The sequence below is a fragment of the Macrotis lagotis genome, chromosome 1 (assembly GCF_037893015.1).
Source record: "Macrotis lagotis isolate mMagLag1 chromosome 1, bilby.v1.9.chrom.fasta, whole genome shotgun sequence".
NCBI lineage: Eukaryota > Metazoa > Chordata > Mammalia > Peramelemorphia > Peramelidae > Macrotis > Macrotis lagotis.
In genome coordinates this window covers 574,428,958-574,865,735 of record NC_133658.1, presented here as the reverse complement: position 1 = coordinate 574,865,735, position 436,778 = coordinate 574,428,958, and the positions used below count along the sequence as shown (strand labels likewise).

Sequence of the window (436,778 nt, the reverse complement as noted above, 5' to 3'; positions counted from 1 at the left end):
TTCCTTCTCTTCCTTCCCTTCCCTTCCTTCCCTTCCCTTCCTTTCTTTCCCTCCTTCCCTCCTTTTTTCTGCCTTACTTTTCTTCCTTTCCTTCTCTTCCTTCCCTCCTTTCTCTTCTTTCTTCCTTCCCCCTTTTCCTTCTCTCCCTCCTTCCTTCACTTCTTTGTTTCCAGTAGAAAGGAAGTATTCTTTAGTGGAGATTCCCTTCACCTGTGGTAGACCAAATGACTGTTGAAGTCCCTTCCAACTCAAATCCCTCCACTCTAGATTACAATCATAGTATATGCAATTATTTATCACGTTGTTTGATTCTATTCAACAAATATTATAGACTTCATAGTGCCTGCCACTGGAAAAGATACATTTTAGCTAGGCGAGGATCCTCATAGTACACTAGGAAGATAGGACGCACACACACCTAATTATCCAACAAATAACATAACAGCTGGAGACAAAATCCCAGACAAGAGCCCAAAAGCTTCAGGAAGAGTTCAGAAGTTGGCATTTTGGTTTCGCTTAAAAAGATACCCAAGACGAACAGATTAATAGGACCTATAAAGTTGTGACAAAGGATAAATGGAAGGGAAGCAACAAAAATAAAGATATATATATATATATATATACATATATATATATATATATATGTATATATATATAATATAGGTGGAATTGAGATGACTTGGTAACTGATGATTGTATGTTAGTCACAGGGTCATTGAACGCTGAGATTTTTTCATTTTGCATTTGTTTGACAACCAACCTATTTTGGGTATTTGTATTATCAAATTTAGATTGTGGCAACAGTGTGTTAATTAGTCTCCCTGCCTCCAATCCCTCCCTCCTCCAATTGATCTTGTATACTGCTGACAGATTAATCTTTCTGAAATGCTAATTGTGTGATTTAATTCCCTCTCAAAAATTTCCAAATCTTTGTCTACCATACTAAATTACAATCTTGAATATAAGGACCTAGTTTATTAGAAAGAGTACTGTATTTGGCAGCAGAAGTCCAGGCTACATCACCTTTGTCACATGAGTAGCTTATTTAATTCTTCCTGAACCTGCATTTGTTTATGGTGTTTTATGCTTTGATTTATGCTTCCCTAAAACCTTGCTAATACATGTCCAGTATATCTTGGAGTTGTTGGAGGATTAAAGGAAATAGTATATCAAGTGCTTTGTAACTAAAGTATTATGTAAATAAGTATTATGTATTCTGGCCCTCTATTCCTACTATTCAGTCCAATACATCTGGACTCCATTTTGGCAAGTCTATTTCATTTAGATTTTGTCTGAATATAGTTAGACAATGTTTTCTTTGATAGATTCCTTCATTTCATTTTTGTAATTGATATTTCAATTTTCATGTTCTAATGTCAAAAAATTCTAGTTCTTAGTTTTATTATTCATTTTGATGCTTTTTTATATTTTGTTTTTAGTTAATATCCTTTGATTTTTCAAATATTTTACTTTATGATATTTAGTTGGGGGTTTCCAGTTTGTTGCTTTTCTTGTGTTTTCTTTTTTAATTTAGTTTCATGCCTATTTTATCTTTTGTTTATGGAAGTGTGGAAAAATAGAGGAGACAGACATTCCCTTAAAGACTGCTTTAGGTACATACTATATGTATGGTATAAAGTCTAATTGTGGCCATTTTCTTGGGTGAAATTTTTTATTATTTCTGTGATTTATATTTTGATTCACTAATTCTTTAGTATTGTTATTTAGTCTAATTGATTTTTTTTTTTGTTAGTTTTTGTGGGGCAGTAGGGGTAAGTGACTCACCCAAGGTTACACAGCTGGGAAGTATCTGAGGCTATATTTAAACTTGGGTCCTCCTGACTCCAGGGCCAGAGCTATCCACTGTGCCACCTAGCTGTCCCAGACCAATTGATTTCTAATTCATTCCTTGGAGGCCCTTTATTTTCACTCCATCATAGTCAGTGGTTAGTATTTCTTTTTGCTTTTTTTTTTTTGTGGTGTTTATGCTAAATATGCAGTCAGCCTTTGTTTTGGCACCATGAGATATAGTTGAATGTTTTTCTGTTGTCTTTTGGTAATCAGCAGAGATCTAACATTTCCAAGTTATCCAAATTCTATTTAGTTCCTTAACTTATTTCATGCTTACTTTGCCAAAAAGGGGATACATAGAATTCCTTCATTTTCACGGTTTTACTATTTCAGTGAATTTTCCTTTAGATATTTAGATGATATACTTTTCAGTACATACAGGGAGTCCCAAAAGGTGTAGATTTCAAAACTTTATATAGCTTAATTAGCCTAAATCTCTACTAAGACTTGTGGGGCACCTTTATGTATTAAATGTTGATTATCTCTTTTCATTTTTTTTTTGTTTGAAATCATGATTGCTACTTAATTTTTTTTGTTTTTGTTTTTAGTTCACCTGAAAAGATAATAGGTTCTGTGTTCCTCATTTTAAGTCTAAATGTACTTTAAGTTTCATAAGTGTTTCTGGTAAACTACATTGTTGAATTGTTTTCTAATTCCTTCCACTATATTTTTTACTATTTTATAGATCATTTGGCCTCATTCATCTTCATTGTTATATTTGTTACTTGTTATGTGCTTGTGTCTAGCCCTTGGTACTTTCCCCTCTCTTTGCCCTTGGCCCACTCTTTACAAAGAAGGAAAGGTGAAAGGGATTGAATTACCTATTACCTTAGAAATGATGTGATTTCTTTTCATTCCACTGTTCTTTTTCATCTGAACGTACTTATGAGTTTTTAGTCTTTTCCTTTTAGTCTTCCTTGCAGACTCTCCCCTCTGAGTACTCTGTCTCCTGTCCCACCTTCTCTCTTAAACCTCCTCCCTGCCCTCTTCCATGATGCACTTAATGTATTTATATACTATCCTCTATATGTATTTTCATTTTTCTTCTGTCCTATTTAGGAAAAAATGAGGTTCATGGGATGCCCATTACCCCTAGTCTTCCTTCATGTTGATATACTTTTACTATCATGAACTCCCATTTTTTGGAATGGTGAGTTTCTTTCCTCTGTCATAGCCTCCTGTCCTTCCCATTCCTTTCTCTCAACACTATCAAAATAGAATAAAATCACCCCACATCCTTCTGCCTGTCTTATTTAGTTATGATAACCCTTGAAGTTATGGGACAGCTATTTGATGTTTGTCCTTTGTTCTCAAAGAAGATCAGGACATCAGGGAGGTGATATCATGACAAGCACATGAATTAGATTTGTGTGAGGGGGAGTTGTACCAGCCTCACTTTCTCCTCTGGAGTCATCTGGATCCAGTGGCTAGATATGAATCAGGATGATTGGAGATGGCCCTGGGATGTGAGGCAATTGGGGTGAAGTGACTTGCCCAGGGTCACATAGTAAGAGTTAAGTGTCTGGGGCAGCTAAGTGGTATAGAGGACAGAGGGCTTGGCCTAGAGCCAGTAGTCTTCCTGAGTTCAAGTCCAATCTTGGACACTTAGTAGCTGTGTGGCTCTGGACAAATCACTTAACTCTGTTTGCCTCATTTTCCTCCTATGCATAATGGGCAGGAGAAGGAATGGCAAACCACTCCAGTTATCTTTGACCAAAAAACTCAGTGGCATCATTGAACATGACTGAAAAATGAAAAAAAAATCCTTGAATATATTAAAGTTCTAAGGGGATACTTTTCAGAATATAAATAATTCATTTTCATATACTCTTTTCTAAACTGCTCAAATAAGTATCTCAAAAATACAGTGTTTAAATGTTTGACTCCATCTCAAAATGTATACTGTTCTGACTTTTTCATCAGGAATGCTTGTAAATCTACTGTTTTGTTAATAACCTATTTTCCTCCCTATAATATTGTTCTCAGTTATGCTGGATATGTTATCCTTGGTTTAATGTATTTATTTTTTGACTTTTGGAATATCATCATTCCAAATTCTCCTCTTTTTTAAAGAAGCAGCTTCCATATCTTGTGTTATGTTGTCCCTGGTATCTTGATACTTGAATTCTTTTTTTTTTTTTTACTATTGGCAGTAATTTTTCTTTGACCTGAAAACTCTGAATTTTGATTATGTCATTTCTGGGACTCAACCTCAAATTTTCTTTCAAAAGACAAAAATTCATTCTTTTAATTTTTCACTTTGCATTCTGGTTCTAAGAGATTTGAGTAGTCTTCAATTTTGAATTCTTTAAAGATGGAAACCAGGCTTTTTTTTTGGTCTTATTTTATAGGCTGTCTGATAATTCTTAGATTTTTTCTCCTGGGATTAATAGAATGTAATTTATGCTTTTTTTGTTTGTTTGTTTTCCCAGTCTTGACTTCACATCACCATTTCTGATTGTCTTATTGCTTTTTCTTTGGCCTATTCTAAGTCTCATGGAGTTAAATTCTTGGGTAAGACCATTATCTCTTCTTGAAGCAGGGGAACTGTAGGCACGGAAAAATCGTAACTTTCTTTTTGTATTGTTAACAAAAAATGTAATTTTGTGCCGTTAAGGTGTGGTTGATTCTTTCTTGATTTTAGAATCCCCGTTTGGCCGCGGGGTCTGGCAGCAGGCAGCCTCGGGGTGGCCCTGGGGGGCTTCGGCTGGGCGGGTGTCTGGCTCAGGCACTGTGGGGGCTGCCAGTGTTAGCCCCCCGGCCCACTTTGTCCGGGCGGGTCCACGCGGGCCCAGCTCCAGGCGCCCGGCCTGTGCCCCGGCCTGTGCCCCGGCCCGGGCCCGGCCCAGCTCGTCCAGCTCGCCCTCCCTCCGCAGGGACAGGCCTTCTTACATGGGTTCCAGAGCCCCAGCGGCCCGGGACCGCTCATGTTGACAGGCCCCCGCCCTCCCGGGTACCGGCCGGCTCCAGCCTTGGCCGAGCCTCCGGCCGGGCTGGGTGAGGCCGCGCTCCTGCGTCCGGATGGCCCGCGGAGGCCTGGGTGTGGAGCCGGGCAGGGCCGGGCCAGCCTCCGCGGCCGCCCCAGCCCCTAAACAAGTTGTCCCTGGCTTCGGGGCGCTTCTGCTGCGGGCACCCGGGCACGGGCCCCGGGCCCGGCCCCGGGCGGCGCCCAGCTCTCTGCCCCTTGCTTTGTATCCGCCCTGTGTTCTGTTATTAAAACGGAGGCTCCCCAGCCAGGGGCTCCCCGGGCCGGGGGCTCCCCGGGCCAGGGTCTCTCCCGGCAGGGGCTGCCCGGTGCCTTGTGCTGTTATTCCCAAGGCCGACTTAGCATCTGTACTCAGTGTTTTGAGTGTAAGAAAATGAGACTTGTGTATATTGGTGAGGAGGCACCATCGTCGCTTCACTTTTTTGGATAGTGATGTATTACATGGGTGAGAATTTTTATTTTTTTCTATTCAAACACATCTAATATTTGCTTTGTTCACGACATGCTTCTGACAGTCTCTGAAATGGGCCCAAAGGAAACTACATTTTTCTCATTTCATAGGAAGCCTGGACTTCACGCCTTAGGGTAGAGGTCTTTCCCATATATATGGCGATTCCTGTACACCGACCAGTCCACAAGATGGGTGTTACATATTTTTATACAGAGAGCACATCTATGTACAAACATATACAAGTTTATTGATCTCTCTACAGACTACAAGAATTCTGATAAATATAGTCACAACTGCTAAATGCAACAGAAAAATAGTAATTTTTCATATTCTGAAAAGATGCAAAAATTCTGAAGATGAAAGGAAGTACATCAATTGTGTCATTGGTTTCTTAATTTTCTAGAATAAAACATCACATAAATACTAAAAAGTATAGGAATTTTCAGTCCTCTGCACCACTATCCTTCAAACTCCACCAGGTCTCCTTTTCTGGCTTATTCAGTGGGAAAGGGTGGCAATTAAGGGAAGATTAATAGGGGCACTGACGAACAAAAGGTTACTTTCTCATCTTGCTTTGTGGCACACTACACCTTTCCATGGGTCTGAATTTCCCAATGAGAAGATGATCAGCTGCAACTTTTGGAAGGGATAGTTATTCTCCTGGGGGACATTCAGATGTCAATCTATACATCAACATTCTTTCATCTAGTGCTTAAAGTCCTGCATGGTAATTAATCACTTATTTGGACACTTCCATACTCATCATGAACAAGTTGGGCAGCCCATTGCTAATCCATCAACCCATTTAGGCTGTTTTTTCCCCCCTCTGCACTTCCTAGTCTCGTCTAGGACCAGTTAAGGTAGACAGTGATGAAGAGGTTCTCCTAGGGGAAGGTTGGCCCAAATTAAAATGATAAAGCCAAGAGCACCAGGTGATTTTTCTCTCTGGACTTTTCTAATCCATTTGGGGTCCTGTGTTTGGGCACCTAAGGTGGCAATTGAACCAATGTCCTTCCTGGTTTCACCCTATGCTTTCACTTTCTATGATAATTTTGTCACTTCTCCCTCATCAGAACTTATCTACTTGGTACCCATATCCTATTCTCTCACTGACCTGTTCTATTCATTAATATCTAGAGGATTGGATAATCTCAAGCTTGCTACAAAATCATTCCTCAGGTACAATTTGGGAGCCAATGCTTCATTCCAAACAAATGTCTACAGGCATGAATTCTAGAAGTTGACAAGTGAGACCTCATGCTACTCCTTGAAGTACACAATATAGGCTTCCTACTGTCTACAGGGTAACCTTCAGCTAGATCTGGGGAAGGAAGAGGAAGCTGGCAACGTGACAAGTTTTAGATGACACGATGGCAAGAATGTCCTGGCCTCTATCTTTTCTGAACTATCTTTTGCCATCTCTGCTCCTTGATGGCCCCGATGGGGCCAGAGACCCCCAATATATAAATATATACACCTGATTTCCCTCAACATAACAGGTTTTCTCAATGTTCACAAGCCAAGTAGAGATTTTCCAGTATTCTCTCCCCAGCCCACCTTTTTTCCTGATCACCATTATGCATCTTTATACTATATATATGTTATGTATATGTATATTTAGATATTCACACTGAGTGTGAATTTCCATAATGTTATTCCTTCTATAGCTAATAAAGAACTGCATCAAATATGTACAGTTGTTAGCTTTATGGTTAAATTACTAAAAAAAATTCTGTATGCTGAAGGGAGGGGAGTCCAAGGAACAGAAAGCCCTGAGCCACCATCTTGATAGCTGGATCTTTATCAAATCCTGTAAATTATGATGATGTTAGTGTTGCTGTCCAAGGACTGAGAAAAAAGGAATGAACAAATAGGCCCAAAACAATGAAAAATGGATGACTAATGATAAAGTTTATTGCTCATATCAAATTGTAGCCAAGAAAATAAATCCTTTATTCCTCTCCCACTATTTGAGTTGTTGGGATTCCTATTTTCTTCAGGAACAGTAAGTAGGAACTATTTCCTTTGTCACCCAGCCTTGAGATCAGGGCAATAGACAGACTGGAGCTCCAGCTGCCTCTTGTGACAGAATGTCTCTTCTGATCCTGGATAAGGGCCCATTTTCTAAAGGAAAGATATGTTCACGTAGGTCAACATAGGAAAACTAGTGTTCAAAGAAAAATCCCAGTGAAATATCTCCTTTAGATTTCTCTGGGTGATAAAAGCAATTTTAATGTAGTAAAACTATTAATTTTGACTCCATTTTTTAGGAGTTTATGGACTGAATTTTACTCCCTGCTTTAAGAAAGGGTTTATTAACAAGATTTCATGGGGAATCATTCAAATATTTAAGAAAAGTCAAGCACTTCAGAAAAATTGATCTACTTTCAAAAGATCTCCCAAATTACAAATTATCTTTAACTACTCATTAAAACAAAGGCATTAAAGAGTTGAACAAAACAACAGTCTCTAATTAATGAATGTATATTATATATTCCTTAGACATACTATGTAATTCTGATATTTGAGGAATCCAGACAGATTTTCTTTTGAATTAATATGTATAGCTTTCCATATCTGAATAATTTACTTGAGGAATAATTTATCTTGGATCTACAATAAGTGTGTGTGTGAGGTGGGTCTTGGTAACAAGGGATGATTGTCAACCTGTACTTTATGCACCATTTTAATAAAAATAAAAATTTCTCCCAATGATATTGCACAACTGAGCTAAAAATTTTAGGGTTATTACTCAAAATGACCCCATCATTCACTGAATTAGGTGTAATCCCCTTTGATTAAAAATAGAACTTTATGTAATGTAAGATTTTTTTTGAAGAAAATCAAATACTGAAAAATTATGGATTAAGTATTTAGATAAGCCATTAGTGTGGGAAGAAAATGATTTTTTTTCTTTTAAGGCATGGAGAAAGAGACTGTTTTTAGGCTAGTTCTAGGAGAAATAAACCCCAGGTGAAACACTAGTTAATCAATAGACTGGAGGCTGGAATTTGGTCTTCTGTTTGGATCTTATTAATCACAAGACATGTTTGCATTGGAAAATGGGTTGTTAACCTTGGGAAAGTAAGTTGACCTCTAGATCTCAGTCTGTGAGTTATTAAAAACCAAGCTGAGATTGAAAAATATATAATTATCTGTTAATTTGGGAGCAGAATAGGAAGAAAGAATGCATCACTTGCTCTCTCCCACCAGGGCCTAGCAAGGGAGGTCAAATGAGGAGAAGGAGCTGTTTCTTTCCTTCACTATGACTCTATGCACATTTGGAAGCTGTGATATCAGGGGAAGAATTTCAGCCCCATAAAGAACTGCAACCGTATGGAATGGGGAGAAATTTTTCTCAGTGGAGAGCCTTAGGCATCAGTCAGAATGCTCAGTATTATAATGTTGCTCTGGGAAAGAACTTACCAATTTTATCACATAACCTGGAAAACTGAAAATCATCCCTAGCTCTTGAGGTTACCTCTAGCAGCGATGTGAACTAGTCACTTCCCAGGACACCACCCCTTCGGTTGTTAAAATTAGGACTGTCAGATTAAGATGGCTGCTTCCCTGGACTCTGTCTGACCAGGGCTTCTACATTGCGACATCACGGTTTTGTCTGGAACCCTGGCGATGTTTAGATGGAAGGTTAAGCGACTGGTTGACATTTGCTATTCACAGGCATGCCAGCCCCTGTGGGGATGGGTGGAGAGGGATGCTTCAAATTCAGCCATAGAATGGCATAACAAGGAGGATGAGGGAAATGGTCCCCTGACACACCCCTTCAAGGATGCCATCCTGGCCTCAGAAATAGCCACTGCATGTTGATGCCGCCTTGAGAAAGAGTAGCATGAAGGCTTTATCGGTTCCCCCATCAAAATAGGCAATTTTATTTCATCATAAAATGAAAAGTTCAAACTTTAAAATCATAGTTTTTGCTGAAGCATTTTCATGGCTAAATTTGTACAGTAATGTTGGTTGACATTTGAATGATTTCTTTTGGGGGAAAGCTGGTGGCTGACATTTTCTGTTGAACATTTACAAAGTACTTCTTGTTTCCTCTTAGTCAAAATGAAAAGTGTATATGAATTTCCACATCCTCAACTTAGATAATTTAGAAGGAAGCCAGGAAACCAGGTCCTTGATCTTGATATAGACGCTGCATTATAGCTGCCAATACATTGTGCAGACTTGGAGTCTAAGTTTTTCAAATATTTCTACTATTTACAATTCACTCATCTCAAATGCATGTGGGTCCTCTCCTCTCCTCCTCCTCCCCTCCCCCCAGGTCCTATCACATCAAGGCAGTTCATTGGTCTGGGGAGGTTCTAAGAAGTGCCCACCCACATTTCAGGATGGGGGCAAATACTATGACCTGAAATTACTGCCTCCTTCAAACATCTCAATCCATGACAAATTTTATAGTGTTTGTAGGAGAAGCTCTGTTGCATAGGAATCCATGGGGCATCCCCACTAAGAAACTAATTTGAAATCTCACTTTCTGGCTGTGAAAATGACTAAGCCTTAGAGAAAAGAATTAATTCTTAAGAAGAAATGGTAATTCTGTTTTTGCAAACACAATAAAACCTTGATTAACCAGACTCCCAACTAAGGAGATCCGTTAATTAACTGTCATTTTAGAAATTGCATTCCACTTTCAGGAGAGGAAAAAAATCACAGCAAACTGATGGAGATCAAGGATTTAGTTTAAAAAAATAAGCCATTTTTTCTAGAGGTTAAAACAGACTCAGTCCATTATGGAGGAAGAGTCTGGAGTCCTCAGCTCTGTCTCTGCCATTAACTATTAAGATTAGTCTGAATATAGACTTCATTTTCTCCCACCTAACTTGTATAAAATAAGTGAGGCCTATCATTGATCATATTTTTTCTGTGTTCATACCTAAGTATTTCTTTTCTTTTAAAGAGATCTCATTTTGTGGTGGGGGTGGGGGGTGGGGGTAGGGTCTGACTTTTATAGGTTCAAGGCTGGTCTAAACTGAGGTGTTAACATTATAACTGTGACTTTGGGTCACTTACTTCCTTTGAACCCAAGCTTCCTGACCTGTAAAAACTGGTTACTTGACCTCTAGAATCCCTTCTTGTTTCAATATTCATTCCATACTTAAAATGATGACCCTGAGGTATTTAACAACAGGAATATAGGATTCATATCTGGATAAGATCTTTTAGATCATCTAGTCCTAGAGAGAAAATGACTTGGCCAAGGTCACACAGGTCATAAGGAGCAAAGCTGGTCTTTAAATATAGATTTTCTGAGTTTCTCTCTCTCTCTCCACTTGGAGCATGGCTTCCAAGATCCTCAATTCTACTTTTGTTCATTATCACATATTAGCAAGTGATTTTCAATCACAAGTGTTGAAACAAAGGACTTTTTTGGTCAAAGCTACAGCTAAGAGATTGAATAAACCAGGATATCCATCCCAAATCTGGATGCTCTGGTTAATCAGTGTGTTTTACTGAATCCCACAAAACAGATTAGTTAGATCTTTGAAAAGTGGCATGTGGGCTGATCAAGAGCTAATAAGGACAGGGGTTGCTGTTACTTGTCATTTACAAGGAAATGGGTAAACAAGGACACAGAACATTTCACACATGTTCCAGACCCCTTTGAAACAACTGCTGTGCAGGTTTTCAAGTGCTGAACTCTCAAAGCTAACAAGGTGGTTATGCTAGCAGGCTTGCTTTTCAAACCTATCATTTAGCTCCCAGCAGATTTTCCAATCCAGGCTTTTAAAACAATATAACCCCCTCTCTTAGTTTCCTCCTGGAAACTCACACCTCATCCTGAGAAAACAGATGAGATTTAGTAGGGGATTGTGTCCTGTACTGGATAATGGCCAGATGTTACAACTCAAGAAATCTGAATAATGCAAAGGCTTTATGGAGAGAATAGAATGTTAATCAAACTCCTGCCCATAAAAAGTCAATAATGTCATTAGTTCCATGAAAAATATAAGTTACAGATGAGAAGGGAACTCCGGTGTTTTTTTTCCCCCTTAGTTGTTTATAGCAAATATGTTTGAAATGCATGGGCATCTTCTAATGCAGATTTTTTTAAGTTGTAGAATTGGGCTGATCTTTAAAATGGTTTGCTTTGCTTACCATAAATCTTTTTTTTTCTTCTGTCACAACATGCTTTTTTTCTTTTCCTCTTAAGATGTTAATTTATCATGCAAAGGTTTTTGTTTTTTTATTAAGTGCATTAATGTTTTAGTTTGTACAGAATATTTTTAGCCAGAAAGACTCCCCATGGTTCTTACACAGAATGCCTCAGAAAAAACTATAGGCTGAGATGACAGCTCCATTCCACTTGGGAGAAGGCGAGTTACAATAGACTCTTGGAATGAACACTAGAAGACCAATCTAAGTCGGGGGTCCAGTCTTTGGGTTGACAAACCTTCCCTGTTTAAGTCTCCCTTGTGGTAACCTCAGATGAATCACTGTGAAACATTTCACAGAAGAAACTGTGGCTTCTAGCAGTTGAATGGTGATGCTGGGAATTAAACTGTTTCCCTGAATGATGATTTCTTAAGTGCTGTTGCAGTCTTTGAAGCAGCCTTAAAACTGGTACCATTTCTTATCTTTATACTTCAGCATCAACTACAAAAGAAACAAAATGTCAGTGAGTCAAAGAATTTTAGAACTCAAAGGGACATTTGAGATCCAAAATAGAATCTTTAAAAGGACTTTTCATAATTTGCATACATTCTACTGAGATGAATCACACAGATCTAAACCAATCAGAACATCACCACTTCTTTTATTTTGGGAAATAATGATGCTAAGGAGTGAAATTATGCAACTGAACTTCTAAAATCTCAATCTAAACAGGACGATTCAGGGACTACGACCAAACGTTTCTTTGTTCCCTCTCCAGCACCACCACCACCCTCAGCCCGGAGTGAGTCTAGCTTTCCAAATTTGCTGTTATTCTGTTTAGGATGATCCCCCCTTGCCTTCATCTGCCTTCTCCCCACCCTGGTCTTTCCCTATTCTTGCTCTTCTCTCCCACTGGCTTCTTTGTCATCCTCTCTGACAAGGTCCATGCTATGGGAGAGCACTGAGCCAAAGGGAGGGGATTTCAGGAGATCGAAGTGCACATAGCTAAGAAGGAAGGGATTAAGTGTATGGCACAGGAAGCAAAAGCTAATTGTATAATAATTTTTTATAAAGAAATTTTTAATCACAGAAAATGGCCATCTCCATGGAGTAAAAGGCTGACATTTCTTCTGTGACTAGTCAAATCACAGATATGGTAATGAAGTTTAATCAGAGAGGGGTCCCAAAGGCCACATCTCAGCTCTCAAGCTGAGGTATTTTATATGGACTATTTTGCCTTCCTCTATCTATTGTTGTTTTGGGTTTGGTCTCTGTCATTGCCACTAGTCTCTGATCCTTGGAGTTAATTCCTTCTCCTGGCTAATCTTTCCAACTTCCATCTTAGCCACTTTGAACCATGATTTAAAACTGCTTTTCCCAGATGGAGGAGAGAGGGAATTTTGTCACAGAATTCATTATTTAAAGGAGGATTCATGAACCTTCAAAGATGGGTAGATTTCAGGAGACCCAATGAATTTGAATGAGAAAGATTTATGTCTTTATTTTTACTAACCTCTAACTAAAACAACATTTCCCTAAATTATGAATTTGAAGAAAAAAACACCAATTACTTTGAAAAGAGGGCTATAGGCTTCATCACACTGCCAAAGGGGCTCACAAAAAATCTCTGGCTTAAAAAAGTTGGAAAATAAATTGCACCATATATGTGCATAGAAAATAGAAGACTGTCCCCTACTCCTGTTTCCAATTTCATCCCACTTGCTCACTGGGAAGGGGGCATTCATAAATGCCCTTGAGTTTTTTTCAGTAAGAAGGGGATGTAACCTCAGACTACTCCACACAGGAGAAATCCTTCCCTTCACTTCCTATAGAAATGGGGTCTTATTCTATGACAAAGTTGCATTAACTCTGATAGATTTTTTGTTCTCTTTTCATAAAATTCACATAAGAGGAGAGAAGCAAGATCCTGGCCCAATCACCTGCACAAGGCATGCTTTTGTGGGCCTGTTTTCAGTTATGTCCCAGAACCTTCAGACACTTCAATAATCATATTCTAAGTTTAAAAAACAAACTAAATTTAACCAATTTTAACATTTTTTCTAATTTTAATATTTTTTTAAAAGTCTTGTTCCCCAAATAACTGGGGAATTATGATACTATTTATGTAGACTATTTCCTGAGGTAGACTGGAGGACTGTTCTCCCTGTTTAGCTGATGACGAAACTATTCACACAGATGATTCACTCATTCTGTTTTTGGCTTCACCCTGGCCGGAGCCCTCTTGCCTCTTGCATATTTTACTTTGTATGTAAGGCCTCCTACATGCCAGCAGAGCATAGGGTCTGGCAGGTCTGTCCCAGCTTTTACTGGCTAAGCTAAAGACTAGGGGTGGGGTGGGGGGGGGGAGTGTGCCCCTGAGGACTGACCTCCCAGTCTTGTACTGGGGAGCTCATCATTGGAAGGGTGGCCTTCCAGAGGTGAATTTTTTTGGGGGCTTGGCAACTCATAAATATTGTTTCCTAAGGAAAGGATGGATGGTAATCTGTCCTGATGGATGGGGAGGTTATTGTGATGACATGATGGTTCTTCTGAAGAAAAAGTAACAAAATCATTGTTACAGAAGAGACAGAGAGGGTGAAGTCCCTCTATTGGCTTAGGTCCCATACCTCATGTGCATGTTTGGAAAAGGCTTCAGCACTGGTCATCATCCCTGCTGTCTTCTCCTCTAGTTCACCCAGTCTCTGACCTCTTTCATCAAGAGCGATTCTGGCCCGAGTCAACTCTCCCATGACCCCTCCGGCAGCTCCCTTGACTCCTTCGATCCCACCTGACCCTGGGATGTGCTGGGCAAGGCTTTTGGAGGCTTTTCCTGCTGAAGCCTCCCCAACTAGAAGTAAAACCACAGCTATTTAGGAAATACTGCCATCACCTGAAATAACCAGCCTACTCCTGCAGCAGTTCTATTCTCTTAAAAGAATAAATAATAAACAAACAAATAAATAAATAAATTCTCTTAAAACTTAAAGGGGGGGGGCAGATATAGATAGAGCCAGGAGGACCTCAGTTCAAATATCGTCTCAGGCACATATTTGCTGTGTGACCTTGGTCAAGTCACCTAACCCAAGTGCCTTGCAAATAAATACACACATATGTGATAAATGTGTGTATGTAGGTGTATATGCATAATAAAACAAACAAGGAATTGGGGGGATAAAAACAATCATCAGTATCATAGCTGGTATTTCCGCTGAACTTTGAGATTTGCAAAAGCTATATTATCTCATGTGATCCTCACAATATGTGAAATAGGTACAGTTATCCCCATTTTACGGATTAGGAAATGTGAGGCTTACACTGGAGTCTGTTATTGATTTTTTTTAAAGTGGGGCAACATGGTGATGACTCTTTCATGAAGCAGTTTCTATGGAACTAGAGAGTCCTTTAGTGGGAATTCTGGTGCCTTGTACTCTTTCTGGTACTTCTCTTTCCGTGACAAATTTTTAAAATTGGCTATTCTGTATTGTGTCACTGAGAGTTCTGAGTAAAGCAATAGTGGTCAAAGCCATATAAATACAAACAACTCATTTTTAGACTTGAAGAATGTGTTTATTATAAAATGCTCAGACACTTATTGGCTGTGTGACCCTGGGCATGTCATTTAACCTCTATTTGCCTCAGGTTCCTCATCTGTAAAATGGAAATAATAACAATAATAATAATAATAATAATGATGTCCATCTCTCAGCAAGTGTGGGGATCAAGCAAAACAATAATTGCAAAGCATTTAGCACAGGGCCTGTAACAAAACAAATGCTATATAAATACATGTTATTTGCTATCATTCACATAATTTTAAGTTTATTAGTTTGCCTATTATTTGTGTGAATTATAAGGAATGGTTGTGAGTACTTCTCTATTGCACATTTCAATTTTCTGAAGTGTTCATTTACTCAAGATTCAAAAGGTGTTTGTACCAGTGGATATGATGACAAACATCCAAGATTAGGTGAGAAGTCAAACATCTACTCTAGAACTTTGCAATTTTTTTAAAAAGAGTTCCTCATATTGCATGTTGCAGGAAGAATACTTACATAATTCTTCCCTGTCAAAAGTCTGTCCACTTCCACCAAAAAGGCCTTTGAGGAAACCTCTGTTTTGAGCTTCAGGTGTTTCTACAGGAGTAAATAATTCACCTAGCATGTCCTACATCAGATTCAAAGAAAAGAACATGTGAGTGGTTACAAACACAAAATTTAGCAGTACTCCCTAAAATTGATCCCATGGTAGATGACTGTTAGTTTCCCCTTGCCCACACTGCACAGTCAGACAACCTTCTGGGATGGGGGCTGCTGCTTTGCTGCCTCTGTGGCCTCACATGCCCCTCACTTCTATTTTCCTTGTCAGCCATCTCTTCCCTTCTCCCTGTGAATCACACAAGTCCCACAAAACCTGCTCTTTTCCTTCTTGGAGGAGCCAATCTAGTTATCTCATTTTTATTGTTAAGTGGATGATTCATTTATCTGCGTGCCTATTCCTAATCTCTCACCATATTTCCATGATCATCTCTCTAATTAAATCACCTCTCCTCCCACCCCACTGCTGGCCCTTATTATCTACTGCAGGAACTCCCTGCCTGGCACCCTAGAGACACACCTGCTCTCCTGGTGCTCGGCTGCCTCCTTCACACTGCTAAGATCTCAGTTCCCAGGCCTCAGCACCCTGTCCTTACTGTCAGCTTTATACTTTTCTTCATTCTTTAAGTCCATTATCAACAGCTCTTGCTGATTCTCTTGAGAAAAAAGGAAACTAGGATTTCTATTTCCACTGCCTCAACCTGACACAGTCCCTTTAACTTTGCTCGTTCTGAGGATGCTCATCTGAGGATGGTCCCAAATAGCCCTTTAATTTTTAAGTTCTTCATTTCCTTCACTTGATACACTCTACAAACAGTTGTTGGAATAATGTTATTCAAACCCAATTTATAAGCAACAAATCAAAATTCACAGACTTCTAAGGCAGGAAAGATGAACTAGGATGGGTAGTGAAGCTAACAAATTTCACCCCCTTCAGAAGGCAACTGTAGCGGGAGCACCTGGCTCTGCTCCTCCTTTTTGGACAGAAGCACAGTCCCGGGCACTGGGGAAGAGAGGCCACTTACACTGGCTTCTTATGATCTTGTCTATGTTGGAAACCCTAATCTGAGATGTCTACAAGGGAGCATTCCCATAAATCACAAGTGACCCCTGAGTGGGACTAGGGCTATAATATAGACCAGGTTTGAGAAGAATGGAAGAACTATGGCCTGGGGTTGTGTCTGAGCTGTGACAAGGAGACTAGATAGAGGGCTGGTGTTGGAGTCAGAAAGAACTGGATTCAAGTTCCTTTCTGACATATGCTGGTTGGGTAACTGGGCAAGTCAATTCACCTCTTGGGGCTCTAGGTCATTCTCTAAGGTGGAAAATTGCAGAGCACCTGTAAAGTTTCATTAAGAGAGAGTTTGCTCATCAGGGAGTTCTCTATACAAAAGAGATCACAGGTCTAGTCTATCATCTACTTATTATTATTATTATTATTATTATTATTATTATTATTATTATTATAAGGAGAGATCAAAGTTTGGCTCAGTAGGTAGAGAACTGGCCTGAGAGCCAGGGAAACAGGTTTTCCTCAGCCCCCCACCCCAATACATGGTGCTTCAGGGGCCCGGAGGCAAGTCTTTCCAGCTTAGAAACTCTAAAGCCACAACTTGTAGACCTAGTGTTGAGCTCCACTGTGACTTACCTCTAGCAGTGCCATCACAGGTTCATCCAATCCTTCCTACCCACCCCACCTAACATGATGGCATCTACTGCTTCAATTTGTCTTATATCTATCGATTACCTCCAATTTATTCTATAGAACTGTTTGCACACTGACTCCTTGTGGTCTAACGGGTGAGATCTTTGCCTTTTTTTTAGGATCTCTAGTACTTAACACAGAGGTTGGCACATAGTAAGTGCTTAATTTTTTTATTTGACTGAAATACATAATCTATGGGAAGGGAGTGGAATAGTCTGCAGGTTTAACTTTATTTCTTACACCTTCATAGATGTAGCAGATGAAGCAGCCATCACTAGCCTTGGCCACTGGTGGCATAAGAGCATTTGCCTGGGCTCCTTGCTGGAGCCAACAATAGGCACTTAGAAAGAAAGTGGCTTTTTAAGGCTAACTCTACAAGGCAAAATAAAAAGTATTTGACCACCAAATACTTCTAAGAACAAGGGAGCCCATTGCCCCCATCCCTAAGTTGATCTGTCCTATGTGACTGTTTTTCTTTCATTCTTCCCCCCTGTTACTAAAGGGTCTTCTCTGCCACACTCCCTGTTTCAGACCTTTCTTAAGCTCCTTTTCCCATTCTTAATTGTACTTTGTCCCTTTGTCTCTTGACCTATTAACCTCATAAATTCAACAAACATCAAACCACAGTCTACTAAGCTGTTCTCCATTATAAAAGTTCATCTTATGAATACAAAAATTCTCTTCAATACTTTATGGCTATGAAATTTGGGACAGGGAAACCTCCAAAAGATCAAAGATAGAGGGGATGGAAAAGGAAATGGAGAGGGATGATGGGTACAGATAGCCTGAAACATATTGCCAGTGATCATCTTTGGCCAAAAAATTACTCAAGGAATAGAATCAAGAGCATGTATAATCAGGAAAAGAATGAATTAAAGAGTGAACAGATGAACTGAGAGAAAGACAAGACAAGATTATTGCACTGCTATGGGGTTGAATTAACTGACCTGTATCAGGTAGGTAAAATGGTTTTGTGATTATTATTGTATCTGTTATATTGAAATAATCAGTTTGGCCTGTGGGGAAATTCAATAACTCTATCTCTCCCAGTCCTCCTGTGGAGATACCCAGCTGCCCGAGTTTAGATTAATCAGGCTCTGAATGGCACGGACTGTGTCAACAAATGGATTGCATACATTTTAAAAGGCCCCTGGAGAATGGGTTCCTTTAAAAAACCCTAAACAAACAGACCTCAAATATATCCCCATACTTCAGAAGGCCTTTGGGTAAACAAAGAAAAGGGATCCAAAGACACCAAAAGAACTGGTGACCAGTGCTAAGAGGTTGAAGAGCCAAAGAAAATGAAGAAGAAAGGGAATAAAGACTAGTAGTGAAGTAACAGATAGGTGGCACTGTGCAAAGGGAAAGAGCATTGGCTTTTGGGTCAGAGGACCTGGGTTCAAATCCCCATTTGATACTTACTACTTTTATGATTTTATCACTAATTGAACCTTGTTAAGCCAAGGTATCTATAAAATAAAGTGTGGTGTCCTAAGTGGCCTGTAGGTCTCTTCTAACTTTAAATCTATGAACTTACCATCTCTCCCCATAGAGAAGGTTGGAGCCTCTAAGGAGGAAACAATTGCTAATGTTCCAAAGAATGATGATAGGGATTCACCAGTGCCAACAGGGAACAGCAGTTATTTTTCTACCTTATAATAACAGTAAAAAGGTCTACCTTCTGTCTCCCAGGATATGACTCCCAAGACTCCCTTCTTAAACCAGAAGACTACTTCCCCATTCATGTGGGCACAATGAATACAACTCTGGAAGTACAAAATAAGAGGAGGTATAACTAGGTGACAACTAATCTGAAAAGGGACTGGTGGATCTGATGGATTGCAAGCTTACTATAAGTCACCAGTGTAACATAGCAGCCAAAAAAACCTGAAGTGATTAAACTGCATTAATATAGATAATGTTCAGGACTAAGGAGGCAGTCCTGTGGTATGCTGCCCTTGTGGTTAACAGCATACCATAAGAAAACCAACCAAAAGTGCTCTACCACTCAAATAATTGTCCCACAAAAGGGAGATTAGACTTGCTCTGCTTAGTCCCAGGGAAGAGATGGGGAAGAATTAGGAGCAGGGGATAGAAAGTTGCAAAGATGGAAACCTATACTTGAAATAAGGAAAATATTTTCTAATACTAATGGCTAACAAAAGAAGAATGGTTCACCTCTGGAGGTAGCAGGTTTCTTCTCTTTGGGAGTCTTCAAGCTATGATGCCTTTCTTGAGTAGACTAGGAACATTTTGGTTCAGGTTTTGGTTGGCTGAGATGGACTCTGAGATCTCTACCAGATTCGATGACTTTCTGGGAACCCTGTCAGAATTTGGCTGCCCAGTTGGGGTTGTTCCTTTGTGCAGTGCCAGCCTTCAAACCAGACTTGTCTAAAAGTGACTCTACCTCCAAAGAGGTTGAAGTCCAAGTGTCTGCAGAGAGCTCAGTTGGGCACTCTGCAAGATCACTGCCTGTGTGTGACAGTACCCACCCCACAATATCAGGGGAGCAGTGTCCTTGGATTGTTAATGACTTTACAATATCATGTGAGAAATCAATGACTTCTTAGAGCCAGATGTGCGATTCATGGTTCCTTTGAACTTCCATTAAATGCTTGCTTGTGATTCCATGAAGCTTCATAACTGTCTTTATCACAGAGGGGAACCAAAAGTCATAACACTAGTTCATTTTGACCTGGTCAGCTTTACCTATTTCCTAATTAATCAATAAACACTTATTAAGCTCCTACTATGGGTCAGATACTATGCCTAACAGTAGATAACTAAGCTCTCGGTTAGCAGAGCACAGCCACCACTATGACTGAAACAAAGATCCCTATCTTCTTCTAACTTATTTAATACATTTAGTTGAGACTCTGAAGTAGCATTTTGCTCCCTATTTCTAGAACCATGGCAGAAGTATTCAAAGTTATTTTGCTAAGCATTTAAAAAAAGACAATTCAAGACAAAGTATACCATTGATGCAGATGGGGTAATAATTTTTGACCTTTCCCATTTTGTACTGTCTGCTTCATGGTTCCAAAAAAATTTTAATTATAACCAATAACCAATTTAATATGGTCTGATAATTTTGTAAATCAATTCAATTCAAGGATGTTACATATTGCCATGCTTATGAATTCCATCTATGTTCTAGAATGGAATTTGTAATTTGCTTTGGCTAAAATTTTTAGTGTTCAAAAGAAAAAGTACATGTCTACTATAATTAAACACACTTTCAAGGATTCCCCTGGAGAGCCTTTGTAAAATTGGAAGGGTTAAAAATTCTAACAACTATGATGAGAAAACCAACACCCTTCGAATCACATGGAGAACCAGTTGGTCTTCTTACCACTAAAATGATTTGAAAAGATGTCAGACGTATGCTTAAGAGTTCACTTGCCCTACCTGTAGATTGTCGCACATTTCTTGACTGTAAGTTAACCGCTGTATTTCAGTGGGAGAGACGAGATATAATGCTTGCCCTTCATTGGTAAAACAAAATGTCCGTGCTATCCTCATATCTGTTAGAGGCAGATAATTAACATCCAACATTGGGCGGAGACTAGGGAGGCTGAATGAAGAAAGAAAATTCACATGTCAGCAAAGTAGTTAGAAGTTTTTATTTACTCTCTAAAAATAATGGCAACTGTCCACGTAAACAGAAGTTATCATAGACAGGATGTTCCCATATTTCTATTTTATGACAGTCTCTGTAAAAATAATAGCAACTGTCCAGGTAAACAGAAGTTATCATAGAAGAAGAGTTCCCCATATTTCTATTTTATGATAGTCTCCATTTTCTCTAAGTAAATGTCAATTAGTGCTAAACTCAATTTCCATATCAAAACACATAAAGGAAGATATTTTCCAATGGTTGGAGAGAGGCAAACTATATTTAAACTATCTCCCTGATTTGTCTCTTCTCATTGGTGATGAGATCTTCATTTCTCTGTAAAGACATCTGGCACTGTCAACACTAGATGGCAGAAACCCATCAGTTATGATGTGCATGGGGTACTACAGGACATCCTGATTTTCTAGGCAAAACTGCTCTGGCTTATATTAAGTTTAGTCGAGGTACAATGGCACTAGATGGAGATTCTTGCTTTCTTCTCAGTAAATTAAAATATCTACTCATTACCTCTCCATATATTTCTTTCTATGCATTATCGGCTTTAAAGGATAGGATTTTTCCAACAAAAATAGGATTTCTTTTTTTTTTTTAAAGTAGAGACCTGTGATTTCATTGGTATAAATTAATCCCTGGTATGGAAACTTCCTGTTATGTAGAGTGGCAATTTAGAAAGATCTGTCCATGGTCCTGCACCTAATATATATCAGAGGCAAAACCTGAATCCAAGATTCCTTGACTGTATGATTCTCTATTATGTTGTGTCATTGTATATTTTCATTTGAGGTGTGATTTTAAAATAAAAAGTCTTTTTAAACTATATATATAAAATTATATATACAAATGAAGGCATTCAAAGGAGTCACATGGGAGGCTCCAAAGATGCTCAAAACATTCCTGAGTTCTCTCTTTTGGAACTGTTCTCAGGGTCATCTAATGTATCCCATAAGGAAACCAGTTTTTTTTAATTTATTCACATATATCAAAGACTATAATGATGATTAATTTCCAATATTTAAAATCATCTTTCTGATTTTAAGTGTTCATGATAATTTGAATTTTTATTACATTATATAAAACATAAATCCTAGGAGTCTGGTTGGAAGAGAAAACCACAACAGGAAGAAGGAATAAAAGATTGAGAATAAGGCCCACTAAATTAAGCTAGAACTTAATGTATATACATATACATTTACACAGAAACTCTTAATCACATTTATTCTCATACAATCTCTCTCTCTCTCTCTCTCTCTCTCTCTCTCTCTCTCTCTCTCTCTCTCTCATATATATCTATGAAGTACTTAGACCCAGGTACATATTTCCATGGAAATATGTACCTGAGTCTAACTAAGTACTCTATACACAAACATACAGACAGGAGTACACAGAAATGTAGGTAGACTGAGAATATAATCTCATTTACTATTGAGCAGTAGTGACAGAAATAACAAAAATCATTATTTGGTATTGCTTACCCTAAAAAACAAAACAGTTGTTTGAATTTTTCAGATTTTGCTGACCTTATGGATAGTCAAAATAAATTTTTTGATAAAGGCACACAGATAAAGACCTACTGTTAGTCATAGATGGATAGATAAAACACAGACATTCTCTCAAGGCCTTAATTTCTTCACCTATAAAATGAGGCAGCTGGATTAGATGATCTCTAATACGTTTTTTGACTTCAACTATAAGCCAATGAGATTCATTATCAACACATTCACATGGACACATATACATGAACCCACACCCACAGGCATATACAAAAGTAGACATTAACCACTAATTATCCTTCTGAACTTCAATGCTTATTGGGTTCTACCTATAGGACTTTTAATGCCCTCAAGTATTATTTCACTTTGAGGTCTGCTGGCAATGTATTCAAGCTCTAGGATGAATACAGGAGCATTGGGGAGGGCTATAGCTGGAGGCTGTTGTCCCCTTCCTTTCCAAATTGGGACTTAGATCTATGTTCGGGGGACTCTGTAGTATGTGGCAGTATTCATTCACTGTTTTTGGAACTTCAGTTTTCTTGGCATTTAGTCATTAGTATGGATAATGGGTCGGGGAAGAGTACGTACTCAGGTGTTATTTGATTTGATGCATTTAAAAAGCATGATTTTTAGGAGTCACAGCTTTATCAGACTGCTGAAGGGGGCCATGATGCGACAAAGGTGAGGGAAGATACCTTGAGCCAGAGGAAACAAGAAAGGTCTCGTATAGGGATTAGTATCTATACTGATTCTCATAAGCAACTGAAGGTTATTAGAAGTAAAGAGTTGGAGGGAGGGCATAACAGACAAGAGAAAAGGTAGGCAGTTAAGATTCTGGGAATAGAAAGAATGTCAGTCTGGTTAAAATGTAGAGTGTGGAAAAGGGGACTAGATGGTAGAAAGGCTGAGGAGACCAGAAATAATTGTGAGTCTTTATGGATTGTTAAACAAAGAAATGACAATCACAGCTATGGTTCAGGAAGATTATTTTGGCAGCTGTGTCCTCCACATCTATATTATTTTGCCTAGTCCTGGGCACCACAGTTTAAGGAATATTAATAAAGTAGACAGTATTTAGAGAGAGATTACTGGGATGGAGAAGGATCTTGAGTCCAATGCCAGATGAGGACCAGATGAAGGAACTGGAGATATTTAGCCTGGATAAGATGAGACTTCAGAGGGGGAGGGCATGAAAGTTGCCTTCAAAGATGTGAAGAGATAGAGTTATTCTGTTTGGCTCTGGCACAGAACCAATAGTAATAGGTAGAAGAAGTAAAAAAGGCAATTGTAATCTGATGGCAGATTGTTGTTCAGTCATTATAGTCATGTCTGACACTTTGAGATTCCATTTGGGATTTTCTTGGGAAAGATTCTGGAATGGTTTGTAATTTCCTTCTCCAGTTCATTTTATAGATGAGGAAACTGAGGCAAATAGTAGCAGCTTGCCCATAGTCACACAGCCAATAAGTGCCTGAGGTTGGATTGAGCTCACAAAGATGAGACTTCTGGGCTCCAGTCCTGATGACCTATCCATTGTGTCACCTTGCTTCCCTCTGATGTCAGGGAACACTTCCTAACATTTAGATCTTTCTAAGGTAGAATGATCTGACTCCAGAGGCTGTGGGTTCTCTTTCATTGGAGTTCTTCAAGCAAAGATGAACAAATATTGGTCATCATTGTTGCATGTATGGATTGACTTCTAGATGAATGCTGGGATCCCTTCCAATACTGAAAATGCTGATTCCATGAAGAATTTAAATGGAGAGGAGAGAGGAAATGGGAAGATTATTACAATAATCCCACTGAGAAGTTATATAGGATGGAATGAGGATAGTGGCTATGTGAGTATAGAGAAGGGGACAGAGATAAAAGATAAGAGAAAGAATCAATGTGGATTAATGATTATTTAGATAGCAAGGTGTTTGAGAGGGGAAAAAGTTAAGGATGGATTAAGTCTGGAAGAGGGTCAGGTTAGGGGTATAATAATGAGCTCCATTTTACATATAACAAATTTGAGAATATGATATATCTAGGTGGAAATATCCAGCAGGCAGTCAGTGATAAAAGACTACTATTCAGGAGAGAGATTAGGGATGACTATATAGGTATGACAGTCTTGTACAGAGATGATGAGAAACAACCTCAAGGAATCTGATCAGATCACAATGAGCTACAGAGAGACAGAAAAGAAGGTGATCAAAGAATGGATCTTTGGGGACATTCCTACTTTGGAGGTAGGAGGTGGATGCTGATCTAATGAAGGAGAATGAGAAGGAATCGTCTTTTATCAGATAGAAGGAGAATCAGGAATATCCAGATACAGAAGCCAAGGGAGGCAAAATATTCCAAACTAAAATGCCAAAAGTTGAAAAATCAATTAGGATAAAAAATAAAGGCCATTGGACTTGGGAGTAATGAGACTGATAAGGTAGAAGATAAAGGAAGTATATGACAGAATTTGACTGTGGAAAAATAGAGTTATAGGAAGATGGACTAAGGAGATGGCAGGGTGAAATGAAGGAATTTTAAGGATGGGGAAATCTGGGAATTGTTGTAGAAAGTGGGGAAGGAGTCTGAGGGTAAGAAGACACTGAAGATGAGAGAGATGGAGAGAATGATCAAAGCACCAAGAGCACACAAAGAAGGATTGGTCTCAGCAAGGAGAAGGGTCACCTTTCCCTCAGGAACTGGAGATAAGGCAAAGAATGGGTACAATATAGCTAAATAAAGCTGAGAAAGATTCTGAAGTATATAAAGAGATCTCAAAGAAAGCTACAGTTTTCTCAGAAAGGAAGGAGATGAGGTTCTGCCATGAGGAGAAGGAAGAGGTTGCAAAGAGGGTCTGAAGAAAGAAAATTTGGAATAACTATCACAGGGAATGAACTATTGGGCAACTAGGGAAGAAGAAAAGAATGCTGTAAAGTTGAGTCCGGTTGAGACTAGAGAGCATGAATTTTCAGTGAACTCAGGAGGTATAGTGAGGTTATTTCCATCTGCCATTAAGTAGTACTCTAGCAGAAGCTGAGAAGGAAGGACTGGGCTCGGGGATAGGGCGGCATATGCTTCATCTCCTATTGTTAATTCCTGGATCCTATCTACTATTGTTTTGGGTAGAGATGGAGGCTGAAGCACCCAGTCTTTTTTCTGGGTTTTTGATGACAGTTGTTTGTTGGATGTTTGGATAGAGAGCAGAATATTATACTGCTTCAGACACATAAGGTTTTATATATATATGTATATATATATATATATATATATACATATATATATACACACACACATATCTATCTATCTATCTATCTATCTATCTATCTATCTATCTATCTATCTATCTATATATCTTTATACATACTATCAGAGAGGTGCCCATACAAGACTTTGTAATAGGGGAATTGGTTATAGAAGCTTGGAATTGGGTTAGAAAGAATGAACTAGGATGGAGTAAGTAGAGTCAGTGAGTAAGCAACAAAGGCAACTCATACCAATAGGGAATGAAAAAGTGCTATTTCAAGCAACACTGCCCATAAGATGCTGCCTGAATAAGATAGTGTTTAAATGAATGAAAACTATCTGCTCTCCAATTCTGTTTCATCATCAGGAAATCAGAGGTTACAATAGTTCTATCTGACAAACTCAGTGGGGTGAAAAATGTTTATCAAATGCTTATGTGACATGACTTCAGAGTTAATAAGTCCATTGTTGAGGTGACTTTAAAGGCCTCGAGGAATATAAAGAGAAAGAAAATATACTTTTTCAAAAATAGGGAAAATGATTTTTAGATAGAAAGACTGATTTCTTAGAGAAAGAAAAGAAGTTGTGCTTAGAACGAAAGATTCTGTGAAAGAGTTTTTCTTTCTAGAATGACAGGTCTTCTCTTTGACTTGAAGAATTCTCTTTAACTCTATTTTCTTTCTTTTTCTTGGTTGAAAGTGCTCCCCCCCCCCCAAGAAATGAACTGTCATGATCCCCAAATACTAAGAAAGAAAACAAGTACCTCATTATCATGATGTGGCCATTGGCACAAAAGCAGGCCAGACAGGCACTGTTACACATGACCACCACAGCTGCTTGCAATATGAAGGATGTCTCTGTGATGTTATGAATATAAAGGCAAGTCTGGGAAGGCAATGAGAAGACTTTGGCTTGTTTTTCTGAGCAGACAACTGCATACTGATGATCCCCCATTTCCTGGGAAGTTGACGGGGAATTCATGACCAGTTTCCTCTTTCTTCCTTTTTCATTATCATCCATACTGTTTGGATCACGCCAAACTTCATATGGTGGATGCATTAATCCCCCCAGACGGTCCATACAGGAAAATGTTAAAACAGCTCCTTTTAGCGTCAGTAATGTACCTAATAAAAACAATTTTAGATTATGAGTAACTATAAATCTTTCTAAAACAGCTGGCAAGAAGGTGAATGATCTTCATCATGAAAGTAATTATTTAAAGTCTAGCAACACCATAGAATTACATAGAAAAATCACCAGATTTGTAAAGTTGCCATTACTGGAAGGAAATTTAGACACCATTTAGTACAATACCCTCATTTTATAGATTGAAAAAACCAAGGCCTGGGGCAGTGAAATGTGTGCCCAAGACAATGCAGCCAGTCTATGCAGATCCAGGTCTAGAACCCAGGTCTACAGACTTTTAGTTGTTTTTCCTTCATATCAAGGTATTTCCTTTAAAATGCAACAATGTTAAGGAATTGTTGACTAAAATAATTTAAATAAAAAAGTTACCAGGTCATCTGAATCCATTACATTGGTACACAAGTTGCTAGAAGATGCCTTTCCTCCCTTTGAAATCAAAGGCAAATTCTTTTACCAAATTGGCAATGGGTTATTTTAAAACATGATCAACTCCTAGGTCCTGAGATTTATCATGGCAGTTTTTAACTAATTCTGGAGAAAAGAGATCATCTCTATTCTTCAGTCCTTAAAATTGACTTACACTTCTTTACACAGAAAAGGGGGTTACTCACCTGGGCTCTCTGAGGTTGTACATCCATGCCACACCATCACCTATGGGAGCTTTCTGCCAGCCCTGGAGGACCCGAAACTACAAAGCTTAGGAGGCTGCTTGTGCTAGAGTGGCCTTTAGAACTTTCCAGACTCGCCCCTAAGGGGTGCCCTAGCAGCCCCTTCTCTCCTCTGTCCCTCAGTTCCTTGAGGTCTGTTGGAGAGACAGTAAGAGTGTTAACCCAGGCTCATGGTCCTCCAAAGAGTGTGAGTGAACAGAGTCTTGAAGAGAGAAGGGTGACTGATGATGCGAAACCAACTACAGCAAATTTCTTTAAACTGAAATTTGGGGGATCAAGTTGTAATTAACAAGTTTGTATATGATGTAATTATATCAGCTGAATCTTAGGCCTGAACCAAGGAATTTTACTGTAAATGGCATTATGTATGTCTTGGAAATGAAGGGTGAAGAGTTTATGTATGCCCACAGTATGAAGATGGGGATGGGGAAGAGGAATTCTAAATTGCATATAGGGTGATCTAAATAGTAAATAGAGTGAGCATGAAAAGGAAAAAGGGGGTCAAGAGTTCCACCCATGTCTTCTGCTGTTGATACTTGTGCTAAGATAACTAGTGGTTTAGATAGGATAGACTGAACTAAGGATGCCACAGCTTGAGGTAGCTTGGGTTCCCATGATCAAAAAAAAGAATGTCTTTGAAAGCTCTGATAAATACTGGAATTACGATGCAACTAACCTTCATCCTCACCCAACTAAGTGAGATCAATACAGATTGTTTTACATTGTATAATGTAACCACATGCTAGCACCTAAAGTAACAGAAAGCAAGAAACAAATGCCAGAAAGAAAAAAAAGGAAAAACCCTTATGTCTTGGTGGTAACCTATTCACCAAATTCTCACAAGCTGCAATAATTTCCCAAGAAACTATTCTTGACAAATCACCTTCTGACAATGTTATGTCTATTAGGTTAGTTCCCACTGACTGAGGGTTTCAACATTAAAAGTAATCATTACCATTCTATGTCTCCACTCACTTCAGATTTTATTTTTTTCTTTTAATCTCAGGTAATAGCTGGCCTTTCACTTCAGAATTTCACTGTGGCATAAAGACTGTAATGTAATCTTAGCAATAACTTGTATGTTGACTATTTTAACAATTCCAATCAATCAACCAATCAAAAAGAAGGGCCTAGTAAATGTGAAGCACTGTACTAGGCCCTGGTGATACAAATAAAAAGTATGAAACAGCTACTAGGAGGTTACATTCAATTTGGAAATATAACATGTACATACATAAATATAAATAAAATAAATTTGAAGGGAATAAATGCTAAGGAAAATACTAAGCAGTTAAATATGAGGTAGTTAGACTAGGAGAGGGACCATCAGTTGGGAGATCAGGAAAAAGTTTATGTAGAAGAAGGCATGAGTTGCCTCTTCAAAAGAGTGGCATTCTGTGAGGTAGAATGGAGGATGGAAAGCATTCTGAGAAACAGAAATAACTAATAGAAGGCACAGAGATGGGCTGTGTTCTGACTTGTGGAAGGAGAATAATCTGGCTGGAAGACAGGCTGGTAGCAGACTGTGAAGGGCTATATAAGAGTTAAAGAGAGAAGTTTGAGTTGTAATCTAGTTTCAGTAGGGGAAGCCCTGGAATTTATTGAGGAGAAAGATAGATTTGGATTTGTGTTTAAGAAAAATCACTTGTGAAGAATGGACTGGAGCTACTGCTATAATCTAGGCAAGAGGGACTGAACTAAGGTGATACTGTATGGAGAGAGAAGGAACCAGAAGCCAGAGACCATAGGATCCTAGATTTAAAACTAGAAGTGACTTTTCTGGCTTTTGAATCCAATTTTTCATTTTAAAGCTGAAGAAATTAAGGAAATCAAGAGAACTGTACAGGTTCATATAACTAATACAGTCCTATCTCAAAACCAGCACCCTACCCACTATTCTACAGCTATTATAATGGATAGAAATTAGGATATTTGACATATAACTAAATATGTGCTAGGAAAGAAATTAATCAAGTCCTTTGTCATAATGCTACACTATGAAGAATGGAAAGGTATGACATTAGACTGTGGAGTCCTTTGAAATCTAGCCAAGGAATTTCATTCAGGAGGCAATATGGAATTCTTGAAGATGTGTGAGTAACCTCATTAGATCTATGTGCATAAAGAATGAAGTGGGAAGGCAGTAAGGTGGTTCATTGGATTAAGTGATGGGTCTGGAGTTCAAATCTAACCTCAAGTTCTTTCTAGTTATTGGACTTTGGACAAGTCATTTCACTTCTGCCTGCTTCAGTTTCTTCTACTGTGGGGCAATAATAGCACTGAACTCCCAGATTATTATGATGATAAAATGAGATATTTGTAAAGTGTCTGGCAATGGGAGTTACTTAATAAAAGTTTTATTTCCTTTCTTCTTTTTTCCTTCCTTCCTCTATTTCTCATAGGAACTAATGCATTTTGGTGTAGAAATTATAATAATACATGTGAAAAGATTTTGGATGAGAGAAGAGATGGATCAAGATATTAGAAAATACTATTTTAATTCACCTCCGATTTTGAGGAAGAATACAATTTTTTTCCTCAGATATTTTTCCCTTGGTAAATTATGGTTTCAAGAATTTGAATTCTGTAACTTCAAGCACTTGATAAGAATTATTGAAGAAGTGTGCAATGTGTATAATATTTATCACTAGTGTTTTAAATACACCTCTAATATTATAACTCAGCATTAGAAGGAAGCTCAGAAGACATCTAGTCTAACTTGCTGGTGAATGGAGCTGGAGGATGGCACATTACTATGCTGATTTTTGTTTATTTGTTTCAATCATGTCTGATTTTCCATGACCCCATTTAGGGTTTTAAGGAACCTGGAATGGTTTGCCATTTTCTTCTCCAGCTCATTTTACAAATGAGGAAACTGAACCAAACTTGAGTGACACAGCTAGTGTCTGAGGCCCGATTTGAATTCAGGAAATTGGATCTTCCTGACTCCAGCCCACTGCACCACCTAGCTGTTCCACTATGCTGATTAGATATATCCTAAATTCATGCTGTTTGACTTCATTGGGCCATTATGCCTCAGGACAATCTTTTTCTTCCTCTGAATTTAATTCTTTATCTGACTTCTTTATAAATCATTTTGTAAAAGGAAAAATATCTGTCTAGTTTTAAGGAAATGTTATTTGTTTTTTCTGAGGTCTCACTGGGCTGCAGGGGCCCTAATCAGATGTAAATTCCCTCCTATTATTCAATTTAACTCCACAGTTAAATTTAAATTCACCAAGACAAGAGCAATCTCAGCTCATCCCTCTATCACTCCTCCAGCTTCCAGACTTTCAGGATGGGTATTTGACCTTAATCAGGAGGAAAGGGTAGGATTTTCCTTTGCCCGATTTTTCCTGACAGTTACCTGCACAGGAAGTGGGCAAGACTTTAAGTCTCTGTTGGTTTTTCTTTCTTTCTTTCCCCCAGGCACTCTCACCTAGACCTTTGTTATTCAGCCTGTCCTCAAACAGTTTACTGTCTCTCCAGAAGAAAAAGTTTTCCAGGCTCTTTGGCTCATAATCTCAGTATATTCTCATTTGTGCTCACCCCACATATCTTGCCAATTCTTATATCTTGCTGTTTCTTTCTCCACATCTACCACAAAATCTTTCTCTTCCTTCAATATACACATCAAGCATGTAGCCTAAAAGAAAAGTGAGATGCTCAAATTTAGAGACATTTCCATTCCAAATGTATGTATGCACTGTTTGTACTTGACCCTTGGTAGAGCCTTCTGAACTCCTCTTGGTCTGATCAGTCATAGTCAAACATGTAGACATAGTGATGTCATTTTGGATCTCCTTGAGAATGAAGGACAACAATCAACTAATCTCAAGCATCTTCTTCTATGTGACAACCTGTTTTCCACATGTTTCTAAGTGCCTTGTATTTATTTGTATCTTTTCTCTTTCTGTTTAGGTCCCTCTTAGAAAGTATTGCTTTATTTTATTTGTATCTATGGCAACTTTCACAGTGTCTGACACATAGGTGCTTAATAAAAACCTCAATTCTCCCCATAATATCCCCTGCAATGATTATTTGATAACTATCAGAATGATGGGAAACTCATTTCCTCCAGAGCAAACTGGCCTCCTTGCTATTTCAATATTCACTTCTATTCCTTTTGACTATCCCTCCAGTGCTTACCATATAATAGCTATTTAATAAAAAACTTGCTTTATATTTTTGTGTTCGATTGGAGAAAAATGTCTGCCTTATTTTGTATTTTATGTTTGTTTTTAAATCACTTGGAAGAAATGGGCAAGGCAAAATATTTATTTTGAATGTTTAATATGACTGGGTTGACTTTTCCATCAGAATCTCAGGAGCTAGATTAGATTGGAATTCACTCCTTATCCCTCTCTTCCCCCAGCAGTATCCCATCAAATGGCCCTCCATTAACTGCTAAAGGACTTCCCATGAGGGGACACTCACTATCCCCAAGATAGTTCATTCTACTTTTGAAAAGCCCCAGTTGTTAGGGAGATTTTCCTAACTAGCCTAGATTTGTCACTTTGCAACATTAATTCACTGTTTCTAAAAATATAAGCTATCTGATATTTCTGTGTTAGTTACTAGATTCTGAGAGACACCCCATATCTCACACCAGCACTTTTGAGGTGCCATTGCTTGTGTGCTAAGGAAAATATGATTCACCCCCCCCCCCCCGACACACACATACACTTTGGTCTTGACCTGTGATTTCATCAGAGTAAGAATACACTGGTGTGAAAATTACCTTTAAAGATAAGAGATAAGAGTTCTCTAATTCAAAGTGTTAAAGAGTTGCCTGAATGTACTGAGAAATTTAAGGAGCTTGCCTGTGGTCACATGGCAACTAATGGGTCAGAGGAAGAATCTAAGGACTTTCTATCACTAAGTAAGACTGGTTCTTTATTTACTATATGATTTTACTTTTCTATGGACTTAAAAGACAAGTATGACACATTAAGTGTTGAGCAATTATTTTTCATCAAAATTCAAGCATTTCTACTATAAATAACAAATGATTTATATTAAAAACTCACAGTTAAGTTTTGGAATAGAATTTTATTTTCCATCTAATGTTTTTTTTTGCTATGTTAGAGGATATTTTTAGGATTTAGAAACTGATGTTGGAACCCTAAATGACTTCTAGATGGGCTGTGCCCTCATCTCATTTACAGAAGAAAATGATCTTTGAATAATCTTGGAATATGGAAGGGTGCCACAGGAGCAGAGATAATGATATGTGCTGATTTTCAAAATCCAGAGACTATTGTGTGGTGAAGAGGGTAAAGCACATGGCCTAGAGTCAGGAAGTCCTGAGTGCAAATTCAGCTGTGTGACCCTGGACAAGTCATATAACTTCTGTCTGTCTCAGTTTTGTATAATGTAAATATAAAAATTTGTAAAATGGGGATAATATTAGCACCTCCCTTCTAGGATTATGGTGATAATCAAATGAGATATATGTAAAGTGCTTAGCACAGTGTCTGACCCATAGTAAATAAATAAGAAAGGCTCATTCTCTCCCCTTCGCCTTCTTTCACCCCCTTAGTGAAGGGAAGAAATCATCTACCTACAGGCTAGTGACCCTGCTTCTGATTTCTACCAAAATTCTTGAAAAGAAATGGTTTATAAACATTTAGAAAAAAAGGAGTCAGTATGGCCTACATGTCAGGGAAGAGTCAGAGAGCTGCTCAGAGACATTTTTACACTTGGGGTGACAGTGGTAACAATACAGAAGATGATCTAGCCAAGAGGACAGTAGTTCTGGGAGAAGGTGGGTGCCCCATCTTCATCCTTATGTGGATTAAGAAGAGGAGATAGGCACTAAGAATCCAGTGCTATGGAGGCTTTAGTGTTGGGGGCCTGGGGGTGACTATCAACTTTGGGTTTTGGAAGACTGAAGGTCAAAGGTCAAGGAGGCTGATCACTCTAGGGAGCAGTGTACCCTTCTGGGCAGGCAGTATGCACTTCTTCTAGAGAAGGGACCACACCTATCACTCCTTCAATATTTAGCACCTTGGAGAAAAGCCCTATTCATTCTACATTATTTGCAGATCTTTTCACAGGTATTAGAAGTAACGAAAACTTTCCTCAAAATTAGGTTTAAAAGCTGGACATTCTTATTAAGTGATGAATTAACTTCTCTTCAAAGGAGGTTGTCCATCAGAGGTTGGATAACTACTTGTTAAGGATATTGTCAGAGAGATTATTGTTTGAGTATAAACAGAACTGGGTGACCTCTGAAAACTGAGGACTGTGAGCCTCAAGCTGTCCTCTCTTTTCATTCCTACCATATTATGCATTATTATAATAGCCTCCTAATAGATCTTCCCACTCTCCTCTCTTGTTCTTTCAAATATATTCTTGGCATCCCTGCCAGAATACTCTTACTTTGCATAGATATGAATTGTCATTCTCAATAATGCCAATATTTGAAGACAATTGACCTGTAGCTCTTTAAAGTTTACAGAACATTTTATATGAATTTTCTTTTTTAAGTCTCGTATCAACCCTGTGAACCAGACACTATGATTCCCATTTTACAGGAAACTGTGGCTTAGAGGGATGAAGTAACTTACCCACCCAGAAAACAAGCATCAGAAATGTGAACAACACAGATTTTCCCACTTCCAAGTTTAGTGCTCCCATATGCCTCTCTGCTACTGTATGGTTCTTTTAAAAAGTCTTCCATATTGCTAGGTAAACTTCATATTTTTCCCTAGTGTTCAAGTCACTGCACAATCTGGCATCAATCTCCCTCTTCGTTTACCTTTACATTATTCCCAACTACACAGTTTATCCTCTGAATAACACCTCTCTCCATATCTTGTGCTCAGGTCATTCCTTAAGCCAGCAATATCTATCTTCCCTATTCCTCTGATGAAGTTCTACTTGTCTTTTAAAACTCAACTCAGTCTTATTGCATGAAAATTTTCTCTTATCCCTTGTTGATCACAACCTTTTCCCCTACACACTGAGCTTCCCACTTTGTTTAGCACCTTTCTAATGTACTTAACTGTATGTGACACTTTTCTGTGCCTGTGTAATATTTCCTGACTACACTGTAAACTCCATGAGTCAGGGACCACATCTCAACTGATCATTATATCTACCTGAGCAACCACAGCAAGGAACTGGGCCAAAAGCAGATACTTAATAAATATTTGTTGGACAGAATTTGTTCAAAGTATCTTCCGAGGTTCAAAATGTTAGGACTATCTTTTATAGCCATTCATTTTTTTTTTGCAAGGCAAATGGGGTTAAGTGGCTTGCCCAAGGCCACACAGCTAGGTGTCTGAGGTCACATTTGAACTCAGGTACTCCTGACTCCAGGGCAGGTGCTTTAGCCACTGCACCACCTAGCCACCCCAATAGCCATTCATTCTTAACAGTTATTGCAGCTTGTTGCTGGGTACAGTTATTGGCTGACTGGCATAAACTGATTTAGAAATGAAAGTAATACTAGAGAAATGGTGATTTTCTCTTAAAACAAAGCAAAACAAAAATAAAAACTCAACCACCACACCAAACCAAACCCTGAACAAGAAACTGATTTGAAAAAAATACCCTTGAGCAGTCATAAGCTAAATATCCTACACTATTTCTCTTAAGGGATTTAGCTATAAAGCAGACCTAGTTCTTTTGTATTTTCATAGTTCTCAGTTCCCTTTGAAATCCGAATGAACCTTCATCCAGTAATCCTAGATAGCTGAATGGCTTTAAACACTATGATAAAGAACCATCGATAATTAATACTCCCATAGATAGAACATTTCATTTTCAGCAACTTCATTTCCCCCCTACTGATCTGTTATATTCTTTCAAGTTAAAAAATCTTGTTAAACAGTCTCTTTGAGGTCTGTTGGGAATATACAAATGGAGGGGGGGTAGAGTGGAGAAAAAATGACAGGAAAAATTTCAATCATAAATGTTAAAGCCAGCTTGTTAAAAATGAGTGGGTACTTCCACTCACTCCTTTATACAGTATGGAATATTTTATAAATTTTCAGATTTTTTTCAATGTATTAATCAATTTTATTTTTTTCCACTGTATTTTTTCTTAAAAACAAACTGTGATATTGGCTGACTCTCTGGAAATGTGAAGAGGGAAGGGATACAAAAGAAAACCTGGGTGATATAAAAACAAAAGACCAATAAAATTTAGTTTTTTAAAGATAAGTAAATGGAAGACTTCTTAACTGCTACTCAGCTATTCACAAATCTTCAACTGCTCTGATCTGGTTTTGGAGGCTTGTCTCTGAAGGGGACTGCAACCATTGCTAGCATTTTGGGGCTATAATAGCTACTCATAACACTATAAAACAATTTTCCTTCTTCATTCCCCCTTAATGTTATTTTATTAGTAAAATTTCTTTCAAAAAGGAAAGACATGCTAAAGATTTAATATATTTAAATGAGAAAGCATTATTCATTATCAGACTTTTTATTTAGACCATATTTCTATAGTTAAATATAAACATTTTGTTTGTTTGCATTGCAATTTGATTTCCTAACTTTTCATTCAACCAAACTACTTCTTCAAAGTTACCAATTATCTTTTTTTTTTAGTTTTTTTTTTCTTTGCAAGGCAAATGGGGTTAAGTGGCTTGCCCAAGGACACACAGCTAGGTAATTAATAAGTGTCTGAGTACCTAGCTGCCCCATCAATGATATCTTAATTGCCAAAGCTAATGATCTTTTCTCAGTCCTCATCCTTAAAGTCCTCTCTGCAGTCCTTGACATTGTTTATCCCCTTTCTTGGAGGTTCTCTCCACTGAGTTTTTTTAATGACATTGCTCCTTCCTGGTTTGCCAGGTTTTCTGACTAACCTTCCCTTCATCACCTTTATTCATTCTTTATCTAAGTCATGCTCACTCACTTTAAGGTGTTCCCTAAGGCTGTTTTCTCTTTTCCCTCTATACTTTCTCACTAGTCAACATTATCAGATTCCTTGGGTTCAATCACTACCTACATGCAGATGATTCTCAGATCTCCATCTACTTTATAGCCTCTCTCCTGTGTTTGAGTATTTCCCACCCTTACACTGTGATTTCCTTGAGAACAAGAACTAATTTTTGCCTGGCACACAGCATATGCTTGTTGACTTGCTTTATCTTGCCCTCTCCCAAATCCTACCCTCTTCCCAACTCTCCCAGTGCCATCACCATGCTCTCAGATACTGAGCCTCAAAACCTGGTTTTAATCCCTGACTCTCCTGACTCCCAAATTTTATCATATCATATATGTATATATATATATATATATATAATATATATATATAATATATATATGTGTGTGTGTGTGTGTGTGTGTGTATGTGTGTGTATTTAATTCATATCTATCTATCTATCTATCTATCTATCTATCTATCTATCTATCTATCTATCTATCTATCTATGTATTTCCCCATTTCTCCACAAACACAGCCATAATCACATTGAGTTCAAATCCTCATCATCTCTTGCCTTGACTACACAATAACTTTATAGCTACTCTCTCAGACTCATCTCTTTGCCCATTCACATCTATTCTCTGCTCAGGTCCCAAGGTGATTTTCCTAAAATGTAAGTCTAAACATGTCACCTTCACTGTTGTTCAGTGAACTTTATTGGCACTCAGTGACTTCCAGAATTAAAAATAAAGTCCTCAGGCATTTAAAATGTCTCTTCCTTTTTTAGTTTTTTCTTTTACATTTTCCTTCCTTTTGTGAATTCTACAATCCAATAACATTTGCTGACTTGCAGTTCCTTGAACATGACACTCCATCTACTATTGCTCTTCCCTGTTCCTGGAATGGTCTTCCTCCCAACCTTTACTTCTTAGTTTCCTCTGGTTTTCTGCAAGATTAAGGTCAAATTTTATCTTTTACAGGCTTCCTTTCCTGTGTCTTCCAGCTCCTAATGCCTTCCCCTCTTAAGATTGCCATTTTCTCTGTGTATATCTTGAATGTACTTAGTTCTTTATATATGGTTTCTCTAATCAGAATGTAAGCTCCCCCTTCCCTACTTATTTGTATCCCCAGCACTCAGCACAGTGCCTGGCACAATTAATAAATAATTGTTGCTAAATAAGATTTCCTTAATATCTTATAATCTTTTTTTTTGCATCCTTTTAGTTTTATGTATTTCTTTTTAAAATTTTATCTGGGGGTGGCTAGGTGGTGTAGTGGATAAAGCACAGGCCCTGGAGTCAGAAGTATCTGGGTTCAAGCCAGGAGTACCTGGGTTTCAAATCCGGTCTTAGATATTTAATAATTACCTAGCTGTGTGGCCTTGGGCAAGCCACTTAACCCCATTTGCCTTGCAAAAAACTGAAAAAAAAATTTTTTATCTGCTCCTTCCCCACAATGAAACCTCCCTTGTCTTTTTTTATCAGTAACTGATAATATATGTGGTGTATTTTGTCCAAGTCTCACAATTAAATACTCTACATATTGTAGAGACTTAATATACATACATACATACACATACATATATGTGTATATATACACATAATGTGTATATGCTTGCTGAATTGAATAATGGCACTTTTCTTCAGGGCACAGGAGAAGTACTTAAAGTTAAAGAAAAAAAATCTTTCTCAGTTTCATTATGAGCAGTATTATAACTGTGTCTACAAAAGTTCCTGTTAAAATACAGACAGCCTCAAAAGGGTACTGGATTAGCCCATGTCATTAGCAAAGATCAGTTTATCTTTCTCTTGGCAGTCTACAAGATAGTGAGTAAATGGAATACAGGAAAGTCAAATAATGTAGAAATAGAAAAGTTTAGGAACCCAAAATCAAGAGATGGCAATAATAGCAGTAATATTATAGGTTATGTTTATATAATTTACCAAGCACTTTCCTCAAAAAAATGCCTGCTACATATCCTGCCGGCATAAGTATTTTTATTAGCTCTATAACTTTCCCCATATTACATGGCCAGGACTTAAATCTAGGCCTTCTGTTGTTTAGGTCCAGTGTTCTTTTTACTATACTGAATGAAGGACCCTGGGAAGTTAGGAGACAGCATGAAAATATTGCATACATGAAAGGAATCTTCATGAAGAGGTAGGAAATTTTACAAAAGACTTTACATAAAGCATCTCCTTTGATCTTCATAGAGTCCTGTGAAGTATATGCTATTATTATTATTATTCTAATGTTGTAATTGAGGAAAGCAAGGCTCAAAGAGTTTGTGATTTTCCAAGAGTCATGCAGTTAAATATTGAGAATTTAACTTGCATTGATTGCTATATGTTTTCAACATCTTTCTTCAGCTTGCCTCTTTGATATTAACATGTGTAAGCTGATTTTTCTGTAAAGAGATTTAAAGGAACCAGAAGGAATTCCCCATATGTCACCCTCCAAAAGGATATAAATGGTTTCTTTCCAAGGACTGGGACCCAGGAATACCAAGGATCTCCCCACAAAGTAACATTTCATTAGTGAGAAATAATTAAAGCTATCCTGAATAAGATTCCATGGCCTCAGAAGTATCATAAAATTTCTTCCACCTAAAATAGATTTCATGTAGTAAAACATAGTTGGAAAAAAGAGCTCACAATGCAATATGGTAGAATTTCACTTTTTATTGTGAATCTAAAAAAATCCCAACTCATATATGTGGATAACCTCCAAGTCAATATAGTTGGCTTTGACATCTCCCTGAGTCTTGCTTTTCCACCTGCCTGTGAGACATCTGCACTTGTATATCCTATTGGCATCTATAACTCAGAATGTCTAAAACTAAACTACTCATTTTGTCACAAAACTTATCTGCCATTTCTATAAATGGTACTGTCTTTACTATTTCTATAAATGGCACCATCATTCACACAGAGGAAAAACAAACAAAGTGATCTTTGACTTTCTCTCTCTCTCTCTCTCTCTCTCTCTCTCTCTCTCTCTCTCTCTCTCTCTCTCCTCTTCCTGCCCCTACCTTGCAATTAATACTTTGACCTGACCAGGGCACTTTCCAAAATCTTTCAATGTCTAACTATTGACTATAAGGTAAAATCTAAACTCTGTAGCCTCACACTTAAGACATTTCACAGTCTGAGTCTAATCTTACTTTTCAGCCTTATTTCACATTATTTCTATTCATGCACACTCCCTTTTAGAAATTAAACTAAACTACTAATTCTTTCTGACTTCTTCATACTCCTCTCCCCCACACTAACTTCATGTATTCACACAAGCTAGCCTCCATACCTGAAATTCATTTATTTCACATCTTTGACTGTTGCATTTCTTCAGGGACTAGTTTAGGTGACTGGATCTCCTCACTCCTATTAGTAACATTTTGTCCAGACTGCTCTTTTGTCATTATCACAATCTTCCTTGTAGCATATTTACTTGTGAACATGTCTTCCCTAATAGAGAATCATGGAATTTAAAGCTGTAAGAAGGGACCTTAATAATTATCTAAATCTCCTCATTCAAGAGATAAGGAAACTAAGTCCCAAAAGAAAGAAAATTTGTCGAAAGACACACAGATGGGCTGAGATTTATACCCAGATCTCAAAAAAAAAGAAATCCCAGGTGTACTTTCACTGCATCATACTCCCCATTTACTCTGACATTTAATATTTATGAGTATTTTAGGGTAAGAAAAGCTTGTTACAGACTAGCAGCCTTGGAGTTTGTGAGGAATTGATAATCATCTTTAAAGAGAAGGTGGCATTTGAATTGGGTTATTAGAGGAAGGAAAGGATTCATGAAAAAAGAACAACTCAGTTGAGTTTTAAAGACTAGGTAGGAAGCAAACTATGGGAAATGAAAAAAGTGTGGGAAAGGCATATAGGTAGCAAAACATAGTATATATTTTAGGAACAGAGTAGTCTAGTTTGGCTCCAGTGTAGAGTACAAGGAGGGAAGTAACATTAGATAAGGTTGGAAAGATAGGGTGACTCCAGATTGAGTCAGAGCTTGAATTAGTTTTTAAATTGCTTGCTATTTCAGAATGAATTATTTTTTATCTTTATATCCACATTGCCTACTTATGGTGTCTTGCATATTGTATATACTTAATAAGTTTGTATTCAGTTGAATGTTCTTGACTCTGCCCTGTGGGACTACTAGTGGGCTTTGCTTTCCAACAACTCAAGAGTTTTTTCCAAAAAGGAAGAAGGAAATAATCATATTCTATTTATGCCTTTATTCTTTGGGGTGTCCAAGATAAATAAAAAAATCCTATCATTGATTTCTTCAGGTTTTTTCTCTTAACTTTTCCTAGATTGAAAAAATCAAGGAAGTTTTTCAAACTCAAAGTAAAACTACATTAAGAAATCAACCCTTTTCCAGCTTGTTGAATTTCACTATATTCTGTCCATCATTATCTGTAAAGGCCTATCTATATAAGTTTTCTTTTTAGTTTACTTTATTAAGAGATCACTTATTCACTTTTGGGATTAAACTACATGATAATTTTATCCAATTTATTGGCTCTTGGAAAGCAACAACATTTAGAAATTTCACTCTTAAGTTGCTTATGCTCTTACTTTATTTTTTTCTTCCCTCTCTCCCTCCTTCTCTCTCTTCCTTCTTCCCTTCCTTTCTTTTTCTTTTCTTTTTTTTCCCTTTCTTCCTTCCTGTCTTCCTCCTTTCCTCTTCCTTCCTTCTTGGATATTGCTAATGTAGGACATTTTTGCACAACTATACATATTGGTAATGAGCTTTGTTTTTCTTGCCTTTTCAATGAATGGGAGAAGGGAGAAGAAGATAATTTGGAATGAAAATAAACAATAATTAATATGAGAAAAAATAATTAATTCTTAAAAACTGGGTCTGTGATTTATTAGGTTAATGATTGTGGCAAATCTCTTCCCCTCTCTAGGCTTGTTTCCGAGACTAGATATTGAGTTTTCTTCCAGTTCTAAATTCTAGAAAAGTACCTACCTATGAATTTTCTCTTATTATTTCATATCTGTTTTAGCCTCTCAATGCTGCTTTATATTTTATTCCAATTTCCTATATTCCAGCCAACACACACATGCCAGTTTAAAATTAAAATACTTTAATGTTGTTGGACAGTGCTCATTCTGAGATCTTGCTAAGGAAGATGCTGTCTTGGTATCTTAAATGGCAGGAACCACATTGAAATCTGGTAACACCAGAGGTTTCCTTTAACAAGAGGGATTAATTCCTGTGAGGTCTCTTATGAATTTGGATGCCAGAAATACACTGAAACTGCTCACAAAACACTAAAACTATGACCAAATATAACCTGATAAATGATGAATATGAACCAGTCTAAAACAGGAGCCAACATAAAATTGGAAATGGACCAGAAGAATAGATTTACTTGGAATTGATTTTATCCAATCATATGAGTTTTAATGATTGATTTTTTGAGAAAGTGAGTTTATTTAAACAGATTCTCTAAGCCACTAGTTTGAGAACAAATGGGCCAGAGAACCTCCTCCTCTTCTACAACTATAAACAAACATTTGGAATTTGGAATAGAAATTCCAAATTCCAATCTAGGTGGGTCTCTGGCTCCAAGGGACAATTTAGGTATAAATAGATTCCAGCTTTGATATTCTTATATACCAGGAAAGTCTCTATAAACAATTAAGGATACAATTACAGGATATAGGACTGTTGGAATTTGGCAGCCATTGTCTATTCCTTTTAGTACAGAGCTCAATCCCATTTCTGAAACTTGTTCCTATGCTTAACCTATATAAAAGTCTTAGGGTTTAATTCTGGTTTCTAAAATGATTTGGTTTTCTAATGATCTGGTTTTCTAAAATGATAACTAATTTATATATGATATCTTCCAAGATGATATATATATTTGAAAAAACTTTTAACAAATGTTTTCATTCAAAGGAGAAACTCTGGAGGTTAGCATTTTTTTTAACAAAAAGGATGAGAAGATATCATGGCTTTCTGATTAGGGAAATATTTGGGTGGTGGGGTCTTGTGACTCTTGTCAAGGACAATCCCTCTATATAAGAATTGATTCCTTCATATATAAACCAATTTATTTTTTCTGCATCTTTAAAAGGTATGCCTGACCCAATTTACTAATGCTATTCTCTTAATGCTATAAACTATCTGAGGGGAAAAAAAGTGTTTGTATGTAGTGTATGTTTATGTATTTAAGAGGAGACTTAGTAAATGAAAAACAACTAAAAAAATTCCTACAGGGGAACAATAGGAAGCACACTCCTTTCTAAGAAGAGAAACTACACTTTTTTTAAGCAGAGAAAAATTAATAGGAAATATGACTTCATAGTGATATTCAGAGACCTGGTGTAGATTCTCTCAGAAGCAAGAAAGGGAATTCAATTTTCTTTCACTATAATGAAAAGAAGGATGAGGAAGATTGCAAAGCATCCCTGAGGGACGAGCCTGGAAGATTCTAAAATATCTGGGAAGCCACCCTAGCTCAGGAAGCTCCAAGCTTCAGAGTTTCAACTTCTTCTGGGATAGCATAAAGCACCCATAGGTGGTGATCTGGCATGGAGCTTTGGAGAAATGTTTTATTTTTTTTAATTCATTTTTCCATTCCTCCAGATAACAAATATCATTGCTTTAAGACCCATTTCAAAGGTTTTCAGCAACTTATTTGCTAGAGTATGTTGATGTCAGAAGTTCCATGGTACAATATCATTTAATCAACATGATAATGTCAGTAAAGGGAGGAATGTTAGAATACAATATATTTTATTATGCTAGAGGATATCTAGAATGCTCTTATGCCATTTCTTATTATATAGAAACTTTATATTCATCATCATTTCAATAATAGATATATTTTACAGGCTAGCTTCACTAAATCAGAAAAATAAGTAAAGATGGAAGGAATAATGGTTCTTACCACTTGGAGATACCAGGACTGGCTCTGTATACCTTTGTTCATCCGTTGAAGGCAGGTTAAAGGAGATCATTAACACCATACCCAGACTAGTTCCAACCCACAGACATGGGGAGATTGTCATGTCATTTTTCCGTGCAAAAGATTCCATGAAATATAAAGCTGTAATTGCTTCCTTCGTCTCTTTGTCAATGCTGGAGATACTAGAACTTCTAGAACGATTATAGGAGTTTTCTCGAATTTCTATGTAGATTTGGAAAATAAACACATTGTGTTAATATGCATTTCTGGGGTAAGGCATAAAAATATATTATAACTAATTATGACTGAAGAGTAGATATTTTATAATGTTACATTAGGAATTTTCTACTTCAACCCATTTATTTCATAAATTTAAAAAAAATGTGAGGCCCATGGAGATGAGATGACTTGCCCATAGTTATGATGTCTATGGTTTACAGTTAATTGGTGGCAGATCCAGTATTAGAAATCCTAATGTCTAACCCCTTTCTTCTTATATAAATGAACTGAAATAATGTATATATCTTTGAATATTTAATTTTGTATTCCTTCTTTCACCTAACATAATGTATTTGTACATGACTGGTGTTTAAATGTTGAATGAATCTATTAGATGAAAGCAGACTTGTATGAGTTCACATAAAATGAACAGAATGAGAAAAATTACTTATATCATGACAAAATTGAAAAGGAAAACAATTATGAAAGATTAAAAAACCCCACATTTTCTGCAAAGATAATGAAATAAGTTATGACTCCAGAAGACAAATGATGAAACATGTCTCCTCCTTCTTTAAGGAGAGGTGATGGATTGTAGATATGGAATGAGACATCCAATCTCTTACATATGACAATTACAACATAACTGTTTTGCTCAACTATGCTTTCATTACAAAAGATGGATTTTATTTGAGGGTGGGGGTGGTGGGGGTGATGGTAATGACAATGTAAAAAAATTTAAAAGATTAAAGAAGAATACTAATGATTCATAGAGGAGACTAGATTGCTTTAACATTTGGGGGACAAAATCAGGGCAGTGATGCTACCACTATATTAAATTTAAAAGATATATAAAAGGAATAAATAATATATAATAAATTCATGAGTTCATGCATGATTTCATTTCATATCTTTCTTTGTGATTTTCTATTTCATTATAAAAAAGTAAACTTCTGATTTCAAGTCCTTTGACACATTTCCAGAAGACTAAAACTTGTAGTCCTCAAAATTCCTGAATGTGGTTAGAACCAGATTAAAATGCAATTGAGGAATGCTTACCAAAATAAATAAAAACACAGATAGTGTTAATTTTTGTTTTTCTAAGTTAATCTGTGACTCACAAGGGTCTGCTTCTATTTAAGCTTGACATCAGACAAACGAGTAAAAAGAGATATCCTATGGTTAGGATACCAGTCAATAACAGTGGAATAAAGCAATGGTGGAATTGAGATCAGCATTTTCTCTTCAGCCTAGAGAACATGTTTCCTGTGGCATCAAGTGCTTATGACCTTCCCAGGGTATAGAGCTCCTATGCATTGGAGGCAAAACATCAACCCAGGGTTTCCTAATTCTGAGGCCAGTTTTCTCCTCTTTGCTGTCTTTCACTTATGACACATCACAGGATAGTTGTAAGGAAAGCTTTTTGTAACATATAAAGTTCTATGAAAATGTGAGCTTCTTATTGCCATAGCAGAAGTAAGACTGTACAACTTAGTAAGTGATATGATGTTTGTCCTTTGATATCAAAGATGACCATGACATCAGGGAGGTGTTGCCATGCAAGCACTTCAATTGGATTGGGGTGTGTGGGGGGGTGTCTGTCCTAAGGCACCAGCCTCACTTACTCCTCCAGAGACATCTGGGTTCAGGGGCCAGATATGAATCAGGATGACTGGAGAAGGCCTTGGATTTGAGGCAGTCAGGATTAAATGACCTGCTCAAGGTCATACAGTAAGTGTCAAGTGTCTGAGGTGGGATTTGAACTTCAATTCTCCTGACTCCAAGGTCAGTGCTCTATCCACTGCAGCACTGTTATTATCATTACTGTTATTGCTATTATTATTATTATTATTATTATATCCTAATTTTTAAGAGATCAAGGCAGAGCTATAATTATTTTTATACCTGGGGCAAAGAGTAAGATTTAAGAGAGTTCACTTGGAGTATGGTTATATGGAGGAAGCAACTCTGCCCTGGAATGATACTATTGGTTTCCTCTAAATTTCAGTAACTTTGTTCTAATTGTGTCTCTGGATTAAACCTAGGTATGTGCCAGAAAAACAAAAGAAAAACATTCCTATTTCCATTAAACTCATATCTATAACCTACCTTCTGTTGTGACTGGTAGAGAAACCTCCATGCAAGCAGCTGACTGTGCCTTTCGGAATGGTGGCCGTCCAGGACCCCAACGATTGACTTTGGAAACATCAGCACTAGAAAGACGTTTTCCAGAACTACAACTTTGAGAAGTAGGACTGGTGCAGTGTCCATTTACATGATCTGTAAGAAGAATGGATGTTCACATGAAGCAGCAAGGAAGAATGTTATAATTACCCTATGACACATTAATATGAGCAGAAAGTTTTGAGAACAACACATTTTTAAATAAAGTGAAATACCGTGTCAATAAGCTTTCTGCATAAAATATTACTTCATTTAACCATCCAAAATTACTAAATCCTTGTCTTTTCAAGATTTGTTCAAAATTGTTAGAAGCAAATGTGCAAGTCATTAATAGTATGATAGAGCGTGTAAAACTTTAATTTTTAACCCAGTCTCCTTTTATATTCTGTCACTACACTGTGATGCAATATTTATAATAAAACACATGAATACTCTTTAGAAATACAAAATTGAAATATAATGGCTGCTGTAGTAAGAGTTTTCAATATCAATGATTAAATACTTAGAACTAAGTATTAATACTCAATTTTGTTTTCCTTTAAATAGAGAAAGTTGCATGAAAACCATGTTCTCTTGTTTTCTCAGGTATAAAAACTCCTTATTCGGCTTTTAAAATCAATTAATTAATTATGGTTTCTGACTTCACATAATGTGTACTGTCCATTATAGACTTTGGAAAACATTTTCAATTGAAATCCACTGTTATTAAAATGAGTCTGAAGTTCAGTAACTCTGCTTTATACAAGTATACTTCATTCATTTAAAAGGACACCAATATGAAATGCCCAGTTTAATAGAAAGAAGGATTATAGAAAAAGAAATTGATTTTGAGTTTTTTTTTAATCTGGATTTGACACTTGAATTTGGCCAAGTTGTTTAACTACATTAGGCTACTGCTTCCTCATTCCATGGGCTCTTTTCCAGTTCTATATCTATGTTTCTAAGGAAAAACTCATGAGAATGTATAAAAAAAAGAAAAATTGGGAAGAAAAGAAACTGATATTATATGGATTCTTTATTTTAAAAAATTTCCTCATTAAAAAATGCCAGTTTTCTATAAATTAGGTAGTTTTTGGCAGCACACATGGAATAAGATGACTTTGATTTGTTCTGGGAGCACAGCTTATTAAATGTAGATAACTGTAGATAGTTACCAAAAAAAGTTGAAATTAATTTTTAACAAGACCACTCTTGCCCAGGTTTTTCCTAAATACATATAAGAATAATATTCTTACTTATTACCTAGAAAATTTTATAGTCCTACCATGAGATCAAACCATCTAATAAAAAATAAAGAATAACACATAGAAAAGTGAACTATTTTATATATATCTATGCCACAGGGGATAATTCTTATCATTAAATAAGTGATGAAATTTTGAAAATAACAATACATTTATCAAAAACATCAAAACAAAATAAATTTCACTTTACTGTGAGATGACAATAACCAGACTGATGCCAACATTTGCTTTTAATGTCTGTTTAAGACGGCACCAGTTGATTAAAAAAAATATAACACCAAACTGAAACATTCTGAACATTGAGGCTTTTGGAGGCTTTTGGAGAGTCTCTGTTCTACCCTGTATGCTATCTAATTGTCCCTGGTTGATGGGCAGGGTTTTTTTTTCCCTTGATGTTGGCATCATTTTTAGCTTTTTTGATTTTTGGTATCTTTGATCATCCGATAATATGCAGGTCATTCTTTCTTTTCTCTGTATTTATTTGCTTCTGATTTTAAAAATATGAGCTTTTATTTCTTGTCTTTTTTTTTGAGCTAAACTTCAGAGCTGCTTTATAGACTTTTATTTGAAGTCAGCTTTGTTTTATTTTGTTGTTTTTGTTTGGTTTCCTAATAGAAAAAAAGTTTTACTTGTTTTTGAAAGTATTTATTTTTGACTTTGAGGGAATCAAGGCTTCCATCCTCTAAATTTATTGGTTGCTCTTTGAAACTTCAAATTTCAAAGGGAAATTTCCTACTGGTTTTATTCAGTCAGTGCTCAACTATGCATTTTATAAGCTTATATTCTCAAGCTGATCTCTCTCTGTTTCTATTTGTCTATCTCTCTCAGTCTTAATATGAGATGAATGTTTACAGATCCTTTGGAATCAACTTTATTACTTATTTTAAAAAGTTTGTGACTCAGAAATAAAACCTTAGGTTTATTCTTAAAGCTTAGGATTTTAAACTTCCAGCATTATATCTTAAGATCATATAATAGTTTAACTTGAGGAAGATGCTACCTTGATTTATGAAACAGATTTTAATCTCAATAAAATTAAGTATAAGACAAAATTTAGTACATCATATCAAATTCCCATTGAGTTATATCATAACATTTACAAAGAAATCTGAAGAAAAATGCTAATACAGTAAGATGAGCAAGGAAGGTTGATAGGATTTGAGTCTATACTATAATGGACCTTTCAGGACTCCCATGGTACTATTGCTATAGTCCCTATGAACAAATAACATTTGAAGTAAAAATTTAAAAGTTTTTCTGTAATACACTAGGGAGGTTATTAATTATCACTCCAGATGCATTTTTACCTAGTCCTGTGTAAAATGACCTATAGGACAGGACTGATTTTAGCATGGGGAGTTGGAATAAGAGAGTATGGTACAGCAGTTACTTGAACATTTTTTTTAACATATTAGTTCATGAATTGAATGATACATTTCACATTCTTTTTCATAAAAATTACATGCAATATTTGTCATCTAGGACTTAATAGTCATCTAGGACTTAATAGTTAAGGCCTTAGAATAAAAATACATTTATTAAATACCTACTGTAAGAAGAGCTCAGGGCTAAGATGCAAAAGTTCGATAAAGCATGGAAGCTGCCCTCAAAGACCTTACAGTCCAGTAGGCTTCTAAGATTCAAGAAACTGTAAAGCAAAGCTCCATGGTGGAATCAGGGAAAGCTTTATAGTGCAAATGACATTTGAATTCTATATTAAAAGAGGGGAAGGAAACCGGTAAAAGAGGAGGAAGGGTATTTCATGCACAGAATGTAAGCAAAATAACTAAGATGTGAGATCACAGTACATGTAAATGGGATAGAGAATTGTTCATTGTTCTTGGAGATTAAAGTGCACAGAGGAAAGTAATATGAGATAAAGCTGGAAAGGTAAGATGGGCAAAGTTGTGAAAGGTCTTAGCTGTAATGGAGAAAGGTTTGAACTTTACTAGGTAGGCAATAGGAAAATGATTTTTGAGCAGGGAAGGATCTATGTACACAAAACACCCAAATATTCTGGCACTGGAATAAAGGACTGAATAAAGATAGGAAGTGTTGGTCCACATGAGTCAATCTTTTTCTGTCTGTGTACTACAAGCAAGTCAGTTCACTTGCTTAGGCCTCAATTCCCTCATATTTGATATGAATGGGTTGGAGGAGATGGCTTCTGAGGTCCTATCCAACTCTAGATCTGTGATCTCATGATAGCTGATATTAAGCTGCTGGCAAGAAAAATGGAAGGCAAGAGAAATGGAAGGGAGGGGAGAGGAAGGAAAATTCAAGTGATGTTGCAAAGAGGGAGTTTTTTTTTAAAGGCCCAAATCAAAGTTTTTTAAAAGTGACAGACTGAGAGAAAACGTGAACAGAAATCTTTTGGTCTCACAAAGTGATCTGAAAAAATGCAGCTGTTCTAGAAAGACGAGGGAAAAAACAATGTCTCCGTCAGTCTCTCCACTAGAGATCAGGACCTCTCTGATTACGAGAAGAAAAATGAGATTATCTCCTTCTACTGGTGAAAAGTAGAATGTCCTACAGGGTTTGAAAACTTAAATCTTCAAATGATGAAAATCAAGCAGAGGGTCCAAGCATTCCAGGTAGAATACTCCCAAAAGAAAGAATACAGAATCAACTGGAACTTTACAAAACAATCCTAGACACCAACAACAGGCTGGACATTTGCTGCTTTGAAAAAGAAAAGAATGAGTTTGTGTACAATTCTCTGAATGATGAATAAATGACATTTAAAAATCAATACAAAATGCCAAGGAAAGAGAAAGAAGGTTGGTTGGCCATCTCTAAACTCCAAAGCTCTTACCAGTGTCAGAAATATAAGCGTGGAGCTGCACTGAGTCATCAGAAGAGACACTTGAAAGGTCGTCTAAAGACAAATTTATGCTCCCTGTAGGGGACCTATTAAAAGATTCTCCATCGCCATCGTCAGAGCCTCTGAAGCTAGAATCTTTGAGCATGTCCAGCTCAGCAGCATGCGCACATACAGAACGTTCTGCTTAAAGGATGGGTAGAATCTCTCATCTCTCAGCATCAGGTCATACACCTTCCTTTGGATGTCAACAAAAATCTCAGGCGTTGGATCCTGATGGTTCAGTGTATCTGCTAATTTGGCTACCAAGTAGTCATCGATGTGAACTCTTGGCGATGCCTTTTCTGACAAATACTGTTCATAGATCCCGACCGCGCAGCAGCTCTTAAGAGACCTTTGGTTTGGTGGGTCTGATGCCTCCCATCTTTCTGGAGGCTCAGGAGGACCTCCAGTTGCTGCTGGGCCGTCACCCGGTACCCTTCCACCATCATCCAGAAGAAGAGATGAGCTTGACCTCCCGTCTGCTGCATGTAATCCATGAAAAATTGTAGTGCAACATTGTCTACCAGAATGCTGTCCAAGGGGACTGTGCAGTTTTCCAAAGTGTGCGGCCAGTTTCACAGTATCTATTTCTTTGCCTGACTGCAACCTCTGTATTCTGGAGTCACATACTTTCTTTACAAATAACAAACTATTAATTTGATTTTTGATAGTGTTGGTATCATCACCTGCAGTATCCAGGGATCGAAGATACTGCAATTCTTCCATAGCCTTATCCCTAACCACTTCGAGCTCACCCACGTTGTCACTTAATTTAATAATGTTCATAAAGGCCTCATAGTTGCAATTGGAATCACGGATCATCCATATGATATACTGATTAATATAATCAGGATCACCGAGTTGGTTTATTAAGGGAAGAAGAATTCCACGTGCAAGGATTTCCCTGACAAAGTATCTCATGATCTTGTTCTGGAAGTCTCCAGGAGGTAGCAACAAATACAGTAAAACCTCACACAGATCCCTAAGGAACCCTTCTTCTTCTTTGGAAGAGGTGCAGACCAGATCACGACAAGTATCCTTCTCCATCTCGACTTCAACTTCAAAGAAGGTCTCTACAAGGTCTTCAGCCGAACCTTTTGTCTGCTCATCCTTTTCTGTGATCTTTTGTTGGGCTTTTCTGAATACTCGCAGATGGGTACCAAAGTCGTCCGCAATGTGTGTAGTGAAATAAAGCTGCCAATCTATCTCTTTCGACCTGGTGGAAAACTGAATGAGCACATTCTGTAGCATCTGTCTGATTTCAAGGAGAAAAGATTCATCATCGCTTAATGTGTAATACCAATACTGGACACAATCCCTCAAGGAAAACTGGATAACTTGCTGGAGAGGTTCATCAATGATATTGGCACCCGTCAATCTTCGATCAATCTTAATAATTCGAGCTTCCCGTCTCATTTCTTCTAAGCACTTAGGAATCCCCGTGGAGTTTGGAGGAAGGAAGGAATGCTCACACAGTTCCAGATACTTCTCAAAATTGGTTTTTCCAAACGAGAGTGACCACAAAACCCCCGCCCACAAAGGAGAGGACGTAAAAGGCAAAGTAAAAGATAGCAAAGGGTCCAAACGTTACAAAGAAAAGCACAACGACAAGGCTTCCCCATCCCCATATGGAAAAGTTGGCCACTTGAAAAAGGGAGTCAGCTCTAAATCGCCCTTTGATCTGGTGAAACTTCATTCTACTCAGGGATGTGCTGAAGCAGTCACTGGATCCATAGCAAGGAGCACTGGGTGGGGTTGACTGGAACAAGCTCTTTTAACATTACTAAACCCCGGGGAAGCGGCTGCCCCTAGCCCCGCCGCATGGCCACGGCCGGCGCCGCAGCCGCTCCCGCTGCGCCCCGGCCCGGGCGGCGGACCCCTCGGCTCCGCGGGCGGCCCCGCTCCGGCGCCTCAGCACGGCCCCGCCACCATCTTGGGGAGCGACGTCCACGGCCCCCAAAGAGGGAGTTTTAGAATGTGCTATTTGACTGAATATGAGAAGTAAGGGAGAACAATCAAATATAATTCAAAAATTCTGAACATGGAACATTATGGCAGTTGTCTTTTGTTCTCAAGAAGGACCAAAATGTGATTATGTTGGAATCAGGGTACAGTGTGTCTGACTAGCCCAGAGGACTCTACCATAGGTTGAGCACAAATAATCCATATGAACTTCTGGAGTTGCACAGCTCATGTTTTCTTTGTGCTAACATGATTTTGCTGTGATCATAGAGCACAGTGCCTTCTTTGATGCAGGTGTACCATTCTGAGCAGTCCTGTGCCAGGGTCCGCTGTCTCTTACGGAAGATTCCAAAGTTCTTCAGAGAAACCTTGAAAGTTTCCTTGAATTACTTCTTCTGACCTCCATATGAGCACTTGCCTTGTATAAGTTCTTCATAGAATATTCTTTTTTTTGTTTGTTTTTTTGCAAGGCAAATGGGGTTAAGTGGCTTGCCCAAGGCCACACAGCTAGGTAATTATTAAGTGTCTGAGGCCAGATTTGAACTCAGGCACTCCTGACTCCAGGGCCAGTGCTCTATCCACTGCTCCACCTAGCTGCCCCTAGAATATTCTTTTAAGCAAAAATATGTTTGACATTTGAACAATATAGCCAGCCCATCAGAGTTGCTCTCTGCAAAGAGAGTTTGAAATCTGAACGGTTTAATTCTAGAAAGGATCTCCCTATCTTGTTCTTTATCTTGCTAGGTGATCTTCAGAATCTTTCTAAGGTAATTCAAATGGAATTGATTCAGTTTCCTGGCATGGCAATGGTATACTTGTTCAGGTTTCAAAGGCATACAACAATGAGGTCAGTTCAATGGTTCTATAGATCTTCATTTTGGTAATCTAATATCTATTCTTTCCTACATTTTCCTTTGGAGTCTACCAAACAGTGAGCTAGCTCTGGCAATGAGTGTATCAACCCCATCATCTATATGTACATTTCTGGAAAATATAGTATCAAGGTAAGTGAACTTATCCATAGCATAGGTGGTATCATAGATAGAAATAGTGAAATCAGAAGGAGGATCAAATTTAGGGGGAAAAGAGGCAGCTTAGCACTTGCTGAATTTTAGAATCAGGTAGAATATCCATGCAATAATTTTTTAAAAAATAATAGTATTTTATTTTTTAAATTACATAGCTTTCAACATTCATTTTTATAAGATTTTGAATTCCACTTTTTTCTTCCTTCCTCCCTTTATTCTCCTATACATATTTCCTTATTAGTCATCCTGTAAAGAAAAATCAGAACAAAAGAGAAAAAACACAATAGAAAAAGAAATAAAACAGTGAAAATGATATGTTTCTATCTGTATTCACACTTCGTAGTCCTTTCTCTGGATGTGGATGGCATTTTCCATCACAAGTCTTTTGGAATTGTTTTGGATTACTGTATTGTTTGGAAGAGTTAAGACTATCATAGTTGATGATCACACAATGTTGTTATTAATGTTCTCCTTGTTCCATGAAATGATTCTTGAAGATAGTTGGAAATGCAGTTTTGAAGCTCACACAGAAGTCAGTACTGGAAATAGAGATTTGTGAGTCATTTGTTTAATATAGTAGATGAAGTAATGGGATTGCCAGTATAGAGAGTGTAGAGAATAGCAAGAGAGTCAAGTATAAACCTCAGAAGGTGAATGAGTAGTTAAAAAGTATTTGAAAAATACTTTTTTTATATAGTGTGCTTGATGTTTCAAAAAAAAAAACCCAAAGCTTCAAATATATGAAAAGAATCATATGTTAAATTAAATTTTAAGTTAGGAGAATTATTTAACTTTGACAAGAAAATTACAGTACAGTAAAATTAATTCACCAGAATCTTCAAATAATTAGCATTTGTGGGGAATAGGGTGCACAGAGGATTTATGCCCATATGTATGTGTGTGTGTGTGTGTGTGTGTGTGTGTGTGTGTATACACACACACATATGGTGTCCCTTTATATATGTCTCTATATAGGTCTATAAATACACATGCATATAATAGTTCATCATGTGTATGATTCATGTAATGATTAATCTATAATGATTATTTTGAGTACAAATTGCTATTTTCTAATCATTCCTAGGACAAACACAATTAAATTGCTTGTGTTATAGAGATGTGGTTTCAGATACATTTTGGCCCCTTGAAAATTCCCATGGATTTTATAGTTCAGCAGAAGGGGTATATCCATTATGCAGAAATTTTTTCCATTTAAAAATCTATATTCAAATTAATTTCACTATGTATTTCCCTTTGGGGGCACAAAAGTAAAGCATTTTTCAGGTTTTTCTATAAATATTTTAAAAATTCCTGTAACATTTTTACTTTGAAAGGTGGATCCTTGTCCTGAAGAGAATATAGCTTGGTATCCATATAGAAGAAGGCTATTTATTTATAGGATATGTAATGTAATATATACCTTTCTCAATATAGATATTATGTATATAATTATATATTTCTATTTAACTAATTATATTACAAATGCTTATAGAGAAGGCATTATGTATATAATTATAGATATTATATATATATGCACATGCATTTCCTTAAGAAACTCAAACCCATGGCAATATCTTTCCAATGTTCACTGTAAATACTTAAGTTCACTTAGACTCATAATGATGGGTCAGTATAAATCAATCTATCTGTTCTATCTACCAGTCTACCAGTTTTTTACCCCTCCTAAAATAATCCTGGAAATGCCACCATCTTTGTAATATTCTTGATAACTAAAGAATAAAAGTTTCTTAGTACTGTCCATTATACCAGTGCTGAACCATCCAGTTTCATTACAACTAAAGGTCGCAGTGCTAACGATGAAGGCAATACATTCCATCACCTTCCTTGGTGTTTTAAAGAGATTTACTATTTTTTAAAAAGTACTATTGGTGAAACATACAAAGCAAAACAGGAAAATGAGAATGTTTTAAAAAAGTATACTTCATTGGATAGATTTTGCATTTTTTAATTATAGTTCACCATGAACTGTATTTTCTTTTTGTTTTGGGTTTTTTTTTTTTAGGTTTTTGCAAGGTAAATGGGGTTAAGTGGCTTGCTCAAGGCCACACAGCTAGGTGCTTATTAAGTGTCTGAGACCAGATTTGAAATCAGGTACTCCTGACTCCAGGGCCAGTGCTTTATCCACTGTGCCACCTAGTCACCCCCATGAACTGTATTAAAGAGTGACAGTCAGTTAGATGGATTAGGCTGCTTAGCCAAAAAGACTTTAAAACTAGTGTTAATAGGAAGCAGCTGACAAGGAATATGGTCTATTTTTAAGCAATATTTTATTTTTTTCCAATTGCATGTTAATTTTTAAAAAAAATTTTGAGTTCTAAATTTTCTCTGTTCCTCCTACTCATCTCTCCTTTTTGAGATGGTAGCAACTTGATAGAGGTTAAATATATACAATAATTCAAAACATTTCCATACTAGTAATGATTTAAAAGAAAACACAAACACAAAATCCCCACCCCCCACAAAAAGTGAAAAATAGTATGCTTCAGTATGCATTCAGACTCCATCAATTCTTTCTCTGAAGATGGCTAATATGTTTCATCATGAGGTTTTTGAATTGCTTTGGATCATTACATTGCTGAGAACATTCACAGTTGATCATCATACAATAATACAGTTACTGTATACAATGTTCTCCCAGTATTGCTCACTTCACTCAGCATCAGTTCATCTATGTCTTTCCAGATTTTATGTATCCTGCTCATCATTTTGAAATTCTAGCACAATATTATTCCATTATAACAATACACTACAGCTTTTTCAGCCATTCCCCAATTGATGGGCATCTCCTTAGTTTCTGATTCTTTGCCACCACTAAAAGAACTGCTATGAATATATTAATTAATTTATTTTTTGCCTTTTAAAAAAATCTTTTTGGGATATAAGCTTTAGTAGTGGTATTTCTGAGTCAATGGATATGCATGATTTCTAGCCATTAAGTATAGTTTCAAGTTGTTTTCCAAAATGTCTAGATCTGTTTACAACTCTGTTAACAATGTATCAAAGTCCTGATTTTTCTCACATCCTTTCCAGAATTTCTCATTTTTCTTTTGTGTCATATTAGCCAACCTGATACATGTGGAGTGATACCTCAAAGTTGCTTTAATTTACATTTCTCAAATCAATAGTGATTTAGAGTATTTTTATATGACTATAGATAGTTTTGATTTCTTTACCTGAAAACTTCCTGTTCATATCCTTTGAACATTTATCAATTGGGGAATGACTTTTCTTATAAATTTGATTTGGTTCTCTATATATTTGAGAAATGAGATCTTAATCAGAGACAGTCTCCCTTCCCCTAGCTTTCTGCTTTCCATCTAATCTTGGTTATATTGATTTTGTTTGTGCAAACCTTTTTTTAATTTAATGTAATCAAAATTATTCATTTTACTTCCTATAAGCCTCTCTATCTCTTGTTCTGTCTTTTCTTTTGTCCATAGTTTTGACATAAAATATTCTATGCTCTCCTAATTTGCCCATGATATATCACCTGTTATGTCCAAACTATGTAACCATTTTGACTTTATCTAGATATATAGTATGAGATATTGGTCTCTACCTAGTTTCTGCCAAATTGTCCCAAAAGCTTGGATCTTATTTTTTTCAAACACTTGATTACTATGGTTACATACTACTATATATTGTGTGCCTAATCTACTTCACTGATTCACCATTCTATTCCTTATCCAATAGCAGATTATTTTTGATGTTTACAGCTAGATAATACAGTTTGAGATCTGATATAGATAGGTTACATTCCATCACTTTTTAAAAATTAATTCCCTTCATATTCTTGACCTTTGTTCTTTCAAATAATTCTAGCTCTATAAAATGTTTTTTGGTAATTTGATTGATATGGTACTAGATAAGTAAATCAATTTGGGTAGAATTGTCATTTTCATTATATTGGCTCAGCTTACCCATGAGTAGCTGATTTTTTTTTTCAGTTGGTAAGAACTGACTTTATTTGTGTGAAAAGTGTTTTGTAATCACGCTAATATAGTTCCTGGGTTTGTCTTCACAGATAGATTCCCAACTATTTTATATTGCCTAACATTATTTTAAATGGACTTTATCCCCTGCTGTTGGACTTTGTGAATGATTTACAGAAATACTAATGTTTTATGTGGATTTAACTTTGCCTCTAATTTACAGAAGTGGCAATGTTTTATGTGGGTTTATTTTACATCCTGCAACCTTGCTAAAGTTGTTAATTATTTCAACTATTTTAGTTGATTCTCTAGGATTCTCTATGTATATCATCATATCAATTGCAAACACTGATAGTTTTGGTTTTCCATTGCCTCTTCTAATTCCTTCAATTTCTATTTTTTTCTTTTCTTGCTTTGGCTAGCACTTCTAATACAATATTGAATAATATGGTTATAATGCTCATCCTTGCTTCACTCCAAACTAATTAAGAAAGCTTCTAACATATCCCTATTATAGATAATGCTTCTTGGTGGTTTTAGATAAATGCTACTAATAATTTTAAGGAAAGTTCCATTTATTTCTATGTTCTTTTTAAATTTTAAAAATTTATTATATTTTTAATATATGGAATAAAACAAGCATTTCCATATCAAAACATAATAAAAAGATGATTGCACATTAAATTGCAGATCTATTATGTACACCTTGCTATTCCTTTTAAATATATATTAAAGTTATTATGCAAATCTTTTTTCCTTCCTCCCATCCCAGATATTATGATCATACAAATATGCATATATATATATATATATAATATGTAAAATCTCTCTATACTTATTTCTATTTATCAATTCTTTCGCTGGATGCAGATATTGTCTTCCTTTTATATATGTCCTTTGAGGCTAATTTGGGTATTTATAATAGTCAAAATGATTTATTCTCTCAAAGTTGTTCTTAAACAATATTGCCATAACTATTTACAGGTTCTATTGGTTCTGCTCTTTTCACTATTCATTATTTTATGCAAGTCTATCCATGTTTTTGTAAGATCATCAAACTGATCAGTTCTTATAACAGAGTAATATTTCATTACAACCATATAACAGAACTTATACAGCCATTCCCCAAATGATAGGTATCCCTGTACTTTCCAGTTCTTTGCCACCACAAGAAGTACTGCTATAAATATCTTAGAACATGTAACTTCCTTTCTCCCTAATCATCTTTGCAAACAGATGTACTAGTGGTATTGCTAGGTCAAAGGGCATAGGCAGTTAAATAATTCTTTGGGCATAATTTCACTTTGTTTTCCAAAATGGTTGGAGCAGGTCATAATTCCACCGTCAAAATGAATTAGTGGCTTAATTTTTCCACATCCCATCCAACATATGCTGCTTTCCTCTTCTATCATTTTTACCAATTTGACAGGTGTAAAATGATATCTTAAGGTTGTTTTTTTTTTTTTGCAAGGCAAACGGGGTTAAGTGGCTTGCCGAAGGCCACATGGCTAGGTAATTATTAAGTGTCTGAGACCGGATTTGAACCCAGGTACTACTGACTCCAGGGCCGGTGCTTTATCCACTACGCCACCTAGCCGCCCCAGGTTGTTTTAAATTAATAGTGATTCAGAGCATTTTTATGACTATAAATGTGATTTCTTCATTTCCATATGTCCATTTATTCATTGGGGAATGACTTGTATTCTTATAGATTTGATAAAGTTCTTTATATATTTGAGATGAGATCTTTATCTGAGAAATAGCCTATAAATTTTTTCCTCCAATTTTCTACTTTCTTTCTGTTCTTGGCTACATTTATTTGTACAAAACCCTAGGTGTGATAATTCTATCAACATTCCTCAGGGAAATTGGTCTACAATTTTTCTGCTTTTTGCTCTTCCTGCTTTAGGTATAAGCACCATATTTATGTTATAAAAACAACTGAGTAGGACTCCTTCTTTGCCTATTTTTCCAAATAGTTCATATAATATTGTAATTAATTATTCAGTAACTGGTAGAATTGGTAGAATTTGTTAAAATTCACTTGGTATTTTTTCTCAGAGAGTTCCTTGACAGCTAGTTAAATTTTTTTTTTGGAAGATGGGGTTAGTTAAATATTCTATTTCTTCTTCTGTTAATCTGGGCAATTTATATTTTTTTGTAAATATGCATCCATTTTTACTTAGTTTGGCAAACTTATTAGCACAAAATTTGGCAAAATAACTCCTAAAATTATTTCTTCATTGTTGGTGAATTCACATTTTTATTTTTGATATTGGTAATTAGGCTTTTTTTTATTTTTATTTTTTTGCAAGACAGTGGGGTTAAGTGGCTTGCCCAAAGCCACACATCTAGGTAATTATTAAGTGTTTGAGGCTGGATTTGAACTCAGGTATTCCTGACTCCAGGACTGGTGCTCTATCCACTGTGCCAATGAGCTACCCCGCCTTTTAAAATCTAATTAACCTTCCCTTTGATTTTCAGGATTTTCAATTTGGTATTTAATTGGGGATTTTTAATTTGTTCTTTTTTCTAGTTTTTTAGTTGTATTCTCATTTCATTGATCTATTCTTTCTCTGTTTTAATTGATGTAAATATTTGGAGATACATTTCCCCCTAAGTTCAGATATAGTTACATACCAAAAATTTTGGTATGTTGTCTCATTGTTGCCATTCACTTTAATGAAATTATTGATTCTTTCTATGATTTGTTTTTTGATACATTTATTATTTAGGATTAGATCATCTGATTTTCAAATAATTTTCAATCCATCTTCCCATGGCCTTTTCTGAATGCAGTTTTTATTGTATTATCATCTGAAAAGGATGCATCTGCTTTTCTACATTTGATTATGAGGTTTTTATATCCTGATATATAGTCAATTTTTGTGTGAGTGAATGGCATGTAGCATTGAGAAAAAGGTATATTTCTTTCTATTCCTATTTAATTTTCTACAGAGGTCTATCATATCTAACTTTTCAGAAGTTCTATTCATCTCCTTCATTTCTTATTTATTTATTTTTGTTAGATTTATCTGGTCCTGGGGGTAGAGCCAAGATGGTCCTGTGAAGGCAGCATTTCCCGGAAACTCCTTCCCCCAAAACTCCAAAAGCTGTCAAATTATGACTTTAGTCAAAATTTGGAGGGACAGAACTCATAGAAAGACTGAATGATACAATTTCCCAGTCCAAGATAACTTAGAAGTTCCCTGGGAAAGGTCTGTTTCACCAGGACCGGGGGTTGGAAAAAAGCCACAGCCACAGTCACAGCACAGTGTAGCCCAGGAATCACCAGGAAAAGCTTGAAGGGGCAGTGAGAGAATTCTGATGCACCAGAATGAGTGCTGGGTGAGGAGCACCAGCCTCAGAATTGCCCTCTGTTGAGAACTTGCAGTGGAATCAAGGAAGCCAGCCTGCACCTCCAGAGCACAGCCCACAGATAGTAAGGGGGTTGGGGGGAGACTGCAGAAATCTCTCTGCTCTCCCTGTAGCAGGGCTCTGCTGTTTGTCCACACTCAGATTGGGCTTGCAGTTTGGGCTTCTATACTAAGATAGCCAAGCAGGGACTCTCCACACAGCTCCAGGGCAGAGGGCCCTTTGGTCATCTACATATCAAAGCACAGGCAAGAGAGCATAAGACTTGGAGGAATAAAGGTACCAGTGGGGTATCCCCCAAAAATCCCTCAAAGTCTTGGAAGTGTAGTAAATTAGTCTTGGGATGAGGAAATGAACAAGCAACAGAAAAAGAAGAATCTGACCATAGAAAATTACTTTAGTCCCATGGAAGATTCAGAAGATGACAAAATTGAAGCTTCTGTACCCAAAGCCTCTAAGAGAAATAGAAAATGGGCTCAGGCTATGGATGAAGACTTTGAAAAGCAATTAAGGGAGGTAGAGGAAAAATTGGAAGTAGAAATGAGAGCAATGTGTAAAAATCATGAAAACCAAACCTGCAACTTGGTGAAAGAAATACAAAAAAATACTGAAGAAAATATGTTAAAAATCAGTTTAGGCCAAATGGAAAAAGCAATACAAAAAAGGGAAATGAGGAGAAGAATTTCTTAAAAAGCAGAATTGGCCAGTTGGAAAAGAAGAAAAAAGCTCTCTGAAGAAAATAGCTACTTCAAATGCAGAATGGAACTAAAGGAAGCTGATGACTTTGAGAGAAATCAGGAAGAAATAAAACTCTTTAAAAAAAGCCAAAAATTAGAAGAAAATGTGAAATATCTCATTGGAAAAACAACCAACCTCAAAAACAGATCCAGAAGAAATAACTGAAAAATTATTGGGCTACCTGAAAGTCATGATGAGAAAAAGAGCCTAGACTTCATTTTTCAAGAAATAATGCAGCAAAATTGCCCTAAGAATCCTAGAAGCAGAGGGTGAAATAGAAATTGAGGGAATTCACCAATCACCTCCTGAAAGAGATTCCAAAATAAAAACTACCAGGAATATTATAGCCAAATTTCCAAACTCCCAAGTCAAAGAGAAAATACTAAAAGCTGCCAGAAACAAACAATTCAACTACCATGGCTCTATAGTCAGGATTACACAAGATCTGGCAGCATCTACATTGAAATGAATACAGACTGAAGTACATTTTTTTACCCTCTCTCACTATTCCTGAGGTTTCTCATCTTCTTGGTGGGGGGGGTATATTTACTATTATAACACTATCATAATAACATAAAATAAACAAACAAGGAGTGGCTAGGTGGCACAGAGGATAGAGCACTGGCCCTGGAGTCAGGAGTACCTGGGTTCAAATCTGACCTCAGACACTTCATAATTACCTAGCTGTGTGGCCTTGGGCAAACCACTAAATGCCATTTGCCTTTCAAAAAAACCCTAAAAAAATAAGCAAACAAATAAAAAAAGAATCCAGGGTCACCACTGAGACATGAGAGGAGGAGCTGGCAAAAAAAGTTTAAGTGTTAGCATGCTATCAGAATGTATCCAATAAAAGAAAAATATACTTAAAAAAACAAAAACAAAACAAAACAAATTTTTTTAAAAAAGAAAATAGGTAATGTCTAAAAGAAAAGATACTCTACACCATTCTCCTTTATTGGTTCTATGAATCTGGAACTTTGCATATAATTTCATACAGTTTTGAGATAGAGATCCATTTTGTTAATTATTCTATTTTCCTCTCTTCCTTTTTTATATAAAAATATTCTTTATTATACTGAATGGCTCTTATAGAGAGGGAAGAATACTGGGAGAAATTCAGATGATGTAAAAATAATGTCAATAAAAATTATTTTAACAAATTGAAAAAAAAGATTTATCTGGTCCTGAGCGTGGAAAGTGAGGTCCCCTACTATCATAGGTTTTACTGTCTATTTCTTCCTGTAACTCATTTAATTTTTCCTTTAAAAAATATGGATGCTGTACCATTTGGAATATATTTTTATATATTATTTATAATATTGTATATATATATATATTTAAACATTTGAGTATACATGTTTAGAATTGATATTATTTCATTTTCTATGATACCTTTTAGTACAGTGTACTTTCCTTCCATATCTTTTTTAGATCTATTTTTTGCTTAGGCTTTGAGATCATGATTGCTACACCTGATTTTTTTTTAAACTTTAAGCATAATAGATTCTTTGTTTATGTCCCTCTGTTTCAAATGTGTTTCCTGTAAACAACTTATTGAGAGATTCTGGTTTTTTAATCTACTCTCTGCTAACTGCTTCCATTTTATGACTGAATTCCTCCTGTTCCCATTCACAGATATGATTACTAACTGTGAATTTCCTTTAATCCTATTTTTTCCCATTTATTCTTCTTCCTTTTTTCTTTTCACCCCATTGCACCTCACAAGTGTTTTGTTCTGAGCACTCTTTTTTTCTATCAGTTCCTGTTCCCTCTCTTATCCCGCTCTCCTCTTACTTTTCTTTAGGGTAAGATAGATTTCTACATTCAACTGAGTGCATGTCTATTATTGCCTATTTGATCCAATTCTGATGACAGTAAGTTGCAAACATTGATTGCCACCATCCCCATCTTCCCTTCTATCATAGTAGTTCTTTGGTACCTCTTTTAAGTGAGATAACTTACCGCATAACCACCCCTCTCTTTCCTTTCTCTCAGTGCATCTCTCTCACTCTCAACTTTTCTTGATATCATCTCATCATAATCAACTTACACCCACAACTTCTGTCTATGTGTATTCTGTCCATGTATACTTTCTATTACCTAATAATGATAAAATTCTTAATGGTTACAATATCATTTTCCATGTAGTAATATAAAGTTTAACCTTTTAGAATCCCTTATGTTTTCTCTCTCCTGTTTACCTTTTTAATGCTTCTTCTGAGTCATGTAGTTGAAAACTCAAATTTTCTATCAGTTCTGGTCTTTTCATCAGGAATATTTGAAAATCCTCTATTTTATTAAATGTCCTTTTTCTCTCCTCCCCAAATGATTGTTCTCTATTTCACTAGGTAGGTGATTCTTGGTTGCAATCCTAGGTCCTTTGATTTCTGGAATATTATATTCTAAGTCCTCCAATCCTTTAATATAAAAGCTGCCACATCCTGTGTCTTGACTATTGTTTTAGGATATTTGGATTGTTTCTTTCTGGCTGCTTGCAGTATTTTTTCCCTTTAATATAGGGGCTCTGAGATTTGGAGAAATTATTCCTGGAAGTTTTCATTTTGTGATTTCTTTCAGGAGTTGATCATTGGATTATTTTAATTTCTATTTTTTTCCTCTGATTCTAGGATATCAGGATAGCTTTCCTTCATAAATTTCTTAAAAGATGATGCTTAGGCCCTTTTTTTGATCATGGTTTTGAGGCAGTTCAATAATTCTTAAATTAACTCTTCTCAATCTATTTTTCCAGATCAATCCCCCCCCCCCCCCCCCCAGGAAATCATTAGCTTTCACTTGCCCAATTTGAATTTTTAAGGAATTATTTTCTTCAGTGAGGTTTTTTAAAAAAAATTTTAGGTTTTTTACAAGGCAATGGGGTTAAATAGCTTGCCCAAGGCCACACAGCTAGGTAATTATTGTGTCTGAGGCCAGATTTGAACTCATGTACTCCTGATTCCAGGGCCGGTGCTCTATCCAATGCTCCACCTAGCCGCCCCATTCAGTGAGCTTTTGTAGCTCCTTTTTCATTTGGCTAATTTACTTTTTTCTGAATTTGTTTTCTTCAGTGAATATTTATGTATCTTTTTCCATTTTTATGCTTTCTTTAACAAGCTATTTTTTTTGTGATTCCCTTGCATCATTCATGTTCTGCCCCAATTTTTATTGTATCTTTCTTTTTTGATTTATAAAATCCTTTTGGAGCTCTTTCAGGCATTCCTTTTTGGGGTCTGTCACCAACTAACATTTTTCTTTAAGGCTTCACATGTAACTGTTTGAATTTATGTTTTGATATTCCCTGTCCATTCTTTGATTTTATTTTTGCCAATTTCCCAGCCTATTCCTTGATTTTTAAGTTTATGTTAAAGTTGTTCTCTGCTATGGGGGGTGGGGGTGGAGGGGAAGGGGAACTGTCTCAAATTTTTAAGTTTTTCCATGCTCCTGTTTTCATTCAATTCTTGCAAAGTGGTGTAACTTAAGGAAAGTTGTGGTCACTGTTCTCCTGGCCTGTGCTATGGTCTGTGAGCAATCCAAAAGTACTCTTTTCCATCTAGTACCTTTTACCAGATCCACACTATCCCTAGCTGCATGCTCTAGAGTGACAGTGCTCCTCTTTACAATGGGGCTGTGACTCAGGTTTGTGACACTGATTCTTCTTTGGGTGATGCAACAGAATCCTAAGTGCCAGCAAAGTTTTCCCCTGTCATCTTCTGACTAATTGTCTGGCTCCCTTACCCTCTGTGCCTTGAGGGCTCTAGGACTCACTGCTACTGATTCAGTTGTTCCAAAGCCTTCACTGGCTGGCTGAGGGGGGCCTGGCCTCACTATTGGTTTATGCAAGGGCAGTGGGTCTTGCTGCTGACTTGTAGGCGTGTAGCCTCCTGCTGGTTTGCCCAGATCACCTGCACAGAATGCATTCTACTTTTTCACCTCAATGAGATAGACTTTTCCCATTGACTTTTTTTTTTAGGTTTTTGCAAGGCAAATGGGGTTAAGTGGCTTGCCCAAGGCCACTGCGCCACCTAGCGCCCCTCCCATTGACTTTCTAAGTTGTCTTGGGATGGAAAATTGATTCACTCCATTCTTTTGTTGGTTCTGCACCATCAGAATTAATTTTCACATATTATTTTAGAGTTGTTTGGAGGAGAATTTGGAAGAGCTCAGGAGGGTTCCTGTGTCACTCTACCATCTTGGTTCTAGTTCTTTATTTTTTCCAAGAATATAGTACAGAGAGAAATTATCCTTGCATGATGGGTGACACACTACAGAGGGCATGTAGTGTTAGTAATTGGACTGGCTGATTCTGGTAACATTGTATAGTATCAAAATGGACAACAGAATCTTCTACTTCCTTCACTCCATGTCTGACTGGTGCTGCTTGCAGGAACAATATCTCAATGACAATGATCTGGCAGTCATTTTGCCAAAGTAGTCTTTCAAAAGTGCCTTGAGAATACAATATTCTTTTTAGAAAACTTTAAATTGCAGATATCAAAAGCACTCTGTTACAGGGATCCCATGCTTGGCTAAATAATCTTCCAAGAATAAGGACAACTTGTAAGGTGGATCTTTGTTTTGAATGAGGAAAAAGTGATAGGAATTTTGGGAACATTTACAGGAAAGCTTGAAAAAGACTTCACTTTCTTCTCCTGATTATCCACAGAAACTTTTCTGTGTCCCCAATAGGATACACTCATCAAGGTAGTTTGAACTTAGATGTTTAAATGAAAAAATTCTACAAAATGGAAATACCCTTGTTGCTGAGGCCATGACATCCAGGGGAAGGCCTAAGGGATTGAAATGTATCTAAGACTAGGTCTTCATGACACATCTAACTCAATTTGTGTCTGTTCTGGAATAATCAGACAACAGCATTTAGTGCTCATTACAATCATTATGGATATTGGCTGATGTCATTTGGTTAGAACAACTTCTGCTACCATTCAATGTCTTTCTATTTATTGTGATGTTAGTGGACCTGCTGAACCACTGTGCTATCACCTATAATTATAACATTTTAATTTACTCATATCAACCAAAAGAGCACACTAACTGTAAGAGGCAGACCTACAGTTATGCTAAATTATTTTTACTGAAAGACTGGAAAAAAGGATACAGCTTATAGTGAGGTCAAGCAGTTCTTTAAATGGATCCAGCCTATTATATCAAGGTTATCTATTAATGGTTTTTATTTTGGGGAATTTTTTTTATCACAAATTTATGCCTAGTTATATAAAAACTGAAAGAATCCATGATGTTATTCCTGCATAAAACCAAATTGCATATAGTTAGAAGCCAGAAGAAGAAAAAAAGCTTTCTGGGAATTGAAATTGGTCTTTTTCTCTGCCTTGCTTCTTTGGCAACTACCAAAATTTCCTATTTGATGTGGTGAAAAATGTCTGCAGGGTGGTCCCAAGGGTATCTTTAAATGAGCACTCCAAATTACACATGCTTTATTTACCCATGGCCTCTTAACACTGTGCTATTTGATGGGGGGGGAAGGGGGCCAGATGAAAACCCAGGAAACTTGCATGGTCACTACCCTAAGCATGCAGAGGTGTCCTGGGGCTCAAGGAAGGAAGTAAAGAACCCATAGACATTTATTAGGGTCATGCTTTTTTTTTTACAGTTATAGGCTGTTTAGAGACACATGTATGGGTGGGTGGGGAAGCATACATAATGACAATAAGGAAAAACTGGGTTTTTACTTGCTCTGCCTAAAAGTTGCTTAGTCTTGGCCTATATTTATCCCTGTCAGAGATTTCTTTGTCACTGATTGATTTCCTTACTGAAAGAGGTTATTGTAGGACAAGATTTAAAGCAATATCATATCCCAGAATACAAATGCCAGTATAGAACCATGTATTCTAGAGAATTTCCCTCCCACAGGGTCTAAAATCCCTCCCCCTTTGCTCTCTTGTCTGACTATGCCACCTCAGGCTCAGTCCATGTATCATTGACACAGGGAAGAAATATGTCTTCGTGTTCCTTGGAGATGAGGGAATCCCTGGGCAAAATAATCCTGAGTTTGCCTGTGTTGGATTATAGATGGCAAGACAGAACCTGAACACAGGCTTGAGCTGATCAAACTATTAGAGGGTGATGGCAGTTGGGAGAATTTACCACTAGACTAACAAATTAGGATTGTATCTGAGACTCCCTGAGGCTCTCAGTCTCTTAAAGGATAATACCTAAAGAAGACACTTCCCTCTCCCTTGGAATGACTTTGAATGTATCAATTACTACCATCAAGATCTTTAAAGCTTGCAATTTACCATAAAATTGGCAATTTACTTTTGAGTCTTGAGGTAAAGGACATTCTTAGATTTAATTTCCTTTCCAACAGAAAAGTGACCTATCCAATTTTCAACAAATCAGCAGGAATCCTGAGTTTACATCTTATCACAATTTAGTTTCAAGGCAACTCAGAAAAACACTTAGATACTACAAAATTCAATGCAAACTGTACCATACTAGGAAGGAAAAAAACATTCCAAAGTCTGACTAACTTAAATTCTTGTTATTTGCAGAAACCTTGAAAGGAATCAATTTATTTATTTATTGGTTAGTTTTCAAAGACAGCATAAATTTCATTTAATATGTTCAGGGAAAAGGGCACAAATCTAAGATTTAGAGGCAAGTTTAGAAGTTAGATTTGGGAGACTTCAGAGTTCAGAACTGCTTGCTTAGAAGCTAGAAGGGAATGAAGTTCAGAAATGTGATATGCAATAAACCCTTCTCCTCCCCCCTGCCCACACTATAAAAAGGAATGGATGGACTGGGAATTGCTGTAGGTCCTAGATCTCACAGGATAATCTGAAGCAGGCTCCATGATGTAGCTGCTGTAGAATAAATTATGCAAGTTGAAAGGGGAGGACAAAAAAGAATGAATATAAATAAAGGACCATGATCCTAGAGTTGGGAGAGGTTCTGGGGTCAGGAAGACTTATGTTCCAGAGTTCAAATCCAGTCTCAGACTATTAGCTGTGTGACCCTGGGCAAGTCACTTCACCTTGATTGCCTCAGTTTCATCATCTGTCAAATGGACTGGAGAAGGAAACCACTGCAATGTCTCTACCAAGAAAACCCCAAATGAGCTCCCAAAGAGTCAGACATGCCTAAAAAATGACTGAACAAAACTTTTAAATAAAAATGAATATAAAAATTATACAAATACCAATTATTATGGTTCCAACATTCTCATCTCCCCCCCCCCCCCCATGTCAGTTTCAGACTAGTAGCTCTAAACTGCTAAAATAGTGAGGGAGTATTATTCCTTGGTGAATTCAGCTGCAAAATTCCAGTTGTAACTTTAATGTAACAGCTGCTAAAATATTGTTAATTGCACAGAGCAGCTCCATGTTTATTTGTTAGCACAACAACTGCATTTCCTTCCCTCTTGTGTTGTCTTGTTGGCATCTACAGTTTCCCAGTGATACAAAATCTGTGTCTTTTTCTCCCTAATTTTATCAAGTTAAGATATTCTTTAGTATCAGGTCAGTAACTTGGATACCTGTTTTTTTTTAACTTGAACATCTCAATGTTCTGAGTGTTTTCAACAAGTCCAAAACAATACTTAGAAATTATCTTCTCTCACCTCCCATCCCAAATCCTTCTCTCTTTCTGTCTTTCCAATTTTGGACAAATGCAGAATTATCTTTCCAGTTAACACAGGTTCACCTGGGTGCTATTCTCAATTTCCCACTCTCACTCTGCATATCCAAAGCCATTGTCAATCTTGTTATTTCTACCTTCACATCTTTATCTATCATCTATCTATCATCTATCTATCTATCTATCTATCTATCTATCTATCTATCTATCTATCTATCTATCTATCTATCTATCCATTTCTTATCTTTTCCTCTCCACTCACACAGCCATCACCCTACAATAAAATCTTTCTCTCTCACCTGGATTATTGTAAGAATTTTCTAATTAGTCTCCCTGACCAATTCCTATTCTAAACTAAAATCCACTTAGTGCTAGGTTTAACCACATCACCCCCCCCCCCAAACACCAGGGGTTGTCCATTATTTACACTACAAAATATAAATTTCTCTATTTGGCATTTACAGTTCTTCATAATTTTCCTTTTCCTTCTTCCTATCTTTCTAGTCTTCTTTCAGTTTCTTCCCCTCCATGAATTCTATGAGCTGGTTGCACTGTCTTACTTGCATGAACACAACACTTCAATCTCTCATGTCTGAGTTTTTGCACTGGCTTTGAGAGCCATTCTTGAAATGCTCTGCCCATTCACCTCTACCTCTCAGCTTCTCTGGCTTCCTTCAAAGTTGAACTTTAGTTCAAGTTCTACCTTCTGGAGGAGGCTTTTCTGAATTTCTCCAGCTGTGAGTGTTTTCCCTTCTCAGATTTCCTCTTCCCTCTTCTGTATCTAGTTCTTTACTTGTTTTCCTCTCCATTAGAATGAGAATTCCTTTTGGGAAAAGATTGTTGTTTTGTTTTTTTACTCTCTTTGTATTCCTGAAACATAGCACATTATCTGGTACTTAATAAATGATTAATAAAATGCTGATTGACTGACTGATAGTTCAATAATGATTCTAGTCCAATACCATATAATATTATGTATTATCCAAGCACCTAGCATCATGCTTGGAACATATTAGACACTTTAAATGCTTGCTTGATCAATTGATTATAATCATCTGTGTTTGTTAAATGATTCCCTTACCTAAAGTAAATTCTTGAAGCCATAGCTAATGTCTTAGATAAATTTTGTAATTCCCTCAGGGATTTTCATGGTGCTCTGCAAGTAAGCACTTTATAAATGTTTATTTCTTTTGATAAATCAAATTAGACTATAGGCTTCTTAGTGATCCTTTTTTGTATGTCACCAGTGTCCTCAAAACCATTAAAAGAATTCCCAAATGAGGAATGGATATCTGTTTTTAATGACAATTGCTTTACCATGTGGTAATGTACCTACAGGTATGATCCACCTATATTTTCTTATAAGATAGGGTTCTACAGGTCACCCCCCATAAATAGATTAAGAGCTTTCTACCAGTTATGGAAGCAATCTTTAACATTTTTGATTCCAGAATTTCACTCACATTTATTCAAAACAAATAAATGTCATTTAAGCTTGGTGATATCTATACATTGATTTACTAGGACTTTAACAATCAAGGAATTCATGAATATTTGATCTAGACTTTCAATCCATCTATTTTAGGTGACAAAGTAGAAGTGAGAATCTCTCAATACCTTCTTCAGTAGAAAGTGAAGCAAATGATTCTTCAGTTTCTGCTATTTTTTTTCTATTCATTTGGAATAGTAGTTCTACTCCTGCTTGAAAAGCTTTATATTTTCTTTAAGGGTGTTTCTGAATTAATTCAGACTCATTGAGCCTCTCCTTGAACTTCCCATGAAGGGCTGTATAGAGGTACCATTTTGGGTCCCTGAAGAAAAGATTAACTCTACACAAGGCAGTAAGCACATATGTCAGGCTAGGTGAGACTGAGACTGGATTTCAAAAATCTAGATCCCACTGTATATTTCTTTTCTGAGCATGAATGAACGACCATTAAATCTGAGTTGGACGTTTAGAGCCCCTCAGTCAGAGCTGGTGACACTACAGGAGATATTTTTTGTTGCCTACTACAGTACTTTGAGAAAGAAAAAATGAACACAACAGGAGGAAGCGTCCGATCCCTGGCCTAGCTTGCTGGAATGTATGGAACTAAAGGTAATTGTAAAATGTTGATTCAGCAGTCCTGAAAAATGCTTCATTTTTAACTATTTTAAGTATCAACCTCCTGTGAGATTATGTTGTTTTCATTTATTTTGAAGAGGAGCAAGAGCATCACAAGGTCAGCCTCTCTCTTCTGCAGTCACTGAAGACAAAAGTCAGTAAGTACTTCAGGATGACTAGTGATAACCCAGAATGCAGTTTGGTGTCTTCAATGTCTGACCAAGCTCTAAGCACCTACAGGGTCTGCTTCTTCTGCCTTCATGGCCATTAGAACAAATTGTTTTCATTCACCCAATCTTGGGTAGACATCCCCCTAACTCATTATGAGTTTGAGGCCTGTTGATTACTCTTTTTTCTTTTTTTCTTTTTAGAAGGCAATGGGGCTAAGTGACTTGCCTAAGGTCACACAGTTAAGTAATTATTTGTCTGAGGTCAGATTTAAACTCAAGTCCTCCTGACTCCAGAGTCGGTGTTCTATCCACTGTGCCACCTAGCTGCCCGCTCTGTTGATCATTCTTACTCTGGTTTAGTCCATCTGTTTAGACAGTTTTAAGGCTATGCATGCAACAGCTTCCTAGAGTCACAACTGAGAACTAGGAGGAAGGCAGACAGCAAAGGTAAATGAGCAGCCCTGAGAAGCACTTGTCAGGTCCCCACACCAGAGGTGCTAGCTCTCCCTGAATACGCCATACATCCCTGGGAGATTATAAGATCAATTATAAGTGCTACTTATTTAAGTCTTTGTCAATTCACACTTGAGTCTTTTGGGTTAAGAATTTCTTAATGTGGAGGAAATAAATAGCTATCATATTGGAATTATGTACTACATTGTATGCTTTTTGACACCCTTTTGTAGAGACTCAGAGCATGGAAGAGTCTACTCTTTAAGTGATTCCTCTTGAGCTGGAGAAGGAGTGTAAAGAACCACAGAGTATAAGAAAGAGGTCAATCCATGTGATAACAACACTAATAATATTTATAAAAAACTTTAAGGCTTGAAAAACACTACATATGCATAATTACAGATACCAAATGAAATGTGATATATCTACAACATGCACACACTTCTATATTTGTACAATATGTGTATGTACACAAATATGTATGTGTTTATATGTATATATATATATATATATATATATATATATACATATATATACATTCACATATGAGACTTTTTGCATATATAAAATCTTACCGAATCCTTCATGCATATGATATTGATACTATTAGTAGCCCTCCTAGAGGTGAGTTAATGGATGACTGATGAAGGTTAAGTGACTAGCTCAGAATCATATTTAGGTCTTCCTAACTACAAATGTAGCACTCTATTCAAAATGCTGCTTTCGACTTATTCTCGGGACTTCAGGCCAAGATGGCAGAGAGAAGACAGGCACAGTTCTAAAGTCTCCTGATTTCTTCCCGATCTATCACATGAAACAAACCTCTTAAAAGAAATTCGAACCACAAATCCCAGAAAGAAAAGCCAGGAGGAAGAACATCTACCTCAGGATTTGTCTCCTGTAGCAGCCTTGGCTGAGTACCAGCGGGTGAGTCTGGGCTCAGAGGAAGGATCAGCCCCGGATCAGCCAGATTAACAGCTGAATTGGAACTGGTAGTCTAAGGGCCCAAGAGCCAGACCTGCTGGATCAGCAGTGGGGCTGGATGAAAGGGGCTTGGGTCCGCAGGGAAGCAGAGGCACTGGTGTTGGTGCTGTCCCCCTGGAGCTTGGGGAAGGGGCTGCGGGGAGAGGTCTGGTGCAGGAGAGCTGCGGACACCATCGCTGGGCTTCTTGGGTCTGAGAAACACTGAGCCCATGCCTCCATTGCACTGAGGCCTCCTCCAAAACAAACAATTGCAAACTACTTCTGTCTCAGGCCCAGGTGTGTGAGCAAAAGAACCAGCCCAGCTGAGGAATGACCTCAGGCCAGGGTAAAGCCCACCATTGATTGAAGGCAAAAGAATTCAATAGCTCCAATTCCCTCCCTCAAGCAAAGGGAGAAGGCCTCTCAACCTGGAGGTCACAGACACTCCAGAGAAAGCAACCAGCACCTCCTACTGGCCAGCCAGAGAAACTGCACTCAGTAAAGCCTTTAGAGATCCCCAGCCCAGGTGAAGCACCCCCCCCCCCCCCAACTCAAGGTCTTAGCATAATGAAGAACGGTCAGTGGAAAGGTGGATGCATAGAAAAATTCCTGGAAGGGAAAGACCCCCAACTCAGAGAGACCTGGAACCTCTGAGGAGAATACAATCTGGTCTCCAGCACAGAAAGACTTCCTTGAAGAAATAAGGAAGGAGCTTAAAAATTTGGGAGAGACAATTAATACCATGCAACAAGAAAACAAAACCTTAGAAGGTACAATTAGACAAATACAAAAGGAGAATTAATCTCTCAGATCCTCAAATGAGCAAATGCAAAAAGAAATTAATTCTCTCAAAACCTCAATTGGTCAAATGGAAAGCTCTTTCAAAAGTAGAATTGACCAATTGGAAAAGGAGTTGCAAAAGGTTAATGAAGAAAACTCCTCCCCCCAAAAAAGAATGGAGTCTACAGAAACTAGTGACTCCGCGAGACAGCAAGAGTCAGTTAAACAAAATCAAAAAATAGAAAAAATAGAAGCAAATGTAAAATAACTCATCAACAAAACCACTGACCTCGAGAATAGATCGAGGAGGGGCAACCTGAAAATTACAGGACTTCCTGAAAACATTGAAGAGAAAAAAAGCCTGGACTTAATATTACAGGATCTAGTGATGGAAAACTGCCCTGATATCATGGAATTGGAGGGCAAAGTAGTTATTGAAAGAGTACATTGATCCCCACCAGAAAAAGATCCTAAAATGAAAACACCAAGGAATGTTGTGGTCAAACTGCACAACTATCAGATAAAAGAGAAAATCCTGCAAGCAGCCAGAAAGAAACAATTTAAATATCAAGGAGCCACAGTAAGGATCACACAGGACCTGGATGCATCAACTTTAAGGGATGGAAGGGCCTGGAACGAGATATTTCGAAGAGCACGGGAGCTTGGAATGCAGCCAAGAATCTACTTTCCTGAAAAGCTGAGCCTTCTCTTCCAGGGAAAAAGATGGACATTTAATGAAATGGAAGAATTCCAAAAATTTCTGATGAAAAGACCAGAGCTAAACAGAAAATTTGGACATCAAACAGGAGGTTCAAGAGACACATGAAAAGGTAAAAAAAAAAAAGGGGGGGTGGTAAAAGGAAAAAAAATGCAATCCAGTGAGTTGAAACTGGCTATATCCCAGCATGGGGCGGGGGGAAGACTCTCATAAATCCTGAGAAATGTAACTCTAACCGAGAGAAAATACCTAGCCAGAAATGATGGACATCCATGACCTATCCATGAGACTGCTATCTAATGGGATGTAACTGGCTTTAACCCCACTTGGGAGAAAGACTCTAATAACTCTCAGGAATTTTGACTCTATTCAATAGAATATACTGAACTAGGGGACAGGAAAGAGATGGGAGGAGGGAGGGAATTGAATGGGACAAATCTCATTACACTAAGAGGTACAAAAAACCTATGGTAATAGAGGGGAAGAAGGGAGCAGAGGAGAAACACCTGAATCTTCTTCTCATCAGACTTGGCTTATAGACAACCTACACATACTCAGTTAACTTATAAAACATCTAACCTTTCAAGTTTTAAAAGGGGAAAAGGGGAGGGGGGGATGGAGAAAGGGAAGGGGAGTGGGGGAAATAAGGGGAAATAACAAAAGGAAGGGAAGGGAAAAGGGAAAAAGGGAAAGGGGAAAGAAAGGGAAGGGTGTGATATAGGAGGGCAAACACACTGAAGGGGTTGGTATTCAAAACTACTGGGGAATATGGATAAAGGGGGGGAAGGGGGAAAATACAAACAGAGGGAAGATAGCACAGAGGGCAATAAAGAATTAGTAATCATAACCTTGAATGTGAATGGGATGAACTCTCCCTTAAAACATAAGCAAATAGCAGGGTGGATTAAAAACCAAAATCCTACAATATGCTGCTTACAAGAAACTCATTTGAAGCAGAGAGATACATATAGAGTAAAGGTAAAAGGTTGGAGCAAAATATATTTTGCTTCAGCTGAAGTAAAAAAAAAAAGCAGGGGTAGCAGTCCTTATCTCAGACAAAGCAGCAGCAAAAATAGATAGCCTTGAAAGAGATAAGGAAGGAAACTTTATCCTCCTAAAAGGTACCTTAGCCAATAAAGTCATTTCAATATTGAATATATATGCATCCAGTGGGACAGCACCCAAATTCTTAGAGGAGAAGCTGAAAGAACTACAGGAAGACATAGACAGCAAAACTCAACTAGTGGGAGACCTCAACCTCCCACTTTCAGATCTAGATAAATCGAATCATAAAACAAACAAGAAAGAAATTAAGGAGGTAAATAGATTGTTAGAAAAATTAGATATGGTAGATATATGGAGGAAACTGAATGTGGATAGAAAGGAATATACCTTTTTCTGTGCAGTACATGGAACTTATACAAAAATTGACCATGTACTAGGCCATAAAAACCTAATGATCAACTGCAAAAAGGCAGAAATGGTGAATACATCTTTCTCAGATCACAATGCAATAAAAGTCATATGCAATACTGGGCCAAGGAGATATAGACCCAGAACAAATTGGAAACTGAATAACCTCATTTTAAAAAATGAGTGGACCAAAAAACAAATTATAGAATGAATTAACCATTTTATCCTAGATAATGATAATAATGAAACAACATACCAAAACCTTTGGGATTCATTCAAAGCAACTCTCAGGGGATATATTATAGCTCTAAATGCTTATATGAAAAAATTGGAGAAAGAGGAAATCAATGAATTAAACATGCAACTAAAAAAATTAGAGAAAGAACAAAAATCCTCAATCAAATACCAAATTAGAAATTCTAAAAATTAAAGGAGAAATTAATAAAATCAAAAGCAAAAAACTATTGAATTAATAAATAAAACCAAAAGTTAGTATTATGAAAAAACTAATAAAATTGATAAACCTCTGGTCAATTTGATTAAAAAAAAGAAGAAAACCAAATTGCTAGTATTATAAATGAAAAAGGTGCACTCTTCACCAATGAGGAGGAAATTAAAGTAATAATTCAAAATTATTTTGCCCAACTCTATGCCAATAAATTTGATAATCTAAGGGAAATGGATGAATATTTACAAAAATATAAGTTGCCCAGGTTAAATGAAGAAGAGATTAAATACCTAAACAACCCCATGTCAGAAAAAGAAATTCAACAAGCCATTATTGAACTGCCTAAAAAAAAATCTCCAGGACCTGATGGATTCACAAGTGAATTCTACCAAACATTTAAGGAACAATTGGTTCCAATCCTTTATAAACTCTTTGGAAAAATAGGGAAAGGTGGAACTCTGCCTAACTCTTTCTATGAAACCAATATGATACTGTTACCTAAACCAGGAAGAGTTAAAACAGAGAAAGAAAATTATGGACCCATTTCCCTGATGAATATAGATGCAAAAATCCTAAATAAAATCTTAGGAAAATGACTACAACAAGTCATCACTAGGATAATACATTATGATCAAGTAGGATTTATTCCAGGAATGCAAGGTTGGTTCAATATTAGGAAAACTGTTAATATACTCAATTATATCAACAACAAACCTATCAGAAATCATATGATCATATCAATAGATGCTGAAAAAGCTTTTGACAAAATACAGCATCCATTCCTATTAAAAACACTAGAGAGTGTAGGAATAAATGGACTGTTCCTTAAAATAGTTACAAGTATCTATCTGAAACCATCAACTAGCATTATACTCAATGGGGAGAGGCTAGAGGCATTCCCAGTAAGATCAGGGGTGAAACAAGCGTGCCCATTATCACCACTACTATTCAATATTGTATTAGAAATGTTAGCATCAGCAATTAGAGAAGAAAAAGAAATTAAAGGAATTAGAATTGGGAAGGAAGAGACAAAACTCTCACTCTTTGCAGATGACATGATGATCTACCTAGAGAATCCTAAGAAATCATCTAAAAAAACTACTGGAAACAATTAGCAATTTTAGCAAAGTTGCAGGTTATAAAATAAACCCTCATAAATCCTCAACTTTGCTATATATGTCTAGCAAGAAACAGCAGGAAGAGCTAGAAAGAGAAATCCCATTCAAAGTAACCTCAGACAATATAAAATATTTGGGAGTCTATTTGCCAAGACAGTCTCAGAATCTTTTTGAAAACAATTATAAAACACTTCTCACACAAATTAAATTAGATTTAAATAATTGGGCAAATATCAACTGCTCATGGATCGGTAGAGATAGCTAATATAATAAAAATGACAATTCCACCAAAACTAAACTATCTGTTTAGTGCCCTACCAATCAAAATTCTAAAAAACTACTTTGAGTTAGAAAAAATTGTAAGTAAATTCATATAGAGAAATAAAAAGTCAAGAATTGCCAGGACCTTAATCAAAAAAAGTGCAAAAGAAGGTGGTTTAGCCCTACCTGATCTAAAATTATATTATAAAGCATCAGTCATGAAAACTGTTTGGTATTGGCTAAGAAATAGAGTGGTGGACCAGTGGAATAAACTAGGTGTAAAAGCAGGAGATGATTATAGTAAGCTCCTGTTTGATAAACCCAAAGAGTCTGGTCATTGGGATAAAAACTCCCTCTTTGATAAAAATTGCTGGGAAAATTGGAAGTTAGTATGGAAGAAACTTAGATTAGACCAACACCCTCACACCCTTTACCAAGATAAGATCCAAATGGTTACAGGACATAGAGATAAAAAAAAAAATACTATAAGCAAATTAGAAGATCAAGGACTAATCTATCTGTCAGATCTATGGAAAGGGGAACAGTTTATGACTAAGGAAGAGTTGGAGAATATCACCAAAAAACAATTAGATGATTTTGATTACATTAAATTAAAAAGCTTTTGCACAGATAAAACCAATGTAACCAAGATCAAAAGAAATGTGGTAAATTGGGAAACAATCTTTACAACTAATGATTCTGACAAAGGACTCATTTCTAAAATATACAGAGAACTGAGTCATATTTTTAAAACAGAAAGCCATTCCCCAATTGACAAATGGTCAAAGGATATGCAAAGGCAATTTACAGATGAGGAGATCAAAGTAATTCATAGCCATATAAAAAAAATGCTCTAAATCATTAATTATTAGAGAAATGCAAATTAGAGCTTCTCTGAGGTACCACCTCACACCTCTCAGATTAGCCAGTATGACCAGGAAGGATAATGATCATTGTTGGAAGGGATGTGGGAAATCTGGGACACTATTACACTGTTGGTGGAGCTGTGAACTCATCCAACCCTTCTGGAGAGCTATTTGGAACTATGCTCAAAGGGCAACAAAAATGTGTATACCCTTTGACCCAGCAATACCACTATTGGGTCTATACCCTGAAGAGTTGAGAAAAAGGGTAAAAACATTACTTGTACAAAAATATTTATAGCAGCCCTATTTTTGGTGGCAAAGAATTGGAAATCCAGTAGATGTCCTTCAGTTGGGGAATGGCTTGGCAAGCTGTGGTATATGTATGTCATGGAACACTATTGTTGTATTAGAAACCAGGAGGGACGGGATTTCAGGGAAACCTGGAGGGATTTGCATGAACTGATGCTGAGTGAGATGAGCAGAACCAGAAAAACACTGTACACCCTAACAGCAACATGGGAGTGATATTCAACCTTGAAGGACTTGCTCATTCCATCAGTGCAACAATTGGGAACCATTTTGGGCTGTCTGAAAACGAGGGTACCATCTGTATCCAGATAAGGAGCTGTGGAGTTTGAACAAAGTACAAGGACTATTCCCTTCAATTTAGAAAAAAAAAACCAGATATCTTATTGTCTGATCTTGTTACCTCTGAGAATTCTGTTCTCTTTAAGGATATGATTTCTTTCTCATCACACCCAATTTGGATCAAGGTACAACATGGAACCAAAGTATAGACTGACATAGTACTATCTTGTGGGGTGGAGGTGGGGGGAGGGAAGCTTGGGGGGAAATTGTAAAACTCAAATAATATCTTTAATAAAAATAAATTTAAAAAAAAGAAGGTAAAAAATGCTGCTTTGCTATCTCTTTAGGGGCAAAGTTCCCCAACGACTGAACCCTGTCCTTGTATTAAATTAAATACCAGAATTAAAGTTCAGAATTAAAGATCTTTTATAGGGAGAAGGTGAGCATTCTGGCTCATGGGCCCATTCTGGATATGTGCTGGTACATTATGTAAGGGGTTAATCTAGGTGTAAGTGCTATATAATACTATGTCCTATTTAGCACATCAATGTGAATATACAGGGAACAGCAATAAACTTTAACTTTTGAAATAAATTTACTGAAGATGGAAGCATGGAAATAACAGATAACTATAAAAGTACTGCATGGTCTATTATTATAAAAAGTGTCAGGAGTATTCAGAATTAGTTAAAAATACTGAGTGAAGCTAAGGAGAACAAATGGGTTTTTTAAAAAGTTACACTGAGAGAAAAAGAATAATAAAAGAAGAAAGAGAGCACCTCTCTGGGTAGATGGGATGATAATGACTCACAAGACCAAGAAGACAGATTTGTTCATCTCTTATTTTGTTTTTTTTCCCCTGTCAAAGAGAATGCATTATCATTGCCTTGGAAACTACCTGGACAAAAATGTCTAATGTTGGAATTGCCACCTCAAATTAAATATGGAGCTAATAAGATAGTACTTAGTTGGTTTTGATGACAAGATACCTGACCCAAACTATATGCTATGGTTCCAAAAGATGTAGGGGAAATTCTAGAGTCACTTTCAGTGAAATCTGAGACTATGGAGAACAGGAAAGTCACAAGATGATTGGAGAATGACAAATTTCCAATGTTCAACAAGGAAAGAGAAGAGAATTCACATACTTTAAGTTAGTAAGATTGACTTCAATTTCTGGGAAAATTCTACAATGGGTCATTAAAGTGATAGGTTTCACATGAATTAGATGGATTCAAAGATAGCTGGCCAGCCAGACTTAGAGTAGCCATTAATAGTTCAACACCAATGGGGCTGGGAGTTTCCAGCAGAGTTCCCCAAGAATCTGAACTTGTCCCTGTACTATTAACTTGTTTTATTAATGATTTAGATAATGGTATGCATGGGATGATATCATCTACAGATGGCACAAACCTGGGAGAGATCATTAACAAATTACATGGCATTAAACTAAGCTTATCTACAAAGGAAAGCTAATCAATAATTTTGACAAACTTGACTAGTCAGTTAAGTAAAACATCTATCTAATGAACTCAGTCTAAAAAATTTTGTTTTTTTCACTGAAATGATTAGAAAATTGAGTTAGGAAAAACAGTATTAAAACTCAGACTAGGGGCAGTTAGGTGGTACAATGGATAGAGCACTGACCCTGGAGTCAGGAGGTCCTGAATTGAAATCCAGACTCAGATACTAAATAATTGCCTAGCTGTGTGAATTTGTGCAAGTCACTTAATCCCATTGCCTTGCAAAAAAACACCAAAAAAACCAATTCAAACTGATAAAAAATTTGATGACTAAATTTTTCATAATTTATATTGCCATGAAGTAAATAAATAAGGGGTTTGATCACTAGGAAATTGCTAGGGATAGTCTATTGGGGTTTAATCACTAGGAAATTACTAGGGATAGTCTATTGTATCAAAGTCCTTGATTTCATCATTGTGAAAACTCCTTCCCTCCTCCTTCAAGCCATCTATGGTTATGGCTATCACTTGCCCATGATCTCAGAGATACCAGATTTGAACCTATATTTTTCGAACTTAAATCTATCACTCTATCCACTATGGTCCCTCATATAATCAACTCACATTATAAAGGGGGGAAATTATGTGGATTACTTTTCACTGAAGTGTGGTTATAAAGTAGTTCTCCTAGGTGTATAGGTATGTATGCTTCAACAAATTTAATAGGGCAGAAATGTAGAGTGCATCTAGTATAGTCAGTCTATGTGAGGGTGTGTAACTCTAAAAGCTTCACATTACTGGTTTAATGCTTAAGAAAGGAAGTAGTATTTGAAGTCATGGATAAGAAATTCCATTGATACAAACCAAGGAATAAGAGAAATTCTTATCTGGGAGTCCTTGGTGATTTTAAGGTCCTCTGAAAAAGAGTGAAATTCTAAAGAGAAGTGGTATTTATATGCTTAGGACATCTAGGCATTTTTTAAAACAGCAGATAAATTACTAAAATTTCATGAGTAAATTTAAGTTTTCTTTACTGTTAATTGTAATTTTACATCCACTCAAAAGCTATTGGTTTAAGGGAATCATGCTGCAAGTGCTTGTTTAAGGCAAGGAAAAAAAAATCCCAAACCCAGCAACCCTTTAATTGAGTGTTTTTCTTTAATTTGCCATTTGTATTAATTGCCTATTGTAAAAAGGCAATTTCATGTGCCAGTCTATTTTTTCAGTGGGGTAGTACCTGGAAATAGTGAAAAGGAAGCATCTGGTTGCTCCATCTTTGGGAAAATTAGCTTCATAAAGAAAAGCTATATTGACAATACTCATGCCTTTTTCATTTTCATTCCTGTATGGTCCCTGCTTCCTTTACTTCTTCCAATAAAGATGTCAGAATTACATGGGGAAAATAATTTCATTCTCACACTTGGAGAAAGGGGAAATGTTCAGTAGGGAAATGGTGATAACAAATATGATCAACACCTATTTTATAAAGAATTGAGCACTTAAGTCATTTAAAAAGTATGATTTATTTCACTTCTTTCATTATGGAGAGCATATGGTATGCAGCTGGCAGCATTATTTCTTTCTATGGCATCCATTATATTAATAAAATTGCAATATAACACAGTGACACAGTTTTACTAATATCATTTTAACATTTATATTTAGGGAATCAAGTATACAAACTAATATATAATTGCATCTAGAAATGCAAGTAACTGCCACTAATACCCCATCAATATTGGTATAAAGCAATATATACTTTTAAGCTATGATAAAGAAAATGAAAAGAAATTCAATTTTAATAAGAATTAATAAGAATTCAGTTTTCAAATAATCATGCTAACATGAGCAATTGAGATATCTGAAAAGAAAATTTCTAATGTCAACTTAGGATATATTTACTTCATTGACATAATTAGAGACAAATCAATAATATAACTGAAAATAGAATTTTCTTAATCCTTTGAAAAAGTGCAGTTAGAAAAAAAATTTAAAAAAAAGAAAAAGTACGGTTAGAATCTTATACCCTTTGATGACCCAGATTTGCTTTTTTAATTTGATGACTGTTAAATAGTCTTTATTGCTAAATGAAACTTACATATGAAAATGATACACAAAGAAAATGATACCAGACTATACTATGTTTAAAAACATGATCAATCAGTAATGACTGTTCAAAGCTCAAAAACACTTTCAAAATAAAAATCTTGGTGTGCAATGATTTATAAAATGTATTTACAAAAAATGATTGTTAACAAGCAAAATGTTGAATGCTGCCAACAGAACTGTATGGTGGTTTTTAAGAAAGCTTTTGAAAAAGGCTTTAGAGAAGGTATTTAGGACACTTGTGCTATTTTATGGATTGATTGGTAAAAATGTTTAGCCAAATGGATGTAAGGAAACTTAAAATTGTTGGCTTTCGCCTACCGTACCAAGATCAGTCTTAAGATCTGTTGGCAGACTTAACTTTCTTGATCCTTTAACTGAAAGAACAGAAAAAGGAGAAAGGTAGTTGTTAATTATATAAAAAGTAAAGAGGAGTGAGGGAGAACATATGTCCTAAGGTAAAAGTTATAATCTTGTTGAATATATGTATACTTACATTTGTTAATATGTAAAATTGTAGAAATGTTTTTCAGAGTTGGCTCAAAACTATATAATTTTAAGTGCTCACTTGCAAACAAATACTTGAAGAGCAATTTTGTTTTTAGATTTGTGGCAAATAAACAAATGTTTCTTTATTTTTCTTGTATAGAATAAAAGTAGGCTCTCATTTTCTTAGGTGATAAGTAAAGAGAATTTCAGACAAATTTAACACCAAAAGATCTTACACAAAAGCATAAATTAATGCATTCCAAATTATTTTTAGAAAAAGGTCAAAAATGTCATCATTTTTGACATCTTAAACTATGCAATCCTGAATTGAAAAAAAAGTTTAATAGGTACAATGTAGGCAGAAAAAAACTCCTCACACCTATAACTGATGAAATATTAGATTACAATAATATTAAATAGTTGTAAAATATTTAATTAACAATTATTAACTATATATGTATAATGTAAAAATTTGAAGGTATATAATTCAGATTGAAAAGAATTAATAAACCTTTCTAGATGTATTGTAATTGATGTGTGCAAATGTATGACAGCTGATTAATATGAAGCTATACAAATCCTACCTTTTATTTAAAATTTTTCTTCTTATTAGTGATTGGCATAAAGAGTTTATGGGAAATTTAAACAATTCATATAGAATGTTCATTTGTGGTATATAGAAAGACATTGAAGGAGAACATTTTAGAACTTTCATATTTAATGTTTTATTAATATATTTTATGCTTTAGTAAGTCTTTGGATTGATTTCCTCATTGAAACTTTAATTTTTCTAAGGAGTATTTTAAAAAACAATTTGAGATTCATTCTACTCTTTAGAGACAATACAGTATTGGCTAAAGAGTACTGAACAGGCAGTCAGGAGAACTGGATTCTAGTTTTCTACTACTACTACTATTCAGCTATAAGGCCTTGGGCAAGTCATAAACTCTTCAGCCTGCTTCCCTTTCTATATAAGAGGTTTGAACAGTGATCCTTAAAGCCATTCCAATATAACATTTTATAATTTTCTGAAATCATCTTGGTATCATGTTTGCTCATTAAAAAAAAGGAAAAATGGGAATTATGATAATTGGCAGCCAACTGTATCCCACAAGATTCTTACAACTGATGCTTTATTATAACTTAGGGATGTAATACTTTCTGAAAGATCTAAGGAGCATTACTATTAGAAGGCTATACTATAATGAGATAATTGAAGCTTACATGACAATGTCTTATAGAGAATAGAGAAATTTTATGAAGAACTTAATATCATGAATCATAGAAATAGTCTTTGAAGTAACCTCTGAAGATGCCTGGTCCAACAATGCTTGCATTTTATAGAAGATAAAGTTGAGGCAAAGAGATGTTAACTGATTTGCCCAAGTGGCAAAGTTGGAATATGAACCAAGGAACTTGGTTCATCTTAAAATGAAAACAGAGAATTCTTGCTGCTACCATACTGTCCTTCTTGACAGTCAACATATAAGACTTTAATGTGAAGGTGAAAAAGGAAAACAAAAATTATACTGAAAAAATGATTTTGGATTAATAAATGAAGAATTCAAATTTTTTATTACTCAAAAGACTTATGCCTAAATAGAATAAATATGTTTATTAAGAAGAGAACTAGAAGAGGCTATTATAGTTTAACAGACAAGATTATACCTCATAAATGCTACCATAGATTATAGATGTTATTATAGCTTAGTAGGCTGGTTAACATAGCTGACATTTCAAAATCAGCTCTCCTCACATATTGGGATCATTGACTTGGAATAAAGATGAAAAATAAGTGACAAAATAGAATAAAAAGAAAAAGAAGGTACTGTATATAATTATAGTAGTTCTAAGCTTTCTCTCTCTCTGTATATATATATAAATATATATATTTATATATAATATATATATACGCAAACTGTTGATTTTTACAAAATTGGAAATAGTTAGAAGACAGTAGAGAAAAAAAGATAAAATCTCCCTTAACATTTATTACACAAATTTAGCCAACAAAAACAATGAGGAGTTTGAAATAACCCCAAAATTACTTATCAGCAAACATTTTATCACTTTGTTAAGCAGAGAGAATGGCAGTTTAGGGGAACAGAAGTCTAGAACACAAATTCATTTACAAAACATTACAGAGAATAATTCAAGATCACAATTACAGAATAGTTGAAAAGTAGTTTCAGAGGAAATGAATGACCAGGGAGCTTGGTCAAGTGAAACCAAACCATCAAGAATGGGGTAAGATTCAGCTACAGTAGGAAGAAGAGGAGAACCTGATTAAATATGTAAAGAAGAACTAGATGCTTTAGTTACAAAATTTTAAAGGTATTCATTGAATGGTTTTCAAGCTAACACAAAGAGGTTAAGTTCCCATGAGAATGGGAAAAATCATAGATGGAATCAAAACAAGGTGAAGGCATTAGCAATTACCAACTAGTTTGCCTACTTTCTCATCTCTATAAATTATGTTATCAGTATACCCAGAGAATATAATTAATGAAAATGTGAAAAATGAACATGTGGGCTTTTGAACCTAATTTTTCTAGAGAAGATCACATTTCAACATCACATAATTAAATGAGAAATATGGAGTAATAGATCCCATTGTGTTTATTTATTGATTTTAAAAAATAATTTATTTGGTAAGAAAGAATGCAGCATTAAAGTTTCTATTCAGCCTTAATGTTTTCCGTGTTCATTTCTAAAATCATACAAGATATTATGGCAGAGGTAATCACATAGTCAACTTTTTTCAATGATTCCACTCAGTAGAGATACCAGACAATGTAGAAAATGGGAGTCATATGTTTGTAAGACATTTACCAGTGTAATACAAAAGTCTTATAGAAAATATGAACAGACATATTTCTTTCTTATAGTTAGATTTTCCAAAATCTTCTATTTACAAATATTATTTTTCTAATTCCATCTAAAGTCCAGAATACCACATTCTCCTCAATGAAATTCAGTCTCTTGAAAAAAATTAACCTAACCACTTACAATGGCAAAATAAAATGAATGAAAAACCTATTCTCCAGACTGTGATATGCAGTTGGACAGGCAGTTCTATTAATTAATGTATTTTTATGTGAAAGAAATTCATAGGAAATCTGGATAAGTACTGCTTGTGGATAATAAAATAGGCCTACAATCAAATGAGTAAATCAAATTGGATAGAGTCGAGAAAATTATGTTGCCCTTTCAATGATCTCAAGTCAGATGCTCAAACAAGGACCCATCTTTTAAACTCCAATATTCTCCCGGTGATATTATTTGATTACAAAGTGAAGAAATATTACAATCTCAGAAGATTTGAAAATGCAAAATAAAAGTTTGCATGGTGGATGCAGTATATAACCAAAAAATGAATGATGTGCTTGAGACACAAAAGACATAGACAGATAAATACAACTGGAAAAGGAGATGAACTGTGGCCATATCATACGAATGAGAAGCCTAGAGGCAGACATTTGACTGCTACACACACTCTCTGCCTCAAATATCAAAAGTACCAAAGAAAGTTCTTCAGCATCCTTCTATGAAGGATTCATGGAAAGAGAAGGATAAGAGTAAGACTAAATGAGAAAATATACAATGGCTGTCCAGATGAGGCTCAGAGAAGTTAATGAATTTGCTTGAGTTAATACAGGGAGTAGAGAAAATGACTAAGATAAAAGTTAAATAAGCTTCTGAAGTCCTTATTAGGTATGACAGGAGAGAATTCTATTGTTTTCAAGTCATTCTTTGACCTCAGTACAAAATTGTTAACTATCACTAATAAAATGAAAACAAAATAAAAATATTCTAGCTCATTCTAAAATGTTGAAAATTTGAATTTATAGTTTCCTTGTATCCTTAATAGTTTGATAATATTGTTTTGAGTTTGGAATTTTTTTTAGTGTATTATTTGGAAATACATTGTTAAATCCAGAAGCTAATGGCAAATAATTTCATCTTGGTCATTACTGAAACAATCACTGTATGACACCACTAACATTTTACTAAAATGAGAAAAACATCTTATATTGATTGATTTCCCCAACATCTAAGTAGTAGTCTTTCTGTCTTTCTTTTGGTTTGCAAGGCAAATGGGGTTAAGTGGCTTGCCCAAGGCCACACAGCTAGGTAATTATTAAGTGTCTGAGACCGGATTTGAACCCAGGTACTCCTGACTCCAGGGCCGGTGCTTTATCCACTACGACACCTAGCCACCCTAAGTAGTAGTCTTTAATTTATAGCCTTTGATATTAGAACCTGAATGCTGTTTAAATTACTATAGCTTAAGGCATGATGATATATATATACTGGATAGGTCACTGAACAAAATATTTCAAACTCTTGCTAGAAATATAAGGTTGTGCAAATATTATCTAAACTAGTTAAACTGTTAATTATAAAATTCCTGAAGAAAAAGACAACTGCAAGGATATAACTTAACTCAGCACCTCTATTATCATGTGATATCCCATCTGGAGTACAATTGTACACTGGAACTACTATAGTGGATTGATGAGCAAGCCTACAAGTTTGGGCATATTTGCAGTGATAAAATGGATTTATTATGAACACCTAAAAGCTGGGTAAAAAGAACATTTTGGGGGACTAGATAAAAGTTTGAATGTTAACTTTCAAATATAAAATATTACTCAACTAAAGTGAACCAAAATGATGTACATATATAGTCGATTTCAGATTGTTTGCTGTGAAAAGGGGTTGGAAGAGAAAGTGAAAGAAAAATGTGAAACTCAATGCAAAAGGATAAATGCTGACAACTATCTTTAATGTAATTGAGAAAAAATTTTGGAATCATTAAAAAAATACATTTGAAGTGAATCAAATGGGTTTTGACTTTTATTTCCAGACCTAACTCAATCATCCCAGAACTGCTTTGGATTAAAAATAATTTTTACCACCTTCTAATCATGGATACCTTTAATATTAGCTCAATTAAAGAGTAAAGTTGGGGTTAGAAACTACAAGTTTGAATTCTAATCAATTTTCTTCTATCTGCTAAGTTTTCAGAGGAAAGAATAATTAAGTTGTGTCAAGAGGGAGTAGAAAAGAAAGCATTTAAGAAGGAATGATAAGGGTAATCTTTGAAAGTAATAGGGCTAAACTAGGAAAAAAAATAATGTATTCAAGAGAATCAGGTGTCAGTGAAAATTGTTGAGGATGAAGGTTGTGAGTATTTCAGATTCCTTAAAATGTTACACCAAGAAGGGACTTGCATGATCTACTTGTAGGATTAAAGGATAAAAGATTTACATGAAGAATGAACTTTAGAGGTCACTGAGTAAAGGAGGTATCTCCTAAATGACCTAGACTATCCTTATGTTCTTAACAAGGGTATATTCTACCACTAGATGGCACTTGTGCATTCTGATACTAGAACCCTGTGATAGAGCTTCTCTAGGAAGTTTACTCACTTTGTGAAAATCCAGTGATGCCTGGCCTTGGGAGACTTCCCAGTTAACAGAAGTAAATTGTAGGCTCCTTCTTGACACTTAGGTTCTAATACTTTGGGGACTCAACTGACTTGTTACCATCACTCAAACAGAACCTTGAGGATTTTAAAATTTGGTACTCTCTTCAAGGGTGGTTATACCTTCCTATTAAAAATACTCAAACTCAGAGGGCTTCAAAATAGTCATTTTATTTGCAAAGAAATGACTAATATCTATCATCATAGTGAATCAAAGAAACTGCACTTTCTCTTTTAGTGTGCTACTTTCTAACAGGATATTGTATGGTCACTATAACTTTCAATACTACCACGGGTGGGCACCCAGCAAAGTTGAGGGGAGAGACTGGCACTAAATCTTTTTTGGTAGCCTTATTGCTTTTTTTGGGCTAGGCCCTTTTATGCTCCCTTCTGATACTCTACTCTTTCATTAGACTTTCTCCTGTCTGTGTCACAGCATTTCCCTATCCCTTCCTTCTATTCTTGGCAGCATCCTGTGCTGTCATCACTACTCTCTGTTCTAAGCAATAATGTGGGCAACATACACACTGATGTGAATAGGTCATTCCACATTGATGTTCAGTTCTGCTTCCTGCTCCTCAGATGATGAGAGACAGATTTTGCTGGAATTCTAGCTGACAATGTTAGACCTCTTTTACAACCCTGGGGCAGATTGTTGGCATCTTGTTTCAACAACCCACATCTTCAGAAGGCTTTTCCTATACTGCTCACCAGATTTCTGCTTCCCATCTTGAATGGGCTTGTAAGCCCATTGAATCCATTATTATTTTTCTTCTTCATTCTTCATTCTTCATGAGTGCTTTGGACAATCAGAAAGGTATTCTTCCTCTTTAAATTCTGACCTCTTCCTACAGATCACCAGGGAAGGGTTATACAAATTTCCCTAGAATACTTTTTCAAAGTTCTCCCAAACTTAGAGAGAAAGGGAGATAGGGAGAAAGAATGATAAAGCTAATGAGTCTGAGTGGACTACTACCAGTTCATATATCTATAACTTAGGGGCAAGAGTCTCTTACTTTTATTTATCTATCTATCTATTTACATAGGTATCTAACTCTTTTGGTGATACTACTATACATTTATAAGATAAAATTATAAATAAGAATTCTGGATAATGATAATTTGTGTGTCTCAGCAGAAACAAAAGTCCTTTGTTGATTTGGTTACAAGTCTTAGACAATAATTAATATTGTATAACTATTAATATACTATGCATTTTTAGACCAACAATAAACTATTTGATACCTTTGAATTCACAGAAGTCAGAGCTCAGCTTGACAGCATAATTTAAAAAAATTTTTTTTAAAGGCCATAAGCATCGATTAAAGTTCTTGGTGATCTAGTAGTTTACTTGTACCTGATGTGCAAGAAAGTTCAGATTGTTCTGATTCTAGACTATAGTTGTATTTGAACTTTTGGATCTCATTTTTGACCAAGTTGCTACCAAAAAAAACCTTATAAAATTTTACTAGCTAAGGAAAGCTATGATATAAAATGATCACTATTACTTCTATTTCTCACCCTTATCTTTTGAATTTAATTCAGTTCAACAAGCATCTATTAATATAATAACTATTATATTTCTAACTCTATTTTTGAATTTAATTCAATTCAACAAGCATCTATTAAGTGCCTATTATTTGTCAGACATTTCTATGAACTAGGAAGATAAGGACAAAAAACAGTTTCTGCCTTCAAATAGCTTACAGGTTGTTCTAAGAATCTGATGACTTACAGTGCTTTGGGAAACTCTGTGTAAACGTTTTTCTTATTCTTATGTTGCTAGAGAGAGACCTGGGAAATTAGGAAGACTTAGACTTTCCTAATAGTGTGATCCTAGGAAAGTCACTTAACTTCTTTGCCTTGGTTTCTTCTTCTGTAAAATGGGGATAATAATTGCCTCTACTTCCCAGGGTAGCTATGAGAATAATCCTATTTTGTAAAGTTTATAAATACATGGTAGTTTTTAATTATTGTTATTATTATTATTTTTACAACACAGGTATAAGGGCAGATTTCTGGGCTATTCCACCAGAAATCTCTATCCAATATGATATAAAGTCAAAGAAAACTTATTTGGGTCTAGCCATTCAATAAATTCTGAATGTATCTAACTATAGTATAATCTAGTACAATTCTCTCTCTTACCACAAGGATAGCATGAGTATCTTTGAAAAATGCTTTGACGAAATTAATAAAAATTTGTCTACTACTTGATCTAACTGGATGAATATAGAAAATTAGTTAAGTCTGGCAAGACCTATATTCTGTGTAATGTCATGCTGGTTCTCAGTGAGGATTACTTTTCCCTTTCTAGATATCAATAAATCATTTCCTTAATGATATATATATATATATATATATATATATATATATATACATACACACACATATATATATATACATACACACACACACACACACACATATATATACATACACACACACACACACATATATATATATATATATATATATATATATATATGATATACTAAGAATACAAATAAAGTTCGTTGACCCAAAGTTTGTAGATTTCTCCTATATTTGAAAATTAGACATTTGCTCTTCCCCAATCCTGTGGCCTCTTTCCTATTTGCTATGATCTTTCAGTGATCACAGATAATGGTACAACAATCACACTTGCCAGTTCCTTTAGGAATCTGGGATGTAGGTTGCTGAGGCTTAAGAGATATGAACTCACTCCAGGGGCAGAGATATTCTTTTACCTTCCTTATATAGTTTAAAAAAAATTTCCTATTAGACATTTTGCATATCTTTCTTAGTCCAATGATCATTCTCCTTTGAAGAGAAATCAGAACAGAAGAGTTGAGTCATTCTCAACTTTGTCAGTTATCATCATTTTACCCAACCTGAGAAGAGATCTCATATTTCCTTTGTTACTGCTATACTTCTTTCACAGTTAAAAACCACTACCCATTTGGAGAGTTAGAAAAGTTGATACTATTCTTGTGTATTCGTTCTCTATTAATTATTCTTCTTTTCAGGTTATATACACACATACATATTTATTTATATATACATACATATATTCATACATGCATTTTTGTCTTAAGCAGATTTAATTTAGTTGACAGATCCAATATGAATGTTTTAGGTAATTTGTTAAGAAAAACACTATATCAGAATCTAATAAATCTATTTCCACACCTCTTTCTGTGTGGGAAAATACATGGAATGTGGTATATAAAATCTAGCACTTGATCATTGAGACACGACTTTCTTAAAATTGGTGATAAAGGGCTTTAAAAGAATTTTTTTCAAACTATCAATGCCTAATAGAGCCTCATCTCTTAGTTGAAAGGTATGTGTCAAATTCTACACTACCTATTTTCTCTTGGTGATGAAGATGGAAAAGAAACTGTACAATTCACCAACAATGAGTTTAAGGAGTTTTAATTTTTTAACAACATCACTACCAGAGTATATACTCTCTACTCCTTCCCCCTTAGTGCCCCCTCCCTGAAAAACTAATAGATCAGAGATTTACAGTTAGAAGGGAACTGAGAGTCCATCTAGTCCAACCTCTTCCTTTTATAAATGAAGAAACTGAGACCAGAGAGTTTAGTGATTTGCCCAAAATCACAGGGATATGGTAGAGTCTAGATTTAAATTCAGTTCTTTTGATTCCAAATATTTCCATTTTTCACTAAAACATAACTACTTCACAGTTACTTCCTTTGTTAAAAGTAATTACTCAATCTTTAAATCATTTCTGTCTTATCCAACTTTACTTTAGAGTATGATATAGTCTTTATGACTTAGTATGTGGGAAAGAAATCATGAGACTAAATACATAGAGGGAAAAGCCCTAACTAATTGGTAAACAATAGGTAATAATGTGGGAAATAGAAGGGGGAGATCTTTAAATGAAAAATGAAGGTGTTCAATGAAATGAATCATATTTAAACTGGGAAAATGAAGTATAATCCATCACCTCATCACAGGATCAAATCCAAGTTATATAAAGAAGTTTATAATAGTTTTCCATAACCAGAGAAGATAGAACAAGAATAAAAAAGAAACTTGATTAAACATAAGAAAGGATTCCTGACAATGAAAATTGCTAAAGAAGAGTGTAGGTTACCAAAGGTGGTTGTGGAATTATATTTTTCAGAGGGTCTTCTTATAAAGTAGATTAAATTGAGCCTTTTCATTTTAGTAAGGTAATAGACTGGATAATTTCTAAAATCCTTTCCAATTCTCTGATGTAATGATTTTTATGCTAAACTACTTATATAAAATCAAATAAAATACTTTCCTTACCGATATTTACCGAGCTATTATCAGGTAGGCCATCGTCCCTAAGGGGGATGAACAAATATAGAAGAATTCTACTAATATAATGAGGAAGCCAATAAGTCAGAATTGCATAGCTTTGGTTAATGTTAAGTGCTAAATACAAAAAAGAAAATTTTTTCTCCATCAAAATATAACAAAGCCAAATAGACATTTAGCATGCTTAGCTATATTCAATACATATGAGCCAGAAAAAGTTATATATGATGAACTTTTATAAACTGAATTATAATTTAGATGTACTATAGAGTTTGCTTAACAGACTCCTTCAATATATAAAGCAAATAATTATTTTATCTTGAAAAGGATTGTCCTGTAATATATCTATTTCATAACTTTGGGTTTTCATACACACACATATAAATGTATCAGTGGGGAACAATATATACCATTAATTCCCAGAATAATATCCTTTTGTAGCTTATCTTAATTTTGGCCATCTCAAAGATAAGACTTCAGATTCTAATTAGAGAAGTATATGACCATACAAGGACAAATCTCAGACTCTCAACCTGTCAACAAATAAACACTTACATTGAAGTGATGAATCTTATTTTATCTTCCTTTCAACTCATACTTTACTTCTACTAATAAATTTACCTCTGTTTCTCTCCTAACTCTGAATTCCTCTCTTCTCAACTATTCTTTTCCATTCTACATCTGTTAATCTACAAGATTTACTGCCTAAACTCCTAAAAACAAGCCACATTCCTACCCTTGCTCCCCATAGGCCCAATTCCCCAGCTTTATGATCAGAAGTGTTCTCTGGGGAAGAACAGCAAAGTTATAGGAGCTAATGACAGTTCTAATGGTGAAGCTAGTTGAGAGTGGTGGTGTACTCACAAATCAGCTACTGGGAATCAATAAAATGATTAGGGAAGAGGTTAAATAAGAGTGATTAAATAGGAATAGAAGGGGAATAAGAAAAAAATGTGGTAAGTGACAGAAAGAAATATTAAATTAGAGAAGGAAAGAGATGCTTAGAAAGAAAACTTTACTTCTCTATTTTCTATATGGATATAACAAAGCACTCTTGGTTGTGCCAAAGACTACTTTTCTACACTTGTTTTATATTCCTGGGTCAGAATTTTTACATTATTCTTACTTTCTCCCCTACTGAGTTAGAAGACATTGGAAGATGACATCTATTTTCCCCTGCACCTCTAAATTTTAGAGGGTTTAAAAATTTATAACAGGCAAACTCTGCTTATCTCTAGGTGTGGCCTATTCCACTCCCCAGGAACTTTGCAATAGAATCTTGCATAGTGACTAGTATAGGGAGCTCCTCCATCAAGGCTAATTTGCTAGGTATGGTTCTGGTCATGGAAACTGGAAGAACAATTCCTCACAACTCACTGGGGAGGTGTACTTTCTCAAAACTCTGCTCAAAGCAAGCAGAATTATGCTGGGAAGCATCACTCATCACATCTTCTCTAACCCCTTGTAAGAAAGAAATACTATAAACCACTACTGGGCCTATATCCTGAAGAGATTATGAAAAAGGGTAAAAACATCACCTGTATAAAAATGTTCATAGCAGTCTGTTTGTGGTGGCAAAGAATTGGAAATTGAGTGCATGTTCATCAATCGGGGAATGGCTTAACAAACTGTGGTATATGTACATCATGGAACACTATTGTTCTATTAGAAACCAGGAGGGATGGGAATTCAGGGAAGCCTGGAAGGATTTGCATGAACTGATGCTGAGTGAGATGATCAGAACCAGAAAAACCACTGTACACCCTAACAGCAACATGAGGGGTGATGATCAACCTTAATAGATTTGCTCATACCAACAGGGCAACAAACAGGAATAATTTTGGGATATCTGTGATGGAGAATGCCATCTGTATCCTGAGAAAGAATTGTGGAGTTTCAACAAAGACTGAAGACTGTTACCTTTAATTAAAAAAATTTTTCTTATTATGTAATTTTGCTGTATCTCATACTATATGTTTCTTCCTTAAGGATATGATTTCTCTCTCTCAATCACATTCAACTTAGATCAATGCATACTGTGGGAATGATGTAAAGATGGGAATGATGTAAAACTGCCTTCTGTGGGGGTGGGAAGCAAGATTGGGGGGAAAAGACTGTAAAACTCAAAAAAATTAAAAAAAAGAAAGATATGCCATAGACATATCTTACTTGAAAGTACAAAATTCTTTCTGGGATTGCTGTTCTTAGCAGCAAGGTTTCCAGAGAGGGTTTCTAGGGAACTCTTTGCATTATACAAGTGACCTACAGAATGCTGGTTGAACAGTACTGATCTAAAATGAGGAGGGGCAATCATTTTGTCACAAAGAGGTAAATAGAGCCTTCTTCATGTACTTGGATTAGATTAACTGTGGTAACAACCCTATGACCATTTGGAAATTGACTGTCTAGACAGCTGAGGAATCAAAATGGACATATATTAATTCAAGAGAAAGAAAAGGGCCTATCCTGTTTGAGCCTTGCCTGGAAATTGAGGTCTGAATCAGGAAATGGTGAGGTTCCAAATCAGAGTGAGATCATGAACCTGCTAAGTAATTATGTATCCACCTTCTACTTCTAGATCATCCTTTCTTCAAACAAGTTTGCAAAGGAGGTGGGCTAGTTAGCTAAAAGTGGCTCATACCATAATGAAAGAAGTTGCATTCCAAAATATAGTTCACAAGTTCCTCAAAGACCAAGACCATGTCTTTTCCATTTTGTATTTCCTGCAATGGTTTGCATGTTGTAGCTACTTAATAAATTTTTGAATGAATGCACTAGAAAGGACTGCAATTTGGTTCTTGAGTAGAACTAAGATGTCATCTTAAACTATGTGGGAAATACCTTCTTCAATCTTGGTCAAATAAATATTTCTGGTTCAATATGAAAGCTAATCAATCACCTTACAAGTTAATAAGTAGAATTACTTGGCACAACCAAAGGATGTTTAAGTTCCAACTTAGTACTCTCATGTTCTTGATTCTAAACTAGAATTAGCCTTTCAGGAGTTAAAGCAGAGAAAGTTTCAGACCTTATTTGAAACATAAATCTAGCTACTGTTGCCAAGATCTGAGAGTTACAGATAGATTGAGAGGATTTTCAATGAATGATCAAGAAGATTTCATTTGGGCTATACAGGTAATTGCTCCCTGATATAGAATTGTACAGGAAAAGAGAATTAGAAATGGAAGGTGCCTTAGAGGTAATCTAGCCCAAACCGCACGTTTTATAGATGAGGAAACAAAGGCACAAGGAGTTTGAATGACTTGCCCAAAATTACAAATTTATAAAATGCCTGAGGTAGGATTTGAACCTAGGTATCCCTTGTATATTTAAGTTTATATTTAAGTATATAACGAAAATATAGCACTAAATTTAAAAAATGGGAATTATATGGATTAATAAGATATATATGCAAAGTTTTGAACTCTTGACTATTTTGGAAAGAGGTAGTAAATCCCTCCTGCTTCTGCTCTATCTTTATCTAAAACTCATAATAATAGAACTGGGACAGGACAAGCAAAACAACTGCATTAAAAAAGGGGGTGCTGAGTGAATAAATGGACACTTAGATTGTAGTGCCACATAAGTCCCCACCAAAGGGTGCTGGGCTCTCCGGACCATCTCACCATCCTCAAGGAAACCTCATCCCATTGGTCAAAGAGAGGCTGAGAGGATGCTGAGGAAAGGCTCAGGGGATGGAATCTGCTCTAGCTCAATGTTGTTTGTCATTTTTGAATGCAAGATGAATCCCTCTATGCAATTCTCATGACTTATGTGTTTTTATGCATGTATATACCCATATGTATATATGAGTAAATATACATATATACATATATACATGCATGTATATAAATATATATATACTCACATACTTAGACACATACTTATCTGGATGGGTACAATGTTAATAAATCACTAATACTAATTTCCTCAGCTTGTTTAATGTTTGGGAAGTTATTTATATGACTTTTATTTCTATGTATAGTAATGTTAGCATTAGGTTTTAAGCTATTAAGATGCAAAGATAATGTTTAACAAATCATTTCATATAGCATTTAACATAGTATCAAACAATAATAAGGACTTATGAAATTCAGTGTAGTGATGAGGATTATATGAACAGGTATATTGCCTTTTAATTATCCAGATTTTCCAAGTACAGGTATATTTAAATATGGAAAATTCCTACTCTAACTTCATTTTCAAGATTATTTCTGAAATTCATTGAATCTGATTCTAATGAAATTACTGAATTCTATATAGTAGTCTCTGAACCTGTTTCTCATAGCTTTGGTCCAGCTTACCCTTGATTTCAGTTCTCTTCTGTTTGCATATTCCTAAATTTTTCTATCATAATCTGATATCAATATATTAATAATCATTAGGAAAAAGGTAATATTGATAAATATTAACTGTTGGTTAATAATTTTAATTTGAGGGTCCAAAACATTATATTCAAATTAACTTAAAATTTATATAGTTATAACTTTGGGCTATAGAGTTCTTAGCCTTAAGATATTTTTTCTAAATCCTTTTTGATTCTTTTGATTTCTATGGTCATTACAAATACTCAGAATGTACTTGAACCAGATTTAGACCCAGACAGAACTGGCACACCTTTTATTGCTACTCTTTTGAATGGTATTTATGAAGATATTAAATCACCTCGTTTCCATAAAGGCCAAAAAAACTTGTATTGCATTGTTTTCATTCACAGAGACTATTTCATTGCATTGTGAAGACAGGGCAGAATTTTACAAGGGATATCCATCTAGAATAAATTAGAAAAGCTTTCTCAGATTTTTAGGCCTTTTACTTTATTAAATTCTCTTTGTTTTCTTACTGACTTGTGCAGATAGAGGAGAGGGCAGAAAAACAATCCAATTAAAATTCATGGAAATCTCTGAACATCCCATACAATTCTTTGTGTTCATATTTCATATTCAAATAAATTAAGGTAAATTTTCCTGAGGCAATTAATTATTAGAACAATAGATTTTGACTTTAATTAGATTTCATAGGTTGTCAGCAGTCTACTTAAAGTCATGATCTACTGTTCTGGCAGTTACATCAGGAAAATTTACCTTAACTAATATTAGAATCATTAGAATCCTAAATTTCCTAAAGAATAAATACCAACAAAACATTTGAGGGAAACAGATAATTTGGAAAAAAGTTATGGTGGAGATATGATTTAGATATTACTTTTTTGTCAACAGTGATTTTCATTTTCACCTGGTAAATGATGGGCTTGGTTTCTTTGTCTCACAGCTGGTAATTCATTTCTATAAAAGCCTGGTGCTGCCTCTGAGGTTCTGGTAGCAAATCCTGGAGAAAAGAAATTTGAAACTATTGAAATGAAACTTCTTGGATTGGTGTAACCAAGAATTTTCAATTTAAAAACCATAATAGAAACACGATGGGGTCTTTTTGTTTTCATGACTGAAGCAACAACAGATCCATTTCTAAGGTACAGAATTATTCAAATAATCACAGAAATTCATCTGGAGATGCATTCTGTTTGTTATATGTTGTCAGTCATTTTTTCAATTGTGTCCATCTCTTCATGACCCTATTTGGGGCTTTGTATTACTGAAGTGGTTTGCCATTTCCTTCTCCAGATCATTTTACAGATGAGGAAATTAAGGCAGAGTTAAGTGACAAGAACAGGGTCAAACAACTAGAAAATGTCTGAGGTCAGATTTGAACTTAGGAAGATGAATCTTCCTCACAACAGGCCAGGTATTCTTAAGAAAAATCTCAACATAAAATGTTCAAATAATCTCAGTAGTACATATTAGATTTTAAGGGTTTGACCAATATAATCTGGTTTAAGTTGACCACTGGATTCATATTTTCTCTCATTCAAGATGAAGTATATGATTTTCTTTATTTTTATTTTTCAATAGAACCAACATATTTAAAACTCCAGGTAGTATGGCCAGAAAGTACACTTAGGCTGTTCAATTATTTGTTTTTTGTTTAGATAGAGTTTTCATTTTCTTAAAAATTTTTAAAATGATGTACCTTTGGGGGGGTAACCAGATACTTTTAGCTCATAAAAAGGAATTAATCTTATGACTTGTGTTATCTAGTGAGCATGAACCAAATGAACAAAAGGTATTTATGCAGGACTTTTCTATCTTTTGTTTCCAGAATAGAAACAGGGCTTTCTAAAATCAATACTGATATTAAGTCAATTAATTAAAGATAAAGTTTAAACTTTTTAGCAGGCTAATCACCTATGCAATGAAATTCTAACAGGCCTAGAAAACTGGTAGGAAAGGGTCAATAAAATAATTTTTCTCAGATTTCTCATATTTTTTCAGAAAATCTTGATTTATCAGATTATCATTTTTAGCATAAATAAAAACATTCAAATTCCATCACAAATTGACTTTAAATAATGTAAACATTTAAGCACTTTTTGAATTGTTTTAAAACCAGTTTAAACAACTGTCTTATTTTATCATGGTGGCTAAATATTATTCAAAAGCATAGAGGTACAAGAGCAAGACCATGGAATTTCAGTAAGCCCAATCTTCTTTTTGGCTAGTATGGATATGAAAAGAAATTTGATATCAATAATTAGTGATTATAACAGCCTTTATAGAAGCTTACACTTAATAAAAGTCTTTGGATCTGTAATCCTCAAGTGCCTGACTAGAAATGTTCTCAGAGTTCATCTAGATCAGCAAACAATTCCCTTCTCCCTCAAGCAACAAAGCTCAATGCTTAATTTTATTTGTATTAAATTTACTCTTTTCAATTTTAAGGGGCTTATTTCCTGCTTCCTGAATTTTTTACTTGATGGGCATGTCTGTGTGCTCCCCAATAGTTTCAAGATTTTATAGCTTAGCTACAGAGGATTAGTTGTACTGCACACAGGATCCTAGCATAATCTTAGTGCCAAAGAAGAGTCAGAGAGATATATGTATTACTACAGGAAAGTAGAAAGAAAAGAGTGGGAAGGACAGAACCTAGAAAATCAATGGTGAAAGTAGATTACTTGTTGTCATTCATCAGCAAAATCTTTGTGATGCACTAATGTGTCCCATATGTTTTGGGAAACAACAAGTCACTCCTTGAGCAATCTCATGTTTGGTTTGTTTCATTTTTATTTAGTTTTACATTTTAGTTATTCTCAGGTGTCATTTCCCCACATATTTCAGATTTTAAAATGTTTCTCATGATATCTAGATAAAATCTAATAATGTAAACCTCAGAATAAGGTAACAGACTATGTAAAGAGTTGATCTCAAAGCCAGGATGAGCTGACTTCAGGCCCAAGTTCAGACCTTGCATTTGACATATATAAAGGTTCTGTGACTCTCAACAACCCTGGGTGCACTAAGCAATTTTTTAAGCTTGTAAGTGACAGAGAAGTTGAACTTTCATTGATAAAGGATGCAGGAGGAGGTGCCAATGGTGCATTGAAAATGGCAGCTTCCTCACCAAAATTTCCTTATATCAATGAAATTAAAGGTCAGTTAGTCAAAAGGTCTTTATTAAGTTGGGGATACAAAGAATGACAAAAATTAATTAGAAAAATAAGTCTCTTCTTACTCTTACGGAGTTGTCATTCTAAGGGAAATAAAATATAAATAGCTAAGTATATATTAGATGTATACAGAGTAGGTAGAACACAATCTGAAAGTAGAGTCATTCACAACTGGTAGGGCCAGGAAAGTACTCTTACAGAAGGTGGGTCTTGAGCTGAGTAAATTTAAGAGGTAGAGAGGACAGGACAAGACTTTCTAGTTGTGGAGAATAGATAGCCACTGCAAAGGCAAGAAATGAGACATGGTGTTGTGTCTAAATAACTGCTAGTATACCAATGTAACTGGATCCTAAGAGTTCATGGGGGGGGGAGTAAAAAGGTAAAATGGTGACATAGTAGAGAATAGATTGGATTGGGGAAAGATTACAATAGGGAGACCAGGTAGAAGGCTATCAAAGTAGTCCAGGAGAAAGGTGAGTTGTGGTTATCTCACTATATGAAAAATATAGTGAGATAGAAATGATAAGGTATTACAACCTTAAATATGTTGGGTGTCTGTGAAGAACTGAGAATGACACCAAGGTTGAAAACCTGGACAACTAATTGGAAGACTGGTGATACCCTGCACAATAATAGGGAAATTTAGAAGGAGGGGAGGCTTTTGGGGAGAAAGATAATAAATTGTCTTTGGACATGTTGAACATGAGATGCCTGTAGTTTGAAATGCTCAAGAGGCAATTGAAGATGCAGGACTGAAGCTCAGGAGAGAGGCTAAGTCTAGATATATGATAATTAAGATGATAACTGAACCCATTTGAACTTATGATATTATAAAGTGAAGGTGTACAGAATGAAAAGAGAACAGGGTTAATGAGTGTGACATCAAGGAAGAACTCAAAAATGAGACAGAACAGAGATCTGACATATAGGAGAAGGAGAGACTATATAGGAAAAGAAGATAAACAGTGTCAAAAACTTATCATAATACCAGTAACACCTAACAAAGTCTCAGTCCTGAGCCATTTCCTCTATTTGCTGCCATCACTTCTGTATATGTGCTCCTGAACAAAGATGGAAGAAAACCATGCAACCATTCTGACTAGATCCACTATAAATTTATGTTATACAATCTCAACTAGGCCCTCAGTGCTGTGAGGCAATTCTTCTCTATCTCCCTTTTCAACTTACTGTCCCACTATCCATAGCAGTTCTTCCTAACCTTTTCAACATTCTCAAACATCTCTTGGTTACTCCTTCCCAAACCCTCTCACCTGAAATCCTTGCCTCATATTTTACTGAAAAATTTTGTAGTTATTCTCTGTGAGCTTCCTCTTCTCTCTTCCTTATCTCCCAATATTCAGATGCCTTCTGCCTATATCCTTCACTCCTGACTCACATTATGAGCTGAGTTTACTCTTTATCTATTATAACCCCTCAACCTGCTTAAGGGATCCTATTCCATTTCATCTCCTCCAACAGATTACCCTCTTTATTATCCTCACTCTTTCACTTACATTCAATATATTCCTGTCTGCTGGTCCACTCCCTATTGCCTACATATATCCATGTCTCCCCCAACCTGAAAAAAAATCCTTAACTTGATTCTTCCATTCTTGTCAATTATCCTACCATGCTATCTTCTGTCCTTTGTGACTTTTAACTTCTTTTGTATGTCACAAATCCTTTGGTAGTCTGATTAAGCCAATGGTTTTCTTCTCAGAATATGTTTTGAAATCATTGAAGGAAGAATAAGATAGTAAGAGGTTAATGAACAAAGAGATTTAATCCCATTCCCACCCCACCACCCCCATTCAGGCTCATGGCATTGAGTGGGGATGGGGGGGAAATTGCCTTGATTACATATCTGTGAGAACATGGCCATGTTTGTCTCTTTCAGTTTACTTTTTTCTAATCCTAGGTAAACAAATATTCCATAATGAATATGTCTAGGACTGGTGGTGACCTTGTGAGTTCTGAAAGGTTCATTTAAGGAAGGCAGTAACTTCAGGAAATAAGACATTTTGTAGAGAAGATGACCAGAACTGCCATTCACAGAAGATAGTAATATGATACTATCCCTCACAGGATTTTGTTTTTTTTTTCTATTAGAAGAAGTCTCCAGAATAGAAGTATTTAAAAGGATTCTGGAATTTCAGGTATTAATAGAGAAAATCTGATTGGGAAAGGTTTTTTTTCTCCCTTTTCTTCTCAACTAACACCACTGGGTTCTGCTAGGAAGCTAATAATAGAATTATAAAGATATGAATATTTTTGGAAACATTTTTTCCCTTTTTACCTGATCTCTTTAGGGAACATGTCTAGTAGTGGTATCATTTGGTTAAAAGGCATGCACAATTTAGTGATTGTGATTTAATTTTGAATTTTTTTCCAGAATGATTAGAGGAATTCAAAATTACTACCACAATTTACTATTATGCCTATCTATCCACAGCCCCTCCAAAAATTGTCAAATTTCCTTTTTTTGATCAACTTTGCCATATGATAAATATGAGGTAGGATCTTAGAGATAAGTTAATTTTTTATTTTCCTTATAAGTGATTTGTAATATTTTTATATGGTTGCAAATAACTTAAAAATTTTCCTTTGAGAACTGTCTATTTATATCCTTTGACTGTTAAAGCTCTTGTTCCTACACATTTGTATCAATTCCTGACCTATATTATATATATCAGATCTATATCACAGCAATTTTCTATAATTTCATAGTGTCTTTTCTTGTAATTCTAACTCCATTGATTTTGTTTGTGCAATTTTGTGTAATTAAAATTATCCATCCTATCTCTTGTGATCAATCAATCCTTTCTGTCCTTTGTTTGGTCAAGAAGTCTTTTATCTATAGATGTGAAAGCTATTTTCTTACCATATCTAATTTATTTATGATTTATCAAGCTACTATGTTTGATTGTTTCTAGCTAATTTTCAATCTAATCTGTACTAGTGATCAAGCTTTGTATTTTTTCTTATTTAATTCCCTCTGTATCCTTGAAAACATTAGGATTCTGCTTCTCCTCCTATTAGAATATAAATATTTCATTCTTGTTTGAGTCATTCCTATTGCTCAAATGCATTTACCTTTCTAAGTTAGTCTTGATTCAAATGTTTGGCTATGAAAGGTTTTCCTTGGTTTTGGTCTTTCCATCATGGCATTTTTTTTTTCTCTAGCACCTCTGGGATTATCATCCTAGGCTAGAACACTGAGATTTTCAGAATTCAGTGTATCAGCTTCAAAATGCTAATGAATTTCTATCTTCTCTTTTCCCAGGGCAAACCAGTCAAACAACTCCCGTATTTTGCCCTGCCCTTGAAGCATCAGAGGTAGCAAACTGTGGGGGAGCTGGGAGTTGGGCCTGGGACTTTCAGAAAGAGGGGGAGAAGGAAGTAGGTATACAGCAGTCCCCACATGGATATCACCCCCTCACTCACTGAGCCAGTGGTGGTTGTGCTGATGTGTGGAATTAAAGAAAACAGGGCAGGGGGATTCTTAAAGGGAAAAAGCTGTGATATGGAGAGAGTTTAAAAGAGTTTGAGAGAAAGAACATTTAAGGGAAAGATTGAGAAGTTATAGGAGGGAAGATTTCTTATTCTTATGACTGGGAAAGATCCCATGTTTTCTCCTTGGGATATTGGGAAGGGGGTTGGGGGTTGGACATGTGTCATCTTGTCAAAACTTGAACTCTTAACTGAATTCAGCTGAGGAGTGCCCCACCCACCTGTGTGTGTGTGTGTGTGTGTGGGAGGGGCAAGAGACTGAAAGTACTTAAGCCTTAAAGGGAACAAGACTGTTATGATATGATTGGGAAAGGAAGAAAATATAAAATCAGTGATTGGAGACATACCTATTGAAAGGAAATCACATTTAATGAATTTTCCTTCTCTGGCCATGTGCCCTAAGAGTAATGACTCTGTTTTTAAAGTTTCTGAACTGGAGTTTTGGGAATCACATTAAGGGTTTTAAAAAGAGGGATATTAGTCTTGTTATATTCTGATGAAATTTGTACAGAATGGGATTGTTAAATTAGTTTGGGATTATAAACTATTAACAATATTGTAAGTATTGCAAGGAGTTAATTGGTTTGGGATTTTAAACTTTATTGTTAACACCTTTGGGTTAAAGAAAAGTGGTTTTGGATTAATTAATTGGATTAATAACATGGGTAATTAGAGAAATACCCATGTTATCAGGGGTATTTACTGATTTATTTTGGGAAAAAGTTCTAATTCATTTTAATGTTAAGCCTAATGCTAACAATTGTAAATTTTATTTTGGATGGAGATTTGGAATGTGAATGCTGTATTCTCTGTATAAGGTACTCTAAAGCTTTTATCAAACTAAACTGATGGGAAGTTTAGTTGTAATTTCATTGGGAGTGCTAAATGCATTATATGTATGAGGTTGGATTCTCAGAGGTTCTGGGTAAAGACATCCGAAGACAAAGGTTTAAAGATAGTGGGATATTCATTTTTCTCTTGTTCTAAGGGGAATGAGATATTTAAATAAGAATCTTATGATTAATGTAAATTAACAATGTATGATCAATTTTAAAGAAGTCAAGAATGTGGACTTCTCTCCGTAACTGCAGACAGCTGATGTGGGGGCTCTGAACAAATAGCAATTGCTGGTCTTACTGTAAGGCAACTTATTGATGAGTAAGATATAATTATCAATTATATGATATTCTTTTGTAATTGTAAAGGGGTTCTATTTGGATATCTCTTGTGAATATGTGTTATTTAAATATTGTACTGTTAAAGACTGGGATTAACATGTGGTTGCTTTGAAGGGCAATATCAAAAATTATGACCCCTTCTGGGATAGATCTGTGAGTTCATGAATAAGATAATAATGGAAGGATTGCTTTGTACAATCTAGTAATTTGTGTTACTCTTATTGCTGTTCTGTTATATTGAAATTAATGACACATGTTGGAAATTTAAAGTCACCTAAGATGTTCTGACTGTTTTAAAGAAGTCTGAAAGTTAATTTGTATATTAGAAGAGGGCAGCCAGGTGGGGTGGAGGATAGCCCTGGAGTCAGGAGGACCTGAGTTCAAATTGGGCCTCAAGTGCTTAATGATTACCTAGCTGTGTGACCTTGAGTAAGTCATTTAATCCCAACTGCCTTGCAAAAACAAAAACAACAATTTGTATGTTAAGGATGGCTAGTAGCTAAACAAGTTTATGTATTGAAGTTTCTAGTTATATATATGTGAATTAGGAATAATTTGGATATATCTCTATCTATATCTAATCTACATATATAAATCTATATCATCTATATATGTTACAAAGCTGTGATTGCTTTGAAGTAAGAGTATCTATGTAATATGAGAAAAATATCACAAGATAAAGATAATTTAAAATTTTTCTGTTCAATCTCCTGGACAAAGGAGATGTTTAGGTGTTGTAAAACACAACAGGCTAGAAAGAGGGTTCTCTACCAAAGGGAATCTGATATACCGTCTTTATTTAGAGATAGAGTAGATATGATTTCAGACAAAGGGATGTCTCTAGTAAGAGGTAGGAGATGAGGCCTTCAGGGCCAGTCATAGTTAGAATACCTGATTTTAGCAAGGACCCAGAAGGATACTCAGAGTTGTTGGTAGGGGTTTCATTAATTGGGACCCCATTAAGACTATAATTGGAATTTAGTGAATTATATTCACTGAACTTCTAATTAGGTAAAACAGCTATTTTAGATCATGGACTTTTAATCAGTTTTCTCTTTTTTATGCCACATACCAGGATGGTCAGCAAAAAGGAAGTACAACTAGATCAATATCATGTCCTTGGAGCCAAGGAAGCCAATGTGCAGCCAAAGGGGTGACTTCTCAGTATGGCCTGAGGTTGGACCCTTTTGACTTGATTTCCCCAAAATGACATTTAGATGTGTCACCTGGAAGAATAAATCTGTCCTAAGACATTTGACTACTCACATGATCTCCGCCTGGACACTGACATTCAATACTTATATCTTTAAAGGAATTTTCCTTTAATGTCCTGGATCTTTATAGTTACTAAGCAAACCAGAAAAAGAAGTTTTAGGTGAATTGGATTTAATAGCCAGAGATAGGTTAGGTGTGTTGTGGCTCTGATATCTGCTATCAGCTACATATTAAGATAGGAATCAAGTTTTCTTAATTTTTATTTAGAGGTGATATTCAGGTAAGAAGAATGGGAAATTCTTATGATAATAACAGTTTCAAGGCCTAGTTTAAGGAAAGGAATGTGAGTCAGATAAGTATATCAGGAAAAGGAAAATCTATGGTATATTTGAGAATATTTTGAGAAAAATCATTTTGGTTAAGAGTGTTTAAGTCATTATTGTAATGAGCAAAGGTCAATATTGTTTTATTTTTAAGCTATATGCTGGGTACACTTTGAAATAAGATGATTGTTGAATGTATATGTTAAAAGCTTAAGTCACTGTGATAATTCTCACTGGGAGTTTGCTCATGTAGTAAAACATTTATAGAAGTTGTGTTAAAGTGAAGCATGTATGTCAATATGGCAGTAAGGCAAAATGTAAATTGTAATAAGCTATAGAATCTCATTGTCTTGTGATGAAAACATGTATTTTGGCCTGAGTAAAATGTTAAGCAGTTTCTTTACCAGGAGACTAGGTCTTAGCAAGTCACCAGAGCTGGAGAGGACCTTTTGAAACTGATTCAGGAGACACAGAAAGACATCGGATGTCTCCAGGGGAGAAGAAAAGAGAGAAGGGGAGACACTGGACCACTTCATCTCCATCATCTCTTGCCTATGTGTAAATTGTTTAGTCAGGGTATCTGTATCTGTAACTTCTCCTTGGTTCTGTAAGTATGACACCACTACTAATGCCCCTCTCCTTATGGAAAGGAGGAGAGGTAGGGTGAGGATGTTCTCCATTGAGAGGAAAGGAGGGAGATTATTGGATGGCATGATTATATCCTATATGTCTGTATATCCCATCTAGGGAGAGTTCTATCTCTGATTTAGAGAACAGGGTATTAGTAATGGTGGGAGAAGAATTTAGCTGACAGAAGTCAATACTCAGTCTTTTGGTGTGGCTAACTGTTGGACTTGCAGTAGTCCACAGCAGTTTGAGAATTGGCCTTGGGTGCAGGCCCCCTGGGTCTGGCCTAGATTCTCAGTTACTGGTCAGAGGTGTACTGTGGCACAGGATCCTGATCCAGAGGAGAGAAACACCAGTGGCATATGACTGAGTCAGTCTAGGGTGACTATTATTTATACCAGTCTGACCAGGATGTTTGCTTGGGGAGTAGCAAATGTCTGGACATGTCCAGAATCAGGGTATATATATTCTGGACTATACAAATTAAGGAGATAGGTGGACTGAGACTCATGTGAGATGTAATGATGGTACCTAGATCCCTTGTAAAGATTCACAAACTGGGGGACTTGTTAAGGGAAACTGTGATTATGAGTTAGTATGAACTTACAAGGAAAGTACAGAAATGGCCATTTGCAAGAAAAATAATTCAAGGAACATCACTAAATATATCAACTATTCTTGGGGTTGGTCCAATGTCACAAAAAATCAAAGATTTATTTTGATCAATTTTGTTGCCAGGAAGACCTATCTAAAGACATTGGTGTGAAACTTGCCAGTGGAAAGAGGTACAGCAACTTTGGAAATGTACCTATTATCATGATGATTATATGGCTTATTTAGGAGGACCCCTTGGAAGTAAGGATGAACAGTATTAACTATTAGTTGGAAACTGGGAAACTATATTCCTGGATGACCAACCAGCACTAAAGGGAAATTACTGGATTTGTGGGACTACTGCCTATACCCATTTGTCCAAAGGGTTGGTTCAGAGAGTTGTTATCTCGACTTTAGGGCCTACTACCTAGGCACAGGATGGAAGCTGGAATCTGGGGGCTATGGAACCCCAATTTATATCCTGATTATATTCTAAGCTGTAGTGGAAAAATTACGAATTAGACAGCTAGGGCCTCAACTTGCTGGCTGGCTAAATGCAACTCATTATCTTTCTGCACTGTCTGGCTGAGATAAAAATAATTATGGAGAAGTTGTATAGGTAGTCCATCCAAATAAATATATTTTTTAAGGTTTTTCTTTTTTTTTGCAGGGCAATGGGGTTAAGTGGCTTGCCCAAGGTCACACAGCTAAGTAATTATTAAGTGTCTGAGGCCGAATTTGAACTCAGGTACTCCTGACTCCAGGGCTGGTGCTCTATCCACTGTACCACCTAGCCACCATCAAATAAATATTGAAAAAAATTTTCTCAAGCTTCCTATAAAAGCAAAGACCCTTTTTAAATATCAACAGTATATCAGTATTGTTATATGAGAGTGTGACTTGGGATACAATTTTCCTCCCAAAATTAAAAATGAGCAACACACAGAGGGCAATGGAGAGGTGCATGGTGAGTATGATCAGGTTGTGCCTTGTAATAAATGAAGAATTCCAGAGAATAACAGCAATTAAAAAATGTCAGCAAAGAAGTACATAACAAGAGAAAGGAATGGTAATGTGGCAAGAGTGAAGGATAACAGACTAACAGCTACAGTGCTTCACTGCATCTTTTCAAAGTCAAAAGAAAATGAAGAAGCTTTCCAGTATGTGTAATATTCCCCAAGACAAGAATGGCAGCCAATGGACAGGTGTGGACAGACTGCAATCTGCATTATAGGAAAGAACTTCCACATACATGAGATAAAAGATCCATTTGAATATTTAACTTAGAACAGAGCTAGAAACTCAATTCAAGTTACATTACTCATTTCCCTTTAATATGGCACTATGAAAAATGGTTATTTATCTCATATTTAATTACTGATTATTGCATTAGAACCAAATTTTTTTCCTTTTTTTCGCAGTTCCTCACCTAAAAATCAACCAGTATGGGAAGTTTCTCTTAAAGATTTACCTGGGTCAAAATCTAATCAGACAGTAAATCTAAACTTAGGCTAATGACTATATTCCTGCCCATTGTGTTTGCAGGTCTGGGGGATGTGTAGACTCTCCTTATTATCAAGACAGCTGATATTGAAATTGATCCCTTTGACCAGGATTTGAGTGACCTTAAGTCATAAGCCCTAAATTAGCTTACTTCCCATTTGCTTAAGAAATCAAGGATGATTCCTCCAGGAATACCTCTTCTTTGAAGGACACATAAACTGAGCCCCTACCACCATTAATGGTCTTTGGTCTAAGAGAGATGGTCAAATCACCATCCTTTGATGAATAACATGCTGCCTTATTAATAAAATGATTAAATTATCCAGAAACTGTCTTTCTAAACTTTTTAAATTTCACAGGTCCATCCCCTAAGAAATATACATCTATGGATATTTAGGATAGTCTGGAAAACATCTCTGGTTTTGGATAGTCTAACCTGTGACAGGCTTTTGGACTTTAGACACGCTTCCTCCTTGGCATCTGTGACTTTTTTTCCCTGGAATTTTCCATGTTGGATACTTTAAAAGCAAATGTATGCTGGAGGTGGCTCTTACAATCTTACAATAACAAACTGTTAATTTTTTCAGCGTGAGCATTTGCACCTCAGAAAGGAGCAAATGCTATAAAGCAAGGATTGATTTTTTTCATTTTGTTGTTATTTAAGCTTTAAGGGATGGGGAATATGTCAATAATGCAGACTGAACTTTTTGAGAGGCAGTTTTTAAACAGTTACTAGTTCACCTCTCTTTAAATGTTTCTAGTTGTAGAGTGGAGGGTCTTTATGGCCCATCTCTAGTGTCCAGTAACTCTTCACTTATGTCATCAGAAATGAGCAATCAAATATGCCTGCGTGAGATCATATCCTTTCCTACAAAGTCTACAGGACTTTCCTGCTTCAACATCATCCTAGTGCATGGACTGTTCTCAGATGTAGAGTTTCCATGACAAAAAGATCATGAAGGACTCTGCCTTCCTCTATATCAACTACAAATGGAGGCAAGAATTTGGTGGAAGCTAAATGCAAGAAGGCCAAAGGATAGGATCTAGCAGTACCATCATTGACTCATTTTTCTTTGAGACCCAGAAGGTTTTCTATTAACTGAGATAGTGGTATGCTATATCCTGAGCCCCTCCTTCTTTTTCCCTGTCCTATTCTCCTAGCTCTGGCATCCTATGTCCTGCTGCTGCCCCTACTGAGGTTTCCTAGTGGGATCTAAAATTTCTCTTGCTTGAGTGAAAAACACATAAGAATTTAGGCATCATTGGACTGTCTGATTTATTTGTGAAAAGATTCCTAAATCCTAAAATGAATGGGTACAACATTTAGTGATTCTTCTCCCAGATTTATGTATACATAGCAACTGAAAATCACAAATATAGAATTCAAGCATTTATATTTTGATACTATATGGAGTACCATACCTCATAAAACCTCATAAAGCCCCATAAAATACCTCATAAAACCATCAATTTTCTTTTACAGTATGATTTTAGAAGGATTATTAATTTTAATTCCATAAGGGGTATCTAAAATATGTTCTATAGTATTGAATTCTTATCAGACCTAATAGTTAAATTAGATTACATTTAAATTCTAAAAACACATTTTTGAAGTAATCAATTTCATTACACATTAGGTGGTTTATATCATAAAAACAGTTAAAACAAAGCAATGAATCCTTGAGGCACATTTAATAGAAAGTTACCAAATTTGTCCAGTTTACCTGAAGTAGGAGACTTGCAGCGCTCAAGTTCTGGGGGAACAGGACTATCAGTGAGTTCTGTCATACCTAAAAATAAAAAATTAAAAAAAATACAGATAAAATCCTAATGCTTCAAATTCCTGTGAAGACTTCAAATTATAGATTAATTACATGAATAATAAAAAATAGTTATTTGTGGTATTAAATTTCTCATCCTGATCAGCTAATACATATATCAATCTAATAATTTTTAAGACAATAACTGATGTAGAAGGAAGATATATACAAACTAATTAATTAACAAACAAAGGGAAATTGAACACAGTTGATGGAAAGAAATAAAATGTCATGCTTTTAATTTTCATAAAAATGGGGAAATTTAATGATTTTATTTGTGATGTTAATTTTATTTGTGCAGAGACCTCAAATAAGAGCTTGATTCCTTATATTTTCTGGCCTAATCTTTTTTTTTCAGGCAGGTAAATAGCTGCGGTGTAGTTATCTGCTGTTCAAGATCAAAACTTCCACAGGATTTATTCATTATAAAAACTTTTTTTAATTAAACTGATTTACAAAGAGGTACATTTTCTGTAATTAATAATTTTGTTTTTTGAATGGAATATAATATGTTTACATAAACCATATTTCATTATTTATGTACATTCTCCTTTATAAAAATAAATTTTCTTTTCCCCTTTTTTTCTTAACTATTTATTACTTATTTTACTTTCCTGAATAGCAAAATCTCAGACACATAGTAACTGATTAATAAATATTTAGTTGATTACTAGCCTTTAATTGATTATTTCCTTGTATTCTGAAAAAAAATCATTACTATGTTTAACATTTCTTCTCTCTTCCTTTTGGGGAGGATGTCAATTTTTTTTTTGTTGAGGAATACAATTTCCTAATTCTTCAATTAACTACATAAGAACAGAATAATTTTTGTATCAGTTGACTAAGTCTCACCCTTATCATAAATTTCCCTTAAGTAAGGTAAATAAAAATTTTTATCACATCTATTTTATATCTTTGGTTGTTATTTTATTTTATACTTTTAAAAATTTAACTACAATTATCAACAATTTTTATATGCTATTTTCTATTTGTAATTTTATATAATATCGCTTTATATAGTAATACTCCACTGATCCTCTATAAGACTTGTGATAACTTTAAGCATCTTGAATGCCTAGAAACCTGGAAGTTGAAAACATCTTGCAATGGTGAGGAAATTAGCTGTCCCAAAAGGTCATGTGCTTGTGCTATGAAGGTGAGACATAGAGTTCTCTTCAGCCCATTATCCATTACTTATTGCATTAGACTCATGAGTAAAATACGATTAAAAAGCAAATCAGAGAAAGTATGTAAATAAGGATTTTAAATGATTTAATAAAATTCGTACTCTATTCCCATATATGTTCTTTTTTTTCTTCATTTACTAGAAGATTAAAAGCAGCAGTCAGTCAACGAGGGGTGCCAGAGACAGACACACAGACAGCAGCCAGAAATGACATGGGACAGCAAAAGAGAAGACAGAAGCATAAAAAGCAAGCAGAAGAACTTTCGGGCCATCATTACCCACAGTGGGTAGAAAAGCAAAAAACATTGTACACCCATTATGAAGAGCCAAAGAGCGTCACTTTCTTACAGCACAATACAGTTATCATTATTCATAGTGACCCTGAGTCATTAAGAAAAGGTTAAAGTATGTCACCATGCTCTATTTAACAAGTCAAAAATAAAGTTTAGGAAATGTAATATGTTCTACAAAAATAATTTAAAATCAAAAAGGCTTTGGAAAATGTACTTCTCTTGAAGGGAACAAGGATTCATGAAGTGCTTCCTATAAGCCAAGCATTTTGCAGTTAGAATTATTATTTCATTTGGTCCTCATAACAGGTCTGGGAGAGGAGTGCTATTATCATTCCATTTTACAACTGAAGAAACTGTGGCAGACAGAAATTAAGTAACCCAGCTCCAGTACCTTGAGTTATATTTGAACTTAGGACTTCCTGACTCCAGCCCCAGTGCTCTGTCTACTGGACCACCCAGGCTCATAAGCATCTACATCAGATCATGTTACTCCTCATCTCAAATATTTTCAGGGGTTACTTATTTCTGATTAGGTAAAATCCCCAAAACTAATGTCACCATTATCTTTCCATTCTAATTTCATGTTAGTTTCAAATTACTCTGTGCAACCTATATTCCAGACAAATTGGATTGTGTTCTCTTTACCTGAGACTTGACCTGAACTTTCCTGTTATTTGTACATCTACCAGTAGTTTTTTTCCCTTGCTTGGAATATTCTCTCCCCTTTTCTCTTCTCCTGAATTTTTATCCAGCTCGTCTATTGATTAACCCAATTGTGCCACCTGATGCCCTGTCTATCTTTTGCAACTTACTGGTTTTGAATCCTATGGAGAATGGCTGCTGTGATTTTTTTCCCCTTCTCAAGTTATGCAATACCCTGCCTAGGCACCAGACAGTAATGGAGCCTTGGATCTTTCTGGTCTCTTAGATACAGACTATGTAGGAAAGTATGGGAAAAAAGAGAAATGTCTTTAGATTGGGAAACCCTGATTTCTTGAAAGTGGCATTTTTTTCTGCCTTGACTTTTATCTTTTTCATTAATATCTTCTCTTTTTAAAATTGTGTTCCCTCCCCAGCAAACTTTCAACCAAAGCAAATGATATTTTAAATTTGTTTTCTAATTATTATCCTCTTTATTTTTATTAACATTTAAATTACAGAAATATTGAATTAGAATCATTTATCTATTGTTCTTGATCTGTCTTTAGCAGTTGTGTTTATACAAGGGATAGCAGAGGGGAAAGTCATAAAGGCAATTGTAGGAAAAGTAGATCTCAAAAATTTAGCAAAGGAGAGGCAAACTCATACAACCTAAATTTAAAAAAGAAATCTGGTATTTTATAGTGCAAAAAAATGGTATGTTTTCAAGAATGAAATCTGGATGACATGACTCTCAAGTCAAAAAGAGAGGATACTGACAGAAAAGGATTTATAGGATTTATATTGATAAACCAAAGATGGGAATTTGTGTATAATCTTAATGGTAATATGGGAACAACAAAGTTTATACATAATGGAATGACATGGACAGAACTTTTTTTTTAAATGGATGTTCTGGCAGTTAGGTGCAATCCTATTTTGATGCTTCATCATGATGCTGAAGAGAATTGGATTATTAAAGACAATGCCAGTGGAGCACAAGCTTTGCCAGAGTCTTCCAAGTTATAATGACTTTGAATATGGCTCCAGTGATAGAATTTTGTCTCTACAAATGGTCTCTAACCATTTATACAAAGATTAGAGAGCTGGGCTTAGAGTCAGGAAGACCTGAGTTCATATTCAGTCTAAGAAGTTTCCTAGCTATGTGACCTTGGACAAGTCACTTAAACTCTGTTTGCCACTGGAAAAAAGAATGGCAAACCATTCTATTATTTTTGCCAAGAAAGCTGCATGGACAAAGTCCACAGACATAAAGAGTCAGGATGAAATGCTTGAACAATGATAGATTATATCTGTTTTCTGAGAATCAGACTAGCTAAGTAGGGAGAAATTCATAGAATTAAAAACTGAGCATGAGGTGATGAAAAATTTTTTGACAAATGGCGAAATAGATAGACTAATAAATGACCCTCAGACTTGTGGAGTTCCTTCTGCTCCTTCAGTGATAGTAGAAGAATGGTAAAAAAATGGGAGCTAGAATGTTAAGAATAACACAGGTTGTAGTCTGAAAAAATAAATGTGTGTATATATGTGTATAAACAAATATATAAAATATGTGATATGTATTATATAAATATGAATATAAATACAATATATACATTATATAGTATATCCCAAAAGTCTTAGTGAAATTTTAAGCTTTAAAATGATCAATAATCAAATTATTATTTTAGAACTACATTGACTTTTAGAACACCCTGTAGACTACAAATATCTATCTGTAGATATTTAGAGATGTAAATATACATATATATTTAAATCTAGACATATACTACATATCCACACTAATTTATCTGTTACTACTCTCAGTGTGAAATTGTTGTCTAATGACTAACAAGTAGATATGTTAGTAAAGGAACTGAATATTGATCTTAATATAATTATCATTCATTATAAATGAAACCAGAAAAGAAAAATAAGTTGCAGCTAAATGGAAAGATGGCTCAAAGTTTTTTTTTTGTAAAGGCAAATAAAGAAGTTAGCTTTATCATACATAAAAAGCAACAAGAGACATCATGATCCTCTTATGTTAAACTGTTTATGGCAAGTAACTACAAAAAGATACATATACTATAAAAGTAATTGTGATTTGTATGCAAACATGAGTTGCAGAAAGTGAAGAGGTAAAAATAATTCTATGAGGAACTTAATATGAACTTCTAAATTAAATTAAAAAAATCTATTTTGCTACTTAATGACCAACTAAAAGGTAGCAATAGGGACAATGGTTCATATTTTGGAAATATGGTTCAGAAGTAAGCAATGAGGGAGGTTAAAGGCTTGCAAACTCCATAGAAGTCTCATGTCTCAAACTTTAGCATTACCTTCTTTTGGAAGAACTGGGACACAAGCATCAAATAACATCATTCAAAAAGAGAAGAAATTTATTATATTTAAATAGAAAATAAGTTGTTATGGAGCCGGTAATCTGTGAACAATTAGAACACTGACCTAGGTAAGAAAACTAAGGGGAAAAAACCAAAATAAAAAAAGAGATGCTACATATAATTAAAACAACTGCAACTTGAGCTTTCTAAACATTTAATAATTTTTAAAAATGAAAAATGGCATTGACGTTGATTAGAACAACTTCGTAGAAGTTAAATCCATGTAAATTCACTGTAATAAGGGGAAAAGCAAAGGACCTTAGAACCACCTCAGCAACATGACATCATTGCCAAATGGAGAAAGATGACAGTCAAAATCAACACTAGTTTATAATATAAACTCATTTTTTTGTAAAATCTAGACTAATGAAAGATTATAAGCAATACTAACCCATAAATCAATAAGAAAAAGTGGAGAGAAAAACTTGTTTAAAGAAAGCTTAGCAAGAAACTCAGCCAAGCAACACCATCCCAAAGACATTTAAGGATGAAACCAGGAGAAGGATATCAGACAAATGAAAGATGGAAAAAGAGATTGGTAACAATTGTTATAACAAAATCTTCACTATCAAAGACAACAGAATCACTGTGTTAGAGCTTTAACATCACAATTCTTAGTTTGCTGACTTAGAAATTAGAAATAACACCGAAGAAAACAGAGATTGAAAAAGCTAGCTGAATTAGACCAAGAACTAAAAAGTTTCATGGGTGAGGAAGGTCTGGTTCTAAAATTATCTGAGAGGTCTTTTAGGCTTATTATATGTTACTTTTCTTCATGTATTTTCTGTGGAAGACAAACTGGTCTTCAAAGTCATCCATGACTGTGATTAGAGGGACTACTTTTTCACTTTTGCCTCTGAGGATCCCAAACCTCTTCAAAATTCAGCTTAAATGATACCTCCCTCATAAGGCTTTTCCTCATTTCCAAGTTACTAATGATTCCCCATCAATTTTTTTCTGAGTTTATACACACAGAGTGACACACACATATATCCACATGTTGTCTCCCAATAGAAAAAAGGTGGTAAGGAAAGGTGAAAGCAAGGGTAAATGAAATTATGAAAATTGGGTGGCTAGAAGGATGATGGTATAATTAAGATCAAAAGAGAAGTTTGGAGTTGTTTTTTAGGGGGAGTGGTGTAGGGAAATAATGAATTTCAATTTGGACAGGAGAATTTTGACAAAAATATCTAGGAATGAATTTCTAGCAGGCAGCTAGCACTGTAGGTCTGGAATTCAGAAATTAAAGATTTGGGTTGGCTATGTGGATCTGGGAGTCATCTATGCATAGATTATACTTGAAGCTCTTAGATTTGAAAAATTCACTGCGAGTGATTATATTAGGGTATGGGACATAGTATAAAAGACATATACTCTAGGTAGACAATGAACAACAACAAAAAAAACTACACTGGAACAGTCAGAGAGAAAAACCAGGAGAGACTCTTGCAACGGAAAAGAAAGGAGAGAGAGTATCAAGGGAATAGTCAAATTCAAAAGACACAGAGAAGTCAAGGAAGATGAGAACTAAGAAAAAGGCTATTTAATAGGTGAGATCATTGCTAAGTTTGGAGAGGGCAGTTTCAGAACTGTGGAGATGTCAGAAGTCTCTTTATATGGGATTGAGAAGAGAGTAGATAATGAGGTAATGGAGGCAGTAAGACATTTCTTTCTAATATCTTTATGCTGAGAAGAAAAAAAAATAAAGGACATTTGGTTAAAGGAATGTCATGATGAAGCAAAGATTTTATTGGAAGATGGAGAAGACCTGAGCATGTTTTCAGGCATCAAGAAAAGGGACACTAGAAAAAGGGACTGAAGATGAAAGAGAAAGGAAGGAAGGAATAATAAAATAAGCTACTGGAAGGAAAAATAATAGAATAAGATCAAGGACACAAGCAGAAGAGTTAACTATTAGACTGGCAAAGAAGACAAAAGGGCAAATGTTAGATTGTGGGAAAACAGCTCACTAAAACATTGTGGGTATTTATTTTGCTAGTCTATGCCTATTTGTCAAGGGTTTTTTATTCTTTTAAAAATGTTCAATGGGGGAGTAGGAAGGAGATGAAAAAGTCTTATAAATAATTAAGTTTTAAAAACCTAATTAATAGAGAAAGGTAAGCTGGCAAAGAGAAGAGTTATCGCTTCTCTAGAGAGTAGCAATGAAGGAGAGGATGAGTAAAATATATGTAGGAATTTTGAGGCATATGGTAGGGAACATGAAAGAGCTCATAGTAGATGGCCTTGATTTTTTTTTTAGAAGAGCTGAAGAGGTCATCTGCTGAGGAGCTACAGGTAGGAAACTATAGGAAGCTGCAAGAGATAAATTGTCAAAACAGAGACTCTGGGTTTGGGAGCCAAATTCTAATAATGTTTCTAGCTTAGTGGCACAAATAAAAGAAATTTATTGGACAGCCATGAACCCAGTTCATGAGCAGCCAGAATTGCAGTTCTGCTGGAAGTGGAAGGATGAATGGAATGATGATAATAATAGACAAGAAGGGAAGACACAATGCCTCAACTCTTCTTTTGCATTTCTTCTATATGCTTTTGATGTTTCAACAGGGATAAATACTAAGTATTATACTCAAGTTCAAAAACACAAATGTGTCAAAATGACAGGATAATAGATATGTGTATGGTAGTTTTCTGGTGAAAAATACAGAGGAGGTTAAGTGGAATGCAAATTCTATATGAATCAATGGTAAGGCATGAAAATTAAAATAGCTAATTTGACTTTAGACTATCTTAAGTAAGGATCAGTGTTCAAAATCAGAAGAGTGAATTTTGTGACTAGTTTATAAAATATCACCTTGGTAATTTAATTTATAGAGTGCTAAATCTATAGATTAATTGGTGTGGATATTAAACTTATATTGTTATTTCTATAATTATTATTTTTGCTAATTTATTTAAGTCCTAGGTATGTTTCTTGATAGGTGTGTTATTCTCAGATATTTTATGAACTTCAAATTATCTTAAATTGATTTTTCCTTTTTGTTTCTGTTAATAATGCATAGAAATATTTATCAGTTTTGTGGATTTATCTTGTATTTTCTGATTTACTAAACCTATTAATTATCTTAACTGATTTTTCTTTTCATTAATTGTCAGGAATTTTCCAATGAAACCATTTATACCTACAGATAAGTGTTGATTTGCTCCTTCATTGTAAGTGCTTATTCCTTTGATTTTTCTTTCTTGTATTATCACTATATAATTAGATTATAGTGGAGTCAGTGGGTATGCTTATTTTGTCCCTGAACTTATTAAGAAAACTTTTAACATTATTCCATTATAAAAAAGTTATTCTTGTTATTCAAATATCTTTGAGCACATAAAGAAAAGCTCCTTCTAATTCAACACTTTTATAGTGCTTTTTGTTGATACATAATGAATTTTGCTGTAGGTTTTTCAGTATTCATTTATATGATCATTTTGTTGTTTGATGTTCAAAAGAAGAAACACAATTAATAATATTGTACTTGGTCTTGGCCAGATCACAGTGGAAATATTGGTGTCATATCATAGGAAGGATATTGAAAAGCTGAAACATAGTCAACTTCAGACAATTCATCATATCTAAACATGAAAACATTAGGGCCTGCCCAGTGTTGAGCTCTTGAAATCAGCTATAAGCTGTCCCCCTTTTCCCAAGGAATAATAACTTGTTTACCAGGACTTTCAAATAAAGACCCCCATGCCCATTTTCACTCTGGGGTGAGCTATCCTGACTGGTGAGTGAATGAAAACTGACCTCAATCCATTCTACCTAGTCAGTCCCAGACTCCACTTTGTATCTAGCTAACAAGGGATCTGGGTCATCCATTATGAACATTTTATGATATGCCTTGCCTCTATTGGAACATTCCACTACTTACTATGTTCTGATAACAATAATCAATCAATACTATTATTACGAAAAATGACCAAATCTAAAAAATGATGCTATCTACATTCATTGTTTCCAAAAACACTGCTCTTCTCAACTATTTACATTCTGACTTCCTATCATATCAGTGAACTGAAACTGCATTCTACAAACTTACCAGGCAACACCCCTTTAAAAAATAGATTCTTGTTGATATTATTCCTCCCTCTTTATTTCCAAAGAGCTACCCTTTATGAAAAAAGAATTTTTTTAAGAGGAAGAAACAAAGTTCAGCAAAATTAATCAATGTATCAAAAGTCTGATATTATGCAAATATAAAAAGAATGTTCCACATCCACTGACCTTTCTGAAAAGGAACTGGAGATGGTGTCTTCTCATATAGCTTCTTTGTGGCCAAACATGGTCATTAATTTTGTTTATATTTTTCTTTCTAATATTATTCATTTCCATTGTTATTGTCATGTTTAGTTTTTTGATCCTGCTTTTTCCACTTTGTTTCAGTTATAAAATTTTTCATGTTTCCCTGTATTTTTCATATCAATCATTTCTTATAGCTTTACAATATTCTATTGCTTTCATGTATCACATTTTGTTTCAATAGTTTCCAATTGTTTGGAGATGGTGTAGTGAAAATTCAAGTTCTATCTCCAATATTTCCTAACTGGATTACCCTGCATTTAACCTCTCTCAACCTCAGTTTTCTTATTTGCAAAACAAGAATAATAATGCCATCTTCACAAGGTTGTTGAGGATCAAATAAAATAATCTATGTAAATATTTTGCAGACACAAAAAGTACTATTTCTGGTCAAATAAGGCTTCTATAGATATTTTGGGTATATCAAGCATTTCTTTTTGTCACTAACCTTCTTAAAGAATATGCAAGTGCTAGTATCTCTAGGGCAAAGAGTAGGGACATTTAGTCACTGATTTGCATAATTCCAAACTGCTATCTGAAATGGTTGTGCCAATTCACAGTTCTATCAACAACACATTACTGTGTCTGTCTTTTCACAATCCCTCCATCTTTGCTAACATGCTGTATGGTGAGTTAAAATTTCAGGATTATTTTGATTGGTATTCTTCTTATTAGTTATTTTGGTATTTTCTTTCATATGATGATTAATAGTATGTAGTTCTTATTTTGAGACATGTTTGTTTATATCTTATGAACACCTATCAGAACACCTAGAGAATAACTTTTGTCTACATATCTTGGCTATCAGGTCCTTATTTAATAAATTTAAGATAAAGACTTTCCCCCAGTTGAACAGTTCTCTTTTAATGCTAGATATATTAATTTTGTTTGTGGAAAGTTTTTTATTTTCATATAATTAAAAATATCTCTTTTTGTATTTGCCTCTATTATTTGTTTGGTTAAGAACTTCCTAAACATATTTTGCTTCCCTAATATTTTCAATAGATGATCTTAAATATTCAGATCACATATCTATTTTGAATTTATTATGGTAGATGGAATAAGGTGCTGTTTTAAACCTATCTTCTACTTTCCAGTTTTCCCAGCAGCACTTAGAAAATGAGGAGTTTTTTAACTCTATGTTATTTGTTTCAGAGATTATCAAACACTCGGTATATGAGCTGAAATATTTCTGTTCTTCATTGTCTAATTGGTTTCATTGAACCACTTTTCTATTTTTAAAACTAGTATCAAATATTTTTGATAACTGTCATTTTATAATGAAGTCTGAGGTTACAAAGAACTATTTTTCCTTCAGCCCTTCATTTTTTCCAATAACTGTCCCTGATATTCTAGATCTTTTGTTCTTTCAAATAGATTTTAAAATTATTTCATATTATTTATTAGTTTAATTGATATAGCATTAAATCTGTAAATAAACAATATTATATTATTGTATTTTGTTTTTATTTACTAATATTGTCCAGATACAATAATTAATATTTTTCCAATTATTTATATTGATTTTTATTTCTTTAAGGAGAGTTTCATAATTAATTATATATAAGTATTAATTGTGCTTTAAAAGACCAACTGCCAAATATTAATTTTATAGTTATTTTGAATGAGATACTGAATTTTGTTATTATTCTATGGAAATTCTGAGGTTTATCCTTGGGAGAAAATATTTTGTAGCCTGAAAGCTATTGAAGTTATTTTGTCAATTATTTTGTTTTTCCCCCAAGGATTTTTCTAAGTAAATCTTTATGACATCCATAAATTCAAATTTGTCTTCCCTTTGACATACGTCTTTAATTTCTATCTCTTGTCTTATTATCAATGCAAGTATTTGTAGAACTAGATCAAATAGTTCATTCAAATAATTAATTTTTCATCTGACTGCATTCCCTTGGACTTCATCCTGCTATTAGGAACATTATCATCCTTCAAGATCCTTGTGGTCACATTCCTTACTACCCTCTGCCTCTGGACCTCTGTCTAGAAAACAGAAAAGGGAACTACTCCCCCAAAACTCCATTTAAGATGTGTCCACAAGTCCTCTCTCTCCATTTTCCTTCCAGTTGTTTTCCTGGTTAGGTGCCATCCTTTCTCCTCCCCTATTTTTCAGTTCCTTTTCTGTTCTTGAGGGCAGTAATTGTCTTTTTTTGCATTTGCATCCTCATCACTTACATACAGACAAACTGTAGGTGCTTAGTAAGTGTTGCCTAAATGAAAGAAATGATAATATAGAAAAGAAGCAATATTCTTGCTTTACTCTTATATTTACTTGGGAAAGTTTCCATGTTTTACCTAATTGAACATAATGCTAGCTTTTGATTTTGGATAGATACTTTAACACATTAAAAGTTATCCCCCCTGAAACTATATTTTCTAGGAGTTTTTAAGATTATAAATGGGTCATATTTTTTCCAAAAACTTTTTCCTCACCTATTGAAATAATAGTGTAACTTTGTTGTTGTTTTAATAGGATGCTTTTAATTATTTTCCTAATATTGAACCACCATTGTATCCTAGTATAAATCCAACATGATGATAACCAATGATTTTTTTGGATAGTTTGATTATATTTTTTGCCAGGATTTTATTTTAAAATATCAAAATTCTATTTATTAATTTTTTATAGTTTTTTCTTTGCTTTATCCATCTTGTTAAAGTTATTATTCAGTCACTATATTTGTCTAGAAAAAGGAGATTGGTAGATTTTTTTCTCAATTTTTGAAAATAAGTTGTATAGCATAAAGTATTAATTGCTTTCTAAATGTAGGATGGAATTTTCTATAAATATACCCACATCAAGAAAGTTTTATTGGACAAAGGAAGTAAATATCCAGTTACTTCAATTTCTTTCTATGAGATTGAATTAAGAACTCTATTTGTTGCTATGTTAGCTTGGATATTATATATTTTTTTATTTACTCCTCCATTTCCTAAGTTCCTAATTTTGTTAGAATATAAGTGCATATAGCCTAATAATTATTTTTTATTTCTTTTAGGTCTATATGATTTTACCTAGCTCATTTCTTTAATTTGATATCCTGCCTTTTCAACTGAGCTATCTAGGCATCAATTTTGTTAGTTTTTAAAGACAAAGCTTCCTTTATTAGTTCTAGAGCATTTTTGGCTTCTAATTTATTTCTTTAATTTTCAAGATTTCCTCTTAAATGTTGTTTGTTGGTTTCATTTATTAAATCCATATTAAATATTAAATTCATGAATTGTCTTTTTTCCATTTTTATTTCATATATGCATATAGGGTTGGGTTCTCCCCCCACCCCCCAAAAATTATTTACTTGCATTTCACCTCATGATTCTGATTCCTTTAAATCATTTTTAATCATTTATGTGTTTTATTTTTTTGATGCATGTAGGATTTAATGTTTTATTTAATTTAGGATTTAATTATTAAGCTTCCATTTAAGTCTATGTCATTTTTTGGGCTCTCTGAATTGATTACTATTTTAAAATGTTCATTGGGATCCACAAATTATATTTAATATTCTTATTTTTGCATTTATTTGTAAATTTGTAATTTCTGTACTTTAATAATAGTATATTTCTATAAAATTGCCATGTGTGCTAAAAAAGACATTATTTAGTAGTTTCATTCAGAAACCATCACAGATCTTTCAGCTGCCATAATTGTTCAATTTTTTATTACTGTCTTTAAAAAAATCTTTCTGTATGATTTGTAGTTATATTAAAGTATCCTATTATTATTCTTTGATTTTTGAAATTCAGTTTGCTTTTTCTTTATGAATTTAGATGTGTTGATATACACATTTAATAGTGATATTAGTTTGTTGTCTAAGCATAAATAATTTCTTTGGTTATCTGTTTATGTAGCAAATTTTAATTTTTTCCTTATCTGATAGCATGATTTCTTATTTTTACTGATTTAGCTACAAAATAAATTTTGTTCTAGCCTCTCATTTTGATTCTATCTAAAGCTTTGTTTTTGAGATATGTTTTTTAAAGTAATAGGTTATGGAGTTTTGTTTTTTTTAACCATAGTTTCACTCTTTCTTTTTACTGGATTGTTTAATCTAGTGACACGTAAAGCTATGACACAGGCTTATATTTTTCTCCATTCATTCTAGAGGTGCCTTCTTTTAAATAATAGTTTCGTTTCTTTTTTTTAATGTTAGTACTTTATCCCTACTTTCAGTTTTGTTTAAAATATTTTAAACTACAAGTTTTTTTCATTATTGTTACGATTACCACAACCATCACATTCCTTCATTCAACACTTTTTCTGATTTAGAGGGTGTTACCTAAATTATTTAATTTTTAAAATTATTTTTTTCTCTGTTATTTCACCCTTTCCCTATTTTCTCTTTCATATCCCCCTCAAGATTAAGTCATTGGTTCAAAATCCTTCCTATTCTCTACTCCACTAATTTATCTGTTAGTTTGTTCTATACCATTATCAAAGAAGGACTGTTTTATCTTGTTCTTTTCATTAATTCTCCTTCCTTCTTACTTATTCCAAACTTTTATTCTTTGAATTCATGGCCTATATCTTTATTCCTTCTTTAAATTGCCTTGTCACCAATTTTGACACAAATTCTATCTACTACCTTTTCATTCTCCTTCAAAATAGCCACATGATGTCATCTCAGAGAGACCAATTATCCTTAAGCTATCTCTGTGGATCTTGTCTTCAAGGGCAATGGCTTTCCTTTGTAGAATGTAAAAGATATTTTAAACTGAGTAAAACAGTGATTTACAGAAAATTATAAAATGTAATGCCCATATACTTTTATCAGGTAAGATCACAGCCTTATTGATCATTAGGTGTGAACAAGGCCTATATAGCTGCAAAGGTTCAACAGGCACTTTGCTCAGATTGACTGAGGGCCTAGGGTCCCTGGGATGAGATAAACAATTATATAGGGCTGTGCCTGAGATGTTTGCCTGGTAGCAGAGGAAAAAGTATTCCAGCTAACCCCCTGAAAAGTAATCCCTTGGGGGGGAAAGGAAAATACCTGCTCTTCTTCTAACTATTTACTCCTTGATCTTCAGGGAAGGGCCTGAGAACTTTGGAAGGGCAAAGGATTGGCACTTTTCAATGATATCCTACCTAGCATGTGCTAGAAGTAGTTTTACGTACAGGAAACAAGGCCACAAATTGAAGGTCACACAAACAGTCCAATTGAAAAACTACATTATATTACCCAAGAGGAACATCTTGAGAACTCCAGCATAAAGACTTCTAGAAGCTGTGAGTTGAATCTTTGGCAATGGGATCTCTAAACCTGAGCCCACTTCCCCTGACTAGATGGACTTCAGCAGAGGGAGGTTACAGACTTTTGGTGGGGAGGGTTGTTTGTACTAATTGTACTGCTATAGTAAATACTTCTAATAATTGTTTGACTTGTGATAACTGAGAATCCTAAGGAGAGGCACTCTAGTGGAGTTCAGGAAATATAGTAGTAGAACAATATCCCCCAAGTCCCCAGGGCTATATCCCAAAGTGCTAAAAGGATATAGTAGCTAAACTTTTGGGATTTGACATTAGTGTGAGTCTAAGTTCATCATCCCATAGTATGTTACATAGAGATCATGAGTTCTAATGCTATTGACTTTTGTTTTTTTTCCTTGCCATCTTCCTTCACTTCAGTAACTTTTCCAAAGCTATGGTTCATTATTTAATGTTATTGGAGAAAGTGGCCACTATGGATTCATGTTTTTCTAATCTGCTAAATTATTTCTGTTGTGAAAGCTCATGAATTCTCATATTTCTTTTGGTATTTGGTATTTCTCTGTTGAACCATTCTGTAGTATATTCAAGTTTTATGATGTTTTAAGATTCAATAGGGTTCTGTGTTTCAATTTCCTTTTTCTTGCAATATTTATTATAAGAGCTTTGCAATCACTTGGGGATTTATTACTCATTTTTCCTCCTTATAAAGTTGATTTATCTGCTTATATTCAAGGTAATTCAGTGAATTTTTTCCTCTCTGAAATCTTTGTTCAGACCTTTCTTAAAACATTCCCCCATAACTTACTTTCTTATTTCCTCCACTTGTCAGTGGTATACTTTTGAGGCTGGACTATGAACCTGCTTTAGCCTCCTCCTACTTTAGGAAATTAAATTTTCCCCAGCCTTTGAACCTGTTATAAATAGCTTCTTAGGGACCAGGACTGGCCTTGGGGGTTTTACAATCCCTTTTCCTTTTTTTTTACAATCCCTTTTCCTTTACACTTGGTATAACCATTCCCATTGGTCTCCTGCCTCCTTTCCTCCCTTGGGTCTTATTTTTCTTCCATGGATGAGAATCAACTTTTGTTCCTTCTGTCAGGTTTGAAGAAGGTAGATGTGTAGATGTTCTGGACACAATTTCTTCATCCTTGGAGTCTCTAACTGAGAGAATTTTCTAGGTAGAGGTAGCTTGATTCCTTCTCAGTTCCTTTCTGGATTGAATATATGGGTAGAATCATTGACTACTGTTTATTGCCACAAGAAATGGATGAGCAGCTGGTGGGGTATGCCAGTAAAGTCTTTGGGGCAGGAAAGGAACCCTTGTAAGCATCCCAGACATAAATAAGCCAGTGGATCAGATTGTTCATTGTAGGTTTCTGCTAGAACACAGAGACTTCCATGGAAGAACGGCTTAATAAGTATATTAATAGTTCACGTTTATCTAACTCTCAAATTTTCAAAGCACTTTCTAAATAACAGCCTTGATAGGGTAGGTTTGTTTGTAGGATGAAATTAAGGGCTAAGATTTTTGTATAGGCCAAATTATAGCATATTAGGAAGAATTTTTGTTTTGTTTGTTTTTGCTGCTAATACAAGGGAAATATCTTATACCCTTATACTCTTAGTTCATCTTCTGTGCTTGCTCAGATTTACTTGTAAAACAACCTGAGAGTATTTTGGGTGTGAAAAGGAGCCAGTATCTCAGTTTCCATACAGGTCTTGCATAATTTCTTTGGCAGAGAAAAAAGAAGTCGTTATTTGAGGTTCACACAGTATCTCCAAGTTACAAATGGAAGTTGCATGGAATTTCAAACCCCAAGTTGGTTATGTAACTTAGCAGTGGACTTCAATTTACCACCATACAAAGAAGGCTGAAAACAAAAAGACAATCTTAACTTGGAGACACTCTTGATATGCTGCCCTTTGGCTGGGCATGGTGGCTCATTGCTTCAGCATGATGATTAGGAAATAGTGAACCTTCTATTATGTGAGAGAGACTTTGTGTTCAATTTTCCTTAGTAGAGAGGAATCTCAATAACCAGCAGGTAGGTAGTCTTGAACACACAAATATCAGAGGCTGATAGCAGAGAGAAGCTCATTGAGCATAAGAGCAAAGAAGATGCTATGCTCAGTGCAGAAACAAGATATCTGATAGAGTAGTCAACATGGAGTTGCCCATCAAGGTATCTTGATGACATCAACAGAAGATGAGATTAGCTAAACTGCTTAAATTGTTTTTCTCTTCCAAGTATGTTCTCTAGTCACATATATTCCCTATGTCTGTGTCTCAGGTTTCTAGAATGTTCTACTTTCCTTCATTCTATTTTGAGTGAATGCTCCACTACTTAAAACTCAAAAATCTCCAACTATTTTCCATCCCATTTCCCAATAACATCAACCCATATGAGGGTCTTCGAGGGACATCTCCTAACTTCCTAATGGAGACTTCAATCCCACTTGAATTTCAAAGGTAAAACTAGCCCCTAATGCTTAAATCAACATCTTCAATAGTTTTGGTTTCCAGATCAGGACGAAAGTAGCCACAATATTGTCTTTTAGGTAATGGTTATTTGGTAACTTTTCCTGTACAACATCTCTCTGAAAAGCAGCAACTCCTCCTCTTTATCACATTGCTGCTGCCATCTTAGCTTAAGCCTCCATTACCTCCCACTTGGACTACTTCAGTGGCCTTCTGGTCACTTTCTTGTCATCCCTTCCATCCTCTAGAGAAAAGGGAGGGGCTCTCCATCAATTAAGTGCCTTCTTAATTACCTTTTTTTCAGGACACTTCTTTCAGTTTCTCTTTATAAAATAGGCTAGATTAGACTTAACTAATGGCAATAAAGTATAGGTTGTACTGCTACTCAAGTACATTAATGTAGGTCTGGGCCCAAAGATTTGACATTAGGGCTTGTAAAAATCATAGCATTCATTACATTTCTTTAATAATCTAATGTTTAAATTGATATTTCTTACTGACGGCCAAAAGTCTCCAAATGTTTAAGATCCTCCAAGTTCTAGAACAGCTTAATCCAATTTAGGCCTTTTGTAGTCATATTTTTTTTGGGCGGGGGTTAGATAGACAATCCGGTTAAGGACTTGTCCAAGGTCACACAGTTAGTATCAAGTATCTGAGGTTAAATTTGAACTTAGTTCCTCTCAACTCCAGGACCAGTGTTCTATCCACTGCACCACCTAGCTACCCCTGCATAGGTTTTTCTATGTCAAAATGATTCCATATCTTTTTTTTTAAACTCTAATTCACACAGTGAAAGATGTTGAATGGTAAAAGTGGCTTAAGAGGGATATAGAAATAAATATTTAAATTAACCAACCAACAATTTATGAAACACCTACTATGTATCAGGCAATGGGTTTGACACTAGGGACGCAAAGACAAAAAAATCAATAATTGCACATCTCAAGGAGTTTATACATGTATAAGCTACATGAGAAAACATGTATAAATGTATGTATATATACATATACACACACACACACACATATATATATATACACACATATATATATATATATATATATATATATATATATATATATATATATAAATGCATGGTCTTTATGGAGGGAGGATAATGGTAGTGGGAGGGGAAAGACTAGAAAAGATCTTGTAAGGAGACCATGCTTGAGCTAAGTCTTGAAGGGGTAAAGAGATTCTATGGGGTAAGGTTTGAAAAGGAAATAAAAATTAGGCATGGGGACAATCTAAGTAATGACATGGAATTGGGAGATGAGATTTTTGTATAAGGAATGGAAAAAAGACCAGTTTGATTGGATTTAAGGCAGGAAGGGGAGGAATATATGAAGAGACTGGAATGATAGGTTAGAACAAATTTGTGAAGGGATTAAAAAAACAGAGGAGTTAAAATTTTATCACAGAGGAAATAGGGAGCCACTGAAGTTTAATGAATAGTAGAGCAATAAGATCAGCACTTCAAGTAAAATCACATTACAAAGTATAAGGAGGATGAATTTGGGTCAGATGAATTAACTGAGGGATAATGCAATCAAGAGAACTGAATTAGGTTGATAAATTATAAAGTCATTGCAATAGTCTGAATGAGAAGAGATGAGATCCTGAACTAAGGTGGAAGCTGTGTAAGTAGAGAGAAGAGATTAGATTTGAGAGATGCTGTAGGGGAAGAAATTATATGATTTGGCAAATGTAAGGTGAGGAATTGAGGATAAAGATTAGGTTATGAACGATAGAAGAATGGTCATGTCCTCAACAGAAACAGTAATGTTCATTAAAGAGGTGGATTGTGGATTTTGGGGGAAGATAATGGTTCTGTTTTGGACCTGCTGAGTTTGAGATATCTCCTGAAATATCCAAAACTGACTTTGTAGGTTGTATCTCAAGAGAAAGGCTAGCACTTGATATATACATCTTTGTGGCATCTGCATATGATAATTAAAAATTCATGGGATCTAAATGACCACCAATTAGAAGAATCAAATTCATTTAAAAAATTTGATTCCTTTAGAATCAGAGAATTTTGAAACTGCAAAGTATCTTAGAGATCATCTAGTCTAACCCATTCACTTAAAAGGTGAGAGGTTTAGAAAGAATAAATGACTTTCCCAAAATTATATATCTAATTAGTGCCAGAGCAAATACCCTCAGTTTTCCCATTCTCAAAAAATGATTTTTCAACTATTCCTTGCTGTTATCATTTTTATAAAATAAATCCTAGCTCAAATTATTAAAGGCTGGTCAACTACAGTTATTGCTGACATAATCACTCTATTATTTGTAAAACGTAAGAACTCTCCCTCTTAATATCTCCTTTTAAAATACAAGACACTGTCATGACACTGTTAAAATAAGAGTATGAACTGTATATTTCATACAAACATTGAAATAATGAATAAGAATCACCAGGCACATAACATTAATGTTTTAAAAGTACTTGTGGAATAACTTTATTATCAAAATGAGTATTTTACAGTTTCGTAAGAAAACAAAAATATGCAAGCATGCCGAATGTGTTTAAAGAAACACATTATGTTAAGCACAGATGTACAGTTTTAACTCGAGCACAATATGAGGGTTATGAAAGCGGTTTGCCTAACCTTTATAGAACTTACTCTGATAGGAAGTACGGATCCGTTTCGTTAAATCTGGATAAAAGTTAGACAGGCCACGCATGCAAAAGTTGTCTTTGGAACATGCCAGAACACCAGCATCAGCAGCAGGCAGAGAAAAGAGAGAGAAACAATCTAAAGTGGAAATTAAGTGATGTCATAACCAGCATCTACAACAGCCAAGGTGAAGATACTGCAGCAAGTTTGGTAATCATGTCAGAGAAGGATATTTAAGAAAGTAAATTAATTTTAAAAATTAAGAAGTGATGATGGTAAGAAAGCAGTCAAAATATTGCTTAGCTGGATAATTTTGATGCAAGAAAAAAAATCAAAGCCCTTCAGTAAATATTTCTGCATGGTACAATGTTTAGATTGTAACATATATGTTAAAAAAAACCCCTAAAAACCTTTTCCTGATGTAAAAATGTCTCTGAGCTAAGCTTTTTTTTTTTTGGTTTCTTTTTGCAAGGGTTAAGTGACTTGCCCAAGGTCACACAGCTAGGTAATTATTAAGTGTCTGAGGTCAAATTTCAACTCAGGTCCTCCTGACTCCAGGACCAGTGCTCTATCCACTATGCCACCTAGCTGCCCCTTTGAGTTAATCTTTACATAAGTCAAAGTAAAAACCTGTGGGAATTTCATGATTTTTATAAAATATCTTCTATAAATGACCAGTTCAATCAGATTTTTTATAATTTCATTCAAATTTCTCTCAAAGTAATAGCCCTAGAATCAGTATTTTATAATTGCAACAAAAGAATTATTATTATTATGAAAAAGTTTTATCCTAATCACAAATTCTCATTAATTATAGAATATATAGAATAGTTATGCTTTATTTAATATGATCTTAGGACTAAGCTCTATGGATAAAGGTGGTAATTTTTCAGACTACTGCTTAGTATAATATTATTAGTTAATCTGATACTTCAGAAAAACTCTATATTCATGTATTCCTTAGTCCCCAGTTCTTGACTTTTTTAAAATGACTTTCTAAATGCCCATTAAATTTTCACAAAATCAGTTCTCTGCTTTTTTCTTTTTAATATGATAGTGACTTTTGTAAGTTCATGATACTGAAGGCAAGGAATCTCTTCCTTTTTCTGAAAGATAATAATAGAGCCTGAACCTGTCTCCATAGTTTGGAATCTTTTGTATTCCCTTGAAATTAGAAAACTTATTCTGCCATATCTGGTGGTCCCTATTGTCCCAGGATAAATTAAAACCACAAGGTACATGGAAGACCAAAAGGGATTATTTTAGGCATTAAAATGGCCCTAAATCTATTCTCTGAAAAATGTTGAGATAGGTTTACAAGGAGAAGGAATTTAGAAGTATTTGGATTCTTTTCTCTCTCTAGAGAATTATCTTCTCTCATAGAATTTCTAGGTATTACTATGGCACACATACCATGGTAAAAAAAAAAACCCACCATCTAACATTAATGTTATTCTTAAGATAGCAACCTGAATAGGTAGATAGTAGAACAAAAGTTTCAATAGGCAATTGAAATTTTATAGAAAGCAAGTCAGAGATTTTTTTTTAAATATAAAAATGAAATACTAGTTGAATAATTGCTTCATCAACAGGATTCACTGAGATGTATTCCATTTGCCAGTTCTTCAGAACTTTTCCCTTTAAAAACTGTCAGTTTGCAGAAAATTCCTGTCATTTGACAGATTATATTTAACACTTCAACTGTATTCATGCAATGTGAGATTCTTGGATGAAAGTTGAAAAATTCAGTCAAACAGAAGGATATTTTAAAATAATTTAGGAGTTTAACATTGTGAGGTTTCAGTTTTAACAGCTTAAAACCTAATTAAACATTAAGGGTTTTGACAATAAAATTAATCAATTTATTTGACCTATAACACACTTTATAACATAGCCATGGTCTCAATTATTTGTAAAAGATAAAAGTTATTTACTGACCTTAATATAATATTAAAATATAAAACCCTAGCTATGACAGTGTATTTCCCTAATTAATTTTACTTACTGAAATTAATGCAAATTATATTGGCTGATAAGTTGTCATGCATTTCCAAAACCTCAAAGAGAAGAAAGAAAAAAATAGTGAACCAAACCCCAAACTATTTTATCTTATCTCCTACCTGCAATGAACTGCTTGTTCTTTCGAGGAGACCTTGGCTGTCTTTGGTATGGATCACTTGATCTGTATAGGTCAATGGTTCCCATGCTTAGCAGTACTGTCTTCTGTATAAAATCCACAACAGCTAACCCATTGCAGTTTCCAAATGCAACTCTATAAGAAAAAAGAAAAGTTTTGTTCGAATATCTTGTGGTTGACAATAAAGAAAATGATAAAATCGTTACATAGGACTATTTAATAATATAAGTAAAAAAGGTGTACTTAAATGAGTGATATTTAAATATTACTATGAGATGATTTCTCTTTTTCTATCATTAAAATAAAAATGGGTTGTTGAATTCAGGAAAGATGCCTGGATTTTATTTGGGGAAGGAGTTAAGAGTAAGGCGATCTTTCCAATTGTCTATAAATACTGTTGAAGTTAATTGCACTTAGGCACTGCAAAATAGCCTGCTGAACTCTGATCATACACTTCCAACTTGGAGTGTGGTCTATAATTATTTGTATCACTTACACAAATACCCAGATGTTTTGCCCATATCATTCAAGAAGGTGGTATCTCAATAAACTTCAATAAATTTCTCAATAAATTTGTTTGAGTCAATAGTGATTGGATGCCTTTTATTCAATATAAAACCCAAATGATTTCTTGCTAGCTGAGTATCATTCAAATTATCCCTCAGAGACAACATTATATATATTTGATATAGGATTTTGGGATGAAAAGTAAAATATTACAATTTGAAATATTTTTGGTTTTGGCATGGAAAAGGAAGTCAGAGATATAGAAAGCAAAACTATTACTCATTTACACTAAATGTTTATCTGCTCCTCAGCTCGGTTCAGTTATATTAAATGGTGGAAACTTCATGTCCCCTGAAAGGTTGTACCATAAAGCTAAGCTGGTAAACATCTTGGTTCCACATTAAATATGTTACAATCACTCTATTTTCTAGGCTTCCCTTTCTCTCCATGTGTAATATACTTTGTTTAAGATTACTAATAGGTCTGTGATTTTGAAAAAAAAAAAACATCTTTTTTTTAGTCAGGTATCCTCTATAGGTGGCTGAATTTGGGCTTTCTCATTTCCTAGTCTACATATTTTTCCTCATTACCCAAATCTGATTCTCTATAGATTTATTTTACAAAATTAACCAATGCTTATAAAATTTAGTGGTTAGAGCCAGGAAATTCCTAGAATGCCCCTAAAAAATCTGTCTTCATGCATTATCTCTAGTAAAAAAATATTCTCAAAAGTCTATTCCCATTATGCTTTTACAAGGGTTATGCACTTTTATGTATAAACAAATAAATAAATAAATGCATTTTCATATGCACACACAGACCAATATGAAAACAAATAATATTTATTGTAATAGCATGGCATAATAGACAGCCTTAGAGTCAGCAAGGATTGAATTTAAATTCCATATTTGACATATCCTTGCTATGTGACCTTGGGCAAATCATATTTTTCAGGGTCTTATATAACATTTTTAAGTGGAAATGGTAGAGCAGGTGATTGAAAAAGGAATTTCCTCACTAAAATTCCCCATACCAATGAAATCTCAATTCCTATCCCTTTTTTGTGCTGTTGTTTTCACGTCCAACTTTTCATGACCCTATTTGATTGTTTCTTAGAAAAATCCTGGAGTGGTTTCACATGTCCTTCTCCAGTTCATTTTGGATGAACTGATACAGTGTTACAAGTGACTTGTCTAGGGTAACACAGCTAGTCAGTTTCTGAGGCTGGATTTGAACTCAGGAAAAAGAATCTTCCTGACCCCAAGCCCAGTTCTCTATCCACTGTACCATTAGCTATTCCTACATTGTAGCGAATTCACACATTTCCATTTTTTCTAATATATTTTATGAAACATTTAATAAAAGGGAAGTCTGAGAGAAACTAGCTAGAGAATCGGAGGAAAAAGGAAATGTAAATGGAGAAAGATGTTAGGAGACTGGAAATCATTTTCAAACTACCCATTATAGATGATATGGAATTGTGTGTGTGTGTGTGTGTGTGTGTGTGTGTATACAGATATATAGTTATATATATGTGTGTGTGTTTATATATGCATTCATGCACACCCCTACATATATGCAGAAGCTATTCACCCATATACATGAATATATGTACAGATAACTATAGATACATAACTCTATATTTATTCTTTTATATATTAGTATGTGTCCTAGTCCTATAAAACAAAATTCCTCTAAGAATTAGAGGAGACATCTGTGATGGTAGTTTATAGGTCATATAGCTGTGCCCAGGACAAAGGGTGTGTGAGAGTTATACTTGGAAGTGTGAGACTTATACTCAGGAAAAAGTGAACCACAAGTCAAGGCTTGATATGCTGTTTTGTTAATTGTTTAGACTTGAGGAAGTGATGAGGAAAATGTTTAAAAGTGTGTTGTAAGTATATTTGGAGGGGGAGGAAAGTCAGTTGTCCAACATTTATCATAATACTACTGTGATAAGCCTTTAATTTTCTCATTTTAGGTTTGCTTCATAATTATTGAAGGATATATTTGGGAACATGTATTGTTTTTGGAAGTATCCTATTTTCTTCTCTAGAGAAAGAATTGATAGAATCTGAATATAGAGCAAAGCATTTTCTATTTTCTTCTTCAGGTATTATTCACACAAAAACTGTGGCCTTAACTCATCTCCATGTTGCAACATTCTGGTCTGCTATGTGTGATTATATGACTTTCACTTTCATAGATCTGTTTCCTTTCCATGTTTCATCTTAAATTTCAGGAACCTTAGACATTTTTCTAGTCTTAAAATGTTTTCAAGGAAATCTGGCTTAATTGAATCCCTTTCAAGCTTTCCATAAACTTGTTTTCCCTTTCACAATTTCTTGTTATTTTACCTTTCAAGACAAACTAGCACATTAAAAAGTTTAAAAGTTACTTATTGTAAAAAATCATGCTAGTTTTATCACATTCTATTCTTTTTATACATTTCTCATTTGTTTATCCAAATAGGTCAGTCTGAAAAGGCCTCATTTGTATAACCTAAATGGGATCATGAAGAGTTAGACATGACTGAAAAAAACATATAACAACAAAATTCTTCTTGAAAAAAATGTAGTGAGGAGTGAACAGAAACAGGAAAACATTGTATATAAAAGTTACACTCTGTGATCAACTATGATTGACTTAGCTCTCTCTTCTTAAATATACAACAAGCCAAGACAATTCCCAAAGAGTCACGACAGAAAATATTATTCATATCCAGAGAAAAACTAATGGAATCTGAATGCAGGTCAAAGCAAACTATTTTCACTTTTTAAATAGTGTTTCCTTTTATTCTGCTTCTTTTTTCACAATATGACTAATGTGGAAATATGATATGCATTCTGGAACATGAATAACCTATATCAGATTGCTTGCTCTCTTGGGAAAAGAGGAGGAGAGGCAGTATGGGAGAAAAATTTGGAACTCAAAATCTTCCAAAAAATGAATGTTGAAAATCATCCTTACATATAATTTGGAAAGATTAAAAAAGAAGAAAAATGTAATCATGATATATGGGTATGGAACTTCAGTACTGCTTATAAGTATTTGTTTCACTCATCTCATATTATACCACATTTCCCTAAATATTTTTTACCACCTCACCTGTAAGTCCACCTTTGCATTGATGTTGTTGAGTATATCTATGTTGATTTCAACTGGAGGGGTTTTTTGGTTTTCTTCACAGAATTTTCTCAATACTCCTTAATAGTTGTTAGTAACAAAATCTTGCAAAATTGGGTCTCTCCAATTTTCATAGATTGGAAGTGTAGAAGCTATTCATGAGCCTGGTCCCACTCTAAGCAATAGAGAAGTTTTGATCTGCTAATCTCCAACTTTAACCAGTGGGCCCTCTGTTCCTGGAGGCTTACCAATTTTTATTTTAGTGTTTTTTTATTTTTGTTAAAGATATTATTTGAGTTTTATAATTTGCCCTCAATCTTACTTCCTTCTCCCCACCCACCCACTGAAAGCAATCTGTCAGTCTTTACTTTGTTTGTTGCCATGTTGTATATTGATCCAAATTGAGTGTGATGAGAGAGAAATCATATCCTTAAGGAAGAGACAAAAAGTCTAAGAGACAACAAGATCCGACAATAAGATATCTGTTTTTTTTCCTAAATTAAAGGGAATAGTCCTTGAACTTTGTTCAAACTCCATGGCTCTTTATCTGGATACAGATGGCACTCTCCTTTGCAGACAGACCAAAACTGTTCCTGATTGTTGCACTGATGGAATGAGAGAGTCCTTGAACAACACCCCCATGTTGCTGTTAGGATGAGGTTTACCAATTTAATGTCAAACTTATTTAAATCACCAAATCTATTTAGTTCACAGAAGCTCAAAATTCCAAGATCAGGAAATTCACTAGTCTAAGCTTTTCTGGTAGCTGGGATTCTTAGGAGATGTGGGTACCATCATGCCCATAAATAAGAAACTTTTTAAAAATTCAAATCAACAGTATTTATTAAATATCTAATATATGGAGAATACAATTACAAGTAGAAAGGTAGTCCTTTCACTAAAGAGACTTACATGTTAGTAAGGAAGGAGGTCTATCAAAGAAATGGTAGCATTTTTGATATGTGTATATATTGACTCCAAAAAATCCTATGAAAGGTGCCACAATAACTTGGAAATAAAATTTTTGACATATACTAAGGATGCCTGAAGTAAAGGAAAAATATTGAGTAGTAATTTTGACTTTTCATAGCTGTTTGTTCTCCTGTGATGCTGCCATTTGATTTCTCTAAGTCTCACTTTCTTTATCTATAAAAGTTATAATAATACTTGCCCTATCCCCCTACCTTTAAGCGTTGGGATAAAAAACCATTTAAAATACAAAATGCCATATAAATAGGAATTATCATTGTCACATTTTAATTACATTATAAATGATTTATAGAAGATAAAAGAACAAAATAAAAATAGCTCATACTTACCTATTAGATTTTCAAAGAAACATTTTTACTGAAAAAAGCAGAAGGCACTGTTCATGTTCAAACAGTTGTTCAATTATGGTGGCTTAGAGATCTGTAGTGTCTCTCCAATTTTCTGTCGGCATTCTTTAGATGTTTATATATTTATTTATCTTTTTAATTATATTCTAACCTCCCTGATATTAGGAAAATAGTTTCATTTATTTTCTACAATTATCAGCAGCTAATAGGGGAGATTAAAATATATACATGGAATGAGTAAAATGTTCCAAAGGATGACTAGTTGTATTTTTAGGCCATCCAGAATCCCCTGACAACGTGTCCATATATCCAAATGGCTATATATTTAAGGGTATAGATGAGAAAAAGCCATAAGAGCAGATGAATGTACTAGAAAAAGAGAGACATTACAAGTGAACAAAGATTCTTAATCAAATATACAAGGGAGTCATTAATTTTTTTCCTCTTTCTTTTACTTTATTTCTCATGAGGTTTTTTATTTTTGTGGGGGAGGGGTTATTATGTTTACTCTTAAATAGGAATATTTTAGTAATGTGTAAATAAATTAAAGAAAATTATTTTTTCTTATTTTCCCTTTAGATTAAGGAGATTCTTCAATAAGGTGTCTCCTCCTTTCTTTTTTTCTTCTTTTTAATGTCTTTTCCTCCTTTTTTTTCCCTTCCCTCTCTCCTCCCCTTCTCCCTTCCCTCCTTCCCTCCTCTCCTCCCTCTTCTCCTCCTTCCTTCCTTCCTTCCTTCCTTCCTTCCTTCCTTCCTTCCTTCCTGGGTTTAGCAACAATCTATAAATGTCTGCTTAGAGGTCATCTCTGGACACTGGGCATTTGTTTGGAGCAAGAAGATGAAATGTCTTCTCGATCCAGTCCAACCAAGCATGTTAGGATAGAGCAACTCTCCCCTTTTCAGATTTCATGGGTCCAGCAGAAAGAACATGCTACTTACATGCCATAGGCAGAGCTTACAGTGAGGCTGGTGATCTGCTGTGGAGGTTCTCCATCCACCCACACCAACTGAACAACAAGTTCAGCTTGATAACCTGGAGGCATCCGAACAGGTCGTGTCTTAACGCTTCAGGAAAGAGTGAAATAAAGAAAAATATAAGTATTTGAGTGCAATAAAAAGAAATGATCTCAAACATATGTATTAGGTTTATACTGAATCATTTTAAGTAGCTACGTGGTACAGTGGACAGAGCACCAGGCCTGGAGTCAGGAAAACTCATTATCCTGAGTTCAAATCTGACCTCAGACACTTATTATCTTTGTGAACTTGGGTAAATCACTTCATCTTGCTTATCTCAGTTTTCTCAGTTGTAAAGTGAACTGGAGAAGGAAATGGCAAACCACTCCATTATCTTTGCCAAGCAAATACTAAATGGAGTCATGAAGAGCAGGGCACCACTGAAAACCACTGAACAAGAAGAATCATTTAACTGAAAGGCACAAGACTCTGCATATAACCAAATAAGAGTATATCTTGGGCAGTTTACAGAGATCTAAGATTTTCTCAGTCTTCTACTTAAGTTCTAAAAGGTTTTCCAAGTATATTTATACATTATTAAATAAATTGTAACTGCCTTGAGATCAGGACAATGATTCCTATTTCCTAATAGGGCTTAAGTCCACCTAATACCTCTAAAAACAGGAAGAAGGGTTAATAAATGTTCATTGAATGAATAAACAATTCCATTATAGGTGATGACTTGCAATATATCTGGGACATACAGAATCTCTCAAGATAAGCAAGAATATGATAATCCCTAAGATCTGGCTCACAAAGCATTTGTGGTGACTGGAAGTCCTTGGGGATACAAGGACAAAACTGCCAGACCCAAATGCATTCTATCTGAAGAGAAGTTGTTCTCAGATAAACAAAACATACAATCACATCATATTGGGGATGGAAGTTTACTAACAACCAGAGAAATCAGGAAAACCCACTTAATCAAAAAGCAATGATAGCCTCTTTTATGACACAGGAACTGCTAACAGTTGAGGCCATAAGTGTTGGGAAGAATGAAGGGGCAGGAGTGTCTGACTTACTTGTGGCTGATTGATTTTTCATCCATTAAGTCATGGACTGTCAATCAGCTAGGAAAATGGAAATTTTTGAATCCAAGTAGAAATTCCACATACTGGCAGATCCAGAAAAGACAAAAGACAGAAGAGAGGGGGAAGGAAGTGGTATGGTTGGGGCATAGATAAATTACTGAACAGAAAAAGACTAGACCAAAAGACCAAAAAAAGTTCTCCATACTATTATTTATAGCAACTCATTTTAGATTCCCACTGACTACTCATCTACCCTCAGAAGACTAGCTATACTCATCAAATCCAACTAATGGACAATTATATACAACTGAAACTATAATGAGATGAGGGTTAAGGAAAGAAAGATGAGAGTTAAAAATTAGTATTTCTAACTCAGGAAAAATGATCAAAACTTCTCAACTAACATATTGTGACACTTTGGCATGTCTGGAAGACAATAGAGATTTGAAAAAGTATTGGAGTGATAATTTGAGTAACTACTCAATGTTTGCAGATATAAATTTTGGAGGATGCAAATAACCATCTGTCTTCCCTACATTGATGCAGAAGGAAAAATTATGTGCCAATTACATTTATGGAGAGGGAAAAAGGTATTACTGGTCAGAGCCTGTTCTTAATGGTAAAAATAGTTCACTTACAATGACCTTGACAATTTTGGTTTTTCCATTTTTATCCTTAAATATCCATGGTATCACTTTACCTGGATATCATGCCAAACTTTCTTTAAACTGGTGTTATCTTCCATTACTTTATGAGATGATACTTCTCTCATTATCATGTTCTGTACTCTGTAAGATTCTACAATTGAGTTCATATTCTAACCCATTATTGCCTTTTGCATCCATCTCTCTCCATTTTTTGATTAAAGTGTTTTCTCTATCTTGGTGTTTTTGGTATTCCTTGTTGTGATAATTAAGATATAAGCCTGATTATGTCATTTTATTACTCAAGAATCATTATGATATCACTGATATCACTAGAATAAGATCCAAACTTCTTGACTTAGCATTTAAGATTCTATACAGTTTGAAATCAATCTACCCTTCCCACTTTATTTTCATATTGCTTATCTTCATGTATTGTAAATCACTGTTCATTGTTTTACATTTTAGCCAGTTTTTCCTTCAACAGACAATTCCCCATTCCTGAAATGTATTCCTTCTTCAATCCTACTTCTCTAAATTCTCCATGTTTGCTTATGTACCAATTTCTCTATGAAAACTATCCCTTAAAGAATCAGTGGAGGTAAGAGAGCTTATTGAGGGAATTTGTTCCCGGAATAGTTAAAAAGCGAGTCAGTTCTAGAGGAAGAACTGAGGTTTAGAGAGTGAATATTTGGCTTTTCACTTCTACCTCCTCTAGTGTCCATTGGGGCAGTTAGGAAATTTTTTCTCTCTTCTATCCTCCATTATTAGTAAATAGGGCAACTCAACCTAGTACATATGGTATCTAAGAGAAGGAGACCCACAGATTTCAGTTCCAAAAGATGTCAAAAAACAGGAAAGAAACTGACCAGGGAGAGCAGCATGAGGATATCACAAGAGAAAGACTGGACCTCTGTCATGCTGGAGGAGCGTGTTTATTTTGACATGAGTATTGGATTTTGGGAATATTGTATTATTACTATCATCCATGCTCTGCCTTTCAGAAAATGTCTTAGGTTTAAACTGATTGTATTTTTTGACTGACTATTGAAGGTAAATGCATTGGTGGGGACAAGTGAGCTAAGATTTTAGGAGTGTGGACCCATAAAATATATTAAGCTTGGGAAAGAAATCCTCTAAGGTACTCAATCTATCAATGCTGAGATGGGGGAGGGAGGCTAAGAAGAGGAGCTACTTTTACTTTCTTTTATGTCTATGTTACTATTAAGATCATGGAAATACTGCAGGCACAGCTTGTCTAGATTTGAACAAAAGGCTTGATAAAATAGTTATGCTACACTTATAAAAAGCAAAAGGCGAGATGTGGGATAGACTAAAGTACAATCAGTCAAATTTAAATTTGATTAAATGATTGGACTCAAACAATAACTATTGATAAGTTCAATGTCAACTTGGCAAGCAGTTTCCAGTGAACACTCCATGAATTTATGATTGGCTTTTTAGTAAACTTTAGTAAACTTTAGTAAACTTCCATCCCCAATATGATGTGATTGTATGTTTTGTTTATCTGTGAACAACTTCTCTTCAAATAGAATGCATTTGGGTCTGGCAGTTTTGTCTTTGTATCCCCAAGGACTTCCAGTCACCACAAATGCTTTGTGAGCTAGATCTTTAACATCTTTATCAACACATTTTATAAAAGCATAGAATGAATGCCTCTTAAATCTGCAGATGATAAGGACTGGAGGGATATATTAAAAAACACTGGAATACAGAGTCATAATCCAAAAAGATCTTGATATATTAGGACAGTGGTTAGCAAACTTGGTTTTGTATGACTGGTGGGCTGCACATAAACAGGTTACAGGATGAATTTGGCCCAACTGGCTGTAGTTTACTGATGCCTAGTAAATTGTGCCATATTTAATAAGTTGAAATTCAATGGAGATAGTTAAATATTTAGGTTAAAAAAACTTGGCAAAAATTGATTTGGGATATCTGAGATCAAAGAGAAAAAAAGAGCAAAGTAATACAAATATCTAAAACGAGTTGGGGGATTTAATGAACTTCAAGCTCAATCTGAGTTGACAGTATGATTTAGACATTCATTAAAAAAGTCAATTTGATTTGCACTTTCATCAAAATAACCATAGTGTTCAGAAATGTGGAAGAGATGGTCCCTTTGTTCTTTGCTCTGGTCATGCATTGATTTTCAAAGGCCACATTTTACAAAAGACTTTGAAAACCTGGAGAGTACTTGAAAGGATGTTAGCAGGATGGTAAAGGACATTAATCTATGCATCATGTGGATGAGGTGTTGACAATGGAGATTTTTATCCTGGAGAAGACTTAAGAAAGGAAATATGATAGATATTTATAGATATTATTTATTTATTTATATTTCCATAAAGTACTCCATTTCCATATTTCTCTCTCTCTCCCTATGGAAGAGTGAAAGGAAAGGAAAGAAAGGAAAATGGGAGCTGTATTTCTGGTACCTTCTCATTTCCTTATAGGGGATGAGGAATACTCCTTTAGTGCCTATAGTAAGTAGGCCACAATTGTGTTGACTAGGATCTTATTGATAATAACACCTTTCTTGGAGAGGTGGTAAAAAGAGTGGAGGATTAGTAAGAGAACATTTAGTCTATCTCTCATATCCCCAATCACCAAAAAAGTACCCAGTTTCCCCAGATTTTACTCATTCGTAGTCTAGTCCTTCTCCCTTTTCAGTTATCACTTTAAGCCCTTCAGCCTCTTTAATCTCAATCTTTTCATTCCTTTTCTTCACCTCCTCATAGCAACTGTTCAGAGGACTCATGTGACTATGTGTTCCTTTCTCATTGAGCATACCAGAATACATTTCTGCATGAAAACCCAAACAAAACAAAATTAATGGTAGGTGCCCAGGCTAGTCCACAAAACCCTTTTAGCTGAATTCTTCTACTAATGTCCTGTTCAAATGCTATATCATGGCTTAGAAGCTAAGCTATATTTCTGAAGGTTATGCCAGTGGAGTATACACTATGACATATCCTATGCTCTGAACCAGTGAAAAAACCACTGTCCGTGGTCTATTTAAGCAAGGTTAGAGACCTTCTTTGCCAGAAGTTTGGCCCCTGCATAATTTATTTATTTTTGGTCATTATTCATGAAAATTTCTACTGAGGAATTGGGGGTGGGGAAGAGAGTTTGTGCCTTTACATACTATCTTATGGTACTCAAACTATACTTGATATATTTTATTGCTTTCTGAATATATGAATGCATATATTTATGATGTATATTTGTATTACTGATGCCTTTTGTTTTTGTATCATATTCACTTTCAAATATTCCCTCTTCTATTTTCCCTCTTCTGCCTAGCAAACTTTCCTTTATAAGAACAAAAAATTTAAAAAGAAAAAAAAGCTCAGAGAAATCAACCAAAATGTTGATATATCTGAAAATATATATAGTATTTCATATCCATAGTTCTTTTAACTGACTTCACTGTTACTAGCTAGCTTAGTTTTCAATTTATTGTCCTTGTTTTTTACGTAGTTGTAAGCATTGTATATCCAGTTTTCCTGATTCTGCTTACTTTATTCTGAATCAGTTCATAAATATAAATGTTTTTTTCTGAAATTTTCATATTCGTTGTTTCTTGTGGAACAATATTATTCCATTACATTTATGAATCACAGTGCACTGAGATCTCAAACACAGGGCACTGGGTCTCAAAATTCTGTGGTCCAGTGGAGAGCCAGACAAAATGAATGCCTGGAAGTTACAATAGAGATATTTCAGCTTAATAAACACTTTTCTAACCTAAATGTTTCCCAAATTGAAATAAGCTGTCTTATAAGACAATGATTTCATTTTCACTTGAACAGTTTAATTTGCCATGGTTGTTGAAAAGATGGTCCCTTGATTTGGTGAAAAGTTAGACTTGATGTCCTCAAAAATCCTTTCAAACATTTAAATCCATTAATTCCCATAATATTGACAGTGGGCCTAGTACACAGTGAATGCTTAATCCATGTGGGGAGACTGAAGACAAATGGTGTTTCCAAGAAATCTCCATTATGGTTGTCACTTCTTCTTTTTGCTTATGTTGTTATTCAAATGAAAATCAATTAAATAAAGCAAAACAATTCAAAATAGAAATATATACCAATTCATAGGTAATAAAAATAAAGGATTACGAGATTTAGACAAGTTATGTATTTGGTATATATTATCACAATGAGAATTTTAATCTTCTTCATTAACTGAAATTCTGTGAATGCTAATGTTTTTCTATTATCATTTTGCAATATGATAGGAGAATGAACAAGTCTCCTAGAAAATATTCTTGTAGATTCTCTACCTGTAAATGCCTTATTGGCTAAAACTATTTTTCTATTTAAAGAAAAGGAGATGCTGGTACTGGGATAATAATTAAAGAGAATGAAATTAAATTTTTTTTTTGAGAAGCATCTCTGTAAGTACATTCTAACTGAAAAGTAAGAAGTCTAAGTTGCTTTTTTCAGAAGGGCTTCAGAACAATCTCCTACTCTGCTCTATTTCCCCCTTTGCTCTCCTTTATGAGAATTCAGAAATGAGTTGTTCAACTGTTAAAGTAATAGTACTTTTTGTAGTTTGATATTGCCTTTTCCAGCTCATTTTACAGATGAGGAACTGAGGCAAACAGTTCTTGCCCAGGATCACTTAGCTAATAAAAATCTGAGGCTAAATCTGTATTCAGGAAGATGAGTCTTCCTGATTTTAAGCTCAGCACTCTATCCACTGCACCACCTAACTGTACCTGCTGAATTACCATTTATGCCTTATTACCATGAAGCATAATAAGTATAATGTAGGCATTAAAAAGCTTGATTATTGCCCAATCTCAAATAATTTTAGTAGGAAATATTAAATAATATTTTGAAAGTTCAAAAGAGAATTTTACCTGAGGCAAGGGATACTGTCCTTTATCACTCCTTCACTTGCTACAGTGTTGGTACTCCCTGAAAGACTCTTTGAAGAAGGAAGCTGGGAAGAGGGATCTGGAAACGGAGGAATTGTTTCTGGTTCAGGAGTAATGATATCTTCAACATCATACTGAAGTCGTACCTCTAATGACTTAAGTAAATAAACATATGTTATAATTTAATAAAAAAATCTTATTTTAAAACATTTTTAATTCAGTTATATTTGATATATTTGAAACAAATCTTATAATTAATAGAGTACATTCAAGATTCTTTCAGTATTTGGGAAGTCAATAAGTAATTCAACTGAGGAATAACCCAAATCAAGTATATAGTTATCAATAGGATTATTTCAATCTATCAATAATTTAAAATTTAGTGCTTTTTGTTTCTATAGAATTTTGTTTGTTTCTTTGTTCCACAAACTTAACAGTTTATCATATTTTTTATTTTTAGCTTTTGCAAGGCAATGGGGTTAAGTGGCTTGCCCAAGGCCACACAGCTAGGTAATTATGAAGTGTCTGAGACCAGATTTGAACTCAGGTACTCATGACTCCAGGGCCAGTGCTCTATCCACTGTGCCGCCTAGCCGCCCCTCAGTTTATCATATTTTCAAAAGTAGCATGTAAGTTACCATTTTAGTACAAGATTTATGGAAAATGGAAACTTGCTATTAGAGTCATTCCCATCAAAACAAGTTAAATTACAACTATGTTTATTCAGTCATTCTTTTCATGATCTTAGGTCAGACTAATCTGATGTGATAAGCAGAGTATATGTTAATTTTACACATAAAGAAACTGAGGCCCAAAGAGGTTATGATTTGTCCTCAGTTACTAGCAGTTACATAGCTAGTATTTGAATCCAGGAAACCCTGACTTCAAATTTAGCCTCAGACTCTTGTCAGGTTTGTAACACTAGACTAATCACTTAATGGCTACCTGTCTCAGCTTTCTTAACTATGAAATGGGATAATAGCACTTCCCTTTTGGGGTTTTTGTGAGTATAAAATGAAATAATATTTGTATAGATATTTTCAAAACTTAAATTGCTGCATAAATGTTAGCTATTATTATTATTGTACTCAAGATTTAATGGTTTTTTTATTCTACCTTTTTTAAACCAAATTCATCATTTACCGAACAAAACAAATAATAAAATGCTACTGACTTGATATCTTAAAATAACACCAAACACCAGTTTAAAATATGATATATTTGGTTTCTTCAATCATTATGACTGTAAAAGTTCCATTTTAATGACCTACCACTATTTCAGTAGTAATTTCATGCCTGCTGAATTTATAAACAATGACATATGCAGAGACTCCTGCTACACAGAATATTCTGCTCTCCGGACACCAATAAATCATCTGGATAGCATAAGGGTCCTCCTCTACAATTTCAGATGTTTGTTTTCCATCTCCTATCTTCTGTTTTTCAAATACTTTTGATGTTTTCAACTTGTACAGCATCTGTAGAGTTACTGTAAAATATTGATACATTAGCTTAAAATCTGTATTTAAGATAGACATTTTCAACATGTTAAAAAAAAACCAAAACTATGTTAATATCCTTATCATCATTCTATAAAGCTCCCAAATCAGGTAATACAAATAAATTACCTTTCATGATTTAATATTAGTACAATTCTTTTTTTTTTTTTTTTTTTTTTTTTTTAGATTTTCTAAGGCAATGGGGTTAAGTGGCTTGCCCAAGGCCACACGGCTAGGTAGTTATTAAGTGTCTGAGGCCGGATTTGAACTCAGGTACTCCTGACTCCAAGGCCAGTACTCTTTATCTTCTGCACCACCTAGCCGCCCCTATTAGTACAATTCTGTTGAAAATACTTTGATTCTGCCCTTTGGAAGAAACAGAATCAATCCAGCACCTGAGTACACTGGAAAATCAATGACAAGCAATATTTTCTCTTCCCCTACTCTTTAGTTTCTGGTTTAAGAAGAATATTAAAGGACATATGCTATCAAATTATCTCTTAGAAGACACCAGATTTCTCATCAATTTTTAACATTGAAGTCTACTCAATATAGTGTAGTTTTATAGCAATATTACTTAGCTGGAGCATTTCTGTGACTGTAAGGACGGTCTAGAGAGCTTGGCAGCCACCAGAGGAGAGTAAGCTGCATTTGATAGAAAGCATAGTTTTAAGAATCAGAAGACCCTACTTCAAATACTGACTTTACCATTTCCCAGATATGTGACCTTAGAAGGTCGCGAATTCCTCTGCTCCAAATCTGCCCTGTCTTCCTGTTCTGACCCTCTTAGGAAACCTCCTATATAGTATTTGGCTAGAAATACCTTTGCTTTATGAAAGCTCCCTAACAAGCATCCCAAATCTTTCACATCACAGGTGGGAAATCAATTAAATACAACAAGCAAGCCCTGATCTTTCCCTTATAAAATACAGGGCCTACTTCAAGAAAATTCAGAAGACCTCACTAGCTATAATGAATCTCTTTTTCACTTGGATTCTTATATTAGAATTCTCTCATAACAATGGGAAGCACCTCTGTTCAGCATATATTTCATTGTCTTTTCATCCTTTGATAATAATAATGATGACGAGAAGGTATCTGATATCCCTTTTAAAGATATCTGGTATATTAATATATTCATGGGATATCTTGTCATAGAAAAGTACCTTTAGGAAGACATTTTGCTTTAACAAATTAAGTACTTTAAAAATATTTAATAAGTACAGTGGAATATTATATTCTTTACAAATTTCAGACAATTATGTGATTGTAAAGAGTCAGTCTACTATGAAATAGCTATTTTAAGAGTCTACCTGGTCTAGTCTAATACCCTGAATCAAGGATATCCTCAATAAATAATATAAATAATTTTCAAAATATTTGTATAGATAAGAAAGTAGGTAATTCATTCAGTCATCATTGAATTTTTTTAAAATTTTCTTTTTTAAAGTAATGATAATTTTCTATTTTTTAAAATAATGACGAGATTGGATATTTTTTCATACTTTTGAAGATGTTATTATTTTTTTGATATGCTCAGAGAAATAATCCCTCACTGGCCTCTACATTTCACTTTTTTGTGTGATATTATTAGGCACTTGCCATGTCTAGTACTTCTAAATTCTCTTCTCCAAAAAAAAGTATTCATGATAGACATGTATGAAATTTCTCTGAGTTCTACAAATCTTCAGCCCTTCTCATTCCTTATACTTGAACCATACCTTCAAAATATGTGTGTGTGTGTATGCATATATATATATTTATATTTTCTATTCTAACCTAGTAGCAATTTTTATCAGAAATAGTCAATTAACATCATAATTTGATTTTTTATATAAAACCCAATTTCTACCTCCACATGCTGTATAATAAATATTCATATATATAAAAGATTCAGTTCTCATGATCATCTAACAATACTTGTCAGGAGTACTGCAATATGTGATAAACAAGAATCCCATGATACTGGATTTTTTTTTGGACCCCTATTAAAAGTAATTCCACTCCTTTATTTGCTTCTTCAGAGAGAAACTCTAAGGTCATTCTTCCATAGTTGTAACTTCTTTTAGTCTTCTGGTTTCAGAACAATCATCAAGTTTGATACAATGTATCTTTTTTCTGATTGAGGGAATTGGATAAAGAAGAGGCAAACTTATAGTAGTGTGGCAAAAAAGAAAATAAGAAAAGAAAAGATGATGACCCAGTCAGCCCGAAGAGATTTCCTCCAATTCTGATCAAGATTTCATGAATAGAAACAGAAGCAGCAGATGGTGGGAATAATCCAGGGCTGAAGTTTGACAGGAGATGAATGGCAAATAGAACAAGGGAGTAAGGGATTCAAAAGCAAGGATGGTATAGGCTTGAAATGACTAATTCTTGGTTTAAGATTGGAAAGGAGTTAGAGTGAAGTTAGAAGAGAGGCAATGGCATGAGGAAGTACTAAGAAATAGAGGGACTGGGGATTTTGATGAGGGAAAGAATAAGTTTATAAGAGGTGAGGCACATGTGGGGCATTATGTCAGGTTGGGGTCAGGTAGAAGAGTATCAGACTTTCTAAAGAAGGAGAAGGATTCCTTGTGGATAAGTGTGACTATTCTTATGTGAGACTGAGATAAAGTGAAAGAGATTCAAGGATTCTGAGGAATTGGGAGATGAGAGAGTCCGAGGGAGCATCAGTGTAATACAATGAAGTGAAGTATCTAGAATGAAGGTAGGAGATAAGGGGCGGAAGAATACAGCAAGTGAATTCCCTTAGTCATTAGTATTTGTTCTGAGTGGAAAATCTCAATGGGATGGATTTAAAAGTAAAAGAGGATTGCTGTGTGATGGGGATAAATGAGAGCACATTGAAGAAACAGTAGGAAGTAAGGAGTACTTGGACTGCCTCTCCAGGACCTGTGGGCATTAGAGAAGATATGGCCAGTGCTGGAGAGGCTGTCCTGGGATCAGATGTGTTGGAGTTAGCTCCTCACTGCTCAAGAGAAGACTTAAATTTTCAACAGGAAAATTCACTCCTCAAAAATCAGCAAATACTACAAATTATGACTAGAGTTATTGTTTTGTTGATTGTCTAGACAAGAGAAAATGTTAAGAAAAATGTTAATAATAGAGATTAAATTAAAAAATGTGTCATTGCCAATTGCTAAATATTTCTATGGGATGTCTACTCTTCACCTGTTATGTAAAAACGGAACTCTATACTCTTTCTTAATTTCCATATCCCTGCCAATGATAATACAGTTTTTCTGGTTAAACAAGTTTGAAACCCTGGAGTTAATATGAACTAACTCCTTTGCTTTCTACATTCAATCTATCTGCAATTCTATCAATTCTTTATCTGTAGAATCTCTTAAATTCATCTTTTCTACTCCATTTGGAAAGCTGTCCTACTACTCAGGCCTTGACAACTGCAGCAGTCATTTAATATCTTTAGACTGCTCTAATTCATCTTAAAAATAACAGTTAAAGTAGAATTCCTCAAAATCAATTTTCTTCTTACTCTCTCATTCATGAATGTACAAGGGAGCCACATTACTTATCATATCAAATTCAAACACCTTTACTTGACTGTCAAAAGTTTCTATGGCTGCTCCAATCCCCTTTATCCTCTCACAATGCCAATTGAATTTCTTCTTGAAAGAAACTATGACCACCCATAACTTGTTCCTTTATTTTCATTCCTTTAAAAGTGCCACTTGTAGGTATTGGCCAATTGCACAAATATCTGGAGGGTGGTCAATTCATAATGATTTGAAGTATACCACCACCACCTCCTGATTATTACATAACTCACAAAACTTAGGTCTTTCTAGCAGTTCTAGAGGATGAAAATATTATTTAGACAGGTTGCTATTATAATCACATGGATTGCCATGGAAAAAAGTCATAAAAAGGTTTTAAATGATAAGTATAAGACCCCAAGGAAAATTTCCAAGGGTCAGATGAAGAGTAACTACAGAAATGAATTTCAAAAGAAGTAATAAAATTGGGAGTCAGTAAACAAAAACGTGCTCTATGTAATAATCAGATAGCAAAGGGTAAAAAAAAAAGGTGAAAGGAGAGATAGATAGGAATTAATCAGTAGCTAGCTGCTGCTCTGCATCAACAGAGAGTTTCCTTCTTGAGAGTTCTCTGTACCAATGAACTCATAGATCTGATTTTTAAAAAATCCCTATTCCTGTGCAGGATGCACAATGTTTTATGGGTACAACATGTAAATTAGTAAATTAGTAAGTGCTTGTTGAAGTTGAATGCAATAAATATCTGATGATGTTTATTTGTTTAACTGATTTGTTTACTGATATTTGTTAAAGTTACTTTATTAGGGAGAGAGAATAATGTAAAAATTGTTTTTTAAAACTTAGATAAAAATGAAGAAAGAAGGTAGATAAGATGATAACCTTGGTATGCCCTTTGTATATAAAAATGAAAATATATGGCACTTTCAAAAACATTAAATTGAATTATTTCCCATAGTGTATTAAATCCTAAAAACTGTAGCAAAAATGCATGCCAATAGGAGATTAAATTGCACATAAAATAATAAGGCTATAATCTAATAAATATTAATATAAAATAAATATTAATAAATAAATTAATGCTATATTTTAATAAATCTAGTAAAAAGAACAACTTACTTGCAGAAGCATCCCAAAACTTTATTGATCCATCTGCATGACTAGAGAGAGAAATTAAATATCAGTTAAAACATGATTAAATTTAAATGTCTAATCATTATTGAAAATTCAAAAATCTGAATTATTATTTCTCAGATCATGTCACAGAAGATGAAAATCTTTTTAAAGCAGAAAAAAATCTAAGCTCCAAATTACAACCCACTTATTTTCTTTATTTTAAATTAAATTATATTTTCTCAATAACTCAGTTTACTTTCTCTAGCTCTCATCTTACCTTCTCTACTTCTCACCTTTTCTTTCTACTCACCTACCTTCCATGTTGAGAAATAAAGAAGAGCAAAATTTCTGTTATAAGCATACATAGTTAAGCAGAACAAATCCTTGTCCAAAAAAAATGTCTATACCAGTTGTTTCAATCCATTGTCTCTGTCAAAAGGTAGGGAGTATGTTTCCTAATGAGTCTTCCAGAATCATGGTTGGTCACTATATTGTTCAGTTACTATATCTTTTTTTTTTTGTTTGAGGCAATCAGGGTTAAGTGACTTGCCCAGGATCACACAGCTAATACTTGTCTGAGGTCACATTTGAATTCAGGTCCTTCTGATTCCAGTACCAGTGCTCTTTCCACTGTGCCACTTAGGTATCTCCAGAGTTCCTATATCAATTAACATATATATATATATATGATATAATATTATATATAATATATCTATTGTTAATTTCTAAATTGTGCTTTTCCCTTCACATGCCATCACTTCATATATCTCCTGAAGACTATACTTATTTTCTAAATTTTTTTATTATAAATTTAAAATAAACATGACCATTATCAAAATCAAATAGTCAAATGAAGAAAGGAAAATGATTTCCTTTGACTTTGACAAGGCAAAACCAAGCAAATTAATAAATCTAAAAAAAATTCCTTTTTAGCATTCCCTTTCAACTTGCTTGAAGTTTACCCATCCTTACTATCCTACTTATTTCAAACTATATAATTTACTTCAATAGATTAAAAATAATTAGAAAGATTCCTTAAGTCTTGGAAAATTATCATAAACTGCAATGGGCTTTGATCCATAGTAAAGACCAATACTTAGATACATTTCTTTTTCTGAGAGCAAAAGGAATGTCTTATCACATGAATACCATTCAATTGTTATCATTTATTAAAATAAATAGCTAAATGATAGTGAAAATATGACAATAATAGTATTCTAACACTTTTTTCAAAATTGTCTTGATATTTAGTATAAAGAACATAAAGTGGAATGATGCAAACTTTTGATTATTGGAGTACCTAAATAACATATCTGAAATAAACTTAAGTTAATTTATAATAGATTTTTATGCCATTTTAATGTTAATTGACTACTTATATGATGAAACTATATACATTCTATGACAAAAAGTAGTTCATTGAATCAACCATTTGACTTTAGCCAGTTTAAATGAAACTAGTTCAATTATCAAAAAAACAGGACTTACTACAAAGCATAAGGCATTATGAAATGTTCTGGTTATCTTTGGGGTCACATGGTTCCTTTTTACTCTGAGATTATGTGGTTTTCCTTTTCCTAGAGCCATGTAGTTTATTATAAAACTTTCCAGGGAACTGAGTCTAAATATTTATTTGTAGTTTTTCACCAAATACAAATTTGATGAAAAGGAATTGCAAGGCTATACCTAAACAGCGCCAAACTTCTGCATTCTTCCTTTATAATGCAGCTTTCATTTTTGTCTAGGTTTTGAATTATTGTAATAACCTCTTACCTAATTAATTTCTCTCTCTAATTTCTTCCTTTCCAATTAATTCTGTACTTAATTGCTAAATTAGTTTCCCTAAAATCTCTTTAATCATATAACTCCCATATTTAAAATCTTTTCATGACTCTTCACCACCCCTAGCATCACATCTAAATTGGAATGCAAGGTCTTCTACAGTCTGATTATGAAATTCCTTTCCATATTCTTCTCCCATGACTTTTCACTTGTAAAGTTCTCTTCAGCCAGACTTGTCTCTTTAGCATCTGTAGTGTCTTTTGAAATCATTAAGAAAATTACCACTTGTTCTCCCCCAAAACAACTTCTTTCTCCCTTTTCACTCATGCAAATTCTAAATTATCCTTCCAGGATTAGTTCAACTGTGAGGTTTTCAATGAACTCTAATATAAGTACTTATCTATCTAGAAGATACCCTTCTCTGCACTCCTTTATTTATTATTTATTTATTAGTGCCTATACCTCACTATTTAGTATTCAGCTATTATGTTTTTGGTTGAATTATGCATATAAGTACTATGTACCCAACTATAACATAAGTTCCTTAAACATGAAGAAAGTATTTTTTCCTTCATTAATATCTCCCACAACACCTATGAGTTCTCAATTTGTTTTTGATTAGTTAATCGTATACTGAAGAGAAGTTTAAATAGAGTTGATCAAAGGAAATTGAATCAAAACTCCAATGTTTATTGAAAAGCATACTAACATATCAAGTCAAAGATCTATACATCAGCAATATAGTCAATGTTTAATTATTAGAACATTAACTTGGAAACAAAAATTAATAGCTAGCTAAATTTCTTGCTAGATAGTTTGCTCAAATAAAATGTACTCTACTTAACATTGTTTACTAGTTATTTAAAAACAACTTCAGTTAAAAGAAAAAAACAAACAATGTTGTTATTTATGGAAAATAAATTGCTAAACAGTAAAAATTCAAGTAAAAAAGACTTCAAATACATTTTTACCCAGACCTGAATGTATAATAGGACTCAACTGGGCAAAACAGTGTTCTTAATATACCCTATCAGACTAGTGGTATAGGAACTTGAAAGATCAAGCTACATCAAAGGGACTTGAAAGATTCATAAATGATAATTGACAAAAATGGGGAAGAAGATGGCATTAAGAGGATAAACAAAATCTCATAAAAATCTGGGAAACAGATCTAAGAGATGGACTTAGGAATTTATTTTCCCCTAGTTTAAAATTTAGCTAAAAATGATTTGGGACATTTTATTTAAAGACAATACAACAAGAAATTCTTACCTTTTTCTGAGGAATATCCAATCCACCCCCCTAAAGAAATAGTTTAGCCCAAGAGTACTGTATTGTACTCTAGTGGAATATACAGAAGGGTAGTGAAGTGACAAATAATAGGACTGTGACTTTGAGTTTGCTGAAATTGGAGGATAAAAAAGTTTGCTAAATCTCAAGTTGTTTTTCTCCTCTGTTTTTCTATCTCCCCATCTCTGTCTCTCCCTGAATTCTAGAAGCACCTACCTAGAGAAATTAACTTGGAGGCTCATTTTCATGAGCAGGTTGACAAAGACGTCTTCCATACTGTAGTGAGTTATTAACCAAATGCTTGATGATTTGGATGATGGCAGATATTTATATTATGCTTTGGGATTTGTAAATTTTTTTTGCATTTATCGTTTAAACTCACAACCATTCTGTGTGATTTATGTGCAGGGATCTTTTTTTAGATGAAGCAACAAAAAAAGTAAAAGTATTTAATTATGGTAAGAAGAATGGTATATAGTAGAGCCAAAACCAAGTGTGGATCCTCAAACAGCCCCATGCTTTTCTGAATTATTGCAAGGCCTTACTTGTATTAAGCACTCAGCTCTACTTGATAACAGACACAAATGAGGAATGGAGTCAAAGGAAGTTGAACAGAATTCGAGGGAGTGGCTGATCAGCATTCTAGAGGAGCGCTAGCCCCTAGGTCCTCCTGACTCCATTACCAATTCTCTGTCTACAGTATTATATTGTCTCTCAATAAGGCAATTAACATTGTTTTAAAAAATAAAAGGATCCTGAAGGGCAAATTTATATGAATATGCCTCCAAATGTCAGGATTGGATAGCAAAGAGTAATTTACATTTATATCCTAGGAAAAATAAAACTTTATAAGCTGATAGTTTTCATAGCTGTCAATTCCTGTAAATTAGCTTTTAAAGAAACCTTCCAAGGGACTAGAGAAGTCTTTTGCTTTTGTTGTCAGATTGTAAGAAGGGTGGCTAAGTTTCAGTGAGGAATCCAGTGCTTGTAATATAATAAGAAATGTCAAATAACCCAAAGATGCTTAGAGTTTTGATATGCCCAACCTCTCTCTCCCCAAGGATGCAGGCCATCTGGTAGCTTCTTATTTTAACTAATAATTCTCAATAACAAGTACATTGGTTTTTTTACATTTGGCATAGGAAAAGGCTAATTACCATTTTGAGTTCCTAGGACAAGGGGATGGTGATATGATAATCTTTAAGCAAAGAGATACTTTGGAGAGGGGGTTGAAAGACTTGAGGTCATTGCTGTCTAAAAGAAACAAAGATCCATCAGAGTATAGAATGATTTTAATGGTCATCCAATATAATTACAATTTACAAAGGAAGAAAATTTGTACTGAAATTGAGACTGAGATGAGGTTAAAGTTAAATTGAGCCTAAGGGACCTTTGAGACCATCTTTCCAACTACATTTTTAACGAAGTGGGAAACATAAGCTAAAAGTCAGTATCAGAGCAGAGACTAGAACTCATTTCTCCTAACTTTCAGTCCAGCATTTTCTTTCAGCCTGGTTGTTGGAATTTGAAGAAAGATAGGGCTAGACAGAAGTTCATCATCTCATAGAGACTTTGGGGCTTTAATGGATTGCAGGCTCAATAACATTTACTAAACTTCTAACAATTACAAGGTTCTGTTCCATGTACAAAGATAAAAAGAATGTAGTTCTTGCCTTCAGAGAGTTTACTATACCCAGGTAAGATAATTTGATCAGATAATAAGAATTAACAATCGAGGTGACCCAGAAGAGCTTTAAACAGTAGATGATATTTTTTTTTCTGGGGCAAGAAAGAATGAAGGCAGGAGTAAAATAATTCAGGAGTGGGGAACAGCCTCTGCCAAGGAATATGAGGTTGGGAGATTAAAAAAAAGTTTATGGACTAGCCAGTAGGGAAAAGAGTCAATACAGGGGAAGAAAATTAAATCCAGCTACAGAATAATCTGGGGTCTTTTACAGGCATGATGGACATAATGCTTACCAGTATAGACCAATTCTGAATGACTTTCTCCGATAACCAATTGTCTTTATGTAAAGGTGGATGCAGGGTAGCTAAGTGGCACAGTGGCTAGGTGACGCAGTGGATAGAGCACTGGCCCTGGAGTCAAGAGTACCTGAGTTCAAATCAGGTCTCAGACACTTAATAATTACCTAGCTGTGTGGCCTTGGAGAAGTCACTTAACCCCACTTGCCTTGCAAAAAAACTAAAAAAAAAAGGTGGATGCAAAGATGGATAATGTCTTTATTTTTATTTTTGGTACTTGGATGAGAAACAGGAATTTAAATCATTGTGTATGTCAACTAAGAAATGAAATTCTGAAACAAGCCTAAAAAACAAAAAAAGTTAGGGAAAGATTAGTGAATATTTTAAATGCCAGACTGAGCAGTTTGTTTAAGCACCAGGTTGAGAATTACTTCTAGAGGCAATAGATATTTATACAGGAGAGTGACAATCAGACTTGTGTCTTAGGAGTAATGAATGAAATATGGTAGAGAAAAATGCTGAAATGATTTTAGGCTGCATTAAGAAAGGCACTGTACACAGAAGAAGGATGGTGACAGTCCTCCTTTGCTATACTCATGAAAGACTAGATTTGGAATACTGGACACTGATAATCTGGAAATTGTGCTAAAGAGGGTAACTGGAATGGTAAAAGTTCTCAGGATTATGCCAGATGAGAACCACAGCTCTTCCAAGGATCCTTTCCTTCTTTTCTGACCATTTGTTTCAATTTCCTTTGCTGAATCATCACATATGATGTTAAAGATTCTTTTAATTTGAATGTTTCCCCTCAGGATGTGGCCTAGGATTTCTTCTTTTTTATTTTTAAGCTTTCCCTTTTGGTAATATCTGATCTTATGACAACTCATACATACATACATTATATGTATAATGTATGTATGTATTATGTATATATATGTGTGTGTTTTATATGTGTGAGTTTTATACACACAAATATGTCATATACATCTATATCTATATCATCTATATCTATATCTATATCTATCTATATATCTATCTATATATACCACTTCTGGTGTTGTTAGGTGCCTTGAAATTTGTTCTGTCCTAAATATCAAGATGAGATAGAGATAGAGATAGAGATAGAGATAGAGATAGATAGATAAAGAGAGAGAGAGAGAGAGAGAGAGAGAGAGAGAGAGAGAGAGAGAGAGAGACAATAATTTACTTGTTCTATCCTAAATATCAAGAAGGCTCAGGTAATTCCCAATAAAGGGGAGCAAGATTATTGGGAGAAAAGATTGTGAACAAAAGGGTAGTTTTTTTATGCCAGGTGGGGATGGTTTTGGACCTAAGAAAAAAGCTGAAATGTGCCAACTGGCCTCAGCATGGGGAGTTTAATAAAAGAGCATTCATTCTCCCTTTGAGGAAGAAGAAACTCCAAGAGCAGAAACTAAGTTCTGTAAATGGTAGCAGCTGACAGGATTTTGGCAAGGAAGCATCAGGAGAGGGAGAGTGGATCAGAATCTTGGGGGGGGGACAGCTGGTGGTGGGAAACCAATTTGTGAAAGCAAGCATTAAGCCTAAAGGCAAACCTGCTTTTTGTGTTTTGGGGGGGGTTGGGTGATAGTGGTGGTGGGGAATCTTCTCCTGCTATTCACTTTGCTAGTCTGTCCATTACCTTTATAGTTTTTTGGTCTATTGGTAGAAAATATTTTGGATATATATATTTGAGCCATATACCAATAATAATAATTATTATTTTGAACTGGGGAGCAGGGATATTAGGAAGTAATATATTTCATACTTCTCTTCCTTTCTGTAGTATAAACTGACATATGCATTTAATAGTTAGACACAGATATAGATATTCTATATATATTTGTGTGTGTACATGTGAGCTCACATGTGTGTGCATTCATGGGCATTTGATGCCAAGTTCAGGATTTGACTATTCTAATATCTCCATCTAGTGGAATATAGAAGCAAACAGAAAAGCTATGGGACTACCTCTGGTTGAGTATTATTTATTTATTTGTATTGTGTCACCTAGCTTGGTTCAGGCACCTCTCTTAAAAAAGAATAACTAGAATAACTAGAAGGGAGAAGACCTCAGCCTGCCTTAAAAATTGTTTGATATGTCTTTGTCCTTGATTGCCAATGAGATTGCAAGCTCTTTAATGGAAAATGTCTTTTGCTTCCGTTGTCTCCTCCAACACCTACCACAAATCTAGACAGATAGTAGTAGATAGTTGATAATTTCTTGATGACTAATTAATTCACCAATAATCTTCTATTTACTTACCCTGTAATAATAATTTCTGGATATGTTTGTGCCCCAATGTTCCAGGTCCCTCCACTGACTGGCCATTCCTAAATATAATAATCAGAAATCATACATGAGACATTAATTTTGAAGTTTGAATGCATTAAAACATTTTTTAAATCACCTGTTTTAAAATTTAGGTAAATATACACATATAAGAATAAATAGCTATACAACATTTTGTAAAGGTTTCAATTATTTTATAGAAAAACACCACTGAACCCACAATTGCATTTCCAGGAAAATTTAGAGTTTTTCTTATCAATATCATTTCTTTAAAAAAATAAGCAAAACAAAACCAGAAATAGGAGAAGGAGAAGGAAAAAAACAACTGTACTTGTTTGAAGAGATTCATGTGGATGCACAGGGAGCTCCCCAACCCAATTTAGATTTTTTGAAATATGTATACTAAATTATGGTAAGATACATGATACTGTAAAAATATTATCACAAAAGCTAAGGCTAAAATTGAGCTGTGGCTGTGAAGATCAATAAAAAAGTTTGTTTCTTTTTCTATTTTAAACTATATTGGGGAAAGAAAGAGGATCAAAGAATGTATAAAAACATTGCTTAGGGTAGATGAAATTAAGATAATTGTCAAAAGAGTTGAAGGGGAGCTACTCAATTATAATTTTACTTCTGTGTTGTCTGCCAGGAAGAATGTCTTTTGAACAAATAAAGAGGAACCTAATACAAATGGCTAGCAGGTTTATTTTCAGGATAAGTACAGGAGCTAGTAAGTACCCTAGGTATCCTCAATTTAGGCTTATGTGATTGCCAAGCCACTGTTAGTGGTATTTAAGGGTCATGGAGTATAGAAGTACCATATAACTAGAGATGGGCAAATGTTGCTCTGATTTTCAAAAAAAAAAACAAAGGAAAAGGCTAGATTCTGCAACTGTAGACTCATGAGCTTTGTCTTCTGGGAAAAGTATAAAATACATTATTGAGAAGATGGCTAGTGAACATCTAGCAAGGAAAGAGATGATTACAAAGAGCTCGGTAATCTTACTCCTTTGTTGAGAGGATGACTATACTGGTAGCTTAGGAGAATGCTGGCACTGTAGTATATCTACATATCTCTTAGTGTTCTTAAAGGAAACATAGAGAGCTAAGGACTAGATGAAAATACAATTAGATGGATTTAGAACTGATTAGATGCCAAAACTTAAGAGCAAGTATCAATAGTTCAGTGTCAACTTGCTCAAGAAACCTTTAGTAAAGTGTCCCAGGGATTTATGTGCTTGACTTTATACTAATTAACATTTTATAATTGTATTGGATAAAGGATTAGATAATATTGTTATAAATATTTTTCATATGACACAAAGCTAAGAGGTTGTCATACTGGATAAAAGAGTCAGGATCCAGAAAGATCTTGGTAGACTAGAGTACAAGAGTGAATCTAAGATGAAGAAATTCAATGGGAATAGTAAAATCTTACACTTAAGTGTAAATGATCAATTTTGCAAACACAAGATGAGGGAAGCCAGGTTAGATATTGAAAAAGTTCAGTTTCAGTAGACTCTAGCTTCAGAGGCAGCCAGAATAGTGCATGTAAACTCAAGCTGTAAGATAGAACTTTCAGGACTATGAAAATGATAGTTCCTCTGTTCTCTAACTTACTCATGCCACATCTGATATATTGTGTTCAGTTCTGGGAGCAAAAGTTTAGGGTAGGCGGATTAGAGAATTGTTAACATAGAGATGGTAATTAAATCAATGGAAGCTGTGTAATGATCAAATGAAATAGTGTAGAGGGTGAAGAGAAGGCATCCCAGGAGGGACATATATGGTTAGAGGGCATGACCTGAATGAGAATCCAGCAAAAGAAACTCAGAAGCAGCAGTCAGATAGATAGACAGGAAGGAGGAGAACCAACCAGATTACAAGGGGTTGAAAAACAGAGTGATAAGGCACTGGGATCAACTATGTTTTTTTCTAGTTTGCTTGTAACAGAGAGATATGATAGTAATTTGAGGGGGTTAAATAAAGTTTTTTGGTTTGTTTTGTTTTTAAGAATGAGGGAGACAAAATGAGACTGTATTTTAGAAAAAGAGAGTGAAAAGGACAAATTGCAAAGGAATATGAGAAGGGATGGGTTCAAGTGCACAAGAAAAGGGATTGACCTTGGCAAAGATAAGGGCTACCTCATTGTCAGAAGCTAGCATAAATGGCAAGAGAATAGATGTATGATATAGAGATTACATTTCTCTCCTGACAAAGAGTATGAAAAGGATAATCGAGAAGGCTGGATAATAGTAGAGAGCAGAAGGTGTGGTCAACTCCACAGACAGCACCATCTCATCATCCAATTTTTTTTTCATTTTACTTATTCCAAAGATTAAGGACTTTTATACCTAATTTAATACTTTTGTTCCCACCTGATAAAGGGCAGCTAGGTGGTACAGTGCACACTTCAACTCCTTTCAAAAAGGTCAGGATATGGCATGAATTAATTAAGAAATAGTAATATAGAAGTAAATGAGAAATCCAAAATTCTCTAAGAATAATTTGAAGAGTAAGGGAACACTTTCAGCCCAGAGAGATCAAGTATAGCCTCCATAGAAAGATAATACCTCATCCCTGAATGAAGAGAAGAATTTGGATAGCTAGTGATGAGGAAGAAATACACTTAAGCCTGGGGTCTGGCCTGTACATGAATGAACAAAAGTGGAGTACCAGGTTCATGAAGTGATTCAGCTTGCCTGGAATGGAACATGTGTAGAGGAAGGCTAATGTGAAATATGTTTACAGTTTTGATAATCCTTTAAAGGAAACACAATTTCTCATTAATGACATCACAAATGGTCATGATTCAAATTACTTGATTCAAATTACAACACCATAGTGCCCTGGATTGCCCCTCCTATCCTGCTTCAAAGCATAGATTTGACCCTGGAAAAGATACTTGTTAGCATTATGAGCTCTGATATGATTTATAGGTAGGAAATTAGGATCTGGGCAATATTTAAACTAAGGAATGTTTGAGGGTCTTCTCAGTACTGCTTCTGTTAGTGGCATTACATTTCTGGAGTTGAGTAGACACTTTTCATTTTCTTCTGCTTGGCCTATCTGTTCTACGAAGAGATTACAAGAAAACATGAATTTTCTACTTATAACTAAACAATATGTGTTTATTTTGTGCAGGAAAAGCACAAAATAAAATATATTCTTAGATATATGTATATATTTTGTATATATATATATATATATATATATATAAGAAGTTTTTTTATTTAAAGACTTTATATAAAAGTTTACTTAAAAGAAATCTTTAAAAATTATTTTTTTTACCTTTATTTCTAGCAAGAGTTAAAACTATACCAGAAGACTAGGAGAAGAAAAATGTCTTAGTAAGTAGCAGTTAGCCAGTTAGTCATCAAGCATGTATGCTTGTCACTGTGCTAAGCACTGGGGTGCAAGGAAAACAATATGTATAATAATAGGCATGTATAGGAGAGATACATGCAAGATGAAAGACAGTCTTAGAGAAGTGACTGGCAGTTGATGGTTGGAGGTCCTGGGAAAGGCTTCCTATAGAAGACAGAATATGAGCTGAGTCTTGAAAGAAGCCTGGGAAACTAAGAGGTGGAAAAGGGAGAGGCTGAGCATTCAATCAACCAGCCAGTCAATAAATGTTTATTAAGTGCCTTCTAGGTTTCAGGTACTAAGGGCTGGGAAGATAAAGAAATGCCAAGAACTCAGAAATTAATAGTGGAGACAATATGCAAACCACTGGTATAAACAGAAACAATCATAGGGGAGGCCCTGAAATTAAGGGGATCACAAAAGATTTCCCACAGAAGGTGAATGTTCACCAGATCTGAAGAAAATCAGGAAAGCATGGAGGGGAAGAGGAGGAAGAAGGGTTATACCAGGCCTGAGGGGTGGCCAGTAACAATGCCTTGTGTCTGGAGGGGAATACCTTGTTGGAGGAACAGTAAGAAGGCCACCATCATTAGATCACACAATGATAATGAAAATAATAAATAGCTAATATTTATAAATATTTACTATGCACCACCTGCTTTATAATTATTATTTCATTTGATTCTCACAACAACCCTGGAAGGTAGGTGCTCATTTTACAGGGGAGGAAACTGAGGTATAAAAGATTAAGTGACTTGCCCAGGGACCCACAGCTAGTTAGTGAGACCAAATTTGAATTCAAATCTTACTAATTCCAGGCCTAACATTCTATCTACTGTGCCACTAGCTGGGGCAGGGAAGGGGGGGGGACAAGGAAAGAATAAAGTAAAAGGGAGGGAGGCCAGCAAAAGGATTTTATATTTGGTCCTGGGGCTTAGAGAGAGACATAGGAATTTAAAGCAGTGGAGTTAAGTGACTTGCCCAAAGTCACATAGCCAAGTAATCATTAAGTGTCTGAGGACAGATTTGAATTCAGGTTCTCCTGACTCCAGGGCTGGTGCTCTATACACTGCACCAGCTAGTTGCCCCTGGCCATAGGAATTTATTGAGAATGAGGTTAGGTGGGGTGATATGGTTAGCAAGATCACTTTACAGCTGAATGGAGGCTGGCCTGATGAGAAGAGATGTATATAAAGGAGACCAACCAAGAGTCCAGGAATGAAGTAATAGCAGGCTCATGGCAGGGTCTGCCAAGAGATTGGATTTGGGGAAGGGATGAGAAAGAGTGAAGAATTAAGGATGACATCTCTGTTGTAAGCCTGGGTAACTGGAAGGGTGGTGGTGCCCTTAGCAGGATATTTAGGAAGAGGGGAAGGTTTAGAGGGAAAAGAAAGTTCAGTTTTTGACCTGCTGAATTAAAGCTATCTAAAAAATATGCCAGTTCAAGATATGATGTGAGACCTGAGGTCAGTTGAGAAGTTAGGAATGGATAAGTACAGCTGAGAATCATTAGGAAAGAGATGCTATTTGAATCCATGGAGGCTGAAGAAATCTCTAAATGAAATAGTACACAGGCAGACAAGATGAGGATCCAAGACAGAATTCTGAGGCCCCATGATTGGGCATGCACAATCTGAATGAAGATCTAGTAATGGAAATTGAGAAGGAGTGATCAGATATGGAGGGGGGGAGAATTAGGAGAGAGGATTGATTAAAAAAAAACTAGAGAAGAGAGCATAAATGAAAGCAGTGTGACTGCTGGTGTTGAAAGCCACAGAATGGGTTACGAAGGATGAGACATGAACAAAGAGGGAATACAATGCAAAAAGCAGCTATAGACCAGTATAACTGGATCTCAGAAGTGATAGAGGGGAGGAAAGTGTAAGAAGACTGGTAAAAAGGGGATAGGTCAGAAAGAGATTTAAATGTGAAAGAAAAGACTTTATATATTTTATCTTGGAAATAATAGGGTGCAGCACTAGAGCTTATTGAGAAAGGAGGAGGATGAAATTGTCAGGCCCATACTTCCAGAAATTCACTTCGGTACAAGATTGGAATGGAGGAGAACGATTAGGAAACATTAGATAATCTAGGTGAGAAATGAATACCTGAACTAAGGAGTTAACTACAGATAGAGAGAAAAGGACACATATATATTTGAATGGGAGATGTTGCAACAGTAGAAACAACAAGACTTGACAGTAAATTGGCTATTTTGGATGCATATGGGTGAGGAATTGAGGATAACTCCAAATTTCAATCTCAAGATTATTCAGGACAGGTCCTAGGTCTGGGACTCTAGAATCCAGCTGATTTCAGAATTGCTCCTTTATTTAGATCATGTTGATCTGGAGGAGAGTGGTCAGAAAGGTATACTCTGGCAGGAGATGTATCAGGAGACTTCCTCTAGCCAGAGGCTGATCCTGTTCACCCTGTGGGATGATCCGTGGATCACCATAAATCCCAGGCTCATCTACCACTCCCTTCCATGTTCTCTGCACTTCAATTAGCTCTACTGCTTGCTGTCCAAAACAATAATGTTCCATGTCCATGACTTTTTTTGCTTGTGATGCTTGGGATATCTTCTCCTCAACTTTTATTGCAATCTCATCTTTTGAACTGCTATATTCCTTAAAACTCACTTCAAATGTCAGCTATTTCATGAAGTTGGCCCTGATCTTCCCAGTCAATAATGACCTTTTCCTCCTTAAACTTGCAGAATAACTTTGCTTTCATACTCTGAAGCCATCATGTATTATTTTGCATGTGAAGTCTTTATGAATACCAACTCCATGAGGGACTCTATATTTTCTGAATTCTATATCTCTCCCACTGCTAAGCATAAGACTACACACAACAAGCATTAAAGAATCCCTTAACACTTTGAAATTCTATAGGCCAACTATTATCATTAGAAATAAAGTGATACTTCATGTTGCAACACTTATATGCTATTCAACTTCACAGACCTTAAGAAATATATAAGACAAGAAAATAAGAATTTAAATAAAATAAAAAGTCTTTTGGTTTGTCTCTTTTACCTTATTGCTGTATCCTTGCTTTTTATGCTTAGCTCCTATCGAATAGAGTACTAGAATCAAATCCGGAGGACAGTCAGCAAAATACGCTGTGCAGGTAACTGGTGATTCATGAATGTCCATGGGATAAGGATTTTCAAAGATTGGAAAACTAGTAGATGAAGACAATATATTAGTTCCATGATGCATAATGAAAAAAAAAACACCTAAAAAGTTCTTTTTTTGGTTACTCTTATTATTTTTATATTTTACCTTTTCTTATTTTTAATATTCTTTTACATCACTCTCATTTCTATATACACCCCTCCTTCTCCCCTATTCATTGAACCACACCTTGTAAAAGATTAAAAAAGAGAAAAAACACAATTAAGCAAAAGCAAGCAGCACAAGAACAGTGATAAAAAAATTTTCCTAAATTATAAATTATACTGCCCAATAATTCTTAAATATTAATTTATAAATTCTATAAGGCAGCTATTTTATTATTAATAGTTGTTTCTATAGAAAATAATCTTTACAATTTAATATAACATATAGGTAGAATTCTGTTTTAATAAATATGATTATATTCTGCTTATGAGGATATTTCTACACTTCAACCAAAATCCTATGCTAATTTGTTTTTTAAAGTTAACTCAATTTTATTTAACAAACAGTTCTATATAATAAATATTATTACAAGTTCATCTTTTCTTAGCAGTAAATTTGTTAAATATGAACTGACTTCAGTACCAATGAAATTTTAAATATTATTTAAAAACTTTATTTTTCAAATTCCATGCTTAACTTCAAAAACATACTCAAAAAGCAAGTGCTACTTGAAAACATAATGTATATGAAAAATTTTCCTTATAAAAGTTAAATGATAAACTATTTTTCCCCTTTTTTGATGACGTAATTAGTTATTTTGTCAAGTTGATTAAAATGGGAATCTACCTGCACTAGTGAATATTTCTCATACTTAGTATAGTGAGCTAGCTTATTAAATATTGATTTCACAAGTTGGTCTTATTATAGCATCTTTAAAAGAAAGTTATTTTCCTTTTAATTGCCTGATAATGAATAAAATAATCCTACATGTTTTCAGTAATAAATTTACTTTATAGCCCTTCAAAGATGAAAAAACATCTCATGATTCTTCTCTCATTCAAATTTTAAAAGTCTGAAAGGTAATTTTGGAACTATTTTAGCTAGATTTAACTGTTGTCAAGATGTTCTTTATACAAAAAGATTAAAAAGAAATTTGAGAAATCTTGGCATTGTTTAGGTTATGTATTCAGCATTCACAAATGTTTTCAAAAGCAGTAGGATACCAAGGGATACCTTTATATGCTACCTTGCTTGGCCTGGAAAAGAGAAACTTTGGGAGAGGAGGGAGGTAGGAAATGATAGGTGTCTTCTAATTTGAAAAGGGTTGTCATCTGGAAGAAAAAGTACATTTATTCAGCCCCACTCCAGTAGGTGAAAGTTATAGGGAAATAGTTTTTGCTTCAATAAAAAGAGGAATTTTTGAAAAATTGGAGCAATTTTATAATGGAATGGGTTTCTTTGTAAGTTACAGGAGTCCCTTGTCCCTAGAATATCTTGTTTAAAGAAAGTGTGTATGACTCCTTGTCAGGGATGTTACAGAGGAAATTCATATGTTGGACTGTGTGAATGATTATTGGACTCCCTTTTAGATGTAGTATCATGATTCTATGGTTTAAAAGTAAATGTAATTTAGGACAGAGAAATTTCAGTTGGTTGTAAAGTGCTATTTTTTAACTATGATGGTGAAAAAAATTGGAAGTCATCTGGAGAGTCTATTGAATAGCTTGATATTTTTTAAAAAAAGAAAATTAAACAAAAAGAGAGAGAAAAGGAAAAACATTGATTCTGGTTCAAAGAAGTGGGTTCAAATCCCAGCTTGTTCACTCACTACCTTCATGATCCTGGATATAGATCATGGATACTTAAACTTTTTGAGTTTTAGATTTAACTATACAAAAAGTGGACTGATCTATGACTTGACTTCTAAGGTTTCTTCCAGTTCTGATCCTATGATTTTTCCAGACTGGTTTAATCATTCATCTGCATAATGGCAAGATTTGAACTGCTTGAGGTCTCTCATTACTTTTTCATTTAAAAAATGCTATCTAGGCTTGTCTATATTAATTCTTTGAAATAGTAGCAACATAAAAAAGATTTATTTACACTCAAGACATGCATATAACAAGCAGGAAGAGAACATTTACAAATAATATGAATGAAGACACTCTTTGAGTGTATGCATTAAAAAATGTTAAGTTTTGAATGATCATTTTTGCCATTATCATTTAGGCAAGAAAGTAGAAATATGGAGCTAACATCAACAAATGGAATACTATGAATAAAGTTGATCTACTTATTTAGTAGTTATTATTATTATCATTATTATTATTGTTATTTTTATTTTTGCAAGGCTAATTATTAGGTAATTATTAAGTGTCTGAGGCTGGATTTGAACTTAGGTCCTCCTGATTCCAGGACTGGTGCTCTATCCACTGTGCCACCTAGCTGCCCTCCCGTAGTTACTTATTATTATAAAAATTCCTTACTTGCCTATTATTTGATTTTCCTAGGTCTTTGATTTCCCAGAGATAATATAGTATAGTGGAAAGACCAGCACTGAAGTTAGGAAGACCTGGGTTCATGTCCTTCCTCTGACACATATGAGTTGTATGATCATAGGTCATTTACTTTTTTCCAGTGACCTCTTCTAAGACAATATTTTATAAGCAGGATGCTGAGAGGTATCAGTGGAAGAAGTTTCTACATTGGGAGTTCCCTGAATGATGAAATCAAAGGCTCAGTTCTTTGCTCCTCCATTAACCCTACTATAATTTTTTTCAGATTACAGGTCTATAAACGATAACAATTTGTATGGCTCAGTTCCTTAACCAACATCTTCTAAGGTCTCAGAAGACCAGAAGGTATGAGGAAGCTCCTCTCAAGGAACTTACACTCTAGCAAAGGTACTAAATATATATGGGAAAATGATTGAAGAATTTTAAATGATCTCCAAATATTTTAAGTATAAATAAAAAAAAGCATAAATGAGTTTGTGTAGTGTTGGGGAGGGGACTAAGGAAGGCTTTTTGCAGGAATTAAATTTTTAACAGGATTTAAAGCAAGAGAGAAAAATAAAATGGAAACAGCAGGAGAATATCCCAAATGAGAATAATATCATGTACAGAGACAGAGGAGGAAATGGCAGATTGTGATTAGTGACTAGAAACCAGATTAGCTACATTGGCTAAACTCCATGTTCAGGGAGATTAAGTGTTAATGTGAGATTAAAAAAATAAAATATGGCAAGTGGATTGCCTTAAAGATGAAACATAGGAGATTTGATTTAATGTTAAACAATCAGAAGGACAATGACATAATGATAGTATTTGAGGTTTACTCTAGCATTTGAGAGGGAGGAGAATGAGGAATCATTGAATAGAAAAACCACTAGAAGGCAATATTGTAGGTACACAGATAAAAAGTAATGAATGCCTAGACTAGGCTGATGGCTTAAAAATGGAAATGAGAGGTACATTCAAGAAACTCCAGAAAAAAAATTCATAGTACCTAGTAAGTAATTTAGTATTGGGGATGCTTAATTATTTATTGAAAATTATTGAAAATGATCCCAGGTGAATTGGGGTAGGAAAAGAATGTCATTGAACCTGGGAAAAGGCGATTATTTGGAGGGGGAATATGATAAGCCAGTTCTTGAAAGTTATACTTCAGCTGTTAAACCAGCAAAGGATAGTAATCCTAAAGATCGAAAATCATGAGAAAAAGCTGAAGATTATGATTCTTGCTTGAGAACCAAACTTGTAATTTACTTGTCTATACATGGTAACTGAAAGCATGTAGATGGATGAGCTTTCTGAATAAGTGAATATAGAGGGTTAATATAGTGGGGTTTTGATTATGTTAATTGGTAGTTAAATTACAGAAGGCAAAGTTACAAAAATACAGAAAAATCAGTTTGAGAAAATGAAAATCAGAAAATCATAATGAAAGTCAATGGGGGAAAGCAATTAAGAAAAAAGGCTTAAATCATTGGATATGAAGAAAATACTTATGAAGATCATTGTTTGGAAAAAAGGGCTAGAACTGCAGGGAACCGGGTTATGATAGTTATATTTGTCATTATGTTTTACTCAAAATATTAGAAATATATCCAAATTGTTTGGAAATGAAAAATTCCAGTATGTTTTGGGGAACCTTTAACTAACTAGAGAGGCAGCTAAAAGATGACTTCAAATATGTCAAAAGATTTCATTTGAAAAGTGAGAATACAGGACATAGTACTGCTCTGATCTAAACCTATGAATACTAAACTTCATTGAAGACATACACAACAATTAGGACACAGGAGAACTCAGAATGTATTCTTCACCACTGGTGAGGATTTAGATTCACATGTGGACTTCAGTAAAATGTAGCAGGTAAGATAACAGATCTATAGTACTCTATGGTGCAGAGTTCAGAGATTCATAAGTTTTGAATCCACTGAACTTACAATGAAAATATGTTGTAGGGAGAATGTTTATCACTTTGAAGTTAACCATGATTGATATAAAGAAGAAAGGAAATCTTTTGTTCTAATTCTTCTTTCACAACATGTCTAATATGGAAATATATTTAAGGGGCAGCTAGGTGGCGCAGTGGATAGAACACTGGCCCTGGAGTCAGGAGTACTTGAGTTCAAATCCGACCTCCAACACTTAGTAATTACATAGCTATGGCCTTGGGCAAGCCACTTAACCCCATTGCCTTGCAAAAACTAAAAAATGTAGATACATATTTAACATAGTAGTACATGTATAACCTAAATCAGATTACTCGCTGTCAAGGGGAGAGGGGAGGAAAAGAAAAGAGGGATAAAAATGTGGAACTCAAGATCTTACAAAAAATGGATGTAAAGAACCATCTTTATATGGAATTGGAAAAAAAATTTTTGAAATTAAAAAGAATAGGGGAAGTGCTAGATATCAACACATCAACACATTCATCTTTTCTGAGTCTATTACTGCATACAGTGGAACTATCTGGAGAAAAAAAGTTTTCCTCCTCTCCAGTTCCCCCCAAGTTCAACTCTTTTCCACTGGTGATTTAATGCATAGTATATTACTTTTATCAGAATACATATTAATTTTTCTGTCATCAGACTAATAAAAGATATGTATCTCTAATAAAATATGTGCAGTGACAGAGACATAGTCTATCTCCTGTGTTTTCAATTTTCAAATGAAATTCTTTCTCTACATGTCTGAGGTCATCTTTTAGCTGCCTTTCTAGCTAGTTAAACATCCTGGGAATTTTCATTTCCAAAAAATTTGTATCTATTTCTAATATTTTGAGTAAATCATATTCATATAAAGTTTCTTTAATATCAAAAGAAAAGTTTGTGACTACTTTAAATTTTAAATTCTAATGAAAATCAAATTAGAAAGAATCTGCACATTGGAACTTACTTGCTTTGTGTCAGGTCAACTACAATTAGATCTTTCTCCAGAAGCACTACTACAGCATAAGGTTCTTGAAATTCTAAAAATAAACACACAAGCAAAGAAAAAACGCAAGCTTTCATATTAGGAATTTTTTATTTTTACCACTAAGGTTTCAGTCCCTGAATATATTTTTGAACAAATGCCATTCACATTAAAGTCAGAATGATGACTCAAAATTAAAAGAAAATTGGGGAGCATAATTTATTCTTCTATATTAGTTTGTCATACTAAGGATTAAAGTTGTCATTGTGGATATGAAAGAATTTTGAGGAGTGTTTCACATCTCATGGTTGGAGACTTCTCAATAAACACTGGGTGATGTTAGAGGTGAACCCTTGGTAATGTGAAAAGGTGAGACAGTCACCACCTATATTCCCTTTTTACCTTCCTCCTAGCATTTGGACTTTGGCTATGTCAAGAAAGGGGTGAACTGAGTAATGTCCTGTTAAGATGGTCAAAGCTCACGTTCATGATCTTATATCCAAGTTAATTCACTAGAATTTAACAAGTATTTTCTGAGAACTTACTATTACTTAGAATGTACAACCAAGATGAGCAGAGTTCAGTGAAGGTTTAGGATACTAAAGTTGCTTTTTAAATCTGTAAAAGTAGCCTGAAGCACATAAAAGCATCTGTTTTATAATGGACATTAATATCATAGTTCATTAATTAAGTCATCACTTATTTATTAGGTATTTTAATATGCTAAGGCTTTGTGATTTCATTAAGATTTAAACATTTATATCTTTCAGAACTAATAAATAATATGGATTAATTACATAATTACAAACATTACTGATATCTATATCTGATATTTTTGCTGAGTTTTGCTTGATTGCTATTCTACAGTATCTTGACTAGCATGGACTCATCTTCCCTTATCTATCATATTTCTCCCAAAAAATTTTATTTGAAAAAATATTCAAAATAATTATTAGATTTTTATAATTGTGCACATACTTTTGTAACAGTCTCTGAAACTTACCAAGTAATCTATAATCAGGAGCCAACTTTTAAAGCAAATCATTTATTTAGCTGTGCCTTTTTAAAAAAAAGTCATTCACAGATTTTATATATCAAAGCAATCATTATTCCTTAAAGAGAATATTGAGAATATTAGGAATATTATACAATTTCAACATTAGACTTAGAAGTCTAAGGAAATAAACTAACATCCCATGTACTTTGATTGTCTATTCTTGTGTTCTACAGTTTCCTTTGTTACTCAGATACTAATAGAGAGTATACTGTCTTTTCCCCAGTTTCTACCTTTATGCATTCAATGAATGAATTAATTCATTCACTTAATCTTTTTACCATACATCTTATAGAACATCTCTCCTATATATCATTCAGATGTCTGTATATTTGTGGATATCATAGATCAATTCTAGAGAAGAGTCATTGTGTGGAGAGATGCTCTAAAACTAAAATACTTATAGAATCCCAAATCCCAACTATAGGAAGAAAGTAAGGTACCTGTAGCTCCCAGAATAAAAAAAAAAACTTTCAAAATACAAATACTACAAGGTTTCCTTGGTTTTTGTCCAAAGAAATCTCGGGATCTTTGATGTTATCTTAGAATTCAAAGTCAAGTCCTACATTGAAGCAGTACTTGGGCATGCATTTTAAGGATGACACAGTGAATTGCTACAAAGAAAATATATGTAGTGCTAAATACTCTTAGTACTCTAGGGTTATAAAAGTAGCTTTTGATTCCTTCTCTCTGCCCTGTTAGAGTTTATTTCATTAGATTCTAAGGGTATCTGTGAGTACACATATTATTGTGCATGAATGTGTGAGCATACTATGCCTGGATCTACATGATAAAAAGTTATTCTGATGAAAACTCAAAAATTCTGTCATTCATAAAAAAAAACACAGTCTAGTGGAATGGCCACTAATCTTGGAGAGGAGAGATATGATGTTTCAGTTATGCCATTGGATTGTTATAGGCCCCTGGGCAAACCACTTTAGTCCAAGTTTTCTCACTTGTAAAATAAAAAAGTGCTTTAAATTATTTTAATGCACCTCCTAATTCTAAAATATTACTGAAATTTGGAAAAATGTGATTGAGCTGTCACTCAGTCAATAAGCTTTAACTCAGTGTTTACTCCATGCCCTAACAGAACTAACATTATAATGGGAGAGATGACAAATACATAATTAGGCCCAACTCCTTTTGGTCTATGGAATCCTCAAAATAACGTCATTAAATTTATATAGATAAAATACATAGGATTATAGGGGGGGTATTCAATGATATTGAAATATAGTCACAAAAAACCAAGATCACTGAACCCAGGTTGAGCACTCCTAATAGGTACCTATCTATAAGATACACAAAGTAGATGGAAAACACTCACAATAGGCGAAAATACCACTTTCATTATGTTTCCTTCCCCTTTCTCACTACAAATTTTTGGAGCACTAACTAATCATGTTTCCCCCTCTACTGTTCTATATGATCATTGCTTTGGGACAGTACATTAGTCTGGCAATAGAAACTCATGTCTACTATTTTTTTGGTTATTTTAATACTGATCTAAAAGTTGTCCTGGAAATGCAATGTTGCCTTAAACTGTTTCTTTTATATTGTTTAATTCTTTAAAATAATTCAAGCTATAAAACACAATTATCAGTCTTTTACTTAAAAGGCATTTGATTTTCACTCTGCCTGTTAGAAATCTTACATTCTTTAAAAATAGATCTCCCATAAAAATGCAGTTACAATCCCACCCAACCTCTCTTAATTCCATGAGACTTTATATTTCCATTGTATATATTTCATATTTACTTATATATGTAAGTGTTTTCTCCTAATAGAATGTAAACTCTATGACAGAAATTATTTTTTTGACTTCATCTCCAGCACTTAGTACCATGCCACCACAGAGTAGGCACTTAATAAATGCTTTCTGAATGAATGAATGAATGAATGAGTGAGTGAGTGAATGTCTCCCAAACCTTAGAAGGAGGTGTTGTTATATGACCTACAGGGAATCTATCTGGAGTTAAATCCTTATGTCATCTTGGCATCTTCTGAAGTCTTATGCATGTAATACAGCGAAAACCAAATTCATCTCTCCCCTTTCAAACAACATCTCTTTTCCAATTTTGTAGTTTTGTTAATTGGAACACAATTTTCCTAGTCAGCCACATTTGAAAACCTGAAGTCATCTCTTGATTCTCTCCTCTAATTTACTATAGATGTCCAGGTATTCTTCAAATTTTGTTGATTTTTTCCCCCTCATCTCTTGCATTCCAACTCTTTCTTTTCACTTTTATCATTATTATTATTATCTCAATTGAGGCATTAATCACATCATGCCTGAGGATTTGAATAGTTGCCTGGAAATCCTCCCTTACTCTATTCCCTTTTAATCTCATATTTGTGTTTCAAGTCTTTGCCATGCTAATCTTCTAAAGTTCCACTTTAATCACAGTGCTCCTCAGATCAAACACCTTCAGCAGGTCTTCATTTCCTATTAAATAAAGTCATTGGTTCACAGGATCATAGCATTAAATTTGGAAGCAACAGAGAGGCTACTGAGTTCAACGTTCTCATTTTACAACTGAGGAAATGGAGAGTGAGAGGCAAGTGACTTGCCCAGGATCACAAAGCTTTTAAGTTTTGATTTGAATGAAGTTATTTCTCAAAATGTATTGCTCTATCAACTGTGCCACATAACTTCACTGCCTAAATCCTCTGTAACCTGACTTCAATTTACTGAATTAAATTGTATATTTCCAATTAATCCATACTCTCTACTCTCATCAGGATGGTACAAGAAACAAATGATTGTGTCTTTGCTCACATTAAACATCTCCTTTCTGCTATTCAAATACTACCCATTTTTTTTTTTGTTTTTTAAGGTTTTTTTGTAAGGCAAACGGGGTTAAGTGGCTTGCCCAAGGCCACACAGCTAGGTAATTATTAAGTATCTGAGACCGGATTCGAACCCAGGTACTCCTGACTCCAGGGCCAGTGCTTTATCCACTACGCCACCTAGCCACCCCCCAAATACTACCCATTCATCAAGGTCCAGGGGTATGTTACACTTTCTCCTTAAAATTCCCATTTATCTCCCTGTTCTGTGAACTCCTATGACAGTTACACTTTGTATAACACAACTTGAAATTTAATTAGATAACATATATAGTATCAGGCTAGCAATTCTCATGTTTGTATTGCCTCCCTAATTGGACTGAATGCTCTTTGAGGGCAAAGACCACGTCTTATACTTTGGTATTTATGAAATGTATATGTGGCATATTTCTGAGCCCACAGTAAGCACTCAATAAATAACCTTTGACTGATTAGAAATTAGCATCAAAATTGTTTTGTGGTTATGTATCTTTCTTATTTCATGGGAACTCTGAACAATAAAAGATCTACATAACCAGTTTTCCTGCATTAATTTACTTCCTTTTAAATGTAAATCTAAAGTACTGCAGGATAAATCTATACATCAAGCTCACAACTGTGTATCAGTAACCAAAAAAAATTGCTAGAGGTGCTTCAGTCACATCTGTTGGAAATGCAGAAGTGAGAGAGATGTGACTGTAGCACCATGACAGTCCTGGAGTCCTGACACCTGGTAAGTGCTTTCAACTTTGACTGGCCCTGAGACTGGGCAGGTGGAGGTGGACTGGGAAGGGCTGCTATGAGGCCTCAACCTCCCAAGTGATGCTGCTTCAGGACCCCTACCAGACTCTCCCAGCTCAGCCTTCCACCATCCCTATCAAAGTTTCAAGCACTTACCTGACGTGAGCACTTGGGAGCTCCAGGAGTGCTGCAGCCAAAGCTATCTCCCTTCTAGCTGGCAGTTAGACACAGGTGCAGCCCTGCTCCAGCATCAGCGGCTCACCACATTGTGCTCATAGTGATGTCAGCTGCCAAAACTGAAAATATTTCAGCTTTATTGCAATGGAAATATGTCAAGTGATACTCACAATTAAATGATTGTTTCAATATTAATAGTACTGTTTCAACAACTTACCATTTGGATAGGGTGTTTCACAGAGAGTTAGAAACTCAACAATAGGGTGATCCATTTCAAGAACTGTGATTGATTTTCCATGCATAATGGTCAAACTTGGTCTTCTACAAGCTTTGTCATAGGCCAATCCACCAGAAAAGATTATGAATGGTTCACTACATAGGAAAAAAAGGAGCCAGTGAGACTACACAATCATGATGCCAGCTTGCCAGGAAAATAAAAGGGGTTCTATACAGAGTTATTGGGGGGGGCAACAAAAGGTCCTCTGGCCTAGAAATATTTCCCCACAAGCCTGCTCTGGTGCTTCCTTCTCTTCCTATCTTGGTTGAAACTGAAATTTTTACCTTTACCATCACAAAGAGGTGGATCAACAAAGCTAATGGCAGCACTGATTCTAGAAGGGTGAGCAGTAAAAAGGAAAAAAAATCACAAAAAGTAAATCCATCTTAATTTAGTTTTCTTTGGACTTATCTGTACTTTATTAATTCAACTGATTCAAATAATCTTCACATTTACATTAAGTTACTAAATATTATATTGAAATAGACAATGAAATGTTAATAGGATGTTATAGATTATTTAAAATTTACACAATAGATGTTAAACATGATTATATATGTACAACCTATATAAGATTGTTCACTGCTATGGGGAGGGGGGCAGAAAAATGTGGAACTCAAAAGCTTGCAAAAGGATGAATGTAGAAAACTACTTCTGCACACAATTGGAAAAAATAATACTAGTGATGCAATAATTTAAAACAGCATTTTAGTAAAGTATCTCCATGGTGATCTTGAGTCATTAATGACTGTTCTTTGCATTTGGGTCATTCAATTAGTTCTGAATTCACTTAACTATATTATCATCCAATCTAGACCTTTGGGTGCTATCTGAAAAGATAGCATGAAAGACTTAATCAAATCCTTTGCTGGAATCTAAATATCTTTATAAAATTAGTCAAGCAATGCTAGGAAAAAAATGGAAATAAAGTTAGTTTGGTATAATCTATTTTTAATGAGGCTATGATGTTCCTTTAACATCTTTCTTTTCCAGATGTTCACTAATCAAGCTGTTAGTACTTTCAAGAATTTTTCCAGGAACCAATATTAAAGTTACTAATATACAGCTATCTGCTTCCTTGCCTTTGTGAAAACTGGGACATTTGGCTTCCTGTCATATGGAACTATTCCCTTTCCCTGCAATTTTTCAAAAGATCATTGACAATAGCTTAGCAATTACTTCCATACGCTTGCCTTTCTCTGCCTTCGATTTTGGTGGTTATGTTACTTAGAACTGCCCCAAATGTCTTATTTCTCCTTGTGCAATTCAAATCTAATTCATCCTTCACGACCCAGGTCAGGTCCCAGATCTTAGTGAAGTTTTTCTTTGATCTCTATCTTAATTTATTTGTATTTATTATCTGGGCCACACATTTTCAGCATTTTAGGATAAAGTACTGATTTACATAGCATTAACTTAATCAGGTTCTTGTCTTCTTATCATAGATCATGGATCTCCAAATATATTGCAAATTCTTTGTGGATAGCACTTTATTTTCTTTCACAAATTAATATCTAGAATAATGTTAGGCACAAAGTAAGTGAGGCACTATTCAATATGTATTTATCGATTAATTTCTATAATCTACCCATTACTAACACATTGTCACTTAGCACTATGTCTGACACATAATAGGTACTTAATGTGTGTTGACTTGATTGCCACAATGAATTTATCACATATTTATCTAAACTTAAAATGACATGAAATAATTCACTAATATTGATAAAACAATCTAAATATAATCAATAATCAATGACTATTAGTAACTATTCAATGAGAATCAGATTAATATCATCAGTTATACAGTAACCATATCTCTAAAATATTAGGCAATTATACTTAAATGTACAAAATTTATAATTTATGTATTTTTATACATTTACAATTTATTAACATATATTTTTAAAAAAGACAACAATGAAAACTTCTTTCCTGTTGTCTTCTACATATTTTTATACTGTATACAATTCTCAATACATCTTCCCTTTCTCCCCTCAACACAAACATAGATGCAAAAACCTCATACCTGTTCCTACAGGTCTTGTATTCAACTTTAAGAATTGGTTTACAAGATTCAGATTTTCTTCCATCTTTCTGACTTTTTCCTAAAGAAAGAAAAGGATTTTATTAAATATTAAAAATTTTGTTCACTAATGGATAGAAAATTAGCAACTAAGATATATAAAGAAAAGATAATAATGTTATTAAATTTTTGACATAGAATCAGAGGATTTATGCTCTGAAAGGGAATTTAGTCCCATTTGTAACCACAAATATAACTCAGGCTAAATTTGTATATAGCTTCTGAACCAACTAATTAATGGTTGACTTTAAAAAATTGTCTTAAAATTCAACCAAATTAACTATATAGAATATTTAATCATGTTTTTAATCTTAAGAAAATTCTATTTATCTTACTCTCAGGATAGCTAGGTGCTATAGTGGATTGAACATCAGGAATAGAGTGAGGAAAACCTGAGTTCAAAGTGACCCCAAACATTTACTGGCTGTGTGACCTTGGAAGAATTTCTTCATCTGTAAAATGGGGAAAGCATCTACCTCTCAAGACTGTAGTGAGGATCAAATGAGATAATAATTGTAAAGTACATAGGACTCACACTATTACTGTTATTACAAACACTATTAGTGTTAATACAAACCTTTCAAGCTATATCATTTTATGTATCAAAGCAAAGATAGCAACCATAGAATTGGGAATTTTGATTTTTTTATAGGCATATCTAGAATCAAATAAAGTTTTCAAAGTAATTATATTTGTAAAATTTTAATAACTTACATCAGTCCTTTGAAATCTTTGGCCTACAAAAGGAATCTAATTTTAAAGAATTTCATGGGACAACTAAGTCACTTTATATTCAAATTTAACTAAAATGTAAAACTATTGTTAAAATGAGTAGATATTATACTGTTAGTATAACAGTAAGCAAACAAAAGTTTGTTGCAACCTGCATTTATAGAAAATGATAGCTTCTTAAGGGTAAAAAGAAAATATGGTATGGGTTCTTTTGCATGTAAGGAAAAGTAATAAAAAGCCTCTGTTGCTTTATTTGACTTATTCTTTTTTATAACTATATTTGAATGAAATATATGGTAGTCAGTCAAATTTGGCACAAGTTTTCAAACTCATGGTTTATTTTTTAGTAAGTCCTTTAAATAAGCTCTGCCAACATCTTTTTTTCCCAACATCTTAATCTTTCTTTCATCACATCTTTCTTTCTTTCTACCCTTGCTTGTAGGTGCTCTTCCCGAAGGAAAATAAATTTTGGTCACTGAAACCTGGCAAAGATATATTCAGGTTTATAGGTACCAAATCACTCAGACTTTCACTGCCTGGCTATCAATAAGTTCCATGCCAATCCCCACTTGGTTATAGTCTGAGCCCATATTGGCTCAGTGAATGTAAATAATAATTATTCCTGTTTTGGCCAGAAACCCTGAGTATCTTCCCCTCACAGACTGATTTTTTCTTTTGACTAGGTAAAAGAGGTCATTTTTTTCTTTGTTTCTTTTTGTACTTAGTCTCATCACTGAAGAAGCATTGGCTCAGAGACCTGTTAAAAGACCTTATCTTAAAAAGGCCAAGGTCTCCCACTTAGTTCAGGGCCATCTCTGGTTGGCTGGATCCATATCTGGACATTGGGCCCAGATGGAACCTGGAGGAGAAAGTGAGGATGGTAATTTTGCAAATCCCTCCCTCACTTAAATCCAATTCACTTTCATGTCAAGGCATCACATCTCTGATGTCACGGTCCTTTTTGAGAATGAAGGACAAACATATAACTCATCTAGATCAGCATGCCTCCATTTTCTTGCAGATAATTTCATAATCAGGATGACTCAGTTTAGTTGAGTTTCATACCAAGATTTCTATGGATTCATTTTATCCTTTTCTTCTAATGTTTTTCTGAGGTGATGCTGCTGCTAATTTTCCCACCACCCTACTCCATAATGCTTTACAAATTCTTGATTTTTCTCTTGGCTGATGTGTTTCTCCATTTAGCAAGGAGATCAAGAATCTGCTAGCCAAAGTAGTTTCTGAATGTTTTGGATTTCTTCATTGAGAACTCCATTTAAACTCTGCAAAAAATGATGCTGTCTTATCTTTTATCCATTTTCCATTTTGCATTGTCAACAACTTGCTAAATAGATTGGGTAGGAAATATTATATTTGCTTGCAATGTCTTCCAATCTTTATCTTGCTGGTCATTGGGTCAAAACTTCACTTTTAGTGTAAAATTAAATGAATGTTTATATACTTCTCTCTCCCTCCACTACCATATTATTCTTAATAGCCTCTGAAATCTTTGAAACCAGTGACATATTCAGTGTAGAAGATCCTGAGGATCATTTCCCTTTTATTTCATGCATTCTCAAGGTCAAGTCATCACCAAATAGCCAATATGCTGGTGATGAGTTTCGTTGTGCTTATTTAGGCTGGCCTTTGGATAGTAGTCTATTGCCAGGCTGAACTCAGAATAAAAGAACGCATTAGAGTTTACCCTCTGCTGGCATTTACTTTGAGAACCTAGGGATATTTCCTTAAAAGAATGGCCACATCAATACAGACATGTTTATTACAAATGAAACTAGAGGACAAAGAAATGGAAATGAAAGATGGCTAAATGGAAATTAAGCTCAAGGCTCCACTTGGAGGAATGAATAAAGAAGTTGGAAAAATAGGTTTCATGGTACAAAGACAAAAGACATCATAGGATGATTGGTTTTTTCACTTTCCAGCATTCTTTATGAGCAAAGACATAAAAAAGTGTAATAAAGGTCGCCCAGCTTTTAAGCACCAACAATTGTTATAGAAGATGGAGAATAAAGGAATACAAATTATCTAGAGCATACCTACTATTCCATTTTGAAAGATTCATGAATCTGTGATCTTAATGATATGGATATTCTTTCCAAAAGTACAGATTACAAACCATCTATGCTTCACTTATTCGTATCCTTTCACAAATATTTTGGTAACACGGAACATGGTATGAACATGGTGGATGACTATCTCTAGTTATCTTGATGGTGCATGGATACATGCAGTAAACAGTAAAACTGGACAGCATGCAGACTATCCAATGATCATCCTTCACTTTCACTCCATGATTGATCAGTTTCCCTTTTTCGTCCACTTTTATGTCTAATATCTTTTATGCTGTGTTTCCTGTCTTAATTCTGTTGGTAATATGGTACAGCCTACTCTACTCCCATTTATTGTATGAGTAAGGCCTACAACTTTAATAATTAAGAAACTATAGTTTTCTTTGATTCATGGTCAAATAATATCAGTGGAAAATTAATGATATGAAAATGTCTTTCCAACTGCAATAACCCAGCCTAGACAACAGATATTCTTTATCTAATTTAACCAGTATACTCTATATCATATTAAAGCTAAAATTGCAATATGATTCAGGAAGGGTATGAATATTGACAACATTGTTTGCTATAAGATGCAGAAAAATTTTTACCAGGATTTTCATCACAGAAGTTCCTTCACAGCATTACTGTCCTGGTCACTACTGCCACTGATTTTTGCAACCCAGGCCTAAGTTAACAAAATGTTGTTATATGTTGCCCGTGATTAAAGGCCTCCAACATACACTATTCTTGAATACAAATTCCATCAATCCTTACATTGTTCTAATCGACAATGGGATTCTACCTGGAAATGGAAAATGTGGAACTAGAATTTCCTTGAACATTGCCAACAAGGAGGGAGGAAAATCTATCGTCACCACCACCCTGGTCCAGGATTCAGCCTTTCTCTGGGACTGTGGAAGAGAGGGATGAAGGAATGAATGGTCATGTTCTGATATGTCCTATTCAGGACAAGAGGTCTTTTTAACTCTATCACCTTCCCATCTGCTATTTTATTGATGTTCCTGCCCTTAGCTTTTCTCAGCTTTGAGGCTGCACTTAAGAAACATCTTCCCACCACATATCTAATGAACTTTGAGTTCATTTTGGTCTGTAAACTGCTGTCACATGGCTGCCAAATTCTTATTTCCTCCTCCCCTGATTTGTATAACTGTGTTGTCATTCATCTGACAATCCAAATTCTCCTTTCCCTACTATGTTTCTTATTCCAATTCACTGACAATCTCATCTATATTCAAGTCATACCTCTCTCTTATGTTAATGGCTTCCTTTGCCTTCACTTCCCAATTGTTACCCTTGAAACATTCACTCTATATGAATCTCCTTCATCCTGGAATCCTCTATCTTTCCCAGAATCATTCCATTTTTGTTCTCATGGAAAACTGGCCTTGTCTGGATTATACTTCATTCCTTTTATTTTACTTTTTAAATAACATTTCTCCCAATTACAGTAAAAACAATTTTAACATTCATTTTTAAAAATTTTGCATTTCAAATTCTCTTCTATCTTTCCTCCTTCAGATGGTAAGCAATTTGATATAGATTATATGTGTACAATTATGCAAAACATTTCTATATTAGTCATGATGTGAAAGAAAATGCAGGCCCCAAACCCCCCCAAACTCTAAAATAAAGTGAAAAAGGGTATGCTTTCATTCAGATTCTAGCAGTTCTTTCTCTGAAGTTAAGATAGTATTTTTCATCACAGCTCTTTGGAATTATCTTAGATCATGTTATTGTTGAGAATAGCTAAGTCATTCATAGTTAATCATCATACAATGTAAAATATTCTTCAATACTAGCTACCCTTCTGTTAGTACTAGCATTTCCTTCTTTCAAGCCCTTTGACAAGATGGGTTAAGAAGAAGAATTGGGATATTTAAGTCAATTCCTCCCTGACCAACTCCTCCAAAGCTGGCCTTTTTCTCATGTCTGCATCAAACTGGGCAAAAAAGAGCTAGTGTATTCCTTAGCCTTAATGCAATCTCCAATATGCAATCCTTTACTTTGCTACTCTCCTTCCTTTGAGATTCACTACATCGAGCAATATTATTCTATTAGTACATGTTAATTCCTGTCATTTGTCATAATTTCCTAGCCTCCTAAATTTCCTTTATTCCTTCATTTTCTTTAAATTATGAAGAAAAATCATCAATAAACATGAGTGGTACCAATAAAAAGAAAAGAAGAAAAAATAATTTTAAAGGAACCATGAGTTATTTACTGTATATACAACTGTGAAAATATATATTAAAGTTAATGTGGCTGTACCAATATAGTCCTCCTTGACCATTTCATTTCTGAACATTGTTCATTTTCTTCTGTGTATTTTTAAATGTTTCATTTAAATGTTTCATTTAAAAATCATTATCACTCTTTCTCCTTACTCTCTCCTCCCTCAAAAAAAGTCCTGCCTTATAACAAAAAAATTTAGTCAAGTCTAACAAATTTATGTTATGTTGGTTATATTTGAAAATGCATGTCTCATTCTGTACATAACCTATCATCTTTAAATGAAGAAGTGGTAGAAATGTTTCCTCAAAGATGACTGATCATTGGATTGGTCAGAGTTCTTAAGTCTTTAATTGTATTTATAATACTGTGGTTACAGTAGTCCTGACTCTGCTCACTTCACTCTACATCAATTTTTACATGTCTGTATCAGTTTTCTCTGATTCCATCCTTCTGTGATTAGTAATGGAATTGCAATACTCTATTAAATTCATATATCAAAATTCTTCAACCACTTTCCAGATGACAGGTATCCACTTAGTTTTGGGTTCCTTGACCTATATGTAGAAAAATATTGATGGTAGCCTTTTGCAGTAGTAAATAATTAGAAACTGAGGAAATATTCATTATTTGGGGAATGACTGAATAAATTATGGCATAAGAAAGTGAAGGAAGACTATTGTAATATAAGAAATGTTGAAGGAGATATTTCAGGTATAAACTAATGCAGGGTGATGTGAGCAGGATAAGAACAATTTTTAACATAACCACAGTATAAGAACAAATAACTGAAAGAATTATGGTCTCATCAACATGATAATCAGCACAACTGTAGAAGACTTGTAATGAAACATACTACCAACTTTCTTAAAGAGAGGCAATGGACTCAGTGTGGCCAGTACAGGAATTTGTTTTATTTGACCATCTATGTTTGGGATCAAAGTATTTTTTTTGTTTTTATTTTTTCCTTTTAGTGAGATAGAAAAGAAGGTGAAAAGAAAAGAAGACAGATTTTCATTGAACAAGATTTTTAAAAAATTTATACAAGGTAATTTTCATTAAAAAAACACAAAAGAGAAACATTATTGTTTCCTAATTCGCCTGCCCTCTGTCATCCTCTTTCGATGATATCACTACCCATCATTCACTCCAACTTCAGAACTCACATTGAGGGTTAAAGTCTTCATGTAGCTATTTTTGATGTTCTTCTTGTATCTCCCCCTCGGGACCTTCTGTTAAAGGTTCTGTAAAACTTTAAATTCCCTGATTGGTACCTGGGCTGAGTCCTGGTGCTAAAGGCTTTACATATCATTTGATCCAGTAACTTCAGGGTCAAGAGAAATTTAGATGTACCAACAGGAAGGATGGACAGAAACCAGGTTCTATCATCATTTCCTAAGCAAACTTTACTGCTTATCCTTATTTCCACTCCATACGCTAGGCTATATATTATGTTATAATAACTCCAGGACTAGTCAAGTGAGATTTAGAAGTAACAGTAGAAGAGAGTTGCTTTGTGTCAATAATTCAGAGCCTTCCAACCCTTAAAATGGGTGAGCTTCTAAGTTAAGACTCAATACAGGAAAATACACTAGCAAAAAGACTGAAGAAATGAGCAAGCAAAGGAAAAATCATAGTCTAACAAGGAAGTACATAGGTTAAAAGAATCCCAGGATAAAACTCCAAAGAGAATAATACTATAATAATGATAAGCAGAATATCATAAAAGAGAAAGAATTGACCATAAGAACACCAAGACTGAATGGAATGCCTATTAAAAAAAATCAGACAAGTATTTTTTAAGCACTTAGACCATACTCAGCACTAGAGTTACAAAGAATAAGCAAACATAGGCTCTCCTCTGAATAAACCTGGGTTCAAATGGGAATTCTCTCATTCTTCCCCACTCAGTCTCTGTCTCTCTCTGTCTCTCTCTCTCCTCCCTCTCTCTTCTCTCTTTCTTCCCTCCCTCTCTCATCTCTATTTCTGTTTCTTTCTCACCTCTCTTTCTCTAACTCCCTTTTTCTTCCTAACTTCCTTTTCTTTATCTCTTTTCTCCTCTCTCCATATATATATATATATATATTTATATGTGCATACATGTTCTCATATGTACATATGGGTTACCTATAAAGTCATATCCATGCATACACACATTATACATATAAATTCATATAAGATAAATACAGTGAAGATGGAAAGCAGCTTTGGAAGAGAAGGCACTAGCAGCTGAGGGAGACTGTATAAGCTTTCAGCAAAATGTTATACAAGCTAAATTTACAAGCTGCAGTTTTCTGTGAGGTGGAGATCAGAAAGACGAGCATTCCAAGTGTATGTCGGGTGTCATTAAACATAAAGGCAAGGAAATGGGAGATAGAATGTCACAAATGATGGACAGCAAATAGATCATTATAGCATTTTTTTGTCTGGAGGGGCCTAATATGCTAAAAAATGGGAGGGACTGAAAGGGATCAGTAAACTTCAAGTAAAAGAGTTTATATTTGCTTCTAGAAATAATAGGAAACCACTAAGGGTATACTGAGTAGACTGGGGGATGACATGAATAGACTTACAGTTTAGTTAATAATTTTTAACAGCTATGTGGAGGATGGGTTGAAGTGGGGAAGAGACAAGAGCCAGGGTATATAGTTAGAAGGTATTGTGATAAGATACACAAGAGGTGATGAAGATAGAGATGTGGGAATGGAGAGAATGGGGCATTTGCAAGATATGCTATAGAAAAAGAAATACTAATATTTTGAAGTTGATTGGATGTGAGATAATTGAGAGAGAGAGAGGAAAGATGACACCAAGGTTATTGAGAGAGAGAGGGAGAGGAAAGATGACACCAAGGTTGCTTATGATTAGCATCTACTATTCCAAAACTGGGAATGTCAAGTTTCCTAAAATCATGTCTGTGATGATATACATACACACAATAGATATGCACTAGATAATTTGCATATGGGTTGTAATAGAAACAACATCTATTATAGTCCTTGCTATGCAGAGTAGGTTTGTTTTTCTCTATAAAAGCTACCTTTAAGATTTTACTGACAAGAAGACTAAATCTTGAGAGGTTGATACAGCTTGGGCAAAAAAAAAAACCCTACCCATGAGGGGATGGAGACCTTCAGACTTGACTGATGTCTGACTATCATTTGAGTCAACATACTCTTCGTATCATCCATATTTTTGCTTGGAGGGGAAGGGAGCTGTTTACCTGAAGCAGTGTTGTATCTTTGATAAATAATTTTCCCAGGATATATTTAGTTTATTTTTTTTTGCTGAATGTTATATGATCTATATGGATCTACTCATTCCAATCATGAGTCTGAACCTGAGTTACCAAACTGAATTGAGTCAGGTCTTAGAAAATACAGGATGAAGCAGTTGTCATACCATAGAGAAAAGACATTGCTGAATGCTTTAAGAAAGATACACAAAAAACAATTTAGCAAAGTTGTTTACTTATTGAAATGAATGAATGAATGGCTCATATATTGAATAATTGCTAATTGACAAAGAGATTATTTTAAGACACAGTACTCTATATCATAAATAGATATACAGTATGTGAGTGTGTGTGTGTGTGTGTGTATGTGTGTGTGTATCTACATGTATTGGAGGACAAAAATGAATTGTCCAACACATACTTCTAATATCACAATTCTGTGTCAAACCTTTGGAGAAAAAAAAGGCAAGATCAAAGAAAGGATACATCAATACTTAGAGTAGATGGAATAATAGTCAATGACAGAGAAGCCAAAGTTGCTCAATTTTTGTCAATGAATTAATTTAAAAACCCCATACTTATTAAGTTTTTATTATGTGGGGATCCAAAGAAAAGTAAAAGCAGTTTTTGCCCTCATTTGAATAATTAAGTACATGTAAGAAATATACAAAATAGATGGAGATAATCTGTAAGGGGAAGGCATTAGCAGCTGAAGGACTAGAAATCCTTATTTTAAAAGATAAGGTTTAAGCTAAGACTTAAAGCAAGGAACTACCCTCTCTCCTCCCAAATCACATTATATTTATTTTGCATATATCTATATATTCAAGTACTCCCTTTGTGTGTGTGGGGGGGAGAGTGGTTTTTCTCTATCTCTAAACTGGTCTACTTATTTACCCCTACCTTCCTCTCATTTGAAGGTCTGTGTTCCCCCAAAATGACACTTCTTCATGTGGCTATAATCCAAACTTTCAGAATTGTGTAGAGGGAATATACTCGTGCTATTCACTAATGTAGTTCTTAAGGTCCACTATTGTAATTTCCGTTAATATAAAATCAGTTTTCATTAATTCTTATATTTACTTACTTAACAAAATGTCGAAAGCAAGAAAAATTATAGCATCACAGTCACTCAATCTCAATCTAACATATTAATAATAAAAAGTCATAGCATCTACATAAGCCTAGATCATACATTTGCCCATAGTTTCCATAGGGAAGAATAGGCATGCACTTGGAGAAATCGATCAGGGAATCATGCTATGATGTACTTGATTATTTCAGGAAAAATCTGTACCACACAAAGTTTTTTCACTACTTCCTATTTTCCTTCTGATCATCCCTGCTCTTCTTCTACTCTCAAACTGATGAAACAGGGAAGAGCTCTTTTAACTCAGAATCACTTTTTTTTAAGATGTTATTTTTTATTTTTATTTTTCTTTAATTTATTTACACATTACTAAAATATTCTTTTTTTTCACATTAAACTGTTTTAATGGTCTCAAAATTCTGTGACAGATTTTTGGTCAAGTTGTTTCCATTTAAAATTTATTGATTTTAAAAACTAATAACTTAAAGCTGCCATGAAACAAATGGTCCACAAAAACATTCCTTTCCTCCTGAAGCTTTTACAATGCATTGTAATCATTAACCAGTCTTTTACTATTAAACTTAAATGGCCAATTGAGACAAACAGTTCTGAGATGTTCTTCCACCACTGATTAAGACTGGGGTGGCAGGTGTTGTACAGAATATTCATTTGGCCTTCTGGGCAGATTTTTGTGACCTTGCCAGCTCCAGCAGCCTTCTTGTCAACTGCCTTGATGACACCAACTGCAACAGTCTGCCTCATATCACGGACAGCAAAATGACCCAGATGAGGATAATCAGAGAAGCTCTCCACACACATGGGCTTGCCTGGAACCATGTCAACGATAGCAGCATCACCAGATTTCAGGAATTTAGGGCCATCTTCCAGCTTCTTACCAGAACAATGATCAATCTTCTCCTTCAGCTCAGCAAACTTGCAAGCAATGTGAGCAGTGTGACAATCCAGAACAGGTGCATAGCCAGCAGTGATTTGGCCTGGATGGTTCAGGATAATGACCTGTGCAGTGAAGCCAGCTGCTTCCATTGGTGGATCATTCTTGCTATCACCAGCCATATTACCATGGCGTACATCTTTGACAGACATGTTCTTGACATTGGAACCAACGTTATCCCCAGGCAGAGCTTCGCTCAAAGCTTCATGGTGCATTTCAACAGACTTTACTTCAGTTGTAACATTGACTGGGGCAAAAGTGACCACCATTCCTGGTTTTAGAACACCAGTTTCCACTCTGCCAACAGGTACAGTACCAATACCACCAATCTTGTAGACATCTTGGAGGGGTAGACGGAGGGGCTTGTCAGTTGGGCGAGTTGGAGGCAGGATGCAATCCAAGGCTTCAAGCAGTGTAGTTCCATTAGCATTACCATCCTTATGAGTGACTTTCCATCCCTTGAACCAAGGCATATTAGAGCTTGGCTCCAGCATGTTGTCACCGTTCCAACCTGAAATTGGCACAAAGGCTACTGTGTCAGGGTTGTAGCCAATTTTCTTAATGTAGGTGCTGACTTCCTTGACAATTTCCTCATATCTCTTCTGGCTGTAAGGGGGCTCAGTGGAATCCATTTTGTTTACAACAACAATCAGTTGTTTTACACCTAGTGTGTAGGCCAGAAGGGCATGCTCACGGGTCTGCCCATTCTTTGAGATACCAGCTTCAAATTCACCAACACCAGCAGCAACAATCAGGACGGCAGAGTCGGCCTGAGATGTGCCTGTAATCATGTTCTTGATAAAGTCTCTGTGTCCTGGAGCATCAATAATGGTCACGTAATACTTGCTGGTCTCAAATTTCCACCGGGAGATATCAATAGTGATACCACGTTCACGTTCAGCCTTCAGCTTATCCAAGACCCAGGCATATTTGAAGGAGCCCTTTCCCATCTCAGCAGCCTCCTTCTTGAACTTCTCAATGGTTCTTTTATCTATTCCACCACATTTATAGATGAGGTGGCCAGTCATAGTGGACTTGCCAGAGTCTACGTGTCCAATGACGACAATGTTAATGTGAGTCTTTTCCTTGCCCATTTTTGTGGAGGTTTAGCGATGGTTTTCACAACACCTGCTGTGTTCTGGTGGCAAACCCGTTGTGAAAAAGCTAAAATATTCTTAAGAGTAAACATAACCTCCCCTCACTATAAAACCTCATGAGAAATAGAGTAAAAGTAAAAGTAAAAAAATGTGTTTCAGTCTGTGTTCTGATACCACCAGTTCTGTCTTGAGGGGATCACTTTCTTTATCATAAGTCCATCATAGAAGCTACTTCCATATTTTTCCACAGTTGCTGTTGCTGATTGTAATTCCTTCCATCCATTCCTCCCCACTACCATCTATTATATTTTCTCTCTCCTTTCACTCTGTCCCTCTTCAAAAAATGTGCTGTGGGGCAGCCAAGTGGCAGAGAACACCAGCCCTGAGGCCAGGAGGCCCCCAGCTCACATCCCACCTCAGAGACCCAGCAACCACCCTGCTCTGTGGTCCTAGACAGATCAATCCCACCACTTTGCAAAAAGTAATAAGGAAAATGTGTTATATCTGACTATCCTCTCCTATGATCTACCTTCTCCTCTATCATTCACATCCCCCCCCTCCCCCTGACCCCATTCTCTCCTTTATTTCTCTATATGTCTATATTCTATTGAGTGTGTATGGTGTTTCCTCTCTGAACCATTTCTGATGAGAATGAAAACTTCCTCATTCCTCCTTGCCTTCCCCCCCCCTTCCATATCATTGCAAAAACTACATGAAATATCTTTTACATTAAATATCTTAGCCTATTCTACCTCTCCTTTCTCTTACTCCCAGTACATTTCCCTTTCACCCACTGACTCCATTTTTACAATATATTATACTCGGAATCACTTTTTTTTTATTAGGATTTTTGCAAGGCAAATGGGATTAATTGGCTTGCCCAAGGTCACATATCTAGGCAATTATTAAGTGTCTCAGGCTGCATTTGAACTCAGGTACTCCTGACTCCAGGGCGGGTGCTCTATCCACTGTACCACCTAGCCACCCCTCAGAATCACTAAGAGCACTTTGTTATGCCATTGCAATGACAAGCAATTCCTTTAGGCCAGAGAACCACCCCAGTCCTCTGCTATCTGTCATGTAAAGAAGCCAAGTCAACTTCTCTTTCAAAAGGATAATTTGTCCAATCAGAGAGAGGTTTCTTTCACCCCCTTCCTCCTCCTCAAATCAGTGGAGGCAACAACAGTGAAATTAATAACAGTCAGAGTTTGGGCAGCTAGGTGACACAGTAGGTAGAGGACTGGCCCAGGAGTCAGGAGACCTGACACTTAATAATTACTGAGTTGTGTGACCTTGGGCAAGTCACTTTAACCCTGATTGCCTCACATCCAGGGCCACCTCTGATCTGGCCACTGGACCGAGATGGATCTGGAGAATAAAGTGAGGCTGGTGACTGGGTACAGCATCCCATCACTCAAATTCAGTTCATGTGCTTGTCATGGCATCGCCTCCCCGATGTGATCTTCTTCAAGAATGAAGGACAAACATCAGCAGTCAGAATTTATATATTATTTTAACTTTTATAAAACATATATATATATATATATATATATATGTTATCTCAGTTTGACCTCACAACAGTACTGTGAAATGGGTGCTATTATGATCTTCATTTTACAGAGGAATAAAATAAGAATATGTGATTTCCTCAAGGTCATACAGTTAATAAGCATTTCAGAAGAATTTGAACTTGGCCTTCCTTCCTGTCTCTAAATTTAGCGCCTTTTCTTCTTGGTCACCTAGCAATCTTAGAGAATTCAGCCTCATTTTTCTAACTGGTAAGCTCTAGTTAGATGATGCAGCTTTTGACATCTTCACACTATGCTCCTCCTGGCTTTTTAACTCTACTATCAGTTTCCTTAACTCTTCTCCTCCAGGCATATTGACTGCCTCTAAAGGATCAAATTAATGCCTCCAGGCAGTCAGTGACTAGTTTCTTTTATAAGGCAAAATTCATGAAATCCAATTTTCTGCAAGTTCTGGTAAGAAATCAATTGTCCTTTTAAAATCTTCTCCCAGTCCTCAAACTGTTATTAGCTTTACTGCCATATATTGTACTTTAAAATCACAAATGCTAAAAACAGTCATATCCAGTCATGTCCATTCATTTAACAGGTCTCTATTTGCTCTTCCTAATAAATCTCTCTCAATAAATTTTAATAATAAATTATATCATCACTTAGGTATTTTGTCATCTTTTTGTGTACACAAAAGGACATATGTTCACATACAAAATAAATAGTACTTTATGTTATTCATATTCATTCATTATTCTTTATATGAAAGTTCATTTTCTGCCCTTTCCAAGAATCAAACTGCTCCCATATGAGAAGGTCACCAGCTTTGGATAACTTGTCTAGCTCAATTAATTAAAGTTCCTTGAAGGCAGAGACTGTTCTACTTTTGTCTCCATATTTTCAATTCTAGACAAGTGACTGGGCACAGAGAGTGGGTGCTAAATAAATACTTGTTAATTGATTGACAAGGCAGAAGTAAGGCTAATTAATGGTTATTATTAAAAATATCTAAGAATGTCATTGAAAAGTAAGGTTGATATGAGGTAACAGTGTGACAGAGCGGCTAAGGAAGTAATAGTCCTGTACTTTGCCTTGGCTAGACCACAGCTAGGGGAATATTATCTTAACACTAATATTTTAGGGAAAACAGTAATAAGCTATCGATCATCCAGAGGAAGACAAGTGAGGATAGTAAAAATACTGGACTCAATGTCATATGAATTTCTGAATGATCTGGGTTTAGCCTAGGGAACACTAGGTAGAAGCAGATTACCTGTCTTGCAATAGCTGAAGGACTGCCAAATGGAAATGAGATTAAATTTATTTTGCTTTGCTCCAGAAGGCATACTTAGGAATAAGGAATGAAAGCTTCAGGCAGGTTTAGACTTGAAATGAGGAAAGAGTTTCCTAATATTAGAACTATTGAAAGAAGAATGAACCACATTAGGAAGTACTATCTTTTTTTCATGTATGAATTTGAATTTGAAATGGTACAATTATCTGTGCAGAAATCTTCAAGGCATGACAACAATTGCTCTTATAAGTGACAATTCCCACAATGTTTTAAGTAGGAGGAAAAAGAACAAAATCATTATGCAACTAAAGCAATTAGTTATAGAAAACATAAATATAGAAACTGATTCCTATATGAATTTCCTTTATTTTATCTTCAATTATGAATTATCCTTTTTTTTCCACATTTTATACTGGCAGTTTGATTTTCTTCTCTTTTTTCATCCGTCTAGCTAATAATTTACCTATTTTTTTAGTTTTTTTCAAAAACAAAATCCCACTTTTATTGATCAATTCAATAGGATTTGAGTTGTAGGATTCTTTTTTTTAATTATTTTTGGAATTTTCAATATGGTGTCTAGTTGTAGGTTTTTTGGTCTGTTGCTTTTTTTTAAAAGATATATGCCCAATTCATTCCATTCTTTCTCTCTTTTGTTGATATATTTAAGAAATATAAGTTTCCTCCTAAGGTCTACTTTAGCCAAAACTTTTGGGATGTTGTCATATTAAATGTATTTTGGGGGGGGGATGAAATTGTCTACTATTTATAGGATTTGTTAGTTTATCCAATAATTGTTTAGGATTAAATTAGCTGGTCTTTCATCAGTTTTTAATTCTTTATTTTTTCTTTATTCTTTAATTCTTTATTCAGAGGTCCCTAATTAACTGTAACTTTATGCAATTGTATTTAGCAAAGGATTATTTAATATTTTTGCTTTTTTTCATTTTTTGTTCATTTTTGGCAATGGAATTAATATTTTGCCATATTCAGGTCCTTAACTTGTTTATTTTTTATAGATGTATCTAGGTTGAAAAGAAGTAAATTATAGTTCCTCACTATTACAGTTTCTTATAATTTGATTAACTTTTCCTTTATGTAATTGGATGTTATACCATTTATTGCATATATGTTAAGTATTGCTATTGATTCATTTTCTAGGGTGCTAATAAGCATAATTTAGTTTTCCTATTTATTTCCTTTAATCAAGTTTATGTTTACTGCTGCCTTATTTGAGATTATGATCAGTACTACTTGTTTTTTTACTTCAACTGATACAAGATTAAATTTTTCTCCAGTCATGCATTTTGATTCTTTGAAATTATTTTCTTATTAATTCATCGACTCTGTGATCTTTGTCTCATTTTTTCTTTTTTTAAATTTCCTTTTTCTTTAATATTTATTCTCATTTTGTACAATTAATGTTATTTTTACATTAGTAAAATATTCTTGTTTAAGAGTAAATGAGATACCCTCTCCCCCCCATAAATATAGACTTGCTTCAGCGATAAAGGGGAGAGAAAAAAATTGAAATTAAAAAAAATAGTAATAATTGTAGGTATGGCCAGGTGGCACAATGGACAGAGCACCAGCCCTGGAGCCACAAGCACCTGAGCCCACATCTGGCCCCGTACACCCAACAATCATCCAGCCATGCAAGCCACCCGAACCCCACTGCCCTGCAAAAAACAAACAAAAAAAGAAAAATAAAGACCCAAAATAAAATAAAATAGTAATAATAGTAGGGGTGGCTGGGTGGTGGACAGAGCATTGGCCCTTGAGCCAGGAGCACCTGGGTCCAAATCCAGCCTCAGACACCCAAGGATCACCCTGCTATGCAGCCCCAGGCAGGCCACCCAGCCCCATTTTCCCTGCACCCCCAAAAAATAATAATAATAAAAATGTGCTTAAGTCTTTGTTCTAACACTGACAACTCTGTCACGGGTGGATCACATTCTTTATAAGTCCATCGCAAAAGTTATTTTCATATTTTCCACCGCTGCCATTGCTGATTGCAACTCCCTCCTTTGGTATTTCTCCACTACCATGTACTACATTTTCTCTCTCCTTTCACTCTGACTCTGCTGTAGGGTACCTGAGTGGCACAGCAGGCTGATCCCTGGCCCTGGGGCCAAGAGGCCCTGAGCCCACATACCACCCCTTAGGCCCAGCATCCACCTGGCCCTGTGGTCCCGGACAGGCCATCCAATCCCAGCCCCTTGCAATAAGTAAAAAAGAAAATGTGTTATATCTGACCACTCTCCCCCCATGGTCCATCCTCTCCTCCATCACTCACATCCCCCCCCTTCCCCCTGTCACCCCCTCTCCTTCTTAGTCCAGATGTCTATACCCCATTGTATATATATGCTGTTTCCTCTCCTAGCCACCTCTGATGAGAGTGAAGTTTCCCTCATTCCCCCTTTCCTTCCCCCCTTCCATTTCATTGCAATAGCTCATTATAATAAAGAAAAATCTTATTATATGAAATATCTTGGCCTATTCTTCCTCTCCTTTTTCTTTCTCCTATTACATTTCCCTTTTTTTTCTATTGACTCCATTTTTACACCATATTTTATCTTTGAATTTAGCTTTCTCCTGTGCTTCAACTATAAAAGCTCCCTCTACCTGCTCTATTAACTGAGAAGGTTCATATGAGTATTATCAGTGTCATTTTTCTATACAGGAATACAGGCAGTTCATCATCATTAAGTCCCTCATATTTTCCCCCCTCTCCTCCAATCTCCATGCTTCACCTGAGTCCTGTATCTGAAGATCAAACCTTCTGTTCAGCTCTGGCCATTCCAACAGGAGCATTTGAAATTCCTCTGGTTCATTGAAAGTCCATCTTTTTCCCTGGAAGAGGACATTCAGCCTTGCTGGGTAGTTGATTCTTGGCTGCATTCTAAGCTCTTTTGCCTTCTGGTATATTATATTCCAAGCCCTACAAGCTTTTAATGTAGTTGCTGCTACGTCCTGTGTGATCCTGACTGTAGCTCCACGATATTTGAACTGTGTCCTTCTGGCTGCTTGTAATATTTTCTCTTTGACTTGGGAGTTCTGGAACTTGGCTATGATATTCCTAGGGGTTGTTTTTTTGGGATCTCTTTCTCGGGGATTTGGTGGATTCTCTCCATTTCTATTTTGCCCTCTGCTTCTAGAATATCAGGGCAATTTTCCTGTAGTAATTCTTTGAAAATGATGTCAAGGCTCTTTTCCTGATCATGACTTTCAGGTATTCCAATAATTTTTAAATTATCTTTCCTAAGTCTGTTTTCCATATCAGTTGTTTTTTCAATGAGATATTTCACATTTTCTTCTAATTTTTCATTTTCTTGGTTTTGAAGTATTGATTCCTGATTTCTGGCAAATTCATTAATCTCCCTGAATTCTATTCTTTGTCTGAAGGATTTGTTCTCCTCAGAGAGTTTTCTTATCTCTTTTTCCATCTGGCCCATTATGCTTTTTAAAGCATTCTTCTCCTCCATAATTTTTTGAACTGTTTTATCCATTTGACCTAAGCTGGTTTTTAGCAAGCTATTTTCTTCAGCATTTTTTTGGATTTCCTTGACTAAGCTGCTGACTTCATTTTCATGTTTTTTTCCTGCATCTCTCTCATTTCTTTCCCCAGTTTTTCTTCTAATTCCCTCATTTGATTTTCAAAGTCTTTTTTGATCTCTGTCATATCCTGAGCCCAATTTCTGTTTTTCTTGGAGTCTTTAGATGTAGGAGCTTGTGCTTCCTCATCTTCAGACTGAGTATTTTGATCCTTCTTGGGCTCATTTGCAAAATATTTCTCAATTGTGTTCCTCTTTTTTCTCTGCTTGCTCATTTTTCCCAGCCTGCACCTGTTTTGGGGTGCTTCCTGAGCTTTTGGGACACTCCCACAAGGGTCTCAGTGTGTGAGGCTCTGTCCTCCCTCCTGGTCTGTGAATGACCATAAGTGCCCCCCCCTCTGCCACGGGGCTGAGGTGGGGGGGGCCTAGACTGGGATCAGGATCTGAATGTGGTCAGAGCCCCAGAGTCCTGTTCCAGGGGCAGAGGACAGAGCTCTGCAGTCTCTCTTCACTCCCCTCCCTAGGTTCAATGGGCTCATGCCCTGGGGGCTACTGCTTACTGGCTCTGCCTGCTTCTTTTCCTGGATCTGGGCTGCAGAAAGACCATTGCTCCCTGTGTGCCCTGAGGGCTGGGGTCCACGTGCTCGCTCTGGCAGAGGTCCCCCTCTGTTCCCCCACTTTTTGCCCAGTGCTCCTCGGGGTGTAGGTCAGGAAACTGCCCCTGCTGCTGTGAGCGGCTCCCAGTGCCCTGGGGCTACCTCCGGGAGACTGAAGTTCTTTCCCTCTGGTGGGCCACCCCTCTGACCCCGGGGAGCAGAGCCTTTCTTCCCTTTTCCAGGTTACCTTGAGTAGGAGAACTGCCTCATTGGGTCCCTCTGTGGGTTCTGCCTCTCGAAAGTTTAGTTATTGTCCTTAGCTTATGAGTTTTATCAGAGAGTGCCTAAGACTCGATCCTTTCTTCTGTCTCATTTTTTTAATGACTAATCTCATTCCATTTAAAATTCATTGGTATGATTGTCAATTATGTTATTTTCCTCCTCCCCACCTTGTTATACTCTTTCCTCTCCTTGTTCCCACTCTTAAGTGTGCTCAACACTAGTGATCAATAATTAAAATTATCTATTTCCTTTCCTCTAGCTCTCTTTTCTTCCTCTTGTCTACTCCCAATCCCACATTTCTACTTTTTCCCTACAAATCCTCTTTCACAAGCCATTGTCTGATGCTAGCTTATTTTGCTTACGATGAATTCTTCCTTTATCATATCTTTTCTGCCTGTGCCTCCCTATTTCCCCATTGAGAAAGATGTATTTCTGAAACAATCTCACTGTATATGTATTTGTGTGAGAATATGTATGTATATGTGTGAGTATATTCAACCCTTCTTTGCATGGTTCAGAAGAAAATATGATTTGTGTCATCAATCAGTCATTCAGGAAATGTTTATTAAGCCTTTACTATGTGCTTGGTATCATGATAAGCCCTGGGAATACAAATAAAAATAAAAACAAAAGTATTGCCCTCAAGGAACTTACAATAAAATGGGAAATGATACACAAATGGAAGCTGAGAACTGCAGAGGATGAGGGGGATATTATGGAAAAAGTTCAAAAGTAGTATAGCTAGTGGGAAATAGAAGATTGTACTGAGTCTTCTCCTTAAATAGAAACCCTGGGAACTGTGGCTCTTTACCTTCTAGTCAGAGGGTCCCATCAGAGAAGCAGATGATACTGATGAGATGTGAGTACCAAACAGACTCAATCTTGCAGGATAAGATTCACCAATAGTAAGTTTCCTCAGGAAGAAAGGCATGATGAAGAGGTCCAAAGAAGTCTAAAAGCATATACTTGGGGAACAGTGGGCTGTGATGCTCCTCCCACTGCTCATCCTCCATGTCTAGTTACGTTTCATTTTGGATATCTTGATTAAGTAATAAATTAAGCTCCCTCCTCTTTTTCCAATGTATACTTGCTATTCTTACCCTTTTATTTATTCTCTTAAGATCACCAAAACAAAACATAGCCAACCTCTCAAGTTCTCTATTTGTCTTATTTTAACCCCTTCTTTGAGATTTGAAAATCAAAGTTCTGAGGGGACACTTGCTTCTTCTTCCCCTTATTAAAACACAAAAATGTTGTCATTGTATAATGTTTTCATTTCAAAGCTTTCACTGATCTCTGATATCTTCATTAGGATGCTTCAAAGTCCTCTGTTTCATTAAAGATTCACTTTTCATCTTTCTAGAACTGTTCTTACTTTTTCAGGGTAAATTATTCTAGATCATAAATCTTTCTCTATTATTTCCTGAAATATTATATTCCAAGATCTCTTTTATTGTAGTAATTGTCAGGACTTGTGTCATTGTATCTTTGGCTCCTTTGCATTTGAGCTCTTTTTTTTTCATTTGATCTGGAATCTCTGAACTTTTAGATATGACTCACAGAATCTGTGAGTTTTCATTTGACAGTTTCTATCAGAAGGTAATTACTAGATTTTTCCTGTTTTCACAATTTCCTGTGATTTAATTGATCTGTGTGGTTTATATGAATAATTTCTTAAAACACAGTATCCAGGATGCTTGGGGGAATCATGGTTTGCAGGGAGAGGCCAAAGATTCTTGGATTGACTTCTTTTTGAGGTCACTCAATAATTATTATTTTTTTTCATAATACCAACTGTTGGTTTTATTTATTAATTCAATAGTTTTTTTTGCTTTCAATTTTATTAATTTCTCCTTTAATTTTTAAAATTTCTAATTTGGTATTTGATTGGGGATTTTTGATTTGTTCTTTCTCTAATTTTTTTAGTTGCATGTTTAGTTCATTGATTTCCTCTTTCTCCAATTTCTTCATATAAGCATTTAGAGCTATAATATATCCCCTGACAGTTGCTTTGAATGAATCCCATAGGTTTTGGTATGTTCTTTCATTCTTATCATTATCTAGGATAAAATGGTTAATTCTTTCTATAATTTGTTTTTTGGTCCACTCATTTTTTAAGATGAGGTTATTCAGTTTCCAATTTGCTCTGGGTCTATATCTCCTTGGCCCAGTATTGCATATGACTTTTATTGCACTGTGATCTGAGAAAGATGTATTCACTATTCCTGCCTTTCTGCAGTTGATCATTAGGTTTTTATGTCCTAGTACATGGTCAATTTTTGTATAACTTCCATGTACTGCAGGGAAAAAGGTATATTCCTTCCTATCCTCATTCAGTTTCCTCCATAAAGTCTACCATATCTAATTTTTCTAACAATCTATTTACCTCCCTAATTTCTTTCTTGTTTGTTTTATGATTTGATTTATCTTGATCTGATAGCAGGAGATTGAGGTCTCCTACTAGTAGAGTTTTGATGTCTATGTCTTCCTGTAATTCTTTCAGCTTCTACTCTAAGAATTTGGGTGCTGTCCCACTGGGTGCATATATATTCAATATTGAAATGACTTTATTGTCTATGGTACCTTTTAGGAGGATAAAGTTTCCTTCCTTATCTCTTTTAACACTATCTATTTTTGCTGCTGCTTTGTCTGAGATAAGGATTGCTACCCCTGCTTTTTTTTTTACTTCAGCTGAAGCAAAATATATTTTGCTCCAACCTTTTACCTTTACTCTATATGTATCTCTCTGCTTCAAATAAGTTTCTTGTAAGCAGCATATTGTAGGATTCTGGTTTTTAATCCACTCTGCTATTTGCTTATGTTTTAAGGGAGAGTTCATCCCATTCACATTCAAGGTTATGATTACTAATTCTGTATTGCCCTCTGTGCTATCTTCCCTCTGTTTGTATTTTCCCCCCTTTCCCCCCCTTTTATCCATATTCCCCAGTATTTTGTTTTTGAATACCACCCCCTTCAGTGTGTTTGCCCTCCTATATCACACCCTCCCCTTTCTTTCCCCTTTCCCTGTTCCCTTCCCTTCCTTTTGTTATTTCCCCTTATTTCCTCCACTCCCCTTCCCTTTCTCTGTCCCCCCTCCCCTTTTCCCCTTTTACTTCTTGAAAGGTTAGATGTTTTATAAGTTAACTGATTATGTGTAAGTTGACTTTAAGCCAAGTCTGATGAGAAGATTCAGGTGTTTCTCCTCTACTCCCTTCTTCCCCTCTATTACCATAGGTTTTTTTGTACCTCTTAGTGTAATGAGATTTGTCCCATTCAATCCCCTCCCTCCTCCCATCTCTTTGCTGTCCCCCTTTTTAGGGAGGTAGTGTATTTTTTTTAGATCATTCTAAGTCATAGAAAATTCTGAGTGTCTGTCCCTTCTAGTTCAGTATATTCTGTTGAATAGAGTCAAAATTCCTGAGAGTTATTAGAGTCTTTCTCCCCAGTGGAGTTAAAGCCAGTTACATCCCATTAGATAGCAGTCTCATGGATAGGGCATGGATGTCCATCATTTCTGGCTAGGTATATTCTCTCTGTTAGAGTTACATTTCTCAGGATTTATGAGAGTCTGTACCCCCCCCCCCATGCTGGGATATAGCCAGTTTCAACTTGTTGGATTGCATTTTTTCCTTTTACTGCCCCCCCTTTTTTTTACCTTTTCATGTGTCTCTTGAACCTCCTGTTTGATATCCAAATTTTCTGTTTAGCTCTGGTCTTTTCATCAGAAATTTTTGGAATTCTTCCATTTCATTAAATGTCCATCTTTTTCCCTGGAAGAGAAGGCTCAGCTTTGCAGGAAAGTAGATGCTTGGCTGCATTCCAAGCTCCCGTGCTCTTCAAAATATCTTGTTCCAGGTCCTTCGATCCCTTAAAGTTGATGCAGCTAGGTCCTGTGTGATCCTTACTGTGGCTCCTTGATGTTTAAATTATTTCTTTCTGGTTGCTTGCAGGATTTTCTCTTTTATCTGATAGTTCTGGAGTTTGGCCACAACATTCCTTGGTGTTTTCATTTTAGGATCTTTTTCTGGTGGGGATCAATGTACTCTTTCAATAACTACTTTGCCCTCCAATTCGATGATGTCAGGACAGTTTTCCATCACTAGATCCTGTAATATTAAGTACAGGCTTTTTTTTTCTCTTCAATGTTTTCAGGAAGTCCTATAATTTTCAGGTTGCCCCTCCTCAATCTATTCTTGAGGTCAGTGGTTTTGTTGATGAGGTATTTCACATTTGCTTCTATTTTTTCTATTTTTTGATTTTGTTTAACTGACTCTTGCTGTCTTGTGGAGTCATTAGTTTCTGTAGACTCCATTATTTTTTCGGGGGAGGAGTTTTCTTCATTAACCTTTTCCAATTGATCAATTCTACTTTTGAAAGAGCTTTCCATTTGACCAATTGAGGTTTTGAGAGAATTAATTTCTTTTTGCATTTGCTCATTTGAGGATCTGAGAGAATTGTTCTGATTTTGTAATTGTCCAATGCTACTTTCTAAGGTTTTGTTTTCTTGTTGCAAGGTATTAATTGTCTCCCCCAAATTTGCCAGTTGATTTTTAAACTCCTTCCTTATTTCTTCAAGGAAGTCTTTCTGTGCTGGAGACCAGATTGTATTCTCCTCAGAGGTTCCAGGTCTCTCTGAGTTGGGGGTCTTTCCCTTCCAGGAATTTTTCTATGCATCCACCTTTCCGCTGACCCTTCTTCATTATGCTAAGACCTTGAGTTGGGGGCGGGGTGCTTCACCTGGGCTGGGGATCTCTAAAGGCTTTACTGAGTGCAGTTTCTCTGGCTGGCCAGTAGGAGGTGCTGGTTGCTTTCTCTGGAGTATCTGTGACCTTGGTTGAGAGGCCTTCTCCCTTTGCTTGAGGGAGGGAATTGGAGCTATTGAATTCTTTTGCCTTCAATCAATGGTGGGCTTTACCCTGGCCTGAGGTGATTCCTGGGCTGGTTCTGGGCCTGAGGCAGAAGTAATTTGCATTTGTTTGGGAGGAGGCCTCAGTGCAATGGAGGCGTGGGCTCAGAGTTTCTCAGACAGGAGGAGCCCAGGGATGGTGTCAGCAGCTCTCCTGCACCAGACCTCTCCCAGTAGCCCCTTTCCCAAGCTCCAGGGGGACAGCACCAACACCAGTGCCTCTGCTTCCCTGTGGACCCAAGCCCCCTTTGTCCAGCCCCACCGCTGATCCAGCAGGTCCGGCTCTCTGGCCCTCAGACTCCTGATTCCGATTCAGCTGTTGATCTGGCTGATCTTCTCTGAGAGCTCAGACTCACCTGCTGGTACTCAGCCAAGGTTGCTGTGGGAGACAAATCCTGAGGTAGATTTTCCTGTCCTGGCTTTTCTTTCTGGGTTTCCTGGTTCAGATTTCTTTTAAGAGGTTTGTTTCATGTGATAGATGGGGAAGAGATCAGGAGACTTTAGAACTGTGCCTGTCTTCTCTCTGCCATCTTGGCCGGAAGTCTCAATAATTATTTTTTGAAAATGTAGTTTACAGTTTGTTCTTTCTTCCCCTCAAGCTTTTTTATTTTCAATATATATTATTGTATGGAGTTGTTTTTTTTTTCTGTTTGATCACTCTAATTTTTAAGGAGTTCATTTCTGAGTAATTTTTACTGCTTTTACTTATAACCTATTAATTTTCCTTCCCATTCTTTCCTTCATAGTTATCATGTAATCTAAGATTACATTTTATCCCTTCTTGGTTCATTTCAAATGAGAGCTCTTGGGGACCTTGTGGACAAGCCATTTTTTTTCCTTTGAGGATATATTTGGGCTTTCTCTGGAGTTACTCTTTTCTTCTGAATTTACCTCATGAGCTTTTCTTAATCCATACTATTTCTTCTTGTTATTTTCTGTTCCCTTTATCCTGAGCCTCAATTTCTGGATTGGGACTTTGTCCTCCCTTCCATATTCTTGGACAGGGTGAATGGATCTTGCTTGTTCCTGGAAGAGATGGCTAAAACTAGGTCTTAACTTTTTGGTAGGAATTCCCAGATTTTGATTCAGTCTTCTGGTGACTTATGATTTATCATTATTCTTTCTGGTACATTTTTAGAGCTTTTCCCCCATATCATTCCCTAATATGATGAATGTAGCACTTAATGTCACAACCCAGTACTATAATAGTATTGTTATCTATTCCATAAATTTCTATAAATTTTTTTGCATCATTTAAGCAATATTTCTATTCTCATAGAATTTCAAAAAGGAATCAACAGGATGCTCTATAATCATTAAAAGGATTGTACATGCTTGATAACCATAGCATATTAGTCTTCACTACTGGGGGAATAAAATATGCTAGCATCCTATTGAAAAATTAGCTATGCGTATCTCTGACAAGATGCTTTTTCTGAAGGAGGGTTAGTATGACTTTATTATCAGTTATAGAATGGCATAAATGACATTCTACCCTAGACAGTTTCAAGAGACATGCCAAAATGGCATTGTGATTTATATATTCTGTTCACAGTAACAATCAATGAATTTTGTTCTGTTATCAAATTGGCACATTATTGTGAAAACTTGTCTGGAGACATCTATAAACATTTTTTTCATTCCATAAAGCAATGACAGCAAAAGCCACATATATTGAAATAATATCAATTCCTTTTTGGTCAATAAAAACATCACAAAAAACATTCTTGCACAATTGCTATCATTACATTCTCAACTGTGATTTGGATATTAATATCAAATTCTGAGTCAGATAAGTCTGGGCTCATGCTGTAACACACAGAACAAAATCAAAATGCTCATAGCAACTGCTGTAGCTCCTCTATAATACTTGTGGATTGTAATTAGAATGATGTACAACAGCTGTCAAAACAGTTTGCAAAGGCTGCATTTGCTTTGGTCCAACTGTCAGAACTATAAAGAGAGAGGTCTGCCTACAGTGCTGCTCAGATAACACACATAGCACCTGTCACCCTGAAATGCTCACACTTCAGAAAATCATGGATTTTATTATCATGGCAGCTCATTTCTCATGATGAAGAAGAAACATTGCTCAGCAGGTGAAAGTCAACATGACAAAGCACTTAGAATCAAAAAAACTAGAATTGGAATGTCAGAGGTTATCCTGTCCAATCTATACTGAAATAAATATCCCTTTTATAATTGACAAATGGTCATCTGGCTTCCAAACTTCTACTTTGGATGGCTTTAATGGTACTGAAGGTTCTTTTTATATTTTATTAAAATATGTACTTCCTATGAGGAAATAGGGGCTTTCCCCTCTTCTATTCTCCAGTCTTTAAATATTTGTAGAGATATAATTTACCATGTTTCACTGTTCCACTTACAAGTATTCTTTTTAGCATCCTTCTTTGATTGGCATTCTTGATACTTTATTGTGTCAGATACTTAGGCTCATATTCTTTTACCAGTCCTCATTTCTAAATTCCTGATGCAACTCAGGATTACCATGGAGGTGCCATCCATCATCAACTCAACCACGCTGTGAAGAGCTGTCTTTCAGAATCTTTGCAAGGAAACTGAGAGGAGCACAAATCAATGCCTAGCTAAGTGCTCAACTAAATTGACTAGTTAACAAGATTAAATGCCTTATGATCCAACTGATCTCTTTATACAACTCTATCTATTCCTTCCCATCACAGAATCATGGACCTGGAACTAGAAGGGCTCTTAGAGGCAAACTAGTTAAATTACCTTCTTTTACAACTGAGGAAACTGAAGCCTAGGAAGGTTCTTTGACTTGTCCATGTCATGCAGGCAGTGACACAGGTAGGTTTGGAACTTAGATCCCATGATTCCCAAACTAGTGTCTTTCTTGAACTTTGATGACTTTCTGAAAAAGGATCTGTTTTCAAAATTTCATTCTTGAGAACTTCTAATCCTTCCTAGGCTGACTGACCTCACAGAAATTCAGCTTATGGTATTATGGTTTGTCTCATCTATAGTTTCTTTTATAATTCCTATAAATCTGTTCTACCCGAAGTAGGTTTCAGGATGGATTATTCCTATCTGTACTCTCCTTTTCTATCAACTTCTTTTTTTTAGGTTTTTGCAAGGCAAATGGGGGTTAAGTGGCTTGCCCAAGGCCACACAGCTAGGTAATTATTAAGTGTCTGAGACTGGATTTTGAACCCAGGTACTCCTGACTCCAAGGCTGGTGCTTTATCCACTACACCACCTAGCCACCCTCTATCACAACTTCTAAAGAAGAGTGGTCACTTCCTCTCATCATTTATATTACAACAACCTATCCTCCTTACTGGTAGAAATTTGGTACAGAATAGCAATGTCCCTTATTGGTTCCTTTGTCTTTTGAAGGAAGAAATTATTAAAGCATGCTAAGAAATGATTTGCTGCTCTTCTGTAGTAAATAAATTACTCGAATTGATATCCAGATAATTGAACTCCACTTCCCATTACTACTATAGCATACTTCTGTGTCCAACTCTTTCTTTGTCTCTCTCTTTCTTTCTTCCTTCCTTTCACTTTCTCTTTCTTTCTTCCTTTTTTCTTCCCTTCCCTTCTTTCTGTCAAGAGGTTCTTGTAGTATATGGACATACTTGTTCCTTTGTTAATCTTTACCCCAAACCTTCCCACCTCTGGCTTCTGATTTCCTCATGTAAGCATATTTTCTAAATACATGAATCTATTTACTATTCACTATCCTTTTCCTTTTTAACATGACAATCTGACAGAGTAGACAAAGGAATAGTCTTGAAATGAGAAATACTTAGATTTGAATATTGCTTAACTGTGTGATGGCCCAAGTACTATTCTAAGCTACAAGTAATAAATATTACAAAGTGGAGGGAGTTTCCACACCAGGACAATAAAATCATAGATTTGGACCAAGAAATCTAAAATATATTATAGATACCATGTTCAACCCATCACATTTGAGATCAAATTTTCCCTCTTCTATTAGGAGCTCCTTATTCACCTTTTTTTTGTTATCCACACGGTGTGTGGATACACACACACACACACACACACACACACACACACACACACACAACTGAGGCCATGAATTTTATTGCTTGCTCCTTTCTTGGATTTTGGTTCACTTTAATTTCAAGAAATCTCTATGGCTACTCTTCTTCCCATGCTGTAGCTTTTCTCTATGATATCTAGGTTGTTAGTTATACATAGATAATTTTATTCTTCTCCTTTCTTTTATGGCTTAAGTCCCTTTTCATTGATTATAAGATTAGTCAAAATCTTACCATCCCTTGTTAGGATCATTTCATCATCAGCCAGAAGGAACTTTTTATTCATCTATTTTAAACTGTAAACAGAAATCCAAATCCTATTCTCAGATACCATCTTATTCCATTCCAGCTATTCCATTCTTCAATCTGCTTCTCTCCTTTGAACCCTTTGCTTTTGACTGGCAGTATTAGTGAAAATACCACTCTTATTCTAAGGTCTTCCATTTCCTGGCCAAGACTTCAATATGAAGCAATACTTTCCAGATATTTTCCAGAAGTAATGTGTGCCCTTCATAAGCTCAATAAATCAGTCGTATCCATCAATACTGATGAATCTTGGGAGGCATTCTGTCACATCCTTGATACATGAATGACCCAGAATGATGGCAGACCTCACTGTCATTACTATCATCAGCTATACAAATAGCTACCTTAGACTTCCTCAGCAGGAAGTCACCAAACATTATTGCTCCTCTTTTCTTCCAAGGAGGAGAACCAACTTCCACACATTTTATACAAGTATTTTTTTGCATCACTTGACTGAAGCAGAAATATGATTATATATTATAGTGGTTCTCAAAGTATAGTCCAAGAATCCTGTGATTCCCTATGATCCTTTCAGGGGATCCAATGAATATGGATATAGCAAAGTTTCTGAAATGTAACATTAGTGCATAGGATTCCTATTGGTATTAATGCAGTTTCATTGGGCTAGTCTAGTAAATAGGTATCTACAATCTGCACAATAATTTTCTGCAATCTGCTCTATAGTATGTGCTATATATTATTAGATGTATCATTAGAAGATAGAGTTAACCTGTTTGTAATCATGAGAGATAAAATTAAAATGCACTTAATAAACTTCATAAGATATATCAGAGCTTACCAAGAGAGTAGAGAATGAGAGAAAACAGGACAAAGGAGGTGATAAAATGGCAGCAGTGCCATGAGACATTTTCAAATGGCTTTAAGTCTCCATAGATAGAGTTAGCCACTAACTAAGGTCCAGTCTCTGTGCACTGTTTTATTCTGTACTAACAATGACTTGTAGATAGGTCAGTTGATATTAACCTGGCCAGCTGAGGAAATGGTTACTATATGTGGAGCCACCTAAGTTCATCTGTTGTGGGAAAAGGGGGAGGGGGAGGACAGGATGAAGAAAGGCTGAAAAAATACTTTTGACACTTGGGAGTAATGCTGGAGTCTTAAAAAGTGAGGGAGGGAAAAGAAAGTTACTTGGAAAATTCCCTTAACCTTAAGTACTGACACCACCTCTTTCTACTCCACCATAAGCAGTGAATATTAACATTTATTCCCTTTGAAAGCATCATCTTACCATGTGGAATTGTGGTCTGGAAAGGACGGCTTGGACTTTTCAGGTTCCACAGAGTCAAGCTGCCATCTGAATGGCTGCACATGAACTGTTTGCCCTCATGATGCCAATCAATTGAATGAATAGCCTAATGAAATAACAGTTAAGAGTAAACAAACAGGTTACAAAGGCAAATTATCCTAAGGTGGGAAAACTGTACAAAATATGTAAAAATGTTTTACGGTTTTCTAACCCTTAGGTTTAAGGTCAGATTATCAGAAATCTTTGGGGGAAAAGTCCTTCACATTTTTTATGAAGAAGGACAATCACTTTCCCTCTTCTATCAGAATAGCAGCGGAAGGGTTTCTTTGTACTTCTTGGAAGTAACCTACTATAGTGAAAGGAATCCTGGACTTGGAAACAAGAAATCTTGCTTTTAATCTCAACCATGACATTTGAGTTTTTGGACCATGAGCAAATTGACTTCAATTAAGATGAGGGGGGTGCCATCTAGCTCTAAGATTATGAATTTCATTGTAAAATGGGAATAAAACCTATATTGCCTATTTCACAGGTTTGTTGTGTGGGTCAAAAGTGATAATAACCAGAAAATTATTTTACAAATTAAAAACACTGTAAATCTCAGCTTGTACTGTGATCAGAAAAGGCCAATTGAATTTTGTGGAGCTCCTGGAGGGCTGTATCAGCTTATAATCTCATTTGTAAAACAAATTTATGACTGTAAAGCTAGAATTTAAAGTATAATTTTGATATTATGAGAAGCTTATTCATCAATAAATATTTATGGCATGTTAATTAGTACTCTGTCAAATTGGGTTAAAAACTAATCTTGCTTTTTCAGGAACTTAAAACCTAGTTACTGATTGACAGAGCAGACAAGAAAAACCAGAGTGACCAAACAATGATAAGACAACATATAGAATTCATTCATGAAATATTATTCAGTTTCCTAAAAGACTTAAGAGCTTTAATTGATTATAACTGTACTGTATTTTGGCCTGCTGTACATAATAATATATCCTCTGTATGCAATTCAGCTATTCAGCAACTTCATCTATATGAAACATTGATGAAAACTAGGAATTAAGTAAAAATGGATTCTGAGGTGCCAAGACAGATGTCATAAAATACATATGAAACATTTCCTAGATTCACTGGAGTCTGCTTTAGACTTTCACTGTGAAACTTAGTTACTTTTCTGGACTCCTTTTCCCCCTCCATCTAGTCTATTTCACTTGGTGATCTTATCAATTTCTATGGATTCAATTATCATTTTTACCTAGATTGGTGAGGAAACTTTTTTTCCTGCCAAGGGTCATTTGGATATTTATAACATCATTCACTGGCTCTATTTGGTCAAACATTTAATAATTCACCCCTAAAATACTCCTAGATTTATTGAATTTTGAGTTCCATTTATGGTTGCCTTAGCAACCCAGAATAGGTTCCCTGCCCTTGAGATGATTCCCAGACCTATTTATCCAACCCTAACTTTTTTCTTGACAATCAAACTCATATCATCAACAGCCCATTTGGTACTTGGAACTGGATTTCTCAATAGACATTCTAAACCAAGTAAGTCCAAAATAAAATCCATTATCCCCGCCCCCCCAAACCTTCCCCTCTTTCCAACTTCTCTGTCACTATGGAGGGTATGATCAGCTTCTCAGTTGCCCAAGTGTGCAACCCCAGTTTCACCACTGACTCCTCACCTGCAATGTTCCCACTTATATAATCTGTTTTATCTCCTCACAACTCATAACCATCTTGTGCATGGCTTCATCATTTCATGCCTACACAATTAAAACAGTCTTCTGATTGATTGATCTTCTTGACACAAGTCTACCTACTCTAGTTCATCTTCTACTCCACTGCCAAAGAGATCTTCCTAAAGAGTAGTTCTGACTAACTTATCCTGCCCCCCCCATCCACATCAAAACTCCATTGACTCCTTATTGTCTCCAGGATCAAATATTAAATCTTCTGTTTGATTTTGCAAACCCTTTACAACCTAGTCTCTTCAAACCTTTCTAGTCTTCTTCTATTTTACTCCTGTCCATATATTCTACAATCCAGTGACACTGGACTTATTTCTTGTGTACAAAATTCTGTCCCTTACTCCAAGGCTTTTTGTTGGTTGTTCCTCGTGCTCAGTACGCTCTTCTTTCTTGGCTCTCTCTGCTTCTTGGCTTCCTCCAAGACTGAGCTCAAATCCAACCTTCTTTAAGAGGCTTTTCCCACCTTCACCCCTGCCCTCTCCTCCACTCCCCATGGCTGGCTTCTTCCTTGTAAAGGTACCTTCCATGAATACTACACATATCTTAGAAGTAACTAGTTTGCTTGCATGTTATCTCCTCCATTAGAATATGGTTTTTTTTAGGTTTTTGCAAGGTAAATGGATTTAAGTGGCTTGCCCAAGGCCACACAGCTAGATAATTATTAAGCGTCTGAGACCGGATTTGAACCCAGGTACTCCTAACTCCAAGGCCGGTGCTTTATCCACTATGCCACCTAGCCGCCCCTAGAATATGATTCTTAAGGACAAGAAAGATACAGTGCTTTTACCTTTCTTGGTATCCCCTGTGCTTGCTACAAGGCCTACCTTGCAATAGACACTTAGTTACCAACTGAATGACTAATTTTCCTAAATCAGGTTTTCTGGTGTCTTAATCTATTGCTGTTTAGAAGCAATAAACTGCAGTTTAAAAGGGAATAGATGGGCAGTTATGTGCAGGTGTTCTAACAAGAATAAGGGGTGGATAGTTTGCAGTTTGAAACAAGGAGGTAGACAAAAAAGTGAGTACACAAAATAAACAAAAACATTTAAAAAGTATGGCAGTTGGAACCATTTAGAGTAGATCCAAAGACCTGGATAACTCAATGGGTATCAAGGTATAAAAGCACAATATTATAACTGAAAATCACAAAGATGATACTGAATTATCAAGAAAAGGTGAAACTATGTTTAGTATACCTCATTTAAAATAACAGGAAAATGTGCAATATTCCTTATAAAAATTTCCATTTAAAATTTTTCTATTAAATAAAGGAATAACATTCTGCTAGTCATACTGTTTTACTATATAAAATGGAATAATCCTTGAGGATTTGGGGTGGTCATTGTACTATTTTGAGGTAAATAAAGACTATACCCTTCAGATGAGTTCTCTTTAAAAAGAAAAAAAGACCCAGATACTTATGTGCTGAAACATAACAATACAAAGTTACTGAATTAAAAAGTAATGAGAATTCTTCCACCTTTTCCTTTCAGTAAAAATAATATATGTAGCAGGACCAGGAACATAGGTCTTTTGTGTCACAGAATCCTTTGTAACAAAATCCCTAGGGGAAAGTCTCAAACCGATACTCTGAAATAGATGCCAGTAATTATAGCTCAGAGAGGTTTTACATCAAAGGGTTATCATTTTGTGACTTGAAGACCTCCTGTTCCATAATCCATAAATAATTTGAACAATACAAGTCCCTCCATCCATGAGGTTCCCATCATTTTCAACAAGAATAGTTGGGACTATCCCTCTAGACTCCAAACCATATGGAAGAACATTTATCCAAAAGTTATTACTGCCTGCACAGGAGGGAATAAGAAATATGAAACTCTTAAGACCATGCCTTGGCAGGGATGTACTGTGCTGACATTATCTCCTAAGCAAAAAAAATTACAGGATCAGAGATTTAGAGCTAAAAATGATTTTAGTGACTATTTAGATCTTTAAATCTAAATTTAGAGGCCTAAAATGCTTATGTCTTGCCCAGGGTCACCCAGGTGAAAAAAAAAGCAGCAAAGCCAGGGTTTGAATCCAGACCCTCTATCTCCAAATCTTGTAGTTTTTTTTTTTTTCATTGCACCTCTGTCTCCTAAGAGGCCCTGCTATTATATATAGCACACTAGAATGTTACTGAATTCTTCTGAAATAAGACTAATATAAATGTCACCAATATCAGGATAAATTATATCCTCCCTCAAATAGCTTTGCTCCTAATAACTAATACTGGAGAGCAGTTATAAATAGGAAGTGTAACCCAAACTGGCTGCATGATCATGGAGAGGCAAGTCTGAAATTTTAAGTCAGAGAGGAGCTGCCAAAATGCATTAGCAGAAGATGTTTCCATACTGAGAGCCCCACATTGATGTAATCACAAATCTGGAAACACACACACACACACACACACACACACAGACACACACAAATTAGGATTTGATGATCCTAGTTACTTGTTAGTCACTATAGGGTCTGGCTACTTCCTTTCTAAAAGCCCCTATGCATAGGAGATGAATATGCAAATTGGCCTCCTATGTTAAAATACCAATAGGACCAAGACATATGACACCATATATGACACCATAGTTTTCTGAGGCCTTCAAGGCATCCTTAAATAGCAGCCACACAACATCAAAGGGACTGTTCTTTATCAGTTTATTTCCTCAGAAGACAATGGCTGTCTCTTTTGTTGCAGATTTCCTCTTACCATGCTGCTGCTGCTAAGGACCTGACTTATTTTTTTTATATTTGTTGAGGATTCTTTCCTTTTCTTTGTGCCTAGTTTCTCTTCTCTTTATTGTGTTCACAAAACATTTTGTTCACAGCCATGTTGAACAAGGAGGTGACATTTTCGATCCTTCTCTAATGTCCTTTCTAACTGTACAACATTTATAGTATTAAAAATAATGGCAATACTCTTCAGGTGAGAGTCTTGACAATAAGATTTAGAGGCTCATTAAGAGTGATAATCACTACCAAGTACTTGTTATTTCTATTCCAACAGGCCAAATTTGAGTACATTTTCAAGCAGACTACTCTTCTTTAACATACTACAGTATTTGTTAAGAGGTTCACTCTGTGTCTATGAATTTGATGAAATCTACCACCACCACCACAACAACATAGCCAATATACATATTCAGCTGTTTTGAGCTAAACACTATCTTAGATTCTGTGGAGAGAATACAGAAGAAATATAAAACAATAACCCTTTCTTCAAGAAACACAAAATTTAGCTGTGAGACAAATAGTTGAGAAAGGTGGTATATAATGGAGTTAAATTGTGTGATATAAAATGTTAAATACTTGGGGTGGCTAGGTGGTGTAGTGGATAAAGCACCTGCCTTGGAGTCAGGAGTACCTGGGCTCAAATCTGGTCTCAGACACTTAATAATTACCTAGCTGTGTGGCCTGCCCAAGGCCACTTAACCCCATTTGCCTTACAAAAAATAATGTTAAATACTGAAGGCATTCAAAAAAGATAAAGATGAATAAGGAAGTAGGAGAGGATTTATGAAAGGAATGGGACATGAATTGGTCCTTAAAGGATGAGTCAGATTTGTCTAAGTGGAGAGTAAACCACTCTAGACAAAAAGGAATAAAAATGAGCAATAGGAGAGAGAGGAAAATCTTAGTAATAAAGACAAAAAAAGTCACTTTTTCAAAGAATTTACTTAGCTTAGACCAATAACATTATCAGGGACCCATTACAACTGAGCAGTTTTCTGGGCAATTTCCCCAACTCTTTCTAACCCTAAATTACTCATACAGACTAAGAAATCCACCTAATCCCTGTCTTCCTCCAGGAAGACAAGGCTAGAACAAATTTCAGGGTTTATATAGTGACTGAGCCTCTAACCCAGTGAAAGACGAAGCCAGAGGACTAAATTAGTTGTAATATCACTCTGTCACTTTTTCCAGTAAGTAGGATGATAAGGATTGAGAAACTCAGACCCTTTCCTGATGTTTATTACAAAGACAAAACCAATCTATCTTGACTAGTTAGTGGCATTAATGTTCTTCCAGAATAGAATCCAGAAATTCTCACAGATGACAGTTTAGAAATAGAGATAATTTGTGACTCATAAGTGCAGGAGTGGGCAGAATGTTAGCAGTTTGAATCTCTGATCACCAATTAGCAGCTTTCAGAGGCTTCAGATATTCAGCATAGATACTTTAGCAAAAGCTGATCACAGGCCTTTGTACTCCTCTGCAAGGAAGGTTGCAACTGGGTTGTCAGGGGCCTATGATCTGTTTTAGCTTAAGCAACTCAACTAGAGGTCTGAAACTTATGATGACTTTGAATCTGTGATCATAAGGTCAAACTATTAACATTTTGCAAATCCTTGAACTCCTAAGCCTTTGAGTATCTAATGTTAGTGCCACTAACACTGAAGTTGAGGAGAACTTTATTTACAAGAATAAAATGTGATCCATATTGAGTAAGACATTTACATGGTGGCAGGTAGATGAGAATTCAAAATTTGATTTATAGTTTTAGGAGCTACCATTGACAGGTAGTGAGGCCACTCAGTGGATAGACTACTATGCTTAAAATCAGAGTCTCACCTTCCTCAGAATCTCATCTGGCCTCAGAAAATTACTAGCTGTATGACCCTGGGCAAATCACTTAACCCTGTTTGCCTTAGTTTCTTCACCTGTAAAATGATCTGGAGAAGGAAATGTCTAACTATTCAAGTACTTTTGCCATGAAAACCCCAAATGGGGTACTGAAGAGTAGGACACACTTAAGAAATGACTGAACAACAATAAAATAACTTCAATAGTTTAAACCATGAGAATATTTGGTTACAAATACCAATTGTCCTATTGCTAGTATAGGTACAGAATCTGCCTATACAGTCGTATCACAAAAAGGAATAGAAGACAAAATTCCTAGCAAATCTACACTTTAAGGTCAACATTCTTCACCCTGACTTTCATTATATTCCCTTTATAGCTAATCTTGAATTTGTTTGTTTGCCTAGAAATGGTATATCAGCTTCTCATAGCCTCATTGACCTTTATTCTGTTTTATATTCTTTGGATGTGAGTATTTATCTGTTGGCAGCTAAAGGCTTTAAGAGGAAAAAAATAAAAAAAGAGGGAGTAGAAGACTAAGTACTGAACTTTGAGGTAAGAAGAGGAAGAAAAACAAAAGACCAGGGAAAGAATGAGTAGAATGAGATTCAACATGGTATAGAATCATTAAATTGAAGGAAGAGAATTTCAAAAGCAAAGTGTCCAAAATGTAATAAAAGAGTCATTGAATTAGGCAGTCAAGTAGCTTTTAATTTGGAGTTTTTAAGGGAATTGTGTGGAAATAATACTAACTGAAAGAGAAATGAAACAAAGGTAGCATGTATAAACACTAATTTGAGAACTTTGATCATGAAAGGGAGGAAAAAATGCAGTGGAATATAAAATGCACTGTTGGATAGGTAAAAAAGATTTTTGTGTATTTTCCCCCATAGGGTTGAGATCTACCTTAGTTTGAAGGCAAAAGATAAGAGAACTAAGAGGAAAGCAGGAGAAATTGATGGATGCTAGGGAGGAAGGAGATAAATGTGGAAGACTGGTCAGTATACAGGAGAGAGTGAAAATCCTAGAAGGAAGGAATACTCTTTAAAAGGGAGATTTTTTTAAATTACTTAAAGAAAAGATATGATGGAAGCAAAAATACAAACATACCTAGGAAAGGCACCTACAAACGAAAAGACAAATGTAGAAAACACAATGGACCAAAAATTGGGAAACTTAGCTGATCTTCTCTGCCAATGTACTAATAAGTCATTTATTGCTCTTAGTCATCTGATCTCTCTGGGTTTCATGTGCAAAATTAAGTTGTTAGATTAGAATCTCAAAGTTCTCATTAGACTCTAAAATCCTATGATTCATGAAAGTAAAGGATATACTTCTAGGATTGGACAGTTGAGAGATTTATAGGTTAGGAAAATCCAATGTGGAAATTGTACTAGAAAAATTACCAAAAGAAGGAATGAAAATTTGCTTACTGCTGTGTCCTATTGTATATCTCTTATTTTTCTTTTTTTCATTTTCTCATTTTTTCATAATCCAATACTTGTATATATATATATATATATATATATTTGTATATATATATATATTTATAAAATTTCCCCTGAAAATTTAGTTATCCATATTTAAATGAAGGGCAAGGTTTATGCAGAAATTTGTCTTTCCCTCCCTGTAAGCCATCTAAGAATCAGGGTTCACCTACACCCTTATAAATCTGCTCATCTCTCAGATCGTTATGTCTTGCCTACTTACCTATAGGTTTATTGTATCTATGCTTTCTCAGCTGATCTCCCTTAGCTGTGACTCCTAAATAACTTCCTAGATCTACAGTTTCTTCATGGTCTTGATTTTATTTGAATCAGTTCTTTCTTGTTGATACCAATATTCAGCAATATATTTAGGAATCATTTTCTAATATCAAATGATTCCTGTCTCAAAATTCTATTACAGAAAGTCAAGTTAGAGTTACTATGCAACTTTCTTCTATAACAGAGTTTAAAGAACCTGATTCAGGCTAGGGAAAGAAGATGGTGATGTTGGATGGCAGCAACTAATTAAAATATGCAATAAAACTTCAAATTAAGAAAATGAAATGAAAGTTATACTACATTAGTAACTTAATCATTCATGTAAACCCTATCTAAAGAAGTTTCAGTGGGGGGGGAAGCCTCTATGAACTCCATTGGTTTTGAGCTAGGTGACAAAGAAGATAGAATGCTGGACCTGGACTCAAGAAGACTTGAATTCAAATCCAGTCTCTGATACTTATTAGTTAATGACCCTGGGCAAGTCACTTAACCACTATCTGCTTCTATTTCCTTTAATGGAAAATAGGAATCATAATAACACCCACAGGGTTGTTGTGAAGATCACGACATGATATTTGACTGGCACAGAATAAGTGCTTGTCATTCTTTCCCCCTCCCCAGTCTTGTTTTTTTTTTCTATTTAGATAAGGAAAAACTTTTATAAACTACTCAAGTACTATTTTCTGCATAAAGATCTTCTTGATGTCCCTAACAATTTTTTATTTATTCTCTTTAGATATATTCTGCACATACTGATGTGTATTTCTTAACTTTTAGAATGTAAGCTCTTTGAGCATAGGGATTGTTTTGTTCTTTGCATTTCCATCTTCAGTGTCTAGCACAATGACTGGTACATAGTAGATATTTAATACATACTCATTGAAGGCAGATATTTAGAAAACTGATCAGGTCTCCACTGTGCCTTTTCTAGGATAAAAATAGAAATACAAACTGTAGCAAGGTTTAGAAAGAAATACAATACTTAATACTGTACCTCTTTTCAGTAACCTTTACTTACAATCATTGACAGTTTTTCAGATAGCTAAAAGGTTTTCTTGTGAAACAGAAATTAGCCTTGGTTCATGTAACTTCAGAGAAACAAACTAAGACTGGTGAATTGAATTTACAGAGGTGGATCTGAGTTTCACACAAGAAAAAAAAAACACTTTCTAATAATGAGCACTATGCAATAAAGAAATGTGCTTCCTCTTACTAAAAGTATTCAATTTGAGTTTAGTCACTGAGTTCCAACAAAGACTGAAAAAACATGCCCTTTATGAAATACTATTTTTGTGCTGACTGGCTTTGCTGCTTGTTGGAGGATGTTCTCCATCACCCTTCATCCCCTCTCAATTCCCTCTACCTCCACTCCTCCACACTTAGGCTGCAAGGGTCCCTTTAGAGCTAGGAAGAGAGAAAGGGTTATTCATCCTCTCCCAGTTCATTTGGGTTGACAAGTAGGGGTATATAGTTATTGACACTGCTCCCACCACCAAAGGCATACCCTTCCCTTCTCCTTTTTCTTCCTCCCCTCTCCACTCTGTCATAATCCACAGCAGTCCCAGTAACCTTGGCAGACTATTTACTCCTTGCTAACTATGCCTACAGATAGTACAGAGCCCTGTGAAAAGCTTCCTCAATAATCATAAGAGAAGAATTGAGAGAATTGCTCTGATATGCACCCGTTCTCTTCTACTACTATTCCCTTATCCAGTTTTGTACCAGAATCCTTACCGTCATCAAACTTGTGTTTCAAAAGGGCCACCACATTTCAAATAGCATCATAATTAAATAATGCAATACTATTTAAATTTCTTTTTGGTGGTATTCACATTTATTTACATTTCATACTTGGCTTTAGTAAAAGTCAAATTATATATATATGTATATGTGAGAATAGGTGTGTTTGTTTAGTGGGTATACATTAGAGCTTATATTGAAGTGATTCTTTAGTCTAATGGCAATTGCGAAGAGACAAAACCCTTATTGTGCTTTTGTTATCCTAATTTCCCTAACCCCAAAGCAAGCTTTTATATTGAAAGCATTGCACCAAGATAAACTAAGCAGACTCTAAAAGGGGTTCTTCACCAGGGTCCATAACATTTTAAAACATATGTTGAGAATTGTGCTTTGATATAATTGATTTCCTTTGCAATCTTATATGTTTTATTTTATGCATTTAAAAATATTCTGAGATGGGATTCAAAGACTTCATCAGTGCGAGGGACCCACAAAAAGTTAATATCTCCTGCTCTAAGATCTAGGAAGTAGGCTTACAAATTCAGCTTTTTAAAATGATAATCAATGTCAAAGCTTAGATAGATCAACTTAAAGAAATTCTTGCTTTGGCCCATGGGCTTGTTAGAATTAAGATTAAGCATCCTAAGCCCCAGCATAACTTCTAATAATACTTTCTAATTCATATAAAATTTTAAGGATTTTATCTAGGCTATTAGAAAATTGGCTACCTAGGTAAAGCCACTGAATCAGATGTTATTTTATCTTTCTCATGTCAAATATAAATAACTGATATCTAAGAGATAAAATAGTTCCATGATTGAATATTCATTTAAAAATAAAAACACATATACATTGTTATAACAATAAGACTTATTCAATGCTATATAAACAAGATTTCAGGGAATGTAAAACATCCAGTAGTCAGGGTAAGCCTTATGACTAATATAAACTGTTATTAATCATTAATTAAGCCTTGAGTTTTAACTTACTTTTTCTTATTTCCTAGGGTCAGAGGTCCTCCCAGGCTGTGCTCTTCAGGGAGATGAGATAGGAGCATCATGACATTATCCTGTGTTAGCTTCCTCCTCCAGCTCTCTTCTCCAGCTGCTACAGCTGTTTCTTGGCTAAAATACTTCCATAAGTGGGATTGTTACCTAGCCACCTGTCTTATCAAAGGAAGGCATCAACCAACTGAGGCCCCAAGACTCTCTTTGTGGCAGATGGAACAGACCAGCCTTGGCTTTAGATTACTTTTATTCTTTATGGCTAATACTGTACTTAAAATCCTGATCAGGGGCAGCTAGGTGGCGTAGTGGATAAAGCACCAGCCCTGGAGTCAGGAGTACCTGGATTCAAATCCGGTCTCAGACACTTAATAATTACCTAGCTATGTGGCCTTGGGCAAGCCACTTAACCCCATTTGCCTTGCAAAAACCTAAAAAAAAATCCTGATGGAATAAACATGACAACCTGTCAGTGCCAGGGACTGGACACTATTTTACCAATTAGGATAACGTTACCTTCACTACCATAATGACTGATGCCAGTAGTCATAGCTCATCATTTTTGAATCTCTCCACTAAGGTCAGAGTCACCATTAAGTAGATTACCATTTTCATCTTGCCACATTTTTTTCTTTCCACTCCCCATCATTAATCTTCTAAACATATCTGAAAATAATTTAGCCATACATATTACACAGTTTGATATAAGGGTTTCCTCACTAGAATGCACTGAAGAAATCCTAGAATGCATTGAAAAAAATCCCAGAATAAAAGCATAGACAACCAGAAAACACTGGAGAAGATTCTTACAGTGCTAATACCCACCCTAGGAATAGTCTTATGTGAAGGCTTGAAAGGGTTTTTAGAACTTACAAACAATTAAAAATATAGATATTCCTAAACTTTTTTCAGGTTTTCAACTCAAATATAATTTTCACGTCATTTTGAATAGTTTCAGTGTATTCTCTTCCCTGTTCAAAGTCTACAAGAAAGGTATTTAGGATTAGAAAGACATTCTGGAAAGTCAGCTAGGTTATTTATAGATTTAAACTATTTGGAGATTCCCTCTATCTTGAGTTGAAATGGGGAACAACTGCTAAAACCGCCTCAATCCCAAAAATACTTTTCCTGGCAATATTTCCCTTAAAAAGTAGTCATCTCTAGGTTAAAAATAGCAATTCACATTTACATAGTATTTTACAAGTTTATGAAGAGATTTCATTACAACAAGCATACAAAATACATAGTATAGATATTATTTCTATTATATAAATGATAAACCTGAAGGTTTCTAAGGCTACAAGGAAGAAAGATGAAGATAGAAAGGTTCTATGGGCCCAAATTATTTGTAGCAGAATTTTTTTCTATTAGCAAATGGTTGGAATTCCCTAAGGACTGGGGAATAGTTAAATAAATTGTGGTATGTGAAATTAATAGAATATTCATATTCTATAATAAATGATGAATATCAAAATTATAGAGAAGCACAAGAAGATTGCTTATAAACTGATTGTAATATAAAAATGATTACAGCCAGGGAAATGGAAAGAACAAGAATATCAACAACAAAAAGCGAATGAACACTGAAATTGTAAAGGTCAAGCTTCCCACCCCACAAAAAATATAAAAGAGGTAAGAAAACATGCCTCCTTCTTTGACATAAAGGAAGCCTCAAGAATGGGATATTTTGTACACTGAGACTTGGCTAATGTCTTTGTAGTTGGGCTAAAAATTCCCTTTTCCTTATTACTTTTCGGCTACTATACCTGTAGCTCCTTCCTTCCTTCCTATCTATCTATCTATCTATCTATCTATCTATCTATCTATCTATCTATCTATCTATCATCTATCTATCTATCTCTATATCTATATCTATATGAAGGATAGCTCTATGAGTAGAGGAGGGGTCAGGATATATTTAGAAATGAAGTTGATATTTTAAAAATGATATCAGTAATATTTTTAACTTAAAAAACTTTGAGGACAGCTAGGTGGCACTAGCCCTGGAGTCAGGCGGATCTGAGTTCAAATCCAACCTCACACACTTAATAATTACCTAGTTGGGTGGGTGACCTTGGGCAAGTCACTTAACCCCATTGCCTTGCAAAAACTAAAAATCTCTGAAGGTCAAAGAGCTAAAGCATATTGCCTAAGGTGGCATAACTAGAACTCATCTTCCATAGTCTTTCCACTAAATATGATGCCTTTCAATGTGCAAGCATATTATTCCTATGCTTTTTTTGGAAGCAATGCCTTTTCCTCCTTTTATTTTCCTACCTATAATTGGTTATTTCTCTTTATCCCCAACAATGGTATTTTTTCTTTGGTAAAATCTAAAGTAAACAGTAATCTGGAAATTAGATCAGAATCAATGAAATTCTATCTCAGAGATTTTTTGTTTTAGATTTTTCAAGGCAATGGGGTTAAGTGCCTTGCCCAAGGCCATACAGTTAGGTAATTATTAAGTGTCTGAGGTTGGATTTGAATCCAGGTACTCCTGACTCCAAGGCCTGTGCTCTATCCACTGCACCACCTAGCTGCCCCCTCAGAGATTTTTTTTTACAGGGGACCAACAAGAAATCAGCACTTATATATCCATGATAGTCTTCTCTGTATTCCTAACAACACTAAACCTCTTCCCTGCTTAACTATTCTGTCATTAATGTTACAGGATTGTGATTTACTTCTCACTTTGTTTCAGGTCAAGTTCAAGTAGGTTCTGTGATGAGAACTGGTATAATAAAGGGTAATGTGATTACATGGATACCAATGGATTACATGGACTATTGTATAATAAAGGGGATGTGAACCCCATGACTATTCATCTCTGATATTCACACCAACTGGCTCTCCAAATTGAATGAAAGTATCATCAGTAGCATTCCTACCCTCTGTCCCATAATATTCCTTCTGTTCTCATATAACTTGTCCTTTTCTTCAGCCTTGAATTGCTACTCTTATCCATAAGAGTTGAGAACAGAGTCTTTTCTATAATCTTTCATCATGGCATAGAAGGAACCCAGGTTTCTTAAAGGTAATGTCAAAAGAAGATACACTTTAGCACATTCTACTATTATATAGAAACACTTTAATCATTGTCCTAGTAAGAGACTATGTGTGTTTTCCAAGGACCAGTCTAGCAGGTTACCTATTCATTTTACCTACTTTCCCCTCTACACAAAGTTTTATGAGAACAGTCTATATATATGCAAGAATGATATCACTGAAAAGCATATGAGGAATGAACAGAAAGATTTTTGTAAGTGATAGTTTGCCTTTGACTATATTTTTACAGTCACAAAATTTGTTGAAAAGTTGGGAGAATACAAAATCTCACCACACACAGATTACCAACAAAACTAAACCAAAGCCCAAATCTTTGATTCAGTTGTGTAAATCATGCAAAGTTTCTTGAAAGATGTAACAGCAATGATAATTTTGTTAAATAATCCTCTGATTATTAATAGCAAGGAAGACACAAAAGAGGGAAATAGATGGGTAGCAAATGTGTTTTCTATGGGAATAGAAGATATAAATAACAGTTCAAATAGAAGGAGAATTCCATTTTGATTGTGGGATCCTCTAATTGCTATTTATGTATGATATACTGATTAATTCAAGTCCTGAAACATTAGATTCTCCCAAATGAGCTCCACAGTACTCAAAAGAGTTTTTCCTAACTCTCTATACAGGAAAAAATAAATGAAGAATATTGTCCAAACCATGACATGCAGTTGGATAGAAAATTCATTTGTCTAGTTCATCTTGGATAGTACACAGAGATGTTGAACTTAGTCAAGAACTCATTAGAAGTTGGAGATTTGGTCATAAATAGTTTTTGAGAAATTGCATAGTTCTTTTTACCTTGAACTGCACTGTGAAACAAAAGATCTGTTTAGCACCAATATATTCTTCCTTTAAGTCATGGAACAGCATTGTCTCTGAGGAACTAGACTTGTATCATCAAATGGTAATGAAGCAAATTATGGTGTGCATGAATAGGTTGCAATATATTATCAACAAAGAACTGGTATAAAGGATATCACTGGAAGAATATGTGATCTACAAAAGGACTGGGTTAGTCATAGAGCAAGAGCTAGGGATAAGTGATGAATAGTCCATGTAATCCATTGGTATCCATGTAATCAAGACAAATGGAGAAAGATCTCCTACATAAAACCTCTATGGAAGATTTATGGGAACATTTGGATGAATTGCACTTGACAAGAAACAGAAGAGTTTTGACCTATACAGAGTCATCAAATCATCCTCTTAATTGTTAACAGTTTAAAAATATTAAAATGCTTTTTTAAAGGTTACTTATAAGACTACATTCTATTGTTCAGTGACTTAGGAAAGAAAGAAATCCTAGACGGAGAAAAGAGGAGGTAGCATGAAATAGAAGTTTGAGTGGACCAGTCTTTGGGACTTAGCTCTAGTAGCAACCATGATTGGTTTGGAACAAAGAAAATTTAATTCTAACCATTATGCAATAAGAAAAAGACTGGTACTCATTTTGCTGCAGTGGGAATGAATGTATTGCTAAGATTCTAAAAAAAAAACACAAATGCAGGAGAGTCACAGAATTATTATTTTAAATGAGGTAGTTAAGTTTCAATGTACAAATTCTGAAATAGATTTGGAGTTAAGAAGATCTGGATTCAAACCCTATCTCAAATATTTATTAGTTGTGTGTCTGTAGGCAAATAACTTACCTTTTCCCATGCCTCAGTTTCCCCATCTGTAGAAGAGTGGATGTTTGAGTGGGTAAACTGTACTCAAAGGTCTCAAAGTTTCCTTCTAGCTCTAAATTATGATCCTTTTATAATACTTTAGGTGAATTATGGACTAAATCATTTTTGTTGACTTTCCTAACAATTATTTAAAATACTGCGTCAATGAGAAAATATTTGACCAAATGACCAATTTGTCATGTGATTTTCTAGATCAGTTATGATTATTCTCAAACTTAAATATAAGGACACTTTCTAACCTTTAATACTATTTTGGGGAGATTAGTTACCAGTTATAGATAAGCAACACACCTTTGAATAACTGTGAATAATTAGAAGACTATAAGTTATTAAAAAGGTATCCATTTATCAGTTTCATTTAAACTAGGATGTTAATTCTTTGAGTGCCACAGATCCATTATCTCTAATTTTTGTATTCCCACACTAGAGGACTTAGATATACATAATTAAATTCTTAATGAATATTGATAATTAGTGCTTCTATGAAAGTAGTGATTCTATGAAGAAATATTTCTAAATTTCAATACTACTTTAGGTAATACTTTCTAAATAGTCATCTTAAAATAAGTGTGGTTTTTCAATGTAACATACATTTCTTCAAACTTGTCAACATAACACAATGATCATTTTTCTGAATAACAGGAAACTGCTTACCTCATCATAATAAACTCTTAGTTCTGCTCTTTTTGATTTCAAGTCCCAGAGCACCACGGTTCCATTTTCATAGCCTATTAACAGCTGAAAAATATAAGCAGAAACTAATTTTTGAACTCAGTTTATTTTAAAAGTCTATTTGTTTAATGTTTTAAAATGTTAAAGAAGACACATTCAAAATTTTAAATTATCTTTAGGTTGGAATTTTGTAGAGAATATGAACACAACTACATTCAAATAAAATTCTTACTAAAATTTCCAATATTTCAATTAGTATTTGATAAAGTAAAATTTTTGTTTAAATGTTTTTTAATGGAAAGTTTCTTGAAGTTCATCTAACAAGATTTCAACCTTAATTTAGTAGCTATAAAATCTTTACATGCTAATATTTTTTGGTTTTTTTGATTTTTTTAAATCTTTTTTTAACTCCCCCCAGTTACATGTAAAAAGTTTTAACATTTGTTTGAAAGCTTTGAGTTTCAAATTCTCTCTCTTCTTCTCGCTTCAATCCAACTCACTGAGTAAGAAATCTGATAAAGTTAAAATTGTGTAGTAATACAAAACATTTCCTTAATAGTCATGTTGTTAAAGAAAAATATAGACTCCCCTCAAAACATACTAAAATATTTCATATAATGAACCAAATCAGTTATTTTAGAGATGATTAATTATTTTGTAGTATAATCTAATATTCATTGAGTAATATGTAAAGAAGACCATTACTTGATAAGGAAGAGACAAAGCAGGCTATGTACAAAGTATTTCCTCTAAAGAAATTTATAGCTGGGAAGAAAAAAAATTGACTTATTAAAAGCTAAGAAACAATGAAATTGAGATGCTTTTGACCAATGCCAAATGAGTTGAACATGCATTGCAAGAAAATATGTTCAGTAAAAGAGTTCAATACATTTATCATGGAAGAAATGAAGAAATTCTCAGAAAGACAGAGGTTTCAGGTATATATTGAAGCTAGCATTCAGAAAACCATCTAGAACAAGGAATGATTATTTCATGGTGTGGGAGAAGGTGGGAATGATGTAAACTAAAGCAAAGATGCTAGGATAAGTAAGGCACAATGAAAAAAAATTATACAAATCAGCTTAGTCAAAGTAAAATTTCCCTGTTAAATGCCAAGAAGCTGGAAAAGAATTTAGAAGGGTAGAATGGAACTTAATCAACAGATAAAAGGGTTCAGAATTATAGCAGATGAAAAACTTACTAGTTGTGAGACATTGGGCAGTTCATTTAACCTTTTTCTAGATCTGACTATAAGGATGAATATTTGCTTCCCTTTTGTAAAACTTAAAGTGCTAGATAAAATGTTATTACTGGATTTTTTTAAATTTTATTTAAGGCAATGGGGTTAAGTGACTTGCCCAAAGTCACACAGCTAGGCAATTATTAAGTATCTGAGGCCGGAATTGAACTCAAGTCCTCCTGACTCCAGGGCTGGTGCTCTATCCATTGCACCACCAAGCTGCCCCTATTACTGAATATTTTGATCAAAGATAATGACAAGGTCAAAATAGTGTTTTATTAATATTAGTCTTAGAAGTGTGAGAAATGCCTTGGAGTAAAAAGTTATCATTGGTTTAGTGTTTAGGCAGTAATTATGAGAAGCTGATGGAGGGCAGTGAGACTAGGTAGAAATGAACATAACAGCACATATTAATCAATAAGGTAGTGATGACTGAATATGGAATGAAGAAATGGGGAAAAGTCAAAGCTGACTGCAAAGTTTTGATCTTATATAATTAGGATAACAAATATACCACTAACAAAAATAAAAATAGAAGATATATAGAGAGAGTTTGTAAAAAAAGAATGGGAGATTGGGAAATCAATTTGAAATATAGTTTGGTGATAAAGTCAAATGAAAATGTCCATAGACTGGATGGGACTGTGGTTTAATAAAAGGACAACGGATAAAGAATTGTGGACTTGAGGCAGCTAGGTGGTACAGTGGATAATAGAGCACCAGCCCTGGAGTCAGGAGGACCTGAGTTCAAATCCAACCTCAGATACTTAATAATTATCTAGCTGCATGGCCTTGGACAAGTCACTTAACCCACTGCTTTGCAAAAACCACAAAAGAAAAAAAACTGTGGACTTGAGAGTCATCTACAAAGAATTGATAGTTGAAGTCACATGAAGGGATGAGGTGTTTGAGAAAGAAAATATACAGAAAACTAGAGAACCAAGAAAGAATCTTCTTTATGCTATGACTAAATTATAAGATAAAATGAATAAAATGTGACAGTTCTGGAGACAAAGAAGTTCTCTGATTTTAATGTTTTTTCCTATCTTCTGTCTATTTCATCCATCAATGATATATGACCTTCAAAACTGACAAAGAAGGAGCCAGGTAAGTAGAGAGAATTAATTCAGTTTCCGGCTAAGCCTCTTGTCTGCTCTGTGGGCAAATCCAGATGAAGGAGACAGGAAATTGATTAATTTCATGATGCAGATATAAACTAATTTAGAAATAATTTAAAATAACTACATAATATAATTTGATAAGTAAAATTATAATATTGAAAGATAGTGATATTTTAATGTTTTGTGAGCAGTTGAATTAATTCATTCCTTAATGTTTCAAATAAAATTCCAGCTTCTATGGCAAGTCTTCCTTAACCTTCCTCAATTACAATACCTCTTTCATTATTTTAATAATTATTGATATTTAATTTCTAAATATTCAATTATTTATTAATTTAAATGATTTGTATTTAATAATTATTTTAATTATTTCCAAAGAATCCTATGTATGTAACTTGCCTTGTATACATTTATTTACAAGGTGTCTTCTCCATTGGCACGGACTATCTTTTGTCTCTTGTATTCTATGTGTAAAGCATGGTGCCTGGCAAATAGTAGGTAATTAATATATATTGATTGATTGAGTGATTGTTAACATGAATGACACTTAACTCCTAAAGTTATCTTTCCTCTGTTTTCCCCTATTTCTACTGAGAGCATCACTATCCTTTCAGTCACCCAGGTTCATAATCCTTAGAGGCATCCTTGATCCTTCCCTCTTCCTTTTTTTCCTATTAAATCTCATTTTACTGTAACCCATCTCTTAAATTCACCCCCCTTTCTTTCCATTCTCACTGCCACATTCTTAATTCAGACTCACATTCTCTCTCACCTGAATTATTTCTTAATAGTCTCTTTGTTTTCGTTCTCTAATCTAACCTGTTCATTTGCTAAAATAATTATTTTAAGCCATGATTCCATCAAAAACTGTAAGAGGCTTTCCATTATCTTTTTCTTTTCTTTTTCTTTTTTAGTTTTTGCAATGGGGCTAAGTGACTTGCCCAAGTTCACACAGCTAGGCAATTATTAAATGTCTCCACTGCACCACCTAGCTCCATTATCTTTAAAACAAAATATAAACTCTTGGTTTAGCAATTAAGGTTCTTGGCAATTTAAAACTTATTTTATTTGCATTACTCCTTTTCACACACACTATCTGTTCCAAACCAAACTTGTTTTTCCCAAATCTTGACTGTAAATTCTTCTGCCTCCATTATTGTGAAGAACATCCTTACTTTAATGCAAGTCAATATATATGTCTACTTCATGCAAGGAATTATACCAAAATTTGGAAATAAAAAGACCAAACAATAACAACAATAACCCAATCTAATCTCTGTCTTCAGAGTGTGAACATATCTTATTATAATGAAAACATAAGTAAATAAAAATGATTTTAAGAAAAAAGTACACACTAAGAGGGAGATCCAGAAAGGCTGGCATGTGAATTGAGTTTTGGATGAAGCAAGAGGTGGGAAAGAAGAAATAATGTCATTGGGTGAATCATCAAAGTCTTGGTACAAAGACATTGACATGGAAGATGGAATGCCAAGTTCTGGGAGCAGCAAACAGACAACTTGGGCTGTCATAGAGCGTGTAAAAGTATTAAATGAAATAAGTGTTATAAATTAGGCTGAACCCACATTGTTCAGTATTTTTAATGTCAAGATGAGTTTATATATCCAAATGGGTATATAATCACATAGGTGATAAGAGCACTGGATTTGGAGTCAAGAGAATCTGGGTTTAAATCTTGTTTTAAATCCTTATAAATGTGTTATCTTGTGGAAACCAAGTAAATGCTTTCAACCTTTGTTTCCCTAATTGAAAAAACACAAATCATAAAAATGTCAGGTCATTGTGAGATCCCATTAGAATAATATACACAAAGTGTTTTATAAAACTTAAAGCCCTATGTAAATGTCGGCAGATGTTATCTTATCTTAGAGGCAATAGGGAACTATTGAAGATGTTAAGGGTAAAAAAATGACATAAGAGATAGCAACATTATTTTTGGAAACTGCAAGGAAGAAAGATGTAAGAAACAAAAGGCCCGAAGAAAGGAGTCCTATATAGAAAACCATACTTTTAGGTGTATCTTCATTTTACTTTTACTTTTTTTTTTAATTTAAGGCAACAGGATTAAGTGACTTGCCCAAGGTCACACAATGGAGCAGTTAAGTGTCTGAGGTGAGATTTGAATTCAGGTCCTGACTCCAGGGCCAGTGCTTTAGCCACTGTGCCACTTAGCTGCTCCGTATCTTCATTTTAGCCTGAAAACCTTTTCACATTCCAGTTCAAGTGATTTCTCTTTCCTCTAATTTTTCCATGAACACTTGTTTGAATGTTTCTATGCCTCTTAATCTACCTTAATTTACCTATATGTAGAGCACCAAATATCTGCTTGCTTTTTAATTTTCAAATACCTATAAATATTAAGGATTTATTTATTAATAACTACTGGGTGACCACCATCGTGTGAGGCACCGGTTATAGAAATACTTAGTGTAGGGCTAGTAGACATTTAATAGATACTTGCAGAACTGTCCTGAATTGAAGTATTTTCCCCAAACCTGTGGATGACCTCTTCCTGTTGACATGATCAAATCCCCTCATCAACTCTGTATAGAACTAGACTGCCTATTAATCTGGACTTCTGCCAAGGGTCTGCCACTAGACTACCATAACAGCACTCTACTTACTCTGTAGATACTTCAGTGACTTAAAAATTATTTGATGATGATGATGATGATGATGATGATGATGATGAATTTAGAACTGTCACTAATCAAGAACATTTCAGAACAAAAAGAAAGGATAGCATGTGAAACCATAAGTTTCTGTTATGGGGTGTTTTCTTTGTGTATTATTTTAATGTTTTACTGATCTTTTTTCCAATCTTCATTACTACCCTTAATTCATCCAACCCAATCCTACTCAACCCTCCATGGAATACCTCCTTTGCACAGTTAAAAAAAAATGAGCATACTAATTATGTTTGAAAATACATCTAGGGGCAGCTAGGTGGTGCAGTGGACAGAGCACTGGCCTTGGAGTCAGGAGTACCTAAGTTCAAATCCGGCCTCAGACACTTAATAATTACCTAGTTGGGTGGCCTTGGGCAAGCCACTTAACCCCATTGCCTTGCAAAAACCTAAAAAAAATGCATCTGTCCCTCTGTACCTCCAGTCCATCAAGTTGTGGTTGATATGCTTGATCATCAGTCTTTTGAAGACACGATTTATCACTGCATTTATCAGTTTTATATAATTTTTCAAAACTGACTCTCAATACACTTTGCTAATTTTCACTTGTTAGTTTATTCAATTCTTCCAAGTTTTCTCTGAACTAATTTTGTCTTTCATTCTTACAGCACAATAATATTTCATTACATATAACTACCATTTTTCAGTCATTCCACAAATGATGTGTGCCCACTTTATTTCTAATTCTTTTAGTACTATTATAAACATTTTTGCATATTATCAGTTAAAATTCTTGGGGTATGTGATCAGAAGTGGTATCCCTAGGTCCTAGTTTAATTTCTTTGGAGGGATAGCTTTAAATTTTTTTTCCAGAACAGTTAGACCAATTCACAACTAAAACAACAAAGCATTAGTATATCGGTCTTCTAATACTTCGCACCATTAATAGTGATTTTTGTTTTCTGTTTGCCAATTTGATAGATAAGGTAGAAAAACAAAGCTATTTTAATGCTGATCTTTCTTATTTTAAAGAGATTTGGGGAATTTTTTCACATAGTTGTTGATAAGCCAGATTTTTTTTAATTGAAAACTGTTTATATCTTTGATCAGTTATTTTATGAACTGGTTCATTTTATATTTGCATCAATTCTCTACATATAATAGCTATCTCTATTAAAAAATTTTCTCCTTAGAATATGAGCTCCTTGAAGGAAAGAGCATTTTTGCAATTCTTTGTTTTTCCTACCATTGGCATAGCACCTGGCACATAGTGAGAACTTTATAAATTATTTTTAATTCTAACTGCACTTCTTTATTTTTATTTTCTATGATACCTCCACCTCTTTTAGGTATGAATTCTTCTAATCATCATTGTAAAGATACATCCCTCCATCTCTCGCATTTATCTGAAAGTGTAGAATGTTTATTTAAACTTAATTTGTTCCAGAATGCTTTTTAATTTTCCCAATAGTTTCTGTTGAATAAGGAGACCTTATACCAACAGTTGTTATACTTGATTTCATAAACATTACATTCAATTTCTTCTGAATTTTCTTAACCTAATTTATTCTACTGATCAAATTTTCTATCTTTTAACACACTACCAAATAATTTTGATCATCACTGATTTACTTTTTTGATAAGTATTATTAGTAGCTTACTTTATTTTACACGCTGTTATAATTTATTAATTTAATTTGAATTTCTAGCATTTCTTAAGTAAATATATAAGAAATTTTGTTTTTTCTTTACCCATGAGGATTCTCTTAATTTTTCAGGGAGCAAGTCTGGTCATTGTAAAGATTTGTATTCTAAAGTTTTTCAATGTTTGGTATCTTTATAATATTGTTATTCTCATTTCAGTTAACAAAAGTATTTTATTATGATTTTGTTTACTTCATTCTTGTTACACAGTATTGCATTAATTCACACACACATCATTGATAAGCACCTCCTTAATTTCTAGTTCCTTATACTACAAAAAGAGCTACTATAAATGTTTCTGTATATTCATTATCTTTCTTTTGTTTTGTTGGGATATGGAGACAGTAAATATATTTCTAGGTCAAAATGCATAAATAGTTAAGTGACTTGTGGAGCACAATTCCAAATTGATTTCCAGAATAGATGGACTAATTCACAGCACCACACAGTCCATTAATATGACTATTTAAATAATAATAATAATTAAAATGAATGTAATGCTTACTATGTGCTAAGTACTTTTATGATTACTATATCATTTGATCCTAACAACAACGGTAGGAGGGAGATGCCATTATGATTACTATATCATTTGATTCTAACAACAACCGTAGGAGGGAGATGCCATTATCTCCATTTGAAAGATGAAGAAACTGGAGCAAATAGATACAAAAGCTCACTGAAGAAAATAATTCCTTAAAAATTAGAATTGTGTAAGTGGAAGCTAATGACTCTATTAGACATCAGGAAACAATAAAACAAAAACAAAAAAATGAAAAAAATAAAAGCTGTATATCACATCAGAACAACTTTGAAAATGACAATATGAAAATGAATGAATATTTTAAAATGCTCTAAATATTGTTTAGAGAAATGCAAATTCAAACAACTTAAGTACCACCTTACATTTATCAGATTGGCTAATATGATAGAAAATGAAAATTATAAATGTTAGGGGAGTATGGAAAAATTGGACCACTAAGGCTCTTTTCATAGAACTGTGAATTGATTCAATGAATCTGAAGAACAATCTTGTTGATCAGATTTCTGATAAGAGGCTTGTTTCATATCATGTATGGGGAAAGATCAAGAGATTTTAGAACTGTTCCTGTCTTCTCTCCGCCATCTTGGCCCTGTAGCATGCAGATTCTGAAGAACAAACTGTTCATATCCTTTGACCCACTTTGACCAGTGTCAGCACCACTACATCTATATCCCAAAGAGATAAAAGAAAAAGGAAAATTACTTTTTTGTACAAAGGGCTGCCCATTAATAGAGGAACAGCTAAATAGATTACAGTATGTATTGTGATGGAATACTATTGTTCTCTAAGAAATGATGTATAGGATGATTTCAGAAAAATCAGGGAAGACTTAGATGAACTGATACAAAGTGAAATAAGGAGAGTATTGTATACAGTATCAGCAATATTGTGATGATGATTAACTATGAATAACTGATCTATTTCTAGTAATACAGTGAACCAAGACAATTCTAAAGGATGACAAATGCTTTTAATCTCCAGAGAAAGAACTGATGAAATCTGAATGAAGATTGAAGCATAATTTTTTACTTTCTTTTTCTTACTTTTTTTGAGGGGGAAACATACCCAATATGGAAATATGTTTTTCATGATTTTACATGTATAAATGATTTCACATTTCTTTCCTTCTCAAAGGGGGAGGGATCATCAGGAAGAAGAATATAAGATCTAATTTTTTAAAAAATGATAACTTTACAACAATAATTATTTTAAAGTTGCCCATATTGAATTGATTGCAGTAATAAAGACTGAATTTATCTAGATTTACCTATCAATCTCAGAACTAAAAATAAAAAAATCTGTATTTCTACTTCTAATAGGATTTTATTTTTACATTAAAATTTTCAATTGATCTCATCATTACACTTATCTGACAAAAGTATGAGGTAATTATTTTCCTGCCCTTATTACTAAGATATGGATAGATACTGGAATGTGAATTTATTAATAAAGGAAATTTCAAGATAAGAAAACTACCTCTATCAATGTAGACAAGTATCTTCTCTGCACCTTAAAATTTGAGAGTTGCCTTAAACAAAGGCTTCCATATGTGCTATTTGGAGATATGAGGTTATTTTAGGGTAAACTGAATTAGACAAAAATAACAACAATAAACAACTTAGGAGTCAATTTAAAAAGTACTACAATATGACTGGAACATTGCACATTCCAAGGTACATTCCTAGACATTTAAAATGTCAATAGTAGTTATATCTAGTTGATTGTCAACTCTAATCAGTTATAATCCCACTATAACTTCTCTCCACTAACATATCTCCTTTTGCCTGACTATTGCAATATCCTCATAAATGCACAACCTGCCTTCAGTTTCTCTCTCTTCAGTTATTTCCAGACTGATGTGAGGTTAATGTTTCAGAAGCACAAGTCTGAATATGTCATACCATGGTCAAGAGGTTTCAGGAGCTTCCAATTTGGGATTCATATAAAATTATATTTACATAAAATATACATTTCCCTGGTGGATTAAACCCTTCAATATTGAGTTCTAATTTTCCTTCCCAGGAATTCACAATCTTCCTCTTCATATACTCTATTTTTATAGCTAAGCTACCTACAAGGTGTTCTTATGACCCAGAATTTTTGACTCTGTTTCTTGTTGTTCCTTTGCCTGTCTTCTCTTATACTTGCAATGCACTCTTTTTTTTTTTTACCTCCATTCAATCTCTAGTTCCCTTCAAGACCAGGCTCATTTTCTGCCTCCCATCAGAGCAATCTTCCTAACTCCTGTCCTGACCCTCTATCCACTGCAGCACTAGTGACCCCGAATGTTTATTAAACAACTTCTTTGTGCTGCCACTGTGCTAATAGGTCTCGGTAATGCCAAAAAAAAAAAAAAAAAAAAAAAGGGAACCACACAGTCCTATCTTCAAGGAGTTCACATTTTAAAGTAGAAGGAAAATATGCAAAAAGCTATCTAGCTAGCTATATACAGTGTGAAGGGAAGGTAATCTCAGAACAAAGATTCTCACTGGCAGTTAAGACCTTTTAAAGAGCTGAAAAGTGAGAACAAAGAAAGATCTCTTGCAGAAAGTGGAACTGTCAGTGAATTTTGAAGGAAGCTAGGAATACAAAGAAGTAGAAGTGAAAAGAGGGCACAAGGATAGTCAGTATACTAGTAAAGAGTTGGAAGACTGAGAATCATATGTAAGGAATAGCAAGAAGTCTAATATTCCTAGAATATACATGGAAGAGAATAAAATACAAGAAGACGGGAATCAGAAAAAGACCACATTGTAAAGAACTTTAAAAGTCATATAGAGGATTTTTTTAATCAAAAGAGTAGTATAATTCAGTACCTGATTTATACAGTGAGGAATGCCAAATTCTTTGGTTATTTTTGGGTAATTCCAGGGATAATTTTCTCAGGGTTAATTTGAATAAAAATGTGGCAAATAAGCTCTCAAAGGAATCCATATTCAGGAAAGCTTGACTTATTCTGCCTGATGACCAAATTTTACTTATCCTTACATGTGACTGTATTTGTTCTGAACACTTTGAAAAATTAGACACCCTCGGTGAACTTCTTTGTCTCTATGAAAATTTGGGGTTGGGGTGTGGGAGGGTTGGAATTTTGATAATAGAAGTAACTTTGAAAAAAGTTGTTGTAACAGAGGGCAGGGCCAATGGAGCTAATTTGCCATATGCTAGCCAATTTCCAAGTTCATTTTTGACTTTTCAGTTCTGAAGTCTTAGTCCTATTTATCATTTAAGTGAATAATATAGGAGAGGAAAAAGAATGTATCTCAGAGGGAATCTAATGATTCCTCAACTATATCAACTTTTATTAATTTTTAATTAGAGAATTTTTTCAGATCATTATACTTCTAAAGGGCCCATTGTCAAATTAAAACACCAATAACAAAATCCACTCTCTGTGCATTGACCTTAACTATACAAACAATGCTTGAACCAAGTCCAATGATTACTTGCATTTTCTTGGGAGCTTGGGTTTTCCTCCAAGTACAATGGGGCTATTTAATAAAGGTCAACTTTATATATGTGATAAGCTTCTTCAACTCCAATTAATGCTTTCATATCAATATATTTGGGAGGTCAAACCAATGTAGATCAATTGGCATAAAATTCAAAAGAATATTGAGATTGCTGTAAGCAACAAACACTTGATTTCATTGACAAGTAGAGTTATAGCATCTATGGACAAAAACAGTTGGAAATGTTAAACTATAAAATCTTGCGTGGGATCATGACAGAAGATTATAAGTCATATCATCTCATAAAACAATAACCTGGATTAAATAAAGAATTGGTTTATAGAATGCTTGGCTATATATCTTATTACACTAGATCATTCTAAAGATATTTAAGGGTGAAATTGGTTCACAAGAAGACATGGCTAAAAATTGTTCAGAAGATGTGGATAGTTTGTAAGAAATACTTATATTGATGAGATTGTTATAAGGCGGATCAGTAGGAAAAGAAGCAGAAAGTGAAAGCAATAGAAAAGTAGAAAAAAGATAATTTAAAAAATTCTTATACCCTACACTCATAATTTTTTTGACAAGGCAATAGGGTTAAGTGCCTTGCCCAAGGTCACACAGCTAGGTAATTATTAAGTGTCTGAGGCCAGATTTGAACTCAGGTTCTCCTGACTCCAGGACTGGTGCTGCCATCCACTGTGCCACCTAGCCACCCCACATTCAAAATTTTAAATAGGTCTTAAGTTCCTATTCTAACAGGAGGATGACCTATAAATATGTATATATATATATATATATTTGTTTATGCATAAATATATGTAGGTATAAATAAAATTAATAGAAAGTAGTTAAAGTCACTGAAATAACACAGAAATATATTAAAAAGAGAGTATCAAGGAGAAGAAGGTGATTAACATTATGTCAGACTGCAAAGAAGTCAAGAAGGATGAAGGAAGAGGAAAAGGTCATTAGAATTGACAATTAAGAGATCATTAGTAAATCTGGGGGAATTATTTTAGTTGAATGATGAGGTCAGAAGCCAAACTTCTTAGAATTAAGGAGAAAGTGAGAGAAAATGTAATGGAGGTACCTATTATAAATAGCCTTCTCAAGGAGGTTAGTCATAAATGGATCAAATAGGGAGAGGGGAGACAAAAACATGATTAGAGCCAGTAAAAGAAGAGATTCTGAATATTATTGACAAAAAATGAATGATGGGGAGAGGGCAAATCTACTGGGGAAGGGGGGATGAAATGGGATCACTGGTACTGGCAAATAATAGGGCAACCTCTTCATGTAAAACAGGGCAGAGATAGTAGCAAAATATATCTTAGAGATATGAGATGAGGAGGAGAGGAGAAGAAGGAGATCATAGTTAATAGTTTCAATTTTTTAATGAAACATGAATCAAAGTTCTTAATTGAGAGAGAAGAGAAAGAAGGAACTATGTGAAGTTTGAGAAAGGATGAAAAGATTCAGAAATGCTACTATGATGAGTGGAAGAGTGAGTTAATTATGAAGTTGTGCAAGGATTGCCTTGTCAAAGTGAGGGCCCAGTTGAAATTATATAACTTAATTACATAGTACCCTTAGAACAACTTCAGTAGCAAAAGAGTAGAAGCAAATGGTGGAGGCTTGACACAGCAAGATTGGGGAAAGGATAAGGGGACAACAGATTTAAGAGAGATGAACAAGTTCACCAAGAGATCAAGATGGGAAAAGGATGAGAGTATAGCCAGGGCAGGGCTGATGGCTTGGGAAAGAACTGAGGAGTCAAGGGATTTGAAGTCACAGTAAGGATAAAGAACACGGTTTGAGGGTTATAACATGGGGGTGAGAAAGGGAGGTAGAATCACAGGTCAGCAGTCTGAAATTCCCCTATCTTACTACAGCATCATTTCTTCCTATACTTCATGACTAAACCTTCTGCCACTTTAGTCCTACCAAATTCCACCCTGGAATGAACCTTTTACAAAATTCTTTGTCTACTGATAAACACACAACTGAGCTGACTAGGTCCACAATCAAAAATTTGTGTTATCTAATCCCAGTTGCTTGCTTCTCCTTTCCCCTAGTTACCAGGTATTTCTTTTATTCTTCATTGACTCATTCTCATACTGCCCATAGTGACTGACTAAATCTTTTCTTCTTTTCTCAAGTCTTCCAATACCTCCCCTTCCCCATTCTTTCTCAGCAATGGACTTTGTCCCAAATTTTGGGTAAAAAAAAGGATACGTTATTGCTAGGAACTCTAATCTCCAAACTCTTCAGCATCACTCTCATCCCCCACTCCTACCATTATCTCCTCTTTTATTTTAGCTCTAATGAAGTGGCCTATCTATCTACATGTAACCTTAATCACAATCACCTCTAGTCTCTTCCTCATCTCAACTGGCTCCCTCTCTACTGCTTAAAAATATACAGAGGTGAACCTATTTCTTGAAAACAAAACAGCTTTCAATTGATACTAATGTGCCCTTAAGCTATCATGCATCATTTCTTCTGGCTTTCACATTGCCATCCTAGAAAAAAGTTACCTCCACTTTACTACCACTCCTTCTAGATTCATTTCTAAGTAGCTTGAAATCTGTCATAGAACACCACCAACTCAGTTGAAATTGCTCTTTTGAAGGCAATCAATTAAGTCCTACTGGTCAAATCCAATCATCTCCAACCTCCAAACTTCTCTCTAACATTTAACATTGTTGACCACATTCTCCCTCTGGACACTAACTCTTTTCTGGTTCTTTCTTTGAATTAATCTTTATTAGGAACTCCTCTCACATGACTATTTCGCTTTTAAATGCTATCTTTTGCTTTTTTTGTTAAAGAATTAAAATGCAAATACCTGGTTGAATTAATATGTCACAAAGACATTTTTCTTAAGACTCTGAAGGGGCCTTAAAGATATCTATTTTTGATCCCTTCATTTTTACCAATTGGGAAATAAAGCCTAAAAGGTCAAGTTTTTAACACGAAGTCACAGGGAATCATTGGCACATACAAGATTTTAATCAGCAACTTTAACCATTTCTCTCTTAATGTTAGTTGATAGGACCATAAATGGAGACTCAAAGGAATATTAGGGTCATGGAATCTAAATACCTTTTTTTAAAACAGTGATTTACCCAAGATCTCATGAGTAGTGAATGTTTCTTACCCTCTCTTTGGATTGTTTATCCCAATGAAGCCTTTCCTTGGCAGAATGTGCAGACTAGGACAATTTGTTTCTGCAACCATGATGGTGGTGGAAGCAGGTGCTATGGAGAGCTTAGAAGTTTGATCAGACATCAAAGACACCAAGGTCATCCACTGTATCCCAGACCAGTACCAATTGTCTTGAATTTTGTCTTGTGCCTGGGCTTTGATGACTTTGGAAGAGAGAGTGAGGATGACAATTCTGTGTAACTCTGCCTCACTTAAATCCAATTCATGCATAAGTCATCATCCACTATTTTATCCCCAATGTCATAAAGGTATTGGTCCTCTTTAAAAATGAAGAACAAACAATAACAATTAAGCACCTACAGTACATCAAGCATATGCTAAGAACCGAGGACAGAGAGAAAAAAAGTCATAATATTGCCTGCCCTTAGTTGGGGAAGATAGTATGTACACAGATAATTGATGTGTACAAGTCAATGTAGACTTATAATGGGCAAAGTAGGAAGAACTAGTACCTAGGAGCTTAGGAAAGGACATATGAGACGGGACTTGAGATGAGTTTGGAGAAAGTTCAGGATTCTAAGAGATAAATTTGGAAAAAAGAATATATTTCAGGCATGGGAGTGCATATATATGGGGTGTGTGTGTGTGTGTGTGTGTGTGTGTGTATACACATGTGCATGAAATCAATACCTGAATAAACTTCAAGGAGGTTGGTTCGGATTAAACCAGCAATTCATGAAGAAGATGGGAAGTAGTGTGCATTAATTCCAGAAAAAGGCTGAAGTCATATTGTGAGGGGGTTTTAAATTCTATAGGGAGGGAAAATAGGAAGCTACTGGAACTTCTTGAGTAGAGGAGCTGACATGGTAGATGAGTAGGGGTGGAGGTGGAGACCCATCAAGAAATTGAAATTAATTAGGCTAATTAGAAAGCTATCACTCTTGTTCACAGATGATAAGCTAAGGTTGAGTGCTAGCATTCTGAGCTATATTGGTCTAAAATGATTATGGGTCTACACAGTCCCATGAATGGCTGCTTCACTCCAATCTAAATGAGTTAGAGAGATCAAGTCTCAAAAAATATAGAAATGATAATGATAAAAACTAGGTTAGTAACTTTGAGTAGAAAGAGAAGGATAAATTCAAGAGACATTGATGGAGATAGATTTTAAAAGACTTGGCAACTATTAGATTTGAGGGAGAATAAGAGTGAAGAATTGAGACTGACTTCTAGGTTGTGAATAAGAGTTGTTTGTAGGGTGGTAACTTCAACATAAATATGTAAGTTAGGAAGAGTTAGGTGAGTTTTGGGAGAAAGATGAAAATTTCCATAGTATGTTATGTTTGAAATGCCTAAGGACTATTCAGTTGAAAATATCTTATAGGCAGTTGGTAATACAGGTTGCATCTCAGGAGACACACTAGAACTGGATAGTTCTGAAAATATTCTGCCAAAAGATGATAATTGAACTCTTGGGAACAAAAAAAGAATATACTAGAAAAAGAAAAGAAAATCCAGCACAGAGAATCAGGACATTCTTACACATTAGATTGGGACATGAATAATGATCTAGCAAAGGAGACTGAAAAGAGTAAACCAAACAGGGAGTGTGAAGTATGTTGACAGAGGGGAGAGATTTAGATGCTCAGATAAGGAGGAATGAAGAGAGGGAGGGTTTGTGGTTCAAAAGGAAGGAAGAGCTGAAGATGGGACTGGCAGAGCAAGGCAGATAGCCCATTCTGGAAAAGTCCAGTAAGATGTCTACTGTTTCTAAATTGCAATTAGATTGGATCTTGGCCTTAGATGTCTTCCTCAAAGGATCAGGAACCTAGTTGGGAGGAAAAAGAATTGTAGTTTCTTCTGTCTGACACTCTTACCCCTCTGTATCATATTCATAAGTCAACTAAAACAATTTTCTCAAGGACAGTCTTTTGAGTATCATGATTTCAGGGGTGTCCTCTCTCTCTTATCAATTCTCTTTTAAGTAATTATTAATTCTTTTTGAATGAATTACTGAATAAAAGTCTCTCCTGTTACCTTGCACTGAACCACAATGCCTCCATTTCTCAACTGCTGTCACAGTGGTCTAGGTCTTTATTGCCACTTCTCTGATCATATCCAGACTCTAACCTCTAATATTTTTATGTTTTACAGGGTGACTAGATTAATCTTCCTTATGTATAGGTATGATTGCATCCTTCATTTTCTGATTGGCTTCCTAATTACTATTAAAATAAATCTAAACTCCTCAGACTAAACAATCTAGTTTCATCTTATCCTATATTTCTTACCTCTAGGTTTCAGCCAAAGCAACCTATTCAGCTTCTGCATTAACCATCCTACACTTCCTTGCTTCTTTGTTTTTGTTCATATTATTCCCTTGGCATGGAATGCTTTACTCTTCTCTAACTCCTCAAACTCCCACCAATTTCTCCTAGAAAAATCCCAACCATCATTCAAGGTCTATTTAAATGCTATCTCCTTTATGAAGTTCTATCAACCCAACCTTAGTGTAAATAAATAAAATAATGAATAAATAAGTAATACATAATAAATAAATAAAATATTAAAATATTCTCTTAATCTCCTTAGATCTTGGCTACACTGTTCCTATGAATTTTACAAAACCACAGAAAGTTAGTGCTTGGAGGTACCTTGAAAATCACCTTATAAAAGCCCTTCACTCAAAAGATAAGGAACTCAATGCCCAGAAAAGATTCAAAGATTTGACTCCCAGTTCTGCCCTCTTTTGTTACATCATACTGTCTTCTACCTCTCATTTATCATTCTCTATTTCTTATTAGAAGTTTTTGTATAGGCATAGTTTACTGTTACTTGTCTGAAAACTCCACAAGAGTAGGGACCACATCTAATTTGTCTTTGCAGTTCTCTCCAAATCTATCACATACTGAAGCAGCAAGTTCACTGAGGGATTGACATAAAGCAGTATGAATTAGGCAAGTCTAAAAGGACCATGCCCTTGATCATGATCTTTCCTCAGACCCTGACAGAATTAGCTCAAGAATCTGAACTGGGGGTGGCTAGGTGCACAGTGGACAGAGCACTAGCCCTGGAGTCAGGAGTACCTGAGTTCAAATCTGGCCTCAGACACTTAATAATTACCTAGCTGCATGGCCTTGGGCAAGCCACTTAACTCCATTTGCCTTGCAAAAAACCTAAAAAAAAAGAATCTGAACTGAAGAGCCTTGGAAACAGCAATATCCCTCAATTGCTTCCAACCTAGAACCTGTGGAAAAAGGGCACACCATCATCACCAGTAATTGCTGATCAATTGTTACCACACACAAATAAGTACAAGAGCCCCGTGAGGCAGCTCTCCCAAACCCTCCAGACCCTTGGTCCTGCTTCTAGCCCAACCATCACATAGGGAGGCAGTTCTTGTAAAGAAGGGCCTAGAAATCTCTACTGACTGCTACCCATGGGGCAGATAAACTTACTAGCAAGGAAGATAATAGACAGCATGTGCCAGACAAGACAAACCAACCTTGTCCATCTCCCCTTAGATCATGATGGAGACCATAGAGATCATGATGAACCCAAAAAAAAGGATTGAGAATTGCAACACTTTCATCATGGTAACCTCCAGCTGTTGTCCTAGGATATAAACCCAGTTGATATACATCCTGGCAACTGCCTTTGAAGGTGCTACAGCCACAGTACTGAAGACCCAGAAATTAAAATTCTTATCACCAAAGTCCTTGGCACTGTCAGGTGGGTCAGGATCAGAGACTTTTACGATTTTATTATGAGAAATGATGTTAAAGAAGAGAAATTACCTTCTGATTGGCAACTGAATTCTAAGGAACATGGGAGCTTTCCATCTACCTTGCTGCTGAAACCTTCCATCTCCATTGCCTCCCCCATTGGACTGTGAGCGCCTTCTTAGCAGAGACTGTTCTTTTCTATTTTTATACCTAGTGCTAAGCACAGTGCTTTGCACATACCAGGTGCTTGGCAAATGCTTTTATTCATTCATTCATTCATTCATTCATTCATCCACCCCCCTCACAACCATCTATTCATCCAACCATCCATCCATCCATCCATCCATTCATTCAACTGTTAGGTTTTGAAACATGGGTATAGCATCTGGACAATATTTATTTATACTTCAACATTTCCAAGAGGATACTCTGAAGGGATGGATTTATGGCCTAGCCAGGTCTTAGATCCTAGAAGGTAAAACCACCCTAAGCCAGAAGTTTCCTCCTCCATTTGCTATGAAGTATTCAAAAGATTGAACCTTCAACATAAATACCAGGTGTTAGTAATTTCTGTATTCAATAGTGTCATCCAGTTCAATAGTAATAGTGTCAATAGTTATCACCCGGTTCAGTAGTAAAAATTCCTTTTACTCAATTCCTATCTGAGTTTCTAGGTTTTTCTTTTTCCTTGCTGCTATTTAGGGAGTTAAATCAGGGCTGAATGGTAAATTCTAATTTGGAAAGGCCTTCACTAAGCACACTGATATCATCAGCTTGTTGAATTTACTGCTAACATTTTAATTAACACCTTTTTCACATGTATGTTTTTGTAAATGAATTTGAATTAGGTACATGTACAAGGATATACTGAATAGGGGAGTCATAGGAGAAAAGGAGAAAAATAAATGAACTGTGATATTTGATTGGATGATGTAGATATAACCTCTAGTACAAGGTGAGAAGTGATACTACTCATTAAGGAGTGAGATCAAGTGGTATTAGTCAGCTAATCTGAGAGCCCAGGAGGGAGGCAAAGGAAAAAATTCTAGATGTGAACATTTGTTTTGGCCTTGTTAGAAACCAAAGACTTCATTTGAGGCTAATATTATTTTGAATGCCCCAAAAAGAAGTTTAGGAACTGAGGAAAACAAAAAAACAAGTTTTTTGTGGCATTTTATGCTATTATTGTACTCACTTTCCCTTCGTCCCTTGGACTATCACTTAAATGTACAACTGGACCTGGGTGAGTCTTTGTGGATCTGAAAAACAAATCAAAATATTGCATTTTTTTAAATAAAAAGAAATACTATGTACAGAGGGAAATTAAAAATGTTTGTTAAAATAAATATGTAATATTCTAGATCATACCCAAAAATGTACTTGAGACTAGAAATCTTCCCAGTTAATCTTCATTAATATTTTATTAATTAAGCAGATATGGGTGCAAAAGTCTAAATGAGTCTTAATTTTAAAAAAACAGAGAGCTCTACACCTGCAATGATGATTATGAACTTGATTTAACCCCATTTTGAGCTAAGTTCATTTTTAATTTTCATTTTATTTCTTCCAATTACATGCAAAGGTAGTTTTCATCATTCATCTATTTGCAAGTTTATGAGTTCCAAATTTTTCTATCATCGTCCATTCCTTCCTCCTTCTTTATGGCAGCAAACGATATGGTGAAAGTTATACATGTAAAATCAGGTTTAATATAATTCTATATTAGACCTGGGTAAAAGAGGAATTAGAACTAAGAGGGGAAAACATGAGAAAGAAAGATAAAACATAAAAGAAGTTTTAAAAAGTAAACATAATATGCTTTGCTCTGCATTCAGATTCCATAGTTTTTTTTCCTCTGAATGTGGATGACATTTTCCATAACAAGTCTCTTAGGGATTCTTTGATCAAATGAGCTGCATCTATCATAGTTGATTACTCACAATGTTGTTGTTGTCATTGTGTATTATGTTCTCTTGATTCTGCTCACTTCACTCAGCATAAGCTTCTCTAAAATTTAGTCACTCATGATTTCTTTTTTTTTTTTAATTTAGGGTTTGTTTTTTTTTGGCAAGGCAAATGGGGTTAAGTGGCTTGCCCAAGGCCACACAGCTAGGTAATTATTAAGTGTCTGAGATCGGATTTGAACCCAGGTACTCCTGACTCCAAGGCTGGTGCTTTATCCACTACGCCACCTAGCCGCCCCCACTCATGATTTCTTATAGAACAATAGTACTCCATCACATTCATATAATATACAACAACTTGTTCTGTCATTCCCCAATTTCCAATTCTTTGCCACTACAAAAAGAGCTACTATAACTGCTTTGGAAGATATATGACTTCCCATTTTTTTATGATCTCTTTAGAATATAGACTTAGTAGTGCTATTGCTATCAAAGAGTATGCACAGTTTTATTGTCCTTTGGGCATAGTTCCAAATTGTTCTCTAGAATGGATGGATCAGTTCACAACTCCATCATCAGTTTTCTAATTTTCCCACATTCTCTCTAACATTAATCATTTTCCTTTTTTTGTCATCTTAATTAATCTGATGGGGGTACTTCATACCTCTAATTTCTCTAATTAGATAATTATAAAATGATTTATCTAAAAACTCCCTGATCATGTCCTTTGAGCATTTATCAACTGGAGAATGACTTGTATTCTTATAAATTTGACTTAGTTCTCCATATATTTTAGAAATGAGTCCTTTATCAGAAACACTAGTTGTGAAAATTATTTACCAGCTTTCTTCATTCCTTCTAATCTTGGATACACTGGTTTTATTTTGGCAAACCCTTTTTAATTTAATATAGTCGAAATCATCAATTTTGCAATTTATATCATTCTCTTATCTCTTGTTTGGTCATCAATTCCTCCCCTTATATAGATCCAACAGATAGGAGTATTTCTTGTTTTCTTAATTGTTCTATAGTATCACCCTTTAGTGTAAATCCTGTATAGGTTATGAGGTGCAGATATGTGCCTAATTTTTGCCATACTATTTTGTAGTTTTCCAGCAGTTTATTGTGTCAAATAGTGAGTTCTTATACCAGAAGCTAGTGTCTTTGGGTTTATCAAACAATTACAATAGTCATTTAGTAATATTACTTTTGCACTTAATCCAATCCACAGATCTATTTCTCTATTTCTTAGCCAGTATCATACAATTTAGTTGATTGCTGCTTTATAATATAGTTTTAGTATTTATATAGATTTATATAGATTTAGTAAAGTTAGGCCACCTTCCTTTGCATTTTTCATCAATAGATATTCTTGATCTTTTGTTGTTCCAGATGAATTTTGTAACTGCTTTTTCTAGCTCCATAAAATAGTTTTTTGGTAGCTTAATTAGTGTGTCACTGAATAAGAATTTAAATTGGGATGAATTGTCATTTTTATCATATTAGTTATAGTAACCATGAGCTATTGACACTTCTTCATTTGTTTAGACCTGACTATTTCTGTGAAAAATATTTTGTAATTATGTTCATATAGTTTCTGGGTTTGTCCTAAGAGGCAGATTTATTTATTTATTTATTATTTATGTGATTTATTTTATTATTTATTTTATATTTATTATTTATTTTATATCCAGCTAAAGTTGTTAATTGTTCAAGTAGTTTTTAGTTGATTTTTCTAGGCTTCCCTAAGTATATCATCATACATCTTACAAAGAGTAAAGTTTAACTTCCTCTTGTCAATTCTAATTCCTTCAATTTCTTTTTCTTCTTATTGCTAAAGTTAACATTTCTAATACTACATTGAACAGTAGTGGTGATAATGGGCATTCATATTCCAGGCCTGATTTTATTGTAATATGCTCCTAGTTTATCTGCATTACATATAATTTTTTTTTTTTTGCTTTTTGCAAGGTAATGGGGTTAAGTGACTTGCCCAAGGTTCACATAGCTAGGTAAATATTAATTGTCTGAATCCAGATTTGAACTCTGGTCCTCCTGACTTCAGGGCCAGTGCTCTATCCACTGTGCCACCTAGTCACCTGAGATATATTATTTTTGTTAGTTTTGTTATTGATATATTCATTTTGCTGATAACTTTACTAATATTAAACTATCCCTGCTAAACTGGTTTAAAACCTACATGATTATGGTGTATTATTCCAGAAATATCTTGTAACTTCTTTTTATTTCAGGTTTATCAAAATTTTATTTAAAATTTTTGCATTAATGTTCAATAGGGAAATAGATATCCTAAAAGGAATTTGGCAGAACTCCTCCTATTTTTAAAAATAGTTTGTATAAAAGTAAAATTAATTGTTCCTTAAATGTTTGATAGAATTCACTTGTAAATTCATCTGGGTCTGGAGACTTTTTTCTTAGGAAATTTATTTATGGTTTCTTCAATTTCTTTTTCTGAAACAGGATTATTTATTTTATTTCATCTTCTGTTAATCTGAGTAGTTTATAGTTTTATAAATATTCATCCATTTCACTTAGATTGTCAAATTTGTTGACATACAGAGTAAAATAGCTCTGAATTATTACCTTAATTTCTTTCTTATTGCCAGTGAGTTTACCCTTTTCATTTTTTGGAATAATCATTTGATTTTCTTCTCCCTTTTATAAAGCAAATTAACCAAAGGCTTATCTATTTTATTTATTTTTTCATAAAACTAATTATTAATTTTATTTTTCCATTAGTTTTCTTACTTTCAATTTTATTAATTTCTCCTTTAATTTTCTGAGATTCTAATTTGGTATTTAATTAAGGATTTTTAATTTGTTCTTCTAATTTTTTAGTTGCATGTCCAATTAGTTGATCTCCTTCTATATTTTATTCATATAAGCATTTAGAGACATAAAATTTCCCCTAAAACTGCCTTAATTTCTCATAGCCATTAATTTCCATTTGTCTAATTCTAATTTAAAGGTTTTATTTTCTTCAGTTAGCTTTTTGCTTCCTTTTCCAGTTGATTAATTTTATTTTTTGAAGGGTTACATTCTTTTTCAAGTTGGTCAGTTTTAATTTTTGATAAGTTACATTCTTTTTCTAATTAGTCATTTTTACTTTTAAAGGAATTGATTTGTTGAGCCAATTTTTCATAATTCTCCTGCATGACTCTCATTTCTCTCTTCTTTTTGATGCAATTATGTTTTATTATATAAATTAAACTGCTTTATTCTGAGAAAGGTTTATAGGTTTCACTCTTTGTAGAAAAGGCTTATGACATACAAAGACAAGAATTCTAGAATTGGGTAATGATGTATATAACATATTGTTCCTTATATACATGGTCTCTTTATTCTCTTCCTTATATTCTTTCCATATATTTGCTTTCATAATTTTTATTGATGATATTATTTTTTACATAAGTTAGATAAGGAAAGTTAATAAGCATTTATTATTATGTGCTAGGTCCTGTACTAAATCTTGGGGATTAAAAAAAAAGGGCAAACAGTTCTGGCCTTCAGAGAGCTCACAGTCTAATGTATAAATAGATATAGGTGATTCAGATATTAATTGACAAAATTTGCTACAAACTCTATATAGTTTTATTGTATCATAGGCAATTCTATCACACTCATAAGAACATAAGACTAGCACAAACATTTCCTTTGACTTACCAGTCAATATTTGGTTCCTCATAATGTTTTCACTTCTGGACTTACCCCTATAAGGATATATTTATATCTTATCCTTTTCTAAGAGTTATGAAAGGGGAGGAGAGGGCATGGGCTCTGATCTTGAAAAATACTAGTCATACTAATTTAAAGAAAAAGCATTTTTCAAAAATCTATTCTTTTCATGACTTTACCAATACTTCTATACCTGGGAGACCTCAGCCAATCTAGAATAGTTGTACTTACTGCTGTGTTCAAATGACACTGTGTTCAAATGACATGCTTCCAGAATTTCTATGTTTTTTGTTCAATTCCTAAATATATTTTTGTTTTTAAGATAGCATTTGTTGAAATAGATTGTCTTAGTCATCTCTGAAATATGTTGGGGACTACCTTTCCTCTTCAAGCTATTAGAGCTGCCAACATTTTTACATTCTAGGAAGACAACCTAGATCTATAGTCCAGCTGGCTTAGCAGCTTTTTTTTTTTTTTTTTTTTTTTTTTTTTAGGTTTTTGCAAGCCAAATGGGGTTAAGTGGCTTGCCCAAGGCCACACAGCTAGGTAATTATTGTCTGAGGCCGGATTTGAACCCAGGTACTCCTGACTCCAAGGCCAGTGCTTTATCCACTACGCCACCTAGCCACCCCTTAGCAGCTTGTTTTGACCTTGCAATCCTAGTTTTAGGATCTGGGTTCTTACTTTCTGTTTACTGTGACTATGGTTCTCAACTTTTCACTCTACTTCTAGCAAATAAGTTCCTGAGTTCTTTGCCCCCTTCCCTGTGTTCTTTGGCCCCTTCCCTGTGCTCTGCCCAACATATTTGTTTCTCTAGGATGAGGGATATGATTTGTCTATGTCAGGTCTCTTAGACACTGGAGTCCTCCCACCCCTGTGCTGAAACCCCAACAAATGAAACTGTCTTATCACAACCACCTACCTGCCTGAATCTTCCTCTATTGGCTACTACCATACCCTAATGGTTCACTACCACGACCTTTCCCCATCTACCTTTGTACTGGGTCTCATATATCTATGTCCTGGTCTATCAACTAACCTCCTTTATTGACATCAACAATGTCATTAATGGAGATTAGTTTCCATGTTTGCTATAACCAGTTAGAATCCAGATACAAAGTCGATTGCTTTCTAGTCTCCTAGATTAATTGGTTACCAAGCCACCTGACTTCCTGACAAGGTCAGAAGCAGAGACCCAGAGACTATGCCTTCTCCCTCCTCCTGCCCAGGGGAGAAAATAAATATCCTAACTATAGCCTAGAGCAAAGCTCCCCTTGTTACAAGGAATGATATGTCAATATACTGTCCAATAACTAGCAGATGCTCTCCTCTTATTTACTTGTTTACTTACTTGCTCAAATCCCTGTGATTTATAATCCAAGGCTGCCTATACAACAAATCCCTTCCCTGATACCACTTCCTATTCCCTCCTCTCCATTACATCATCCCTACTCCTCCCAAGTCCTTATTCAACTTTATCTTACTCAACTCCATCTGCTTCTTTCATTATCCCCTGCATCCCCACTATTCTATTATCAAAATTTGCTCTTCCTAATGGACCTCTTCCTATCAGAATTCTTTCATTTTCTTGAAGGCATTGAAACCTTACTCCTCAAGACTCTTGCTATCTGGTTCATTACTAGATACAGTCTCTCACATGCCCCATCTATCCTAAAACCTTGCTCCATTCTTCTACTTCCAGTCCCTTTCCATTGTCTCTATCACTTAATATGTAAGTAACCTTCTATGAGTTTGCTACAGCTAGATATATCACCCTATCAAGATCCTAATGGCAATTATCAAACAGCATCCATATTGGTCTATCACTCCCTCCCGCCCCTAAATTCTTTGGTTTCCTAGTTTATTAGGTATCCTCAAATCTCAGGCAGATGCAGGAACATAAAGAAAATTAAGAAACTTACAAAGTTAAGAAATATCTGAGGCAGGATTTTAAACCAGCTTTTCCTGAGGTCAAAGTTGGTTGGCATTCCATTATGCCATATTTCTTCCTCATTTTTTAACAGTCTAAAAAGTAAAAACTCACAGAAATCAGGGGGATAGTTCATTTTACTTTTTAAACTAGAAAAGAAAGGAGAAGAAATTGCAATTGCAAAAGAGACTACAGGATCAGTGTCCTAGGAATTGAAGGAACCATTGAGAAGTAGTCTAATCCAATCTCTTATTTTATAGATAAGGAAACTGGCTGGGAGAGAATGAAGTAGCATGATATACATACATAGTGCAATACCTATAGCTTAGATTTGGGACATAACTGATGATCCAGCAAAAAAAAAAGAGCAACAAGTAATAGGTAGTAGAGAAAGAAAAGAGCAGTGTCAGAAAAGCTGAGGGAGGAGAGAATCCAGAAGGATGAGGTAATAATGATTAGTATCAAATACTGAAGAAAGCACAAGGAGGATGAGGTCTGAGGAAAGGTTATTGAATTAGACAATTAAAAGACCATGGCTAACCTCTTTGAAGAGAGCAGTTTCAGTTGGGGAATGAAATCAGAAGCCATATTGAAAGTGGTTAAGAAATTGAAAGAATCATAGAATCATAAATATCAATCTCGATGCCTTTTTCTCAGTCCTCATCCTTAACTGACTGACAGCATTTGACACATAACCATACCTTCCTTCTGGATTCTCTCCTTCCTCAACTTTTCTGACACTCCTCTCTTCAGGTTTTGACTCTGCCATCTTATTGTTCTTTCTCAGTCACTTTTGATAAATGTAATAGAATGAGAAATAGAAGGAATGAGTAAAGGTGGTTGGCTATAAGAGGAAGGAAAGCTACAAGATCACAGCTTGAAGGAATATCCAGTTAAAGGCGTTTTTGTTGTTGTTGCTGTGCTTGTTGTTGTTTTAAGGATGAGAGATACTTAGACACGTTGGTAGGCATCCCAGAAGGAGTTGGATGATAAATGTATAATGAAATGTATAATGAAAACTTAAAAATTAGAGGGGAGAACTATAGAAGAAGCATTTTCCTGGATGAAATAGAAGGGGATGTAATCAAAAACACAAGTGGAAGTGCTGGCCTTAGCAAAGAGAAGGGTCATTTCTTTCAAAGCAAATAGAGCAAAGATGAGAGATTTAAAATTGAGAAAACAGTTTGTAAAAGATTGTCTCCACTTTACCAATAAAATTGAGGATACATTTTTTGTTGAGAGGAAAAGGGAAGTAAGGAGAGGACAGGACAGCCTGGAAGAAAAACCAAAGTTTGGAACTGATATTTTGGGGAATATGATAAACAGTTTGCCACATAACTGAGATGAGGTAACAAATTTTTGTGGAGCTACTCAACATCATTATTCACCTTCCAGCATTGTTCAACAGCTTAGTATGGTGGAACAGAATACTGGAATAAACCTTTACTAAGTACCTTCCATGTGACAGACACTGTATAGGACTTGAAAATATTGTCTTATTTGATCTTCATAGTAGCCTTGTGAGATTAGTATGATATTATTGTCTTCATTTTTATAGCTGAGGAAATTAAGGCTGAGAGATGTTAGGTGACTTTCCTAGTGTCACCACTCTATTTGAGATTGGAGCTGAACTCAGGTCTTCCTGACTCTGGGCCTAATGCTCTACCCACTTTGCCATCTGGCTACCTGGTATGAGTAATCTAGGAGTGGGTTTTCCAGTAATGGAGATTTTTCATAGATGTCAAAGAATTTTGGAAGCTAAAATTGACATAAAATTAAATTTTGTTATTATTATAATATTGCCAATGGAGCAACTCTAATATGAGACAAGACATCAGTATTGATCTATCTGAAGGACCATGACATGGAAGAAGGATTGAATTTGGTATGAAATAACACTTGTCTTTAGACTTTAGATGAGACTTTTTTCCCTGCTAAGGATTCTAGGTCATAGCAAGTGTATTTGAGTTATATTCATGGACTTAGACTTTAAAAGGAGCTAATATATGACTTGAGAAGAGCTGGAGAAAGAGATTAGATAGAAAAATCAGGAGATTACAAAAAATATGTGGATTATTACCTGGGGAGAGACTTGTGCAGACTACTCAGATGAGCTACATGAACTTCCAAGTGACATTGTCCATTGAAGACACAGAGACAATGAAAGGGGGAAAGGAGTCATGACCAAATAGGAAAACAGAAAGAGAGATGGACACATGGTACCATCCCTTCATTTGTACCATGAGCCATATGGATTGTTTATGTTCTAATCAGGTGAGACTTACCAGAACACAGCATTATAGCAATCAATGCACCTCCCATTCTTTCTACTTACAAAAGGATAACAACTGGGATACTACTATAAGCAAGTAGGGATATATATATATATATGATCTTGGAGGGTTCTTGGGGACATAAGGGGAGAGAAAGATTGCTTGAACCCCTAAAAACCCTGAATTATTTTCCTTTTCAAGACTGAGAGGGACCCATGGATAAACTCTTAGGTTAGAGGAACTATCCCTGAGAAAGGCAATAGTCAGTCAGAGAGATGAGGATCTGGGCTCATGTTATGAGATTGTTTTGTTCCCTTTAGACTGTAAATAAAATCCGTTCTATGCTGATTCTTTTGTAACTTAATTACTTGCATGGGTGCTGAGAGTTGTCCTAGAAAGTGCCAAATTCTGGCATTTCAAGGAAAACTCAGGGGTGGGGGCATAAGCAGAGTACTGTTATTGAGAAATCTTCATAATTAAACCCCAGCCATCATCTGATCTCAGAGATCTGGTAATAAATAGGTCATATTTACAAAGTACTTTTCATACATTAGCTCATACAAAACAACCATAATAGGTAGATGTTATCCTCATTTACAGATAAGAAAACCAAGACTCTTGTTTTGTCCATGGTTGTGAAAATAGTGTCAGAAGTAGAATTGGAAACAAAACCTCTCCTGACTTTACCCCTAATATTATTTCCACTTCAAAATGTTTTCCATCTGCAAGGGCAAATGATTTAGACTCACTTTAAAAGTAAAACTCCCTTGAAGTTTCCTTGAGAGACAGAGGTCTCTTCCTCACTGGAGGTCTTTAAATAGAGGATGGTGACTATTTTTTCCATGAATTGTGATTCTTAATCAGTATGGTTGGAATTTGGTGGCCCTTTAGGTCACTTCCAACTCTTAGAACCTGTGAGTGACATTTAGAAAATAGCCTAAGGTCAGAATTAGGAGTACAGTGTGATTATGAAACAAAAGAAAATGATATTGTGATCATAGTGATCAAACAATGACATTGGTTTTATGAACATATATAGTATAATGGTCAATCACCCCCACTCCAGGAAAAATAAGAGCAAGAACTTTTTTTTCTTTATAAATGAGTCAGAGTATGAAGATGACAGAATAGCAACATCTGAAAGAATTCTGGAAATATTTGAGGAATTTTAAAGCAACATGACAAATATCTTTTAAAAGATTTAGTACTCATTTGGTGCAACTAAATGAGTGAGAATCAGAGAATTTTAGAGGAATGTATCAGTCAGTTTGAAAAATCAGATTTCATGTAGGAAGGAAGATTTAAGTGGCAAAAATGATTTTCAAAATTGAAAATGAAACAATAGAATAATTCAAGGATGAATAACTATGCAAGAGACCTTTCTAAATATGGCTGTGTTTCCATTCTATAATTTTCGTACTCACTTCTGATTAAAATTATGTATTATTCTTTCAAAATGTTTAATTGTAATTATTTGTAAACATGTAAACACATAAAATACCTATCCCATGGGGTTTCTGATTTGATTTGGTCTTCAAAGAAACTCTATGGGCCAGGAACTCTGGGTATAATAATCTCTGTTTTAAAGATAAGGAAACAAAGGTGGGGAAATATAATTGTTTGATGGACAGAAAAAGGGTTTTTTTATTGAAAATATAAAATATTGGCAAAAATAAGGCCTCTATAAAGAAAATATCTAAAAATGAAAACTAAAAACAAATCAGTTGACAGCAATTACCAGAGAAAGAGAAAGAAACCCTGTCAGCTTGCCCAGATAGTTTGCATATAATTTCAGAAATATGATCACTGTGTAATGGCTAATTACAATATTGGTACATCAAAAATTTGTTAGTCCATGACATTTATTGTGTACTCACTGTGCATTGAACATTGAAATGGATAACATGGGAAGATTAAAAGGAAATGAAAGAAGTTTATACCCTGAGGAAACTTTAATTTTGGTGAAGGAATTGGATATTTATGAATACATAAGAGCAAACACAAAAATAGAACCTAAAGAACAGGCAAATAACTAGTAACAGATTTCTCACATTCATGAAACATATGGGCAGGTCAGGAGTTGCTACCATTATTTCAATAATGAGTTAATCTTTATGAAGAAGGTAATATTTGAACAGAATTAGTTAAGCAGATACATACACTAACCTTGTCAAAAAGTCAAACTCAACAGGGGAATATTTTTTGCACTAAGGTAAAAACTTGGGGTCCTTTCCGAATTAAACAATTTTACAGGTGCTTCCCAAAATTCTGAGAAACTTTGTTGTTTGCTCTTAAACAATACCTTCAAGATTTTCATCAGTCACAAGTTATATTTTTGTTGGGTCTTCCCAGTTGACACACATACATATACACAGAGATATGTTTGTATGCATGTATTTGCATGTATTATGCACACATAGACACACAGACACACACACAAACACACAGACACACACACACACACACACACACACAATGGAATTACTTTGTGGATCAAGTAAGGTAGACATTCTAACTCCAGTTCTTGAAAATGCAAGAATAAATGTTGACCCAAAATTGTTGAATTAGGGGAAACCTGATCAAGTACACAAACTGTTAAGATTTAAAATCCTCAGAGGGGAGTATTCCCTGACTGAAATAAAGACTTGATCTATATGAAGGCTGCTTTGAATCTGTTGCCTTGCTTGTTTTTCAAGCAGTGAGGTGGCACAGTGAATAGACTAGATTGCTAGATCAGGTCTCAGGAGTTTAAATCCTGCTTCAGACCCTAGCTGTCTTTGAACATGAGTAAGTCACTTAGAACCTCTTTAAGCCTCTGTTTCCTCATCTATAAAATGGCAATAATAGTAATTATGGCACATGGTATTGTAAGAAAAATATAAATATGAAAAGAGTTTTGGAAACCTTAAAGAGTTTTATAAATAAATGCTAACTATTAGTAATATTATTTTCCTTGTATTTTCAACTTTTATACCTCTCAAATTTTTACTAGATTTGGAACATCCAGTTTTACTATGTCCTTCAGTATTCATCCTATTCTTATCTATTAACTACTTTTGATTTTCTACTTGTTCTTTTAGGATGCCTTCATTCTACCCTTTATACCTCATTTGTAACATAGTCTTATTCTGACTTTATACACCTACCAGATACAAAAGTCCTTGCCCTAGTTTTGCCTTTCTTTGCAACTCACAGTTCATAGTTGTGTAGTGAAGATGGAGTTTTGGTAGAGAGGAGACCTGAGAGTAATAGTGATAATCAGTAATGAGCAAGAGAAATGAATCAGCTCATGGAGATATAGCTGAGGATCTGGAATTAAGAGCAGAGGATCTAGGGCTACTTCTTGAGTACCTGTCCTGGATGACCCCTGATCAGTTGTTGAAAATGAAGAATGATCAAATTTTTAAAAACTCAGACTACTCTGACCACATGAATCAGAGTATCAGAGCAGGCTTTGATATATGCTAATTGAACATTAAAATTCTAAGTAAAAAAATAGTAAAGAGACTAAGAGACATGATTCTGTAACATTTTAATCTATATTGGTGGAGAGACAGAAGTCTACTGGAGGCAGCATTAGGAATAAGTACTGGAAATAAACTACATCAAGTAGGATTCATTCTATATCAGAGACATACTTTCATCTGAAAATTTCTCTACCAACTCTCATTTGCAGGCTAAACATCAGACCTATGATAGCTATGAACTACACTTCTTTTCATCACCCATAGGAGAAAAGTCAAGGTGGGACTGGATATATAATCTACAGTTATGAGAGTCAAGAATAATAAGGATAAAGGGAAAGAATAAAGGAAGATTTTATAAAGGTATATGTAAGGAATAAATTGAAGTGAGGTATATATTGAGCTAGATAATTTCCTAGTTTTTTTTATTCATATCATGTCTAAGGATCCATAAGAATTATTACTCTTTAAAATGTATTATCCCACCCATATTGTATGGTAAGATTTTAAAATCAGCTTTTTTTAAAGTATGTAAATTTATCATTAAAATTCTAAAAAAAATAATAAATATTTATGCAGAAGACACTTACCCTTGGAGTTATATTATTGAACTTGAGATTCATCCATTCATGGAATTAACAAAAGTATAGTAGCCATTACAAATACCATATATTACGAGAAAGTCAATTCAAATTCAGAGGACTTTTCCCTAATTTGAAGATTCATCAGGATAATTTTTACACCAATTATTCAGAGTAAGTGACCTTATAATTCCTTAAAACCTAACATTTTAGGATCTTGATATGTTCACATGTTTAAGTAATAGAGCAAAGACATCACCAGCAAAAATGAAAATATTAATGGTTACAATGACTCTTTTCCAAAACAAGTATATGCTTTCTAATGGATCAAAAGGCAAATGAACAATTAGGGTCTAATGAATGATGTATTTGTGGTTACTCTACATATCTAAAGAAGGGTTCATATCATAACTCATTCCCTACTCATCTTAGAAAGTAGCTATACTATATATATAACATGAAGTAATGAGATTGATTTTCACATGCAATTTGTGTAATCATTCCTATTACTTTACAATTGTAACATATAATAAAGACTTAATTTTTTTTGTCATAACTAGAGAAACTTACACAAAAGCCTTACCCCACTGTTTCACACTAATGTACAGAAGCGACCCTAGGTTCTCAGAATCTATTCTAGGTTCTATAAATTTGAAAATCCAATCCAACAATCATTTATTAAACACTTCCAAGGCACTGTGTCAGGTATAAGGAATGTTTGATATGGGCAGATGTAATATGAACATAGACCAAATATGAATATATATATATATATATATATATATATATATATATATACCATATATCCAATAATCTAAGGAAGGAAAGAACACTAAGTACTAAGTGGGTAGTAAGTGACATGAGTAGAGGGGAGAGAAAAGTACATGGACACTACAGAGGGAAATGGAGGACCATGACTGGAGACCAGCAAGTCAATCAATCTGGCTAAAAATGCTTGAAGAGGTAGGAGTAATATGAAAGAAACTTAGAAAGGGAGCCAGATTATGAAGGTCAGAGAAATTGAGATTTTATACTGAGCATCATAAAAGTCAGTAAAAGTTCTTAATCAGTCAATTACCTGGCCAAACATGTGGTGTAAGGGAGGCAGAGCCAAGACAGCAGAGAAAAGTCAAGCAGTGGCCTGAGCTTTCCCTAGATTCTTTCAAAATAATGTTAAATCAAGCCTCTAAACAAATTCTGGAATGACAGAACTCATAAAAAGACAGTTAACAACTTTCCAGTCTGAGATAATTTAGAAGGAATTCAGGAAAGGTCTGTGTCACTTGGGCAAAAGGGGGAGCTTAGTTCAGGGCAGGCAGTGTCTGGGCAAGTCAACAAGCAGTTCTGAGCCACAGCACAGATCAGCATCCCAGGACTCTGGGTCCTGGCTCAGCAGGCCAGTGGCACAGCAGGCAAACTGCAGCCCTGGAACCTTGGGCACAACAGGTACAATTAGGCTAGGCTACTTCAGCATTGTGGGCAAGCTTTCAGCTCAGGAGGCCCCAGTGCAGAAAGACAGACCCCTGGCCCCTAGTACAAGAAGCTTGAGAAAGTGCTCTGTGTAATGCAGGAGTTTTTAATTTATTAGTTAGATCAATGACTACCTTAGAGAGAGTTGTTTTAGTTGAGTGATGAGTTTAGAAACCAGAATGCAAGAGACTGAGAAGTATGTAGGAGGAGAAGAAATAGAGACAATAAGTGGTGATAACTGTTTTTCCTAGGAGTGTGGTTGAGGGATGAGAGATACATCAAATATTCTTCTAAACTTTGTGCCATTCACAAATTTGATAAGCATGCTATCTATTGTCTTTATCCAAGTAACTATTAAACATTTTAAATAGAACAAAGTCAATAATTGGATTTTAAGTAACTTCACTAGAAATATTCTTCCAGGCTGACACTGATCCATTATCGATACTTTTGAGGGAGGAGGGTTGGCCAATGAACAAGTCCCAAATCCATCAATTATACTACAGATCTACATCATGGACTATAATATAGTCTGATAAAATTCGGATAAACTAGGTTTATAGCATTCTTCTGTATGTAGCTAGAGCAATGCAAGTCATTTAGAGTTAATAATTATTATCTGTAAGGCAAAATTTTACAGTCTTGAGATGCAAAGACAAAATTGTAATAGTTCCTGCTTTCAAGAGATTCTTTTAAGATAAAATTTAAAAAAAACATATGTGCATATATTTTTACTTTGTTTGGATTTTCTCCTATATCCCTCTCTATCCCATCTCTTAGATAGCCATCCCTTATTACAAAATTTTTTTAAAAAAGAAAAAAAGTTAGAGGAAAAATCAGCAAAATTGACCAATACATAGGAAAAAAAAAACTTTTAATATTCTATCCAAATGTTCTACACCTATGAGTCTGCTACCTCCACAAAGAAATGAAAGGAGGCCTCTTATTATATTTCTTCTTTGGGGTAAAGCTTATTATTCTTTATAACCCTCATCTTGGATTGTTTTGTGATTGCTATTCTTTCCATTTCTGTTGCTATTTTAGTAGTCATTAGGTATATTGTTTTCCTACCTCTGTTTATTCGTTTTTCATCAGTTAAGATTTTTTTCCCCTTCTCTGTATTCATCAGGGTCATTGCTTCAAAGGGCACAAACTTTGTTTCAAGTTTTTTGTTTCCACAAAATGTGCTGCTATATCTATTTCTTAAATATAACATCTGTGTAAATAATATCTTTGGGGCATGTGCCTAACAAGTAGAATCTCTAGGTGAAAGCAAATGGATATTTTAGCTTTTTTATTTTCCTAATTCAAAATTCCTTTCAAGATTGGTTGTGCAACACCAAAGGAGTTTACAGGAGATGTGCCAAACATAAATAATTTGGGGAAGGCAAGAACACTAACAAAAACTGGAGAAAGTTTCATAGAGTTTATGGCACCAGAGCTTGAGGAAGAGAAAGATTTGAAAGGCAGAGACAAGAAGACAATGCATTTGAAGCACAGGTAATAGCCATTGTCAATAAACAGAAAGTCAAACTGGAAATCAGAGTTGTGTTGAAGAAAATATGAAATAGGGTGGAGAGGTAAATGATCCCAATAGTAGAGGGTCTCAAATTACAGCCTGAAGAGCTAGTAATTTTTTTTCTAGAAATGATAGGGGACCACTGAAAGTATTTGAACAGAGGAGTGGCATCATTAGATCACCTATGTATAAAAGGAAAACTAGAAGTGAGGAAGTTATTACAATCTTGCAGGCAAGAAGCACTGAGGATCTAAATGACAGTGGCAGGCATATATATGAAGGGAAAGAATGACTCCAAGATTATAATTTGGGATGACCTGTAGTAAAGAACTAGGAAAATAGGAGGAAAGGGACATTGGATAGTGATAAGGGATGAGAAGAGATGAGTTTTTTTTAAATCAGTAACTGAGGCAAAAATGAAAACTGAGATTGGTTTGATATACTTTCCCTTTCTAAATGTTTAAGTGTATTACTTTAATAATTAATTTTAGAATATTAATTTTTCTGAACCTGTTTACTCTATCTTACTTAAAAAGATCTGTAATTCCTCATTTCATTATTCACCAGGTTTCCTTTAGTTTGTGTTTCTTTAATGGCTGCAAATGACTAAAAGAAAAAGAATTAGCTGGAAGTCAAGCATATGGTAAAAAGCCTCTCTGAATTTTGTGAGGCCAGTCCTTGGATATCAAATACAAAAGACTATCATAAGGTCCATCTTCAAGGTTTTTCCTGCTTGATGAGAACTTCATTTGCTTTTCTTTGAATGACCTGTGAGAACCCAATATCTTTTCAATATCACAATGAGGCATCAGAGTTTTACTTTTTTGGAGAGTTTCCTCTTTTACCTTGATTAAAAGTTTCAAAGAGCCAAGCAATGTTATGTAAGTAAATTAAATATCAAAGCCCAGAAATAAATACCCAAATTAATATAACAATATTAAAATTCAACTTACAGTTCAATTGCTTTGTTCCACATGATAACATATCCAGAAAGAATGAAAGATTCAATATTTACAATGTGTGTATTTCCTCTTTCTGTTCCAACATAGAGCCATTTACTCTGGAAAGGTAGATGACAGTAAGTAATTCTGAAAGAAAGAAAATTTCAATTGAAATATCTGAATTCTAACTTTTTTTAATATCACAGTTTTACAAAATTACAGATAATTATTCTTTAATTTTTAAAAATCAAAATATCTATGGAGAAAGGTATTCAATTTTAGTGCAATAGAATAAGATAAAAACATTTACTAATATTAAATTATGAGAGCAATAGACAATAGAAATGTTACAACAATATTACTGAAAATTTTATATAGTATTAACTTCAAATCAAAATTAAATAAACATAAATATATAAATTTCAAAATTCACAAAGAAGTTATTGCCATGCCTAATTATACCAAATTTCCAAATATTTGAAATTATTTCTCTTAATATCTCGTATAATAGATGAAATGTTTAGGAATTAATGAATGATTCCTGATATTTACTTGCATCCAAACCTATAACAACCAAAAAATAGCTGTATCTACTTAAAATCTAAGTCAAATTCAGTTGAAATAGAGAGGAAATTACAAGATGTGATGAAGGACAATGGTAGAAATGACCCAGTGGTGGTGGTGTGGTGAGGAAGAGAGCAAGAGGAAATGTTGCTCCACAACAAAGAAAACAGTCTAAGCATGGGTGTAATAGGAAGGAAGACAGTAGCCCAGGAGATAGTATCATTCTCAGGCTCAATCAAACCAGGGTAAGTTACCCCAGGGTCCTGGCTGTTACTTTCAAGGAAGAAACAAATCCTGAAAACAGAATCCTGGTGATCAGGCAGCTAGGTGGCATAGTGGATAGGGCACCAGCCCTGGAGTCAGGAGGACCTGAGTTCAAATGTGACCTCAGACACTTAATAATTACCTGGCTGTGTGAACTTGGGTAAGTCACTTCACTCCCATCGCCTTAATAAAAAAAATAAAATTAAAAAAAGAGCCCTAGTGATTGGATGAGGGGATTATATCTCCAAAGAACCTGAAGGCAAGGCATGGGGATGTCAGTTGAACCCTGAGGAAAAAAACATATCTGCTTGAATAGTTATTACTCTGCCTACTTTATAGATCCTAATGCTGTAAATTGCTGATTTAAGATGAAATCTTTTTTTTTTACTTTTTATCCATGGATAAATCATGATCCAAGTCTCAGTTTCTTCATCTATAAAATGGATAGCAATAGCTACTTCACAGAATTGTGAGAATAAAATAAAATGAGTGCAAAATATTCTTTAAATCTTAAAGCACAAAGAAAAGGTAAGCTATTATTATTGTTCTGATTTTTGGTATTGACTTGAACTAGTTTCTGAAACCCATTATCCCCTATTGTATGCCTAGAACTCATAAATTAACAGAAAAGCCAAAAGTATCAATGGTAGATGATATCATGACATTTAGAATAACTGAATACAAAATTTATTCATAATTAAATTCTTTGCACCCCATTATATGATTTCAAATAAACAAGTTGAAGCAATGAATGACTGCATGACTGGCCTCGACTACAGACTCATTCTAGATGATTCACTATACAGTCCCATTTTTCTAAGAGAAGATATCAAGTATATTAATGTAACTACTTTGGATCCTACATCCATGAGTTGTAGAACACTTCTAATGGATAAGTGCTTCCAGGATTAATTAACAGCCCAATCATTTATCACCAAGTAGATCTTTTATGTTTCCAGGTCTCATAACCCTGGTTAGAATATTTTAAAATAGACAGCTCCACAAGTTGGCCAATTATTTGTGTTCCTACCACTTTAACAATTAAGACATTCTTTTCTTTTAAATGGTATACATTTGGAAAAATAACTTTGACCAGACTTTTGAGATATAATCCTTCCTCCATGATAATTTATTCAAATAATTCATTTCATTTTTAACCATTTAATGTATAAAGTATAACCATGTGAGAAATGTTAGAAATTCCAACTACATACAGGTGAGAACTATATAAGCACTTGGATTAGTCACAATAAGCAACATGACATGGTTTAATGGTATGGCATGGAAGACACTGGCATAGGACCTTCCAACATGTCATGCCTACATCAGAGATAGTACAGTGCTCTCCATAAGCAAGGCAGAATTGAAGCAGTTCAAAGGAAAGGTGTTCACAAGGATTAGTTGTGTCCAACCTGTGGCAGAGCATTCAAAGCTCACATTGGTCTGATCAGCCACAGTTGCACTTAAAGTAACTTGTCTCTATCATAGTAAAGTCATTTTAGTCTTCTTCAATAATGAAGGACGAGATCCAGCCAATGTAATTGACTTTTAGAGTTTCAACCTGTTTTAACCCCAGATCCACCAACCTATTTCCTTTAGCTCTGGTTCTGGGGATGCCATATTCTGTCTGACTAGGATCCAAGTGCAATTCTGTCATCTCAAATTGAAAATGCAATGTGATATAAAGCAAAGAATGATGGAATCAGGATGACTTAGATCCTTTTGGAGCAGATATGGATCTACATTGGTATGGGAAGTTTTCTCACTGAGAGATCCCTATATCAAAGTAATCACAGTCTATTTTGAGACAAATGAAAGCTCTCTCTTCAATGTTTTTGGAAAGACCAAGTAAGATAATGCCTGAGAACTGTTTTAAGACTCTAATATGGGGATTTTGACAATAAAAGCTGAAATATAATTCCAAACAAAACCATGATAAATAAAGAAGGAAGAAACAGAACATTAATAGGGGGAAAATCCATTGGTTTTGCTTGTTACTTAGTGAGAGCCAAAGTATATTAAAAAAAATCAACCAAAAACAGAGGTGAAAGAAATTTGCTTTAATTTAATTCCCTGTCTTAATGGAACAGTGATTAGAGGGTAATGGAAGAATATTAACTAAATTTGAATGGTTTGGGAAAAGGTAAACGTAGTACAAATCAGTATGGTCCCTCAGATGTCTGACCATTTATAAAAAGTATTCAAATATTTAGTTTTCTTTGGAATATTTAGTTTCATGATCCAGGATTAAGAATCACCCTGTCCTCTAAAATGCTATGCAATCCTGAATCTGATTCACTAATCAACTAATTAACAAGCCTTTATAGTCTGTTCTGTTCAAGATACTATGCCAAAACCTGAAAAGACAAAGACAAGAGTGAAAGTCTTTGCCCTCAAAGGAATTATATGTCAACAGGGAGGACAACATATGTTTATTCACACATATACAGATGTTCACTTACAGAATATATACAAAATGAATGCCGAGTAGCTTAAAGACAGAGGGCCTTAACAACCAGGGGACACTCCTTAAAGTTTCAAATATAATGTGGTGCCTTGTTGAGTCCCTTTCTGGACTCCCTTATCTTTCCCCAGGCAAGCATTGAAGGGGAGGGAGACAAGGAAAACAAGTTCTTCCTTTGTACACCAAGGTCTTGGTTTATTTATTTAAGCACTTGTATTTTGGTAAATATCCTCCCCAGTCTCTAATCCACTCCAATTCCCATGGCACTTTGTCAAATAACATTCTGGTGCTCAAGGGCATCAGGTGATAAAGATTTACAGTATTCCCACATACAAAACAGTCCCTAATAGTGCCTGAAATGAGTTTTGAAGGAAACCAAGGATTACAAGAGGCTGAGGGAAGTAAAAAGAATTTTCCAGGCATAAAATACAGCTGCTATAAAGACAGGGAGATTAAACATGTCTGAAGAATAGCAAGTAGGCTGCTATGGCTGAACCATAGAGTAGACAGTAGGGAATGATATATAAAAACATTGGAAAAGAAAAAAAAGGGCCAAGTTGCCAAGGACCTTAAATGTCAGATAAGGGAATTTATATTTAACATTGGCTATAAGAGGAACTACTGTGCTTAATTTAGTAGTAGGGGAGACCTATTTTTTAGGAAAATGAATTTAGTGACTGTAAGGAAGATGAATTGGAATGGGAAAAAAATTGAGGCATGGATGCCAATAAGAAGGGTAGACTAACTCAGCTGAGAGATAATGAAGATCTAAACTAGGGTAGTGATTCCATGAATAGAGTGAAGATATAAGTGAGAGACACTTTGGAAATATAGAAATCATTTATCCATATGTAAATATATCATAAGATAATGCATATGGATTAGTTTGCAAATTTCTCATCCTCATTATTCTGTTCTCATAGAATTATATCATATCAATTATTATAATTGCCATCTTACTATTCTCATCTTTTTAAGGGGTTCCTATAGAAAGTCCTCGGGGACAAGTTGCTATCCTACTGTTATTATTTTATATTTAATGTTCTATGGACTATAGCCTAAAAGAATAAAATGACTATTTTTGTAAGTGCTAGGATTTAAGCTCATCCTTTTTAGGCTTACTGAAAACAGCCTCAGTACCAATTTAGTAGCAGAGGGAACAACATAGAAGATCCTATTCCCATATGCTTTTATTTCCTCTGCTAAATTTCTTTTTCTCCTCTTCCTCCTCATTATTTTGTTCTCATAAACTTCAGTGAGGTTCAAAAAGAAACAGTACTGAGATAAGGCACAATTCTGCTCTTCTTTTTTTATATTGTGTCTCCAAAACCCAAAATTAGGATTCACCCTAATTCTACACCATTAAACCTTAAAACAAGTATTCAAACTTTTGGAATATCTTGCATTTAATGTTCTACAGGTTACCTGTACAGGTAGATAAAATAAATGCTTTTTGTATCTTAAGTCTTAGATGTTGTAAGTTCCATTGCCATGGGTTCACAAGGGATCATTGGTACAATTCTGTTCCCACAACAGCTCTCACATCTTTCCACTCATATAGCAACCAACCCTAGTTTAGGCCTTCATTAACTCTTAGCTGGGCTAGTTGGGCTTTTTCATTGGTATCCATATCTTAACTCTATTCTAATCCATATTCCTTATGTTCACCAAATTGATTTTCCTAAAAAATAGACCTCATCGTGTTGTTGCCCCCACTACTAAATAAACCTCAGTAGCTGCTATTACATCTAGTGTTAAATAGAAATATATTATCAAGACTCTGTGTCTGCTAATCGTCAATAGTCACAGAGATATATTAGCAGACAGGACAACACCTCTTAATATGTACCTCATTCCTCATCCTCTTTCTAGAAAGATTCCAATCTCTCCTGAAAGGTGATGACTTTTATTCCAAGTTGTTTGGAAGTCAGGAGTTTCTGGTCTAATAACTATTTTAAAACATTTTTCTTAAGTTTTTATAGATCAATGTTATGGTTTGATGACTGTGGGCTGGGGCCAAGAATGGTTTGGTTCTAGTTTATGAGTTGAATTCTTTCAGATATTTTCAAAATATCTGGTCATCTGTCAGTCCATAAGGAAACTACTTTCTATCATTTTCTTGCATAATCCATATTAAGTCTTGGTTCACTAAGGATAAACTTATAAAATGATAATGGAATAGATTAGGTAGATCAGAAATAGTAGATAAAATGAATCATAATCTACTCTTTGATAAACCCAAAGACTCAAACTTCTGGGGTAAGAATTCACCACTTGACAAAAAACTGCTGGGAAAACTGGAACAAAAACTGCTGGGAAAACTGGAAAAGAGTATGACAAAAACTAGGCACAGACCAACATCTTAAACCCTATCCAAAGGGCAAAATGGGTACAGAATTTAGACATAAACCATAAACCTATTAGGAGTTCATCTTTCTGATCTCAGGGGAGGGGAAGAATTTATTTATTTATTTTTTACATTTTTTTTTTAATTTTTTTATTTTTGGGGGGGAAGAATTTATGACCCAAATAAGATGTAGAACAATATAAAATACAAAATATATAATTTTGATTAAATTAAAAATGTTTTGCACAAATAAAACCAATGGAGCCAAAATTAGCAGGAAAGTAGAAAGATAGGAAACAATTTTTAAGCCAGTGTTTCTGATAAAGCCCTTATTTCTAAAATATAGAGAATGAGTCAAATTTATAAGGATACAAGTCATTCCCCAATTGATAAATAGTCAAAGGATATGAACAAGCAGTTTCAGAGCAAGAAATTAAAGCTATCTATATTTATATGGAAAAAATGCTCCCAAACCATTATTGATTAAAGAAATTAAAATAACTCTGAGGTAACATAGCTAATGCAACTAATATGACAGAAATTACAATTAATTGCAACTAATATGACAGAAAAAAATGATAAATGTTAGAGGTGATATGGGAAAACTGGGATACAATTGTACTACTGATGGAGTTATAAATTGATGCAAACATTCTGGAATTATGCCCAAAGGGCAATAAAACTGCATATACCCTTTGATCTAGCAACACATCTACTGGATCTATATCCCAAAAAGATCTTTAAAAAAGGGGAAAAGTTCCACATGTACAAAAATATTTATAATAACTCTTTTTGTAGTATCAAAGAATTAGAAACAGAAGGGATGAGCATCAATTGGGGAATTACTGAACAAATTGTGGTATATAAATGTAATGGAATACTATTATGAAATCATGAGAGGCAGATTTCAGAAAAACCTGGACTTTCATGAGCTGATGCTGAGTGAATTGAGCATAACCAAGAGAACATTGCACACAGTAACAGCAACATTTTGTGATAACCAACAATCATAATTTTAGCTCTTCTCAACAATACAGTGACCAAAGACAATTTCAAAATAAATTCTGATGGAAAAATGACATCTACATCTAGAGAAATTACTATAGAGAAATCTGAATGCATACCAAAGCATGCAATTTTTCACTTTTTAATTTTTTTTAGGTTTTTGCAAGGCAAATGGGGTTAAGTGGCTTGCCCAAGGCCACATAACTCGGTAATTATTAAGTGTCAGAAGCCAGATTTGAATTCATGTACTCCTGACTACAGGGTTGGTGCTCTATCCACTGTGCCACCTAGTTGCCCCCACTTTTTAATTTTTTTTGCTTTTTCTTTCCCATGGCTTTTCCCCTTTTGTTTTGATTCTTCTTTCATAACATAACTAATATGGAAATACTTTTACCATGATTGTAAATGTATAACATAGCAGATAACTTGCTGTCTCAGGAAGGAAGGAGAGAAGGAAGGGAGGAAGAAAAATGTGGAACTCAAAATCTTACAAAAAAATAATATTGAAAATCATCTTTACATATGATTAGAAAAAATAAATAAAATTTTAAAAGGATAAACCTGAAATTTCTATTGTCTTGTTTTTGTTTTATACCAATCATTTCTGTGTTTTAACTAAATTTGTATATATCTAATTATATACACACATATGTAATAATATACATATATAATACATATATGGAATGTACATGTGTAAAATATACAATTTTATGTAAGACATTCAAAATAGGTAAAGGAAATTTATGGTTTTTAAATAACTATAGGATACAGTAAAGGGAAAAAGGATACTCACACACACATGCATGCACACACACACTTATGGACATGCAAATATATATCACCACTACTTTGTCTTTATAATACTCTCTAGTAACAAAAAGAAAGATTTAAACAAAACCCACCTACACAGCTATCATGTTGTTTGTTGTTTCAGTGATTCAGTGATGCATAGTTATTTGTAACCCTATTTGGGGTTTTCTTGGTAAAGATACTAGAGTTCTTTGCCATAAAACAGGCAAACAGGGTTAGGGGACTTGCCCAAGTTTCCACAGCTTGGTGTCTAGGATAAGATCTGAAGTCACAAAGATGAGTCTTCTGACTTCAGAACTCTATCCCCTCACCATCAAGGGCCATACCTGATCTGTAATATTCGACAGCTCTATTTTCCCACCTCTCTAATAAAAGATATTACACATTACTTTTCTTCTGATTTCAGTTGAATTTTGATTTTGTTTTCATTTACATTATTGTAGAAATTTTGTTATAAATGTCTTTCTGATTCTGCTTTCTTTGTTCTATATCAGTTCACACAAATATTTCCAGGTTTCTCTGAATTCACACATCAATTTTTTCTGATGACCCAATACTATTCCATTATATTCACATATCACAATTTCTTCACTCATTCTCCATTCAATGAAAAGTCACTTTATTTTGGGGTTTTTTGTTACCACAAAAAAATGAATGAATCAAAAAAATATTTATTAAGCACTTACAGTGTGCAAAGCACTGAGTGTTAAGTAACAAGGATAAAAAGAATAAACTAATAATTCTTGTTCTCAGGGATGCAAGAATATTCACTGTCTAATGGGAGAGATAACACATAAAGAAGATTTCTTGTGGAAGTCAAATAGAAAGGGATCCAATGGACTTTGAATGCATTAACAAAGCAGATGGTAATGAATTTTTTAAAAATGTATCTATCTTTATTAAAATCACACCCATTCTAGAACTGTAATGTCTGAATTGGGAAAAACCTCAGAACCTGAGGGTGAAAGCTTTGAGGGGCCTCAGAAAACAGAACATCAAAGTTAGAGAGAAATTAAACTAGAATGTCTTAAGTTGGGAGGAATCCTACAAGAGAGGTATGAAATATGATGACCATTTCTAAGTGTTTCTTTCCTGAACCAGAATAAAATGTAATTGGAAGATGTTTAACAAAATAAATAAAAATATAGTACAATAAAATTACATCCATTGAACCTTTTCATGGTCAAAGACTTTGATAGTAAGAACTTTATTTTCTGGTTCTTAAGTAGCTAGGATTGAGGAAGCTGCAAAGGCTACATTAGCACTTGTAGAAGCAGCTGCAAAATCTCAGTCCCTCAAAGGGATACTCTTCTGATGGTTGTCTACAGAGGCAAACTGGAAGCAAGGTCAATGGTCTGAGTGTCTTTCCTCTTCTTAGAGATCTTGGCTCAGAGTTCTGCACAGTCTCCATTGAAGGAAGTAGAGATTAAAGAGGTAGTGGTAAAACCTGGTACACGATGCTTCCTTCTCTCTCTCTCTCTCTCTCTCTCTCTCTCTCTCTGTATATCTTGCTGCTTCATCAAGGATGGCTTGTCTATCCTACATATGCTACTATAAGTATTTATATAGGGTTTTTTGATGTCTGTAATCAATTTAAGGTAACTATCTAGTACTGTCATTGCTGGATCATAGGTATAAACAATGAAGTGATTTTTTTTTCTTTAAAAATTACAAATTGTTCTCAAAAACAGTTGCACAAATTCACAGCTCCATCAGCAAAGTCATAGCAGGTCTTTCTTCATATAGACTTTTCATCACAAATTTTTTTCATCGCCTCTGACAATTTGATGGGCAAGAGATGAAATCTTTAAGCAATCTTTACATCTCTCTTACTAATAGTGATTTGAAGCATTTTGAAAGGTTGTTTATAACCATTTGAAAGTTCTACATTTTTATCTTTTGACCACTATCTATTAGTTCTCTATATATTTTGGATAGTGGACCTTTATATGATATATTTGAAGCAAAGATTTTTTCCCACTCAAGTTACTCTTATAGTGGCATTGATTTTGTTTATGCCATATTTTTAAAAAATTGTGTAATTAAAGTGGACTTTTGTTATTTGTAATCATTTCTGCCCATTGTTTGAAAATAAAATTATCCTCTAGTCTTAGTTTTAAAGCATAGCTCATATCTATTTTTTAAAATGATATGACCTTTTATATTTAACTACTCTGGAAATATATTAAAAATGTCTTTTTTACTTCAACTGAAAATATTAAGAAATAAATAGTTCTTCAGTCTAAAGTCCTTTCTAGACTATCCCCCTTTTCTCTTAGGAGAAGGTACAAAAGTTAAGAACAAAAGCTAATGCACTAGGAAACATTAGGATGATAACCAAAATTAGAAGAAAAAAATCTCTCCTGTTGTTTCTGCTGCTCAAGAAGGTTTAATGGCAACAAAAACAAGTTGTGACGTAGAGTCCTTTTGATTATTTGAGTCAACTGAAGTATATAGTTCACGGGTAATAATTCTTTGATCACTACACTCTATAAAATTCAACCTCTAAACAAAACTGGCTACCTCTCTCGCTCTTCTTGGAAATGAATTTAGAATTGGGCATAAATATCCTCTGTGCTCTCAGATTTACCAATCTGTAGATGTGGCATCCATAAGCTTTCAAGTACTTTAAATCTTGGGTCACTGAATATCAAGGTGGATAGAATATCTAGGGCTGTTTTTCTAAGGCTCTCCAGTTAACAACCCAAGTTTTTCTACAACTTTCAGTGACTACTCCTAAAATATTTCAATGATATATGTTAGGCAGATCTCAAAGGCTTCCTCCAAAGATAGATATGACCAAGTGAAAATAACTGTAATTGTTTATAGAGGCTCTCCTTAGGCTAAATTGTTTGAATGACAACTTGGCTCAGACTCATTCATCTATTGACACTGAGTCAATGACTAAAGAGGAGAGTTCTCCCTTCCCAGTTGTCTCCTCATAACTTATACAGTTCAACCTTTCTCAGCAAGAGACCTTTTCTTGTTTAGGAAGTCCTGGTGTTAAGTAGAGGCTATAATAACTGATTTCCAACTTATTCCTTTTGTAGGTGGTTACATAATCCAAACACATTATAAAATATATATTTTACAGAGCATGTCTGCTTTGATCATTGCACTTACAACACAAATTATAAAATGCTTGTCTAGGTTTATGAGTACAATGGTGTCTCATCTAAGCCACAACTGATGTAGAAACCTTAGCACTGGATCAAAATGTGTAGATTGAAAGAAGGGCTAGAAGGCTGAGTGAGTGAGCCAACTTTAGATGTTTTTTAAAAAAAGAGCTGATTCTGGAAAATATATACTAGTAAGCTTGACATTTTCCCCTGGCAAGTTCTAGGACAGATTGTAAAACAGATGGTTTGTAAACACTTAGCAAAATAAGTAGTGAGTCACTAGGACTGAGAATTGTATCATCAACAATGGGCATATCCTATTTCCTTATAAATGGAGTTACTATATTGATAAGTCAAGAGAATGCTGTAGACATAATATATCTGGATTTCAGCAAAGCATTTGACAACATAGTTTATGTTACTCTTATATACAAGATAGAATCATGTAAGCTAGATGACAAACTGATTAAGAAGATTAATGGTTGTTTGAATAAGCTCACATAGTAAATGTTATCCTGAAGAGTGCCTATCTAGTGGTACAGCAGAGCTCTGTCCCTGGGTTTTGACTTACTCAACATTTTTAAAAAAATGACTAGTTTGTTTAATTTTTGGAGCAAATTAAGATGAAGATGAGTTCATTAATTTTGGTGATAAAAATAGGATGTAAAGCTAATAAATGAAAAATGACAGAAGTAGTCTTCGTTTGTGTGTGTGTGCGTGTGTGTGTGAGTAAACTGAAATGATGTGTAAATTGAGAAGACAAAATTTAATGGGGATAAATGCAAGTTCCTTCATTAAGTTAAAAATGTCAATTATATGATAACAAAATAATGGACACCTGTCTTAAAAATGTATAAAAATAAAAAGGTTTATTTAACTATATGTCTAACGGGGGGGTCAGTACTGTGAATAAGTCAGTTTCATGAATATAACAAGGGAAGAGGTCTTTATTGTACTTTGTATAATTAGACCACACAAGGACACATTGTACAGGCATTTAGAGAGAGGTGACCAGGATAGAAAAGGAGCAAACAATCATATCACATGAAGATCATCAGTTGAAGAAATCAAGTATACTTATTTTCATAAACATTAAGGAAGTATATGATTGTCATTGAGAATTATATAAAGGGAAATCAAGTGAACAAGGGATTTATAGACTGGATCCACAGGGATAGATTATAATCAATATAGGGAAGCATATTTCTGGGTAACATGAGTACATACTTTCAAACAATATAAATTTTCAAAGACAGGACTGAGTTTATGAACTTTACATTACATTACATTTACATTACAGCAAATGGTCAAGCAGAGATATGAAGACTTGTCAAGGACAGTAAAGAGGATAGAAGACATTTCAAATTGGATGGGAACTGGACTAGAACATTTATTTTTTTTGAGGGGGGGGGTTGAGGTCATTGATGTTAAGTGACTTGCCCAAGATCACATAGCTAGTAAGTATTAGGTATCTGAGAGCAGATTTGAACTTAGTTCCTCCTGACTTCAGAACCAATGCTCTATCCTGCACTACTTAAACTGCCTTCCTGGACTAGAACATTTCTAAAACTCCTTTTAAGTCAAAGATTAAACAATCCTCTGTTTAGTGAAAATTCATATTATTTGAAATATCAGGTACACCACCAGATTTTCATCCTAACAAAAAGATTACTGCAATGTGTTAGACCCATGGGGTTTTATTATTATTATAAATGAATAAAGACCATATTCATGGGTGTCCTAAAAATAAAATCATAAACATTCAAATTTATACAGCATCTTTTCCCAAAGGAATCAAAAGCATTTACATATAATCATCCCAATTTTCTTCCTTCAGCTCCACAGGACACTACAACATTCTCACCAGCCCAAGAAAGGCAGAAAACTCTTCTACTAATAATTCTGCAGGGAAAGAGATGAATACTCTATCCTCATCTCAATTCACAGAGGGCATCCCTCTGTGGTTTTAAGAATTGGGCTGAACATCTCATTATTTCTCATACTGTGAAGTGAATAGGAAAGGGGATTATTACATCCATTTTGCAGATCGAGAACTTCAGGCATAAACATGTCCATGACTACATGGTAAATCAAGGTGGAGTTGGAAGAAATTAAAAATTTGATTCATAGTTCAATTCTCAATATTTAGTCACATAGTTTTTGGAAATTATACTTTTCACATCCCATTTGGTTGTGGGACATTGTGTAGAGGAAACTAGAGGATTCCTTTAGAGGCACTCATGCTTGTAATAATTATTATAATGAAAAGAAAAAACCAGCATAATAGTAATAATGCAATCATTTTTATCTATATAGCACACTAGTAATGAGAAAGAAAGAGAAAACAGAAATCTGTGAAATATATATATTGAAAAACTATGTAACAGCCAAAAGTCTTGCTGATGGATTTATGGTGATCTTGAGCACAGCCTATCTGCCAAGAGTACCAGGCCTTCTACCAAATGGAGAAGGAAGACACAAGAGGAATTTTCCTGTCTTAAAGAGTTTATCAACTTGTTATCAACCAAAAGAGAAAAATGTAATATATCAATTAATCTCTAAACCAGGATTTATACACTTGGGTTTTTTTAGGTTATTTTGATAACTATGTATATTATATATATATCTTGTGGTTTTCTTTGTAATTCTATGTATTTTATTTTAAAAATTTAAAAACATAATTCTGTGAAAAGTATCTTAGATTTCATCAACCTGCCAAAGAATCCATGACACAAAAATGATTAAGAACCCTTGTCCTAACTATGTGGTAGAAATTTTAAAAATTGATTAGTTTAGGTAAGTTCACAGAAAAAGAAATGGGTATGGGGAGGAGGGGTTCAAAAGGATTCAGAAAATGTGTTTGCAAATAGTTTTAAAAGATTTATTTAACTGAAGAGGTTGAGAGGAGGAGAGAAGGGATTTCAAATTTGAAGAAAAAAAAGTACAATAATATATGCGTCAATATAATGAACATACCAGCCCAATAAGAGAGGAAGATATATGTTGAAAAATAATCAAAAAATTATTAGATATATATCACTTTGGGTCTAGCATAGATGCATGATTAGTTTTAAAAACCCACCAATAGTACTTAGCAAAAATGTCTTTCTACCCATGATAAATTGTGGACCAAAATGGAAAAATTCTGCCAGCATTTCTATTATTTTCTATTTTTTCATCATCAGCAGTAGTGGAACCAATGCATTTGGACACTAAAAATCTTAAATTCTGATGGCACTTAAGAAAATGAAGTCAGAGAAAATTACAGGACCACATCAAACAAAAACAAAAGAATTCTGTGCTGGAGGCAATACAATCTTTAAATAATTGAAGGATGGCTTTTGAAAAGAAAGAGAAAAAGACACCAAAAGATAGGAAAAATAACCAAAAGTCTATTATAGTTTTTAAGGTGATCAAGAGAATAATTGTAATTATCAGACTACTCTGGCATAATCTTTATGAAAATGATCTACAAATGTATAAAGGATAACATTAATGAAAATATGAAAAGGAAACAGGTAGGCTTTTGTGAACAGTTTTCTCCACATTCACAGAACTGACTGAAAATCATATAGAACCAAAGATTATACACCGTGTTTACTGTATATTGATTTTTTAAGTATATAACTCTGAAGAGCAAGTTATAGCCTCAAAACGAGCCTCAAAAATGTCATCTCTTTGAATGTTAAAATCATGTAATATTCTTTGCTAGATGTGATCACAGAGATATTTTCAACAATGATTGACAAAAATCTAAGCAATAAAACATTCAAGCCAGTCATAAATATTCTCTACTCTCATAAAGGATGCCCTGCACAGAATCTAAATGGAAGAGAGATTCCCTAGATATAGTGAAGCCCTACATGTGCTCCTGTTTTTGTGTGACTAGTACTAATTGCATGAACCCAACGATATGAAAGGGTCCAACAATGACTCAATAGAGACTGGCCCACTGTATCCAGAGAAATAATTGTGGAGTTTGAACAAAGACCAAAGACTGCTACCTCTAATCTAAAAAAATCCCGTTAACTAATTATGTAATTTTGCTATAACTTATACTTTATGTTTCTTCCTTAAGGATATGATTTCTCTCTCATCACATTCAACTTAGATCAATGCATACCATTGAAACAATGTAAAGACTAGCAGACTGCCTGCCTTCTGTGGGGGGTAGGTGTGGGAAGCAAGATTAGGGGAAAAATTGTAAAATTAAAATAAATAAAATCTTTCTTAAAAAATCAGATTAGCCAGAGAGAAAGAGAGACTGGCCTAACAACCTACAAGAGACAATTTTCCTGGTTTTAATACACAGTAGGATGAACAGCCTGTTAAATTAGTGTATGTGTGAGAGATGAGAGAGAGGTATATTTTTTTTTTTGCAAAGGCAGAGACTATTGAGTTTGTTCCAAATATTAAAGAGGAGGAAGACAGTACAATAGATCACATCTGGTAAACCATATAGCAATTCAGTGAACATGACACAAAAACTATCTTCTTAATATCTGTATTTTTTAGTAGTGCTATAGATCTGTGAATCATGGAATAACACAATCTCTGAAGAATTAAAATTTCAAGTGACTCAGAAGACAAAGACAAATCTCTTGGGTGCTTCCCTGAACATCTCTCTTCCACTGGGACATCAACCTATTAATGCCCATCCTGAGGATGCAATCATTCAGCTAGATTTATAGCCACCTAACTATAACATCATGGCAGCTAGGTGGCTCATTGGATAGAATTCAAGTTCTGAAGACACTTATTAGCTGTGTGATCCCGTTTGTCTAATTTTCCTCATCTATAAAATGATCTGGAGAAGGAAACGACAAAACACTTCAGTATCTTCTCAAGAAAACCTCAAATGTTATTATCAAGAATCAGACAAAACTAATTAACAAAACAACAGTAACAAATTATACTGTTACCTAGCTTACAATAAGCAGGTTGTTTGTCTCTTGACAAATGAAATAGAATTGGAAATACTGCCTAGATGTCATCTATGATAACATAAAGTATAGCACTTTAATGATGATGATGATGATGATGATGATGATGATAATAGTTTACATTTATGTTATTTTCTGATTTAAAATTGCTTTCCTCAAAATTCTACAAAGTAAAATGTATGAAAATAATAACATTAGTCTACTTGGAATAAGAGGATTTTAGAGGGCAACAGACTTGCCCAAAGTCACAAAGTATATTAAAATGAGGCAAGACTCAAACTCAATTCTGTTCATTTCAAGAACAGAGTTTTTTCCCAGTGCATCATTCTAACTCTCCATTTCCCAGGTGATTTCCATGTTCAAAGGGGCCTAAAACAGGGTGCTTTTTACAAAGTGGTAGCACAGAATATGGAAAGAGCTATAGAATAGGCTTGAGGGTTTTGAGTTTCCCCTTTTACTATTTATTGAATGTCATTTTACAAAGTAGTAATCTCAAATATTCTATAATGTTGAGTTCTAATGGAAAGCCCCTCTATATTGTTACTATTGGAATACAGTTATTACTTACTAACTAATCCTTGTGAAAAATGGTTTCTGTAAAATCCATGCTCCCCCTCACCACCTTGGTAACATACTGAACACATATTTAAAGTTGGGTCAACAATGATACTATTAGTAAGGATTTCAGGGCACATGCCCAAAAAGTGAATTCAGCTAATAACTACTTTGGATCAACACTAGAAAAATTCCACTTACATGAGGTGAAACACTCCATATTCACACCTAATAAATAGCTCTGTTCACTAATAGGGGAATTCCAATTAACAGGAGTAATATTTAAAATAGTGACCTGTCAAGTAGATTCACATGCACTAAGATGCACACCTTTGTGAAGAATTTTCAGGAAGAGTGTGGACAAGAAAGTTACACAGGACAAAAGGGAATAGATGAACTACTGAAAAGAATATCCATATTTCCTTTTTCAGAAGACTTACAAAAAAGACTGACCTAAATTTACTCATAACATAAAAAATATCTAGAAATGCTCATGTATCCTTACCGTTCTCGGTTAAATTTAAGAGAATGTAGAATAGCTGGCCGTTTTTGCCTAAGATTCCATAAATGAAGTGTTTCATCTGAGCTTGCACTGACCAAAGCACCCTGCATCAAAAAAAAAGAAGATATAAAATAATGGTGAATAATCAATGAACAGTTAGAGCTCATCAAACAACACAAACTACAGGTGATTTACTGAATTTTTCACTTTTCAGTCAGTAATGTCATTCTGTCAAAATATCCTCTAAGACATAAAGAGAAAAATAAAAATAAAAATCAGTTATGATAATTATCAACAATAATAATGGCTGAAATATACATGATGTTATGGTGTTTTCAAAGTACACGATATAAACCATTTCATTTGATCCTAAAATTACTACATATATTATACCAATTTAATAGCTGAAATGCCTGAGACTCAGAAAGATTAAGTGATTTGTCCCAGGTCATACTGTTTCAAAAGTAGAATTTGAACACAAGTCTCTAGAGATTTTTCTCCTGTGGCATGTTAATAACAGAGGCAGCTGATCTGTCATACTCTGCACTGTTTGAACTGTATTCCATATTATATTCACTTCTGGAAAGTGACATTTGAAAAGGGCCCCTGAAAGCTGGCACGGTCCTGCTGGGCCCCGGAAAGCTGGCATGGTCCTGCTTTACTACAGTAAGCATGGAGAGTAAAGCTGAGATTCTAATAAATAAACCAAGCCAGTGACTGTGCAGAAGACAGGATAGAGTGTATCTCCCAGTAAACTGACAGTAAGTCAGTTTAAATACATTTAAGACTAGACATTAATAAATAGGAGGAAAAAAGGTTGCAACCTTGTTTCTGTTAAGATTCTTATAGGATATAGTGACTTAAGTCTACAATACCTACTTTGGGATTGCTGGGGCTGTTGGTTCATTTGAGTTTAGGAGTTCCATGCTGCAGTGGGACTACAGATGATGTGGTGTTCATGCTAAGTCTGACACCAATCGTAAGTCCCTAGGAATGGGAGAGGAGAGGAGGGAGCCTAAGAATGCCTAAGAACTGGATCACATCAGAAATGAGCAGGTCAAAGTTTTCATACTAACTCATACTAGGATCAAGCTCATGAGAGGCCACTTTATAGCCTAAATGAAATGGGAAGAGTCAGTCTCAAAGAAAAAAAAAAGATTAATTGTGCTACTTCTCAAAAAAGGAAAAAAAATCACCTATTTCTAAAATGTTTTGTTTTATTTTTCCTATATATTTTGGATAAACATTTAAATTATTAAATTAAACTATTTAAACCATATTAAACTATTAAAACTGAAACAATTTGGCAAATAAAACTCAATTTTTTATTAGAAACTATTACTTCCGAAGTTAGGAGATAAGCATTTTTACTCTCTCATAAAAAACTCTAGCACAATTTCCACTATTTTTTACAATCCAAGGAATCCTTGTCCATTATGGAACATGCAGTAAAAGGACATGTCTCAAAACATAAAATACTTTTTTTTCCTCTTTTCTTTGTGGGTTCTTTTGCTATGACTAGAGCCAGAGAATTCAGGTGCAAATAATGCCTCTGAAATTGACTGCCTCTTAACCTTGGCCAAGGCACTTAAATTCTTTGAAACCTAATTTATCTACAAAATTGAAAAGATTGGAGTAGCTTTCAGCTCTAGATTTATGACTTTCTGTTCCTAAGTATATTTGGTTAAAAAATTCTTAGGGGAGCAGCTAGGTGGCACAGTGGATAGAGCACTGGCCCTGGAGTCAGGAGTACCTGAGTTTAAATCTGACTTCAGACACTTAATAATTACCTAGCTGTGTGGCCTTGGGCAAGCCACTTAACCTCATTTGCCTTCCAAAAAACTAAAAAAAAATTAAAAAATTCTTAGGAAAACAATTTCTACACATCAAACACTGAGGTAATTTTGTTTATGGAATATCATTAAAGAAGATGACTTCTAGGTTTTGCTCACAGATAGGATGAGTCACATCTTCATAACAAGACCAGTTCAAATCCTAACTCTATCACTCACAATCTGCATCAATGGGAAATAATCAATAACATTTGGCTAAAGAGTATGCTAGGGTGATGATGGAGGGAGGTAGCATCAACATGACCAACAAAGAGTGTCCCCATGTTTCATAGGCAGGACTACCTTCCAGAAACTTGCTAATTCCTTACCAGACAAATATGGCTTGTTCAGAATAAAAAAATAGCTTCCTATAACTAGCAGGAAGAATGAGACACAGATTACAAAGCATATAGGCTTAGTAAGAATGACCTCCCAATCAAATCAAGAAAGCTATTGTTTATTCTTTATAAGTATGCCACTTTGTGAGACAAATATGGGACCCTGTGGTTTGTTGCTTTCTGACAAAAATGTGGTAGTCATCTCCATGGTATCACGTATCATGAATGTGCCTCAAGTGAAGAACTCTCTTGCTTTATTAAGTTAGTGTTCAAGAATAGCTCTTGCTGATGAAGCTAAAACTATTGATTATATGAGAATTTGCAGTTTCTCTCTCTTTTTTAAATCTAAAATGAAATGACTATATGGTCATTGGGTAACATGGAGAAGGTATTGAAAAAGCAGATAAAATTAGAATTATCACCCCAGAGGAGGGTAATGAGGAAAGCATTTCAAAGTAATTTATATGAATGGAAGACAGTGCAGCAAGCAGGAGAATCAAACGTAAGTATCATGAATCAAAGAATATAGGTAACTAGAAGAAACTTTATAATTCATTAAGTTTATTTTCCTGTCTCAGAAAAGAATTCATATTCCAGTATCAAGTTTGACTGAATAACTTCAATGGCAGGAAACTCACTGTTTCATAAGGTATGAAAAGTTCCATTTTTATTAGCTCTACCTAGTCAAAATTTATTCCTTACATTACATTGCAGTTTCCTTCTTTTTATGTCCCACCTGTGCCCTCCAGAGTTCAAAAATAGGTTTTATCCATTTTCTACGTAACATTTCACATGTCCAAAGATAATTATGATGGCACTTTTAGTCTTCTCTGGGCAAAGTATCCCAATTTCATTCAAGAGTTGATGTTTCTAAAACCCTTTATAATCCTTGGTCATGTTCCTAAATATTCTTTCTATTTTTTTCTTCATCTATACTTAGCTTTAATTACATCTTAGCTAAGCTTGTTCAACATTTCTCAACTTGAAGAAAATTATCTTTCATATAACATAATTAAAATAGAAAACATCCAGTCCTGATTTTTTTCTGTCATATGATAATTTGCCTTTTATACAAATCGACTACAAAACATGGGCCTATTAGTCTTCTTTTTAAAAAGTGGTGGGCATACATGTGTACATACACGCATTCATGTACAAATGGATTTAAATACAAAAAGGCATCCACATATCATGAAATGAACATGAAGATGCCCAAGAAGACACTAAATAGTTCATCACTTTTCCCTCACAGCATAGGATTCCAACCATTAGATTAGCATGGCAGCATGACAAATTTTTAAGGTATTAACTACCAAGAACAACAGAGACTCATCAGGTGAGTCAGGATACGATTGTTCTAGTTCTACTTCTATAACTAACTAGATATGTGACCTTAGATAAGCTCTATTTGAGTGTCAGTTTCCTTAGACAGCTTAAATGATGATTTCTAAAAATCACTTCCAGATCTAAAATTATATGACTGGATGCCTTAACCCTTTCAAAGGACTCTAAAGTATTCTAGGGAGCTACATCTGAATAAAGAAGTTCTTAGGAAAATCAGGGATTTCTATTTCTTGTCGGACATTAGTTTAGCATTGCTAACCTGTGCCCATTAATGACAGGACATTCAATTTTCATAGTATCTATGAAAATTTAAACATTCATGTATGCACAGATTCAGAAATACAGTGATATAAACACTCAAAAAAAGAAAGCTATGGAAATTAAAAAGGTATTTGATTTCTTAGATAGATAGGGATCAAACAGTCTAAAAGAATATGAGGGCTGAATGACAAATTACCAAAAGGTGAGGGACAATGTAGTGAATCAATTCCAACTTAATTACTTTCTATGGGCATTGCTTAAATTTATGCATGTAAATATTAGGCTCAACAATGAAAACTTTAGTTACTTTGATTCTCTTTGTCTTGAAATATAAAGGGTTAATTAATTAATACAAAGGCACCTTGCTTTAGACATAGTACACATTCCTTAAACTGTTTAGGATTTTTAATCCACTTAGAATTAAGTAGATGATGGAAATTTAGATAAAATTATGAACTTACTGTCCACAAATCCTTACCTCATTGATTAAGAACTGAAGCTGCAGTACTGCTGCACCACTTTCATGTTGGCAATAACAATCAACACCAGGCCTGCCCAATCTGTTATATTCAAAGTTAAGGATTCTAAAAATTTTTATCAGTGAAATCAGCAAAAAATTTTAAAAATATATTCAGTAATTAATTTTTGTTGTAAAACAGAGCAAAATATTGACTTTTATTTATGCTAAAAATTATACACATAACTTGACCAAGCAATAATAGAGATTTGAATAGTACAATTTCAGTCAACTTCAGTTTTCTTTTAATGAATTTATCTTTAAAATATTTCAGTTTATCCTGGCACACTATAATAAAATTCAATTTAAGATCCATATGGGGGGAGGTAGAGATGATGCAATTAGAATGTAAGTGAATACCAATTTCAGGAAATTAAATTGAATTTCACCTATATGAACTCCCATAGAAAAATTTAAAAACAAATAAATCCAGATGGATCTGCAAGTGAATCAAATATTCAAAGAACATTAAGTTCTAATTATAAATAAATTACAAAAACAGGAAAAGGAATCCTACCCAAGTCTTTCCACAGGACTATCTTAATACTTACACCAGGAAGTAACAAATCAGAGAAAGCAAACTACAGGAATAAAATGCAAAAAGAAATATTTTGATTATATTAAAGCAAAAAGGTTTTGTACAAATAAAGCCAATGCAACAAAGATTATAAAGGAATATATTAAGCTGGGAATCAATTTTTACAGCTAGTGTTTTTCATAAAGAACTCATTTCTAAAATATATAGAACATTGAGTCAAATTTATAAGAATATAAGTCATTCCCCAATTGAGAAATGGTCAAAGGTTATGAACAGGGAGTTCTCAGATGGAGAAAATTAAAGCTTTCTGTAGTCATATGAAAAAATGCTTGAAATCATTATTGATTATATAAATGTAAATTAAACAACTCTGAGGTACCACCTTCACATCTGTCAGATTAGCCAATATAACAAAAAAAGAAAATGATCACTGTTGAAGGGGATGTGGGAAAACTGGGACACTAATGCATTGCTGGTGAAATTATGAACTGAGTCAAACTTTCTGGAGAGCACTATGGAACTACACCCAAAGGGCAATAAAACTATGTATACCCTTTGATCCAGCAGTACCACTACTATCCCAGAGAGATCATAAGAAAGGGTAAAAAAACCCACATGTACAAAAATATTTTAGAGCTCTTTTTGTAATAGCAAGGAATTGGAAATTGAGGGGATGTTCATCAATTGGTGATAATGAACACATTCATATGCAAAGAATTGGAAACTGGGGAATGACTGAACAAGTTATTTTATATGAATGTGATGAAGCACTATTGTTCTGTAAGAAATCATGAGTAGCTGGATTTAAGAAAAGCCTGGAAAGACTTGCATGAACTGCTGCAGAGTGAAGTGAGCAGAACTCAGAGAACACTGTACACATTATCAGCAACACTGTATGATGATCAATTACAATGGACGTAGTTCTCCTGAGTAGTACAGTGATCAAAGACAATTCTAAATGACTTGTGGTGGAAAATGCCAAACATCCAGAGAGGAAATAATGGAGTCAAAATGCAAATTAAAGCTTATTATATTAATTTTTAAAATGTTTTATGTTTTATTATTTTTCCTCTCCTGGTTTTTTCTCTTTTTTCTTCTGATCCTTCAGACATGATAAATATGGAAATGTGTTTAACATGATTGTATATATATATATATGTATATATATATACATATATATATATATATATATACCTATATTTTATTCACTCTCTGGAAAGGGGGAGAGATAGGGAAGAAGGGAGAAAAAATGTGGAAGTCAAAACCTTGCAAAAAAATGATTGTTGAAAACTATCTTTGCATATAGCTGGAAAATTAAATGAATAAATAAATTTAATAGGAAAAAGAAAACTAAAGGTCAATATCCCTAAATAATGTTGATAAAAATATTTAAAACAAAGTTTTAACAGAGGTTATAGAGATATCAAAAGATTATACACTATGCCCAGTAGTATTTATGACAATAATACATAATTAATTTATTATGAGGAAAATTATAAACACAATAGATTGTAGTAATAAAAATTAATATCACATGATTATATCAATAGGCAAAGAAAAAACTTACATTAAAATACAACATTTATTTCTGTTAAAAGTACAAAGAAACATAGGAATAAATGGTTATTTCCTTAATATAGTAAATCATTATCTATATAAAACCAAGAGATTACATGTAACAGAGACAAATAAGAGATCTTTTCAGTCAAGTTAGGAAGGATTATTTTAGAGATTGAGGAAAAAAAGTAAAAAAATTCATCTAAAAAACAAAGATTTAAAATTCTCAAAGAATCTCAAGAAAAATTCTTTGAATGGGTAGGAAGAAGTAACAGAATCATCTTAAATTATACTACAAAGCAGTAATCATCAAAATTATTTGGTACTAGCTAAAAAAATAGAAAGCTTGATCAGTGGAATAGAATATAATATGCAGAAATATGAATGAAGTAATGTTCAATTAACACACATTCTGCAACTACCAAAGTAAGGACTTGCTATTAGGCAAAAATTGATGGAAAAATTGGAAAGCAATCTGGCAAAAATTAGGTTTACACCATGATCTCCCATAATATATTACAATAAGTTTTAAATCTTTACAAAACAATTTTAAAGGCTATACCATAAACAAATTAGAGAAACAAGGAGACAAGGAAGAAAATACTTTATGAATCCATGAAAAAGAGAAATTAATGACAAGAAAAGGGGAGAGAATCACAAAAGATAAAGTAGATAATGTTACTGACATAAATTTCAAAATATTTTACACAAACAAAATCAATACAATTAAAATTAGAATGGAAACAATTAACTTGGAAATATGCTATATAAGGAAGTGATTTAAATATAAAAGGATTTCAAATGTTCCCTAGTAGATAAATGATCAAAGGATGTGATTAAGAAGTTTTCAAAGAAAGAATCTGGGTGATCAATAGTCATAAAAATATTTTAAATTACTAATAATTAGAGAACTGTAAATAAAACAGTTTTGAAATTTCATCTCAAAATAATCAGATTGGCAAAGTTTGCTTTAAAAAAAGACAACTGCTGGAGGGAAAGATAAGGAGGCTGTATAGTGGTGTTTCAAACTGGTCTAGCCATTCTGGAAGGCAATTTTGAACTACGCCCAAAATGTCATTAAACTTTAGTGCATATATTTTGGCCTGCATAACAAAGAGATCCATGAAAGAGAAAAAGAATCATTTTGTACAAAAATATTTATATAAAAAATATTTATAGACATTCTTTTGGTGTTGCCAAAAAACTGAAATGAAGTTGCTGTCAACTGAGGAACCGAACAAATTCTGGGATGTGAATGTAATAGAATACTATTATGTTATAAAAAATATCAATAGAGTAACACAGAACACTTCTTTTAACTGTTGGAAAGCTAGAAAAAAGATCCAGAAGAATTTACATAGTAGCAACATATTTATAAAGACAAACAGCTCCAAAAGGCTTAAGAATTCTGGCCAATGCAATGACCAATCCCAACTTTAAAGGATAAAGGATGCTGTCTCCTAATAGAAGTATTATGAACTAAAGATGTAAACTGAGACCTATGTGTAAAACAAAGTATTTCGTTGTTAAGGTGGTAGGGTACAAAAATGTGTAGTGTTCTCTTAAAGGGTTCAGAAAATCTTAATATCAGCAACCCTAACGAATCCTCAAGAGCACTGGATTTGGAGCCAAAGTCTAGGTTCAAATTCTTGTTCTGTCACTTCTTCATTATGTGACTTTACTTTTGGTCTATTCTCAATGACAAGTTCAAGGTTAGCTGCAATAACCTCTAATAAGCCTTCCAAATCTAAATCTATGATGTTATGATGATTAAATAAGGCAATAATAAATCTCCCTATTTGTTAAGAAATAATCCTATAAGGGGTTAGCCTAACTCTTCAGACAACTTCAAAATAGAAAGAAATTTATATGTGGAAAACATATAAATGGTGGTGTCACTTAGTGTAATCTAGTAACAGTCAATTTTTCTGTAGCCTTCATAGAAAGTTTTTTGACATTGATATCAAAATTTAATTGTTACACCTATACCAGTCACCTAGATAGATCATGGAATTTTACTAATACATTTTAAATTAAAAGTAAATTTACAATTGAATACAAGACCCATGGTCCTTTTACTACTCAAGTCACCACAATCCCAAAAGATTAAAGAAAAATCAACTAAACAGAGAAAAATTAGGATATAGTTTTTGTAAATGTTTTTAAAGAATAATTTCAAGATCTTTAAAACAATTTTGTAAAGCAACAATTTACTAATCAATTTAATATATATTTTCAAGTGTTAAAATTTGTGCTTTATACTTTTAAATGGCAAATGCAGTCTCTATAATTATTTTAAAGAAATAATGTGAATTATTCATGGGTATGAAAGTTCTACTCCATGTAAAAGCCTATAATTTATCTTTCAGCTTTTTAGATAAGTTCTTCTAGGTATATAAAAGTTTAATAATTTAATGCTTAAGAAGTGATAATTAAAGAGCTGTTAGTACACTAGATGGATGCATTTTTCTGTGATAAGAATTAAACATAATGAACACAGACAAAATTTATTTGCTGTCAGCCTGATTTTCTAATTTCTGTGTCAAAAGTTGTTCTGGTTAAGAAAGAGCTCTCTGGGGGTAGCTAGGTGGCATAGTGGATAAAGCACCGGCCCTGGAGTCAGGAGTACCTGGGTTCAAATCCAGTCTCAGACACTTAATAATTACCTAGCTGTGTGGCCTTGGGCAAGCCACTTAACCCCATTTGCCTTGCAAAAACCTTAAAAAAAATCTCTCTGTAAATATGTGTACCTCTTCTGTGCATTTATCACATTTCATCTTATAATCTATTTATACCACCTGCAGCCCCCCCCTCAAGACTATAAGTTCTTTGAAGACAGGGGACTCTTATCTTTCTATCTCTGAGTTCAAAGAACAGAATCATACATGTGGAAAATGCTTAAAATTAATATTAATGAAAAAATCATAATATCATGTGTTCCTGAAACTTTTTAGTTGAAAGGGATCTTAGCATTGATGCAAGATAGTAATCCTGTCCATGATTAAAAGCCCAAATGAAAGGTACAGATAAAAATTCTATAGAGACTTAATGCTTGGTTAGAATAATTTACTGGGTCTCAGAGGATGGATAAAATTAATAGCTGAATGCAAGATTAAGACATGAATGAAGGACTGTAGTCAACACTGAAGATAGAGTTTGGATATTGAGGAAATAAGTCTGGCCTAGAGTAGAGGACTTTAGATGGAGACAAGTGGGAGATAAGGCTAGACCAGATTATGGTCTAGTTTAAATGTCAAGCTAAAGAATTGGATTATAGGCAATAAGAGCCAAAAGAGATTTTTGTGTGATGACGGACATAATGAAAAAGTCATTTCAGGAAAAATAAATATAAACTAAAATAATATTTATATATGTCATGTGAAAGGCCTGCTCCAATAGTATGGAAGTGAACTTGAGTTGTCAATGGTTATATCTAAGAAAATGCAAGCTCTGGCAAATTTTTCCAAATTGGAAAGGTGTTAAGCATGGGTTTCAACTATGATTGCGTATAAAGATCAGCTTAGATGAATTTGGAAAGATTCTTCACCAGTAAGTTTAGTACCAAATGATATTTTTGGTTCCAAGAGGAGCATCTACAAAGGTAGAAGAAAGAGGAAAAAAGAACTAGGAGGAAGAAGGGAAGGGAAGAGAAGAAAGAAGAAGGAAAAGTAGAAATTCTCCATAAGATCTCAGTTTTTAAGTCTTTTACTAGTCAAATTGGGTTTCTTCTTGGCTGAATCTTGGTCTGCTCTTCAGTTTCCAAAGTTTGGGGAAAAGCTTTTTTTGCATTCCAAAGTCTATGTGAGAGCTGAAGCCTAGAGATGTTACCCTCTTTTTTAAGGAAAAAGTTAGTTTTGAATCAAGGAGGGTCAAGGCAAATTATTTTCCCACCAGAATCTCTATTCCAAAGTGTTGGTCAATAAAATGGCTAATCAGACAAGTCTCCTAACAAATTCAATTCACTTGCTTCATAATTCAGCTCTAATGTCATCTGTCATTTCCTAATAACAAATTATCTAGTAATTTGCAACAGCAAAACAAAAACCTACACCGATAAAATCAAGACCTTTTTGATGAAAATAAGGTAAAAAAAGTATACATAAATAAAGCATCTTTTTGTTTTTACAAAAGTATTTCTGATTTTTAACATTATTTGAATGTTTCAATTCAAACTTTAATTTTAAGCACATTAATTAAAAACTGAAAGGACTCATTGAAAAATCCATTAAAAATAAATCAGAGAAAAGGGGCTATCTATGTCACTTTAAAATAAGAACAATTCAGTAATTCTAGGTATAGAAATGAAAATTACTTTTGGAGTAATAAAAATGTGAAGGAAGTAGAACTAAATACAACTGACTAAGGAAGCACATAAAAACTTCTTTTTTAGTTCAACTGAAAATATAAGGAAATAATATTTTCTCTGTTTCTAGAGTTTTGTCTTTAGGAAAGTGAAAAGAACAGAAACTGCTTCCTCCTTAAATGAATTAAAAGTGATAACCAAACACTTCTTTTCTTTTTTGGATCCTTGCTTATTCTATCCTCTGAAGTGAATGATCTATGAAGAAAGAACCATAGAAATGATGCGACATTGATCTCAGGGAAGAGGCCCTTGAAAGGAATGGACAAGGATGGAATTGAATAATAATAACTACTATGTTAATTAAAATTTTTATTTTAGGACTTCCAGCCTAGATGGTGGAGAGAAGTCATACCCTGTGCTGAGGTCTCCTGGCTTTTCCTTGGAATTAATATGAATCGAGCCTCTTGGCAGAATTCAAATCCACAAAATTCAGAAAGAGCAAGGGAGAAGAATGTCTACCAACAAGGTCTGTCTCAGGGGAACACAGGTGTGCCATAAGAAGAGAGCACAGAGGGCGGCTAGGTGGCATAGTAGATAAAGCACCAGCTCTGGAGTCAGGAGTACCTGGGTTCAAATGTGGTCTCAGACACTTAATAATTACCTAGCTGTGTGGCCTTGGGCAAGCCACTTAACCCCGTTTGCCTTGCAAAAACCTAAAAACAAACAAACAAACAAAAAAACAGAAGAGAGCAGAGAGCCAGGGCAGGGGCAATGGGTGAAACTTGGGGCTAACCTCAGAGCAGCCTCAGGAGTCTTGGCTTTGTGAGTAGGCAAGAGAGCAGCACAGTGCATGGGGGAGCTCCAGGGTGGTGGCTAGTCAATCTAGTGACCATCAATCTGGTCAGTGCTGCTGGTTGGGAAAACCAGGGCCACAGGTCTGTATTTTCAGTGGAGTCCCCATATTTCCAGTGGCACCCCTCTCACCCTTGGTAAGAGAAAGGGTCTCTTCCCAAAACAAATACAGTAACAACCTCCCCACTCCTGCCCCCCAAGCTCAGGGGTGAGTAGCACATTTCTTTCGGTACTGAGAAAAAATGAGATTATCTAAATAGCTCAAGAGCCCAGCTCACACTGTTCAAGGATAATATCCAGTTACTCCCCCCTACCCCCTCCAGGCATAGAAAGTATACCACAAATCAAGGTCACAGATACTCCAGAGAAAGCCTCTAGCACCCCCTACTGGTCAGCCCACATGGAGTTAGTGAACTCAGTGAACAAAGCCTCTAGAGATTTTGACACCAAAGGTCTGTGAGCCAGCCCCTCCCCTAAAACACAAGATCCTAGGAAAATAAAGAAAGACAGTAAAAAGGGGAGTTCATTGAAAAATACTTTGAGGACAAAGATCCCAACCCAGAGAGATCTACAACTTCTAAGGAGAATATGAATTGGACTCCAGCCCAGAAAGACTTCTTAAAAGAGATCAGGAATGAATTTAAAAATCAATTGGAGGGGCAGATAGGTGGTGCAGTGGATAGAGAACTGGCCCTGAAGTCAGGAGTACCTGAGTTCAAATCTAGCCTCAGACACCTAATAATTACCTAGCTGTGTGACCTTGGGCAAGCCACTTAACACCATTGTCTTGCAAAAAAAATCAATTGGAAAAATTGGGAAAAGAAACTCAAGAGAAAATTAACACTTTGCAACAAGAAAACAAATCCTTAGAAAATACAATTGGACAAATGCAAAAAGAAAATAATTCTCTCAAAACCTCAATTGGACAAATGGAACTCTTTCAAAAATAGAATTGACCAATTGGAAAAGGAGTTGAAAAAGGTAAATGAAGAAAATTATTTTTTAAAATAAAGAATGGAATCTGTGGAAACTAATAACTACATGAGACAATAATAATCTGTTAAACAAAACCAAAAAAGCAGAAGAAACTATAAAATACCTCATCAGCAAAACCACTGACCTCAAGAATAGATCCAGGAGAGACATCTTAAGAATCACTGGGCTTCCTGAAAACATTGAAGAGGGAAAAAAAACCTGGACTCAACAGCACAAGATTTAGTGATGGAAAACTGACTTGATATCATGGAATTGGAGGGCAAAATAGTTAATGAAAGAATACATCGATCCCCTCCTGAAAGGGATCCCAAAATGAAAACACCAAGGAATACTGTGGCCAAATTCCAAAACTATCAGATAAAAGAAAAAATCCTGCAAACAGTCAGAAAGAAACACTTTAGGTACAAAGGAGCCACAATAAGCATTACACAGGATCTGTCTGCATCAATATTAAGGGATTGAAGGGCCTGGAATGTGATATTCCGAAGAGCAAGGGAGCTTGAAATACAGCCTAGAATTCACTATCTAGCAAAACTGAGCCTTCTCTTTCAGGGAAAAAGATGGTCATTTAATGAAATAGGAGACTTCCAACTTGTCCTGATGATAAGATCAGAGCTAAATAGAAAATTTCGACTTTAAACAGGAGATTCAAGAGACATATGAAAAGGTAAAAAAAAAAAAAGGTAAAGAAAAAAAACTTATCCAATAAGATGAAACTGGTTATATCCCCATCTGGGAGAAAGGTTCTCATAACTCTTGAGAATTGTAACTCTATTAAAGAGAGTATATACTTAGCCAGAAGTGATAGACACTCATGACTTAACCATGACGCTGATAGAATGATTAAAAAAAATCTGTTTAAAAACGGGGAATAGTAAAGAGACAGTAGGACAGAGGAGATTGAGTGGGGGTAAATCACATTACATAAAGAGTTACAAAGGACTTATTGCAATAAAGGGGAAGAAAGGAGGAGGTGAGAAATGCCTGAATCTTACTCTTATCACATTTGGCTTAAAGTTAACATGCACATACTCAGTTAAGAAGCTTATCTTACTTTTCAAGTATTAAAAGGGGAAAGGGGGAGGAGGGAGGGAGGAAAAGAGAAACTAACAGAAGTAAGGGAAGGAAGAAGGAGCAAAGGGAAAGGGAGAAAAGGGGGAGGGGTTGGATATAAGGGGGAAAACATACTGAAGGTGGTGGTTTTCAGAACAAAATACTGGAGAAAATGGATAAAGTGAAAAAGGGGGGGAAAATTCAAACACAGGGAAGATAGCATGGAGGACAATAAAGAGTTAGTAATTATAACTTTGAATGTGAATGGGATGAACTCTCTCATAAAACATAAGCAAATAGCAGACTGGAATAAAAACCAGAATCCTAAAATATGCTGCTTATAAGAAACTCATTTGAAGCAGATATATATATATATATATATATATATATATATATATATATATATATATATATATATATATATAGGGTAAAGGTAAAAAAAAGGTTTGAACAAAATATAATTTGCTTTGGTGGAAGTAAAAAAAAGTGGGGGTAGCAATCCTTATCTCAGACAAAGCAGCTATAAAAAATAGATCTCATTTAAAGATCTCTCTTTTGATGAGATAAGGAAGGAAACTATATCGTCCTCAAAGTTATCATAGACAATGAAGCAATTTTAATACTAAATATGTTTGCACCAAGTGGTATAGTATCCAAATTCTTAGAGGAGAAGTTGAATGAGTTACAGGAAGACATGGACAGCAAAACCCTACTGGTGGGAGAACTCAACCTCCCATTCTCAGATTTATATAATTCTAAAGATAAAACAAAGAAGAAAGAAGTTAAGGAGGTAAATAGAATGTTAGAAAACCAAAATATGATAGACCTTTGGAGGCTGAATAGGGATAGAAAGGCATATACTTTTTTCCCTGCAGTACATGGCACACAAAAATTGACCATGTACAAGGGGCATTAAAACCTTGTAATCAAATGCAGAAAGACAGAAATAGTGAATACATCCTTCTCAGATCATAATGCAATAAAATTCACATGCAATAATGGGCCAGGGAGAGACAGAATTAAAACTAATAGGAAACTATGTAAAGAATGAATGTATCAAACACCAAATTATAGAAAGAATTAAAGATTTAAATTAAAGAATTAAAGATAATGACAAAAATATGAGACAACATACCAAAACTTATGGAATACAGCCAAGGCAGTTGCCAGGGGATATATCATATCTTCAGATGCTTACATGAATAAATTAGAGAAAGAGGAAATCAACCAACTGTTGTTTGCAACTAAAAAAATCAGAGAACAAATTTAAAACCCCCAATTAAATATCAGATTAGAAGTTATAAAAATTAAAGGAGAAATTAATGAAATTGAAAGCAAGAAAACTATTGAACTAATAAAAAACTAAGAGTTGGTTTTATTAAAATTCAATAAAATTGATAAGCCTGGTTAATTGACTAAAAATAAGAAAGAAGAAAACCAAATTGCTAGTATCATAAATTAAAAAGATGAACTCACCACCAATGAGGAGGAAATTAAAGTAATAATTCAGAATTATTTTGCCCAACTGTATGACAATAAATTTGATAATCTAAATGTAGTGGATGAATATTTAACAAAACATAAGTTTTTCAGATTAAATGAAGAGGAAATTAAATATTTAAATAACCCTATCTCAGAAAAAGAAATTAAACAAGCCATTATTGAATAAAAAAAAAATCTCCAGGGATAGATAGATTCACAAGTGAATTCTATCAAATATTTAAGGAACAATTGGTTCCAATTCTATACAAACTCTTTGGGAAAATAGGTGAAAACAAAACTCTTTCTATGACACCAATATGGTGCTTATACCTAAACCTGGAAGAGAAGAAAGGGAGAAAGAGAATTATAGACCTATCTTCCTAATGAATATAGATAGAAAAATCTCAAATAAAGTCTTAGCAAAGTGATTACAGCAAGTCATCACTAGGATAATACACTATGACCAAGCAGGATTTATCCCACGAATGCAAGATTGGTTCAATATTAGAAAAACTGTCAGTATAATTAATTATGTCAATCACAAACCTATCAGAAATCATATGATCATCTCAATAGATGCTGAAAAAGCCTTTGACAAAATACAGCACCCATTCCTACTAAAAACACTACAAGAATGTAGGAATAAATGGATTTTTCCTTAGAATGTTTAGCAGTATCTATCTGAAACCATCAACAAGCATTATATTCAATGGGGAGAGGCTAGAGGCATTACCAATAATATCAGATGTGAAATAAGTATGTCCATTATCACCACTACTATTCAATATTGTGTTAGAAATGTTAGCTTCAGCAATAAGAGAAGAAAAAGAAATTGAAGGAATTAGAATTGGGAAGGAAGAAACAAAACTCTCACTCTTTGCAGGTGACATGATGGTATACCTAGAGAATCCCAAGAAATCATCTAAAAAACTGCTTGAAACAATTATCAACTTTAGTAAAGCCACAGGATATAAAATAAACCCTCATAAATCCTCAGTATTTCTATATATTACTAGCAAAATACAGCAGCAAGAGCAATAAAGAGAAATCCCATTCAAAGACTCCTCAGACAATATAAAATACATGGGAGTCTATCTGCCAAAGCACTCAGAAACTCTATGAAAACAACTACAAACCACTTCTCACACAAATAAAATCAGATTTAATAACTGGGCAAACATCAACTACTCATGGATAGAGTGAGATAATATAATAAAAATGACAATTCTACCTAAATTAAACTACTTATTTAGTGCCCTACCAATCAAAATTCCAAAAAATTACTTTAATGAACTAGAAAAAATTATAAGTAAATTCATATGGAGAAACAAAAAGTCAAAAATTTCTAGGAATTTAATGAAAAAATGCAAAAGATGATGACTTAGCTCTAGCAAAACTAAAATTATATTATAAAGCATAGTCATCAAAACTGTCTGGTATTGGCTAAGAAATAGAGTGGTGGATCAGTGGAATAGACTAGATGAAAAAGAGATGGCAGGAAATGATTATAGTAATCTGTTGTTTGATAAATCCAATGAGTCCAGGTTTTTAAATTAAAACTCTCTCTTCAATAAAAACTTTTGGGAAAATTGTAAGTTGGTATGGCAGAAACTTGGATTAGACCAACATCTCACAATCTACACCAAGATAAGATCAAAATGAGTACAGGATTTAGACATATAAGAAATTATTATAAGCAAACCAGGAGACCAAGGAGTAGTGTACCTGTCAGAGTTAAGGAAAGGGAAGTAGTTAATCACCAAGGAATCGATGGAGAACATCATTAAAAACAAACTAGATAATTCTGATTACATTAAATTAAAAAGGTTTTACACAGATAAAACCACTGTAACCATGCCCAAAATAAATATAGTAAATTAGGAAACAATTTTTACAACTAGTATTTCTGAAAAAAGGACTCATATCTAAAATATATAGAGAACTGAGTCTAATTCATTAAAAAAAAAAACACCACAGCCATTCCCCAATTGACAAATGGTCAAAGGATATGCAAAGGCAATTTACAGATAAGGAAATCAAAGTGATTCATAGTCATATGAAAAACTGCTCTAAATCATTACTGATTAGAGAAATTAAAGCATCTCTGGGGTACCACCTCACATCTCTCAGACTGGCCAATAAAACCAGAAAGGATATTAATCAGTGTTGGAAGGGACGCAGGAAATCTGGGACACTAATACATTGTTAGTGGAGCTGTCAACTCACCCAACCTTTCTGGAGAGCAATTTGGAATTATGTCCAAAGGGCAATAAAAATGTGCATACCCTTTGATCCAGCAATACTACTACTGGATTGGGTCTATACCCTGAAGAGAACATGAAAAAGGATAAAAGCATCACTTCTACAAGAATATTCATAGCAGTTCTGTTTGTGGTGGCAAAGAATTGGAAATTGAGTGAATGTCCTTCAATTGGGGAATGGCTGAACAAATTGTGGTATATGTACATTATGGAATACTATTGTTCTTAGAAACAAGGAAGGAATTCAGAGAAGCCTGGAAGGATTTGCATGAACTGATGCTGAGTGAGATGAGCAGAACCAGAAGAACATTTTACATCATAATAGCAACATGGGGCTGATGTTCAACCTTAATGGACTTGTTTATTTCATCAGTGGACAATTTTAGGGTATTTGTGATGAAGAATACCATCTGTATCCAAAGAAAGAATTGTGGAGTTTAAAGAAAGACCAAAGACTATTACCTTTAATTAAAAAAAAGTTAGCTTATGTAATTTTGCTATATGACATTTTGGTTATTTCTCTTTATAAAATATAAAAAGCTTAGATTTAACATTATGATAAACTGATTAAATTATCTCTGGCATATTTGTGCCAAAGTACAGAGTATTAATATTTTTCTTTCTGACATCCAACAACAACCTTTCAGGCAAAGAATGACCCAGATTTCCCTAAAAATTATCCATGTTTAATTGGCCTTTTATCAAAGTACTTTTTTATTTCAAATTTCATTTTTTTAACTTTTTTTTTTGCAAGGCAAATGGGGTTAAGTGGCTTGCCCAGGGCCACACAGCTAGGTAATTATTAAGTGTCTGAGACTGGATTTGAACCCAGGTACTCCTGACTCCAGGGCTGGTGCTTTATCCACTGCACCACCTAGCCACCCCCAAATTTCATTTGATTATTATTCTTATGCAATTTTCAATTTTTGGAATGAGTTAGAGTAAGCAGCATTTAAAAGCAAATTTATTAAATTTTAGGTTAATTCTATCACATAGTTATATAATGATACATATTACTTATCTATCTGTTAATCAATATAAAAGTTATATTCTAATTTCAGATCATGCTTAAAGAAATTTTTAAATCAACCATAAATGTCAACAAAGTTTGGTGACTAGTTAAAGTCTATTCAATTTGCTTTTAGATACCATTTACAAATTCCCATCATACCTACAACTTGAATTATAAATTTTTAAAATGTGTATAAACACTTTTAGGAAGTTACCTATCTGAACTAAATTCAGTGGAAAAAGAGGAATTGCCTCATAATTAATTGCTTCGGGCTAATTACAACTTTGTAAGTCTATTCTTTTCATCTACCCCCATCAATATTGGACTGCAGATACAATCCTTATCTCAATCTCAGTTTACATTGTCTTTAGGGATTTGAGTAACTGTGAAAGTGAGAAGCATAAAGGGAGATAGAGAATAGTTTTATCTTTTTTTTAAGAGTCCTCTAAATCTAGCAATTGAATACTTTAAATTAAACAAAAAGTATTCCCTGAATGCCTACTGCATGATCTATAATTTACTAAGTACTATGAGAATAAAAAGTAATATTGGCATGACCACATCCCTCAATAATAGTCTCATAATCTGGATAAGAAGACAAAACTAAGGCACATGAAACAGTAGGACACACAAAAAAAGCAGATCATAATTTAAGTTATAATATAACCAAAGTGGTTGAATTTTGTAGAATATGGGAGTTTAAGAACGGAACAATATCCTAACCTCTGCTATTATGCAAGCTAGGATAGTTTTTCTTTAAAATATATTTTCAATGGAGGAGACAAAAAGACATGTTTGATTCAAGGAACTACAGGTTCAGGCTGTTTGACATCACTTCCAAATCTCCTGAGAACAAGGAAGCCAAAAGAAGCTCCAAGGGTGCTCTCATGATTAGCTGGTAGATCACCAAGGGAAATTCAGGCAAGGGAGTTTCCGATGAATCAATCTGAGGGTCTTCCATGCATATCTTTCTTCTGCTATACTTAAGTAAATTATCTTTTTTTGTTAATTATTGAATTATATATAAATGTCTCATTTTGTTTCCAGTATACAACCTAAGCCAGTAGGACATCAACCTGAGTCAGGCCGAGTTCAGAATTGGATTAGACTTAAACTAGCCACTCTATAATCTCTAAAGTCCCTTCCAGCTCTGAAATCAAATAATAGATTAAGTACTTCAGAGAAGACAGACAATGAGGATAGAAATGGTCAGGACAAACTTCAGGGATGAGGATAGCTGGGGAGAAGAAAAGAATTTTTAAAAACCTTGTAGAGTAGTAGCTAAAATATTTCATTTAAAATACATCAGAGATCTATAAGTCTGTTGGTGCATTTTAAGTATCATTTTAAAATATTGTACAGAAAGATCTATATAGGCAAACTAACAGAACTTTAAAATTGCTAAGAATCTGTACCCATCTCCTACTAAAACATAAAAGCAATACCTACTTTTCTATTGCTAAGCTTTAAAAAACTGTATCATGTACAGTTAAGCTTCTTAGTATCTGCTTAAATTTTCATAGTAAAGCATGATGTACCTTTTACTGTTTTCTGATTTCTAAAAATAAGTCCATAAATATTATGTCCTGAGGACTTACTTTTATTATACATTTTCACCAAAACCAAACAAGAAAATTCCTTCTGGCTATTCTATTCATTCTTTAAATAAAAACAAAAGAAATCAGCCCAAATGATATCATTTTAGGAAGATCAGATAGAATAAACAACAAAGAGTTATTTTTTTTCTTAAAAAAATAAAGGACATGCAACCTTTCACTGTACTTGATTCCAAGGAAATTCAGCAAGCATTCACTTAGAATTTAGAAGAAAATTTTGACTTAATCTCTCTACTCTTAACAGTGCTGAGGTCACCACAAAAGCTCATATGGAATGATTTCAAGCCCAAACCTAAATAGCCACACCCAGCAAAAATTTTCATCAAGTCAAAGTCAACTATGATTGGGCTTTCTTTAATTCATAACCTAAATATCATTACTTGGAATTCCCGGAATTCCCTTCTCTGACTCTTCCCCTCCCCCCCAATACATTCAATTTCTCCTACTCCTTTTCTATTGAATTTGCTCCTGGGGTCCTCATGAGAGCCCACAACCTGCTGAGGGCACAAGAGATTCAGAAGAAAGTTTGCAGGATACTTACTGCCTAAGACTTTGCCATAAAAAGCAATAGGCAAGAATGGGGAAATATAAACAACTTTAAAAAGTTGGAACATTAGGAAATCATTTTGAGTAAGGCAAATAAACAACTCCTGGGAATAATCTACATTTTTGCTTTAGTACAGAATTTCTTAACCCTGAATCCTTACTCCATCAGTCTTTTTATCATTCACCTCAACTTCTTGAATATTGCCCTCAGCAGTCACTGGGGATGCAGTCCAGTTTTCCTTTTTGAGTTTATATTTACATCCCACCAATTCAAAACCCACCTCCTTTGCCTTACAATGACTAAGAGGGAGATCTGTCTAATCACTGCTGTCTGTTGGCCCTGGGCCTCAGAAGAGATGTGACAACCAGTCCCTTTTATCTCTTTACCCCTCCTTATTTTTCCAATTTATCAGTCCCCTTCTTGTTTCATTTGTCTCCATATCCACCTTAGCTCTCATGGTCAACACTTGTAATGATATTCCCACTAGTACCCTAGAATTCTTGGCCTCCTTGACCTCTGTCGTATTCATCTTGCTTATCCCCACTTCTGGGTAACATCTACTATAAAATTTTTCAACACTCTTTCAACTGCCAAACATTACTGGAAAAAAAAAATCAAGAAACCAGTGCTGATTAGACTGCTTACAAAAGCATGCTGACCTCTCAAACCTTCTCCCAATCATTATATTAAATGGCCTTTTTTCTAGACCTCCATCACTATACTCCCTGAAATAATTTTTATCACTGAATCTCTGCTTCATTCTTTTGAGATTCTGCTTTATCTGGAACTTCCTGATACTCTCCTATTCCCTCTTCCTTTATAACCTCTCCTAGTTCCTCTTCCTCCAGTTCCTTATCTCCAGCCCCAAAGGTTCTGTCTTTAGTTTTTGTATCTTCTTTTTACCATTCAACCAATCAATAAAAAAGGCATTTATTAAGCACTTTCCATTGTATCACACCATCTGTTATTGGGATCAAAGGAGAAAATGTATGTAAAGCAAATAATGTTGATCAAAAGTATCAAACATGGATCTGTAACACTACCAGAAACAAACCAAAATATAAGTGAAAATATTTAACAAAGCAAATAATTTTCTAAGTCAGTATACTGCCACACAGATTCTTCTCTCCAGTTTAGTGACTCTGCTTCTATCTGAGTTTGAGATCACTCACAATGATGATGAAGCTGAAGATGATAATGATAATGAAGATTATGATGATAATGATGTTTAAATACAGAGACCAAAAGAATGGGAAAGACTGGAAGTACTTAAAAAAGAGAGCATAAGTATAGTAAGACAGCATAAGCATAAGTAAATAATAAGAGAGCATAAGTAAGCATAAAGGTTGATCTATTAGATGTTATGAAGGACAAATGTATAAAGCTCAGATGGTATTTAACAAAATATATATATAGACAATAAGGCCTCACTGAACTGACCAATATTTCTTTAAATTTTATTACTCTAATAATTAGGGCAGAGCAAATTCTTTTATCAAATATGATGGAGGAATAGTGTACTCTAGTTAATTAAGCATTACAGCCAACAGGTTACCATATCATATTCATTTATAAGAAATTAAATATGATCAATATATTTAATTACAAACACAATTTAATTTTTCTTGGATTACTGCAGGAGGAATATCAAAATCTTAATTCTTCCTAAATGATAGCTTGAGGTTATCATTATAGATATGATTTTATCATTGTATAACATATATAAAATATAAATTTTCTATTTAATAGAAATCTTGGTTAATAGAATGCCTAATAACTATTTGGTACAGCTTATAAAGTTACAAATTTACACTAACATCTGTTTGCCATACTAGAGAAGGAATCTACAAGTAGATTGGACACATTTTCTCCACAAACTCATTTTGTCTCATGTTGCCCCATCTTTTAAATCCCCTACCTCCCCAAGCACAAAGAGGTGTAGAAGCTCCATTTACTAAGGTCTAGACAAACATAAGCTTTGAAAGTTTCCTCATTTGTAAAATTAAAGCAATGTACCAGATGACCTCTAAGGTCCCTTTCACTTCTTCACACTCTATGAATCTACATCTAACATTCTATAATTCTGTGATCCTCTTTGAAAAATTCCTAATCTGAATTTTCTTTTAGATATTTCACTATTACCACAGTCTTATGAAAAACTGAATTCGCCATTTCCCTTAACTTCTTTCCCCTCTGACTTCACTGGTTTGTGTCAATTTATCAATATTTTCTACCCAGACTAGAAAACTCAAAGTTATCTTTGATATTTTCCTCTCATTCAATATCTCCTGTCCATACTTTCTCCACAATGCCTATACCATCAAATATCCTTTTTCCATTCTTATTGATACCACATTTAGGGGCTCAGAATGACCGGTCTGAAAAAATCCTGGGAACAACCTAGGGAGACACAGGTGGGTATTTTCATAACTATGGCCAATTAAAGGCAGGGGGAATTTCAGATGTACAAGACAGATAAGGGAAGATTGGTGAAGAAGATGATGTTGGAGAATAGAATTTGGATTTTCAATTAAGGCTTAACCTCTCTTTGCATCTCTTTCTCTCTCTCTCTCTTTTTCTGATTCTCCCTTTTCTCTGTCTCTCCCCTCCTTTCTCTGTCAGTCACAAATTGCTTGGATATTAGATTAATGTTAAAATGACTACAATTGTTTCTGATAGGTGTCTTCATAAAAAATAATTTTGGGAAGAAAATAAGAGAAACAGAACGGAAAGAATGAAAAAGATAATTAATTCTATGGTCCTTTCTATATAACTTTACTCAAATACTTGGATGGAAAATATAGAATGTTGTTTTACATTACAATAATTAATGGTAATGATTATGTTATGTTAAGGTTATGATAATGTTGGCATACAAGAGAAAGTAGAGACTTACTTTATATAGAAACATGAGACTATTAGTGTAATCACAATAAGTCACAAAATAATGCTTGCTTAGGATTGATTATCAAAGTGAAAAGTTTTATATTTTTGAAGATATGCCAATAATTTATATGTGGCTCCAATGAAAGCTATAGTGTCCATTCAATCCTTCCATTAATAAGAACATCAATTAGGAGAATGAGAAATGCTGTATAAGCTTTTGAGACTCTGCTGAAAGTTTTCATTTTTACTTTTTTAGCATTTTAATAATTAATTGTAGTACATAGTAGTCAAATAATCCATTTAATGTTTCTGCATTTCAATGAATCATTAGTCAATGATTTTTAAATCACTCTACTTACCAAGATCATTGTTCTCTCTCTCACCTATGTTAATAACAATGAATCCACTTGGCATATGAGAGACCAAATATGAGGTAGATAGAGTACTGAATTTGTGTCCAAATCATGTCTTTGGACTTGCACTAACTGTGTGATCATGAACAAATCACTTAATCTTTTGAAGAACCAATTACCTCATCTTCAGATTGGGATTAATAAAATTTTATAGTCTCTACTTCATGGGGTTGTTTTATAGAATGTATATGAAATACTTAAACTTTAAAGGATGATAGCAACATTAACTATATATGTTATCTAAATATGTAAAATTTTAATATATGGTTACCACATATTACAGTATTTTATTATTATCACATATAGATATGGCATATGCAAATTAATCCAGACCATTTAAATTTTAATTACATTTTTTAAAACATGTATACCATGCGATGTTTTCTTAACATGCTAACTTGTGTACCTGTGTAACACAAAGTTCCTATTGATTAGAAAATTTTTGAGTTGACCTTTTCATTCATCCATTCAACAAATATTTATTTAAAATCTATTATGTGTAAAGCCAATTACTGGCTAAATAGTAAAAATTTTTGCATTCAAACTCATAACAGCCATCCTATTCGATAATGCTCAGGCAAAATAATAGAAAGCAATTAGTTTGTGGAGGAAGAAGAAGCTAGAAGTCAATACCTGAAAGGTTAAAGAAAAAATAGAAATACTCTCTTCATAGGAATAGGTTAGAAAACTCAAAATAACATTGGAAGAAAAGGGGAAAATGGAACAAAGGACATTCTGATAGAAGAGACACATTCAGACTCACTCTCATATACCTGGTGATGTTATTGTTATATTTATTATTCATCTGCTAGTGTACCTAGATTTTTCTACAGATAGATATTCCAGTACTATGTGAGAGCAATCATTTAGCAGGAAATAAAACCACTAATACTTAAAAAAACAATAGCTCTTACTTAGAAGCATATAAAATGAGAATCAGAAAAAAAAAACTTTGATGATCATCTAGTCTAGAGGTTCATTTTTTTTTACAGGGCAAATGGGGTTAAGTGGTTTGCCCAAGGCCACACAGCTAGGTAATTATTAAGTGTCTGAGACCAGATTTGAACCCAGGTACTCCTGACTCCAGGGCTGGTGCTTGTCCACTGCGCCACCTAGCTGCCCCTAGAGGTTCATTTTTAGAAAAAAAATTGATATATTTTGTTTTGATATTGCCTAATTTTTTTCTCTTATTCTCCTCTAAATTCTCTCAGAGATTCCAAAGATCAAAGAATAATTTTAAAGAAAAATAAAGAAAAAGAGAATATGGATAAAAGTCCAACAAAACTATTTAAAATATCAAAGAAATCTGAAAAATATATGCAATATTTCACGGCTGAAGTTCTTCCTCCTCTGCAAAGGAGTCAACAGAAGCTATCCTTTCACACTTTTTCTTAGTGACCATTTGCTTTTGTAATTTTGCAATATGCACTTTCAGTTGTTTTGTGGTTGTTCTTTATATATTTGATAGATGGATAGATGGATAGATAGATAGATAGATAGATAGATAGATAGATAGATAGATAGATAGATAACATTCCTTTGGCTGAATACTTTATTCTGCTATCAGTTCATTCACAGTGCTACCAACTACAATACTATGCCTATTTTCCTATAATCCAACTAATGCTAATTATTTCTATCTTCTGTCATCCTTGCCAATTTATTGGATGTGAAGTGAAACCGAGGCTTATTTTGTTTGAAGTTCTCATGTAATCAATGATTTGTAGCATTTTTTCATATGGTTACTAATAGGTAGCAATTTTTTTGAGAACTGTTTGTTTATATCCTTTGACCTGTTATTGGGAATGGCTTTTGTTTATCACACACACACACACACACACACACACACACACACACACACACAGATTGTCAGAGGTTATGCCATTTGGTTGCTTTTGTTCTTAATTTTAGGTGAATTGATTTTATGTAGAAGATTTTCAAATTTAAGTAATAAAATTTATTTATTTCTTTTTTTCTTTTTTAATTGCATCTATCCCTTATTTGGTAAAAACAAACAAACAAAACTTCCTATAGCTGTGAAAAATATATGAATTACTTAATTTTTCATTTTTATGATGATATTTAATATTAAGGTCAAATGACTATTTTGAATTTATTGTGGAATATAGTATAAAATGTTAGGTTTATGCTCAATTTCTATATTACTGCTTTCCAGTTTTATCAGCAGTTTTTATAAAGCAGGAATTTGTTTCCAAAGTAATCAATAGTTTGAGCTTTATTGGAAAGCAGGTAGAGCTGCTTCTGATTCTCCATTTTCTAAGCTTAGGTTATATTGATCTACTTCTCTATTTTTTAAGCAGTATCAAATAATTTTGATTATTGTTGCTATATAAGATAGCTTGGGGTCTACAAGTGCTATTCTCCCTTCATCCTTACATTTTTCATTATTTCCCTTCATATTCTACTTTTTTAAAAATTTCTCCTGAAAAATTGTTACTATTTTTTGAATTCTGTAAAGTATTCCTTCAATAGTTTGATTGACATAGCATTAAAACTATAAATTAACTTTGATGGTATTATCATTTTTATTATTTTGAAAAGGCCCAGTCATGAGCATTAAATATTTCCTCTATATGTTGAAGATGTCATTTATTTTTTTAAATAAGCACTCTGTAATTCAATCTCTACATGCATTTTCTGTGCTATGGTAGATAGATTCCATCAGCATTCAAATGCATTTTGTAGTAATTTTGAATGGTATTTCCATTTCTATTACTGATTGTTTCTTGGAGTGGGCTACAATTATATAGAAATACTATTCTTTGTGGGTTTGTTTTTATAGTTTATGAATCTGCTCAACTATGTGTATATGTGTATATATTATGTAAACACACACATACATCCTTACTTTATTTATATTTATTGGGAAAGCTTGTAGCACATGCTTAATTTTTGGTTGATATTTATGCCTATATTTTGAAGGATTTTTAATGTAAATATGTATTCTGCTCTGTCAGATTGTTTTGCATCTATTGAAATAATCATGTGATTTTGAATTTTTTGTTTTTCACGTGATTATGTTGATTTTAATGTTGAACCACTCTTTAATCCTTGGTCATATTAAGAGGTTTTTGGGGGATGAACTGCAAAGTCTGTTTAATTGAATTTAAAATTTCTATATCAATATTCACTTATTCATTAAAAGTATTTCTCTATAATTTTCCTTCTGAGTTTTATCCTTTCTTGATTTATGTATTGGGAACAATTTGCCTCATAAAATGGATCTAGTAGAGTGATTGCTTCCTCAATTTGGGGGAAAAATTTCTTTAAGTTTAAAAATATATTCTTTTTTATTTGAACCAAATGTCCCTATAGTCATATGAAAAATTGTTCTAAATCATTACTGATTAGAGAAATGCATATTAAAGCATCTGAGGTACCACCTCACACCTCTCAGACTGGTCAATATGACCAGAAAGGACAATAATCAATGTTGGAAGGGATGTGGGAAATCTGGGACACTGTTACATTGTTGATGGAGTTATGAACTCAACCAACCTTTCTGGAGAGCAATTTGGAATTATGCCCAAAGGGCAATAAAAATGGTCATACCCTTTGATCCAGCCATACCAATACTGGGTCTATACCCTGAAGAGATCATGGAAAAGGGTAAAAGCATAACTTCTACAAAAATATTCATAGAAGCCCTGTTGGTGGTGGCAAAGAATTGGAAATTAACTAAATGTCCTTCACTTGGGGAGTGGCTGAATAAATTGTGGTATATGTACGTTATGGGACACATTGTTCTATTAGAAATCAGGAGGGATGGGAATTCAGAGAAGCCTGGAAGGATTTGTATGAACTGTTGCTGAGCAAGGTGAGCAAAACCAGAACATTGGGTTGAAAATCAATCTTAATGGACTTGCTCATTTCATCAGTGCAACAACCAGGGACAATTTTAGGGTATCCGCAATGGAGAATACCATCTGTATCCAAAGATAGATAGAGCTTAAACAAAGACCAAAGACTATTACATTTAATTTTTTAAAAGTTATCTTATTATGTAATTTTGCTATCTCTTATATTTTATTTTTTCCTTAAGAATATAATTTCTCTCTCAACACATTCAATTTTGATCAATGTATACCATGGAAAAATGTAAAGACTATCAGACTGCCTTCTATGGCGGGGAGAGAATCAAGATTGGGGGGAAAATTATAAAATTCAAAAAAACAATTTAAAAAAGAACCAAAATTGGATGATTTTCTTCATCCTAAAATACACTGAATGGTCTTTGACACAATACCAAAACTATTATCTACTTGGTAGATTCTGAAACTTGAAAGTGGAACTTGACCACAGAATGCCAGTTTAGGTTAATGATCTCTTCTTGACACTTGGATCAATTTTACATTTAAATTATTAATTAAAATTTGATAAAATTATATGATGACTTCATCAGAATAAGAATTTTTTTCCTTTCATAACTCTTTTTCATGGTTCTTTTTCTTTTCTGGGTCTGGATTTCTTAAGAACTCAATTAATAATCTGTTTGTTTGGGGTATTTAATTTTTTGAAGATATTCCATTTCACTTGTATTGTCAGTGTAATTAACATATAAATATATATAAGTATACTCTGTTAAAATATTTCTCTCCTGATTTTGTTCACTTTAGTCATTTGTTATTTTATTTTCTGCCCTTTTTGATTTAACCAGATTGGCTAAAGGTTTATCAATTTTGCATGAATCAACTTTTAGTTTTGCTTAAAATTCAATTAGCCTTCTTATAATTCAGGTAATTTTTCTTCTATGAATTTAGATGCTAAGGCATTTAGAGCATATAAAATTGATAGAGATATTGGCTACCTATATGTCTATAATATAATTTTTGGTTTATTTTTTTAAATGTTATGACTTCTTGCTTTTGCTTTGACTGATAACATATCTTCTACTCCTGGTTTTTTAATTGACCAAGTGCATAGTAAATTATGTTTCAGTACCGCATTTTTATGCTGTATGTTCCTTTGGTATTTATGTATGTTTCTTATATGCACTATGTCACCTTCTTTATACTGCTTAATCCATTCATATTTTTAGTTATGAAACTGAAGTTCATATTTTCCTTCCAGGTGACTCTAATATCACTTTTTCCTGAATTAGGATTTTTTTTGTTGCTTTTTCTCTTTAAGAACAATGTTTTTTCTTTTTAATCCTTTTTCCTTAATCTCCTTCAAGACAACTTTATTTTCAAGGCTAATTTCCTTCACCCTCAATCCTTCCTCTCATTTGTTATCCTTTTCCCAATAATGATCAGGTTGGATTTATACCAAGAATGCAGGACTTATTCAATATCAGGAAAGCTATAAGCAAAAGGAACAAATAACAAAAACAACAAAAATGATTGTTTCATATCCATAAAACTCTTCTGACAAAATAACCACTTATTCCTGTTTTAAAAAAAAACCTAGCAGAAAGCATAGGAATAAATGGAACTTTTCCTTAAAATGATAAGTGGTATCTACCTAAAACCAAGAGAAAAACATCTATAATAAGGACGAGTTAGAAATCTTTCCAATAAGATCAGGAGTGAAGAAAGGATATCCATTATTACCATTATTATTCAATATTTTTTTTTAGGTTTTTGCAAGGCAAATGGAGTTAAGCGGCTTGCCCAAGGCCACACAGCTAGGTAATTATTAAGTGTCTGAGGCCAGATTTGAACTCAGGTACTCCTGACTCCAGGGCCAGTGCTCTATCCACTGTGCCACCTAGCCGTCCTCATTATTCAATATTTTTCTAGAAATTCTAGCTATAGAAATAAGACAAGAAAAAGAAATTGAAGGAATGCACATAGGCAAAGAGGAAACAAACTATCCTTTTTATCAAATCATAATTTACTTAGAGTCAACCAAAAAACTAATTGAAACAATGAATAATTTCAGCAAAGTTTCCAAATATATATGAAGGTACACAAATTATCATTATTTCCATATATTACCAACAAAGACCAGCAGGAAAAGATGGAAAGAGAAATTCCATTCATCTGGAGGAACAAAAGATGAAAATGTTAAGAGAATGAAAAAAATGGAAGGAAGGGAACCAGATCCCAAACTATACTACAAAAGCAAAAATAATCAATACAATCTGGTGATGGTAAGAAATTCAGAAGTTGATTAGTGGAAGAGATTAGGTTCACAGTTACAGAAGCAAATGAATAACATGATCTCATGACTGATAAACTCAACAATCTTCACTATAGGGGCAAAAATTCCATATTTTACAAAGTTGTTGGGAAAACTGGAAAGTAGTCTGAGAGGAATGAAGCAAAGGCCAATATTGCTTACTATATACTGAGATGAGCTTAAAGTAGGTGCAAAAAAGATAATATCCTAAAAAATTTGGGTTGCAAGGAAGAAATTACCTGTAGGACATATGGATGAGGAAGAGTTCATGATTAAACAAAAGACAGAGAAGTTCATAAGAAGTAAAGTGGATAATTTTGATTGCATAAATTTAAAAGTTGTTGCAGTAATCAATGCAACTAAAATTAGAGGAAAAGCAAGAAACTGAGGAAAACCTCTGTAATAAGTTTCTTTGTAATAATTAAATACACTATATATTCTAAAACATATAGGAAACAGTCAAATTTCTAAGGATGAGAAGCATCTTCAATTAATAAAAGAGTACAAAATAAAAGGATTGGAATAGTCAGTTTTTAGACAAAATCAAAGCTATCAATAAGCATATGAAAAAATGTTCTAAATCACTAATTAGATCAAAACAAGTTTGAGGTTCCACCCCACACCCATTGGATTGGATAAAATGACAGAAAAGAAAAAAATGAAAAATGTTGGAGGAGGTATGGGAAAATAGGGACAACAACACAGTTTGAAGCAATTTGGAAATATGCCCTAAAAGCTATCAAACTGTTTATACTTTTTGGCCCAGCAATACTGCTACTAAGATTATATCCCAAAGAGATCAAAGAAGGAAGAAAAGGACCAATATGTACAAAAATATTTATAGAAACTCTTTTCATGAAAGCAAAGAATGGTAGGGAATACCTATCAATTGAGGAATGGCTGAACGAGTTGTGGAAAATAAATGTGTTAGAATAATATTGTGTTATAAGAAGTGATGAAGGGGATGGTTTCAGAGAAACTTGGGAATTCTTATATGGACAGATGGGAAGCAAAGTCAGTTGAACCATTCTATCTAGTAACAGCAATATTGTAAAGACAATTAACTGTGAAAGACTTAGTAACCCTGATTGACATAATAAAACCACCAAAATTCCAAAAGACTTACAGTGAAATATGCTAATTACTTTCAGATAAAAAAAAACTAATGGATGCAGAGTGCAAACTGAAGCACATGTTTTTCTTTTTTCTTTTTCTTTTCCTTTCCTTATTTGGGGGGAGGGAGAATTTCATTCATGTGGAAATTTGTTTTAAATAATTATACATATTTGTAATAGATTGTTTTCCCCTTCCTTTCTCTCTTAGTGGGGAAAGAGTATCCTCTTCCACCTCTTAAGGTGGAAGAGAATTTGCAAATAAAATATTTCATCTGTATTTATTAAAAAAGGAAAAGAAAAAAATTCTTTTAATGGTGCCTCTTTTGTTATTTTATTGTTGTTGTTCTTGTAACCCCACAGGTGATTTCCTCTTCTAAATTTTTTTCTTCCTTTAAATAATCTCATTAAATGAGGTAATCTATTTATTTGTGTTCTCCTTAGTTCCTGTGTTAATTTACCTTTCTGGTGTTTCAGTCGTCTAGGATGGTTGAAACTAAATAATCTGCTTACTTTTTTTTGGTAGAAATGTATCAGATGTCTGTCTTGGATTGAATATTCATCTTTTTTTATTGATGATTAGACTTTTTAAAAATCTTGACCTCTTATTTTTCATAATATATTAATCCATTCTCTTCTATATTTTCCCATTGGTACAAAACAGTCTTATAGTATTTGAATTTCTTTTCCTTTATAATTGAAAGTCTTTCTCCTGTTCACTTATAGAATATGTTCCTTTGTCAGTGTCCTTTGTTAAATCTATTATTCTATATCATATTATATTATTTTATGTTGGGTATGTAGGTTCCTTCTTTTCCTAGAGATAATCTCTAGATTCTTTTGATTGTTACTTTATTTTTAGTATTCAGAAGTTCTAGTAAATTTTCTTGCATTATATCTTGCATTATGGTGTTCAGGGTTTGAGTTTTTTTGACTGTGTTCTTTTGGAAGATTTAAGATCCTTAAATTATCTCTATACATTCTAATTTTGAAATTAATAGAGGGAGAAAAAGAATTTGGACCTCGAAATTTTAAAAATCAATGCTAAAAATTTCACATATGATTGAGGAATATTTTATGAAATGAATAAAAACATACTAAGGAAAAAATCCCCCCAATCTAAATATAGGACTTTATCATTTTCAAATGTTTCTTTTCAATTTTATTCCAAAGTTCTAGTCTATAAGTATCTTTAAGGTCTTAATTCTGTCATCCAACTAACTCTGATGACATTTGCAAAGTTGATATTAATAATAGTAATGAATTCATCTGGGGTGGGGGTGGGGTGGGGGAGTGGAGTGAAGTGGAGAGAGAAACGGGGAATTTTCCAAAGAAAGGTGGAAGACAGAAGAATCTTGTAACATACTACTAGAAATCTCCATCCAGTTTGATATCACTACATTCATTGCTATTTCAATCAATCAACAAACATGCACAAAACAATTATTGTGTTCCAGAAACTGTGCTAAATTCTGGGAATACAAAAGAAAAGTTCTTATGGAGCTTACATTCCAAAGAGGGAGGCAACATATAAATAAGTAGGCCCAAACAAGATACAAAAAGCTATGTAGAATAGGGAACAGAGGTTGTCCTGAAGCCAGCAATATTTAATTTCAACCTTCTGGGTAACTCTAAAATCATGAAGTGGAAGAGAGGGGACCAATTTGAATTGGTCAAAGGTATATCCTCACATGGCAGGTCCCTATATTACTAAATCACAGTTTTTGTTTCTAACTTCATAAAAAGATACAGAACAAAAGAATGGTAGGAAGGTCCTTTTTAGAAAGGACCAGAAAAATGCTCCAGAAGAAGACAGCATTTGAACTGAATCATGTCTGAAAGACAGCAAAGGGGAGCAAGAGCATTCAGGGTATGAGGCTAGCCAACACAAAGCAGTTTGTCATTATTTGGGTCATAGGCATTTACCTAATTTTGAAATATCATTGAGCCCAGAGGTTGCCAGACTAGGAATCTAGGAACCCTAGTCAATTATGGCACAAGAAGTAAGCAACCCATGAGTTGAATCCAACGCTCTCCACAATGGTCAATCTTGAGATTTCCTCTGATATAACCATACCTTATCCCTTGACCCATTATCATCCAATATTCTTCCACTTTTACTCTTCTTGTCACTGACCTCCCATGTGATGACAGCTCTCTTTCAGCTCCGAGCACTTCTCCTTTATGGATGTGGTATAAGACCCAACATTTACATAGGAACTGCCCTGGCAAGATGGAATTCTCAGCAACCAGTGAACTCACATCCTGACATTCAGGTCACCTTCAGCAGCCCTCCCCACTCCTTCATCAGAGCTGCATTCCTAAACAGTGGCCAGTGAGTAGGATGAGTCCCCGTAGCCTCCATCCTCTCCAAACGTTCATTTTTAGCAGGACCTGTTGATTCACATAGGAGGATTATACATGAATGAGTTGCAATCTACATTAGAGATCTCACATTTTTCCTCACACCCACCCTTATTTAAAACTTCCCTAATTTTGCCAAAGATACAACCATCCTTCAAGTTCCCCACCCTTTATTTTCAATTAGATGCCAAATCTTGCTGATTCATCCTCCATAATATCTCTTGCATCCATTCCCTTCTTTTGACTCACATCACTAACATCCTCTTTCAAGCCTTCATCACGTATCTGTTGAATGATTATAATAGGTTCCACATTCCAATTTCTTCTCTCCCTAATTCATCTTCCACACAACTGCCAAATACCATTTCTAAAATGGAAGTGTGACCATGTAATTCATTCACTCCCAAAATTCTAAGTGTTCCCTACTAAATTTGGAATAAAATATTATTTCATTTTGATCTTATCTTTTTAACTTTTATTTTTTCTTAGTTTCATAATGCACACATAATTATTAGTATAGTATTGCAGAAGAAATAATAGTCTGGCTAAATCACATTGAGGCTAACCATTGGGTCTCAGTCTCATTGGTAAATTCCCCTGGCAGAATGGGCAGATGAAAATAATTTGTTCCCAAGGTCATGAAGGCAGCTGAAACAGGCACAGTGAAGCATGTAGAACTTGGTCAAATCAAAGACATTTAAAGTCATCCACTACATATCAGGCCATCAACAGTCATCTTGACTTCGTGCTGCCCCTGGACTTTGATGACCCTGGAAAAGGGAGCAAACCTGGTGACATTGAACATCTTTGCCTCACTTAAATCTAACTCACATCTAAGTTAAGACATCACAAGAGGCCATTGATCCTTTGTGAAAATAAAGGATAAGTAACAGTATAGTATTAGATATATAATTTGTTATTATAATTGGGTAAATTGGGGGGTGTGTTCAAATAATTTTCATTGAAAGGTGCACAATTTAAAAGTCTAATGACCATTAATGAACCCATTTTTCTACATGTTGTATATAAAAACATGAGAAATTTTATTAAGCACCTTATTATAATAAATATCTAAAGTATTCCCTTGATATATGTCTTAGTAACTCCATTGATGAAAAAAATTAAGTTAATCTGACATGACTGAGGATCATGAATGTGGAGCTCATTCTAAGTGAATTAACCCTGTATTCAATAATTACAATGTCCTTTTCTAAGTTACCCCAAACAGAAAGTTTCATATTCTATTTTTATCAAATCTCTCTTCTCATTTTTAGAAAATTAAGATAACATGTAAGTGCATAAAAGGTTTGAGGGGAGAACTGACCCTAAAACAAACTATATTATATAAAAAAGGAAGGAGAGGAAAAAAGGAAATGAAAATACAGGGTTAGATAATGCTGTATAAAAAGTTGCTCATTTTTATATTTCACTTTATCTGAATATGGAAGATTTTGATTTCTCAATTGAATCAGTCACTTCTTTCATCAGCTAACATAACAAGATGATAAAAAAGTTATCCCATCAATCAAAGGTATAAAATGTGTGAACAATTTCCCTCAATTGAATCAATCAAAGGCATAAACAAAGTGTGAAAAAGTCCTTAATCAATTTGGAAAGAATGAAATGCTTTGGGACATTAGGTAAAATGTTATAACACAGGGAGTACATTAAAATTAGTTGAAGAGACTTTGTCATGTTTTATGGGGCTTGGATAAAAACAGCAAGTCAGTTTCATAATCTGGGACTAATAGCTTTTCAGCTAGTAGTAGAATAGTTCTAAGAGAGGCAACACTTGGGGGAAGGGGAGAAGGAAAGAGTCTGCATCTTTTCCCTTCTCATTTTATTTTTGTTGTTCTTGTTCAGTTGTTCAGTCTTTTCTGATTCTTCATGACCCTATTTGGAGTTTTCTTAGTTAAAATATTAGAGTTGTTTGTCTTTTCCTTTATAGCTCACTTTACAGATCAGGAGACTGAGGCAAGAAGGGTTAAGTGACTTGTCCAGGGGTACATATGGAGCAAACATCTACAACCAGATTTGAACTCAGGAAGATTAATCTTCCTGATTGTGAGTCAGTACTCTATTCATTGTAAGAAATGAATTTTGGAGAAACCTGAAAAGAAACTAGAGCATAAGGGAAGAGAGCAGAACCAGGAAAACAATTATGTGCAATGATATTGTTAAAAGTAAAAAAGGAGAAAAGAAACAACTTTGAAAGACAACAACTTTGATCAGAGGTATATTGCTATATTCAATATTTATATGTGTACATATTCTTCCTTCTATTTGGCTGGTCCAAATGAGAGGTTTAAGTATCAGCTACCCTTTAATTTTTCACTGTATAGATGTCTATTTGTGTACCCTCCTTATGTGAGGTAATTTTTCTTGAGATCCCCCCATTCTCCTAGTCTATTATTATCCTTTCTTTCCATCATTTTTCTCAAGATCATAAAGGCATATCAGAACTACTTCCAGTCTTTGTTTTGAGTTCTTCCATGAACCCTGAGGATGATAGGATTTAGAGGGGACACCTATATTGTTGCTCCATACTGGATTGTAAGCAGTTTTAGCTTGTTTAGACCTTTATTGTTGTTTATTCATGTTTACCTTTTTATGCCTCTCTTCACTACTATATACTTGAGTTTCTCCACAGCTTTAGAATTTTCATTAAGAATTCTTGGAAGTTAGGGCAGCTGAGTAATGCAGTGGATAGAGCACCAGCCCTGTAGTCAGGAGGACCTCCATTCTCAGACATTTAATAATTACCTAGCTGTGTAACCTTGGGCAAGTCACTGAACCCTGTTCCCTGTCCAGAAAAAAAAGCAAAAACAAACAAAAAGGAATTCTTGGAAGTCTTCTATTTCATTATAGGTCCATTTTTTCCTTGTAGCATTATACATAGTTGTTGTTCAGTCACTTCATTCATATCCAACTCTTCATGATCCTAACTGGTGTTTTCTTGGCAAAGATACCAGAATGATTTGTCATTTCCTTCTTCACCTTATTTTAGAGATGATGCCCAGGGTCACACAAGTGTCAGATTTAAACTTAGGTATTTCTGACTCCTATAAGGCCCAGCACTAAACACTGCACCATCTCATTGCCATTCTCAGTTTAGCTGGATAAATTATTCTTGGTTGAAATCCCATATCCTTTGCCTTTTGTCCTTTACTCCTTTTTAATGGTGACTGATAAATAAACTATAGCTGTTTGGTACTTGAATCTTTCTTTCTGAATGCTTGAACTAATTTTTTTTTTAATTTGCCTTGGAAACTCTGAATTTTGGCAATCATGATCCAGGGAATTTACATTTTGGAGTTTCTTTCAGGAAGTAGCCAGTGAATTCTTTCAATTTCCATTCTACTCTTTGGTTCTAAGTCAATCAGGCAGGTTGTTTTATTTTAAAGATTTCTTGGAGGGGAGGCTAGGTGGCACAGTGGATAGAGCACTGGCCTTGGAGTTAGGAGTACCTGAGTTCAAATCCAGCCTCAGATACTTAATAATTACCTAGCTGTGTGGCCTTTGGCAAGCCACTTAACCCCATTGCCTTGCCAAAAAAAAGATTTCTTGGAATATGATATCTAGGCATATTTTTTAATTAGTCATTGTGTTCAGATATCCCAATGATACTTAAATTTTTTCCCTCCTGGATCTGCATTTCATGTCAGTTGTTTGCTATGAGATTCCCTTATATTTTCTTCAAATATTTTTCAACCTTTTGACTTTAATTAATATATCTTGTTGCTTCATGAAATCACTGACTTCCCTTTGGTTTGGTCTAATTTTTAGGAGCTTGTTGCTTGAGCAAGGTTTTGTACCTCTTGTGAAAACTGTTATTCCTTTTCCAATTCTCTCTTCCAGAGTTCTCATTACTTTCCTATTTTTATCTCAAGCACTCATTCCATTTATTTTTTATAAAAAAAATTTAACTCTCTCTTTTTAATACTCTTGCTTTATTTCTTTTTTGTCTATTTTGTTAATGTTTTATTTGTATTTTATTTTCCCTGTCATATGCAAAAACAACCTTCAACATTCAGTTTTAAAACCTTGAGTTCCAAATTCTCTCCCTTCCTCCCACCCCACTACCCTTCACTGAGATAGCCAATTATTTGATAAAGGTTTAAAATGTGAACATCATGAAAAAGATTACCACAATAGTCTTATAAAAGTCAACAAAATGCTCCCAAAAAAGAACTTCAAGAAAAATAAAGTAAAAAAAGTATACTTTAATCTGTATTCAGACGCCATCAGTTCTGTCTTTGGGATGGATAGTATTCTCTATCATAAGTCCTTTGGAGTAAGTAGTCTTCGGTCATAGCATTGCTGAGAAAAGGTAAGTCATGCAGAGCTGATCATTCTACAACACTGCTGATACTTTGTAGATGGTACATTTCCCATTGCATCTTTCATGGAAGTATTTTTTTTAATGAGAGCTTCCTTTTTATTATTTCTTATAACAGAATAGGATTTCATCTTAATCATGTATCACAATTTGTTCAGCATTCCCCAACTGATGGATATCCCCTCAATTTCAAGTTCCTTGCTACCAAAAGAGATGCTATAAATATCCTTATACATATGGGTCCTTCCTCCTTCCTGTTTTTCATCTCTTTTGGAATATAGACTTAACAGACATTGCTAGGTCAAAGGGTAGGCATGGTTTTACAGCCTCTGAGCATATTTCCAAATTGCTCTAAAGAATTGTTGAATCCTTTCACAACTCTTCCAACAGTACATGAATGTCTCATTTTTCCCACATTCCCTCCATTTGTCGTTTCCTCTTTCTGTCTTATTAGCCAATCCAATAGGTATATGGTTCCTTCAGAATTGTTCCAATCCACACTTCTCCTGGCAATAAAGAGTTAGGACATCTTAAAAAAATGATTTAAATAGATAACATTGATAAGTCATCTGAAAACTATTCATATCTTTTGATCATTTGGCAATTGGGGAATGGCTTTTTATATAAATGACTCAGTTCTCTATAATTGAGGAATGAGGTCTTTATCAGAGAAATGTTTGAATATTTTTCCCCACAGCTCCTACTGTTCATTGTGTTCCCCCTCCATCCTATTTCCCCCAACCTTATTTGTTCTATTCTCTCTCCTTTTAATCATTTCCTCCTCAAAAATGTTTTGTAACTGACTACTCCTGCCACAATCTTCCTTCCCATCAATCACCTATCCCCACCCCTGTCCCCTTTCTCCCATTCCTTTCCTCTCTTACTTTCCTCTAGGGTAAGAGAGATTTCTATACCCAGTTGAGTGTATATGTTATTCCCTGTATGAGCCAGTTCTGATGGGAGTAAGGTTCACTCACTCTCCTTCAGCTTACCCCTCTTCTACACCACTGCAAAAGCTTTTTCTTGAATCTTTTATATGAAATAAATTACCCCATTCTACCTCCCCCTTTCCCTTTCTCCCAGTATTCATTAACTTCATCTTTTTTAATATATTATCCCATCAAATTCAACTTCCACCTATGCCTTGTCTATATATCCTCTTTCTAACTGACCTAATAAATGAGAAAGTTCATTTGAGTTATCAGTATCATCTTCCCATGCAAGAATTAAGCAGTCAAACATCATTAAGCCCTTTATGATTTGCCTTTCCTTTTTGTGCCTTTTTATCCTTCACTTGAATCTTGTATTTGAGGATCAAATTTTCAATTCAGCTCTGCTCTTTTTTATCAGCAAAGTGTGAAAGTCCCCTATTTCATTAAATGTTCATCTTTTACTCTAAAAGAATATGTTCAGTTTTGCTGAGTAGTTGATTGTTGGTTGTAATACAAGTTCTTTTACCTTCAGAATATTATATTCCAAGCCCTATGATCTCTTAAGGTAGAAGTTATAAAATCTTCTGTTATCTTGACTCTGGTTCCACAATGGCTGAACTACTTCTTTCTGGCTGTTTGTAATATTTTCTCCTTGACTTGGGAATTCTGAAATTTGGTTGTAACATTCCTGGCAGTTTTCATATAGGGATCTCTTTCTGGAGGTGATTGGTGGATTCTTTCAATTTCTATTTAATCCTTTGCTTCTGGAATGTCAGGGCAGTTTTCCTTGATAATTTCTTGGAAAATGATGTCTTAGTTCTTTTTTTTTAGTCATGGTTTTCAGGTGGTCCAATAATTTTAAAATTATCTTTCTTGGATCTGTTTTCCAGGTCATCTATTTTTCCAATGTGATATTTCACATTTTCTTCTAGTTTTACATTTTTAAGTTTTGTCTTATTGTTTCTTGATTTTTCATAAAGTCATCAGCTTCCCTTTGCTCCATTCTGTATTTTAAGGAATTACTTTCTTCAGTGAGATATTGTAGCTTCTTTTTTATTTGGCCAATTCTGCTTCTTAAGGTATTGTTATTATTGGTTTTTGGACCTCTTTTCTCATCTGACCCATTTGTTTTTAAAATGTTATTTTCTTCAGTACTTTTTGCATCTCCTTAACCAAATTGCTGATTGAGTTTTCCACATCTCTCTCATTTCTCTTCCAAATATTTCCTCTACTTGATTTTCAAAATCCTTTTTGAGTTCTTCCATAGCCTGAGCCCAATTCATATTTTTCTTGGATATTTTGACTTTGTTATCTTCTTCTGAGTGTGTATAACTTTCTATAGTCAGATTTTTTTCTTCTGTTGCTTCCCCATTTCCCCAGTCTATGACATGATTTTAAATCTTTTTTAAGGTGGTGCTCTGCTTCCAGGGTGGAGGATGCACTGTTCCAAGTTATTGAGGGTTTTTTCAGATGTTTTCAAATATATTTCTAGGGACCTGCAAGTTTTCAATTCTTCCCAGGTTTAATGAGAGGTTATGACTATTCTCCTTGACTGCCCTTTGATCTATGGGTGGGCTTTAGTACTTCCTTTATGCCCTGGAACTATAAGGAAAGTCTCTGCTCTGCTCCTCTTCCTGGGACTGGGGGCCTAAACTGAGACTCAGATCTGAGTATGGGCAAAGCATCAGAGTCCTGCCTCAGGGATAGCAAAGAGACCCATGTAATTTCCTGATCCCCTTTAACATCAGTGAACTGAGAGCTATGGAAGCAGCAGCCACTGCTGATTCAGTGGCTCCTGAGGACTGCACTTGGTCTGTTGGGATGGGGTCTGAACTGTTGAGGCCTCTACTGCTGAGGACTGCACTGTATTTCAATCTCACCCCAGTGCTATTGTTTTCCTGATGACCTTCCAAGCTGTTTTTGGCAATCCCTGGGCTGAGAGTTCTAGAAATTACCACTGCTGCCACTGACCCAGTCACCCAGCTTCCTGATCCTAGATGGCAGGGGGACAGTTCACTTCTGCATGACCTATGCTGCTTTGCGCTTCTCTCTTACCCTGGTGTAATAGACCCTTCCCATCAATCTTCCAAGCTGTTTAGGGCTGGGAAATAGTTTCACTCAGTCTTTTTGTGGGTTCTGTCCCTCTAGAATTTGATTAGTCATTATTTAAAGGTATGTAGAGTGGTTTGGAGGAGAACTTATGGGAGTCTCTGCCTCTCATTTTATTTCTTCCAGGAACTCTACTTGGGTTTTAGGTCCAAGCTATGTATGTCTCTGAAGCACTGCTTGTAGATCTTTTGGAGTCAATCTCTTCTGGGTTTGTGTCTTGACTCTCCCTACTCCATTCTCTACCCCTAAGCTCATTACATTGGGTTCTTTTTTTGAATGCCTCTTTTTTCCAGGGTCTTGATGTCAGGGTTGGATTCTACAGTACTTCTGGAGAAGAGAGCTGAGCTAATCCTGTGGCTGCATTCTTGGAGATATTAAGTGTTGTATGATTCCAGCATCTCAGGGACAGATATAGTCATATAAACTTTCTAGTCAAATAAGCTGATCTAGGATAAAGTATGAATGCTCTTCTGCCTATCACTCTCCTAGAGTCACACCCCCACACCCCTTTCTAAGTTCTTCAGTTCCTGAAGTGGGCCTCAATCTAAGCAAGAGTAGACTGCTGAGTAGATTACTGAAAATCCTGGAAAGACTTATGTGAAGTGATACGGAGTGAAGTGAGCAGAACCAGGAGAATGCTGCACACAGTAAAGCAATACTGTTGATGACATAGACATAGCTCTTGTCAGTTATATAATGATTTGAGAGGATTCTAAAAGGCTCATGATGGAAAATGCTATCCACATCCAGAGAAAGGCCTAAGGAGTCTTAATGTAGATTAAAGCATATTATTTTCATTTTTTTCCCATGGTTTTTCCCTTTTGTTCTGTTTCTTTTTTTACATGACTAATGTAGAAATGTTTAACATGATTGCAAATGCATGACCAACATATACACATATATGTGTTTATATGTATATGCATGTGCATGATTGCTTGCTATCTTAGGGAGAGGTGAAGGGAAAAAGGGAGGGAGGAAATTTGGAACACAAAATCTTGTAAAAATGAATGTTGGAAACTATCTTTACAAGTACTTTACAAGTAACTGTTTACAAAATTACAAACAACACCCTCCTCTCCCTCCTACACTGTTTCTCATCACTCTACCATCTTGACTCCCAACATAAGATTTTTATCAAAAGAAAAGTAGCAGACATTTATTTATCATAGCTGATTGTCACCTAAGATGACAGAAGAGACATGAAGGAATATAATATAAGGAAAATCAATTTCAATGGAATATGAAAAGTATTACCATCAGAGCCTTGAGCAAGCCAAGAAACAGCATAATGAATTAACTAGAGAGGGATTATCAGAGAAAATAAGTGTAGACAAAATGGCACCAAAAAGACTGTTTTGAGCAGCTATGAACAAAAGTAGGTTGAAGCCAAAGGTAAACTTTATCTACATCATATACTTAAAGCCACTGCTAACTTTCAGCCTTTTCAGTTGCATACCAATGTAAAAAATATGTTTAACTTTCCATCTTCTCCTGATTTCAACTCAAAATAGTGGGGGGGGAGGTGTTCTAAATAACAATTAATTTCATATCAATGTTATACTAATCTATTTATTCTCATTGTACTTCAATTTTTTTTTTGAGTGGCCTTCCTTTTCTGTTACTTTCATTTGTTCAGCACCCTACAATGAATGCTTTTGACATTTTTTCCCCCAGTGGTGAAACAGAATTCCTATCCAAACAATTATTCTTGCAACAGATTTTTTTTTTAAGATTTGAAGGCTATAAAGAAAAAGAAAGACAACTGGCTATGAGATCATCGCTTCTGTTCAGACTGATGTAGTCATCAAAGTTAATTTTTGAAAAGTATGAGAGTAAGTTCACAAAAGAGTGATAACAAACTAAATAAATGTATGACATAATTGTATTGTAACCAATTATGAAAGGGAGGTAGCCTGGTATAGTAGATTAGCAGGGGGAGCTAATATTGTAGTCAGTCCAAGAATTGTTCAGCCTTCAGTGCAGGCATTGTCACTAGGAAAGAAACAGGGTGTGATTTACTGCTTTGTAGATTGTCTAGACTAAAGAAAATGATGCTTTATATTTTTTTTTCTAGGAGAGTCCGTTGTTAACATTAATAGCACATCCTTGATAGAAGGTCAACCTTTAAATTAGAAAAGCCTAGATCAGTGCATTGGTGGAAGAAGCTTCCATACCAGGAGAAGGTCCAGACCAAAACAATAAAAATTTAAGATAATCAACACAACTATAATCAGCAAATTGTTACAAAATAAATAAACTCAAAGTTTTTTTTGATGTTTACTTATACTCAAAATCGCTATCTCAAAGGGGTATTTTTTAATTAAACTCCCAGAATGTGTCAAGGACCTGCAGTTTTCCCATTAACTTTCTCAAGCTTGGTGTACAAGTACTTTGTCCAAATATCCAGAAAATCACCATTAGGCCTAAGCTGCAGTTTGAATTCCTTGGCTTTTTAATCAGAAGGATTATTTTTTTGCCTTTCTGTTTTGAGTAATATAACTTCCCTCTCCATGCCTCAATTTTCCCAATATTAAATAAGGCTAAAGAGAACACTTTTTAACCCTTTTCCCCCAGTGCAATGCAGCATGGATAAATTAAACATACCTGCAAAATACTTTGTGTCATTCAGGGAAAAAAAAGGTATTATTACTGATATTCCTCTTTTCTTACTTTTCTTCTGCAAATTGCTATGCCTCTTATGAAAATTCTCACAGGGATTTGGTAATTCAGTTATATCATTAATCATCTTCCCACTGAAAATTCCATTTTCAGAAAGGGAAGGATAATTGCAAATCAGCAATAAAGAGGCTAAATGTGACATACATCTTGACAATTCGTAAGGCATTTTTTTGCAACAAAATTGCCTTGAATTAATGCATACTGGAACCAAGAAAGTATAGATTTCTCAGTTTTGTTATTATATCACTAATAATCATATTAACTTTAAACCTGAGCACCATCCTACCTTGCTATATTATAACACAAATGTGATTATGTGTACATTCTCTTATTTCCTCAGGGATATATTCAATTGTGGGTCACCCATGTTCTTAGTAAATCTTTCTCTTTTTTCCTTAATTCTAGTTAATCCATATCCCTTGTGTTCTGAAAAGCACAGTAGGAGAAATCATGAAGGTCTTTTTTCTACTTTTTAGAGAATAAAGGTGGGGAAGCATAAGGGAAAGGAACAAGTATTTATTAGGTCAGGCACTGTGCTTAGTACTTTTACAAATATGATCTCACTGGATATTTTTAGAAGTGATAGTATAATAGCTCATTAAAATACAAGTATATTATAGCACCAGAATTAACATAGCATTATTATTTATATTACTATGAGGTTTGTGTTTACTTATAGGTTTCATTAACCCATATTCCTCTATTCTCAATTAATATAAAAAAGCTGGCTTTGTAGTCAGTGAACTGATTTTACAAGTGCTAAAAAACCCATAACTATTTATCATTCTGTTTCAGACTGTGGAAGAGAAATTTAGTGACATTTTCACTTCACCCAATTCTGGGCAATGTATAAAAAACACATTAAGTTCACACACTCCAATATGTCACTGCTTGTCAAAATGAGAATGTAGATCTGCTAAATACCAAAGTCAATGACCCTGAACTCACTGCTTCCATCTTTGCCTTAACTATCAGACAAACATCTCAGATCCCTGAGTTTTTGGCCTTCCAATTAGTCATTTATGGTCCTACAGGATCTATTTTGTTAGTTGGGCATTTTGTCCTAAAATCCATCATCCTTAGTGAATAACTTGCTTATGGCCACATGATAGACTGCTTCCAGTACATAGCTTTTGGTAGAGAACTTCATCTGTCCAACTGGCCCCCACCATGGCTGTACATTGTTCTTTTTAATGCATGACTCTAAGATCTGTTCCTTAGATTCAAAATATAATTGCCCTGGCTATGTTGGGGCCTGATTTTAAAATAGGGTAGCTTCTTTAGGGTCACTGGTGTCAGACAGTTAATCAATAAGCATTTACTGAGCCCTGACTATGTAACAAGGCTCCTGCTAAGTGTGGGTATTATTTGCCATGGGAACCTCTCTGCCCCTAAAGATGTACACCACGGTCATGCCATCTCCTCATGCTGTCCTTTATATTGTCACTGTCAAATTCCCAGAAAGAATAATATCTATTGGCCCTTACTTTTCAACCCCTTACACTTCTAACTCCTTCTTAACCTTTCTCTTGGATATACTCTCTTCTCTTGCTTTTTTTGTGGTAATGCTCTCTACTGGACCTTCTACTGTGAACCAACTACTTATTCTAAAAAGTCTTTTAAAAAATTCAGTAGGCAATCAGGAATCATAAAATTCAATTAAAGTGATTAATTAAAGATTAAAATCATACACTACAAGAATACAAAAGAATAAAAATACACACTAAATCTGAAAATTAAGGAAATGAAACTCAAGAAAGGACTTCTCCTAACATCATTCTATAACACATTAATAATTTCTTAGTTCAGCCTACCAGGTGTGTGGAGCTGAAATAAAGTGTTAGAAGAAGGTTCCATAGAAACAATAACCCCACGAGTCTATCCTCTCTTCTACTACACCACCAGCCTGTCATAACTGTTCTTTCCTCAATGTCCTTTGCTAGAACACCATCCATTTCCAACTGCTAATTAGAGATGTCCTAGAGGACTTTCATAAGGGTCCTCTTTTCACTGCATTTCCGTTTTCATAATTATACATGCCCTCATGAATTCAATTCTTACCTCTTTGGAGATGACTTCCAAACCTATATTCAGTTATTCAGATAATAAACAGAATTAAAAGCCTACTGTGTTTCAGACACTTTATTAAGTACTGGGGATATAAAAAGATACAAAAGACAGCTTCTGTCCCCAAGGAGCTCCAATTCTGAAGGAAGATCACAAGCAAATAAATATGTACAAACAGGCAATATATAAGAAATAGGAACTAACAAATATATAACATAATAATTGGCATTTTTAAATATCTCCTGAACTCACCTTCTGCATCTCTAGCTGCTTCCTGGACATCTCTATTTCATCAGTGCCTTTAACTCATTATCTTCTCTCTTCTTCCCTAATACTTTTAGTTCCTCTACATTTCCCTTTTTGTTGAAGGTCTATAAATAGCATGGGGTGATGAGAGCTTTCCTCCCAGATATCAAAATTTAGAAGACACTAATCACATTTCAGTCCTTCAGCTGCATGGGGAAATTGAACTTATCAATGACTTAACAATAATAATTAAAGTAAGACTCAATCAAATATTTATTAATTACTTACTATGCATCAGACATTGATTGATAGGCAGGGACGACATAAACACAATGAATGAAATAATCCCAATTTGATAGAATTTACAAGGCCTCCTCTGGGCACTCCCTGCTCCTCTCATAATTGTACCCAAAGGTCAGTTCTTCTCCCACAGTCACATAAATGCCCAGAATCAATTTCCTTCTTATGAAGACTGAGGCCATGTTCTCTCCATTTCAGTTGTTTGTCTTAGAAAGTTAATTTGAAGGCAAGTTTTATCTCAACTGCCCCAATTCTCATTTGATCCTCCTTCCAATAACACCTGTGCTGATTTCCATAAGACAAAAAATTTCTAGTTAGGGTATAAGTTCCTTGAGAGATAGGACTATTTTTTGACTTTCTTTGCATCTGCATGCTTAACCTTACATGTAGATGGCAATTAAAGGCTTGATGACTGACATGCTGTGCGGCTCTTAGAGTACCATCTTCCCAGTCACCTCAGACTCATAATCTTAGACTCATTTTCTCTCTCCACTGCCTTATGAAAGCTGTTGCTAAGTCTTCCCAGTGTTACCTCCATAATATTTTTAATATCATTCCTCTTCTTTCCATCCATATGGCTACCATACTAGTCCAGATTCTCATTCTCATGGATCTGAATTGCTGTAACAATATGCCAACTCCTCTAACTCCAGGATCTTCTTTCTCTCTAATCTAAGGATCCTTAAACTTAGGGTTCATGGACTTTTAAAATGAAAAAAAAATTTAAATGTTCAACAAGACAATTAGATAATTTAATAACAAATAAGAAAGAAAATCAAATTACCGAAATGAAATAGGAGGAAATCATAACAAATAAAGAAGAAATTAAGAGATTATCAGAAACTATTCTGCCCAATTATATACCAAAAAAATCTAAAAAAAAAGTAATACAAAGGGATTAATAAATGGCAAAATAGTCAAATACACAAAACAGTAGATAGTATTAAATGGCAACAATGCATAAATACAATGGACAATGTTGGTATCAGTTTGTAAAAGTTGAAGAAAAAATCTTTCTTTTAAGAGAAAATTATTCTCTGTCATATTCAGTCTTTTGCATTATTGTGCTTTACTCTTCAGGAAATATATTTTGTTAGTGGATTTTTTTCATTTTTTTATGCTAAAACATGCTTTCCAAGTCAAGAAAATCTGCTTGTTGAAGATAAGAAACCAGAGGATGTAAAAGTAGATGGAATTAAAGGCTTAGTTGGGTGTAAGGATTATAAATTCAAGTAGGAACAACTTGTCCTCTGAGACTAAAAGAAAGAAGGAGGTTTTTGAGGAATGGAGAATAGAAGGTGAGACAGTTCACAGTCTCCTCAGTAAAATGGCATATGTGATCAAATGTTGGGATAAAGTTGTACACTCAACTTCTTCCCACCTCCTTTAGCCTTCTCTCACATCTGACTAAGAGATGAAGTGTGGAGCACTAAACTCTTCCCAAAGTCTTTCTCTATAAAGAACAGAATGTGGACTTTGCGGTTGCAATTCTGCTCAGTTTCAATTCCATGCAACAAGATGACCCCATGCTGTGTGTCTCCCAAAGGTCCACTCCTTGAGGGCAGAGACTTTCTTTCTTTTAAATTTACATCCCAAGCATTTTTGTACTTAAAAATGTTTATTATAATGAATTTAAGTAGATCATTAATGAATAACTGCTTTTAAAATAAGACATCTGGATATCATGCTATATTATTTCAATTTTACCAAAGATAAATAATGTACTTAAATTTTTTGACCTATAGCTCAATTATAAAAATGCTAGTAATGCTTTCAAAGTTGTGAAAATAGTAAAGACATTTAAATGTGATGGCATATCTACTGGGATCTTTAAGAGTGCAAGCTACTTTTCAACTAAAAATCAAATACAGTCAATAAGATAATATTCGTAAAGCACTTTGCACAGTGCTGGCACATAGGAGGCATTTTATAAATACTTACTCCATTCCAATTTTCTTTCTAGCCTTTTCTCAAAATTTAGAATATTGAAGATAGGTCTATATGATTTGCCAATGACAACTGTTATAGGCAGTTAGGTGGCACATTGAATTCAAATCTGGCCTCAGACACTTGATACTTACTAGTTTTGTGACCCTGGGGAAGTTGCATAACACTGACTACTTGGTATCTAGAACTATCTCCAGTCATCCTGATTCATATCTGGCCACTGCACCCAGATGACTGTAAAGGAGAAAGTGAGACTGGTGACTTAGTGTAGCACCTCCTCACTCAAATTCAATTCATTTGCTTGTCATAGTATAACCTCCCTGATGTCATGGTCTTCTTCAAGAAAGGACAAACTTCAGTGGGCTATCGTTTCTCTCCATTACTAGAATTATTTTAGTTAAATTGCATCAAACATTAGCAGCATGATCAATCAAGTTTTTCTAGATCCAAATAAAGTTTGAGAGCACCACAAAAATAATGGATCTGTAATTTCATCCACAATCATTCCAAAATGCAATTTGAAATTATTCTTTTTTTAATAAATGTGGAACTTATAAACTTGCAAATGAATGAATGTCAAAAGCTACCTTTGCATGTAATTGGAAATATAAAATAATAAGAAAAAGTGACAATTACAAAGTATTTTTCACACCAATTCAGATCTAAACATAGGAAAAATGTCAATTGCTCATGGTTAGGCCAAACTAACATAATAAAAATGACAATTCTACTGAAACTAGCAAACATTATTTTATAGAGCAAGGAAAAATAATAATAAAATTCATTTGGACCAACAAAAGGTCAAGAATATCAAGAAAATTAATGAAAAAAAATGCAAAAGAAAATGGCCTAGTTGTGGCAGTCATCAAAACTGTTAGGTACTGGCTAAGAAATAGAGAAATGCATCAATGGATCAGATCATGTACAAATTAGTAATTGACCACAGTAATCTACTGTTTGATAAACCCAAAGACACTAGTTCCTTGGATAAGAACTCACTTTTTTAAGGAAAAATACTGGAAAACAATATGGCAAAAACTAGGCACAGACACACATCTCACACCCCATACCAAAATACAGTAGAACCTTGGTTTATGAGTAACCTGGTTTACATATGCTTTGCTAGACAAAGTAAAAATTTTTTGCAAGAATTTGCTTTAGAGGACAAACAAAAATTCACAGTACGAACATTATGTTTGGACATGAAGAGTTCAAAGCCAGGGTGATTTTTTTTTTATTTTGCTTTCATATGTCAAGCAAAGGAATTTCACCCAACACATGTTGTCCATCTCTACTTCTATACTATATACATGGATAGCCCCTCCTCAATATTCATTATCATCTGCTTTTCTCATACCCTCATTACCTCTTACCTGGACTGTTGCATAACTTCCTAATTGCTCTACCTGTTTCAAGTACCTCCCCTCTCCAATTCACTCAGAAGAAAGAAAAATCAGTGAATCAAAACATGAAAGTGATTCTAAAAAATGAAAAATAAGTGAAAGCAATAGTGTTAGTCTTACATTTGGTGAAAGTAGTATAAGAGATCACTCTGACATTGAAACTCTCACTGTTCTCATGGGAGGAGATTCTTCTTCCAAGCAATAACACTTCCTCCTCCTCCCTCTTGTCTCCCTCACACCAGTCATGACTCTTCTCCAAGGTAATGTGCAGGTTGATTTGTTTTATTTTCAGTTTATATTGTGCACTAAACATTGCTACTGTATTTCAGGTGTGCTAGTGACAAAAACCTTACTTCAAATTATAAATAATTATTTTTATATGAGTAAATTTGGGGGATGCAGTGCCAATCATTCAACTTTACATTATTTCCTATGAGAAAATTCACTTTGCAATATGAACAAATTGCATGACAAAGAGTAAATTTATAAACCAAGTTTCTACTGTAAGGTCAAAATGGGTACAGGATTTGGACATAAAAGGGGATATCATAGAATAATTAAGAGAACAAAAATACTCTTGGATCAATGGAGAGGAGAGAAGTTTATATCCAAACAAGAGATAGGGAATATAATAAATTGCAAAATGGATGATTTCAACTGTATTACATTTTAAAGTTTTTGCACAAATGCAAATTGCAAAATTGCAACCAATGCAAGATTAGAAGGAAGGCAGAAGGGTGAGAAACAATTTTCACAGTTAGTGTTTCTACTAAAGGACTAGTTTCTAAAATATATAGAGAACTGAATCAAATTTATAAGATTACAAGTTATTCTCTAATTGATAAATGGTTAAAGGACCAGGCAGTTTTCAGATGAAGAAATTAAAGTTATTTATAGTGATATGAAAAAATGTTCCAAATCATTATTGAGTAGAGAAAAATGCAAATTAATACAACTATGAGTTACGAACTTACACCTATGATTTTGGCAAAAAAAATTGATATATATTGGAGAGGATGTGAGAGAATTGGGACACTAATGCACTGCTTATGGAGTTGTGAACTGATTCAACCATTCTGGAGAGCAATTTGGAACTATGCCCAAAGGGTAATAAAACTGTGCATACCCTTTTATCTAACAACACTACTACAACAGGGTCTATATCCCAACGAGAACATAAAAAATACAAAAAGTCTCAAATGTTCAAAAATATAGCAGTTCTTTCTGTAGTGGCAAAGAATTGGAAATTGAGGGAATATCCATTAATTGGGGAATAACTGAACAAATTGTGGCATATGAATGGGATGGAGTACCATTGCTCCATAGGAAATCATGAGTGACCAGACCTTAGAGAAGCATGGAAAGACTTGTATGAACTGATGCTGAAAGAAGGGAGTAGAACATTGTACACATTAACAACAGTGTCATAGGATCAACTCTGATGGCTGGAGCTACTTTCATCAGTTTAGTGAACAAGAATAGTCCTTAGAGACCTGTTATAGGAAATGTCATCCACATCCAAAGTAAAAATTGTGAAATCTAAATGGAGAGAAAAGCATACAATGCTCACTTTTTTAAAACTTCTTTAATGTTTTTTCTTTCTTTCTCATGATTTTTCCCTTTAGTTCTAATTTTCCTTTCCTTTTCACAATGACTAATAAGGAAATATATTAAACATGAATGAATATGTACAACTTTCTTTTTTCTGTAAAGCACTTTTATCACTTTTTTTTCACATTACTACAATATTCATGTTGTGAAAGTTAACATAAGCTCCCCCAAACACACACAAAGAAAGAAAAAGAAACCTCAAGAAAAATAAAGTGAGAGGAAAAAAAGTGTTTCAGTCTGTTTTCCGATAATATCAGCTTTGACTTTGGGATGGATAGTATTCTTTATCATAAGTCTATCAGAGACTTCCAGCCAAGATGGCAGAGAGAAGACAGGCACAATTCTAAAGTCTCCTGATCTTTCCCCATCTGTGATATGAAACAAACCTCTTAATAGAAATTTGATCCACAAAACGCAGAAAAAAAGCCAGGAGAAAAAACATCTACCTCAGGATTTGTCTTCCACAGCCATGGGTGAGTCCAGGCACAGAGGGGGGATCAGTGAAATGGATGAATATCTACAAAAATATAAGTTGCCCACGTAGAATGAAGAGGAGATTAAATACCTAAACAATTCTATCTCAGAAAAAGAAATTCAACAACCCATCATTGAACTCCCTAAGAAGAAATCTCCAGGGCCTGATGGATTCACAAGTGAATTCTACCAAACATTTAAGGAACAATTGGTTCCAATTTTTTATAAACTCTTTGGAAAAATAGGGGAAGATGGAATTCTGCCTAATTCTTTCTATGAAACCAATATGATGCTGATACCTAAACCAGGAAGAGTGAAAAACAGAAAGAAAATTATAGATCTATCTCCCTGATGAATATAGATGCAAAAATCTTAGCAAAACAATTACAAGTTATCACTGGGATAATAAATTATGATTAAGTGGGATTTCTCCCAGGAATGCAGGGTTGATTCAATATTAGGACAACTATTAGTATAATCAATTATATCAACAACAAACCTATCAGAAATTATATAATCATATCAATAGATGCTGAATTTGATAAAATGCAACACCCATTCCTACTAAAAACACTAGAGAGTGTGGGAATAAATGGACTCTTCCTTAGAATAATTAGCAGAATCTATCTGAAACATCAACAAGCATTATATTCAATGGGGAGATGCTAGAGGCATTCCCAACAAGATCGGGGTGAAACAAGGGTGCCCACTATCACCACTACTATTCAATATTGTAATAGAAATGTTAGCTTCAGCAATTAGAGAAGAAAAAGAAATTGAAGGAATTAGAATTGGGAAGGAAGAGACTAAACTCTGACTCTTTCTAGATTACATGATGATATACCTAGAGAATCCCAAGAAATCATCCAAAAAACTAATGGAAACAATTAGAAATTTTAACAAAGTTGCAGGTTATAAAATAAACCCTCATAAATCCTCAACTTTTCTATATATGACTAGCAAGATACAGCAGGAAGAGCTAGAAAGAGAAACCCCATTCAAAGTAACCTCAGACAATATAAAATACTTGGTAGTCTATTTGCCAAGGCAGACTCAGAAACTTTTTGAAAACAATTATAAAACACTTTTCACACAAATTAAATCAGATTTAAATAACTGGGCAAACATCAACTGCTCTTGGATAGGTAGAGCTAATATAATAAAATGACAATTCTACCAAAACTAAACTACCTGTTTAATGCCCTACCAATCAAAATTCCAAAAAATTACTTTAATGAGTTAGAAAAAGTTGTAAGTAAATTCATATGGAGAAATAAAAAATCAAGAATTTCCAGGGATTTAATGGAAAAAAATACAAAAGAAGGGGGCTTAGCCCTACCTGATCTAAAAATTATATTATAAAGCATCAGTCTCAAAACTGTCTGGTATTGGCTAAGAAATAGAGTGGTGGACCAGTAGATTAGACTAGGTACAGTAGCAGGAAATGATTATAGTAATCTGCTGTTTGATTAAACCCAAAGAGTCCAGCTATTGGGATAAAAACTCTCTCTTTGATAAAAACTGCTGGGAAAATTGGAAGTTAGTATGGAAGAAACTTAGATTAGACCAACACCTCATGCCCTATTCCAAGATAAAATCCAAATGGAAAAAGGATTTAGACATAAAAACAATACTATAAGCAAATTAGAAGATCAAGGACTAGTTTACCTAGTAGATCTATGGAAAGGGGAGCAGTGTATGACTAAGGAAGAGATGGAGAACATCACTAAAAACAAACTAGATGACTTTGATTACATTAAATTAAAAAGCTTTTGCACAGATAAAACCACTGCAACCAAGATCAAAAGAAATGTAGTAAACTGGGAAATAATCTTTGCAACTAATGTTTCTGATAAAGGACTCATTTCTAAAATATACAGAGAACTGAGTCATATTTTTTTTAAAAAAGCCATTCACCAATTGACAAATGGTCAAAGGATATGCAAGGCAATTTACAGATGAGATCAAAGCAATCCATAGTCATATGAAACATTGCTCTAAATCATTACTTATTAGAGAAATGCAAATTGAAGCTTCTCTGAGGTTCTACCTCACTCCTCTCAGACTGGCCAATATGACCAGAAAGGATGAGGATCCTTGTTGGAAGCGTTCTGGGAAATCTGGGACACTATTACATTGTTGTTGGAGCTGTGAACTCATCCATCATTTCTGGAGAGAAATTTGGAATTAAGCTCAAAGGGCAACAAAAATGTGCATACTCTTTGATCCAATAATACCAATACTGCGTCTATTCCCTGAAGAAATGATGAAAAAGGGTAAAAACATCACTTGCACAAAAATATTCATAGTAGCCCTGTTTGTGGTAGCAAAGAATTGGAAATTAAGTAAATGTCCTTCAGCTGGGGAATGGCTTAGCAAACTGTGGTATATGTATGTCATTGAACACTATTGTTCTATTAGAAACCAGGAGGGACAGGAATTCAGGGAAGCCTGGAGTGATATGCATGAACTGATGCTGAGTGAGATGAGCAGAACCAGAAAAACACTTTATACCCTAACAGCAACATGGGGGTGATGATTAACCTTGATGGACATGCTTATTTCACCAGTACAACAATCAGGGACAATCTGGGGCTGTCTGCAATGGAGAATGCCATCTGTATCCAGATAAAGAACCATGAAGTTTAAACAAAGTTCAAGGACTGTTCCCTTTAATTTTTTGGGGGGGGGGACTGCTATCTTATTGTCTGATCTTTCTATCTCTTGTACTTTATGTTTCTTCCTTTGGGATATTATTTCTCTCTCATCATACTCAATTTGAATCAATGTACAACATGGAAACAATATAAAGACTTACAAATCACTTTCTGTGGGGAGGGTGGGGGGAGGGTAGTGAGATTGGGGGAAAAATTGTAAAACTCAAAATAAAATCTTTAAAGATAATACAATAAGTCTATCAGAGAAATTACTTCAATATGTTTTTCTCCAATTGCTGTTACTAGTTGTATTTCCCTCCATCCTATTCCTCCCCACCACCATTTATTCTCCTCTCTCCCTGTCCCTCCTGAAAAATGTGTTGTATTTGACTATCCTCTCCCACAATCTTCCCTTTCTTCTATCACCTACCTTCCCCCTCCCCTCCCCCTGTCCCCTTTCTCCCATCCCTTTCCTCTCCTATTTTCCTCTAGGGTAAGATAGATTTCTATATCCTATTGAGTGTGTATGTTATTTCCTCTCTGAGTCACTTTTGATGAGAATAAAGGCCTAATTCCTCCCCTCTCACCTTCTCACCTTCCACTCCATTGAAAAAGCTTTTCCTTGCCTCTCTTATGTGAAATAACTTAGCCTATTCTACCTCTTCTTTCCCTTTCTCCTAGACCATTCCTTTCTCATTCATTAACTCCATCTATTTAATATATTTTACCTTCATATTCAATTCTCTCCTGTGCCTTGTTGAGATATGCTCCTTCTAACCACCCTAATAAATGAGAAGGCTCTTATGAGTTATTAATATCCTCTTCCCATGCAGGAATACAAGCAGTTCAACTTCATTAAATCCCTCATAATTTGCCCTTCTCATCCACCCTCTCTATGCTTCCCTTGAGTCCTGTACTTGAAGACCAAACTTTCTGTTTAGTTCCGGTCGTTTCAACAGGAAAGTCTGAAAATCCCCTATTTCAGTGAATGTCCATCTTTTTCCCTAAAGAGGATGTTTAGGTTTTTCTGGAGAGTTGATTCTCAGTTATAATTCAAGCTCTTTTGCTTTCTGGAAAATCATATTCCAAACCCCATGAACCCTTAATGAAGAAACAGTTAAATCTTATATTATCCTGACTGTAGCTCCATGATATTTGAATTGTTTCTTTATGGTTGCTTGTGATATTTTCTCCTTGATTTGAGAGTTCTAAAATTTGGCTATAATATTTCTGGGAGTTTTTATTTGGGGATCTCTTTCAGGAGGCAATTTGTAGATTACCTCAATTTCTATTTTACTCCCCAGCTTCTGGGATATCAGGGCAATTTTCCTGGATTTTTTTCTTGAAAAAGTAAGTCTAGGGTCTTTTCCTGGTCATGACTTTCAGGTAGCCTGGTGATTTTTAAATTATCTCTCCTGGAACTGATTTCCAGGTCAGTTTTTTTCCCAATGAGATTTTCACATTTTCTTCTAGTTTTTCATTCCTCTGGTTTTTGCTTTATTCTTTCTTGATTTCTCACTAAGTCATCAACTTTCCTTAGCTCCATTCTACATTAGAAGGAACTGTTTTCCTCAGAGAGCTTTTATATCTCTTTTTCCATCTGGTTAATTCTGCTTTTTTTCCATTTGACTTAAACTGGATTTTTTAAGATGTTATTTTCTTCAGTATTTTTTGTAGTTCCTACACCAAGCTGCTGACTTGTTTTTCATGATTTCCCATATCTGTTCCTGCATGTCTGGAGCTGGTATGTGGCTAGGCTGCACTATGACCCTTTATAACCCTGGTGTAACAGACCTTTCCCATGAATCTTCCAAGTTATCTTGGGCTGGAAAATTATTTCACTTGGTCTTTCTTCTACTCTAGAATTTAGTTAGAGTCATATGCTTAGGGCAGCTAGGTGGTACAGTGGATAGAGCACTGGGCCCTGGAGTCAGGAGGATCTAAATTTAAATCTGGCCTCAGACACTTAATAATTACCTAGCTATGTGATCTTGGGCAAGTCACTTAACCCTACTGCCTAGCCAAAAAGAACTACAGTCATTTGCTTATAGGTATTTGGAGTGGCCTGGGGGAGAACTGCCAGGATTTCCTGCCTTCACTCTGCTATCTTGGTTCTACCAGTACATGTCTAACCTTTACCATATTGTTCACTGTCATAAGGGGGGGGAACGAAGGAAGGTTGGTAGAAAACTGTGGAACTCATAAACTTGCAAATGAATGAATGTTGAAAAACTATGTTTGCTTATAATTGAAAAAATAAAATAATAAAAAATAAAAGTGACTAAGATCTCCATATCCCATAACTCAGAAATTCAATTGTTAGATATATATCCCAAAGAGATCAAAGATGGAAGAAGTGATTTCTTACACTTCAAGGTTTATAGTAGCAGTTTTGTGGTAGCAAAGAACTAGAAACAAAATAAATGCCCTGAGATTGAGAAAGACTAACTAAATTGTGGCACATGAATGTAATGGAATACTGCTGCACGGTAAAAAATGATTGGGGTGAAGAATTCTGAGAAGCATGAGAACATAGATATAAAGCAATAACCATAAAAACTATATGCAAATTGATCAAAACTGTATAATTCAAAAAATCACCAATAACCACAACAACAAACCAAATGGTATCAAGTTTGATCCTTGGAAAATGAAGATCCTTTTTTTTTTCAGAAATGGGAGATTGTGGATGTAGAACATTGCATATAATTTCAGAATTGGTTGATGCTTTGGCTAGTGTTACTGAAGCGATTTTTTCCTTTTTTCTTTTTTATTCTTTCTTACAAGAGTGTTTTGTTTCTCTGGGGAAGGGACAGAAGATTGATATATTTGGAAATTAAATTTGGTATTGGGACAGCTAGGTGGTGCAGTGGATAGAGCACCAGCCTTGGAGTCAGGAGTACCTGAGTTCAAATCTGGTCCCAGACACCTAATAATTACCTAGCTGTGTGACTTTGGGCAAGTCACTTAACCCCAATGCTTTAAATTTAAAAAAAAAATAAAGAAATAAAATAAATTAAGTATAAAAAGTATAAAATACGTATAAAAACAAAATCTGGAGTAACTGAATTTATCTTTGCTACATGTTAAGTAACAAGAAAATAAATACAAATTGTCAGGAAATCACACACACATACATGCTATGATTATCTAAATATTCAGATCCATAATAGTCCAGAGGCTATTAAAATGTTTTTCCCTTATTAAAAAATTTATCAAAATCATGTAATCATTCTATAGTTGGCACTTTCAAAGATCAAGCTGGAAGAGATCTTGGAGGCTATTAATTTCATTGTTGAATTTGCAGAGAAGGAAACTGAGGTCCAGAGAAGCTCAGTGCCTTGCTCAAAGGTTGCCCAGAAAATATCAGAGAAGAGCTCTGAACTAAGTGATCCTTTAATTCCAGACAGAGACAGTGATCTTTCCCCACTATCACTTTTTCAAAACAGATAGCATCATTTTTCTGAGTTTCTCTATAACTAACAAAATGAAGTAGCATTGTACAGTATGCCTAATTATAGTTAATCTAACTTCTAGAGTCATATTTGAATGAGCATCAAGTAATTGATGTCAGAATATATTTTGTCACTAAGTTTTCTATGGGAAGTTCCCCAATATAGCAAAGTATTTTATTAACAATTCTAACTGAATTATTTTTACTAAATCTTGATATTAAAATAGCATCCAATAATATTCCAATTGGTGAAATAAAAAACAAAATCTAGAATGCTAATTTATCTTTCAATAAAGTACAGCAGCAATGGCAGAAGATCCAGATCAAATGTACATAGGTTTTCATATAACTATGCCACAAAAATATCATTTAGCCTTATAAACAATTTAATTTAACTTCTCTATCTAGCTTACTATGTGTAAATCACTCTCAGCACAGAAAATACAAAGGTTAAAAAATAAAAAATTTAATGTCAGCAAAAATGTATACTTAACATTTAAAAATAAAACAGTACCACCTATAATCTGATCTAGAAAATTAACTACACTACCAATATCAAAATGATAGTTTTCAAAGCAATTCTAGTGGCCAATATGCAAAGAGTAAATGTAGAATACACCACAGGTTAAAAAATATATGTATAAGCATAGAAAAGGGTACACATAACCCCAAATTTTATGTGAGACCTGGAGGTTTTAATAGGCTGGAAATCCATGTTAACTCAACAACATAACATTGTAGCCAGTAAGGTAAATGTTATTGTAGCATGTTCTAAATAGAAGAGATAGCATTCCCCTTTGTGGAAAATCATAATTCTCTTGTACTCTGCTTTGGTCAGATTATACCTGGGACACTGTGTAAGTTTGAGGAAATAGATTTAAACAAACAACTAACAAATTGGGGCATATCCACAGAATGGTAAACCTAGGAGACATCACTATGTTATATGAGTATTAGTCGAAAAAATGGAGACATTTATTCTGGAGTAGAGAAGTCTCACAAAGGATGAAAAAGTTATTTTTAAGTATTTGAAGGGCCCTATGGAGTAGAGATAAATGATTTGTTTTACTTGGCTCCTAGGGCAGAACTAGGAGCAAGGGGTAAAGCTGTAAAAAGTAAGCTTTCAGTTCCATTTTAAAACAAACATTCAAATGTACAATTATCTTCCTTAGAAGGTAATGAGCTACCAGTAATTTTCAAACTGGGATTCCTCAGGGTTGGCACATAGGGATTTATGATCAAGAGAGTTTTAGGACTGAATGACTTCTGAAGTCCCCTTCAACTCTGACATTCTTTACTTTTAGAATAAATGAACAGCTATCCAGCTGAAGCAGAAGATGCATATGAAACAAACAAAATAAATACCTAAATAGATTCCCTGGAAAACCAGTTTAGAAGGTACAGTCCACTTGCAAATAAATATAAATACCACCTAAGCCTGGCTTGTACTGATCAGGAATGGAATGCCTTTTCCAGTTGTCTTTGGAGAGATCATAACTTCAAAGGCTCTGCAAGAAAGAGCTGCACCCACAAATCAAAAAAGATCCTGCATCCATGCTCACTATGTGCTGAGGACAACAACAGACTGCACTTTGCTATTTTCAGTCACAGCTACATAAACACATTTTGATCAGCATCAGTAGCAATATCTTTCATCACAGAGAACAGCCCAGTAAAAGTAAGACACCAATAGCACTTAATAAATGCTTTTAATGATGATGATGATAGAGCTAAGAATTCCTTAACAGTCAATTAACATTTTTTCCAAAACTGTCTCATACAATTTTCCCAAGACAACTAAACAACCTGCTTTTTACACAACTAGATAAAAATGAATCAATACCGTTTGCAAGCTATAGCTTGCTTGAATATCTATGGATTTATTTAATATCAAGTAAATCAAGATTATATATCATTGCTGAAACATCAAATATAAAAACTCAGATATATATATGTTTTAATTATGAGAATTATAGCTGATATATTAGATAATACATTATATAGCATAATATATTTTAAGAATGGAACCTGAATGATTAATATTTTTAGGATTTAAAACTATTTCCATAATATTAATGTTATTAAAGCCTTCTTCAAAGGAAGACTATTCAGTTTTAATTCTACATTATGTCATTTTGCAAGTTGTATGTAATGTTTCATCAAGTCATTTCTACAATGCCACAAATCAAGGCAATTCTCCCATACCTCTCTGTGTTTTAGGGGCCCTCTTATTTTGGCAGCTGAACAATGATTCAGGAAGTCAAATAGTGGGAGAGGAGAAGAGGATGTTGAACCAGCTATAAAAGGATTTGGGGATCATAGGAATACATTAGGGTTATAAATATCCCTACTCTCACACCAGGAAAGAAGTATCCTATATTTTTCACCTTCACTCAAATCCTTCAGATTGTATCTTTACCCTTTAAGAATTTCTTTCCCTTTTTTCAGGGCTATTTCTTGATGTTCAGTTTAATCTGACTTCACAAATATAAAATTATGGAAGGAGAGGGAGAATTCAAAATAATTTCATTCCATTTGCTTCTGCACTCTATAGGGATATTCATTACTCTAAATTGGTCCTAGTAGCATGAAATCTATAGAACTCAAGAAAAAATATGATATGGAAGGAGTGGAATCTAAGGATAAATTGATATTCTTATATATTCAGACATTTTTATTTATACGTTTAAAAACCTGTAGGGCTTTTAAAAATCAATTTAAAGTTTATAAAGAACTTTCTTCATAATATCTCTAAGAGATACTTCTTGGATCATTATCCCCATTTCACAGATGAGAAAATTGATGAACTAAGGGGTTGAATTGACTTGCCCTCACAAGGGCAATAATGAGTAAGAGTCTAGATTCAAACTAAAGTTTCCTAATTTCAGGAGTTGAGTTCTTTCCAATACATACATTTTCTAATTTTCTTTTTTTAAATTATGAATTTAATATTAAAAACAAAAATTTAATATTAAAAACAGAAACACTAAGATCATGAAATGATTAATTTGTTAATCTTCAACTTGTTTTTTAAAGCACACATTAGCTTAATATAAAAAAGTCAACATTTCTCTGCTTCTGTGTTCCATTCTTAACTTCATTCTCTTCAATATGTTTTTTTAATATTTCATTGATGCTCTTTCTTTTCTTTTTTTCCCTCTTTTTTGAATCACTCCACACTACACATTGAGTCCCTCCCCACCAGTCTCCCTCCATCCTCAGAGGAAAAGTATATTCTCTTATGTTAATAATAATGATCAGCATTTAAGGTTTGCAAAATGCTTTGTGGATAGTATTCAATTTTATACTCACAACAAATCTCAGAGCTAGGTGCCATTATTATCCAAAATTATAGATGAGAAAATTGAGGCAGACAGGTTGAGTGACCTGCCTCACAGAGCTAGTGAGGCTCTAACTGAGAGGAAGATATTAGCCAGGAGGAAGCAAAGGAGAGGAGTAAATGTCCTGCAGCTAGCAGAAGACCAATATTAAACAGAAGAATATTCATAAACTATGAAGCATAAATTTTTTTATGTTACTAACCTTCTTGTCTCCCATTGTATGTTTCTATAGTGCCTCAGAATGAATCTTGTTTAGATATCTAATAGCTTAGCCAATGATCAAGGTATGGCAAAATGGTTGGAGTAAAGGAAATCCTGTAGCTTTTTTTTTTGTTTCTTGGTTTTTTTTTCTGTTTTTGCAAAGCAATGGGGTTAAATGACTTGCCCAAGATCACACAGCTAGGTGATTATTAAGTGTATGAGGCTGGATTTGAACTCAGATCCTCCTGACTCCAGGGTCAGTGCTAGATTCACTGTGCCACCTAGCTGCCCCTCCTGTAGCTTTTCTGCTGAAAACCTATTCTAGGTTTAGAGGACCCTGGTAAGCAAACAGAAATTGGTAGCAGTTTGAAACCTGAAGGGGAATCAATGTCCCAAGACTTATTCTTGGCAGTAGGGAAAAAGTGATGAAGGAGGCCACTATCAGTGGCCTCCCTTAGCACCACGATGTTATTCAAGATCAATATGAACTTGAGTTATATTAAGAATGGCATAGCACTCAGAAATAATAATGTGCAACAGTTCCCCTACCTTCTGCCTTGAGTGGACCATCTCTGAAACTATACGTTGGTTTCTGGGTCGCATATTTTAGACAGGACTTTTGATATCAAAAAGAGACAAACAGGAAGAGAAAGGGTCTTGAGTATAATCACGTGAGGAACAGATAAGATATCTGGAATGGTTATTCAACATAAGAGAAGACTTGGAGTTTTAAGCGATATGACAATTATCTTTGAGACTGTTGGGTGGAAGAGAGATTAGATTTACTCAACTTAATCTAAGTGGATAGAACATGTAATATACAAAGAAACAAATTTAGGCTTCACACAAGGAGAAACTTCCTAGTAATTTTAATGTTCCAAAACTGGAATGGACTACTTTGGGGAGGAGCAGATTTCCCTTCTATTGGGTCTTCAAGTGTGTTCTAATAGGGATTCTTTTTCAGATATTAGTTGGACTAAGATAGCCAGTGAAGGCAATTCTTAAATTCTGAAATTCTGTAGTTATGAGAAAACCTCAGTAAATAAAAATATGACTTGCTTGCTTACTCCTTTATACATTCAGAAAATTTTTTCCTCCATTTGAAATTCATTTCCTCTTATCTTTTCTATCAATCCAGATACTTTCCTTCCTTTTATATCTGTCTTAAAATGTGTATCTTTCCAAAAGCTTTCCTTCACCAGCTTAAGTTGATTACTTTATGTAGTTTATTTGCAAAAGTCAGTCTTGTTCTTTAACTCCTATAGATTTATTCTATTTATTACTTTAGAACTCTGTACTGGTTTACATGCTGTTTTGTTAATCTAGGTTTTTTTTTCCAAATTGTATATTCTTTATTTTAGCAAGTTTCTTCAGAACTGAAATGATATTTTAATTTCTCTTTCTTTATAGTTTTCAGTAGCATCTAGTATAATAAGCACTCTAATAATCTTGTAAACTATCTACCTCTTCCCCCCCCAAATTAAATGCAAACAATACTCTATGGTTTCTTTTTATAGAAATCCACAGATAAATTCTGCATAGGAACATAGGGCTATATATAACTGCTTTTCCTTTTCTAAGCATCAAATAGGAAAATAGATTTCCATCAATGGCCTTTATTCCTGTAATTTTTTTCATTAGGGTGTGTTGCAGACTGTGCCAGTAACTCTTGGCAGGAAACAAACCCAGTAGAAAAATGTCCAATGTAAATATTACCTTTTCATTTGATGCTTCAGTTGTTACTGGCCATCTTTTAGTCTATCTCTGCAGAGGGACTCATCATTCAAGGTATTTTAGTGGCCCTCAAAAGGTTCTTTTTGGACTTCTACTGCTGTTTTCCTTATGTTTCTTTCTAAATTTTTTCTTTCTATTCTTTAAACTTTTTGTTTAAAAATTTTGGATTTCTCCCAAAAGTTTTAGATTAGTATATTATAAATAGACTTTTAGAGAGCTTAACACCCTATTATCTCATTGGATCTTCATGATAACCATGTGAGGAAAATAGAACACACATAATGAAAGAAAGAAAAAATTAAGGAAGAGAAGATGCTCAAAGAAGCTCTATAACTTTCCCCTAATTAACACAACTAGTAAGCAGTTTATAACTTCTAATCTAGCACTCTCTCCTCTATACCAGATTCCTTTACCAAGCTAATCACTCAATGTGCTGATCAAGGATATAAAACTCAGTATTTTAGAGATCACTGGTTGTCTATTGTACTTGAGTGCACACAACTAAAAGTTTCAAGGAACAATCAAGCACTCTTGTAATACTGACTATAAAATAACTCAAAAAACACTTTTTTTAATCAGTCGTCCTATTTCTTGACTGGGGATTTCTCAGATGGTATCAAGACTTTTTATCATCCTGTTTGTTCTTTTTGACATACTCTAACTATCAAACTCCTGCCTAAAATATGCTAACCAGAAGTCAACATAAAGCTTCAGTCAATTCAAGGTAGAAGACAGAGGAACTCCTGCACATCATTATCCCTGTGCTATGCCTCTCTTAATAGAGCTCAAGTTTATATTGATCTTGAATAACATTGTGGTGACGTGCTACAGAGAAACTTTCCTAAAGCTTTATACTGTGCAACTCAAAAATCTTCAGTAGTTCATAGAGAATAAATTCCTTACACTCAAAAATCCTTCATTATTTAGTCCCTACATACCTTTTGAACCTTGCTACTCTTGTACACGACTCTGCTTCAGCCATTCTATTCAATGGTACAATTTCATTCAACCACTATCTATAAAAGTAATTCCTATGTTTAGGGATATATGCTAGCAGTGAGGACAATGCAAATATAGTTAAGACACAGCACTCACCCTCAAGTAATTTACAAATTAATGGTATAGAGGAAAGAGCAATGATATTTACACCTGATTAGAGAACTCAAGTTCAAATGCTGCCTTTACTATTTACTGCTTGTTCAATGTTGGGTTAAGACACTTCACCTCTGAGCTAACAATTCTCTCTCATTTGCAAAAAGAATGAATTTATCCTGAGAGATTCTAAGGGCTCTTCTAGCTCTAAATCTAGGAAAATATGACATCTGAGATTCCATAACAGTCAAGAGAATGAATTTTATCTGTTTCTTAACAATGAGTATATTTCACTAAGGAGCCAGTCAGTTGTTTACAATTCTATTTACCAGGAGCCATGTCCCATCAGATGTCCTATCTGATTTAGCCCTATAATATTTAAGTACTCTCCATTTCTGAGTATATCTGGCCTTTGACTCATGGAAGTCCAGAAATCAGTGCTTGCCTTGCTTCTCCAGTACTTCTCCTAACTGTCAATACATCATGCCGTGTGTGCCTAAAACTACATATGTTTATATATTTAATAAATGTGCTTATGGAAATAATTATGATAAGAAGGCAATGCATACTATCTAAATGTTCAAGTTTCCAGAATGATCTCAAATTTTTAAAATAATATTTAAAGAATAAAAGCACAATATAACAGAGTATTTTAAAAACTATTTTAAAGGTTTTAAGATTTCCTTGCTATTTTAAAATGCTATGTGGAAGCAGATTTTAATATGATTATTTGCTGCTACTAGGTATTCCTTATAACTAGCTATTGGAAATTAAAGTAAAAATTTAGATTGATTAGCAACTTACTTACACTGCTCTTCTCCCTTTATGTATTCTTCAACTCCACCACCCCATTCCCATACTCCATACTCTTCTCTTCCCATTCCCATAGTTCCCACTAAGAGGAATGGATTAGAATCTCACTTTTTCCTTTCGCCACCTGTCTTAATCATTAAAAAAGCACACAAAAAGTCTGCATTAATACTGTGGTTTCCTTTGAACCTTCAAATTATGGGGAAAATGCACTTACAGAAAAGGTTATCTACATTTTTAATCCATACTTGAATTAACTTCAGCCAATAATAATGAAAATCATAAAACAGAGCAATTTGACATAATATAACTTTTCCCTTTATGAATAATCTATCTACAATACAATAAGGAAAATTTCACTTACCCAAATGTTTATGGAACTATAATTGATGACAAAAATACCTATGAATTGACATAACAGCAAGGATACATTCGTATAGCACCTGTTCTTGTCCCAATAGCCAAAATTTTTTGAACTGGATCAAAGGCTAAGGCTGTGGGCTGGTAAGGAAAACCATGCCGGACCGTCTGAAAGATAGCAAATAATATAAACATTTGATTTGTAATAATAAAAAAATTCATACCCCCATATATACTTTAGTCAATTTGATCAGAATTGTTTTTACTATAATTTTAAGTCATTTGCATTATTATCAAAGTCTTACCCTTTTATTGAAATTTAGAAAATAACTTGCTTTAAGGCACTCATCCTTTTTTTCCCTGGACTACTGCAATAGCCTTCTGATTGGTCTTCCTGCAGAAGTCTCTCCCTCCTCTAATCCATCCTCCACTCAAGCTGCCTTACAAACCCTGTTAGTGTTTTGTTTTTCTCACCAGTAGTCAAAATTAACTCAAAGCAATGGTATTTATTAAAATGGCACAGTAAGAACAGTAGGCATTATTCATACCCTCCCCCCATAAAAGCACTCAGGTGCAAGGTGATTTTTCTAAAGCACAGGTATTGTCATGTCATGTCTTGCCCAACAAGGTCTGTGGTGCCCTCTGGCATTTGTGGCTCTTCATAACCTAGTTTCTTCCTTACCTCTCCATCTCTTCACATTTTACTCTCTTCTTTCATTCTTTGATCCAGCTATGCTGGCCTCCTTGTCATTCTTTAAACACAAAATTCTGTATCTCACTTTCATGACTCTGCCCTCACTGACCTACTCATCCTCCATCCCTGAAATGCTTGGTCCCCTTCACTTCACCTGTTGGATTCTCTGGGTACCTTCAAGCCTGAAATCAAAACTTCCTCCTGGAGGAGGTCTTTCCAGGTTCCTGGTACCTTCCCTTCATATTCCACATTGTCTTTCGCTTGCTCCATATAGATCTTGTATGTACCTAGTTATTCTTATGTTCCCTCCCTCAGGAGAAAGCATGCTCCTTGAAAGCAGGAGTTTTGGCCTTTCTCTGAGTCCCCAGCCTTTAGCACAATGTCTGACACATGGTAAATATGTAAATCCTTGCTAACTCAGCAATATGATAGATACTAAATCATGAATCTTTTAGCATGAGTTTGTAATTTTAGTGCTATTCATATTAAATATTTTAATAATGATTTTATCATTTGGACTCTGAGCAAAAAGGTATACTATCTAGGATTAATAACAAATAAATTAAATAGTGGACCAACCCTTTCTGGAGCAAGTTTTTTTATTTGACCATATCCACGGAAACTCTCTTAATAAAATGTCAGACATTCAAATGAAAACTGAAAGATTCAAATGTGCAGACTTTTATATACATCCAGGTTATTCCTACTTGTACTGTCATTTGGGGTACCCTAAGACATGGCTACTATCTCAAGTTCTAGGGGTATCCTTTGTGGGTCTGCATTTCTATAACTAGAGCTCATAGCCCCCGTGGTGTTTTGTTTTTCTCTCTGAGGTTCTACCAATAGTCAAAATTAACTCAAAGCAATGGTATTTATTAAAATGGCACAGTAACAGCAGTAGGAATTATTCATTTTTACCCCCCCCACCAGAGCAATACATTCCCAAAAATATACACAGCATGAGAAATGTAGGCACAAATTGAAAAGTATCCTGAGAGTGAAGCATATATAAGGAGCAGATGTGGTCAAGGAAACTCACAAGCTTTATCAGCTTTTCTTCCTATGGAGTCCCAAACCTTCCTCTTCCATGCAGTGTCTCTGTTGGGTGTTTGTTCAGGTGTATTCCCAGAGTATGTGTGTATATATATATTTATCTAGAGGACCAAGTCACTGTCTTTCTGTATCTGTGTCTATTCCTGCTGGATATCCCTTCCTGATCAAGAAGCTCTACTTCAAATTGACTTGACTAAGGGGAGGGGAATTTCTATTCAGATGTCAGATTCTTCCTCCATGGTGACTCTCAGCCCAAACTCCTAGATTTTCAAGTTGCTTGGGTGTGGGACATGGCCAACTTTCAGCCCTGCCAATCAAAGTACCCCTTGTGACTCAGAGAGAGAGGCATTAAATAACATATATTGTATGTAATATACACTTATATAATATGTATATGTATATATATATATATATATATATAATATCAAACATCTAATTTTCTCAAAACTTTCAAATATTTGACAAGATTGTCACCTTTGGGTTGAAGCTAAAAACAGCTAAGCTGTCACTAGACTCTTGAAAATCTCAGCACATCCTATATTAGATTTAAGGTCTGTATTATTCTTTCCCTCAAATTTCTTTGTATTTACTTATCTTATTTACTGTTTTTGCCAGCCTCAGCCTCATGGATGCTCCTGGAGAGCAGACAGTTTTGCTTTTTATTTTGTATCTCTAGGGACTAAGCACTTATGTAACCACTTAATGAATGCTTCTTTAATTAAATAGAGTTGAATTCAATCAATCAGAAATATATAATAGATGTGCTGGAAGTTTAAGGTCAAGGGACACATGAGTGCAGTCACTATTTCCAAAGAGTGTATAATCTAGTTGAGGATAAATTGCTAGCACACCAAATAAAGAGACATTAGATAACAAAGGTTAAGTGTGTCAGAGCCTGAAAGGCTAAAGTTCACCCTATGAATCTTAATCACATGAAAGAGAGTACCTTACCAAGAACAGTCAATTAAGGTATGCAGAAATCTTGTCTCCTGGATAATGATTTGCTTCCCCAAGGTCATCTCTATTCCAGTTTATGAGCTCTTATCCCTGACTATGACCTTCTATGTCCTTTATCTTGCCTTGAAAATCCAACTTAAGCCTTCTGATACCATAGTAAAAATTGAGGGAGGCCTAATGTGGCCCAGTTGCCAAGATGGAATTACTTGGAATCAGGATACAAACTGAGATCCAGAATGTAAAGTTAAAACCTCAAACAATGGAAATAATCAGTAATCAGGATCATGACACTGGGCTGAGATGAGGAACATGAAGATAAGGAATTACCAGATGATAAGCAACAAATTCAAAGAAAGATTAAGAACTCAGAAGAGTGGAATTAGATCACTAAATCAAGGTCAGAATACCAGAAGTCAGTATCAGGAGAAGTCAGGGAAATTACCATGGCATGAATTCTCACTCTGAAACAGAAATCTGGAAGAGGCAGTTCATCAGTCAGGGCCTTTAAATACCTCTCTGCAAAAAAAAAAAACTCATGAACTATCATATGCATAATAAATCCATGTTCTTCCACACCAGGTCTTGACAATGTCCTGTCACAAAATTTACTTCCAGAAGTAGACCTAATTAGAGGGAGATATTAAAAACCCACATGCTGAATTAGGTATTGGGAAAAAGACAAATTTAAGAAGACAGTTTTCTTCTTCAAGCAACTTTTGGTGTAGTTGAAAAATGAGATACCAGTGTAGCTAGCTATAATATACAATAATATATGGTAAATCCATTTGGCCTTATCAAACAGTTAAGATCTACAAGGGAAGAGGGAAGGATATTCTTCCTGGTGGGTATTATATTAGATTTAAGATTTAAAAAAAGCTGACATTCACCAGGTAAAGACAGGGAAAATAATGTTCACCTGAGCAAAGGTACAATGCTGTAGATCCATAGGTGATAGCTAAGGCACATATACATACATATATATATATATATATATATATATATATATATATATACATATATATATTACCTAGCAGTGTGGCCTTGGGCAAGTCATTTAACCCCATTGCCTTACAAAAACTAAAAACTAAAAAAATAAAAAGCAACTAATCCCAGAGACAGAGCCACTGAAATCTGAACACAGACTAAAGTACGTCTTTTTTCTCTCTCTCTCTCTTGAGGTTTCCCATCTTCTTTTGGGGGGGGGTTAAGTTTATTCTTATGTTTACTCTTATAACATTCAATTTACATCAATGGAAACAATGTAGAGACTGTCAGACAGCCTTCTGGTAGGGGGAGGGAAGGGGGAAAATTGTAGAATTCAGAGCCTTGCAAAAAAATGATTGGTACATATTACTATTGTATATAATTGGAAAACAAATAAAATATTAAAAATTATAAAAAAGAAAGTATTGGTATATGCAAGAGGGGAAAAGGTGGGAGAAAGAAAAGAGGATTAATTGCTGCTACTAATGATGGGAACATCAGGAAAAATCTTGTCTAGGAAGTGCTACACTTCCATACAACAATATCTCTGCAGACTACATAGTGACTTAATCTTCTATTGTAATGTCCTCTATGTTTTCTAGTATTTTTTATTTACTTTGTTAAATATTTCCCCAAGATATTTTAATCTGGTTGAGAGAGTTTCAGGCATACAGCTGATGAATTACTTGTTTGATCCCTTTTATATACATTAGGAATTGCAAGTGGGTCATTTTGGCTAGATTGTAGAGTACATAAAGAAAGATAACATGCAATAAGATTGGAAAGACAGGATACAGTCAGATTGTGAATCATTTAGATCCCAAACAAAGGAGTTTGTATTTTATTTATAGTCAGAAGGGTTGTAGCTTCTTGATCAAGATTGCCATGATCAGGCCTATGCTTTAGAAATTTCAATTTATCACCTGTGTAGAAAAGGATCAGGGAAATGGATTATTGATAGACCAAATAGTCATCATTGTAGTAGTCTATTGGTAAGGAGATGAAGGCCTAAACTAAGCTGACTATGATATCAATGGACAAAAAGGTATATAATAAAAACAAAACCAACAAGAAATGAAGAAAAGGGAAGAGTAGAGGATACATTTAAAATCATGAGCCTGAGTAATTAGAAATATAATAATGCCCTCAACAAAAATAGAAAAGTTAGGAAGACAGATAAGATAGATTATGGTAGTGGAGAAAAGCATAATGAGTTCTGTTTGGGACATAATGACTTTGCAAACCCTATGACATCCTTGTAGAGATGTCCAGGAGGCAGTTGATAATGTGATCCTGAAACTCAAGAGTCAGACAAGGGATAGATCCACCTACAGATAATAACACTACTACTACTACTACTACTACTACTACTACTACTACTACTACTACTACTACTACTACTACTACTACTACTATTACTACCACTAATAATAATAATAATAATAATAATAATAATAATAATAATAATAATAATAATAATGAATTCATGGGGATTGATGAAAACAAAAAAAAGATGGAATTCAGATAAATGCCTTTTAAAATCCAGGGATAAAACGTGTATCGTTTTTGGAGATAATTTTCTGCAGTAAACTATAGATTGAATCAGATTAAAAGTAGCTAGGCTATTCTATATTTTGCCCATTTTGGTGCACATACCAAAATATGTCATCTTTGTAAAGCAAACAGCCTACTAGTGGAACTTCAGTGCATCCCCAGAGAGGGGATATATACCACATAGTCCAGTGAGACTTGTTGCCAGGGATATTTTGCCAGCAAAGTCTACTGGGGCCATGAAATCACTATTTGGGTTTTATAATCCATGCACATATGGTACATCTGTTCACAAAGTCTCAAACTTCCTTCTTCAAGACCCATAAAAAAATATTGCTAAGTGGCCAGTCATATGCATATAATGCCTAAATGACTTCCAAAGGAGCCTGAGAGAAGATGTGATGCCACTGTGTCCTTGAAAAGTCTCATTCCACTATGTCAAATGAGTTAATATTAATTATGCTATCTGGTCAAATCTACAGTAAATAGCAATTCTAAATCCTATGACTCGCTTCACAAAAAAGGACACATTCTGCCAAGATATTTTAATGGTAATGAGTCTTAGAATTAAAGGCTTAAATAAAATAGGATATGCAAAGTGCTTTAAAATCCTTAAATAACTATTAAAGGATGGAAAGAATCATATCCAGTCCTATGCTAACCCCAGTGGTTGGTACTATTTGAAGTTCCTATGGTCAAGAAGAAGCAAATGGAAAAAAAAAATTAGGGTCAGAAAGAACTAGATTTGAGTCCTGGATCTAGAATTACATGACCCTGTGTAAGTCACAGAGCCTTTTTTGAGTCTCATTTTCCTCATCTATAAAATAGGATTAATAATACTTAAACTATACACCCCACAGAATTGGAAGTCCTCATATATCTTAATGTACTTTATAAGGATAAATTCCCATGATTAGCTTTGAAATAGCAATAATAGTATTACTTAGATCAGACTCATACACATATACTTTGTGGCACATCAGGCCACAAAGGGCATTTGGTGCTAAGAGGACCTGATTTTTACTTGGCTATATTTCTTGGATTATCTAGCACAGAGGTTAATCTCCATATATATAGAGTCCTAACATTTTCCCCACTGAATCCAGATAGCTCTCTGACCTTGGCTTAGTGACCAAGTAACTCAGACCTCAGGTGTACCTGATCTCATTCTGCTTCTGTCTGCTTCAACTTTATCTCTGTATTGCAGAATCCAGTCTGGTAACCTCACTCTAATTCTAGATTCCTTCCTTATTTAACAGAATGATTTTGATATTTTTGAGCCAAAACAATATCTTTTATTTTTTGCCTGTTTAAGAAGATGGCTTTATTGAAAACCTTTAAACTGCCTAACCACAGACTAGAATTTGTGGAGATTCAGCAAAACAATATCTTAACTGATACTAAATTTGATATAGTGGCTCCAAGGGAAGGCTCCAGCCTCTTCTCCTGCTAATACAATGCAAACTAGAAATTCAGACGTTTTTAACAGAAAAGAACTAACAAGGCAAAAGTAAAAAGAAGTCTTATAGAATAATTATAGCTGAGATAATCTTGAAAGAACATGTATAATGCAGAAAGATAAAAGGAGGCATTACAGGGAGGAACATAAGTATCAATGGTAAAAACTATCTTGGACAATGAGCAAAATGGATCTGACTGATAGTTTATGTTGGGGAGATAAGGGAGAGAAGATAAGAATGAATTCAGGTAAGCTTAGGTAGGGTCTTAAAAGCTAAGTTAGAAGAAGGTAGCAAATAAAATATCAACAAATTTTAAATCAAAGATTGATAGAATTAAAGTGATATTTGAACAACACATTGGCATAAGAATGTAGAATGACTTGAAGAGGAAATGTTGTTGAATCACCCAACCTTTCTTGACTTTATATAGACCATAGTATGCCAAGCCCTTTTATCTTGATTAATTCCATATTCATGGTTATATTCATTGCTTCCATGATATTACCTGTCTAGATATTATCTATCCATCTCATCCTCTGTCATCCCCTTGTCCTTTTGCCTTCAATCTTTCCCAAAACCAGGGTCTTTTGCAATGAGTCCTATCTTTTAACTATATGGTCAAAATGTTTAAGCTTTTCAGTATTTGATCTTTCAGTGAATCATTTAAACTTCTCTAAGTATTGACTGATTTGATCCCTACTGTCCAAGGGACTCTCAAAAGTCTTCTCCAGCACTACGATTTTAAATCATTGATTCTGTAGAACTCAGTTTTCCTTATAGTCCAACTCTCACAATCATACATTACTACATAGCTTGGACTATATAGACTTTTGTCATCAAAATGTCTCTGCTTTTTAGTAAGCTGTTCAGATTTGTCATGGCTTGCCTTCCAAGGAACAGTGTCTTTTAATTTCAGGGCTGCAGTCAACATCCATAGTCATCTTTGAGTTCAAGTCCATTTCATCTCCCTCTGTTTGTAAAAAGTGATAGAACTAGTTGCCAAGATCTTATTTTTTGGATGTTAAGTTTCAAATTAGCTTTTACGCTCTCCTCTTTGACAATCATCAAGTGACTTTTTTTAATATTTAACATTTATTCTCATTTTGTACAAATAATGTTTTTTAAACATTAATAAAATATTCTTGTTTAAGAGTAAACAAAATACCCCCTCCCCCCCCAAAAAACTATAGACTCACTTGAGCGATAAAGTAAAGGGGAGAGAAAAAAATTAAAATTAAAAATAATAATAGTAATAATTGTAGGTATGGACAGGTGGTGCAGTGGACAGAGCACCAGCCCTGGAGCCAGGAGCACCTGAGTCCATATCCGGCCCCATACACCCAACAATCACCCAGCCATATGCCATGCAAGCCACCCCAACCCCACTGTCCTGCAAAAAACAAAAAAAGACCCAAAATAAAATAAAATAGTAATAATAGTAGGGGTGGCTGGGTGGCGGACAGAGCATTGGCCCTTGAGCCAGGAGCACCTGGGTCCAAATCCAGCCTCAGACACCCAACAATCACCCTGCTATGAAGCCCCAGGGAGGCCACCCAGCCCCATTTGCCCTGCACCCTCCCCCAATAATAATAATAAAAAATGTACTTCAGTCTTTGCTCCAACACCAACAACTCTGTCGCAGGTGGATCACATTCTTTATGATAAGTCCATCGCAAAAGTTACTTCCATATTTTTCCACTGTTGTCATTGCTGATTGCAACTCCCTCCTTTCGTATTTCTTCACTACCATGTACTATATTTTCTCTCTCCTTTCACTCTGACTCTGCTGTAGGGTAGCTGAGTGGTGCAGCAGACAGATCCCTGGTCCTGGGGCCAAGAGGCCCCGAGCCCCCATACCACCCCTTAGGCCCAGCATCCACCTGGCCCTATGGTCCCGGACAGGCCTTCCAATCCCAGCCCCTTGCAAGAAGTAAAAAAGAAAATGTGTTATATCTGACCACTCTCCCCCCATGGTCCATCCTCTCCTCCTTTATTCACATCCCCCCACTTCCCCATCCCCCTCCTTCTTACTCCAGATGCCTATACTCCATTGAGTATATATGCTGTTTCCTCTCCTAGCCACCTCTGATGAGAGCTAAGATTCCCTCATTCCCCCTTGCCTCCCCCCTTCCATATCATTGCAACAGCTCATTGTAATAAAGGAAAAATCATATTATATGAAATATCTTGGCCTACTCCCCCTCTCCTTTTTCTTTCTCCCATTACATTTCCTTTTTTTCTATTGACTCAATTTTTACACCATATTTTATCTTCAGATTCAGCTTTCTCCTGTGCTTCAACTATAAAAGCTCCTTCTACCTGCTCTATTAACTGATAAGGTTAATATGATTATTATTAGTGTCATTTTTCTATGCAGGAATACATGCAGTTCATCATCATTAATTCCCTCATATTTTACCCTTCTCCTCCAATCTCTATGCCTCACCAGAGTCCTGTACTTGAAGATCAAACCTTCTGTTCAGCTCTGGCCATTCCAACAGGAACATTTGAAATTCCCCCAGTTCATTGAAAGTCCATCTTTTTCCCTGGAAGGGGACATTCAGTTCTGCTGGGTAGTTGATTCTCAGTTGCATTCTAAGCTCTTTTGCCTTCCAATATATTATATTCCAAGCCCTACAAGCTTTTAATGTAGTTGCTGCTGAGTCCTGTGTGATCCTGACTGCAGCTCCATGATATTTGAACTGTGTCCTTCTGGCTGCTTATAATATTTTCTCTTTGACTTAGGAGTTCTGGAACTTGGCTATAATATTCCTAGGGGTTGGTTTTTGGGGATCTCTTTCCCAGGGGGATGGGTGGATTCTCTCCATTTCTATTTTGCCCTCTGCTTCTAGGATATCAGGGCAATTTTCCTGTAGTAATTCTTTGAAAATGATGTCAAGGCTCTTTTCCTGATCATGACCTTCAGGTATTCCAATAATTTTTAAATTATCTTTTCTAAATCTGTTTTCCATATCAGTTTTTTTTCAATGAGATCTTTCACATTTTCTTCTAAGTTTTCATTTTTTTTTTTTGGTTTTGAAGTAATGAGTCCTGATTTCTCATAAATTCATCAATCTCCCTGAGTTCTATTCTTTGTCTAAAGGATTTGTTTTCTTCAGAGAGTTTTCTTATCTCTTTTTCCATCTGGCCAATTTTGCTTTTTAAAGCATTCTTCTCCTCAATAACTTTTTGAACTGTTTGATCCATTTGACCTAAGCTGGTTTTTAGCATGCTATTTTCTTCAGCATTTTTTTGGATTTCCTTGACTAGGCTGTTGACTTCATTTTCATGTTTTTCCTGCATCTCCCTCATTTCTTTTCCCAGTTTTTCTTCTAACTCCCTCATTTGATTTTCAAAGTCTTTTTTGAGCTCTGTCATAGCCTGATCCCAATTTCTGTTTTTCTTCGAGTCTTTAGATGCAGGAGCTTGTATTTCCTCATCTTCAGACTGAGTATATTGATCCTTCTTGGCATCATAGATAATGTATTTCTCAATGGTGTTCCTCTTTTTTCTCTGCTTGCTCATTTTCCCAGCCTAAGCCTGTTTTGGGGGTGCTTCCTGAGCTTTTGGGACACTCCCACAAGGGTCTCAGTGTGTGAGGATCTGTCCTCCCTCCTGGTCTCTGAATGACCATATGTGCTAAGGGGCTGAGGTGGGGGGCGCCCTGCTGTTCTATGGGGGGCCTAGACTGTGATCAGGATCTGAATGTTCAGAACCCCAGAGCCCTGTTCCAGGGGCAGAGGACAGAGCTGTGCAGTCTCTCTTCACTCCCCTCCCTCAGCTCAATGGGCTCATGCCCTGGGGGCTCCTGCTTACTGGCTCTGCCTGCTTATGTTTCCTAGATCTGGAATGCAGTGGCCATGCTCCTTGCTGTGTGCCCTGAGGGCTGGACTTCACCTGATGGCTCTGGCAGAGGTTCCCCGCTGTTCCCTCAATTTGTGCCTGGTGCTCCCAGGGGCGTAGCTCAGCAAACTCCTCTGCTGCTGTGAGCGGAGGCTCCCAGTGCCCTGGGGCTCCCTCCAGGAGGCTGAAGTTCTTTCACTCTGGTGGGCCACTCCTCTGACCCGGGGAGCAGAGCCTTTCTGCTGTTTTCCAGGTTACCTTGAGTAGAACTGCCTCACTGGGTCCCTCTGTGGGTTCTGCCTCTCAAAAATTTAAAGTTCTTAGTTTGGAAGATTTATGAGAGAGCACCTAAGACAGGATCCACTCTTGTAGCCATCTTGCCTCCGCCCCTCTTCAAGTGACTTTTAAGCACATCTTTACTTTCTGCCATCAGAGTGATATCTGCATATCTGAGATTGTTGATATTTTTCCCATAAGTTTTAAATCCAGCCTGGCATTTCCAGCAAATGTTGACAATTTGTTTTAGTTCCTTTGCCTCTTCAAAAACCACCTGGTCTGGTAGTTTCTTAAATGTTGCTTTTTGGCTTACATACAGGTGGTAACTCTTGGTTCACATACTGCTAATGTCTAATTTGTAAAATATGACACATAAATAACTATATATATATATATATATATATATATATATATATGTATGTATGTATAAAAACACTTTATCATGCTCCTTTTCCAATCTTAAACCAATGAGTTGCTCCATATTAGTTTCTAAATGTTGCTTTTTGGCTTACATACAGGTTCCTCAGGAGAGACGTATGATTATCTAAGTACTATCTCTGAAAATTTGCCATATTTTGTTGTGATTCACACAGTCAAAGGCTTTAGTGTAGTCAATGAAGCAGAAATAGATGCTTTTCTGAAACTCCCTTGCTTTCTCCATACTCCAGCCAAATGTAGACAATTTGGCCTTAATTCCTCTTTCTCTTCAAAAACCACCTGTTCTGGTGGTAACTCTTGGTTCACATATTGCTATCTAGTTTGCAAAATCCTAAGCAAAATATGTTAAACTTGCTGACACATGAAATGAGTGTAATTGTTCATCAATTTAGAATTGATCTTTTCTAATCCAATGAATGCAGCACTTTGACAGGACCATCTTTTAGGGTTTTAAATACCTCAGCTGGAATTCTATCATTTCACTAACCTTATTGGTAACACTGCATCTTATGGCCCACTTGACTTCATTCTGTAGGAAATCTTTCTAGAGATCAACTATCACACCATTAAGGTTTTTAATGGTGTTAAGAGCTTTCTTGTATTGTTTTTGTCCTTTATCATATCCATTTTTGCATGAAATATTTCCTTGCTATCTCTTAAAGAGATTTCTTGTTCTTCCCATTTTATCATTTTCTTTTCTTTCTTTGCATTGCCTATTTAAGAAAATCTTATCTCTCCTTGATATTCTCTGGAATTATGGATTCAATTCAGGATATCATTTCCTTTCTACTTTCTCTTTTGGCTTTCCTTCTTTCCTCAGTTATTTGTAAGGCCTCATCAGATAGCCATTTTGCTTTCTTACTCTTCTTTTTCTTTGGATTACTTTTTTTTTGTTTCTGTCTCATATACAGTATTGTGAACCTCTGTCTTCGGGTGCTCAATCTACTACTTCATTAAATATGTCTATTATTTCTACTTCATATTAATAATAGGTGTTATTTAGGTCATTTCTACATGGTTGATGGTTTCCCTAATTTATTTTCTTTAACTCTGAATTTTGCACTAAGAAGCTCATGATCTGACCCATCCATAGTCAACTGTAGGTCTTGTTGGGGGTTTTTTTTGTTTGTTTGTTTTTGGTTTTTTTGCAAGGCAATGGGGTTAAGTGGCTTGCCCAAGGCCACACAGCTAGGTAATTATTAAGTATCTGAGGCCATATTTGAACTCAGATACTCCTGACTTCAGGGCCAGAGCTCTATCTACTGTGCCACCTAGCTACCCTGTAGGTCTTGTTTTAATTGACTATACAGAGCTTCTTCATCTTTGGCAGCAAAATATATGAAAGGACAATAGCTACATTAAAAGAGGAATCTCTTTCTTGGTATAAGATTATTTAGACATGCTATATTTAAAATGCTGGCAGGAAATTCATTTCTATATGGCTCCAGGGGACAATACCAGGACCAGAGAGAGGAAGCTGAAGGGAAATAAATTTAAGCTCAATATGTCTATTAATTAACTAGATAACATTTTTGTAATACCCTAAGGTTTACAAATGCTTTTCTCACACAGTCCCTTTGGAGTTAATCCAAAAAAAAAAACCCAAAAAGAAATTTGCTGCTTATGAAGTCCATTGTCACTGAAATGTTGAAGCAGAGTCTAGATGACTATCTGTTGTTGATATAATAGAAGAGATTCTGGAATCTCATCCAACAAACAGTTAAGAATAAAAAAGAGAGGTCATTTTAGAGACCCAAATTGGAGAATATTCCTAAAAAAAGAATAGTTGAAGCTCTGAGACTGAATAACAAGGAGCAGCACATCAAATAGCCAAAAGGTAGGATTTGTATAACATTCTCTTAACAAAAATGTTAATGAGTATATGGTTAGAGAATATAAACAATAATTCCAATGAGAGAGAGAGAAAGCTGAAATAGATGAGGATTCAAAAATATTATTCCCAGATTGAGGAGTATAAATTGTAAGTTCCCTGAGGGCAGTGACTGTCTTTTGACTCCTTTTCTATTCCCCACAGCTCAGCCTAGTGTCTGGTACATAGTAGGGGTATAATAAATGTTTATTGATTGATAATCAGATAAGGCAAAATACAAGACATTTTAATTAGAGAAAAAATCCTACTTTGATTAATAGTTTTTACAATGCCTCATAGATAAGAGGTGATCAATGAATGTTCTTTGATTTATTAATAAGACACTTGGTTGAAAAATTTACATCCCAGCATAGTTCCAATTATTTCCACATTTATCAACCCTTTTACAGTTAGAAATCAATGACTATTTGTGGAGTTTAATTAAATTGCATCCCATTCAGGTTCACCTATCTCTCAGAAGATAGCTGCTTTTTTCCCAAAAAAAAGAGTTACCTCAACTTTTCCAACTCAGCACCACTCTAACTTGAGAATATCATGATTAGAAAGGACTTTAAAGGGTCAACTATAGCATTAACCCTTGGTATGTAGGAATCTCCTCAAATTATATGTAGCAAGTAGTCACCCAATTACTGAAAACTTGGTGATAGGAAACTTCACAAGACAGTCCAAAACCTCTGCAGATCATTCTGAAAGAGTATAGGATGAATTCTGGTTGAAAAAAATGGCACATTTATATTTTGATCAAAATCCCTATAACTTTCACTAGATGGTTTTAGTTATGTTCTCTGGAAAGAAGATGAATAAGGCTGTGCCCTACTCCAAGAGATAAATTTAAACATCTCCTACAGTTTTTCCAACTAAAATAATGATGAAATTCTCTCAAGTTTGTTAAAGAACCCTTGTTCATCAATGTTCCCAGAATTGAACATGGCACTCCAAAGGTGAGCGACTAGTGAAGAATATTGGGTCCAGCATCCCTTCTTCCCAGCTGCTCTTCTGGCAGCCACCTTTTACTGCTGAATCATCCTGAAGGGACAATAAACTGAACTGTCATCATTTTCACATGAACCTCTGCCAGCTACTTCTAACCCAACCTTTACTTGAGCACTTGTGGAAGTTTTTGTTGTTGTTTGTTTTTAATCTCTGGAGCTGGAAAGATCACTAGATCTGAAGTTAGAGGACATGATCCAAGTCACCTCACTCCCCACTTCCTTGTCTCTAAAATGGCATTTAAACTATAAAAGAATTTAAATCTAAAACATTGTGATCTCAAATTTTTGCTGTTCAAGATCATCCTTCTAGATATTGTCTCTACAATTTGTTAGGTGCAAATTTAATAAGCATGACTTCATCCAATTCATGAATAAAATGTTATACATATGGCACCTCATTGAAGATCACCCTCTAGGGTTCATGAATGAGCAATCTTCTGGTACAATATTTAATTACTTATCAATCCACTTAGGTAGGTACCTCCATTATAAATTTCTGCATCTTACCCACAAAGATATCAAGAAAATATCTATCCTACTAAATTCTAGATAAAACATTGCTATATCATTCCCCTTTGTGCCCTTCCTATTGTTTCTAAAAATGACTACTGGATATGCTTTTCTTTTGAAGGTTACTATTGCTACCCATATTTTGAATTCCATTCTTCCCTATTATTCCTTAAGTAACTGCTTTCACCAATAATCCTTTTATTCCCCCTCCATCCACAATACCTCCCTCTTCACTGTGGTGGAGCATTTATATTGGGGCAATTAGGTGATACAGAGGATAAAGCACCAGTCCTGGAATTAGGAGGACCTGAGTTCAAATCTGACCTCAGGCACTTATGACCCCAGACAAGTCACTTAATCTCTGCCTGTCTCAACTGCAAAATAGAGATATTAATAATCTACTTCCCAAAATTGCTATGAAGATCAAATGAGATGCTATTTGTAAAACCTTTAGTACAGCACCTGGCACATAATAGGAATAGTGTTTGTTCCCTCTTTCTCTTTCCCTTCACTTTGCTATTATTATTGAGACCCTTTTTTATGTTTTTTGCAAGGCAATGGGGTTAAATGGCCTGCCCAAGACCACACAGCTAAAGTAATTATTAAGTGTCTGAGATCAGACTTGAACTCAGGTACTCCTGACTCCAGGGCTGGTGCTCTATTCACTGAGCCACCTAGCTGCTCCATATTGAGACCCTTTTTTATAAACATCCTTGTCTCCTTTATTATGAAAAGGAAAAACAAAATCCTTCCTCATTTGATATAATATAATAATCATTTATTAATTCATTTAGCAAATACTTATGGAGTGACTGTGTATAAGACACTGTGGTAACTCCTGAAGAAGATACAGAGAGGAATAAGACATAACCTCTGCCTTTTAAATGTTTCCAGCTTAATACACAGACACATGAAAGAGCAATAGCACAAGGTCAAAAGTAGTACATGCCTAAGAAAAAGACATATTGCTATTCTCATAGCAAGGAGTACAAGTACAAGTACAGGTGTGCCCTGATAATATCTCTTAAGCCCTTTCTATTTTTCCATTTCCACTGCTACCACTCTTATTCAGCTATTATTTATGTCTAGACTTTTGAACTCAATTTCTAACTGGTCTCCTTGTTTTCAGTCTCTCTCCTACAAGATGTCCTTTTGTCCATATTTTATATTGCTAAAACAAATATTTCTTGGGAAGTATTTCATTTTTATTTTGTATCACAAGATCCTAGCAAATATGGGAAAATTAAAACACTACTGTACTTTTAATGAAATTGTGTTCAAATTTAACATACATATATATAGTTTAAAATACATTTTCATAACTTTATTACATATTTGAAAGGCATGCAAGCTGTATGTAATAGATTTGAAACTTCATGTGCAACCATTTTATTATATTGTTATAGAAATGCTTGCTTTATTCTACAAATTAAAAATAAAATAAATTATATATAGATGTAAACATACTTTTTAAACTCCTGCTATTTCTTCAGCACCTTTAACATTGTGAAGAATAAAACAGAGCTATCAGACATGAACTATTTCAATGATCTCAGCATCTCTCACCTGAATATTATTTAATCTCCTTAATTTCAGTCTGTCTCCTCTACAAACCTTTTTTTCACATTGGTTGTCAAAGGAATCCTTCCAGTGCTGCGGTTTAAGCAAGTCACTTTCCCAATTCAAGACCTTACTGCATAATAAACAAAATATAAATCCCAAGGTCCTCCACAATCTGAACGAATGAGACATTGCATGGCAATCTCCCTTATACATTCCATTCTTGGGTCAAACTCAAGTCAAATTAGACTACTAATTAGTCTGTAATCTTATCCTACCCTCTTCTGCCCCTGTGCCTTTGAAAATCTGTGTCATTTAGTAGAAAAGTCATTCCCTCTAGAATCAGAGGACCAGAGTTCAAATCTAGCTTCTGATGCTTTTAACTTATGTAACCTTGGACATCACTTAATGTCCATGGATCCCAGGTTCCTCATTTGTAAACAGTAGAGTTGAATTAGACTGATCTCCTTTCTGGCTCTAGGATAATAAATACTTATCTCAATGGGCCTCAGTTTCCTCATCTATAAAAGAAAGGACTAGACAGATGATCTTTAAGGTTCCTAATAATAGCTGACAATATAAAGCTTTAAGATTTACAAGACATTTACATATATTATTTCAAAGTGACAATAGCATTTTGTGTATTATATACATAATCTCAATACTGTAACAACAATATGAAGTTTGTGATCTTGATATTGGTCTCATTTAATGGAAGAGGAAACTAATGTTCAAAGAGCATGAGACTTCCCTATGGTCCGATTACATAGAGCAATTTTGAAACAAGGGATTCTAAATCTAGCACTTTCCACTGTATCTTTCCACTATTTTACTCCCTTTACAGCTATAGACATCTTTTCTTTTGCCAAGGATCAACTGGAATGCCCTTTATGAGACCTCCTTTAAAACCTTCCCTGATTCCTCCTCAGTAAGAAGAATTCCTTTTCCTATAATCTCTCTGGTCATTCTATATGACTTCTCTTGGTTATTTATTTTATAACATGTTATTTCCACTTTACAAAAATCTAATTTACAGCTGAGTGGAGGATGAACTGATAAGAGGAGAAATGAGGCAATGAGACCTACCAAATGGCTATTTCTATAGTTCAGGTATAAGGTAATGTGAGGTATACCAAGGTAGCATTGTCAGAAGAGGGAAGAGGATGAACACAAAAAGATGGCATGATGGTAGAATCAGTAGAACTTAGATTCAAAGATGAGAGAGAGTAAGAAGTAGAGCACAATATCTAATTTGTTATCCTGGTGACTCAGAGAATGAAGGTGCTCCCAACAATAACAGGAAAATCATTAGGAAGAATAGAGGGTTCAGAGGGAAAAATCATTGTCTTTCAGATTTTCCATATGTTGCCAGCCTTCAGGAAACTTTGTTATTGTATTAGAAAATTATTGTTACTTTGCATTGATCTTAGTATTAAATGAATTTTAGCAATATTATTGATTTCTAACTGTTCAGGCTTTGAAAAATCTTGTAAAATATTTTTATGTCCTTGGAATATTTTTAGAGTGTCCTAAATAGATTTAGTTTAGTGCAGATAATGGCCTTCAGTCAGTTCCTCAAATAATATTATTTATCATAGCAAAATCTTGTTGTATTAAAGTTTTAGTTTTTAAGTATTTCTCATTTGAGTTTTAACTTCTGCTCTTTGTTCTTTTATATTTATTATTTTTTCCTTTATTTTGTCTAGATTTATGAATGCATTAAAATGTAAATTCTTTATAAATACAGATGGTTTCATTTTCTTTTGAACTTGTATCTCCAGTTCCTAGCATAATATTTCGAACACAAAACAGATTTAATAAAGGCCTGCTGATTGATGATTTCATCACTGTGACAACAATCCTTTTGCCTATAGCTATGCAGCTGGCCAATAACTGGCAGATTTAAAGAGTCCCCTGGGTTAAGGAAACTTTAAGTGACTTTAGATCCCATATCTAAAAGATCTAAATCTAGGTCATCCTAAATACAAAGTAGACCATCTATCTGTTATGCCAAGTTTCCTTCTATACAGCTGGTTATTTTTTAGGGATATTTTCATTTTTAGTTTAATTTTTACTTGAAGTTCCTTTCTATTTTTACTTCACTGATTGTATGATTATTATATGAAAATGCATAAAAATTTCAGTCTATCAACATGCATAGAATTATCTTTATAAATACAAATTCAAAATGCTCCTTAAAAATAAAGAACCTAAATAACTAGAGGATTATTCTCTACTGTTTATATGGTTATACTGTGCCAAAGTGATAAAATTTAAAATATAATCAAAATTAATTTCAGATGTTGTACTATCATAATCATACTACCAAAGATTTACAGAGCTAGACAAAATTATAACAAAATTAATTTGAAGGAACAAAAGATCTAGAATATCAAGGGACATAACTGTAATAAGGAATGAGATGAGAACAGCACTTCCAAGCTTTATTGATAATAACCATCATAGTTTTATTAATAATAACCAATCACAAACTTTTTGGTACATATTAAAAATAGAAAAGCAAATCAATGGAACAGATAACAAAGAATATGACATAATTGACCTCACTAATCCAGTGCTCAGTAAACTCCAAAGAATAATAACCTAGAAAAATACTCTTTATTTGACAAAAATTCTTAGGAAAATGGAAAGCAGTGGTAGAAATTAGATTTGGATCAACATCTTATGCCACACCACATAAACTCAAAATGGATTGGTGACCTAAATACTAAAGACCACACCATAAAAATTTGGAAAAGAAACATATCATAAACCTTTCACACAACTATAGCTGGAAGGTGAATTCTTAAGCAGATAAAGGAATAAGGAAATTATAAAATAAAATAATTTTAGTTACATGAAATTAAAGGACTCGGATAAAAAAAATCAGTTCGAGTAGGATAAGAAGTGAATGAGGTTAAGTGGGAAAAAAATTTTGTATCAATTACCACTGATAGACAAGACATATAAGAAATAAATGGAAATATCTAAAACCAAAATCATTCTTCAATCAAAGTGGTCAAAGGAACTGAACAAAAACAAACAGTTTTGAAAAGAACAATCATATGGTCTTGCCATCATCCAAAAATGTTCCACTTTCTTGATCCTAAGCTTTAAATCTGGTCACAATCGGGTGATATCCCATCTCTCACTCTGCTCTGCTACAACTTTGTTCATCTGTGAACTCCAATCTCAGTCTCTTCATCCTCTCCCAGACTATTGTGACTGTATTGACTCTACTTGCCTCTTTTCCTCATTTTGGTCCTCTGGTGGGTCAGTTCAACCCTACACTGTCCTCTTCATTTCTTTTGCTTTACTATGTATATTTTTATTTAGGTTTTTGCAAGGCAAATGGGGTTAAGTGGCTTGCCCAAGGCCGCACAGCTAGGTAATTATTAAGTGTCTGAGACCGGATTTGAACCCAGGTACTCCTGACTCCAAGGCCGGTGCTTTATCCACTATACCACCTAGCCACCCCTACTATGTATATTTATCAGATTTTTTTCCTTTTATTATTCCGAGTGAGGAGGAAAAAGGAGAGAAATTAAGTGATTATTAATTGAAAATAACAAAAATTTACCAAAAAATTTTAAACAGGTGCAAGAGAACAGGGACTTTGTCATTTTTATATTAACAACCCCACTATCTAATATAGCATAAATATATAGTAGCTACTTACTTCCTTAGTAAGCTATGACTTAGTAGGCACTAAACTTAGTCAATCTGCTTCAGCCATTCATTTTCTCCCCATGAAATATAGAGTGTTCCAGAAGCTTAAGCCTTAAAGTTAAATCTTCACCAAGACTATTGGTTTACCCTCTAAATCCTCTTTAAAGAACAATGGCACCCTGAAACCAGTTTTGAACAATTTTTTAATGAAAAGGAACAGAATCACAAAAGAGTTGTGAGAGAAATTTTAAGAAAGCAGACACTCAGAGAAAAATTCTTGGAGAAAAATACAATCTAAAAGGATCAAAGAGGAAGAAGCCCTCGGTGAAAATACTCACTGGCCTAAGTGCCAGGTTTCCCCATAGCTAACTTAAGAGTTGTGCACTAGTAATCACTAACCACTAGCTCTCCTGAAACTTCATGACAAGCTTCCAAGCTTAATTAAAAACAACAAACTGAGCCCTCATTTGTAGCATTTACCAATTTCTAAGATTTAAATGCCCACAGTATAAATTTAACAATGGGCTTTCATAAACCAGTATGAACTAATTCCAGCATACCGGTGTTTACATATAACTATGAGGTTGATAATGGAAAGCCCTAATAACAGAAGGCTTTTTTTCCCCACTATGTGATAATTGCATGTTGCCTTGGTATAGTATGCCCAAGTTAAATGTAAATTTGGGGTACCTCGGGTGAAGGTGAATCATTTCACAAAAGGAGGTCCTGCTTTGAGAGGTGAGGGAACAAACGGAGTAGAGGAAAAAGATGTTAAGAGTGAAGATGAGTAAAGAAGAGCAAAGGAAAAACTAAGCAGCCCTTGTTTATTAAACAGTTAAGCTCAGCCAAGTTCAAACTTCAGCAAGTTTTCAGAACTGATATGATGCCCTGCTGCTTGAAAAGAGCTGAGGTCAGTCAACTTCAGTTGAGCCGATGATTCCCTGAGAAGCAGCCAAACTCCATGAAGGTGCCGCTGAGAAAAGAGCCTAGAGTCCACTGCTCCCCGACAGCCCAGAGAAGCTGCAGTGGCCCCTGGAGTCTGTCTGATTTGGCATATACAGCCAGCTACACAGGTTGACTCCTCCAACCAGAGAGAAGAGCTCCAGGAGAGTCCAAGACTAAAGGAGCCACCTAAGGATGCCCGGTCTGGGCATTGCCCTCAGCCACACCCAGGCAGCTGAGCTGTCCTGCAAACTATTCCCTGAGAAAGCAAAAGACATCAGGGACTGCAGTTCGGAGTCAGGAGAGACCCCTGGGTATGTATATTTTGGTACTCATGTACTTCCCTGTTAAGTTTTGGTGAATTGGTGTTGGCTTTCCCCAATTAACACTGAGTGCAGTGATGGAAAAATGTTTCTTGGTGTATTAGTATGTTGTTTAGCATTCTGCTTGGTAAATATTTTATGATTACAAGTGGATGATGCATTGGGACTGATAAGTTTAAATTGGAAACACAGTAGTAGGACCTCAGGATATATTTTTGTAAATAGTGTAGATACATAGCTCCCTCCATACAGGCTTACCTCTCTATCTAGACTCTTCAAATGAGTTGTAATTAGACTGGCCATACCAATTTGGAAAATTCCCTAACTGCCAGAATGAAGGCAGACTTTGCTGAGAGAGTCATTCCAGGAAAGAAGAAAAGTTATGTATAAAGCTTTATGTCAATGAACCATGCCTACAAATCCAAAATTTAAGGAGATGACATCCCAAATAACTGTAATTAAAGGAGTAAATCAAAACTTGAGCTAATTCTAACTAAAGACACCAATAGTCTAAGTCTCTCTAATTAATTGGTTACACATAAGAAAAGTTATAAACCTGAATTATAATTTCAATTGTCTTCCTGCAATCTCGAGGGCTGGGGAAACTTTTTTAAATCTCAAAGCAAGGCATTTACTGAAATATTAAGAACAGTAGCTATTACATCTATACTCCCAATATTGTGGACATTAATCTACAAAATTATACATGGTATCAGTAGGAAAAGTGAGCATATATATGTCAAACAGATGAGTCTTAAGGCACACACATAACAGGTATATGTAATCAAGTGAACAAATACCTCTGACATCACAGAACTACAATGTCTTTATTCTTTCTATCACCCATCATGACTCAATTTCTTTGTTTCTGTTTCATAAAGAATGTTTCCAAATGAATAAAAACTTCTGCTGTAAGATGACATGGAGATTTACAGGGGACAGAGGAAGTAAGAGAAGAAAGAAATTTACTCTGGTAGAGAAGAAAAAATGCAAAGTGTAGAACTATTTAAAATCTTGATCCTCTTTCCATAATTAACTCTATTCTAGCCTGTCCAGGGTAATACTTCTTGATTATGTTCTAGAGCTGATGAGCTAGCTTTTCAAAGACATTTATGTGGGTACTTGCATATTTTGTAATTTAATATTTTTATTTTTAACATTTTAAAAAAAATTTTTGAGTTCCAGATTCTCTTCCTTCCTTCCCTCCCCCCTTATTGAGTTTTTGATTAGCTTCCATTTGTCCAATTCTAATTTTTAAGGAATTCTTTTCTTCTGTGAGTTTTTGTATCTCTTTTTCCATTTGGCCAATTTTGCTTTTCAAGGCATTCATCTATTCATTGGATTTTTGCACTTCTTTTATCATGTGGACTATTCTGTTTTTTAAGTTGTTATTTTTGTCACTATTTTTGTGCCTCCTTTACCAAAATGTTGACTCTATTTTAATGCTTTTCTTCCATCACTCGCATTTCTCTTTCTAAATTTACCTATACCTCTCTTATCTGATTTTAAAAAATCCTTTATGAACTCTTCCATGATTTGAGGCCAATTTATATTTCTTTAGGGCTTTGGATATAGCTGTTTTGACTTGACTGTCTTCTGAACTTGTCTTTTGATCTTCTATATCAGCATGCACTTTCTGTAGCCTGCTTTTTTCTGAAATTTGCTCATTTTTCCAATCAATTTTTTTGGCTTCTAAATCTATGCTAAAGTGAAGTTCTGCTTCCAGACTGGAGAGACCACTTTCCAGTTTTTTTGTGCAGTTGTTTTCAGAGATAATTCTGGGAACCTGTAAGTTTTGATTTTCCCAAGGTGATATGCTTTAGAGAGCAGGGTGTTTGTGGAGAGGTGGCCTCTGTTCTGTAAGTGAGCAACTATGGTGTTTTCCATCCTGAAACTATGAAAAGGGTTCCAGCTCCCCTGTGGTCACAATCTCTGGTATGTTAGTGCTCTTCCTCACCCTGAGACTGAGTACCAGGACTGAAACCCAAATCCATGTATGGGTAATATAACAGGGTCCTGTCCCCAATAACCTTCAGAACAGATGCTTCAGATCCCCTTGGGAGTCTGGGGGTTGAGAGGTCTGAAAACCACCACTGCCACATCTGGTGCTTCTGATTCAGGTACCTCTAAGACCTACTGCTGCTTTGCTGGGATCCCTGTGCTGGGTTGTGCTCCATTCTCACCCCATGGCAACAGATCTTAAGTTGTCTGACCTTAACTTGTCTTGGGCTGGAAAACTGTCTTGCCCTATCCTTCCATGGGTTCTTCACTCCAAAATTTGTCAAGGTATTATTTAAAGGGGCTTGGGGGGCAGAGTTTGGGGGAGAGCTCAGGCAAGTTCCTGCCTTTCCTCTGACATCTTGGCTCTACCCCCAACAAGCTTTTTGATATAATTATGTGAGAAATGAATTTTTCTCTCTTTTATTTAATAACTACTTGAATTAGACCAAGGTTTTTCTTTTCCCCTTTTCAACTTCCTCAATCAGAAACCAACCAATGTGGGAAATCTCTCAGAGATTTACCCAGGCCAAGATTTAATCAGGCAGTAAAAGAAATTTTAGGTTTAGGCTAATGGTTGTATTCTTGCTTATTGGGTTTGCTCAGACAGGTATGAGGAAGTATTGACTCTCCCTATCATCAAGATAGATGATATGGAAATTGATCTCTTCCATTAAGATTTGAGTGACCTAGACAGCCCACTTCCCACTGTGTTAACCAATCAGAGATGATTAGGCATCCCTCAGGAATACCTCCTTTTCAAAGAAAATATAAACTGTCACCCCACCACCATGAGGGGTCTTTGGTCTGAGAAAAATGGCTAAATGCCTGCACTTTTATTAATAGTCTCTGGCCTTAATGATAAAATGATTAAATTATCCATAAACTGTGTTTCTCAGAATCTTTTAATCAAAGATATTTTATAAATATTCTATGTTTATAAAAAATTGGTCCCTCTAAACCTTAACTACATATCCATAACTCACAGGTAATCTTTAATTACCGTAATTAAACCAAATTCTAAAAGTAGTAGAAATGGATATCTATATATCTATCTCTATCTATTTATATATAGATATATATATATATATATATATATGTGTGTGTGTGTGTGTGTGTATGTATATTAGTCTGTCCTAGATATTGGTATCTCAACTTGGAAAACAATGAAAGAAATTTATTCAGTCTATACTGTTCCAAAACAAAAAAAATTGACAATTTACTTAATATAAATCTCTATGCATCCTTCTCAAAACATAAAAATGATGTATGTCCTAATATACATAAAATAAGAAAGAAGCAGTCAATTGGGAAAAAGAAATTGTATTACACTTCTCTGATAGGACTTATATCTAGCAAATTGGCAAAAATGACAAAGATGGGTTTAGTTAATGTTGGAGAAGATATGGAAAAAGATACACATTAGTATATGTTGGTAGGACTGTACATTGGTCTACCATGCTGGATTTGAAATTATGCAGAAAGCAGCCAAAATATCCATGTCCTTGTCAAAGGTCCCATTCCAGGCATATAACCCAGGTATGTCAATGACATATACACAGTCAACAAGCATTTATTAAGTATTAACCACTTACTATGGTTAGGTACTGGACCAAAAACTGAGAATACAAATGCAAGCAAAAAAGAAGGAAAGTCCCTGCACTCAGGGAGTTTCTTTCTGTGAGAAGACAACATATAAAAAAAGTAAATTAAAAAGTGGGGAAGTAAGGGGGTTGGTAATGGAGTGATCCCCACATGAGGGCAGTGTGGCAAAGTCCTGAGTCAGAAGCAGAGGGAAGAGAAGAATGATGTATCTGGAATAGCCTGGGGTCCTTCCTAAAAATGAGGGTTCTAGAAGAGACTCTTCAGGTTGAGAAGGCAAAATTTTACAACAGCAGTTTTTGCAGTAGCAGTAAGAGCAAAGTAGATGTCCATCAACTAGGGAATAGCTAAACAAATAATGATGAATAGAGTAGAATAGAATAGAATAGAATAGAATAGAATAGAATAGAATAGAATAGAATAGAATAGAATAGAATAGAATAGAATAGAAAAGAATAATAACTAAAAGTTATAATGAACACAATGAATAAGAACTTATATGATGTGGTGTCAAATAAAGTAAGCAAGTTCACAGTGACCTCAGCAATGTAAATATAAACAATGACAACAACATAATTAAACTAAATGTTGCACAATTTTTATGACCAAACTTGGTTTCAAAGAAAATATATGAGAAAACACCTTCCTTTTATCCTTTGCAAAAGGTAAGAGTTCATGGATGTAGAAGACTTCATACAATATCAGACTTTTTTTGTCTAGGGAATCAGAGTTAAATGATTAGCTCGGGGTCATACAACTAGTAAATGTGAAGTGTCTGAGGCAGGATTTGAACTCAGGTTTTTCTGACTCCAAGGCAGTGAAATAAACAGAACTAAAAGAATGTGTGAAATAACTACAACAATGTAATTTAAAAGATCACTAAAAGGAAGCCAAAATCTGAGCAAATGAAAAACCAGTAATGGTTCTTGAGAACAGAGAATAAAACACAGATGTCTCCTCTTGTCAGAAAAGCAGGGAACTAGTAAGGAAGAATGATGTATACATTTTTAAGTATGGTCAGGCTGCTGAATATATTTATTTAACTTATTCTTTATTGCAAGACTTCAATGAAGAGAAAGGGGAGAAATGACTATAGAAATGATTATGATGCAATAATGAAAGGTATCAATAAAACTTTTCTTAATATAATAAGCACTCCCCCTTTATTACACTAGTTTGCCAATAAAGTCCTCTTTGGTGTTAAAGTATTCTTGCCACAATTTGGATTTACTATTTGTTGATATTTTGATCAAGATTAAAATCTTGAGAAATTAATTTACAGTATTTTTATTTTGCTTTAAAGTAAGTTTAACTATTTAATACAAATACCTATGTCATTTTGCATTGTGACAATCTGAAAAATCTTTACTTAACCATACCAAAAAAGGAGCTTAATATGTGGGCCTGTCTTAGGATCCACAATCATACGTTGTCTGAGCTGCTCTGTGAAGCATTTACCTGTAACATTTCCTGAGAAATTATTACTGACTTCACTACCCTGGATTGCAACCTCTGACTGATCCCACAGGTCTACATATCTAATGTCAAATTTCATATTTAGTTTGGGTCCATTGCATCAGGTCACACTGGAACTGACCAAACATGAAGTTTGAGTTCAGTTATGCTGCTCTGACAGATATGCAGATGCAGATAGCAGTGTGCAGAGAGTATTCAAATTGAAGTTAAGATCAACATGAAAAAGTAAACATGAATAAACAGTCATAAAATCATAAAAACTAAATATGGGTAATATAAATATGGGTAAATACAGAGCAATGGATCAGTGGATTAGGATATGTTCAAAAGAAACAGTAGTAAATGACTACAGTAATCTACTATTTGACAAACCCAAAGACATTAGTTTCTGGGGTAAAAATTCACTATTTGACAAAAATTATTGGGAAATACTATGACAAAAACTATGCATTGATCCACATCCCATACCCTATACCAAAATAAGGTTTTAGACAATGATTAATAGATATAAATGGCGATATCATAGACCAATTAACAGATCAAGAAATACTGTCAGATCTATGAAAGAGGAGAAATTTATGACCACGTAAAAAATAGAGTGCATTATATATTGCAAAATGGATGATTTTGACTATATTAAATTAAAAGGTTTTTGCACTAATAAAACCAATGCAATCAAGATTAGAAGTAACAACAGAAAGCTGGAAAACGATTTTCATTGCTATGGGGTTCTGATAAAGTCTCATTTCTAAACTATATAGAGAACTGCATCAAATTTATAAAGTTACAAGTCATTCCCCAATTGATAAATGATGAAAGGACATGAATAGGTAGTTTTCAAATTTCATAATCATGTGAAAAAATTCTCCAAATCATTACTAATTAGAGAAATGCAAATTAAAACAACAATGAGGTTTCATCTTACACCTTTCAGACTGGCTAAGATGACAAAAAAGGAAAATGATCAATGTTGGAGAGATTGTGAGAAGACTGGGCCACTAATTCATTGTTGGTGAAATTGTGAACTGACCCAACCATTTTGGAGAACAATATGGTTCTATGCCCAAAGAGCAATAAAACTAACCATACCTTTGACCCAGCAATTCCAATTCTAGGTCTATATCCAGAAGAAATCATAAAATTGGGAAAAGTCCCACATGCTCCAAGGTAAAGAATTGGAAATTGAGGGGTTGCCCATCAATTGAGGAATGGCTGAACAAGTTATGGTATATGAATGTTATGGAATACTATTGTTCTATATGGTCAGACCCTAGAGAAGCATAGAATGAATTACAGGAACTGACACTGAGTGAAGGGAGTAGAACCAAGAGAACATTGTACACATTAACAACAAATATTGTGAGTTGATCAACCTTGTTGCTCCTCTTAGCAGTTCAGAGAGCTGCTATGGACAATGCTATCCACATTCAGAGGAAGAAAAACAAAACAAAACAAAAAATCTATTTACTGAACACTAAATTCACTTTTTAAAAATTTCTCTATTTTTCTTTCCTACCATTATTTTCTTTCTTTTCCCTTAATCCTAATTCCTCATACAGAAAGTGACTAATCTGTAAATATGTTAAACACAAATGTGTATGTACAGTATTCACCAGACAATTCATTAATGAGGGGAGGAGAGTGGAAAGGGAAGGTGGAAAGAAATTATGTAACTTAAAAATATGCAAATGCATGTGGATGAATGTTGAAAAATTCTCATAACATGTAATTGGAAAAATAAAAATAAAGTATCAATTAGAAAGAAAAAATAAAATGAATTACTGATGTCAAAAAAGAACTAAATATGGACAAACTGCTTACATTTTAATACACCTGCTCCTAAAAATTTATCATCATAAAATGACATAGAAGTCTAATTAGATAAGACCTGGGAGTGATTTTCTTGCATCTTTATGATCCCAAAAGAAAATGGTAAGAGAAGAAGAGAGGAATTCAGTATGGGAAGAAGGAGGTAGAAAGAAAGTTTAGAGAAAATTTATCACATAAGCAGGCTACACAAATAGACATCTATATAAACAAAAAGGGTCAGGGCTGGCTGATCCTTGAACCACACTCATTTCAATTGTTCAAAAGTGGGATACACACGCACTAGAGTTGAACATACAAATACATTTTACTCAACAAGGAAATAGGAAAGAAAGGGAATAAGGAGAAATTAAAGAGATGGGGGGTAAATTAAGGGAGAAATTATCTTTAAGCAAAACAAATTCTATTTGAGTTGAAGGACTCAAGGGTACAGAAAAGAAATTATTTTGAACATAGTCATTATGAAATTTTGTTTTGCTTACCTTTACATATTTCTAATAAGGGTTTTGTTTTTCTCTCTCATAATTAATTTGGGGATAGAATGGGGTGAGAGAGTGAGAGAGTTTTTTTATTTAAAATATATATATTTATATGTATATGTACCCATATAAATATATCATATTTTTAAAAATTGAAAGTGTAATTCAGAAATCTTTATACTCTCCTTACCATTCTTTTTAAATACACTTATCAAATAACCTGCTAAAAAGCATGGACCATGTAATTACTTTGCCATCTTAAAGGTCCATTTCTCTATTGCAAAGTAAGATATTTTATCCACTCCAAAAATATTCTAAACTAGAGAAAAGGTTTTCATTGGTAGTACCCAAAATTTGTCCACTAAATAAGTGATACCCAGGAATTGGTCAACTAGTGACAGATAAACAAAGAATTGAAAATTACTGGGCTAGATAAGAAAATCCTTTGAAAGACTTGAAAACTTTCATGGTATACTATGAATATACTATTAAGTTCCAAGTCAAACTACTAGGCAATCATTTTTAGTCTTTTGTCTACAAAAATCAGCATCTAATATATAAATCATATCTAGAATTTTGATCAGTTTCATCATTGTCCTTATTAATCATACTTAGCATTAAATAGCAAATTATAAAATACCAAATCCTAGGATTTGGCCAGTTTATAAGCATTGATACAATGCTTGCCATATTTGAACTCTCCTGGACTACACAGTGAGAGATTGGGTGATAACAATATACCAAAATAACTCCTCTGTGCTGAGCTAAAAAGACAAAAATGTTTAAAGGACAACTCAATATAATGACCTACCTGTGGGTAGCCATCTACAAAACAAATGAAACAGACAGAATGGTTTGCCATACAGCAATCTTTTAAAAGAAGCTGGTTCTTTTCAAATATAGGTGAAATAAGGATAAGTTGTAATCAATAATTGAATGAAAGAAGCCACTCCTAACAGAAAAGGACAATTTTTATACATATACTCTATGACAGAACTTATTAGTCATATATCTGCTTCCCAAATGCACTGAGAAAAATTGAACACTACAAGTATCATCATTCTAATAAAAAGAATAGTATAATAGAATTAAGATTCTATCAGACTCTGAGAATAGATATTATGAAATGTTATTATTACTTAGTTATTAAAAAGCAAAGTCACAGATTTTAAAATACATAATCTGTTAAGCACCATTAAATATTAGTGGAACCTTCACTGTGGTTGAGTCAGTAATATGGAAGAAATTCATTTGGAAAAGAAATGCACTCATTACAAGATGACTTGCTTATTCTTACTGCTATCTTGTACTGCAGTGCACCATGAAGAAAGGTTGAAATTAAACTCCAGGGCCCACAGAGTGGACCAAAAGATGACCCAGTATCTGCCCCTGGGGAAAGACTTCCATGAAGTTCCTCTTCAACAGTGGAAATCTGTGGTCCATGTTGGTAGTCATGAGGAGGAAACCCAGAGTTGGAGACAGCTCCAGGCTTGGTTAGCTTTAGGCGGCTTAAGGGCTGGGGGAATGCCACCACCTCATGTTCTCACTGAATTCTAGAGGTTTTCCAATGAGGTCCCAGGACCATGCCAGGTAAAGGCTGGACCCACATCCAAGCTACAAATGCCTGCCTCCTTCAACTCAGCACCTTGATCCCTGTACATTTACCATTATATATAGCCAAGGAGCCATTGCCATAGAAAATTGCCAGGGCAAACCCTGAAATCAGAAGTTAGCAGACAGGAGAGGGAAAGGACTTAACTGCGTCCCTGAGGCAGAAGCCCTGCAGCTTCTCAGGAGAGAGAGAGAGGGCTCTACATCCTGAGTACACAACTTGGGCAGCTCCAAAGTCCAGTCATGTGTCCTGGCCCATAGGTCCAAAGGCAACTTTGTCAGCACCCCTTCCTCCAGTAGTCATAAGATTAGTCCAGGAGTACCTGAGCTCTATGGGTGCTGAGCAGCGACAGTTAACCAACCTGACCACTCAGTCTCCCTAAAGCAATGATTCGAATCACAATCTGTCCTCTGGCAAAATCTTTATCAAAATGAAGGTAACTATAACCTATCTCTAATCTTGTGGCATCTTTCACAGAGCTGGTCATCTGCAACTTGTTTCAGCAATAGGAATTGTAACTCACAGGGGCCTGGTTTTCTTTAAGCTATCTATAAATTTAAGCAATAATTCTAAAAGTTTTAAAGATTTATAATATAATGGTTACTAAATTTAACTAATTTTTGTATTATTTAAATTTGTGGCTTTCACTTTGATATATGGTTCACTTTCTGTGAAATTAGGAAAGGATTATAGCATGGTATGAAATAAAGGGATAGGAAGATAAATTGGAATGAAGTATAGTGATATGCATGTCCCTCAGCAATACAGTATGGCATGTTCTACACTAATTCAGTAAATTATGAGACAAATGGTGGCAAGGGCAAGGGAACAGCATACATCAGGATCTAGTTTTTAAAAAATGAAAGACCATGCATCTTCTCTGGTTGTCCCTTCTTAAGCCTAGAAGGAGAAGGGATATTGGTATCATTGGCTGGAGACTCGGATTCTGGACTGAAACATCTTCTCTAGCTCTTGAGGTTTCTCTTTCCCTGAGCAGAATTTCCCAATGCATTAGGGAAAATATAGGAAATTCCTAGCCCTTCCCCTATTTTATAATACAATGAGGCTTGGAAATTTTTGTCAATACAAAATAATGCCCTCTACTGTCAGAAATTATACCTCTCTATGGCACAGTAAATTATCTTCAAGATTTACTATGGTAAATGGGAAAGTAGGAAAAGAGGATAAGAGAAGGTGGGTGCTGTTAAAAGGGAGGGTGGATTGGGGGAGATAAAAGTCAAAAGTAACATACTTTTGAGAATGATCAAGGAAAAAGGAGAGAGAGAGAAAGTAGGATAAATGGGGAAAATAAGGTTGAGGGAAATACATAGCAATCATAACTGAAAAAATTAATGGAAAGCTTCTTTGATAGAGACCTCAATTATCAAATATGTAGAGAATTGAATCAAATTTATAGAAATAGGAGTCATTCCTCAATTGATAAATTTTCATAGGATATGAGCAGGCTGTTTTAAAATGAAGTAAAGTTATTTATAGTCATATAAAAATGCTCTAAATCACTATTAGAGACATGCAAATTAAAACAACTTTGAGTTATAATCCCACACCTATCAAATTGGCTAATATGACAGAAAAGGAAAATGACAGTTGTTAGAGAGGATAAGATACTAATACACTGTTGGTGAAGTGGTATTCTGATTCAAAAAACCTGTAGAGTTGTTTGGAACTATAAAAACCATGCCCTTTGAACAAGAAATACAATACTAGGCCTGTATTTCAAAGAAATAAAAAAAACAAAAAACGAAAAGGATCTATATGTTTAAAAATATAATAGTTCTTTCAGTGGTGGCAAAGAATTGGAAATTGAGGACATGTCCATTAATTGGAGAATGGCTGAATAAGTTGTTCTATAAGATTGTGACAGAATACTATCGTACTATAAGAAACAATAGACAGGATGCTTTCAGAATAACCTGAATAAAGACTTACATGAACCAATGCAAAGTCAAATAAGCACAACTAGGAGAACATTATACAAAGTAATAGTGATATTGTATGAAAATCAAGTACGAATAACTTAGCTATGCTCAGCAATACATTAATCCAAGATACTAAAGGACTTATGATGAAAAATGCTGTCCATTTCTGAGAAAGAACTGTGGAATCTGAATGTAGATTGAGGCATACTCTATTAACTTTATTTTTCTTGGGATTTCTTGTCTGTTTTCTTTCACAACATGACTAACATGGGAATATGCTCTGTATGATTGCACATGTATAACATATATCAAATTGCTTGTTTTCTCAATGGGGGGCAGAGAAAGAAAAAGAAAGAAGTGAGAAAATTTGGAATTCAAGAAAAAATTTTTAATGAATGTTTAAAATTGTTTTCCCATGTAATTGGGGGAGAATAAAATTTTTTTTTAAAATAGAGTTGCTATGGTAGAAAAATTCTTCACTGTGCAACCAACCTGGCAGTGCACCATTTCAAATTACCTTCCCTTATCCTTGGTCAGAACACATGCAGTCTGTTTTCTAGCTCACTAAGCTCTTTCACTAAAGTAATATATTATTAATATAATGGCTATTATAGTAATATAATTTTTGGACTTTGAACAAGACTGTGATTCACTGATTTAGGGCAGTGGTATCTCAGGCTGCTAAACCATATACAAGGATAAGTCACACATTGACTTGGAAAAACCACATATTCATATTATCTATGTATTTTTATATATTTTGTTATTTTGTATTTCCCAATTACATTTTAATACAGTTCTGGTGCACTGAGGAATACTGAGGGAGGCATGTGATCTGTAAGCAGCCTGTTTCATACCTCTGGTATAAGGAAATCCCAATCCCACAGAAAACTAGCACCCAAGCTGCTCTCAGAGACATAACTTTAACTGAGGTCCTCCTGACCCCTAAATCAGTTGTCAGTACTGTCTTTCACTAATAGTATAATAACAACAGGGGATACTGAGGAGATTCCACAAAAAAGAACCTCCTTTTTCCTTTGAAAATTATTATCTAAATGTCATTGAGATCAATGAAAACTCTGGACCAAATCTTCATAATGGTTCTCTGAAGAATTAAAGAAACAAGCTCACGTCAAGCTTTGTCTGTAACTTCTAGGGATTTTTAGTAGTTATCAAATTCTTAGTGCATGGAAAAAACCAAAAGGGTTAAGATGACTCCAGACATCACTCCAAATAACCCTATACTATCCTAGGATGATCACGGTGTTATATGAAATTACTAATATATCAATGATCCAAAGTCATTATTCTTACTATTTATGCATACTATGATTAAATTTTATTTATAAGACTAAGTTATAAAATATTTCTTAAAATTTCTCATATAATCTGAACATTTATGTCATTTGCTAGTATATAAAGTAAGTTGAACCATTTTCCATTGGGTTGAAATTTATCTGTCTTGAGCAACAGAACAAGACAAATTATTTCATATATTCATATATACTTTATATATGTATATATACATTTTATATATGTATACATATACATTTTATATATGTATACATATACATACACAGATTGTAATATATGTATGTATGTAATGTTAATCCCTGTCTTTGGGTTTATTTCCATTTTTCAACTTTTCAATGTTTATTTCTCAGCGTAGTAGACATAATAGCAATAGACCCTGAAATGACATTAAAAATTATACATGTTTTGAGTTTCAGTTTTATCTGTAGCAACAAAATTCCATCAGTTTATAAGAAGCAATGTTATTTGCTTATATAATGTGATAGGTTTCCTTATTACAGTTCTACAATGCAATTTATTATTTGATTTAAATCCTTTCAAAGTATGTCATATATCTAAAAAATATGCATTTTTAGAGACTATAGCACCAAGTTTCCTAGTACTATATATGCAAATAGATTTCCTTTCTAGATACAAATTTTGTTTTAGAATTCTGTCAACATTTTTCAAATAATTTCATTTTCCTACTTACCTTTAAGGTCTAGTTCAATTACCAAAATCTCATTGGAGATTACAGTCCATACCAATTTCTCCCTTTGTTAAACTACATTGTCTACGCCAGAGAAGTCAAGTTCACAGTCACAAAACAACCACCCAAGTCAGGTTAATTATATTTGGGAAATGATTCATAAAATAAATACAAATACAACAGAGACAATGCTAATTTGTGGTTTTCTAAGTCAATTTGTAGCCACAGAGATCATTTATACTTGAATTCAACACCACTAGTCTATATAAAACCAATACCATATAATGCAACACTATTTGTTTTTTCATTTGTTTTATGTATAGTCTTTTGGTCTCTTATGCTAAATTATGTTCTTTAAGGGCAAGAATCATGTCTCACTTTGAACCTTGCAGAGTATTATGGTAGATACTTAAATGAAGGTTTTGGGAAGAATTCTTCATTCTACTTTCCTGCCCTCCAATCAGAAGGGCAAAAAGGTCCTGAGGGTATTGATGAGGTATAAGGATGATGAGTTCCTATTAATAAGGTTTCCTAAGGCTACAGTGGAATCCAGTCCAAGGAGTATAGCTGGTGGACAAGTCACTCTAAAACAAAACAAGTCTAACTATTCTTTTATCCCATGGCCCTACAAATACTTGAAGACTATCATATCCCTTTAAGACCTTTCCAGGTTAAACATTCTTAATTCCTTCAGACCATCCACAAATTGCATGAACTTCACTATTCTAATTGTTCCCTGGAACTCTCCAGTTTATCAATGCCCTTCCCAGAACATGTAGTTAAGAATAAAACACAATCCTTTAAGAAATAAAGCAGCAGGAGTGGCTAGGTGGCACAGTGGACAAAGCACCAGCCCTGGAGTCAGGAGTACCTGGGTTCAAATCCAGGCTCAGACACTTACTAATTACCCAACTGTGTTGCCTTGGGCATGCCACTTAACCCCATTTGCCTTACAAAATTCTAAAAAAAAAAAAAAAAAAAGAAGTAAAGCAGGACTCCTCTTTGCTTCTTTATTCTTAGAATACTATCATCTCCTTATTACTACACCCTGGATCTCTTTTAATGTAGATTAAGATCATTACAACAAAAAACCATGTAAAAATTAACCATATCATTTAAGACTTCAAATATAGGGGTGTCTAGGTGGAACAGTGGGATAGAACAAGGCCCTGGAATTAGGAGTAGCTGAGTTCAAATCTGACCCTCAGACACTTAATAATTACCTAGCTGTGTGGCCTTGGGCAAGTCACTTAACCCCGTTTGCTTTGCAAAAACCTAAAAAAAAAAATACTTCTAATATACATAGTTACATAGTATGTCATTACGTGAACTGTACATATGTAAAAACTATAAATAGAAACATAACTATATTTCCAAATTTGCATCACATAACAAATTTTCTATTGATTTTATGTCTTTATTTACCTATTAAGATCCAAAATGCTTGAAGGTAGAGACAATGCCTGTTAATCAGCCTGAAAACAAGGTTCAGGAATTTAGAAACAATATAGCATCTTCCTGGTAGTGTTCCCTCATCTGCCCACATCTTCTCTAGTTTCCACAACTGCTTTAAATAGCCTTTTTCTCTTGCCCAGGCCCTCAGAAAAAGAGTTGGTATATTACCTCCTCCAGTGGTCATGATTTTTCCTTCATTTTTATCTATGGTCTGATACTTCAACAGAAGAAACTTCATGAAGCCAAGGCTTGCTTCCTTTCAATCAAATGAAATTCAAAATGAATCTACTGTTCCCTTGATACCACTATTTACAGCTCTTTTGTTAATCAATATGGGCCCCCCAAAATCCTAGAAGTCAAACTTAAATTGCTTCTCAACATTACAACATATACAGTGTGTATATATACAGTGAGTTTAGCACTTAAACTAAAATTTTCTTAAATTGCCCAAGAATCTTGAATCTTAATGATAAAATGATCTTAACAGAGAATCTCTTCAAAAATAGAAGCAATCAAGTTCAAAATAAACAGTCACAAAGTCATTCTTATACTATATATATATATATATATATACATTTTTGAATTTTTCTTTACAATTGTACTTAAAGTTATAAAATATAACCCTTTCTCATGCCATTATCCTAAAAGATGTGTGGTGTGTCAAACACAAAGACAGAGGTAACATACTCATTCAAACATCAAACATATTCCTATATACATCACATCCAATATTTCTTTTCATTAATCTAACCTGTCTCCTTTCTTTCAAAACACATTAAACATGTTTTCTGCCCTGACTGGTGCCTCCACCGACTTAACTCATCATATTCAGATGATTAGTTCACTCCTGGCTAAACCAGAAGCTGTCTAGGACAGATAAAGTCTGATCAGTTGCCTTCACCATCATCCTACTATTTAACCCCCTTTGACCTTACTCAATCCCCATACCAAAATCACTGTCGGCTTCTTTGTTATTGTTTCTTGGCCATAGAGAAGGAGCAGAACTAAGACGAGGCCAATATAAATTCATGCTACCCACATTCCATTTGACCTGTGCTGCATTACCCAGCAATACTTTTATTCATCTCTTACTGACTCCCCACAACAGCTGATCCAGATCCCCTTCTCTCCAAATGCTGATATAATCTTATTACTGAAAGCTCAAGACCACCTGGCATGAGTTCTTTAATCTAGCCTTGACCTTAAAATAACTATATTTCTATCCTCTCATTTTTCTCTCTCAAATTAAGACATATATACCTCCTCTCCTCTAAAGATAATGCTTCCATATTCCCCTTCTTTAGACAACATTCATTTACTTTTTAAAACTGTTTTAAAAAACTTTTAAAACACTTTTAAAGCAGGTTTCCAGTCCACCATTTTACTGCTCTTTAGAAAATCATAAATGATCTTTCTCCCAAATTCTGTGACTTGCTCTTTTTCATCTTTCTAGTACTTCTCTTTGATTGCTATGTAGCACATGACAATGTCAAACACCTGATCCTCAAAATTCTCTCCTCTATTGGCTTTCATGTGCCAGTGATGTACTGAAAGTGTGCTAGGCTTGGAATCAGGAGTCTTAGGCTTAAATATCAATTTTGAACATTACTAGTGTCTGTAAGCCACTTTATCTCACTGAGCTATAAAACATGCTCATCTGTAAAATAGGGAGAATATTTGAATACCTACTTATCAAAGTACATTTACCTTACTGAGTCACATTTTTTTCCCTCCTTCAATGGTACATCTTATCATATGCCTCTAACCTAAGGTAGTCTTGGTTGGCTTATTAGTGCTCTATCCCCTCTTCCTTGGAGAAATATCTTCATACCTTTAACAGTCATCTTTATGCTTCTGACTCCATGGGCCACATTTCCAGTTCTAACCTCTCCCACCCAAGATTTAGTCTAATTACCGCTTTAAATTTTGAAGATCTCATCACTTCAAAGTTGTCTCATTTTTATCATCATTCAAACCCTGCCCCCTCTCATTCTTCAATAAAATTCCACCCCTTCCATTAAGTTTTTTTCAGTTATCTTGCTCCTTTCTTTCTCTGTCTTTCTATAACAGTTGCTATATCAGTCATTTTGGTTCTTGACTATGTATGTCACCTCACAATGTAATATGGATAGAAGTTCTAAATGGCTCTCTAATTGAATTAATGAGGATATCCCTTCTGTGCATTGTTTTCTTAGAGGAGGATTTTCTTAGAGGATTTCTTAACCAGGAGTCTTAACTAGGAAGAAATTTTAAGGGGTTCACATGTTTGGATATGAAAATATTATAATAGTTTCAGTATAGTTGGCTTCTTTTGTAATTTTGTGTATTTTAATGTATCTAAAATTTTGTTCTATGAAGGAAACCAAGACTTCACCAGATTGTCAAAATGTTTAAGACAGAAAGATGTTTAAGAAGAATTCCCAACCTAGAGCACAGCTCTTTAGGACAGCTTTCCCCATGTCACCTCAGATTGGTTCCCAACCTCTTTTCTACACAGTATAAAATTAAAATTTGAACTGTTGGATGTCTCTTGATTCTGGAATGAGAAACAGTTAAGACTTTTAAGATTACCACTAGGGACAGCTAGGTGGAGCAGGGGATGGCTAGGTGGCACAGTGAATAGAGCACTGGCCTTGAAGTCAGGAGTACTTGGGTTCAAATCTGACCTCAGACACTTAATAATTACCTAGCCGTGTGGCCTTGGGCAAGCCACTTAACCCCATTGCCTTGAAAAATCAAAAAAACATTACCACTAATTCAGCTTTCCAGGGGAAAAATAGGGTCCCTAAGTTTTGTTTTTGGTCATCAACATCACATTTCTAGTTTCCAATTAAGAATTCCCATTTCAATGCTAATTTCCATTTAAGAATAAGACATTTTGGAAAGTTGGCAACTGCCAGAAGAAAGAACAACATGCTGCAGAGATCACCCTTAATTTAGGGGCTGGAAATTTGGAAAAAAATGTATTACATAAAGTTATTGAACTCAAGTTTTATTCATCATGAAATTCAAGGACCTTCTGCTCTTAGCTTTCAGGCCTCTTTTGGGCAAGTCTGGTGTGTGGACACTTGCTTAGTCCATTCTGTTTCATTAACCTGAAGCACTAGTTGTGCCTGTTTTGAAATCAGTCACTTCGTTTTCATCAAATTCTTCTGATCTCCTGCTGAACCATGTTTGTGGACACAGGCATTCCATTGGCCCTTTGCTCTTCAATCCCTAGCTTCAATTCACTCTCTAACTCAGGCCATTTGACGGATCTGTCTCTCATGGCTTCTTCTGCTGGGGTGTTTTCAGTAGGATTTCTTTTTCCTGTAGCCAGTCTCGAATTATTTTCTCAGTTGGAAGAGGACCAAACTGACATTCAACAGCACAATTTTCACTCACTTATGCAAACTGGATCACATATACATTAAAGGAAATTTTTGTGAGATTAATTAAATTTGCACATTCTGTTATGTTCTAAAATGTAAACTCCTCAGAGGGGAAAAAATAGCCCTGAGATGTAATTTTTTACAGATATGTAATTTAAAGTCCACATTTAAAGAAAAAAAATTAAACTTATTTTCATAATATATTATAGAAGTGATATGGTATGGAGGGAAAAAAAACATGATACTAGGAATAAGAAACCACTGATTGTGGTCCTGGCTCTCCCACTGATTAGTGACCTTGAGCAAAGGTCACATTATAAACTAACACTAGAACTTAGACATCATGCTCTATTCCCTTTCATTTTACAGATGATAAAAGCTAAGACCTGAGATTGAGTACCATTATCTGTGAACAAAGACTTTGGAGACAGTGATCTCTAATTTTTCTTAAATCCAGCCCTAACATTCTATAATTCTTTACAGGATTAAATGTAAAGTAAAGCTATATATATATATATATATATATATGTAATATTACACTAGAAATTTTTCCCCAAGCCAAGATCCTTATGAGAAAAAAAAATATTTTCTCTATCTCAGGTCTTCCTGATTCATGAGTTGGTGCTCTATCTACTGTGCCACCTAGCTGAGTGGTTCTCTACTTCACAAATTTTCCTTTTTAAGATTCCAGTTCTACCTGGCCAATATGACCAGAAAAGACAATGATCAATGTTGGAAGGGATTTGGGAAATCTTGGATGCTAATGCATTGTTGGTGGAACTGTGAACTCATACAACCTTTCTGGAGAGAAATTTTGGATTATGCCCAAAGGGCAACAAAAATGTGCACACCCTTTGACCCAGCAATACCACTACTGGGTCTATACCCTGAAGAGATGATAATAAAGGCTAAAACATCACTTGGACAAAAATATTTATAGCAGCCCTGTTTGTGGTGGCAAAAAAATTGGAAATTAAGTGAATGTCCATCAATTGGGGAATGGCTTAACAAACTGTGGTATATGTATGTCATGGAATGCTATGGTTCTATTAGAAACCAGGAGGGATGGGAATTCAGGGAATCCTAGAAAGATTTGCATGAACTGATGCTGAGCGAGATCAACAGAACCAGAAAAACATTGTACACCCTAACAGCAACATGGGGGTGATGACCAACCCTGGTGGACTTGCTGACCCCTTCAGTGCAACAAGCAGGAACAATTATGAGCTATCTTCAGTGGAGAATACCATCCGTATACAGAGAAAGAATCATGGACTTTGAACAAAACAAAGACTATTACTGTCAAATTAGGGGGAAAAAAGCATTATATTATTATGTAATTTTACTATCTCATACTTTATTTTTCTTCCTTAAGGATATGATTTCTCTGTCATCACATTCAACTAAGATCAATGTATAACATGGAACCATTGTAAATAATAACAGAATGCTTTCTGTGGGGGGGTGGGGGGAGGGAAGCAAGAATGGGGGAAAACTGTAAAACTCAAAATAAATAAACTCTTTAAAAAATAAAAAAAAAAAGATTCCAAGTCTACAAACTGAACACTACAACTTGTTCATATGTTGTTTCATTTGAAAAGGGTTAACTGTTTATTCACTGAAAGCTAGTTTGGGCTGTTGGCACATAAAAGAATGGTTTTGTTATGGATTTAGTCTCATACCCCTGTGAGTTACAGACTTGCATCACAAAAGAGCCCCTGGGTTTACCTTCTTCAATATAAAGAATAGAGAATGGACTGCAGTGGGGAGATAGAGAGGCAGGCAGACCACCAGTTGACTATTTCAGAAACCAGGGCATGAGGTACTTAGGGCTGCAATTAAGAGGTGGCAGTGTCAGAGGAGAAAGTTGGCATAGAAAGTTCATGAGGGCCTCTTTTAGCCCCAAGTCCTATGAATTTAAAAGCCAGTCAAACTCATCTAACTGACATGACCAGAATCTATGACAGATAGAATCACAAAATATGAGGAAGGGTCACAAAAGGGTCACATGAAATAACCAATACCTCTGCTTTAAGAATCCATGGAGTAGGGGCGGCTAGGTGGCATAGTGGAGGGGTGGCTAGGTGGTGTAGTGGATAAAGCACCGGCCCTAGAGTCAGGAGTACCTGGGTTCAAATCCGGTCTCAGGCACTTAATAATTACCTAGCTGTGTGGCCTTGGGCAAGCCACTTAACCCCGTTTGCCTTGCAAAAAAAAAAAAAAAACCCTAAGAATCCATGGAGTGGGAATCCAACCCTTTTTCAAGGCACCCTATTCTAATTTTGGACAACTTTAATTGTTAAGAAGATTTTTCCTGACATCAAGCCTAAATTGAACTCTTTGTAGCTTCTACTTAGATGTCCTTGTTCTCCCTTCTGGATCAAATAGATCAAATCTAATCCTTTTTCCACATGGCAGCTCTTCAAATATTTAAAGACAATTATCTTCTTTCCTCAGGACTCTCCTTTCCAGGCTATATATGCCCAGGGCCTTCAACTGAAATAAGTCCACATGGCCAACCAGCTAGCAGTCACCAACATAGGCTAGATGAATGTAAGCTTCTTTAAGAAGTGAGAGAAAGCATCACATTCAACTTAGATCAATGTATAGCATGGAAACAATGTAAAGACTGACAGACTGCCTGCTGTGGGGGGTGGGGGGAAGGAAGCAAGGTTAGGGGGAAAATGGTAAAATTCTAAATAAATAAATAAATAAATTTTAAAAAAAGAAGTGAGAACAGGAATATGGTAGACTTGGAATATGATTTAATGGTTACATGGTGAAGATGAATATCTGACAGACCTCATATGTTATATTTAAAACAGCAAAAGGAATTTTTATTGGAAAAGAGGAGAAGAATGTCTTAGTTTACTCCTATAGACCCATTTATTTCTAGCATAGGACCAAAGATTAAGTACAGTTTAAGCTAAAAAGAGTTGACTTTGGGAAAAATTGTTAAGTAGGAGTTTTCATCCCTCAGTGTCCCTTTTCTTTGGTCTCTCTCTCTCCTTGTTTTGACTGTTTGACTGATCTCTAACCTGCTCTTATCTTTCAAAATATAAACAAATTAGATCATTTCAATTTGTATTTTTTACTTAATTCTTAAATATGGTTCTTTTCCTATTCCTTCCTTCTCCTGGTAAGAGGCCATGATAACTTTTGGTCCAGGTCTCTGAGAAATTCATGGCATCTAATTAGAACTGGAAAAGATCATCTAGTCTAACCCCTTTATTTTACAAATGAGGGAAATTAGGCACAATAAGCCTGCTCAAGGCTTCATGAGTAGTGTACAGTATCAAAATGATCACATAAATAAGATAAAATAAATGTCACAGTTATATAAATACAAACAGCCTGTCTATTAGTTCAATTCTACCTCTACTAATGCCTTTCCAAATAAGCTAGAAATGCCTTTTAAAGACATGAAGGGACCAAAAAAAATTACTTGAAATGGAAGTTTTTGTTGCTAGTATTCCTTTAAACCATAAATCAAATATCAGATAAGCACTGAATTTGCAAATAAATTGGAAAGGGAGTAGGAAAAAAGTTGTTTGTTTGTTTCTTCTACTATAACCTCATTCAAATATAATCTATAATATTCTTAATAGAATTTTTAAAGCCATTATGTGTTGGTATTTGAGGCTTATTTGAGTTTATTTGTTCATGTTATAAGGACTATTGGGCAGATCAGAAGAGAGCTCTGAAATCTAGCAGGGAAGTATATTATTAAAATATGCTGAATGTTTTTGAGAGTTTCACATCATGTGATCTATGATCCATCTTGAGTATTTTACACTTCCCATTCTTCACCACCACCATAGCCATCTTTCTCCACTGCTCCCATCCCTCTTCCTAGGTGGCTCCCTGCTGTGTTTAGATTAGGCAACAGATACCATTTAGATTCTAAATACTATCACTTATTGGTTGAAAATGCAGGGGAATGGGAGAAAAGGAAGAAGAAAAAAAGAGGACAATCTGTTTCTTTTCCCCTTCTTAGTTCTTCAAGCACCAAGGAAGTTATCATATTTGTACAGCAATAACATTGTATGGTAGATAAATGGAAGAGTTTGAAAGGTTAAAAATCCTACTCCAACCATTGCTATCTTTGTGGACTTGTCTAAATCACTTAATGTTTCTTAGTCTCCATTTATTCATTCATAAAATGAGATTAATAATTCCTTATATCTAACTCCAAGGGATTTTATCAGGAAAAAAAAGTACTTTTGCAAAACTTAAAATGCTACATAAAAATTCAGCAATTACTCTTAGATAGACTAATTATTCCTTTGCTAATTCACTGTAAATGTTAAAAATACAAGTGAGTACAAGAACAAAGTTATAGCTGAACTCTTAAAATTAATTTCAGTACTTATCCTTCAACACCTCTCATCATTTCCCACCTTGATCAGTCAATTAACAGGCATTTATTAAGCTCTTCAAATGTGCCATTTATAATACTAAGGGCTAGAGGTACAAAGACAAAAATGAAATGTTCTCTGTCCTGAAAGAATTGATCTTCTAATGAGAGAGAGACCATGTACATGGTACAGAAGTGTGTATATAACATACACAAAATGAAGAACAGATAGTTTTGTGAAGGCTTCTCCAGAAGTCACTGGAGAGATCAAGAAAATCTTCAAAGAGAAGATAACCCTTGAGCTGAACCTTGAAGGATACTAGGGACTCCAGGAGATGGAGATGAAGAGGAAGGACATTCAAGGTATGAGAGACATCAAGAAGAAAGGAAAAGACATAGGAGACAGGCTGAAAAGATAGGAAGGGGTTAGATTGTGAAGATTTAAATGTCAAACAGAAGAGTTCATATTTGATCCTAGAAGCAATAGGGAGGTCACCAGAATTTACTGTGCATAGGAAAGTGGCATGATGAGACATGCACATTAGTCAATGCTCAATAAACATTTATTAAGTACCTACTAGAGCACTGACCCTGGAATCAGGAGGATGCAAGTTCAAATTTGCCTCAGGTACTTACTAGTTGTTTGGCCCTGGGCAGGTCATTTAACCCTTCTTGCCTCAAACCACTCCAGTGTTTTTCTCAAAAAATCCCAAATGGGGCCTGCACAGAATTGGACATGACTGAAATGATTCAACAAGAAAATATGCCAAGCACTGTGCTGAGTTCTGAGGATGCAAATATGAAAATACAAAGAAAGAAAGACAGTCCCAGGCTCCAAGGAACTTACAAATGAATGGAATTGAAAAATTAAATGCAAAAGGAATTTGAAAAGTTAGGAAAAGTTATCAAGCAGGAACAGTAGAGAAATTATTCAGACAAGTCCCAAGGTAGGGCAGCTTGGTGATAAGAGATGGAAGTCTCTCTCAGAATGGGGGTTTGGAGGTCATAGTCTTATCCTCCCATCAAACAGTGGCAGAGGGTAATGATGAGGGAGGTTGAAGAAATCTTACAGCATGAAGAAGCTATCCCAACATGGAGCTTGTTGGGACATGGTGGAGAAGTCCCAAGATAGTGCATCTAATTAAGAAATAAGAAACTACTTTGGTAGTTGAGTGGAAAATAGAGCAATATGAGGAAGACAGATAGTAGAGTGGAGAAGTTTGATGCAGGGAAACCAAATAGGAAGGAGGTTATTATGATAGTCTAGGCAAAAGTTTATGCAGGCCTAAGCTAAGGCAGTGCCTTATATAAATGGAAAGGAGATGTATATGAGATGCTGAAGAGATGGAAATTATGTGACAAGTGATTGACTATGTGGAGTGAGGGTGAGGAGGATGATGTGAACCTAGATGATTACAAATATGGTACCCTAGACCATGGATTCCATGAGATTTCAGTTCTAAAAGGGAACTAGATCAGACAATCTCCTTTTATTTCACTGATGCTCAGAAAAAGGCAGGTGATTTGTTCAAGGTACCACAATTATTTGGCAGTAATAACTTCTTTCCTAAATTACCAAAATATCATCAAAATAAATATTACCCATGGTACAGACATAAACACACTAGATGCCTAGTGAACTATTGTGTTCCAGTGGGAAAAGAATTGAATCAAGAGTTAAGAAACCAATGCTCTAGTCCCAAATCTGTCTGCCTTTAGGGTATTTGACTCCAGGCAAGATATTTCACTTATGTGGTATCTAGTTTCCTAATCAGTAAGAAGAATGTTATTGATTGATTTAATGTCTGAATTCAATAAAAGAATGGGGTATCTCACTCAATTGATGATACCAGATTTTGATTTTTTAAAATGCAAAATATTTAACCACAAAAACCGTCAATATAGGATAACTTTGAAAAATGAATTCTTATTTATCAGGAATTTTTTAAACTTTAAATAGTGATATAAAAGAGTTGCTATAAATGTAATACCAAAAGACCATCATTTTTAGGAAAATTGATTACTAATAGATGAGGATTTGTGAAAACAACTGTCACTTTTTGTCAAAACACCAATTACCCATAGATAACAAATTGTGGTATATTTATTCCATAGCTTATTATTGTACTAAAGAATTGATGAATATGGGGAATTCAGGAAAAAACATGGCCAATAGGACAATAAATATATATATATGTATATATATATAGTATATATATATATATATATATATATACTATGACTACAATAATTTAAATGAAAAGAATAATAAAATGGCTATGACAAGTAAGAATAAGTATACTAACCTATCTTCTCTCATTGAAAAAATTCTCTTCAGTCTCAGAGGAAAAAAGAGATGGACTATAGGTAAAGAATATAACATACACTTTCAAATGAAGTTGGTGTGTCATTTGCTCTTAATTCTTTTTCTTAGATATAAGGAAGTCAACCCTCTGTACTCTCTGCCCAATAGCTTCTCAGTGTGATATTTGAGTATATTCAGAACACAGGTGATAATATTCCTAATCACACACACACACACACACACACACACACACACACACACGCACATACTGCATTGGTTAGGTCACCTGATAAGATGAGACACCTAGAAAGAAAATCAAGATAATAAATGACATAAAATAATGCCCTATGAGAAAGAGTTGAATAATGGTTAGCCAAGAGAGAAGACTTAGAGAAAGAAGGGAAAGCCAACCTGGTAAAAAGATTTTCACAAAGAAGATGAATTAGGTTCATTCATAGTTAGATTTATCATTCTATATAGTTCTAGAGGGAAGAATTAGGATGAATGAGTAAAAGTTACATGCAGACAGTCTTCAGGTCAATTTAAGAATTTTTAAGTCTTAAACATGCCCCAAAATGGAATGGACAGCCTTAGGTAATAATAGTTTATTTGAACTATTCACTCTGAGGTTATAACATACTCTCTCTAAGAAATGTGGTCAACAATACCTTCAACAAGAAGGGGACAATATCGCATGGCAAGAGTGTTTGTGAGGCACTACCATATTAAAAAGCAAACATAACATAATTTAAGCTTCCTCAAGATTATTTTTAACATTAAAAGTACAATGACAAATATACAATAAATAAGATTAAAATATAAATGGCTTAGGGGTTGCTAGGTGGCGCAGTGGATACAGCACGGGCCCTGGAGTCAGGAGTACCTGGGTTCAAATCCAGTCTCAGACACTTACCTAGCTGTGTGGCCTTGGGCAAGCCATTTAACCCCATTTGCCTTGCAAAAAACACACACACACATATACATATATAAACATATATAACATTAAGAAAGCGAGATTATATATATATATAATCTCGCTTTCTTAATGTTATATATAATGTAGGAGGTGTTACATCACCAAAGAACAGTTAAAAGAGCTGTAAACTCTTTATTTCACCAATAATTTTTTCTGGTAAGGCAAATTATCTATCCCCAGCTGAAATTCAGAAAATGTTACTACAGCATAAATCATTGTGCAAAGCACTTAAATAAAGAATATGTACAGTAAAAAAAACTAAAGTATACCTTTGCATTCTCTCTGAAGAAAAAAATCTGAAAAACAAATTACCATATTTATTCATACAATATCCTTTTCATAGCCTTATAGAGATGGAGAGGGGGAAGTTGAGGGATAGAGGCTGAAATTATGGGGTCAGATTGCTCCAACAGTGAGGAATGCTGTAAATGATGAAGCCTAGAGCATAATTTCCCTCCTGGAAGGTCATTAAATGATTGGTTTAGCTAAAGTCCCACAGATTAGATAAACAACAGGATATGACAAAACCAGTTTACCTCAGATTAGAATATTCACATTAGATTGTTCTGTAAAATTTTTTAAAATTATTATAATTTTCTCCAGAAATGATAAAAGGGAATTATTTTAGGTGTTCACCTAGGTAAACAGGAACACTAAAGTGATTTTCTGTGCTAATCTCTAAAAAAAGAGTCACTTGAAATTTTTCATTTGCCTGATGAAGCTGAAAATGGCAACTGGCTAAAGGGGAAATTATGTGAAGGAAAAAAACACCTCATACTTGGTCCTCAAAGTTGATGACTGGAAGGGAAATGTGCGTAAATAGAAAAATGATTTAAATAAAATTACATGAGGAATTTTAAGCAAATAAAGAAAATAGTTTTCAAGGACTAAGAAACATCAAAAATTAATGAAATAATTATGGAACAATATATTATTTTATGTCAAATCAATAGATGAATATGTTTTATTATGAAAACCCAGGTCACAACTTCTGGCATAGTATTTTAAGTTAGGTTGAAAAAATAAAACTTCCTTTTTTAAGATTTTTCCATGCTTCAGAATTTTTTTTAATCAAATGCAAAAGAATTTGTCAGGTTTTGTGAAAACAAAAAGGTTTTGATACAAACAAAAAAACAAAATGGTGCCCATCCTTAAGGAGCTTACAACATATCTAGAGAAACAATTTGTGCACATCAAAACAAAAAGAGAAAAGATATCCAATAAATACGAAGATATTTTAGAGAAAAGATATCCAATAAATAAGAAGATATTTTAGAGAGGGTCTAATTCAGACTGTTCTAGACCGAAATCAATGATATTTCAACTTTCCTTTTCTTAATTTTTTAAATATTTTGTTTTCCAATTATATACAAAAGTAATTTCTACCAATCATTTTTGGGTAAAGTTTTGAATTTCATAATTTTCCCCCATCATTTCTTCCCTCCCCCTATAACAGAGAAGGCAATTTGATATCTTTAAATTGTTTCCATGCTATGCAATGATCAAAATTGAAAGTGTTGAGAGGAAAAAAAATATATCTTTGAGTAAGAAATAAAACATTAGAGATAGTAAAATTATGTAGTACATAAGACAACTTTTTTAAAAATTAAAGGTAATAATCTTTGATCTTTGTTTAAACTCCACAGCCCTTTCTCTGGATATAAATGTTATTTTTCATCACAGATATCCTAAAATTACCTCTGATTACTGCACTGATGTAATGAGTAAATCCATTAAAGTTGTTCATCAACCCCATGTTGCTGTTATGGTGTACAGTGTTCTGATTCTTCCCATCACACTCAGCATCAATTCATGCAGATCTTTCCAGGCTTCTCTGAAATCCCATTCCTCCTGGTTTTTTTTATAGAATAATGGTGTTCCATAATATACATATACCACAATTTGTTCAACCATTCTTCAATTGATGGGCATCCCCTCAATTTCCAATCTTTGTCACCACAAACACAATTGCTAAGAATGTTTTCGTACACATGACATTAACCCTTTTTTGATGATCTCTTCAAGGTATTAGACCCAGTAGTGACATTGCTGGATCAAAGGGTATGCACACTTTTATTGCTCTTGGGCATAATTTCAAACTGCTCTCCAGAAAGATTAGATCAGTTCACAACTCCACCAACAATGTATTAGTGTCCCAGATTTCCCACAGACTCTCCAACATTGATCATTGCCCTTTCTGGTCATATTGGCCAATGTGAGAAATGTAAAAGGTGGTACCTCAGAGAAGCTTTAATTTTCATTTCTCTAATCAGTAAAGATTTAGAGCAATTTTTCATATGATTATTGAGAGCTTTGATTTCCTTATCTGCAAATTGCCTTTGCATATCCTTTGACCATTGGGGAATGGCTTGGTCTTTTATAGATTTGACTCGGTTCTCTATATATTTTAGAAATGAGTCCTTTGTCAGAAACACTAGTTGTAAAAATTATTTCTCAATTTACTATATTTCTTTTGATTTTGGTTAGAGTGGTTTTGTTTGTGGAAAAACTTTTTAGTTTAATGTAATCAAAATTATCCAGTTGTTTTTTATGATATTCTCTATCTCTTCCTTGGTCATAAACTGCTTCCCTTTCCATAGACCTGACAGGTAAACTATCTTTGTTCCCCTAGTTTGATTATAATATTGTATTCTATGTCTAAATCCTGCACCCATTTTGACCTTATCTTCGTATAAGGTGTGAGATGTTGGTCTAATCCAAGTTTCTGCCATACTATCTTCCAATTTTCCCCAGTAGGTTTTTGTTTTGTTTTTGTTTCTTTCCCAAGGCCACACAGCTAGGTAATTTTTAAGTGTCTGAGGTCACAATTGAACTCAGGCCCTCTGGGGTCCATGCTCTATCCACTGCCACACCTGGCTGCCCCCTCCTAGCAGTTTTTAATCAAATAGTAATTTCCTATCTCAGAAGCTGGACTCTTTGGGATTATTGAACAGCAGATTACTATAATCATTTCCTGCTGACTCTTTTTGCACCTAGTCAATTCCACTGATTCACTATTCTCTTTCTTAGCCAGTGCCAGACAGTTTTGATGACTGATGTGTTAAAATATAATTTTAGTTCTGGTAAGGCTAAGTCGCTTTCTTTTGCATTTTTTCCATTAAATCCCTTTATAGTCTTGATTTTTTGTTTCTCCATATGAATTTAGTTACATTTTTTTTCTAGCTCACAAGAATAATTTTTTGGAAGTTTACTGGCATGGCATTAAATAAGTAGTTTAATTTAAGAATTGTCATTTTTATTATATTGGCTTAGCCTATCCATGAGCAGTTGATATTTACCCAGTTATTTAAATCTGATTTATTTGTGTTTAAAGGTGTTTTAGAGTTGATTAGAGTTTTAGAGTTTAGTTATTTTATTTAGGATTTTTGCATCCATATTCATTAGGGAAATTGGTCTATAATTTTCTTTGTCTGGTTTGATTCTTCCTGCTTTAGGTATCAAGCACCATATTGGTGTAAAAGAAGGTATTAGTCAGTGTTCAATCTTCAACTATTTTTCCAAAGAGTTTATATGGAATTAGAACCAATTATTCCTTAAATTTTTGATGGAATTCATTTGTGAATCCATCTGGTCCTGGAGATTTTTTTATGGACTTCATTTATGGCTTATTGAATTTCTTTTTCTGAGATAGGGATATTTGAGTATTTAATATCCTCTTCCTTTAACCTGGACAACTTATATTTTTGCAAATATTCAGCCATTTCACTTAGATTATCAAATTTATTTGTTACAGTTGGGCAAAGTAATTCTGAATAATTACTTTAATTTCCTCCTCATTGGTGTGAATTTAACTTTTTCATTTATGATACTAGTAATTTGGTTTTATTCTTCCTTTTTTTGATCAAATTAATCAGAGGTTTATCAATTATATTGTTTTTTTCAAACAATCAATTCTTGGTTTTATTTATTAGTTTAATAGCTTTCTTGCTCTAGATTTTATTAATTTCTCCTTTAATTTTTAGAATTTTTAATTTGAAATTTGAGGTTTTTAATTTGTACTTTCTCTAATTTTTCTAGTTGCATGCTTAGTTCATTGACTTCCTCTTTCTCTATTTTATTCATGTAAGTATTTAGAGTTATAATATATCCCCTAATAACTGCTTTGGTTGTGTCCTATAAGTTTTAGTATGATGTCTCATTATTGTCATTGTCTAGGTTGAAATCACTGATTCTATCTATAATTTGTTGTTTGATCCCCTCATTCTTTCAAATGAAGTCATTTTTTCCAAATTAGTTTTAGGTCTATCTCTCCAAGGCCCATTATTGAATGTGATTTTTATTGCTTTATGGTCTGAAAAGGAAGTATTAATTATTTCTGCCTTTCTGAATTTGATTATGAGGTTTTTATGCCCTAGTACATGGTCAATTTTTGTGCAGGTGCCATGTACTACAGAAAAAAATTTTCTCCAAAGGTCTATCAGGTCTAGGTTTTCTAACATTCTATTCCCTCTCCAACTTCCTTCTTATTTATTTTATGGTTAGATTTATCTAATTCTGAGAGAGAGAGGTTGAGGTCTCCCACCAGCAGAGTTCTGCTGTCTATGTCTTCCTATAATTCATTCAACATCTCCTCTAAGAATTTGGATGCTATACCACTTGGTGCATACATATTTAGTATTATATTTGCTTCATTAACTATGATACCTTTTAGGAAGATATAGTTTCCCTTCCTTATCTCTTTTATTGAGATCTATTTGCAGCTGTTTTGTCTGAGACAAGGATTGCTACTCCTGTCTTTTTCACTTCACACATATTCTGCTCCAACCTTTTACCTTTATATGTATCACTCTGCTTCAAATGAGTTTCTTGTAAACAGCATATTGTAGGATAGTTTTTTAATCCACTCTGCTATTTGCTTATGTTTTATTGGAGAGTTCATCCCATTCACATTCAAAGTTATAATTACTAACTCTTTATTGCCCTCCATGTTAGCTTCCCTCTGTTTGTATTTTCTCCTTTTTTTCACTTACCCCTATTTCCCAATATTCTGCTTCTGAATAACACCTCCTTTACTGTTTGCCCCCTTATTTTCAACCCCCTCCCCTTTCATTCCCCTTTCTCTTTGCCCCTTCTTCCTCCCCTTCCAACTATCAGTTACTCTTTTCCTCCCCCCTTTCCCCTATTAATACTTGAAAGGTAAGATAAGTTTCTAAACTCAACTCTGTGTGTGTGTGTGTGTGTGTGTGTGTGTGTGTGTGTGTGTGTGTGTGTTAATCCTTCTTTGAGTTAAATCTGATGAGATTAAGATTCAGCTGGTTTTCACTTCCTCCCTTCTTTCCCTCTAGGTCCTATTGTACCTCTTCATGTGATGTAATTTACCCAATTCAATCTCCTCCATCCTCCGATCTCTTTACTGTCCCCCTTTTTAAGGAGATATTATTTTAAAATCATTCTATCAGAGTTACGGACAAGTCATGAGTGTCCATTACTTCTGGCTAAGTATATTCTCTTTAATAGAGTTGCAATTCTCAAGAGTTATGAGAATCTTTTCTCCCAGGTGGGGACATAGCCAGTTTCATCTTATAGGATAACAGTTTTTGTTTTCTTTTTCCCTTTTTTCACATTTTCATGTATCTCTTGAGTCTCCTGTTTGAATTCCAAATTTTCTATTTAGCTCTGATTTTTTCCACCAGGAAAAGTTGAAAGTCTCCTATTTCCTTAATTTCCATCTTTTCCTCTGGGAGAAAAGGTTCAGTTTTGCTGGATAGTGAATTCTTGACTGCATTTCAAGCTCCCTTGCTCTTTGGAATTTCACATTCCAGGCTCTTTGATCCCTTAATGTTGATGCAGCCAGGTCCTGTGTAATCCTTACTGTGGCTTCTTGGTATTTAAATTGTTTCTTTCTGACTGCTTGCAGGATTTTCTCCTTTATCTGATAGTTCTGGAGTTTGACCACAGTATTCCATGGTGTTTTCATTTTGGGGTCCCTTTCAGGAGGGGATTGATATATTCTTTCAATAACTATTTTGCCCTCTGGTTCCACAATATCAAGTCAATTCTCCTTCACTATACTCTAATGTATAGATCCAGGCATTTTTCTCCTCAAAAATTTCAGAAAAACCAATGCTTCTTAAATTGTCTCTCCTTAATATATTCTCCAGATCAGTTGTATTGCCAATGAGGTATTCTACATTTTCTTCATTTTTTTTTCATTTTTTTAGTTTTGTTTTACAGATTTTAGAGATTCCAATCTCTTTTTAAAAGAATTTTTATCAATTATCTTTTGCAACTTCTTTTCCAATTGATCAATTCTATTTTTGAAGGAGTTTTCCATGTGCCCATTTTTGTGCTTGTGAGAGAATTATTTTCTTTTTGTCTTTGTCCAAATGCATTTTTGAAGGATTTATTTTTGTGTTGCAAGATGTTAATTTTTCCTTTGCAAAGTGCTACTTGTTCCTTGCGTTTCTTTTCCCAATTTTTCCATTTGATTTTTAAACACCTTCCTAATATCTTCTAAGAAGTCTTTCTGGGCTAGAGAGCTTCTCCCTCTGAAGTTCTAGAGGTCTCCGAGTTCCGATTTTTGTCGTCAAGGTAGCATTCAATGGATCCTGCTTTCTACTGGCCTTTCCTCATTTTTTGTAGGATCTTGTGTTGGGGAAGGGGCTGATTCACAAACCTTCAGTATTAGACCCCTACAGGCTTTGCTCACTGGGCTTAGTAACTCCAAGTAGGCCTGCCAGTAGGGGATGTCATATATTTTCTTTGGAGTGTCTGTGACCTTGCTTAGTGGTCCACTCCCTAGGCCACTAGGCAATTGGTTCTGGCTTGTCCTCAAACAATGTGGACTGCACCCTTGGGCTATATAGTTAATCTCCTTAATCCTCAATCAGTACTGGAAGAGAGCTGCAGTCCACACCTGAGCCTAGGGGAATTGGGGGGAGGGGGTTGTTACTGTGTTTGTTCAGAGGAGAATCACTTTCTCCCATAGCATGGCAGGGGAGGGGACTCAAGTGGAAACACATGGGGATTTCACTGAAAACATGGGAGTTCACTGCCCTAGTCTTCCAGACCAGCTGAGTTGACTGGATAGATAGAGCTCTCTTACCTGCTGTGCACACAGCCAAAGACTCTGTTGCTGTTCTCAGGTTAATCCCTGGGCTTCACCCTGCCACCCCTGGCTCTCTGTTCTCTACCTCCAATTTACCCCCACTCCCCTGGGACAGACTTTACTAGATGTTCTCCTAGGTTCTTTTCTGGATTTTGTGGATTCAAATTCTGTTAAGAGGTTTGGTTCATGTCAGTTCTGAGGGAAAACCAGGAGAGTTTAAGACAGTACCTGGCTTCTCTCTTGGCTGGAAATCCATCAACTTCCTCCATTGACAGCTAGGGAAGTCCCCAAATCTTTGGGGAATCAAAGCACCCTTTCCATAACTCCCCAAGACTACTGCCTCACTCCCAGTTCAACTCACCTACCCTCCAGAGAAATTGCCTCTGCAGAAAAGGTGCCAACCATGCCTAAAACTGCAATCCATGGGAAAGCAAGGCAATCTAGCTGAAGCAGCAAAACACCCCAAGGAAGATATAGGAGATGCTATGGATTAGGCAAAATAAACTATCATCACCTCCTCTCACCATACACCCAGAGACAGTCCAGGAGCTAATATCCTTCAGACATTAATCCACAATAACAGACACATGGTACATTGTTTAAGTCTATTCTCTAAAGTAGATGTTCTTAACCTGCCCTTTAACAGTCTGGGAATATCTATAGATCCCTTCTCAGAATAATGTTCTTAAATACATAAAATAAAATACACAGAATTACCAAAGAAATCCAATTTTTTAGGAACAGCTATTCCATCAAATGGAATAGTTAAAAAAATTATAGATTCCCTGAAATTCTTGAGGAGGTCCATGGACCTATGCTAAATTCACAGATTTCTAATATGTGACCCCAGGAAAACTACTTAATCCTCATTTCCTAACAAAATAAGTAAATTAAAACACTTGTAATAATGTAAAAAAGACTAAATTCTCCAAAATGTTCAAGCCTGTAAGACATATCAGATCCTGTACTTAGTTTCTCTAGATTGTAAGAAGCCTGTCACTACCATATCACCACAGGAATACAACAAGAAATGGATTTAGAGAAATGGGAAAAATAAAGATAACTGTTGGGTCATTGTAAAATGTAGGAAGGCACAAATAAAATCAAAGTGGTAGAATTCAACAAGGACCAGATAGCAAAGAGGTATCTCCTGCTGAGGAGACAAGAAAAGGTCAGCCTGTATCTAAGGAAGCAATCTTGTTTGAGAGTCACAGAGAAGATCAAAATCTAAGGTGCAGAGTACAGTTATGTGAATGGAAGACTGAAATAAACTGACTAAAGAATGAAATGAGAGAAATCTGGAGAACTAATATGATAACAGTGCAAAGACAGTTCTATAAAACTCAAGTACTCTAATTAAAACAATGACCAACTAGACCCTGAAAGCAAGTTGTAGGCTCCTCTTCCTGGGTTGTTGCTTGGAGATATGTTGGTTGGGAGCAGAAATGACAATATTTCCTCAATAATTTCTTCATGTTCCATCAAAAACATACCAAAAAGCCACATCTTGCACCGTGATGCCACACAATTATTGGTATCCAGGAAACATGCTAATATTCTTTTAAAAACCAGGAAGTAATGATTTTGCATAGTTGTGTGACTGAACCATGAGTCTTCCCTAAATCACTGTCATTCTTCTTCTTTTTTTTGCCTTTCCTCCTAATGAAGAAGTCCCAAGAGACAGAGGGAGAGAGAGAAAGAGGACAGAGGCAAATAGACATCCATGTACATACACATACACATACACACAGAACTGAGACCACCTTCTTTATATCTCAAAAAGTTTGAATAGTGCCTCAGATTATTTGCAGGATCTTTCCCTCCTGTGCAATGCAGCTCTTTTCCAGCTTCTAGTACTTATTTTGATTCTTCCCATTGCTTTTGCATTTCACTTGAGCTTCTTTCTCCATCATACTCCTGTTTCTTCTTGCCTTTAACTGCTTTTCTTTCAGTTTCTTCATATTCTTTTTGCAACTTTTCTTTGAGAAGTAGGGAAGGAGGCTGAAATCATTCCTTATCCCTCTTCTTTTAAATATGTACTTCTTCCAGAGTATTTCCATATAATTTCCTGTTCCTTGCCAAATTGCTGCCAGGTTCTACTGATAAAACACCCTCAGCCTCCCTCATCAGTCCATTACCTTTGCTATGATCCATTTGAGTTCACATTCTCACATTTAAGATGACAGCTTTGCCTTTGGAGATAATATGAAGGTATCACAAAAATGACAATTAAAGCCACATGAGTAAATAAAATTTACCAAATGAAACAACATACAGGGAGAAGAAAAAGGGGGATTGGAAAGAACCCTCGGAAAAACCCACGTTTAATGAGTGGGAGAAACAGAAGGAACCAGGAAAAGATAGAAAAGGAAGTCCAAAAAAGCCAGAAGGAAAAGCAAAGCCATGAGAAATAAGGAAGGCAAGTGTATTTATATTTATATATACATATACATATATTTCAGTTATTTATATTATAAGATACTTTCTTTTCTGTTTTACTGCCACTACCCTTAATCTGGATCTCAGACTTCTTGCTTGGCTTTAGTCAGTCTAGGAATTATTTTCCCCAACTCCAGTCTCTCTCATTTTTCAAATTCAGTCCATATTGCTGTGATGGATTAATGTTCCAATGATTTCTCAATGCCATACTCCTCAGTCAGAGCCTTCCACAATGAGGACCCAGCTTACCTTCCCACACTACAGCTGGATCCTCCAGCCCAACATAATTACTGTTTCCCAACACAACTGAATCAATGCATCTTTTCTCAGTCTATTCCCCTTTTAGATACCTTTGTATTATCCCCTTTTACAACTCTGCTTATCTCTCTATCTCCTGGTGATTCAGAAGAAAGGCAGCCTAATATTGGTCAGTGGGAGAAGGTAAAAGTTGTGATAGACTGATTCCCTGCTGAAGGATGTACTTCAAGTAGCCATTTGTCATCCTGACAGAATTTTTGAACATTTGCAAGACTTGATGATTACTAGCCACTTCTGGTGAATCACATAAGGATTAACTGTATTATCAGAAGGAACAAAGCAAGCATTTCTAGGGAGTGTGAAGGTCAAAAAAAACCCCCCAAAATTAAACAACAACCAAAAAAAAACATCCATTCTGAAAATGTTAGTAATGGATAGTTTTTTAAAATTTTTGTTTTTTAATCACTGCTGTCATTGAAGATATTCCAGAAGAAACCCTGTATGATTCAAAAACAATATTCAAAGTTCCCTATGGGTATCATTACTTTTTTGATCACTTAATTAGTTTGGGTCATACCAACTTCAGATAAAGCTTTGGTCAAAAACAGGCAGGCATGCTGGTGAAACACTGATCTCTAAAAAATGGAAGTCTCATCATTCCTATTTAATATATTTTTAGAAATCTTAGCTTTATCAGTATGAAAAATAAATTTTTTCTTCTTTTTAGTTTTTGCAGGGCAGTGGGGATCGGGTGGCTTGCATGTCACACAGCTGGGTGATTGTTGGGTTTACGAGGCTGGATATGGGCTTGGGTGTGGCTCCAGGGCTGGTGCTTCGTCCATTGCGCCACCTGGCCATACCTACAATTATTAGCATTATTTTTTTTAATTTTAATTTTTTTCTCTCCCCTTTACTTTTTTCGCCCAAGCAAGTCTATCTATATTCATGGGGGAGGAGGGGTATTTTGTTTACTTGTAAACAAGAATATTTTATTAATGTAAAAAAACATTTGTATAAAATGAGAATAAAAAATAAATTTAAAAAAGTAGCATATGAGATTTCATTTTGTTGTTTTCCTGTGGAAACAAATTCATTCTATATGTTTTTAGAAGACTAACTACCAAAGACCATTTTAAACACTGAGTTTTTGTAAAGAGGCTGAAATTAATTTAAACCTCAATTAAATGAAAAATTCAGTTAATCTGCAGGTACTCCCAAGAGGTCTAACACCTCTGCCTTTGCTTAATCAGGAACATGAGCTCAAACTCACCTGCTACCTGTAAGAGAAGACTTTCAGGTTCCCCCCCATCCAAACAGTAAGAAGACTAAAGGGGGGCAGAGAGCAAACATATTTGGCTTCTTTATGTGTCCCACAAGGATTCAATCATTGTCTAACTCAGTGGTCTCAAGAGTTTTTGGACTATATACCCAATCAATAAAAATTCTGAGTCTACTCCAAAATATGTTTATATGTCTATGCACATGTAACTGGATTATAAAAAATGTAAATAATGTGATCATATATTATATGCATTGTGTGGTCATTATAACACATATGTATAAGTATTGTGATATAACCTTATGTATACTGTTTGTATACTATATCTATGCATTGTCTAATATGTATATATTCTAATACATACATAAGTTTTATCATATAGATGGAACTGTCTATCAAATGTACATGAACATGTGCTAATCATAGAGCTGTGACATGCCTAGAATTACATTTCATGAAGCATGTATTATATTATTATAGTAGACATATAGCTGTACATGTAAAGACCATATTTATCATAAAATTTACAGAAAAGGGAAATTTTTAAAAGGGGGAAGGACAGAAGGGCATATTTATATAGCACCTACTATGTCCCAAGCACTGAGCTTCCCAACAACCCCATGAGGTAGATAATGTACTTGCCCAATTTACAGTTGAGGAAACTGAAGCAAACAGAAGTTAAATGACTTGTCTAGGGCCAAAATGAGACTGAACTTGAACTCAAATTTCCCTGACTCCAGGTCCACTCTCTCTATCCACTTGTACCTATAACTGCCTAATGAGATAAAAATTAAATTATTTTTCACCCAAGAGTCAATATGCAGTCAATATAATCCAATGAATGGGGGGAAAGAGGGAGTTAACCTGGCCAGACCTGAAAATAGTGGGAAAAATCACTTTGGTAACTTTGTGAAGGATAGAGTTTGGTATAATAGAGTTTAGGAAAGGAAAACTAATTAGCAGACTAGTGCAGTAGTCCAGATGAGAGATGAGAGTTCTTGTTGGAGTCAGTGTACAGTGTGTCTGGCTGGGGCTGATCATGTCAATACAAGCTGAGAAGGCCTTACCACAGATCAGGCACAAATGATCATAGGGATGGGAGGGAGATGTCTCAATTTGTACATCACATCCCTTTTGAGCTACTGAAATTCTGCTTTGCTCTGAGCACAAAACCTTCTTATAGGAAGGACTGCCATGCAGAACAATCCTGTGCCAGCATCTCCCATGTCTCACAATCAATGCCAAAGTTCTTCAAAGAGACCTTGAGAGTGTCCTTGGAGTACTTCTGACTTCTGGGTCTGCCTTACATGAGTTCTTTGGTCTAAAAGACTATACAAATATTCTTGGCATTCAAACAAGTGGTCAGTCCATTGAAGTTGTGCTCTCTGCTTGGCAGTTCAGCTGGAGAAAGGACCTCAGAGTCTGGTACCTTCTCTTGCCAGATGATTTTCAGAATCTTCCTAAGACAATTTAAATGGAATTGGCTCAATTTTCTGGCTTGGCACTGGTAGACTGTCTAGGTTTCTCAGGCATACAACAGTGAAGTTAGAACAATAGCTCTGTAGACCCTCAGTTTAGTAGACAACCAATATTTCTTTCCCAACATTTTTTGGAAGCCTCCCAAATGCTGAGCTGACTCTGGGAATATATATGCATTCACCTCATCATCTATATGGACATCCCTGAACATATACCAACAAGATAAGAGAACTTATCTACAGTATTCAAAATTTCTCCATTTGTTATAACTGATAGTTCTATGTATGAGGTGAGGTGCTGGCTGAAGGAGATTGTTAGACCAAAATTAGCAAAGGCAGTTGAGAATCAATCCATACTTTCTTACATCTCAACCTCAGAAGCTGTATTGAATGCATAATTCATGAACAAAAAGTCATGTATCAACTTTCCTTCTACTAGGGTAATATATAGATGTGTTAAGATTTGGCATCTGATTGGTACTGTAGGATGAATGAGAATGAGGAATGCAGAATGACACCACAGTTCTTCATCTAAGTGATGTGAAGAATGGTGGTGTTCTCCATCAAAATAGGTAAGTTGGAAGAGTGGTAGATTTTCAGGGAAAGAGAATACAATATGATCACAACTTGTTCATGTCTACTCATTCTGTACAATTCATTCTGTCCCACCTGACCTTTGTCCTGGGGCACAAAGCCCAATCCTCTGAGATGTTCTTGCCATTGTTCTGGGGGATAGTATCAGGAGGTGGCAGAGAGAAGGGATAATATTTGCCTAAGTAAATATCTGCTGCCCAACAAGGGTAGGAAAAATGACAGGAACATTTATATACAGAGTTATGCATATAATGTTTGTAGGTCTGACCAAGATCTTTGATACTATCACTTTTAAGGCTTTATGGAAAATTATGTCAAAATTTGGCTGCCTCGGGAATCTCAATCAGTATTGTATGTTAATTCACGACAGCATGCTTGCCCAGGTTCTGGATAGTGGATGATGCTCTCTAGTTTTTCTGGTCACCAAAAGAGTGAAACAAGAATATGTCTTTTTTAAATGTTCTCAGCTATGTTATCAAACACCTTCATTGAGGATGAAAATGGTATCAAGGTCAGCTACCACATTGATGGCTAATTCTTCAACTTGAAAAGGCTACAAGCCAAGCTCAAAGTGGAGAGAATGTTGGGGCATGATCTTCTGTTTGCAGATGACTGGGCACTCAGTGCAATCTCTGAAGCTGAGGTGTAACAAAGTACAGATCCATTGATTGCTGTTTATGTTAACTTTGATCTAACAATTAACACAAGAAAACACAGCTAGCACCATACCATCCATATATAGAACCACTGATTACACATTGGAGAAGTTTTGAGTACTGTGAACAAGTTCATTTACCTTTGAAGTGTTCTTCCCAGGGAGGTACACAGTGACAATGAGGTTGACATTCTCATAGTCAGAGCTAGCTCAATATTTGGGAGGCTCCGAAAGAAAGTATGGAAGAGAAGAGGTATTAGACTGACTATCAAATTGAAGGTCTACAGAGCCATTGTGCTGACACCATTGTGGTATGCTTGTGAAACCTGGATAATCTAACAGCAGGAATCTATTTATTTATTTATTTATTCATTTATTTATTTATTTGTCTATTTATTTATTTATTTAGATTTTTTTTTTAGGTTTTTGCAAGGCAATGGGGTTAAGTGGCTTGCCCAAGGCCACACAACTAAGTAATTATTAAGTGTCTGGGACCGGATTTGAACTCAGGTACTCCTGACTCCAGGGCTGGTGCTTTATCCACTGTGTCACTTAGCCACTCCCACATCAGGAATTCAAATCACTTCTATTTAAATTGTCTTAGGAAGATTCTAGTAGAAGATACCAGATGCTGAGGCCCTTTCTCAAGCTAAACTGTCTACCATTCCAGCATTACTACAGAAAGTATAACTATGATGGGATGGACACATTGTCAGAATGCCAGAGGCACATTTACCAAAAAAAACCTATTTTATGGAGACCTCACCTGGGGCAAGAACTCACCCTCACAAGGGGGTAAGAAGAAGCAATATCAAGACAACCTGAAGGTCTTTCTTAATAACTTTAGAATTGACTGTACAGCATGGGAGATATTGGCACAGAATCACCCAGCATGACATGCTTTCATCAGTAAGGGGGCTGCACTCTATGAGAAAGGCAGAACTGAAGCAGCTCAAAAGAAGAATGACATATGTAAGTTTAGAGTAAGTACCCCAGGAGTTCACATGGACGATTTATGCCTGATCTGTGGCAGAGCATTCCAAGCTGGATTGGTCCGATCTGCTGGACACACTATAATTTGTCTCAAACATAGTTATGTCATTTTGGTCTTCTTCAATATTGAGGGACAAGAATCAACCAACCAACCAAACCCATTTTCCTCCCTTTCCTCCTAGTTCATCATCTCTGTTCCAGAATTACTTTTCTTCCCTCATAGGCTTGACCAACTTAACTATACACTGTCCTCTACCCTTGAATTATTTGTTACCTTTCCAAAATCTCACCCTAAATTATACACATATCATCAGTTCTACCACTACTCTTCCTCCTGTTCAGGGAGGACTAGCTCCTCTGGGTATGAGGACTTGTTGAGCCTTTTTAGGACTGCTTATGCACCCTTACCCACTCACACCTGTGGCTCCAAGAAACTATATCAAATACAGCAGCCATACCTTGGTAAACCAGCTCAGCAAATGGGTTAAACCACATTGAGGGTAATTGACAGGCTTCATATCCATTGGTGAGGAAGGGAAGTATCTGCCCCAAGACTGTGAAGACTTTCCCCAGTGGAATGAGTGTATGAGAACAGTCTTCCAATGGCCTTGAAAGTGATGGAAGCCGATATTGTAGAGTGCTTAGAGCTTAGTCATACATCAAAGACATCAAGGTCTTCTATGGCATCTGAGGCCACTCCTAGACATCTTAAATTCTGTCTTGCCACTGGACTTCAATGAGTCAGGAAAAGAGAGTGAGTCTAATTTGCACAACTCTGTCTCAGTTAAATAAAATTTAGTTGCAGGTTAAGATAATACTAGTGATGTCACTGGTACTCTTCAAAAATGAACAATGAACAATAATGTCTGTTCTCAACCTTCTCTTTTCTTAAACCCTATAAACTATCACCTGTCTGCTTCTTTGCTGAGAAAATTGAGGATTTCTGAACAGAACTGTTTTCTCTCCCACTTCAGAAGTTAACATGTTATCTATAATAATATTTTCTTATTGCTTACTTTCTGAAGAAAAGTGTACCTCACAGCCAAGAGCAATATCTCTGGGAGCTTGCCCTTACAATTCACTTTCTCTCATCTTCTATTTCTCTTAGTCTTTCCCTGTCTCCTACAAACATACCCAAGTCTTTCCCAAGCCTAGCAAAAAGCTTTATATGATACATTCCTTCAAGCTATCATCCTACATCTTCTCCTCCCTTTCACAGCCAAACTCTTAGAAGAAGGCATCCACATTGATTGTTTCTACTTTCTCATCTCCTGCTCATTTCTGAACTTCTTGCAATTTGGCTTCAGACTTTTCTGAAATTGTTTTCTATGGTTTTCAACAATTTCTGAAGTGTTAAAGTGTTAAACCTAAAGACCTTTTTCAGTAATCATTTTTCTTGAATTCTCTTTGACATTGCCGACTATCCTCTTCTGGATAGTATTTCCACCCTTAGATTTTGTAACCCCGTGCCTTGCTGGCTTTCCTCCAACCTAAAAGACTGCTTCTTCTTAGTCACTTTTGCTGGATTATGATCTACCCCCCTCTCTAAGCATGGTTGTCCCCAGGGCTCTGGCCTGAATCCCCTTAACATCTTTATCTAAATTCTCCCTCTTGGTGATTTCATCGGCTTCCCCAAAGTTCAATTATCTTTCCATATGACTCCTATAGTGCAATAAAGAAAAATGTATAAAGTTGGGGAGAGAAGTAAACAGCATCATTTTTCCAATAATGATTTCCACTCAAGAATTACACAAAAAATTGAGCATTTAATAAGAAAATGTGAGGTAGGTTGATCAAGTGGTCCAAACAAGGGATAACAAATAGTCCATTAAGGGGCAGTGCCAAGATAGCAGTGCAAAGCTAACATGTTCCTTTTCCTAACACAACTTGAAATGAAGCCTTTACATGGACCTTAATGCTACAGATCCCACCAAAAAAAAGCAAAGTAATTCTCAGCTCAAGATATCATAGAAGATTTTCAGTAAAGGTCTATCTCTTCAGAGGCAAAGAAGAACTATATAGCCCAGAATAGATGAGAGTGTGGGAAAGTCAGTGAGTGGCTTTTAGCTGCAGTACAGCTTAGGTTCAGGATCAGCAAGTCAGCTAGATAGTAAGCTGCAGGGAGGATTCCTACTCCAGACAATGTTTAAGCTCTAAGAACACTGGGGCAACAGATAGGACTGGGTTGGGAACAAATCACTGCATAGGCAAAAACCTGGGCATAAAGGAGGAAACAACCCCTCACACATGCAATGCCTGAACTGTATAGGCAACACCTTGGCAAGCAATCCACCAGGGACTAGATTCTGGTCCCAGCACAAAAAGTTTGGGATATATTCTCTGTACCCCAGGAAAAGAGTTCACCCACCAAAATGAGCATAAAACAAAAAACAAAAAAAAGCACTAACCATAGAAAACTACTATTCAGATAAGGATGATAAAATTCCATCTCAGAAGAAGAGAACACTGACAAATTGCTTACAAGTGAAATTTGAAAGGAGTTTATGAATTGACCTCAAATCCAAAACTTCTTGGAAGAAGAGATAAAGAAGAAAAATGGAAAAAAGAAATAAGAGCCATGCAGGAGAATTATGAAAAATAGGCTGAAGAAATCAACTCCTTTAAAAATAATAATGATCTGGGGCGGCTAAGTGGTGCAGTGGATAGAGCACTGGCCTTGGAGTCAGAAGTCCCTGGGTTCAAATTTGAGCTCAGACACTTAATAATTACCTAGCTGTGTGGCCTTGGGCAAGCCACCTAACCCCACTGCCTTGAAAAATCTAAAAAAGAAAAGAAAAGAAAAGAAAAGAAAAGAATAATGAATGAGGCGGCTAGGTGGCACAGTGGATAGAGCACCAGCCCTGGAGTCAGGAGGACCTGAGTTCAAATCTGGCCTCAGACACTTAATAATTGCCTAGCTGTGTAACCTTGGGCAAGCCACTTAACCCCATTGCCTAGCAAAAACCTAAAAATAAAATAATAATGATCAACTGTTAAAAGAATGTAACTCATATTAATTAACTAACTGGATAATTAACTAACTGGAAAAGGGATGTAACTCATTTAAAACTAAAATTAATCAACTGGAAAAGGAAACACAAAAGCTAACTGAAGAAAATAAAACTCTAAAATCAGAATTGAACAACTGAAAACTAATGATTCTATAAGAATACATCAAACAAAACCAAAAGGCAGAGAAAATAGAAGAAAATATAAAGTACCTTTTAGGAAAAACAAACAACCTGGAAAATACATCCAGGAGATGCAATTTACAAATTTTTGGTCTACCCAAAAGTCTATATCAAAAAACATCCTGGAAAATATCTTTCAGGAAATAAATTATCGTGGAAAATTGTCCAAAGAGCCTAGAGCAAGAAGATAATATAGTCCTTGATATGATTCTCAGAATACCTCCAGAAAGAAACCCCAGGGGGGAAAAAAAAAACTCCAAGGAATATTGTAGCAAAATTCCAGAATGTTCAGCTAAAGGAGAAAATACTCTAAGTAGCCAAAAAAGAAGCAATTTAAATACCAAGGAACCACAATCAGAATTAAACAAGCCTTATCAGTTTCAAAAGTAAAAGATCAGAGGACATGGGATATGATGTTCCACAAGGCAAAGGACCTTGAATTACAACCAAGAATTAATTACCTTGCAAAATTCAGCATATTCACTCAGGGGGAAAGATGGATTTTCAATGAATTTTATGATAAAAAGGCCAGAACTGAACAGAAAATTCAATCTTCAAATACAAGACTAAGAGATGCACAAAAAAGGTAAAGGGAAAAGGGGAAAAAACCCCACTAGTCAAAAACATTAAACTGTATACATTCCTACAAGGAAAAATAATACTTTTAGTTCTTGAGAATTGTATAGCTTAGTTAAAAGAAACATACTTAGAGAGAGTGTATGGATATAGGATGACCAGGAAAGTGTTGAGTCTTTAAGCAATACTTTAGGTAATGAGGGTTGAATATAGTTAGAGGGATTATATTTAGAGGATATGGGTATAAATGAGTCATGAAACAATGTTGATTATGGGGTTGTATTTTCTATTGGTCAGAGAGAGAGAGAGAGAGAGAGAGAGTATTTAGAGGGTCTGTACATAATTAATTCATAAAGAGATCTCATTTTACTAGATACTTTAATTAGAGAGGGTTATAGTACAATAGGGATTGAGGGTGAGTGTGTACTTAGAAAGGCTGGACATAAATAGATTATGAAGTAACCTTGCATTATTCTACACTTTAGTTAACAAGGGTTGTACTATTGTAATTGTAGTACTATGGGGACTGAAGGAGAGAGTGTATTTAGAGGCACTGAACATAAATTGATCATGAAGTGATTTTGCTTTTCTTGATACTTTAACTACAATTAGAGGTAGTGTACTTAGAGGGGGAGGATATAAGTGGTTCATGAAATTATAACATGCAGTTCAAATGCTACATTGGCATCCCTGAAGTATAAAATTGCCTAGAAAAGACATCCAACTGGGGCAGCTAGGTGGAGCAGTGGATATAGCACCAGCCCTGGAGTCAGGAGTACCTGGGTTCAAATCCAGTCTCAGACACTTAATTACCTAGCCGTGTAGCCTTGGGCAACTCACTTAACCCCATTGCCTTGCAAAAAAAAAAAAAAACCTAAAAAAAAGACATCTAGCATATTGGATGGATATTCCATGGAAGTTCTATGAGTAAACATGGATAGGAATCCCACAGGATAAGAAAAAAGATAAGGATGGGCTGCAATCTGTACCAATGGAAGTAATATTCACAATGACAAAATCACATCCACTTAGCTTTGCACTGCTATCTTGGCACTGCCCCTTAATGGACTATTTGTTATCCCTTGTTTGGACCACTTAGCTACAACTAAGGTGACAACTCTCCCAAATTTTTATAAACATTTATATATAAAATTTTACTCTAATCTCTCTCATGAACTTTAGCTTCAAGTGACAGATGAGAGTGCTGGGGGACCTGTGTATTTCACTAAACATCTCAAACTCAGTGTGTCTTATAATAGAACTCATTTTCTACCCATGAACCAATTCCACCTTTTTCTTAACTTCTACATTCCCATTCATTCATTTAAACATTTATAAAGCACCTACTTAATGAAAGTCACTATGATAAACACAGTAGAAACTACCATCTTCTTAACAGCAGTACCTGGGTTTGTTAAAAAAAAAAATCATAGGGAAGCTAGGTGGTGTAGTGAATAAAGCACCAGCCCTGGAGTCAGGAGTACCTGAGTTCAAATCCGATCTCAGACACTTAATAATTACCTAGCTGTGTGGCCTTGAGCAAGCCACTTAACCCCATCTGCCTTGCAAAAACCTAAAAAAAATCACCTTGGCTCTTTTTTTCCTTCACTTTTCATAACCAATTAGTGCCAAATCTCAGTGATTCTATTTCTACAACATCCCTAGCACCCTTCCATTTCTCTCTACTCACATGATCAGAACAATGACCCATGCTTTCTCTACCTCTTCCCTGCAGGCACTACTGTTAATAACCTCCTAATTGGTCTCAGTGGTTCCAGACACTCTACCCAACTCCACTGCAATCCAGCTTCCATTCACTCCATTTCAAAATTTTAGTGGCTCCGTTAGTGCCCCAATATAAAATTCTAATCCCAAGAGCCCACAGTTAAGGTTTTCCTTAGTCTGGTTCCAATTTGCCTTCCAGTTCTATATCACATCAATCCCCTTTGTGGACTCTGTGTTAGAGACAAATTAACATATTAGCTTTTGTTTCATAATAAATTCCATCTCCTTTGACTCAGAAACTGACCTATACCAACAATGTATATATATACTCGCTCTTTGCCTCCACCTCTTAGAATTTTTTACTTCCTTCTAGATTCCCTTTAGGTACCATCCACTATAAGAATAAGGCCTTTTCTGATCCTTGATCTACTTCTCCCTCTCCCTGTAGTTCTTAGTGCTCTTCCCATTCAAACTATCATATACTTATTCTGTCTGGATATGTTCTATCCCTTCAGTAAAATATAGACTTGATGAGGATGATATCAGTTTGGGGAAGTGGGTCCCTAGTACCTAGCATAATGCTCTATGTATAGTAGCCATTTAACAAATACTTGGTGTATTAAAGTGAAACAATTCTAGAGATAATCACAAATTCCACACCAACATTCAACACAGAAGATGACATCATAGAAAAACTCTATGAAGAACTTAACAAGATTCTCCAAACCAAGTCAACATAAACAATGATTTGTAATTTTGCAATTCTGCTGTGAACATGTGCTTAGAAAGACAATGAATCAAATACTGTAAAATGAGATTTATGATTAAGAAATTAAGGAGGCTAATGGCCTCCTTCTCATGACCTCACTATCATGAGCACTTTCCTCAATGGGAGAAATGGCAAGAATTAAATAAAACAGAAATTAAAAAGATTGACTATGAATCTTTTTTTTAAGAAAGATTTTATTTATTTTGAGTTTGACAATTTTTCCCCTAATCTTGCTTCCTTCCCCCAGCTCCCACAGAAGGCAGTCTGTTAGTCTTTACATTGTTTCCATGGTATACATTGATCTAAATCGAATGTGATGAGAGAGAAATCATTTATTTTTTTTTTTTAGGATTTTGTAAGGCAATGGGGATTAAATGGCTTGCCCAAGGCCACACAGCTAGGTAATTATTAAGTGTCTGAGACCGGATTTAAACCTAAGTACTCCTGACTCCAGGGCCAGTGCTTTATCCACTACGCCACCTAGCCGCCCCGAGAAATCATATTCTTAAGGAAGAAAAATAAAGCATAAGAGATAGCAAAGTTATATAATAACAGTTTTTTTTTTCCACTAAGTTAAAGGTAATAGTCTTTGGAATTTGTTTAAACTGCATAATTCTTTCTCTGGGAACAGATGGTATTCTCCATCACAGATAGCCCCAAATTGTCCCTGATTGTTGCACTGATGGAATGAGCAAGTCCATCAAGGTTGATCATCACCCTCAAGTTGCTGTGAGGGTGTACAATGTTGTTCTGGTTCTGCTCATCTCACTCAATATCAGTTCATGTAAATCCCTCCACGCTTCCCTGAATTCCCATCCCTCCTGGTTTCTAATAGAACCATAGTGTTCCATGACATACATATACCACAGTTTGCTAAGCCATTCCCCAATTGAAGGATATTTACTTAATTTCCAATTCTTTGCCACCACAAACAGGGCTGCTATGAATATTTTTAAACAAGTGATGTTTTTGCCCATTTTCATAATCTCTTCACGGTATAGACCCAGTAGTGGTATTGCTGGATCAAAGGGTATACAGATTGTTGTTGCCCTTTGGGCACAATTCCAAACTGCTCTCCAAAGAGGTTGAATGAGTTCACAGCTCCACCAATAATGTATTAGTGTCCCAGATTTCCCACATCCTTTCCAACATTGATCATTGTCCTTTCTGGTCATATTGGTCAGTCTGAGAGGTATGAGGTGGTACCTCAGAGATGCTTTAATTTGCATTTTTCTAATAAGTAATGATTTAGAGCAATTTTTCCTATGACTATGAATCACTTTGATTTCCTCATCTGTAAATTGCCATTACATATCCTTTGACCATTTGTCAATTGGGGAATGGTTTGTTTTTTTGAAAATATGACTCAGTTCTCTGTATATTTTAGAACTGAATTCTTTGTCAGAAATATTAGTTGTAAAAACTGTTTCCGAATTTACTACATTTCTTTTGATCTTGGTTACAGTGAAATCTTTTTAATTTAATGTAATCAAAATTATCTAGTTTGTTGTTAACGATGTTCTCGATCTCTTCCATGATCACAAACTGCTTCCCTTTCCATAGATCTATCAGGTAAACTACTCCTTGATCTTCTAGTTTGCTTATAATATTTTTTTATGTCTAAATCCTGTATCCATTTTGATCTTATCTTGGTATAGGATGTGAGGTGTTGGTCTAATCTAAGTTTCTTCCATACTAACGTCCAATTTTCCCAACAGTTTTTATCGAAGAGAGAGTTTTTATTCCAATAGCTGGATTCTTTGGGTTTATCAAACAGCAGATTACTATAATTATTTCCTCCTAATGCACTTAGTCTATTCCACTGATCCACCATTCTTTTTCTTAGCCAATACCAGACAGTTTTGATGACTGATGCTTTATAATATAATTTTAGATCTAGTAAGGCTAAGCCACCTTCTTTTGCACATTTTTTTCATTGAATCCCTGGAAATTTGACTATGAATCTTAATAGATAGGGAACTGTTTTCTGTTAACTCACCTGACACCACTGAGGTACCAGAAATAGAAGAAATCCTGGATTTAGTGAATCAGGGGCAGTAGATCTCAGACCTTCCCCATTATTGAGCTTTCATTTGACTCTAAGATCCATCCTCTCAAGTTATCATCTGAGATCTCCCATTATAAACAAATTCCTATAAACTCTCTTCCCATGTACTTCTCAATGCCTTGAAATCTAGATTCTGGCCCCTCTACTTAGTTGAAATTATCCAATGATGTTTTTTGCTTGTTTTTCATTCTATTCAGTCTCTCTGAATTATTTTTAATACTTCTAAACATACCAACAACCTGGATACTCTCTCATCCTTTGATTTCTATGACTTCTTTCTATCTTGCTTTCCTTTTATCTGTAAAATTGTTCCTTCTCTGTCTCCTTTGCTGCATCATCATCTATCTCCCATCATGACATAAACATCTCTTAATATTCTGTCACAAGTCCATTCTTTTTTTTAAATGCTCTTTCAATGAATTTGTTAACTCTAATTGAGTTTATTATCTTTAATAAAGATGACCGCTCTATCTAGCCCTAATTTCTGAATTCCAGATGAACTGTTAGCGAACTTTCAGAATATCTCATTAACTTCTCAAACTCAAAAGTTCTACAATGGAAATTATATTTTCCTCAACATACATTTTTCTTCCAAATATCCTGATTTCCAGGAAAGGTATCAACATTCTTCTTTTTCTTAATCTCAGAACCTCAGCATCATACTTGAGTCTTCTCTCTCTCTCTCTCTCTCTCTCTCTCTCTCTCTCTCTCTCTCTCTCATACTTTACAGTCTTATTGATTTACCTCCACAATATTTTTGTAACTGTCTCCACACAATCATACAACCACCACAACCTGAACTATTGAAACAGTTTCTTAATTGGGTTTTCTATTTCTAGCCTTGCCCTCTCTAATCTATTGTCCCTGAGGCTGCTAAATTAACACCCTTATGATGGAAATATTATTATGTCACTATCCTAGTCAAAATTTTTCTATGGTTTTCTATCACTTCTAGCACAAAATATTAATTTTCCAAACTGTAAAGGTAAAAGCCTTCACATTTTTGCCACCATCTATCTTTCCAGATTACTTCTAGTTATTCCATTCACATACTCCACATTGCAGCTAAATTGATCTTAGTACTAGACCCAAACTTAGCATAGCATTTGTCATCCAAGAGCCTTTTCTCAAGTTCTCTCCTGTATTTAGAATGCATATACCTAGGTCTTTATATTTACCTCCAAAATCCCTTGCTTGCTGGACTTAAGTATCATCTTCTGCTTGAAGTCTTCCCTGACTGCCTCAGTTCTTTGTGTTCTATTCCTCTTGAAATTATAGAATATATACTAATGTTTTTATATATTATCTCTTCCAGCATAACATAACATCTTTGTCCTTGAGGACAAAGAATATTATACTTATGTCATTTTATTCTCAGTCCCTGGCACAAAGTAGAAGTTTAATAGATGTTTGTTGAATTCCATTTCTCACTCAGCTGCCTGAGTAAAGTCAGATGACCAGCTACTCAGAGTAAAGATGAAATTAGCAAATCTAAATAGTAAAGATGACAATAAGATATTGCACATATCCTTCAGTCATCCTGATCTATATCTGGTCATGGACCCCATGACTCCAAAGGAGAAAGTGAGGCTGGTGACTTAGCACAGCACCCCCTCACTCAAATCCAATTGACTTGTTTATCAAGGCATTATCCTTCTGAAGTCATAGCCCTCTTGAAGAACAAAGGACAAAGAATAACAACAACCAGTTTCAAGTTGATCTATGCAAACAAGCTATTGAGAATAACAAATGGCTACTGGATCAAGGAAGATTCATTGAAATGGAATATAATTATACAGTTTAACCATCACAAGGATGCCAAAAAAGCCTAGAATACTATCTTGAATTCCAAAGATTTTATCTCCTTACCAATCATCTAAACATGATACAAAATTGCATTACTCTTCTATAAATTCATTTTTCAAATGTTGTGGTAAAGAATGGTAAAAGATCATGAGTGGTATTGCCTCACAAAATAATTAAGTACAAAGGAAGGGGAAAGAAGTTTACAGAAATGTTGGCCCAAGATCCAATTATACTGAATCATCCAAAGAATGTTTATAAATTAAACTGGGTAGAAGACTATAATGAAAAATAGATCAGATCTTGTCAGTGTTTCTTTTTCTTTTACAAGGCAATAGGGTTAAATAAGTTGGGAGTCACACAGTTAAGTAAGTATTATGTGTCTGAGGCCATATCAGTGTTTATCCACTGCACCAAGTAACTGCTCCCTTGCTAGTGTTTCTATAGTGATTCAATGTTATTACTGATTACATTGAAAGTACCAAAGAAATCTATGGCACATGAAGCGATTAAATCAAAAACAATAGCTTTTTTAGAACAAGGATACTACAACAAATCCACACTAGAAAGAACAATTTCAAATCTTTGAAGGATTGATTTTCAGAATCTGTGAAAGGAGAAAAGATTCAAACTAGGAAAAACTAAAAACAAAAGTGATCAAAAACAAAAAATAGAGATTGAGTGCATCAGTAACTATGGATTCATCTGTTTATTTTTTCTTTTGAATATGTCTTTAAGAGAACCATTATATCAAGGGCCTCCTTGATGAAAATCTAAAAAGGGAAGAGATAGGCTTTTGTAAACTATTTTTTAAACACAGAGCACAAGCTCAATGACAAAACTGAGGTATAGAGAATGCAAGGCTTTAATCTGTTTCTTGATAATAAGAAATGATTTCTTAAGGTAGATCAAATTGCCTTAAAAGCTCTCCTCTAGGGGTGGCTAGGTGGCGCAGTGGATAGAGCACTGGCCCTAGAGTCAGGAGTCCCTGAGTTAGAATCCGGCCTCGGACACTTTAATAATTACCTAGCTGTGTGGCTTTGGGCAAGCCACTTAACCCCATTGCCTTGCAAAAACTAAAAATTAAAAAAAAAAAAAGCTCTCCTCTAACAAAGTGTTTCAAATGCTGAGATATACGTACACGTGTTGAGATGATATACTATTTCTTCAGAGATGCCACTACAATAACTTTGTCAAATATACTTCTGATTATGAATCTTAAGTAAGGAATAAAATTGTGTTCACCATAGTCATGAATCATTTATGTGGAGTTCAAATGGAAGTGGGATTTTCCTATGAATGGTAAAGTTCTTCAGAAGCTTCTATTCATAAAAGATTCTAAGCTGATTACATTAACATGTCTACAGCAGTAGATACCCCTAGTATGGTGCATCTTACATACAACAAGCACTCACTTGTGGAACTGATACTCATACTGACAATATTTTTATCAACACTGAAATGAGTCAATTAGAATGTTAAGTATCTTCTGAAAGAAAGAACTCTGGTTTAAACATTTACAGTTTGGGAGAGAGGTAAGCAAAGCAACACACAAATTAATCAATTCTGTTTTGTTCTATTCTGCAATTGATGTTTACTTTGTCATCAGTGTTGTTATCTGGTGTAAGATAAGGAAATTAAATGAGAGTAGCATTAACACAGCTAGAGAAAAATATCTGAATTCACTTCTGTTCTTTAATTCCTTCCACCTTTGATTCAGCTCTTGATCTCTTCTGTTAACTTAAATTCTTTGTCATAAAGATGTATAGGTTGTTATAATGGTGAGACTAGCAGTAAAGAGATAATAAATCACCTTGCATTATCTATAGTAATGTTTCATTTCACTACTGAGAATAATCAAAGTTGGTCACAAGTTAAACATGCAGACACATTTTTACTTCTGATTTACCAGAAATAATATAATCAAGTCTGTAACATCCCTCATGATAATATTTTATATGCACATAAATACACAGTGTGAATCTATGTTCAAGGACCTTGAATTTTCCTCAGTTTTACAATTTAATGTACCAGTACAAATGTATTTTAAATGTATTTTGTTTCAGCAGATCGGCATTTTTTTAAACTATCATGACGGTTCAAATAATAAGTCAGATCACTGATTTGTTCATTTTAGACAGTTAAAATGACCAGACTTAGTCTGCTTTTGGATCATATTCAGATGATCAAATTGTGTTGATCATCTGACAATCTGATCAATTGGCTGGCAGTCTACCTATAAGTAATCTGTTTAGTCACAATCTATAGTTTAACAACTATAAACAAGGTAGAAAATAGAAAGAATAAAATAAAAAAATTATGTTGAAATACTCTTTCTATTCTGTAGCCATCATTCTTTACCCACGAAACCCAACTATCATATTCTCCTGCATAACTTTTATTAGAATAAGCAAATTTTCTTTATAGCTCAAAATAGTCTTCTAGTCAAAATATATAGCTCTTTAAACAACCACAAAGACTTCTAACTTGTCTTCATTCATACATGTGATAAATATTTACTGGAATACTCATAAATATTTACAGTTTATTTATATGTCAATCACTGTTGAAGAAATGGCTGCAAAGTACGAGACCTGGAAAAAAAAAACTAAATAATTTCCTACTCCATAGAAATACTCAAGGATACTTATAAACGACAAAATAAAAGGCAATCTTTAATGTAGACTTAGTTAAGATCATTAATGAACAATTCTCTTAAGACAAATTAAGTAGAATACTTGGCACTTTACACCTTAGAAAAGCATTTAACAAATGGCCAACAAGAGGGAAGATTTTATCCAATCCTTATATGACCTTTAAAAAACTTTCCAAAATAGGTCAAGTTCACTCATAACCCCCTCATCTACCTCTCACACTCTCTAAAAGCAAGATTTCAATCAATCAAAGGGTTTGCATAGAAATTCAACTCTATCCCCTCCCCAATATTCGTAGTGCCTCAGAAAACCAAAACTCAGGAGCTTGCTGTGGCTGCCACAGAGCTTACTCAGAGAACTGAGGAACAGAGGGAACTGAGGCTAAGATGTCACTTAATGTGGCTCCAGGAAGTCTGAAGGAAAGAGTCTAGGATGTATCTGGAGTCAGTTCTGTCCCCCGACAAGACAATTGGGGGAAAGACTGAGGCTGGTGAAATGTGAATGCCCAGCAGGGAAGATAGCTTTGAAGTCCAGTCCCCAAGGTAAACTGCAGTCAAAGTTGAAATTAGAAAATGAGCAATTGGGGAACATAGAGAAAAAAGATTAAAATTACTGGAGAGCTCAGGAAGAAGAAAAGTAAATTAAAAATATTGAGCATAAGGTGATAAGCTAACAGGGGAGATATTAATAACAAGGAAATATGACTTCCAGATTAGCTAATAAGTCTAGAAATCTATAAATAAATCAATATACCTCAAGCATCAATGTATCAGTACTGGATTTCTAGGAGAATGGAACCACAAACTGAGATTCCTAAATGGCTTAAAAGAAAGATAGGAATAATAAAAGCAGAATTTATGGTCTGGACAGCAGAAATAATTAGCTTCCTAGCAAATTTTGAATCTACAATGGCAAGTCTCACCAAAGAAAGAAAAGAGAGAACAAAATATTTGGAATAGAAGCCCACAAAAATGAAGGATAATCTGGAAGAAAAGAAGCGGAAAACAATAATGTTAAAAGGAAAGATAATCTCCATACAAGCAATATTTATCTTCACATTTATCTCAAAGACAGGCTGTATAGAGAAAAGTTAAGGATTATAAATATCCTCCAATAATTACAAATCAAAAACATGATACATAATGAAAGGAAAAATTACAAGAAAACTTCCTTCAACTTCTGAAAACAAAAGATAAAATGTCAATTAAAAGATTCAATAGACTTATTTTGAGGGGAAGGGAAGGAAACAAGCATTTATCTAGGCCTACTATGAGCCAGGTACTGTGCTAAGTACAATAACTCATCAATAGGGGTACTGCATTTAGCCTTATTTAACAGTTGATGAAATTGAAATAAAGAGAAGTTAAATGACTAGCCCAGGATCACACAACTAATAAGTGTCTGAGGTTGAATTTGAACTGCCTACCTGACTCCAAGTTCAATGTTCTATCACCTACCTGCCTTCAGGCAAAAAAAAAAAACAAAACAAATAATACTATTCAACAAACTCTAAGACATAAAAGGGTGAGGTTTAACAATTGTAATGACAAATAACAAATTCTGCAAGCAACCAAGAAAGAGAACATTCAAATATAAAGGAAAGGGAAATCAAGTACACAAGACTATTCTGCACCCAACAAAAGACTTGTCATAATGGGCAAAAAAGCTCAAGAGACATATCAGTTGACATAGCCTGCAAACTTGAGCTAAAATCATTAATGAACTAAAGTAGGATGTTCAATAAAAAAGGACATTTGAAGCATTCCCAGAAAAGAAAAAACCAGACCTGAACAAATAATTTACCTTTCAAACACCCAAAACAACAGAAATATATTATAAACAAATGAAACAAAGACTACACAAACAACAACAGAAAAACTATTAAGTTACTTATCATAATTTCCATTTGCAGAAGGTAATCTGTAATGATTTAGGGCTTAGAGAGATCACTCAATATGCCTCAGGTAAAAGATCACCAGAGTTTCTGGGGGCAGTTAACAACCACAGGAGTGGAAGGGCAGGGGTGGCGTCAGGAATAGGGAGTGGGGGAATTATTGGCAAATGGTAAGAAAAGGACCATGAGGAGAGCAATAATTAATAATGAACTGTACAGAGACACAGGAAAATACCTACAATGATGCAATTGTCTTTCTATCATCTACAGGAAATGGTATTTCTAAGATGAGGCACAAAAAAAAAAAGGAAAATGAAGTGGGGAGGGGTAGGTGGGGAGTCCACAAGGTAAAAAAATATGGAAACTGTATGAAGGAACCCAAAATAGTTATCTTAAAAGCTTTATATTAATGATGAATATTGACTAAAGAAAAAGTAAGTAATTTTAAGGGCATGAATCAAAGAAGAAATGGCTAAAAAAGACAAAAAGGGCAGATAAATAATTAAGAGATTGAAAGGTTAGAAATCCTTTCTTAAAAAAGATTTAAAATCTTCTCAAATCAACATTCCTAGAAAAAAATACTACACCCTAGAAACTCATGACTTAAAAGAAAAAAAAATAATGCTATACAGTATGAGAGACAGCATTGGTAGCATGGATAGAAAATAAGCCTCAGAGCTAAGAAACCTGGATTCAAGTCTTGCCTTTGACACACACTGGTTGTATGACCAGGAGTGTCTCTTAATTTCAATGCTCTAGGCAACTCTCTGAGACCAGAAGATATCAACATACACTGATAGAGGGAGTTTCCTCAACCTCGAGTTCTCTATAGTAAAGAATTACAAGGTTTAGTCATTATTTTCTATGTAGTATAATAAACATGCTATAACTTCTTTGAATTCCATCAAAAATTTACATTTTCTATCCTATGATTAAAATACCCAAATGATTCCTAAATATTCCAAATGATTTTCATTTTACAAGAGCATTGTAGAGACTTTAAAATTAACAGAAATAATCTAGTAGACTAGATAAGATGCCATGTCTTGGTACTAGATTTTCACATTGTCAAATTTCAATGACATAATCCATTAAGAGCACAAAAGAGGGGGTTTACCAAAAGCAAATTAAAAGTTGACTTTAAATACTTTCACTTAACATAGGCAAGTCCTTTAATATGTCTGAGCTCAAATTTCTAATCTATAAAATCAGAACTAAATTAGATGATCTCAGAGGTCTCTAATAGCTCTACATTTATGAGTATTTCTGTATCATCCAAAATCCCTTTTTATTTCAATCTGGTATTCTTGATGTTTTCTTTTAAATATAAATTGGTATGTCTATGTAATAAAAACAATAATCATTTCTCTCTAAAATCTTATTAAGTAAATCTCTGTCATTGGCAATTCTGCTGATAAGAATAACAGCAACAAAAAAGTGTTTTGCTTTGATTCTACTGAGTTGGCTGGGAATAATTTACATCTAAATTGTGACTTGGAAAAAATATATTTTAAGTTAATCAATAAGTATAATATCTTTTGAAAGACAAGCATAAAAATATCTGGTTGCTCTATTCTTCAGATCTCAACAAATTACTCAGTTGCACTAAAGATCACATAAATTTCAATGAATTAATTGACTGAAACTTAAAAGCATTTTATGTTCTTCAGTTTTCTGTAAATTCTTTGAGGATGATTCCTATTTTTGGTTTCTTAAAATGTATCAGCTGATTTAGCAAAAAGCAATACAAATATACATTAGCTTCACCCATATAGATATAAATTCACCACTTTATTTAAAATATAATGGAAACAGTATGTTATATGCATTTTAAGTTTAGTTTCTTGAATATTAAATGATTAGGAAGAAACAGTTCCCAGTACCAAAGTCTTGATTTTTGACATTTCAGTGTCATTTTCTTTTTCTCTGGAAAAAATCCAAAGTATTCCTTTTAAAGATTACAGCAATGCTGCTATTTGAAACCTTTAAAAATGGAGTTCTTAAGTTATTACTGCTATACTAATATCTGGATGGTTTTACAAGACTCTAATCAGCACTATCAGCAACATAAGAAAGTAAAATTCCAGACCTAATTCAACTATTTCAGATAGTCACATCTTCAAACAGGAAGTCTTTAAATATGAAACCACAGGATCAAGAAATGAAAATTTGGTTTTATCACTAAAAAAATAGTTTATATTCAGACAGAATTTAAAATTATATCAAGATTAAGTCAACCTCATTTTGAAAGTAATAAAAATGAAAGATAATGTTATATAAATTGAGAATCTAAGAACTCAAGAAATTCTATTGCATAACAAAATAACACATTCAGTCAAGAAATCTGCCCAACAGTGGCACTCGGTCTTGTGCAGTAGAATATGATTGCTATCCATTGTCAACCACAGAAATCTAACAATGTCAATCAATCAAAAATATTTATTAAGCACCTACTCTGTGGCGGGCATTATGCTAAGTACTGGGAATACAAAGAGAGGTAAAACACAGTCCCTCCTAATAAGGAGAATCAATCAAAAACTCACCTAGACGTTTTTAGTAATCCAGAATAGAATAAAAATCTAGGAATTTATCTATGATCATAAAATTTAGAGATGAAAATTAGCTTAGAGATCAGCTAATCCAACTCCCTTATTTTAAATTAAAAATGAGGAAACTTGAGATAAAAGAAAAGGTACTTTATTAAAATCCATAAAGCAGCAGAGTTTAGAGTAAAACCTTGGTTTTTTTTTTTTTACTCCAACTGCAATGTCGCTGCCTCCATTTAATCCCTACTTTGAATTTATTTATTTTTGTAGCCCACACTACTCTTGAAATAATAAAGTTCATAAAATTTTCTACCCACTATTTTAAGTGATATTGATTTTATATGCAATTAAATTCCCCTCTCATCCCTAGCCATTCCAGACCGACATAGACTGATTTAAAGCTTTTTCATATAGACTTTTATTTCCTTGATCATTTTAGTTGTCCTTCTCTTGACAACTCCAGTCACAAACATCTGTCTCAAAGTATACTGATCAGAGCCTGCACAGCATTTTCCTGCTACAAATGAAACATGGTTTTGTAAAAGCTTTGTTATAAACTGACTGGCCTTCTTCATTTAAGAACATGATCTATTAATACTGTTCCTATGACCTACCCACCAATAAGAACCAATGTTCTTATAGTTCAGCAAAGAGATTAGAAATTTAACAACCAATAAGCATCCTATGTGATCTGGCTTTAGTTTCTGCTTCCAGGAATTATTTTACCTTGGATAGCCCTGATAATTCCTAACTCCAGCTTCAAATTGGTACTTTATGCAAAGGTTTGAAGAATAATTTATTCTTCCCTAGAAGAATAAAACCTTCAGTAAGGGGAGCTTCTCTTCTGACTGAAAAAGAATAATTATTTCTGTTTTATTTCTAAAATACTTCTTAAGAATGTCTTACATTTTGCCAGCCTTTTTGATCACAGTCCTACATGGACCAAGAGGGAACAACCTACAAGGCAGGGCTCTATCCATGACAAACCCACATTCTCACCCGTAGTGTGGCAATTCAGTTATTTTTTTTTAAAGGGGAAGAAAGCTTTTGCTACTAAACATTTCCAGAAAATGTTCTGAAAGAATAAATAAGTTATGGTCACTTCTTCTGCCTTAATTACTAATAAAATTCTGCAAAGGAATCTAATAAAGAAAGTATTTATCCTTATGGAATCTATCCTTGATTCTATAAGCTTAATGGTGCAGAGATCAGACATGCCAGTCTATTATAGTTTGCTGGATCTCTATGGAACCTTTGTTATAGATGGGAATCATACTGGCTTTGCCACCAGTCCCCTGGCATACTGACTATTTGTAACAACAGCTTATGCATTTTGGCTAACAGTTCTACAATTTCACCCCATCGGTTTATTCAAAACTTTTGGGAAGATGCCATCAGATTCTGGTGATTTATGTTCAGTTTGTCAATTATGTCTAGAACATCCTGTACACTTACGACTATTGATCTGATATCTCTAAACTTTTTTTTCAAAAAATAATTTGAAAATAATTTTGCTAACATCTGAGGCCTGAAATAAGGAACTAATTTAGTCTTTCTGCAATTTTTCTTTTCAATTCTCCATAGAACTTTTATATACCACAATTAGCAAGTGTTACCAGTGATTAGCTAGCTTCTTTCTTTTCTATATTATTAAAGTATTTTCATGTCATTACTTTTGTAGTACCTTCCCAAGTATTGCTTACATTCTTTTGGTCCTATGAATTTGTGATTTGCTCCCAACCTGCCAATCTCTGAGGCCTTCCTTGTCTTTGTCCTAAATCTGACAGTCTTTACATATTATTCAAATCAACCTTCAGAATTTAGAGAGGTCTAATACTCTTAAAAATTTTTTTTCTAATTTTACTAAAAAACATCAATATATTCTAATTCTCCATTTCTATTATAGTGGACAAAAAACTAAACATTTGAATTTTACTCCTTTGCCAGTCACTAGGCACATGACCTTGGGCAAATCATCATCTGTACTTTTGATTTTCTCTTTTTTTTTATGTGGGAATAATAATAGCTGCCCTACCTCCCTAATAGAGTTCTTATGAGGATTTAATGAGATAGTATAGGTGAGAGCACTTTGAAAATGACATGGCATTATACAAATGTAAAGTATTACTATTAAAAGTGAATAATTACATGATGAATTTCTTTGATTTGCCATCTCTATTACAATGTTGAATTTAATTTTGTAGTGATCACTACCACATTGTGATTCATCAGAAGACCATCAAAGGTCCTTCCTGAACTACTAGTTCCTCTTTGCTCCTGGGACAGAGGTCAAAAATATTTTTTCTTCTTAAAATCCCTAAAGTTATCTGTGGTAGGGAGAGATCATTTGCTTCATGAGGAAAAACTATTATCTTTTCAATTGTTATCTTACTAATATAAGACAAAATAAGTAAAGAATTAGGCTAACTAAAATGTGCCTTATTAATATATGGCCTCCTTTTAAAGTTTCTCTAATTTCATCAAACCATAGAATATTAGCATCAGAAGGGATCTTAAAGGCAATATGTTAGAATGAGCCCTGGACTTGGAGATAAGAGACCCAAGTTCAAATCCCAGTTCTGTCACTTACTAGCTATGTCACTATAGGTAGGTCTCTTAAATACTATGAGTCTCTTCTTAAGTTTATATAAAAATTAGACATAATTGTGTCTATACTGGAGTTGTTGTGGGCCAAGTCCTTTGAAACCCTTTACAGTGCCATGCAAACATTAGATTTTTATCTAATCTAATCTACCCCATTTTACAGATGAGAAAACTGAAGCCCAAAGAAAGTTGAGTGGCACAGTGATTTAGAACCTGGATCATCTGCCTCAAACAAATGCTGTTTCCCTATCACATCTATAATCCCATTTAATATTTCCATTTTATTCATATTACCTAGAGCAAATAGGCTGTTATGCCTCTATCACCACACTTTTATTAAGTCAGGAATTACTTGACCCAGATGTTTTGTAGCACTTTCTTGGTCCTTATGAGCACCTTTACATGAGTCTTACATCTCCTTGCATTATAATACTTTAATTAGATTTTTGTTTATTAATATGACAGCACTTCAGTCCACTGGCTATTTTCCTTCCACCAAACTGAGATACTAATTATATCAATTGCTTCAAGTATTTTCAATCAATATTTTATTTGAAGCTATCACTAATGTAAAAAGAATTGTTTTAGTCATCTTTTCTGGCCACTTCCCATACTTCTTAGAAGTTAATACAGATAGGCATATTACTTGGTCATATCTCTCTCTTGCCTTCTTTACACATTACCTTTCCCTGAATTTTTATTTGAAGCCTTTTCTCCTTTCAAATGTCAGCAGCCTGAATGCATTTTAGTAAAACCCATCCTGCCTTTACAAACAGGTTCCTACAATTCTTGGGAAAGCTTAACTACTTCTTTCTTCCATTCAAAGTCGGGAAGCCTCTGTGGAGAATTAATATTTCAGATAACAGAAATCATGAGCATCAGTCAATTGCTCAGAAATACAAATCTGGCCTCCAAGAACTCCCGAATACATTCTTCAGTGTGTTTGGCAACAACCACCATTGCTCCTTCTCTGTCTTGATAGCCTGTCTATACTTTCATATTAGCTACAAGAACATTACTATATATACATTCCATAGGGAGAAAAGAGAATTAAACCCAAGTGTTTAATTTTACTTGATTCTGAAAGTACTTGCTAATAAAATAAATTTAAGCTAAGTTTGGATGTTTTAATAACTAGACATTAATCCCATTGTTATATTACTTTTGGGAATTTGAGAATAAGGCAGTTCCTTGAAGCTGATAATATCAATAATTTAATATGAACAATTTTGAAAATTTTTTTGTATGGTACTATCATTTAATAGTTTCTTTTCAAAAGTTGGTCATTTTTTAATAAAAATGCCACAAAAATGAAATCTCCTTACTGAAATTGTATATATTTATTTCAAAACATTTCTAATTATGAGTGTTAAATGTCAAATGATATTTCCTTTTGGGCATCTATATTCGGTTTTATAAAAAAAATCGCTTCTCAGTTATCCTTATTCCAAATCTTGCTACAAAGTATATAATAAATTTGTTTGGGGACATTTAAATAATATTTAATGTAACAGTAACATATGTTGACTCCATTCCTGTTTATGCTGCCCCCAAATCACTTTTGCTATCTATAAAAAACCTTCCTATAAATTCAAATCCAAAAGAAATTAAAATTACAAAACGACCGATAGAACCTTTAAGTGTAAGAAACCTGATAATATGAAATCAATAACAACAGCATTTCAGTAGATGTAATCACTTACTTAGAATATTGAAATGACAAGCAGGTGCTCAAGCTTCCATGAATGCGACTACAGGAACTAATAGGGCTATTTTTACCTCAGTTTACTATTTCTCTTTAAATATCCCCAGCTGCCTCTTTTACTTTTTTGCTAATAGTCCACTATCTTGCCCTACGTTAGTTTCAAAATATCGTTATTCCCATTTGTTGATTTGCCTTATCCACCAACTACCTCGGTGACTTTAGTCGGTGCTGAGACCGACATCCTCAAATCTCCTCATTAATGCACTGTGCCGCTCTGCGCCAGACTCCCTCACGCTGGCATCTATCTCAACGGCTCCTGATCCCTAATGAATACTTCTGGGTTGTTTACAATCCGAATCGAAAGAAAAACAGCGTGGCACCCGACCGCAAAAGCCTTACCTTGCAAATTTGGAAGTAGTCCGAAGTGAGGGTTTCCTGTATCTCCTCTCGGAGTGCCCCTGCAGTCCCTCCAGGCTGGATGGTGCCACCTCCAGTCCCACTGCCACTGTTCCCACTACTGCCGCTGCCACTGCCAGGGGATGAGGCAGTTAAACCATCCAAAACTTTGCGAAAATTAAACTTCTTCATTTTTAGATACTGCTTGTCAAAAATTTGGAGGGGGAGGGGAGAATAAAGCGAAAACACACTTAATTACATGTGGGTAAGAAGTCTCTTCCTTTTCCCTCAAGCAAGGCTGCGGTCCGCCCCCCCCCCCGCCTTTTTTTTTTAATTTTCGGTCAGCATGAGACATAACTGGCCGAAAAACGCAAAGCCTTCATTTCCTCCCATTCCAATCCTGAAAATGGCCTCAAAAAAAACAAAAGCAAAGTAAAAGTCCCGGCGGCGCAGCAGCAGCAGCGGCAGCAGCAGAGCCCCCCCCGGCTGAGCACCCCAAGGCTCCCCGAGCTGCAGCCAAGGTAAAAATAAAGGCAGTGTCATCCTCGTCATTAGCATTATATCATCGGATTATACAACGAGCCCAGCCGGGGTCCCGGCCGCCCGGAGCAAGGACTCCCGGGCACACCGTCCTATCGCCGGAGAGGGGGCGCGCTGCGTCCACGCCGCCGCCCCGTCTGCCCCCTCCCGTCCCCGGGGACCCGCCGACCCCCAAGAGAAAGGCCCGCCAAACTGCGCCCCCGGCCGCCCCCCGCCTCTGCCCCGCGCCCCGACAGTGGCGGCGGCTCCCGGGCCTCCCGTCCCCGGGAGCGGCGGGGCCTCGCGGCCACACGGGCGTCGGGGAGCCGGAGCGACCCCCGGACCCAGCCCGGCAAGCACCTTCCTCGGACGCCGCCGCCAGCCCGGGGGTCCGGGCGGGGGGTGGGGAGCGTCAGGTGGGTCCCGGCCGCCCCCGCCTCCCTCCGCCGGTGCCCGCTCCGCCGGTGCCCGCTCCTCCGGTGCCCGCTCCGCCGGTGCCCGCTCCGCCGGCCGCCAGTCCCTCCCGCCCCGCCGTGCCTGCGCCGGCCGCTCTCCGAGGTACTAACAGAAACAGCAGCAGCCGCAGCTCCGCCCCCCCCGCCGTGGGAGGCGCGGCAGGCCCCGCCCCTCGCCCCGCCCCCCCGCCCGGCCGGGAGGCGCCGACGCCATTGCGACGCGCGGGCGGGAAGCGGCCCGGAGGAGGGGAAGGGGCCCTCCAATCGCAGACGAGGCGCCGGGCCGAGGGGCCCTTCTTCGCGCGGCTCCCGGGCGCTTCGGGGAATGGCGGAAAAGGAAAACCAATGAAAAGGCGAGGCGGGAGCACACCCCAGAAAAGTGTTTGGCGGCCTGCTTCGATTGGGCTAGGCTTGGATTGACAGCCCCGTCGACCGGTGGTGAGCGGGAGAGGGCGTTGAGGATTTTTAATTGGCGCTACCTGTTGAGGGACGGAAGCGTGGATCAATAGAATGCCCGAGAACGGGAGCGCTTAATTAGCGCTTGATTGAGTCCTTGGTCCTGGGGATCAAGCTGGGAGGAAGCCTCCATGCCGCCGGACGCCCGCCACGTGGGGCGGCGCTGCATCGGCTCTGGGCTCCGCCTGTCCCGGAGGGCTGAGCCCGCCTCGAGACGCCGGGGCTAGGGGAAGCCTGCAGCACCGCGCCGAGACATCAGAGGCGATCTACCCCTGTTGGCAGAGGAGGAAACTGAGGCCCGAAAGAGCCATCCCAGACATGACATCATGCCGCTAAGAAGCGAATGCGCGGAGAAGGGGACGGCGACCCACTTCGGCATCTTTGCCAAGAGAACCCCACACGGGGCCGCGAAGAGGCGAACATGAGCTAACCCGCGCTAAGCGCTTCACAAGTGCCTCGCCTGATACCTGGGAGTGGGTCCCGTTGTTACCCTCCTCATCATCTCCATTTTACAGACGGGGAAGCCGAGTCCAAGGTGAACGGGACTTGCTCAGGCTGTTAAATATCTGAGGGCAGATTCGGATGCAGATTCTCCCGACCCCAGAGCCAGAACCCTAAGCATCCTATCGCCCACCTGCCCATAGCTAAGGAATGGCAGGAGCGGGGTTAGAACTCAGGTCTTTCTGAATTCCTGTTACACCACAGTCAGCATAATTAGTCATGAAAAGGTGAAATACTGTGCCTCGTGATACCCTGATTAGACAAAGATTGAGGGATTAAGAGATGCTTGTTCAGAGACCCTCAAATAATATCACTGATTATACTAGAGCCATGATAGAGAATTAGGAATGTACCGTGTATAGAGAGGAAGGAGATGAGAGAGAGAAACAAAAAAAAGAAAAGAATTAAATTTTTTTTCCTCAGAATTTAATAATAAAATGACTAGATCTTGACCTCATGAAATGATCTCATGAAATAAGTTTTCAGGATCATATATATGAAATTACTTTTATTTCATTGTGTATTGTGCATATATATATACAGACACACACACACACACACACACATATATATATATATATATGTATGTATGTATAAATGTATGTTTAACTAAATAGCTAATACATATGTATTCCTCTTCTGGAATGGTTTGGAACAAAAGTTTTTCAAATCTTTTCATCCTGTGCAGTTTCCATCCATGTATTTCTGTAGATCCTACTTTAAAAGAACCACTCAAAGTGACAAAAGCCTTTCTCTGTTTCTTTGAATATTTTAAGGAGACCAAAGCAACTCTAGGACTGTCCGATGTGATGCAGGACAAATCCATCCTCAGTGAAGTTTTGATATTCTTGTTGGTATCTTTTATGACATTGTTCAAGTATCCTGGGTAATCAGTTACAGATTGTTTATAGCCATCATCATCTACCTTTCCATTGCCCTTTGGGTCACTTGGCAATTGTGTTTTATTTGAGATTATAGTGTTCCATGATTCACAGTAGTATCACTTGAATACTGGTGTTAAAAAGAGATTTTGAAGTAAAAAACATTTTGTATCATTGAAAACAATACAGAACTTCACTTTAGTCCAATTTCTCCCTACTATTTCATTCTGAATTCAATTTTTGGTCCATTTGATACTACACCACCTATTCATAATCAATATAACATCTTACATATTTCAGTGGACAGCAATGTCTTTACTTCTGTCTTTTTCATATTTTGGGAGCCTATAATATGTTTAAATAGGTTGTGTTGAAGCCTCATCAATCATTCACTGTCTTACACTTGTCTTCTTTCTTCTAATTTAGCTTTTACTTAGAGCTTTGCTCAAACTGGTCAGTGATCTGACTGTGTTAGTTACAATAATTTTGGTGGAGGAAATATGTGCCCAGTAATTTTTTTTTTTTTTAGTGTGGAGGCTAAGTTCTCACTTTTAGCTTGTCTTCCCATATGAGGAAAAGGAGAACTAATAGAGGTAAACTGACTTGTTCAGTCATACTGCCTCCAGTCCCAGTTCTCTCTAGTATACCTAGTGTAGCAGCATTGGATTCAAAAGTGTCTGTTTGTGTGTGTGTGTGTGATTAGGGAATTAGTCATTCTTTCAAAGTATAGTTTCTAGATAAAATAGAACATTAACACTTCTATTACTGTCAAAATTCAAGATTTTTAGCTGTTCATATGTAAACACATTTTAAATGTATTAAGTATTTTCCTGCCTTATTAAGCAGGCTGCACTAAAAAACCTAACTGAATTCTTTTTCTAATAACTCAGGATAACCATTATCAACTTTGGATGAAGCAATCTGGGCTTTAGTTCTAGTTCTCTAACTTACTAGCTATATGACTTTGAGAAAGTAAATTAGTATTTTTGTGCCTCAATTTCTTCACTGGCGAAATAAGAATCAAGTTATATAATTTTATCTAATTCTAATGACCCAACACACTATATATTCACAGAGATTTTTGAAGATTTTTGAATAATACTTCATCTATTCCATGGTAGATTTCAGACTCATGATTTATTATCATAACCATAGAAGTGATAGGGTAAAGGAAGAAATCTTTCTTCATCTCCTCCATCCTTGGGTCTCAGATATTGTCTGCTACCTCATATTGTTGTTCAATCATTTCATTCTAGTCCAAGTCTCAGTGACCCCACTTGGGATTTTCTTGACAAAGATACTGTAGTCGTTTGTCATTCCCTTCTCTAGCTCATTTTACACATGAGAAAACTGAGGAAAACAGGGTCAAATGACTTACCCTGGCTTAGGTCTTACTGACTCCATGTCCAGCATTCTGTCTATTGTACCATCTAGCTGCCCCTGCTGCCTCTCAGTGTTTGCCAATGCCTCTTTTTTTCATTCATTCTATAGTGCTGTATGTGTAATCTATGTATGAAAATAATGAACTTTATTTCTTGAGAGATACTTTAGATATATGAATTACACACCCTTTACATTAAATCACATATATAATCTCAGTATGTCTCTTTTATCTAGATTAAGGGACTGCAAGAACAAAAGTAGCAATGGGACTAGAGTTGGGGGGTTTGATTGTGCAAAACTGAATTTTTTTCATTCAGATCTCAGAGAGAAGTATGTTACATATTAGTTCTCTGCTGCAAATGAAGACTTTAAAGGAGAGGGAAATATGGGGAGAGGTGGGGGAAATGAAATTCAATAAAAGAAGAGACTCAAGGGAAGAGGAAGGAAAAGTAAAGAAAGCATAAACCGCTGCTTTAATTATTCTTGTCTTATATACCACTGAAAAGGGGATGGCAGTTCAGAGAAGGGCTAGAAAAGGAGGAGAACAGAGAACTTTATCAGCTTCTTGTGAGGGGAGTGTAAGCAGCAGAAAGACCCTTTTAAAAGAAGATTCATAGTGGGAATCAATTTCTCAAAGAAAGAGAGTGGCTGACCAGTGAAAGATTATGTGGTGGAGACTGATTATTAATTCATTTGGAATGAAACCAAAGGTTTGTTCCAGTTCTTGAATATAAGAAATTTGGTGAATATTTCAGAGCAGCAGAAAAAATTGAATTTATTTTGGAGAATGTATCAGAAGAAAAGAAGACAATACTGCTGAATGGTGGTGATGCTACTTAGAAATTTAAAGCTAAAGAATTGATCTGTGTTCTTGAGGAATGAAAGGACAGCTTATTGAACACATTATGACTTAGTTAAAGATATTGTAATGTATTGTCAGTTCCAGTAAAAGTAATAGATAGGCTTGGGGTTTGGACTAGAAACTATAAGTGTGAAATAAAACTGTGCTAAGGGAGGTTGTGGTTGATCATCTATCAGGTACTTTTCATTTGGAGGCAAAAAAAGGTCATAGATGTTATAAGGAAAAGCCAAAGGCATACCGAAGATGTGACTTAAGAAATCATCTGAATAAAAAATCCTCTGGGGAAACAGAAGACAGTTGATCAAGTGAAAAAAGGAAGGGAGAGTGAAAAAACTGGAAGAATAAGTTTTGTGACAAAGAAAAAAATATTTAAGAGAGAGGATTCTTCCTCCCATTGCAGTTAATGTAGTAATAGAATGCGATCACATAAGAGTTTTTGACATTGTTGAAATATGAGTTTTTAGTATGATAAGCAAGATTGTCGACTCCATGATACTTCTACGAGTTGTGAAAACTCCTTTGATTGGGTCAAGAAGATAGAAATGTGATTGACCAAGCAAACAGGTTAATCATTCCTCTAGGGTTAATGACTGGACCCTGGGCAGCTTCAAAGTTCAAAGTACTCATGGAGCATCTCCTTCTAGCTATACCAGATAACAGAAGACTGAGGAGTAGAGGGGAGGGAATTTTCGTTCCAGACTTTTCCATTAGCCAAGTCATCAGAATGATTTGATCAGTAGAACATTTTGCATCCAAAAAGAATGTTCTATATGGAGATGGATACAAATACAAAGAGATAGTCAGTTGAAGGAGGGAGCAAATTTAGAGATTTTGGCCCATGGCAATTGCCTTAAGAAAAGGAGAATAACTTGGGGAAATAATGTGGAAAAAAGGAATATTGGACCAGGCCTTGCAAGTTGCCTTTGCCACAATATCATTGTTGTGTCTAGGCTTAAGCCTATTCTTCCAGTGGGTGCTATATGTATTTGTAATAGAATGGACCTTAGCTTTATAAGTCATAATTACTGTTCTTGCTATGCCATTTGAGTAATAGCTTTACTAAAAGCTAATTGCATCTACTAGTTCATTGTTAATGGGAAGCATAACAATAGGAGTTTGTGAGCTATAAGTGTCAGAATCTGAGAACCGTCATATCTCTTTGACCCTGGGCAAGACTCTTAATCCTGTTTGCCTCAGTTTCCTCATGCATAAAATGAACTAGAAAAGGAAATGTCACTCCAGCATCTATTCCAAGAAAAATTCCAAATGGAGTCATGAAGAGTCAGACTGACTCAACAATAGCAAAATGCTCAAGAATATATCAGGAGAAAACATAGATGGGTTGACTTTTAAAACCTTGCTTGAGAAAATATAACTTTATCTGAATTCCATAGAGGAGGAAAAGAATAGCAAAGGACAGAAGCTAATGTATCAAAAGCAAAGAAAATTAAGACAGTAAGACCATTGTTGAGAGAACTGAATTCACAGAAGGAATAGAAAGACAGAATGGGGGAAGTAACACAGGACCTAAGATAAGTACAAAATGTAGTCACTGAGGAGTCAAAAGGACAAGGAAAAGAGTGAGTTCAATAAAGCCTTGAAGAAGAAATTTAAAATATGCAGATATGGGTGAAACATAATCTAAAATAGAACATGTAATACAAGGAACACAAGAATGTGGAAAACTGGAGATGAAACCCATAAGGATATGAGAGAAAAGAAGATACAGAATATGACTTTATAGAAGAAACACTAAAAAATATAAAGATGTAAATGTGCTACACATGTAAAGATTCTAGGCTTGGGACCCTTTAAATGGAAAGTTCTACAATGAGGATATTTATGTTTGGGGTATAAAATGTGGATCTTAGAAAGAGATATGAAACCTTTCTGTTCAACAGAGATTAAGTATCTCCTATTTGCAAAACACTTTGCAAGACACTAGGGATGCAAAGATATATATGATCCTGCAAGCATATTTTCCTTAAGGAATTTATTCTATGTATGGTGATGGATTGAAAATTGGAAAAAAGAAATGATAAATTTCATGAATGTATGTACTTCCCAAAGAAACAATAAGAAGAAAGCTGATATAATGAGAAGATCCCCTTACAGTATTCAAAAACAAAAGCTATATTGTGAGGTTATTTCAAATCTTATCTTTGGAAAGCTGATTAAGGCCAAAAAAAGCAACTAAAAAATGAGCCAGGAAATTAATTACTTAGAATTGAACATAGGATTATGAAAAAACAGTATCAAAAAACCCATTTCTTTAGGTATTCCTTGGGCAATATACTCACAAAAATTTGAGAATAGATCGATAGGTTTTGGTAAAAGAAAGAATAGGAATGATGATATGCAAAGTTAAATATATCACTCTCCACTCATGTATTGGTTAAAAGCCAAACTTATTTTGTCAAAAGCTGAAAAATTGGGCAGGAGTGGTTGAAGAATGAGCAAATTCATACTAGAACAAGAAAGAATAAAAAAAGAGAAAATCAGTGAAAGGGAGAAAATCCTGCTCCCCTTTCAAGATCCTAAGGATATATTGAAGGAGGGAGTATATTTGTTTAAAATCTGAAGAAAACTCTCAAGGGAAGGAACAAGCTTCTTTAAATCAAAAGTGTTAGGCAATAAAACAGATTTTCCTTTCCTCAGAAGTGATTAATGGAGTATGAAAACAGTTCCATCAAATTAACTACAAGATGCATAAAATATTTTGAAGTTAACCTATCTTTAATACCTGTATAACCACAGGCAAATCAGTTATTCTTTTTCTGAATACTCAATACCTCTATTAGAGGATTGTTTTGAGTCTCAAATGATATAATTAATATAAAGTGCTTTGAAAATTTTTAGGATTTGTTTAAATGTGTGTGGTTGTTTTTGTTGTTATTGCCAGGACTAAGCCAGTATTTATACAAATGCAAAATTCTTTTTTAAAAAAACAATTTTATTCATTTGTGTTTTCAACAACATGCAATGGTAGTTTTTGCCAATCAATTTTTTGACAAGGTTTTGAGTTTTATGTTTTTCTCCCTCCCTCCCTTCCCTCCCTGCCTACAAACAGAAAACAATCTAATATAGGCTCTACATGTATAATCATGTTGAACATAGATCCACATTAATCATTTTGTGAAAGAAGAATCAGATTTAAATAGGAGGAAAAACATTAGAGAGAAAAAATGACAATATTTAGAATGACTTTTAAAATTTGAAGATGGTAATCTTTGGTCTGCAATTAAATTCCACAGTTTCCTCTCTGGATATGGATGGTATTTTCCATCACAAGTCTTTTAGAATTGTCTTTGATTATTGTATTGCTGAATTGAATATGTTCATCATAATTGATCATTATCCAGTGTTGTTAGTATGAATAATATTCTTCTGATTCTGCTCATTTCCTCAGCATCAATTCATGTAAGTCTTTCCAGACTTTTCTGAATTCCCATCCCTCATGCTTTCTTAGAGATAATAGTGTAATATCACATTCATATACCACAGTTTGTTCAGTCATTCCCCTATTCCCTCAATTTCCAATTCCTTGCCACAAGAAGAGCTACTATGAATATTTTTGTACATGTGCTTTTTTTTACCCTTTTTCGTGATATCTGCAGGATATAGGCCCAGTAGTGGTATTGCTGGATCAAAAGATATGCATAATTTTAGTACTCTTTGGCCATAATTCCAGATTGCTCTCCAGAAAGGTTGGATCAATTCATAACTCCAACAATGCATTAGTGTACCAGTTTTCCCACATCCCTTCCAACAATAATCATTTTTGTCGTATCAACCAATCTGATAGATGTGAGGTGGTACCTGAGAACTATTTTAATTTGCATTTGTCTAATCAAATAATAATTTATAACAATTTTTCTGATAACTGTAGATAGCTTTAATTTCTTCATCTGGTAATTGCCTTTCCATATCTTTTGACCATTTATCAATTTGGAAATGACTTGTTTTCTTATAAATTTAACTCAGTTGTCTATATATTTTAGAAAGGAGTCCTTTGTCAGAATATTGGTTGTAAAAATTGTTTCCCAATTTAATGACAAATGCAAAATTCTTTACCAAAATCAAGGGAGACAAATATTTGGAGAGACATTTTGTTCATTATTTGACTACACCCATATAATAAGAATGACAATTCTGCCTAAATTAACCAAGAGTTAACCAAACTACCATGAATTTATTTTATAGAAGTAGACAAAAATAATAACAAACTTCTTTTGAAGTTCCAAGTGATTTAGGCTCCCAAGCAAAATGTAGTGGGGAAAAGTAAAGGGGCCTAACATTTCCATTATATTATAATGATCCAAAATATTCAGCACTAGTTTAAAAAATAGAAAACTCAATAGAACTAAATTGCTAAATGTAGCATTCCTTGTTTAATGGGTCTCCAGAAAGGCTACCCAATGTTCAAAATATTCTGTGTATTAGTACCCCATCAATAATATAGTACATGATATTTGTACTTTTAACAAGCCAGTCATATACATTAATCAAATGTGATAGCAAATAGAACTCAAATGAGATAATATATCTTTACAAGTGTAAACCTATGCAATTATATACTTAATTATATGCATGATAGCTATTATAAAGTTAAAACAAAATATATATCTGTGTGTGTGTGTGTGCAATATATTCCCAAAAGTTACCACAGGGCTAGTGGGAAAAGACATAATTTTAAGAATATGCTTGAGGGTACAACTGAATGGAATACTTTTGGTCAAGGGACATGTACCAAAGAGAACCCATGAAACTAGAATATATATAGTCCAGGGCAATTCACATTTTTAATGCTACAGAGTTGCCCATATATCCTCTGGTGGGGTCAGTACACAGTCGTTTATTACTCTTGACTGGGTATGCCATCTTTGCTAGACCTTGCATCTCTATTCTCCTTGTTGTCATCTCTCCTGGGAATGCCCATTGGTCTTAGGGTTAAGAAAGTAGTTTTCTACCACTATCAGCTACATAGCTTTTTCAAGATCAGCTGCTACTGTCTAAACTAGTGAAGTATAGTAACTATAAAATCTATTACTGACTGCAAGAGCCGTGTCAATTTTATTGTACAGAAGATGGTTATGAGCCTCTATACTCTGTCTAGATGTAAAAAGAAGCTAGTTAAATGTTCCCAAACCAATATTCAAAAACTAGTATGTATGCTGCCAATTAAAGCATCCATGATCCCAGTCAACTATCTGACTTTAAATTAGGAAGCTCCTTTTAACTCCTATCACCTTCCTAATTGAGAGTCTATATCTCTAAAGCCTCTTTAAATTCTGTTTAAAAACCCATATGCCCCATGTACAGTTCAAGCCCACATCAACTACAATATTGATCTTTATAGAAATTTTATGGAAATTGACAAGAACAAAAATTAATTGAAAAGAAGGTCATCATCAGCTTCCTTGGTCTATATCCCTGTCTTTATTAAGAATGTCTTTCATGAAAAGAAAGTCTAACAAAACTTTAAATGATATAGTACTTTCCACAATGTCTGGTCTCTAGCTCTATACTTAACCATATTGTTTTCTGCATCTTAAATTTTTGTAATTACAATTGCTATTCTTTACCTTTAATAATATAAAGAAATAAATGTTACTTTCTATAGAGCACTCATAGACATATATATATATATATACATAGCTGCATTAATAAAGCCTTATTATTATATATTAAATGTTTGTTCCACATTCTCCCTGTGGAATCTAATTAGTATCCATATTTAGAATCCCACAGAAGGGAATAAGCCTTTATTCCTCATGTAGGTAAAAATCTCAAGGTCATTCTGCTGCCAGATAATGACATGTGTCCTGTAAGTGTTAATTATTTCTTGCTTTTTGTTTTTACCCTTAAAGTCTGTCAAGAAGTTTTCCCCCTCTTTTCTTAATGACAATCCCATAGGAAAAGAAAATGTCCATGCAAGATTGGGTAGCTCCATAGAATTGACATCCTGGATAATAACCTTGAGCAAATCAAGTAATATTCCAATCTCATACCTTTAATCCCTTAAACTAATTCCTACACTTAAAATAATCCAAAATATAGCTCTGGAAGCAGAAGTAACAGATAAGAACTTGCTCTTCATTGTTCATTATCTATCCTGGAACTTCTGAAAAAGAGAGAGCATCTCAAACAATTGTTAGAGATGAGAAAAGGGAACACTGGAAAGACATCTTTGAAGCTGTCATTCTACCCCATTTGTTTCAATCTAAAGAAAGGTTTTGAGACCTCTCCTGTCATCAGTTAGTTGTAAAGAATATCCTTCAGTAAAAGTCTTTTGTACCCAGAAGTCTTCTGAGTGAGTTTCATTTTGTCCTTCCTAAAATGAATGCTTAGACTGCCAGATAATCACCCTTTAAAGAGGTATCAGTTACCAAATTAAGAAATAGAAATAGGTAGGAAAATTTGATTATGTTTCCTTGTTTTTAAATTCCATAAACTCTGCCCCAATTGTGATCATTGTGGTAAGTGACCCCAATTTTCTTATCAGTAATAAACCTCATTGGTTTTCTTTTGTTTACCTCTTCCCAGCACAGAAATGGCATCTCTCTATATACAAGAAATAGAAGCAATCAAATATAGTATTTTATAAACCCAGTAATATAAATTACTTGAGGAAGGACTTCCTATTCAATAAGAATTTCTGAAGAAAATTCAACAGTGATTTGGAAGAAAATAGACATGTCAAGGGGAAGGGGAAGGGAATGGAGGGAGGGAGAAAAATGTAGAACTCAAAACCTTATGAAAAATGACTTTTGAAAGCTACCTTTGCATGTAGTTGGAAACTTAAATAAATAATATTTTAAAAATAAAAGAAAATATACTCACACCAGCATTTTATATCATATGTCATATTTAGCAATCTGAATGTGATGGTCATTTCATATGAATTATAATCCCAACATCTACAATAAAGTCAGGCACATAGTGAGCACTTAATGAATAAGTGTTGTTTGATAAGTTAATCATTTAAAACTTAGAGATCAGAAGAAGTATATTCCAGATTTATGGTTAGCAAAAGAATTCAAAAGCAATCAAGCAGTAGAGGAAACCATAAAATATAAAATGGATAGTTGTATAATTTTATGCATTTCTAATTATACAGGGCATTTGAGCTTTAACAGCTAAAAACTGCACTAAGATTTTGGAATGTCCTAGGTAATTATATGATTTTATATAATTTTGTTCAGATTGTATAAAATGTAGATATTATTGCATGCATAATCAATGTGAATAGACTATGAAAGGCAAAAGTTTTGAGTAGAAAAGTTTTATAATACATATCTCTGATAAAACTCTAATATAAGGGAATTGCAGAAATATGTCAGACCAAGAGGTCTTCCCCAAAAAACTAGAAAAGAATGTGACCTGAAGAAAACTCAATACATTTCTACATAAACTCTTTCATCTTCCAAACTTCCCTATTATTGTTGACTTGCAACATAGGTGTCATCTTTGACTCTCTCTATCTCTCACCCCCACTTAACCAATCTGCTGCCAAATCCTATAAATTTCATGTTTGCAACATCTCTAAAAATCCCTCCTTTTCTTCTTTGATACTGCCCTCATTACTTCATGAATAGACTATTTCAGTAGCCTGTTGATTAGTCTACCTGACACAAATCTTTCCTCCTTCCAGTTCATCTTCCATTTAGCTACCAAAGTGATGTTACCAAATTATGAGTCCAACTAAATCACATTCCTAATCAGTGAATGCCAGTGGCCCTCTATCACTTCCAGGAACAAATACAAAATCCTCTGACTGGAATTCAAAGCCCTTTATAACCTAATCCCAAATTCTAAGATCCTGATGTTCCCCACACAAAACACTTCATCTATCTGCTCTAGGTACTTTCTCTAACTATTCCCCATTTCTCTGGTTTTTTTCCTTGTTTCCTCCATTAGAGTATGAGCTTCTTGAGGACAGGGATTGACTTGTACCTCTCTTTATCTCCAGGGCTTAGCCCACATAAATGTTTATTGACTAACTGAGGATATGAAAAGTTTTCATAAAATGAAATAAAAACTATAAGCAGTTATAAGAAAAAATGTTACAGCTAATCAATATTAAAAGGTATATACATAATAAAACAACCCTGAGACTTTACATTTTACTTACTCAATTAGAAAAGATCATAAAATATGTAAATTATCAATGATGAAGGGGTTTCAAATAGACAAGCACAATAACACTGAATTAGCCTAATGGTTCTGAAAAATAATTTGGAATTATATGAGAAAAATCAATATGTTAATTATAATTTTGGTCAATCGATTCCAATATTTGTCATCTTATCCAAGGAAGTCAAGAAAAAAATATCAAAATATTCATAGCAGCATTTTAATAGACAAAAATAAAACTGCAAACAAAGCAAGTGATCATATTTTAGGGAATGACTGAATAAATACTTTCTTGTATATTAATGTAATGAAACACTATTGTCCTATAAAAAAGTATAAATGTGATTAATCTATCAATAAGCAATTACTAAGCACTTTCCATGTACCAGGCATTGTAATAGACACAAGGCATGCAAATACAAAAATGAAAGATCTCCTGTCATAAATCTTAAACTATAGTAGATGTCTTCAGCAAAAACTAGAAAGACTGGACAAACTAATAGTGTCAAGAAAGTAAAAACAAAACTATGGTGACAGCAACGTAAATAAAAACTATCTTATAACTATTTTAGTATTTGTTCTATTTGTAGTTAAATATATAAGAATAAATATATATTTACAATATAAGTTTCTTGAGAGCAAAGACTATTTCATATTTTTTCTTTGTATCTTCCGTACCTAGAACAGGGTTATTGACTGAATCCCGTAGCAAAATCAGGCAATCAATGCAGAAGTATGATATGCAAGGATATGAGATAATGAATGTAAAGAACATGAAAGGTGGTTCAAAATTACTAACAATATGAAAAACTCAAATGAAAATACCTTTGAGTTTTCATCATGTTACTCAGAAAATTGATGCAGGTAACAAAAATAACTAGAAATAATCACTGTTAGAGA

General features: G+C 34.9%; 1 protein-coding gene and 2 pseudogenes across 6 annotated transcripts; all 3 read right to left on the bottom strand.

The window, feature by feature from the left end:
* Window positions 1-5,369: 5,369 nt before the first annotated feature.
* Window positions 5,370-423,723, bottom strand: STXBP5L (syntaxin binding protein 5L). Of its 6 annotated transcripts, none has more exons than XM_074214611.1 (29): window positions 422,689-422,771; window positions 342,593-342,666; window positions 339,517-339,614; window positions 278,516-278,597; window positions 274,266-274,366; window positions 257,702-257,836; window positions 241,107-241,170; window positions 222,289-222,372; window positions 206,012-206,135; window positions 176,777-176,855; window positions 174,688-174,842; window positions 169,649-169,721; window positions 164,157-164,304; window positions 157,723-157,790; window positions 150,387-150,427; window positions 145,522-145,739; window positions 144,233-144,405; window positions 137,586-137,711; window positions 131,661-131,812; window positions 129,547-129,618; window positions 110,283-110,348; window positions 97,343-97,435; window positions 45,529-45,699; window positions 43,183-43,422; window positions 26,329-26,689; window positions 20,616-20,781; window positions 15,461-15,572; window positions 14,036-14,256; window positions 5,371-11,909 (listed from the first exon to the last, which is right to left on the bottom strand). In XM_074214611.1, the coding sequence occupies exons 2-29, from the start codon at window positions 342,593-342,595 to the stop codon at window positions 11,868-11,870; spliced, it is 3,468 nt and encodes a 1,155-aa protein (XP_074070712.1). In that variant the 5' UTR covers window positions 342,596-342,666; window positions 422,689-422,771; the 3' UTR covers window positions 5,371-11,867. The 6 variants fall into 6 exon arrangements, with proteins under 6 accessions (XP_074070713.1, XP_074070712.1, XP_074070710.1 ...); XM_074214607.1 differs by lacking the exon at window positions 342,593-342,666 and adding an exon at window positions 423,565-423,723 and having other exon boundaries at window positions 5,390-11,909; window positions 422,689-422,886; XM_074214609.1 differs by lacking the exons at window positions 97,343-97,435; window positions 342,593-342,666 and adding an exon at window positions 423,565-423,723 and having other exon boundaries at window positions 5,372-11,909; window positions 422,689-422,886.
* Window positions 49,483-51,541, bottom strand: LOC141507186 (sorting nexin-13 pseudogene; annotated as a pseudogene).
* On the bottom strand, window positions 186,672-188,336 carry LOC141521497 (elongation factor 1-alpha 1 pseudogene; annotated as a pseudogene).
* Window positions 423,724-436,778: the final 13,055 nt, after the last annotated feature.

Bases quoted from the DNA above. Each gene is read 5' to 3' on its own strand.
- STXBP5L (XM_074214607.1), bottom strand. From the start codon at position 422,877: ATGAAGAAGTTTAATTTTCGCAAAGTTTTGGATGGTTTAACTGCCTCA. The intron at 278,598-339,516 runs GTATCCTTGCTG...TGAATATAACAG, and splicing joins AGAACAGGTGCTATACGAAT to ATTGGGCAGGCCTGGTGTTG. The intron at 144,406-145,521 runs GTAGGTCATTAA...TATTTACTTAAG, and splicing joins AAATTACTACTGAAATAGTG to TCATTAGAGGTACGACTTCA.